Source organism: Lissotriton helveticus, chromosome 8, assembly GCF_964261635.1.
Source record: "Lissotriton helveticus chromosome 8, aLisHel1.1, whole genome shotgun sequence".
In the NCBI taxonomy this organism is placed as follows: domain Eukaryota; kingdom Metazoa; phylum Chordata; class Amphibia; order Caudata; family Salamandridae; genus Lissotriton; species Lissotriton helveticus.
The window spans coordinates 72,061,457-72,638,172 of record NC_136069.1 but is presented as its reverse complement, the minus strand read 5'-3'; the positions used below and the strand labels follow the sequence as shown (position 1 = coordinate 72,638,172).

General features: G+C 45.7%; 1 protein-coding gene and 4 long non-coding RNA genes across 5 annotated transcripts; 3 read left to right on the top strand and 2 right to left on the bottom strand.

Annotated features, from left to right (window-relative positions):
* The first annotated feature begins 113,359 nt into the window (after positions 1–113,359).
* CFAP91 (cilia and flagella associated protein 91) lies at positions 113,360–562,768 on the top strand. Its single transcript, XM_078656654.1, has 18 exons — positions 113,360–113,776; positions 123,875–123,951; positions 202,708–202,841; positions 246,173–246,229; positions 258,432–258,488; positions 287,162–287,343; positions 301,804–301,981; positions 319,235–319,392; positions 393,277–393,459; positions 393,573–393,712; positions 420,242–420,358; positions 458,014–458,085; positions 471,589–471,735; positions 508,469–508,690; positions 526,138–526,286; positions 533,955–534,046; positions 541,863–542,021; positions 562,612–562,768. The coding sequence occupies exons 1-17, from the start codon at positions 113,701–113,703 to the stop codon at positions 542,018–542,020; spliced, it is 2,199 nt and encodes a 732-aa protein (XP_078512780.1). The 5' UTR covers positions 113,360–113,700; the 3' UTR covers position 542,021; positions 562,612–562,768.
* On the bottom strand, positions 364,343–364,982 carry LOC144771466 (uncharacterized). Its single transcript, XR_013599292.1, has 3 exons — positions 364,895–364,982; positions 364,563–364,806; positions 364,343–364,462 (listed from the first exon to the last, which is right to left on the bottom strand). It is a non-coding gene; the product is annotated as an uncharacterized LOC144771466 (long non-coding RNA).
* LOC144771465 (uncharacterized) lies at positions 370,522–371,161 on the bottom strand. Its single transcript, XR_013599291.1, has 3 exons — positions 371,074–371,161; positions 370,742–370,985; positions 370,522–370,641 (listed from the first exon to the last, which is right to left on the bottom strand). It is a non-coding gene; the product is annotated as an uncharacterized LOC144771465 (long non-coding RNA).
* LOC144771464 (uncharacterized) lies at positions 372,583–373,222 on the top strand. The gene is made up of 3 exons (XR_013599290.1): positions 372,583–372,670; positions 372,759–373,002; positions 373,103–373,222. It is a non-coding gene; the product is annotated as an uncharacterized LOC144771464 (long non-coding RNA).
* On the top strand, positions 378,762–379,401 carry LOC144771463 (uncharacterized). Its single transcript, XR_013599289.1, has 3 exons — positions 378,762–378,849; positions 378,938–379,181; positions 379,282–379,401. It is a non-coding gene; the product is annotated as an uncharacterized LOC144771463 (long non-coding RNA).
* Positions 562,769–576,716: the final 13,948 nt, after the last annotated feature.

Sequence of the window (576,716 nt, the reverse complement as noted above, 5' to 3'; positions counted from 1 at the left end):
GGAATCTGGGGATCAGGGTTCGATCCCCGGCTCCGGCAGCAGGATAGCCCTGCACCATGTGACTCTGGGCAATAGCTCGCTTAATCTTCCCGACGGCCCCCAGCGCCTAGAGACCCTAACGGGTGATTGTGCGCTATACAAATGTGGATTATTATTATCACACAACCCACACTGCCATATCAAAGCAAACACAGAGGCACACTAAACACCAATCAACAAACACCACATGACAACAGGGAATGCACATCAGGCAATGGCAGGGCCACATACATACAGCACTGCATGCACAACAAGCAGGGTGTGTATAACAAGCACAAAAGCTGCACATATACATGAATAACACAACCACATCACACACCCCACAGACATGCACAGCACAAATACCACAGGTACAATAGCCATCACAGATTACACCATCATCAGGTACAGTATGGACAGAAGACCCTGTCACCCCTGTGTAAAGATATGAGGCCTGCTAAGAGCTTGGCAATGTTGAAGTGAGACATAGACCATGGTGCACAGCCAATCAAATGCCAACACCAAAAGTACTGAATTCAGCAACGACACCGACAAAACACACAACAGGAGTAACTGTATTTATTCACATATTGCTAAGATGTAGCAGTACAACAATAGTAGTCAACAGCAAGGCACATAATGATGACCAAAAACAAGATACTATGCACAGTTCAAATACAAACAGGGAGGCCACTGTCCATTACACAGGTGAGACAGCAAGTACATGAGAGGCTGCACAGGGGAAAGTACAGCACAGCAGACCAACAGGCCCAGTATCCATGGCAGGGGAGAGTACAGCACAGCAGACCAACAGGGCCAGAGTCCATGGCAGGTGAGAGTACAGCACAGCAGACCAACAGGGCCAGAGTCCATGGCAGATGAGACAGCAAGTACATGAGAGGGGAGAGTACAGCACAGCAGACCAACAGGGCCAGAGTCCATGGCAGGTGAGACAGCAAGTACATGAGAGGCTGCACAGGGGAGAGTACAGCACAGCAGACCAACAGGGCCAGAGTCCATGGCAGGTGAGAGTACAGCACAGCAGACCAACAGGCCCAGTGTCCATGGCAGGGGAGACAGCAAAAACATGAGAGGCTGCACAGGGGAGAGTACAGCACAGCAGACCAACAGGGCCAGAGTCTATGGCAGGGGAGAGTACAGCACAGCAGACCAACAGGCCCAGTGTCCATGGCAGGTGAGACGGCAAGTACATGAGAGGCTGCACAGGGGAGAGTACAGCACAGCAGACTAACAGGGCCAGAGTCCATGGCAGGGGAGATTACAGCACAGCAGACCAACAGGCCCAGTGTCCATGACAGGGGAGACAGCAAGTACATGAGAGGCTGCACAGGGTAGAGTACAGCACATCAGACCAACAGGGCCAGAGTCCATGGCAGGTGAGACAGCAAGTACATGAGAGGCTGCGCAGGGGAGAGTACAGCACAGCAGACCAACAGGCCCAGTGTCCATGGCAGGGGAGAGTACAGCACAGCAGACCAACAGGGCCAGAGTCCATGGCAGGGGAGAGTACAGCACAGCAGACCAACAGGCCAGTGTCCATGGCAGGTGAGACAGCAAGTACATGAGAGGCTGCACAGGGGAGAGTACAGCACAGCAGACCAACAGGGCCAGAGTCCATGGCAGGGGAGAGTACAGCACAGCAGACCAACAGGCCCAGTGTCCATGGCAGGTGAGAGTACAGCACAGCAGACCAACAGGGCCAGAGTCCATGGCAGGTGAGACAGCAAGTACATGAGAGGCTGCACAGGGGAGAGTACAGCACAGCACACCAACAGGCCCAGTGTCCATGGCAGGTGAGACAGCAAGTACATGAGAGGCTGCACAGGGGAGAGTACAGCACAGCAGAGCTACAGGGCCAGCAACACACCCAGGTCGCAAACAATGGTCTTGACTAGCACACTTGTGTGGGGCACAGGCGCATGAGTGTGTTGACAACTCACTCCTGGCTGTCATGCGGACTGGGACCTGGCTGTGTTTTGTGGACAGCAGGCCCACTTGACTAGGGTGACAGAGGCCCATGTGATGTGGTAATAACAGAGGGCCTGCAAGGGGGAGGGCTGTGTGGACCAGGTGGCACAGTGGCACGTGGAGGTGGAGTCATGCACACCCCTGACACAGTGTGGGTGGGAGAGGTTGGCGGGATGCCCTTCCACTTTTTGGGAACATGCAATGGCTTCCCTGTCTTGGTGTTGATGGGAAGTGGTGGTGACACAACAGGCACACACACACCAACTGTCCCACATCAGGGGCAGACACTGGCACTCCCTCTGGTGATGTGCTTGATCCTGCAGAACGCTTGGGCTGGCTACGCCTCTGGACCACCTTACCCTCTCTGGAAGGTGTACCCCCTACAGTGCCCACCTTCCCACTTCCCCCAGGGGTGGTGTCTCTTCTTGCCAGGGCTGGTCACAACACTGCCCTCCTTTTCCTGAATCACTGGGCTGGTCACAACACTGCCCTCCTTTTCCTGAATCACTGGCCTGGACACAACACTGCCCTCCTTTGCCTTAATCACTGGGCTGGTCACAACACTGCCCTCCTTTTCCTGAATCACTGGCCTGGACACAACACTGCCCTCCTTTGCCTTAATCACTGGGCTGGTCACAACACTGCCCTCCTTTTCCTGAATCACTGGGCTGGTCACAACACTGCCCTCTTTTGCCTTAATCACTGGCCTGGACACAACACTGCCCTCCTTTGCCTTAATTACTGGCCTGGACACAGCACTGCCCTCCTTTGCCTTAATCACTGGTCTGGACACAACACTGCCCTCCTTTGCCTTAATCACTGGGCTGGTCACAACAGGGCTCTCCTCTGCCTCAATGACTGGGCTGGTCACAACAGGGCTCGCCTGCCTAGATGTACTTTGTTTTAGGGTTGATGTGGTGGGTGGTTGTGTCCCTGTGCTCTCCCCAGGTGTACCCATGACATGCCACACATCCTCTGTGGGCATAGGAGAGTGAATTTCTGGTGATGCCTCTGCAGCATGTGAGCCTGATGTCTGCCACAATGATCTTCTGGCCTTGGTCTTCTGTGACTTTCCCTTGTCTGTGCATATTGGGGGGGCCCTGCTCTTCTTTGGGGATGGAGTCTGTGGACGGGATTATTTGGTTTGGGTCTGACGTGTGCTCCTAGTGTTGTATCGTTTAGGTGACGTAGGTGCCAAGTGGTCACTGTCATCTGATGTGGCCACTGAATGGGTGGTCGTCACAGGTACCTGAGCTACAATGGGAGCATGTGCCTGTTGGAGGGCTGACGTGACTGTGGCTGACAATGCCTGGACTGTACGGTGTATCCCACCCACGTCAGAGTGTATGCCCTCCATGAATGCAATCACCTGGCCTAATTTGTTCTCGTAGGCACTGAAGGCATTGAGCAGGGCGGTCTGGCCCACGCAAAGGTGGCGCAGGAGCTCTACGCACTCGGCACTGAGGGCAGCAGGGGGGACAGGTGCAGGGGCAGCGGTGCCATGTGTGAATGTCACTCGTCCCCTCTTAGTAACACGGATATGGCCAGCACCAGAGGAAGTGGATGGGAGGCTGGGCACTGGCTGCTGGGTGTCAGATGGTGCAGCAGACTCCCCATCCCCTGTGCCTGCTAACATGGATGCATCCCCGCTGGCATCAGATGAAGTGGTACTCTGTGTCTCAGCCACGGATTCCTCCTGCATACTCCTGTCACCCTCAGATGCGCTGGTGTGCTCAGTCTCACTTGGCTCAGTCTCACTTGTCTCCGCTGCCGCTGTCGTGCTGGTCTCGCCACCACTTGTTTCTGGATCACGTTCCGCCGTGGTGTCTTGCGATTCTGCATTAGTGAGAGAAACAGGGTTGTGTAAGTGTCATCATCTGGTCACACAATTTCAGATCAATGCAGCACAGTAGAGGCCTAGAGCTACTTGGTAACCACCACACCCTGCAATCACTGTGCAGCTACACGCTGTATAGACCAGAACAGTGCCTGTCATGCAGACAAACTGCCAGGATTGAGGCATGTCGATGCCACACAGCACTACACCCTGCCCGTGGATGGAGTACCCACACCCCACATTGACCTGCCCCATGAACATGATGTGGCCACAACACTCATCACCACTGACAGCCCTACAGGGAACCAGAGGGGACCACACACACCTGTTTTGGCTACACATGCCACAATGCCAACTAGGCCATAGCAAGCACCATGTGCCAATCTGGGTTCACAATGTCGTCGGATGTGAGGGCCTCAACCATCATGGTGCATGCAACGTAGACAGACATGGTGTCACACTCATTAAGTGGACACTGCAGTTCGCCACAATGGGCACTCCCCACACCATCCCAATGAAGAGTGGCCATGTGGCCACAATAAATCGGTCAAGGATTGAGAACTGCAGGCAGGAGCAGCACAGTAAGGCCATGGTGGCCCAATGCTTCATACAGGCACACATCACAGTCGCCACTCACATCTCATATCACAGCATGGCAACACACGCACATCACATGTATCACCGCTGCCGCAGGCCCTGTACACATGCATCCACTCCCAAACAAAATCTCCCTCCCCAGATACTCACCATCTCTGTCTTGCTGCTGATGCCCCTTCAGACGTGCATCCAGGTCTGGATTGATCACCGCCAGTATGCGTCCCATCAGCGTAGTCATGGTGCGCCGTGCCAAACGCCCTGTGCGTGGTAGCATCCCCGAAGTCATCTCTGCCACTTGCTTAGCCAGCCGGCTGATGTCGTCCCACCTCTTGTGACAGTGTGTGTGTCATCTGTTTGATACCCCCAGGGCTCGCACCTTTGCTGCTATGGCCCTCCACACGGCCTTACGTTGGTGTACCTTGAGCTGCAGGCATGAGAGTAAAGAAGGGCAAATGAACAGTTGCACAATGTCAGATGTCAGCATCTATCAGTACAGCAGCCAGACACTGACTCAGGACTCACAGTAACTTCCCTCCCTCCAGAACTGGGGGTACCCTCACAAGGGCACTCTGCATGGCATAAACATTAGTGAATGCATGCACACATTGTGGTTCCTAGTCTCCATGATATTCACACAAATGCATGTTGCCTCAACACAAATGCATCGACAGCAGAGTGTAAGTCAGAGATTGTACAGGGCACTGATGGGGCATATCTACTATTCAGTGTGAAGCAACTGTAGCAGGTAAGTCGGCTGATGTTCAACGTTTGGCTGTGCAGCCACTGAACCTACTCTGTGGGTCACACTGACTCTGACTACAGGGGCACCCTGAAATGTCCTCACAAACATTCACTGTACTGGCATCTAAATGGCTTACAACCGTTGGGTCTGTATGCCTGACAATGTAACACACCCCACTCACACATAGGAGTACAGGCCTATGAAAGAGCCACATTGCAACACACACACTCCCTCGACCTGGAGACAGCTTGTCTGTCAGTGTTTGTCATCACCCCACATCCCCAGGCATATACTGGAGCATCACGACTACACGTCTGACATCACCCTGCCCTACAGCTCCCTTCATGGTGACTTACCACAACATTGGGACCACCAAACAGCCGTGGGTACTGTGCCAGCACCTCGTCCACAAGGACATTCAGCTCCTCACTCGTGAATGGACTGGCACGGATCTTATCTGTCCTTGACATCCCTGTGGATATGGCAGACCTGTGGTGGAAGTGAGAAGTGAGGCAGCAGGCTCTTGAGGCAGCAGCAGGAGATGGTCCCAGGCAGCAGGCTCTTGAGGCAGCAGCTGGAGAGAGTCCCTGGCAGCAGGCTCTTGAGGCAGCAGCAGGAGATGGTCCCAGGCAGCAGGCTCTTGAGGCAGCAGCAGGAGAGGGTCCTAGGCAGCAGGCTCTTGAGGCAGCAGCAGGAGATGGTCCCAGGCAGCAGGCTCTTGAGGCAGCAGCAGGAGAGGGTCTCAGGCAGCAGGCTCTTGAGGCAGCAGCAGGAGATGGTCCCAGGCAGCAGGCTCTTGAGGCAGCAGCAGGAGAGGGTCCCAGGCAGCAGGCTCTTGAGGCAGCAGCAGGAGATGGTCCCAGGCAGCAGGCTCTTGAGGCAGCAGCAGGAGAGGGTCCCAGGCAGCAGGCTCTTGAGGCAGCAGCAGGAGATGGTCCCAGGCAGCAGGCTCTGTGAGCAGTGGAAATGTGAGGCTCACTCCCACAGATTTATAGCCCCCTGGGGTCGTTTGGAAGCTTAAAAGCTGCTACAATTGGTTGTCCGGGTCTTCCTTATTCAAAAGCATCCAATGACCGCCTCCGCGGTAGCGGAGCACACCTACCGCGATGTTCAAATCTGCATCATGCCACCGCGATCATCGCTGCCATTGGCTGTATGCAATGCTCCACGGCGGTGATACACCACGGGTGCCCGGGGTGCGCTACCGCGATGGTGCATCATTCAAAAGCATCCAATGACCGCCTCCGCGGTAGCGGAGCACACCTACCGCGATGTTCAAATCTGCATCATGCCACCGCGATCATCGCTGCCATTGGCTGTATGCAATGCTCCACAGCGGTGACGCACCGCGGGTGCCCGGGGTGCGCTACCGCAATGGTGCATCATTCAAAAGCATCTAACGATCGCCTCCGCGGTAGCGGAGCACACCTACCGCGTGGTTCAAATCTGCATCATGCCACCGCGATCATCGCTGCCATTGGCTGAATGCAATGCCCCGTGGCGGTGATGCACCACCGGGGCCAGGCGGTTGGTACCGCGACTCATGCGGCGGAGCATACCCACCGCCATATACACATGTCCATATGCCAATGGCTAACTAGGCTGGGTAGATGGTGGTGCTGGGGTCACACCGCCGGTGCCAGGCGGTAGGTACCGTGACTCATGCGGCAGAGCATACCCACCGCCATATACACATGCCCATATGGCTACCTAGGCTGGGTAGATGGTGGGGCTGGGGTCACACCGCCGGAGCCAGGCGGTAGGTACCGCGACTCATGCGGCGGAGCATACCCACCTCCATATACACATGTCCATATGCCAATGGCTACCTAGGCTGGGTAGATGGTGGTGCTGGGGTCACACCGCCGCGGCCAGGCAGTAGGTACCGCGATTTCCGTTACTTCAAATTGTTCTGTCCGTCGTGGACACTGTATCAGTACCCAGCAGCAAGTTGGTGCAGGGCACAGCCTTGTACACACAATGCCCTACTTCCATGTCAATCCCACACTTTAGTATGTGGTCCCTGCCATGTTATTTGTGCATTTGTTGATTGATGATGCTTGACACTCTTGAGATGGTAACAATGATGTACATGTGATCAATGTGATGTGTGTCATTGCTGACCTTGACAAGGCTTGTGTCACTGTATGGTATGGTCACAGACTGGTGCCTTCACATCAACTCGTGCACACAACAGACATTTTTCATGCTGCTGTGATGTATGTGTGGACTGATGTATGCAGGCTTCACATAATGCATAGAGCTGTGACAGGCACAGCAGATGGACATGGAAAAGTCATGTTTCTGCAAACACATTTGCGTATGTACCAGCAACTGGCGGGCACATGTGACATGTGTTGTTCTGCTTGTGTGCATTCACATTGACCAATGTGTCGGTGGCACTTGGGTATGGTTAGTGGAGATGTGTGCCCACTGTGTGTATCATGAGGACACACATGCAAGCTGATGTGCAATACAGCTCTCAGGCAGTGTTTGTTTTAACATTACATAGTTGCCATGTTCTGTGGACATCTCATGATGGTTGACCCTGACTTTTTCTATGTCATCTCGCAACTAGGAGAAGGCCAAATCTCCTATGTCACCTGCCAGTGCTGGAGGACATGGAGAATGAGGCAATCATTCGCAAATTCTGCCTGGATAGACCAACCCTGAAAGTCCTGTGTGATCTTCTGGAGCCCCACCTGCAGCCTCGACGTCACTATCTAACTGCTTTCACACCCACATACAAGGTGATGGCGGCCCTTCACTTTTTCGCAACTGGTTCCTTCCAGGAGACCGTGGCTAGCGCTGGAGGGATGTCGCAGCCCATGTTCAGCCAGGTGCTGAGGGATGTTCTAGCAGCCATGATGATATATAGGAATCGCTTAAGCAAATATTGGCAATTTCGATATAACTTAAAGGGATGAATCAATAATCCCTATGCGAATTCAATTCAACTAAGTCAATCAGAAAACATAATTAACTACATAAATGACAAACATAAGCACAAGCCAAGTGTATAGAAAAAAGAATTTATCAGAAAGTAAAAACAATTCATTTGATATACAGATCTACTTCATATAGAAAATAGAATAGGGCTGCAGGTTTACGAACACTATGTTAATTAGCAACTCAACAAAACCTATTAACACCTATCCACAAGCATAATGGTAACAAAAAATGAAGATGAGGTGGAAGTCGACGTTTCGGTCTCTTAGAAGATACTTTGTGAGACCATCTTCAGGACTGATGTCAATTAGGAGCTGTATATTGACAAAATGTAATCTGAAACAAAAATGTTTTTCAGTTACAAACCATTCTTATTTATCTTTTTTTATCCATTACCCCTTGGCGAGCAGACAACGATAACACTAACACCAAAACAAACAAAATATAAAGTAAACAATTTACAGAGAGCATGTTGACCACCCACAAGTAGATTTAAAGTGAAGTTTCTGATTTCATTTGTTAACATTTATCTAGTTGCATTATTTAAAACTATCTAGAGTGTAAAAAAATGTAAGATACATCTCTAATGTCATCACTTCACAACACAGAAATTATAAATTACATTATACATCCAGTAAATACATTTATACCGATTATGTATTCAAACCTTAATTTCGAGAAATAGCAGTTAGCAACTTAACCTCTACATATAGGTTTTACATCAGGTTATGCTTAAGGGAAAACTCAAAACCACTAATACAGCTTTGTGGATGTTTCAGAAAGCACGAGCATAAAAATGTCAAACGATCTTACCTTATTTTAAATCTTGGAAATATTCGTGTTGGAACGCTATTCCCAAAGGCGGATATAGTTTATCCTAGATATAAATATCGATTGTTTAGAACATGTCAAACTAATGAGTGAAAATTGTCTAAAATAGGAAAAAGCTAATTACTCTATGTCGAGGGTGACTTACATGAGTTTAGATTCAATTTCACATTCGGTTTAAACATCGTAGTCAGACGTCATGCAAAACAGATCAGGTAAATGAATGTGTACATCGGAATCCCAGAGAGATAAAAACGCCGAATCTACAAGGATGTAATTTAACCTATTAGGTATGAAACTTCATATTAGCTATAGTCACTGAGTTTTGAAAATATGTCAGCTAATTTACCTTTGAGTATTATTGGGTTACGTGAAGACGTGAACAAATTGCAACAGTCTTGATCACACGTCCGTCATGTGGAGCTTCAAGTAGTTTGTTCTAGTTAAAACAATCACAGGGATAATATTATAACCTATCCATGTGTTATCTAAAAAGGTTTAGGGCTACAGTTATGGGCTTACCGAATAGAAATCTTAATCAGACGTCCACGTAGTAAAACTTTCGATGACTTGTTCAAATTCTATAAACAAACAGGGATTATATTAGAGCTAGTCTTACGAGTCTATAAGGAAAGGAAAAAGACTAGAGCTGCATATGTCAGCTTACTGATGAGTTCAGGCCTCAGCAAGGCCCAAAGGTACCGAAAGGGTTCGCCCTTCTGTGTACAAAGTCCTTAGACTTACAAATGAAGTTGGCAAGGAAACTGGAAATACAAAAACATAGTTTAATAAACCTTTAAAGGTGGTGATACAACCTCCACAACACTTCTACAGTATTGTACAGAGTAGCACACTGAATACAAGCACATGGCCCCTTTTATACACAGTGGAAGGGGTTCAGCTTACAGCTTAGACAGAGGTTACAACCACGTAAGGACATTTCCAAATATATCAGTGGGTGGAGCTAACAGTATTTCTAGAACATGGGAGGGCTATGCTAATAAGGAACAACTGTTACTTCTGCTGAGCATGCGCTACACTCTCAAGAAGGACTAATAATAACTGTTGCTAGGTAGAATCCACAGTGTAACTGGCAGAGAGGTAGGACAATCAGAACATTGAGCACATGGCAATGTAGGGCATGAAAATGGTGGACTCGAAATACAAAATGAAATCCCTATACTAGATATTTGGACTGATGCATTATGGCTTCAGCTAATGCTTAATAATACCGCTGTTTTATTTACAACAGACGACCCTTTCAGCGTTAGCTGAAGCCATTCCATTTCATAGGGTAGTCATCAAACTCATCTTGAATGTCAATGCTCATAATGTTAGAAATCTCTTTAGTTAGACTCTTTTGATAAGCAGCTTCGGAAACAGCTTTCTTATTGGGTATACAAGAGGTAATGCAAAGAGAACATATCATAGGACCACATTGAATACACATACAGCAAGTAAAAAGAATTACTACTATTATACAAAGGCCAGTGAGGATCTTCCAACCCCATGTAGTAAATAAGGTCCAAAACCAACTAGAGAAGGTCCATGTACCATTATCTACATGTATGTCAGCAGCTATTTTATGCAGTTTATTTATGGCATTATAAACAGAAGGCGAGTTGTCTGGGATGAAGACACAACAGCTACTTCCAATAAGTCTACAAGCTCCTCCTTTTTCTGCTAATATGACATCTAACACCATTCTGTTTTGCAGGGCAACAATTCTAGTAATTTGCAACTCTTCAGTTACGTTTCCTAGTGCTGCAGCAGTTTGGTTGGTCACTGCCTCTACAACTCTAGTTAATCTTCTTATCTTTCTACTGTTTAGGGCAGCTCCAACAAAAAAGAATAACCCTAGGTTAAAATCTACATATTGCTGCAAACTAGTGTCGGTCTGGTCCACATCATCGATAGATAAAGTACGTTTGTATCTATTCACAGTGGGATTATTCAACAATTTCAAGTCTTTATGATAAGTGGCAGGTGCTAAAAACACTGGTGGTAATAAAAACGATACATAGCATACTCCTGACCAGCCAGCTGGTAATCGATAATATCCTCTATTACCGCATACAAAATATGTATTATGGGATGCTAAAAATGTGCTATTATTCAGACCATCTATATTTAAGACTTTAATACAATCACTAACACCTACAGGGATGTACCCAACACTTTGTACGCATAAGTCCGCTTGTGCTTGTGCAACTGAGATCACAAATTTTTCACTTTCGACAGTGTCTCTAGTGTTCGCAAAAATGTAGGGAGTAGACTCATTGTCCGGTCGATATTCTTCCCACTCCCATATTGTTCCATTGGCTTGTGGATAGCCTTCTTTATTCTGGTGACATTCTTTGTTTAGTCTAAAAAGTAATCTTCCAACAGCAGGCTTTCTTGTGGCAAATAGAAGAGTATACCAGGCACGACAAGAACCATTATGAGAGAAAGGGAGAGGTATAAACGGTGTTCCCCCCTTCTTCTGGTGCGCTGGCATCATACCACATATCCAGCAATTTGTTTCATTTGTAGCAGTGTGGGTATGATGTAGCATCTGAATGAAGGTGTTATTTACAAAGGACAAGCGGTGTTTTGATTCCTGATAGGGGAGCGTATAAAAGAAATGCTCCTCTGGCACCGGTGTAGAAACCACATATAGATCACGGGCAGGAATTACATCCTCAACAAACCAAGTGATAATGGCAACAACTGCCACACTAGCAATAAATCCGAAGGCACAGATCACTTTCTTTCTCTCCATGTTGAACAAATGTCTCGCAAATCTTCCTGAAACTAAAAAAAAAGGCTGTCAGAACTCTTCCCCCAAGGCGGCTGTTGTTTTCTTCACCAACGGGCCAAGACGGGTGTCACTACTCTAATGCAAGGCTGATCCCCCCCCCTTGCCTCATCGGCTCTCCGTTGCACCAACCAAGAGGCCGTTCTGACAGCAGTCTAAACAGCAGAAAACTTCTTCCTGGGTCGAAGGTTGTATTTTCTTACTCCAGAAGTCGTCGGGTCCGGGAAGAACTCCTCTTGCTCATCAGGTACCACAGCAGGGCCTTTCTCTGTAGTCAGGATTTCTCGATGGTCAGTCAACACGGCAGGCTCCACCAATCCGGGTTGCACTCTGCGACAATGAAGGGAGTGAATCCAGTTCTTCCGGTTGGTCACTCGGACGGCCGTTCTTGTTGCGAGCAGAACCTGCTTGGGACCGCACCATCGGGGCTCCAGGCCACTCGTCCTCTCGAACGCCTTGATGAGGACGAAGTCACCGGGTCGGAGACTATGACCCTCACCTGTGGACCGGTCAGGGAGTGCTTCTCGAACCTGTTGATGAATAGAAACCAAGTTATCAGTTAATTGTGCCAGATAGTCATTCATCAATACACAAGGTACATCATATACGGAACTTGGTTTGGGCACTCCCCAAATATTCATGGGACGACCAAACACCACTTCATACGGTGTAAGGCCGGTTCGGGAGTGTGGTACTGATCTTATTGACAACAATGCCAAAGGCAAAGCGTCGGGCCAAGTCAGAGAAGTGGAAGCCTGGATCTTTGCTAGTTTAAGCTTCAGTGTTCCATTGTAGCGTTCCACCAAGCCAGCCGACTGTGGATGGAACACTGCATGAAACTTCTGTTTTATCCCCAGACCTCTCAGAACGTACTTGATAACGTCTGCTATAAAATGAGGCCCGTTATCACTCCATAATAGTCTACAAACACCATACCTAGGGAAGAACTCCTTCAGTAGCACCTTTGCTGTAGTCATTGCAGTATTGTCCTTAGTAGGGTAGGCTTCAATCCATTTACTGAAAGCACACATCACCACCAAGACGTACTTTAGATTATTACAGCGTTCAAGTTGGATATAGTCCATTTGCAGGACTTCAAAAGGTGCAGTAGGTATTTCAAATCCTCCTGCTGGAGTCCGTGTTCCTTTCCCTGGGTTGTATTTAAGACAGATCATACAGGTCTGTACCACTCTCTTGGCCGTGCTAGCAATCTCTGGATGCTCCCAAACTTGCGCAAGCAATTTCACAATCGCTGAAGCTCCAACATGTGCTAGCCCATGTGCCATTTGAACCATAGGTTGGACAAAAGCTGTGGGCAACTTCCACCTATCCATTTGTTTGTTGCGCCAACAACCTTCATCATCCAGTTCTCCATTTTCAGACCATTGCTCTCGTTCTTTATCAGAAGCAACTCTCTGTATTTCCCTCACTTCTTTCCTAGCATCATGCCATCGTTCTGCTTGTGACTTCACAACATACATTGAAGTGGAGTCAGGTCTCATTGCAGTTTCTCGTGCTACTTGGTCAGCGAAAGCATTTCCTTGCCCTACTTTGTCAATAACTTTCTTATGTGCACTGCATTTCACTATAGCTATCTTCTTAGGAAATGTCAGGGCAGTCAAAAGATTGTGCACCAGTTCTCCATACATAATTTGTGTTCCGTGTGATGTCAGAAAACCTCTTTCCTTCCAGAGCAGGCCAAAGTCGTGCGCTACTCCGAAAGCATAGCGGCTATCTGTATAAATATTCACACACAACTCTGCACTAAGCTCACATGCTCGTGTCAATGCTATCAGCTCCGCTGCCTGGGCTGATTTCTGTGGTATGCGTGCTGTTTCCACGATAGTATACAAAGTAGTGATGGCATATGCTGCCGAAGTCGTACCATCCGGTAGCTTCAGGCAGGAGCCATCCACCCATAATTCTCCATCTACATCTGAGAAAGGCGTATCCTGGAGATCGATACGACCCTTTGTCTGTTCCTCAGTCACAAAAATACAATCATGTGCTTCTTGTGCCTCAGGCTGAGTCGTCAGGAATGGTAACAATGTTGCTGGATTTAACGTAGCACATCTCCTCAATGTGATATGGGGAGCCAGCAACGTTAGTTCATATCCGGTCAGACGGGCACTTGTTAAATGCTGCGTCTTTGTTTGATTCAAAAGGGCGTCAACAGCATGGGGAACCAACACTAACAGCTTGTGAGATAACACTATTCCCTCACTCTGACGTATTGACACAGCTGTCGCTGCGACCGAACGAAAACACCCCGGCAATGCCCGAGCGACAGGATCGAGCAATGCCGAGAAATATGCACACGGACGCTGCCTGTCCCCGTGCATCTGTACTAACACAGATGACGCACATCCATCTCTCTCATGTACATATAATGTGAAAAGTTTCGTGTAATCAGGAGTGCCTAACACTGGTGCTGAACAAAGGGCCTGACGTAACTGTTGGAACGCGTTTTCACATTCATCTGTCCAAGGAAGGGGAATTGGAGTGTCTTTTGTCAATAGCGCTAACAGTGGTTTGACTATATGTGAAAACCCCAGTATCCACTGCCTACAAAAGGACGTAAGACCCAAAAATGCTCGAACATCTTTCTGTGTAGAAGGTGTTGGTGTGTCCAGGATGGCTTGGATACGATCTGATGTAAGTGCACGCCCCTCCTTAGACAAAAGGTGGCCTAGGTAGGTCACCTTAGGTCTACAGAATTGCAATTTCTTCTTAGATACCTTATGATTGTGAGAAGCCAAAAAGGAAAGCAAAGACAACGTACAAGTCTCACATTGCTCAGGGGTGTCAGCAGCCAACAAAATATCGTCGACATATTGAATAAGCACTACCCCCTCAAGCAAGACAAAGGAATCCAACTGTCTTTTCAATGCCTGACTGTAGATACTAGGGCTCTCAGTATAGCCCTGTGGAATTCTACAAAATCTATACGATCGATTATTCAAAGTGAAGCCGAAAAGGTAACGGCTATCAGGGTGAATAGGGATCGAAAAGAAGGCGTTCTTCAGGTCGACAACCGAGAATGTTGTCGCTGTTGGTGGGACCAAGGTAAGGAGTGTCGTGATGTCAGAAACAACAGGGTATTGGGGCACCAGTATCTTGTTCACCTCCCTCAAATCAATAATAAATCGATATACCCTAGTATCAGTGTCTTTCTTCAAGATTGGTAAAATAGGACTGTTACAAACATTGTATGGGACTTCTTCCACCACCCCCACTCGAATGAGATCCTGCACAATCTGTATGAGCGCCTCCTCACCCTCCTGTGAAATCCTATATTGAGGCAGGCGTGGCAACACAGCTCCCTCCTTTACACTAATGCGAACCGGGGGAATGACCATCTGTCCCACATCAGTGTCTGAAGTAGCCCACAACGTGTGAGGTAAAGAGGCTAATGCAGCACTTTCAGCGACCATACACACTCTCTCTTTTGCAGGGTAATTGTCATTTAAAATCACGCGTACCCCTTCAGGGGAGCAGCGGATTGTGGCTCTAAAATGTTTCAGCATGTCTAGACCCACAATGTTGTCAGGCGTGTTTGGGGAAAGCAAGAATGGACATGGTGCTGTAAATTTGTCGACATGAAATGCAAGGGGTTGGGATAATGGGCTAAGAGAAGGTGTTCCATCGAACCCTACAGATGTGATCGTTAAGCCAGACAGGGGAGCCCTCGGAACCAATTGTTTAGACAAAGCGCTACGAGTAGCCCCTGTATCAACCAGAAACTGATCAGTAGAACCCAAAACATGTGCTGTAACATAAGGACCCCTCTGATCTACTGGTACTTCAACTGATTCCTCCCCCCATCCTACGCAATCCTATGCATATTGGGAATCATGACTTTCGGGGTGCACATAGTCAGACATCTGATACTGATTTCGTCTATCAAAGGTATTAGACCCTCCTTGTTGTTGCTCCCTAGATTCGAATCTAGCCCTGTCATTTAGGTTACCTCGTGGTCCAGAAAACCCCCCACGATTTCTCCCAAAACCTCTACCCCGTCCCATAGCCCTGTGTTCTCGCGCTAAAGGACACTCATTGGCCCAGTGGCCTCGTTGCTTACAATATGCACATCGATCTTTAGCCAAGTCTGTGCGGTTATATGTAGAATCATAAAAACCCCGACCACCTCTATTATTTCCTCTCTGGGGTGGTCCATACACTTGTGCTAACATAACTTTTGTTTTCAAATCCTTAGATTTCTTATCTTCATTACTTTTTGCTTCTAGTTCCTGACGCTCGTAATACTGAGCCATTGTCAGGAGGGATGCCGGAGTCGAAGTCGTCCAGGAGCTTTCACTCGCTTTCAACCGAGCTGCTACTCCCGGTAATAAATTCGAAACATATTTGTCTACAAACAGATGTCGACCCGTGTCATCCGTCAGAGACTGACCACTGAAATCGTGAAAAGTTTCTTCAAATCGCGTAAAGAAGTCAGAAACTGATTCATCTATCTTTTGCTTGCAAGATGCTAACATAGTCCAGTCAATCTTTTTAGGGGGAATAATCGTCTTTAATTTAATCAAAATAGCAGCAGGGAGGTCTAGAATGAGCTGGGGTGGTTTCTGCGCAGGTTTCCTAGCTCTGTCCTCCTCCTCAATGTCTTCCCATTTAGCTTTAAACGTCACTAAATCATCAATTTTCCGTACTGATCTCCACATGTCAGGGGGTAATATAAGACCAAAGAATAAATCAATGTCAGCTAATGTCATAGTACAAGAATTCAAAGCCCCCTCAACTTCCTCATAAAAGGCAGCAGGATTTTTCCGTGGGTCAGGTAACGCTTTCTTTAAGGCCATAACATCCGCTCTATTCCAAGGAGTATATACCCAATTATAGATAAAATACCCTCGGGCATCAGCTGAATCTTTATCTGAACTAGTACCCGCTCCTTTAGGAGGAACATACAAAGGCGCTGCCTCTCGCATAGGTTTAACATGCACAATATCGACCTTATCTGAAGAAAAGATAGGTGATTGTTTCCCGTCGCCACTCAAACCCGTCTCTTTGTCGTCCACCGTCTTTTGTCGCTTTTCTTCTCGTAACCGAGACGCCTCATCCCGCAATACGAATAACCGTCTAACTGCATCAGCTGCCTGGGAAGGAGAAAAGAGACCTTTACGCAATTCTTTCTTATCTTGTATTATGTCATCAGGTTCAAGAACAGGAGAATATTTTCGAAAAGCCCCGACTACTTCATCAGAAAAGGTTTCAAGAAAATAAATTTTTTCCCTGTCCGGCCATTTTTCAAGAGACAACAATATTTCAGCAAGAGAAATTGTACCCTTAAGAATACGATAAGAAATTTGTCGGAGCTCCGCCATACGATCAGATGTTAGCTTAGACCGCGTGTCTACCTTATCTTTAAATGATCCAGAATCCTCATCTTCCCCTTTCGGAGCAGACGGGCCAGCATACGGAGGCGGAGAACGATCTAGTAATGAAAAATCATCATCAGCATTATTAAGGACAGGATAAAGAGGCCGACGAATGGGATATTGGCCAGATATCTGCAATCTACGTTCCTTTTCCCGTTTTTCTTCCGCATCTTTTTGTTCACGTTGTCTCATTTCTTGCGCCTTCTCACGCACATTCTTCCTCTGCTCTTTCTCAATCAGCGCATGTTCACGTTTCTCACGCTCACGTACTTCTTTCACCCACATTCGCACACTCTCAAACATATCTTGTCTCGCTCGGCGCTTACACAGGCACTGTTCCACATACTCAATTTTGCGCACATCAAACGAACCATACAAAGGCCATCTCAACTCAGGATCCTTCTTGGTATACTTCCTCCACAATGTGCTGTACATTATAGGGGAAAGACCAAACTTAATATACATGTCCCTATTCGGCGTCCCTTCTCGGGGAGCCGGCTGCGATTCTTCAAGACTTAACCGGTTTCCACAGCAGCACCACTTACGTAGTGCGCTAAAAGCAGGCATGCTAGAAATAGTGCGAAATACACAATATTATACAGAAAAATGGCACTTAATCGTTGTGCCGCTCACAACCATATGTTGGAGAAAAATCTCCACATTGCCTACCTATATGTGTTGCAACGCATATATACCCATATTCATAATCATAATATGATCGATCATCCAAACATCTCCATATCCATATCCATATCCATAAGCCACAGCAAGCGTATCCTAAAACTGCCTTGCTAATCACTGGCTACCATAAACACTCACAGTAATTACCATACATTGGTCCTTACCAAGCACGAGCGTCCAGATTCCACTTGCCAAGTTCCACAATTTACTCAAACAGCTTATCCACAGCAAACCGACAGAAGAGGTCTCAGTCGAAGACCGGCGCCACCCAGATGGTCAGATCGGAAGGAAGGAAGAAATACCTCAGGATGCCAGGACTAAAGACGCCGCTGGCAGTGATCACTTCCCCGGCAGAGTTCCACTCCTTCGTCACGACCAGTCCTTCGAGCCTCCGAGTCGCCGATGAGCCCCACGTGACGGGCGCCAATTGATGAGTTCAGGCCTCAGCAAGGCCCAAAGGTACCGAAAGGGTTCGCCCTTCTGTGTACAAAGTCCTTAGACTTACAAATGAAGTTGGCAAGGAAACTGGAAATACAAAAACATAGTTTAATAAACCTTTAAAGGTGGTGATACAACCTCCACAACACTTCTACAGTATTGTACAGAGTAGCACACTGAATACAAGCACATTGCCCCTTTTATACACAGTGGAAGGGGTTCAGCTTACAGCTTAGACAGAGGTTACAACCACGTAAGGACATTTCCAAATATATCAGTGGGTGGAGCTAACAGTATTTCTAGAACATGGGAGGGCTATGCTAATAAGGAACAACTGTTACTTCTGCTGAGCATGCGCTACACTCTCAAGAAGGACTAATAATAACTGTTGCTAGGTAGAATCCACAGTGTAACTGGCAGAGAGGTAGGACAATCAGAACATTGAGCACATGGCAATGTAGGGCATGAAAATGGTGGACTCGAAATACAAAATGAAATCCCTATACTAGATATTTGGACTGATGCATTATGGCTTCAGCTAATGCTTAATAATACAGCTGTTTTATTTACAACATTACCAGTAGCGTTCTCTTGGTGAGCGACAAAGAGGGGGTCCTGTTCGTATCACGAAGGAAGAAGCGCCTCATGTGAATATCGCTTCTATTTAAAGCACCGTTTGGAGATCAAAATAGGACTGCACAAATGGGCGCCATGTTTCAACAGGTTGAATCAGGGACGTATTGAAAGCGGCAAGTGTAGAACTGCCGACTAGATAACGCTTAGTCAATTATACAAAAAATAATTACAGACGGTGAACCATGATCAAATTTAAACGAAATATCGAATGTTCAGGATTCATATATCATATTGTAGTTCATTAAAATAGAAAATGTTATCGTCAATCTGAAACATCCACAATTACTCCATATGTGGTGTGTACAACCGCCAAACCAAATTTATATTTTAATTCCAAATAGTGCCATTTGTAAAACAAAATTACATCAACAGCCTTCATGGATAATCACATACAACATTATAGTGCAAAAAGCCTTCATGAATCATCACATGCCACATTATGGTTCAGAGTAATGGAGCTTAAATTGTGAGATTGTACAAACATTACTGGCAAATCGTAACCAACATTTAAGAGTTCCATGGTTGTCTTTATGAACATATTAGCAACAGGATAAGTTTTACTCAAAAGGATAATCAACGAAAAACAGTGTAAATGAAACTAAAGTAGGCAGGCTAATGCATGCCATTCAGTGGCGGAATTTAATCCTCGTTTCACAGTGTCAGTTAGGCAGATAAGTTTACCTTCTCTCAAAGAGAGAACTTTGTCAATGTTATTCTGTCTTTTGTTGGGTCTGATGACCTCAAGAACCCACCATAGCATGTCTGTTTCTTTATGACCAAGTTGTAGGTAATGCTCAACCAAAGGTGCATTGTCCTTTCTACATTTGATCCGCGACTGATGCTGCAAAATACGTTTTTTGATGGGCTGAATGGTCTTGCCCAAATAATGTAACAGACAGGGGCATTGAATACAGTAAACCACATTTGTGGTGTTCCAATTGGAAAAAGTTTTAGCTTTAAATTCCACATCATTAATTTTGCACATCTTGACAGTTTTGGTTGTAGCACAGGCCGCACATTTATTACATTTATGATGTCCTACCAATGGGGTTATTTGCCTCATATTATCAACGGTGTTGGTAGATGGAATATTCTCATAGGCATGTATTAACCTGTCGCGTAGGTTAGTACCTCTTTTGAATGCAAAAAGAGGGTTTTTTTGAAGTTCCGGAATGGATTGAAGCAAGTTCCATTGTTTACAAACAATTTTCTTGATTGCATTGGAGTGCGTGCCGAAGGTAGATACACAGATAATGTTAGGTTTATTTTGGCGCTCGCTCACACTTAGAAGAGCTTCACGATCATTGTACCAAGCCCTTTTCATAGATTTACGCAGAAGTCTAGACGGGTAACCACGTGCCTGCAGTTTCTCCTTCAGTTTTTTGCCTCACAAAAATAGTCATCTTTAAAGGTGCAATTTCTTCGAAATCGAAGAAATTGCCCAAAAGGCAATCCATCTTTTAATGCCTGCGGATGATGGCTAGTGTAACACAGGAGAGTGTTCCTAGCTGTTTTCTTAGTGTACAAAGTAGTGTATAACTGATGGTTGGTGTCTATTTTTATGGTGATATCTAGGAAAGGCATCTCACTAGAATTATATTCCATGGTAAATTGTAGATTGGGATTTCTAGCATTTAACCAAAGGTGAAAATCTTTGAGTTGATCAACAGTACCATGCCATACCATGAACACGTCATCTATATAACGAAGCCACTTTCGGATGTTATTAGAAAAAGGATTTGAGATGTGCCATAGATGTTCGTCTTCAAAGCAGGCGACATAAATATTTGCGATGTCTGGGGCAAAAATTGCACCCATGGCTACTCCTTTCTGCTGTTGAAAGAAGGAGTTTTCAAACAAGAAAAAGTTCTCACACAATGGTATTCTACACATTCAAGAATGAATGATGTGGGCACTGTATGCGGTCTAGGTCTCGACTCCAAAAGATTACTCAATATATTAAGGACTTCTGTCTGAGGAATGTTTGTGTACAAACTTTCTATATCCATAGAAACTAATATATCAACAGACGTATCAAAATCAAATTTTTCCACTTCGTTAATAACTGCAGTGGTATCCCTGATATAGGAAGTTCGTTCAACAGCAAAAGGTCTGATGAAATGATCTGAATATTGTGCAAGAGGCTTCAAGATTGAATTACAGCCACTTACAATGGGACGACCCGGTGGATTGTCTGAGTTTTTATGCACCTTAGGGAGCATGTATATCACAGGCACCGTAGGTGTTTTATTTAGTAAGAAAGATGCCTCTTTATTGTTTAACCACCCGCCTTCCAGACCAGATTTGCTTAGAGCTGTAATTTCTGCAATGAGTCTTTTAGTGGGGTTAGATGTCAGTTTTTTATAATAACTTGGTACAGACAATTGTCTGAGCATTTCTTCGTTATATTTAGATTTTTCCCACAACACAATACCACCTCCCTTGTCTGCTGGTTTGAGAAGGGCTTGAGGCAGATTTTGGAGATTGCGTAAAGCTAACTGTTGTTCTTTTGGTAAATTTGATTTGTATTTGTGAGTACGTTTGAAAAGATTTTCAATGTCTATAAGGGTGGCATTCTCAAACGTAACCACATCTTTGTTTACCATTGCGTTAGTGGGATAAAAAGAAGATGGATTTCTGAGTCCGGTGTAAGTTATATCGAAATTGCCAATATTTGCTTAAGCGAATTCCCTTGAAGGCACCTTTACCCCTCTACTTAATTACCCAGGCCCTCAAGGGTAGTCTGGGTTGCTCACTGTTCAAAACTTTGTTTATTGCGCAGACAATAGTTTGCTGTGAGCCGCTTTAACCAGTGGTTGTTCGCAGGTCCTTCATAATTCAATGTCTGAGGCAGAAACATTAGTTTATTCAGATGAATATATTCTAAAGGTTGCATCTGGCCCCTCTCTGTTAGTGAATAAGGGTCCAGTTACTAACCTTCTGTACGAATCAGACTTGAATCAATTAGAAAGACTCAAAAAGAAACTTGTACGTACTGAATTGCATACAAAATTCTTGACAGACTGCTTGAATGCTAACATCATTCCAGCAGGTCTACAAATATGCAATATACCAATCATATTTGTTGATGACGAGAAATTTAAAGTCGGATTCAGTTTCTCAGCAAACAGGTGCTCACGCACCTGGATGGTGTTGAGTATCGAAACAGCATTCCGCCAAATTAAAATCCTCACTAAGGAAATTGAATCCCTAGAAAACAAGATCTCAGGAGATAGCACCATCACTAATAGTAAGCTGCTTCTAGATAAAATTCAACAAACGGTCAAAGAATTTGAGGAGTTCAACTCCCATAAAAAAACTGAGAAACTGCAGAACGATATTAGAAGATACAACAAAGAAAGAACGTACCCCTATCTTAGAAAGGACTTCTATACTTCTCAGGGCTCAAACCAACAGCCTACTAAACGAACAACTTTTTCTGACACAGGTTCAGAATCTGGTAGTGATAAATCTTTCAATTCCAACTATCGTTACCAAGATCAACAACCTTCTACATCCCACCAGTCTTTTTTAGCTCAGGACTCGCGAGGCTCCCGACCACCAGGGAGACCACAACAACAGAAGCGAGGATGGTTCCGCAAGCAATATACCCCGGGGTTCCGTCAGACCAGGAACCGGTATTACGAATGGTAAATAATAACTTATCCATTCCAATTTTCAATCTCTCCACCCATAACTTATCTGAACAAGAAGTGGCAGTTCTTGCTAATGGCCTGAGTTTTGTTCCCACCTACAAAAATGATCTCTTTCAGACCAAACTTGAACTTTATCGTTTCTTTCGTTCAGTTCGACTTAAGAACTTTTTTGCAAATAATCCCTCAGATTCTAAAAAAGGTTACACCGGACTCAGATATCCATCTTCTTTTTATCCCACTAACGCAATGGTAAACAAAGATGTGGTTACGTTTGAGAATGCCACCCTTATAGACATTGAAAATCTTTTCAAACGTACTCACAAATACAAATCAAATTTACCAAAAGAACAACAGTTAGCTTTACGCAATCTCCAAAATCTGCCTCAAGCCCTTCTCAAACCAGCAGACAAGGGAGGTGGTATTGTGTTGTGGGAAAGATCTAAATATAACGAAGAAATGCTCAGACAATTGTCTGTACCAAGTCATTATAAAAAACTGACATCTAACCCCACTAAAAGACTCATTGCAGAAATTACAGCTCTAAACAAATCTGGTCTGGAAGGCGGGTGGTTAAACGATAAAGAGGCATCTTTCTTACTAAATAAAACACCTACGGTGCCTGTGATATACATGCTCCCTAAGGTGCATAAAAACTCAGACAATCCACCGGGTCGTCCCATTGTAAGTGGCTGTAATTCAATCTTGAAGCCTCTTGCACAATATTCAGATCATTTCATCAGACCTTTTGCTGTTGAACGAACTTCCTATATCAGGGATACCACTGCAGTTATTAACGAAGTGGAAAAATTTGATTTTGATACGTCTGTTGATGTATTAGTTTCTATGGATATAGAAAGTTTGTACACAAACATTCCTCAGACAGAAGTCCTTAATATATTGAGTAATCTTTTGGAGTCGAGACCTAGACCGCATACAGTGCCCACATCATTCATTCTTGAATGTGTCAGAATACCATTGTGTGAGACCTTTTTCTTGTTTGAAAACTCCTTCTTTCAACAGCAGAAAGGAGTAGCCATGGGTGCAATTTTTGCCCCAGACATCGCAAATATTTATGTCGCCTGCTTTGAAGACGAACATCTATGGCACATCTCAAATCCTTTTTCTAATAACATCCGAAAGTGGCTTCGTTATATAGATGACGTGTTCATGGTATGGCATGGTACTGTTGATCAACTCAAAGATTTTCACCTTTGGTTAAATGCTAGAAATCCCAATCTACAATTTACCATGGAATATAATTCTAGTGAGATGCCTTTCCTAGATATCACCATAAAAATAGACACCAACCATCAGTTATACACTACTTTGTACACTAAGAAAACAGCTAGGAACACTCTCCTGCGTTACACTAGCCATCATCCGCAGGCATTAAAAGATGGATTGCCTTTTGGGCAATTTCTTCGACTTCGAAGAAATTGCACCTTTAAAGATGACTATTTTTGTGAGGCAAAAAAACTGAAGGAGAAACTGCAGGCACGTGGTTACCCGTCTAGACTTCTGCGTAAATCTATGAAAAGGGCTTGGTACAATGATCGTGAAGCTCTTCTAAGTGTGAGCGAGCGCCAAAATAAACCTAACATTATCTGTGTATCTACCTTCGGCACGCACTCCAATGCAATCAAGAAAATTGTTTGTAAACAATGGAACTTGCTTCAATCCATTCCGGAACTTCAAAAAAAACCTCTTTTTGCATTCAAAAGAGGTACTAACCTACGCGACAGGTTAATACATGCCTATGAGAATATTCCATCTACCAACACCGTTGATAATATGAGGCAAATAACCCCATTGGTAGGACATCATAAATGTAATAACTGTGCGGCCTGTGCTACAACCAAAACTGTCAAGATGTGCAAAATTAATGATGTGGAATTTAAAGCTAAAACTTTTTCCAATTGTAACACCACAAATGTGGTTTACTGTATTCAATGCCCCTGTCTGTTACATTATTTGGGCAAGACCATTCAGCCCATCAAAAAACGTATTTTGCAGCATCAGTCGCGGATCAGATGTAGAAAGGAGAATGCACCTTTGGTTGAGCATTACCTACAACTTGGTCATAAAGAAACAGACATGCTATGGTGGGTTCTTGAGGTCATCAGACCCAACAAAAGACAGAATAACATTGACAAAGTTCTCTCTTTGAGAGAAGGTAAACTTATCTGCCTAACTGACACTGTGAAACGAGGATTAAATTCCGCCACTGAATGGCATGCATTAGCCTGCCTACTTTAGTTTCATTTACACTGTTTTTCGTTGATTATCCTTTTGAGTAAAACTTATCCTGTTGCTAATATGTTCATAAGGACAACCATGGAACTCTTAAATGTTGGTTACGATTTGCCAGTAATGTTTGTACAATCTCACCATTTAAGCTCCATTACTCTGAACCATAATGTGGCATGTGATGATTCATGAAGACTTTTTGCACTATAATGTTGTATGTGATTATCCATGAAGGCTGTTGATGTAATTTTGTTTTACAAATGGCACTATTAGGAATTAAAATATAAATTTGGTTTGGCGGTTGTACGCACCACATATGGAGTAATTGTGGATGTTTCAGATTGACGATAACATTTTCTATTTTAATGAACTACAATATGATATATGAATCCTGAACATTCGATTTTTCGTTTAAATTTCATCATGGTTCACCGTCTGTAATTGTTTTTTGTATAATTGACTAAGCGTTATCTAGTCGGCAGTTCTACACTTGCCGCTTTCAATACGTCCCTGATTCAACCTGTTCAAACATGGTGCCCATTTGTGCAGTCCTATTTTGATCTCCAAACGGTGCTTTAAATAGAAGCGATATTCACATGAGGCGCTTCTTCCTTCGTGATACGAACAGGACCCCCTCTTTGTCGCTCACCGAGAGAACGCTACTGGTAAGCTGACATATGCAGCTCTAGTCTTTTTCCTTTCCTTATAGACTCGTAAGACTAGCTCTAATATAATCCCTGTTTGTTTATAGAATTTGAACAAGTCATCGAAAGTTTTACTACGCGGACGTCTGATTAAGATTTCTATTCGGTAAGCCCATAACTGTAGCCCTAAACCTTTTTAGATATCACATGGATAGGTTATAATATTATCCCTGTGATTGTCTTAACTAGAACAAACTACTTGAAGCTCCACATGACGGACGTGTGATCAAGACTGTTGCAATTTGTTCACGTCTTCACGTAACCCAATAATACTCAAAGGTAAATTAGCTGACATATTTTCAAAACTCAGTGACTATAGCTAATATGAAGTTTCATACCTAATAGGTTAAATTACATCCTTGTAGATTCGGCGTTTTTATCTCTCTGGGATTCCGATGTACACATTAATTTACCTGATCTGTTTTGCATGACGTCTGACTACGATGTTTAAACCGAATGTGAAATTGAATCCAAACTCATGTAAGTCACCCTCGACATAGAGTAATTAGCTTTTTCCTATTTTAGACAATTTTCACTCATTAGTTTGACATGTTCTAAACAATCGATATTCATATCTAGGATAAACTATATCCGCCTTTGGGAATAGCGTTCCAACACGAATATTTCCAAGATTTAAAATAAGGTAATATCGTTTGACATTTTTATGCTTGTGCTTTCTGAAACATCCACAAAGCTGTATTAGTGGTTTTGAGTTTTCCCTTAAGCCTAACCTGATGTAAAACCTATATGTTGAGGTTAAGTTGCTAACTGCTATTTCCCGAAATTAAGGTTTGAATACATAATCGGTATAAATGTATTTACTGGATGTATAATGTAATTTATAATTTCTGTGTTGTGAAGTGATGACATTAGAGATGTATCTTACATTTTTTTACACTCTAGATAGTTTTAAATAATGCAACTAGATAAATGTTAACAAATGAAATCAGAAACTTCACTTTAAATCTACTTGTGGGTGGTCAACATGCTCTCTGTAAATTGTTTACTTTATATTTTGTTTGTTTTGGTGTTAGTGTTATCGTTGTCTGCTCGCCAAGGTGTAATGGATAAAAAAAGATAAATAAGAATGGTTTGTAACTGAAAAACATTTTTGTTTCAGATTACATTTTGTCAATATACAGCTCCTAATTGACATCAGTCCTGAAGATGGTCTCACAAAGTATCTTCTAAGAGACCGAAACGTCGACTTCCACCTCATCTTCATTTTTTGTTACTCATTATGCTTGTGGATAGGTGTTAATAGGTTCTGTTGAGTTGCTAATTAACATATTGTTCGTAAACCTGCAGCCCTATTCTATTTTCTATATGAAGTAGATCTGTATATCAATTGAATTGTTTTTACTTTCTGATAAATTCTTTTTTCTATACACTTGGCTTGTGCTTATGTTTGTCATTTATGTAGTTATTTATGTTTTCTGATTGACTTAGTTGAATTGAATTCGCATAGGGATTATTGATTCATCCCTTTAAGTTATATCGAAATTGCCAATATTTGCTTAAGCGAATTCCCTTGAAGGCACCTTTACCCCTCTACTTAATTACCCAAGCCCTCAAGGGTAGTCTGGGTTGCTCACTGTTCAAAACTTTCTTTATATAGGAATCGCAACATCCATTTTCCTAGGGGAGCAGAATTGGCCGGTGTGAAGGGTGACTTCTATCCCCTTGGGCGCATCTTACATGTTGTAGGTGCCATCGATTGCACGCATGTAGGTCTGGTGGCTCCACAGGCAACAGAGCACATATATAGGAACAGAAAACATTTCCATTCAATCAATGTTCAGGTGGTGTGCCTTGCGGACATGACCATTTCACATGTGTGTGCAAAATTTCCAGGCTCTGCACATGACTCGTACGTCATGAGGAACAGCATTGTGCCCCGACTGATGGAAAATCTGCATCCCGAGCGTGCTTGGATTGTGGGTGAGTATGCCTACAGATTTACGTGCTGTGTGTTACCTGATGCACTCTGGCCGTGCAACATTGCAATGTTTGTTTGTCATTCACAGGTGACTCTGCATATCCCAGTAGGCCATGGCTTTTGAGCCCACTGAGGAATCCACAGAGCCCAGCTGACAACTGCTACAATGAGGCTCATGGCAGGACCCGACGTGTGATTGAGCGGACTTTTGGGCTGCTGAAGTCAAGATTCCACTGCCTTGACAGGACAGGAGGTGCACTGTCATACTCGCCTGGGAAGGTGTGCAAGATCGTTGTGGCATGCTGTATGCTGCACAACCTGGCCATCCACAAGGGGACCCCTCTGCTCCTGGACGATGATGAGGAACTAAGACCTGCACCTGCTGTAGGACCTGCGTCCAGTGATGAGGACAGTGGAGAGGATGAAGGAGTAGACCTGCGGCAGCAGTTCATTGAACGCTACTTCACTTGAAGGTGGGTGACGAGGTACAACGTGTAAATTGTCTGGTGTGGTTGCTGTTGTTGTGAAGGGCTATGCGCGGATGTAACAGACAGGCACACGTTCAGTCACCAGTGTGTGGTTAAAGTGACATTGACGTTCCTTATGTGAACGTATGCAGGACCCTATTTGTTCACACCTGCAGCCCATTGTCTAGTATGCCTGTAGTGTCTTCTGTATGTTTTGTGTAGTGTCCTGTCTGTGATGCCACAATGTGACCAGTGACTGTTGTTCTGTTGTGTCTCCCTAGGTGCTACAGACGAATCCTGCACTACATACTGTACATCATTTGGACACATCATGGACATTGTCAACATTGTAAATATTGCACTAAAAACGACACAGCACATAAACTGGTGCATCAGGTATTTTATTTTGACAGTGTACATGTGATTTGTGCGGGAATATTTACATGACAGTGGGGAATGAGCAGTGAGTTGACAGTCCTGTTCAATGAGATGCAAGAGTAGAGTCCAGATGGATGTGGTGTCCCAGTCCAACAGACAGGTGCCATTGCCAAGGAATTGTGAGTAAAGACAGTCCAAACAGTCAATGCAGTTGGGAAGAGGGTTGTCATCATGGCTGGCTCCGTGACTGGCGTGTGGCAGGTGCTTTGCCTCCAAAGACTCCCAGGCTCTTCTTTGGACGCCCCCTAGATCTTTTTGGCAGTGGGGGTCCTGCTGAATGGCCAGAGGCGTGAGGCGAATCGTCCCTCTCTGTTGGCGCAGGGGAGGATGGTGCACTGTCATCCTGCGGCACAACAGGAGGGGACGGAGGTGGTGGTTAGGACACAGGCCTGTCCTTCTGCAACGCCACTTGCTGGCCCATGAGGTCCACCATCTGTCCAAGGCGGTTGTCGATGGACCTCATCAGCAGGATGAGCTCCCTTAAAAGTTCATCCGACCGGCCACTTTGTCCATGGACTTCTTGGTATGCCTCCACTACTCTGGTGAGGTGGTCCAGGGATGGTGTCCACTCCTCCCGAGGTCTGGTGGTGACCCTGGTCCCCCCACCAACTCTGCTGCGACGGACCTCGTGCCTCACCACTGTGGGTCCATGCACTCTCTCCCTGCCCTCCACAGTTGTTGCTGTGGGCTGGTCATCCCCTGGGACAGGGAGGGTGCTGCAGGTGTTAGTGGTGGTACTAGTGGTAGTGGCAGTGGCGGTGGTGACGGTGGTGGCTGCGGTGGAAGCAGAGGCTGTGACAGCAGGGGTCTGCTGTGCTGTTGTTGCAGAAGACGTGGTCGTGGTGAGGTTGGGGGCCTGGTACCTCTGGGTCTGTGGCACACCAGATGGGCCGGGCTGGAGCTCATCGTCCAAACTGTCCTGGGTCTCTGCATCTGAGAGTCCATGTGCCGGAGGTGGAGACTGGCTCTGCTGGTCGTTGGTGTGGTCCTCAGCAGTGAGTTCTTCATCACCTGTGGAGTAGATGGGGAATGGTCAGTGTTGGGCACTGTGCAAGTATTGTCTCAGCTGCGTGTAATCGACTGTCTGTACACTACACAAATATGAAGTCAGCAGTAGTACAATTCATGCCAACACTGTGTGTAATTTCATAGTGCAGAGGAACATCATTTACTCATACATGTTGGATGTCAATGCATTGCATGCAATTGTTGCTGCGTTTCGGGATGCAGGTCTCCCACACACACATCAGGAAGAGTTAAGATAGCTACCTACCTGTTAGGTGAGGAGGAACATTGCAATGGCTGCCACATGCTCCTGGCTGGGGGAAGCCTCCATGCTGCTGGGCTGTGGGGCAGGGGGCATGCTGGGAGTAGTGAAACAGGCATCCCACCCACACACAGGACTCCATTACAAGATGGCTACCTACCTGTTAGGTGAGGGGGAACAGTGCAATGGCTGCCACATGCTCCTGGCTGGGGGAGGCCTCCATGCTGCTGGGCTGTGGGGCAGGGGGCATGCTGGGAGTAGTGATACAATCCTCACACACACACACACACTCCTCCATTACAGGATGGCTACCTACCTGTTAGGTGAGGGGGAACAGTGCAATGGCTGCCACATGCTCCTGGATGGGGGAGGCCTCCATGCTGCTGGGCTGTGGGTCAGGGGGCATGCTGGGAGTAGTGAAACAGGCATCCCACCCACACACAGGACTCCATTACAAGATGGCTACCTACCTGTTAGGTGAGGGGGAACAGTCCAATGGCTGCCACATGCTCCTGGCTGGGGGAGGCCTCCATGCTGCTGGGCTGTGGGGCAGGGGGCATGCTGGGAGTAGTGATACAATCCTCACACACACACACACACACACTCCTCCATTACAGGATGGCTACCTACCTGTTAGGTGAGGGGGAACAGTGCAATGGCTGCCACATGCTCCTGGCTGGGGGAGGCCTCCATGCTGCTGAGCTGTGGGGCAGGGGGCATGCTGGGAGTAGTGATACAATCCTCACACAAACACACACTCCTCCATTACAGGATGGCTACCTACCTGTTAGGTGGGGGGGAACATTGCAATGGCTGCCACATGGTCCTGGCTGGGGGAGGCCTCCATGCTGCTGGACTGTGGGGCAGGTGGCATGCTGGGAGTAGTGATACAATCCTCACACAAACACACACTCCTCCATTACAGGATGGCTACCTACCTGTTAGGTGGGGGGGAACATTGCAATGGCTGCCACATGGTCCTGGCTGGGGGAGGCCTCCATGCTGCTGGACTGTGGGGCAGGTGGCATGCTGGGAGTAGTGATACAATCCTCACACACACACACACTCCTCCATTACAGGATGGCTACCTACCTGTTAGGTGAGGGGGAACAGTGCAATGGCTGCCACATGCTCCTGGCTGGGGGAGGCCTCCATGCTGCTGGGCTGTGGGGCATACAAGTATCCATTGCAAGATGACTGGCTACCTGTTGGGTAGGGGTGGACAGTGTGATGGGGTTTGGGTTGTGCAAGGGAGTAATTCTCAGTGTGTGGTTTGGCATTTGTTTGTACTTACCAGCCTCCGCTCCCCCGGCTACTCCTGTGAGACTCTCAGGAAGCAGTATGGCAAGCACCTTCTCCTCCCATGGTGTGAATGTTTTCTGTGGGACGGGAGGGCCACTGCCAGTCACGTTCGCCAGCGTCCAGTTCTCCTCTCCTTGACTACCCTCTTGAGATCATGCCACCGCTTCATGATCTCCTTCCTGGATCTTGGGGTGGTCCCTACTGCATTCACCCTTTGGACTATCCTTTCCCACATTTGGTTCCTTCTGGCTAATGGTGTCTGTTGGACCAGGCTACCAAACAGTTGTGGCTCTACTCTCACTATCTCGTTGACCATGACTGTCAACTCACTCTCAGTGAATTTGGGCATTTTAGGTGAGGTCATGGTGTGTAGTGGTTGGAGTGTTTGTGGGTGCGGGTGGGTGGGTGGTGGGTGTGATGTTGGTGTGTGAGGTCTGTGGTGTGCTGGGGGTTGTTGGTGCTGGTGTGATGGTGGTGGTGATGGTGGTGGTGTTTGTGTGTGTGTGCTGTGCTCTTTAGCCTCTCCTGTGAGATGTGGTGTATGGCCTTCTCTTCTGGAGTATTGCAAAGGATTGTGGTCAGTGAAGCTGGTGGTTTTGTACTCTGCTGTGTGGGTGTGGCCAGGTGGTATTTGGATGTCAGGTGTGTTATGGAAGTTGCCCTGTCCTTGTATATTTTTCTTAGCAATGTTTATTGCTATTTGTATTTCTTTCAGGGGGGGGGGGGCATAGCTACATTGATTTGTTCAATGTTTGTCATCACTGCGGTGTTTTGGAATCGTCCGCAATTTTCTTCATGTTCATTCCGCTGCGGTGGCTATTCTGCAGCTCTTCCGCTATCTCTCTCATTCACTCCTGTGTGCGACCGCGGCGGTCGGAAACAGCAGTTCCGACCGCGGGACACTCGGGGATATCCTAATTTCCCGTGCGGTGTCTCCGCTTTACCTGTGGACGGTTTTGTCTTTTTCGCTGCTTTTCCGGCCGCCACGGTCGGAGTTTTGGCATCACCGCACCCGGCGGGCGGTTTTATTTAAACCGCTATCGCCGCGGTCGGTCTTTAGTGGCGGTTGATCCTAATTTGACCGCCGGTTTATCCCCGGTCCTGGCGGGCGGTTGTTTTCCGCCTTCATGGCGTTCGGGGTGATTTTCCGCCCGTCATCCTAATGGACCCCAAACTCTATAAAAAGCCTATACAATGCTGAAAATACGTAAAACTACCACACGTAAATACAACTTATCAAAACGCCTAATACACCAAACTTAGGGGCCGATTAGGATTGCGGTGAATCCGCATCCAACCGGGCCGGCGGAAACCACCGCCGGCCTGGAGGATGTGGATTCACCGCCTTGGTGAGGGAAAACACCAACCGCCACATTACGATGGCGTTGGGATCAACGGCAGATGGCAAGTCTGTCCGCCGCTGATCCGCGGTGGGTGTACGCAAATATGGTGGCGGTGTGCCATATTACGATGTAGACGGAAACATGCTTTTACACGGCAGCTTTTCCGCCGTGGAAAAGCATGTGGTCTTTTGTTTTTGGGGGCCCGTTGCGAGCCCCCAGGGTGTTGGGGGTGGGGGGTGCACATGGGGGGTACCTATGGTACCCCCCTGCATTTGCATGCACAATGCGGCAGGCACCGCGCGGTGCCTTCCGCTTTGTGCATGCAAATGCACAGCATGCATATTTGACTTTGCGGCGGGTGCTGCTTAAAGCAGCACCCGCCGCAATGTCAAACATATGGGATGTGACCGCCAGGGTGGCGGTCACATCCTAATTCCAACGGAGGGACCGCCGCTGCCCCTGCGGATGGCCCCTCCACCTCGGGGTGGCGGACGGACGCAGGTCCGTCCGCCATCCTGATAGGCCTCTAACTTCTAACTACACAAAATAGTATTCAACTAGTACCTAAATGAATAAACAAAACATTTAAAACATATAAAACAAACCTTACCTCTAGCTACCTGAGGTGTCTCCCAACCGCATGCTTCTCTTCAATCCAAATGACACAAAACGACCTAGACCGGTTACAAAATATAGGACCCAAAACAAAACAAAAAGGTTAACATTACAAATGAATAATGTTAAAATTTTAAATATTACTTTACACATAAATAATTCAATACTATGTCAAAAAAAATTATTTTTTTACCTTGTATAAAAATATATACCAAAATATACATATATTGCAAAATTATAAGAATAAATATTATGAAAAAATATTTAGTATTATAATTAAGAAAATTATAAGAAATGTACAAAAACTGTACAAATGTTTTTCAAATTGTATATAATTGTACATGTGTTTTAAAAAATGTATCATTTAAAAATATAGTTTAATAAATTAATATTAATATTTTTAATATTAATATTAATTTAAAGAAAACGATATATACCCAACATATATTGCAATGCTAAAATTGTGTATTGTATGTGAAAAATGATCCTTTCTTTTTATCACTTCATACAAAATGTACTATTGTATTAAATATAATTTGTTAAAAAAATGTGCAATTTCTTACCAAATAAAAACACGTTAAAAAATGTTACAAAAATTTAAAATGTACATAACAAATATTTCCAAATATATGCATTAATATATTTGTATGAAATAAAAATATAATAAAAATGTTCTATGTTTCATTTTACACATGTTAAAAAAAATATTACAACTGTAAAAAACAATTTAAAGAAATCTATTTTTTTTACTTCCTTTAATTAATACAAATTATTTTACTATTCCCACTCCAGTCTACATAAAATTGAGATAGGTGCTGGACACTAATTAAAAATAATGTACTATTCCCACTCCAATCTACATTAAGGGGCCCATTATGATGTCGGGCGGATTGCCCCCACCAGTCTGCCCGACATCCAGACTCGTTTTCCCCCCCACCATATTAATATGGCGGGGGGACCTTACGGTCGGGGTGGAAAAGGAATAATATGTTGGCGGTGTCTATCAGACACCACCAGCCATATTATGATGGTTGTCTTTAGGTGCCTGTCCGCGACGGCATGCGGTCTTTATTCTGGGGGCCCCCTGCAGGCCCCCAGAACGAAGTATAGGTGGGGGGTGCACACGGGGGGTACCTGTGGTACCCCCCTTCATTTGCATTGAAAAAAGCTGCCACTTTGTTAATGCAAATGTTGAAATGCATTTTTAGCATTGTGGCTGGCGGTGCAGAGAGCACCGCCCGCCACAATGCTAAAAATGCAGGATGTGGCCGCCACTGTGGTGGGTCCCCTCGGGACCCCCGCCCTTATGGCGGGCGGTCCCGAATTCCGACAGAATGGCGGGCGGACAAAGTCCGCCGGTCATCCTAATGACCCCCTAAATTGGGGTAGGTGCTGGACACCAATTAAAAATAATTCACTATTCCCACTCCAGTCTGCATTAAATTGTGGTAGATGCGGGACACTAATTAAAAATAATTTACTATTCCCACTCCAGTCGACATGAATTTGGGGTAGGTGCTGGACACTAATTAAAAATAATGTACTATTCACACTCCAGTCTACATTAAATTGGGATAGGTGCTGGACACTAATTAAAAATAATTTACTATTCCCACTCCAGTCTACATTCAATTTGCGGTAGGTACTGGACACTAATTAAACATAATTTACTATTCCCACTCCAGTCTACATTAAATTGGGGTAGGTGCTGGACACTAATTAAAAATAATTTACTATTCCCACTCCAGTCTACATCAAATTGGGATAGGTGCTGGACACTAATTAAAAATAATTTGCTATTCCCACTCCAGTCTACATTCAGGGGTCCATTACGATGTCGGGCGGTTTGCCTCCGCCAGGCTGGCGTTGGCCACCGCCGGCCTGGCGGTGGCAAATCGCCCGACATCGCTATCCCAAATCCCCCTCGCCATATTATGATGGCGGAGGGGAAGGCGGCGGTGAAAAACACCGGCCGCCTGTTTTCCGCCCCGGTCGCCTTGCGGCCGGGGAGGAAAACGAGTAACATGGAGGCGGTGTCTGTTAGACACCGCCCGCCATATTACTATGGGCTTTTCTCAATGGCTTTCCAAAGGCATGCGGTGTTCACTCTGGGGGGCCCCAGTGGTCCCCCGGAGTGAAGGCCAAAGGGGGGTGGCACACGGGGGGTACCTGTGGTACCCCCCTGCCTTTGCATAATTAAAAATAATTTACTATTCCCACCCCAGTCTACATTAAATTGGGGTAGGTGCTGGACACTAATTAAAAATAATTTACTATTCCCACTCCAGTCTACATTAAATTGGGGTAGGTGCTGGACACTAATTAAAAATAATTTACTATTCCCACTCCAGTCTACATTCAATTTGCGGTAGGTACTGGACACTAATTAAACATAATTTACTATTCCCACTCCAGTCTACATTAAATTGGGGTAGGTGCTGGACACTAATTAAAAATAATTTACTATTCCCACTCCAGTCTACATCAAATTGGGATAGGTGCTGGACACTAATTAAAAATAATTTGCTATTCCCACTCCAGTCTACATTTAGGGGTCCATTACGATGTCGGGCGGTTTGCCTCCGCCAGGCTGGCGTTGGCCACCGCCGGCCTGGCGGTGGCAAATCGCCCGACATCGCTATCCCAAATCCCCCTCGCCATATTATGATGGTGGAGGGGAAGGCGGCGGTGAAAAACACCGGCCGCCTGTTTTCCGCCCCGGTCGCCTTGCGGCCGGGGAGGAAAACGAGTAACATGGAGGCGGTGTCTGTTAGACACCGCCCGCCATATTACTATGGGCTTTTCTCAATGGCTTTCCAAAGGCATGCGGTGTTCACTCTGGGGGGCCCCTGTGGTCCCCCGGAGTGAAGGCCAAAGGGGGGTGGCACACGGGGGGTACCTGTGGTACCCCCCTGCCTTTGCATAATTAAAAATAATTTACTTTTCCCACCCCAGTCTACATTAAAATGGGGGTAGGTGCTGGACACTAATTAAAAATAATTTACTATTCCCACTCCAGTCTACATTAAATTGGGGTAGGTGCAGGACACTAATATAATTTAAATATAAATATTTACATTTTTAAGAAATAATCTAATTTTATAACAAAATATTGAAAATATAACTCTTAAAAATTATACTACTATAAGTCCACACCCTTATCCCTTATAAGCTCAAATAATTCTTACATTTTAAAACAAAATTAAATTTTAATTTTAAACGTGTTAGTTTAAAAAAAATCCACCCTTATGACCTATAAACAACACATTCTACTCCAACACATTTTTGAATAACATCTATATAATAATTTATTTGTTCAAATTCTTTCATTAATATTTTTTTTTAATTTTCAAAAAATTTCTAAATTTTCAATTGCATTCATAAAATAATTAAAAAAATAAAAAATAAAATAAAAGTAACATTTAAAAAAAAAATTTAAAATATCTGTAAACATTTTTCAAATGTTCATAAAATTATTTAAAAACAAATTTTTTCAAATTATTCCTCCCTTATTCCCTATAAACACCAAAAATAACTCCTAATTTTTTCTAAAATTTAAATTTTTACATTTTGATTTTTAAATTTTTAAATTTTTGTATTTAAATTAAAAAATTTTAATATACATTTTTAGAACACTACTCACCCTTATCCCCTATAAACCCAATATCCCCCTCCTAAATACTTTTTTTAAAGATATATTTAAAATTAAAAATTAAAAAAATATATTAAATTTTAATGTAATTCTAAATTTTTAAAACACTCCCTACCCTTATCCCCTATAAACCCAACATCCTGCTCCTAAATAATGTTACAAAAAATATATATTTAAATTTATAAATTTGAAAAAAAAATAATAAAAAAAAATACATTTAAAATTAACTTTTTTAAAACACTCCCCACCCTTATCCCCTATAAACCCAACATCCCCCTCCTAAAACTATATATCAATTTTGAACTAACATAAATTAAAATTATTCAATACATTTAAATAAATAAAAAAATACTAAAAAAAATATGACATAAATAAAATAATTTTAACTAAAAACAACACTTTATCGATATTTATACACTACGATATTTTTACAATCGATATTTTTTACTTCGATATAAATAGACACATACAAAAACAATATTTTTAATAACGATATTAAAGATTACGAAATATTTTACTATCGATATTAAAACATCGATATTTTGTCACATCGATATAAAAAAATCGATATTTAGTAACTTACCATAGGAATCACAACTCCTGCATCCATTAAATCTTGAATGGTAGCACTGATCTCATCATGCCCACCTGGAATTCTATACTGTTTCATTGAAATCACTTTAGTTGCCTGAGGTACTTTTACAGGGGGAATTTTTAAACGTCCTACCCTCACGGGTCTAGTTGAAATATAATTCTTTATTCCAAACTGGTAACATCCGTCATCTAAATGTAATGTCATTCCTTTTAAAATGTCAATTCCGATTATATATTGTAAAAGGGGCATGACTAGCACACTATACTCTCTTTTTGGTATCCTTCCTATTCCTTATTGAAGGTTTGCTTGTACAGCGGGGGTCTATTTACCGCCTAATCCAATAATTCCAAATATCAAAGTGGCCTCCGCTCCTGTATCTACTAATGCTCAAGCCTGCTGTACATTACGGTGTCTCCCAAAAATTTCAATATCTACATATTGTCTGTGATCTTTTCGAGCCCACTTTCGTACTGGAGCTTGACCTATTTCCTAGTCACGTTTATTCTTGTAGGTGCCCAAGACAAATCAGAATATAGACTATCATATCGTTTGGGCAATACATCCTGTTCATACATACTCTCTCCATAAAATGGATTTTGAGAATTAGGATTAAATTGTGACCTCCGATCAGGAGTTTTATCTCGTCTGTCTCTCACTCTCGGTTCCGGAGATCTGCCTCGATCACTCCTGTTCCTACGGTCAATGTATTCTTCCCTTTCTCAAACTGCGTCCGATACTTAGGAGACTCTTCTCTCTCTTTGTAGTAATTTTCATCACCACTTCCATCAGAATACATACGCTCATGCTCTTGTTTATTAACTTTTCTGCTCCCTTCCTTCCTGTCCAATCCTCGTTTTCGAAATATGTACCATAATTTTGAAGTAGGTTCACCATCGATCTCCTCCCTACGTACCCCATCCTTAAGCAGAGCAAAAACATGTCTCCTCTAGATAGCTTGTTATTGTCTGTACGAAACTCAGATCTGGAAGGTCTTTCGACCTTTATCCATTCTCCCAACTCGCCTAACTCACGAATAGCTTCAATCACGTTAGCTAATGAATTCCCTGTCTGATTTATCAATAATGTCATCATCACCTGCTTATAAGCAGAAGGGGCAGTACGAATGATTTTATTTCTCACAGAAGTGTTAAGCAATCCATCCATTAAATTGTACCTAGAAAGATAGATGTTTTCATCACTTCTTCTTTTAATCTCTGCGCTGCATCTCGCAGTGTGTACCAGGGTCTCTCATTTACGGGCCAATCTGATTCAGTTGGATATTTATGGTTACAACCATCCACAGCTAATTGCACAAACTAGTCTGGGCATTATTTGCGTAACTTTCAAAATGTTCCAGTACCGTCGGGTCAGTACTTAGGGGGTCATTAGGATGGCGGGCGGACTTTGCCCTCCCGCCATCCTTGTGGTAATAGGGACCGCCCGCCATAAGGGCGGGGGTCCCGTGGGGGGTATTAGGATGTGCCCACCACAGTGGCGGGCACATCCTGTATTTTTAGCATTGTGGCGGGCGGTGCTCTCTTCACCGCCTGCCACGATGCTACAAATGCATTGCAGCATTTGCATTTACAAAGCGGCAGGCACCTCGCGGTGCCTGCTTCTTTGTAAATGTAAATGTAGGGGGGTCCCACAGGTACCCCCCTGTGTGCACCACTCACCTCTCCTTCACTCTGGGGGCCCGCAGGGGGCCCCCAGAGTGAAGGCCGCATGCCTTTCTGTGGCGGCATTGCCGCCACGGAAAGGCATTGTTAAAAGCCCATTGTAATATGGCTGGCTGTGTTAAGCAATCCATCCATTAATTTGTCTGCTGTACCTAGAAAGATAGATGTTTTCATCACTTCTTCTTTTAATCTCTGCGCTGCATCTCGCAGTGTGTACCAGGGTCTCTCATTTACGTGCCAATCTGATTCAGTTGGATATTTATGGTTACAACCATCCACAGCTAATTGCACAAACTAGTCTGGGCATTATTTACGTAACTTCCAAAATGTTCCAGTACCGTCGGGTCAGTACTTAGGGGGTCATTAGGATGGCGGGCGGACTTTACCCGCCCGCCATCCTCGTGGTAATAGGGACCGCCCGCCATAAGGGCGGGGGTCCCGTGGGAGGTATTAGGATGTGCCCGCCACAGTGGCGGGCACATCCTGTATTTTTAGCATTGTGGCGGGTGGTGCTCTCTTCACCGCCTGCCACGATGCTACAAATGCATTGCAGCATTTGCATTTACAAAGCGGCAGGCACCGCGCGGTGCCTGCTTCTTTGTAAATGTAAATGTAGGGGGGTCCCACAAGTACGCCCCTGTGTGCACCCCCCACCTCTCCTTCACTCTGGGGGCAGGCCGCATGCCTTTCTGTGGCGGCATTGCCGCCACGGAAAGGCATTGTTAAAAGCCCATTGTAATATGGCTGGCGAGGTTAAGCAATCCATCCATTAATTTGTCAGCTGTACCTAGAAAGATAGATGTTTTCATCACTTCTTCTTTTAATCTCTGCGCTGCATCTCGCAGTGTGTACCGGGGTCTCTCATTTACGGGCCAATCTGATTCAGTTGGATATTTATGGTTACAACCATCCACAGCTAATTGCACAAACTAGTCTGGGCATTATTTACGTAACTTCCAAAATGTTCCAGTACCGTCGGGTCAGTACTTAGGGGGTCATTAGGATGGCGGGCGGACTTTGCCCGCCCGCCATCCTCGTGGTAATAGGGACCGCCCGCCATAAGGGCGGGGGTCCCGTGGGGGGTATTAGGATGTGCCCGCCACAGTGGCGGGCACATCCTGTATTTTTAGCATTGTGGCGGGCGGTGCTCTCTTCACCGCCTGCCACGATGCTACAAATGCATTGCAGCATTTGCATTTACAAAGCGGCAGGCACCGCGCGGTGCCTGTTTCTTTGTAAATGTAAATGTAGGGGGGTCCCACAGGTACGCCCCTGTGTGCACCCCCCACCTCTCCTTCACTCTGGGGGCCAGAGGGGACCCCCAGAGTGAAGGCCGCATGCCTTTCTGTGGCGGCATTGCCGCCACGGAAAGGCATTATTTAAAAGCCCATTGTAATATGGCTGGCGGTGTCTGATAGACACCCCCACCATATTATTCCTTTTCCGCCCCGGCCGCAAGGCGACCGTGGCGAAAAAGCGGCGGACGGTCTTTCCGTCCACCAAGGTCCCCCCGCCATACTAATATGGCGGGGGGGAAACTAGTGAGGATGTCGGCGGATTGCCCCCGCTAGGCTGGCGGTGGCTACCGTCAGCCTGGCGGGGGCAATTCGCCCGACATCACAATGGGCCCCCATATGTACAGAATTTTACTGCATCTCCATGATCTATCATTATTCCGGCAGCACCTAATTCGAAAATGCGAACCATCCATGTTAACAAGCTCTCACCAGACTTCTGCCGAAACCGGTCTAAAATATCATTGATCTCTTGTTGTGTAAAATCCTCTAAGCTGTCTAAAGATATCCCTTGGGGATTATGAGGACCACCCTGCAACTTTCTCCGATGTATTGGTTGCGCACACACTTTTCTACGCTCTTCCGATTTAGTCTCATTGCTAGTTTGCGCACACTCAGTTTTGTTATTATGCTCATCACCTGAACTTGAAAATTCTGACAAGTTCCAGATATTTCCATCCCACTTTTCAGGATGTCAGTCAAGCCCTGCTTTTGCAATGACCGTACATACTTTTCTCCTATTAATCCTACCTCGTCTATATCTGTATTTGTACTTAGCAATACGCACCGCGGCTCTTTCTGCAACCGTCTGGTACGTTTCTAATTTGTCGGCCAATAATTTATTTTGACATCTCAACAGCGTATTAGCATTCTTGACCTCCACAAACTGTTCTTCGAATTCTTTACATTCACGTTGTAACCTCATACATTTTTCATGCACTAATTTGGAAGCGTTTAACAAAATCCATCCCCTTCATCCTATTATAGGAAGCTCTTCACCCTTCATAACCGGCACTTTCTGCAAACATGACACCACCTGGGCCAGTTCAGCCTCTGATAAACACGAATTCCAGTTTTCACTTAAACCAGTAGAATTAGCCCATTCATGAGCCAGCTCTCCATCCGGAGTCGATTCCCATCCAGGAATCTCCAAGGGTAATTGAAATTCAGTCTTTGTTTTCCTGGAAAACATATTGTATCCACTGGTTTTTCGCAGCAGTTTAATCAGTTCCAACACTATAAATGTCACAATACCAAGATATAAAACAATTTCCTTACGCAACTTCTCTATTCAAACCTGCAGGTTTATGTATCAAGATTTCCCTTACACAACGTCACTTATTCGATCCTGTGAGTCAACGCCAAAATGTCGTGAATTGGGTTCTTGCACAATTTGGAACTCATACTACTCGCGAAGCAATAAAATAGCATGTCCCAAGTCACAACTTGCCACAGTCGTCCTCAGGACGCATAAAAACACCACACGTGGACATATAAAATACCAGCCTGAGAAAAGAATAATGCAAATAAACACACACATACAACTAAAAGTACTGAAAATCCAGAGTCTCAAGGGATATATATATATATACACAACAATGCAACAAGAACCAACACATTCCGGTAAATCAACGCCTCCCGGCGACACAACGTGCACTCACAGCACAACACAACGTCTTCCGACGAATCAACGCCTCCCGGCGACACAACGTGCATTCACAACACGACATAACGTCTTCCGACGAATCAACGCCTCCCGGCGACACAACGTGCATTCACAACACGACACAACGTCTTCCGACGAATCAATGCCTCCCGGCGACACAACGTGCATTCACAACACGACATAACGTCTTCCGATGAATCAACGCCTCCCGGCGACACAACGCAATTCTGCGAGGGAGCAACATCTAAAATTTGGACATACCTGTTGGGAGCCGATTTCCCTTACATGGACAAGGGGCCCGACCTTCCCTGACAGAATGTATAAGGTAGAAATTGCACTTGCAGTTATTCCATGATTAGAAGCAGCACACCTTCCTGTCATCAGTTACCTGTAAGAAGGGAATTCCACCATCCTTCTATACTGCAGCACCTGGCTAAGAAGAGCCCTCTCATTCCCTTTCAAAGGAAAACAGACAAATGATACTAATGCACATTGGGATCTCTTTATTACATTATAATAGGGTGAAAAGAAAAGAAATAACTAAACATTATCACAATCAACAAAACATTGATACATATGAAAGCTGAAAAGAAAATATATGGTTAGATATAATAGGCTAACTTGGAACACCTCACCATAATCCAAGGCATCTCGCTTGATGAATAGACTCGTTCCTCTCTTTGCCTCTGATCCAGTCAGGACTCTCTGTTCCACAGCCGTAGATACACGTCTGCTCCACGCTGCTTCACCAGACCGCCATGACTTCATAGGTTGTCGAAATGTAAGAACTGTCAGAGCAGTAAATCTCTCCCTTCACTAATATAGAATGCAGTTTCTCATCGAAACTTCTAGCAAAGTCCTCCTATGGTTCCCACTGAATTCCTATGCCACCTGGTACCAAGGCCACTTCTCAGGGTAGCTAATCCTTTGTTATGACCTCGGCGCGGGATGAGCACATTCCTTCGATAAGAACCGGTCCTCTCTGGTTCAGAGCTAGCGAATAACACATTGAAACTAAAATATGGTCTTTCACCTACAAGTGGTTCAGAAAGATCGAGTCAGAAAAGAAAATGGCGTCTCTCGTGCATAGGCCTCTAGGCCCGAAAAAGAACAAAGATCATAGAAAGGATGCATAAGATCATGCCAAAGCAAGTAGGTAAGCTCTGCCAATAGGTGAGGTAAAGTCAGAAATAAAATGAGCATCATACATATACAAATAATAGCAAAATATGCTGAGATGGTGGTGGGCAATGGTCAAAACCACACCTAGGAGTACAAATATCTCTGTCACTACAGACGCGCAAACGTACGCCAGTTAGGCGACGGAGGTGAGCCCTATCAGTAAGCCCACAATACTGTCTCCTGTTGTTATTAGAGTGTGCCCCTCCGTTAGCCCCCAACTCCAGGTCACCGGAGTGTTGGCGCAATCATCGCGCCCAATACTACAGTACCCAACTTGAAATGTTATCCCCTAATTACTGACTACTGCTTATCCATTTCAAATTTTTACATCGAATTTATATCGCACACCACTGCAACTGTTACGGATGGGGCTTTCATCTGATTCTCACTGTCAATGCTGAGACACCCCACACTCAGACTTTCTACATTTTGCTTGGCATTGCCTGGAGTTTGCTGCTTTTTGGACAGAGGTCTTCCACACAATTGCGGAAGTCATCAACACAACGATCCCCCTCTTCCCACTCACCGGCCTACTTGGCTATGTAAGGGACGTGCCACGCAAGGTTCGCAGACTAACTGCCTTGCTGCTCCTCCTTGCAAAATGTAGAATTGCAATTTATTGAGGTGTGACATGGGCTCCTACATCTCAAGATTGGCTTGCAGACATTACATATTGCCACAAGCAGCTTTCTGCAGACAGGGAGTTGACAACTCCTAGAGTTCGCCCCTTGATATCTGGGAACCCTTTACTTCCTTTCTCCTTTGCAGAGATGTGATCCCGTACCCGGGAACTGGACAAATCACACTTACCCAATAAGGCACTCCGACACACATTAAGCAACTATTTACTGCTCTGACTGATTGGAATACAGATGAGCATTTCATATTTATATGTACCAGGCAATAAGATCAAAGAGACGTTGTTATCAGCTGGTTAACTTATGTACACAAGCTGGCATTGTAACCTTAGAGGCTCATTATCTTATAATGTGCATTACTGTCAATACTGTAATTATACTTACCATGCATTGCCAGTCAATGTTGATCACTATGACAATTGTCATCGTACGGCCAGCTGTTTATAAATAAAACAAGCATTTGCAATGCAATAGGTCTCGCATTTGCAAAAGTTTGAGCTATTGGCATTGTAAATGACAAACCTTTTTGTTAGTTTTGAAAACAGATAAATAAATGGCATTGTTATTTATAATGCCATTAGCTTAACACCAATACACTGCATACCATAAGCAATATCTTCCCGGCAGACATTTTTTCTTGATCAAAGCTAAAAATAGAAGAGGCCTAGCGTACGTTACTGCAGTGCATAGGTGATAGCAAGCAGCGAGGGCGTTCAGAAGACACCTTCTGCAGAGAATGTGAGAAGAAAGACCAACGGCGCACAGACTGCGCGTGTCCATGAAAGAACCTGGCCGTGAAGAAGGGAGGGCAGAGGTTTAGCTCAGAGAATGTGAAGGTTTTCGCAAGCATGCCAATGAATATGCAAATGAACTGAGGAATAAGCAAATAACGCTCACTGGCAGCGAGATAGTTCGAATTGGCCTCATACATAGTCATTTGTGGATCTTGGTAATGCGATGAGATTCTGCTTTTCATGGCACGAATGTCTTAAAAGTTTGTAATGCATTATCAGCTTGTCCCGTCAGACTACTCAATCGTATGCCAAATTAAAGGCCTGTTATTGAGTTCCCGTAAGAAAAGGATAGCAGTACCTGGAGAAGATATTTGCATAACATCCTTCTGTACTTGCTTTCAGTAGAGCGATCTACGAATCCTGGGGCATATTACCAAGGGTTAATGATGGAGTGGAACTCCACTCCAATCCAGGCGCACAGCATCAGACGTATTTGGTAACTTTTCGCCTTATTCGGTAATTACAACTCATACTCCCAAATTATTCATCATTAAGTTTTATTTTTCCAAATTCTTTTCACACGTAATATGCTCCTGTGTTAATAACTTCTCATGACACGGATATGCTCGAGGCCTTTTTCCGTGCACGTTATGACAACCTTAAACATCCATGGTTGTAAGATCTTATATTGCCCAATGCATTTCGGATTATTCAAAATCCTTCATCAGGGGTCCACTACAAAATAAAAGACATTGCTATTACCATCTGATTTCAAATCTCTAACATTAACTCTTTACATTAACATTTCAACAAGTCCATACTTTGTTTTAGGCAAAACTCCTCAACAGCGCTTTCCCTCTAAACATAGAACAAAGGGGCATATTACCAAGCAATAGCGATAATTATCGCTATTGCTTGGTTAGAGACAACATTTTACCGCTGAGCTGCGGCGATTTTTATCGCAGATAAACCTTGGTATTACCAAGGTTTATCGCAAATGCGATAAAAAACGGCCGCAATGCATGAATATCGCTGAAAAGTCAGCGATATTCATGCATTACCGAGCTAATGCTCTTAGCCATGTTATCCACCTCCCATTGGATAACATGGCTAAGAACTGCTCAGGTCAGGTGTTAGCTTTTGGAGATATTCGCGCTTAGCGCGAATATCTCCAAAAGTTGGTAATAGGAGATAGCGATGTTAGCGACTGTTTCCAGTCGCTAACATCTTGGCACGCCCACTTTGCATGTCATTAATGATAAATATCACTGACATGCAAAGTGGGCCCCAAGATGGTCGCTATCTCCTACTAGCTGTCGCTAACTGGTGTTAGCGACAGCTAGGTAATAGGGAGATAATTTTATCTCCGATTTCTTGGCTTTTAAAGCCAAAAAAGCGGAGATAAACCCCCTTGATAATATGCCCCAAAGTGCCCCCGTTATTAAACCTGCAGAAGCCTTTATCAACCTATTCAATCTGTTTTAAACCAGATTACATCAATTTCTCTCGTACCTGGTCAAGTGTTACTCTCGTCGTTGCTTTCACTAACAAATCCTTCTCACAGAGCGCCTCGTAATGCTGCTGATAAAACACCTGCGATACTGCCCCGCCTCTAAGATTTAACCCCTCTCAACCTTTCAATTGCCCTGCTTATTAACACTCGTGCCTACACTTCCCAGAATACCCTTCAACTGGGACCTAAAGTCCTCCGTGCTTCTAGTGGATCTTTAATATGCTACAGTTTCATTTGTGACGTTCCTCGGGTCCTGCAATTCTATGCCCCGCCCTCCCTAATGATGTTGCCTATTGCGCTTATACAACGTTGATAAAGTTCACCATGTCAGATTTCAGTTCAGCTATTACATAACATGTATGACATTTAAAGAAATGTAACAGTAGAAGAAATGTTCCAAACAGTTCGAAAATGTCCATGAAATATTTAAAACCAGATATCCACTCGCAAGATTCCTTTAGTCCTTGGATGTGCATTTCACGTGTGTGTTGATGTCCTTAATACTAAATGTTCTGTTTAGTCTTTTCAATGGGTGCTACGCGCAGGTGGGACAGTTGTATCAAATATCAAATGCAGAAGTTTGCCGTGCACACCTCTTTTAATTCCATGTACTCCTTCTTTAACATGATTTTTTCACTTAATGCGTGCGCCGTGGGATACGTGATCCGCCCCTTTTCATGTTGACGTGTACAACAGTTAATGATGGATATTACCAAGGGCCATTATCGCCGCCTTAGCGGGACTTTTTCCCGCTAAAGCGGCGATAATTTTATCGCCCTATTACCTAGCTGTCGCTAACACCAGTTAGCGACAGCTAGTAGGAGATAGCGATCATCTTGGGGCCCACTTTGCATGTTAGCGATATTTATCGCTAATGACATGCAAAGTGGGCGTGCCAAGATGTTAGCGACTGGAAACAGTCGCTAATATCGCTATCTCCAATTATCAACAAAGCCTTACTTTTGGAAATATTCACGCTAAGCGCGAATATCTACAAAAGATAACGCCTGCCCAGAGCAGTTCTTAGCCATGTTATCCAATGGAGGGTGGATAACATGGCTAAGAGCATTGTCACGATAATGCATGAATATCGCTGATTTTTCAGCGATATTCATGCATTTCGCAGGATTTTTACCGCTTTTGAGATAAACCTTGATAATATCAAGGTATCTCAGCGGTAAAAATCGTCGGAGCACGGCGCTCTAATTATAGCCGCTAACCATGCATAGCGATAATTATCGCTATTGCTTGGTAATATGCCCCCTTGTATTCTGTCCATTAAAACCCCTCCTCAACTAAGAACTAGGTTTAGAGAACTATCCAACTGAATGAACACCACAGGCAATCACAACTGCTGCACAAGACCCACTGGCCATACCCACACTCTGGTTTGGCAGCGAGCCACCAGCTAGAAGCAGTCATAAATACATGACAAAATGATACATGTTTCTGGAACTCCACTGAAAAAATCTGAAAGCAACAATGTAATTAAGAGGATGAAAGCAATGTCAGTGGAAACACAGCGGATGATGCAGTAGGACCAGGTGACACAATCTACAATTCAAGATCGTTCACAAATTACAAGTGAGAAGAGGAGCTGTGAATAGGAATACCAACGCCAGAACAACACCTATTGTTTTGGGAGTTGTAATGCAATAAGTTTTGTATTTGCGCTATTTTAATGTATTGGTATGGTAATGACAATGTGTGTTATTTATAGAGATTGTATTATGATATTATAGTTAAAAATTGTAGTCGAATAAATATTGTATATATTGGTTAAAATTATTTGATGGCAGCAGACACTTCATAGGCCGCCGCACATACCTTTGACCTACATGGGCGTTGCCTTTATGTTTGGCACGCACCCCCTTTCATAATTACCACACGCACGTTTAATTCGGCACCAGATTTCTTCGTCCACCCACACCTCCCTCCATGCTGTTTCACCTCAGAAGTGTGTCCCGCCAGACCTTACGTATCTGCCCTAACGGTGAGTTGCTGCCCGTGTGTTTGCAGCATGAAGTAAGCACCTTCAACGGAGTTCATGACGGTCTAAGCGAGGTCTCGTGCATGGAACTCTGCTTTCTCCACCTCAGTGAACAACAGATTACCAGGGAATGCTGAGATGAGGGTCTGAGACGAAGTCTAAGAGCCAGTGCGCAAGCCGCATGCAAACTGTGCAACACAAACCACATACAATATGATAGACTCCTACAAATTAAAAAAAGCAAGCACTGGCATAGCCAATAGGTCTCGCTTTTGGGACCTTATAAGTATGTAGTTGTGCTGCACAATATCCTTGGTGCATCAGCATCTACTGTTGCATGGCTAAACACTTATAAAGTCCCAAAGGCGAGACCTATTGGCTATGCCAATGTTTGCTTTTCCTGGCGGCCAACCAAAGCCTAAGGAGGGGGAAACTAGACAGATGTAAGTATCAACCCGAACCTACTATGGAACCTTTCTAGTACTGGCCCAACCTCAAAAAGAAGGAAGGGGTGAAGAATCTGCAGAAGATAGATTATACATCATAAAAAGAGTTATCGGACACATGGGATACTTCTTCCCCAGACACCTAGGGGGTCATTAGGATGGCGGGCGGACTTTGCCCGCCCGCCATCCTCGTGGTAATAGGGACCGGCCGCCGTAAGGGCGGGGGTCCCATCACCAGCATTAGGATGCGCCCAGCACCGCCCGTCACAATGGCAGGAAAGCATGCTGTGCACTTCCATGCACAGCATGCTGTGCATGGAACTGCTTGGGGTACCATAGGTACCCCCCATGTGCACCCTCCACCTCCCCGGAGTCCCTGGGCGCAGGATTCTCCGCATGCCTTTCCGTGGCGGCATTGCCGCCACAGAAAGGCATTGAAAAATGCCCATCATAATATGGCTGGCGGTGTCTGATAGACACCGCCACCATATTATTCTTTTTCCTCCCCGGCCGCAAGGCGACCGGGGCAGAAAAGCGGCGGACGGTCTTTTCCTCCTCCGATGTCCCCCCGCCATACTAATATGGCGGGGGAGAAAAGGAGTGCGGATGTCGGGCGGATTGCCTCTGCCAGGCCGGCGGTGGCTACCGCCAGCCTGGCGGAGGCAATCCGCCCGACATTGTAATGGGCCCCTTAGTTTGGTGTGTGTGCAAATCCTGCATTGCTGATCCTTGGTGAGTTGCAGCTACTACTGCTGAAACAAGGCCAATGGAGGTACCAATGGGTGAGGCAGACTGGCCTCGATGGCAGGGCCGGCTTTAGTGCTGGTGGCACCCTGTGCAACAAAGTTTGTTGGTGCCTCCAAAGATCACCTACGCCTCAGACACTACACAGAGACAATCATTTATACGTGTGTAAATCACTGTATAGGAAATGTTATATAAGACAAAGGACTACAAGGTGTAGAAACCACATGACAGCCATACTAGTAGGCAGTATAGTTTAATAGCTCACTGTTCTATGTTAGGATTTTAACTTATAAACTGCAAGTAACAAAAGGATCTCTCTGACACAAGCAGTAACCTACTAACCTAGTTAACATTATGTGCACTTTGTGATCTGCATGGTACACGTTCTTTGCAGCAGGCAAATTAACTCTCTGTGCCACCTTTCCAGGAGTCAACCCTTCCACTAGACAAAACTCTGATCTCTCTCTAGGAAGAACATTAATCACCAAAGTTATCCTGACATTTTTATTGTTGCTGAAAGTTACCTGAGGCCAGGAAGGAGGCAGCAAGTTTTTTTAAAGCCATAATATACTTGCAAACACTATGCACCCACCCGAAATAGGTACCCAGTGCGGTCACACTGTTCGCACCGCCCTAACCTGCTCAAGGTTCATGTGACCTCAGTGACAGAGTCACAGTGACTGGATCACTGTTGCTCTAGGGTGTGCTGCTTCGTAGGCCTGCCCTCAAGGCTGGAGGTGAACTTCAGTATGGATTGTGGTGGACAGGCCTTCAAGGTTAACCCACACTTGCCACTGCAAAGGTCCACCTGCTGGTGCTAAGACACTTGGGCTTCTAAGGTCTAGTGGGGCTTTCTAAGGTCCAGCATGGGAATGTGCTCCCTCAGGAGAGTGGTCTGGGGACTGGTCATGAAGGCTGAACCCGGCTCCCCGGTTCCAAATTCGACAGCTCTGGCCATAGTGCCACATCCTCTCCCCCACTGAACACCATACTGCCCCACTTAGAAAAACTCACACTGCCTTCAGCTACAACTCAATTGTGCCCCGCTATGAACACCAAGATGCGACTTAATTCAAATTATGCATTTGATAAGACTAATATGGTGGTGAGTGGGCGGTGGCAGTGCCCGTGAACTGCTGGCGCTCTGCTTGTCTGGCTGACTTGCTGTTTTAACTGGCATTTTATGCTTGAATCCGCTTTTTAAATCGAAGGAAAATCTAATTGGGGTTTTTAAAAAACTGCAAGGAAACTTACCTTGGGGCCTCAGTTCCTGCTTGTCCTGAGTTTGAGGGGCTCCAGGGCTTTCTCTGTGCTTGGGCTCAGTCTTTCATCCTTCCTGCCCCGGTCCGACGCGGCGATTAGCGCCTTTGCGCGGAGGGCGAGGGAGGGAGAGCCAAGACACTTCCGGTGGGCCGGTTAGCGGTTTAGTGGTTGCAGGAGAGCGGGGATACAAATCACATGCAAAAGAGGCCGCGCGCAGCGGGCGCGCTGAAGGCGCGACAAAGGCAAGCCTGTCTGCGGCTGTAAGGGGACCGGGGCCAGAAACCCTGCTCCAGCAGCGGTAAGAATTCTATATAACTCGACTGAGTTGCAGGCATTGTGCCCTAGTATGGCTAGCGGCTATAGGCACAACATGACAGTCACCCAAGATGATGCCTGCTGCCACTGCTCGTTCAGGTGGAACAGTGATCGTATAAGGCAGTCAGGGAGTGCTGTCCTCTGTTGTGGGCTATTGAACTGTAGATCTTTATACAAACACAAAATTTAAATTTATGACCTGCTCTCTGAGAAAAAGCTTGATATTTTGTTTCTTTCGGAGACCTGGCTGAATAATGATTCAGAGCCGGATATCCTAGAGGCACTTCCCCCAGGCTACACTATAGCCAGAATAGATAGGGTGACAGGCAGAAGTGGAGGGATAGCAGTCGAGCCAACGATAATCTGTGAGAGTGAGGCGGGCTCTTTTACGCTTTAATTTAATGCCAATCTTACGGTAAAAGGGCTCTTGGTCTACAGACCTCCTGGCCCTCCAACACGTTTCCTCCCGAGTTTAGTTGAGGGTGTCGCTCATTTGGCCTTAAGATATGATAAGCTTCTGGTATTGGGTGACTTGAACCTGCATTTGGAGGATCCTTTGGATAAGGAGGCCTCTAACCTATGCCAGAACCTCCTATCACTCCATATGAGCATGAAATCTTGTGCCCCCACACATCAGCACGGACACCTTCTAGATCCTGTGTTTGCCAGCTGGGAGGATGTAGGAGTTACTTCCCCCTCCCGGTTCCTTGGTCGGACCATTGTCTGATTCCCTTTGAGGTGAGGGTGCCAGAGACCGGCGGTTTGGAAAAAGGGGCATGTAATCACCGACGCAGGAATTGGAAAAACTTTGTGCGGGATGACTTTAATAGAGCACTGACCATGGGCGGGCCCCCAGGGGGCACAGATAGCGAAACTGCCTGTTCTAACCTGGAGAGGCGTATAGACAATGCTCTTAATATGGTGGCCCCGCCGCTCTCTAATAAATCCACGGGTAGGGCTCAGAAATCTGCACCTTGGCTCACTTAAGCTCTGCATCTTGCAAGAGCTGAATGTAAACGCCTGGAGAGACAATGGAGAAAGGGATTTCTGTGCCATGATAAAGTGAAATATACCAAAGAACGTAAAAAATACTATGGTCTTGTTAGGCGGGATAAAGCCACTTACTATCAGGCTAGAATTGGAACTGCGGAAAATTCTACCAAAGAACTCTTTAAAATTTATAAGGAGATCTCTTCCCTCACTACTATCACCGCACCAGTAGCTGGCTTGGCCGAGTCATGCAATCGGACTGCGAACTATTTTGCAGAGAAAGTGGAGAAAATGTACTCCTCCTTTCCAGGGATTGGAATGAGGGGTGTGGATTTCAAGGAAAAGACTGGGGAAGCTTAGGTGGGTCAGAGATTGAATCATTTTACTATTCCCTCCCCCGAGCTTCTCAGTAAAATCTGTCTCAGCATTAAGTCTGGTTCACCCAGAGACCCCGCCTCACCCAAGTTGTTGGGCGAGAGTATGGATGTTCTTGAGCACTATATTAGGCATGTTTTGGAGGTCTCATTTACTTCTCATACGGTGCCAGGCAGGTGGAAAAGAGCCGTTGTTCTTCCACTCCAGAAGAAGCCGAACATCAGTCCAGACATACTGGAAAATCTGCGACCTATCTCGCTGCTGCCATACCTGGCCAAGGTAGCAGAGAAGGTGGTCAATCAACAGCTGATGACCTATGTTGAGGAATCTAGCCTTCTGCACCCGTTCCAATTGGGTTCCCGGGCTTTCTACTCTATGGAGTCTGCCTTACTCCTAGCCACGGAATCCATTTGACAGGGGTTAGACGCTGGGCACACTATGGCCCTGGTTATGCTGGACCTAAGCGCTGCCTTTGACACTGTGGCACACTACACCTTGCTGCAGTGTCTGAATAAAGGTGGTGTCTCTGGCCCGGCTTTGAAATGGCTGAAATCTTTCCTGGTAGAGCGAAGCTTTCAGGTCAGACAGGGGGCGCACTACTCCAAGGATGTCAAGCTGGAGCAGGGTGTGCCTCTGGGCTCTGCCCTGAGCCCAACCCTGTTTAACTTGTATGTTACTCCTTTGGCAGAGATAGCGCAGGGTTGTGGGGGTTGTCTCATATGCCGACGATACCCAGCTGGTGATCTCCCTATCTCGAGCACCAGATGTTGCAGCCTCTAATTTCGGGGCATGCATGCAGGAGCTTGCCTCCTGGATGGCTAAGAACTGCCTGAAGCTAAATGGCAATAAGACTGAGGTGCTTGTGGTGGGGGTCCCTCATATTTGAAGGACCTTGTCACCAGCTATGTACCTGAAAGGTCCCTGAGATCTAGTGGGACCGGCCTGTTGATAGTGCCTAAGGTGAAGAAGGCCAGAATGAGAGGTAGATCCTTCCGGTTCTTGGCAGCCCAGAATTGGAACAAACTCCCTCTAAATCTCCAAATGGAGACTTCTGAAGTTAGGTTTATGAAAGGCGCTTAAAACCCACCTGTTCTCTGGATAAGCAAGGTTGAGTGCCTTGGAGCCGGGTGATGCTACTTTTCTCTCACCTCAGCACGGGGACACGCCGAGATGGCGTAATCATGTGCTTTATAAACTCCGTTATTATTATTATTATAATATGCTGTCTGAAAAAAAAGTAAAAGCAAACACTCATAGGGAGTGCAAGAGTAAGTAAAGCACGTGAATTGTAAGCTGAAACAACATGGTTACTTTAACGATCTCTCACTCACTATTCAGAAATCAGAGTGGTTTTACCTGAAAAGTTAAGGACATGACTACAGGGCCCTGAAGGAAACCGTTTCAATGTCCATTGCTTATATCCTTAATAAACGTAAACAGTATGGTTTAAAAAGACCACATCCATAAACACAGAGGTACACATTTTGTTTTCCAATCCACCCATCAACCAGGTATTGCAATACAACCAGGAATGGTGCACTTCCCTACCTGGGGACAACAATGCTGTTCAAAGAAAGACGAGAAAAGAAAAGTAGCGCTTCACTGCAAAGTCTGTAAAGTGAGGCTGATGTGTTTGGATGTGAATACAACCAATCTGGCCACTTTGCAACCATTCTGTCTTGCTTTATTTAGTTATGTTTTTATTTTTCATATTTAAAACCTTTTATTTCTCTCCATTCCGAGGCAGCACTTTCGAACTGAAAAATGTCAGAAAAAGGGCATTTCCCGCAAGAGTGTTTTTCTTTTTTGGATCCATTTCACAGGGAAGCAACTAAATGAAAGAAGGAAAGAGAGGTTGTGAACCGTTTCTTCGAGGCACCGTTTTCAGTAAGTGAATTAGCAAGACAGAAAGAGAGGGAATAATAGGAAAGGGGGGGTCAGCTGCCAGCACAGAAAAGAAGAGGACAATGCCCGTGTCTTCTCTGGGCAGTAAGGAAGAGACAGAGGCATTTTCCTTCTCTGCCCGTTCCCGATCGTCCACACAAGCAACCATGCTCTCACATGTTGCCCCCTGCCCCCTCAGAAGTATTCTCGAGCCTCATTGCGTTACAGCCTTAAGAAAAGAGGAAAAAGGATAGGCATAGCGAGCATTGGAGAGGCGGAGTGAGGCATGCGCGCTTGTGTGCGTCACCGCAAGCTCGAGACTGCCACAAGCAAAAGCGTGTGGTACCATTTTCTTGAGCCACACACTATGGGGCCCATTATGATGTCGAGCGGATTGCCCCCTCGAGGCTGGCGGTAGCCACCGCCAGCCTGGCGGGGGCAATGCGCCCGACATCCACACTCGTTCCCCCACCGCCATATTATCAACCTGAAGAAAAGAGTTAAACTGATTCTTCCGAAAAAACCATTAATTTGAATTAATCCATTTATTTCAAATATTGAGTCAAAAATCAAATTTTTTTCTTTTTATCAAACGTAACATATTGAATCCACAGGAGAGAAAAGGGGAAAAGGGAAGAGAATCCCTTGCCTGAATAAGATTTGTGTTTTCTAAAATGGCACACTCTTACAGTCATTCATTCGTTTTTCACATGCATACTCATATATACATCAAGAATGTAGTGTTTGGGAAAGAAGGAAGGAAAGGGGTGGGAAAGAATCTTCACAAATCAAAAAAATCCGATTCTACAAACTAGTATCAAAAAGAATTAAATTTATAAATTTGACACTAGGCCATCTAAACCGTTAGACATCATTTCAGAATGGTTTATTCTTAATTAACATCGATTGGCCTAACACAATACTGGTCGACGCGTTTCGAGTTCCCAGTGTAAGGAACTCTCTTCAGGACCTCTGATGGTTCTGAAAAATAAGGAAAGAACTATGTCTTATTTTGTTGTAACAAAACTTTTTTTTTTTTGTATATATTTTTATTGATTATAACACAAGAGTAAAAATGTACATATCGGGTGTCATTTGGTGGTACATAGTACAGCGGTGAACGGGCGAATGAATTGAGGAAATACAGTACAATCATAGGCATCCGAAAAATATCAATACCAGCTTTGAGCTGAGGCAAAACAATACGATACAGATAATCATAAGCAAACCTTATCAGAACCCGCCCACCAGGGATACAGGATATGCAGATTGGACATTCGACACCCGGATATGAGAGACAAAAAGATCAGGAGAAGATGCCGCATCTCTTGCGAAGAAGGGAAAAGGGAAATAGAAAGGTCATAGAACAAAATAAAGGAAAAATAAAAAAATAAAAACTCAATCCCCCACCCAGCACCCCTGAGGATGGCTACGACCTAACCCCACTAGCAGCGTGCCTGTCGCCCCCTAAACTACACCCCAGGGAAGGGAAAAGATGGAGGAGGGGATGTATTACAAAACGATACGGGCTCCCGGACTCCCCTCCCCCCCGCCAAAAGCAGTCATCCCCTACCGCGGTATTAAGCAAGTTATAACAGACTAATAAGCAAACCAATAGGGGAGCCACCGACAGAGAAAAGACCGTCTCGCCCAGCCCCCGGCACCACAGAGACAGCAAATCCCTTTTCGATCATAGCAGTCACACCAAACCCAGACAATAAGAAATCCATCTGGCCCTCACTCCCACAGAAACAACCCAGCTGAGCCAAAAGAAAGTAATCGTACCAAATTCAAGTCAAATTCAGCCCTGGCCCTTACGATCCATTGCACAAACCCCATCCAGTAGAACCAATATAGTAGCAAAAGAGTCAAAGTGTTGTTGAAAAAGGAGATCAATATAGCCAGAAAGAGTCAAAAAGGTTAAGTCTCGAAGTCCATCAGATACACGAAAGTCAATCCAAAAAATAATAGTGGTGGTCTGCAGAAGAGAAGGGAGAAGTGAGTCCTGTGCGGGCGATGACTTTGCCGATCTTGCTAGGTGTTCAGGGGCTCCAGTAACGTAGCGCTGTAATCGTGCGGGCACAATCGGCACCAGGTTCAGATCATAGTCGGGGTTCTCCTCTCGAGGTAGATCAAGCGTCGCGGGGGTAAGCGTATGTTGCAGGTCGAACACAAGGCTGGAGTCCGGTCTCAAACAAAAACAGTCTCGAGGCGTGCAGTCAAATTGTGGAGAGCAGCCTCCATTTGCAGGCGAAGAGCCCCGATGGCGGCCATTACGGTCTCCAGGGTCGGTCCACACATCGTCCGATCCATCTCCACGTGGGCGATAGAAAAGCAGATCTTCAGCCCCGGAGGCCGGCTACTCCGGGGAAACCAACAGGCGCGGAGTGGACGGAAGCGACTGGCGACTCACAGGCTTGGCGACCTTTACACCACTGCCGAATGCGGGGGCCCCACCTGCGGACCCCGAGGGCTGCAGCAGGGTCCCGGGACCTGGCCCCCACCCACCGCGGCAACCACGTCTCGTCGTTGTTCGTCCAGTATTCGCAAGGACCGAAAACCACCACCGGGATAGAGAATATTTTCCACTCCGATGAGACCGGACTCTGTCGGGTTACCCGCGGCCGATGTTGTTCAACTGAAACCCGGCTGGGTCAGTACTCGAGGTCCCGGCTTACACACTGGAGGAGGCCCAAAAATTAAAGACGGTGTAACTTCCTCAATAAAGACGATAAAAACTCCGGGATTGCCCCTCTGGGCTCAGCAACCATTCAGACACACGGGAGTCTGGCGGGAGGTCAGGATGAAGTTCAGGATAAGACGCCAGCGAGGGATGTCGACGGAGCTGGGAGCTTATGCAGCCATCTTGGATGCTTGCGTAGCTCCTCCGCCTGTAACGAAACTTTTGATGTTCACACCCACTCCCAGCCGGGAGCAATGACTCTCTTACCGTAACTAATTTTCATATATACGTTGACTTCCATAGTGGCATTCATTCTCTAAAAAATAATAAATAGCAATAAACCTTATAAGTGTTTTACCTAAATGGCCGCATTAACAGTAAACGGGGATTGTGAGTAAAAAGTCCTTACTTATAAATGCTTTCGGCTGGTTTGTGCTGAAAAAATCGATGGTGTAGGCTTGGAGGAAGCATGCAACCGACAAACAAAACGTTTTATTAGCGATTTATTCTTTCTAATGAGATGGCACATGATGATTTTAGTTCTTTAATTTTCATACCTCAACTAACGCTTTTGTCCAGCGTAGTCCAAATCTCTCGTCATTTTTAGCATGTAATCTGTAAAAAATTAGAAGAGAACGGAGATTCAATGGTTGGCCGGGACATAACACGAGCTGGTAGTGTTCTCTGGCAAGTGCAAAGTTGTAGCAAGCAGTCGTAGTCTAATCTATGTTTTCACAATGGCGTTTGCTTGAATATGTATGGATGTTACATCCTTATACACTCAGATCCCTCAGGAAGAAGGCCTAGCAGTCTTAGAACTGTATTTAAACAAGCGAGAAAGACCAGTGAGAATACCAACAGAATTTATTCTAGAACTAGCAAGTATAGCTCTAAAAAGGAACTACTTTAAGTTCCAAGAAGACTTCTACTACCAAATCAAAGGTGTAGCGATGGGGTGTCCATTCGCCCCAGAGCTGGCAGTTTTGTACATGTCGCAATATGAGGAGAAATTCATCTACGAAAATAATCCTTACCATCAGTATATCGGATGTTGGATCCGATATATCGATGATATTTTTCTGACATGGAAAGGCCCTGAGGATCAGCTACATAAATTCCATGAATGGCTGAATAATCAAACAGAGGACATCAAATTCAGTTTAAACTATTCAGGCAATAAATTGCCATTCCTTGATGTGGAAATTTATCCTTCCGAAGGAAGCCTAAAAACCACCCTTTACAAGAAAAAGACTGACAGAAATTAATCCCTGCATTACACCAGCAATCACCCGCGTAGTCTGAAAGACAATTTACCAGTGGGTCAATTTCTGCGAATCAGACGTAATTGTACCTATAAGGATGAATTTTTCTTCCATGCAAAGAAGCTGAAAAACAACCTACTTGCAAGGGGATACCCCAAAAAACTACTGAAAAGAGCAATAAAAAGAGCTTGGTGGACCCCCCGGGATACATTACTACAATCCAATCAGAAAAAACCACTGGACCGGATAGTTTGCGTGTCTACTTATTGCCCAACATCAAACTGGCTTAAAAAACAGATTAGAAACAACTGGCATCTAGTACAAGGGCTAGATGAAAAATTAAAAGACACTCCCCTGTTTGCCTTTAGGAAGGACAAAAGTATAGGGAACCAAATTGTACGAGCAGCAATGCCAAAAGATCGTATTCCAACAGTGCGGGATTTTGTCAACTTACCCCCTGTCAAAGGCCACCATAAATGTGGTACTTGTGTATGTTGCAACTCTACAATTGAAGGAGATCTGTTCAGCCACAAAGGGGTGTTTTGGGAACACAAAAGCTTTACAAATTGCAAATCGAAATACGTCATCTATGCAATTCAATGCCCATGTGGAAAAATATACATCGGGAAAACATAGCAGGAAATACGTTATCGGATATCCCAACATAAATCCAGAATCAGGAGAAATGTACAAACTGCCCCCCTTGTAAATCACTGGCACACAAAGTCTCACACAGAACAACAACTACAATGGACTGTAATATCTAAAGTAGAACACGATGCCAGAGGTGGTGACCTAGAGGTCAAGCTATCTAAACAAGAAGCTATGCTAATCATTAAATTCAACACGGCCACAGAAGGATTGAATGAACTATCGGAGATTTTTAATCTCTAAATTATGTCCATAAAGATTGCTAAAGCTGACTAATATATGTCTACATGGCTAATGTGAACTTCAAAAAGGCCGTTAAACAACTCCTCGGCCCGCTGCCATACTTATAATGGAACAACCTTTTAACAATTGCACGTTTAGCACATTGCACAATATAAACATTCTCAGATATTAAGAACCAACGAATTTAACAGTGATGGCTCATGGACGTTAAGAACAACAATGTAAATCAGCGAGACGAATTGTCAAAACTTTATTGTTAATACCGATACAATAAACATAACAAAACTACAAATCCCAGAAGTCCAAAGAAACAGCTCGCGGGACATTAGTACGAGATCTGCCGGAGTCGAGCACAGACAGAGGAAACGTCAGGCTGAGAGAGACGGTACACAGAATTGTTTTCCAGGTAATTTTGTCTACAGCGGTAAATACTAGCAAGTCACGTCGTAACAGGCACAAGAATACAGCTGAGCCAATGTATTAACAGTGTTTGGCAGATGACAAGGAACGAAGGCAAGACAGGCCATATGCCGCCGTCATTACACTGGGTTTCAAGCAAACACCATTGTGAAAACATAGATTAGACTACGACTGCTTGCTACAACTTTGCACTTGCCAGAGAACACTTCCAGCTCGTGTTATGTCCCGGCCAACCATTGAATCTCCGTTCTCTTTTAAGTTTTTTACAGATTACATGCTAAAAATGACAAGAGATTTGGACTACGCTGGACAAAAGCGTTAGTTGAGGTGTGAAAATTAAAGAACTAAAATCATCATGTGCCTATTCATCAGAAAGAATAAATCACTAATAAAACGTTTTGTTTGTCGGTTGCAGGCTTCCTCCAAGCCTACACCAGCGGACAATCAATTTTTTCAGCACAAACCAGCCGAAAGCATTTATAAGTAAGGACTTTTTACTCACAATCCCCGTTTACTGTTAATGCGGCCATTTAGATAAAACACTTATAAGGTTTATTGTTTTTTATTATTTTTTAGAGAACGAATGCCACTATGGAAGTCAACGTATATATAAAAATTAGTTACGGTTAGATAGTCATTGCTCCCGGCTGGGAGTGGGTGTGAACATCAAAAGTTTCGTTACAACAAAATAAGACATAGTTCTTTCCATATTTTTCAGAACCATCAGAGGTCCTGAAGAGAGTTCCTTACACTGGGAACTCGAAACGATTCGACCAGTATTGTGTTAGGCCAATCGATGTTAATTAAGAATAAACCATTCTGAAATGATGTCTAACGGTTTAGATGGCCTAGTGTCAAATTTATAAATTTAATTCTAAATGTTTCCTTTTTGATATTAGTTTGCAGAATCTGATTTTTTTGATTTGTGAAGATTCTTTCCCACCCCTTTCCTTCCTTCTTTCCCAAACACTACATTCTTGATGTATATATGAGTATGCATGTGAAAAACGAATGAATGACTGTAAGAGTGTGCCATTTTAGAAAACACAAATCTTATTCAGGCAAGGGATTCTCTTCCCTTTTTCCCTTTTCTCTCCTGTGGATTCAATATGTTACGTTTGATAAAAAGAAAAAAATGTGATTTTTGACTCATTATTTGAAATAAATGGATTAATTCAAATGAATGTTTTTTTCTGAAGAATCAGTTTAACTCTTTTCTTCAGGTTGAGATTGTGCTTCTCCTCCAGGCAGCCCTGTTTTTCAACAGTCCCATTCAGTTGCATGTACATCCATTCCGTTTTAAACCACCAGCGTTTCTTGTAAGTTGTACGTCATTGATGCATTGCAGTTTCTCTCACACACATTCTTTTTACGTGCCTGTGTGATTTACTCTCTGAAGTGTTTCACTGACGTAATCCTTCTCTCCTGTTGCACTCGCTCCCGTACTATAGAGTCCGGCTCCTTTGCTAATTTTCTGAGAGCCTTAATGGCTTCGATTGTTTTTAAGAAATAACCACAAAAAATGATTTTTGTCGATGCATCAATCAATCAATCATTGACACTTATAGAGCGCGCTACCTACCCGTAGGGTCTCAAGGCGCTGGGGGGGGGGGGGGGTGCCGCTACTGCTCGAACAGCCAGGTCTTCAGCTTCTTCCTGAAGGAGAGGTGGTCTTGGGTCAGGCGCAGGTCGGTCGGGAGGGAGTTCCAGGTCTTGGCGGCCAGGTAGGAGAAGGACCTTCCTCCTGTAGTCGCTCTTCGGATGCGGGGGACGGCGGCGAGGGCGTGGTTGGCTGATCGGAGGTGGCGTTTGGGAGCGTAGAAGTTGACTCGGCTGTTGAGGTAGCTCGGGCCTTGGTCGTGTAGGGCTTTGTGTGCGTGGGTGAGGAGGCGGAAGGTGATTCTTTTGTTGACGGGGAGCCAGTGAAGGTCTCTCAGATGTCCGGAGATGTGGCTGGTTCGTGGGATGTCGAGGATGAGTCTGGCTGAGGCGTTCTGGATCCGCTGGAGTCTCTTCTGGAGCTTGGCGGTGGTCCCGGCGTAGAGGGCGTTGCCGTAGTCCAGTCGGCTGGTGACGAGGGCCTGGGTGACGGTCTTCCTGGTCTCGGTGGGGATCCACCAGAAGATCTTCCGTAGCATGCGTAGGATGTTGAAGCACGCCGAGGAGACGTTGTTGACTTGCTTGGTCATGGAGAGGGAGGAGTCCAGGATGAAGCCCAGGTTGCGTGCATGGTCTGTCGGTTTGGGTGCGGTGCCCAGGGCGGGGGGCCACCAGGAGTCGTCCCAGGCGGAGGGTGAGGAGCCCAGGATGAGGACCTCCGTCTTGTCTGAGTTCAGTTTCAGGCGGCTGGTCGTCATCCACTCGGCTACCTCTTTCATCCCTTCGTGCAGGTTGGCTCTGGCGGCGGCGGGGTCGTTTGTCAGGGAGAGGATCAGCTGGGTATCGTCGGCGTAGGAGATTATGCTGAGGTTGTGTTTGCGTACGATGGCCGCGAGGGGGCTCATGTAGACGTTGAAGAGGGTGGGGCTCAGAGATGATCCTTGGGGGACGCCGCAGATGACTTCGGAGGCCTCTGACTTGTACGGTGGTAGGCGGACTCTCTGTGTTCTTCCGTCGAGGAAGGAGATGATCCATTCCAGTGCCTTCCCCTGGATTCCGGCGTTGTTGAGACGCTGCACTAGGGTGCGGTGGCAGACCGTGTCGAAAGCCGCGGAGAGGTCTAGGAGGATGAGGGCCGCTGTTTCTCCATTGTCCATCAGGGTTCGGATGTCATCGGTGGCGGCGATGAGGGCGGTCTCGGTGCTGTGATTGGCTCGGAAGCCGGACTGTGAGGGGTCGAGGGATCCGTTCGTCTCGAGGAAGGCGGCCATCTGCTTGTTGACGGTCTTCTCGATGACTTTGGCTGGAAACGGGAGGAGCGAGATGGGGCAGTAATTCTTGAGGTCGGTGGGGTCCGCTGTTGGTTTCTTGAGTAGAGCGCTGAGTTCGGCGTGCTTCCAGCTCTCCGGGAAGATGGTGGTGTCGAAGGATGTGTTGATGATGTCTCGCAGGTGGGGTGCGATGACAGCGTCGGCCTTGTTGAAGACGTGGTGAGGGCAGGGGTCGGTCGGTGATCCGGAGTGGATGGAGTTCATCGTGCGGATGGTGTCTTCGGTGCTGATCGGGGTCCAGGCGTGGAGGGTGGTGGTGGGGGGTGGTTGTTCGGTCCTGGTGTGCGTTGGTTGGTTGTTGAAGCTGTTGTGTATGTCCGCGATCTTGTTGTGGAAGTATGAAGCGAGGGAGTTGCAGAGGTCTTGCGATGGGGTGATGTCGTTGTTTCCTGCGCTGGGGTTGGAAAGCTCTTTCACGATGTTGAAGAGTTCCTTGCAGTTGTGTGCGTTGTTGTCCAACCGGTCCTTGAATGCTGTTTTCTTGGCGGCGCGGATCAGCTGGTGGTGTTTCCGGGTGGCAAGTTTGAAGGAGGTCCTGTTGTCTGGTGTCGGTTCCCTTCTCCAGACTTTCTCGAGGGCTCGCAGTTCATCGATGCATGTGCTTATTTTGCTCCAGTGCTTGATTTGCCGCGACACGCCGAAAGAGATCTACTAATGGCCGAGAGAAAGCCAGCCGCAGCCGGTAGTGGGAGTACCTGCAGGGCGGTGACGTGGGGAGGGGGAGGGGCAGGGTGGGGGGTAGTAATGTATGGATTACGGAGTTTAACAGGTAAGTAAACATATAAATAAATAATTTGGCGATGCAGTGCACGCAACAAAATTTGTTTTATTTATTTATATGTTTACTTACCACTACCGGCCGCGGCTGAAAGCACATTTCAGAGCATTCACTGAATGAAACTGACTGGAGCAGCCAGCGGAGCCGAGCAGATGATCGATTGTCAGTTTATTCCACGGTGTGTGTCATTTTTTGCCATTTAGAAGCAGAAGCATGTTCTGAAGCTTGTAATCAAGCCAGGCTTGTGCCAAGTTAATTGACATGTTTGGGCAAAACATCGCCAATGCGGGAAGATCTTGCTGCTCAGTAATAGCGGCGCACAAGGGATAATGACCCCGGGTAAGTGCATTCACTGAACATGGGTGCCACAGACCCATAAACCAACCACTGAGAAGAAACAAGAGCAGCCTCTACTCCGCCCGCTCCTACGTCATATATAAATCAGGGGAAACAACCTTTACAACGCAACTTTTACAACGCACTACCATTACAACAAAAGTGTTACAATGCAACATCCATTACATCGCATGCCATCACAACGCAACCATTACAACGCATGACACTACAACGCATACCACTACAACGCATGTCATTACAACGCATAACATTACAACGCATACCATTACAACACATAGTACCCTTACACTATCCAACACTTACCCTACTGTTGCACCCCCTGGAGTTAGAATAGTAATTTTTACCCCTACACTATCCAACACTTACCCTACTGTTGCACCCCCCTGGAGTTAGAATAGTAATTTATACCCCTACACTATCCAATACTTACCATACATGCAATGTAATGTTATACGTTGTAATGGTATGCGTTGTAAAGGTAGTATGCGTTGTAATGGAATGCGTTGTAAAGGTAGTTTTTAAAAATTCGTTGTAATGGAATGCGTTGTATTGGATGTGGCGTTGTAAAAAATGCGTTGTAAAGGTATGCGTTGTAAAAATATCCGTTGTAACGTCATACATCCATAAATCAGTCTCCGCACACCTACCAAAAATGTATGTGTTCCTTCTAATGTAAAGCGCTCCAATATCTGCTGATCGAGCTTGCGCTATATAAAAAAAGCACAAAATAATCTAAAGAACTTACAGGGCTTTTACTGGTCGGCGGCAGGTTAAAAAAAAAGTATTCACCCGGCCCTTCTGAACACTAGGCATAGGCCCCTGATAACCAGCAAGGTGGGAAGGGTTACACGAAAAACAAGGTGGGAGGGTTACACTAAAAAAAAGCGTTCTCCAATGCAGCTCTAGTCATCGTTGGGGAGCGGCCATTAAGGAAGAAATAAACATAATGAAAGTTAAAACAGTATACAGACATAATATCGACCACAAAAATATCGGGGTAGCTACATATCGAGTTTAAAATATCGAGTAGACAGAATATAGATAAGACAGAATATAGACTACAAAAATATCGAATAGAATGACAATAATATCAATTCAAAAATATAGAATGGACAGAATATCGATTGGACAGAATATAGACAACAAAAATATCGAGGGACAGAATATAGACAACAAAAATATCGAATTTTAGGTAAGTAAGTAAGTAAATTTATGTTATTTAATTTTTGCGTAATATAATTCTGAAGCGGGTTGTGGGTTTATAGGGGAATAGGGTGGGAAGTGATTTAATTATAATTAATTAAATATTTTAATTTATTGGTATTTATTTATAATTAATTGTTAATTAATTTTTAATTGGCAATTAAGTAAAATATAATTGGTAATTAATTTTTATTAATTGATAATTATGTTAATTTTATTCATTTATTTTCTGGAGCGGGTTGTGGGTTTATAGGGGAATAGGGTGGGAAGTAATTTAATTATAATTAATTAAATATTTTAATTTGTTTATTGGTATTTATTTAAAAATAATTGTTAATTAATTTTTAATTGGTAATTAATTAAATTATAATTGGTAATTAAAAATGTTAATTGATTAATTGATAATTCTGTTAATTTTATTTATTTATTTTCTGGAGCGGGTTGTGGGTTTATAGGGGAATAGGGTGGGAAGTAATTTAATTATTTATTGCTACTTATTTACAATTAATTGTTATTTAATTTTTTTATTGGTATTTAATTAATATATAATTGGTAATTAATTTTTATTAATTGATTAATTGATAATTCTGTTAATTGTATTTATTTAATTTTTGTAGTGGTTTGTGGGTTTATAGGGGAATTGGGTGTGAAGTCATTTAATTGTAATTAATTAAAAATTTTAATACATACATTGGTATTTATTTTGAATTAATTGTTAATTATTTTTTATTAATTTATTGTTATTGGTAGATATTTTGTATTAATAGGTAATTATTTTTTAGTAATTACATTAATTTTATTATTTTTAATTGAATAATTATTATAATATCTTAAAATGGGAATTAATTTGAAATAATTTGTAATTGGTATTAATATGTAATTTATTTTTAATTATATATGAAGTATTTACTTTCCCTACTGTTGCTCTATTTGGAGTGGGAATAGTAATTTTTACCTTCCTGCTATCCAACGCTTTCCCTACTGCTGCACTCACTGGAATGGGAATAGTAATTTTTTCCCCTACGCTATCCAATGCTTACCCTACTGTTGCACACCCTGGAGTTGGAATAGTAATTTTTACTCCTACGCTATCTAACGCTTTCCCTACTGTTGCACTCTCTGGAGTGGGAATAGTAATTGTTACCCCTACGCTATGCAACGCTTTCCCTACTGTTGCACTCACTGGAGTTGGAATAGTAATTTTTACCACTACGCTATGCAACGCTTACCTTACTGTTGCACTCTCTGGAGTGGGAATAGTAATTTTTACCCCTACGCTATCCAACGCTTACCCTACTGTTGCACTCTCTGGAGTGGGAATAGTAATTTTTACTCCTACGCTATCCAACGCTTTCCCTACTGTTGCACTCTCTGGAGTGTAAATAGTAATTTTTAACCCTGGGCGTAGTGTGCGTAGTGGGGCTACGCGAAGCTACGCAAAGTGGGCGAGAAACTACGCCCACCTGCGCACTTTGCCTAGCCCCACTACGCGCCGCATGCCCCCCTCCCCTACATACCTAATTTTATTAAATGGGCACATCTAATTAAATAAAAGGCACTTACCTTGTCCGCGGCGTCCCGGGGCTCCCTCTGCTCGTTCACGCCGCCGTCTGCTAACCAATGCGCATGCGCGGGCGGACGCGCATGCGCATTTCTCGCGAGTACTTGTTTGAAGATAGGAAGTCAATATTTTGGCATTCTATATTTTTTACTAGATATTTTTGTAGGTCTATATTTTTGCCATCGATATTCTTTCAGTGATCCGTTAAAACGCAACCTGCGGGTGAGTGCTTTTTGTAAATAGAAAGTGTCAAATAAAGCGACCTCCAAAGCACCTCTAGTTAAGGTGGGGGAGCAGCTCTTAAGTGAAAAAATGTAACATCTAAAACCAAGTAAAAGAAACGGTGCGAGGAGGTGGCTCAACATATAACGCTGCCAACTATGGAGCACGAGAACAGGGTTCGAGCCTTGGCGTGTGACGCATCATTTTATTATAAATAAACCGAGATCTCGTGTATATTAAACGTAAATAAATAAATGGCCTGTGATGTGGGCAGGAAGCTGCCAGATGTGGAAATTCAAGCAGCAAAGAACAAAAGTAGCCCCTAAATTAAAAGATAACAGTCAGCAGTGTAAGTTAACTGTAGTTGGTTGATGTTGCTTCCTCCAGAAACTGAAGAAAAGGGAAGGGATATATCGGACCACCAGCCAACAATGAGCGACATAACAACAGCAATACAAGATTCCACCTATGGCAAGCAACAAAACAAAGAGGAAAAAAGGGGTGGTGTTTCAGTAGTAATACTAATTACTTGATGCCTCATACAGGAAGCGCATGTGCTGCTCTATGAGAGACCTAAAAATGTAAGAATAAAATAAATAAATGAATAAAAAAGCATGTCGTGTAGGTTAATCACAAAAGACCCACACAGTGTATACAGAAAAATATGTCTATTTATTACAAAACACTCACTAACACATCGGAATATCTCTAACCTGGGGATACGAACACAAATACACAATAATACTTCAATTGCAATCAGGTAAGTAAGCACAAAACATAGGGGCCCATTATGATGTCGGGCGGATTGCCCCCGCCAACCTGGCGGGGGCAATCCGCCCGACATCCACACTCGTTTCCCCCCCCGCCATATTAGTATGGCGGGGGGACCTCGGCGGACGGAAAGACCATCCACCGCTTTTCCGCCCCGGTCGCCTTGCGGCCGGGGCGGAAAAGGAATACTATGGTGGCGGTGTCTATCAAACACCGCCAGCCATATTAGCATGGGCAATTGTGAATGCCTTTCCGTGGCGGCACGGCAGCAGTTCCATGCACAGCATGGCAGGCACCGCGCGGTGCCTGCAATGCTGTACATGGAACTGCACAGCATGTTTTCCGGCCATTATGGCGGGTGGTGCTGAGTGCACCGCCCGCCACAATGGTAGGAATGCGGGATGCGCCCGCCACTGTGGCGGGCGCATCCTAATGCTGGTGATGGGACCCCCACCCTTACGGCGGCCGGTCCCTATTACCACGAGGATGGCGGGCAGGCAAAGTCCGCCCGCCATCCTAATGACCCCCATAGTGTTTTCCAGGGGGAGGTCAAACCAAATACTAAAAACGTGGAATGCAAACTGCGACCAAAGTCAGGACATGGACCTGAGTGACCTGCCAACAAGGTATCATGGCACCATTCAAAAGCCTTCTTTCTTAAAGCTAAACTGGGTAGGTATAGTTTACCATCCTGAAAAGGCAGATCTTGTTTCAAAGTGCGACCACTTCCCCTAGTGGCCCACGTCACCCATGCATCTTGAGCCTTTGATTGGCGAACCATATCCAAGAAGGTGTTTGCCTGAACAACGCAAACCACCTTTCCTGGATCTACTATCGCCTCTAGGGATTTTTCACCAAGTGCATTGTCAGCATGATCCTGTCTGGACAGGGTATCTGCTTTCCTGTTCTCTACCCCAGGTCTGTAAGTGATTATGAAATCGTATTCTGAGAAGAATAACATCCACCTCATCTGTCTCTGAGTGAGGTTCCGTGCTGTTTTCATGTACTGGAGGTTTCTATGATCAGAGAACACAGTGACCAGGAGCGCCCCCCACAGATGTTGACGCCATTCCTGGAAGGCTTTCTTTATTGCTAACAGCTCTTTTTCGGCGATAGTATAGTTCTTCTCTGCCGTGCTTAATTTCTTGGACATATAGGCAACCGGGTATAGTTGCCCTGTGGTCTGGTTCCGCTGTGACAAGATAGCCCCTATCGCTGCATCCGAAGCATCCGCTTCCACTATGAAAGGATATTCCGGTTTAGGATGGGTCAAAATTGGGGCAGTGGTAAAAGCTTCTTTCAGAGTCACAAAAGCATTTGCCGATTCATTAGACCAAAGAAAAGCAACTCCTTTTCTGAGTAGTTTAGACAGAGGTGACGCTACCTGAGAAAACTGCGAAATAAACCTACGATAATAGTTCGCGAAACCCAGGAAGCTCTGGACGTCTTTTACACTGGAGGGAACTGGCCACTCTTGGACCGCCTGAACCTTTCTCTCAGACATTTGCAACCCAGTAGGACTCCCCCAGGAATTCCACCTCAGTCACACCGAATTCGCATTTACTCAGCTTGCAATAGAGTTTGTTTTCCCCCAATTTCTGTAGAACCTGAGAGACATGGTGCCTGTGAGTCTCGGTTCTGTCTGAGTAAATGAGAATATCGTCTATGTAGACGACCGCACATATATCCACAAACTCCTTCAAGACATCGTTAAGAAAATACTGAAATGCCGCCGGGGCGTTACACAGCCCAAATGGCATGACAGTATATTCATATAATCCGTAACGAGTCTTGAAGGCAGTTTTCCACTCGTCCTCTTCTCTAACACGCACCAAATGGTACGCGCCTCTCAAGTCCAAGCGGGTGTATATCTGGCCATCCCTCACTTGATCCAGCAGGACTGAAATGAGGGGCAAAGGGTATCTGTTTCTTACCGTGTTCTTATTCAGTACCCGGTAGTCCACACAGGCTCTCAATTCTCCATTTGCCTTTTTGATAAAAAACAAAGGAGAGGCTGCGGGGGATCTGGAGGGTCTGATGAACCCGATTTCAACATAGTGATCAAGGTATTCTTTTAAGTGTGCAGTCTCAGGTACCGACAGTGCATAAACACGACAGGATGGTAGTGTAGCTCCCTCCACTAGATCTATGCGGCAATCATATATCCGGTGTGGGGGCAACTGTTCTGCCTGGCTTTCACTAAAGACATTCTCGAAACGCTTGTATTCAGAGGGTAGGATAACCTTTTTCTCAGCTGCAGTAGCCACCACTACAGGGAGAAATAAGGCAGCGGCTTGCTGTGTACTGAAAGCGTTCAGATGCTCCTTGCATTCCTCTGACAAGAACCTGACCTCTTTTTCTTCCCTAGACAAGGGTGCTCTTACTGCTCCAATCTCCATGGGTTCTGAGCTTGATTCGGAGGAAGGCAAAGTTCTCCGAGGACTAGCTTCAGACCCAAAGGAAAACCTGCCCCACCTTCTTCTTTCTCCTCCTCTTTCGCTTAGTCTACCATCTAATCGCAAGGTTAGATTGACCATATCTGTGCAAGTAACAGGTTGAGGGTCAATTTGGGCAATGATGTCTTTTAGTCCGTCCCTCAACCCTTGATAGAAAAGTGACATCCTCTTTTCCTCCGGCCATGATGTCTCTGCCACTAACCTATTGAAATCAGTCAAGTATAAAAGGAAGGAAGGAAAATTGCACTTATATAGCGCGTGACTACCCGGAGGCCTCGCAGCGCTTTGTAGTATGACACTCAATCCCTCCTACCCTGTCTAAGGGTGAGCAATTCTCTGTCTGCGCTAAAAGTAGTAGCGCGTCGATCAAAAACCCTTTCAAACTCAGCACGGAAGGCTGTCCAATCTGATAAAATGGCGTCATCGTTTCGCACCAGAGGCACTGCCCAATTGGCAGCATCCCCGATCAAATAAGTGATGGTTTGGAAAAGAGGCCGGCTTGCATAAGAAATGAAGCATGATCTGAGTCAAAAATACTTGCGTCTTGGTCAGATCACCAGAGTAACGCTCTGGACTAGCGAAAGGAATGGGTGGTGGGACAGTGACCTGCACCTGCGAAGGTGATGCATCAAAGGGGTTTCTGCTTAGTCTGTCTACCTTATCCCTCAAAGATGCTGCCTCTGTTTTGGAAGCAGCTAACTCTTGCTGGACCATCACTAAGGCCTGGAGTACATCCGCCAGAGTAGCCATTATAAGCACAACCAGATCGGGTAAAGCTGTATTCGTGGGCGTGTAATTCTGCCCAGTCCTGCTCCACACAATCCCATTGATGCTTATAAGGGTCCACCTCCAAACGTCACAAACCCTCTTGTACAAATACACAGAGGATTTGAGCCATTAGGTGAGGGATAAAAAGAACAGGGAAGGGAAAGGGAAGGGCCAGCAGGGAAGGGTTATACCTGAAACGACAAAACATATACTTAGATATACACCAGTGAAAACAGGCTACTCTCATATGATCTCGCTAAAGAACACCTTTGTACCTTGTGGTAATACATCTCCTCAATCACCTCCTGTCACCTCATGAAGCATATTGGGACACAAATACAGGTCAGGAAAATGCACACTCTCCTGAACACATAGACCACAAAATGCAAACCCCTGTATTCTGCATACCATGACAACAGGCAAGAGAGGTTGATAACTGGATTCTAGTATACACAGCACCCTGCTGGTTTAGCAAATGAAATAAAGATTCTCTAGGATTGAAGAAATAACCACAACTTCCTTATTATCAGAAACGGCAGTGCGTGGGAAGCAAGAACCACCACACTCCGCTCTGTATGGCATAAGGTTATGAACGTAGACTGCAACCCTTCCAAGAATGTATATGTAACATAAAAGTAGTCACTGTTAGTTCCAAAAGCGTGAAACCTCTCTGCTCGATATTCTGCCAGGAAAGTAAATACGTGAGATAGTCAGTACACGGTAGCGTGTAGATTCGACCACCACCGCGCCCCGCAAACTGTGTACCAAAAGAAGTCTTTAAACCAAAAGGAAACAAAGGGCAGAATTCCTCAATACTCTCACAAAGGTTTTCTCACTCCTTGAACGAGAGAACGGTAACGCGTGGCTGTTAACCACCGCGCTCCGCTCTTTATTAACAGTAATCCAAGCACGGCGTAGCCAAAGGCAGCCCGCCCGTTAGCGAGTCACTCCCCCGCAATCTCGATCCTACCTGGGTCTCGGGACACAGAAGAAATCCGGCTTCGCTCTGATCAAGACCGCCGATCAACGCGGCGTGCAGCGTCTCCAAACAACCTCCGGAGGAAGGCCGGAAACCAACGAATTACACGCAACAGGAAGCGTGTTGGAGATGCTCTAATACTTCCCATCACCGGGGAGTCTGGGAGTTGTAGTCATCTACTACCGTTCCGGTTTTCATGTCTTTCCTCCTCGTACTTGCACCCACAAGCAATTGACAATGCAGGCGCTACCCGGAAAATCCTGACAAGCTGGGCTCTCGGGCAAGTAGATAGCCGCTCTGCTCCAAACCACCGTATGTTTGCTTAAGGCAACGTTGGTATATTTATACCTGAAAGATGCCGGGTTTGACGTAAGGTTGGACATAAGACGTCAATAAAGATGTCACTAAGAACTGGCCGTTCTTTCAGTGCTCACAGGAGTTTTTGGACATATCAAAACAAAAGCAAGGGGAATTCCCAGGTTGCTGGAGGTTTGGTTTGTTTAAAGAACGCGTTGTACTTTCTAGGAGTCTAGGGGAGTAGCCTTGCCGTATTTGGACTGCATGGGCTATTACTAAATATGGATATGATTCTTATGCCTTTATAAGGATATTATTTATTATAGCCATATAAGGGCATAAATCAGGAATATTGAATTAGGGTCCTAGATAGAAATACAACACCCACTCCACGATCTAATGTCCCTCATTACTAAAACTAAGCAATATTAAACATATAATGGTGCATGTGTTTTCCAACCCACCCCAAAATACATACTTTGCATTTGAAATGGTATATGGTAAATCCACGAAAATGAGTATTGGTACTGTACGCTTTTCAAGCAGTGTCATCATTCAGTTAAATGCATATATATATCAGCTGAATGAATTGCGAAATTTACACATGAAATGGCTCTGAATACAGAAAAGAAGGTCGAGACCATTCCATCACATATTAATACAAATGCTGTACATGTGCTGAGGTCAAAATATTGTCTCTAGAGTTCGTAAAAATAGAAGCTCTGTTCTTTAAGAATAGTTTTACTTTAAGCAGAGTACATGTTCCAGAAAAAGGTAAATATTTTGGAATTGAGAAAAAAAATAATTTCGCTCTCAAGGGGAAAAATAGTTCCAATTGTTTTCAGTAGCTTTTGTTTTTCAAAGCTGAAGGCCGAATTCAGAGTTCAGGGAACGCTGTGTGCTTGTTGCTCAAAAAGTTATTCTTTCTGTTCAAGGGAGAACATCATTTCAGACAGACTCGCATAAAATTGGTCTACGACATCAGGTGAAAGTTCGACCAAGTTTGAAAATGCCGAAACAGTGCATGTGTGAGAATGATTGCTATCATCGATGTCAGGATCAGCAATGCTCACAGAAGGTTGTACCTGTGTGATGCTGCTCTCATCTCGTAATCCACTGCCACATACTCGTAGTGGTGAAGTCTCAACGAATGCCGTCATCAGAATGGGTAGCCGCTAGGGACAACACGATGCATGAGCCGTTACAGGACCTAGCAAGGTATCTGTATCCATTGGTACTGCTGATGGTAGTGTAAGACAGACGCCCAACACGCATTCTTCTCCGCATAGCATACATCGAAGCACATGTAAGATGCAATTTTGCCAGATTGGTCTGAATGAAAGAAACCAGGTCATATTCAGATCTCTTAGCCGGGCTAATCCAAGGACTTTAGTTATGCGGTCCCGGTAGCGCATTGCTAGGATCGTTTCTTCCATCGTTGCTGGAGTCTTGTCTGCGGCTTGGCTTGCCATATCGAAGCAAAAGAATCAAAAATAAAATTCCTGCTACAAGTCCCAAAAGTAGAGGTAGGCCGCCAAAGACAGAATGGACAAAATTGGGAAAAATGCCCAGAACTGTTTCGAAGGGTGTTAACAGTCCTGAAATTTTTTTCTTAAATACATGTTCGATGCCACTGGTATCTGACATGTTTAGGATTTGGCTTAGCATTTCTACAAAATGCGCGGGGCAATTTGTTGATAAAAGGGAATGTATCTCTGCTGTTGTCCTTGCAACTTGCAGATCATACGTTTCCTTGGACGAGGTCAAAGGCACAGTTGTCTGTAAAAGAATAGACTTCATTCTGCTTAAAGTATCAATTCGAATAGAAGAGATATTCAAATAAGGCCGTAATGCCGCCTCCATGTCTGGAGTGCTGCTTGGATACAATACTTGCATACAGCAAGTGACCATGGAACTCACGCTTATGAGATAGGCTCTCCCTGGCACCATGCCACAACAGCTGTGGTCATTTATTAGAATATAGCTCCCGTTAGAAAGTTGTCTAAAGATTGGCTCTATCTGTGTTGCAGGAGTGCCGTGCAGGTGACATGACTGGTTATTCGAAGACCCTTCGCAGGCTCCATGCAAGTTAATACCTTGACACAGAAGTGTACCGCTTAGTGATCTTTTACAATTTTTACCACTAAGAAATACATTCTTTGTCTTTTCACTGTAACATGTGTGTGTATAAGGTAATTTCCATGTTGACTTGATGTACCCTTTACCCAACCTTTCATACTGGCCCGCTGGTATATACTCTTGGCAATATTTAAATTGGAAAGTTGTTATCGGGATTGTAATTATTCTGTGTATTATCCATTCAATGACCGGTCTTTCTGACATTGTCAATGGTAATCTCTCAAGTTTTTCAATGCTCAGAATCATATAGTCTGCTCCTTTTTGTGCCAAACTGATTTGTTTATCAGTAAGGTTAAAGATAGAGAATAATGACGTTGTGTTGATTAAACACCATGGTACGTAGCCTGAACGCAGATTTTGCAACGTCCAGCCAAGCTGTACAATAGAACGTAATTGGGACTGACCATGTTGTAACATTAGTAAGTCCTGCTCTATTATATCAATAGCAGATGATACGATACTGTCCAGTGAATATATTATGGAGGACAGAGTCATTAACCCATTGTCCACAACAGAAAGTGATTTTTCCAAATTAATACGATCAATTTCTTGTATTTTTTCTGCTGTTTCAATTTGCATTACTTTCCAAGCTTCGTTGTATGCAGCGTATATACCGGCCGCTATGAAAAGTTTTTGACGCTGTTTGCGTGGTCCCAGAATGAAATCACGCAAGTCAGCACCGTCTTTAAGTAAAGTCAGGTGTTGCTTAATTTCTGCCAGTGTGGATTTTTGTAGCCATTCGAGGCATAGTTTCCCTACACTGTATGTTGTAACTATCCCTGGATGTTGTCTCTGGGAGTATCTTGGTCTGGCCTGGTCATTTTGAACCCCTGTATTTTGTTCAGGAATCTATCTTGACAGATCAATCATTTTTCCAATCAGGATGTGTTCTGTTTTGGTATAAAATATGGGATACGTCTATCTCCATATCAGTAGTGCTATTACTATCCGGTATGGGCTTTGGAATAGACGGTTTGTTTAAGTCTTTAACATTGGCTATGCCAAGACAGGTTGTCTGTTGAATGGTGTCATTCAAGAATATTATTTGTTCTGGGATCATGCAGGCTCTAAACAATGCTTCTAAACCTTGGACCTGCCATTCTTTTGTACCCCAGATGGTTTTTGTTTCAATGTTGTTTTTCCAGAATTCAAAACCAAATGTAATCATTTTTTCATAAAATGTTTCAGAATAGATCAATTTAGTATTTGTCAACATTGTTTTTGTTCCTGTCTTATTTAACATTTTAAAATAAAACGTTTCTGCATCACTTGTGTTAAACCCTGAGAAGTATGGGAATTTCTAATAGAATGTTTTTGAGCTGCTTTTAGGTGGTGTTGCACAATGTTCCCATTGATTATAACTAAAACATTTCTAGGCTATGCAGATTTATGCAAATAGTGTTGACCAAAGTGATTATAGCAGTACATTTCTTCATAATTTGATGAACCCTGTAAATAATCATGTTCTGTAAATTTTGCTGACATTACTAAATCTGCCATCATATTATTAATATTTTCAAAGTCCCAATCATCAGAAAAAGTACTTGGTGTTACAAAGTCACTTAATAAAACCTTGAACTGATGTGGATATTTCAAGAGCTCAATCGGGCCAAAAATGTCAAATTCAGTTCTGTCCCATGCTACCCCACCGGGTATTTGATTGGCTGTGACGTTTACTGATGATAGTTCTCTGTTCTCGATGTGAGATGACTTGTGAGGCTTTAGGACCAAGTTGATGTTCTGACTTGCTGTGTCCATTGTACTGTATTTTCCTTCCATGAATTTTCCCAAACAAAGAACCATGATGAGCCAAAACAGGAGGAAAAGTACACCTAACACAATCCAAACTTCAATCCATGGAGAAATCAGATAGGTTTCTTTGAGTTGGTGAAAGAGATCTAAAAGCAGGACCCTGGTCAGAATGTAGCATGCCAATTGCGTATGTGCCGATAAAGACTCTCAAATCTTATATAACAGTTCTGGCGTCAGCTGAGCACTGGGGCCACATCCAAATGAATCTCGTGCAGGAATCCACTGCGACCATGATATATTTATAGTTGCCATCTCTTTGTAAGGGACCACAGTGGTCCAGGTAAACACATGCTAATGGTTTATCTGAGATTAGAAGGGGCGTCTGTGCTGGTCGTTTCACTGTTGATACTTTCATTCTTTGGCATATTTCACTTTCTAGAACATAGTTCCTAGTTTGTTTCCTCATGCGCGGCCACCAATATCTCTGTTTTAATAACAATATTGTGGCAGAAACACCAGCGTGTGCAGAAGCCAGCCCTTCGTGTGCCGCTATAATTAGCCCTAACCTGTGTTCCATGTTTGGAATTGCCCTATCCCCCACTCCAGGGATTCGAGCAAAAGGAACATTATTCGCATCAGTTATGTATGAGTACTTTACTGGAAAGCCTTTCGGGAGTGTTTTTATATCATCTTTTACTGTAGCACTGTAAGCTTGCATTAAATCGCTGTCTATTTTTGTTTTTGACCGGGTGATAGCAGCTACGGAAGCCGTTTGCACAGCTGACTTTGCGGCTTCATCAGCCAATGAATTCCCCGCAACGTGAACGCCATCACGTTGATGACTCAGTGTATGTATCACGTGAGTCTTTTGTAGTTCTTTCTGTAAAAGAACTACTTGTTCCCAAAGCGTTTTATGCTTGATTGTGCTACCTTTTGCATCTTTGAAACCGTTTTGAACCCAGTTCTGCAAGTATTCATTATAAGACTGAACGCAGTAATATGAGTCGCACACTATTAGTGAGGGGAATACGCGATCAGTATTTTCAAGCGCCATCTTAAATGCTAGTAGTTCAGCTCGCTGAGCTGTACAATCTTCTAGAGATTGGGTTTTAGTGACCAGTGGTCTAAATTTTCCTTCGTGCCAACGACCTTTAACAATCGCGCACGCAGCACTGTAAGCTTGTTTACTCCCAACTGCTGGTTGTGCTGATCCGTCTGTATATATTATACAGCCGTAATGTTCTAGAGGCAGGATTTCGGTCGGCAGAGGACATTCATATTCATATTGGAGAAATTCTTGTGTTTTTAAATTAGGATCAAATTCGTATACTACGTCTGTTGCAGCAAGAGAATTAACCCCTGGTATCCATCTCGGATGTAGTGCTTTAGCATTTGGAATGCTTGCTTTTGTTACTGCTTCTAGGGCAGGTACTGGTGTAACGATTATTATTCGTTTACCTTGTGCTAGGGCTCTTTCTTTTGCTACAGCAGTCTGAACCGCAGTTAGAATTTTTTCAGTTGAACTGAATTTCATTTCAGCTTGTGTGTACAAGTGTGCTTTGTAAGCTATTGGTACCGTTTCTCCCTCATTAGAGGTCAGGCACGTGAATCCGCATCTTCCTGGGATGACTCGGATTACAAGGTTGCGTATGTTTTCGCGTGTTTGCAATTTTGTTTTAGCTAACATGTCTGTTTGCAATGATCTTAAAATTTCTGTGTGTTTCTGAGTACAATTGATTGGTTTGAAATCAGGTTTTATTAATTCATAGAGAGGTTTAACCCTCTCTGCACAATTTAGAATGTATGTTCTTCCGAAATTCAGGAAACCTAGTATTGATTGTAAGTTCTTTAGCGTTTTAGGTGCTTGGAGTACAGCGCACTTCTCTAAGAAGTTGTCAGCTAGGCTTTTGCCTTCACTTGGTAATTCATATCCTAAAAACAGGACAGTTAGATGGGCAATTCGTGACTTTTTAAAGTTGAATTTGTAACCCTCAGCTGCGAACCCAAGTATTATGGTGTTCACTCTTTTCAAGTGAGTATCCAGGTCATCATCTGTGAGATAGATGTCATTGACATACAATAATGCTTCATCATCATATATTTGTAGTAACTCTGTTACCCTTGCTGAGAATAATTTTGGGCTATTCTTGAATCCCTGTGGGAGTCGACAGAAGTGTTTTTTGCAACCCCATTATTGAGAACGCGTTCAAATACCTGCTCTCAGGTGCAATGTTTTGACAAAAGAATCCATTAGAGATGTCTAATGTCGTTTTGTATTTTTTGCACACGATGTTATTCATTAGTGCAGCACTGTGTGAGTTTTGTACTGCAAATGTTTTGCAACATGAGTTAAGGTGTCTGTAGTCCAAAACTAGACGATATGAATCGTCTGGTTTGGAGACAGGAAACAAAAGATTGTTCATTTGTGAGGTGCATGTTTCAATCACCCCTTGGTATTCAAGTTGATCTAAGATCTCCCTGACTTGCTTTTTAGCTTCTTGTTTAACTGGGTACTGCCTTTGTGCGTGGGGTTGACATTTTAACTCTATTTTGTGAGGAGGAGAGTCCTCATCCCATCCTACATGATTTTTATATAATGCAGGAGCTTGGGCTACTGCCCATTTTCTTGCATATATGGATTTTTTATGAGTTGAAATATGATTTGAGAAGGCAGGCATAATCATTTCTTCGCCATGAGGGCACTCCCTGACAAACTCTGGTGGCCAGTCTTTTTCAGCTAAAAGGATGTCATAGCCTTTCGAAAGGTTATCCCAAAAGAGACCCCTTACTTTCCTAGTCTTGTCCCCCTCTATACGTAATGTTATCTCGTATATTTTATGAGGTTTGCTAACTCTGGTATCTGCAGTTTCCACCTGAATGTATTCATGCGTGTCCATTGTCTCCAGAAGATTCATCAAGATCATGCGAGCTATGGTCACTTCTGCTGCGCTGTCTAGCATTGTCTGGGCCCACTCTCTGTTTTTCAGTTGTGTCCTCAGTATCCTCGGCATGTTTAATTATTTTAATACTGGCTACCTTCTTTTTTGGAAATTGTAACTTTTTACTTTGATGAGCAGGTTCCTTGTCTTTGGACTGGACGTGCTCTTCCCTGTGTTCTGAGCGTCCTCTTCTTTCCGATTTCTGTGAGGAAGTCTGAAAAGATCGAGAGGGACGTGTATCAATATCTATAGGAGTGGTGTGGCTCACTGGTTAGAGGCGGCAGACCCGGAAGCAGAGAACGGCCCGGGACCAGGGTTCAATTCCTGACGTGGCAGGGTCATGGACCAGGGTCAGCGGACTCGATAATTCTCGCCTCGGTGCCTACTCTAACCAGGGATCACATTTGGCAACTCTGGGCATTAGCTTGCCTCATCTCTACAACGGCCCCCCACATTCGCCGGGGATGCCTGGTTTCACCTTGGAGATACCCAGTAGGGACCATCTCACAGGGATAGCCAGGACAGGTTCCCCAGCGGTCTACAGCGCCACGACGCCTCAGGGCAGCAGTGCGCTTTACAAGACACATACATACTATACTTATTACATGCTTTCAGGTTGTTTTGATTTTCATAACTTTCCTTTTCCTCCTACAGGTCGCATTTGATTGCAATGTATTTTCCACCACTACATCTGCCACCATAGGGGAGTTGCAGATAGTTAGAGTTGTCTTTCTAATTATAGGGCATAGATGCTTCTCCTCTTCATAAACTTCTGTTAATTCTATGAAAAGGTCTCTTAGGTTTTAGATGTCCTCTGTATCCATTGTTCTATCTTTTGTTTGTGTTATCCCCCTCCTTTTTTTACTTCATTTTTCTTCTATCTGGCTTCTTTGTTGCCCTCCTTGTAGTCTGTCTCTTTTCTTTCGTGCACTGGGCTGACTCGCTGACTGCAACTTTGTGCCCAACAGGCCCCAACAACTGTCTCCTTAGGTTTTCGTTCTTCTCTACTTCAGTTGATGGTTTGTTTCCCACTTGGATACTAGTATTGCATATTGAGACATACTGCAGTTCTCAACTGTAAGGAAAAGCCTCTTTTGTATGGTCACCCCTAAGTTTTTCGACTGATGCTGTAAGTTTATCAACTCTTGAGAGTGCACAGAGGCCTGCTGATCAGACCTCAGTGCTAGTGCCCTAGCCCTAAAGTGTATGTCAAATAGGCTGTACCCAATTGGAAATGGATAACTTACCTGTAAGTCCCTAGTATGTGGTACCCTGGTACCATGTTTATGTACGTTATAGAGGTACCCCAGGGCTTGCAGCACTGTATGTGCCACCCTAGAGGCCCTCAAACAAACGGAGTCCCCCAGTCTGCCACTGCAGACTGGCAGTTCCGCCGTGCACTGCTAGCCCATTTTTTCCAATAAAAGCAATAGCAGAGTCACTACTTCCCTTGTAAGTCACCCCTCTGCCACGCCTAAAAAGTCCTAAAGGAGGGGGTAATATATGAACTGGGCAGGAAATGTAGTTTACATGTCCTGACAGTAAACACGGAAAAACTCAATTTTTACTGTGGAAAGACTTTGTCACTCAATTGGCAAGCACTGGATTACACGCTGACCCCTCAGCTGTGCTAACTCTTGAACGTTGCAACCAAAATGGGCACTCCAAAGTATCAAACAAACAACCTGTTATATTAAGACCAGCTTGTATCACAAGTCGAAATTAATGTAACTTGTTGCACTGTGCAGCTTTTACAAAGCTGTCACTTTGTTGTCTTTAAAACTCCTTCGCGTTCCTGGGCACACGTGGAGCCTGTTCCATGATTGTTTAGTTTTCTGACCTCCTGAAGAGATGTGCCAATAACTCTCAGGAAGGAGAACACTGATGGATTGCAGTCTACGGAGGTGTTATCTCTCTCATGCAGAAAGCCACTTAGGTGTTAACCCCAAAAAAACAGACTTCAAAGGGGAAGCCTTGTCAAACTAGGGAGGAAGGGTTCCCCACTGTTTAAGTAGACAGGCTGGATGGGGAGCAGAGGGGGCAAATCAGTTGCCATACAGGTGTCCCCAAAGGCATGTAGCCCTGAGGTAGCCACACCGTAAGGGTAGGCTAGTGAGGTCTGAACACCAAGTGAAGGGTCTCACCATCTTGGGAGTGGGCAGACATGCTCATTCTGTAGAGCCAGATGCCACACTCCACAGGAAGTGGTCACCAGATGGGAGGGAACCAGGTAATTCAATAGCTACCAACCACATCCTGCCCTGAGGACATTTTCTGAGCATAATAGGAGCACCCCTGGAACTAAGACCTCAGATCTCAACTGACTTGGAAGAAGGGCCAAAGAATGATTATCCTACTGCACCAAAGGGCCAGTGAAGAGAGGCTGCACAGTTGAAGACCACATCTGTTGCATCTGATGGCTCGCAAAGACAGCACCTGTATCTGCCATGTCTTGCTCAAGGAGAAGTTGTCTCCAGAGGCCAGTCAAGACAGGAGAACTCCAAGGGCCATCAGACTGGACTCCTGTACTCAGCACAGGGGACACAACAACTGTAGAAGCTTGCTGAGCCAAGTTGAAGGTGAGTTGTCAACCCAGGAAGATTTGGCCTGTGACCGCAACATCAGGTGACTGGTAATCCAGTGGCGGCTGGACTTCAGCCAGATCGGAGAGGACTACATGGGACGTCGACACTGCAACCAGGACCCCTTTGCCATCTTTGTGGATCAAGCAATCATTGCAGGAAGTCCCCCGTCACAGCATCCTTAGAGCATCTTCAGCATCCTCCATCCCTTGCATCAGGACCACTCCATAGGAATCCATTGCAAACCAGATAAAGTGCTTGGAACTGATCGAGGACTGCTTCTCCTGTGGAGGTAATGGTTTCTAAGAACCGTGCTGGTTCCCCTGACTAGCTCCCTGCCGGAGTTGGTCACCCCAGGCACTTCTAACTAACCGTCTTGACATTTTTCTAAGTTTTCCTTGCAAAAGTTTCTAAGCGCCAAATTTGATGAATTTATCAAGGCTTGCTCACTGTTGAATGAAACCACTTTGATTTATTATTACTTGTGAAATCCATGTATCTGGAAACCTCTGATGTGACTTTTTCATTCTGGTGTCTATATTCTTATACAAATACACTCTGTTTTTATAAATTGGTATTGGATTTCTTGAGTGTTGGGTCAATTTCTTCTTCAATTGTTTTAGTGCTAGTGCTGTTTAAATGTTTTACACTTGTTCCTCTATTCAGGCCTTGTTGCTCAGCGCCACAGCTACCCAGGATTTAGCTGAGGCTTTGGCAAAGAAGAACCTACGGGTCGTAAAGGGGTTGGTAAGTGTGTTACATGGCGATGTTACACAACCACACTATATAATGCACTCCATTACCTCACATTGGTGTCTTGTGGTGGGATCCAGAACTTGTGTTTAGCAGTACCATATATTTGTTGAAGTCAATACCTCTGAAAATGTGCATCGGTAGACACCTAGAAGACTGGACTCCTGGTCTTGCTCCCCCACCTCCAAAAAAAGTATTTTCTGTGGCCAATATTGAGCTCTAGAGAACTGTCTTCAAAGAGTGCAAAAGCGTTTCCAATGGGTGGAGGAGAGTTGAAAACACTTGGCAAAGTTCCTACAAAGTTCAAGTAAATGTTTTTGAACAGAGCCCAGGAGCTACTTTTTGACAAGGAGACATGGAGCACGACTTTGCAAATCTGTCCATTTACAAGAGGGATGACCTAGGGCATTTTGTGCAGAAAGGAAAATTATCATGGGAGCTAAAGCCAAGAAACCTGCTATGATTAAGGCCCTGAGAGCCTGGGAGGAGGCTCATAGAGTACCTCCATGCCTGGAGAAGGAATTATCCCATGGTAGTGGGGATAGGAGGAGTTTTAGGTCAATCACAGCTTGTTGAGTGGAGCCAGTGGGGCAGGCAGCAACCTACCCCATAACCCTTACAGGCCCATAAGGGTCCACAGGGCCCACAAGCTGGCTGGCTCTGAACATAATCAGAGGTCCAGACAGAAGAGCACGGAAGCCCTGGACTTGGAGGAGAAGAACCTAGCTCTGGCTGAGAGAAGATTGGCCCTGGAGGAAAGGGGGGCCAGGCTGGGCTTGGAGGCCAGAGATGATAGGAGCAGCAGAACTGGAGGTGCTGATGGGAGTGTCTCTGGTATAAGGTTTCCTAAAGTGGTTGTCCCTAGTTATGTCCATGGGGATGGTATTGCTAAATGGCTTGCCTCATATGAGAGTGCTCTCAAGAGGTGGAAAGTAGGTACACAACACTGGGGAATACTTCTGTGGGAGTTAGCACCAAGGGTTGGTATAAATAGGCTGCTTCGACAAATTTTTGGGTTAACTCCTGCAGAAATTACGCAGAAGCGTATCTCTCTTCAGAAGGACAGTGCACAAATGTGAATAGACTTTGCTGGCACCTCAGTTAAGGCACTGGATAATTGGATTAAATGCAACAAAGACGACACATTTGAAGGGCACTACATTTTGCTGGCTAAAAAACACATTATAACAAATTGTTATTCAGATACGTTGCACCAGCATCTGGTGGACTCTAAACTGTCTAGTCTTAGGGAACTGGGCAAGAGAGCTGGTGAGTGGGTAAGAACCAGGATTACTTGGTGATGACCCTGACCAGAAGAATAATGGTCAAGCCTCCTCTCAGGAGAAAGACGGGGGAAAGGATAAAAAGAAAGCGAGCTTTAAAAAGTCCACGAAAGTAGGCCCGGTGGATGGGAGGAGACCTGAGGCACATCCCATTTAAAGGGTAAGGGGTATCAGGGAAAGAAGTATGACCCTCTGAAGGCAGGGGGGAGCTTGTACAGTAATTAGCCAAGGCACCAGACAAGAGATGTTGTGTACATCAAAATAGCACCCTCTGGTGCCAGTCGAAAGGGTTGGCTAGTGTAGGGATTGGTTGGGAGGCTGCCCATAGAGATTACAAATGGCACACAGGGCCACCTTAGTGTCCCTGGGTGGGGAGAACATTGAACTTTTAGCCTACTAGTCTCCTAGCACGGAGAAGTGTAGGCGGCGGCCAAACATCAATGGGGTGGAGATGAAGTCTCTAAGGGATTCAGGTGTCAGTATAACCATGGTTATGGCTAAACTGGTTTCCCCAGACCAGATTCTACCTGAGGAAGTGCCCAAGATTGTTAACGCTGACAATGTCAGAAAGTCCACCTTATGACTGTGGTTCACTATGAGTGGAGAAGAGTTACTGGCCCAAAGAAGGTAGTTGTGTCCCCTGCCGTCCCAGTAGAGGATTTACTGGCAATGACTTAGAAAGTTCTGCTTGGGCAGAAGTAGAAAGGAGGTCCCATGCAGCCATGCTGGGTCTCCCAGAATGGGTGTGTGTTACTACCAGAGCACAGAAGGCCCTGAGAGGAGGTGAAGGGATCCTGGAGCCTGTAACTATGGACCAGGTTCCTAAAACCAAGAGGAGGCATGCGAAGGCTGGCCGCCCCACCTCTAAAGGTCCACAGGCCCAGATGGATCCCAACTCCCCAGGGGAATGCCTGACAACTGAAGAGGATCTAACAAAACTCTAAGAGCTGTCATGGGTTTGGTAATGTTCTATATTCTATCTGTAGGCAGTTGGTGCCTCTCAAGTGCTGTGAGAGGCGCGGTGGCTCATGTATCCCCAATAAATACTACAGATCTACAAGCTGTGTCATTAACTTCATTTATTGCTTGAAGATACAACATAATTTTAGCGACAACGGGGCGAGCCACTGCAGCATTTTGTACCAAGAATATTTGAGAAATCGTCCCTATCAAGTATTTGCATTGAGATTTAAAGAAGAACAGCAGAAGAAGTACTTCTTATATTTTTTTTTAAAAGAAAGAAGAAAGAAAATCTTTCCAGTGTAAAAGGACTCAGTAAAGTGAATTTCGCTTACCTCCTCCAGCGGCTGTTTATTTAAATGAGAAGTCTTTATACTTCTCCAGTGGCAGAAAATATCCATTTGGACATCGTCACTATGGTGAAGAGGTTAGCGGGAGGGTCCTAAAACTGTTGTGGCTGTTCAGTAGACAAGCGTAGCTGTGCGTGTTATGTAGTAACAGCTGACCGTTTATGTCTAGCATCGGAAGTTCGTTGGGCTTGGAGCTCATCGTAGGTTGAGTCCTCAGCACAAATGATGACGCAGTAGAACCTGCAGAGGCATACGGCGGATGTATTGCGTGCGTGACCAGTGATTCCTGCTGGGATTTGTTGTAAGCCTCGTCAGCACGGTCAAGCGTAAGTGAGCAAGACGTCTCATCTTCAGTGCAGATCTAATAGGATGTGACACACGTCAGCTTCGCCGCGGTAGTCCGTGGAAGAGGGAAGCATTACATTTACTGGGCAGGGCGCTCAACGGAGACGAAAGCAGTCCGGTTATAGTTTATGGTAAAGCGCACAACGGAGACGAAAGCAGTCCTGTTACAGTTAATGGTAAAGCGCTGACAATAGTTCACTGCCGTGCGCTCGCTGACTGGAACTAATATTTTATTTATTCACAATTTTTCTCACAGTAAGGAGAGCTCCATATGGTAAACCCGAAGTGGATTTTCACAGTTTATTGAAAAGAGAAGTGTTTATGCATTATATTTGTATCCACGTTTTTTGTGGTGAATTATTCTAAATTTTTTTTTAATTTACACAGAAAACTATAGGTGCAAAATTTTTTAGATTCTAATATGTCTGCCTTAAGACAGATACTTGGACCAGGACATATTATTGGGTTTTATAATGAATGTTTATACTAATAGTTATACTTTTGCTGCATGAATCTCTGAATTCTCACTTTGGTAGTAAGTTTACATACTTCAGTGTAAAATTTAACGTATGGTAAGTTTCTTTTATTGACAAATACAATGCAGTCTGTAAACCAACCTCCTCCTTTCCTAGAAAGTCCAGGTACGCCTCAGATTCAATGGAGACAATGGTTCGATGCATTTGAGACATATATAGGTGCAATTGGTGCATCACGTTATAGGGCAGAAAGAAAAAAATATCTCCTTTTAAATTGTCTAGGGTTTGAGGGTAGAGAAGTTTACAAACACCTTCCTGATGTAGTTTTGGGAGAGGGAGAAGTGGTTGATGAATATCAGGAAGCTGTCAAAAAGCTTGTCATTAAGTTCGATGTGCAACCGAGCTTGGTTGTGTTGAGGCACACATTTTTTAAGAGAGCACAATTACAAAGTGAGGATGTAGATACCTATCTTAGCGCGCTGCGTAAACTGTGTGCAGTGTCAATTTGGAGAATATCATGATCAATTGGTTAGGGACCAATTAATTGCGCATTGTTGTGATAAACACATTCAGCAAAAGCTTCTCACAATGGGCAATCCTAGTTTAGAAGAAATTATTAAAGTTGCAAAAAGTCTGGAGCTGGCGCAGAATTCTATTAAGGAATTAAAGGCCAGATGTAGGTAGCCTAATACCGGTCGGTAATGGCCGAAATTGCTGAATTTCACAGTTACCGCTTTTGTATTAGGCTTTTGAGATATAGGTGGGCATTTTACAGATTCTGTAATTTATCAAATCGGTATTTTAAGGAATCGGTAAATTACCGATTCCTTAAAATACCAATTCAGTAAATTACCGAATCTGCAATGTAGGGAGCACTCAAATGAGTGCTTTTCCCATTTCAGGATTTGTTATTTACCACCAACTACAAGTTGGTGGTAAATATCCAAAACCCTAAAAAAAGCAATTTTTTGCAATTAATAACAGTGCCATGTGGCAGACATACATGCCCTTAGGGCATGTATGTGTGCCACATGTGCACCCATGCACTATTCAGGGGTGCAACAGGGTGACACCCTGCCACCCTTGAATGTGTGCCCCCTTTTACCGAATCGGTAAATACCGATTCAGTAATTCCCATTCATTCCTATGGGCCTCCAGGCCCATAGGAATGAATGGGAATTACCAAATCGGTATTTACCAATTCGGTAAATACCGAATCGTACCGATTCGGTAATACTTACCGAATTTTTACCTACATAGAATTTACCAATTCTAAAATACTGAATCGTTAAAATTCGGTATTTTAGAATCGGTAAATGTAGTTTACCTACATATGGCCCTAAGTGTGAGCTCTTCAGCTAAAGGGAACATTAATGTTGTTACTTCTTCTTCTACTGATAGCAATTCTTCTAGAAAGTTTAAAAGTAATGACAAAGGAGGATTTAAAAAAATAAATATGTGTTACAGGTGTGGTTATCCTACACATGGTAAAGACAATAGATTTTGTCCAGGGAAAAATGCCAAATGCCATAAGTGTGGTAAGATAGGTCATTTGGCGAAAGTGTGTCAAACCAGCATTAATAGACCTGAAAAAGTTAATTGTGTTGTTAAGGAGGAACAAGTGTGTGAAAGTGACTTGTTCAAAATTTCAAGGATATGATTGTTACGATCACGGAAGATGGTATTGTTACTGGGGATCCTTAAGAATGTGTTGATCCGTATGTTGATGTGCTGGTGGGTGATGTTTGTTTGAAGCTTTTGGTTGATTCGGGAGCAAGGATTACCATGATTACCTATGATCTTTTCAAAAAGTCTTGGGAAAACAGATCACTATTTCCACCAGATAGAGCTCCAGTTTCATATGAAGGACGTAAAATAGAACTGGAAGGTTATATTGAAGATGTATTAGAATTTAAAGGAAGAAAGATACATGGTAAAATATATGTAGCGGTACATGGATTGAATATACTAGGTTGGTACCACCAAGGGCTATTTGGTATGGTTTTAAGACCGGAAACAAGTGAACAGGTTTTGGTTGTGCAAGATATGCCTGATCCTCTTTGCTTGGAAAAAGAGTTTGGTAAAGTTTTTTCAGATTCTCTTGGGAAAATTGTGAGATTTAGACACAAGATGAAGGTAAAAAATAATGCTGTACCTGTGAAACACAAAGTCCGGTCTGTCCCTTTCAGACCTTAAGGCGGAGTTGGAAAGATTGGAAAAATCTGGTATAATTGAACCAGTGGAATCAAGTCTGTGGCTTAGTCCGTTAGTCGTAGCACGAAAACGGAATGGTGTGATCTGTCTATGGATTGATCACAGGAGTCTTAATAAAAAAATCTGGGTGGACGCTCATCCACTTCCGAAAATTGGGGATTTGCTTGAAGAACTTAGGGACGCTCAATGGGTTTTCAAAGATTGATTTAGCTTCGGCATACCATCAAATCTTATTGGATGAAGAGTCACAACACTATACTGCCTTCAACTCTCCCTTTGGTTCTTTTCAATTCTGTAGAATGCCTTTTGAGCTCGCGTCTGCAGCCTCAGTCTTCCAAAGAGTTATGCAGACTGTTCTTCAGGATGTCAAGGGGGTAGTCATCTTTCCAGATGATATGCTTATTTTCAACAAATATCTAGAAGAAAATGACAAAACTCTCAAGTCTGTCCTCACTATTTTTGAAAAGAAAGGAATAGTGGTTAAGAAGAACAAGTGTGAGTTCTGGAAGAGGGAGATAGAGTTCTTAGGACATCTTGTTTCTGGTGAAGGTGTGTGTCCTAGACCAGGTTTAGTAAAAGCTGTAGTGCAGTGTCCCAATCCCAAAAATAAGGATGAATTACGTTCATTCTTGGGTTTGTGTGAGTTTTACTCACGTTTCATTCCCGAAGATGCTAGCAAAATGAAGGCACTTTCTAATATGCTGAGATCTAATGTCACTTTCGTGTGGGATGACAACTGTCAGAAAACTTTTGAATTGGTCAAGTCTGAGATGCTCAATGCCAAATCTCTTAAGGCTTATAATCCCAATGAACCTTGCACCATCACGGTTGACGCCAGCAAGTATGGTTTTGGGGCAGTACTCACTCAAAAATCAGGTGCCAGTGAGGTCACTATTAGCTATGCTTCAAGAGTATTAAGAGACCCTGAGGTTAATTACTAAGTCATTGAAAAGGAGTTGTTAGCTGGCTATTGGGCATGTGAGAAATTTAGGACCTAAATTTGGGGTAGAAGATTTATCATTCAAACTGATCACAAGCCATTGGTGTATATTTTGGGTGGAGAATGACTCAAATATGCTACGCCTCGTATTGCTCGTCTGACCACCAAACTTTTGCAATATGATTTTATAACAAAACACATACCAGGGAAAGAAAATGTTAGAGGATTGATTTATCGCTGTAGTTGATGCCATAGAAAGTAAGGCATGCAGTGAGCTTGATTGGAAGGAAGCGGTGAGAGAAGATTTTACTCTTACTAAAGTAAAAGAGTACATTGTGGAAGGTAGGCCAAGAGAGAGGAGTGTGTCATCTAATATCCAGCCTTTTGGAAAGTGGCAGAAGAGTTATCCATAGAAGATGATGTGGTTATGAGGGATGGTAGGTGTATTCCACCCATCAAGATATGTATTAAATTGATTGATTGTACGCATGATGGGCATCTTGGGACAACTATGACAAAGAAACGACTACATTATGGGTGGCCCTCTATGGACAGAGACATAGATGAGAGGGTCAAGGAGTGTGTTGTTTGTAGTAGGGTAGAAAAGGGATTGAAAGTTGTCACACCTCCTCTTCAACCTATCACTTTTCCTTCAAAACCTTGGCTTAAAGTGGGCATAGATTTAGTTGGACCTTTTAATTTTTTCCCCCACCATTTACTTTTTGCTTTTGTCCTAATTGATTTTCACAGCAAGTGGCCAGAAGTCAAGTTTTGTGCATATCCCACTGCTAACAATGCCATATTTCGTAGAGAATTTTTCATGAGGGAAGGATTTCCTGAGGCTATGGTTTCTGATAATGGGGTGCAATTTATTAATCAGGAAATGAGTGCTTTTCTAAACGAATGTGGTGTGAAGCATCTAAGGAGTTCAGTAGGACATCCACAAACCAATGGTTTAGTCGAAAGAATGAACAGAGTGGTTGTAGAGTGCATCAAATGGGCGAAACATAATAACTTTGATGTAGAAAGTGCGGTTAGATCTATGTTGTGGTTTTATCGCACAACGCCACATTCTCTTACCAAAGTGGCGCCATTTGTTTCTCTTAAAGGTAGAGTGATTACTTCCACACTTTATCCCGCTTGGGTATTAAGATTGGTTTTTAAAAAAAAGTGTTGTGTAGTGTTGACAACGATGCTTTGGTGACTCGTGTAAAAGAAGCCCAGGAAAAAATGCCTGACAGATACAATGTAATGAAGTCTGCTAAAACTGTTGATTTGTCACCTGGCGACATGGTCCATATTAAAAACACTAGTTTTGTCAGAAAAGGTGGCAACACTTTTGGAGAACCTATGTGTGTGGAAGAAGATTGTGGTGGTGCAGTTATGGTGAAGGGTGGACATTGGTGGACTCAGGGAAAAATTGTCAAAGTTAAATCTGCCAATGCTAATCTCTCTGGTTTGACGAATGTAACTGCAGAAACTTCTAATTCTTCTACTGGTCAGGGAAAAAAGTTTACTCCATCTATTGGACATAATTGTGTTCCTCAGCCCAATGCTTCAACGAGTGTTTCTTCTACTAATGTTTCTGTATATAAAATGCCTACTCCTGTTACAAGGAGATCGACATGTGTTAATCGACTTCCATGGAAGCTGCGTTGAATTCTTTATACATTTTATCAGCAATTTTATGCATTAGGATGTTTGTTTAGTTTAACTTATTTCTCTGCCTTTCTCTTTATTTGTTTATTTTTATTTTCTCTTGTTTTATTTATTTATTCTTTCTATGAACATTGCTATTTGTCATGTTGTCTCACACTTGTTTTGTTTAAAAAAAAGAGGTAATGTGTTTAGATATGCTTGTTTGCATATCTAACAGAGTTGTCATGGGTTTGTTAATGTTCTATATTCTATCTGTAGGCAGTTGGTGCCTCTCAAGTGCTGTGAGAGGAGCGGTGGCTCATTTATCCCACAATAAATACTACAGATCTACAAGTTGTGTCATTAACTTCATTTATTGCTTGTAGATACAACATAATTTTGGCGACAACGGGGCGAGCCACTGTAGCATTTTGTACCAAGAATATTTGAGAAATTGTCTTGAAGATACAACAAACTGACTCCTAGACAGTGGTGTACGAAAACCTTTGGGGGCACCCTGCAAGAAATGGAGAGCCCCCCCCCCATAGTGCCATACCGTCTCAGTCGCCAACCACTCTGTAGAAGTACGTCATCTTTTCTGCCTGCATCCACATGACATCAGCAGTAGTTTCCATGATGCATTTAGCAGCAAAGACAACAAACATTGGCAATGACAATCACTCTCGCTTACGCAAGAGCTATTGGCTTTGCCAATGTGTTTAGCCATGTTGTACTCTACACTCTGGTAAGAGAGGTCAGAGGACCTTCCGAACTCGAAGGGTAGGGGGATTGTTTTGTACACCAAAGGATGCTGGATACGTAATCCGCGGGATTTACACAATAATCAATAAGGTAACCCTTTGCCTGAAGAGGAAACAACAAGGGGGATGCCTATGTGCCCCGACTGTACACCACCTCAGTGAGAGGTGGGGAAAAGAGAAAAATAATAATTTTTATGTGTAACCCTGACCCACTCTAGTGTTGGCATGCTTCTTCATATGTTTCACCCTGACCCCTATAAGTCAGGGTGGGCTCAACCATGTTCCAGGGAGCTCTTTATATATTGATGTGTCAGGGGACGTAATGGCCCTTTGACATGCAATATAATTTTGCTACGAAGTGATTTAATCCCCACATTTTTATTATCTCATGGGAATTGTCCCCCATTTAAATACAGATGATTGCAAAAAAACACAGATTGCTGTAATATAATTTACATTTTCCACCTCTCATGGAACATGCCACTGCATCCCATATTTGTGGACTTCTATACGTTTAAAATGTGAGCATGATATCCACTTGAGGAAATAAACAGCATAGTGACTACAATGCCCATGATCCTTTGGTGATGTTATGTGCATGAACGTTAGAGGACTCTGTAAAGACCTTCATAGACACGTTTGTTAGGGTGTTTGTTAGGGCGTCGGTTACCACAACTGCTCCCACCTGGTCACAAACTCCTAGGTCCAATTAGGGACAATCTTGCAGCACTATTGGCAAATCCCCTCCACTAATGAGTCCCATCTACACCAGTCCGAGGGGATATTTACCCTCGCGGCCCCATTGGCTGTTCCCCTCCGCTAACGAGGAGGATAAATACCCCCAGTCTCACGGCACAATCCGTACCACAAGCCGGGCGTGCGGATCACAGTAGGTACTAAGGATGGTAGGGACCATGGGCGTCCGCAGGAGGGGGCAAGGAGGGGCGCTTGCCCTCCTCCCCGAGCACACCTCCTTGCCCCCCCTTCGGACACCTATGCTTTTATGGACAGCCCCACGTCTGATCATATTCACCATATCATATTATCCCATATTCACCATCCGACGCACAATTCAATCCCTTGGCCTCTCAGTAACCAGAAACAAGAGCAGCCTTTAGGAGACCCCCGCGGTGCCAGGGGGTGGGCACGGGTCACCACAAGCCTGTGTCCCACAGGGCACCGTGGTGCCAGGGGTGGGCGCAAGGTCACCCCATGTCTGTGCCTGAGTGTCACCCTGAAATCACACGTCTTCAGCGAGGACGCGCAGGGATCGCTGAAGCTTTAGGAGATCTGAGTTCTGGCCTCTACTCAAGGAGGAGGAGGGTTCTGCCCACTTCTAGATTCTTCCCTGTCCCTACTGAGGGATAACACAGCAGCACTGATGCTTCAGAGGGAGGGGTGCAAGGAGAGCGCCAAGTGTGTGTGAAGGATGTAGGATAACACAGCAGCACTGCTGCTTCTGAGGGGGTGCAAGGAGAGCGCCAGGTGTGTGTGAAGGATGTAGGATAACACAGCAGCACTGCTGCTTCAGGGGGGAGTACAAGGAGAGCACCAGGTGTGTGTGAAGGATGTAGGATAACACAGCAGCACTGCTGCTTCAGTGGGGGGGGACTGCAAGGAGAGCACCAGGTATGTGTGAAGGATGTAGTATAACCCAGCAGCACTGCTGCTTCAGGGGGGAGGGAGTGCAAGCAGAGCGCCAGGTGTGTGTGAAGGATGTAGGATAACACAGCAGCACTGCTGCTTCGGGGGGGAGGGAGTGCAAGGAGAGTGCCAGGTGTGTGTGAAGGATGTAGGATAACACAGCAGCACTGCTGCTTCGGGGGGGGGGGGTGCAAGGAGAGCGCCAGGTGTGTGTGAAGGATGTAGGATAACACAGCAGCACTGCTGCTTCAGGGGGGGAGGGAATGCAAGCAGAGCCCCAGGCGTGAGTGAAGGATGTAGGATAACAAAGCAGCACTGCTGCTTCAGGGGGGGAGGGAGTGCAAGCAGAGCGCCAGGTGTGTGTGAAGGATGTAGCATAACACAGCAGCACTGCTGCTTCTGAAGGGGGGGGTAAGGAGAGTGCCAGGTGTGTGTGAAGGATGTAGGATAACACAGCAGCACTGCTGCTTCAGGGGGGTGCAAGGAGAGCGCCAGGTGTGTGTAAAGGATGTAGGATAACACAGCAGCACTGCTGCTTCAGAGGGGGGGGAGTGCAAGGAGAGCGCCAGGTGTGTGTGAAGGATGTAGGATAACACAGCAGCACTGCTGCTTCAGCGGGGGTGCAAGGAGGGGGGGGGGAGTGCAAGGAGAGCCCCAGGTGTGTGTGAAGTATGTAGGATAACACAGCAGCACTGCTGATTCTGAAGGGGGGGTGCAAGGAGAGCACCAGGTGTGTGTGAAGGATGTAGGATAACACAGCAGCACTGCTGCTTCGGGGGGGAGTGCAAGGAGAGCGCCAGGTGTGTGTGAAGGATGTAGGATAACACAGCAGCACTGCTGCCTCGGGGGGGGTGCAAGGAGAGAGCCAGGTGTGTGTGAAGGATGTAGGATAACACAGCAGCACTGCTGCTTCAGGGGGGGTGCAAGGAGAGCGCCAGGTGTGTATAAAGGATGTAGGATAACACAGCAGCACTGCTGCCTCGGGGGGGGTGCAAGGAGAGAGCCAGGTGTGTGTGAAGGATGTAGGATAACACAGCAGCACTGCTGCTTCAGAGGGGGGAATGTGCAAGGAGAGCGCCAGGTGTGTGTGAAGGGTGTAGGATAACACAGCAGCACTGCTGCTTCAGGGGGGGTGCAAGGAGAGCGCCAGGTGTGTGTGAAGGATGTAGGATAACACAGCAGCACTGCTGCTTCAGAGGGGGGGATGTGCAAGGAGAGCGCCAGGTGTGTGTGAAGGATGTAGGATAACACAGCAGCACTGCTGCTTCAGGGGGGGTGCAAGGAGAGCCCCAGGTGTGTGTGAAGTATGTAGGATAACACAGCAGCACTGCTGCCTCTGAAGGGGGGGTGCAAGAAGAGCACCTGGTGTGTGTGAAGGATGTAGGATAACACAGCAGCACTGCTGCTTGGGGGGTGCAAGGAAAGAGCCAGGTGTGTGGGAAGGATGTAGGATAACACAACAGCACTGCTGCTTCGGGGGGGGTGCAAGGAGAGCGCCAGGTGTTTGTGAAGGATGTAGGATAACACAGCAGCACTGCTGCTTCGGGGGGGGTGCAAGGAGAGCACCAGGTGTTTGTGAAGGATGTAGGATAACACAGCAGCACTGCTGCTTCAGGGGGGGGCAAGGAGAGCGCCAGGTGTGTGTGAAGGATGTAGGATAACACAGCAGCACTGCTGCTTCTGAAGGGGGGGCAAGGAGAGCACCAGGTGTGTGTGAAGGATGTAGGATAACACAGCAGCACTGCTGCTTCGGGGGGGGGGTGCGAGGAGAGAGCCAGGTGTGTGTGAAGGATGTAGGATAACACAGCAGCACTGCTGCTTCAGGGGGGGTGCAAGGAGAGCGCCAGGTGTGTATAAAGGATGTAGGATAACACAGACACAGGGTAAGCCCCGCGCAATACTGTTATATGTTGGGAACTTTCTGTTGCGTGAAGAGATAATCAGCAAGGCAAAACCCCAGGCCAAGCGCTCCTATAAGGATGTTGAATTCTTTGCTCGCCCTGATTTTTGCCACACCACCGTGGAGAGACTGTGGCGGATGAGGCAACTCATCACCCCCTTCCAGAACATAGGTTGCGAGGCCTATCTCATGTTTCCAGCACGACTGAAGGTTGGTTTAAAGGGGAACTTTAAAGTTTTCTATTCTGAAATTATGGCACAAGAGTACCTCAGCTTTTTGCGCAAAACTAGAAGCCAACATAAGCCTTAACATAAGGATCCTGTGGGGCATGTCGCACAAGTTGTAGCTAGCAGGGACATTCCCCGTAAAAAGTAAAACGAAAGAGAGAGACTAACAATATTATGGAATAGTAGAATGTCACTGTATGTTTAAACCCTCTGATTTTGGGTTAAGAGTGTATATCTTTTTTATTTTTCTCATTTGGGTCTCGTAGATATGTAGGCTTGTTTTGGTGTTCTGGCAGGTATCATTAGTTTCAGACTGGTGGGCAGGGGTTACACTATTTTTTCGGGGTGAGCACCTAGAGGAGCACTTCTTGGTTTAAGAAAATCAGGGGAGGGAGGGCGCGACATCCTGTAGGCAACGTCGGCCAGACATAGGTCCTTCGGACCTATTTGCCTGTAGGGGGGGCGGGTTCCTGTGGGAGGGTTCTCTGGGGTGGGGGAGGGAGGGAACAAGGGCAGGGCACATGGACATCGGAATATGTTGGGACTATGTAGAACACATTTTGGAACGGACGCATGAGAATGGTTATTGCATTGAAGGGATCGTTATTATGAAAATGGGAACATGTGTAATCTGTGAAATTTGTGTAACAGCCGCAGCGAAAAGTGAATTTGATAGTTTGATAAATAAATGTGAACAGTCAGCCGATAGTTTCTCAAAAATTAGATATGTCTCTTAGATTTGTAACGTGGAACGTATGTGGCCTAAATGATGCTCAAAAGAGACAAAAGATAGGAGTCCGATTGCGACAGATGAGCGTAGACTATATATTTTTGCAAGAGACACACATAATGAGCACCCAGGAGTTCTGTCTCAAACAGTTGGGGTTTCATTTAATAGTAAGATCCAAGCAAGGGACAAAAAACAGAGGGGTAGCTATTCTTTCAAGGAGTAAAAATGTGATAATTGGGAAAAAACTAGAGGATCAATGGGGTAGGTGGGCTATGGTTGAGGTCTTGATAGAAGGAGTATGGACAACACTAGTGGCGGTGTATGGATCAACCCAGGATGATCCAGAAATTTTACAGTTCTTAGATTCTGAGTTGACAGCCTGGCCCCCGCAGGTTATTATAGGAGGTGATCTGAACATTAATGGGGCGGAAGGACTGGGAGTTGGCTTGACTAGAAGCTACAAAGGTAGAAAGAAAAAACTACATAAAGCTCTGGTGGATCTTATAGAAAACAACACCCTGCGAGAGGTCTGGGGCACAATTAGATCGGAGCAAAAAGGCTTCACATATTATTCTGCACCACACCATATCTGTGTTAGATTAGACTACTTCTTGATATCCAATGACCTAATGTCCAGTGTTAAAATTGATAGGCTCCCACGAATTTTTAGCGATCACAATCCCCTAGTATTGACGATGAAGTCAGAAGGGAGAACAAGATTAAGTAGGGTTTGGACATTCGAAAGAGGTCTCCTCTTGGACAGCAATTATATATCACATATGTCCAATTGGATCAGAGAGTTTTTTGAAAATAATAGAGGGAGTGCCCCGGTGGGAGTTATATGGGATGCTTTTAAGGCGTGTGCCCGTGGAGAGACATGCAGTTATAGTGCGTATAAACGGAAAGCAGAACGACTCCGGCAAAGTGAGATAGAGAGAGCTGTATCAGAGGCAGAGGAACAGCTTAATAATTGTGTCATAAGAGGTGAACCAACTGAACAATACATTATAGAATTAATGGAAAAAAAAAGTGAAGCTGAAGAGGACCTGGCAAAAAAGGCAGCACAATACTACACTATTAGAAGGGAGAGGTGCTACGAGTTTAGCGAAAAAGTTGGACATGTTCTTGCTATGCGCACCAGACAGATAGCGGCAGACGGTACTGTCAGGGAGATCAGGGATGAAAATTGAAGATTACACTCAGACTCTGAGGAAATTAGAGAGGTGTTTAGGAAATTCTATCAGACACTATATGATGCCCCACACCTAAGTAGTGCGGAAGAAATAAGTGAATACCTGCAGAATATCCCAGTTGAGAGGATCCCTATCGAAGATGCAGAAGGATTAGAGAACTTGTTGGACCATATTGAGATTAAATAAGCTATGGGCAACCTCCCCTCAGGAAAGGCTGCTGGCCCGGACCAGCTACCATTAGAGTTCTACAAAACTTTTTGGGGAAGTCTAGGGCAGGATTTAAGTAAAACCATCCAAGCTGCCCAGATGGGTGAGTCTATCCCAAAATCTCGGGGGGGTGCGGATAGAGTTTTAATATTAAAAAAAGGGAAGCCTGCGACTGAGCCAGGGTCCTATCGACCAATTACGTTGATAAATAACGACACTAAAATATATTCGAAAGCTCTGGCAACGAGATTTGCTGGAGTAATAAGCACCCTAGTTAGTAGTAACCAGCACGGCTTTATCCCTGGAAGAGGGACAATCCATCACATCAGGAAAGTCATAACTTTGTTTGATGCCAGCGAGGTCACAGGAGATCCGATGGCAATACTGTTGCTGGATGCTGAAAAAGCATTCGATAGGGTCTCCTGGGACTATCTGTGGCATATTTTAATAAGAGCTGGGTTCAAGGGGGGTTTCGTGAAAGCTTTACAGACTTTGTATAAGGAACCGGTCGCTGCCTTAAGAGTTAATGGGGGCACCACGGGACAATTCATGATCAAAAGAGGTACACGGCAGGGATGCCCATGTTCTCCACTGTTATTTGCCATGTATATGGATCCATTAATTCGCAGGATAGAATCATGTCCAGAAATTACCCCGTTATATACATCATTGGGACCTTGTAAGATACTTGCCTACGCTGATGATGTGGCGGTGTTAACATCAAACCCCACTGAAGCGACCGTGCTGGTAGAGACAGAGGCTCGTAGATTTGGGCAAGTTTCGGGCTATGCCCTGAATACTTCTAAGACACAGATTATTAAAAATTCAGTGACCTTCTGTGATGATAATCGAGTGGTCCAGGTAGGGATGTACTTAGGAATCAAGATATCAGCAGATTTAAATACTTTGGTGGAAAAAAATATTGTCCCAATAATAGATAAAGTAAAAAAAGACTTGGACCGATATGAGAATCTCCACCTGTCGTTAGTAGGACGTGTTAACATCATTAAAATGCTGGTCTTGCCAAAATGTTTGTATATTTTTAGGGCAGTACCACTTCTAGTCGATAACAAATGGTTTAAAATTTGTGAACAGATGATTAATCATTTTATTTGGGCTAAAGGTAAGACACGGAGGGCACTGAGGTATATGTCGCTACCGCGGGAAAGAGGGGGCTGGTCACTACCAGATTTAAAATTGTATTATTGGGCTGCAGCACTGCAAAACATGGTGGGATTGATTGGAGGGGCTGAGGTAGACGGCTGGGACAAGATTGGCTCGCTCGCTATCTACGGTCTGGTCTTGGGTAGAAATGCTGAAAATGTATTCTTGAGATTCACGGAGGAAAGTTATTTCAAAAGAACACGATTCAAGACAGTAATGGCTGCTTAAAATATATGGAAAGGATTCTCCAAAAAGGTTGGAATTGGGAAGTATAATGCATACACTAGATTTAAAAATAACCCTTCTCTATCTAGTATGATTTTCTCAGGAGATGTGTTTCAAGAATGGGAGAGGCGGGGGATAAGCAAGATTGGAGATATGTTGGGCGGGTATGGCATATTACAATTTACGGAATTGCAAAATAGATATACGTTGAACACAAAACATTTCTTCAAATACCTCCAAATAAGAAGTTGTATATCGAATTAAAAAGGGGGATCATTGGGCTTTGAAAGAACTATAATGATGGATCTTATAGAAGACGGCTCTGATTGTACTATAAAGAGGTTTTATTTGGAAATGACAAAACTAAAGAAAGATGATTTGGAGAAATGGATAGATAAATGGTCCGTAGACTTGGATATAGCTAGGGATATCTTTATTGAATCATTAGAAATGGGAAGTAAAATGTTGTGTTCATCGTCTCTTCAGGCCCAACATTATAAGATTTTATATCATTTATATTACACACCTGGGAAAATTGCTCAATGGGGGGGTTTATCTGGAACTGCTTGTTTTAGGTGTGGCAGTACAGAGGCGGACCTGATACATATTTTTTCGGTCTGTCCACACCTAGATAAGCTGAAACAGGATATTGGGAATTTTTTCCAGAATGCACTATCATCAACAATAGAGCTAAATCCAGCTGTTATGCTATTGGGGGTCAGTCCTGATGGGCACTTAAATTGTAAAAACTTTATATTTGTAGCAATGGCGATTCTTAGATTGTTAGTGGCTTCGGCTTGGCTTGACCCAAATCCTCCTACATACCATCAATGGCTGGGTAAAGTATTATCAGTACAAAAACTGGAAACTGCTATTTATGCTAGGAAGGGAAAAAAGGGTAAGAAATTGGGTATGCAAATCTGGGATCCTTTTATTCGGTGGCAGTTAGGAACCGAATGCTGAAAGATGAAGACTTTACTCCACTGTTTATTTGAGTTTTTGAATACTTATGTTCGATTTTGTGTTCTATGTTCTGTATTACTCTTTTTTATATATGAATTTGTGATATATGATTGTGTATTTTATTGTGCCTTGCTCATGTTATAAGGAAAAAAAAAGGGGGAAAAATTCTTTCAATAAAAATAATGGAAAAAAAAAGCACTGCTGCTTCGGGGGCGAAGGAGTGCAAGGAGAGCGCCAGGTGTGTGTGAAGGATGTAGGATAACACAGCAGCACTGCTGCTTCTGAAGGGGGGGCAAGGAGAGCACCAGGTGTGTGTGAAGGATGTAGGATAACACAGCAGCACTGCTGCTTCGGGGGGGAAGGAGTGCAAGGAGAGCGCCAGGTGTGTGTGAAGTGTGTAGGATAACACAGCAGCACTGCTGCTTCAGGGGGGGTGCAAGGAGAGCGCCAGGTGTGTGTGAAGGATGTAGGATAACACAGCAGCACTGCTGCTTCAGAGGGGGGAGTGCAAGGAGAGCGCCAGGTGTGTGTGAAGGATGTAAGATGCAAAAGACGGAATACAGAACAAATCAAAACATTCACCCCAAGAGATCTGGGTTAAATCCATCCTTCTTCTACTCACCGTGCCACCCCAGTGGTGCTGTTTGATGGGTGGGGCATGGCATCGGTGTACTGTTTAGTTGGTGGATGTTCTCTGGGTCCTGAATGGTGGTGTGTGGGGGGTTGTCATTGGATGGCTCGATGGTATTGTGGTGTTGTAAGACACACACCCAGACGTCATCCGTGCTGTGTGAGTGAAGCCTGATCGTGCTGTTAGGGATCAGTTCAGCTGATGGATGGACAGTTTGTTGGGATTGGTCACGGGTGGTTGGTATTTAAAAGCTCTCTGGGTAGCAGCAGGTGAGGGTAGTATATAGGTGGATTGGAACCTGGGACATTGATGAGATATCAAGTGATTAGGCTGATAGGAAGCTGTTACATGGTTGTATCAGCGGATTGTGTGTCCACTAGACTATCTGATGCGTTTCTGTTGCAGTGCCTTGATCACGTGAACATCTGACGAGGCATGCAGTGGGCTCGGACACTCACCCTAGTACTGGGTATATTCAACTACCTCATGGGGCAGAGGGAGGTTGGCCCTGTAGTCAAACTCTAGATCCCCCGTAGGTAAATGAGTAGTGGGGATGAGAAATGCCAAAAATATCAGCACCAAGAAAAGAAAATATATATATATATATATATATATATATCCAGTAAAAGAGTGGCAGGATTGTGCATGCCTCGAGTACAGCAGGCAAAGGTTAAGGCAAACTTCGCAGGGCATCAAAGTCCCGTGATTACTTACTTTGTCAAGGGTCCCCATCATGGGCGTCCGCAGAAATTTTTCCAGGGGGGACTACCCTGGCTAATGAAGGGGCGTGGCTAATGGTAATCAATAAGGGGCGGGGCTAAAATGGCAGATTACCCGATGGTAATGCTCAGGCCAAGCTGAGAAAAACAAGCATTGACATAGCCAATAGGTCTCACCTTTGGGACCTTATAAGTATTTAGGCTTGCAGGCAGCAGGTCCCAAAGGCGAGACCTATTGGCTATGCCAATGCTTGTTGTTATATCTGGGCATGTTGAGAGGCTCGTCTAACAATCCGCCCAATACAGCCACCCAACAATCTTGCAGCTTGCTAATATCGTCCATCCAACAATCTTGCAGTTTGTGAGTACTGTTGACCCAAAAATCTCACACCTCAATACCATCGCGAATTCCGTCCACCCAACACAATCAAATTGTTCCGAGGTCATTCTTCTAATGGCTATAAAGAATCATCCACCCAACAACAAAACAAACAGCTTTCCAATACAAACCAACCTGCAGCTATTTCCACAGGCACACACGTAACAGATTCTCAATACCACCCACCCAACAGCTTACCAACACTAGCACCAATAAATAAACCAGCAAGCGAACAATTCTCGATACAAAAAAACTGTGAAATTTGACACTTATGGTGGTTTTCAATGCCCACAACACTCGCAATAACCTTTAATTTGTTGCCCTTTCTTTATTTCTGCTCTGTTAGGAAATGAGGGCCAGATGTACGACAGTGGAAATAGCGCCTCGCAAATTGCAAGTTGTTTGCGACTCGCAATTTGCGAGGCACTATTTTCAATGTACAACATTGTATTCCACACTGTTAGCGATTTCCAATGGGGTCGCAAATTAAGAGACTCATGAATATAAATGAGGCTCTCACAATTTGCGACCCCATTGGGAATGGTAGGCCCTCCCATGTGTGGTGGCCTACTGGGCTCAGCGGACCACTATGTCTGGGACTGCTTTTAAATAAAACAGGTTTTTTTTATGCAGCCCGTTTTCCTTAAAGGAGAACGGGAAGCACTTATATAAAAAAAAAGTGAAACGTTTCATTTTTTAAGGGCAGGCAGTGGTCCCTGGGGCCGCTGCCTGCCCTTAAAAAATATTTTCCCCTGCATTTGAAGTGGGTGGTCATTTGTGAGTGTTTTGCGCCCGCAAATTGCAGACGCAAAACATTCTTACATAGGGTTGCGCTCGCTATCAGGAGGGGAACACCCCTTCCTAATAGCGAGAATTGCGAGTTGCAAAATAAGGTTTGTACATTCCCCATGCTGTTTTTGCATGCGCAAACGGCTTCGCAATGCAAAAATGGTCGTACATATGGCCCCTAGAGTTTTAAGCATGACAGGTGACTTTTTTTGTTGCAGTTTTATATAGCGCAAATACAACTGAAAAGTATTGGAGTGCCTTAAATGATCATCAATTTCATTACAGAAGGGATATTAAGTGATTTGCCCAGAATCACTGGATGTTGAGCCGATGACAAGACTCAACCCCCAGCTCCAAAGTCGGCAGCTATGGGAACATGATCTATGGTCTGTGTTGTGTGTGTTGGTAAACATGACTGGTGAGTTTCGGTGGTCTTCTACTTTTGCCAGAACCATGACTCAGTTTTTAACCATGCATTTTTCTGTGAATTTGTGCGTAGAAAGAGAGGATAATTAATGGTAACTTGTAAATTATGCTATTAGGTAGGGCTTTGCAAAGAAGTTGAAGGGATTATTACACACCATTTTTAAACTTCGATGTTTTGCAAAGTGCACTGCTGCCTAAGTTTTTTTTAAAACACTAAAAGACGCAAAGGAGCCATGTATGGTGGCAGGAACATTTTTTCTGTTGCACATAGCCAGGAGCATGCTGCAGTCCATCTGCATCTTAAAGTTCTGCTAAGCAGTGTCCCACCCCCTTCCCCAAAGCTGGCAGCACAACAAGGTAGTAACGTATGAAGCTCCTTGGCTGGAGGTTATTGTGTTAAAAAAGTAAAAAGTGGACGGATTATGGCACCTACAATATCAAATGTCTGAAATACTTCGTTTTTTTAGCACTGCCTATTCATCTTTGTAGCAGAGTAGAAAAATGCTTTGGCCCTGGTGCAAAGAAGGAAAATGGCCCCTTGACTGCCATTGAGATAATAAAATACTGCAATCATCAGGATTTGTTATGTTTCCTAACCTAGGCCTATGTAGCAAAGTGATCTTTTCCCTCCATTTGTCCTACCTTGCTCTGCATAACGGTTTTAGCAATGACCTTCTACCCAGATATGTGCTGAATAAATGTTGATTGGTTTCTTTGAAACTAGCCTTATTTATTATGCATGAGGATTCTCAGTATCATATCTTAATCCCCTGCCCTGGTGCAAAGAAGGAAAATGGCCCCTTTGACTGCCGTTGAGATAATAAAATACTGCAATCATCAGGATTTGTTGTTTCCTAACCTAGGCCTATGTAGCAAAGCAACCTTTTCCCTACATTTGTCCTACCGTGCTCTGCATAATGGTTGTAGCAATGACCTTCTACCCAGTTATATGCTGAATAAATGTCCATTGGTTTCTTATAAGCTAGCCTCATTTATTATGTATGAGGATTCTCAGCATCATATCTTAATCCCCTGCACATGACGCACATAACAGGATTAAAATACTCTGTACAAAAGTCATCGCTATCTTCATCCTAGTGTGACAGTGCTACTTTGCATAATTGCAATTATTGATTTAGGCTCATCTACAAAATCGTACTCATAGCATTTCGATGGTGGTAGAACCCTTGAGGCTACCTTTTTGGTATAAAAGTACTACACCTTCACTAGGTAACTAGAGGAGACACTTCTACGCTGACACTGACATGGAGGTCCCTGCACGCTAAGGCATCAACACGCAGTGGCCTGACATCTCTCGCGGGTGTCCAACTCGTGACCAAGGCTGGATCCTCCATTCTCTCCCATTAGGTAATGGGATTTGCTATTTCCTAGGGGATTCGTGGCTTCACACCCACATACCTGCTAGATACATTGAGGTACACTTAGGTAGGGTACGCATAGTAGGAGTACGCTAAGATTACTGTTTTTATATATGCCTGTATATATTCGTTGCTTAGCTCCATGGTAGAAATGGATCTACAGTTTTCTCTGTCGGTGCTTGTAATCTCTTAGGTTTGCTTCTGTCTATTGATTGTTGCAGCAAACATGTTTTGTACTAGGATGACGCTGGTTCCATACTTATTGAAAACGTCCCCAGTGTTTATTCTGTGTATCTCTCTGAGACTAATTGAGCACCATTGAATGAGCGTAAAGTACTCTACTTGTTCCACGATCCTTGAAAGGTCAAGGGTTGTCATGGTCAATGGTTGCCATAAACTATTCGCTTCTTGGTAGGGTTCAGGTCTTTATAGTGGCACTGTGAGCTAGCTGGTCTATAAACCTGCATATCCTGTGGTAGTGTCCGGAATCAGCCTAGACACCAAGCCCTCAATGTATGTTATTCAACAAATGCACAGGTCCTATGGGTTCCCTAGGAACTACGCGGCATGGCGCCCAATGTTGGTTTGGTTCTTATTTAACTGTCAACTGAGTAGTTCAGTCCTGTTTTCTCAGAGACCCCTACTCACATTTAACCAGAGACGTCTGGATTGGGAAGGGAAAGACGCCAAACCTGAGTAGGTAGACCTGTGTATTGGCTGTTGGTTTTACAAGCTTGAGGGATTATAGTTCCCCACATGGTGCAAAAACCTTATCTCTTTTCCTTACTACTTCCTCCCACAATGTCTGTCAATGGAGATGGCGTTCTGGGTACATGGGAAGAAGAGCAGGAAGTTGCTCTTATCATTACAGAGAATTGCAGACATGCAATTACTATAAAATTATTGCAATATGGCCTCCCGGCAACGGGTGGTGGTGTTACCTTCGTGATTGAGCCACAAGGTGGTTTTATACTTACATTGAAGATCACAATCCTGAAGAATACTTTGCATACGTGGATATAGATGTCCTGTTGACTTACCAAAAGCATATTAAATGGTTAAAAGGCGCCCTCACACACACCACAACAAATGTGAGACTCGGTCCATTCAGCAGAGAAGGCGCGACCAGACAAGTCCCAGCTGCTTACACACCGCATCCAGAGAGAGATACATTGTCAGCAGCAGAATTACGTACAAGTAGTAAAACTATACAGAAACCTTACACAGTTTGTAATGCAAACACGTACAATTCAACCTGTGAGGATAGCTCAAGCTGGTCAACTTCAATTGACTGACAAAAATCAGCCCACAAACACTGAATGTGATTTGATTACGGGAAGAATGCCCACCAAGCGGGAGCATTGTCTGTTCTGGATAGCACAGAAAATAGGACAGCTTGAAGCAGTATTTCCCCATACTGGCCCACTGGAAAAACACAGAATACTAACAATTTGCTTGCCATTGGGGATACGTTTTGCTGCAGTTTATACCAGAACTCATGGTACCCTCTCAATATTAGTCTTACCAGATGTATTCAAACAAATACAGAATGAGTACGGGGCAGAATCTGCCCTCGACTTTGGGACAAAACTGATAGGCAATCAGTAAAATCAGAAATTTGCCCAGGTATCAGCAATTATGATAGGTAACATAAAAGACGGTGGCAGTTGGTCTTAAAAAAAGAAATCTCCAGCCTACTGAGGACTCTGCTTATGAACAGGTAATGGGCTCTGACGATGCTAAAGACAGTGCAATAGCTCGCCAGAACCTGATGGAATTTCTGGTGACAGCAGTAATTGGATGAACATATCACGGGGGAGATATCAGATACAAGGGTAAGCGTCCCACATCGTTTATACAAAGTTACGCTCCAAATGGAGGAAGACATACCCAGGAAAGTGAAAGGTCTCTTTTGGGAGAACCTGACATATGGATAATGGCATCCTTTTCACAGAAAGAGATTGGCCAACGGAGTTTGTTATGAAGTGCCTTAAGGGGGAAGATGTAATTTTACTAGCTTTCTCCGACTTCGTTCCAGAGTCACTTAAAAATCATACTCGCAGGAGTGGGCGTTCGCCATAGCTACTGCACTTTACCACAATCATGTAGGGTGGGATGCTGAGTCATCTCACCATGAAATCCCATTAAAATCTACTTCTACTCCACAGAGACATTACCCGATAAAACATGACTCAAAGAGACAAGTCAGGGAGATCTCAGATCAACATGAGTACCAAGGTGTGATTGAAAACTGCACCTCGTAAATGAATATTCCTGTTTCCCGTAATGAAACCTGACAAGTCATAGTACAGCTTTAGACTACAGGGATTTGAACACATGAACATTTGCAGTACAAAATGCTCACAGTGACGCATTAATGAATAACATTGTGCAGAAAAAATACAAAACAACACTTGATATCTCAAATGGTTTCTTTTGCCAAAATATAGCTCCTGGAAGCAGATATTTGACAGCATTCTCGGCCCTTGGCACTCAATGCCAATTCTGTGGACAGTACCAAGGGTATAAGAATAGCCCAGGGTTGTTCTTAGCAAGAGTAACAGAGTTACTTCAACATTGTGATGAGGAGGTATTGTCCTACGTAGATGATATTTATCTGATGGACGATGAGTTATTGGAACACTTGAACAGGTTGAACAACATAATTTTGGGCTTTGTCAATGTGGGCTACAAATTTAACTTTAAAAAATCAAAAATTGCCCCTCAATGTCCTATTTTTGGGACATGAGCTATCAAATGAAGGGAAAAACCTGGCAGCTATACTTTTTGAAAAAACGTGTGCTGCTCCAACCTCCACAGACTCTTAAAAGGTTTACAATCCATTTTAGGATTCCTACATTTTGGCAAGACATAGATTTTAGATTATGCAGAAAAGATTAAACGTTTCTACGACCTAATCAGACCTGATTTTTCAGTTCAACATTGGACACAGGAACACACTGATATTCTCTGTTCCATACAAGCTGACATGATAGCTTCCAAACACTTACACACGTGTCAATACCACTAATTTGGTGATCCGTGTAGTCATGGGTCAATCAGGGTACACTTACATCACCTTGAATGAAGGTGAAATGGTACCCATAGCATACAAATCACATTTGTATATGAATGTTGAAATGCACTTAGCATCAACGGAAAAGATACGACAGCAGTACAAACTGCTGTAGTGAGAGAAAGAGCACGAGCACAGGGAAAACTCATAATTGTCGTCACTCCAGTACCAACCTTAGAGGTTGTTACCAAAGCAAGCATTCCAAAAGCACTGCACCCACGATTAATACTATGGGCTAATTCTCTCACTGCAACAGATGTAGATTATAGATATGTTCCTACACTGAAAACACAAGCATTTCTGCAGTACGAACAAGAATATTTTCTCCCAAATGAAATCCCGCTTCTCGATCAGTATGAATGGATTATTTATACAGACTGATCTGCTCAACACTCCTTAGCCTATATAAGGTACCAATATGGAATACAACACTGTGAGGCTTACCAGCACACTACAAACCTCCTCAACTGTTTTTCAGAATCCGGTGTCCTCATCTACCTACTAACACGCTGCTTCACTCCCTCACTGCGGCTTCTCCTTTGCTGCCAGCTGCCTCTGGATGCGCCGCTGCTCCGCATCATCAGCTGCGACCGCGGTTCCCCTGATCCTCGAGTGTAAGGCAACCTGCCCACCAGTCAATCCTGGGTTGACAATGGCGGTAAAAGAGGGGGAAAACGACCAGGAATTGTCAGTGTGACGGAACCAGTGTCCTCAAGAGAAGGAGTTCCCGAACCGAACCACAAAGCTGCTGGGCTGCAGCAAATCTGCTGTGCTTGTCACGTGACTCTCACTTCATTTACTAATCAAGCCTGCATACTGAACAGAAAATGGCTCTAAAGGTGGTTTGTCTGGCAACACAGCACTATGGGCGTTCACAATTCATGTAATTTGCTTTGTGTAAAATGTAAATCCGTCATTTTGTATTACATTTTTGCGTGAAATGTGTATCCTTGTCAATTTTTGGCACAAGGCCCCATTTCGTGTTTAGAAAAAAATCAAATCTCTTATTCAAATTTTTGTTCCACTTCAGTACCAACTAGTCAGATTGTATGACAATGTGTTCAAAGTACTGACATGTAAATTTCTCCTTTGGACAATAGCTTGTTTACCTAATCGTCTATCAGGCTAATTTCCTGATCTGAGAGATGTAAGAATCTTGGTCGGAAGTGTTGGACTGGGGAGCCGTAGAACTCTATGTTGAATCCCAGTACTGTTTGTATCACCCATGAGTTGGAGGAAATCTCCCTCCATTTGTCCACAAACCAGTATAGCCCCCGACTAGCTCTTGAGGAGAAGAAAGGGCAATCCTTACCAATGAAATCCCCTATGGTTTTACTTCCAACTCTACATCCTCTATTGTCTCTGCCTGCTCCTATATAGGGTAGGAGGTGTCATGCCATCCAATGTTCTGTTTGCTCTTTCCCCTATAGTAAAGAAAACTTTAGGTATGCGAGACATTTTTGCAGAATCAAAAAGCTTTTTGACTTCACAACCATTGATGGAAACATTGTCAACAGCTCTTATACATTTTTTTCCGTAGGATACAGAAATCTGGCCACAGTTTAATGTATCACAAAAGGAGATTTCACCACAATCCAAATTATCAGAATCGGAATCACTTTGTTCTTCAAGTGAAACTACCTATATTTCTTATTAACTTGAGACCTGCACGCCTTCATTCAGTTTAACTGCACTTAATATAGTGAGCAGTGTTTATGTTTGATACCCTTATCATTTAAGAAGTTCTCCATTTCTTTTGATACGAACTGGACCCCATTGTCAGTGAGAAGAGACTCTGGAAATCCTTCTCAAGAGAAAACACTTTGCAAAAATTTAGTAATTGTCAAAGTGTCTATGCTTTGGGTGACTTTAATCTCAGGCCACCTTGAGAACATGTCCATCAGAACTACACCATAAAATTGGCCTCTCTTGTTGAAGACAGGACCTAAGATGTCTAAAGCTACATCCTGCCAACAGCGCGTGGGAGCTTCTCTTATGATCATTGGTTGCACTCTCGTCTTGCACACCTTATCAGAGGCATTGCACTCTACACAATCTCTAATCATGCGCTCGACCAATATATTTATGCCTGGCCACCAAAAATGTAATCTTACTCTTTCCTTTGTCTTTGATATTCCTTGATGGCCCTGATGAAAGAACTGAAGAATTTTCAGTCTAATAGAAGAGGGACAAAAGCAGTATAGTGCACCTCCAGAGCAAATCTTCTCTTACAGAAAGTTCATCCTTTACATTCCAAAAAGACTTGGCACTTTCACTTAAGCTTTTCAGACAAGGCCACCATGTTAAAACTAATTTGCAAATTGCTTGTAGATCACTATCATTAGTCATGGCATTTCTCCAGTCAACTTCCGGAACCACACTCTCAACAATCTCACAGACCTTTAATTCATCCACCTCCCATGGATCTTCAGAGCTCACAGAAGTTTGAACATCAGAGGGAGAAACCAATCTGGACAGGCTGTCTGCTACCTTGATGTTAACACCAGGTATGTACTTCACCTCAAATTCAAAATCTTGAAGAGCAATTACCCATTTACAGATTCGAGAGGAGATTGCATCAAGGCTTTTTTTACAGAATAAATCTTTTAAAGGCTTATGATCTGTGTGAACAGTGAAAGGATTACTCCACAGGAATTTTTTGATTGCCCAAAAGATGCATAAGGCTTCTTTTTCTATAACGGTGTAGAGCAATTCTGGTCCAACAAGAGCTCTGGAGAGAAATAAAACAGTAATTTCCTCACCATCTCGTACCTGCTTGAGAACAGCACCCAGACCGCTAGAACTAGCATCTGTGACAAGTATGGATTTAAAGGACACATCAAAACTTTGAAGAGAGGGAGCTGAATTTAGAGCTTGTTTAACCTGTTCATATTACGCTTGACATTGCTGTGACCAAACAAACTTCACTCCTTTCTTCAAAAGCGATCTCATATTTAAGGTTTTAGCTGCAAAACATGGTATGAATTTATTATAATATTATGCCATTCCCAAGAAGGTCACAAGCTCATCTCTAGACTATGGAATGGCAAGTTCGTTTATGGTTCTAACCAAACTCTCCTTAGGTTTAACTCCACCAGAGGTAAGAGAGTGACCTAGATAGTTTAATTCAGAGAGGTTAAATTTACACGTATTCTCTCTAAGTGTCAAACACCTTTCTGCAAAACGCTCAAGAACAGATCTGACTCTGAAATCATGTTCCTCTTGAGACGATCCATGAACTAGTACATCGTCCTGATAGACTTTGACTCCCTCAATACCTCTCAGTACATCTTCCATGACCCTTTAGAATACGGACACCGCAGAAATTAAGCCAAAGGGTAGGCGTGTGAATTTATAAGTCCCGAAAGGAGTTATAAACGATGTGAGATTCATAGAATTCTCATCAAGTCTGACCTGGTGATAGGCGGCCCTGAGGTCAAGAGATGAGAACACACAGGCAGCACCCAATTGCTTTAACATTGTGTTTATGTTGGGCAAAGGATATCTATCAGCTATTACTTCCTTATTGAGGGCACCAAGGTCCACACAGAAACGAATCTCTCCAGAAGCCTTACGAGCTAGAACCACTGGAGCCAACCACTCACACGCTTCTGTTTCAACAATAATTCCATCATTTTTAAGTTTGTCTAATTAATTGCGCATGGGCTCCCGCATTGCTAGAGGTACATAACGCACTGTACAAGCTACAGGAATGGCGTGTGGTTTCAATGTAATATTGTGAACATAACCTGACAGACAACCCAACTTGTTACTAAAAACTTGTTTGAACTCAGAACGCCAGTTAGGATGTGATGTACAAGAGGAGACTCTCATCAGTGTGGCAAGTTTCACCAGACATTGGTAGAATGGTTGCTGTATCGCCAGAACTCAACTTAGTATTCACATCTCTGAGGATGATGCATGGGTTCCCACCAGGAATTAAAGAAACACCTAAGTCAGCATGATGGAACCAGCTGAGTATACTATCACCCCTGCAAGAGATATAAATGATATCAGCAGTTAAACGTCCTTTATATTCAATTTCACCATTCAAATAACCAAAAAGTTTGATTGGTTGACCACCATAAGCCAATGGCCTTATATCAAAGAAAACTTTAGGTATGCGAGACATTTTTGCAGAATCAAAAAGCTTTTTGACTTCACAACCATTGATGGAAACATTGTCAACAGCTCTTATACATTTTTTTCCGTTGGATACAGAAATCTGGCCACAGTTTAATGTATCACAAAAGGAGATTTCACCACAATCCAAATTATCAGAATCGGAATCACTTTGTTCTTCAAGTGAAACTACCTATATTTCTTATTAACTTGAGACCTGCACGCCTTCGTGAAGTGTCCAACTTTCCCACAGTTGAGACATTTTGATGATAAAGCAGGACAAGCTTTGTCGTTGGCAAGGTGATCAACAGCATTACACAAAAAAAAAGAAGTCTTGTACTACCAGAAGGTTTTTGAAAATTGTAAGCTTGATCAGAAGAAGTAATGTGTTGCTTCCTGGTAGATTTGGAGGTTGACTTACCAAAAGATTTCTTTTTGGAAACAACGAGGACTTTTTGTTCTGAGACATTTTTTCTTTCTTGAAGACTTCTACACAGGCTAAAGAGTGTTCCAACCTTTTGGCAATCGTAATGACTTCATCCAGATCCGGATCGTCCTTTTGCCATAGTTCATCCTTTATTTTCTCTATGTTGCAGCCCAGCATAAACTGGATCACAGATCCTTTCCTCCAAAGCACTTTCAAATGTGCACGTTGATGCGAGTTTACATACTGCAGTCACATATGTTTCCACAGATTCCTCTTCCTTCTGTGTACCTTTGCCAAAGGGATAGCGTTCCAAGATGGTACTTATTCTTGGAAGATAGTGTTTATCAAGTTTCTTTATATTTATTTCAAACTCATTTAAATGATCGGACTCTTCTGCAGACAAATCCGGTAGATGTTCGAAGACATCTTGGCCCTCTGAGCCTAAGCAATGCATTAATAAAGCAGACTTCCTTTCAGCACTGAGTGAGACAGCACATACCCTTGCATAATTAAAAAATACTTTTTTCCATTTGGACCAACAGATGGGCGGATCACCAGGCTTTGTAAGGAAGAAAGGAGCAAAGGTGACGTTTTGAATGGCTAGTTGTAAAAGTGACAAATGTTACAGAATATGTCAAGCAATACAATGAGACACCAAAATTGCCTTAAGTTTTGCTCTAAACTCACTTAAAATAAAGAAAAAAATAAGTGTGAGCTGATTGAATAGAAAGGAGACACATGTAATTGCTAAGCATTAAATAATAAATGTGATTAACATGTGAGAAATACCATGTCAGCGAAGAAAGCAAGACACAGATTTAATTAAATGAAAAAGAGGAGCTGATGAATGTTGAGTTCTACTTAAAATGCAGTGTGTGTCAGCGCAGAGAGACACACGTTAATTATGTAGGAAAAGCTGTGTTTCAGCGTTGAAGTGAAGATACCCAAGAAACGTTTAGTATACTGTAGAAGCTGTGTGTATCAGCGTTGAAGCCAAGACACCCAACTTTAATTAATTATAGTGTAGATACTGTCATCAAAAGACACACATTAATTATGTAGGAAAAGCTGTGTGTGTCAGCGTGATGAAGAAAAAACACGAAGGCTTTATTTTATTATAAATGCTGTGTGTGTCAGTGCAGAAGAAAAGACACACAAGTGAGTATTTTTGATGAAATCTCCTGTACATTACATCACATGCATTCTCAATTACATAGCCTACATTCTGCAAGATGGAAATAACATCAGAGAGATACCACAGAGTCTGTACTGAAAAAACACATTTTTAATCTTTATGGTGTCAACATTACAGTTTGGGCCAGTGATATTTTCTCCCAGTTAATAGCGTATCATAGGATCTACATGCAAATCTGTTTTTAACGGTGCGACTCCTGACCCTTTAAACGTTCGCTTTTACTACAAATGTATTGAGGTGCATTCCTAGAGTCTGTGTGACCCCAAGCCCCCATGAGTTGGTCCCCTGCAAGACTGTGGAGTATTAACAAAATGTGAGTGTGCAAGAAACGTTAAAAAAGATCTTGGAATGAGTTCTGCAGTTGACCATAACTGAAGCTGTTTACTTAATAAAATATTGTTTTGCCCATAAAGCTTGGATTACTTTAAGATTAGTAAATTGAGTTGGTGTCAATAGTGTGTGCAGCTGGATTGCAAGGAAGAGTCTCCTGTTAGCGCCCTTACATTTCTGGGCCTTTGCCGCAGTTTTAAGATCTCGTTAGACTTTTTCATTGCTCAAATAGGTGTAATTTCTGATATCTTTATGTTCCCTTGTCTTCATTGCTAGATTTTGCTTGCGAGAAAGTGTCACTCATAGTCGTTGAAATGTCACTCATAATTACATTGAAATTATGAAAATGTCACATGTAGCATTCTGAAACCTTGGCAGCTATGGAAAGGCTTGTTTAATATCATGGTGACGCATTTATTTACAGTAAGTCAGGTTACAGGAAGGAGCACCAGGGTTAGAGCCCTCCCGTTTATGGTGCTCTGCAGCAGTTTCAAGAACTTCTTGGAGTTTCTTGTTGCTCAAATGGCTGTAATTTCTGATATTTCCCTTGTCTTCATTGCATGATTTTTTGCTCGTGAGAAAGTGCCACTCATAGTCGTTGAAATGTCAATCATAATTTCACTGAGATTATAAAAATGTCACACATGGCAATTTGAAACATTGGCCGCTAAGAATTGGAGGACTGTTGCTAATGGTTACTCATTCCCAGAGGGTGCTGGTATGTATAGTGAATTGACTTTACTGTTTATAAGAAATGTTGAACTTTAAAACAACTGCTATTTCATAAAGTAATGAAAATTTGGCATAATCGTCGCCTTGGGTCCTGACATAGAATAAGAACTCTTTACAAGAGAGCGGGAAATACGTTCTGGTTAACAAACATAGACAAAAATGCTTGATGAAAACGTTATTTATTTCACTGTTCGTAGTCGTATATAACACGAACGCAAACTAAGGGCATTAGAGCGATTTACGGGAGAACCAGACGTTTTGAAAGCTCGTGACTGGCCCCAAACCATAGGGTGTTAAATGAAGTAAGCCTCGAACTAGGATCCATGTCTGTGAAGACGCAACGTGTCGGTTCATATTCATGCTCACTCACTCGCCCGCTTGCTTCTTCTTCTTTTTCTGTTCCGAGGTCTCCTCGGGAACTGGTCTCTGTGCAGACGGTGGACTCATGAACGTTTACCTCCATGTTACGGCCTTCATGCTCACTTCAAGATGGCGGCCTCTTCAGCCATCTCATGCAAGACTTCCGCATCACGTGACTTCCTCCATGGTTACCGTTGCTGTAGTGATTGTGTATCGCGGCCATTACCGTTCTGCGGCACTGGAGCCCAGTGATAGCCTAACGGGGCAGTGACTTCGAGCCGGGGCAGTGACTTCGAGTCGGGGCTGCGGTAGAGGCGTCATGTCGGTGACCCGGACCGTGCAGCAGCATGGAGGCGGAGGATACCGGCCTACCAGGCCCTACGACTTCCTTTATGGTAAGAGAGGGGAGTGGGGGGGAGTGGGTTGATTTATAAAAGGGCGGGGCGTGGCGCGAGACACGCCTTACCTAAACTGTGTGCTGATAGATACTGATAATCCCTCCCCTCCCTCAAGGAAATGTGCTCGTTAGAGATGTCTGATGCAGAACTCTTACACTTCTAACATTTCAATAAGTAACCAGAATTTGTAAATGAATTTGGGCCTAGACGAAAAATCTGTTAAGCTTGTGTAGTTGTCGCATCATTTCTGGAATTTTGTGTAACGCTTATTTTTCTAAAAGCCCGAAGTTACGCCACATTGTATAATTGAGATTACGTAACTAGTTTTCTTAGTCCTTTTTCACCCCCTCAAAGTTCTGGGACTTTGTATAATGTTGGTGTTTTTTTCCTCTTTCCCTTTCTGCCTTTTCTTCCCTTTGGTATATCCGCGTTTCTTCCTCATGGTTATGCCCTTAGTAATACTTATAGCTTCATCCAAATCAGGATTTTGGGCTAGTAATCTTTCTTGCACCTTGTTGTTATTGGTGCAGCGAACCAGGGATCAGCTGCAAGACGCAAGTCACAAGTCGCTGAAAGGCCTTGAGAGGCCTTTCAGCGACTTGTGATTTTGGCGTACTTACTGATTCACTAATAAGGGATCAGCTGGTTGGTTGCACCAATGACCACAAGGTGCAAGAAAGATTACTAATCCAAAAACCTGATTTGGATGAAGCTATAGGTATTGCTAAGGGCATAACCATGAGGAAGAAACGGGGGGGGTGGGATTTCCAAAGGGAAGAAAAGGCAGAAAGGGTAAGAGGAAAAAGAACACCAAGATTATAACACATTTGTTGTCCTGGTTTTAGACTGGCTTAAACGTGACAACAAATCACAGAATTCTAATTAAAAAAACTCGAGTGGCCTAATTAATCACGTTACCTCGGAAATATTGAAGATATGGACAAGGGTCCTACTGTGAGCTGACGAATAAGATGCAAACAAATGAGAGTAGCAATGAAGGCAACCAATGGTATGCAATGGGTGGGCTCTACTCTCCCTCCCGCCTCCCCCACAATAAGGTAACAAGTCTTGCAAGAGATTCTTAGGCGAGACCCAAAATCTATGCTTAAATACTTTGGCTACTTTGTACATGGAGTGTAGTGTACAGCACACTTGCAAAGTTGATAAATTATGGAGTTTTAAACCTTTATCCACAGTTATGTTTGTCTCTGGGAGAAATACGATTTTGGAGCAAATCCTTACTTTTTGGGTGTCAGTAGATAGGGATTTGCATAAAAACGAATGGCTAGTTGTATGGGAGCCTCCATGTAGCACCAATGGAATACCCTCTTGCTGCAAAGTGGCACATAACACTACTTTGCGTTACTTTGGCCATGTCTTTAAAGCATATCGGATTGCCTTAGAAAGTAAAAACCACCAAACATTGCTCAGGTTTTGCATTAGAAAAACAAGGCAAACATTGTGCAAATTGCTACTATATTTTGGCCTTAGTGCAGAACATAGAAATAATGCAAATGAATAGAATGTGAATAGCCGTTGTTCGTGTCACATGCTTTTTTGCACAGTTTTATTGCCACATGCTCCCTCATGTCCAACAACGACACATTTAGCATTAAAAGAGATACAAGATTGTAATGGAAAAAAGTCTATGAAACAAATGTAGAAGAAACTGAAAATATTCAAAGAAGAATCTACAGTAAAACATTAATTGTGAAAGCCATCTCAACTATTAAACAAGGAGATAGATCTAGTCTGGGCACCATAAGCAAATGAAAATTTAATAATTTGGTTAACTGCTATCTTTTCATGAAGGTCATCATATAATGTGCAAAATCCTTAATAAGATTTGGTCTCTTCTTATGAACAGCCATACCCTAAAATATGGGAAAACTGGTCAACCATGCATGTCTTAAAAGTGGAACTAATTTGAAAACTTTATTCTGTTGCTCTGAATTTAATAAAAAAAGAAGCAAGCCTCCCACTGATTTCCGAAACACAAAGGCTTTTGCAAATTCAACAATTGCTCGATTTGTAAATTTAGGGAGCATTAAATAGTGAACTCCAGTAACATTAGGCCTGAGTTGGTTATGACAACAAGCCAAATACAACAGCTATAGGCTTGGTTGGTGTGCAGGGAAATGTTATGCCAGATGCTATAGGTGTGGCCTGCTTATTATGGAAAGTAATTACAAAGGCAGTGATAATACTACTACTTTATTGTTTATGGTTATTTAAAACCTTTACAATGTAAAGCAGCAAGTGAAAATATTAAAACAGGGGCGATTCAATACATTTCGCTATTTTCAATAGCGTCACCTGAAGAGTCAGGGCTTTTGCTTTTACTTCTTCTCTTTGTTTCACAAAACAGTATCTGGTGTCAATGGGCACCCTAGGTACTTGTAGGAATGGTCTGTCATGATTATGTTGCTGCTGTAGGACCCTTCTTCTCCCTGATATTTACTCACCCTATATCTGACGACCTTGGTTTTGGTCATATTCACCTCACATTTGTTGACAGTTGTATAGCTGTACAGCTGATCAAGTAGCCGTTGAAGACTTACCCTTGTACGACTTAACAGGGCAAGATCATCAGTGTGCAGCAGATTACTGATCTAGGTGCCACCTATTTTTGGGGAGTGTCTATTGATGGCATTCAGTGACTGTGGTAAGTCAGCAATGAATAAGTTAAAAAGCATGGGAGTTAGCGCACACCCTTGCTTTTCTACTTATGATGTCATTATTTCTCTGGAAATATGGGCTCCGTCACCCAATTGATACGTATCCATGTGTCAGAGTGTAGCTGGATTATGGACTTCGAGAGGTTCTGAGGTATTCCCCATGTCTGTAACTTAGCCCATAGTGATCCTCACGGAACTCGTCATATCGCCATATTCGTCAGAACAGATATTGCCATGAGGATTGTAAATCTCCCTGATTTAGCCACAAACCCTGTTTGATTGGGGGGAATTAACCAATTTAGTTCCACCCATAGCAATAGATATTCCAGTAGTATGCTGGCATTTTATTTGGCATCATTGTCGAGAAGGGCTATCAGCCTGTCGTTTTTTGGGTCTGATCTTGTGCCTACTTTATAAATCAGATGTATTATAGCACCTCACCATGAGTCTGGTAACTGCTCAGCCCAGAATGGGATGTCTTGTTTGTATAATGCCTGTGGCAAACCGTTGGGCCCAGGCGCCTCATCCAATCTTCCTTTCGTTATGGCATGCACTATTCTGGAACATAAATCAATAAATCATTTAAAAGTTTATCATCTATGTAACTATCTTCTCTTTGTTACCCTGTTTCATTTTTTGTCTCTATTTTTTCTTTTTGCCTTTTCTCTTTCCGTTGTTATCTCCTCCAACTTCTAACACAGGATATCATCTTGTACCATGTACAATGTCTGCTCTCCACCTTTTCTGTTATGCATAAAGATCTATAGTTTTCCTAAATCTCCCTTGATACTTCTCTTTCTAGTGTGCCATGTGTTCCAATGTACTTAATGCTTCAAATACGGTAGGTCTAGGAGGTTTTTTCATTCCATACATCTTCATCTTTAAATTCTCAATAATTCTCAAATTGAATGTCCCATAACGAGGAAACTGTAAATCCTCATCTTCTTCGGTAAGTTTGCGCCAAAACTCATGCCACAAACATGGATGTAATCCGTCCATTATGATAGTGTGCTCTGGTGTACCCTCTGGTGGTGCTTCTACCTTTGCTGTCACAGATATAGCCTCATTTGTGTTAACCATTCTCTGTAATGCCTTAAAGAATTTCACTTGCATTCTGTATTCACAAATGTTTTCCGTAAAATCCAGGAAATTAATTTCTCCCACAATTCACTTGTTCTTCTATCTCAACCAACTGACCAATCCCAGCGCAACACATGTCAATCTCGCTCTTTGCAGCAGTTCGCCCTCTTTTATAGTTTTCTCCAGAACATCTTCTCTAAGCAAAATCACAATACAATACAAGGCAAGCAACATATAAACCCGTTTGCTCCACTAAAGGAAATAGATTCTCACAAGGAAGCTAAACCTTTCTACAATCATTTGCTTCAATTAAATCTGGCCCAGCGGAATTTCACCCTAAATGATACACTTATTCCCTGTGCACCTGAGACCAACTATACCAACCGGGTACTGCTAACACACAAAGAGAACTCTTTACCAAGATATTGTCAATGACATCTCCCCCCCAACACCACAAAATAGCAGACAACTTACTCAGTGTCTTCTACACTGAGACAACCGCTTAGGTAATATTTTGATATCTTAGGCCACAACGGACCATTTACAACTTCAGCTTCTTTGCATCAAGTGCCACAAACATTCATGACTTTAACCATGTGGACTCTAACCACCTAACTGCGCTCAACAATACACAGCCATTACAAAAAACTCAATTATGCAATAGCAACTCACATCCCTATTAATATTTACACTCTTCACTGCTACATGTAGACTTCATCAGGATTAATACTCCATCAGCACTCCATCAGTCCTTCTCTTTGCCAAACAAAAAGTTTGGGCTCTTTGGACTTGGACAATAATTTTCACTGTCTTTTTTGGCAACCTTCAACCTTACTTCTCTAGGCAGAACCATAGCTCTGCTACCAAAGATTTGTTCAAGCGAAAGCGGTATAAATATTTCAAGTTTAACATTTAATTCACCACTTACTCCTTTATCCCTGTAACTGTACTGAGCCCCCTACAGCTAGAATGATTACGACATTACCTTCACCATAGAGGCAAATGGCCCTCTGATAGTTCTTTCTCTGCCAATAGAAGGGGTGTGAATTAGGATGTCCAAAAACCACATCGTTAGGCACCCAATGCAGACCATTAATTGGCGATCAACTGAGAAATTTGAAATAAGGTTCAAATACACAACTGTCAGGCCCATACTGTAAAAATAAAGTATCGCAATGGGGAGACCCAATCTTCTAAAGAAATTAAGTCTAAGTAGAATAATACAGACTAGAAGCTCTGTTAGTGCAACACAGAATAGAAGAAGCAGAACTTGATGTTCTGAAAAGATTAGCTGATTCTCCCTTCAACGTATTTAGATTAAAAGAGTAATTCAGTACTGTTTCAAATAAAGAGCATCATGACACAATAATAGACTCAGGTACTTTAGATAGATATTGTATTAATGTTCCATAATTGATACAGATAAGCAATTTCTTAAACATCTAGTTCAAGTTCAAGTTCAAAAATTTGTATAGCGCACTACTCACCCAGAGGGTCTCAAGGCGCTTGAGGGAGGGTGGGTGTGTTACTTATCGAAAAGCCAGGTTTTAAGCTGCTTTCTGAAGGAGAGGTGGTTCTGTGTAAGGCGGAGGTGAGTGGGGAGAGAATTCCAGGTTTTGGCCGCTAAGTAGGAGAAGGATCTTCCTCCCATGGTGGATCTGTGGATGCGCGGAACTGCGGCAAGGGCTTGATTGGATGATCGTAGTTGGCGGGCGGGTGTGTTGAAGGACAGTCGTGTGTTGAGGCATTCGGGTCCTAGGTCGTAGAGGGCCTTGTGTGCGTGGGTGAGGAGACGGAACATTATTCTCTTATTGACGGGGAGCCAGTGGAGGTCTTTCGAGTGACCGGAGATGTGAGCTTGACGGGGGATGTCTAGTATGAGTCTGGCTGAGGCGTTTTGGATGCGTTGTAGTTTTTTCTGTAGTTTGGCTGTAGTTCCGGCGTAAAGGGTATTTCTATAATCCAGTCGGCTAGTAACCAGTGCGTGGGTGACTGTCTTTCTTGTTTCGGTGGGGATCCAACGGAAGATTTTTTGAGCATGCGTAGGATGTTGAAGCATGAAGATGAGACGGCGTTGACTTGTCTGGTCATCGAGAGGGAGGAGTCAAGGATGAAGCCCAGGTTGCGTGCGTGATCTGTAGGTATGGGTGCAGTACCCAGGGCCGGTGGCCACCATGAGTCGTCCCAGGCGGAGGGGCATGATCCTAAGATGAGGACTTCTGTTTTGTCCGAGTTTAGTTTTAAACGGCTGTTCTTCATTCATTCGGCTACTTCTTTCATTCCTTCGTGTAGATTGGTTTTGGCGGTGTTTGGGTCTTTGGTGAGGGAGAGGATCAGCTGGGTGTCGTCTGCGTAGGAGATGATATTGAGGTTGTGTTGTTGCGCGGTGGATGCGAGGGGACTCATGTAAACGTTGAAGAGGGTGGGACTGAGTGATGATCCTTGTGGTATGCCGCAGATGACTTCGGTGGCCTTTGATTTGAATGGGGGGAGGCGGACTCTCTGGGTTCTTCCGGCGAGGAATGAGATGATCCAGTCTAAAGCATTTCCTTGTATTCCGACGTTGCTGAGGCGTTGTATGAGGGTGCTATGACAGACTGTGTCGAAGGCGGCGGAGAGGTCAAGTAGGATTAGGGCAACTGTTTCTCCGTTGTCCAGTAGCATTCGGATGTCGTCTGTAGCAGCTATGAGGGCGGTTTCGGTGCTGTGTTTGGCTCGGAAGCCGGACTGTGAGGGGTCGAGGCAGTTGTTGGACTCAAGGAAGGCGGCGAGCTGATTATTGACGGCTTTCTCAATGACTTTAGCAGGGAATGGGAGGAGTGAGATGGGGCGGTAGTTCTTAAGTTCAGAGGGGTCTGCTGTGGGTTTCTTCAGAGTTCGGCGTGTTTCCAGCTTTCCGGGAAGGTAGCGGAGTTGAGGGAACAGTTGATGACATCGCGGAGATGGGGTGCGACGATGGAGTCTGCTTTGTTGAAGATGTGGTGGGGACATGGGTCGGTTGGTGAACCTGAGTGGATGGAGTTCATCAGGCGGATGGTGTCTTCAGTAGTGATTGGGTTCCAGGCGCAAAGGTTGTGAGAGTGCTGTTTTGGTTCGGGGGTGGGTGGAGTGGTCTGTTCTTCGGACTGGTTTACAAAGCTTTTATGTATGTCGTCAATTTTGTTGTGGAAGAAAGAGGATAAAGAGTCGCAGAGGTCTTGGGAGGGAGTGATGTCGTTGGTGCCGGCGGTGGGGTTGGTAAATTCTTTGACGATGTTGAATAATTCCTTGCTGTTGTGGGCGTTGTTGTCGAGTCGATCCTTGAATGCTGATTTCTTAGTGGAACGGATCAATTGGTGGTGTTTGCGGGTGGTGTCCTTGAAGGCGGTCAGGTTATCAGTGGTTGGGTTTTTTCTCCAGGTTTTTTCGAGGGTACGACATAACTTCTTGGATTTCTTAAGGGCATCGTTGAACCAGGGGGCCTTTTTGTTACCTTGTTTGATCTGGTGATTTTTCAAGGGTGCTAATTCGTCAGCGCTGTGGGTGATCCATTGTGTGAGTTTGTTGGCAGCTTGGTTTGGGTCCGATGATATGGCAGGCGGGTTTTGGTTAAGCGATGTGAAGAGTTGGTCGGTGGTAATTTTGTTCCAGTTTCTTCGAGGAATGGGATGTGGGGGGTTGTGGGTCGTGGTCTTTTTGTAGCTGAAGTGGACGCAGCTGTGGTCCGTCCAATGGAGAGCTGTGGTGTGATCGAAGGAGATGTCTTTGCTGGAGGTGAAGATAGGGTCGAGCGTGTGTCCGGCTAAGTGGGTGGGGGTGTCAACAAGTTTTATGAGTCCGAGATTGGCCAGGTTGTCCAGAAGGGTGTTGGTGTTGCTGTCGTTTTTCTTTTCCAGGTGGAAGTTGAGGTCTCCCAGTAGAATGTAGTTCTCGGATGTGAGGGCATGTGGGCTGATGAAGTCAGTGATGTCTTCGTTGAATTGTGTGCGGGTTCCTGGTGGTCTGTAGATGAGGGTGCCTCTAAGTGTGGTCCTGGGGTCGGTCTGGATCTGGAAGTGAAGATGTTCGGTGGTTGCAAGGTTATCGTCGGAGCTGGTCGTGATTCGGATGGTGTTCTTATGGACGATGGCGATGCCTCCTCCTATTTGGTTGGTGCGGTCTTTTCGGATGATTTTGTAAGCGTCCGGGATGGCTATGGCGATGTCGGGCGCGGATGAGGTGTTCATCCAGGTTTCTGTAAGGAAGGCGACGTTTGGTGAAATAGTGTCGAGTAAGTCCCAAAGTTCAGTGGCGTGTCTGTGGACCGAGCGGGTGTTCAGCAGGATGCACTTCAGGTCGTTAGAGTCGGCGTTGTGTTTGGAGGAAGTGGATTTGGAGTGGGTCTTGATGCAGGTGAATTTGCAGGAGTGGCAGGCGAATGGTCCATGGGTGTGTCCTGGGGCAGCTTCGCAGCATTGACGTGAGCGACCGGGGTTAAGGGCAAGGAGGGTAGCGGCACCAAACGTTATGCGGGTGGACTGTGTTTTGCGAGGACTAGGGGGAATGGCGCTGGGCGCGGTCCAGGCGCGGACAGGCGTAGACGGGCTTACCTTTGGCGTGCATGGGTCGCGACCGCTGCGCCCGAACGCTGCGCGTAGAGGCATCTGTCATAAATGGATAGTGGAGGGGGGAGGGGCGTGGGAGGAGCAGCTGGGAGGTGGGAGCGGGGAGGAGGGTCGGGCCAGGAGTCAACAGCAAAATGGCAGAACAAACAAACAGCGATACTGGGCACCACCGGAGCAAAGCCACGCTCTGGGCAGTGGAAGCGGCACAAAAAGGCACAATAAAAAACATCTCAGTCAAGAATATTAAAGCATGTGGTACTAGACCACACATTCAGTCAAAAGTTCAAATCCAAGGAGGGTTTTTTAAAACAACATCAGATACGAGGTTACAGACTTCTGACACCATTAAAGGCAGAATAATAGTACAACATCTAAAGTAATGTGTTAAGAGAATCAAATCAAATTTAAAGTCCTGTAAGGGTGAGTCCATAAGCATAGGTAAAAAGGAAATATCAAACAAAAATCAATTTGTTCGTATTCCTGGCCAACTGCATGAATGCATCAGCAAAACGGCAGTTCAAGATAGGGAAAATGAAGGTGTTGCAATAAATGGATAAAATCCAAAGCCTTATGAGTTGTGTCCAATAGAAAGGAAAATAAAGGTATGACATTGCACCTCCTTTGTGGTTTCTTCTTATATAATCCTTATTATACCTTAATGACGTGGTGTCAATCCACTAGTCAGTCCATCATACTATTAGTATCAGTGACACAAAAGACAGCTTCATTCAAAAGCAAGACCTATTAGCATTGCCTATGCTTGTATACATGTTTGTATTTTACTTTAAACAATATGTAATCATTTGCCTTTCCCTTTTGTACCTTTTTTTCACCGAACTATCTCTGTTTTTGATATGTGTTTTACTTACCTTTTATTTTAACTTATTCTGAAATCTGCATTGCTGAAGTGAGGACATAGATTATCTTGTATATGAAGCCACAGTGGCTAGCAGACTGCAGCCACCTGATGTCTCTTACACTCTATCTCCATGACCATCTGCATGCAACACTGAGCTTCACAGAGATCTGATGCTCTATCATCATCCATTAAAGATCTCCAACAGGTTCACATTTTCGCTAGATGTCCAGTATTACTAAAGTCACAGCTTTCAAACCATAAAAGAACTGATTGAGAAGGTTTGTTCTAGAGATCTACTGATTTTTTGTTGCCTCAAATTGAGTTCAAGTACAGGCATCAGTACATAACCAAGACTTGCTTGATTATAGGCAAATAATTGTATCACTTTGTATCTCAAAGTGTGAATATGTGTGTGGTAAAAAAGAAATACTATATAGTGTGCTGTTCCTGTGGCATATTGATCATCATATCCTGGTTTCTGTGCTAATGTTTCCAGTGTATCTGATATAGATAATACTGTTCTAAGTACAACATTTTTTATAGCTTTTGCTTGACAACACTAAAGATCTATTGACATTAGGTGCACAGTGGTCGTGTATCAAAAACGTTCTCTGCAAGGCCTTCCACCAGAGCCTTGAGGTAAGTTTGAGGTACTTCTGAAGTCTGAAATAAAACATAAAATAAAAAATACACCACTGTAAAATACACTAGCATTCTACCGTCTACCCAACAAGCTCTCATCCCACTTTCAGGTGAGCACCCACAACCATCCTAGTGTCCATTTAAATCTTGTTTGATTAGTTTTTGTATTATATTATTAATCTTCTTAAAGTGAATGTCCTGTCATGAAGAGTATCTTGGTCATGAATCTGAGGACTCTAACATTACCTTGCAGATCCTTTACACACCTTGTCAGGGGAAATGGACCACGCTCGGGCCAATGTCCGTGCACAGCTCAGTTATGGCAGGATGGTAAGTCTCCTCTCTCTTATGAAGTACTCTATACAGAATGTCTTGTCACATAGATATACCTTAACGATGTGACAAATTGGTGCATTGTATTTATTTATTGATTTGCTGATTGTACTTTAACACCAGGTATGTTGCCTTGTGCATACTTGAGAAGACTTTGTTATACACACTTTGTGCACATGCATGTTACAATGGTGATGTTCTTTAGCATTTGTGGTTAGTTAGTTTAGGGAGTTGTGCTGGGTTTTAAGGAAAGGATAGTTAATTGAAAGGGAAATAGTGCACATACTTGTGAGTACGCGGAACGTGAATTCATGATAGCGAGCGGTTGAAAACAGTTTGTCATGCTTTCATTGGTTAGTGTAGTCCGATCTCGATTTCCAATCTCATGCTTGTTAGCAAACTTGGTTTTCAGAAGTATTCTGATTTCATGATAGGAGCAAATTAATTCTTGATATTGTTGCCCCTGTATTCATAGTGTTCATCAAAACTGTTTGTGCTGCTTCACTTTCTTTGGCAGATGGCCTATGCGTTGACTAACTTAAAGCTTCTCAATGGCAACAAGTGTGTTGCTAACATATTCATGTTGCCATGATTCTTGTGCCAGAACACCATGGGCATAAAACATAAGATTTTTAATTTAACTTTGGCCCTACTAGTAGCCAATAAAGCATTTTGTGGTAAGTCTGGTCTCCTTTTCTGGGCTCATTGGTGTCTGTCAAACAGTCCTACACAAACTGTGTTGCTCTGTTCTAGTCATGCATGGGCCAATACAGAAGGGGCCCCCTGCAACGAATACGGGCAGACGTCAGGGGAAAGTAACACAATAGTTAGGAGAGAAGTCCACCCACATAGGTTCAACAAAGGCTCATATGGAGTCCACTAATTTCCATGCATGACAAGGAGCTCACCAAAGGGGCAACAGAAAAGTCACTGGGTAAAATAAATCTCAAGTGTAAGTGTACAACATCTTTTTTTCCTTTTTTTTTATATACATTTGGTTGAAGTACTAGTTATTCCAAACATCAGACACCATAACATCTCAATAAATAAATAGAAAGTTACATCAATAATTACACATAATAAAACATTATTCTCCCACACCAACCTCTCAGCAACCATACACTAACTAGTCATTCAATCACGCACATACATTCACACATGTACCACACTCAAAACAGGTTCCTCAACATAATCCCCAGATTAACACAAAAGTGGGATCCAGCGGAGCCTTCATAGCACACTGCCAGAGAGTCCAGATTGATAATACAGGATCCCAAAGTCAGGTAACGCCCTGTTTAAAGAAGAGTTTGCAGAGTAGGTGTTAGGAAGGGAATGTACACCTGCCGTGAGTGCACAACTGCTTATGAAACGAGTATCTTGACTATTAGTTTGGCCTTGGCCTCATGCTCATCTAGCGTGTGCGCAGAGACCTAGGCCTGCCCCTGGTAATAAAAGGTCCAGAACCAGGTCCGTGACCTGCACCAAGCATGCCCTCACAATTAGCATTGGACTACTGTCCATGCCCTGGGTGTATTATTGTAAAGAAGTGTTGCAGCCAATTGTATTTTATTAATCAGTAGTATGACCAGACATTTTCTCTGTGTCATGAAGAGGAGAGCCTACTGGCTCGTCTTAAGTAGAGTTCCGCTGTTATGTGAGACCAAAAACCTTGCACTGACATTCCGAGTATGTGTCAAGTGTGCGTATTTGCAGCGTGTGTTTAGAACCTGTATGATAGTAGGACTCCATGAGTTTTGTGAGTCTGAGTGCTGGTGCCACTGGAATTCATTTTGCCTGCCCCTAGTTTAGCATGGCACAATAAACTGAATGAGGACTATGATTATGTAAGTATAGTCAATGCCTGCATTCTTGTTTCTGGAGGATGGAGACCCAGACATTGGAGTGAGGAATGATAAGGACAGGGCTTCCCATTGATATTCAACGAGGATCTTGTTTTCAAAGGGCTGCTGATTAGTACTTCTTGACTACTGTCATTTGGTAGATGGTAGAGTTGAAGAATGAGACTGCAGTTTGTGTTGTTTCTCAAGTCTCATTATTCCCTTATTTTGGATACTTCTGCTTGGCGTCAGCCACATTGCCCACTGCTTTGCTGGCGTCTGCATTTGTCAATACATTGAAAATGATCACCCACCCGTAGTCAAGTGACCTATGGCATCTCAAATTCAAACTGCTGAACACACCCATAGTGGTGGACACAGAAGACACTGTCTTCACAGAAATAAGTTTGACAGCAAGGCCAGGAGAATAGTGAATCACTGCTAAGCATGCCAGCGAAGATGCCCTTGACAAGTGCATGTGTGGAAGAGAGCGGCTCTGATTCAGGCGGACACTGTGCATGCGCCACATGTTCACACTTACCCGTGCTTCACTGACCTGCTGTACCTGGTTACTCTTGCTTTCAGTTCCATTGCCTTCGCCATTCAGTTCAGTGCGTCCTGCACTTACCGTCACTGGTATTTCCATGCTTCTACCACTTTTCTTTTATAGCTATTTCTGTTGTTTCCCTCTGGTGTTGTGTTCATGTTGGAGTTCAGTTCATCGGGTCTTCTTCAGTTCTGAATTGTGGCTATCATTCTTCCCGGCTCTTTGTTCCAGTTTGACCATTTGTCATGGGATAGTTTGGAAACTGCAGTGTACCATCTCTGGCCTCATTCACATTTTAACATAGATTTTCTTGTGAATATTACTGGTAAAACTTGCTTCAATATTGAAGGTTACTGCCTCAAATCTCTATGGTGCTAGGCAGCCTGACAGCCAGTTTTCCAGAGGTAATGGGACAATCAACTGAAATCTTTACCATTTGCTGGATAAGCTGAAGCACATAGAAGCCTGTCTGCCTGCTCAGAGATGGAAGGAGACTACTTGGCCCTGAAGAAACAGAGGCTATCCAGGAGCAGGAGAATTCCCTTGGGAGGTGCAGCTGGTGTCGACCTGTGTTGTGAGCGATCTCATGTTCTGTCACTGCAGCTCCTGCAGTGGAAAGTGTAATCTACCCCAAAAGTCTTCCCTTACTGCATGGTTCCTCTGCTGCACTAGAAGAATTGGTATTCATGCTGCCCAGTTCTCTAGCAAATCCTGGAGTGGACATGATGTTGCAGCCAAAGCAGAAGCTGATGTAGTCCTGGAGGCCGCAGTAGCTCAAAGAAGCACGGTCAACCCCCTTGTAAACTCCTGGAGTCCTCAATTGTATGACAGGCACTCAGGCCAGGATATCTGATGAGCAGGCGTGCCTTGCTGTTTCCGCACTAGAGCTCCAGTCCCAAGTGAACTGCACCGTACTCTAGTGTCAGCAGAGGCATTGCTGAGAGCTCTACGTGAGGAGTTGGAACAATGACTTTTTTTAAAATGATTCCTTTAATTTGGACACAAACTCTTGAACTGAGCTGTGAACTACTTCAATCATATGGAGTCATAGTGATTTGCACTTGTGTCTGATCTCTGTCTATTACTAGGATAGAAGATCTATAGACACTTCTAAATATAAAGAGGGCATCATGGCGGGTGGGCCACTTTACAAGCACTTCAGTTGTATTTTCAATTTTGCATCAGAGCCCCATTGAATTGTTTCGTTTTACGTTTAGCTAGGATATTAAAGCACTTTATTTTTTAAGAAGAAAATTAGTGAACGGGACACGTACTTATTGTGTCTGTGGGTTGACTGTTTAGGTCTGAGCTCTTGCCCCCCACACTACCTTCCTGAGAAGCCTTTGACTCTCGCCCTCTCTATCCCGAGGGTCAGGTGTGAAAATGGTGCACTAGGCCCAGTTACAGAGTAGGGGTATAACAGACTACAGGACACGAGTCGCAGATGTCCACATTCACTTCAGCTCCTGTCTGACCTGTGCCTCTACGATTGGGGTCTGACAGGAGTATATGAATGTTAATCCTTTGGGCCACTGTGTTAACTTGCATTGGTCATCCCATGAATGGCATCTGAATTTGACAATGTGCGACAGAGTGCATATTAGTTAAAGTAACACTAGTGAGACATTGCTTGACTTTGCTACTCAGAACACATGGACTATTGTGTCTCGAATCACTTGCCCAAACAGTGGGTGTATGGACAGGCTAGGGCGAAAATACCCACTTGAAGCCTGGGCGCAGAGAGATAAAGGCCCTGTCGTAGAACAAAGATGTAGGTGAAGTTGCAAGTGTCTGTGTGAGTAGTTTCAACAGTTTATTTTGAATAACCTTGTTCTGAGCAAATGATACAAAACACCCATGTATTTTAGAATGTGCATGGCTATGAATAAACATTTGATTGAATACAATTTTCTCATCCAGAATCCTTTCCCTTAACTTATTCTACAACCTAAACTTAACTCAAACCATATATTCATGTGTTACCATTAACTCAACTCCCAAAGCTACTGCTCACTCTCACCCTGCATTAAAACCTGTTTGCATCTGTTTCCCTTCTCACTATTTTTCACTAAATGCATTTTTAAATCATTTAATCACTGCATGTAATTCTAATCAAATGATACTAACTGACTACTGGTTAATGTTTGTAACCTTTTACTTGGAACAGAAAAATGCTCTACAGAAGTTTAAGATGGTAGTGAATAGGGGTAGGCTTTGATGTTAGATATGGGATTAAGGCAATACTACAAAAAGGGTAACTGACAAATTGATGCACACAAGAATTAATAATGGATACAGATGTAGCAGTGGCATCTCTAGAAATTAATTTTCGGGGGTGCACAGGTAAAACTGCTTGGGCTATCCACACAGGAGAGATATATATATATATATATATATTTATTTATTTATATATATCCACTCATTCTTCAATGTAAATTGCTATATATATAATGCATATTTAAATAACGAAGCAAACCACATTCACTGGATGATGTCATCAGTGATGTCATTTGAGATGTCATCAGTGATGTCACTGACCATGTCATGAATGATCTAATATGTGACATCATCTGCAGTGGATTGTGGGTGCGCGAAATATAGTTAGTACAACTAACTATATAGGAGCAATTGCATTGGTTTTGTATGAGTAAAATGTCCAGCTAACTATAACACCACTAAAACGTATAGTTTTTTGAGTGAATTTCAAAGGTTTTTTAAAAACTAATTCCTAACTATATAACTCCTGAAACCTATGGTTTTTTCAGTAAATTTCAAAGGTTTTTTTAAATGCTAATTCCTAACTATATAAGGCCTGAAACCTATGTTTTTTTCAGTGAATTTCAAAGGTTTTTTAAATGCTGATTCCTAACTATATAAGGCCTGAAACCTATGGTTTTTTCAGTGAATTTCAAAGGTTTTTTAAATGCTAATTCCTAACTATATAAGGCCTGAAACCTATGGTTTTTTCAGTGAATTTCAAAGGTTTTTTAAATGCTAATTCCTAACTATATATGGCCTGAAACCTATGGTTTTTTCAGTGAATTTCAAAGGTTTTTTAAATGCTAATTCCTAACTATATAAGGCCTGAAACCTATGTTTTTTTCAGTGTTTTAAAAAAAATTGATTGGTTAACTGGCTTATTATGTGTATCTTAGTGAATACATATATTAGCGAGTAATGTTTAAATATTTAAATATATGCATGAGTGATGTAATATGTGACGTCATCAGCAGTGCATTGCAGACGTGCAAGTTATAGTGAGTCCAACTAACTATAACGTGGGAATTTCAATGGTTTTATGCGAGTAAAATTTCCAGCTAACTATAACTGGTGTGAAACCTATGGTTTTTTCAGTGAATTTCAAAGGTTTTTTAAATGCTAATTCCTAACTATAACTGGTGTGTAACCTATGGTTTTTTCAGTGAATATATATATATATATATAAAATTTCTATGAAACCCCTCATTTTGTTCCTTTTCAAATTAAATGTATTAAGTGTTACCACTTAATTCCAATCAAGATGACTTCAGGTGTGCCATACTTTTGTCATAAGTAAGACTGTTAGCGTTCTAGTTGTTCTTTAGAACACTCTGGGACATTCTGTCATTGGGCTATAGTTGGGCTACATCTGGCTGATATTTGGGCTACATTTGGGCTCTTTTGTCTCTGGTGGCCATCTTGGGAGACTGCATATCAGAATTTTTTTAATGAAATATAGGAGGATTTGAGAAGTCACTCAAAATGTGCCCTAATTTTTCTTTCTTCAGCACTAATCATAATTTCTATGGCAAAATGAACCCCCTCATTGTGTTCGGGGAGAAGTCCTGTCCCTGAAACAACTGCTTAGCACCCTTCTTCCGCAGCAGTGCTTTCCAATCTCTACCAACATACCCACCAACCTGATTACTACCACAATTTGCTTGAATGACATCATTAATATAAAATTTGATCAAAAAATGATCAGTCCAGTCCATAGGGAGAATCTCTCCCATAGAGAGAAGATCTACCTCTGACAGAATAAGATCAAGTGTGTGGCCACCCGTGTGAGTAGCCTCCGACACCCATTGAACCAGGCCCAAATCCTCACAGGAGTTAATGATGTTAGAAAAAGCGGAGTCCAGTTTACCATTATACCACAGATTAAAGTCACCAAGGACCAATAATCTCTGATGGGTAGTGCTCATGTTCGTCAACATCTCCAGCAACGCCTGCTGCTGTTGCTGGTTGAGCGCCCCCGGCGGTCTATAGCAAATAATGCCTGTTATGGTCTGACCCTGCAAGTTAGTAATCGAGAAACCCAGGCACTCAAAACCCAGCACTTCATCAATATCTAAATAGGCAAGCTTGAGCGAGTCCTTATAAATTAGACCCAACCCACCACCCCTACCACTCGTTCTAGGTTTATGCCGAATTTTGTAGTTAGGGGGGCATGCAAGGCCAAGGTCGATCTTACATTCAGGAAGAGTCCAGGTCTCTGTCATAAACAGAATATCCAGGTCATGGGACTCAAGTGCCAGTTGAATCTCTATCTTGTGCTTCCCCAATGATCTTACATTTAGTAAGTCACACGGAATTGTACCCTGTTTCAAAAACTCGGACAGGGGGCGAGCAGAGTCCGCCAAACAAATCCCACCCTTGGTCTGACTCTCTAATTCAATACGTCGGAGTTCCGCCGACGAATACTGGATAGACCTAGAGGCAGAATTACCAGAGTTCCTACCAACCACTACCAGAACGGCAACATGGCTGGCGCTAGGCGCGGCCCTAGTGCGGACGGGCGCAGATGGGCAGGACTCAGGCACGACTCCGGCGCGCCACCGTCGCGCCCGCTGCACGCGTTCGCGTCAGCATCTGTTTTTATCTGATTGGGCCAGGGCTTGGGGAAAAGACTAGACCGCTACCAGGCAACAATGGCGCACGGACGGACCTCGCCAGACTGGGACTGCGGGGAGCCAGATGAAACAGGCTCTCAAGACGCCAGCAGCACCGGGGGGATTACCGTGGGCAGTAAAGTGCTATGTGCAATATAGAGCGGGTAAACTAAAAGCTAAAAAATACGAGCACACAATATTATTAAAATTGCTGTTAATCGCAATACAGTGTAATCCTTTAAAAAACGCGCTAGTAATAAGCAGCAGAAAGCTCCTACAACTGTCCTTCACACTCCACAATCTCCCAACCCCACCTAATCTCTGTGATTGTTGCTGCCACTTGCTGATTCTCTCAGGAGTGTAATATAGCAGACAAATTGTTGGAAATGGTTGCAGTTTCAGATTGTTAGAATTAATAGAAATATTTAAAGTGCCCAACGCTACGATTATCTCAGCTGCATCAACATTTGTGCTAAGTATTTGACTCCATTTGTCAGCTAAGTGTCCAGAGTCAGTGCTTCTTAAATTACAAAGCTGAGTATATACAGAACCTATTATAGCTTTAAGCGAGAGATTAAGTATATGGTTCAGTAGCTCTTGTGAGTGTGGAAGTTGAGATGAATACTGTTTTAGAAAGTAATCTCTAATTTGTACGTTTTATACAAAAGCTGGTGGGGAAGCCCATTTGATGTTTTAAAGACAAAAAGTAATAAAGCCATTCTGATCATATAATTGACCTAATCTTACATTCCATAGTTTGCCCATCTGTTTGCTGTATAATCATGAAATATACTAGGGAGAGAAGGCTTATTCCATAGTTTAAAGTATGCATGTTGTTTGAGATCACTAACCGTAAGTGAAGAATATTCAAGTATTTCGTGCCATATGTGAACCATATCTCTAATAGTTTTGAAGTGGACTCTCTTATAGTAATTAGGATCATTAATCCTATAAAGAAACATTTGGCTATCCGTGCTGAGTGCCAATACAATGGCGTAATACGGCGTTTTATCAGTTAGTAAACTTTGTAATCGGTTCGTAAATGCTGCCCAGTAATAGAGTTCAAAATCAGGAAGTTGTAAGCCTCCTAAATTATAAGGAAATTTTAGATAGCGAATAGCACAACGTGCCTGTTTATAGCCCCAAATAAAGCTACTAATGGCTTCCTCTAATTTCTGAAAAAATCAATTCGGGACCCGTAGAGGAATAGCTCGAAACAAATAGAAAAATTTAGGCAGGATCGTCATCTTAATTATATTCACTCTACCAATAATAGTTATAGGAAGGTTATTCCACTGTCTGAAGTAGCGTTTCATAGTTAAGTCTCCATATATTCTCAACTGGAGATCCTAATCCCCAAGTATGTTACTACTGTGCATACACCAGTTATAGATGTTGTCGGGTTTAAATTATGAAGACCTTGTTTTTTATGTGAATTTAATTTGTATCCTGAAATTCGCCCAAAAATCTTTGCTTCTTCCTGAATAACACATAATGCTTTAGGTGGATCAGAAGTAAATACTGCAATGTCATCCGCGTATGCAATTTCTTTAAGTTGATAGTTCCCATTTATGAAAGGGGTAATATGAAAGTTCTGATTTAGTGTTTTAATGAATGTCTCTATGTATAGTGCAAATAGTAACGGGAAAGTGGACATCCCTGCCGGGTGCCACGTTGTATCATAAATGGAGCTGACTGCAGGTCACTATATATAAGCTTTGCCTGTGGGTTGATATACAATGCACGGATCCATTTTAGAACCCTAGGTGGTATGCCGTTATTACCCAGTATCCTCCATAGCGCATCCCATGCTACCCTGTCAAATGCTTTTTCAGCATCTAACAAGATCATCCCTACCTTACAAGATGTCTTGTTAGCGATGTCAAATGATGTAATAGCTGTGTTGACATTTGCAGCAGTATCCCTACCCAAAATAAAGCCATGTTGGTATTCTGAGACTAATCTGGGCATATAAAGAGCCAGACGATTAGCCAAAACTCTGGCATAGATTTTATCATCAGAATTAATAAGGGATAGTGGGCGATATGACCCGCAATCGTCTGCTACCTTCCCCTTTTTGAGGAAAAAAATGATATTGGTCATATCCCAGGATTTAGGTGTTTCCATGTTTTCCCCAATCTGGTGTATAACTATGCATAATAACGTCAGAAGAAGATTTTTAAATGCTTTATAAAATTCCATCGGTTTAGCGTCGTCTCCTGGAGCCTTGCCCGAGGGATCCTAATATTCTCAAGTTAATCCTTCGCTGTCTATTTTCCATATCCTCCATCTTTCCTTGTAAGGCGTTGATTTTAGCATCATGGTCGTGAAGTAGGTTAGTTGTATGGGTCACCGCTTCTTCATTGTCAGACAGTCTTTGTTGCACCGTTACGACTTCTGCTGTAAGATCAGACACTTTCCCTGTTACTGTGGCCAATGCCTGTTGGAGCACAGCGTTATCTGCCCTGAGCTGTGTATAGTGGTCATGCGCCTCAGATCTGTGTGCTGTTAGCACATGCATTATTGCCGCAAGAGAAGGTTTAGTTACTTGTTCTGATATTGTTCCTGCTACCGTTAGAGCCCCCGGTGTATTTCCAATTAGAGTAGGCGGAGCCCTCTCTGTCGGTAAGGTGGCTTTTGTTGGCTGTATCACTGCTGAGAGTTCAGAGGTATGGGAACCATTTGCAAGCGACTGCGGGTTTGTAGATGAGATTGAGAAGCAGTTGTTGTCGATGTTTGCCCCAGACCGATACCAGATAGACGTGAGATAATAGGTTTTACTTCCCTTTTGAGGTTACCCACTTCCGTAAAGGGCTATTATGATCATTAAATTTGGATTTAGGTTGTGCAGATAACCCATTCCCCACCTGTTTTTGATGTGATTTACTGATAGGCTCAGTGACTTTTCTGTTTTTTCTAAACTACTTAGTAGTTTTAAGGTTGCGTCTTTTCTCTTTAGCAGATTTAGAGATACAGATCTCTTCTTGTGGGGAACCAGATGAACCAGATGAATCTTCAGCATCAATAAATATATGCCCCTTGTTAGGAGAGGGAAGAAGTGTAGATGAAGAGTCAATATTTGACTCGATTTGTCCAGCCTGCTCACTACGTTGATTAACAAAGTCCAGTACAGTTACTTCCTGTAGTTGCTGATCTAGTATCTTGCCTGGCTCCCTCCCAGCACTAAGTAACACAGGAGAAAGATTATTTAAATCTGTAGCATTGTTTGGCGTGCAATCTCGTATATGCGGTATGAAAGCAGTTACCTGTTCTGTTAGCAGGTCAGCAGATTGTGTTATAGTGCCATCTGCTGTTAGCTCTAAGGCGGCTATATTACCAGCATTGTTGTAATCCTGGCCTTGCCTCTACATGTATCACATGGTGCTTGTTCACATTAGTTGAGTACGTAGCAGCCCTCTCACCTAAAGCAGGGACCTTCCCGATCTTCTCGGGTATTTCGTAAATTGCCCCAGGCGAGTTGTTGTGTTCGTGTTGCACAGCTTCAATAATGGTTTCCGCCATAGCGTCCTCTGAAGTAGCAGCAAGAAAGCCGGCAGCCTTTCCTGACTGTAGCAGTTTAATTACCGGTCTGCCTACCCTCAGCGTGTTTTTTTTTGTGCCTCCATCAGTCATCTCCATGGCGCAATTATCAGGAACACAGATACCGGTGAAAGTTGTTGCCGAGTTTCGAGTTACCCGGCCAGACCACAAAACGTTCACTTTCGGTGGTACCATAGACACCCGAATTGCAAAATTCGAAAGGAGCTGAGCAAACAGACCAGACAAGCCGAGAGCAGAGCAACGCAGCCCGTCTCGTCCTTTTTGCCTGATGCAATGGTATATGCAGCTCCGAGTATCGCCTGAGAAGAGGAACTTTTCGAAGCCGGAGCCCAGCCGATGCACCAAGGTATCGTTCGCTTTTTCTTTTTTTCCTTCTTTTATCTGTTCGTCATTCAGGTAAATTTCACCGCTAGTCCTCTCAATACTTTAGCAGTGCAAAGTGGTACATAAAGTCAGCATTTTCTCCGCGTGTATTCGGGAGCTCTCGGAGAACGCTGCTGCCTCAAAGCGGAGTCATTCCACCATCTTCCTTTCCTGACTCCCACGAACAACTCATGACATTTGCTTGTAAATTTTTTTCCTGTCCCTGTAATGATGGCTGTGCAGTCAGTTTTGCCCCGTTTCTGAGTGCTCCTGCTGGTGTAACACGGGCAGCTGCTGCTGGTATGGGAAAGTTTAGAAAATCTAAAACATCCTTCTTGTTTCCTTCTTTATGCTTGTGTGTCTCTGGAATAATTTAGGGAAATAAGTCATGAGGAGGCATGTCAGTAAGGGTACATATCCTAACCTAGTCTCTTGTGATTGGTTTGGCCAGAAGTGTCTTATGGGTTTGTTTCTTCCCTATCATCTGCGTCTCACGTTTTTGTTTATTTACTTTGTTGTAAGATTTCAGGAAGACTCACCACCTTTCTACATCTATTTTATTATTGGATCCTTTAGTCTCTCAAATTATTTATTGAGATCAAAAGAACCTTCTTCCTGACTTCTTTCCCTCCTTGTTACTGAATCCCTTCTGTTTCCGATACCTGCACATGCTTTTTAGGTCAAGCTACAGCACATGCGCTGCCTGCGCTGTTCTCATGGCCTGCTGTAACCAGTGTTTGGAGAGTAATCCCGCCTGCTCTTTATAATTGGTTCATTTCTACTGTCAGATTCTGCTGCAAAATCGGCACTGTACCAAAATCGGCCGAAAACCGGCCCCGGCAAAGAGCTCGTGGCACCTCTAACACCCCCGAGTGGGGAGGGTGGGGCCGGCCGAGCACTTTGCCAGGGCCGGTTTTGGTTCCCAGTCCGGCCCTGAATACTACATCCCAGTGGTCCTGTAAGTACCCCCTGTTTCTTAGCAGGAGGACTTATTGCTGCACAACGGCCTAGGAGGCCTGGTTCTAGAGACGCGACCCAGAAGCCTGTGGCGCCTGACCGAGCCATCTGCTCTGGGCAGGCCTGCTTGGAGCATGTTGGTGACGGCTCCGCTGCTGCCACCACGGAGGGATCGAGCCTGACTTTCCTGCACACCAGTGGAGCCCCGGTAGGCATGAAAGGAAGCGTCTGGGGCTCTATGGCCCGGGGGTCCTGGCTCTATGGCCCGGGGGTCCTGTTGAAGTGGACTGTCCCCCTTGGGCCTTCGGAGGAGAACTTACCGCAGCACGGCAGCCTGAGGCCTAGCTGGGGCCTTGTGTGGCGGGTGGAGACCTGTGGCGCCTGGCGCTTCTGGCTAGAGAAAGCTGGTGCTGGCCTCCCATCTCCGCTGATTTGGCTAAAGAAAGACAGCATCTGCAGACACCAGTAAGAGGAATGGAGGACTTCCGGCCCTACGGGACAGGAGTACAAGCCTGGGGGGGCCTTTGACTGCTGGGGCCTGAGCGTAAGGCGTGTGTCTCGGGTGGGGGCTACACCCAAGAGCGACTATTTTCTAGATCTTCTCTGGACCCCCTGGGGTTCCGGTGTGGCAGTTGCTGCTGAAGTCTACAGAACCTTTCAAGCACTCCCACGGCACAGCACAGTAGACTACAGCCCTGGAATGGTGACGTAGCGCACCAAAAAAAATCGCTCCCTCAGAGATATGCTTACAAAGCCCTACACTTCTTTGAATGCGGAGTGCTCTGGATCCATTAACAGGTCCCCGTCTCCTGAGGACGCCGATTGGGAGGTGCCAGTCACCAGCTCCTATCTAGAAGCGCTATTCTCTTCCCTCAGAGAGGACATGCAAACAGTCAAGAGAGACCTGGTGCAAAGAGAAGTGTCTGAGATTGGAGACAGCGGAGACACCCTAGAAAACCACAACATGTCCCACGTTGAGGACATTGAACAGCTTCAGCAAGAAAGTGTATGTCTTATGGACCAGCAAATGGACCTCCATGTACACACTGAGGACCTTGAAAATAGATCACAACGCAATAACATAAGGATAGGGTGGCTCCCAGGGCTGTGGAGGCAGATTATATCCAAGAATATGTGATGGCCCCCTTCATCCAGATCCTCGGAGACATGTAGGCCACGGATGTCTGTCTAGATAGAGTGCACAGGGTGGGCTTTGCACGATCTACGAATTCACCACCACCGGACATAGTGACTTGCATGCATGACTTCTCCGTGAAGGATCGCATTCTACACACAGCCAGAAACACTGTTTCGTGGCCATTGTAGCAGGGTTTCTGTTCTCCCACAGAACTGTGCACAGAGGATTGGAACCTCAGCGAATTAGGGTGACCCAAAACTCACCTTAGTACCCAACAAACCCCTTACCGAGCTAGCTACAGTGTCTCATTGGTCATAACCAACTCCCAATGTTTAGACAAACCAGAACATGAACTCACCAACCTCAGGTTACGTGGAACACATGAGCACTCTTTCGTTATACAATCATTACAAACCAGAACATGGAGTAAAGAAGAACACGTGAGCATTTGAAATGTTTATTTACTAATGCCGTCTTCTCAGGCGCAGTATCTTAGATAATACAAGTAAACATATTATCAACAACAAAGCTACAAGCATAGTTACTATTCCATAGAAAGCGAACGGTGACAGCATGTTATCATGCTGTAAATTAATAAGGGTTAACAACACTTATTTCTCACCCTCCCTAACTCGCATATTATATTAATAGCTAAGAAGGTCTCTTTGGGTTGAATTAGGGCGGGCCCATACCTCAGTGTCCTAGAATGAAGGGATCACATCAGCATACACCAGCTCTCTCTGCATGCGAACAGCATCAAGTGTGTTTTTGTGCCTCAAGCAAAGCAATATAAAAACCCGCCTCAAGCCCAAAGTTGGCAGAAGCTGCACTTATGTTATGTCTATGAAGGCGCGAAGATCAGACCTCATAACAATTCTGTATCGTGTTGTTCCTGAAGCTTCAGCACTCTCTGTACAGACATAGTTTATTAAGCAAAGCTGATATCAGAGTAATAACATATTATTCTCATGTAAACCACAACGAACTACTAGGTTGAAAGCTAAATCAACAATTAAGTGTCGTGTGCAGAAGCAGCAAAAGGAAAAATGGCGTTTAAACATTTAATGAGCCTATGCTAACTTAACACATTATAAAGATATACAGTAGCTATATGACACCCCCCCATGATCCGAGGACGGATAAGATAAGATAAGATAAGATAAGGGCAACTTCATGAAAGCAGAGTTCAAGAACTGTGAGCCATGAATGAACTGTAAAAAAATTTAACATTTTGCTCAAGTCAATAGGTCTGGGAAATTGATCAATGTACGAAAAATCGCAAAATATGCAAGCTGAAAGTCAAATGTACGGAAAGAAATCATGGAAAAGTTTTTAGGACAAGACCGTATAAGCAAAATATGCAGCAACAGCCTCCAGCATGAAATCACCGTCTTCATCAGAAAACAGTTCAGCCATCCAATTCAAAAGTGGAAAAGAACATACGTGTTCCCCAAGTATCGGAGCCTCTATTACCATCAGAGGACAACTCGGTGGGTTCTCCAGAAAGCTCAGTTCCAAGAAATCCTGCGCTGCCGTGAATGTATCCCAGGGACCCATTAGTCCATGCACCGCTGCTATTGCCATAATCCTCTCGTCAGAACAAACCAACTCGTGAGTAGTGATAGGACTCATCAGCTGATTAAAATCGACGCCAGGAGAAACCGGCCCGCAGAGACACAAATCAATGGCCCAATCAAAATCACAGCTCAGGCAGTAAAACACAGGCTGGACACAGGTGAAGTAGGAAAATCGAAACGATAATCCATATGCCGTGCTTAAAATCGCAAGCGGCAGCGTGCCAAAATATTCAAGCATTCGGTTGCGAAACAGCGGCAGCAGAGGCTGGGCCGCTTCTTCCACATGTGGGGCATCCATATTTAAGGAAGCAGAGAACAACTAGGACGCCTGCCGCTAGTGCCAGTAAAACCGGGAATCCACCAAACAGACTCGAGAAAATGGAATGAAAGAAACTAGGGATTACTCCAAATATTTTTTCAAATGAAGTCACAAGGCCGCTGCTAACTGCTTTAAAAAAATGCGCTAGCCCAGATGTCGAGGACGCTTTAAAGATAGAATGTATCATTTCGCCAAAATGCAACGGTAAATCAGTATTTAAAAGGGCCTGAACCTCAGTCCGGGTGTTAGCTATGTGAAGCACGAAAGTTTCCCGAGCCGAACTCAAGGCCACTTCTTTCTGGGACAATAGAGCCCTCAGTCTAGTCATGCCTTTGAACTCTGCCTTCAAGGTTGGTATGCGTGGCCAAATGGAAACCTCCCTATTTTCATGTGTGGGTGGGTACAAGACATTTCTGCAGCAAACGACACGTTCACTTACTGTTACCACATAAGCTACACCTTTAATTAACCCGCAACATCTTCATTCTTCAAAAGTAAATAACTTCCATTCCCCAACAAGGTAAAAGTCGGGGTAATTGCCGGTACAGGAGTGCCTTTTAAAACACAGGCCAAGTTTGGTCGGTCCTGATTGCAAGAACCGTGTAATTGTATGTGTCTACACATTAATGAATGATCTGGAGTTTCTGTACATTCCTCCCCATTTAGATAAACTTCTTGGCCGTCCCTCAAACATCTATAAGTGAAAGGAAGGGACCATACTTCATGGAGAAAACCACTACCCAAAGGCTCATAGCGACCTATGGCAACATATTTCATACAGTTAGTAAATTTATACAAAGCAAAAGGTAATGTTAACAGACCGTGGATAAGCCACGTTGCAGCTGAGGCTTCTGCCACAGAAAAAGGCAAGGATTCCAATTTCTCAATATGTAACATAGAAAAAGAAGCATCTCGCATAGAAAGCAAGCGTTGTTTGTCAGTCAAATTAAAGGGTGCAAAGAGAGAGGACACGTTCATGTAGCCCCATGGCACCTTGCCAGATTTAAGCGTTTGCAGGGTCCATGCAAATTGCATGATAGAACGTAATTGATTCTGACCATGGTACAAAACAGATACCTCATCATGCACAATATCCACTACAGAAGACACAATGTTATCTAAAGTGTAAATGCGTGAAGAAAGCATGTTAATACTATTGTCTACCACTGCAAGGACTTTCTCTAGATTTGCCTGATCTATAGCCCTAAGTCGTGTTGCAGCCTCAATCTGCGATGTTTTCCAAATTTCATTGTACACAGCATATATCCATCTTTTCGACCTACCACTAGCCGGGCCTTTTATGAAATCATTTAAATCTACATCATCATTTAGTTTTGCAAGATGTAATTTAACCGCAGATAATTTAGAATGTTTCAGCCAGGTTTGACATAATTTACCCACAGAGTAAGTTGTGACAGAATGCTCATTTTCAAAACGTGAATCTGGTTTAACCTGAGCAAAGCCGTCAGACAAACCCAGAAAACGACGCTGGCAAGAATCAGCACTCCTGTGCCACACCAGCCAACCTTTTGGGTCTATACTGGAGATGTTAAAGGAAGAATTCAGCAACAGGGCCTGTAATTCTCTAATCGAAAATTGAGTATGATTACTCCAGCCTGAATATTCCTCTAACTCAGGGATAGAAGGAATTTTTTTTTTTTTTGCAGTAGCCAATCCAAAGCATGTCGTTTGTGAAATAGTAGAATTCAAAAACAAAATCTGATTAGGGATGAGACATGCACGGTGCAAAGCCTCAGCGCCTTGTACCTGCCAGTCCTTAGAACCCCAAACAGATTTTAGGTCAATTATTTCCTTCCAGACTTCATAACCGCCAATAGCCAGCTGATCTAGAAAGGACTTCGAATACAATAGTTTGGTATCGGTAAGTCTAACCTTGGACATAGGCTTCTGTGTCATTTTAAAATAAAAGGACTCGGGATTAGACTGATTGAAGTCAGTAAAATAAGTGTATTTTTTCAAAAAAGTACTAGAACTGCCTTGTATAGGAGCTGGGCAATGCTCCCATTGTGTATAATTCACAGAATTCCTTCTGGATGTCGTTTTATGTAAGAAGTGATTGCCAAAATGTTGAAAGCAAAATAAATCACCATAATTAGCAGATTCTAAATATAAATCTTCAGCATCAAAGGCAGCATAGTATTTCAAATCAGAAAATAAAGACTCTACGGCCTGAACATCCCAATCATCAGAACGTATGTTTTGCTTCACCACATCCCCCATATTAACTCTAAGCACATTAGGGACATTAACAACTTTCGTAGGGCCATGAATTTGAAATCGAACGGCATCCCACACGATCCCATCAAGGACAGGCCAAGCAGTGATATTAACAAATGTTAAGTCTCTTCTCAGTCTATGTGCAGAATGCGATGAGGAGAGGGGAGCCAAAGTTCCATTGAGATGGCGAATGCATGTTCTTTCCTCGACATAGTGTCCATTTACCAACCGGAAAAAATAAAACACAAAACCAATTGACATAAAAAGATATATCGAAAAAAGCACCAGCCAGATATATGTCCAAGGGGGAATCAAAAAATGCTTTTTGAATAAGGTAGCATAAACTGCAAAACGAGAGGGTTTCTTCGAGGCAAGGGAAACAGAGTCAAATGAAAATCTGGATTCCGTGGCTAAACGTGCTTGCAGGTCAGGCATGGACAAATCAGTGGGATATGTATAGTCTATTTCATTTTGATCCGCACCTGGCAAAGTACTCAATAAAGGACTGGAAATCGCAGGTAATTCAATGGCCACTTCTGATTCATGACTAAAAGCAGTGGGCACAACCGAATTTCTCACAATGGAAGGACAGGAAACTGCTGGTGTCATACTAAGAAGAATCGGCCACTCTGTGTATCTTGACATTGTCAATTGAAATAAACCTGTTTTCCTTACGACCAGGAAGCGGTGGTAAAATGACTGTTCTCGTGCCCTTCACTCCAAGGACTGGAACCGGAGCTCGATAGGACGGACCAAATTCTTTTTTGTTATCGATCTTCTCACGAACCAGTTCTCCAACTTGGGGTAGCCAGCCGACTACCGGGATCTGCAACGCAACATCCGACGTGGAGGGCAAATGTTCCTTTGCAAGACCGTCTCTGGTCTTTTGTAGATTCTTTAAAACATTGAAATGTTCATCTGCGTCAAAGGAAGTGGCGCGAACCACACAGTCTAGACCGTCAAGGTCAGGGACGTACATCTTGATGCCAAAGAGCATTTCGTATGGGGTCCGCCCACCCAGAGACCTTCTAGGGAGATTATTAAGAGCACGCTGCACGCCATAGAGGTGGGCTAGCCAGTTTCTGCCAGTGCCTATAACTCGAGCTGTCAAAGATTGCTTTAAATCACGGTTCATTCGTTCCACTACACTGTTACCCTCAGGTCTGTAGGGAGACGAAAACTTGACTTGGACCCCCATCGAATGCATGGCATCCTTATACGCCTTAGAGGCGAAAGCCGGACCCTGATCCGAATGGAAGGTACCACAGGCAAAAATCCCTACAAAGATGCGCAAATCTCTAATGACAGTCCGTGAATCAGCGCTGCGATGGGGCCAGACCCACACAAAGCGTGTGCATGAATCAACTGCAACTAAGATGTACTTATACGCAGTATCAGAGGAAAAAGGACCGCAGTGATCTAAATAAACACAACCTAGTGGTTTATTAGAAATGTACAACTGAGTCTGTGGCGGACGCGCAGCAGTCGAAGGTTTAATCTGCTGACATATGTCACAAAGAAGGACATAATCACGCGTCTGTTTGTAAGTCCCCGCCACCAGAAACGTTGTTGTAATTGAGTTACAGTGGCTGAGACGCCCGCATGCGCAGACGCCACACCTTCATGAGCCGCAGTAATCAAGTCTGCCCTGCGATCCGCGTTGGGAATCAAACGTTCACCAACATCAGGTATTTTCACAAAAGGAACCTTTTCGGGACTTAAGTGGTATGTGTACTTCGAAGGGAATCCCGAAGGATGTTTACCTCCCTTCTCAGTGGCAGCAACAGCTGCCAAGATGTCACTATCAATCTTACTTTTGGACCGTGTAACTGCTGCAACTAAGTATGTAGACACTGCTGATTTCGCTGCTTCATCAGCAAGCGAGTTACCGACAGCGTGGACTCCCACACGCTGATGGCCAAGAGTATGAATCACAAAAACGAGCGGCAACGAAGCCTTAAGCTCTGCCACTCGAACCCAGATCAATTTATGTTTTATTGTGCTACCCTTGGAATCACGAAAGTCATTCTGAATCCAAAAGAACAAGTTTTCATTGTAAGACTGGACACAGTAGAAAGAATCACTTACAACAAGAGTAGTAACACCAGGATCTGCGTACTCCAACGCTAGTAAGAGAGCACAAAGCTCTGCCAATTGTGCGGTGCAATCTCCCAGTGGCAACGTGTGCACTTCCCTGGATATGAACTCATCGTTCAACATAGCACCGACCACAATGGCGCATGCGGAAACGTAGGCATGTTTAGAGCCGTGCGCAACCTGCGCCGAACCATCAGTGTAAATGATGCAATGGAAGTCCTCCAAAGGTCGCATAGCTAGAGGAGCAGGGTGAACAAACTCATACTGCAAGTACTCCTGCGACTGCAACGAGGCGTCAAAAATAAACGTGACATCCGTGGACGTCAAGGACGCAGCCCACTGAATCCACCGAGGGTGCAAAGCTTTTGAATTTGGTACACTGGCTTTCGTGACTGCCTCCAAATGAGGCCAGGGTGTTACAACCAACATGCGTTTCCCTTGTGACAGAGACCGTTCTTTAAGAATAGCCATCTGTACAGCTGTTAAAACCTTTTCCACAGTGGGAAACCACATCTCAGCCGAAGTGTACAAGTGTGACTTGTAAGCAATAGGTACTGTGTCTCCTTCATTAAAAGTGAGGTACGTGAAACCCACTGTCCCTGGTATTATTCTTATCACCAGGTTGGTATGGTTGTCACGAGTCAGTAAGAATTTAGAAGCGAGCAAATCAGCCTGCAAGGATTGCAAAATGGCTGAATGCTCAGGCAGCCAGCATGATTTCGAAAAATTTGGTTGTATCAAAGCATACAAAGGCTTGATACGCTGGGCATATTCCGGAATGTATGTCCTCCCGAAATTTAAAAAACCCAGCAAAGACTGTAATTTTTTCAGTGTAGTAGGAGCGCGCAACTGTGCGCACTTCTCCAAGAAGTGAGGAGCCAAACCTCTACCTTAATTGTTGAGCTCATAGCCCAAAAACAACACTGTGTGCTCAGCAATGTGCGATTTTCCAACGTTAAATTTGTAACCCATGTCTGCAAAGTTACAAATAACAGAATTTACACGACACAGATGCTCCCAAATATCGTCGTCTGTGAGATATATGTCATCCACATACGAACAAGCATCTGGGTCGAGTGCCTCCAGAATAGAGACAATGCGAGCGGTAAATATACCAGGACTATTCTTATAGCCCATTGGGAGACGCCGGAATTGTTTTTGGACCCCAGCGCACGTAAAACTGGTCCATTGGGAGCTAAAGCTGTTCAATCTGTGGGCATAGAAACCGTTGGATATGTCAAGCGTTGTCTTAAAACGCTTACGCACGAGACTATCCACAAGGGCAGAGCCGTGAGTATTCTGTACTGCGCAGTTACGGCAATGCGCGTTCAAATGCCGGTAATCCAATACCAAACGATATGATCCGTCAGGCTTGGTCACAGTAAAAAGAGGATTATTCATCGGTGACACACAAGTTTCAATAACTCCCTGATATTCTAATTGTTCAAGGATTTCCGCGACGGAAGCTTTGGCTTCACGCCGAATGGGATATTGAGGTTGAGGCTGCGGCAGAGTTCACAAACGGAATTTCGTGGCAAGGCGACAATTTATCCCAACCACATTGGTTACGGTACAGAGCCGGTGCGAGAGCCCGAGCCCACTCTTCTGCAAAATGCAGCGCATGCTCTTTCGAGACAGTGTTCGCGAAACTGGGGAGGATTACCTCCTCCCCTCGCGGCGCCGCGAGCACAAAAGGTGGGGGCCAGTCAGCCTCCGAAAGCAAAATATCATACGTAGAAGACAGATTTTCCCAAAATACCCCTTTTACGGTACGCTGTATGTCACCTTCAATTAACAGGACAATTTCATAAAGTCTTTCAGGGGGAGCAAGTCTCATATCTGCTGTTTCTATTACAACGTAGACATCAGTCGCTGTCACCCTCAGTAGTGGACGCAGCGTCTCTCTGACTATGGTTATCTCCGCCGCGCTGTCCAGCAAGGTCAGAGCCCACCTCAGATTCCGAAGCCGCGTTCTCACTATCTGTGGCATATCGATGCGCTGTTAAGGCTGCGACTTTCTTTTTCGCAAACTGCGGTCTCTTTGGCGTAGAATCCTCCTGCTTCCAAGGGCCTTCTGTCTGGCGGGGCTGGCCACGTCCTTGTTGGCCACCACGTCCCCGTCCGCCTCCTCCTCCACCGGTCTTCGGGGCCGATGAGTCCTGAAAGGAACGAGGAGAGCGTTGATCAGAAACCTGAAATCGATCAGGTGATTTAATCATCGCGCGATCGCGCAAATCATAAACTTTCTCAGCCGGCGCAGGGACCTGTGACGCAGGATATGATTCCTGAGTCTGCTGTTGTTGCTTCCCCTGTTTCTGTTTCTGAGGCCAATTCTGTTTTTTGGACTTTGGTTGTACATCTGCCGCAGCAGATTGCACTTGTGGTTGTTTCTTCTCCTTAACCGCGAAGTACTTCAAACCCTTACTTGTGCGACCGATAGTTTTATAAGCGGCCACCACAATCTTCGCCAACTGGCGGGGCTTTTCGGCATCGGGTAACGCCGCCAATGCATTAAAAACCTGGAAGTTCACAGCATCTCCCTTGATGTTGGAGAGTATGAGATCACTTACAATCTCAAAAGAACCACACAGGTGCATACCCAATTCAACCGCTGCCTCTGGACCGTGATCATCCTGAACACGTTTTATGATCGTAGGCAGTACAGCCATAGATGGGGTGCCGAAACACCTCGCATAAACAGCCGCAAAAGTTTTACCCCAACTTTCACAGTCACCGAGTTCGGGAGTGATATCCTTAGGTAAAGTAATCGTCAACATTCTATGTTTATCAGCAGGAGTAGAATTTGGAAACACGGCTTCCAGTTGGTCAAATTTCTCGGCCAGCCAAATAGGAAAATCATCTTTATTATCAGGGCGTTGACCAAAAACCGAATTTACCATAACTGGATTGAGCCGTAAACCACCACGTTCCGTTTGAACGGCCGGACCCCCCGGGGGACCACCCGGGAGATGACGACCAATGTATTGCACTAATGCACGAATCACAGCAATCGAGACAACATGTAGTCTGCGAATATCCGCAAGGGGACAAGCGCCGTGATTCGGGTGCGGGGTGAAGCCACCCAAAGCAGGCCAATTTGTACCTGGAATGGACAGTGGACCTAACCTCGCAGCGGACAAAGAGTGGGGGAGGGCGCCATCAAACCAAACGCGATGCTGCCAATGATCAATAGGTATTTCCAGTCCCTGTACGGTGTATATTCAGCCGGTACAGGGGAGGGTGTGTAGTGGAGGAACACTTGAGAATTCGCGTCCACCTCCGGAAATGTGACCCATGAGTAAAAGAGCTCGAAAGGGTACGCCGGATCCGCACACACCACCAAAATCACAGCCATGCCCTCCAAAGGGACTTGGTAAGTTTGTAAATGGTTGCGCACCGCAATGCGACTATGCTGCGCAATGGCTACAGCCATGATTCCACCAGAACTACTGAAAAACAAAGGGAACTTTGTGTTGCAGCCTCAATCTGCGATGTTTTCCAAATTTCATTGTACACAGCATATATCCATCTTTTCGACCTACCACTAGCCGGGCCTTTTATGAAATCATTTAAATCTACATCATCATTTAGTTTTGCAAGATGTAATTTAACCGCAGATAATTTAGAATGTTTCAGCCAGGTTTGACATAATTTACCCACAGAGTAAGTTGTGACAGAATGCTCATTTTCAAAACGTGAATCTGGTTTAACCTGAGCAAAGCCGTCAGACAAACCCAGAAAACGACGCTGGCAAGAATCAGCACTCCTGTGCCACACCAGCCAACCTTTTGGGTCTATACTGGAGATGTTAAAGGAAGAATTCAGCAACAGGGCCTGTAATTCTCTAATCGAAAATTGAGTATGATTACTCTAGCCTGAATATTCCTCTAACTCAGGGATAGAAGGAATTTTTTTTTTTTTTTCAGTAGCCAATCCAAAGCATGTCGTTTGTGAAATAGTAGAATTCAAAAACAAAATCTGATTAGGGATGAGACATGCACGGTGCAAAGCCTCAGCGCCTTGTACCTGCCAGTCCTTAGAACCCCAAACAGATTTTAGGTCAATTATTTCCTTCCAGACTTCATAACCGCCAATAGCCAGCTGATCTAGAAAGGACTTCGAATACAATAGTTTGGTATCGGTAAGTCTAACCATTGAACATAGACTTCTGTGTCATTTTAAAATAAAAGGACTCGGGATTAGACTGATTGAAGTCAGTAAAATAAGTGTATTTTTTCAAAAAAGTACTAGAACTGCCTTGTATAGGAGCTGGGCAATGCTCCCATTGTGTATAATTCACAGAATTCCTTCTGGATGTCGTTTTATGTAAGAAGTGATTGCACAGGAGCACAGGAGGCTACACCTACCTCTATTGACGCCGCCACCGGAGCCAAGAGTCACTCACCTTACAGCTCCCTTGCTGGGAGGACGCCGCCACCGGAGCCAAGAGTCACTCATCTTACAGCTCCCTTGCTGGGAGGACGCCGCCACCGGAGCCAAGAGTCACTCATCTTACAGCTCCCTTGCTGGGAGGACGCCGCTACCGGGGCCAAGAGTCACTTGCAGTCAGAATCGCACCGCCGCTCCGGGACTATAGTTCCCGGCAGGCACCGCGGCGGCGCGCAACTGTGACGTCGCGCCAGGAGGCGCTTATCAACAGCGCTTGAGCCGGCGGAGAGGGGGAGAGCACAGGAGCACAGGAGGCTACACCTACCTCTATTGACGCCGCCACCGGAGCCAAGAGTCACTCACCTTACAGCTCCCTTGCTGGGAGGACGCCGCCACCGGAGCCAAGAGTCACTCATCTTACAGCTCCCTTGCTGGGAGGACGCCGCCACCGGGGCCAAGAGTCACTTGCAGTCAGAATCGCGCCGCTGCTCCGGGACTATAGTTCCCGGCAGGCACCGCGGCGGCGCGCAACTGTGACTTCGCGCCAGGAGGCGCTTATTAACAGCGCTTGAGCCAGCTACGCGGGACGCGTGCGGGACGCGTGCGGGACGCGTGCGGGACGCCCGGGGCTAAGCCCGGGCAAAGGGCGGGCCCTCTACGGCCCTCATCGGCACGAAGAGGCAGGGGCAGGGCCTAGAACCCTGTGCAAAAACACTCAAGTAAGTTATAATCTCCCATACCTTATTGCATGTGCCTGTGATACTACACGGACGCAACACCCCACGGTCCTGCATAGTTGTATCCTGGTGAAACTGTTTGGACAATGTCTAAATCTAAAACTTCAACAGTCTCCATTAACATCATAGACAATTACATGGTTCAGAAAGTTGCCAAAATTAATTCAGACAGGAGATCATCACTGGGATTGAGTTATTCACCTGACCTGCTTATCGATAACACATCTTCATCTACTCCTGCTCATGATATTAGTAATGAGGTGTTTCAAATCCCGGACAACAATCTACTGACCCAGCCTCTAGTAGTCATCTCAGAACCAGCACCTGAGGGTGTGCAAGATATTGACATTATTGCATTAGAAGAGGAGCCCCCTATACCGGTCCCAGCCCCAAGAGTAGTAAAGGGGGGGGAAAGAATATACCTAAACGGGGTGGCCTTCGATCAAGTAAAAAGCGCCCCGATGTTTCCCCTCAGGGGAATAGCGGAGATGATATTAGGGGCAATGAAGGAGGAAAGGTCCACCTGGATGAAGATCAATTTAAGAAGTTGTTGAATGCCATGGATAATAAGATCAGAACAATAACCAAGCCGCTCCTAAACAAAATAGACCAGCTCACAGAAGAGGTTAATAGACTTGGGGTACTCTTGCAAAAAACATTAGACCAAACATCGAAAACCCCTCTGCTACAATCACCTAGAGTTGATCCAAAAACTACCCAAATTGCTCCTGGGTCGGACTCACTTGCAAATACTCCCCGAAATATCACGAGGATGTGGTAAATAAAAATATTACCCTGGCATAATTTCTAGGCATTAACAATTAGCATGTATCAAATGAGAGGCAGAGAGTCCGTGGTGTCCAAGTTAAAGGGGCTTTATTCCAATAACTCGAGTTAAGGGAGAATCTGTTCCATCACCACTGAGGTTCAGGAAGGGTCTTCTAACATTTAATAACAATCAACAACATATATACATTTTGTCTTGTACATAGGGCGTAGGAAGGAACGCAGAGCAGAGAAAGGAACAGATAAGAGCATGTGGGCGTACATGTGGGTGTACACTTTATGAGTCATAGGTAGGTGATAGGTAGGTGTCATAGGTGGGTGGTACACAGAGGAGGAGTTTGCATGACCAGCTGGAACTTTGCCCTACTTGTGTGCAACTTGGTCATGACGTGCAATTGACGTGTAACTGGGAGGAGAGCTGACTTTAAGTCTAGTAGAGAAATCTTTAGTGTCAAGGCGACCAGCACATCTGGTACTAACTGATATCTTAAGTCAGGGGATGTATTATCTGAAGCAAAAGTTGCTCGTCACTAAGAATCAGAAAAGCATATATTTCTTCGTTCATTGCGTGGGGGCTGTGAGCAAGCACTGTGATTTCATTTAAACGGAGACAGGAAAGCTAGGCCCTATCTTTACAGACGGGGTCTGTTTACCCTCCTCACTGGGCAGGAATGTGACTCTGTACAGCAGGCAGAATACTGTTATTCATAATAATATCTTGGCAACCCTTGCTGGGTTTCTTTCGGCTGAGCTAGAAGCATGCGAGGTCAGAGATACGTAATTGCAGCTTTCAGTGTGTCAGGAGTCAGGAAAAACCCTTATTTCAGAAAGTGGCTCAGCTGAACCACAAAAAAGGTTTTATCGTGATTTATTTAAAAGTGCACAATGTAAATACATGGGCCTTCATGTTAGCTTAATATTTCTTACATGGGAGACTTGCTTTCTGGCATCCTAAAGCAGGACGTAAATGCAGAGGCCTCTTTGTTCAGGCCACTTAAGGGAAAATATGCATGGGTGACATGCACATATATGTACCACACATGTAACATAGGGTACACGCAGGGGACATCTTGATCAGGCAAAATTTCATTTTCCTCAAGGAGACCAGCGCAAGGAGGGGGGGATTTGAGAGACCCAGATCCAGATATTAATAACGGGGACTTTGCAGGGCCGAGCTTTAGAGGTATTAAAGAAGATGATAACTCAGAGAGGGGGCCCGTTGAATTAATTGTGGAAGCCTCCCCATTAATATTGGTCCTAGCAAATGTCCCTCGACTGGAACCAGGGCAAGTAGAGAACATTCCTTCTTTGATAAACAAATCACTCCATTGGCTATCAAAGAACATGGCTTTCAAACCGGGTGGCAGGGATCAGCTGGCACAGGAAGTAGTTAAAGCTAGAAGAGTCGCATGGATTGGGGGTGGCAGTAAAAAACTTAAGGGGGATTGTGTGGTGCTACACTTCTCTGACCCAGAAGTTTTGCCAAATATTCTAGCTAATATATACACCCCTCAGCGTAGATCCACTGATCTAGTGCCACTAACGTTGGATTTCTTTTATATAAAAAAAGGTAACATGCTAAACCCAACAATGCTGAAAACAAAGTGGAACCCTGTATTTAGAAAAGCCAAAATTCTAGAAAATAGGAATAATTGGGGTATCTCGACCGATAATAGGTTCTCGGCCCTTTCGGGTCTAAGCCAATGTGATTGACTGGAAGAATCGTGGAGCATAGGAAAAATTAAGGTTGTAGAGGTTACCCACAGATCCAATAACACTCTAACGAAACCAGAAATAGATTGTTGTGAGGGTAAGATTCCTGACCTTAGAGATTATACTTCTAGTTTAGTAGTGAATAGCCCTCCAGCTATTCATACCATTACCAACAACGAGGAAATTATTCCTCTATCCCCCTTGCTCCCCTTTAACCAGAGCATATTTTTACATGAGGGGAATACTGTGTGGAAAGGTAGTACTAAGTTCATTTCATGGAACATAGCGGGTATCCACCACAAACTAGAGACTCCGGAATGGTGTGAGTTCATTGACCATCATGATGTCATCATGCTACAGGAAACATGGTCAGTGGCACCAGTCTTTCGGCAGGGTTTTCTAAATTTTTATGTACCTGCGAAAAAGAATACTAAGGGACGGCCGTCTGGGGGTCTTAATATATGGATACGCCAATCATTGCAATGCACCATCAAGCAGAGTCGTATTGTTAATAGTGACCTACTTCTTACAGTGCTCACCTGGGCTGATGGTTATAATCTGGCAATATATAACATCTATGCCAGGGGAACCCAAGGGGGCACAGCTTCTGAGGTGATAGGAGCATTAGATAATGACTTAGAGACTCTACCAACGCAGCATACTATCCTGGTGGGGGGAGACCTGAATACAACATTTGAACCCCTGGGATGCGAGGATAATGACCTGGCACAAGAGGAGGATACTAAATGGGGAATCCCCCAACTAGACCTCCCGATGGTAAAAAAATGGACAGAAGTGGCAATACAGGCTAAAAGTTTATGCTTATCCAGAGGACTGAGGGCAGTAAATGGCCGAACCTCCTCTGATTTACATGGTAAACACACCTTTGACAATTTAAGATCAAGTAGTAGGATAGATTATATTCTTATAGATGTCAGAGGTTGGCATAAAGTGGTAGATATGCAGGTGATTCCAAGATTGGAGAGCGATCACAATCCTTTGTGCCTGCTCTTCAATCTGGAACACGGTGTTAAATCAACAAATCCGGATAGGAATCCCACGTCATTAGACGTTGTTACATCTAACAATCTCCGACACATTAAATGGACAACTTTGGTAGACAAACCTGGGGATATGCAGGTCTTAGAGGGGATAGTTACTGAAGAGGTAACCAGACTACAGACACTCATAAATGAAAATTTTTTTAAACAATTGATTGAAGAGTCACAGCCAAAGTTCTTTACTAATATACAGAAGCTGTTTTTAAAAAAACTAAGCAGAGCAAGGGAGTTAGACTACCAATAAAAAGAGGATGGTATGACCATTCTTGTAGATTAGCGCGACAAACTCTTAGTGTAGCACTGAGATCTAAAATAGGAGTTTTAAAGGCTAGGGATGAATATAGAAAAACGCAAACAAAGGCAAAAAAATTGTGGGATGAAAATGTATGGTTAGATTTGAAGAAAGCATGTGCTGATAAACATCAGAAAGAGTTCTGGGCCATTTTAAAATGGGGCTCTGGGGGAGTAGCCGATTGTCCAAAAAATCATGTACCTAAGGAGGCTTGGGTGGACTTTTTTAAACCACAATATGCAGACAATTTGGCATCACTAACTGAACCCCTCCCAGTAAGGGTATTTTATACCCATGAACTATTTACATTAAAAGACGTGAATGAGGCAATGGATGGAGTAACTAGAGGAAGGGTGCCAGGAATCGATGGAATACCGGCGGATGTGTTCTTATCGGACAGGGCTAATTGGTGTAAATACTTTGCATGGCTTGGTAATGCCATTGCACAAGGAGCAAAGATTCCAGCAACATGGAAAGGAGCGGAAATAATACCTGTTTACAAAAAAGGGGACAAGGCTTTACCAAGCAATTATAGGCCCATTAGCCTCATTGACTGTGCACAAAAACTAATGGGCAGGATGGTACAAAACAAAATACAAGCCTGGATAGACGATGAGGATATCCTCTCCCCGTATCAAGCTGGTTTCCGCCCTCTAACCAGCTCTGTCGACCAGGTATTCCATTTTTTAACTATGTACTGGAAAAATGTAACCTTGCTAAATGGCCCATTATTTGCTGTCTTCGTTGACCTCAAATCAGCGTTTGATTTAGTCCCCCGACAAAAGTTATGGATTGTCTTGCGGGATCTTGGAATAAGCCCCGAACTATTGACTTTGCTTGTAAGGATGCATGAGAACAACTACGCCCGGATTAGATGGGGTGCACAGGGAGATGTTACGGAACCCTTCCCTGTGGACAGAGGAGTGAGGCAGGGTTGCGTTCTGGCCCCCACTTTATTCTCCCTCTATATTAATGGCATAGTTGATTTTCTGAAGCAATTTCCAACAGATGCCCCAATACTAGATGGGGAGCGAGTTCAAGTGTTAATGTTTGCAGATGATACCTTGTTGGTCTCGCGAACCCCTAGCGGATTACAAAAGTTAATAATCGCTTTTGGTGACTTCTGCCGGATTCGGGGCCTGGAAATAAATACATCAAAGACTAAATTTATGAACTTGAACCCAGCAAAGAAATTCAAGGGGAAAATGAACTACAATGGGTCCTCACTGGAGGAAGTGAATGCTTTTACTTACCTAGGCATTTCCTTAAATGCCAACATGAATTGGAAATCCCACATGGACTCTGTGGTGCTAAAATTTAATCAGCTGGCAGGGGCAATAGCCCAAAAACATAAATCTTCATTTACAAGACCTATCCAGCCAATAATGGAGATTTACAGTATGAAAGTGTTGGGCGCCTGTCTTTATGGATCAGAATTATGGGGTTTCACCAATTTGAATCCATTAGTAGTTGCAGAAAATAAGTTTCTTCGTAGATTAATTGGTGTCCCCCAGAGCACCCCCTCGACCCCGCTTCAATATGATCTCGGGAGGAAAAAGATCGAGGATACGGTCAGACTGCGTCCCCTCCTATATTGGAGGCGTGTAAAAACTACTCCTGAACTGAGTCATTACGCAGCTGCCCTTTTGGATGTTGTTAATTCTGATAGGTTCCATAAAGTACTGTGGCTCAAAGAAGTAAGGAAATTACTCCACAAATTGCACCTTGAGCACCTGTGGACTGCAGTAGACCCACATGTTTTTCCATCCAAGATTTCATTGAAAAAAATGTATTGGGACATGATAAATAATACTGTACTGATCTCCAATCAATCATCCGTGCTGACATCCCAGTTTCTGGAATTTAAAACTGCTCCAAAATTTGAACAGTACTGGGATTTGATTGTTAAGCCTTTAGACAGGAAATTGTACTTTCAGCTTAGAATTGGCTCTCTGCCCCTTAATGCTTTTACGGCCAAATGGTGCCCCGGTAATGTAAATACTTGCTCTTACTGCAAAGCACATGTAGAGGACATCCCACATTTTTTGTTTGCTTGCCCATTATACGCTGCCCCAAGAAGTAGATGGCTAAAGCCGGTTTGCAGGAATTTGGGGACCAGGAAACATCTAGAGGCGCTAAGGATTTTGAAATCAAATTGTGCCCCCAATCTTGCAATTGCTGTAGCCAAATATATGGGGTGGGCCTGGCTAATACGCACGCGCACTTTAAAACTGTAAATAATTATCTACAATGACAAATTAATTCCCCTAAGATCTTGTGATGTGACTCGATTTTATAAATGTATAACTTTACTGAGTTATTCGTCAACAAAGTATAAAATTTAATATGTATTTTAATTGTTCTTAAAATTTCTAGAGTAGTATTTATTCTGTTTAGCTTAGGGATATATGCTTTTATGACAAATGTTGTCGAATAAAGTATTTAAACTGGTAACTGGTAAGAAGTGATTGCCAAAATGTTGAAAGCAAAATAAATCACCATAATTAGCAGATTCTAAATATAAATCTTCAGCATCAAAGGCAGCATAGTATTTCAAATCAGAAAATAAAGACTCTACGGCCTGAACATCCCAATCATCAGAACGTATGTTTTGCTTCACCACATCCCCCATATTATCTCTAAGCACGTTAGGGACATTAACAACTTCCGTAGGGCCATGAATTTGAAATCGAACGGCATCCCACACGATCCCATCAAGGACAGGCCAAGCAGTGATGTTAACAAATGTTAAGTCTCTTCTCAGTCTATGTGCAGAATGCGATGAGGAGAGGGGAGCCAAAGTTCCATTGAGATGGCGAATGCATGTTCTTTCCTCGACATAGTGTCCATTTACCAACCGGAAAAAATAAAACACAAAACCAATTGACATAAAAAGATATATCGAAAAAAGCACCAGCCAGATATATGTCCAAGGGGGAATCAAAAAATGCTTTTTGAATAAGGTAGCATAAACTGCAAAACGAGAGGGTTTCGTCGAGGCAAGGGAAACAGAGTCAAATGAAAATCTGGATTCCGTGGCTAAACGTGCTTTGCAGGTCAGGCATGGACAAATCAGTGGGATATGTATAGTCTATTTCATTTTGATCCGCACCTGGCAAAGTACTCAATAAAGGACTGGAAATCGCAGGTAATTCAATGGCCACTTCTGATTCATGACTAAAAGCAGTGGGCACAACCGAATTTCTCACAATGGAAGGACAGGAAACTGCTGGTGTCATACTAAGAAGAATCGGCCACTCTGTGTATCTTGACATTGTCAATTGAAATAAACCTGTTTTCCTTACGACCAGGAAGCGGTGGTAAAATGACTGTTCTCGTGCCCTTCACTCCAAGGACTGGAACCGGAGCTCGATAGGACGGACCAAATTCTTTTTTGTTATCGATCTTCTCACGAACTACAGCCATGATTCCACCAGAACTACTGAAAAACAAGGGGAACTTTGTAGCACAACTGGGTAGTAATTCAAGGAAACCGTTTAGAAAGAATCAAGCTTGAATAAAGACCTATTTCAAAAACAGGTAGGTTTCACCGACACCACCGTTTTCCGGAAACGACAGTGAAGTGGTTAAGGTTTGAATGATATACTACTCGAGTGCCATGATATAAGACCGCCCCACGTTGGGCGCCATGTAGGAGGGTTTCTGTTCTCCCACAGAACTGTGCACAGAGGATTGGAACCTCAGCGAATTAGGGTGACCCAAAACTCACCTTAGTACCCAACAAACCCCTTACTGAGCTAGCTACAGTGTCTCATTGGTCATAACAAACTCCCAATGTTTAGACAAACCAGAACATGAACTCACCAACCTCAGGTTACGTGGAACACATGAGCACTCTTTCGTTATACAATCATTACAAACCAGAACATGGAGTAAAGAAGAACACGTGAGCATTTGAAATGTTTTTTTACTAATGCCGTCTTCTCAGGCGCAGTATCTTAGATAATACAAGTAAACATATTATCAACAACAAAGCTACAAGCATAGTTACTATTCCATAGAAAGCGAACGGTGACAGCATGTTATCATGCTGTAAATTAATAAGGGTTAACAACACTTATTTCTCACCCTCCCTAACTCGCATATTATATTAATAGCTAAGAAGGTCTCTTTGGGTTGAATTAGGGCGGGCCCATACCTCAGTGTCCTAGAATGAAGGGATCACATCAGCATACACCAGCTCTCTCTGCATGCGAACAGCATCAAGTGTGTTTTTGTGCCTCAAGCAAAGCAATATAAAAACCCGCCTCAAGCCCAAAGTTGGCAGAAGCTGCACTTATGTTATGTCTATGAAGGCGCGAAGATCAGACCTCATAACAATTCTGCATCGTGTTGTTCCTGAAGCTTCAGCACTCTCTGTACAGACATAGTTTATTAAGCAAAGCTGATATCAGAGTAATAACATATTATTCTCATGTAAACCACAACGAACTACTAGGTTGAAAGCTAAATCAACAATTAAGTGTCGTGTGCAGAAGCAGCAAAAGGAAAAATGGCGTTTAAACATTTAATGAGCCTATGCTAACTTAACACATTATAAAGATATACAGTAGCTATATGACACCATCTGCTGCAAATATTTCAGGAACTCTCTGTGAGAAGTTGGCCTGATATATGATGCTCACTAGTTCTAGTGATCACCTTGTATCAGTCCAAACAACCCTTATGGTGATTGGTTGTAAGTCAACCTTATAGACCAGCTATCCTAATGGTAGCATGGACAAAGCAGTCTTAGGCTAAACTCTTTTGGCATGTGAAGGCAGCTGTTTTACCACAATATAACCCCTTGAATATCAGATGAAAGGACACCACACAGGTTGTTATGAAAATAAACAGTATATTTATTAATAACAATCACCTCTGAACTCTTTATGAGATCAGAGGGCTAAGCACATGACAATCTCTTAGGAAAAATATGATAAGTTGCACGAAATTACAATGGTGCCCTAGGGGCACGACAAACCATATACTAAGTAAGTGGAATGTGAAAGTTGATAGAAGGAATGGAGCTGTCCAGAGGCTGTAAGATCGATGGGACCACGCTACACTAACTCTAGGTAAGTAATAGGAGACCCACGGGACGCGTGTGCAGAGTGTAAACTCACACGCGAGATGCGTAACAGCGTCTATGGACAGTACAGTTCAAGTTAAAGGTGAGTACGGACAATCCTGACTAGTTAGGACTAAAACGACTGTGGAACTGGACACTAGGACAGTTAAACTACCCTTGAGCACCAAAATGCTCTTGTTACCTCACCCACGGGCTGCGGGTGCATAGGTGTCAAAGTGTGTCGGGTTCTCGCGTTGAAGTCTATGGAGCCTGGAAGAAAAGATGCTGCAGGCGACCAGGAGGAAGATGTCCGGTGCGATCCAAGGGTGGATCGGTGAAGAAGAGGACCTGAAAGCAGAGGGGACAGTGTTCAAAGTCACTAGCCAGTGACCGGTGTGGAACCAGGAAGGAACCAGATGTCGTTGTCGCGATCAGGTGAAGAGTGGACGCTTGACTCTGCAGCCACGTGGACCAGGAGGTGTCTTCGACGACCAGGATGGAGGCACGAGCTGTCCCACGCAGGCTCTCGCTGTCGGCGGTATCGGATCCAGGATTGGAGTCAACAGGCATTGGCAAAGGCAACCCACGCGGTGAGTGGAAAAGGCGTCTGGTGCGGACTAGGAGAGTCCGGGGTGCCCCTCTTTTGGAAGGGAGCAAGGGCCAGTCTGGAGCAACCAGACCAGCAGTGAAGATTTCAAGGTTCGTCGTCTAGGAGGCCACTAGCCAGCCGGCAAGTGACCAGACAACGCGTCGAGCAGCAAACAAGCAGAAGGGCCCCACGCAGATCTCGTGGAAGCTGGAGGGCTGATCTTCAGTGCAGGGGCTGCTCGGGGCTGGGGCTTCTCAATCCCCAAAGCACTTGGTCGAGTTTACCTCGGGAGTTGTGCTGGAAGCGAAGTGCAGTTTCTTTCAAGATGGCCGGTCCCACGTGTCTCGTCGCACCCACGGGTCTCAGCTTTGCTGCAGATGTGAGTTGAGGTTGGAGAGGTCTGGGAATCCGGGTCTCATCGGACTCTGAAGTCTGGATCCTCGAGGGAAGATGACAAAGTGAAGCCGCTGGACGCTTGATGGTGCCTGCAGTTGCAGGGTGGACACTCCTTGCCCACAAGGGAGGTTTCTTCAGTCTTCTGTGGAGCAGAACGTCGAAGTCCAGAGTTTCTTCTTGTAGAGTAGTTCAGGATTAATCTAATTTGGAATGGGACCATCTCCTACCTTTATCCTGCTAAAGGGGGCTGCACTACTGACTAGGTCCCTCCCCTGGGTGGGACCAGGAAGGGGGGTGGTTACACCCCCTATCCTTTGTCCGGTTTTCGTGCCAGAGCTGGGGCTGGAGTGCCCCAGCAACTGGTTTGAACCGGTGTATGCACAGGGCACCTTGTGTGCCCCAGGCATGTCTCATTCCTTTCAGGCCTCCCTACCTCAATACACAAAATCCTGTCTGGGGTGGTGCTAGCACCTCCCAAAGCAGGAAACCCTTTGTCCAAGCCTCCCTTGCTGGAAGGACTCCCAGCAGCAGGAGGTCAGACTTGTGTCTGTGGTGGCAGCATCCATTTTGTGATGCCAAGGCTCAAGTTAACTTTAACCGGGGTTCACAGTTACATACATGTTGTGTCCCTCTAGAAGGGTGGAATGCTACCCCCGTCGCCAGAATTGGCGAGGGGGTAGTATTCCAATTTGTATGACACCTTACTCGACATGTTTTGATAATGTTATACCAGAGTTAGCATTTAACCGCGAGGTTGATAATGCAGTTTAAGAGTATATGGTATAGCGTTATCATGGAAACAGCTAAAGGACTTGGTTCCGAAAGCTGTAGATAGGCTCAGCTCATGCCAGAGCACCACCTCACATAATTCCAAGCACTCTGCCTTCAGGATTGATAAGGCCTGCCATAGGAGTGACTGATAGGAATATATGTGTCCATTTTAGGGTTAGATATAGGTATACTATATCTATAGCAAGGGGTGATTACACCACCTTGCCCCAGCTGTCATGCAGCCAGGTGTCACAGTTTTAGATGGCCAGCCAGGGGTGGCATAATACATACTTCAGCCCCTGGTAGGCCCTGGGTACACCTATGCCCTGGATACCTAAGGTACACTGTACAGGGACTGATAAGGTGGCCCAGTACCAATTGGTAAATGCACCTAAAGTACATGGTTGTCAATTTAGAGAGAGAACAGCTAGGCTGTGGGTCTGATTAGCAGGCCCACAGCCAGGGAAAGTCGTAAACCAGTGAAGCAAAAAGCAAAAATCTGGAGTGACCATAGGATTGCAGACACCACTCTCCTACATAACCCCCCCCCCCAAACTTAGGGACATTAAACTAACCTTGACCAGGTGAGTCTTCCTGTTCTAAGTGGAAATACCTGGAGAGACCCACTGCATTGCCATGGTCAGTCCCTGGTCTGTGCTCCACTGTAAAGTCCATCCCCTGTAGGGAAATGGACCACCTAAGAAGTTTGGGGTTTTCACCCATCATCTGATTTAGCCATAAGAGGGGCTTATGGTCGGTCTGAATCTTGAAGTGAGTTCCAAACAAGTATGGCCTCAACTTCTTCAGGGCCCACACCACAGCAAAGGCCTCCCTCTCAATAGCTGACCAACGTTTCTCTCTAGGGGTCAGCCTTCTGCTTATAAAAGCAATGGGCTGGTCATGATCATCAATATTCAGTTGAGATAGAACAGCTCCCACACCCAACTCAGATGCATCTGTTTGGACAATGAAGGTTTTGGAGTAGTCAGGACTCTTGAGAATAGGTGCAGTACACATGGCCTGCTTTAGGTCATCAAATGCCTTCTGACAGCTAACTGTCCACTGAACTTTCTTTGGCATTTTCTTGCTTGTCAGGTCATTAAGTGGTGTCACAATGGACCCATAATTTTTGACAAACTTCCTATAGTAACCAGACAGGCCCAAGAAAGCTCTGACCTGTGTCTGGGTGGTTGGAGGAGCCCAGTCCTTTATGGCCTGTATCTTGCTCTCCAAGGGTTGAACCTGGTCTCCACCCACAAGGGGGCCCAGGTACACAACCTGACTCTGCCCTATCTGGCACTTGGTGGCCTTGATAGTGAGGCCTGCCTTTTGCAAGGTCTCCAAAACTTTCCTCAGGTGGATCAGGTGATCCTCCCAAGTGGAACTAAAGACAGCAATATCATCTAGATATGCTGCACAGAAGTCATCCAACCCAGTGAGAACTTGGTTCACCAAGCTTTGAAAAGTGGCAGGTGCATTTTTCAAACCAAAGGGCATCACCACAGATTGGTAATGACCTCCTGGGGTAGAAAATGCTGTTTTGGCCTTGGCATCCTCAGCTAACCTGATCTGCCAATAACCAGCTGTTATGTCAAATGTACTTAAGAACGTTGCAGAAGCCAACTTGTCTATCAGTTCATCTGCCCTAGGTATTGGATATGCATCTGTCTTAGTGACAGCATTGAGACCCCTGTAGTCTACACAAAACCTCGTCTCTCTCTTACCATCCTGGTTGTGAGGTTTTGGCACTAGAACTACAGGACTAGCCCAAGGGCTCTCTGAGGGTTCAATGACTCCCAATTCCAACATCTTTTGAACTTCTTTCTTTATGCAGTCCCTGACGTGGTCAGGTTGCCTGTAGATTTTACTCTTGACAGGCAGACTGTCACCGGTGTCCACCTCATGGGTGCACCAGTTTGTCTGACTGGGGGTCAGTGAGAACATTTGTCTAAAGGATTGAAGAACCTGTTTACAATCCTCTTGTTGATGTTCAGAGAGGCTATCAGAAAAGACTACACCATCTACTGACCCATCATCAGGGTTCTGAGTGAGCAGGTCTGGGAGAGGGTCACTCTCTTCCTCCTGTCCCTCATCTGTGGCCATGAGCAAGCCCATGTCCTCCCTGTTGACAAATGCCTTGAGCCTGTTTACATGAAGCACCCTGTGGGGGCACCTGGGAGTTCCCATGTCTACCAAGTAGGTGACTTCTCCCTTTTGCTCAATGATGGTATGGGGTCCAGACCATTTGTCTTGGAGAGCTGCTGGGGCCACTGGCTCCAACACCCACACCTTCTGTCCTGCATGGTAAACAGTTAGGACAGCCTTTTGGTCATGCCAAGCTTTTTGAAGTTCTTGGCTGGCCTCAAGGTTTTTGGATGCCTTCTCCATGTTCTCTGCCATCCTGGAGCGGAGACCAAGTACATAGTCCACTATGTCAAGTTTAGGCTTTTTGAGAGGTAACTCCCATCCTTCCTTCACCAGACATAGGGGTCCTCTTACAGGATGCCCAAACAGAAGCTCAAAAGGACTGTAGCCAACCCCCTTCTGTGGGACCTCTCTGTAAGCAAACAGGAGGCAGGGTAAAAAGATGTCCCATCTTCGCCTAAGCTTTTCAGGTAACCCTTTTATCATCCCTTTTAGCGTCTTGTTGAATCTTTCAACAAGCCCATTGCACTGTGGGTGATAGGGTGTGGTGAATTTGTAATTTACACCACACTCCTTCCACATTGCAGTCAAGTATCCTGACATGAAGTTTGCACCTCTGTCAGAGACAACCTCCTTAGGAAACCCCACTCTGGAGAAAACTCCAAGTAGGGCCCTGTCCACAACAGGAGCTGTAGTGGTCCTAAGGGGAATAGCTTCTGGATACCTGGTGGCATGATTCACTACCACCAGTATAAATCTGTGCCCAGATGCTGTTGGGGGGTCCATTGGTCCAACAATGTCTATCCCCACTCTTTCAAAGGGTACCCCCACCACAGGTAGTGGTATAAGCGGGGCCTTTGTGGTGCCACCTGATTTGCCACTGGCTTGGCAGGTGACACATGAACGACAAAACTCTTTGGTGTCTTCAGACATATGAGGCCAGTGAAAGTGTGGGGCAAACCTGTCCCAAGTCTTGTTCTGGCCTAAGTGACCTGCAAGGGGAATCTCATGGGCTAAGGTGAGAAGGAAACCTCTAAGAGACAAGGGGATGACCAGCCTCCTGGTAGCACCAGGCTTGGAGTCTCTTGCCTCAGAGTATAGGAGTCCATCATCCCAATATACCTTATGGGCACCTGTAGCATTCCCTGCAGCCTCAGCAGCAGCCTGCTGTCTGAGGGGTTCAAGGGAGGAACAGTCTAACTGTGTCTGTCTCAAGTCTGCCCTGGAAGGTCCCCCTGTCCCAAAAAACTCAACCTGTTCAGGTTCAAGCTCTTCTAGGACAGTTCCTTCTGGGGTCTTTGGGTCAGCCTCCTGTGAGGGCTGGTCCTCAACCTGAGGCAGGGGGGAAGGCTCAGCCTTACCCTTACTGCTCTTCCTCTTGGTTAGTGTCTGGTCCATTCTTCCAGGATCCTGCACTAGCTCAGCTGGGCATTTCTTGGACTGTGACCTGGTCACAGCAAGGACATGTGAGGAGAGACCTAGCATTTCTACATGAGTCCTGTTCTCCACATCTGACCACAGTGAGGATTCCAAATCATTGCCCAAAAGACAATCTACTGGGAGGTCTGAACTAACTACAACCCTTTTGAGGCCAGTTACCCCTCCCAGGAGAAATTAAGAACTGCCATACTGTGATTGGTAGTGACATTGCTAGCATTGGTCACTAGGTAGTCTGAACTTAGCATTATCTGGTCAGGGTCCACAAATGTTGGTGTCACCATGGTGACACTGGCACATGTGTCCCTGTAGGCCTGAGCCATTTTTCCATTGATTAAAGGTGTTTGCCTGTATTTGCACAGAGTACTAGGACTTACAGTAGGGGTCATATCCATGTCCCCAGTACAAACAAGAACTGCCTGAGTAGGAATTCTGACTAAGTCAGAACCCACCTCAGTTCCCAGGGTTAACCCAACTATAGCCTTGGGAGGTACACTACCACTACTAACTGTACTAGGGGGTGCAGGTGTCTTAGGGACAGTAGTGGTAGAAGTTTGGCCTTTCTTGGTGCACTCACTAAACCAGTGAGTCTTACTTTTACAGTATTGGCACCATGGTTTCTTAGGACCATCAATCTTCTTCTTCTGGGAATTCTGGGACCCACCCTCCTTAGGTTGTTGGGGCCCTGTTGAAGACTTCTGGTCATTTTGCTTATTCTCATTATTACCCTTCTGGTCTGCTTTCTTCTGGCCACCACTCTGGTTCTGGTTCTGCTGCTTGACCCTTGTCCTGACCCATCTGTCTGCCTTCTTTACCAATTCTTGGGGAGAGGTCAGATCTGAGTCAATCAAGTGCTGATGCAACAACTGGTTCTGACAATTATTTAAGATGTGCTCTCTCATAATTAGATTATACAATCCTGTGTAATCAGTAACTTTACTTCCCAGTAACCAGCCTTCCAAAGCCTTAGTGGCACAATCAACAAAGTCAGTCCAATCTTGAGCCTGAGTTTTCTGCGTGTCTCTGAACAGTAACCTGTACTGTTCAGTTGTTAAGCCAAACCCATGAATCAGTGCAGTTTTCAAGACTTGGTAATCATTAGCATTCTCATCTCTAACAGTGAGGAGCTTATCGCTACCCTTTCCTTCAATGGAGAGCCACAATATAGCTGCCCACTGACTCTGGGGTACCTGCTGTACTTTCCAGGCCCTCTCCAGAGCAGTTATCCACTTGTGGATATCATCTCCTGTCTTATAGGAGGGCACTATTTTACTCAGGTTTCTAGTATCAAAACCCCTTTCTCTATCCCTAGGGCTATTGCTGCCACCAGTGGGGACAACCCCACTCAACTGTTGCTCTCTAGCAAAGGCAAGCTTCTCCTTGGCAAGGGCAAGTTCTTCCCTTTGGATCCTCAGATTAGCCTTCCTCATCTTTGCTTCATGCTCTCTCCTCTGAGGGGAAGTCATTCTCCTCTGAGCAGATGCATGAGAGTGCACAGATCTATTGGAGTCCCTAGAAGGAGATCTATCTCTCCTAACCCCAAAGTTAGGCCTGCTAAGGGTCAGCACTCGGGGTCCCCCAGTTCCTTCCCTATGTAGGTCTAAGTTGGCCCTTGTAAGTCTGCTGACTAAAGGATGCCCATTTTCTGCCTCATCCCCAGATACATCCCCTTCTTCAAGTTCAAGTTTAAATTTTTTTATAGCGCACTACTCACCCAGAGGGTCTCAAGGCGCTTGAGGGAAGGGGGTACTTTACTTATCGAATATCCAAGTTTTTAGTTGTTTTCTGAAGGAGAGGTGGTTCTGTGTAAGGCGGAGGTAGGTGGGGAGGGAATTCCAGGTCTTGGCTGCTAAGTAGGAGAAGGATCTTCCTCCCATGGTGGATCTTTGGATGCGTGGAATTGCGGCGAGGGCTTGATTGGACGATCGTAGTTGGCGGGTGGGGGTGTAAAAGGACAGGCGCGTGTTGAGGTACGAATTTCCGCTCAAAAACACGCCCCCCCGCAAACACCAAAAACGGCCATAAATTGGCCAAATCTCGACCAAAAAACGCCAAAATCCCTCAACACCTTGTTAAACAGCATGTTAAAACAAATACTGCCTTCTCAATAAAAGATATTAACTCTTTGGCAGCTGAACGTAGACACTGAAGGCTGAAGCACAATCATTCCCCAATGACTGCAGTACATGGGAAAGTCATGAACTCATCTCTCCACGTTATCACATAACACGTATATCTCCAAAACGTTTTCTCCAAGCACTTGAAAGAGATCCAGCTCTCTCCTGCCTAACGTAATGATAACAAGCTCTGCACAAACCATAACCACATGGCGCTATTCACAAGCCATATTCACAAGAAACTCAACAAGTTATAATAATGACATGCTCTTCATAAACCATATTTACAAGGAGCTATTTACAAGGAACTCTGATGCTGTCAGCTTCTTTCTACATACTCTAAAGGGTACAGGTGGTGGCGTTCGCGACCTACTGGGTGTTTCTGAGGGGGTCACTCTAGCTAGTTCTTTTTCTTTCGCTTTTTCCGCTGCTTGTTTAGTTCTCTCTACTTTATTAAATTCTTTCTCTATTCTCCTATGTGACTCTTTGCGCCACAATTCAATGGCATCTTTCTGAGAGGGTCTTGATTTCTTTTTCCATAGCGCTTCCTCTACTCTCATAATGCATTCTGAATCCCATGTTCCTGAGATAGGCCATCTATACTTTTCCTCCAGGTCTTTTGTATAGTCTACCCATAAATCTAAAAACAAAATGGCGTCTAATCCATGCTTATTATACATATAATGACCAGGTGTGTCTCTAGGCGGGATGTTAACTTACTCTTCTAGTATACCTTTTCTGGTCCCTATCTGACGCAATTTAGAAAACAGTGGCATGTTGAAACCAACACAATGGAAATACAATACACAAAAATAGACTGAAACAATCAACAATCATTCACACTAAAACATCATAACATTAAAACAAACATGATCTAAACCAATACAGAGAACTAAACATGTACTTGAAAAACTATATGCACTGGAATACAGTACAACCATACCGGTCTCAAAAATGAGACACGTCTTGACCGTGCCCACGTTTACCATGGACCCGTCTTGACCGTGAACATGTGAATGGACACGTCGTGACCGTGCTCATATAAATGAGACACGTCTTTACCGTTTTCACGAATAACGTGAACCCGTCTTGACCGTTTCCACGAATAACGTGGATCCGTCTTGACCGTGTTCATATAAAATGAACACGTCTTGAAACTTTATGCATTCCCCATAGTGGTACTCACCGGGAAGCAGAACTTGAAGGCCTCGGAAACTTGATACTGGATACTTCTACTTCTACGCATGCGCCTTGGAACAGGTGGACCTCTGGAAACCTCGGACCTTGCTCTCTCACGGGTTGGGCTCTGGTTGGGATGATCCGCGATCCTCACCGCCTCGTGTGGACGCCTGGTCGCAGTCCGTCTCCTCCGTGGGCCTGAGGGAGTAAGCAGGAAATCCCGCTGCGTGCACTTCGGAGTCCGTCACGGCTGTAGAAGGGGGCAAAGCTGGACCTACGTCGCCGGCGCGTGGGGAAAGGGATAGTCCTGGTCGGGCGCCAAATTAATGTGGTAAATAAAAATATTACCCTGGCATAATTTCTAGGCATTAACAATTAGCATGTATCAAATGAGAGGCAGAGAGTCCGTGGTGTCCAAGTTAAAGGGGCTTTATTCCAATAACTCGAGTTAAGGGAGAATCTGTTCCATCACCACTGAGGTTCAGGAAGGGTCTTCTAACATTTAATAACAATGAACAACATATATATATTTTGTCTTGTACATAGGGCGTAGGAAGGAACGCAGAGCAGAGAAAGGAACCGATAAGAGCATGTGGGCGTACATGTGGGTGTACACTTTGAGTCATAGGTAGGTGATAGGTAGGTGTCATAGGTGGGTGGTACACAGAGGAGGAGTTTGCATGACCAGCTGGAACTTTGCCCTACTTGTGTGCAACTTGGTCATGACGTGTAATTGACGTGTAACTGGGAGGAGAGCTGACTTTAAGTCTAGTAGAGAAATCTTTAGTGTCAAGGCGACCAGCACATCTGGTACTAACTGATATCTTAAGTCAGGGGATGTATTATCTGAAGCAAAAGTTGCTCGTCACTAAGAATCAGAAAAGCATATATTTCTTCGTTCATTGCGTGGGGGCTGTGAGCAAGCACTGTGATTTCATTTAAACGGAGACAGGAAAGCTAGGCCCTATCTTTACAGACGGGTTCTGTTTACCCTCCTCACTGGGCAGGAATGTGACACCGTACAGCAGGCAGAATACTGTTATTCATAATAATATCTTGGCAACCCTTGCTGGGTTTCTTTCGGCTGAGCTAGAAGCATGCGAGGTCAGAGATACGTAATTGCAGCTTTCAGTGTGTCAGGAGTCAGGAAAAACCCTTATTTCAGAAAGTGGCTCAGCTGAACCACAAAAAAGGTTTCATCGTGATTTATTTAAAAGTGCACAATGTAAATATTTATTTATTTATTTATTTTTAAACATTTGTAAAGCGCGAAACGAAGGCCCATGGGCATCTCGGCGCTAAGTAACTGCAATGTTTGGCCAACAAGGGGACTGGCAGATCATTGATTAAAAAGCCAAGTTTTGAGGTTTTTTCGGAAAGACCAGAGGGACGTGCTGGTCTTGATCGAATGAGGCAGTGTGTTCCAAAGTTTTGGAGCAGCCACAAGGAATCTTCTGTCACCCCAGTTGACAGATTTAGTTCGGGGGATCACCAGGTCCAGGGAGCTGGAAGAGCGCAGTGCTCTAGATGGACAGTAGGGAGTAAGGTTCTGGGTGAAGAATGCTGGGGCAGCGTTGTGTAAAGCCTTGTATACCAGGCACAAGGTTTTAAACTTAATCCTCTTCCTCACCGGAAGCCAATGGAGTTGTTTCATGGTGGGTGAGACCGGATGGAATTTGGGGATTCGCCCTAGGAGCCTGGCGGCCGCGTTCTGTATAGACTGCATTTTTGTTAGCACTCTCTCCTGGGCCCCTAGAAACAAAGCATTACAATAGTCTAGGGTGGAGAGCACCAGGGAGCTTACCAGCGTTTTCGCCATGTTTTCAGGTAAAAAGGGCAGATTTTTTTTGATGAGCCTAAGTTTATGAAAGGCTGAAGAGGATATCTGGTTGGCATGTGGAAGGAAGTTCAGACGGTTGTCGAACATGACTCCCAGGTTCCTCACTTTGTCAACCGGGACTGGGGGCTGGCCCATGGATGACGGCCACCAAAGGGGGGACCACTCCGGAGAGAGATTGCCAAAAATTACAACCTCCGATTTGTCGGAGTTTAGCTTCAGACAATTGTGTGACATCCAATTTCCGATAGCTGACATGCCTTGATTGAACATGTTAGCTTTCTGAAGCCCGTCATTTTTGATGGCAAGGACCAATTGTGTGTCATCAGCGTATGAAGTGAGGCTCATCCCGTGTGCCCTGATGACGTTGGCAAGGTCCGACACATAAATGTTAAATAGTGTCGGACTAAGGGATGAGCCTTGGGGGATTCCACACGGAAGTGACAGAGGGGAGGATTCAAAAGGTCCCACGGTAACGACCTGGGTCCTGTTGGCCAAGAAGGAGGCAAGAAGATTTTTGGCGTTACCTTGAATGCCAATGCTTTCGACACGGTCGACCAAGGTGGTATGGTCGACCGTGTCAAAGGCCGCCGACAGGTCTAGTAATATCAGGACGGCGGTGCCTCCCGCATCCCGGATAGATCTGATGTCATCCGCCGCTTTGACCAAGGCCGTCTCGGTTCCGTGAAAGCGACGGAACCCAAACTGGGATTCATCTAGGCATTTATTATCCTCGATGAAGGAGGAGAGTTGGGCATTCATAATTTTTTCCACTGTTTTTGCTAATAGCGGGAGACTGGCGATGGGGCGGTAGCTTTTAAGTTCTTCTTTGTCAAGGGTGGGTTTTTTGAGCAACGGTTTTATTAGGGTTTTCTTTAGTGTCTCGGGAAAAGTGCCAGTGGTAAACATGGAGTTGCAGATGTTGGTTATAGAGGGTAAGACTGCATCCATGATAGGTCTCAGGACCTTCAAGGGACATGGGTCGAGGGCCGATCCCGATTTGATGGTGGATATAGTTTTTAGCACCTGCGGACACGTGACCTCGCTGAACTGCGAGAGAATGGGTCCTTCAGGTTGAATTGATGGTCTATGAGAGAGAGTAACATTATTGGCGAAAACCCTGTAAATGTCATCAACTTTGCTAAAAAAGAACTTTGATAAAGCGTCGCAAAGGGTTTGGGACGGGGGAGGTGTGAGATCCACAGAGAAACCCGCTAGTTGTTTGGTGGTCTCATATAGGCATTTATTGGAGTTTTGAGCGGTTTCAATTTTGTTGCAATAATACTTTTTTTTTGCGTCCAGGATAAGGTGTTTGTATTTTGCTACCGATTCTTTATATAGGAGTTTGGCTTCGGGTGTGTAATCCTTCCGCCAGTGTCTCTCTCTATTTCGGCACTGTTGCTTTTGGGTACGCAGTTCCTCTGAGTACCACGGGGCCGAGGGGGTAGATCTGTTGCGTGACCGTTGTTTAACTGGGACCAGATCTCTTGCTGCTGAGCTCACCCAGTTGTGAAATTGGGACATGGCGTTGTTAGGATCCGGAGATAACGTAGGGCGGGTATCATTAAGCAAGGTTTCCAGCCTGCAAACATCTAAGTCGTCCCATGCCAAATAGGGGAGACAGGGGTTAGGGTGGGGTTTGTCTACCAGGGGGTCATGGGCCTTCATGTTAGCTTAATATTTCTTACATGGGAGACTTGATTTCTGGCATCCTAAAGCAGGACGTAAATGCAGAGGCCTCTTTGTTCAGGCCACTTAAGGGAAAATATGCATGGGTGACATGCACATATATGTACCACACATGTAACATAGGGTACACGCAGGGGACATCTTGATCAGGCAAAATTTCATTTTCCTCAAGGAGACCAGCGCAAGGAGGGGGGGATTTGAGAGACCCAGATCCAGATATTAATAACGGGGACTTTGCAGGGCCGAGCTTTAGAGGTATTAAAGAAGATGATAACTCAGAGAGGGGGCCCGTTGAATTAATTGTGGAAGCCTCCCCATTAATATTGGTCCTAGCAAATGTCCCTCGACTGGAACCAGGGCAAGTAGAGAACATTCCTTCTTTGATAAACAAATCACTCCATTGGCTATCAAAGAACATGGCTTTCAAACCGGGTGGCAGGGATCAGCTGGCACAGGAAGTAGTTAAAGCTAGAAGAGTCGCATGGATTGGGGGTGGCAGTAAAAAACTTAAGGGGGATTGTGTGGTGCTACACTTCTCTGACCCAGAAGTTTTGCCAAATATTCTAGCTAATATATACTCCCCTCAGCGTAGATCCACTGATATAGTGCCACTAACGTTGGATTTCTTTTATATAAAAAAGGTAACATGCTAAACCCAACAATGCTGAAAACAAAGTGGAACCCTGTATTTAGAAAAGCCAAAATTCTAGAAAATAGGAATAATTGGGGTATCTCGACCGATAATAGGTTCTCGGCCCTTTCGGGTCTAAGCCAATGTGATTGACTGGAAGAATCGTGGAGCATAGGAAAATTTAAGGTTGTAGAGGTTACCCACAGATCCAATAACACTCTAACAAAACCAGAAATAGATTGTTGTGAGGGTAAGATTCCTGACCTTAGAGATTATACTTCTAGTTTAGTAGTGAATAGCCCTCCAGCTATTCATACCATTACCAACAACGAGGAAATTATTCCTCTATCCCCCTTGCTCCCCTTTAACCAGAGCATATTTTTACATGAGGGAAATACTGTGTGGAAAGGTAGTACTAAGTTCATTTCATGGAACATAGCGGGTATCCACCACAAACTAGAGACTCCGGAATGGTGCGAGTTCATTGACCATCATAATGTCATCATGCTACAGGAAACATGGTCAGTGGCACCAGTCTTTCGGCAGGGTTTTCTAAATGTTTATGTACCTGCGAAAAAGAATACTAAGGGACGGCCGTCTGGGGGTCTTATTATATTGATACGCCAATCATTGCAATGCACCATCAAGCAGAGTCGTATTGTTAATAGTGACCTACTTCTTACAGTGCTCACCTGGGCTGATGGTTATAATCTGGCAATATATAACATCTATGCCAGGGGAACCCAAGGGGGCACAGCTTCTGAGGTGATAGGAGCATTAGATAATGACTTAGAGACTCTACCAACGCAGCATACTATCCTGGTGGGGGGAGACCTGAATACAACATTTGAACCCCTGGGATGCGAGGATAATGACCTGGCACAAGAGGAGGATACTAAATGGGGAATCCCCCAATTAGACCTCCCGATGGTAAAAAAATGGACAGAAGTGGCAATACAGGCTAAAAGTTTATGCTTATCCAGAGGACTGAGGGCAGTAAATGGCCGAACCTCCTCTGATTTACATGGTAAACACACCTTTGACAATTTAAGATCAAGTAGTAGGATAGATTATATTCTTATAGATGTCAGAGGTTGGCATAAAGTGGTCGATATGCAGGTGATTCCAAGATTGGAGAGCGATCACAATCCTTTGTGCCTGCTCTTCAATCTGGAACACGGTGTTAAATCAACAAATCCGGATAGGAATCCCACGTCATTAGATGTTGTTACATCTAACAATCTCCGACACATTAAATGGACAACTTTGGTAGACAAACCTGGGGATATGCAGGCCTTAGAGGGGATAGTTACTGAAGAGGTAACCAGACTACAGACACTCATAAATGAAAAAAAATTTAAACAATTGATTGAAGAGTCACAGCCAAAGTTCTTTACTAATATACAGAAGCTGTTTTTTAAAAAAACTAAGCAGAGCAAGGGAGTTAGACTACCAATAAAAAGAGGATGGTATGACCATTCTTGTAGATTAGCGCGACAAAATCTTAGTGTAGCACTGAGATCTAAAATAGGAGTTTTAAAGGCTAGGGATGAATATAGAAAAACGCAAACAAAGGCAAAAAAATTGTGGGATGAAAATGTATGGTTAGATTTGAAGAAAGCATGTGCTGATAAACATCAGAAAGAGTTCTGGGCCATTTTAAAATGGGGCTCTGGGGGAGTAGCCGATTGTCCAAAAAATCATGTACCTAAGGAGGCTTGGGTGGACTTTTTTAAACCACAATATGCAGACAATTTGGCATCACTAACTGAACCCCTCCCAGTAAGGGTATTTTATACCCATGAACTATTTACATTGAAAGACGTGAATGAGGCAATGGATGGAGTAACTAGAGGAAGGGCGCCAGGAATCGATGGAATACCGGCGGATGTGTTCTTATCGGACAGGGCTAATTGGTGTAAATACTTTGCATGGCTTGGTAATGCCATTGCACAAGGAGCAAAGATTCCAGCAACATGGAAAGGAGCGGAAATAATACCTGTTTACAAAAAAGGGGACAAGGCTTTACCAAGCAATTATAGGCCCATTAGCCTCATTGACTGTGCACAAAAACTAATGGGCAGGATGGTACAAAACAAAATACAAGCCTGGATAGACGATGAGGATATCCTCTCCCCGTATCAAGCTGGTTTCCGCCCTCTAACCAGCTCTGTCGACCAGGTATTCCATTTTTTAACTATGTACTGGAAAAATGTAACCTTGCTAAATGGCCCATTATTTGCTGTCTTCGTTGACCTCAAATCAGCGTTTGATTTAGTCCCCCGACAAAAGTTATGGATTGTCTTGCGGGATCTTGGAATAAGCCCCGAACTATTGACTTTGCTTGTAAGGATGCATGAGAACAACTACGCCCGGATTAGATGGGGTGCACAGGGAGATGTTACGGAACCCTTCCCTGTGGACAGAGGAGTGAGGCAGGGTTGCGTTCTGGCCCCCACTTTATTCTCCCTCTATATTAATGGCATAGTTGATTTTCTGAAGCAATTTCCAACAGATGCCCCAATACTAGATGGGGAGCGAGTTCAAGTGTTAATGTTTGCAGATGATACCTTGTTGGTCTCGCGAACCCCTAGCGGATTACAAAAGTAAATAATCGCTTTTGGTGACTTCTGCCGGATTCGGGGCCTGGAAATAAATACATCAAAGACTAAATTTATGAACTTGAACCCAGCAAAGAAATTCAAGGGGAAAATGAACTACAATGGGTCCTCACTGGAGGAAGTGAATGCTTTTACTTACCTAGGCATTTCCTTAAATGCCAACATGAATTGGAAATCCCACATGGACTCTGTGGTGCTAAAATTTAATCAGCTGGCAGGGGCAATAGCCCAAAAACATAAATCTTCATTTACAAGACCTATCCAGCCAATAATGGAGATTTACAGTATGAAAGTGTTGGGCGCCTGTCTTTATGGATCAGAATTATGGGGTTTCACCAATTTGAATCCATTAGTAGTTGCAGAAAATAAGTTTCTTCGCAGATTAATTGGTGTCCCCCAGAGCACCCCCTCGACCCCGCTTCAATATGATCTCGGGAGGAAAAAGATCGAGGATACGGTCAGACTGCGTCCCCTCCTATATTGGAGGCGTGTAAAAACTACTCCTGAACTGAGTCATTACGCAGCTGCCCTTTTGGATGTTGTTAATTCTGATAGGTTCCATAAAGTACTGTGGCTCAAAGAAGTAAGGAAATTACTCCAAAAATTGCACCTTGAGCACCTGTGGACTGCAGTAGACCCACATGTTTTTCCATCCAAGATTTCATTGAAAAAAATGTATTGGGACATGATAAATAATACTGTACTGATCTCCAATCAATCATCCGTGCTGACATCCCAGTTTCTGGAATTTAAAACTGCTCCAAAATTTGAACAGTACTGGGATTTGATTGTTAAGCCTTTAGACAGGAAATTGTACTTTCAGCTTAGAATTGGCTCTCTGCCCCTTAATGCTTTTACGGCCAAATGGTGCCCCGGTAATGTAAATACTTGCTCTTACTGCAAAGCACATGTAGAGGACATCCCGCATTTTTTGTTTGCTTGCCCATTATACGCTGCCCCAAGAAGTAGATGGCTAAAGCCGGTTTGCAGGAATTTGGGGACCAGGAAACATCTAGAGGCGCTAAGGATTTTGAAATCAAATTGTGCCCCCAATCTTGCAATTGCTGTAGCCAAATATATGGGGTGGGCCTGGCTAATACGCACGCGCACTTTAAAACTGTAAATAATTATCTACAATGACAAATTAATTCCCCTAAGATCTTGTGATGTGACTCGATTTTATAAATGTATAACTTTACTGAGTTATTCGTCAACAAAGTATAAAATTTAATATGTATTTTAATTGTTCTTAAAATTTCTAGAGTAGTATTTATTCTGTTTAGCTTAGGGATATATGCTTTTATGACAAATGTTGTCGAATAAAGTATTTAAACTGGTAACTGGTAAGAAGTGATTGCCAAAATGTTGAAAGCAAAATAAATCACCATAATTAGCAGATTCTAAATATAAATCTTCAGCATCAAAGGCAGCATAGTATTTCAAATCAGAAAATAAAGACTCTACGGCCTGAACATCCCAATCATCAGAACGTATGTTTTGCTTCACCACATCCCCTATATTAACTCTAAGCACGTTAGGGACATTAACAACTTCCGTAGGGCCATGAATTTGAAATCGAACGGCATCCCACACGATCCCATCAAGGACAGGCCAAGCAGTGATGTTAACAAATGTTAAGTCTCTTCTCAGTCTATCTGCAGAATGCGATGAGGAGAGGGGAGCCAAAGTTCCATTGAGATGGCGAATGCATGTTCTTTCCTCGACATAGTGTCCATTTACCAACCGGAAAAAATAAAACACAAACCCAATTGACATAAAAAGATATATCGAAAAAAGCACCAGCCAGATATATGTCCAAGGGGGAGTCAAAAAATGCTTTTTGAATAAGGTAGCATAAACTGCAAAACGAGAGGGTTTCTTCGAGGCAAGGGAAACAGAGTCAAATGAAAATCTGGATTCCGTGGCTAAACGTGCTTTGCAGGTCAGGCATGGACAAATCAGTGGGATATGTATAGTCTATTTCATTTTGATCCGCACCTGGCAAAGTACTCAATAAAGGACTGGAAATCGCAGGTAATTCAATGGCCACTTCTGATTCATGACTAAAAGCAGTGGGCACAACCGAATTTCTCACAATGGAAGGACAGGAAACTGCTGGTGTCATACTAAGAAGAATCGGCCACTCTGTGTATCTTGACATTGTCAATTGAAATAAACCTGTTTTCCTTACGACCAGGAAGCGGTGGTAAAATGACTGTTCTCGTGCCCTTCACTCCAAGGACTGGAACCGGAGCTCGATAGGACGGACCAAATTCTTTTTTGTTATCGATCTTCTCACGAACTACAGCCATGATTCCACCAGAACTACTGAAAAACAAAGGGAACTTTGTAGCACAACTGGGTAGTAATTCAAGGAAACCGTTTAGAAAGAATCAAGCTTGAATAAAGACCTATTTCAAAAACAGGTATGTTTCATCGACACCACCATTTTCCGGAAACGACAGTGAAGTGGTTAAGTTTTGAATGATATACTACTCGAGTGCCATGATATAAGACCGCCCAACGTTGGGCGCCATGTAGCAGGGTTTCTGTTCTCCCACAGAACTGTGCACAGAGGATTGGAACCTCAGCGAATTAGGGTGACCCAAAACTCACCTTAGTACCCAACAAACCCCTTACTGAGCTAGCTACAGTGTCTCATTGGTCATAACCAACTCCCAATGTTTAGACAAACCAGAACATGAACTCACCAACCTCAGGTTACGTGGAACACATGAGCACTCTTTCGTTATACAATCATTACAAATTAGAACATGGAGTAAAGAAGAACACGTGAGCATTTGAAATGTTTATTTACTAATGCCGTCTTCTCAGGCGCAGTATCTTAGATAATACAAGTAAACATATTATCAACAACAAAGCTACAAGCATAGTTACTATTCCATAGAAAGCGAACGGTGCCAGCATGTTATCATGCTGTAAATTAATAAGGGTTAACAACACTTATTTCTCACCCTCCCTAACTCGCATATTATATTAATAGCTAAGAAGGTCTCTTTGGGTTGAATTAGGGCGGGCCCATACCTCAGTGTCCTAGAATGAAGGGATCACATCAGCATACACCAGCTCTCTCTGCATGCAAACAGCATCAAGTGTGTTTTTGTGCCTCAAGCAAAGCAATATAAAAACCCGCCTCAAGCCCAAAGTTGGCAGAAGCTGCACTTATGTTATGTCTATGAAGGCGCGAAGATCAGACCTCATAACAATTCTGTATCGTGTTGTTCCTGAAGCTTCAGCACTCTCTGTACAGACATAGTTTATTAAGCAAAGCTGATATCAGAGTAATAACATATTATTCTCATGTAAACCACAACGAACTACTAGGTTGAAAGCTAAATCAACAATTAAGTGTCGTGTGCAGAAGCAGCAAAAGGAAAAATGGCGTTTAAACATTTAATGAGCCTATGCTAACTTAACACATTATAAAGATATACAGTAGCTATATGACACCATCTGCTGCAAATATTTCAAGAACTCTCTGTGAGAAGTTGGCCTGATATATGATGCTCACTAGTTCTAGTGATCACCTTGTATCAGTCCAAATAACCCTTATGGTGATTGGTTGTAAGTCAACCTTATAGACCAGCTATCCTAATGGTAGCATGGACAAAGCAGTCTTAGGCTAAACTCTTTTGGCATGTGAAGCCAGCTGTTTTACCACAATATAACCCCTTGAATATCAGATGAAAGGACACCACACAGGTTGTTATGAAAATAAACAGTATATTTATTAATAACAATCACCTCTGAACTCTTTATGAGATCAGAGGGCTAAGCACATGACAATCTCTTAGGAAAAATACGATAAGTTGCACGAAATTACAATGGTGCCCTAGGGGCACGACAAACCATATACTAAGTAAGTGGAATGTGAAAGTCGATAGAAGGAATGGAGCTGTCCAGAGGCTGTAGGATCGATGGGACCACGCTACACTAACTCTAGGTAAGTAATAGGAGACCCACGGGACGCGTGTGCAGAGTGTGAACTCACACGCGAGATGCGTAACAGCGTCTATGGACAGTACAGTTCAAGTTAAAGGTGAGTACGGACAATCCTGACTAGTTAGGACTAAAACGACTGTGGAACTGGACACTAGGACAGTTAAACTACCCTTGAGCACCAAAATGCTCTTGTTACCTCACCCACGGGCTGCGGGTGCATAGGTGTCAAAGTGTGTCGGGTTCTCGCGTTGAAGTCTATGGAGCCTGGAAGAAAAGATGTTGCAGGCGACCAGGAGGAAGATGTCCGGTGCGATCCAAGGGTGGATCGGTGAAGAAGAGGACCTGAAAGCAGAGGGGACAGTGTTCAAAGTCACTAGCCAGTGACCGGTGTGGAACCAGGAAGGAACCAGATGTCGTTGTCGCGATCAGGTGAAGAGTGGACGCTTGACTCTGCAGCCACGTGGACCAGGAGGTGTCTTCGACGACCAGGATGGAGACACGAGCTGTCCCACGCAGGCTCTCGCTGTCCCACGCAGGCTCTCGCTGTCGGCGGTGTCGGATCCAGGATTGGAGTCAACAGGCATTGGCAAAGGCAACCCACGCGGTGAGTGGAAAAGGCGTCTGGTGCGGACTAGGAGAGTCCGGGGTGCCCCTCTTTTGGAAGGGAGCAAGGGCCAGTCTGGAGCAACCAGACCAGCAGTGAAGATTTCAAGGTTCGTCGTCTAGGAGGCCACTAGCCAGCCGGCAAGTGACCAGACAACGCGTCGAGCAGCAAACAAGCAGAAGGGCCCCACGCAGATCTCGTGGAAGCTGGAGGGCTGATCTTCAGTGCAGGGGCTGCTCGGGGCTGGGGCTTCTCAATCCCCAAAGCACTTGGTCGAGTTTACCTCGGGAGTTGTGCTGGAAGCGAAGTGCAGTTTCTTTCAAGATGGCCGGTCCCACGTGTCTCGTCGCACCCACGGGTCTCAGCTTTGCTGCAGATGTGAGTTGAGGTTGGAGAGGTCTGGGAATCCGGGTCTCATCGGACTCTGAAGTCTGGATCCTCGAGGGAAGATGACAAAGTGAAGCCGCTGGACGCTTGATGGTGCCTGCAGTTGCAGGGTGGACACTCCTTGCCCACAAGGGAGATTTCTTCAGTCTTCTGTGGAGCAGAACGTCGAAGTCCAGAGTTTCTTCTTGTAGAATAGTTCAGGATTAATCTAATTTGGAATGGGACCATCTCCTACCTTTATCCTGCTAAAGGGGGCTGCACTACTGACTAGGTCCCTCCCCTGGGTGGGACCAGGAAGGGGGGTGGTTACACCCCCTATCCTTTGTCCGGTTTTCGCGCCAGAGCTGGGGCTGGAGTGCCCCAGCAACTGGTTTGAACCGGTGTATGCACAGGGCACCTTGTGTGCCCCAGGCATGTCTCATTCCTTTCAGGCCTCCCTACCTCAATACACAAAATCCTGTCTGGGGTGGTGCTAGCACCTCCCAAAGCAGGAAACCCTTTGTCCAAGCCTCCCTTGCTGGAAGGACTCCCAGCAGCAGGAGGTCAGACTTGTGTCTGTGGTGGCAGCATCCATTTTGTGATGCCAAGGCTCAAGTTAACTTTAACCGGGGTTCACAGTTACATACATGTTGTGTCCCTCTAGAAGGGTGGAATGCTACCCCCGTCGCCAGAATTGGCGAGGGGGTAGTATTCCAATTCGTATGACACCTTACTCGACATGTTTTGATAATGTTATACCAGAGTTAGCATTTAACCGCGAGGTTGATAATGCAGTTTAAGAGTATATGGTATAGCGTTATCATGGAAACAGCTAAAGGACTTGGTTCCGAAAGCTGTAGATAGGCTCAGCTCATGCCAGAGCACCACCTCACATAATTCCAAGCACTCTGCCTTCAGGATTGATAAGGCCTGCCATAGGAGTGACTGATAGGAATATATTTGTCCATTTTAGGGTTAGATATAGGTATACTATATCTATAGCAAGGGGTGATTACACCACCTTGCCCCAGCTGTCATGCAGCCAGGTGTCACAGTTTTAGATGGCTAGCCAGGGGTGGCATATTACATACTTCAGCCCCTGGTAGGCCCTGGGTACACCTATGCCCTGGATACCTAAGGTACACTGTACAGGGACTGATAAGGTGGCCCAGTACCAATTGGTAAATGCACCTAAAGTACATGGTTGTCAATTTAGAGAGAGAACAGCTAGGCTGTGGGTCTGATTAGCAGGCCCACAGCCAGGGAAAGTCGTAAACCAGTGAAGCAAAAAGCAAAAATCTGGAGTGACCATAGGATTGCAGACCCCACTCTCCTACATAACCCCCCCCCCCAAACTTAGGGACATTAAACTAACCTTGACCAGGTGAGTCTTCCTGTTCTAAGTGGAAATACCTGGAGAGACCATCTGCATTGCCATGGTCAGTCCCTGGTCTGTGCTCCACTGTAAAGTCCATCCCCTGTAGGGAAATGGACCACCTAAGAAGTTTGGGGTTTTCACCCATCATCTGATTTAGCCATAAGAGGGGCTTATGGTCGGTCTGAATCTTGAAGTGAGTTCCAAACAAGTATGGCCTCAACTTCTTCAGGGCCCACACCACAGCAAAGGCCTCCCTCTCAATAGCTGACCAACGTTTCTCTCTAGGGGTCAGCCTTCTGCTTATAAAAGCAATGGGCTGGTCATGATCATCAATATTCAGTTGAGATAGAACAGCTCCCACACCCAACTCAGATGCATCTGTTTGGACAATGAAGGTTTTGGAGTAGTCAGGACTCTTGAGAATAGGTGCAGTACACATGGCCTGCTTTAGGTCATCAAATGCCTTCTGACAGCTAACTGTCCACTGAACTTTCTTTGGCCTTTTCTTGCTTGTCAGGTCATTAAGTGGTGTCACAATGGACCCATAATTTTTGACAAACTTCCTATAGTAACCAGACAGGCCCAAGAAAGCTCTGACCTGTGTCTGGGTGGTTGGAGGAGCCCAGTCCTTTATGGCCTGTATCTTGCTCTCCAAGGGTTGAACCTGGTCTCCACCCACAAGGTGGCCCAGGTACACAACCTGACTCTGCCCTATCTGGCACTTGGTGGCCTTGATAGTGAGGCCTGCCTTTTGCAAGGTCTCCAAAACTTTCCTCAGGTGGATCAGGTGATCCTCCCAAGTGGAACTAAAGACAGCAATATCATCTAGATATGCTGCACAGAAGTCACCCAACCCAGTGAGAACTTGGTTCACCAAGCTTTGAAAAGTGGCAGGTGCATTTTTCAAACCAAAGGGCATCACCACAAATTGGTAATGACCTCCTGGGGTAAAAAATGCTGTTTTGGCCTTGGCATCCTCAGCTAACCTGATCTGCCAATAACCAGCTGTTATGTCAAATGTACTTAAGAACGTTGCAGAAGCCAACTTGTCTATCAGTTCATCTGCCCTAGGTATTGGATATGCATCTGTCTTAGTGACAGCATTGAGACCCCTGTAGTCTACACAAAACCTCGTCTCTCTCTTACCATCCTGGTTGTGAGGTTTTGGCACTAGAACTACAGGACTAGCCCAAGGGCTCTCTGAGGGTTCAATGACTCCCAATTCCAACATCTTTTGAACTTCTTTCTTTATGCAGTCCCTGACGTGGTCAGGTTGCCTGTAGATTTTACTCTTGACAGGCAGACTGTCACCGGTGTCCACCTCATGGGTGCACCAGTTTGTCTGACTGGGGGTCAGTGAGAACATTTGTCTAAAGGATTGAAGAACCTGTTTACAATCCTCTTGTTGATGTTCAGAGAGGCTATCAGAAAAGACTACACCATCTACTGACCCATCATCAGGGTTCTGAGTGAGCAGGTCTGGGAGAGGGTCACTCTCTTCCTCCTGTCCCTCATCTGTGGCCATGAGCAAGCCCATGTCCTCCCTGTTGACACATGCCTTGAGCCTGTTTACATGAAGCACCCTGTGGGGGCACCTGGGAGTTCCCATGTCTACCAAGTAGGTGACTTCTCCCTTTTGCTCAATGATGGTATGGGGTCCAGACCATTTGTCTTGGAGAGCTGCTGGGGCCACTGGCTCCAACACCCACACCTTCTGTCCTGCATGGTAAACAGTTAGGACAGCCTTTTGGTCATGCCAAGCTTTTTGAAGTTCTTGGCTGGCCACAAGGTTTTTGGATGCCTTCTCCATGTTCTCTGCCATCCTGGAGCGGAGACCAAGTACATAGTCCACTATGTCAAGTTTAGGCTTTTTGAGAGGTAACTCCCATCCTTCCTTCACCAGACGTAGGGGTCCTCTTACAGGATGCCCAAACAGAAGCTCAAAAGGACTGTAGCCAACCCCCTTCTGTGGGACCTCTCTGTAAGCAAACAGGAGGCAGGGTAAAAAGATGTCCCATCTTCGCCTAAGCTTTTCAGGTAACCCTTTTATCATCCCTTTTAGCGTCTTGTTGAATCTTTCAACAAGCCCATTGCACTGTGGGTGATAGGGTGTGGTGAATTTGTAATTTACACCACACTCCTTCCACATTGCAGTCAAGTATCCTGACATGAAGTTTGCACCTCTGTCAGAGACAACCTCCTTAGGAAACCCCACTCTGGAGAAAACTCCAAGTAGGGCCCTGGCCACAACAGGAGCTGTAGTGGTCCTAAGGGGAATAGCTTCTGGATACCTGGTGGCATGATTCACTACCACCAGTATAAATCTGTGCCCAGATGCTGTTGGGGGGTCCATTGGTCCAACAATCTCTATCCCCACTCTTTCAAAGGGTACCCCCACCACAGGTAGTGGTATAAGCGGGGCCTTTGTGGTGCCACCTGATTTGCCACTGGCTTGGCAGGTGACACATGAACGACAAAACTCTTTGGTGTCTTCAGACATATGAGGCCAGTGAAAGTGTGGGGCAAGCCTGTCCCAAGTCTTGTTCTGGCCTAAGTGACCTGCAATGGGAATCTCATGGGCTAAGGTGAGAAGGAAACCTCTAAGAGACAAGGGGATGACCAGCCTCCTGGTAGCACCAGGCTTGGAGTCTCTTGCCTCAGAGTATAGGAGTCCATCATCCCAATATACCTTATGGGCACCTGTAGCATTCCCTGCAGCCTCAGCAGCAGCCTGCTGTCTGAGGGGTTCAAGGGAGGAACAGTCTAACTGTGCCTGTCTCAAGTCTGCCCTGGAAGGTCCCCCTGTCCCAAGAAACTCAACCTGTTCAGGTTCAAGCTCTTCTAGGACAGTTCCTTCTGGGGTCTTTGGGTCAGCCTCCTGTGAGGGCTGGTCCTCAACCTGAGGCAGGGGGGAAGGCTCAGCCTTACCCTTACTGCTCTTCCTCTTGGTTAGTGTCTGGTCCATTCTTCCAGGATCCAGCACTAGTTCAGCTGGGCATTTCTTGGACTGTGACCTGGTCACAGCAAGGACATGTGAGGAGAGACCTAGCATTTCTACATGAGTCCTGTTCTCCACATCTGACCACAGTGAGGATTCCAAATCATTGCCCAAAAGACAATCTACTGGGAGGTCTGAACTAACTACAACCCTTTTGAGGCCAGTTACCCCTCCCAGGAGAAATTAACAACTGCCATACTGTGATTGGTAGTGACATTGCTAGCATTGGTCACTAGGTAGTCTGAACCTAGCATTATCTGGTCAGGGTCCACAAATGTTGGTGTCACCATGGTGACACTGGCACATGTGTCCCTGTAGGCCTGAGCCATTTTTTCCATTGATTAAAGGTGTTTGCCTGTATTTGCACAGAGTACTAGGACTTACAGTAGGGGTCATATCCATGTCCCCAGTACAAACAAGAACTGCCTAAGTAGGAATTCTGACTAAGTCAGAACCCACCTCAGTTCCCAGGGTTAACCCAACTATAGCCTTGGGAGGTACACTACCACTACTAACTGTACTAGGGGGTGCAGGTGTCTTAGGGACAGTAGTGGTAGAAGTTTGGCCTTTCTTGGTGCACTCACTAAACCAGTGAGTCTTACTTTTACAGTATTGGCACCATGGTTTCTTAGGACCATCAATCTTCTTCTTCTGGGAATTCTGGGACCCACCCTCCTTAGGTTGTTGGGGCCCTGTTGAAGACTTCTGGTCATTTTGCTTATTCTCATTATTACCCTTCTGGTCTGCTTTCTTCTGGCCACCACTCTGGTTCTGGTTCTGCTGCTTGACCCTTGTCCTGACCCATCTGTCTGCCTTCTTTCCCAATTCTTGGGGAGAGGTCAGATCTGAGTCAATCAAGTGCTGATGCAACAACTGGTTCTGACAATTATTTAAGATGTGCTCTCTCATAAATAGATTATACAATCCTGTGTAATCAGTAACTTTACTTCCCAGTAACCAGCCTTCCAAAGCCTTAGTGGCACAATCAACAAAGTCAGTCCAATCTTGAGCCTGAGTTTTCTGCGTGTCTCTGAACAGTAACCTGTACTGTTCAGTTGTTAAGCCAAACCCATGAATCAGTGCAGTTTTCAAGACTTGGTAATCATTAGCATTCTCATCTCTAACAGTGAGGAGCTTATCGCTACCCTTTCCTTCAATGGAGAGCCACAATATAGCTGCCCACTGACTCTGGGGTACCTGCTGTACTTTGCAGGCCCTCTCCAGAGCAGTTATCCACTTGTGGATATCATCTCCTGTCTTATAGGAGGGCACTATTTTACTCAGGTTTCTAGTATCAAAACCCCTTTCTCTATCCCTAGGGCTATTGCTGCCACCAGTGGGGACAACCCCACTCAACTGTTGCTCTCTAGCATAGGCAAGCTTCTCCTTGGCAAGGGCAAGTTCTTCCCTTTGGATCCTCAGATTAGCCTTCCTCATCTTTGCTTCATGCTCTCTCCTCTGAGGGGAAGTGATTCTCCTCTGAGCAGATGCATGAGAGTGCACAGATCTATTGGAGTCCCTAGAAGGAGATCTATCTCTCCTAACCCCAAAGTTAGGCCTGCTAAGGGTCAGCACTCGGGGTCCCCCAGTTCCTTCCCTATGTAGGTCTAAGTTGGCCCTTGTAAGTCTGCTGACTAAAGGTTGCCCATTTTCTGCCTCATCCCCAAATACATCCCCTTCTTCAAGTTCAAGTTTAAAATTTTTATAGCGCACTACTCACCCAGAGGGTCTCAAGGCGCTTGAGGGAAGGGGGTACTTTACTTATCGAATATCCAAGTTTGTAGTTGTTTTCTGAAGGAGAGGTGGTTCTGTGTAAGGCGGAGGTAGGTGGGGAGGGAATTCCAGGTCTTGGCTGCTAAGTAGGAGAAGGATCTTCCTCCCATGGTGGATCTTTGGATGCGTGGAATTGCGGCGAGGGCTTGATTGGACGATCGTAGTTGGCGGGTGGGGGTGTAAAAGGACAGGCGCGTGTTGAGGTATTCGGGTCCTAGGTCGTAGAGGGCTTTGTGTGCGTGGGTGAGGAGTCGGAACATTATTCTCTTGTTGAAGGGGAGCCAGTGGAGGTCTTTTAGGTGACCGGAAATGTGAGCTTGGCGGGGGATGTCTAGGATGAGTCTGGCTGAGGCGTTTTGGATGCGTTGGAGTTTTTTTTATAGTTTGACTGTGGTTCCGGCATAAAGGGTGTTTCCGTAGTCCAGTCGGCTTGTGATCAGTGCATGGGTGACCGTCTTTCTTGTTTCGGTGGGGATCCAACGGAAGATTTTTTTGAGCATACGTAGGATGTTGAAACATGATGATGAGACGGCGTTGACTTGTCTGGTCATCGAGAGGGAGGAGTCCAGGATGAAGCCCAGGTTACGTGCGTGGTCCGTTGGTATTGGTGCGTTTCCCAGGGCCGGAGGCCACCATGAGTCGTCCCAGGCGGAGGGGGATGATCCTAAGATGAGGACTTGCGTTTTGTCCGAGTTCAGTTTTAGACGCCTGTTCTTCATCCACTCGGCTACTTCTTTCATCCCTTCGTGTAGGTTGGTTTTGGCGGTGTTTGGGTCTTTGGTGAGGGAGAGGATTAGCTGGGTGTCGTCTGCGTAGGAGATGATGTTGAGGTTGTGTTGGCGCGCGATGGATGCGAGGGGACTCATGTATACGTTGAAGAGGGTGGGACTGAGTGATGATCCTTGTGGTACGCCGCAGATGACTTCGGTGGCCTCTGATCTAAAAGGGGGGAGGCGGACTCTCTGGGTTCTTCCGGCGAGGAATGAGATGATCCAGTCCAATGCTTTTCCTTGTATTCCGACGTTGCTGAGGCGTTGTATAAGGGTGCTATGACAGACTGTGTCGAAGGCTGCGGAGAGGTCAAGTAGGATGAGGGCAGCTGTTTCTCCGTTGTCCAGTAGAGTTCGAATACCGTCTGTTGCTGCGATGAGGGCGGTCTCGGTGCTGTGTTTGGCTCGGAAGCCGGACTGTGAAGGGTCGAGGGATTTGTTGGATTCGAGGAATGGGGCGAGCTGATTGTTGACGGCTTTCTCAATGACTTTGGCAGGGAATGGGAGGAGCGAAATGGGGCGGTAGTTCTTAAGATCAGTGGGGTCTGCTGTGGGTTTTTTCAGGAGGGCACTGAGTTCGGCATGTTTCCAGCTTTCTGGGAAGGTAGCGGAGTTGAGGGAGCAGTTGAGGACGTCTCGGAGATGGAGTGCGATAATGGAGTCTGCTTTGTTGAAAATGTAGTGGGGACATGGGTCGGTTGGCGATCCTGAGTGGATGGAGTTCATCAGGCGAATGGTGTCTTCAGTGGTGATTGGGTTCCAGACGCAAAGGTTGTTGGAGGGGGGCTTTAGTTCGGAGGTGGGTGGGGTGGACTGGTCTCCAAAGCTGTTATGTATGTCAGCGATTTTGTTGTGGAAGAACGAGGCTAGAGAGTCGCAGAGGTCCTGGGAGGGAGTGATGTCGTTGGTGTCGGCGCTGGGGTTGGTAAACTCTTTGACGATGTTGAATAGTTCCTTGCTGTTGTGGGCGTTGTTATCGAGTCGATCCTTGAAAGCTGATTTCTTGGTGGATTGGATCAGTTGGTGGTGTTTGCGGGTGGCGTTCTTGAAGGTGGCTAGGTTGTCAGTGGTTGGGTTTCTTCTCCAGGCTTTCTCGAGGGTGCAACAGATCTTCTTGGATTTCTTGAGGCCATCATTGAACCAGGGTGCTCTTTTGCTACTTTGCTTGATTTGATGGTTTTTCAGGGGTGCTAATTCGTCAGCGCTGTGGGTGATCCATTGTGAGAGGTTGGTGGCTGCATGGTTTGGGTCCGATGATTTGGCAGGAGGGTTTTGGTGAAGCGATGTGAAGAGCTGGACGGTGTTCATTTTGTTCCAGTTTCTGCGGGGAATTGGTTGTGGGTGGTTGTGGTTCGTAGTCTTTTTGAAGTTGAAGTTAACGCAGCTGTGGTCCGTCCAATGGAGAGCTGTGGTGTGATTGAAGGAGATGTGCTTGCTGGAGGTGAAGATTGGGTCGAGCGTGTGCCCGGCATAGTGGGTGGGGGTGTCAACAAGTTGTTTGAGTCCGAGATTGGCGAGGTTGTCCAGAAGGGTAGTGGTGTTGCTGTCGTTGTTCTTTTCCAGGTGGAAGTTGAGGTCTCCCAGTAGAATTTAGTCCTCGGAGGGGAGGGCGTGTGGGCTGATGAAGTCAATGATGTCTTCGCTGAATTGTGTGCGGGGTCCTGCTGACCTGAGATGAGAGTGCCTCTGAGTGTGGTCTTGGGGTCGGTGTGAATCTGGAAGTGAAGGTGTTCGGCGGCTGCGAGGTTATCGCCGGAACTGGTCGTGATGCGGATGGTGTTCTTATGGACGATGGCGATGCCTCCTCCTGTTTGGTTGATGCGGTCCTTTCGGATAATCTTGTAGCTGTCCGGGATGGCTATGGCGATGTCGGGTGCTGATGAGGCGTTCATCCATGTTTCTGTGAGAAAGGCGACGTCCGGCGATGTAGTGTCGAGTAGGTTCCAAAGTTCAATGGCGTGTCTATGGACCGAGCGGGTGTTGAGCAGGATGCACTTCAGGTGGTTTGTGTCGGAGCTCTGTTTGGGGTTTGTGGAATTGGTGTGGGTTTTGATGCAGTCGAACTTGCAGGAGTGGCAGGTAAAGGGTCCATGGGTGTGTCCTGGGGCGGCTTGGTAGCAGTTTGGGAGTCGGCCGGGGTTAAGTGCTGAGAGGGTAGCGGCGTCGTACGTTATACGGGTGGAGTGGGTTTTACGGGGGGCAGGGGGTCTGGCGCTGGGAGCGGTCCAGGTACGGACGGGCGTAGACGGGCTTACCTTTGGCGCGCCTTCGGCGCGCATAGGGCGCGACCGCAGCGCGTGAACGCTGCGCGTAGGTGTGACTGTCATAAGTGGATAGTGGGGGGATGGTGGAGCGAGGGAGGGGCAGCTGGGAGGCGGGAGCGGGGTGGAGAGGCGGGCTGGAAGGCAACAAAACAACAACAAAATGGCAGCAAACCAAAATCGAAACAGGACGAGATTGGGGCACAGGCAAGAATAATGCAAAGATGTGGGCAGAGGCACCGGCACAATCAGGCACAATTTCAATTAGCCAGCAATGCGAGCTTTCCGATATAGCGCTACGAGGTCACACAGGCACAAGACACAGTACGCGCAATGTGGGCTATGCACTAAAAGCGCTACAAAAATCAATCAGGAAGTTAAATGCAACCACAATCAATGCGAGCAGAGCACAGATGCTGTTAATGCGATCAGAGTTCAAATGGTGATGGCAGCAAAGAGCAGCAAAGCGCTACGATACCAGCTGAGCAGGGAAGCGTGCGGAGCAACCGCTTCTGAGCGAGTCAGGACGGTCACTCCCTATCTTCATTCTCTGATTCAGGGAGGTTGGAGTCTGGATCACCAGGTGTACCTTCTAAGGGGGGCATGCTCCCATCTGGATTAGAGGGGCCTGCAGTAGCAGCCCTTCTGGCATCATATGTCTCTAAGAGACCTAACAGAAAAGGAGTGGTAGGGTTAGAACCCTGTTTCAATTTCCTGGAGGTACACAATTGTCTCATCTCCTGGAAACTGAGAGCTGCATATCTGGAAAGGACCTGTGGAGGGTCACTAACCACCAGGGGAGTCTCTGAAGACTCTCCATGGGTAGACATGCTTTCTAGTGAGGTGTAAGTGATGCACCTACCTACACTATGGGTTTTCCTACTGATCCCTTGCTAAGAGTTGTAGTCAGGGTGTGCTAGGCCCTTTCTACTACAACAGCTGGTTCAGTAGAACTCAGAGTATTTCTAAGCTTGTTATATGTACCTAGAGTACCTTATGTGATCTTTCAAATGATATTTCAAAATTATATTTGGTAAAAACAACAGCAAGCTCAAATCCCAACCGCTGCACACCAATGTGAGAAGTTGGCCTGATATATGATGCTCACTAGTTCTAGTGATCACCTTGTATCAGTCCAAACAACCCTTATGGTGATTGGTTGTAAGTCAACCTTATAGACCAGCTATCCTAATGGTAGCATGGACAAAGCAGTCTTAGGCTAAACTCTTTTGGCATGTGAAGCCAGCTGTTTTACCACAATATAACCCCTTGAATATCAGATGAAAGGACACCACACAGGTTGTTATGAAAATAAACAGTATATTTATTAATAACAATCACCTCTGAACTCTTTATGAGATCAGAGGGCTAAGCACATGACAATCTCTTAGGAAAAATACGATAAGTTGCATGAAATTACAATGGTGCCCTAGGGGCACGACAAACCATATACTAAGAAAGTGGATTGTGAAAGTCGATAGAAGGAATTGAGCTGTCCAGAGGCTGTAGGATCGATGGGACCACGCTACACTAACTCTAGGTAAGTAATAGGAGGCCCACGGGACGCATGTGCAGAGTGTGAACTCACACGCGAGATGCGTAACAGCGTCTATGGACAGTACAGTTCAAGTTAAAGGTGAGTACGGACAATCCTGACTAGTTAGGACTAAAACGACTGTGGAACTGGACACTAAGACAGTTAAACTACCCTTGAGCACCGAAATGCTCTCGTTACCTCACCCACGGGCTGCGGGTGCATAGGTGTCAAAGTGTGTCGGGTTCTCGCGTTGAAGTCTATGGAGCCTGGAAGAAAAGATGCTGCAGGCGACCAGGAGGAAGATGTCCGGTGCGATCCAAGGGTGGATCGGTGAAGAAGAGGACCTGAAAGCAGAGGGGACTGTGTTCAAAGTCACTAGCCAGTGACCGGTGTGGAACCAGGAAGGAACCAGTATGACACCTTGTCGTCGTCGCGATCAGGTGAAGAGTGGACGCTTGACTCTGCAGCCACGTGGACCAGGAGGTGTCTTCGACGACCAGGATGGAGGCACGAGCTGTCCCACGCAGGCTCTCGCTGTCGGCGGTGTCGGATCCGGGATTGGAGTCAACAGGCCTTGGCAAAGGCAACCCACGCGGTGAGTGGAAAAGGCGTCTGGTGCGGACTAGGAGAGTCCGGAGTGCCCCTCTTTTGGAAGGGAGCAAGGGCCAGTCTGGAGCAACCAGACCAGCAGTGAAGATTTCAAGGTTCGTCGTCTAGGAGGCCACTAGCCAGCCGGCAAGTGACCAGACAACGCGTCGAGCAGCAAACAAGCAGAAGGGCCCCACGCAGATCTCGTGGAAGCTGGAGTGCTGATCTTCGGTGCAGGGGCTGCTCGGGGCTGGGGCTTCTCAATCCCCAAAGCACTTGGTCGAGTTTACCTCGGGAGTTGTGCTGGAAGCGAAGTGCAGTTTCTTTCAAGGTGGCCGGTCCCACGTGTCTCGTCGCACCCACGGGTCTCAGCTTTGCTGCAGATGTGAGTTGAGGTCGGAGAGGTCTGGGAATCCGGGTCTCGTCGGGCTCTGAAGTCTGGATCCTCGAGGGAAGACGACAAAGTGAAGCCGCTGGACGCTTGATGGTGCCTGCAGTTGCAGGGTGGACACTCCTTGCCCACAAGGGAGATTTCTTCAGTCTTCTGTGGAGCAGAACGTCGAAGTCCAGAGTTTCTTCTTGTAGAGTAGTTCAGGATTAATCTAATTTGGAATGGGACCAGCTCCTACCTTTAGCCTGCTAAAGGGGGCTGCACTACTGACTAGGTCCATCCCCTGGGTGGGACCAGGAAGGGGGGTGGTTACACCCCCTATCCTTTGTCCGGTTTTCGCGCCAGAGCTGGGGCTGGAGTGCCCCAGCAACTGGTTTGAACCGGTGTATGCACAGGCCACCTTGTGTGCCCCAGGCATGTCTCATTCCTTTCAGGCCTCCCTACCTCAATACAAAAAATCCTGTCTGGGGTGGTGCTAGCACCTCCCAAGGCAGGAAACCCTTTGTCCAAGCCTCCCTTGCTGGAAGGACCCCCAGCAGCAGGAGGTCAGACTTGTGTCTGTGGTGGCAGCATCCATTTTGTGATGCCAAGGCTCGAGTTAACTTTAACCGGGGTTCACAGTTACATACATGTCGTGTCCCTCTAGAAGGGTGGAATGCTACCCCCGTCGCCAGAATTGGCGAAAGGGTAGTATTCCAATTCGTATGACACCTTACTCGACATGTTTTGATAATGTTACACCAGAGTCAGCATTTAACCGCGAGGTTGATAATGCACTTTAAGAGTATATGGTATAGCGTTATCATGGAAACAGCTAAAGGACTTGGTTCCGAAAGCTCAGCTCATGCCAGAACACCACCTCACATAATTCCAAGCACTGTGCCTTCAGGATTGATAAGGCCTGCCATAGGAGTGACTGATAGGAATATATGTGTCCATTTTAGGGTTAGATATAGGTATACTATATCTATAGCAAGGGGTGATTACACCACCTTGCCCCAGCTATCATGCAGCCAGTTGTGTCAGTTTTAGATGGCCAGCCAGGGGTGGCATAATACATGCTTCAGCCCCTGGTAGGCCCTGGGTACACCTATGCCCTGGATACCTAAGGTACACTGTACAGGGACTGATAAGGTGGCCCAGTACCAATTGGTAAATGCACCTAAAGTACATGGTTGTCAATTTAGAGAGAGAACAGCTAGGCTGTGGGTCTGATTAGCAGGCCCACAGCCAGGGAAAGTCGTAAACCAGTGAAGCAAAAAGCAAAAATCTGGAGTGACCATAGGATTGCAGACCCCACTCTCCTACACTCTCCGCTATCACGCCCCAGAAACGACAGGAGTTTCGTCCCGTAGCAACCTTCCTCTGTGACAATTACATCTCGTATTCCTGCGGTCATCCCTTCCGACTTGTCGTCTCGTGGGAGGGGAACTTCATCAACTCCGCTCTTTTACAGAAGCTTGTAACCTGATGAAGATCAAGGGATCCGATGGCTCTGATCTTCAAATGTCCACAACAGCACAAAAACCCCAACAACGCTCCCAGTGGGCTCATGAAACCTGACCCTGCCACAATAGCCCACGAGAGGAGAGCGGTGCGGGAGTGGTTGGCAGAGGAACCACTGTCACAGGACAAGTCTTGAAGCACCAGGATAGTAAGTATGTTTCTCGCTCTGGGTATTGAAGGCTCAGGCAGGGGCCGGGTAGGGGAGGGGCGACTAGCCAGCCATAGACCTAACTCTCTCTCTTTCTCTGGACTGGCATTGTTACCTACTGGTGCCTTTCCTTTTCCAGGGACATTGACTCTGTTTCTAATTTACTGCTTTAATTCTGTTATGTTTGTTGTTGGGGTTCTTTCAAGGGTACCCCCACACACACCTTGTGCGCTACACAGTGAGATAATTCCACACCTTGTCCCCCTCACCTAGATGGCTCATGTCACATGCATCAACAGGCCTGTATTCCGGGACACTATGCTGACACACACACATCTAACCGATGCCAGCTGACTCCCTGAAAGGTGTTACTCTAAATGTGAAAGGGCTTATCAACCCTGTCAAGAGGCATGCCGTCCTCTCATATCTGGAGCATATGCAGGCGGATCTTTGCCTTCTCCTGGAGACACACTTGACCCTGGAAGATGAGCACCAGCCAAAATCCAGAGCCTTCCAGCACCAATTTCTCTGCTCTACAGGCTTTAAAGTGGCAGGGGTAGCGATCTTGCTCTCACAAACCTTCTGGGGGAGGGTTGGACCCAAATTAGCGGCAATCAGGGGTTATCTTTTTGTGTATTGCATACAGTTAGGCACTCAGGCACTTGTTGTGGGTTCTCTTTACGCCACGAATGAGGGACGAGAACAGTTCATACAAACGGCCATAGCAGATTTTCTCACTACACAGAACCGCCTTGTTTTAATTGGAGGCAACCTTAACCTGGTATTTCACAACTACCTCAACCGCTCAGCCCACAGGGAGGGGGGATCGGGAGCACTTTCGTCGGAGGGTGTCGGTTGGATCCAAGAGATGGACCTAAAAGTCTTATGGAGGGAGCATCACCCCTACACCCGGGACTATACTTTTTACTGTCATGCACATAGGTCTTATGCCCGTCTCGATCACCTTCTAGGCTCCAGGGAATTACAGCAATTGGTCACCTTGGTGGAAATTGAACCCAAATCCCTTTCAGATCATCTCTGCGGTTGGTGTCTTGGTGCGTGTCCCACAGGCCGGGGCCCCCCCTAGACATTGGAAATTGTGGGAAACACTCCTCCAGTACCCAGGGGTGGTGAGCCAGATCAGAACAGCTATTACTGATTATCCTGGAATCAAATATAACCCTGATATGGCTGCCTCAATGGAATGGAATGGCCTAAAGGCGGTCATCCGGGGTGAGCTCATAGCAATATCTGCAGCAGAGAACAAATTAAAGAGGGGCAAACTAGAGGAACTGCAGCAGCAGCTGCTCAAACTAGAGCAATAGCTAGAGGATGCTAGGAAGCAGCTGGCAAGCTTAGATTTAGACAGAGCTGAATACTCCCTAATGCGATTAAAACACTCCTTTTATGTAGGGGGAACAAGTGCAGGATGTTGCTGGCAAATAAGCTCAGAGCCCAAAGGCAGGTCACTGGGTGGATTCTTGCATGAAAGATGAAGGGGTGCTTATTGAAGAGGATGGCCTGATCTCATCCAAATTTAGAGACTTCTACCAAGATCTCTATTCGGAACAGCATCACCCCTCTGGCAAACCTGCACGTTACCTTCAGAACATGAACATAACCTACTTGACTGGGGGAGCAGGGGACGGTACTCGATCACCTGATAGGCATAGAGAAGGTCATTGTGTCATATCCAAGCAGACGCCTCTCATGTCTCCAGGGCCCGATGTTTTCCCAGCGTGTGTCTGTAAGATCTTCTGCTCTCCACGGCACCGGACCAGCATACCTGAACAGCCGACTCAAATTCCACGCACCCCAAAGGACCCTACGATCAGCCCAGCTCTCCTACGCCATGGTCCCCCGCACCAGAAAGACCAGATCGGGAGGCCGCTCCTTCTCCTTCCTCGCGGCCAAAGCATGGAACGCCCTTCCGTTCCACCTCAGACAGACAACATCGCTCCCCATCTTCGCAAGAAACCTCAAAATCTGGCTCTTCGACAGACCCCCTCCTTGATGGAATAAAACCTGCACCCCCCCACCTCTAGCGCCTTGAGACCCTTACGGTTGAGTAGTCGCGCTTTAACAAACCCCTGATTGATTGATTGAGCTAACTCCCATCCCTACAAGGCTTTTTAACTCCATCACTGGCCCGGCCTCAGTTCCGCCCTCGATGCTAGAGGTCACAGTTGTTGTCAACCCTAGGCCTGGTAAGGATAGTCGATATTGTGTGAATTTCAGACTCATTTCATTGCTAAACGTTGATGCCAAACGGTTCACTGGCATCTTAGCGGCCCGACTTAATACCTTTGTGCAGGGTCTGGTGGCATTGGACTAGACGGGCTTCATTTCCCAGAGACAATGCGCTGACAGTACGAAATGACTCATAAACATTACCGACAAGTCCAATCGAGTCAAACGTGAAACAATGCTACTATCAGGCGACAGCAAAGAAAACTTTCGAATGCGTGCATTGGCCTACCTGGAGGCGACACTGGGCAGCTTTGGATTTGGGGAGCGCTTTCGCTCCTAGATCCTGAATAATTGCGGGACATCGAAAGCTACAGTAAGTGTGAACAGACCAAATTCTTCATTCTTCCCGGTAAGAAGAGGCACTCTTATTTGCGCTCTATATGGAGCCATTTGCACAGAGAGGGAGGGATCACTCCCAAATTAAGGGGGTGCTGTTTGCGGGGAAAGAGCATCTTATAAGCTTATATGCGGATGATGTTCTGGTCACTTTGGATGACCCTTGGGTCAACCTACCGTATTTCCTGGGGAGATGAAGGAGTTTGGAGAGGTGCCGGGCATCCGCATGAACCTACGCAAGTCGCAGGCCCTCAACGTATCAGTTTCGCCAGACACTATGGCATTTGAAGAGGCGCCTGGCTTCCGCATGGACCTCCCCAAGTTGGAGGCCCTGAACGTATAAGTTTCGCCAGACACAATGGCATATTTAAAACAGAAGCATCCACTCCAGTGGGAAAGTGACTCTATCCCAAACTTAGGGATGCAGTTGGCTCCGATGCCAGAGAAAATAAGAACTGTTAATTATCAAGACTTATTTAAACGGGTGCGGGTCAATCTGGCCCATTGGCAACCTTATCCACTGCCTTTGCTGGGCTAAATAATGGCGCTAAAGATGACGATCCTCCCTAGGATCCTCTTCTTCTTCCAGATTATTCCTTTGATGCCCCACCAAGCATGATCGCCTCCTTACAGGTCTCCTACAACACTTTATCTGGCCAGGTGAATGCCTTTCGCATACAGAAGAGTTAACCTGGTGCCCACATGCGGAGGGGGGGTGGGTTGGGAGTCTCGAGCTAACTTCATTTAGATCAGTCAGTACAACTCTGCTACCTGGATGAATGGTCCAGGGCGGAGTTGCAGAAACCGTAGTTGTTCATGGACCGGGCAATCACCAGGACGTCGTTGGGAAGATTCAATTTTTGACCCATGCGCACAGAGCCCTGAGTCTTTATATATCCCCGGTAATGGGCTTGCTGCTGAGAGTCGGGGACAATCGGGCTATCAAAGGGGGGCTGTCCACCATCTCGTACCCCTCCCCCTGACCCCATTAGTGGGTAATCCAGTTTTTGCCCTGTGCCTGGGGCCCTCCTTTCGAATCTGGCAGGAGACCGGTTGCCGAGCTATTTGGCACTTTATTGACGAGAAGGGCCCTATTCCTTTTGATAATCTACGGAAGGACTTAGCTGTCCCTGAAGCTGAACGGTTCCATTACCTACAGGTCAGACACTGGGTTATGCATCCATCGGTAAGAAAAGTGGCTCAGAGACCATTGACGAAGTTTGAAAAATGACTTCTCGCTAAACGCACTGACACGCACATAGTCTCGTAAATCTATACATTGTGTGCTCCCTTCAATGGCTGAACATAGATCCCCCACACAACTTCGTCGGGAAGCTGAACAGGGGAGGCCACTAGCCAATAAATAATTGAATGACATATACTATAGAGCGCGACACTCAGCACATAATACAAGTAGTGTAGAAACAGCCACGGAAATCGGCACTTATTGGTACCTGACTGCCGTTAGACTCCATATGGGGTAACCTGGCCCACAGTGATGAATGCTGGTGACACTGTTGGGCTACAGGCACTCTTACTCACATTCGGTGGGAATGTCCTAAGTTGAGCTCATTCTGGGAATCCGTGTCAATCGATATCGACACCCATCTTCTGACTTAAATTCTCCCTACACTATCGTAGGTCTCCCCAATGCCCTCCCATTCTCATTTACATTGCGTAGGAGACGTAGTAAAGCCCTAGGAGCGGCAAACCAGACCATTCTGGCACTGTGGGGCACAGAAACAACACCAACATACCTCGGTTGGCTTCACAGCCTCTGGCACGTTCTGGACATGGAAAAGTTAATCCTTACCCTGTCAGCTCAATATGACGCATATAGATCCCCATGGCAACCATGCATAACATTACTATCCCAAGAATTGTGATTAAGGGTGGAGGGGGGCAATTGTTAGTTAAATCTTAAGCTTCACGGCCGAAGTACAATTGCTGGCAGTTACAATGCCCTGCTAAGCTGGTTTTTCCTTCTGTCTATGTGATTTGCTGTAACAATAAACGCATTTACACCATAAATCAGGCCTTTAGTCTTTAGTATGAACTGCAGGGTCTATTCGGGCGTACATTTCCTCATTCTAGAATTTCTTTTCTGATTAGGTTAGGCCCTTTTTAATCAATGAAATTAGCTTTCCAGCCTGCAAACCCTTGTTGACGGCTGTGAGGAAATAGGTATATTGTATAGTGTGGTTGTGTGACCTCACTGTGTAATACACTTACCAACCCCTTTAGGTCCAGTAGGTTTTGTTCATGAAACCCTCAACTCAACCTTGAGTAGCTGTGGCACTGAGCAGCTAGACTTACACAGATGAACTAGTGTAAAGCACATAACCGCACCAAAACAATTGAAGAAATCGATACAGCACTCAAGAAATCAAGAACTCCAATTTATAAAAATAGACTGTATTCTTGTAAGAATTTAAACACTAGAACAAAAAAGATTCACCAGTGGGTTCAGGATATATGGAGTTTTCAAGTAATAATAAATCAAAGTATTTCTACTCCACCACGATCAAGCCTTGGCAAATTCAAAAAATTTGACACCTAAAAAATGTTTCTATGAAAACTGGGTAAGTGTCAATGGGGTGAGTAAAAGTACATGGGGCGACCAACTCTGGCAGGGAGCTAGTCAGGGGAACTAGCCAGGTCCTTGGAAACAATTACCTCCACAAAAGAAGCAGTCTACAAGCATTTCCCAGCCCATTATCCTTGTTGCAATGGATTGTTATTGAGTGTTCCTGATGTAAAGGAAGAAAGATGCTATGGATGCAATGCGGTCGACCGGGTTTTCCTTTGGGGATTCCTTGGTCCACGAAGATGGTGAGGTGGTCCTGGTTGCGTCCCACAAAGCCCTCTCTAATCTGACCGAAATCCAGTCGCCACTGGACTTCCAGTCATCGAGTGTTGCATTCACAGGCCAATCCTTCCTAGGTCGATAACTCACCGTCTGAGGGTCCCAGCAGCTCTCCGACAGTACTCTCTAGCACTCAGGTGCATCAGGTCTTATTCCTTGTTGCCGCATGGCAGTGGTGGTAGTGGCTTGAAGAATGTGTGCTACCAACTTGCCCCAGCAGGCTTCTTCAGCTGTTGTATCCCTGTGCTGCGAACAGGAGGCCAGTCAGCTGGCGCGTGGACTCTTTTGGATTTGCTAGACTCTGGATATGGCTTCTCCCTTGAGCAGGACACAGGAGGTACAGTCACTAGCCAGCAAGTGCAGCCTCTCTATGCTGATGCCTCAGTGCAGCAAGACAGTCTCTTCCTTCAGTGTTTCTTCCAGTTGGTAGAGATCTGAGCTCTGGGTGGCAGGAGGGCCCCATTTGCTTCAGAAATGGCCCGATGGATAGGTTGCGGTTGGTAGTTTCATTTTGTTAAAGTGTTCTTTGCACACTCCGGCACCCGCCATTGTACAATGCCCCTGTTAGTCAGATCCTCAATACATAAAGCAATAGGAGGTGCGTCAGATGATGAAGTCAAGGTAAGCGTAGCAGTTTTTTAAAAAAAACAATGATTCATTTTTTAAATTTTCATGTGTAGTTCCTTATTACAACAGAACAGCTGGGCCACGCGTTTCGTTGCCAAGCGTGGCAACTTCACCAGGGCTGAAAACCAATTAATATAAAAACCCAATCAAAAAGACATATACATAAATCAAGTCACATATATACACATAAGACACATCGTAACCCACACAGGACAAAAACACCAACATAGACATGACTATTTCCTTAAGCCTTCCCGTCAAACATCTTCCCCACCTCGTACTTATCTATACCAGATTAGTACTGATTAATTGGTGGGATAGCCAAAGGGAATCCCCTCCTCAACTACTACCAACAGCCTTATAGGACATGTGCACTATGTGACGTGATTGATGGGAGAGAAACACACTTGTGCAGCCCTAAATGTTTTTTTTTTTTTAATTTGTTTATTGATTTTTCATAATATCAACACAAAAACTCAGCAATTTACAACCATTGCACTACAACATTCTTCTTCGGATACCTTGTTATACACTGTACATATTCAACAAGAGGGCAGGTTTAGGAACATGTGCGTTTATACATCTCACCGCAGGAACTTAGTCAGCATTATCGTTTATTACCTGGGTTTTTAAGTATTCTGTGAGGTATATCCAATAGTCACGTGGTCTCGAACGAGCTGGTAGTTCCTCCTCATACGTATGCAATGTGGTCTGACAATGTGCCATGTCAGCCAACCACTGTTTAATAGTTGGTGTCTGTTTACTGTCCCAGCATAAAGATATTCTACGTTTTGCAAGCAATAGTGCTATCATGCAGAACTTGCGTTTCAAAGCTTCACGTTTGGTACCAGTCCCAGCAGGCAACTTCTCACAGTACAGGCCACCTGCGTCTCAAGCATGTTAGTCAGCATTACAGTTACCTGTTTCCAATAATCATTAATCTTACCACATTCCCACGCCAAATGTAAAAAATCAGCCGGATCATATCCACATCTAGTACATCTCGCCTCCAGCCGTATACCACATTTATAAAGCCTGGCAGGTGTGTGATATGTTTGGTGTAAGTACTTAACATGTAGTATCCTAAGGTTCCCATTCGGGGTCAAGAGTTGTGTTAGTGTGCATGTCGTTAACCATTCTTTTTCTGTTATTGGATCTGTCCGGTACGCATTCCATCTATTCAAAGCTTTTTGTGATGTGTAGCCTATTTCATCTTGTGCTAACTTATAGAGCCGGGATACCAAATGTGTGGTATTAGGTGATGTGATGATATGTTGTAGTGAATGTAGTTGTGCGGGTTCTTTGGGAAATTCCGGGTATAGGTCCTTTACGGCCCTCTTTAATCTGTGATAGTTGAATTTAAACAGCAGGGTCTGGTTTTGGATGTAGGATAGGTCTTGGTCAGTGTTAAAGACTCCATCAGTGTATAGGTCTCCTATAGTGGCTATTCCCACTTGTTGTAGTAAGGCCATACCTATTTTTTTATTCATTACTGATATTTCAGGATGGTTATGCAGTGGCATGGCCGGCACATACAGAGGTAGTTTGTTCGCTAGTTTTCCTAATGTTTGCCAGGCTTTAGCAGTTGTATCAATTGTGTTTATGTCACGTCCATGTAAAGGTGTCCTTTTATATGTCACAATCGCGTCTAATGGGGTCGGAGAAGCATCTCCCTCTTCCACCGCTGTGTGAGTCAAGTAGGGGACTGCATGATACCAGTAAATGGCGTATTGCGCTTGTGCACATAAGTAGTACAGGTAGAAATCTGGTACATTTAGACCTCCCTTAGCATATGGTAAAGTAAGTGTACGTAATTCAATTCTTGCCTGCTTCCCTGCCCATATTAACTTCAATACCATCGATGTAATTCTTTTGAAAACTGCCATTGGCGGCCGTATAGGTATGTTGTTAAATAAGTAGAGTAGTTTAGGTAATATCACCATCTTGACCAACGGTATGCAGTCTGCTAAGGAGAATGGGAGTTGTATCCATCTGCCCACTTTTACCTCTATGTCAGATATAACTCTGCCATAGTTAGTGCGTATCACCAGTACCGGGTCTCTATGAAACCATACACCCAAGTATTTGAAAGGGTCTGTCTGCCATTCTATGGGAAAGTCTATATTATGCGGCATAGTATTATCAGTAAGAGGTACAATAGAGGATTTGTCCCAATTAATTTGTAAGCCTGAATTTCCGCAATTTCCGCAAAATGTAATATATTCACGTATTAAGGAAGGCAGGTTTTGCTCTGGGTCTCTGACATATAGCACCATGTCATCCGTGTATAACGAGATGTGGAGTGGGTGGCTCGGGAACTGCAAAGCCGAATGATGGTGCAGTTGCCTTATCTTACAAGCAAGTGGTTCCAGAGCTAAGGCAAATAACAAGGGGGAGAGGGGGCAGCCTTGTCTTGTACCACGTTCTATCTCAAATGCATCAGAGATATAGCCATTTATTCGCACTCTGGCGACTGGTTTCGTATATAAGAGTTTTATCCATTGGGTATAGATTGGCGGGAATCCCATCCTCTGTAATACTGCGAGTAAATAGTGCCATTCTATGGAGTCGAAGGCTTTTGCAGCATCCAACATAACCGCGACAGCTTTAGTATTGGGGGACAGGTAATGCGCCATAGCAAATAGCGTCCTTGTGTTGTGTGAGGTGGATCGAGATGGAATGAAGCCTGCTTGGTCAGGCAGTACTAGGTTAGTCATGAGGGGCTGTAGCCTATTAGCCAACAGTTTCGCTAATATTTTAGAGTCTACATTAATGAGGGACAGTGGTCTATATGAGTCACAATTTTCTGGATTCTTAGAGGGCTTTAGCAACGCTATTATCACTGCTTCGCGCAGACTCGGGGGCAAAACACCAGTCTCAAAAGCCGTTCCATACATCCTCACCAGGTGTGGGGGTAACACATCAGCGTATGCTCTGTAGAACTCTCCAGTGAAGCCGTCTGGCCCCGGTGCTTTACCGTTTGGCAAGATTTTAATTGTGTCTGTCACTTCTTCTACAGTTATCGGTTAAGACAAATACTGTCTTTGTGAATCCGATAGCCACGCAATGGCCACATCTGCCAAATATGTGAGTACCTCAGTTGTAGATGTGGTGGGCTGAGCTGTGTAAAGTGTCTTGTAAGAGTCCACAAAACTAGCCAATATTGATTGCATATCCGTGCATTTGTTGCCATTTTGGTTTGTAACCTGTATTACGGTTTGTGGGACCTTATTTTCATGTATTTTTGCGGCCAGTACACTACCTGCCCTTCCACCTTCGCCAAATCTTCTAGCCAAGGGTCGCTTATATATATAATTGATCTCGTCTTGTGCAAAGGTTTGGTATTCTGTTAGTGTTTGTCTGATGTCGCCCATCATAGTCGTGTTCTGAGGGCTATCGTATGTAGTTTCTAGTTCGCGGAGGTTTTTTCGCAGCGTGATAACTGTGTTCTTATGTCACGTAATATTCCAGTGGTCGTGCTAATGCAAACACCGCGTATTGTCGCCTTGAATGCTTCCCACAATAGACATGGATCGTCCGTCGATTGTTCGTTATTTATGAAGTAGTCAGTGATATCTGCATACGTAGCGTCTATGAGTGCTTTCGCATTAAATCTCCAACTATATGGGGGTGGCGTGTAATGTGGTATCTGTAATGTTAATACTACCGGGTTATGATATGATAGTGTCTTCGGGATGATAAAACACTGCAAACACATTTGTACACAGCATTGACAGTTGTTTTTTCAGAAATGTATTTATACAATTTTACATAGCGGCTCCCTGGCCCTATGTCAATGTAGAAAAGAATGCATTTCATTGTCTGTATTGTGACCTTGTTTGGTTGCACGTAAGCGACACATCCATTTCACCTCACATTGCCTGAGCAGGAGTTCCCTATCTCCTCCTCTACTGTCAGCCTTCACTTGATCTATCCCATGAAACCAGAAACTCTGATCTCCGGGATGCGTTATCATTGTATGTTCCGCCAGGGGATATCTGCGGTTGCCATTAATTATGGCCCTCCTATGCTCTTGTATACGTTGTTTAAGACTTCTTTTGGTGCTGCCAACGTAGATCATATTGCATGTGCATCCCACCACATACACTACAAAGGTGGTGTTGCAATTAATGAAATGTTTTATTATAAATTTGCAGGGGCTGTTAAACACAAATTCCTTAATCTTGTGGATCCCATATGCGCAAATGTTGCAGGTGTTACATGTGTAAAAGCCTGGTGGCTTCTCAGGGAAACAATAGTCCTTCTGTCTTGTTGTTGTGACATAGCAAGGGCACAGTTCATTCCTAAGTGTACTACTTCTTCGGTAAGTGGTGGAAGGGTTAGGCTTGATGCTGTTCTGCATGCTGGGGATCTCCTGTAGTATGTGCCAGTTCCTTTTGAAAAACCTAAAGATTTTGTCACTATATGTGGTGTGTTGTGTGACGAATCTGGGATTGTTGTTATGCACTTTGTTGTTCTTTATCCTGCTACTATCTTTCAATGTGGCCTCCCTTTCCAATTTGGATGCCCTTGTCTCTGCCATGTCCAGGATCCTATGATCATACCCACTTTCCTGAAATCTTTTAGACAACTTGAAAGTTTTTATAAGTTGTTGCTCTCACTACAATTGCGTCTTATCCTCACCATTTCACCAAGCGGTATGTTTTTAATCACCGATTTGCCATGGGCACCGGTAGCATGAAGTACCGCATTGCAAGATGTTGCTTTAATGGAGAGTGTGCTGTGAACCATCCCATCCGTTATATAAAAATGAAGATCTAAATAGTTCATTTTGTCTTCATGGAAATCCATGGTGAGCTTCACACTAAGGGCCAGATGTATCAATATTGGATTTTGCGATTCCATAATAGCTAATTTTACCGATTCGCCATTATGGAATTGCAAAATGTAATGTATGTAGGATTCGCAATAATAATTGCGATTCCTACATATTTATTATTTGCGACTCGCAATTCGCGAGTCACAAATAAGGACTGGTTTCCCATTCATTCCTGTGTGCCTAAAGGCCCATGGGAATTATTGGGAATTGCATGCGCAATTTGCGAGTACCCAATAGGTACTCGCAAATTGCGCATGCAAGTTCAAGGGTGCCAAATGGACACCCTGTTGCACCCCATAAATATGCATGTGTGCACATGTGGCGCACATACATGCCCTAAGGGCATGTATGTATGCCACATGGCACCTAGAAAAAGCACCGTACAGACTGTGCTTCCTATACCTCCATTTAGGCGGAAATACAAAAGAGGCTTGTTGAGGTCTGTAGGGATGGGATCTCTGTCCGAAAGTATGTGAAAAAATAAAGGGAGTATTGCACTAATTTGAGATTATTTTAAACTTTGATGCTGTTCATTTTAATTGATCATATCTATTTTTTGTATTTTTTATTGCCAAAAAACCCAGAAAAAAGTTCCAGATTTTCCAGACATGTTTAGTAACCTCCCCCATCATCCACGCTACAGTCTATGTCTTGAACTAAAAAACCCTCCACCACAGTCCGTTGATCGACGATGGAAAGGCCATGCTGCACAATACCGGTTAGTGTAAATTTGGTGCTTAGCTGTGTTGATATGTGTAGCGGCGATTTAGATAATGTTGATTAAATAGATGAACCAATGGAAAAGCTTGGACTAAAATGTTAATGCATCCTTATGCATCAGTGGCAGTGCATTGCGACCAAATACCTGATTCTCCCTTATTTGCGCATGGAAGTTGACTTGTTCATACAAATTGCTTACTTTGTGGCTGCAAAACTATGTCCAAAATTTCCATTCACAAAAAGTGGCCCCAGATTGTACACTGACTTTTTGCGAATGGAAAAGAAATTAGCGCACCGACCAATGTACTAATAGATCAGTCCACACAAATCTATATTGTGGTGGGTTGCAGTTTGACCTGCCTCACTGATGTTCATGTAGTATATGACTCAATACAATTGGATGCCATCGTGGTTTTTGTAATTCTTTTTTTTAACTGCAGCACGTTTTCCTGAAAGGAAATGGGGCTGCATAAAAAAAAAAAGTTTAACTTTTTTTTAACGTTTGTTTGAGAATTGGCTGATGTCCCCATAAAGCCTTCCTTTTTGGGAACGTGTTACCACCCTAACTCAGGAGTCAGCAACTCTTCAGTGTTTTAGCCACTGGATTTCAGGCGCAAAACATTGATACTTAACATAACAAATCTCAGTTTTGATGAAGGCCCTAAACACGTCCCTTCCAAAAAGCAATTTGTCCTGCATTTTTAAAACCTTTTTAGGTCTCGCGCCTAGCGTTGCAGTGCGCAGCAACAGTGCTTGCGCAGCACGAGACCTCTTGAAAGGGCTTCAGAGAGCTACCCACACGCTCGTGCGTGTGGGTTTGCTTTGCCCGCCTGTAATTGAATGTCGCGTTTTTTTTTTAAAGACGCAATTGGGCAAGTCCCGCATGTCCCGCCTTTGCTCCGCCCATTCCCACCGGTGGCCAGCACGCGCAGCAGCGAGCGTGCTGGCCACTGGTGGGAATGGGGGTGCCTTTGCCCCTGTTCCTCTGCGGTGCGCGCGTACCAAGACTCTTCTCCACGGCTCAGCACAGTGCCCGCACTCCAGGGGACGCCGCGTCTCCTGGTGCCCAGCCCCTCTGTACCTGCGATGAACGGCCCTAACACGTGACCCACGTTGGATCCCGGAGCAACGGGTACTCGCCAAAAAGTGCTTCAATGCCTCCTATGTAAATGCTAACACAACACAATACAATCCTGGCGTGCTAGGTACGCTGTGTCGTCTTTGTTCTAATAAAATCGCTGCAGGCGAGGGGTGTTGTCAGACGAGACAGCAGGCAGTGCTGTGTGCACACAACAAGGTTACCCCAGGATAGAAACACGTCTCCTGCTGAGGGCACACGTTGAAGCTGCCACAAAGGCATCACAGACGCTTATTAATCACCACTGGGTATGGGCTCCCAAGCAGCAAGGCCAAACCCTGCCTAATATGTGTCATAAAAAAGATGCCAGTGCTGCTAATCCTAATACATGAATTATGTATATTACACACACACGAATAGAACACTATTTGAGACATGTTTGATCTTTTTGAATAAATCTTTTACATTTGCATTATTATTTTAAAGTTCCATTTTTCATTTAGTTATTTATCATTTCCATATTTCAACAAAACATTTCAAAAAGATCTTTTTCATACATACATTCATACACATTCATCATCCTAGGAAAAGATCTTTAGTGATAGTGTGCATGAATGAGTCTGGAAGGGAGGAGCAATAATTATTTGTAAATGTTTTTGTTCTTGATATGTCTTTTTGAAATGTTTTGTTGAAATATGGAAATGATAAATAACTAAATGAAAAATGGAACTTTAAAATAAAAATGCAAATGTAAAAGATTTATTCAAAAAGATCAAAAACGTCACACATAGTGTTCTATTCGTGTGTGAGTAATATAAATAATTCATGTATTAGGATCACAGACGCTGGCAAGATAATCACATCAGCTGCTCCAGCAGAAAATGCCAGAGGGAGTGAGGGGTGGCGGCTGTCTAGTGCAAAGGTTACCAAGCACATTCATCGGCATGCTCCTTGGTGAAAGCACGTGCGGGGCCCTTAACTGAGGCAATGAATTAATAATGTCTTTGCATCTGGTCACTGCTTTACTTAGTTTCCGCCATACGTTTCCTCAACCACGCTGGAAACCTTTTTACGCTGTTGTGGCGATCTAATTTCCTCCCGTCTCATATTTTGGGTCGGCACGTTACGTGTGATCATGGGCTTGTCACAAAGAGGGTGTAGAGTGCTGCTAGGCTAGTGAAAGGTCCCTTGCTGTGGAGGTGATGTCCACTCCAGGTAAACAACCGGTACTTATTGATTCTGGCGGGTCCAACGCCGCCTGATTGGCAAATCTGTTTAGTGGGTAGTAGTCCATACAATGCGAAATAGAAGTGTGGATTGGTAGACAATGGTCCCACAAACTATTCCCACACTGCTCTGCAAATCAACAGAGTCACTCACAGGTGACCAGACAACAATGGAGAGGGTCCCATCTTGTTTGGTGTTGGAGGCGGTGAATTTAAAGTACCTCAGTCCCGGCACTGCCCCTCTTTAGGCGATGAACAAAAATTTATAAACTGGTAGGTCTGGATCTCTCTAACCTGTATGCTGTATGATTAATGAGTGTACATTGGCTACGTAACCCTAGGGATAGGTCTGCAGACTGAAAGCTGACCTTGCCTCCTAATCTGTGTTACTTGTTTTCTGATGGACACTGTTTCTGTATCCCAAGGGCCGTGTACATCCCGATGTGCTGCAAAAGAAATTGCATCTAAAACGGAATACCAGCTGTGGTGCAAATTGTGCACTAAGGGTTTCTACTTGTTGAGTTTGGAATTGACTGTTTCTCGCAGCCTTGCAGACGGAAACATGAATGTATGTGTGTGTGTTTGGTGTGTGCGTGCCTGGGCGTGTGTGCGCATATGTGTATGTGTGCATGCCTGTGTGTGTTTGCCTGTGTATGTGAATGCATCTGTGTGTGTGTGCGTGCCTGCGTGTGTGTGCGCGCATCTGTGTATGTGTGCGTGCCTATGAGTGTGTGCCTGTGTATGTGTGCGCATCTGTGTGGGTGTGCATCAGTGTGTGTGTGCGTGCCTGGGCGTGTGTGCGCATCTGTGTGTGTTTGCCTGTGTATGTGAAAGCATCTGTGTGTGTGTGTGTGTTTGCCCGTGTATGTGAAAACATCTGTGTCTGGGGATGTGTGCGTCCCTATGTGTGGATGCCTGTATATGTGTGCGCACCAGGGACTGTGTGTGCATGCCTAGGCGTGTATGCGCATCTGTGTGTGTGTGTGTGTGTGTGCCTGGGCGTCTGTGTGTGTGTGCATGCTTGTGTATGTTTGCCTGTGTATGTGTAAGCATCTGTGTGTGTGTGTGTGTGTGTGTGTGTGTGTGTTTGCCTGTGTATGTCAAAGCATGTGTGTGTGTTTGTGCATGCCTCTGTGTGTGTGCGTGCGTGTCCAGGGCAATGCAATCCTGCACTTCTGTCAAGATTAACATAAAAACAAGCATTCTGATAGATACATCTGCCGTATGGATTCCTCACCTTGTGAATATCCCCCTTGCGTCAGCAACGTTCGGAATTTTTCTTCGTAGCACGCCGGCGTGGACGACGTCATAGGAGCACGGCATCGCGCACGACTCCGCCTGACGTCGCCGACTCCTTATCAGACCCACGTCGGCGTGATGACGTCAGTTCCCTTTTTTCCGCGTCGTCGACGCTAATGGTTTCTGGGATCTTCTGCGATACTTAGTATCTTCTTCTGTTTAATATTACTGTTTCATCTGTTGAGTGTTCCTTCTTCGTCGAAGATGTCGTCATGGAAGACAGGGTTCAAACAGTGTGGGTCATGCGTTCGCAAGATGTCGATCACCGATCCTCATGGTGATTGTTTATGGTGTCTCGGATCGGATCACGACGTTAAGAACTGTCAATCATGCTTCAAGATGAACCCTAAAGCTTTACGTGAACGTGAAGCTAAACTTCTTCTAGTGAAGGTGAAAGGAAGAGAAGCTGATAGATCTTCGAGGTCGGTGTCCAGACGCTCGAAGTCGAGACAGAAGTCGCGATCGAAGTCGAGGTCGAGATCGGCTTCGAGATCGAGATCCAGAGCGAGATCGAGGTCCAGGGAATACCACACAGTGATCAGAAAGGCTGCGGATCTACTTAATTTGACATTACCTACTGTTGAATATAAACCTAATATTCTTACAGAGGTTTTACATTCACCCTCATTCATTATTGAGCCTACACTTCCATTCACTGAGGCTTTAACTGAGCCAATAATGGAAGTTTGGAAGAAACCTTTGACTGCTCCTGCGGTTTCAAGATCTGTGGCGAGACGTTACAGGGTGGCTCCTGGTGACCCCGAGTTCCTCTCTTCACATCCTTCTCCTGAGAGCTTGGTGGTACAAGCCGCTTGTTCTAATAGATCAGCAGGTTTATTTCCTCAAGTACCAGCAGACAAGGACTCTAAGAAATTGGACCAATCTGCTAAAAAGATATTTTCATCAAGTAGCATGGTTCTAAAATCTACTAATGCTACTTGTCTATTAGGGAGATATGTTCATGCTTTGATGGACTCTGTGAAGCAACTATCATCTAAGCTTCCTGAGGATGATAGGAAAAACTTTAATGAAGTGGTCTCCGACACTCAAGCTGCAGCCCGCTTAGTCATTCAGAGTGGCATGGATACAGCGGACTCTGTTGCCAGGATTATGGGTTCTACTGTTGCCACCAGAAGGGCTGCATGGCTAAAATCTTCAGATTTTTCAGCGGACGTTCAATCCTCTTTAATGGACTTACCTTTTGATGGTACAGGCCTCTTTGGGAAGAAGGCTGATGTGGCTTTGGAGAGATAGCCGGGCTACAGCAAGATCTTTGGGTCTTCAAACTAGAGGTTCTGCTACTAGGAAGTTTAGAGGATTTGGTAGATCCACTTTTCGTTCCTTTAAGCAAGGCCAACAACAACAACAGCAACAACAGAACCCTTTGTATAAATCCTACAGAGGCAAACAAAGGGGACGTGCTCGTGGACGCCAAGCTTCCTCCTCCTCTACTTCCTCCTCTAATTCCCACCCCCCACCTACAACAGCAAAGCAGCCCTAGATCCGCCATTCTGGATCATGCGGGCCCAGTAGGGGGTCGGCTTACTCATTTTCTACGGGATTGGGAATCGGTTACATCAGATCTTTGGGTTCTCAATCTCGTGGAAAATGGGCATGCACTTCCTTTCCAGGAGTTCCCTCCCAATTACCCTCCTTGCCAAGGTTATTGTTCGGAGGACCACCTGCTTCTCTTGCAGGAAGAAGTCCTGGCACTGTTCAGAAAGGGTGCGATAGAGGTGGTTCCCGGAGCAGGAGAGGGGTCAGGGGTGCTACTCCCGGTATTTCCTGATCCCCAAGAAGGATGGCAGGTTGCGGCCAATCCTAGAGCTCAGGATTTTGAACCTCTATCTCAAACAGGAGAAGTTCAAAATGCTCACACTTGCACAGGTTCTTCAAGCGCTGATGGAAGAAGACCGGATGTGTCGATCGACTTGCAGGATGCGTATTTTCACATCCCCATTCTGAAGTCGCACAGAAAGTATCTCCGTTTTACGGTGGGATCGCAACACTACCAGTTTGCGATCCTTCCGTTTGGACTTACTACTGCGCCTCAAGTTTTCACCAAGGTGATGGCAGTGGTGGCTGCACATCTCAGGAGGTCGGGAATACCGGTATTCCCGTATCTGGACGACTGGCTGATCAAAGCAGAGTCTCCAGAGAAGGTGCTCCATCATCTGCAAGAGACAACTCATTTGTTGCAAAGGTTGGGTTTTTCGATAAATGTACCCAAGTCTCACCTGGTGCCCTCCCAGCGCAACCTGTTCATAGGTGCGGTACTGGACACTACTGTATGTCGTGCATTCCCTCCACCTCAAAGGATTCGCGACATACAGGAAATGATTCCTTTATTTTACAATGGAGCGGTCGTTCAAGGTTCTTCGACTGCTCGGTCTGATGGCTTCTTGTATTCTATTGGTCAACCATGCACGCTGGCACATGAGGGCACTCCAGTGGTGCCTCCGCAGGCAGTGGTATCAGCACAACGGAGATCTCAGGGAGTCAGTGAGGATCTCCAGAGAAGCTGCGGCGGATCTGTCTTGGTGGGGCGTGGAAGGCAACCTGTCTCAGGGGAAGCCTTTTCAGTTGCCTCCTCCGGTGGCCACAGTGATAACGGATGCATCCACTCTAGGGTGGGGTGCTCATCTGGGGGATCTGGAGGTCAAGGGTCTTTGGTCTCCAGAGGAAAGGTTGCTTCACATCAACCTTCTAGAATTGCGGGCGATACGTTTGGCGCTCAAGGCCTTCCTCCCTTCCCTTCGTGGTCGTTCGGTCCAGGTCCTGACGGACAACACGACCGCGATGTGGTACTTCAACAAGCAGGGAGGAGTGGGGTCGCAGTGTCTCTGCAGAGAGGCTCTGCGTCTCTGGTCCTGGGTTCAGGATCATCAGATTTGTCTGATGGCAAATCATCTGGCCGTAGTTCTGAACGTACGTGCAGACAGTCTCAGTCGGCAGTTCTCAGCCGACCACGAGTGGAGGCTTCACCCGGAGGTGGTTCGCGACATCTTTCACATGTGGGGGAGTCCTCGGGTGGACCTGTTCGCCACTCGCGAGAATGCTCACTGCCTGTCATTCTGCAGTCTCCAGTATCCGATGCAAGGAGCCTTGGGGGACGCGTTTCAGTTGAGTTGGGGAAATCAACTCCTTTACGCGTTTCCTCCCATACCTTTGATTCCTCGGGTTCTGAGGAAGATTCGCCAGGACCGGGCCCAAGTCATATTGATCGCCCCGGATTGGCCAAGAAGGGTGTGGTATACAGACCTTCTCCACCGCTCCTCTCACCCTCCGCTCCGTCTCCCTCACAGGGCAGATCTCCTCTCCCAGATGGAGGGGCAGGTTCTACACCCCCAGCTCCAGACATTACACCTTCATGCCTGGAGATTGAACGGGGCAACTTGAATTCTTTTTCTCTCCCTCACGATGTGGTGGACGTCATTCTTTCTGCCAGGCGTGACTCCACTAAGTCCATCTATTCGTATAGGTGATCTAAATTTGTTTCTTGGTGTAGGGAGAGGGATGTTGACCCTTTGAAGGCTCGTTTGTCTGACATTTTGCAGTTTGCTCTTTCTCTGGCGCAACAAGGATTTGCTGTTGCCACGGTCAAGGGGTACCTTTCAGCCTTATCGGCATTTCTCTGTTTGCCAGATCAGCCCTCTCTTTTTAAGTCTCCAGTGGTTTTAGGATTTTTGAAGGGTCTCACTAATAAGTTCCCTCCTTCTCCGTTTGTTGTTCCTCATTGGGATTTGGATCTTGTGTTAACCTATTTGATGGGATCTCCTTTCGAACCCTTGCACAAGTGTCCCATGAGGCTTCTTTCTTTTAAAACGGTCTTTTTGGTTGCAATTACCTCGGCAAGGAGGGTAAGTGAGCTTCAGGCTCTTAGTTCCAAGCCCCCATTCTTGTCCATTCATGCTGAAAGAATGGTTCTCAGGACCAGGGCTGCTTTTCTGCCTAAGGTGGTAACTCCCTTCCATCTAGGACAATCCATTACCCTTCTACTTTTTATCCTCCCCCTCACCCTTCCAAGGAGGAGGAGAGGCTTCATCGCTTGGACCCAAAGAGAGCAGTCAGTTTCTATCTCGATAGAACTAAAGACTATCGTGTTGATGATCAACTCTTCGTGGGTTTTGCTGGATGTAAGAAGGGCAGAGCGGTGCACAAGCGCACACTTTCCAGGTGGATAATCCTGTGCATCAAGATTTGCTACTCCCTGGCGGGTAAGGACCCTCCTGAGGGTATTAGAGCACATTCAACTAGAGCGAAGTCTGCAGCATCTGCTTTGTCTAGAGGTGTTCCTGTTAAGGACATTTGCAGAGCCGCGACTTGGGCCTCCCTCCACACTTTCGCGAAGCACTACTGCTTTGATACTGAGGTGAGGAGGGACGGCCACTTCGCGCGTTCTGTCCTCCAAGATTTCCTGGTATAGCAGAGTGGACACCCTCCTCCGGGAGTGGGGACTGCTGTGGGACTCTATTCACAAGGTGAGGAATCCGCACGGCAGATGTATCTATCAGAAGAACAAGTTACTTACCTTCGGTAACGCTTTTTCTGGTAGATACAATATCTGCCTGTGGATTCCTCACATGCCCGCCCGCCTCCCCGTTGTCCACTCTGTTATACCTGGTTTTATGTATTTATATTTTCTGTTTTTTGATGCTTTTACTACGTACTTTGTGTGCGATTTTGTTTTGTATGTACTGTGTACACTGTATATATGTATATTTACTATCGTTGGTCCGTCCGGGTGCCTCGAAGGCACGGAAAAAAGGGCAGAACTGACGTCATCACGCCGACGTGGGTCTGATAAGGAGTCGGTGACGTCAGGCGGAGTCGCGCGCGATGCCGTGCTCCTATGACACCGACACCGACGACATCCGGACCCTGCTCGACAAGGGGGAAACAGTGGCCCTCATCCTCCTGGACCTTTCCGCTGCGTTCGACACGGTCTGCCACCGCACCCTAGTCCAGCGCCTCAGCAACATCGGTATCCAAGAGAAGGCACTGGAGTGGATCATCTCGTTCCTCGCCGGAAGAACACAAAGAGTCCGCCTCCCCCCGTTTCACTCCGAGGCCACCGAAGTCATCTGCGGCGTCCCGCAAGGATCTTCACTCAGCCCCACCCTCTTCAACATCTACATGAAACCTCTCGCAGCCATCGCACGCCAGCACAACCTCAACATCATCTCTTACGCCGACGACACCCAGCTGATCCTCTCCCTCACCAGAGACCCCGACACCGCCAGAACCTGCCTACACGAAGGGATGAAAGACGTCGCCGAGTGGATGAAGGACAGCCGCCTGAAACTGAACTCGGACAAGACGGAAGTCCTCATCCTGGGATCTTCGCCCTCCGCCTGGCACGACTCCTGGTGGCCCCCAGCCCTGGGCACCGCACCCAAGCCAACCGACCACGCACTCAACCTGGGCTTCATCCTGGACCCCTCCCTCTCGATGACCAGACAATTCAACGCCGTCTCCTCATCGTGCTTCAACACCCTGCGTATGCTTCGCAAGATCTTCCGCTGGATCCCGACCGAGACCAGGAAGACTGTCACCCAGGCACTCGTCACCAGCCGACTGGACTACGGAAACGCCCTCAACGCCGGAACCACAGCCAAGCTACAGAAAAGACTCCAGCGCATCCAGAACGCCTCCGCCCGACTCATCCTGGATGTCCCCCGACGCAGACACATCTACAGCCACCTGAGGAACCTGCACTGGCTCCCCGTCGACAAGAGGATCACGTTCCGGCTCCTCACCCACGCACACAAGTCTCTCCACGACCTGGGCCCCAAGTACCTCAACGACCGCCTGACCTTCTACACGCCCACCCGCCAGCTACTGTCCACCAGCCACGCCCTCGCAGCGGTACCACGCATCCGAAGAGCCACCGCCGGAGGAAGATCCTTCTCTTACCTGGCTGCCAAGACTTGGAACTCCCTCCCCATCCACCTTCGGCTGACCCAGGACCATCTCGCCTTCAGGAAACAACTCAAAACCTGGCTGTTCGAGCAGTAGCACACCCCTCCCCCCAAGCGCCTTGAGACCCTCCCGGGTGAGTAGTGCGCTATACAAATGGCATGATTGATTGATTGATTATGACGTCGTCCACGCCGGCGTGCTACGAAGAAAAATTCCGAACGTTGCTGACGCAAGGGGGATATTCACAAGGTGAGGAATCCACAGGCAGATATTGTATCTACCAGAAAAAGCGTTATCAAAGGTAAGTAACTTGTTCTTTGCAATGCAATAGGTCTTGCATTATTAAAGTTTGAGCTATTTGTTTTGCATTATTTAGCAATGCCAATAGCTCAAACTTTAATAATGCGAGACCTTTTGCATTGCAAATGCTTGTTGCAATTTGGTAACCATTTGCCGAATCGCAAAATGGGTATTAGAAAATAACAAAAGGTAACTTTTGGGTCGCAATCCCTCAAATTGTGCGAATTTCAGGCCTGGTGACTGCAAAATGACTTTGTACATCTGATCCTATATGTCTAATTAAGAAAAATTGTTTTTGCACTCAAAAATTAATTTACTCACCTAAAGATGTTCATGTCACTATATTTACGAGCATGGGTACCCTTCCGATATCTAGACGTCTCGACTACCAGCTGGGCATGGGAAAAGCTTAAACGATACACAGGCACGCCAGTACTATACTCCTTGGCTATTCCACTTCTCTCTTCAGTCAGCAGCCGTCCCCAAATCCTGGAAACATGCTAAGGTAGTCCCCCTTTTAAAGAAGCCAACGCTAGATCCCGCTAGGCCGGATAGTTACCGACCGATTTCCCTACTCCCATACCTTGCTAAGATAACGAAAGCTCATGTGAATTCCATTCTGACCACTCACCTGGAATCCAACGTAATTCTGGATGAGTCCCAAAATGGTTTCCGTGCCAACATACAGCACGGAATCGGCCCTACTGGCGGTTACGGAACATCTAAGGGAGGTGCAGGACCAGGGCGAGACCTCGTTTGTGATTCTGCTGGACTTGAGTGCGGCCTTTGACACGGTCTCCCACAGGATCTTGTTAGAGCGACTGTGGGAGATCGGAGTCGGAGGGAGTGCCTTGGATTGGTTTGCGTCTTTTCTATCAGACCGTTCCTTCCAGGTGCATGCCCCGCCGTACTCGTCCAGCACGCACTCTGTGGAGTGTGGGGTCCCGCAGGGCTCTGCGCTTAGCCCCACATTGTTTAATGTGTATGTCCGCCCCCCTGGCTGTGTTGGCACGAGATCGTGGGATTAGGCTGGTATCGTATGCTGACGATACTCAGCTTGTTTTCACTATCTCTAAAGACTTTGAGTTGGACCAAATTAACAGCCTGATTCATCATTCTCCCGTTTTGCGAGCCCCTAATAGCGATTCATAAGGAATCGCTATTAAGGACTTGCAAAACGGGATTCATGTAGGAATTGCAAAAAATATTGCGATTCCTACATGTTCCTTATTTGCGATTAGCAAATTGCTAATCGCAAATAATGAATAACTCCCCATGCATTCCTATGGGCCTACAGGCCCATAGGAATGCATGGGGAGTTATTCCTTATTTGCGATTGGCAATTAGCTAATCGCAAATAAGGATGCGATTTCAAGGGTGCAGGGGTGTCCAAAGGACACCCTGTAGCACCCCTGAAATGTAATCTACATTGGTGTTGCGCACACACATGTCCAAAGGACATGTGTGTTTGTAACATGCAACTTAGAAAAATGCATTTAAATGCATTTTTCTAAGTTATTGCTATTTACCACGAGGTCTGACCTCTCGGTAAATAGCGGCCCAAAATTGCAATTTCGCAATTTTAAAATGATTAATGAATTGTATTTAAGGAATCTCAAATAGAGATTCCTTAAATGCAATTCTTCGCAAATGTGCGAATTCTTTAATAGCGATTTTTGCATTTAGGATGATGAATCCCAAATGCAAAAATTGCACTCGCAAAAGGCAAGATTCTGAAAATCTTGCCCTTTGCAAGTGCAATTTAGCTTGATGAATCAGGCTGTAAATTCCAGGAAGACATCTTGGCCATCTCTAACTGGCTGTCCCAGAACTGTCTTCAGTTAAACTCCTCCAAAACAGAGGTACTTGTCATAGGCAATGAAACCCAGGGATGGAATCATCATTGGTGGCCCTCCACTTTAGGACCTACACCTATTCCTAAGGAGGTAGTAAAAAATCTAGGTGTGATGTTGGACAACTCACTCTCTTTAGAGTCACATGCCAAAAAAGTGGCGGGCACCTGTTACGGTCGCCTACGTGCTCTCAAACCCATTCTTGGCTTTTTTGAGCCTCCCACTCGTCAGGTTATAGTCCAGGCTGTAGTCTTATCCCATCTAGACTACTGCAATTCTCTCATGCTGGGCTCCAACCTGAAAGTGATTAATAGACTACAGAGAGCTCAGAATGCGGCTGCCCGTACTTTGTTTGCCTTGCCTAAAACTTGTCACATTTCCCCGATTCTTAGACGCTTGCATTGGCTGCCTATCAAGCAACGCATCCAATTTAGAACTCTATGCATTACCCATAGAATTTTGTATGGCTTCGGTCCACGAATTCTGCAGGGACTCTGTACCCTTTATGTCCCCACGCGTATCCTCCGCTCAGCGGATCTATCCCTTGCTGGCACAATCAAAATCCGGAGAAGCAGAGCTGGTGGCCGTTCCTTTAGGTACCTAGCCCCGAAGCTATGGAATTCGATCCCCCGAAAGGCTCAGGCCACCACGAACCACATGCTCTTCAGAAAACAGATTAAAACCTGGCTGTTCTCCTCTATCTAGCTTTTTCTCACTGGCCGCGCTGCTGCATCTCCTGTTATGTCCATAAGCGCTGGGAAGCCCCGTTGCTGGGGTAGCCATGCGCTATACAAGTAAAACTAACATAACATAACATAACTTCCGAACACTTGCTTGCTCCCCATAATGGAATAAACTAGGGCAACGCACGCTCTCCAAGTTCGATATTTCTACGCTTGGAGGACTGTACCTCGGTGGGCATATAATTTCTGCTTCAGAGGATAACCGGTTCCAGGACTCCACATTCATGGACAGGTTTGTACTTACATGATTGTTCTCCGCGCTGCGGGCCTCCGTCCCTGGGTTCCCTTTAGAACCAGACTCCTTCAGACCACTCTCATTGATCATTGAAAGCGAGACAGGAGTGCACCTCATATCCAATCTCTATAAGCCCTACTCCACAATAATCCCGGTTAACGATGACAAGGTCCGTAGTGCATGGGGCGTGGCTTGGACGCCGATGGCGGAGGTCGCCTAGCGTCTCGGCTCTGCGGCCGAACTCCCATTAATCCTGATATAGAGGGGCTTCCCGTGTTTCTGTAACCCCCCCTGGACACTCTTGTTGCCCGCTTGACCACCTACGCTCGCGGTGGCCCGAGGAGACCCGGGGCGGCGGGCGGCGCCGAAGAACGGAGGCAGCGAGGAGGAGCCCAAGATGGCGCCGACACCGCACTGAGGACGGCCGGGACCCTGCTCCGTGCGACAGCCCTGCAGACCCGAGTGTCTCTTCCCCCTGCTGCGACGTCTGCCTGTGCCCGGTTTCTGGAGGATCCCATGCCGGGACCCTGAAGCGGTGACCGGCGATAAGGTAGAGGTGCGGGGGAGGGGCGGCGTGACCCGATCGCTGCCTGGTGTGCGCCGAGGCGGGAGCCGACGGCGGTGACCGGGGCGCTTGCCTCGGAGATCCCTGAGTGGCGCTGAGGAACCGGCGAGGGACGTTGTGGGACGCCCCTGGGCCCCCCGACCATGGCGACTCTGATCCCATTGAGCCCCGTGATAGGGCACTAAGAGGCGGCCGACGGGGGAAAAGTGATTACTGGGGAGAGCCCTCGGGTGAGCTCACCCTCCACGCCAGGGGGAAAGGAGAAACGCGAGGACCACTACGGCGACCTGCTGGCCTGGGGGGGGCGCCGGGGGACGCGCCCTGGGAATCGGACACTGTCCTCTGTCAGCATAAAGAGGAAGCCTCCGCCGGGCCCCGCATGAGAACTGGAATACTGCGGACCGAAGGGGACCTTGGGAGTGGCTGAGGCCCAGTGAAACGACCCCGGAGCACTGCGGAGGGCGCGTTACTCCTGCGGCCTGCCTCACCCTCACCTGCGACAGTGGGCACGAGCTTCCGCAACGGAGGGGGACAGTGTAAGGCCCCCTATTGACTTCCCGGGGACCTGATCCGGTCCAACGGTGGGCGGCCGCCCGGAACACCACCTACCGGCCTACTGGGCTGAAGGGTGCCCACTGGAGGCAGCAACGAGACGAGCGACCACGGCACGGCCTTGATTGGCCCGCTTAGGGTACACTTGACCAACAGGCACCTATCGCCATGGGAAAACCGAGAGGCCCGAAGGGGGGCGCCCAGACGGCGTCGGACGCAGAACCGCCGGACAACGAGGAACGATCGCAAGCAGAAAATTCAGGGAGCCCCCATATTCAGGCACAACTGGACAAAATCCTATTGGCAATCACAGAAACCAGATCAGCCCTACGGGAAGATATCGCGCAGGTGGCGACAGGATTGGGTCTGCTGCGTGCAGATCATGGCAAGCTATCTGACCGAGTGAAAGAAGTTGAGGGATCGATGAAACATTTGGAACCGGCACAAAAAGTCCTGGACGCCACGATGAAGGACGCCCTGACCCGCATAGCGGCACTGGAGAAGCGTGCGGAGGATGCGGAAGGGAGAAACAGAAGAAATAACATTCGCGTAGTTGGCCTTCCCGAAAAAATTGAGGGAGGGGACATGGTGGCGTACCTAGAACATTGGCTACGGACGACGGTGGTGCAGGAGGGGCTGTCCCCCTTCTACACATTGGAGAGGGCGCACAGAGTACCGGCCAGGCCCCCCCTCCAGGGCGGGCCTCCCCGCCCGGTGGTGGCGAGGCTGCTCCATTTCCGAGACAGAGACCTTATACTCCAAGCTGCCAGACAGAAAGGTCCTTATCAGGTGGACAACAGCCGAGTTAACATCTTTCCGGACTATACCTATGACACGCAAAGGCGTCGATCATCATTTCTGGCCATCAAGCGGGAACTGCGAGCAGAGGGCATCCAGTACTCCCTGTTGTTTCCGGCGCGGCTTCGTATCATCGTGGATGGCTCCACCAAGTTCTTCGACACCCCAGACGAGGTGTGTGGTTGGCTGGAACTGTACAGAGCGGGCAAAGATGGCTTCGGAACTTCCTCTCAAGCCACGTTGGAGGATGAGTTGCGGAGGAGGCCTAAAAGACTCAGACACCGGAGAGGTAGAACTACTAGACCGTCCACGGTGGAGACTGCAGCAGAACGACGTGGTGCGTTGGAGATGGTTTCTAGCTTATCTGGCCCTTCGATGGAACATCGGACAGCTCATTCTGAACCGGGGGAGAGTGGTGGCCAATCGGACACAGAGGGCTCCGAGACGGACAGTGTGCGACTTCCGGCGGTTACCCCCGATACAGCTGAAGGACTGCTGGATGAACAATGATAATATGGGGTGAGGAGGTTCTGGTCGGGGAAATGAAGGGAGAGAGGGGGTTGCGTGGGAATCGGAGGACACAGGAGGGTAAATGTTTCGTTCACTGATTGCGAGGGGGGGTTGCTGGGACTTCCTTCTACATGTTCTATTGCTGTGGGGTTCGGCCGCGCCGCGGCCTGCAGAGGGATCCCGCGTCGACGCTCGGTCCCCCACATTGCCCTTAAGGCACGCCTACGGTGGCTACCGGTAGGATAGCGGGAAGGGAGGTTTTGGAACCTGCAGTTTGGATGGGGACTAGATGGTACTATTTAGAACCTGTTCTGGGGGGGTTGGACGGGGGTTCATGGTTACAAGTTGAGTTACAGTTGTTAAGGGGGGGACTCATCATCGCTGTGGAGGTTGTTGGGCAATTTCCCTGGGCCGTGTTGTGCTTGGAGAGACTGGTGGAAGCGTTGTGGGATAATGGCTGACCTCTCGAATTTGAAATGCGTCACCTGGAATGTGCGGGGCCTGCACACCATGTCCAGACGCCATAAGGTCCATGCTTATTTGAAGCGTAGAGGGGTGCAAATCGCTTTGCTACAAGAAACGCATCTCAATAAATCTGAGGGGCTTGCGCTGCAGCGTAGATGGCGGGGACAGACATACTGCACCACATACTCAGCTTATGCGAGGGGCGCGCTGATCTGGATAAAGGCGGGAGTACCCCTGCAGGTGGATAGCCACACTATAGATCCAGAGGGGAGATATGTCGCGTTAACAGGGAAGCTTGGGGGCAGAGATTTGAGCATCTGCTGCATTTATGCGCCCAACACGGACCAGCTCGCCTTTCTCAATTCACTGTCGGGTTCTTTGGCTCGTTACCTGTCGGGACCTGTCCTGTTGGGTGGGGACTTTAACTCGGTGCTCGACGTTGACTTGGATAGATCTCATCCTCCCCTCCCGGACTCCCCGGCGCACAGAACGGCGAAGGGTAGACTGTCCTGGCAGACTAGATGGGGTCTAACGGATATCTGGCGAGCGCATAACCCGCTTACTCGGGATTACTCACACTTTTCAGGTATGCACGAGTTACACGTGAGATTAGACAGCTTCCTGGGATCTGCGGAGGTGGCCACTACGGCGGTACAATCCGAATATTTAGCGAGAACGATATCTGACCACAATCCGCTATTGCTGGGCCTTAAATGGCTCCAGGGGACCCCTTGTGTACCTACCTGGAAACTGCGGCCAGAGCTGCTGGAGGATCAGGTGTTTCGCGGGGACCTGGAGAATAGGATAACAAGTTACTTTACGATAAACGAGGGTACGACGACGGAGCGAGCCACGGAATGGGACGCCTTTAAGGTAGTGGTGAGGGGCTATTGTATAACACAAAGGGTCGGGGTGCGCCGCGTGCTCCTGGAAGACCTGACTAGAGCTGATCAGGTCCTCCGTGACCTGGAACTCTCCCGACCGGGTCGCCCAGAGCTTCAGCAGCGGGTCCTGGCGGCTAAAGAGGCGGTGGCGGTGGAGGTTGAGCGGCTACGTAGCTACGATTATAAGACTTACCTATCTAGATCGTTAGCGGAAAGCGACAAATCTAGTGCGTTGTTGGCTTGGCTTGCTAACCCTACCAGACGCTCCTCACCCATCGTGGCGATGAGGACTGGCGAGGACAGGGAGGTTTATACTCCGCCTGAAATCCTCCACTGCTTCTGGTACTACTACAAGCAGTTATATCGTAGTCGACTGCAGCCGGATACCTCCCCGACGGATGCCTTCCTGAGGGTCCTGCCTATCCCCGCGCTGGAATCAGAACAGGCGAAGGCCCTGGGGCGCGATGTGGAACTGGGTGAGATCAAGGGCGCGATCAAAAGAATGGCGCGTAACAAAACACCGGGCCTGGATGGCCTACCTGTGGAATTTTATTCCGCATACTCAGATATATTGGCCCCCAAGCTCCTGCAGGTCTACAAGGAAGCGAAATCTTTGGGACGATTGCCGAGCTCGATGCGGGAAGCGCTGGTGGTACCTCTCCTTAAGCCGGGACGCGAGCGAACGGACCCGGCCTCTTATAGACCACTCTCAATGCTCACGGTCGACTACAAGATCCTGAGCAGCATATTAGCTGAGCGGTTACTTGAACACATGGGCTCCCTGGTGCACGCCGACCAGGCGGGCTTCATCCCCAAACGTAACACGACAATGAACATTCGAAAATTATTCAGACTACTGGAGGCGAGGCACGAGGATGCTCCCGATCCTATGATTCTTTCAATAGACCTGGAAAAGGCCTTCGATAGCCTGGAATGGGTCTACCTCCACAAGGTCCTCGAGAGATTTGGGCTGGGAGAGGGATACCTGCAATGGACCAGAGTGTTGTACGCCTCGGCGGTGGCCAGAGTGAAATCGGGCCCGCTGGTGTCTCAGCAATACCCAGTACAGCGGGGCACGAGACAAGGTTGCTCGTTGTCCCCATTGTTATTTGCCCTAGCGGTGGAACCGCTGGCTATCTCAATCCGCACAGGTGCCCACTATAGGGGTCTACAATCTCCGTTGGGCCCCCAGTATATTTCCCTGTATGCTGATGACCTGCTGCTCTTCCTCGAGGACGCTGATGCGGCCCTGACGGGAGCGGACTCGGTGCTCACGTCTTTTGGGGAGTTGTCGGGGCTTCAGGTGAATTGGGCTAAGACCTGCCTGTTTCCGGTACGCCATGGTGGCCTCCAACCGGACATGCATAGAGAAATTAGATGGGAACCGACCTGTTTTAAGTACCTGGGGGTACATGTTTATCACCGCCCGGCTGACATACTGGAGGGTAATATCTCCAGGGGCATTCGAGCACTCAAGGGTAGCATGTCCTTTTGGTCTACCCTACCCCTATCGGTGGCGGGGCGTGTAGCACTATTAAAGATGGTGGCACTGCCCCGATTGCTGTACTTCTTTCGAACGCTCCCGGTGTGGATCCCCAGGTCTATTTTTAAGAACCTTGACTCCATAATCGTGTCATTCCTATGGGGCACAGGCCGGCGTAGAGTGGCGCTCCAGACCTTGCTGAGACCTAGAGCGGAAGGAGGTTGGGCGGCCCCGGACTTTGAGACATACTATTTAGCGGCCCAATTGCAGTTTTACACCCAAGAAGTCGCTCGTGAGTTCCGCGGCCCGGAGGAACTGCGGGGTAGTGGCACACCTAGGCATGTTTTATCGTACATTGCACTGCAACAGACACTAGAGTTGAAACATCTCACTCAGGAAGACCGCACCGTACGTTCCTGCTGGAACCGAGTACATCGCAAACTAGGAGGATCGCGGCCTTATGCCCCGGAGATCCCGCTGGGAATGCTCACCGCACTGCCCCACGGCGGGGACTGGTCCCGTCTCAGTGTTTGGGAAGACATGGGGATACAGACGGTAGGCGACCTTTACGAGGATGGGGGGCTGATGCCCTTCCGGGCCCTTTTGGACCGCTACGACATCCCTAGGGGCGATTTCCTGATCCACGCCGCAATCACGAGAGCGATTCAGGCTCACTGGAAGACTGGCCACGAGGAGCCGCAGTTGTCAACGGCATGCCAATATGTCATGATGTCTGCGGGGACTGTGAAGGCGGTGTCCTGCCTCTACTCCAGATTGGTGGAGGGGAGATTGACCCCCTTGGCGGCCCTCAAAGCCAAATGGGAGACGGACATAGGTAGAGAAATTCCGGAGTCCACGTGGTCCCAGCTGCTGCAGAGAGCTTGGAAGGGGACGAGGAACGCACGCTTCCAGTTGGTCCACTTCTATGTGTTGCATAGAGCCTACCTGACTCCGGTGAAGCTGCAGCAATACTTTGGTCTGGAGACGGCAGCCTGCCCTAGGTGTAGGGCACCCGGGGCGGACCTCATGCACATGTTGTGGTCCTGCTCTGGGCTGACTTCCTATTGGGCGATCGTAGGAGACACACTGACCGCGGCGACTGGTAGATCGTTACAGATGGACGCAGCTGTGGGGATATTACACTGGTTTCCACATACACCTAAAACTAAAATTACCAGTAAATTCATCGATTTGGGATTACTGTTAGCTAAACGGGAAATTACCAGACACTGGAAGGCGCGAGCTGGTCCGTCGGACACTAAATGGCACAATGAGCTGCTTAAATGGGCAGGGAGTGAAAGCACGCTGCGATTCCAGCAGGCAAAGCGTAGACAGGATGAACGGGCGCTGGAGACGGCTCAGGCTTGGGAAACGATAGTGCAGGCCCTACGCGACCATAGCATTCATACTGACACGGACAGCACGGAAGGGGGAAGCCTGGATCCCACAGACGCGACGTAATAGCATAGCACGACGCCACCAAGGCAGTCTCACGGCCTATTTCACAGAAGAGGGACAAACAAAGTTGATCTACCGATGACGAGTGGGGTGGTGGGTGGGAGATGGAGGAGGCGGGGTGATTTGGTTTTTTTTAAGGCATCGGGACAATGAATAGTGATGAACAACACTGTCTTCCTCTGGAGGGTAGAGTAAGCGGAGGGAGGGAGGGGGATAGGTTGGGAGTAGTTGGATAAAAGCAGATGGGACTAACTATATTATCTGCAATATACTATGTGCGTAGAGTGGTATACGATACCGGAAACTGGCGTACGCCGCCCGACCTCCGGGTTGTGGGCTGAATGGCCGTGTACAATGATTATATGGGTCCCACCCACACTTGATTGCGTAATGAAGCAGATGCCAACGTTGTACTTCGACTCACTTCCTGCAATAAAAAAATATTTACCAAAAAAAAAAAAAGGTCCGTAGTGCATGAGTGGGAGACCTCGGCAGCCCCATTAGGGATGACCAATGGGCCAAATGCTGTGCGGTCATGAGAGACATCTCTTTAAACAGCCGGCATAAACTGCTGCATTTTAAATTCCTGCACCAGATCTACATTACGCCAGCCAAAGCTCATAGGCTTGACCCTACCAGACCCCATACTTGTAGGAAATGTGGTGCTTCACATGCCGATTTTGCACATCTTAGCTGGACGTGTCCCCAGTTACACCAGTATTGGGAAATTGTTCATAAAATGTTAGGCGAAATGACTAAACTGGCCCTAATCCCCACTCCTGAGGTGGCGCTCCTTGGCTACACAGTGAATTTCCCTAAACCAACGCGAACATTTGCATCCCTTAGCTTATTGTTGGGCAAACGAGAAATCGCCCTTCACTGGGGACGCAAGACTACCCCCACCTTACAAAGCTAGTTGAACAGTTTAGCTAACTGCAGTACCAACAGTGAACTATATTCAAGCACAATACCTTGCTCCTCTCGGCCCCAAGGACATATGTGGCCCTTACTGAACCTAAGTTGACTCCCTACACAACTCCTCGTGGCATAGCTGGTGTCGGGAATAGTCCCTACTGGGGTGGGCTAGAGGGTTAAGAGTTTATACACATCACACTTCTTGCCTGTCCTGCACATTGTGGGTCCTACTAACGCGCTCTTAATACTGCCCACGCGGGGCTATGACCGAGATGAGCACGAGCTGCCCGGCTATACTCCAAAGACCGTTCCTCTTGTCACCACACGGGGATCCGATGGTAATAATATTCTAATACACCTGTATACATACCGGGCTGTAATTGTTAACTGCTGTTACTTGAAGCTTTGATAGCAATTTTACGCACCATGTCCAATTTTGGTATTTAATTATGGAATGCAATGTAATACATTGTACATCTATGACTACAATGTTCTGTTGTGCAAAAAATGATAAAAAAATACAGTTTAATATATATATATATATATTTACGAGCATGGGTGGAGAGCTGGCATTCCCGAGTGGGAATGCTTTACAAGTCCATAAATATTGATAAACATACACGATACTTCATAGTCACAAAGCTGTCCAACCCCTTGCCACCTTGGAAGATGTTAGCGATGTACTCTTATCAAAGGCAGAAGTAAAACCCTTACAAGGGTGCACAGTCAGTCAATCAATCAATCCATTTGTAGAGCGTGCTACTCACCAGTGAGGGTCTCAAGGCGCTGCGGGGTGGAGGGGAGCAGCTATTGGTCAAACAGCCAGGTCTTGAGATGTCTCCTGAAGGTCAGCAAGTCCTCGTCTGACGCATGTGGGCTGGGAGGGAGTTCCATGTCTTGGCGGCGAGGTGGGAGAAAGATCTGCCGCTGGTGGTCGTTCGGCGGATGCGTGGTACAGTGGTGAGGGCGAGGTCAGCGGAGCGAAGCTGGCGGTTCGGGGTGTAGAAGGACAGTCGTTCATTGAGGTATGCTGGTCCGGCGTTGTGGAAAGCTTTGTGAGCATGGGTGAGGAGCTTAAAGGTGATCCTTTTGTTGACAGGGAGCCAATGCAGATCTCTCAGGTGGGTGTTGATGTGGCTGAGGCGAGAGAGTCCGAGGATGAGGTGTGCAGAGGCGTTTTGTATGCGTTGGAGTCTCTTCTGGAGTGTAGCTGTGGTTCCTGCATACAGGTCATGGCTGTAGTCCAGCCTGCTGCTGAAGAGTGCTTGGGTGACTGTTCATCTGGTTTCGGTGGGGATCCATCTGTAGATCTTGCGGAGCATTCGGAGGGTGTTGAAGTAGGAGGAGGAGACAGCGTTGACTTGCTGGGTCATAGAGAGCGTTGAGTCCTGAATTAACCCCAGGTTGCGTGCCTGGTTGGTGGGTGTCGGGGGAGCTCCCAGCGTGGTCGGCCACCAGGAGTCGTCCCAAGCGGAGGGGTTGGAGCCAAGGATGAGGACCTCCATCTTGTCCGAGTTCAGTTTCAGCCGGCTAGTATTCATCCAGTCCGCGATGGCCTTCATTCTCTCATGGAGGTTGGATTTGGCGGTGGCCGGGTTCTTGGTGAGGAAGAGAACCAGCTGGGTGTCGTCGGCGTACAAGATGATGTTGAGTTGGTGTGCTCGGACGATGTTGGCGAGTGGTGCCATGTAGATGTTGAAACGGGTCGGGCTGAGGGATGATACTTGGAGCATGCCGCAGGTGATTGTGGTGGTTCCGGATCGGAAAGGGGGGAGGCAGCTCTCTGGGAAGGTGGCGGTCTCGAAGGAGCTGTTGATTATCTTTCAGAGTTGGGGTGCGATGATGGAACTTGCCTTGTTGAAGATGTGGTGGGGGTGATCCAGAGTGGGTGGTGTTCATGGTTTTGATGGTGTCTTCGTCGTTGACGTTGTGCCAGGAGATCAGAAGGTTGGTGTGCATGCTGGGTGTTCAGTTGGGTGAGGAATCAGCTGTCGTCGGCGTCTGGGTGTCGAAGATGTTGTGGATGTCTGTGATCTTGCGGTGGAAGAAGGTGGCCAGGGAGTCACAGAGTTCTTGTGACGGTGGTACGTCATTGGAGCAGGAGCTGGGGGTGGCGAGTTCCTTCACGATGTTGAAGAGCTCTTTCCTCTTGTGTGCGTTGTTGTTGATGCATTCTTTTAAGGAAGTTCTTCTGGTCGATCGGATGAGTTGGTGGTGTTTGCATCTGGCGTTCGTGAGGGCTGCGTGGTTGTATGGTGTCTGGTCATTGCGCCACTGTTTCTCGAGTCTTCTGCAGGTGTGCTTGGAGTTCTGGAGGTCGTCGTTGAACCAGATTGCTCTCGAAGCGGTGCGCCTGTTGGAGGGTTTCCTGATCGGGGCAAGGGTGTTGGCGCAGTTGTCGATCCATTATCTGAAGTTGGGAGCTGCTGCATCAGTCTCGGAGGGCTCGGGTGGAGGGGCTTGGGCGAGTGTGGTGATGAGTTGTTCTTCAGTGACTTTTTTCCAAATGCGGTGTGGGATACGTTGTGTTTGATTGTGTTTGGTGTGTTTCTTGAAGGAGAAGTGGATGCAGTGGTGGTCGGTCCAGTGGAGTTTGGTGGTGTGGCTGAAGGTGACGTGGTCGCTGGCGGAGAAGATGGGGTCGAGCGTGTGTCCGGCGGAGTGGGTGGGTGTCGTGATGAGCTGCTTAAGTCCGAGGTTGGCGAGGTTCTCGATCAACGTTGTGGAGTTGCTGTAGGAGGCGCAGGCATGCGTGCTGATGAGGTCAGCGATGGATTCGCTGAACTGTGGACGGGGTCCTGGGGTCTGTAGGCGAGGGGTCCTCTAAGGGTGGTGTTGTGATTGACGTGGATCTGGAAGTGTAGGTGTTCGGCCTTGCTGACTGAGTCTTCGGTCTTTGTCGAGATTCTGATTGTGTTCTTGTGGACAATGGCGATTCCTCCTCCTGGTTTGTTGTTGTTTCGGTCCCTGCGTGTGATCTTGTAGCCATCCGGGATGGCTATGGCTATGTCAGGTGCCGAGGAGGCGTTCATCCAGGTCTTCGTCAGGAAGGTGACGTCCGGGGAGGATGAATCGAAGAGGTCCCAGAGTTCGACGGCGTGCTTGTGGGCTGATCAGGTGTTGAGTAGAATTCATCTGAGACTGTTGTGGCTTGCTTTGGTGGGATGGGCAGGACGTCCCGGTGTGCGCTGGCTGGGGTAGCTGCAGCTTCTGCAGATGAAGGGTCCATGAGTGAGCTTCGGGGCAAAGCAGGTGGAGGATCGGCCGGCGTTGAGTGCGTGTAGGGCTTTGGCGTCGTGGCGGTGTCGGGTGCTGTGGCGCTCGTGGGGTCCAGAGGGTCTGGCAATGGGCGCGGTCCAGCGGGTCGGGAGCGGGAGTGGGTGGAAGGGGAGGGTCAGAGGCGGAGGGCAACGGCGGGAAACCAGGGACACAGCTGACAAGTTAGGAAGCGAACACGGGCACAGTAGAGTAATGAAATACAAACACAATAGCGGGTAAATACAGCGAGGAAAAGCGCTCAAGGAGCTGACTGCGGGGGAAAAACAAAGCTAACACCAAAAAAGGGATGAGGGTGGCCTAGAACCCTGCGTGGGGTTGCTGGCTGCCTTCAAGGGGAAGCTGATCACCCCAGAGCTGCCGGGGAGAGTGACATCCTGGGACTGAGGTTTTAGGACTCATGCGCGCTCCCTCACAGCGGATGGCTTTGTAGGGGAGTGGGGAGGGACGAGCAGCTGGGAGGGAAACAAACCAATCATTGGTGGGAGTGAATGGGAAAGGATTTTGCCACATGAGAAAATGTTTTCCCAATGCACAGCTGTCTAATAAGTACTGTTATGCTTGGAGAATCACATATGTATTGTGGCAATTGCCAATTCATAAAGGATTACCAGTGGTATGCCTGCACACATGTGACTGTCACATGTGTGCAGACGTTCTCAAGTGCAGCCTGGGAAATTAGTCTGAATACCAAAAAGGAATACATCTAGATCCTATTATGATTCACTAATTTCTTTGTGAATTGAACTCCATGTATTTGGGTGTATGAAACCGCGGAAAGGTTTCAGACTTCATAGAAGAACTTGTGACCCATTTACCAAAGGGAAGCTGTCCCAATTGGACAGCATCCCTTTTGATATCTATATCAGGTGACTTCTGGGGAACAGGCATTCATCCAGAAGACCAGTCCTGCTTCCCACGATCAGTTCCCATTTAGGAAATTTTTTGTTTGTTTGTTTGTTTGTTGTTTAAGAAATCAACACCGGTTCCTATAAAGAATAGAAGCTGCTCTAAAAATAAATACATTTTGCCTTTGACTGGATATTTTATTTATTTATTTATTTGCTTCACTTCTGTAGCGCACTATCACCTAAAGAAAGGCATCCTGGCGCTGACAGACTCATATCGGAGGGGGGCAACTGATAGCAAGCTAGGGGTTTGGGAAAAGCCATGTTTTCAAGTGCCTCCTAAACGCGAGGAGGTCGGAGGCATGCCTAAGTTCAGCCGGAAGGGCATTCCAGAGTTTCGCCGCGGCCACGCCGAACGATCTACCTCCTGCTTTAGATTTCTTAAACCTAGGTATGGTCACCAGCCTGGCCGAGGAGGAGCGTAGATTGCGGGACGGCGCATGCCACGAGAACTTCCTTTGTAAACGAGCAGGGCCCAACCCGTGGAGAGCTTTAAAGGCCAGACATAGAGACTTAAATTGCACCCTCTGTCTCACAGGGAGCCAGTGCAGCTGAGCCAAAGCCCTTGAAGAAGAAGATCTTGTTGGCCAACCAAAGGCTAGTTTTGCCTCTGCAGACTGAATTCTCTGGAGTCTATCCATAACATAGCTTGGAGACTCCAACAGCAGGGAGTTACAGTAGTCTAACGGTACACCGCACCACCTCTACCTGGCCAAGGGGCGGTAACAGAGGAAGGATTTTCCTCAGGAGGTGAATATTGGCCAAACAGCCCGCTACTATCTTTGAAACCTGCGCCTCCAGGGTAAGGTCGCTGTTAAACATCACACCCAGGTTCCGCACTATCTTCACTGGCTGCTCCAGTGGAGAGAAATCCGCAGGCCAGAAGTTGCTAGGTAAGAGAGATTGTACCCTAGGCCTTGGGCAGTATAACACCTCCGTCTTTCCTGTGTTGAATTGCAGGGAATCGGCCTTCAACCAGCCCGCTGTATCTCGCAGGCAGTTGTGAAATACTTCTAAGGAGGTTGACTCATCTCCCTCCAAGGAGAGAATCAGCTGCGTATCATCAGCGTAGTTAACAATTTCAATATTATATTGTTTGATGACCGCAATTAAAGGCTTCATGTAGATGTTAAATAATATGGGACTAACTGCCGAGCCTTGTGGAACGCCATGCGAGATGGTGGAAAAGGCGGATTGGAAGGGAGGGAGGGACACAGCTTGTTCTCTGTCCTGAAGAAAGGACTAAAACCACCCAAGGGCACTACCTGCAACCCCCACCTCTCTCAGCCTGTCCAACAGAATTCCATGGTTCACCGTATCGAAGGCGGCAGACAGGTCAAGCAGGATCAAAACTCCTGCCTGTCCCCTGTCTGCCCGCCAACGAAGCTCATCCAGCACGGTCACCAAGGCCGGTGCCAAGGGCTGGCCTAAAGCCAAACTGGACTTCCTCCTGGAGCTTATGCTGTTCTAGGTGTCTAGAGAGAGTGCCTGCCACCACCCGCTCTACAATGTTTGCTGGATAAGGTAGAAGCGAGATGGGCCTAAAGTTCTTGAGGCACTCAGGATCAAGGGTGGGCTTTTTCAATAAAGGGGTCACCACCGCTTGCTTCCACTGAGGTAGAACCACTCCAGTAGTAAGCGACTGGTTGCAAACCAGCCAAAGCGTGGGGAAGAGCTCAGCCTCGAACTCCTTCCAGATTTTTAGTGGAAGCGGGTCAAGCGGAGACCTGGATGTTATACCGAAGGCCACTCCCCTGAACTCCTCTGCAGACAGCTGCACAAATTCCACGTGGGACTTATCTGCCCCCTGTTCATGAGCGGACCCAAAAGTCAGTGGGCTGCCACAATCAGCCAATGCTAAAGTTTGTTGCTGCTCCACCCCCAGATCGTCAATGATCAGTTTGATTTTATCCTGGAAGAACCTGGCTAGGTTCTCACAGAGTTCCTGGGAGGGGGGAACTCATTCTTGGCACAGTCCGGACTGATAAGGCTATTCAAAAGATTAAAAATGCTGCGGGAGCTATTCGGGGCATCAAGAATCACCCTAGAGAAGTGCGCTGCCTTAACTCTATGGCTCTCCCTCTTATAATCCACCCGCTTAGCTTTCAAAGCAAGCCTGACATGCAACCAATTAGTACATAGGTTGCGTCACAAAATTACAGACTGGTTGTAAAAAGTTAGTGTACAGTTCGCAACCCCTTTTTGCAACCAGTCTCTCCATACATGTAGTCCACTTTGACTATCTGCATGTTGTTCATGGAGGGCTTCAGTAGAATGAACATTTCTAACCAACTAGCCCTTATTAGGCTCAAATGTCATGTCTGAGAAATTTTGCTTAAAAAAATAATTATGTTTGGAGAACTTTTATCTAGTGGATTTCTTGCCTATTCTGCACCGAAATCAAACTGAGAATTTGCTTTCTGGTGATTCTTTAAAAAAAACATTTTTTATTTGCATTTTTGTAGTCAAAACTCAACAATACAGTCATGAATTGTGCAGCACATACACTTCTACTCAACCCCCCCCCCCCCCCCCCCCCGAGCCCCAAGATTGAGTCTCGGTACATGGCATCTCGGTACATAGCATCAGGAACACACGAACACAATTCCCACCCTCCTCCGAGTGACGTTCGTAATATTTCTCATTGTCGATATTACTCTCTCCTCTCCAGTAGTGGGTCACTCCCACCCCCAGTATCCCCCCCTCACAGTCCCCCATCCAACCCATGGTAGTGCCTCCATTTGGACCATACTTTTAGGAATTTCTTGGGGCATCCCCTTGCTTTATAAGTTACTCTTTCGGCCGCCATATATAAGTCTAAACCCCTCCTCCATTCCTCTATTCCAGGCGTTTCCGCTGATCCCCAGTACTTTGCTATGTCCCTTTTAGCCACTACTAATGCAAGGACCAGAAATTTGAGGAGTGGGCGCGTCAGATCCACCTCATTTGTCATGCCCAACAGCGCCAACTTGGGTTCCTGTGGCAGGGTCACCCCCAGAACCTCCCCCAGTTCCGTGAATATGTGTGTCCAGTAGGTTTGTATTTTGCCACAGGCCCAAATAATGTGATAGAAGTCCCCTGCCAGTTGGCGACATCTAAGGCAGTATGGATCGTCTCCTTTTCCCATTTTAAGGAGTCTCACCCTATCATAGTAGGTTCTATGTAGTACATTAAACTGAATGAGGCGTAGTCTCGACTTAATCGCCACCTCCCGGGGGTGCATCAGTACTATTTCCCAGTCTAGGTCTTCCATTTCTCCCACCTCTCCCTCCCACACCCTCCTGAGTTTCGCCAGGTCGCCTAGCATATTATTGGTTAATGTTTTGTAGGTGAGGGAAACCGCCTGTCCCATTATCCGCTCCTGAAGGAGCCTGCCTTCTAGTGGTGCATACTCCGGTATGTCCGTTAGCGAGATGTTTTGGGCTCGCCACGCATGCCACAGCTGTGTGTATTTGAAGAGTTGTGAGCGGTGCAAACCAAATTCCGTGCTAAGTATCTGGAAGGACTTTAACCCCCCTTTGGCGATCACATCCCCAATATTCGAGATGCCTATATCGTCCCACCTTCGGAAGCCTCGCAGTTTATTGAGTTCCTTTAGCCACTGACAGTGCCAAATTGGCGTCTGTCGGGTAGGCCTTTTCTCCCATCCCATGCGCCTCGTAGCCTTAGTCCACGCAGTCAGAGTGAGTGCGGTTGCCGGGAGGAGAGGTGCACGTCCTGCGCCCCCCGTAGAGGTAGGACAGTAGGTTTTTGGATGACAGTTTAAGCCGTTCTAGTGCATAGGTCGGGTGGTCTGCCGGAGCGTGTAGCCAGTCATTTATCGGCGTCAAGTGTTCCACCCAGTAATAGGCCTCTAGGTTGGGGAGCGAGATTCCGCCGCAATACTGATGTCGTTGGAGCGTTGAGAGTGCCACCGGTGGTTGCTTCCCTAGCCACAGGAACGTACGAAGGTCCGCATGGACTTTGGCGATTGGGTAGAGGGTAATATTCATTTTGGAGAGCGTATAGAAGCTTAGGGAGAATGATCATCTTATACATAGCAGCACGGCCCAGGAGAGTAAGAGGCAACTGCCTCCATCGGTCCATATCTGCCACTGCATTGCCTATTATCCGTTCTAGATTCTTACGGAAAGATAGGGCCCTGTCCACGGTAATGTATATCCCTAGATAATGGAAACCTTCGGTAGTGGTCACAAGTTGCTCCGGCAAACTCCCCCACCGCTCCTGACCTCCCGGATCATAAAGAATAGATTTGTGCCAATTTATGGTGTGGCCTGCCTGGGAACCATAGTGTTCTAGTTCTCGAAATAACTCCGGGACAGTGGTCTCTGGTTTCGTAATGAATAACATGACATCGTCCGCGTAGAGTGATATCTTTTCTTGCGCGGGGTCCGAGTCCATCCTTGAGAAGCCGGTGATGCTCTCATTTTGCCTGATCCTAGCCGCCCGCATCTCTATAGTAAGTGTAAATAGGAGGGGGAAAAGGGGGCACCCCTGATGGGTACCTCTCTCTATTCGGAATTCGCGCGACAGTCTACCATTCACTCTTACCCGCGCTCTCGGCGCTGTGTATAGAAGTTGAATCCATCTCTGGAATTTTGGGCCAAACCCAAATTTTTGAAGCACTGCCTCAAACGCCTTTTCGGCATCGAGGGAGAGAAACCAATGTGGTTCCTTCCTACCCCGAACCTCCTGTAACCAGTTATGGGTATGCCGAAGATTCAGCTTCGTGGCCCTGTCAGGCAGAAAACCTGATTGATCCATATGGATAAGGTCCGGGACGACCGACCTGAGGCGCCCTGCCACGATAGTCGCTATGAGCTTCACCTCCATGTTAAGGAGGGAAATGGGGCGGTAGGAGGCACAATCCTCTTTCGGCTTGCCCTCTTTGTAGATCGGGACGATAGTGGCCAAGGCAAGGTCTGGCAGTAGACTTCCATCTTGGTACGTTTCGGTGAAAAGAGTCTTAAGATGAGGTATCAAGAGGTCAGGTGTGCGTTTAAAAAACTCGGCCGGGAAACCATTCGGCCCCAGGGTCTTACCCGGTTTCAATTTGGCTATGGCTTCCGATATATCATCCACTGTGATGTCTGCCTCCAAGACCGTGGTGGCCTCTGCGGAGAGCGTGGGTAGGTCCATCCTCGCCATATACTGTAGAGCAGTGTCACTCGTCCCCAGGTCCCATGCCACATAAAAAAGTTCGTAATGTGTGGCAAACGCATCCGCAATCATCACATCGTTATTTACCAGCCTCCCTTCTACGGTCCTAATCCTCTCTACCCATCTGGCCGCTTGTTCCTTTTTACTAAGCCATGCTAGCAGTCTGCCCGACTTATCCCCCACATCATACAGACGATGGAGGGTTGCCAGGGATTGGGTCTTTGCCTCGTTTGATACCAGCTCCCTATACTGCCTCTTGGCGTCTAATAGTTTTCTGAGAGTCCCGGTGTCCTTCAGAGTCTGGTAGTCCTTTTCTAAGCTTAGGATAGTGGCTTCCAGGGTAGTAACCGCGGCTTGCAGTTTTCTTCTTTCCTCACCCCGCCTACTCTGTATTCTGTCCCGTAGGACCGTGCCCTCGTTTTCCGACACGTAGACCTTAATATCTGCTCTGAGGCCACGCATAATCGCCGCGTTTTGAAGGTCCCAGGCCGCGAGGCGCCAGGAATGTCCTACATTACCCCGGGAACATCCCACCTTTACAAACAACGGCGAGTGGTCCGAAATTCCTCTTGCCTTGTATTCAGCCAAGTCGTCCCTCATCAAGTACTGTCTAGACATAAATATATAATCCAATCTCGAGAACACCCTGTGTGCCCCCGAATAGTAGGAATAGGCGCTCTGTGTCGGGTGTAGCCACCTCCAGACATCCGTAAGCCCTATGTTGTCCATCTGATAAGATAGGGCCGTCTGACTCCCCCCCCCCCCCATCTGCCGCCCCAGATCGGTCCTGCACGGTATTCATCACATCATTAAAGTCGCCTCCCTTGAATAGTGTTTGCTGTGTCTAGAAGAATGGACGCAATGGCTTTGAGTGTACGAGACTGCAGTTTAGGCGGGGCATAGACCGAGATGATAGTATATGTACGTCTGTTCCAGGTCCCTTGAACCCCCGCATAAGTACCCTGAGGATCTATCCAGGTGCGTCTGGTGCAAAACGGGGGTGTTTTTTTTACAATGACCGCCACCCCTCTGGAGTCTGTTGTATATCCCGCGTGAGCTAGCACTCTATGGCGCCCTCTCGCTATGAAGGCACATTGTGATCCCTTAAGATGAGTCTCCTGTAGTAAAGTGATATCTGGGTCTATTCTCTTAAGGTATGCGTTCACTAGGCCCCTTTTGACTTTGGAACCCAGTCCATTGACATTCCAGGTCAGGATACTAAGTGCCCTGTCTCCCCCTTGTGGTGTAGCTAGTGCACTTGCCATTGTAAACTTGGATACCTTTTCGAAGTTAGTCTCTGTAGTGGATTTGCGGTGTGAGGTTTCAAAGTGTATGACTGCATTTCCCCATCAACTGTCCCCTCCCCCCAACTTCTCTCCCTCGTTCCCCACCCTGAATTAACTTGGAGCTGCTCCCCCCACCCCCCACCCCACCTCCTTCCCCATCCAGTCTCATCCCAACACAGGACAGAGCTGTCTGTAGGAGTCGGTCTGTCGCCCACCCTCGCAACCCTCCCTTCAACTGATCTTTACCCTCCCCACCGAGGCGGAAAAGGGTGTGGGATCATGCACAATATGCACCCCCTAGAACAATAACAACTTTTGTAAAAAACAAGGGGTCGTGTCAACTTGCGTGCTTCAGGCCACCGGGCTGCCATCTCCAATAACCCACTCTACCAGCGTCTATGAATGTGAGTCTTGCGTAGCCACCTCTGGAGTACTGTTCTGCCCCGAAGAGTCCTGTTTCATGTTGCGGATCGCCTCCACCAGTGGGTGCACGGAGTCCCGTCTCTCATCCTCCTCCTCCTCCCCCCCAGATGTCCGGCACTCCAGCTCTTCCTCGTCATCTCCTTATTTATTTATTTATTTTATTTAGGAGATTTCTAGAGCGCATGGCTGCCCGTAAGCGTCCCAGCGCTGAACAAGTACAGGCGGAGTCAAGAGGGGAAGCCTACGGGAACAGCCAGGTTTTCAGAAATTTTCGGAATGCCAGAAGGTTGGGCTGTGCGCGGAGATCCGGGGGGAGGGAATTCCACAGTTTGGAGGCGTTATAAGAGAAACGCCGACCTCCTGATCGTGATCTCTTGATCTTAGGTGACAAGGTTAGGTGAGCATTCGAGGATCGGAGGGGTCTGGAGGTGGTGTATGGGGTCACCAGATCTTTGAAAATAGGGGGGGCTTTCCCGTTGAGAATTTTGTGCGTTAGACAGAGCGCCTTGAACTGCACTCTTTCCACGACGGGTAGCCAGTGCAGCGCTCTGATGGCCGGTTTGGCCGAGCAGGGGCTCTTGGTGTTGGTGAGGATCCGTGGGGCCGCATTCTGCACTACCTGTAGTTTAGTTGTTACTTTCCGCGGTGCGCCAAGATACAGTGCGTTGCCATAATCCAACCTTGACAGAATGAGGCCCTGGATCAGGAGTTTCCTTGATTGGAAAGGGTGCAGTGGTAGAATTTTCCGGGCGGAGCGCAGGAGCCCATAACAGACTGCAGCCGTTTTCCTTGCCTGGGTATGCATGGTGAGATTTTGGTCCAACCAAAGTCCGAGGCTTTTAATCTCGGATTTCGGGGTTGGAGGCTTACCCATGCATGGGGGCCAGAGGGAGTCTGGATGAAAATGGGACGGATTCCCCATCACCAGTATCTCAGTCTTGTCGCTATTGAGCTTCAAGTGAGATCTGTCCATCCAGCTGACTATGTCTCTCAAGCAGGAAAAAAGGTCGATGGTAGGATTTTCCTGCTGAGTGAGAGAGACAACCAGCTGAGTATCATCCGCATACGTCAGGAGTTTGATACCATATGGGGTGACTATCTTTTCCAGAGGGGACATATATACGTTGAAGAGCGTAGGGCTCAAGGAGGAGCCCTGTGGCACTCCGCAACGTATAGGGGTATCTTTAGATGTGTAACTACCCTCTATCACCTGGAAGGAGCGGTCGTGGAGAAACAAATTCAACCAAGACAAGGCGACACCTGTGATCCCAAGATCTCTAAGTCGCTGGACCAGGATCTGGTGGTTGACCGTGTCGAAGGCTGCACTCAGGTCCAGGAGGATCACTGCCACTGATCCTCCTGCATCCATGATCTTCCTGGCCTCCTCGACCACCGTCACCATCGCTGTTTCAGTACCCTGGCCAGGGCGAAAGCCTGTCTGTGAAGATTTAAGAAGTTCGTTTGCTTCAAGGTAGTTAGACAGCTGGGTATTGATGAATTTTTCTGTCATCTTGCTGATACACGGGAGGAGGGAGATAGGCCTGAAGTTAGATAGATTGAGGGGGTCTAAATTGGGTTTTTTAAGTAGAGCCCTAACCTTCGCCTTCTTCCAGCTAAGGGGCACCAATCCATCTGCTAAAGAGGCATTGATCAAGTTTACCATTGGTGCAAGAATAGTAGATGCTACCTGTTTTAAGATTTTGACCGGGGCAGGGTCGGATGGTGAACCACTCTTAAGTGATTGAAAAATGGGGGACAGGGTGTCCGTACTAATGGGGGTGAAAGTGTCAAGTCCCGGGTTAAGGTTCTGGATCTGTGTTGGGGACATGGATGCTGGGTCCATAGGGGTAAGCGGCGGAAGTTGCTGAAGGATATTTTGAATCTTTTGATCGAAGAACATGGCCAGCTTATCACAATGGTTATCCGACAGGTCAGTCGGGCATGTGGGCTCTGGTGTTTTTAAAAGTTGTTTTACGATTTGGAAAGTCTCCCTCGACGAGCACGATGCAGCATTAATTTTCTCCTGAAAAAAGACCATTTGGGCATTTTTCAGGGCTTTTTTGTAGTTAAGAATGGCCAGTCTATACTCCTTCTTACTATTAGGGTCGAAGTCTATCCGCCATACTCTTTCCGCCCTTTTTCAGAGCTTTTTCAGAAGGCGAGTCTCCTGGGTAAACCATGGGGAAGAGGGTTTTTTACGGGATGTCAGATGAGGTTTTTTTTGAAGAATCGTGTTGAGAGAGTTTTCAATCCAAGATGAGAACTGAGAATCCGCTATGACGGGGTCAGTTTCGTGGCTTGGTTTAGAAAGTTCCAAGACCTGCTTCCATTTTTCGATGTCTAGTTTGGCCCAGGGGCGAGCCGGTCTGCCGGGAGGTTGGATAGGAGGTGAGATGGTTGGAATCTCTCACCTAAAGGGGGTAAGTAAGTGGTCCGACCAAGGCAGAGGGATCGGAGCATTTGTTTTAGCATCATCAATGTTGCAAATAATAGGATCGAGTAAGTGTCCAAGATTGTGCGTAGGTTGGTAGCTCTGAAGATGGAGATGCAGAGTGGCCAGGTCTAAGAGCAATTCTGATGCGGTCTTATCTTCGCTCTTGTCAAAGTGGATATTAAGATCCCCTAAAATTACCAGGTTGGGTAGAGTGCTGGACATGGCCGTGGAGAATTCCAGGAGGGAGCTACAAAATTGCCCCAGGGCTCCTGGTGGACGGTAGATGAGAACTCCTGAGAGGGAGTTACATGGGGATACTTGGAAACTAAAATGTACATTTTCACAGTCCAATAGGGGGCTATCATGAAATCTACATGAAAGGTGGTCCTTGTGGATAATAGCTGTCCCTCCTCCCTTTCCCTTCGCTCGGTCTAAGTGTTGCACAAGGTAGCCCTGAGGTAACGCCTGTACGACATCATAGTCTGAGTCTGGAGTGAGCCATGTCTCAGTGAGGAACAGAATCTCAAATTGCTCCTCTTCTAATAGCATATAAATTTCGTGAGCATGTTTGGGCAGGGATCTACAGTTGAAAAACGCCATAGTAATAATAGTCAGAGGTGCTTGGCTTTCCAATGCTGCAGTGAGTTTAAATAAGCAGTGAGGACAGTGGGCCTAAGAGCTCTCACCTTTAAGGATATTAATGCAGGAGGGTTGGAGGGGCTGGTTCAGTTGGAGCAGGGAGTCTCTGGAGTATGGTAGCCTTGCCTGAATAGGCAGTTCCAGGGTACCTGGCCCTAGGCTCGTCCTGGCGCGGACGGGCGCAGACGGGCATGCCTTATGCGCGCCCGCTGCGCTCGTCCGCTGCGCTTCCGCCAAAGGCACATATTGATCAGTAGGGGGAGGGCGTTAAGGGGGGTGTGGCCTCGAAGGGGCGTGGCCTCGGTGCACGCCGGCAATGGCGTCTGCAAGTGTTTGTTTGGACAAAGTCCACGACAGCGCTAAGATCCGCTGCGCGGGTTGCCAGAATATGGGTTACAGTCCCAGGAGTTAGCCGAGGTGAGGTAGGTTTAAAAACACAATTAATACACACAGTGACACTCAGATTTCTAAAAATACGAGTAACGCTCCCGGCTTCCGCCTCAGGAGTACAGTTCTGATGCAGCGCTCGTTCTCAGCGCCTTTTAAGCTTGGGCGGGGGGCGTGGCCTCGAAGGGGCGTGGCCTCTGTGCACGCCGGCAATGGCGTCAGCAAGTGTTTGTTTGGACAAAGTCCGCGACAGCGCTAAGATCCGCTGCGCGGGTTGCCAGAATATGGGTTACAGTCCCAGGAGTTAGCCGAGGGGAGGTAGGTTTAAAAACACAATTAATACACACAGTGACACTCAAATTTCTAAAAATACGAGTAACGCTCCCGGCTTCCGCCTCAGGAGTACAGTTCTGATGCAGCGCTCGTTCTCAGCGCCTTTTAAGCTTGGGCGGGGGGCGTGGCCTCGAAGGGGCGTGGCCTCGGTGCACGCCGGCAATGGCGTCAGCAAGTGTTTGTTTGGACAAAGTCCGCGACAGCGCTAAGATCCGCTGCGCGGGTTGCCAGAATATGGGTTACAGTCCCAGGAGTTAGCCGAGGTGAGGTAGGTTTAAAAACACAATTAATACACACAGTGACACTCAAATTTCTAAAAATACGAGTAACGCTCCCGGCTTCTGCCTCAGGAGTACAGTTCTGATGCAGCGCTCGTTCTCAGCGCCTTTTAAGCTTGGGCGGGGGCGTGGCCTCGAAGGGGCGTGGCCTCGGTGCACGCCGGCAATGGCGTCAGCCTTCTGAGCGGATGTGTTTCCGTAGGGCGCTAAATCGAGATCCTGCTACGGAAGGTTCCCCCGGAGATTCGGATCGTCCTCTCCGTGTGCCGCCTGAGGTATTTCCCTGGTACGGTGTCGTCGGCGTCTGGGTCTTCACCCTTCTCCGTGGCTTTGGCAATTCCCACTGTGATCCTTGCCTTAGTGTCTTGTCCAGTTCTTTGCGTCCCGCAGTCTCTCTGCTGTGAAGTATTGGGCGTTCCTCGAGCCACTGCCAAGCATCGTCCGGATGGGTGAAGAAGATTGACTTGTCTTTGTAAAGTACCTTGAGCTTGCGGGGAAAAGAAGCATGTAGGAGATATTGTATGTCCTTAGTTTCGCCTTCACTGCATCGAAGTAGCGTCGTTGTTTCTGGACCTCTTGGCTTTAATGCGGGAATATTATGATATTCGTATTCTCCAGTCGGATCTCTCCCATTTTCCTCGCTTCCCGCAATATCAGATCCCTGACGGCGAAGTTGAGAAATCGTGCAAAGACCGGCCTGGGTCTCGCACCTTCCGGGGGTTTTGCCAGTAGGGCTCTATGCGCCCTCTCGATGACGAAGCACGACGAGAACTGTGCTGACGGAAAGGTGTCAATCAGCCAGGAGTGGAGGAATGATGCCATATTTGTCCCTTTGATCCCCTCTCTAAAGCCCACAAAGCGCAGGTTGTTGCGTCTCGCTCTGTTTTCGGCATCATCCACCTTCCACAGTAATTGTCGATGGGATGCTTGGAGTTCCGCCATGTCCTTCCTCAGAGTGGAGATCGAATCCTCCGTCTCTCCTATCCGTGTTTCCGTCGCCGTCACCCTGTCGGATAACTTTCGGAAGTCTTGCCTCAGCAGCGTTACCTCTGAGCCCACTTCTCCAATTTTGACCTCCAAGGCCGCTCTGGATTCCTGGATATCAGTTCTCGACGCTTGAATGGCTGCCATCAGCCAGTCTGTGTCCGTCCTTGCTTCCGAGGCTGCATTGACGGTCTCGATTGGGTGTCGCGATGTCGCGAAGTTATCCATGGGTCCCTGTTTAGGAGGTTTGGGTAGAGTGTCTTTCTTCCCCATAGTTAGTGATGCCAGTGATGTTCCCTTTCGTGAAGGCTCTGATTCTTGTTGAGTCCGGTAGACTAGTCGCTTCTGGGGATGTTGGGGAAGCCCTCTCGGTCTGCGCATTCCGCTCCGAGGGCCTGGGTATTGTTGCCTCCCCTCTCCGCCAGCCCAGCGTGCCACAGGCTGCACTTCTACCAGGTCCGTTTCTTCCCCCTGTCACAGCCCCCAGGGTGTCACCTGCTTGCTGTCTTCTTGGAGTGTGATCGGTGGGTCCGTGCTGGCCAGTATCCCTCCCCTGCGACCCCCCGCCGCCGGGCGTCCCTCTTCCAGGTGTGGAGTCGGCCTCTGGCGCCCCTACAGAGTCGCAGTCCTGTGTGCGAGCGAAACTGCACCGGGGGAAGACAAGCACTGAATCTTCTGTGGGGCACTGTATTTGTTTCTCCACATGAGCCGGGGCCGATGCTGCATCTAGGGCGCATTCACTGTGGCTCACCCCCACTGGAGCTCGTCACCCGGGCCCCCATCCGCTGGGCCTCCGATGTCGTGGGGCGCACCCTCAGTGCAGCAGGAGCAGCTTGTCGCCGTAGTAGGCAGAGGGGACCCCCAAGCAGTCTTCCGCCCCGTCTGACCCGTCTATGGGCCAGTGCAGTTCAGTGTCGGCCAAGGGAAGGGGGGGGACCAGGTCACAGAGGTCCCACACCCACCAGCCCCTCCATGTTATGGTGGCTTACCCCCGTACAGCAGGGGCCGCCTGTCGCAGCGTGGGGCTGGGGGGCACCCCCGAGTGATTTCCGCCCGCTCCAAACCACTCACGGGCCGGTGCTGTTCAGTCTCAGCCCCCGGCGTGGTGCTGGTTGCTCCACTGTGGTTGGGGCCCGGCGTGAGGCCCTTGCTGGGATCGTTGCGCAGCCTCTGCCGCCATGTTGGTAAAGTTCCCGCGGGGCGATGTTGGAGCCCCTACGGTCCCACGGCCGCTGGAGTGCCCAGACTCCGACCCCCGCTCAGGCTCCCGCGGTCTACACTCCCGGACGCTCAGTCCCTTTCTCGGCGCCGTAAGGGATGCGCCTCCGGTGCTACCGATCATTGCCGGCTCATGTTGGTCGCCATCTTGGTGAAGGGCAGCCGGGAGTCGGGGCCCCCGAGTGCCGTTATTCCAGTTCCGGAGGTCCCACCGGATGCCCCACAGCACCCCCACGGGCGTATGACACCTCGACAGGCCAACACAGGTTCCGCCAGCCGTACCCTAACGCCGGAGCCGCCTCTCAGCAACTGCCGCCGCCATCTTGCCACAAGAGGATTTCCCGGTCGGCAGCACGTAGTCTATTTTAACGGGTACGGGGGCCGCTGCGCTGCAGGAGGGTCGGCTCCACAGTGTCCCTGGATAGTAACGCCGCCTTTGTAGGATTTCGGGATTCGTGGGTCATGTAAGTTAGTCGGATATCGAGTCAGCTCTCCGGGAGCTCCTGAGCCTCACGTCCTAGCTCGCCATGAAGTTGGCCACGCCCCCTTTCTGGTGATTCTTAAGACTCGACCGGTATCAAAAGGCGCTCTTGGCTTCTTTATGAGAAAATATTGCTGTAAAACATTATTACAAGGATTGCAGGAGTACTTGTGACCTTGGCTTTCATGCACCTCCTCCATTGTTGGTCCTTCAATCAGACATTTATGAGTGCACACTGATGCGAGTAGCTCCTAGTGCAAAGTCACACTTTCGCAGCACAGCCTTTTCTTGTACTAAACCACCAGTTGATCCCAGAGATGGTGGTAAAACACAGAAGTGCTCTTACATTGGTACCAACTCATCACAGGTTTTGAGGACACTGGACCAAATCAGACTTCTAAAGCCTTACCTCTCCATCCAGTAGGAAGGAAGAGAAGTCTCTGCTTAAATGCCTTTTTTCAGCTGTTGAGCCAGTTTCGCTTGAATGTCCCAGTCCAGCAGCACCATCAATGGTGGTTTTTAGGTATTGACTGTTTAATAGATTGACATGTTTGAATAAGACACATCCCCATATCATTTCAAAACAGTGGTAAGTAGTAATACGATGCATTTATTTAATATATTAGTGTATTTTTAATAGCCCATTACTTTGATTGTGAATGGCTAAAATGTAGCCATTTAGGTGGTTGAACATTAAACTCCTTTCAATCCTCTAGATGTTTTCGTAGTTCAGGTTTCTGCTTTGTTCTTTGTGAGGTAGCAACAGAAAATATTCCTAATTTGGACAACTCCAGTGCTCAGCTACTGTTTTTTGTAGATATCTCTTGGCATGACTGAGTTGGGTTAATTTGATGATTGTAATATATTTACTTAGCAACATCCAACAAAAAGTTCCCATTTTTGCTTCATGCTTTGCGTTCAGCTGAGCTCTGCTAAAACCATTCGTTCAGGATCTTACAGATCCATGGCCGTTCCAATCTCCTTTGCATTCTTCATGGGCCGTTACATTGTAGAAAATGGACTACATAAGTTGTCCCCCTATGATGTTCACTGAAGGAAGGGGTCCCGACCAACTTCTCCTCACCTGAGTAGGGTGTGCTGCTTTGAGGTGGATTTGGAATGCATATCTTTTAAAGTGGTGTCCCTTTTACTTTTTAGGTCAAGCCTAGCGCAGCGCGCATGCGCTACTTTATTGGGAGGCCTCTTGGAATCACTCCAGACTTTCTCAAAACTTGTCCGTGTGGTTTTTCAACTTCCACACATTCTATTGGCCTTTGCGTGTGGCTTTCAAAAATGAAAGCATGCAATTGGCCAAAGGGGGTGCATGTCCCACCTTTTCTGTAAATGTTCACTCCCACGGCACCCAACTGTCGGGAGCGAGCAGCAGCGCGCTGGGTGCCAGCTGCATTTCTCGTCGTGGATCATTAATCACAGCGCGGTCGCTTTCAGTTTAGCGGCTGCGCTTGTTTTTTTCACTCCCCGCCTCACTCCCATGGCATCCGCGCCCACTTCACAACCCCTAACTTCCCTACCACATCGCTTCTACGAAACCACTCCACACTACCCTTCTACCCCTCACCCTGAAAATGTATTCTAACTCCTTTCCACACATTCCCTCTTGCACACCCTTTCGCTGCCCTCCCGTACTCATTTGCCTCCGACACTCCAATTCTTTGCTTGAGTCCTATCTTGCCTCCACAACCCTCACTGGGTCGCTATCTCACTTCCAAGCTCCATCCCCTCATGCCTTTATCACCTCCTTTTACTACCCACCCCATCCTCACTGCCCTACTTCGCCTCCCTCATTCCTCATCTCCTACTTTACCACCCTCCCCACATCCTTCATAGCCACGCCCATTCCTTCTCTCACCCTCACACTCTTTACTCTCCATTCCCTGTTCCACCAGCCACCAATCGCCCCTTCTTGCCCTTGTTCCTCCCCAGCTCTCGTCCAATATCCACTAATCGCTTTCTCCCCCAACATACTAACTTACTCTATGCCCACTCATTCCTTCACCCATTCTGTGTCCTCGGTGTTGTACGTGTAGCACGTGCTCTGCATTTACCTTGTATTGTGTGCTTACCTCTGTGTACTCTCTTCTACTGGTACTTGATTTACGTGTACTCTGATATTTCTATGTCTTTTCACCCTTTTTAAATGCGCTACCACCACCTGAATGACTTCCATATCGACCTTGCATGCTGCACGTGTACTCTGTGCTGTGTGGCAGTCGTGATTTGATTTGATTTGATTTGTAGTTTTATAAAGCGCACTTATGCCCTTGTGCGTCTTGGCGCTGGGGGAAGAGACCTTGTCCTGGTGTGCGCATGCTTTGTGCTCAGCATGTTTTATGTGCAATATACTGCTACCTTGTGTTTCGTGGCCTGCCTTGTTCTGTGGACTCGGTGCTGTACAGCTTCCGCCCTCTTACCTGTGTTTTACTTGCACCCTTTCTACCCCGTGCTTTGCGTACACTAAGCTCCAAGTATGTGTTGCCACAACAGGGCCCTACTGTGACCTCTGATGTGCATATATTTTACAACATATTGCCATGTGTTACATGTGTGGTGTATATTCTGTGTTCTACACTTACTCTGCGCTATACACACATGCACTCTGCTCAACTTACACCATGTTTTCCGGATTTTACATGTATTTGTGCTCACTGCAGGGGACAGTGTTCAACCTTATGGTCACAGGTCCAAATCCGGGCAAATTCACTCAGCCTTTCATCCTTTCTGAGGTCGAGAAAATGAGTACTATTGAGTTGGGAACCAGTAGACATCTGTTATTCAGCACCAAGATGCCCCTTTGAGGGTGAAAGTGCGCTTTACAAATAAACGTTATGTTATGTTACTATGACGAACTGCCCCCATCTAACAATCAAAACTAGAACAAAAAAGCAATAGAACAGGCAGGGACAAATTGACAGCATTGTATAAACAAAAAAACTAGAACACATTTTTGTTGTTAATTATGTTTTTTATTACGGTACTTCAGTTGTATATAATGTTTTCTAAGTTATATATAAGGTGACAAAAATGGTTGTACCACTTTTTTATTATAACTTATAAACATGCTGCACAACATTCACAATGCTCTACAACACATATTAAAAACGTTAACAAAGCCAACTGCTCTGTCTGAACACTTATAAGGCCCCAAAGGCGAGACCTATTGGCTATACCAATGCTTGTTCTGTTTGGTGCCTTGTCTGCTGGTGTCTCAGTCGGAAGACGAGACATAGTCAGTTAGCAGAGATGGTTTTTTTCCCGCTTAGTTTTAGCTTGACTTGCACCAGGCACTGGTACATCGAGTTACGACCTCACTTCCTCTAGAGAACTTGCCCCTGGGTCTGTCTGGGTATTCTTTACTCTGCATGACTAGGTTCCGATTGAATCTCCTTCACCATTTATTGGCCGTTCCCGCAGGATTCACACGTTTGAAGGGTACCTGCGGCTGCGACACTAGGTCTCCGCAGGATACCCTTCACTTTGTTTTATTATGTCCTTTTTACCTAGAGCCGAGAAGGAAGTTTTTAGTAAGGATATTGAAAAATAAAAGACTGAGACATGCCAAAGCAGCCCTCCTTTTTTTACAAAAAGCCTCAGACCCATATACTCTGTTATGTGTAATAAGCTTTATTAAGGTCGCCATGAGTTTCATAATCAATCAACGCAAAGGATAAGATCCAACTCCAATGTAGAGTTTGAATGTCACTTTGAGCTTCGTGGTGGAGGGTGCTTCTGTTTTGTTACCCCCAGTTGATAAGAATGAGTCTTTCTCCAGGTGTGCATACAGCTAGCATTTGCTGTGTTTCGTGCTTCATAAGCGTTGGAGGAACCAGGGGGGTGCTTTTCTGTTTTAGCGCCATGAGTCCTCAGGCCTTTAATCCAACATGCCTTCGCTCCTCTACCTCTTGTAAATAGTTGGTTACCCTGTGCTTTTTTGTTTGATACTGGGCATGTGGGAATACAATTCCATTGTGGCATGCAATGGCTTTGTCTCACTGGGGATATTCCTCTTCTGCATGATCCTGGTCAGGACCCCCTGGATGAGCACCACTGTTGATGGACGTGGGCCCGGCATTTGTACCCTGTGTAGTAGTTCCCAGCCATCACTGAGTGCTCATCTGACTCAAGGGATGATTTTTGCTTGTTGGGTGCTTGCCACATCACTAGAACCTGGCTGTACAGGTCACCAGGAACCAGTATGGTCCGTCTTGTCTGCACCGTGTGCCCTCCTCCACTCAATGGTTTTCTGCTCTGGTCTCCTTGTTTATTCACGACCTCATCTGACCGTCTGTGCTATCAATGAGTTGACACTATCGGATCATGTCTGTCTGTGCCCCGGTTGATGGGTCCAAGACAGTGAGTTCAGCACGTTGTGATTGGAGCACTGGGATCTTGCACTCACTCCACCGCCAACTTGGCTACTTCCACCCAACTGTTTTTAATGACACGTTTAGTTAATTTTGCAGCATATGCAAGTCATTTGGAAACAAATCGCAGCCATATTGGAATTTATGATACCCGAAATGTTAAAAAACAAACCTTGCTCTCTGCTATGGGCATAGTACAAAATGTATGCTCCTTCTATGCCACAATTTGGATCAGTTGCCTGAGTGGCACTATGTTTTTTTGACATCTGATAATTTTATCGGAGTTCAAGGGTAAGCGTTTCAGACAGAAGTGCCACCTGATGCTCTGCTGGCAGAAACCTAACAGTTCTTCCTCCTCCTGAGCTGGCATGGAAAACAGAGGATGGTGAATGGAGCATTCACCAACCTCGAAAGGAGCCCCAAAGCCTTGATCTTTCTGAGGGACAAAGATATATGTGAGCTGTATTTGAACAACACCTGTTTTTAAAGCAGTTAGAAAGTGGGATAAAATCTGTTGACAGCAGTAAATGAAAACAAAACTGTGAAGTTACTAATTATTATTAAGTTATCCAAACTTATTCAACAAAAGGATTAAGATTATATTAACAATAAGCTTTTTTACATTTTTAATGAGCAGCTCCTTTATGCACACTTGGTCTGAATTGGGTGCTGGTCACTTGATCTTGCTTTTACAGAAGAGATATTTTGAGCGTAAGTAGCTGAATAGCGATTTGAAGCCGGTTTAAATGGCAATTGAGTGAATGTACAAAACGCTTTATAAAATGCAATGTTAAAACCAAAAAGGCACTTTGTAACATAGATTTATTGTAACTAATTTCTTTCTACATTTGTAGATTTCAAGGTTGTTCCCCAGATGTAACTGGACGGTACCGTTATAAATATTTTGAACGGTAGGTGTATGAAAAGTGGGCGACATGTATTTTTTGGCCGCAAGAACAGTTATTTTGTTTGTTTATTTTGTTTGTTTATTTTGTTTGTTTTCTTTATACTCCTGAATGTACTTGATTTGGGATTATGGAGCTTTACTAAGGTTAGAATGTGTTCTTGCTACCAGAGGTGTGTAGTACAGATGTGACCTATTAATAAGCGCCAGTCTAGGGTGAGACCATGACTTGTGTATGATGTGTGTACCAGAAAGCCTTTCATGCATTGACAAACAGTATGTGTTGTGGCTGAGAACATAGGTTTTCTCTGGATATTAGCATGAATAGTTCACTTAACAGTTGCATTTTGTTCATTTATTAGCCATTACCATAATTCATATCATGTGCATTCTCATATGGTAAAAAGCACACTTTCGCACATGCTTCTCTTCAACAACCTTTTCACAAGTTTTAAGTTCAGTAGTTAGTTTGATTTAGGTTGATAAGAGCACACTGATGTAGATAGAATGTATAGATGTTCATAATGTACTCTACATTGGCTCATTTAGCCTAGAGCAGTGTTCCTCTGTTGGTCACCACCACCCGTAGCTTCCCTTTGTCCCTGATTCTACACTCTGGTGGTACGCGGTAGGGCTACTGTGCCAGGACAGCTCTGGGCTGAAAGTCAGCCTGCCTCCTTCTAACTGGGATTAATTGCTATGAGGATAGGTAATTCTTTTAACTAGATTCAGCGCCTTTTCTCTGTGAGGCTGGGATTCAAACCTGGTGTCCTTTGTTCCAACGCCAGCAGCTGTAGCCACTAGGCCACATCTCCTGGACTCATTTGAGCATAAGTCTCTAAGTGATATCTTCTGGTTTCACAGTAATCTACTTCATTAATTACACAATGCAGGTATCTACTGGCTGCACCTTTTTATCTCCTGCCCAGAAAGTGCTGACTGCCATCCTCGGTTCTCACTGGGCACCACCTTTGGGGATACGCACACTACCCAGAGGGCACTGGGCACACTAGTCCACCCTGTCTGCAAGGCACAGGCATGCACTGTGCCCAGTGGACACTGGCTTTAGAGTGTGCCCTTTGACCGTTCCTTACACACATTTTTCCACTACCAAATGGGCATTGTCTTTTTGTGTCATTGTTTGCATTCTTGCAGACAGCTCAGTGTGCCCAGGACCACACCACCAGTACCACCTTGGTATGTTAGTTTAGGTTAAGTTCTTACTAAGTGCAATGTACACCCTGGGTGTCTTGGCGATGGGAAAGAATAAAGTAATCTAACAGCATTCTATCAGAGACAAAATTCAAAGGAACAGGAAGCTAGCATGGTTGACGGAAAAGCAAAGTCTTCTACACTTGCAGAGGTCTGAATCCTGCTGGAGTTGGAGAAGGAGAGAATTCTGTTCAGTCCCTGCGGCCACAGAAAAAGCTCTTCCACCTAAAGTTGTGAACTGATATTTCGGTATCTCAAGAAGAGATTGGCCCCAAGATCTAGGCAGCAATTTAAGGTTATACCAGTTGATGCACTGGTGCAGCAGAGAAAGGCTGGGACTTTAAATCACTTTGTGAGTGAGATCCAGAAATTTGGACATGATTCGTTCCTTCACCTGTAGCCTAAGAGCGGCCAGAGCTGGGAAATGTGATCCCTTAACTTTGGACCCAGAGCAATACCGAGCTGCATAATTCTGCGTACGCTGGAGTTTGACCTGATTGATCAAGGTAAACTGAGTTGCAACAGTCCTAACGTGCCAAAATAAATGGATTAAAAATGTGCACTTTATGTCAGAATACAAAGAGATGGAGAATGCGTAGTGGCGTGGGCGAACTGAGATAACAACCCACAAAAGTTAACTTACATTAATGTTGAATTTTACTACACAGTGGAACCAAAAGAGGATCACGTGATGCGCGTCAGCGTCAGAACCTAGGACGAACAAACACGGAAGTTGAAACAACAACTGCTGTACCGAAAACAATTTAAAAAACATGTCTCGCTCTCGGAAACGCAAGTAGTCTCGCCGCATCCCCCACTCTGAACTCTCAACTACGTCAAGTTCAGAGCGCAGCGCTTCCATTTTTCCAGCTTAGCGCGACACGCTGAAGAAACAAGGGACCATGCACCAAAAAGAAAGGTTTCAAGCTACAAAGATCCTTCGCCCTACTGTGAAGGGTAGACAGCAGCCCAGAGAAAAAGACAGACAGGCCACCTCCAGTCCCTGTCCTGAGGAGAACCCCTGAATATTGTGAGGGTTCGAAACGCGTTGACTCTACGCTGGAATATGAATCATAATGGGTGTTGCAGAAACACAGTTTAAATAATCTTTTCCTGCAAATCAGACCCTTATACAAAACAGTTTCCAGTGTAGTAGACAGGCAGGCCTTAACAAACTATTGAATGGCCGCTTGTTTGTGTATTTATGATATTTGGACTGGTGCCCCATAAATGTTATATTTGGAGGCATCCCCCCCTTGTGTGTGTATATATGGTGTCTATATGAATGTTTTTCATTTCTTAGTATTTGTAATATGTATTTGTATTGATGGTGTTTAATGTGTTTGACAACAGTGTTTCTTTTTGCACATTTGAATAAAAAAAAAAATGTAAAGAAGTAAAATGATCAGAACTAAAATGTTGCCCGCTTAGGATTATTGGCTAGGTGTGGCGTCAATAATTTGAATTTATCTTCCTGGCCATCTTTGTTGTTTATCGAATTTTACTACACAGCAGAGGTCATGAGTTGAAAAGGAGACCACCTCACTCTCCAGATGGACCAAATGAAAGAAACTAGACAAACATGGCCCCCAGGCAACGGTGACCCACAAAGCTGTATGGTAAAAGGGATTCAAGAGTTGTGACAGAAGGAGGAGAAAAGAGAGGACAGCACAGGGTGCATTGTGAAACTGCTGCTACCCATGAGCAGGTTTGGGATTGTAGCCAGTTATTAGGGCCATATGCCACATGAAGAAGACCTACAGCCTGTGTGCAGCAGTTCAACTTCCCTCGCCCTTGTTGACTGGCAATGTTAGCAGGAGGGCAGTGGTGAGCCACCTTTTTTGTTACTTGAGTCAAACATACCTAAAAAAAGCATACAAGGGGTGATGAGGTTGTCAGCCTGAACCTTAAGACATAGGGTTTTTTGTGCTACCTGCTGGCACAGGGTGGGGTTTGCTCCCTGGTGGGGAGTAGTGGAGCATGGAAGCTAGCTGGGCGGTGGATAGAGAGGTAGGTGAAAGGCTTGTGGGGGAGATCAAGGTCATTTGTCTTCCATTGCTGATGACGCCAAAGACACCACTGAACGGTGAGTCCAGTTAAGTTGAACCTATCGTGGGTAAAGGGGTCTCACCTGCATCTCTGTGCTTCTGTTGTAGAACCCTCCTACTGGCAGCGAGTCACCCATTAAGGAGTCTGCATTTCTGTGTTCTTTCCAGCGGAACCTCCTTGTTGTTGGAAGGCAGGGAGGTGCAGCATCTAAATTCTTTTCTGTGACACATGAATTCTTGTGGCCCCAGATCAAGTGGGTAACTGTTAGACTCCCCAACCATTCCAGTAAAATGGCGAGACTTGCTTTTTGGGTTCTGAGCACTTGTGCCCATAAATTCTGGTCTTACTCGCTGCAATGACAGGTCAAGAGACCCGGGGTACCCATCATGTATGGCACAACAGTTAAACTTGTTTGCTTTTTTTTTCACAACAAATGTTATTGTCGACAGACGCAGCTGTTCTAAGACGACCAGGTTTCCAGACAGTAGAATATATATAGTAACATAAGTGATGTCGATTTTTTAATTCAAATGCAACAATTGAAAAACAAATATAATCAATCACATTTCCCCAATGATAAACAGTAGTGTCAACATTTGATAGGAATTCGGCTGCAAGCTGTACATAACCCCCTGGTCGTGCAGATGAACAATTACAATTATACTTTTCCCACATCATTCGACATTTGTCTATCTATAGTCTATGTATGCATCTGGGACGGGCTCCAAAACATAGACCCCGCCCATTTCTACCAGATCTTTCAAAATGTTTTTGAGGGCATCCGCAAGCTTTATACACTGGTATTTCCAACCCCATACAAAAGTCAAGACCCTTTTTCCATGTTGCCACTGATGGTGGGAAGGCATCTTTCCAAGCTTTAGCTATATCGCATTTTGCCAGTGTTAAACCAAGGAGCAATAAATGTCATTTGTATATGTTACCCCCAATGTCATCTGTGATAGGGAGCAAGGTCAATTGTGGTAAGTTTGGGATATCCCATCTTAAGACCTCCGACATACATGTATGTACACCCCGCCAAAACTTAGAAAGCGCAGAGCACTGTCACACAGTATGAATAAAGGTGCCATCCATGGTGCGGCACCGTTGGCAGAGAGGAGAATCGATTAGTCCAGTATGCCAGAGTCTGTATCTAGTGTTATATACCCTATGTAAGTATTTAAATCGTATTAGCCGCAGTCGTGCCGCAGTGGCAGCGCCCTGCGGGTAGTCGAGTGCCTTGGTCCAGTCATCCTCATCCAAGGGACCCAAGTCTTCCTGCGAGGCCGCGTGTGTTTTGCTAAGGGTAGTGAGATTGTTCGTAATCAATGTCCGATATATTCTTGATGATCTTATGTTCTCCAAGCTCACCCATAAATACTTTGGCCTCGATAGGGTTGAACTCGGGTATAGTTTCCAGGCGTGCAAGATAGGGGGAAAAGGCATGGCGGAAATGGAGATATTTATAAATCTGCGATCTGGGCATTTCGTATTCCTGTTGGAGTTCCTGAAAGTACTTCAGGACTCCACAGCGGAGAACATCTCCAATCGTAGATATACCGATAGCCTCCCAACCGGAAACCCCACTAACCCCAACAGCTGGGGAAGTAGACCATTATACCAGAGAGGTGCTTCTCTTGTAAGTCTAGCCCACAACCCCATTTGTTGTAGTGATTTTTTCTAGATCTGTAATACTGTAGGGGTTGCCGGTGGCAGTACCTTCAGTGTCTGGTTGTCATATAGGATTGTATGTAGTAACATATTGCACATCAGCCAGCCTTCAACTGCGTAGGCAGGCTCGCCTCTATTGCCATACCACCAATCATTTAGGATGAGGAGGTGCGAGGCCGCGTAGTATGACTCGACATCCGGTGTTGTAAGGCCCCCACAATATGTAGACTGGAAACATGTTTTTAATGCTACACGAGTGGGGCCCCCGTCCCAGAGAAAATGTCTAAGGGTAGTATTCAGTTGCTGAAACCAGGTGTATGGTATCAGGTATGGGTGATTTTGGAGTTGATATAACAGGCGGGGTAGAGAGACCATCTTAAAAATGGCTGATCTGCCAAGCAAAGAGAGTGGCAGGTGTACCCATGACCGGGTCTGCGTTTTAATCTGTATCCACAGTGTTGCCAAGTTCCTCTCCCATGACAGTGCTTGGGAGGACGCCAGAAAAACCCCAAGGTATTTCAACCCATTGGGAGCCACTGTCACCTCATCCACCCACTTGCCCACATGACATTCGGGAATGTTTGCTTTTAATAATCAAGTTATCTTACAAAATGCTACACAAATAAATCTTATTGTTTAAATGGTCACTTCTGATCGCACAAATATGTAAACTTAGATTGTCACCACTTTGCTTACAGGAGGGTTCCACTTTCTTACATCTGAACGGCTGTTCATACAGCATTTAAAACTGACTACTCTGTTAACAGTACTAAACGAGCCTCTCAAACGGAGGCAATACCTTTCTGCATTCAAACATATGAGCGTACCTTATGTGCATCCTTTCACCAAAGCAATATTCTTCCCTCTTTGAACTTTGAGACAAAGTGAAAAGGAATCCAGTGCTTTCTTTCACTTCACTTTATTCAGTTTCTATATAAAACCATAAAAGTCTGATGAAACAGTATGTATAAAAAGGTTTCTCTGTAAACAGAGCTACTTAATTACATCAAATACTATACATAAAAGCAATATATAAAGTGAATGTATAATTTATCTTTAAAAAGATATAAAACAATGCCCCCACACGGACTAGATATAACCTAGCAATACATACAAGGACACGTTTTAACCAACGCTTGTAAACCCCTGACGGTTAATCGCAACCGGCTCTGAGCCGGACAGCTTTTTTAAAATAAAATTGAGGACATAAAAGACGGTATTGCAAGATAACATTTGTAAAAAGGTGAAGGCAGGTCGCACCTTCCTGAACTCCAACTTTTTCAAAATGGGGACATTAAAAGTTTTCTGGGGTACCTCATAATAATTACAAAACATTATAAAATGGAGCATGTCCTGTGAAGACCTACCGTCGGAGCCACAGGACTCTAGGCTCTGACCCCTACTACACCCACATGGCTGCACCAGCAGGAGGTAAAAGGGATCAAAACGGAACCTAGTCAATAACAAAACGACTAGAGGCCCCAGAAGATATTGTTCGGCGGATTGCACAGTTTTCAGGATGACAAATCTACGTACACTAGGCTTCCTCAGCCTCCTCAGCTCTTGATCTTCCCTGTCTAAGGTCCTTTGTCTAAAGAACAACTCCCTTGCCTACCCCAGGCCTTTTCTGTTCACTCATTCTGAGTTGGAAAATAAGTCAGCTCTCCGCAAGCTCAAGAAACAGCCCTTTACATACTGAAGCCAGGGGATGTGGTGGGCATGGTCAAGGGCCATACAATCCTTCAGGATCAATTTGTTTAAAGTTGTTCCCTGACTCAGCCAGATCTTTAACCACACCACAGAAACAGGGGCTGATAGCCAGCAGGTCACAGAGGTAGGACATCCCCAACTCTTAATGGACCTCAAGGGTTGAGGTTTCCTGAGTTACACATAGAAGGCATTTCAAAAGCTATTTTCAACCACTTGGTGTGCCTCCTGGGCGGTGGTACCCCAGATTTCACTACCATAGGAAACTTTAGCGACACACTTTGCCCAATATATCTGCATGCGAGCTCCGGTCAGTCTCCTACTTAGTCTTGAGGCAAAGTTAAAAATGGATGTGTAGGTGCGCACTAAATCTCCTTTGTTTCTTTGTTTTAATGGCCCCCATTTTATCTGGTCATCTAACAGGAACCCCAGATAGGAACATGTATCTGTGCGTGGAACCTGAGCAGATCCGACCAGGAAGTGATAATGCTTTCTTGTGTGTGATGCCAACGGCATCACATAGGATTTGGGATTTTTTATCAGCAAATCCAAATCCTCCATAAATTAGGTAAATGCGTTAAGAAGTGTTTGCAACCCTCTTGTGATCCGGGCCATAAGGACCGCATCATCTGCATACATTAAAACGCCCCCCCCTAGGGATAATCTACCTTAGACTCCACTAAAACCTTCTCCAGTTTACTGACATATAAATTAACCAAAGAAAGGGGCCAAGATACACCCCTTTCGGACTCCTCTTTTGATAGAAAACTGGCGAGTAAACTTTAAGTCTTGAGTGTATCAAACCTCAGCCTTGGTGTCTATGTAAGTCCTGCAGGAAATGAACAATATCACCATCCACCCCGATGGACAACATGGGCTGCCAAAGCTCTGTTCTATTTACGCGATCAAACACGGATGACAGATCCATGAAGGCCAGGTAGATGGTGCCAGGGCAGGCGACCGTGTACTTGTTAGGAATCATAAATAAGTTTGAACACTGGTCCATGGTCGACCGTCCCAGGCGAAAGCCATACTAGGCATCAGCAAGAATGTTAATATCTTCTGCCCAGCAGGTCAGCCTATCTAAAAGAATACAACCAACCAACTTGACCACTGAGTTCAACAGGTAGATTGGCCAATAGCAATGGTTGCTATCTCTATTACCCCCTTTAAATACTCATACTATAGTAGATGTGACCCAGGAACCAGGGGTGATGGTTTTTACTGTGGCAATAATGACAGCTATAGGAGCTGGTGCCCAAAGATTCAAATTGGATTCGTAAAGATCAGGTGGAATGTCATCTGGTCCTGGCACTTTATTGCTAGACAGCCCAACAATACCCTTCCTAACCTCTTCTACTGAAAAGACCAAGGCGGATTTCCCTGCAACTCAACTGGTAGGTGTGTGCCTGTTGGGGGGGGGGGAGGGCACTGAAACATGTTCTCAAAATAGTACACCCATTCGTCCTCCGTTATATGGGCCCCCAATATATTTCCTGCATCCTCAGCAAAAAGGGGCTGTTTATGATGCTCCAGAACTTTGAGCTACTCTTTAGTGTGCTTACTTTGATTAGCTCCCTCCATGCTTCCTCCTTCAGTGCTGCCTTTCATCTAGCTAATTCAGGTTTATATGCCCTTCTACGGATCTTAATTAGTGCAATGTCCCTCGGTCTAGGGTTCCTTCAGTTTCCTAGATGCACGAGAGGAGTTAGAATCGAACCATCTCGGGGCCAAAACAGAAGGTTGCCGCTCTGGGAAACTAAGGAGGTCTGTTATTGTGCACAAAATGACCTTGAATGCCTCTATAACGGCAAGTGGATCCGCCAACGAGGCTATACAAATTGGTAACTCTTTCTGACACAAGGCAGATACCGATTCCTGGAATGACTGGGATTATCTAAGCCCATTTTAGCCTTCTGCTCCCATCCGTAGCTTTCAATAGCCCCCCTCTTCTCTGCCCCCTTAGATGGGGCTAATAGTGGCCAGCTAATTTAAGCACATAGAGGATTATGATCGCTATATATGCTGTCCTCAATAGAAAAATCTGAGCTCAGATAAAAGAGAGGGGTTGACACAAATATTAAAACAATAAATGAATCACTTCCCCACCCCAAGGAAAAGGGGAGAAGATCCTTTCTGGAAGGTTCCAGTTTACACATGGCCGAGGTTAAGTCACATTGATTTACTAGGACGTTAAGGGAATCAGCCTAAGGGGTGTGCTCAAAATGGATGCCCTTCACTTGTGGGCAACCCAGGTCAATATGGCCAGTTCTCCTTGCCAGTTCTCCTTAGATCCCCACATAGATGGGTATTAAAATCTCCAGCAATTATTAGATTGTTGTGAACTGCAGTGAACTGATTCCTTAAAAAGGAACCCAACAAAGATATGTTACAGATATCCGGAGAAGAAGAAGTAGCATTATAAAAATTGAAAAACACCAATTTACAAGACCCTTTACTCAGCAACAATGATTGCACACTGGGGTTATCTGTGGGCAACACGGACACTGTTCTGTTCTGTTGCTAGAGAAACATAAATTACTAGACCATCCTTAGATCTTCCTGATCTCGAGGTAATAGCAGGTACAAAAAAAGACTTGTAACCCATGCAAGGGAAAGCTATTCTCATTTGCCCAAGTTTCCTGTAAACAGATCACATTAAACTTTTTTATGAATAAAATCAATGCAGGGTCGAGAAACTTGTTTGCCAGGCCAGCGATATTCCAAGAAATTAACTTGCAGTCCTTTCCTTCCAAGGAGTTACAGCCTTGCCAGGAGCGATTATGCTGGTTATTTAATGTCCCCGTTTCCACAGGAACTGCCCCACTCACTCAATCACAGGCATCCATGGAACCCAAAGGTGCAAAGCTATTAGAAAGCATTAAAAGCGGGGGTCGGTCATCTGTCCATCATGCGGTGCCTGTTTAGTGTAGATCGTGTTGTTCCAGCCACTAGGCACAGGTTTATAAAAAGAAACCTAGGGGAATGGACATTATAGTCAAGTGAGGGCCAAAGGGGGTACTAAGGGTAGTTGAAGCTAGAATACTTTCCACGACATGAGGTCTAGTAAAGTTGATGATGACACAATCTCCCTTACAAGTCTTTTAGACCTCCCTACCCAGTTAATCCTATGCACCATGTTGATATATTTTGCCACCCTTAGGCCCAAGGTGGTATTACAGGTCAAACAATGCATGACTTTGTTCTTTAATTTAGATAAGTCTTCTGTAACACCCGGTGAAAGTCATGGCACGTTGCCCAAGACCGCAACGTACGGTGTTGATTCGGGTGGAAGGTTACTAGGTTCTGCTTTGAGCTCCCCTACCCACCATTAGTTGTTTTCCCCACATTAAAATTTCTTGAGATAAGTTGTTCCATGGAAGGGGCCCCTCCTACTGGCCCTGCTGATGGGCCCACATGAATTTGTGGGGGCTGCGGAGACCGCATGCACCACGGGGGATAAGTGGCGCGCCCCATTTAGGGATTTTGTAGTAGCGGCTGCTCCCTGTGTCTTATGTGTTGAACATCCAGGTTGGGGGCCTCAGTGATGAGACAGCCAGCAGAGGTATTGGGTTCCACATGAGGTGCCTGCTCCCTTGATGAAGTACACTGATTCAGGCTGAAAAGTCCCAGTTCTATAGAGGTAAAGCGCTGCATAACTGGATCTAGTTTCGAGTCTTGTATAGCCCGTAACAAGCCTAAAAAGGATTCCAGCGTAGCCACCATATCCGCCTTTGCAAAGTCTTGCTAGTGGTGTGCTTTTTGATGCGTATCCTCAGCTCTCGGCCTCTTGACTTCCCCCCCGATCATAGAGCCCTTTCTTTTTGCGCCAGAGCCAGCCACTGCTCCTCCTCTAGCCCTCCCATCTGGGATTGAGGGAAAGGCAGCGGGTGGTTTAACGGGGGTGCCACTGACCCGCTCCTGGGAGAGAAGTGGTTTGGCCACAAGGATGCGAGTAGGGGTGAAAGGGGTATGGATTGGCCAGCCTCACAACTAGACATGTCACCAAGATCTTGCGTTGGCGATATAGAGGGCAATCGTGGAGCACATTCAGAGATCACCAGCATTTTAGAGGGACTTGAAAGAAGGCGATTAACGGGGGGGCGAGAGAGATGCCGGGTCGCCAGCTCAATCTCTTTGTCAAGGACCCCAGCCGCCCTCTGCGAGAAAGAGTTCATGGTAACTACCATGCTTGCAGAGACCTATGTGGACAATGTAGCCACTTTACATTTCCCCATTTCTGCCCCAAGCTAGGACGAAGTCCGCTCAAAGCTACGATAGTATGATGAAATCAGTGAGCGTGCTGTTGGCCAAGATAGCTAAGAGACACAAGGTCAAAAAACGCTCTCACAGTGTAACAACGTGGGTTGGCCCTGTACCCCCTGCTTCAGCAGTACAATTTAGAGGTCACAAAGTACATGTAGGGAAAGATGCACCAAATTTTCCTACCTGCTCCTCATATGTCATGTGCTCACCTAAGGCTATTCAAGTGTTCCAGCTTGGTGCAATGTCACAGTAACGCTGCTGCCCCTAACGGTTCGGTGATCGCCAAGGTGGTGGGCCCAGCCCAGCCTCCTCCAGCCTCTGACGGCAGGGACGGGCCGGCCCTTGGCCCCGGCTTTGACCGTGTGCGTCCCGCGCCGCGGGAGGTCAACAGCGCCATCCAGCGCGTGACGCAGGGGAAAATCCTCCTCGCACCACGTCCTGGGACTATGAGTCCCCTCGCAATAGGAGTCACCACCAGTGTTTGCTTCGTGTCATCCAGTGCTTTCAATCGGTGTCTCTTTCACATTTTACCTTAGTGGTGAAAACTACACTACAACATAAACTTTAAAAAAACTTTACTGGATAGATTCTTGAGATGAAGGCAAGAGAACATTGAGAAAGGACTTGTTTTCAAAATAAGCATGGCAGATCAGAAAAGCATACATTTACTCTTGAGACATAGAGACATTTGAGATTTTGGTTGAAATATTTTGTGCCATTGGAAAATTACGCAAAACCAGATAACACCTTTTTGTGTGCTTGCATTGCTGGATTGAATCAAGGAAATTCCCTCCTTGTCAGGAGACCTACTGTACTGGCACTCTTCATGGCTAAATACAGAGTGAAGAATGTGATGTGGTGGTGGAAAGGTAATAGAATGGCATCCAGACTTAATATTCTGTAAAGATGCTTGAGATGCTTAATCTTCACTGGCTCTTCGCCCAGCCATATTCAGTTCCAGTTCCTACAATATCTTGCACCCCATTCCCAAGAAGAACATAGAAACCATATAGAATCTGCATAGCATGATGCATGTGTAATATGTTTAGAATAACTTGGTGATAACTTCTGTGTGACGAATAAACACTTTAGTAGTAACGGTAGATTAGGTTTGACTCTGTCTGCTTGATATATCCAATGCTGTTCTACATCAACTTATAACTGATGCCACTCCTGCGATCTTGAGGAATAAGAAATTAATTAAAGAGACTTTTGTTGATTTAATGCTCCCCTTTATTTACTGTTTGGCTTGTTTCTCTGTACTTCACCTCAGCTGCATCAATTAATTGATTTTGTGTTTTTTTCAGCCCCTTAATTCCCTTTGTTCAACAAATTCCACCACATATCCTTCTTGAGATGGGCAGGTGAGTAGGATTCATGGACAGATATGTTATATTATTATGAACTAGAGGTTGGGACTGAGGGCCTGATTTAGAGTTTGTCAGACAGTTACCCGGTCACAAAGGTGACAAATATCTCTGCCACCTTATTTCCAGTGCCATAGGATATAATGTACTTGTAATAAGGCTGACGGGATATCTGTCATGTTTGTGACAGATAATCGTCCCCCAAACGCTAAATCAGTGCCTTAGTTTCTCAGTAAAATGTCTTCGAAATACAAGGGTGGTTTTATCTGTTGTTTTTCTTCTACTCTCATCTTCTGAGGACCGTCATTGAATGCATCCTTGTCCTCCAGTGCCTCCATGTTGCCAGCCTTCTTGGCCGGCATTATCAATCAAACGCAGATCTGAGTTGTCAATGGTGTCATTAATTTGTAAAAAAGAAATACGTGCAGGGGCCCAAAGTTTTGGTGTCCGGCACTGCTGTCGGTGAAGCAGAATGCCGGAATTGTAGAATACCACGATTGCCTAGTCTTTATGCCACCTCATGCCTCTTTTCGTCCACCACCCTGCAGTTCCTGTCTCTTTTTCTCATTTTTGCAAGTTCTTTTTTATCCCTGCCTTCTCCCCTTGTCCCTGTTTTTCTCTCTCTCTCTCTCCTCCTACTTTCTGTTTTCTCCCTTTTTGACTCTTGCTCGTGGTCAACATTTGTTGATCAAAAATAATTCCTGGACTCCAGAAATGAGTTTTATTCTCCACCACCTGAAAACATTGGCACACATCAAGCACTGGTATCTAGTGTTTTAGTACACATTTAGAAATAGATAGGCTATGGTGTCAAATATATGCTTCTAAATGTCCCATTGTTCAGCCTCATGGAATGTGTGTTGTTTTTAAAAGAAAGTGAAACATCAACCGTTGATTCAGGAAGGTTTTCGTCTGTAAGAGTGGCTAACTTCTTAATATCCACAGGCAAGGCTCCCCTCTTCAAGAATAAAATGTTTGTGGATAGGGGCAAACATGGTGCTTGACATTTTTCCATTTAAAGAATAGCTCTCCTGTTGGAACCTAAATGGCTCCTCCTGATAACAACTGGGAACGACGATTGGCCTAGTCACAACGGCCCCTCGCGGCGGGATGCCTGGCTTTCACCTTGTGGATACCCTGCCGGGGTATCTCACAGGGGAATACCAGGACGGGTTCCCTAAGCAAGCGCTTAGAAACCAGTGGTGATTTGCGCTATACAAATCCATGTACATTTACATTTACATTTACGTGATTAAATGGCTTACATTAGCGGCTATGGTGGCTAAACGAAATGTAGCACGGAAATGGGGAGCGACAGAAATCGCTACGGGAGAGGAGTGGGAGAACAATCTCGATTAGTGTTGGCTGGCGGAAGTCACAATATATAAAAGTAGAGGATGCCCTAAGAAGGGAGAGAAAATCTGGGAGGCCTGGCAAACATATAGGGGGTTGTAAGGAGATATATTGATGCATAGATTGAACTTGTTAAGATTGTAGCCAATTGCGTAAATATTTGACTTGGAACTCATGTAAAATGCGTGATATTCTATAATTGCTTTTTGTATGTACCGATTTCGTTTACGTTTAATAAAAAGATTTATAAAAAGCAAAAAAAAGAATAGCTCAACTCAGCCACTTAATATAAGGTTCTGAGAATAGGGGCTGACATGAGGATAGTTAGAAAGAAAATTAAAAGGGGAGAGAGAAGAGATGCAATTCACACTGGGCTTTTAAAAGAAAAGAGACTTCAGTTTACGTCAAGGGAAACTGACTTCAATAGCCAATAGAGGAGCATGACGCCACAGAGCAGGAAAAGAGTGATTTGTTAGCAAGGCTGTAGGAAATTGAAAACAGCAACCACTTCGAAAAAGCAGAAATAAACAGTAGAATAGAAGAAAATGATTGGGAATAGAGAAGACTGACTGCAGTAAGAGGAAAATAAAAGCAAGGATTAACAAGAGATGGAAGACTCTAATGCAGTGAATCCCAAACTTTGTGGAACCACGGCCCACTTTTTAGAAAAATAAATGTTTGGCCCTGTAGGACAAAGCTATATAAAAGCTGGCTCTTTATATAGTCTACCAAAAAGAGGCATACTGTGCAAAGATGCCAGGTATCCTTTATAAGTGGACAGGGGCTTTCTCTAGCAATCCCAAGGGGCTCTCTTAGGAGGTAGCATGGTCGAGCAGCCTTAGGCTTATTAGAGAAGAGTGTTAGACATCTGCTGCATACACACAGTAAATAAATGATGAACACGACTCAATAGGGAGATCCACACCAATTTATAGAAATATCACATATCTTCCTATACATTAAAGTACCAAGATCATCAAACTCAGGTAAGTATGTTTTGAGTTCAAAATATTTACAGTTTTCAGAGGTCGACGCTTAGTGCATTTCTGAAGCGGTAATGTTATCTTATGGAGGAAAGGCAAATACAGCATACAGGTACTTTAGAGGACCAATCTTCCGGAGTTAAGGTGAGTATGGGTAAGTTACAGCAACTTATAGGACCAATCTTCCAGAATTAAGGTGAGTATAGGGCATGGTCCAAGGCAGTATCAACAGGTCGCCTCGGGCAGAACTGAGGGTGCCAAGTGCAGAGGTGCAATACAGTGTCGGGTGCCCCGTTGAAGTCAATTGGGATCGGTCCAGTCAAAAATAGACTGCAAGCTGGGACTTGGGGACCTTTCCAGCTGACCCAACAAGGGGGCTCAGTTCTCACGATGTTCTGGGACTTGTGGACACCTTTGGTCCTCTTTTCCTCAGACCGGGGCGGCCAGGAGCAGAGGTGTCCTGAGGCATTGTTTTTTTGTCGCTGGAGACACTCGCGCAAAGACGCTGCAGGCGGCATCAGGATGTCCACAGTTGGCAAACCTAAGGTGGGCTCCGAATCTGGAGGGTCTGAGGACTGTGCTGGCACCATTGGACCACTTCACCTCGGGCTAGGGGATATGGGTGCATTAGTGCTTTCCGGTGTTGGGTTTTGACGGTCCAGAGTCCTCACAGCTCTTCTGGGGTGCCTGCAGGATGCAGGGGAGCAGCTCTGCTACTTCGATGGAGTTCCCTGCGTCTTGGATAAAGGCTGGCAGTCCTCCCAGTTGCTGGTCTTCTGTTCTTGATTTTGCGACTCTTCAGTGTCCTTCTTCTGTCAGGTTGGCAGGATCTGATTTCCTGGAGCCAGGGGCTCACCTAAATACTACATTTAGGGGCCTTAGGGTTGTATAGGGTAATAGGCAATGGGCTACTTACCACTTGGGTCACTACGCACCCTACATGATCACTCGGCAGTCAGGCACCAGTTGGAACTTTTTAATTTGCTTAGTACGGATTCTCCTGACTACCTATTTCTCACCGAAACCTGGTTCTCCATCGACTCTCTTCCGGACCTTTTGGCCATTCTACCCGACACCTATTATGCTCTCCGAGCGGATCGCCCGGTTGGTAAGGCCGGGGGTGGTGTGGCGATGATTATTCGCTCCACCCTAAAATTTCTGCTCCTTGACCACCCACCCATACCCAATGTGGACTACCTGGTGGCTCGTTCCCTTAACCTTCCTGATCCTCTTACTATTGTCCTTATGTACCGCCCTCCCCAACCCATGCCCCTTTTTGTAGCTACCTTACAGGATCTCCTGGCCACTCTAGCGGTTAATAATTCATCGGTCATCCTACTCGGAGACTTTAACTATTGGCCTGATGACCCAAGGGAAAACTTCACTTCTAAAGACTTTTCTGCCACCCTTCAGAGTTTAAATTTCACGTCTCACATTACAGCCCCTACCCATCACAAGGGCCACACTCTTGACCAAATTTGGTCACTGCGTCGCGATGTTTCCTCCCCCTCTATATCTCCGTGCATCTGGTCTGATCATTTTATTATTTCGTTTTGTATTTTTTCTGCTTCTCCCGTTAAACCCCCCTTACCTAAGAACGTGCTAGCCCGCAGTTGGAATCAAACGGACTTTACTCTCCTCTCATCTTCCTTGATCTCCTCAGTGCCTGATCTTACCGGCCTCTCCCTTGATTCACAGGCTAATGCCATCAGTACTTGGCTTTCTTCTTCCTGTGATCAGGTCGCCCCACTCAAGAAGGTCAAATCCGTCCGTCCGCACGACGCACATAAATGGTTCACTGGGGAACTTAAAGATCTTAAACTCAATCTCAGGCGCTCGGAACGCCATTGGAGACGCAACTACTGCCCCTTACTCCGGGCAAAGTACAAACTTCTTCTCAGTAACTACAGAAAAGCAATCTTGACGGCCAAAACCAATTATTTCACGGAGAGAGTCGCCCTCTCTGCAAACAAATCCCGAGAAATTTTTTCCCTTGTCCAGCAACTTGCCACCTCCGATCGCACGAGCACTAGTCCTGCCCCAACTCAGTCCCTCTGTTCCACACTCAATGAGTACTTCATTGATAAGATTGCCAACATAAAAACCAAAATTCCTGTGGTGGGTCAACCCTGCGCTCCTCTTTCCCTTCCTTTGCCCCTCTCTTCACTGGATCGCTTCCCCCCCATTTCCACCGACAGCTTTTTCAACTTGCTCTCTAAAGTCAAGTCCGGCTCTCCGGCTGACTGTGCTCCGGCACGAATTCTTAAAGCTCTTTTTTCTAGTTGTCCCGCTCCCCCCCTAGCCCTGCTCAATACCTCTCTGCCTATGGGCTCTGTCCCTTCTTCATTTAAAAACGCCATGGTCCTCCCTATTCTTAAAAAACCCGGACTTGACCCTTCTCTTCCCTCTAATTTCAGGCCTATTTCTCTTCTCCCCTACTTGGGGAAGATCCTTGAAAGTTATGTAACATCTTGCCTGTCCGCGTATGTTGAGGAAAATTGCCTCTTGGCCCCCCATCAGTCGGGCTTTCGACCAGGACACTCTACGGAGACTGTGATCATCGCTGTTCTGGACGAACTTAAGGGGAAAGCAGACATCACTCTCCCCCAAGCTCTGGTGCTCCTTGACTTGTCAGCTGCGTTTGACACGGTCGACCATGCCATCCTTCTCGACCGTGTCAGCGCAGCTGGCACCAGGGGCACAGCACTTTCCTGGCTAGCGTCCTTCCTCCAAGGCAGGTCCCAAGCCGTCCATCTTTCGGGCTTCTCCGCTCCTCCCCGCTCAGTCGTGTGCGGGGTGCCCCAAGGTTCTTCTCTTTCCCCTCTTCTTTTCAACCTTTATATCTATCCCCTTATTCTTTCCCTCCGCGAGCAGGGGGTCTCCGTGTATAACTACGCGGATGACCTCCAGCTCGTCTTTGATCTTTCTACTTCCCTGGACTCCCCTCCCCTGGACTCCCCTCTTTTTCTCAGTTCTACTTTAGTTTTCATCTCTGAATGGATGAGCACTAACCATCTAAAGCTCAATCCGGATAAGACGGAGCTTGTCCTTACAGGTGGTCCCTCCAATCCCTGGTCCCCGACTCACTGGCCCTCCTCCTTTGGTCCCCCCCCTTTACCGGTCTCCTCCGTCCGAACCTTGGGCATCAAGGTCAGTCATGACCTCACCATGCATGCCCAAGTTAGTTCCGTCGTATCCTCTTGCTTTTTATCCCTCCGCCTCATCCGGAAAATCTCCCGGTATTTCTCCAGGGATGCCCTCAAATCCATAGTTATGGCCCTTATCATCTCCCGCCTCGATTATGGGAATGGCCTCTATGTGGGCATACCTGCTTACGAAACCCGACGTCTACAGGCCATCCAAAATCAGGCAGCCCGCCTTATTCTCCGCCTCCCCAAATTCTCCCACATCACGCCCGTTCTCAAGTCCCTCCATTGGCTCCCTGTGCACTTCAGATCCTTCTTTAAATTGGCTTGCCTGGCCTTCCGGGCCTTCACTCATTCAGCCCCCCTCTTTATTATTTCTTTGATCACTCCTTACACCCCTACCCGTACTCTTCGCTCTTCTTCTCTCTCCCTTCTCCAAGTTCCCCGTTTCCATAAATCCAGAACTGGGGGCACCCGGTTCTCGGTTCTTGCTCCCCAGTTCTGGAACAGTCTTCCTCTCTCTATTCGCTCTATTCCTATTTACACTTCCTTCCGCAAAGCCTTAAAAACGTTTCTGTTTTCCCAGGCATTCCCTTGCTAGTCCCTCTGGATTCTTTGCAGAGTCAGGCCCAGTTCTTAGCGCCTGGAAGCCGCTTGGCCGCAGTGCACTTTAGCAAGTTCCTTTTTCATTCATTCATTCATTCATAGTTTTAGGAAAAGTGATCTGGCACTGTGGACCCAGATTTCAGGAACCCAGTGCACTTTTTACTCAAAATTGCTTTGCATACCAGACAAAAAGTGGCGGTGACCATATCAATAAAGGCCACTTTCCTACAGGACCCAAAAAGCTATAACGGACACAAGGCAGGCGATTTATCAATGTAATAGTAGATGTGCTTCCAAACTGCTTTGCATTTTCAAAATGACATACTAGTTACATTTTTTGAGTTCCTCACAAACAGCAATTGTTTATAAATGTCACAACCTTGACCACGCCCTTTGATATGTTTTTATCAGACAGTGGCCAAGATATCGACCTGCAGATGGTGAACTGCCCTGGAGCTGGAACACTTTTCAAAGTGGGGTGCTGACCTGTGGCATCTGTTCACTAAAATCACAAGGCTTTTGAAAAATCTTGGTTCTGATTCCAGTGATTGTAGCAAATTTAAAAAACTCCTACTGCAGTAGAATATGGCTAAAGCCTCATATCCATTCTGGTGTTAACACTAGGCCCAGTGGTGCATTTTGTGCTCCATCTATATATTTTGGGGTTTTATATAGTGCAAATACAACCCAGCAGCGTTAGAGTGCTTTACATGAGCACCATATTATAATATGTAAGGTCAGATATATTTTATTTTAAGGTCAAGAGATTAAGTCACATGCCCAGAGCCAATGCCGGGACTTGAACCTTGCTTCCCAGATCCACAGTTGAAGGCTCTGGCTGTTAGATCACACATCCATATTTCTTAATGTATGTGTGAAAGTCATACATAAATGGAATGATTGTGTATGATCACGTATGGTGTGCACATTCAAGGGCTTGTTTGTTTTAAAAATGGACTTGGGGACATAGTTTAGCTCCACTGCATCAGTAGTGCTGGAACAATTCTCATAGTGGGTGTGCTTACATCAGTGTTACATCTTTGAAGTCATAGGGATTGTGAAATATCCTAGCTTTGCACACAGTGTAGCAAATGTACTCAGCAGGAGAGCGGTAAGGGTGTGGTATGTAGCTGGTGGTACATTCGGGGGAACAAGTCACAAATCTGTTACTAAAGCATTGTGCTACAGTGTACCGTCATTTTCAGGCAGCACATATTCCATTGAAATGTGCACAAGTTTTGCACAGACATACAGTTTTACTGATAAAAGTTTATAGCACACAAATGATAATGTGTGGAAATCGGGTTTCAGTGAATATTTAGCAATTGCGCATCACCATGTAAAGTGTCTTGATTTTTTTGATCCTATTCAAATTTTAGATTCCATCACACTTCAGTATTGCAAACAAATTTGTGTACGGTTCATTTACAAGTATTATAATTTTTTCCTGTGTTACAAAAAACATGTAATCTGATCCTATAGAATTTCCTCTGACACTCCTTGCACCCCCAGCAAGATTGTCACAGTTTTTAAAAAAAGTTTTATTTAATCATTTTCAAATGAGCGCACAGATACAGATCACAAGTAAACAGCGTGATACTTCAATACAGCGAGTAAGTTCAAAGAACTAACATCCCCCCCCACCCTCCCGAGCCTGCAGTGTATGAAATGGATAACAGATGGTTGAGTCTACTCCCTGAAGTCCCACAATGTAACCAGTGCCCACATTTATCTAGATCATCACTCAGATTGTTCTCGACGCGCCATCAAATATTCACGTAAAGGAGCCCAAATGTCTTTAGGTCGAGAACTGGACGGCAATTCCTCTTGAAACAGTTCCAGCTGTTCTTGGCAGTACACCATGTCTTTCAACCATTGAGATGCTTGGGGACGTTGACGACCATCCCAAGTGAACAGCACACGCCTTTTGGCCAGCAGCAACGCCACTCTCACAAAGCGACCCCTAATGCCTTTTGCACCTGGCACGTATCCCAGCAAGCACACTACAGGTGTACACTCCAGACTGCACCCCACCATGGTAGAAATCATCTCCAACACAGCCACCCAGAACAATTGTACAGACCTACAGAGCCAGGCTAAATGCAGGAAGTCTGCCTCCCCCTGCCCGCATCGACGACAGCAGTCAGTGTCCCTGAGCCCCATTCTGTGGAGTTTCTTTGGAGTGTGGTATGCTTGGTGTAGGAATTTCAGGTGGATAATGCGAAGATTACAGTTAGGCGACAGCCTACCGGTCACCATGCAGATCTGTTCCCATTCGCCCATTGTGATTAGCGGATCTAGAAGCTTATTCCATCTCTCCAGGCTTTTATCTTCCGGATGTAATGTCTCCTCCTGCACCGCCCTATACAATTTGGTGAGCAGATGCTTCCGAGAAGCAACCACCATAATTAACTGTATAGCCTTAGACACGGCCGGCTCCTCCGGGAAGCAAGCGTAATGGTCCCGGACAACCCTGCGCAATCTGTAGCACGTATTCTGAAACAGCGGGGTGGGATTCGAAATATACTCCAAGTCCGAACGCGTGATATACGTCTACTCGTTATATAAGTCACCCATAGTGGATAGTCCCGCCTCTCTAAGTGAAGACACCGGGCCACGTTCACCCGCCACCGATAAAGCAGCGTGTCCCTCGATGCTCATAGCCGGGGCATATAAGGGCACTCTATTCGTCCATTTACCTATTGCCGGCCAAGCTGAGATCGTGACATCTATCGTGTTGATTTCAGATCTGGGCGTTTGCCTGTGGAGATGCGTGATAATACTCTTAAGTGGTGTCGGATCGGCATCGCCCTCCTCCACCGCCACATGGGGGATAAATCAGTGCGGACGGAACCAAAAATATGCGAACTGCGCCTGCCCACAAAGATAGTATGCGTAGAAGTCCGGGGCATTGAACCCGCCTCTCTTGAAGGGTAAAGTCAGTGTGGCCCAACTAATCCGTGGGGGTTTTGCTCCCCATACCAGCCGAAGCAATTGAGACTGTATTGTTTTAAAAAATTGTTTAGTCAATCGAATGGGAACATTGCAAAACAAATATAGAAACTGGGGAAGGATCACCATTTTTATCACGGCGATGCGGTCCGCTAGCGAGAGAGGCAACCTCATCCACCGATCCACTCCCTCCACCAACGCCGTGTAAGCCCTTCCGTAGTTTTCGCGAACCACTATCACTGGATCCCTATGGACCCATATGCCCAGATACTTAACTGGCTCTTCCGACCACACCAGGGGGTACTCCACCTGCGGTGCAACAGTGGCAGGCGTGATGGGGACCAGCACCGACTTCTCCCAGTTGATACGCAGCCCGGAATAGAGACCGAACCGTATATATTCACGGACGACTTGCGATAAATAAGTCTGAGGCTCCCGTACATACAGAACCATGTCATCCGCGTATGCAGAGATACCCACCGGCCGGTCATTAAAATTCAAGGCCGCTGCTCTGTGTACCTGGCGGATCCTACACACGAGGGGTTCCAGAACGATGGCAAAAAGAAAGGGGGACAAAGGGCACCACTGCCTAGTGCCATGCTGGAGCAGTAGCGGCTCAGAGGTGAGCCTGCCCACCCACACCCTGGCCGACACATCTGTGTACAGAACCTGAATCCAGCGGATAAACACCGGCGGGAAACCCATCCTGTGCAATATAAAGATCATATATTTCCATTTGATCGAGTCGAACGCCTTGGCTGCGTCCAGCAGGACGGCCACGGCAGGCAACTCGGGCTTTAGGACGTGGAACATGGCGAAGATCGTTCGGAGGTTCCAAGAGGTAGAACGATCCGGGATAAAACCCGATTGGTCCGGTAAGACTAGCATGGGCATCAAGGGGCTCAATTTGGTGGCCAACACCTTAGCAAGGATCTTCGCGTCAATATTGATGAGAGAAGGGGGACGATATGATTCGCAGCGTGTAGGTGACTTATCTTTTTTCAGCAAAGTAACGATCAGTGCCTGCCACAAGGAGAGTGGGAGATAGCCCACCTTGTGGGCCTCTGCATACACTGCCAAAAGATGCAGCGTCAATAGATCTACGTAGTGCTTATAGAATTCTGCCGTCAGTCCATCAGGACCCGGAGCTTTGTTATTTGGGAGGGACAGGATGGCGTCTCGAATATCCGTCTCGTCCATTGGGAGGCTAAGGTATTTACGATGTACGTCGGAAAGCCAGGCACAGGCCGTGTCAGCCAAATAGTCCTGCAATGCAGACTCGTTCAAGTTTCCCTGTGAAGTGTATAGGGTCTCATAAAAGGTGCGAAGCTGAGCCAGAATTTCATCACTTGCAAAATGATCCAGACCCTCATCGTCTACAATGTGGTCAATTTGGGAACCCCTGATCTATCCCACAGACCTGCCCCCCTCTCCATAAGCCCTCGTTACATATCTCTTCTATAGATATTTGATCTCCGTGGCTGCTAGATTATTGTACTCCTCCAGATACTCCCTAATGTGTGTTAGTCCCTCGGAAGATGGCGCTGCTTCGTATTGAGCCTCTAGTTCACGCAACCGCTCCTCTGTACGCCTTAACTGCCCCCTCAAATCTCGCAGGATGCCCGCCGATGTGCTGATGCACTCTCCCCGTATCATAGCCTTGAAGGCCTCCCACAGCGTTGCTGCGCTGTCTACTGTGCCCGCGTTGAGATCGAAATACTGTGTTATTGCTTTGTGGATAGTATCCGCATAAACAGGGTCCAGCAGGGAGGTCGCGCGGAAACGCCAGGTGAAGGGATGCCTAGGATTGAGTGGAATAGCAAGTTGGAGCAGAACAGGGTTATGATCCGACAAGGTCCGCGGTAGAATGTGAACCTATTCCACCCACCCATTAGCCTCCCCGTCTGGGAGCCAATAGTCCAGGCGTGACCATGAGTTGTGAGCGGGAGTGATATGTGTACCCTGTAAGGTCCCCGCATTTCGCAACTGCCATGCATCAATCAGGCCCACCTCCTCCATAAAATCACGCACACACTGCGCCACTTTGATCATGCGCACACTGGCAGTGTTGGGTTTATCTAAGAGCGGATCAAGACAGGTGTTGAGGTCACCCCCAAACAAAATTGCTGTGTCAGGCCAGGAGCGCAAGACCTGGAACATCTTCAAGAATGCCGCTGGCTCGTCGACCACTGGCCCATAGACATTAGCAATTGTTACCAACGCTCTCCCCAGCTTCCCACGCACCAGCGCCCACCGTCCATCATCCGCAACACACGTGTCAATGGGCTGAAAGGGGACCCTCGCTTTATGAGAATAATCACCCCACGTGCATAACTCGAATAGGAGGAAGCGAGGCGGAAGGTCACCCATTGCCGGGCCATTGCACCCTCCGATTGCCTGGTCAGGTGGGTCTCTTGCAGAAGAGCGATATGGACCCCATGACGGTCGAAATGTGCCAGTACCTGTCTACATTTTCTGGGCGTGTTCAAGCCACGAACATTCCAGGTGATACAATTATATTTCTCACCCGCCATCAGGCACACAGAACTACCATAGTGAACTGGCCAGGGGCCACCAAGTTATGCACACCCGCACATGTGGGGCTCACTTCAAATCTACACACAGGTCAAGAAGAAAACCCAATCTATTTAGCAGCTCGGCCCCCCCTCTCCCTCCCACCCCTCCCAACAACCCCCAACCATCAAAATCAAAACACATCTAACCAATGTCAAGCAATAGTGCCCTTGTAATACAGTACGAACAGCAATTCCCCCCTCCCCCCACCCACTTCAGCAACTCCAAATCGCCAAAGGCCCATCGCGCCCTCCCCCCTCCCACAATCTCCCATATAGCGTGTAACAAACTTTGTGGGTCATACCCAACGGGGGCGTGAATTGGCCCGCTCCACCCCCAACACAGGACGGGGGGGGGAGGGCCACCGAAAAGTGTAGAGAGACGCTCGCCCCCACTTCGGACTCCCGTTTACAGTGCATTGTCAAGTAGGGGAGCATCCGGGGACATACAAGTGTGCCACCTCGCACAGAGTCATATAGGAGCCCATCCTGTGCAGCATTTGGTCCAACTCGGCAGAGACACTTTGCGGCTGCTGCAAAGAGAGGGAATACAGTCCGCCCACCCATCCCACACCCCTGAAAAAAGACCCCATCCACATTAATAACCTCAAGTGTAGCTAAAGAAAGATAACCACATCACAGCACTCATTGTGCGGCAGTTAGTCCCCAACGCAGGTACACATCTGTAGCACGGTTCAGTCGTCAACATCCGAAGTGCAGCCTGGCTTCTTGCGTCGCTGTCGTCGGGATCTAGCATATTCCATAGCCTGTTTGGGAGTCGTGAAGATCTTGCCCCCGGCGTGTTCACCAATGCGCAGCCGCGCAGGGTAAAGCATGGCATAGGGTATTTGTTCTTTGGCCAATAACTTCTTCACACCTTGAAACTCCTTTACGAACAGCTTGTACCTGAGCAGTAAAGTCCGGGTAAAAGGAGAGTACATTATTTTGATAAGTGACCGTGCCCTTTTGCCTGGTAATGCGCAGAACAGTGTCCCGGTCTCTGACGTTTAGCAGGCGGGCGATGACAGGCCGAGGCGAAGCCCCAGGAGAGGGCCGAGCTGCCAGTGACCTATGGGCCCGTTCGATCGCAAACATGGGGTATAGCTCATCTGCGCCACACACCTCCCGAAGCATCGCCTCCATATAATCTTCTAGACGCCCCACATTAGTTGACTCCGGCAGACCAAGAACGCGGATGTTATTGCGCCTCGATCTCGCTTCGATGTCCTCGTTTTTGGCCTGTATTACCGCAAGAAGCTTAGCCATGTCCGAGGTCTTAACCGCTTCCTGCTGCAGGCCGTCCTCAGTCTCTGATATTCTCTGTTGCGCGCCGTCTGTTTATCTAATTTAGAAGAGAAGTGGTCCATCCGGCCATTTAATGCTTCTATCTTGCCATCTATGGCCTGGAGGCTGGCCTGAATGGCAGCGAGCGATTTCTCTAACGTCGTAGGACCCTGAGAGGCCTCCTCTAGCTCAGAGTGGGAAACAGCATTCTGCGTGGACTTACCACTCTTTCGGAGCTCGAAAGTAAGACGTGGCTGTGATTTGTCCGGTTTGCCCATGGTGAGGCTGGTGCACTGCGCCGCTGACTGCCCACAGACCCAGCGAGTGCTGATGTAATCATGTCCGCTATTATGTATGTTCTCCTCTTGGTAGGCCCTGCGCCACCGTGCACGTCACCTCCGCGCCACGTAGAAATGCAAGCGTCCCCAGCAGCTCATCCGTGGTAGGAGGGGACCCCAGCAGCGATGTATACGAGGCGGAGTGGCAGCTACTGCAGAGATGTCCAGCACCAGCGCACCTCGTGTCAGGTCAGAATCCAGGGGGGGGGGTCCCCCACGCCACCTTCCTCCGCAGCTGGTCGACACCAAACAGGACCCTCAGAAAGACCAGGCCGGCTACAATCGCGATGGCCAAATACCTCTTACACTGACCAATGAGGCACTTCTAGAGTCCGTGTAGAGGGGGGGCCCCTGGTAGGATTTGACAGGCGGCACTGACCCTCGCGCGGCCCATTGCAGGCAGTGAGAGGGAGCACGGCCCGCACGGGGCCTGGTCTTCAAGCTCGCGCCGGCCGCTCTCGTACTCTCGCGGCCCGGCGCGCCACTACTCCTCCCCGTGCTCAGGCCGCAATGCCCAGGATGCGCGTAGCAGGGCACTTATCTGTATGCCACACGGGGCCGCCGGTCACGCCGCTTCCTCCATCGTCAGGCACAGTGCCGGTATCGCCACAGTCGCGGCCGCAGCTCCCCCGAGCCCAGACCACTGTGGAAGCCTGGTTCAGGGCGCCGCCGCCATTACTCCACGCGGCCGATCGCTGCTGTCCGCCGCAGCCGCCGAGCGCAGCCCCCGAGGCCGCTAGGACAGTAGAAAGCACAGGCAATATAGCGGGGATCCCTCAGAAGCACTTCCCCAGGTCCAGTGCACCTTATCCGAACGGGGACAGGTAGGAAGATAAAGGATTTTCTCCGGTGGCCGGCAGAGCAGCACTACAGCGCTGCCATCTTGCCAGACGCCAAGCCACGCCCCTCAAGATTGTCACAGTTCACTTTACAAACTCCTCTCCCTTTTCAGTCAGAAAAAGAAAAGTAAACACCAATCTGAGCAGCAATTTGTCGGAAGGCAGCCTGGAATTTGACATCAGTGTCTGAAACGCAGCAAAAGTAACAAAATATAAAGGTCTCTTTATTTATTGCTCTTTTGTGACCCTCTAGAAATCAGCTGGCGACCCTCCAGTGGGTTGCAAAGTACAGTTTGGAAAACACTGCTCTAATGGATATGAAGAATAAAGGAAAATGACAGGAAGTATTGAGAAGATTGCCTAAGTGACTTAATGTAACTAATGCAGAGATCTCTACAGAGAGTTGGCCATTCATCCTTTTATATTGAATTGTCTTTATATTGTTTTATTAAAACACCATAACATTAATGTAACACAAAAAAGTGCATTAACTGACTACTATTTAGTTGGTTGGTACCAGAGTTGTAGTACTGTGAGCTCCTTGCTCTAATTTACTATGTAGTGTTTGTTGCTAGTGCTTTATCCAAACTTCTCTATTGTGAATCACTGCTACCTGAATCATTCACAGTGTGCCTCTCAAGATATTCTGTCAGCTTTCTGACTGTGATGGGGTGGTTTAAGCTCTGCACGTCCCCCACGTTAAAGCTAAACAGTTGGGCCCCCTCAGAGGTATGAGCCTTTTCACTGGTTTCTGTACCAGTAGGTATTGACAGTCGGTGGTACGTCCTTCTAGTTATTAGCATACATCTAACCACTGTAGGGGGCAGTCATCGTACATAGCAGTGGACTAATCAAAACCACTGTATCCCATCGCTTCCATGCTGATAGTTCATATCCCTACTACATACCACCCAATAACACATAACCTTACAGGAGGATGCCTGAATGCTTGATGGCCTCTCCATTGCACTAAATGCAATAAGTGCAATAGGTGCATGCTCTCTCAGTAAATCACCAATATTAGAATTATTAATGTTTTGATGCTGGAATCCCTGTGCACCTGGTTCTCTCCCCATTTGTAGGTTTCATGCTTATCACAAAACCATAATACATTAAATAAGTGTTGAAGGATAACAAGCCAGCCATGACACAACTAATACCCTGGCAAAGACAACTTAGGTACAACATCATAGCCGTGACCCAGGGCTCCCCATTAGGTTAGTCTACGATTAAGTCCTTCAAGGTTCATTACTGCTTAGATTTAGCCTACTCTTCACTCATTGATGACTGACAGCGCTACTGTAAGGTCCACTAATTAACTTTTCTAGAGTGTGATATTCAGCAAGCTTGAGTGGAGTGCATGATCTGATACGCTAAAGAGCTGGACCTTTCACTTGAATGCCTTCCAAAAGTTTGAGGATAATGTCATGGTATAGTAAATAATCTTTCTGCATCGTAGGATCTTCATTGATAGTCATAAACCTTGAATAATTCTGTACTACCTACGCAGACCTCAGAACCCCTTCTTCAATACATATTGAGAATATTTGTTTAGTGTTGAAAACTCAAAGTCATTTTCCATACATTTACAGTGTAGACTATCAGAGATGTGTTTTTTCTGGAGTATGCTGGCAAGACTTGCGGGAGGAGTGCAATAAAAAAAGCGTACAACACTTTGTCATTAAAAAAGGACTGTGCTTGGAAAAAACAGCCTGATAGGCTAACACTGGTAAGTTCAAACCCTGACCTGTTAGAACCTTAGAGAGACCATATACCACAGTGCACTGCAGTGGCAGTGTGCCTGTGAGAGTCAGTGCTTTTTTCTGGCTCATTCAGGCAGGATCTCAGAACACCAGGTGATTTTTTTCTTTTGAAAAACTTATCTCAGCAATCTAAAACCAACTTTGCTTGACTTTTTAAAACTTTTTTTGTCATGTAAGACCCGTTTCCCAAATTTTCGAATGACAATTTTTGTCAAAATGCCTGCTCTCTTCACGAAGTGCCCTTCCTAGAAAGCTGTCCTTCCTGAAAGATTTGTGTGGTATGTTTATCTCCGCAGCACCTCACAAAGGGATGTGATATTTGCAGCAAAAGGTCGAAAAGAACACTTACAGATAAGGAAGGTAACAGACTGCTTGGCTGGATGGAAGACTTGAAAGTGGACCAGAAAGAGAAGACAAGGAAAAGTTTGGAGGGCTCTTTCTCTCCTGAAAAACGTCGAAAAGCAGGTACAGACTCCCACAAGAGGAGATCTCATTGTGAACCTCCCCCCCCCCCTCGACACCAGCACCATTAATTGCATCACCGCCATACGCTGACGTCAGAGTCATTGATGTCGAGAGACTTGGTCTTATCCTGCTCTCCTTCTAAGGAAAGCTCAATGTCGACGGACCTCCTACATCATCGTAACTGTTCAACGTCAAGATAAATTGACAGGACCTTCCTCTACGCTGAAGACAGCCACGGTACCGCTGTTGCACTCTCGATCAGTGTCGGCATCCCATCATTCGACACTAAGAGCTTACCGGCGTCAGGGTAAAATTCTTCACCCCACGATGCAATCATTGAATTTAGCAGCATGGTTCCTGAGGTCACCCAATATGGACACTTAAATCTTCCAGAAGATTGCATGCACATTTTGAAAGAAGCTTCCACAAGGGTATGCTATGCTTTTATGTAGGGACACTTCTGCATATGATGTCGTGCGAAGAACTATGATCCCGTCACAGTACAGGAAAATATAATTCAACCTTCTTTATTGCATCTCGCCAAGTCAGGCCTTCAATTGTCAACTGTCGGTGTTCACTTAGCAGCTATTGTTGCTTATTGAAAATCACCAACTCAGCTGTCCTTTTTCAAGATCCTAGTTGTTAAAGACTTTCTAGAAGGACTCAAAAAGGTTTTTCCACCACACAGAAATCGTTCACCTCCTTGGGAATTGAATCTGGTGTCTAAATTGATGGGGCTTCCTTTCGAACCAATCCATAAAGCAACGCTGCAACTCTTAGCATAGAAAACAACTTTTTTAATTGCAATTACTTCAGCTCATAGAGTCAGTGAATTGCACGCTGTATCCTCTGTTGACCCCTTCACGGTTTTCCATCACAATAGGGTTGTCTTATGTATGCACCCCTCTTTCTTGCCTAAAGTTGTATCAGAGTTCCATCTAAACCAATCTATTACCCTGCCTACCTTTTTCCAAATCCTACGTCCGCAGCAGAGAGAGCATTGCATTCTCTTGATCTTAAGAGTCCTTTGCTTATATTTAGACAAAACAAAATCGATTAGGAAGTTTCCTAAATGTTAATAAATCATGGGTCTATGAGAAAAAGTCTACCGACATCCAAGCAATCCGTAGCTAGGTGGATAGTTTCTTGCATTACTATTGCAAGGCAGCCACTTGGAGGTCTCTACACACATTCGCAAAATATTACTGTTTAAAATCGGATACACAAGCTGACTCTAAGTTTGGACAAGAGACTTTAAGAAACATTTATAAATAGTTACTCTTGTGCTTCTGGGTCAACACTACTGATTCTAGATAACAGCCTCAAATACAAAACTTTACGGTCTCACAGGGTATAAATACCTGAAAACCGCGTTACAGAGTTTTGTTCGTAGCTTTCTATTCGATTCATGGTTTATGGCTATCAATGAAGATCGTACGATGCAGAAGGAAGTTACATACCTGTAGTTCTGTATCGTAGGAGTCTTCATTGAAGTCATAGAAACCTTCCCTGGCTGTCGTGCAGTATTGTTATCCTGCTTTGCAAAAAGAAAGAACTGACTCTCACAGGCAAATAGGGGATAAGGTCTCTCTAAGGTCCTAAAGGTACAGATCAGCTTTTGAACTTAGTAGTGTTAGCCTATCAGGTTTTTTTTCTTTTGTGCTGTATCTACCAAGCACAGCCCTTATCCTATGACAGTGTTGTAAGCTTTTTTCATTACATTCCTCCTGCAAGTCTTGTTAGCATTCTCCAGGAAAACACATCTCTGACAGTCTACACTGTAAGTATATGGAAAATGACTTTTAGTGATCAACACTATACAGATGATTCTTTTTTACCGAGTTTTTTATAGCGCGAACTTGACCCGGTATCGGGTATCAGATCGCTTTACATAGCACCAGTTGCGTTACACGAGGAAACATTAATTTTTTGTTAGGCACGGAGTGATTAATTGATTTGCCCAGAATCACAGGATGTTCTGCGTCATTGCCGAGACTCGAACCCCATTCTACAGATCTTTTTCCTGGATTCTTTTTATGTATGGAAGAAGCTGTTCTGGGGTCTGGTCAGGCAGCACAGAATTATTCAAAGTTTATGACTTCAATGAAGATTCCTACGATGCAGAACAATGTCTACAGCTATGTAACATTTCCATTCTCGTAACATCCTCAATTTCACTAATAATTTCCATGCAGCATGGTCAACTCAAAAGTGGGATCAAACCTGGAACTGGGATCAGCAGCATCAAGTGAAGAAATCATTCTTTCATAGGCAGAGATACCTTTTGAATGGAAGCTAGCTGGGGAGTCATGTCAACAGCTGGAAAACCATCAGCAACTCCATTGGTATGACTTCCACTCTCCCTCTTTACTTTGGAGCTCCCTGTTTGGGTGATACAACACAACAGTTGGGACCTCAACACTTTGGAAACTTGATATGCTCACAGATTGAAGTTCGTACCACTAAGCATTCCACCAAATTAATCACCCAGACTGCTTCATCTCAACTTCCTGGTTGAGGAGATTAATTTGTTCCAGAAAAAGGTCCTTGATAAAGAAGAAACTCACATGCTACTCCTCTTAGACTTGTTGGTCACATTATATGTCAGTGACCACAACATCCTGGAAGCAGCATGTATTACCCGTTCTGCCAGTGTGTGTCACTGGTACGGTCACTCTGACCCCTCTACTCTTCCAAGGTTCATGACATCAACTATGGGGTCCCACAAGGGTCAGTATTCTTGCCTTCTCTGTGTAACATTTATATGTTGCCCCTTGCCCACTTGCTCCACCAAGCAAGGATACACGTTTACCTGTATGCTTACCATACGCAGGTTGCTTACTGCACAAGATTTACTTTAATGGAATTCCTTACCATAATCAAATAATGGATGGCCAACATTATCCTCAAGATGAACCTAACCGAAATGGAAATCTTAATTACTTCTGCTGAATTAGTCATGGAATGGGACACAACCTTACGACCGATATAATGGGTAGCCCCCATTACACTTCTACAGTGGTGCGGTATTAAGGAATTATTTTGTCCAGCACCTGTCCCACGAAGCCCAATCTATGAATGTGACGCGCACCTCTTTTACCCATCTTAGCCTTCTAAAAAAGGTTCTCCCTCTCTATTGATCCCTCTTGCATACCATATTAGTAACCACTATCATTTAATCATATTTTGATTAACACAATTCAATCTACCTTGAATCTCCAGACAAATTCTGATTACCCATTTGATCTTTGAAGGATCATCCTAATTTCTGGCCAATACATTTTCTTTCATGCGCCATTGTGTGCTCCCTCAGATTGGCAAACCAATTCTTTCTCGGCACCGCTGGGACCATAATGGGCACTTATTGAGACCATGCTATTTCTACATTAGTGGCCAAATGTGAAACTCCCTGCCTTTTGATTTTGAAAGCAGAAACAAACCTATTTTGTATTAGATACTGGCTGAAAATATAGCTTTTTAATAATTATGATTTGGCTATTAAGATTTACGGTTGTGTCTTCTTAAGACGCCAATAAGCATCTGCATTTGAGCACTCTACAAATAAATTATAACATAACACAACAAGTATAATAAAGTCCGAATCCCAAAAACACAATTTTGCAACAAATATACTACCACTATTTCCTGGTTGCAAATGAAGAACTGAAAGATGAGTAAAGAATCATTCCGTACCTTCAAACTGACAACAAAAGAGTTAAAAAATAAAGGTTGTAAAGGATGACCTTGCAGTAGCTGTATTTTCACCTAACCAGGGATTGGATGTGCTTCATTCATCATCATAATGCATATTTCAACATACCTGTTGCAACACACTGTTAATTCCTAATTAGGTGTGTGGTAAATAGCCAACATTACCAGAACATAGACTTACCTTTCAGGCTGAAGTCATTTTGCTGAAATATGCAAAAAAAAAGAATGGATGGAATGCTTGAATTAATCTCAGCCACTGGCAATTACTTGGACCGCATCCTAGTCATTCGTTATTTTGCGCACCATCTCACCTCAGTTTGGACCCAGCCACATACAAGTCAGTCTTGATGCTGCTCCAATGCGAACTTTCATGCCTGAACTGCCTGGCCAGGTCCCTCCATGTACTTGAACACAAGCAACCCATGACCGGTTTCATCCTTGTAAGGGCTCATCAGCCAGGCATAGCTTGGTTCCAAAGGCATGGAACACACGTCTGGGAATACTCGACTCACTTAGAACGACACACTGAACTATACAAAAAAGTGATGGCTAGAATGCGTGAATTAATAACAGCCTCTGGTAATTACTCTGGGCTGCATCCCAGTTCATTGTTGCTTAGCACACCATGTGGCAGATGTACAAACATGAATATTGATTTCCTAATTGCGATTCTCTCCGAATCACACTTAGGAAACCGGTATTCCTAAAATAAGAAACACTTTGAGTTAGCAATTCCTAGTGGGTTGCAAATAGACCTACATCATGCATATTAATGAGGTAGGTTGCAATTTGTGACCCATTAGGAATCACACCCATCACAGGGATAGTGTCATGCTTATGTCAGCAGACCACCATGTCTGTGATTGCTTGCAAATTGAGATCCGTTCAAAGAAAAAATGAAACTTTGCAGTGTCATTTTTAAAGAGTAGGCAGTGGTCCGTAGTTTTAACTCCTGCTCTTAAAAAATATTTAATTTAGCATTCTCAAAGAGGAAGGGGTCTGCAAAGGACCCCTTCCCCTTTGTGAATGGTTTACCACCAGTTTAAAAAGGGTGGTAAAGTATTACTGTTTTGCTACTGGAGTTTGGTTGCAAAACATTAATACATACCATTCTGTATTTGAAAAGTCCGCCTCTTTAAAATACCAAATAGCATACGCAAATTGCGATTAGATAACAAGTTACCCAATCGCAATTTGCAGTTTGTAAATTGTAAAATGCTTTTTTTGTGGTCGCAAATGGCCCTGAATCAGGCCGTTTGCTATAACAAAAAAAGCTTTATATATGTGGCCCCATGTCTCTTTGTAAATTTGTCCAATGGGAACACTGCAACCCAAAGTGCCCAGCCTGGTTCTCCGTGAACTGGAACACAAGCATCCCAGGACCGGTTTTGCCCTTGTTGGGGCCCCATTAGCCAGGTATAGCTTGGTTCCAGTGACACAGTGTTCACAGAACCCAAATATGGGCATACCCGTCTGTTAGAAATGGGAGTCTTTAGTTGGCTGGTTTGTTCCCTGTCCAAGTAGGGACCCTTCCTTTTAGTAAGGCTAAGGGAGTTTCACTTAAAAAATAACCCCTGCTCACCCCCTTGGGAGCTTGGCACAGGCAGTCAGGCTTGTCTCAGAGGCAATGTGTAAAGGACATGATATACAGTGAAAGTACTGGAAAGGACAACACACTAGTTACTGAAAAATAGCCAATACTTTTCTGTTTGTAACAAGACCAAAACGATAAAAATCCAACATGCAGTAATCAAAATATGAATATTGCAAAACCAGACTTAAAATGCAGTTCCTTGAAGGCAATAGCTCCGGCCACGGCTATCACGACGACGTGAATAACAAATCCAACAGTTCAGACCGACCGCGAGGTCCCGGGACAGCTACGGTGTCATGAAGACCTGAAAACAGTACCTTGGAAATGCAAGGTGTTGGAGACATTGCAATGAGCTCCGAAGAGGCAGCATTGCTGGCGTCGGCAGGCGTTGGGCCGGGAGGTCGGTGCAGGAGTCATCGAGCCCATGAAGTCAGGTGCGTTGCAGATTGAATTCCGTGAGGTTAAAGTTAGGAACGCTGGTGTCAATGGTGTCTGGGCTGCGATGCGAAGCAGGGCAATGCGACGTGTAATCCCACAGGTCATGGTGCAGGCAGAGGCTTGGTGGCGGCGGCGGTGAGATCAGGGCTGCGGTGTGAAGTGGGGTGATGCGACATGCGGTGTGCACAGATCACGGTACAGGTAGCAGCGTCATCGTTGCTGAAGCGCTGTCATCAGTAGACCTAAGGTTGTGAGGTGAAGAGGGTCGATGCTTTGTGCGGTGCCCACAGGTCGCAGTGCAAGCAGTGGCGTCGGTTGATGAGGCTGGAGTCGATGGTGTTTTTTTTTTTTTTTTTTTTTTGGAAGACCTTTATTGCACATTGTTCATATACACAGCGGTGTGCCTACAACCCACTGCTGGGGCCGGCCGCCATCGGAGTACCACATATATCATACAAGCTTGAGACCATACGCCAGAGGCCCGCGTGCCGAAGTCCAGAATTCTTAGTTCATGTAGGCACTACAGTAGATCCATATGCAATAAGTTCAGCACTCCCATTGAGTGCGGTCGTTTCGCCCCCATGTGATCTTGGTCTAATTTTCAGTTTTTATAAAGAAAGTTAATGCCAACAACTCCCAACCCCCCCTCCCCAACTTATCCTGATCACAATGAGTATTCCAAGTCCAGCAGTCATAATGTAATAGGGAAGTCAATACATCAGATGTCTGACAGGGCACCCCGAGATAGGAAACCTTCACCACCTTCTCAGAACTCCCCAGAAGCCTTAGCGGCGAATAGTAAGGCATACCCGCATGCCAGTCTCAGCAGACCAAGACACTCCCACTCACACTACCATTGACTAGTCATTCCACGCAACACACAGGGCAAACTTAACGCCATCGCACAAGGCCATCTCACTCAGCTCCACCCCCTCCGTCAGACAAAGTAGTAGCCACACTCTCGTCGCTGTCGGATTCCGTCAAAGACAGCATGTAAAGTGTGAACGGAGTCCATACATCCCTTGGGCGGGCCGCCGCAGGCAATTCGTCATAGTAACAGCTCAGTTGGTCCCTGCAATAGGCCATATCCTTCAGCCACAGTTGTACCTCAGGCGCTCTCCTCCCACCCCAAACCATAGCAACCCTCCTCTTGGCCAACTGAAGCGCCAGCACCACCAGTCGGCGCATCGGAGCAGCCACACCAGAAGCAATGCCCAAAAGACACAGGCGTACATCCAGCTTCACCTCAATCAAAGTGATGACTGTCAGCCTTTCAGTCACCTCCCTCCAGAAATCGTAGACACGGGGGCACCCCCAAGCCAGATGTATAAAGTCGGCCTCCTCGGCCCCGCATCGGGCACATTGAGCAGTGGACCTAAGGCCATATCTTACCAGTTGGGTAGGTGTATAGTACCATTGTTGCAGAAACTTATAATGTAGCAGGCGGAAGTTGCCATTGATCACATAACCTCCGGTCATAGCACAGCATTCATTCCACTCGTCATCACTCAGCGGTTCCGGGAGACTCCTGTCCCACCGTGCCCTAGCCAGCGCCGCCCCCCCGCCCTCATCTTCTTGTGCAGCCTTATATAGTTTAGATAACAATTTAGTCCTGTCCTTGACTGTATAGAGCATCTGCAGGGCACTCAGGGCCAGAGGTTCCTCCGGATAAGTAGGGTACAGGTCGCGCACGGCAGCCCGTAACCTGACATATACAAAGGTGGACATAGTGGCATTCGTCGAGTGAGTCGTCATCTCCTGAGAGGAGAGAAACGACGCTCCCGGAAACAGGTCTCCCATAGTCTGTAGCCCAGCCTCCCGCAGGATCTGCAGCCCTCCCGGTTCTCCCGACACAGAAATTTCCGAGTGATAAAGTAGCGGCATAGCCGGGGCGTAAAGCGGCATTCTACCAGCCCGTTTGCCCAGGCTGTGCCATGCAGTCGCCGTGAGTCGCACGGTGTCAATCTCCCCCTTCTCAAACACCGAATGCTTATTGACGATCATAGCCCTTAATGGGTATGGCAGGACCGCGCTTGCTTCCAGCGCTACGTGCGGAGTGTATGGCGGAGCTGCTATCCAGTAACTCGCGAAGTGTGCCTGCGCACACAGATAATAAAGCCTCATATCCGGCAGGGCAAACCCACCCAGATCGTATGGCTTGACCAGCACCTCCCAAGTCACTCGCGGTCTCTTGCCAGCCCAGGTGAGAGATATTAGTAGGGACCTGAGCCTCGCAAAGAAGTGGGACCTCAACACAATCGGTATATTTGTGAAGAGATAGAGAAATTTCGGAAGCACCACCATTTTAATCAGCGACACTCTGTCCGCCAAGGTCAGTGGTAAACGAGTCCATCTCGCCACCTGATCCTCCAGTTTGGAAATGGCAACGCCGTAGTTGGCTCGTATGACTTCCTGACAATCCCTATGCACCCATATGCCCAGGTATCGAACCGATTCCGTCGCCCATTCCAGCGGGAATTCCAAAGGGACCCGGTGGGTAACATCCGTGAGAGGCAGCACCACCGACTTGTCCCAGTTTATGGTCAGTCCTGAGTGTCGGCCGAATTTAATGAACTCTCGAAGTATGCTGTCAAGGTGGAGTGCAGGGTCCCTGACATATAGAACCATGTCGTCGGCGTACATTGATACAGCCAACGATCTGAGAGGAAACTTCAATGCTGCATCCGCATACTTTTGCCGCAAGATACAGGCCAGTGGCTCCATCATGATGGCAAAAAGCAGGGGCGAAAGAGGGCACCCCTGTCTCGTCCCCCTCTGTATCGGAAAGGAGGAAGAGACATGCCCATTAACCCTGACTCTTGCCGTGGGCGCATTGGAGTCGATGGTGTTGACGTTGACGGACTATGGCTGCAGTGTGGGATGGTGCAATTCTTCATTTACCTCTCGAGCAGTGTCCACAAGCCACAGTGGCGTCAATGTCAGCGTGGTGCGTCGTCGTCTGTGGTACCAGTATGGCGATGCGAAGCAAAGTGCTGTGCCCTCAGGTCACTGTGCAAACAGCTGCTCGGTGGCGGAATCGGGCAGCGACGTCAGGGAGACCAGGGTTGCTGTGCGAAGCGGGGCGATGCTCTTTGCAGTACCTTTAGGTCACGGAGCCAGCAGCGGCGTTGTTTACTGCATCGTAGTTGTTTTTCTTCTGTTGCAGCAGAAAACACAGTTCCCAGTGAAGTTGACAGATGAACCTGAAGTCTTTGATGTTCCTGAGACTTCTAGCTTTTGGAGAATCTCAGGCAATAAGTTCAGAAAGTTGAGTCTAGTCCTTTTATTGCCCAAGACAGAAGCAGCAGCTGCACGCCAACCCTACAAAGCAATATACAGCAAAGGGGCATTACTCCTCCTGGCAGCTCTTCCAGCTCTTCTTCTTGGCAGGTCTCTTAGTCCAAAAGAGTTCTGAAGAGCTGGAGTCTCCGACCTAATACCTGTTCTGGGCTTTGAAGTTGGCAAACTTCAAAGAATGTCCTTGTGCACAAAATCCAGTTCGGTCCTGCTCTTTCAAACTCTGCCCCCAGACACACTCCAGGGGATGGAGGCTTCTTTGTAAGAGGACAGGCACAGCCCTATTCATGTTTAATTAACAACCACTCCCACTACCCTTAGGCCAGGAAGGCCCATCAGCCTGATGATGGGTCATCGGGATATGCGAGGCATACCTAAGCTCCCTTGGTGTAGCTGTCTAGAGTGTATGCAGGAGGCCCCAGCTGTCAGCTACACAGGCGTGGATTCCACAGGCTGGCACAGAATAGTTAAGCACTTTCTAAAAGTAGCACTTTCTAAAAATAGCACTTTCTAAAAGTGGCATTTTCAAACATGCGATTTAAAAACAATCTTGTATTTTTAAATTGTAAGTTGAAAGATCCCAAACTCCATCTTTCTATCATCTTTCAATGGGACTCTGCACTTAAAGGATGTTTCAAGGCAGGACCTCATGTTAACCTATGGAAGAGATAGCCTTTCAATAGTGAATAACTAAATGTACAGTATTTCACTATTAGGACATGTAAAAACACACCACTACATGTCCCACCTTTTAAATACACTGCACCCCTCTCATGGTGCTGCCCTGCGCCTACCTTAGGGGTGACTTATATGTAATCAAAGGGAGGGGTTTGGCCTGGCAAGTACCTGCCAGGTCGACATAGCAGTAAAAAACTGCACATGCAAACACTGCAGTGGCAGGTCTGAGGCACATTTAAAAGGCTACTTGTGTGGGTGGCACAATCAGTGCTCCGAGCCCTTGCCACACGCAGTGCACTTTGCTAGGGACTTACCAGTAAATTAGATATGACTATCATAGAGAACCAATCCTTACACAATTTACAGTAGGAGCACTTGCACTTTAGCACTGAATTACACAGACACACTAAACCAGGATAAATGAAGTCCAGGATATCATTAAAAACAGGAGGTTATAAAACATAAAGACAGGAAAACCCACCAAAAGATATCAGGTTTAATACCATCCCACTTAGCGTGACACACTGAAGTATACAAAAATGTTTAAGAAAGGTAATATTACTGTATGGTTTAAGGAGAGAGGAAAAAAAATCAGAAATCAATTAACAAAGAACTTGGCAGCGGCAATTGATTAAACTGATAATTAGGATGGCACATGGAGGAAGCTGACATTGGGTTGAAGAAGAGAAGCAACTAACAGTAAGATTGAAATAAAGTAAGCCAACAATGAAGAAAGGAGGAAATGATAGTGAGTGGGAGAGATGAATGTGTCAGTGGGGATCAAAGAAAATGTCTTTTTGGTGTAAGAGAAGAAGATGATAGCAGGCAGCAGCGTCAGGAAAACAAAAATGGCTGTAAGAAGTGGGGAGATGTACAGCACTCCTGCCTCAGTCGATTCCCTGCATTGTCAAAGTTCAGTGTTTCTTCTACAACTTTATTTCTGGTATAAAACAAACCTCATGCAGATTAAAAAGAATCGTGAACAGAGTTGTAGATGTTTAAGAAAGATCAAAATACTATACCATAGTTGTATCTAAGTGGTGCTATATCTTAACTAAACAATTTATAATGCAGAGGTTATCAATATTCTACACCTTACAACAGCAGTTAGTTGGACTGTCAGTGTGAAGAAGCCATGCTAGTGCTCGTTGACTACTTGGTGGGCAGATGAGTAGACCACTTTAAAACCAAGCATATGGTGCCAGAAGACTGAAGCAGATCCTACATCTCTGGGGTTCAGAGCGCAAGGATTCGGGGGTGGCAGGGGGTTGGGGTAGGTGGGAGGGGGTGGCATCATCAGCAGATATAGTATTTTACACACTACCCCCCTCTGCAATGACCTTTTTGAACTGTATGCATATATGTTGTGTTTGTATATCGCAAACCTAGCCAAACGCAGAAAAGAAGTGGATTGGAGCCCCACACTGAGGTCCTCATCTTTAAATATCTTAGGGAGTGTGTTTCCTGAGGAGTAGCTTCTTCTTAATAATCCTCATTCAATTGTACCAATGCTGTTCCAGTGACAGGGCTTGATGCACCCAACTTTGCAAGAAACACCTTACTCTAGTCCGGCATTCTTCATAGTTTGAAATACTTCCTGATATTCTGGGGTTAAATTGATTACCTTGGATTTCTTTATTTGTGTCCATTCAGCCATGCTTCTGTAACCTTGACAATCTCTTTATATAGAGGGGGTAACCCAAGTAACCCTATGGCATCTGGGTCAAGAAACAATCTACAAAAAGTAATGCCTAGGAAAAAATGATAAGTATATTTCCAAAGAGGAGAAAAATGAATTATCCCCTCTTATTCTAAATTAATCTTATCTGAACCAATCTGCATTTTATATTCATCTGTAGCCAAACTAAAGACACAGACAAGGAACTTACTTAGTAGTCCTTTTTTATTGTTAATATCTTTTGATTACTGTTCTATTTTTTCATAGACAGAAAAACTTCATTTACTACATATACACAACGAATACACATATATATACAAGCTTCCGATATTATCAAGTGAGGCCAGGGATTCCATTTTTCAAGGTTGAGGTGCTGTAGGCTTACTCCTTTTCTACAATTAACTAGATTTTTGCTTGGAGATACAGCATATCTCTGTCTCTACGCGGGACGATGGAACGCTTCTTTGAAAGAAAAATGCCTCTTCGCTAAATTACTTTAAAACAAAATCCTCTACGTCAACTCAGCATATTAAGTTGCTTAAATTATGTTTAATACTTCCTAAAATACAAATTCTCATAATGTAATCATAGAAGCTGTGTCTTCTATATTCAGTTATATTTGGCTCTCAAGATCAACATTTTCAACAATCATATGGGACTCAAATGCTTGTAGTTCTACCTACCTCCTGATTACCCACCCATCTACTTTGCTCTCTCTCTGTGTTTTCGAGCAATGTAGCTGGAATTTTTCGACTGGGCAGATCTGTGATGCAGGCAGTAAAGATATGTATGATGGGCGTATAGGTACTTTACTTGTCTTAACTTTTTATTCCCAGGCATGATCAGCGTGATGGAACTAAGGCCTTAGTACCACTAGAACCACTAGTACTGCAGTAAATGGCTTATGCCTATTCCTTCATACACTGATATATAACCGAATGACTAAACAAAGTGGTCTTTGATATATTTCAGGTCAGACCCCTATAACAGTCTGGGCACTGGTGAAGAACGCCCTCTCACTCCTCCTGTGCGCACAGTCGGCATCCAGACCGATTATCGTGACAGTGAAGCTCAGACTGATCCATATACACCTGAATATTTTGTCCGTCCTGGATCAGTCCCCGAACTGCTAACACTTGCCAATCTCACATGGGGTGAGTCATTGATGGATAATTATTTTATTATAAGTGATTCATAGGCTTTGCTCTTCCCCATGTCATATTTGTCTATTAAGATACTGTTGCATTTTACATGTGCTTACTTCTGTTGTGTACTGTCTGCACACTACAGTGCTATTATTTGTACAGACAGCTAGTGTGTTGTATTCTGATTGAATAGCTTGGGCCACAGGGTAAGTAAAATGAATTTCACCCATAAATGCATCCTCCTACTCCAACATGGGGAATTATTCCAAAACCTAAATAGGGTTAACATATCATTGAAATTATCGTCAGTATTCTCCTATTATTTGGAGACTTGTAAGGTTTAGGGCCTTCTAGTTACATTTTATTTTTCACAGTAGAAGCAATAGCCATATATGTGATATTTAGGATCCTGCACTTTCTAGTTGTGGTTTTTGTTAGTCTTATAGTGTTTGGTGCAGCTACTTTAATGGTTGTCTGACACAATATCGGAATCAAAAATATTGTGATACAGAAATATCATGTCAAAAATCTCAATCACAAAAGTATTGTTTTTATATACTTATACTGGTAATGACAAACATCGAAAAAATATCGTTTTACACTAATATAAAAAAATAGACAAAAATATTGTTTTTTACTATATATGTAGTTTAATTAAATACAACTTAAATATTTTAACATAACATTAGTATAATACAAATTAAATGTGTAAATAATATTTAAAAAAGATATAAATAATTACTATTGTAAACAAACACACACATATATATCAAAGTGTGTATGTTTATATACACATATATGTAATGTAAAACAATTTAAAAATATTAATTTTCACTTATAACATCATTTTTTTTTTTTTTTTTGGAAGTTACCAATATAACAATATATATACAAATAAACTGAAATTTCAAAAAAAGATTTCCAATTTAATTATACATTAAAAGTAAACACTATATAAAAAGATTTGCATACATTTATATGTGTGTGTGTGTGTGTGTGTGTATATATATATATATATATATATATATATATATATATATATATATATATATATATATATATATATATATATATATATATATATATATATATATATATATAAGCTCCGATTGCATCACAATGCAGTGCACTCCCGGACAGGTGCTTGTAACGCAATGGTGCATTCGCGTAAATATGCGCGCTCACTCCTTACTCCTTCTTGGCCTCAGGAAAGCACTCCACAGGGACTCCAATAGTCATAGATTACTTTAATCCATGATTTACAGGGCCAAGCGTAACATGACCTGTTTTTGGCATCGCCGAAACGCGTCATGTAACGCTATATATATATATATATATATATATATGCTTATTTATTTTCCAATCCTGGATCCAAGCATGCGAAATCAGGCGCTGACACCGTGGGATCAATTTATCAAAGAAAAGTGTTCTTTATTCCATTAGTATGGTTTGACACGTTAAACATACAGTGAAAGTGCTATATATACACACAATAGTGATTGGCTTGGTGGTGAGTACGTGTGTTGCCATGGCAACTTCCTGAATCATGGTCATGGAATAGTTATGTTTTACTACATGTGAAGAGTCATGTATACTCATGAAGTCTTCTGAGTTAGTGCATTGTTTGACATATTATTTGTTAATATATGCACAATAGTGTAAACATGTTATGTACTTATTGTAAAAACAAATTGCGACATTCGTTATACATGTTAAGTAGCACATTATATAACAATTAAATAATAACACCATGGGAGCAATAAAAATTGTACGGCTTGGTCAAGAATGAAAACAGTGCATTTAAACAAAAATAGTGCAGTGCATTTGAACAAGAACCTCGACGACTAGGCATACAGTGTGTGCAATGTCCTAGTATTATGTTTCCCAGATGTCCATAAGTAAGTGCTGATATGGTTTGTCATCGTGTCTATGTTGAGTTATTTAGGCACGTTACTGCTCATTCAGTAATCTACAATTCGGACCGTAATAAAAATTGAGGGATGAATGCCCTCTGGGATTATGTCAGCTGCTCATTCACTAATGTTCTATTCGGACCGTGATTAGCTATTGAGGGACTAGTGCGCTTGGATTGTGCCTGCTGATGTGACGACGTATAATTGGTAGCCGGGTCATCCCTATCTCTAGGCTGTTTCGCGCTGTGGTGCGGCCTGTGTTTTTGTTGGTGTGCAGCTGGGGTTAAGTCTGGAGTGCCTACGCACTGATGGACTCGCAAGTGTGATTGGTGAAGCCCAAGTGGGCCTGTCAGTTGCACATGATTAGATGGGGTGCGATTGTGCTTATGCCACTAGCTCTGGTGAAGCTGAAACCATGTGCAATGGCACTGCCCTTGGTTGTTGGGTTGGAAGGGCAACAAGGAGATGCTTGACCATTTAGCAATAAGGAGAGTGCATTACCGTACTAAATACAATAAAGACTACCACCTAGTAGTGAAGTGAGTCTGTGTGAATAAAATAATTTACCAAGGAGGATATTGCTCCTAGTGATGTTGGTATTTCTACCTCACTTGGGTTAGAACTGTTCTGGAGGAGTGGGTTCGCGACGGGGGAGGCTGCATTAAATCTGAAGGAGAGTTCAGAGGTGCACACTTAGTGCTTCGTCTGCGTTCAGGCCATTAGGGGTCTTATAATCGAGTAAGATAATATATCTCGATTCTAGCCTCCTGAGTGCTAGTTGTCTATTTCCACCTCTGATGTTTTTCTTTACACTGTCTATCACAAAGTATAGGATGTTTTCTGCTCTACCTCCGTGATGAGTGTTAATGTGTCGTGCAACAGGATATGCGGGGTCATCATTGTTGATTGCCCGTAGATGTTGAATGATCCTTACATGGACAGGATGTATAGTGCTGCCCACATATTTTTTGTTGCAGCTACATTGTAAGACATAGACTGCAAAATCTGTTTTGCATGAGAAGTTTTCTTGTATGTCTAGTGGTGTTTTCCTGAGTGGAAGCGGGAATTTACTAGTGTTAACACCATATCTGCAGGCTTTGCACTTAGTGCATTTGTAGAAGCCTTTTGCACTTTTCAGCCATGGAGTGTTCTTTTCTTTTCGTGGTATGTTGGACACTATTTTTTCCTTCATCGATTTTGCCCTTCTGAAAGTTAACCTACATATATAAAAAATATAATATTCACATTGGACTTTATACAACAGTAGAGAAAGCATTAAACTCAGGAGAGGTAAAATGTACTATTCCCACTCCAGTCGATGCAACAGAAGGAAAAGCGTTAGACTCAGGAGGGGTAAAAGTTGGTGCAACAGTAGAGCGAGAGTAATCCACATCAAACAAATATCATATCTTAACTGTATTAAATAACAAGAAATATAAATATTTAAATAAAAAAATCTAACTTTTATCAAAGATTGAAAATTACATAACTATTACAAATGTAATAATTATCTATTAAAACAAATAAAATATAATATTAATTTAATTAAAATACCACTCTATAGTCCCGCAAATATGATAGCCAACAATTAAAATGCAATAGAAATAAACAAAGTATAACACAATAAACATATTAAATAATAAGGAAATCAATTCATAAAAAATAATAACATCTTATTTAGCTTCTGATTACGTAAATACTTCCCACTGTATTCTTCTGCAAAGTAAACAGCACACACCTAAAAAATAACCTAACAAATATAATTTTGCAATAAATATCAATTAAATAATTAATAATAAAGTAATAATTAATAATACCTTCATTCTTTTTTTTTTTTTTTTTTTTTTTTTTTTTTTTAAACCTTTATTGAACAATGAAAGCTCACAAATACTGGCCTACAACCCCGCGGGCTGGCCAGAACAGAATGGTCGAATAACCAGCATACAAAAAGAAGATCTGCACAGGATATAACATCAGGAGCACTGGTGAAGCAATAAAAACCAACGAGCGTTCAGCAAGAGCAGGATGACAAAGGTTAATTTTCTAGCACGGGGAGGGGACCGAAGGAATAACGGGCCGTATATGAGAATACAAGGGAGGGACCGCGGCAAGCCGCCATTTTATGAACACAACGTAAGAAAATGAAGCCATATAATCAAATCCAGCAAAGGACAGAAACAGAATCAGACCATCAAATAGCGACAGTGGCAACAGTCAATCGCGCTCACCCACCTCCGCCCCTACCCGAACAAAGAAGACGTAATCAAAAAGCCCCATCACAAAGACTATGCAATACGCACCCCAACGGAAAAAGGGGACCTCCATAAAGGAGGAAGGGAAAGAGGGAGAAAAAGACAACAAAAAGGAACACCCGCCAGACCATGCACCCCCAGGGGGAAAAACAGGACAATAAAACCGGCATGCGATGTAACAGAAACACGATACCAGAATAGGCAGCGAACCACAATCAGCCACACACCGGAAGAAGGACAGAAAACCCCCGGGGGAGATTCGAGGTGACAGAGTCCCGAAAAAGTGAATACACAAGAGCCATAGAACAAAAAAGGGGGAAAATAAGGGGGGAAAAAGACCCCCCGAAACAGACAGACCCCTCCCACCCACCCCTAAGCCCACCCTGCACCCCTGCAGAAGGCTACGGCCAACCCCCCCCCGCAGCGTGCCTGTCGCCCTAAATGGAACCCGAAATTTAGTGGAGCAAGAAAAGTTGGAATTAAAAGACAAAAAAGGGGGGGGGAAGGAAGGGAAAGAAAGAAGGGAGTAAAGACATACAAACATATACACGGGGGAGGGCCAAAGACAGGAGTAAACGCACCCATCCACCCGCCCGGGTTAAAGGTTCAAGTCCTCGGGAAGCCAAAAAGTATCAGGCCAACGTCCAGGAGCACTAACCAGTTACACAGAACCATATCAGGACACAGAGACCATCCAAACCGTTCATAAGCTACCGCATATAAGAGACAGTTTTCATCAGCCCTGACCCTTTTTATCCAAAGCAGTAAGGGTCCGATCCAACGAGGACCCTGCCAAAAAGAACAGAAGGCAGGCAGCAGGAGAGTCCAACGGCAGTCCAAAAAAGTCACAGGAAGAAAAGCACGGAAGATCCAGGAAAATCACAGAATGTAGCAAACGATGCAGGCACAGTTCCAAGGATATGTCCATAAAAACCGACCCATCCGGGCCAGCACAGGAGACGTCATCGGGCAGTGGTGATTGAGAGGGACCAGGAGAATCATGAAAGTCCGGCAAAACAAAATCCAGCTCCCGGGCCAAGGGCAGAGGAGGCAGCACAGGAGGAGAAGGCGCCATCAGGTTGCGCACCTCCGGGGCGGCAGCCGGGGCCGAGTCCGCCAGGAGAGTACCAGCCACACCCCGCGATATCAATGCCTCATCCGGTCGTGGGGGCCCGGGAGGCCCGCAGTGAGGAACCGTCTCCAGAGCCAGGAGTGGCGCGGCCACCGAGAGCCGCCAGGATAGCAGGATGTTCAAGATCCCCTTAAGTGCAGGAAAACCTTCACAGTATCCGACACCCGGGCCTTGCGGCGGGCCCCCAGTGCTCGTCCGGGCCCGGCCCAAACAAATGGGGTTGGTCGCCATCTTGAGAGCCCGAACAGGCCGCGCGGCCAACAACCTCCGCCGGGGCGGCAGTCAAGCAGATGAAGTCCCGCCGACAGGCAGAAGAACACCCTGGACAGGAAGGGGGGCCACCAGAAGAAGGGGATTCGCCAGCCCCCCAATGCCGCCAGTCCCGCGCTCCGAGTCCGGGCGGCAAAGAACAAAATGGCCGGACCGGAGAACAAAGGGGGAGGAAGCTGATCACACGAGGAACCCCAATAATGAAGGGCAGCGTCACCATCCAAGGCTGCCGCCACACAGGAGTCTCTCAGCCAGGAACCTCCGGCTCACACGAACAGCGGCCCTCCAATCACCTCCAGCGCGCCCCCAATACCTTCATTCTTAATTAACTTCTCACCCTAAAAGCACAACACGCACCTAAAATATATATCACAAATGATGATAATTATAAAATTTAAAAAATAATTTACCAATTAAAAAGTAATAATAAATAACGAATAATTAATTATGATTATATAACTTCCCAACAAAGCACCTCAATTATAATTAAAAAATATCTTATTTGCACAATTAACATAATTAATTATTAATTAATTATAATTAATTTACTTCCCACCCTGTACCCCTACAAGCCCTCACAACCTGCACCTAAAACATAACTTAAAAATTAAATTAATTGCACAATTTATATAATTATCAATTTAATAACTAAACAATAATTATTAATTAATATTACTTACTTTACTTCCCACACTGTACCCCTGCAAAACCCACAACCCACACCTAAAACATAACTGAAAAATAAATGAATAAAACAATTTACATAATTATCAATTAAATAATTAATATTAATTAAAAATTAAATAATGATTCATCATAATTAATTTACGTCCGACCTTGTACCCCTACAATGGCAATGTGGTTCAGCAGTTATGGTGGATGCAAGGGAGACGTTTTTGAAGTGACTGATGTCAAGTTTTTGTTTCTCTAATAGCAGAATGATCTGTGCCATTTTGAGTGGAGTGGGGATTATCCCTTCTTCGAGTGAGGAACTTGTGATTTTGAGGATAAAATATTTTGTGCACTTAACTAGTATTGCTGGAATCAGATTTTTAGCATAAGATGGGGCATTTGTGGATGCTGTGATCTTTAATATTTTGTGGACATTAAATATGTTGAAGATGAAATATTTCATATTGTTTCGATTTACTATAAGGAAACAGATTTTTTACATTCATGATGGTGTCCTCATGTATTCTCTAGGATTAGCTGAAGAAGATTTTCGGTTCATTGGTGACATAGGGCCTAGTTACGAGTTTGGTGGTCCGAGAACTGCCAGACTCGCGGGGGAGTGCCGGTGACGGTGCAGCTACCGACGCACCGGCGTTCCAACCGCCATATCCCAACTTTGGTGGTCGGACTGCCATTGCACTGCCGCAGCTGCCAGGGAACCTCCGTTCTTTGACGGCGGCGCGGCGGTCTGGGCCTCAGTAATAGGTGCTGCTGCGACACGGCCATGCATATTACGAGTTTCAGGACCGCTAGCGGTGTCATAGAGGTCTTTACTCCATGAAAAGTCTAGGTGATACTGAAACCATTTTCATGGGGATGCATGCAGGAGGGCACAACATGTGCTCCACTGTTTGTATGCACCCCAGATCCTTCAATGCATGGGCTTTGCATTCAACAACGTGCCGGAGCCTTTTTTCTCATTCTCATTGCGGTGCCAATTTTCAGATGCACCGCTGTCGGACTGCCATAAAAGCCCACCACACATGAAGAAACTCGTAATCTGGCAGGCATTGGGCACTCAGGTTTGGCGATGCGGGAGATGGCCGCCGGCGTGGCGGTCTGCTCTCTGACCGCCAGACTCGTACACAGGCCCTAAGAGTTTAGTATCAGTGCAATCACCTATGCTATTGAACGGAGTCCTCTGTCGATTTATGCCTCCTTTGCCTTTTTTTTAGCAGTTATTTTTTTGTGGGATTGATGAGACCTACATGTAGTAATTTTTGCTGGTTCAGAGTTTGAAGTAAGTTTGAAGTTTTAGATTTTTCCCCATTCCTTTTCTAGTCTCAGTGTCTTTATTTTGCTGGCATTCAGATCAGGATGACTGGTTAAGGTGGCAGTCTGAAGGAAGATTCAGTATGAAGATCTGTGGTTTTAAAGAAGATGATAAATGCCTTGTGTGCCAAAAAAGTTGCAGTCATAGTTCAACAAGAGCCCCTCCAATCTATTGGTGTAGCAGGTAAATAAAAGATGTGATAGGAATTACATATACATCTGCACCTCAAGCCAGAGAGACCCAAACCCTGGAGCAGTAGATAAACAGTTGCCTGAAGAAAAATGTTCTGACATAGAGTGACGTCTCAAGATGGAGGTGAACATCATCCTCCAAGAGTCTCTTAGCTGCAAGCCCAGAGAGTGCAGGTTCATATGATTGTTTATTGACATTTTGGATGCTATATTGTCAGTCATGTTCCACACTCCATGGCCCTTCAACTTACAAGCAGCAATTGTACTTCTTGAACTTGTTGCTGCATTTGATGCTGTTGATCACCACATTCAGCTTTCTTGTTTACAGCTAAATCTAGGAATCACCAGCTGTGCCTTGTCCTTGACCTCTTACCATTGGCATTTAAATCATTTAAACAGTCACATATCTCATGCATATTATTTTCATCTGCTTTGTCATAGAGATAACCCTGCATTAAAATGGCTCTAAACTTTTACGTTTTGCCTTTATTATGTTAAAACATGGATATTAACAAATAAGCAGCCATGTTAAATAGATTAGAATCATGTAATGTAATGTAAAGGACACTTTTATAGCGCACCTACCACTCCAAGGAGTATCTTGGCGCTCAAACAACCAGATAACACAGTTGAGGGAAAGAAATCAACTTATTGGAAGCGCTTTACACTTTACACCAATGCTATGCAGGCCGTATCTGTAAGAGAGAACACCCAAATTTTTAAAGCTTTCCTAAACTGAGTTTCATGGGACAGTGACCTAAGGTAGAGTGGAAGCTTGTTCCAGGCCCTAGCACCCAGGACGAAAAGAGATTTTCCTCCTTTGGTAGCCAGTCTGAATCTGGGGATTATTAGCAAGTTCTGGTTAGCCGACCTCAGGCAACGGGTAGGCTGGTAACGTTTAAAACCGTTACACAAGTATTTAGGCCCTTGCTGTTGAAAGGCTCTAAATGTGATCAGCAAGATCTTAAATAGGATCCTTAGGTAACCAGTGCAGTGCCTTAAGCGCAGCTGATACAGATGACTTACGGGGCCAACGTAGCACCAACCGGGCAGCAGCATGTTGGACCATCTGTAGCTTATGGAGTACGGACTTATTGACTCCGGCATATAGGCTGTTGCAGTAATCCAGCCTCGAGGTTATTAAGGCTGCTAGAGGAAGAAGATCAAAAAACTTCCTCAAAGATTTAATTATGTGGAAACACATACCAGCTACGGCCACCGCTTTCTGTTTAAAGCACAGTTGGACATCAAATTTAATGCCCAGGTTTCGAGCAGACAAGATGGTATCGGGGGGGGCTTCAGCATTGTCCGGCCACCAGTTTTTCGGAGAAAACAGATTTTGATTTCCGAAAGGCAAGATCTCCGTCTTGCCAGAATTGCATTTGAGATGATTCTCAGTCATCCATTTGAATGTAGCTGTTAAGCAATTTTTCAGGTTTTCCTCCGCCCCAGGCAGTTCCCCATCCAGTACCAGAATGAGCTGAGTGTCATCTGCATATGATATTGTACTAATATGAAATGATGCAATTAGCTCAATCAGGGGTACCATATATAGATTGAAAAGAACAGGGCTTAACCTCGAGCCCTGGGGGACCCCGGAGCTGATGACCTTAGCTTCCGACTGAAATTTGCCTAGAACTGTAATTTGGCGTCTGTTGTTTAAAAAGTTCCTAAGCCAACCCAAGACCGTCCCTCCTATTCCTGCGGCAGCCAACCGGTCCACTAAGATGTTGTGTGAGACCGTGTCGAAGGCTGCCGACAGATCTAATAAAATCAAGACAGCCTTCTTTCCCTGGTCTATGGCCGTTCGAAGGGTCTCTGCTGTGAACAGCAGGGCAGACTCGGTAGAATGTTTCGACCGAAACCCAGACTGGTTGGGATGTAAGATACTATTCTCCTCCAGAAAGCTCGTAAGTTGGCTGTTATCGAACTTTTCCACCAGTTTGAACACCAAAGGGAGCAGGGATATAGGTCGCATGTTTGAGAGGGTTGTTGGGTCAGCTAGGGCCTTTTTATGGAGGGGCTTAACTGCTGCAAGCTTCCATTCATTGGGGATTGTAGCTGTGGCTAGCGATGAATTTATGATGCTGTTAATGGTAGAATTAATAACCTCCACCGATGCCTGCAAAACCACAGGGGGGCCTGGGTCAAAAGGAGATCCAGATTTACTAGCCAGAATGGCTTTAAAGGACTCCTCAAGGGAGACAGGTGCAAAAGACTCGAGGCAAGGGATCCTCATTACTGTCTCAACTCCTTCAGCTAGTTCTAGGTTGCTTGGGGTAGGAGGTGTCGGGGGAAAGATCTTCACAATATCAAGGATTTTATTTTCAAAGTAATCAGCGATCACATTGCAGAGGTTTTGAGATGGAGGAATCTCTTGAGACAGGGCCAATGGATTAATGAAATCTTTTACTATTTTAAAGATTTCTTTTTGTCCAGAGCCCGCCGTGGATATGGCCTGTAGGTAGTGAGCTTTCTTGGCTAGTTTAATCTCTGCATGGTAATGCCTTCTGGCTGATTTGTAGATATTGCGAGCGGCTCCCTCGTTTTTCCTGCGCCATCTCCTCTCAAGTGCTCTCACTTTTCCCAGCTCTAACTTCAAGGCAGGCGAGAACCATGGGGCATTCCTTTTGCCCTTAGTGGCAGCTGAGTTTTTACTGCCAGCTGGTCCTAATAGATCGCCAGCCGTACCTATCAAGTCACAAAATTTCTGATAGTCTATTGAAGTATCGCCTGTTAGGACAGGCGTACCTTCTTTTAACATTCCTGTCAGGTCTAGTCTGCTGGAAAATGTCTTCCAGTTAGATTTATACATATTGTCAGATCTATCATTTTTCATGATGTCAACTGAGACGTTGTTATTTAGTGTAATATCAAACGGAATGAAAAAGTGGTCGGACCAGATTTGAGGGCACGGCGGTTTAACCATTAACCTAGCCGAGTTAGAGCAAATACAGTCCAGCAAGTGTCCGGCTTCATGGGTCGGCTCTCGATTTCGGAGAGTAAGACCAAGAATGTCAATGATATCTGTGAACCCACCCACTCCTGGCTCTTTGGGGGAGTCTAAGTGCAGGTTTAGGTCTCCTAACACCGTAAAGTGAGAGTATCTGAGCACCAAATCACTCAGTGCATCTCCCACAGTTTCAAGGAACTCAGTAGGAGAGCCGGGGAGACGGTAGATGAGAGCGCCGGAAAAAGTGAAGGAATCATGGATACCTAAACAAAAGGCTAAGGCTTCAGCACCTTTGATGGTCGCCAGTTCATGGATAGAACATTTGAGTGAGTTGTGGTAGATTATTGCCAACCCTCCTCCTCGTTGTTCAGTCCTATCCAGGCGCTGTATCCGATAATTAAGAGGGAGAGCTATCGCCAAATCAGGGTTGGACCAAGGTCTTAACCAGGTTTCTGTGACTAAGAGCCAGTCCCAATTGGTCTCAACAATCAGGTCATTTATGTTCTGGGCGTTTCTACAAAGTGATCGAGCATTAATAAGTCCTCCTCGCAGCACAGCATTGTGAGAGGGAACTTCCGGGACAGGCTCTGGGGTTAGTGTGAACTTACACTGACCACAGCACACGGGTCCATACCACTTGTCAGGGGTTACAATCCCGTGACAGTGCGTATTAGTAGTGTTATAGGAATGTAGTAACTCCCTGGACATACCTGTGAGAGCCTTCAAAGGAGCCTGAAACAGCACAGAGTCCTCCGCCATGAGCGCCACCTTAGCGCTGACGGGCGCAGACGGGCTGGACTCTGGCTCGACTCCGGCGCGAGTCGGGCGCGCCTGCTGCGACACTTTAGTAAAAAAACGAAAATAATGTAAAATCGCGTTTTAAAATAGCGTTTCTGCTTATTAATGGACTCGCTTAAGCACCAAACAAGTATGAAGCGCTGCACATATAGAATTAAGCTTTCCCAAGACTGAGCTCGTGAAAGTGCTCGTCTTAAATAGGGCTCACCTGACCTGGCCGTTTGAGCACTAGAGCGCTCAGCGTGATGTTACAGGCAGACCTCCCCAACTTCACCCAAGATGGCGGCTACCCGAGGATCCACCGATCAACTTGACCCGCTAAAAGAGCGGTGAGGGCACAATTGCAATGCTAGTGTGTGGGCAATGGTCCTGGTAAGGTACGGATTGAATTAAACTATATGAGACACTTTAGTAAAAAAACGAAAATAATGTAAAATCGCGTTTTAAAATAGCATTTCTGCTTATTAATGGACTCGCTTAAGCACCAAACAAGTATGAAGCGCTGCACATATAGAATTAAGCTTTCCCAAGACTGAGCTCGTGAAAGTGCTCGTCTTAAATAGGGCTCACCTAACCTGGCCGTCTGAGCACTAGAGTGCTCAGCGTGATGTTACAGGCAGACCTCCCCAACTTCACCCAAGATGGCGGCTACCCGAGGATCCACCCATCAACTTGACCCGCTAAAAGAGCAGTGAGGGCACAATTGCAATGCTAGTGTGTGGGCAATGGTCCTGGTAAGGTACGGATTCAATTAAACTATATTAGACACTTTAGTAAAAAAACGAAAATAATGTCAAATCACGTTTTAAAATAGCGTTTCTGCTTATTAATGGACTCGCTTAAGCACCAAACAAGTATGAAGCGCTGTACATATAGAATTAAGCTTTCCCAAGACTGAGCTCGTGAAAGTGCTCGTCTTAAATAGGGCTCACCTGACCTGGCCGTCTGAGCACTAGAGTGCTCAGCGTGATGTTACAGGCAGACCTCCCCAACTTCACCCAAGATGGCGGCTACCCGAGGATCCACCGATCAACTTGACCCGCTAAAAGAGCGGTGAGGGCACAATTGCAGTGCTAGTGTGTGGGCAATGGTCCTGGTAAGGTACGGATTCAATTAAACTATATTAGACACTTTAGTAAAAAATCGAAAATAATGTAAAATCGCGTTTTAAAATAGCGTTTCTGCTTATTAATGGACTCGCTTAAGCACCAAACAAGTATGAAGCGCTGCACATATAGAATTAAGCTTTCCCAAGAAAGAATCAGAAATCTTAACAATTGGCATTCAAGTGAACCCAACTTCTCCTTTCAAGTGGCCCAGTCACAAGGAAGGGTACAAATCTACTACTGCACAGTAGAGAAAATGTGGTACCAACTTAGACAACAGTCTTTCTTTCTCCACTCAAACCAAATGGCGATTATAAGAAATACTACCGATTGGCTGATGTCAGAGAAGTAGTCCAACTCCTTCCTTTGATTAAAAGAAAACCATTATCCAGGCTAACATTTGTCTAGACTGGATTAGTCCAAGTCCAAACTTATGGGTTTTAACTTACAACTAAGGCAAACTCCAGCTGTCACAATATTTTGCCAGTCAGCATTTCAGTATCAGGTAATCTCCATTAAAGGATTTATAGTCTTCCTCCATTGGAGTGAGTGCAAGCTAATTACCTGTAACACTGGTTCTCCATTCGTTCCAGGACATTTTTCAGAGCATGAGTTTCCTGTTGGTAAACATGAGTGTGCATGCTCTAGTGCAACACTGCAGAGTTGGAAAAGGTCTAAGGCACAGTTTGGAACTCAATCTTTTTTTCTATGTTTTTAACAATTTGCTCTTTTCTTTTTCAGTTAGGGATTTTAAAACATGAGCTTTTCACTAGAAAGGTTTTTAGGGATATCTCTGATGCTATGAGAGCGATTGCTGAGATTGTGATTCACCACCCTTGTATACTATCATGCTTAGGCCCTCATTTAGAGGTGGGCGGTATGGGGAGATCAGAAGAAGATTGTTTGATGTCCTGTCTATTTAGAGAGCAGCAGTTTTCAGTCTGCTCAATGGTGGGAATGGTGTTTGAGTGGTCGCTAACTCAGGAAAGCCCCTTCATCGTAATTCCAGCCGGTAAAACACCTCTGCCTATGAATGTCAGAGAAACCATGACTGGCCCACACAGAAAATATTTTCAAATGTCCACACAAGGAAAATCTCCGTTCATGAGTGGAACATTGGTTACGTGTGTCACCTGTGGAACATTTGTAATATGCTTCACACAGATAAGGAATTTTCAGGGCACACGTTAAGTGTCAAGATTGCCTTACTTCTTGTCCAATCCAAAGCAGAATCGATTCAGAGGGAAAGATAAACTGGAAACGACCCCCGTAATCTTTATTAAAGGGGAAATCCTTGTGATCCATTAGCATGAGTCATTTTGCATTCCACCACCTTTTTGCTAAGGAGTATGTCTGGATTTCTTACTAAAGATGTTCTATTTAGGACCAGTGGTGCACAGAAGGTAACACATTTACCATCTGTCTGTGATATAAATGGCTAAAGAGGTGTAGCACAATATAAGCTATAACTGGAAAGGAAGTCCATTTAGAGTGTGTTAGCCTTGAGCAGTAGTCCTTCTTGCTGTAACTCCACTGTTTCTAGTTGATGTCTACTCCCACACCACACTCAACATGTGAGGGTAGGTCTTTCAAAAGAAAAATAGGTTTCTTAAATGCTGAGAAATGGGCAGTTCAGCCTACTGGGTTGCAAAGACTGGATCTTGTAAATAGTGGTGCCAAATTCCTTGCTGGATTTATCCCCAAGTAACCTCTGAATGCTGCATCTTTCTGAGGATAAAGGGTGGGGAGAGAGGTTTCCCTTCACACGAATTAAGACAAATGCTTAAAAGAGCGTTATAGGTTTATAGCAGACTTTTTCTGAATCACAAGTATTTTTTGATCATTAAAGGCCGAGGGCTTCCCGCTGGACTGGCGGAGGTGGAGATGATTGAGCGGGCACGGGAGAAGCGTGCATGGGAAGCAACGCTGCCTTCTCTTCAGGATATGTCACAACTGGAGAAGAGAAGGAAAATGATGGATGAGCAAGAGAGGAAAGAGTGGGCATTCCGGGAACAGGAAATAGGAAAGTAAGTGCAACATGCTCACCTATGACTGTCTGACTGTTCATGCCTCAGATCTGGTTTCAGCACAGCCTCTTTATTTGTGACAGTGGCACTAATGTATGATAACTTGTTTACGGCATACCTATAATTGTTGCTATTAGATTGGGATGAGTGAATGTTGTGGTTATTCCAACCTTAAATAAAGAATACATACCATTAGGTGCAAAATATATATATTTTCAACCTGCAAAAACAAATCTGTCCCAAGACGTTTATTAGGGAATTATATTTTTATTAGGGGATTATATCACTGGCTAGGCCTATGCAGCAGTGTGCCGATACCTGTATCTATGTGATAGAAGCACCTAGAGATACATAACATGGCCTCTATCCATTGGCACAACATATTTAAAATTCATCTGTAGAGTCATCAAACCAAACCACTTTGTGGACAATCAAGTATTGAACAGGTCATGCCAACAGTGCAGATGTGTTCAGTGAAAGCAGAGTGTTTTAGGCATCTTTAAAGAACCACAAATTATTTAAAGATTTCTTATAGCTCTGGGCACCACCTTGCCCCCTTCAGAACACTAGCATACAAAATTTAAAGAGAAAACAAGCAGAAGAGTGTTAAAATCATGTTGGAAGTAAGAACTGGTCCTATATATTGGAATTTGTCAGACTCTTTTATTTGATATGCATTTACTAGTCCCCATGTAAATACAGCCTACTATATTCTCCTTGGCCCTTAGCAAGCACTGGTTTGAATCAAATTACCAACTTTGCTGTGACCCACACATGTTCCTCAACTTACCTGGAGACAGTGCCTTTTGGGCAACAATGGCGCCCTGGCAGAGACAGTCAGGAATACATTTTATTTGAGTGAGTTACTAGAGTTACTAGAAGACCTTTCCTGAAGTATGCACATACAAGTAATGCACCCCATAATTTTAAATGACTTTATTAATATGTCATAGCCTGGTTTTAGTGCTGAATATATGAAAAATCATAATTGCAAATATAAGCATTATGGTGAGCAGAATCATGGGTGTAACTTTCCCTGCTGCGTCTGTGGCTCCGGGTGGACCTCAACCCTTCAGGGCCCCCCATCTCTTCAGGGGGCCCCATTCAGCCCAAACCCTATGAATATTTGCAAGATATTTGAGACTTGGAGTACCATTTTCACAGTCTGCTGCGGTGCATAATTTTTTGTTACGCCACTGAACAACATGAAGGCAATACATGTAAATAATATGAACATTGGCAGCATAATAGAGGACAATTTTTTTATGGAATCTTCTTACTAATGTCCATGTTAGACCTGGGATCCCTGGTTGGCTGAGGTAGGTACCTTAGGCCAAATAGGGACCCGCGTTTCCACGTCAGGGAAAGGAAGGTCACCTGCTGAGATAGCCCCTGCTCACCCCCTTGGTACTTTGGCACGAGCAGCCAGACTTATCTTCAAGGCAAATGTGTAAAGTATTTGCAACCACGCTGCAGCAACCCAAAGATGACACCACAAATGGATTCCACACGAGTTTTATAAAAATGAGTATACATTTTATATAAAAAGATATACGATAAGACCACACGATATAAACAACACATGAGTATGTGTAATATTCCTCCTGGCTGGTTGTTAGGCCAGCCAGCCCTTGTAAGTTATAGTGATATTAATGAGCACTTCTAAATATTCCACTGTAGTCCTAATACAATGTTATGCAGTTCTTAATGCTAGAATCAGGCACTTTGCAATGGAAAAATAATGCAATGCGTAACGCAACAACCAAGCACTGGGCAATGTAAAAATAGTGCAATGCGTAATGCAACAATCAGGCACTTTGCAATGTAGAAATAATGCAATCCGTAACACAACAACTAGGTACTTCGTTATGAAGACATAATGCAATGCTTAATACACTAACCAGGTAATTCGTTATGCAGTAATAATGCAATGCGTAATACGCTAATCAGGTAGTTTGTTATGCAGAAACAATGCAATGCGTCATACGACAATCAGGTCGTTTGTTATGCAGAAATAATGCCATGCGTAATACACTAACCAGGTATTTTGTTATGCAGGAATAATGCAATGCGTAATACACTAATCAGGTAATTTGTTATGCAGAAATGATTCAATGTGTAATACGACAATCAGGTACTCCGTTATGCAGAAATAAAGTAAAGCGTAATACACTCCAGCACCGATCACGGTGCCTTAGGTGGTCTCTTCGCCACTCGTGCTGACTCGCAGTTAATCTCTGTCAACAGTTGCCCCTAACACGGGTATGGTATAATAAAAAGTGCAGCTCCGCACTCCGGCCCCGGTACTGCCACTCCCTTGGCCAGTACGGGCCGCGATACGAGCCAAAGCAGAGGCTCACGCTGCTAGAATGAGAGAGAGGCTGAGAGCGTCTCCCTCTGAGCCTGCTCCCAGCCCCAGGTGTCAACATAGTTACCTGGGGGGTGCGACCTCTCTCTCCTCTCCTCTTCCAGCGACTTGGGCCTCCAATGCAATGTTTGTGAATTGGCAACGGCGGGCACGGGCCGCGGCTCAGCTCCTCCGGGGCTGCCGGTCCGGGCTGCTACTGCTCCAAAGATCTCAGGCTGCCACAGGGCACACGCACACAGCGTCGCTGAGACTCCCTTGAGCTTCGGGTGAACGATCACCAGGCACTCCTCACGAAGGTTTCACGCTGCACGAAGAACACGCACACAGCGTCGCTGAGACTCACTTTAACTCCGGGTGCATGATAACCAGGCAATCCTCACGAAGATCTCAGGCTGCCAAGCACACGCACACAGCGTCGCTGAGACTCACTTGGATGCCACCGGGGGTGCACGTTAACAAGGCAATCCTCACGAAGGTCTCAGGATGCACCAAGCACACGCACATGCTGAAACTCACTTGGATTCCGGTGCACACGATAACTGGACAATCCTCACAAAGGGTTCAGGCTGCATAAAGCACAGGCACATAGCGTCGCTGATCCTCGCTTGGACTCCAGGTCCCCACGATCACAGGGCACTGCTTACAAGGGTCTCAAGCTGCAAAAGCACACGCACACAGCGTCGCTGAGACTCTCCTGGAAACTTTTGTGTTCCTGAGTTTCCGCAACAGGGAGCCCGCTCACCTCGGGCTCTTGGAGATAAGTTACTTCAGGACACAGCACAGCAAAGTCCTTTCAAGCAGGGGGACACAGCACACAGCAAAGTCCCTTTAGCCTTTCCTTGGTTAAAACAGCAAACTGCAGGCCAGCCCCAGAACACACAGCATCGGTCAGTTCTTTCCATCAGTCTCTTCAGTTGTTTCTTCCTTGGCAAAGGTTCCTCTTGACTACATTCCAACTCCAACGGCATCCTCGAAGATGTAGAAGTACCTCAGTTTTCTTACATCATCCTTTATACGATTGGCTAACAGTGCATCTTCTTGGGATTGGGAAACTGTGTTCCTTGTAGCGCACACTGACCGCCACCCACATTGTGTGATTTTGGATCCATTCCAAACTATCCAAATTGTTCTTCAGTGCATCCTGAAAATATTATTTAACTAAAATCTAATCAATTATTGATTTAGGCTCTTGCTATAGTTGTTGTCGGTCTTTCCTTCAATAATGGGCATAGTTTAGCCAATTTTTAGGGCTCGCCTGCTGTGCACATGTGCACAGCTGGAAGCTCTATAGGGGCTTATCCAGTGTTTATCCACCACTGGCGATTCCACTGGCGATTCCTTTGAGTGCATGTGCTTTTTAGGTCATTGCGCAAGCGCAAGCCCTAAAAAGCGCGTGCACAATGCCACCAGCCGCCTGCCTGCCTGCCTCGCATTACCACATCAAAGGCAGCCCTCCCAGCGCATTTGTCACCACCTAATTATTCACGGCCGCCCGGCCGTACTTTCAGTTTCACGGCCGGAGGCCGTGTCTCCTTTTAAAACCTGTTTAACTTGTTTTGCTTGTTGTTATTCCAGCCAGCATGTCACGGTGCCTCCTGTGTTTCCTTGTCCCCGATGCCTTTCCCTCTGTGCGCTTGTGTCCATTAATCCTATGCTTCCGGAAGCATCTGCCTATTTGTAATTGTGCCCTACACCTTAAAGCAGTCGCCGTCCTTCGTCCCCCCGCTGCTTGGGTCCCATGATCTCAGGTCGCCTTTCCTCTTTGTCCTTTTGTTTCCTTCTGCCTATGCGGACTGGCTCCCCTGCCCCACCCTCTGCTCCGATTGTTCCTATGCTGCTTCGCACCTGTGGACCCCACTTTACTTCCTGGTCTTTATAGCGCCTACTCTCCATGCTCCATGACCGCCATTCTCTGTTCCCCTCTGCTATGCTCCCTGGCTCATGTTTTTTTTTTTCTACTTATGTGCCTTATTCTTCTGGTCCGTGTACCCTTTGGACCCCCTGACGCTTTTACCCAAGTAGCACTACGTCACTCTTTGTCACAATTATCCATATTCTGTTTGCTTTTGAAGCCCTATAGCGCCTGGTCCTTGCCCCAAACCATTTTTCCCGCCGTGTGTCGCACTGTGCGCCCCCGAGGATGTCTGCACAGTGGCCGTCCTGGAGTGCCACTCTCTGCACACAGTGGCCTCATTAGCGCCTCGGAACTGGAGCCCCTCGTAGGGTTCGTTAGCAGCTCTGGTGCCCGTGCACACGGGCCCGGTAATTAGAGTGCCCCCGCCCCCGGGATTTCAACTGCACAGTGCACGGCTAATTGTATTCTGCCTGCAGCCACGCAGGCCTATTATAGATGCACAGCTCCCGCGAAGCCTGTATTTTGGGGAAACATGTTTGGTACATCAGGCTCCAAGTCTGGAAATGTGAGCATCCTTTATTTTGAGATATGGCCACAGCGTAGTGCAGAGCAGATGTGGCCATCGTCACTGCAAAGGTACACCAGTGCCCTCATTGCGAAGTATGCTCACATTTCGTTAACATGTGTTTACAGTGAATTGTGAAACTCATTGGAAGCTATGGCACACATCTCCCGCGCTGATCCGGCATCACATACCAGAGAAGGCCTTGCAGTGATCTGTGCGAACTCCATGAGTAGAACATGCTTCATTTAATTACACTGCGGTTTTGGCCGAATATGTGATGCAATGTGAGGCCCGGCACTAGCAGAAACGGCAGGCTGGTCACCCATGCCACAGCCCTTAAAGGGCAATCTCAGAAGCGGGCCTAGAAATGTATGAGGCAGGACAAATAGAATGATAGCAATGAAACTGCTGTAACTTTCAAGGAAGTGACATCATCTTTTGGCAATGTTCCATGAAACATCGCAAGGAATGTAGAACATTCTGGCTTAGTGTATTTTTCCACCAACTAATCTCACACACACACAAATACACATGCTCTCTCTCCCCTCGTTTTGGGATTTAAACAAAGAAATAGTTTGGCCTGTTTTTTTGCAGTTTTATGTAAAGCAAATTCGACCCGAAGGTATTCGAGCGCTTCACACAAGCACCAGTTACATGACACAAGGACACATCCTTTTGTTTGAGGCTCGGGCAGTTTAGTGATTTGCCCACAATCAGATGATGATGAGCCGACGCCGAAACTCGAACAGGGTCTCCCAGTTCCAAATTCGGTAGATCTGGCCTTTAACCAATGCTCACATCCTTGCCCCTTGTTCCCTTAATTGTCACAGAACTGTTTGTACGACTTTAAATAGTTTCACTCTCGATTTGCTTTTTATTTGTGTATTTGGAAACGAGATTTGCTCATAGGTTACTCCGGATAATGTGGCTTTTTCTAAGAATGTATTTTCATCTTTCTACAGAACTATCAATTGAGGAATTTGAGCGTGTGAAAGAGTGTAATTAACTCTGCCACACACACACATAACCAAACACACACAACCACAAACACACAACCCCACACACACAACCCCCCCACACACAAACCCGCATGCACACACACACACCCACACACAACGTCCCCATACACACAACCCCCCCACACACAACCCCCCACACACACACAACCCCAGACACACACAATCCCACACAACTCCACTCACACACACAACCCCCCCCCACACACAACGCCACACACACACAACTCCACACACAACCCCCCCCACACACACCCCCACACACACAACCCCACCAAACACACAAACCCCCACATGCACAACCCCACACACACACAACCACACACACAGACACAACCCCACACACAACCCCCCACACACAACCCCATACACAACCCCCCCACACACACAACACCCCCACACACACAAACCCCCCAAACACAACCCCACACACAAACCCCCCACACACACAACCCCAGACACACACACAACCCCACACAACTCTACACACACACACACACACAACCCCACACACAACCCCACACACAACCCCCCACACACACAACGCCCCACACACACACCCCCACACACACAACACCACACACACACACACCCCCCACACATACAACCACACACACACAAACCACACACACACAACCACAAGCACACACACAAGCAAGCACACAACCACACTCAACCACACAACCACACACACAACCCCACAACCACACACAAAACCCCACAACCACACACACAATCCCAAACACTACACACACACAACCCCAAACACACCACACACACAACCACACACACAACCACACACAACCACAACCACACACACATCTATCTATCTATCTATCTATCTATCTATCTATCTATCTATCTATCTATCTATCTATCTATCTATCGCCCTCACTCTATCTATCGCCCTCACTCTATCTTATCTATCCATCTACCTATCTATCTATCGCCCTCACCCTATCTATCGTCCTCACTCTATCTGTCTATCTATCTGTCTATCTATCTATCTCCCTCATTTTATCTTTCTATCTGTCTATCTATCTATCTATCTATCTATCTATCTATCTATCTATCTATCTATCTGTCTGTCTGTCTATCTATCTATCTATCTATCTATCTATCTATCTATCTATCTATCTATCTATCTATCTATCTATCTATCTATCTATCTCTCTATCTACCGCCCTCACTCTATCTGTCTATCGCCCTCACTCTATCTAACTATTGCACTCACTCTATCTATCTATCTATCTGTCTATCACCCTCTATCTATCTATCTATCTGTCTATCGCCCTCTATCTATCTATCTATCTATCTATCTATCTATCTATCTATCTATCTATCTATCTATCTATCTATCTATCTATCTATCGCCCTCACTCTATCTAGCTAGCTATCACCCTCACTCTATCTATCTATCTATCCATCTATCTATCTATCTATCACCCTAACTCTATCTATCGTTCTCACTCTATCTGTCTATCTATCGCCCTCACTCTATCTATCGCCCTCGCTCTATCTATCTATCGATTTATCTATCGCTATCTATCTATCTATCTATCTATCGCCCTCACTCTATCTATCTATTTATCTATCACCCTCACTCTATCTATCTATTTATCTATCACCCTCACTCTATCTATCTATCGCCCTCACTCTCTATCTATGTATCTATAGCCCTCACTATCTATCTATCGCCCTTACTCTATCTCTCTATCTATCTATTGCCCTCACTCTATCTCTCTATCTATCTATCGCCCTCACTCTAGCTATCTATTGCCCTCACTCTATCTATCGCTCTTACTCTATCTCACTAGCTATCTATCTATCGCCTCACTATATCTATCTATCGCCCTCACTCTATTTATCTATCTATCTATCGCCCTCACTCTATCTATCGCCCTCACTCTATCGCCCTCACTCACTCTATCTGTCTATCTATCGCACTCACTCTATCTATCGCCATCACTCTATCTATCGATCGCCCTCACTCTATTTATCTGTATATCTATCTATCGCCCTCACTCTATCTATCGCATCACCACAGAATCACTCAGCACCACCACAGCATCACTCAGGGGCACCACAACATCACTATGCGTTACCTCAGCATCACTCGTTGCCACCACAACATCACTCAGCGCCACCGCAGCATCAATCTGTGCAACCATTCAACAACAACTAGTTCAAATATGTTCTCTCAATGTTTCAAGCTTTATTACAAATGTCACAAAAAGATGTTAATATTTCACTTCTGTTCTTGGATTTTCGTCACAATAAAATACACTGAACATAATCTTCACAAAAGTTATTTACAAAAGTTTAAGCTATTGCCATTATATATTACAATAACTTTTATTTAAGAATAAAATAAAATAAAAGCCATTGTTATTTGTAATATCATTACATCTAAGTCACGTAAATACAACACATATTGCATTACAAATGCTATAGGTGTCACATTTGCGAAAGTTATAACTATTGGCATTGTACATGACAAAGCTATTAATTTTGCTATTTTCAAAACCAACACATAAATAAAAAATGTGTCATTTACAATACCAATAGCTCAAACTTTACTAATGCGAGACCTATTGCATTGCAAATGCTTGTTTTATGTAATGTTCACTCCCTCTTTTCAGATGGTTCATCACATGTCCTTCTCAATTCAACTGTGTGTCTGATTTTTTCGTTTACATGTGTTTTTATTAATTTTTTCGAAATTATACAGTTACAATATTTCAGTACACTGTAGACAGTATTATTAACATGCTTTTGTAATACGACAGTAGTATTTCACTTGCAGCAACATTCCAATATTCAACTGTGTGTCTGATATGAACCATAAACATCTTACTGTGTCGTAGAGCTCAATTATGCCTTTAGCAATACAAAGTGTGGCTTACTTCCATCACAATATACATGCTTCTGATTTGGACCCAACAGTTTTGGTTTCCCTGTCTTAACGGCCAACCATCTCTCCTATTTCCCCTTGCATATCGTTTATGACTGTGAAAGTTTCTTTAGTCAAATCGAATCAAAATTCCCTTTATTCGATTCAAATATTAAATCATAAAAGCATGATACAAGAAAAACATACATCAATTCTACAAAATATTTTAAAAACAAATAAAATACATTACTAAAAAGACTTCAGCATGGTACATCATTGTCCAGTTGCTCGCAATGTGGGGATGAGATATAATATTGTTTTTCTAAATCTAACAACCCCTTTCATATATTTAGCTATACAATCGTTCAAAATTTCATTTTCTAAAAGTTGTAATTTAATAAATTTGGGACGGCATTGTCTCAGCCCTAGCTCTTTTAAAATTGGCAAAATCCATCTTTTCTTTAACAATGTATAAAAAGTGCAGAAAAACATAATGTGAATCGTGGTCTGTGAGGATTTATTGTTACATGGGCAAGGGTCTAGGGGGCGTAACCAATCGTTCATGTTTGGAAATGTAATAGTGTTATGAAAATTACCTAAGCGTAAGCGTGTTAATAACATCCTGTCACAACTTCCCTTTGTATTTAAAAGGTATGGTTGTATCCCTGGTTGTATCAATAGCAATTGTTTCTCTCTAACAGTCTGTTTGTCATTATTAAGAGAGAATATCAAATTCTTTAAAAAGTTCATGCAGATGGTCTTTAGTTCTTGCCTTTGGATGGTAGAGATGCTAACAGGGTTGTGGAAGTATTCATGATGTCCAAAGTTGGCCACGAAATGCTTGACATAGTTAAACCATGGGATACTTGAAACACGCTGTAGTCTCAGGCAAACGTTCAATCACGTCCCTATTAAGATCTGTGGCCATGCTTAACCAAATCATGTGCCACAAAATGACATTTTTGGGTCCTTCTGTTTTGTTAAGAACAAACACCCAACAGCAGTTAATAAAATGCCCAAAAATATGGAATGCAAAACAAAAACAAGACAGGAAATTCATAACACAATGTTCGGGTAAATCGGATGAGCTATAAATGTTTTTATAGTCATTTTTGACCTTAGTAGATACAATCATCACAAAAAATGGGGAGAAAAACAATCAAACAAATGTTTAGGTTGTTGAGTTACATGAAAGTATGCCTAAATTAAATATATCCTCTGTAAATGTTAATTACATCGTGATACAGCCCAAAACTATGTTGATGTTAACATTTCGACCCAAAGGAAATAACCTAACGAATGTCTTTATCAGGACTCGTGTCAATAGACATTTAATATATAAGAGGGGGGGTCCCCGTAAAGAGAGTGTATGCCAGTGGGCCACACTAGAACATGATTACTAATTAATCAAACAATAAACAATGACATTTCAATTGGTAATAAAGTTTTATTACCAAAAAACAAGCGACAAAAATATCAGTGATAATACAAAAATTCAGTATTGTCAAAGCCCCAAAGGGGGGGAGGGAAGGAAAGGAAAGGAATGCTAGGGAGGAAGGTAATACAGATAATAAACACAGTATAAGTGACCTGATTATTACAAGGTTAAATGACACTATACAAAAAATACAATATGAAGGCCGAAATACGGCCAAATACGAACAAATAACAAATAGTCCAAAATATATCCGGCACGTATGATGAATCAAATTAATAAGGATAGTGTCCGGTATATCAACATAAAACAGTCGACGTTTCGACCCCTATTAACAGGCTGAATGTAGTCCTTTCACGGGGTCTTCATCAGGACGTCACACGGGGAGGGGCGGGAGGGGGGGCCAACTGTGGGAAAAGATATTGCGACTTTAGTACATGGTAAAGACGGGAATTAATCTCAAAGTCTAAACCTAATAATTGATTCGAAACACATACAACAAAAATAAATTACCATGGGGTACGGCCTGTAGGGGCTCTGTACACTGGATTGGCGCCACGCTGGTAAGTCGCGGTCGGTCAATAACGGTGGAAAGCTCCACTACAGAGGAGAAAGGCTACAGTTAAAACTGTACATTAACATAAGTCACAGTACTGTGATGGTGAAACGAAAGCTCCCTCAAAGTACTTGGAGTGTCCACAAGAGCAGAACAACATGCCTTGTTCCCGCTCTTATAATTATGATAAATGATGGTTAATTTACCTCGGTACTCTGGCGAATATGGTACACCAGGGAACAGCGTGTTTAGCACATATATTAAAATATGGCCACTCGGGCGAGCTGGAAAGAGTAAGTGAATAAACTCACATTACTGAACAATGTTAGCCACAAAGATTAAAAAAGTTGAGTGAGTGTTAATGGACTTACGAGAAAACTAATGGGGGACAAACTTATCTTGGATACATCAAAGGTCTCCCTCACCGGGGTAGTGTGGAGAGCCGAGAAATTGTTGACAGAAGAGCGGATTGGCGTGTATTTTCAGGGACACAACTCGCTGTGGTAAAATTAAAAAGGACTAGAGTCTGTATTTGCAACCCGTCAACCACACTGTGCAATGACGTGCAAGGGCTCTTACTTACAGAAATACTTTTGTGGCAAGCCGGAAATCCGTCTGGGGAAAGAGCCGATAATAACTGCAAGGCTCAACAGAAAGGCGAAAATACTTCGCAGGGTTCGTTTTCACCTTTTTCCTAAATAGCGGAAAAAACGGTTATCTCTTTAACTAAAAAGAGAGAGAGAGAGAGACGGCAAAGCCACCCGTCAGATGTTTACTTACATCAACTCGACCGGTATGCAGGCTACAAGGATCCGCACCGCACAGCGTCTGCAGGGATCCGGACAGCAACTCCGCCAGACCACAATGCGGAGTTAGTGGGCGGGGCCGATTGGTATTGGTTCCATTGAAATGGAAGAGATACTCAAGGTTGCAAACGGGAAGGGCTGATTAATGGCGGTGATATGACAAAAAAATTATTTTGCAGTACCATTGGATAAAAATACTAATAATACACCAAAGTCACCAAGCAGTTCTAATAAATAGATCGGCTGGGGGTCGCGTAACTAATGCAAGTCACGTGTGTGAGGCAAATTAATCATTCCTAAGAACACAGATTGCCAAATGTTGCAAGTGGTGCTTCTCTCGCACAGGAGGAAGTAGACCACTTCTTAAATAGATTTCAGACTATATGTTGAAGGAAATCTTTGAAAAATGAGAAATCTAGCACATAGGTGATTGCAGGCCCATTCGACCAAAATTCCAGAGACATAAATTCCAAATTACAGATTACCAAAATACAGATGGAACAACAGCACAGTAATTAAGTAAACGTGAATCAATGGGTGCATCTATCAAGCAGGAGGATGAAGACCCATTAAACCACTTCTCTGAAAATTACAGAAATTAACTTAAAGGTCACAGTTGCCATAACGGATCAATGAGAGCCATGTTAGGTGTGTCACCCTAACGCTGCCAATTGTGATAGACTACTATCCTGTTCATTCAATCCGTGTTTAATGGAGTCCAGAAGTGACATCCATTTGGACTCCCGTGTGTTAAGGATAGACCGGAGGTTGCCTCCTCGTCTACCTAGAGTCACCTTTTCAACGGCAAACCACCGCAAGTCTGTGACCAAATGGCCAGCTGTCAGCCAATGGTCCACAAGGGGGGCGCCTGCCACTTTGCATCTTAATCTACTGCAATGAGATGAAATTCTAGCCTTGATTTTCTGTTGCGTCTGACCTACATACAATTGACCACATGGGCAACGAATGATGTATATCACTCCAGTGGAATTACAATTGGTATAGTGTTTGAGAGTGTATGTGCGCCCACGATGATCAAATGTTTTAGTCTGGATTGTGGTATCGCATGCAGTACAACCACCACATCTGTAGTGGCCAATTACAGGGGGCAAATTCCAGAGGGATGTTAAAGTAGGTTGGCTCTCACCTTCAAGGAAAGAGTGGACAACCATGTCCCTAATATTTTTAGCTCTCTTAAAGGAATGAAGAGGCAACTCTGTTTGGTTGATGACATCAGCCACTAATGGCCAGTTGTGATTGATGATCTTCTTGATTTCATTGCTGCGAGTGGAAAAGGTCGTAACACAAATCACGCGATCAGTTGTGGCCCGTGAGGCATCATTTGGATTAAGTAGAGAATCACGGGGGTTATGTATACCCTTCCTAGACATTTCGATCTGCGTAGATTCAGACCATTTGTACACTACTTTGTTTAGGAAGCCCACTGAGCGGAACTCACTTTTACAATACCAGAGTCACCACCCTAGAGGCCTAAAGGATAACCTGCCAGTTGGCCAATTTTTTAGGATTAGGAGGAACTGTTCCACAAGAGCCGATTATTTTACGGAGTCAGAGGTCTTGAGTGACCGCCTGATATCACGGGGCTACCCCATCAGGTTGGTTAAGAGAGCCAGAAAACGGGCTTGGTATAACCCCCGTGATTCTCTACTTAATCCAAATGATGCCTCACGGGCCACAACTGATCGCGTGATTTGTGTTACGACCTTTTCCACTCGCAGCAATGAAATCAAGAAGATCATCAATCACAACTGGCCATTAGTGGCTGATGTCATCAACCAAACAGAGTTGCCTCTTCATTCCTTTAAGAGAGCTAAAAATATTAGGGACATGGTTGTCCACTCTTTCCTTGAAGGTGAGAGCCAACCTACTTTAACATCCCTCTGGAATTTGCCCCCTGTAATTGGCCACTACAGATGTGGTGGTTGTACTGCATGCGATACCACAATCCAGACTAAAACATTTGATCATCGTGGGCGCACATACACTCTCAAACACTATACCAATTGTAATTCCACTGGAGTGATATACATCATTCGTTGCCCATGTGGTCAATTGTATGTAGGTCAGACGCAACAGAAAATCAAGGCTAGAATTTCATCTCATTGCAGTAGATTAAGATGCAAAGTGGCAGGCGCCCCCCTTGTGGACCATTGGCTGACAGCTGGCCATTTGGTCACAGACTTGCGGTGGTTTGCCGTTGAAAAGGTGACTCTAGGTAGACGAGGAGGCAACCTCCGGTCTATCCTTAACACACGGGAGTCCAAATGGATGTCACTTCTGGACTCCATTAAACACGGATTGAATGAACAGGATAGTAGTCTATCACAATTGGCAGCGTTAGGGTGACACACCTAACATGGCTCTCATTGATCCGTTATGGCAACTGTGACCTTTAAGTTAATTTCTGTAATTTTCAGAGAAGTGGTTTAATGGGTCTTCATCCTCCTGCGTGAGAGATGCACCCATTGATTCACGTTTACTTAATTACTGTGCTGTTGTTCCATCTGTATTTTGGTAATCTGTAATTTGGAATTTATGTCTCTGGAATTTTGGTCGAATGGGCCTGCAATCACCTATGTGCTAGATTTCTCATTTTTCAAAGATTTCCTTCGACATATAGTCTGAAATCTATTTAAGAAGTGGTCTACTTCCTCCTGTGCGAGAGAAGCACCACTTGCAACATTTGGCAATCTGTGTTCTTAGGAATGATTAATTTGCCTCACACACGTGACTTGCATTAGTTACGCGACCCCCAGCCGATCTATTTATTAGAACTGCTTGGTGACTTTGGTGTATTATTAGTATTTTTATCCAATGGTACTGCAAAATAATTTTTTTGTCATATCACCGCCATTAATCAGCCCTTCCCGTTTGCAACCTTGAGTATCTCTTCCATTTCAATGGAACCAATACCAATCGGCCCCGCCCACTAACTCCGCATTGTGGTCTGGCGGAGTTGCTGTCCGGATCCCTGCAGACGCTGTGCGGTGCGGATCCTTGTAGCCTGCATACCGGTCGAGTTGATGTAAGTAAACATCTGACGGGTGGCTTTGCCGTCTCTCTCTCTCTCTCTTTTTAGTTAAAGAGATAACCGTTTTTTCCGCTATTTAGGAAAAAGGTGAAAACGAACCCTGCGAAGTATTTTCGCCTTTCTGTTGAGCCTTGCAGTTATTATCGGCTCTTTCCCCAGACGGATTTCCGGCTTGCCACAAAAGTATTTCTGTAAGTAAGAGCCCTTGCACGTCATTGCACAGTGTGGTTGACGGGTTGCAAATACAGACTCTAGTCCTTTTTAATTTTACCACAGCGAGTTGTGTCCCTGAAAATACACGCCAATCCGCTCTTCTGTCAACAATTTCTCGGCTCTCCACACTACCCCGGTGAGGGAGACCTTTGATGTATCCAAGATAAGTTTGTCCCCCATTAGTTTTCTCGTAAGTCCATTAACACTCACTCAACTTTTTTAATCTTTGTGGCTAACATTGTTCAGTAATGTGAGTTTATTCACTTACTCTTTCCAGCTCGCCCGAGTGGCCATATTTTAATATATGTGCTAAACACGCTGTTCCCTGGTGTACCATATTCGCCAGAGTACCGAGGTAAATTAACCATCATTTATCATAATTATAAGAGCGGGAACAAGGCATGTTGTTCTGCTCTTGTGGACACTCCAAGTACTTTGAGGGAGCTTTCGTTTCACCATCACAGTACTGTGACTTATGTTAATGTACAGTTTTAACTGTAGCCTTTCTCCTCTGTAGTGGAGCTTTCCACCGTTATTGACCGACCGCGACTTACCAGCGTGGCGCCAATCCAGTGTACAGAGCCCCTACAGGCCGTACCCCATGGTAATTTATTTTTGTTGTATGTGTTTCGAATCAATTATTAGGTTTAGACTTTGAGATTAATTCCCGTCTTTACCATGTACTAAAGTCGCAATATCTTTTCCCACAGTTGGCCCCCCCTCCCGCCCCTCCCCGTGTGACGTCCTGATGAAGACCCCGTGAAAGGACTACATTCAGCCTGTTAATAGGGGTCGAAACGTCGACTGTTTTATGTTGATATACCGGACACTATCCTTATTAATTTGATTCATCATACGTGCCGGATATATTTTGGACTATTTGTTATTTGTTCGTATTTGGCCGTATTTCGGCCTTCATATTGTATTTTTTGTATAGTGTCATTTAACCTTGTAATAATCAGGTCACTTATACTGTGTTTATTATCTGTATTACCTTCCTCCCTAGCATTCCTTTCCTTTCCTTCCCTCCCCCCCTTTGGGGCTTTGACAATACTGAATTTTTGTATTATCACTGATATTTTTGTCGCTTGTTTTTTGGTAATAAAACTTTATTACCAATTGAAATGTCATTGTTTATTGTTTGATTAATTAGTAATCATGTTCTAGTGTGGCCCACTGGCATACACTCTCTTTACGGGGACCCCCCCTCTTATATATGTATCACATAGCACCCAGGTCCCCGTGACTACATGGGTTTAACCCCCCTTTGTGTAACACCCCAATAGACATTTAATAGCATCCTATCTACAGATGGTCACAAAAGATGTCGACAACCGATTAATTTAATCCTAGAACAAATAAACAGGGACAATGTAAACATAACAAAACAAAGGGAAATAGGTATGCATTCACTGGAGCCCTTACACCAGGAAAAAGTTCCCAACTATGACTCATGCACTGTTCTGAGAAAGAATCAGGAGCTGTGTACACATAGTTACATAATTATTATAATACCTAGATCCCTATGAGTAACATTTTACCCCCTTTTTTGATTATTCTAATCTCCATATCCTCTATCAGAGAGGTATCAGTCCGTCACCCAGGCCTGACAGATTCTCAAAGATGGACAGACTTTTCTATATGACTAGACAGTTGCTGTTTGAACACTTTTTCCAGCACCCTCGTTAGAAAAATGGCTAGTTGCAATTGGACAGAAACATGGCTGGTGATTTGGTACAGTTAAGCTTTCTTCAAGAGTGGCCTGGTCCAAGCATGTTGTACGTAGGCTGGGACACATTGATCTGAGATGGAATTATTTATCCTTTTCCATGCTCATAACGAGCTGAGCTCGTCATGAGGCATGGTGCTCCGGTGCTCATGACGAGCTCAGCTCGTCATGAGCCGTGGAACGCTCACACGCGGGGATAATTCCCCTGCTGTGCTGAGCGTTCCATGGGAGCCGGTGCACCTGTGACGACCTCAGCTCGTCATGAGCACAGGAGCGCCGTGCCTCATGACGAGCTGAGCTCGTCATGAGCATGCGGGCGCTGTGCGCGCCCCCCTCCCCCCAGCACAGTGGGGGACTTACCCCCGCAGCGAAGGGGTTAAAACCTCACTAATGGTTTGATATTGATTTGACCATCACTTCACTAAAGTTTCTGAGCCATGGGATCCTAGAGTCAGGTTCTTGCTCATAATTAATCTTTCTATCACTAGTGATATAAACTGGACAGTAAATAGCTTCCCACGTTTTTCGCTGATAGGCCCAAGAAGAAAACAAATCATGGTTTTTTAAACTGATTAGGTTTCACTCTTAACATGTAGATTGCGACCTCCCGAGAGGCAACTTGACTGTTGATATCTTATGGCATAGATAAGTAACTGGCATATGATTTTAAGGATTACATGGAATGGAATGTGTTATTTAAGTATAACAGATTTTTTTGTTAAGTTTAGTTTACATATTATTCTTTTTCTTCTTAATTACTGGAAGATTACAGGAGGCGCGATTGGAGGTCTTAAAGAAACTTTTGAAGCAGCGTGAGGATTCACAACGTGAAATAGATGTCAAACGCTTGGATGACCGTTGGTGCAAACTTCAGCGAGTAAAGGACGAGCGTGTGAAACGAATTAAGAATGAGCATATTAAAGGTATTTCAGGAGAAAGGCAAATGCTCATTAGGAGAAATCTGTTTATTGTTATTTGTAAATTCAACAATACAATAGGTACTTCTTTACAAACAAAATAGCTCTTCAAATATTCGCGGGTGGTATTAAATCAACAGTGTGGTTCATCGAGGACGTTATGACAGTACACTTAATTAGTTCGTGGACAGGATACAAGCGCCCAGGTGTGCCTTCCGATTAGGGAAACAGGAGTTAACACGCTTCACCCCTCTACAAGGGAGGGGACAAGCTTTGCATATCCATCCCAACCCCAAATGATAAGCATGTGCAAGAGAACAAAACAACTAACTGCGACACTGTCACCAAAGTACATTACACATTACACTTAATTTGAAAAAGGGTCTTGTCTTTTTAAGAGTTAAGGAACTTCTCCTACACTTGATGGACTGTATTGACGGTTACCTCAAAGAATCTGTTATTTTTTTCCAACTCTTGTGAGTAGGATCTCACAGCACATGTGAGGTTTCACATCCCTGTTTTTTACTACAAATTGATAGCAAAAATGTGCTTTTTAATTTTTACTCAACGTCATTAACATCATTCTGTTGATTGAAGTGATTCGTTGCTATTTTCTGGCAGTGGAATTTTCAACCCAGAAAAGCCTTCTATTTTGAGACCTTCCCCCTTTTTAGGAGGAAAAAGATTGCCTCTGACTCCAACCTGTCTCATACTCTGTCAAAAACTGTGACATCTGCAAATGTAAATGTAAAAATGTAAATGTGGGTGTACTTGTAAAGCGCACTGTGACTCCATGGAGTATCCTGGCGATGACGACCGCTGGGGAACCCGTCCTGGTTTTCCCTGTGGGATGGTCCCTTTCTGGGTATCTCCAAGGTGAAACCAGGCATCCCCGGTGTCTGTGGGGGGCCGTTGTAGAGATGAGGCAAGCTTAATGCCCAGAGTTGCCGAGTGTGTTCCCTGGTTAGAGTAGGCACCGAGGCGAGAAATATCGAGTCCGTTTTGATCCTGGTCCACGACCCTGCCGCGTCTGGAATTGATCCCTGGTCCCGGGCCGTTCTCTGCTTACGGGTCTGCCGCCTCTAACCAGTGAGCCACACCATTCAAATAAACATCCAAAAGGACTTTGAATGTCCAGGAGGGCATCCGACTTAGAGGAACAATGTAGGACATGAGAGTGGAGGAAGAAAGGAAGAAGAAAAAGCTGAAAAGGTTATTCACAGGCTGCTTGCGAAAAGGACTCCCACAGAAGGAATCCCATAGAAAAGAGCTCTTCAGGAAAACATCGACCACATAATTCTTGACGTTGTTCGAGATCGGCATCTAAGGTATTGACATCACTGTCCAGAGAATCAGCTCTGTTCTTTACCCCATCTAAGGTACGTTTGACATTGATTTCTCATCAACATCATGGAGAATGCACGAAACACCCACAGCCTGAAAGCCCTTCACTGTCCATGACAAAGACTATTCACCATCTGCTGATGAAGGCTGCTCATATGCAAGTCAACAAAACCTCTGGGGATTTTGACTCCTAAACTAGCTTCAATAACCACATTGGTAAGATTCAAATAACTGACATTAAACACAGATCACCGATCAATGTTGCACCTCTAGTGTCGAAAATAAGACACAATATGACCCTTCAAGGTTTCCATCATCATCAACATTGAAAAGACTAAGAATGCCACCATCACTTAAAACGTCAGTATCTATGATGGCTACTACATTGATTACATCTTTGGCCTCAACATCACCATTACATTCTCCAAGACTGGTATGACCTAATCCAGTTCGGCTGGGTCTGAACAGGGGTGGCGAAGTGAGCTAAAGAACGATGATGGATTCAACCCAGATCTAATATAGACTAGGGGTGAGTGTCTAAAACATTTTAGCGCTCTGTCCATCATCTCCTTGTGTTTGCTTTGTTCACCCTAAATTGGAAGAGTATGCCCAGATGTGAGTTCCTTGCTCACTTTGCCACTGGATTTAAGCTAGCCTGGCTGAAGAGGGATGTTACCCGAAACCGGTCCCAGGATGCTTGTTTCCAGTCCAAGGAAGGCTCACCGTGGCGGTTCGGGCTGGAATGTTTCCATGAGGAACAGAGTCAAGACTGATTTGCATATGGCTGGGTCTGTACTGGGGTGGCAAAGTGAGTTTAAGAACGGTGAAGAATTCAACCCAGATATAATATTGACTGGGGCTGAGTGTCCGTATAGTTTCAGCGCTCCGTCCATCATCTCCTTGTGTTTGATTTGTTTGCCCTAAGTTGGCAGGGTATGCCCAGACATGGGTCCCTTGCTCAATCTGCCACTGGGTTGAAGCTAGCCTGGCTGTGTAGTGTAGTTCCTATATTCCCAATAGGCTCTGCGCATTGGAATAATAAATCCTGTAGTTTAGACGTAGGACTGAGGTCGACTAGGTCTCTACCGAATCTATTAGACTTAATTGTGAGTGCCAGCTAGCTCAGAGGTCACTAGAAACTTTCTCGAATTCACAAGAAGGGATTAGTTTCTGACAACCGCATAAACATGACAACTTTGTTTCCCAAGAATAAGAAATCAACCTCTAGAGTTGCTGAAACAATAGATAACTATTTTACTCAGTCAATCGTGCATGCTTCGTTTCACCAGAGGTGCTGAGAAAATAGAGAGACGGGCGTTTTCAATAAAAAGAATTTATTGAACATTCTTCTTTCTCGAGCATAAGAAACGTACTGCTACAATCGTAATACTGGTTATAAAGTACAAGGCATATAATATGAAAAGTATTATAAAGTAGTACTGTAAAAGCATGATATGGTTTCTAAGCCATAAATTGCCTAAAACATATAAAATACATACAATGATAAAATAATGACTAAAAGTACTCAACTGGTGCTTCTAAAATACGCCTACCCCGGTGTATCTAACCTAAGTCTAGTACGAGGGAAGAAGTAAGTAAGGAGTAGTTTAAGTTTAGTATTTCTCTGCCAATAATCTATCCAAGAATTCTCTACGGGTCTAATCAGCTCCGTACCTTGGTTTTAGAATGAAGGAGGTCTTGTATCTCTATCTCAGGACTCGATTTCCCAGCAACCCGCAAGGGTAGCCTGGAAACACTAGAGCTGGATTTCTCGGCAGGAGAAAACACAGCGTCTCTCAGTGCGTCAGCTGGAGGGTTGGGTTCCTTCGGCACTTGCTGCTGCAGGGCGTCGGGCAAGTAGAAAGTCGATCTGCTCCAAACCACTGTGTGTTTGTCTGGGCAAATCTAGGCATATTTATACTTTGAAGGTGCTGAGTTTGACGTGTGATTGGACTTAATAACGTCATCTAAGACTCAGTTCTTCGAAAAGTCCATGATTTCCTAGATAAATTAGTATTCAGGCAAGGGGAAGTCCCTAGCTGGTGAAGGCGGGTTTCTCTAAGAAATCGTTGTTGATTCTTGGAATTTAGTGGAAGTAGCCATGCCATATTTGGGCTGCTTAGGCTCAGTGTAAATATGGTAATGATTTCTATGCCTATATAAGGTGTGAACAATCTATACCTATATAGAGTCCTAGATTCATTTACAACACCCACTCCACGATTTTAAGTTCAATACAACTAAACTTAGAAGCACTGACATATCTAAAGCCAGTGTCTACAATGCCACTCAAAATACAAAATACAATTTGTATTTGAAAAGGCTTGTTTACATGAAACCAGTATATTTTGTATGAAAAAGACAGTTCTCAACAGATATGAAGCATGGTATGAGAGCATACATTCTAGCATGAAACATAAAATTACATCCATGAAATGTCTCTTAAGTTTTACAAAAAAGAAATCGAGACTATTCCATAGTATTATATTTAAACCCTTTTTTGTTATGATGATTTAGGCTAAAGATTGTCTTTGGGAAGTTTTTCAAAAGAAATCTTGTTCTCTAAAAATAGTTCTACTTTAAGCAGATTACTCTTTGCCAAAAGTTCTATTTTGGAAAAAGTTCAAATTGGTAGATGGTTTGTTTTGAAAAATGAAGGCTGAATTACAGAGTTCAGGGAACGCCGTGTGCATGAATCAAACGTTATTCCCTGAGTCAGGAGAAAACATCAGATTGTCTAGGCTGGCAAAGAAACCCTCTACCGTAGTAGGTGAAAGTAGAACCACTTCAGTTAGCAGATCAAAAGTGCAGAAGTGTGGATCATCGCCGTCAGCGTTTGATGCATTAGCAATGTCCGCAGTAGATGGTACCTGTGTGCCTGTAGTGTCCCGTATCTCACCCTCAGTTAGACTTGCCGGTGAGACCTCAATGAATGCCGTCATCAGAATGGGCAGCCGTTGGGGGCAACACGATGCATGAGTCGTTACTGGAATCCGATGGCAATACTGATGGAAGTGTAAGACAAATGTCCAACACGCATTCCTGTCCGCAAAACAGGCATCGTAGAACAGGTAAGATGCAATCTTGCCAGATTGGTCTGAACGATAGAAACCAGGTTGTGTTCAGATCTCTCAAACGAGCCAAGCCAAGAATCTGTGAAATCCTCTCACGATACCTCATGGCAAGGAGACATTGTTCCATTGTAGTCTGGGTGTTGCTGGTGACCGGACTTGCCCTATCGGAGCAGAAGGAATACAAATAGAATTCCTGCTACGAGTCCCAAGATGAGAGGCAGGCCTCCGAACACAGAGTGCACGAAATTTGGAAAAATGCCGAGGACTGCTTCAAATGGTGTTAACAGTCCCGAAAAAATCGTCTTAAATACATGTGCGATGCCACTGGTATCAGACATATTTAAGATTTGACTTAACATTTCTGCGAAATGTACTGGGCAGTTTGTTGATAATAATGCATGTATCGCTGCAGAAGTCCCCGCAACTTGCAGATCGTACGTTTCTCAAGACGAGGTCAGTCGCACAGTTTTTTGTAAAAGAATGACTTTCATAAAGTATCAATTCGTATAGAAGAGATATTCAGTGAAGGCCATATTGCCGTCCCCCTGTCTGTTTTGTGCGTTGGATACAATACTTGCATACAACAAGTGACCATGGACGAGACACTGACTAGATACGCTTTTCCTGGCAACATGCCACAACAGCTGTGGTCGTTGAGCATCACGTAACTGCCATTGGATAGCTGCCTGAAAATTGGTTCTATCACTGCGGAGGGTGTACCGTGCAGGTGGCAAGGGAGGTTATTTGTAGAACCTTCGCAGGCTCCGTGTAAATTAATACCTTTACACAAAAGTGTACCACGTAGTGAGTTCTTAAATTTTTACCACTAAGGAATACCTCCTTTCCATTATTCCAACATTTGTGTGTGTATGGTAAAGTCTAAGTCGACTTAATGTATTCTTTACCCAACCTTTCATACAGGCCCGCTGGTAAATGCTGTAGACAATACTGAAATTGGAAAATCGTCACTGGTATCGTGATGGTGCCATGTATTATCCATTCAATGACAGGCTTCTCAGAAACTGTCAATGGTAATCTTTCCAGTTTTTCAATGCTCAGCACCGTATAGTCTGCTCCTTTCTGATAGATACATCTGCCGTGTGGATTCCTCACCTTGTGAATATCCCCTTGCCTCAGCAACATTCGGAAATTCTTTTCGTAGCCTCGCGCCGACGTGGACTTGGACGTCATAGAGACACGGCATCGCACGAGACTCCGCTGACGTCACCGACGCCTATAATAGGCCCACGCCGGCGTGATGACATCAGTTCCCTTTTTTCCAAGTCGTCGACGCTAACGGTTTCGGGAATCTCAGTAGCCGACTGGTACTTTGTTGCCTTTTTGTTACCGCTTTCTGCTTCTTTGTTTCTTGTCTCTTCGACGATGTCGACAAAGAAGACCGGCTTCAAGCCCTGCAGGGAGTGCGGGAAAATGATGTCCATATCTGATCCGCACGAGGACTGCATTTGGTGTTTGAGCTATGATCACGATGTGGATGGTTGTTCGTCTTGTCGGAAGATGAACCCGAAAGCCCTGAGGGAAGGAGAGACCAAGCTCCTGGTAGCGAAGCTGAAGGCTGGAAAAGGAAAATCTTCGAGGTCTCGTTCTCGAAAGGGCGAGGTCGAGGTCGAAGTCAAGATCCGGATCTCGAGAGGAGTCGTCTTCGAGGTCTGCTTCAGGCCATGCTTCGAAGTCGAAGAGGAAGCATAAGAAGAGGAGACATGAGTCCCGACGTCGTTCCGGTAAGGAGTCGGGCTCGAGGTCGAGGTCACCGAAGAAGGTACGTTCTAAGGTGTTTACGCTGGATGTCTCAGAACCTGAAGGTGAGGCCTCGCCTTCGGAGTCGCGGGTGCAGTCCCCGACTCCGGCTTCGAATCCGTCTCCGGCGCCGTCCCCGGCCCAAGATGAGGAAGAGGTTCAGGTGGATGTGGATTCTGCGCCTGCCGAAGAGCCGAATCTGAACCCTCCACAAGACCAGCCGGAGGGTTTACAGCCACCCTTTCCAACCCCAGGCCAGGACCCATCGGCGTTTTTGAACGCTATGTATGGCGCCTTTTCAAGGGCGTGGTACCCCTCTGGCGCACCTTCGGGTCCCATGGGTCCTCTGGCCTTCAATCTAGGAGTCCCTCACTCCTATCCTCCTGCTCCATTCATGCCCTATATGCCGGCTCCGACGCCGCCATGGCAATTTCCGGCTCCGCCGAGGTCGTCGACGCCGGTTCCGGCTTCGCCCGCTCCAGATCGACCTCGAGAGCATCCCGCTGGGCCATCGGATTCGATACCGACGTCGATCCCGGCTCCGTCGGAGCCGTTGGTGGATCCGGCTGCGAGGCGTGTAAAGGAGAGGTCCAGAAGGGAAGCTCAACGCCTTTTGGAAGAGCGAAGGTATATGGAGTCGCATCCTGATATGGAGGAAGGTGAATTGGATGAGGACTGTTTTGAGGAACTGGCTGACGCTGGTAGCCTGGATTTCAGGCTCTGATACACCTTTTAAGGACGTCCAGCCTCATCATATGGTGATGAGGAAGGCTGCGGAACTTCTGCAATTGATTTTGCCTACAGTGGAGTTTAAATCCAATCTTCTCACAGAGTTTTGCATTCGCCTAGTTCTGTGGTAGAACCATTGCTTCCGTTTAATGATGCCTTAACGGAGCCCATTTTGGAGGTGTGGAAAAAATCACTGTCAGCTCCTGCAGTATCTAAGAGTGTGGCAAGAAGGTACAGGGTTGCACCTGAAGACACTGCTTTTTTGACTTCTCATCCATCACCAGACAGTCTAGTCATTCAAGCATCCTGTTCCAAAAAGAATGTGAGTGCCTTTCCTCAGGTCCCCGGTGAAAAGGAGGCAAAGAAACAGGATCAGGTGGCTAAAAAGACCTTCTCCTCTGCAAGCATGGCGTTGAAGTCGACTAATGCCACTTGTCTGATGGGGAGGTATGTGCATGCCCTTATGGATACTATGCGTACTTTAGCTCCTAAGATTCCTGATGCCAACAGGAAGGATTTTGAGGAGGTAATTTCGGATGCACAGGCAGCGGCTCGCCAAGTGATACAGAGTGGTCTGGACACTGCGGACTCTGTGGCACGTATCATGGGCACTGCTGTCGCCACTAGAAGATCAGCTTGGCTGAAATCCTCAGACTTTTCGGCGGATCTTCAGGCGACTTTGCTGGATCTGCCGTTTGATGGATCTGGTCTTTTTGGGAAGAAAGCTGATACGGCCCTGGAGAGATTTAAAGACAGTAGGGCAACTGCTAAATCTTTAGGTCTCCAGATCAGAGGTTCTTCGACCAACAGGAGATTCAGGGGTTTTGGTCGCTCTTCCTTTCGGAATTACCGACAAGGTCAGCAGCAGCAACAACAACAACAGCAGCAGCAGCAAAATTCCATGTACAGATCTTACAGGGGAAAGCAACGAGCGCGTCCTCGTGGACGTCAAGCCTCTTCCTCCTCCACCTCCTCCAACCCTCCAGCCTCAGAAAAGCAGTCCTAGATCCGCCATTCAGGATCATGTGGGTCCGGTGTGGGGTCGGCTTACCCATTTTCTACAGGATTGGGAATCGGTTACATCAGATCTTTGGGTTCTCAATCTTGTAGAAAATAGGTATGCCCTTCCCTTTCGGGAATTTCCTCCCAATTACCCTCCTTGCCAAGGTTTTTGCACGGAGGAACATCTGCTGCTTCTACAGGAGGAAGTGCAGACTCTATTAAGAAAGGGTGCGATAGAGGTGGTCCCAGAGCAGGAAAGGGGTCAGGGATGCTACTCCCGGTATTTCCTGATTCCCAAGAAGGATGGCAGACTTCGTCCAATCCTGGATCTCAGGATGTTGAATCTCTATCTGAAACAAGAGAAATTCAAGATACTCACCCTTGCTCAGGTTCTTCAAGCGCTGCTAGAAGAAGACTGGATGGTGTCGCTCGACTTGCAGGATGCGTACTTTCACATCCCAATCCTGAAGTCGCACAGGAAGTATCTCCGTTTTACGGTGGGATCGCAACACTATCAGTTTGCGGTCCTTCCGTTTGGAATTACTACTGCGCCTCGAGTCTTTACCAAGGTGATGGCGGTGGTGGCAGCACATCTCAGAAGGTCGGGGATTCCTGTATTCCCCTATTTGGACGACTGGCTAATCAAGGCAGAGTCGTCAGAGAGAGTGCTCCAACATCTGAAGGAGACAACCCAGTTGTTGTACAGGTTGGGTTTTTCGATAAATGTACCCAAGTCTCACCTGGTGCCCTCCCAGCGCATCCTGTTCATAGGTGCTGTACTGGACACAACTATTTGTCGCGCATTCCCTCCTCCTCAAAGGATTCGCAACATAGAGGAAATGATTCCTTTATTTTACAATGGAGCGGTCGTTCCAGTCCTGAAGGTCCTTCGTCTGCTCGGTCTGATGGCTTCCTGCATTCTGTTGGTCAACCATGCACGCTGGCACATGAGGGCGCTCCAGTGGTGCCTCCGCAGGCAGTGGTATCAACACAACGGAGATCTCAGGGAGTCAGTGAGGATCTCCAGAGAAGCTGCGGCGGATCTGTCTTGGTGGGGCGTGGAAGGCAACCTGTCTCAGGGGAAGCCTTTTCAGCTGCCTCCTCCGGTGGCCACAGTAATAACGGATGCATCCACTCTAGGGTGGGGTGCTCATCTGGGGGATCTGGAGGTCAAGGGTTTTTGGTCTCCAGAGGAAAGGTTGCTTCATATCAACCTTCTAGAATTGCGGGCGATACGTTTGGCGCTCAAGGCCTTCCTCCCTTCCCTTCGCGGTCGGTCGATCCAAGTCCTGACGGACAAGACGACCGCGATGTGGTACATCAACAAGCAGGGAGAAGTGGGGTCGCAGTGTCTTTGCAGAGAGGCTCTGCGTCTCTGGTCCTGGGTTCAGGACCACCAGATTTGTCTGATGGCGAATCATCTGGCCGGAGTTCTGAAAGTGCGTGCAGACAGTCTCAGTCGGCAGTTCTCGGCCGACCACGAGTGGAGGCTTCACCCGGAGGTGGTTCGTCACGTCTTTCGGATGTGGGGGACTCCTCAGGTGGACCTGTTCGCCACTCGCGAGAATGCTCACTGCCTGTCATTCTGCAGTCTCCAGTATCCGATGCAAGGAGCCTTGGGGACGCGTTTCAGTTGAGTTGGGGAAGACAACTCCTTTACGCGTTTCCTCCCATACCTTTGATTCCTCGGGTTCTGAGGAAGATTCGTCAAGACCGGGCCCAAGTCATATTGGTTGCCCCGGACTGGCCAAGAAGGGTGTGGTATACAGATCTTCTCCACCTATCCTCTACCTCTCCTCTCACCCGCCGCTCCGTCTCCCTTACAGGGCAGACCTCCTCTCTCAGATGGAGGGGCAGGTTCTACACCCCCACCTCCAGACATTACACCTTCATGCCTGGAGATTGAACGGGGCAACCTGAATTCCTTTTCTCTCCCACGAGATGTGGTGGATGTCATTCTTTCAGCTAGATGTGACTCCACTAAGTCCATCTATTCATATAGATGGTCTAGATTTGTCTCCTGGTGTGGAGAGCAATCTGTTGACCCTTTGAAAGCCCACTTATCTGATGTTCTCCAGTCTGCTCTCTTTTTGGCGCAGCAAGGACTTGCTGATGCCACAGTCAAGGGTTATCTCTCGGCTCTGTCCGCGTTTCTATGTTTGCCGGACCAGCCGTCTCTTTTCAAATCTACTGTGGTTTTAAGATTTTTGAAGGGTCTCGTTAATAAATTCCCTCCTACTCCCTTTTTTGTGCCTCAATGGGACTTAAATCTTGATATACTTGATGGGTGCTCCCTTTGAGCCCTTACACAGGTGTCCTATGAGGCTTTTGACTTTTAAAACAGTCTTCCTGGTTGCCATTACCTCGGCAAGGAGGGTAAGTGAGCTTCAAGCTCTTAGTTCCAAGCCCCTTTTCTTGACCATCCATGCTGATCGAATGGTTCTTAGGACCAGGGCTGCTTTTCTCCCTAAGGTGGTGACTCCTTTCCACCTTGGTCAATCTATTACCCTCCCTACCTTTTATCCCCCACCACACCCTTCCAAGGAGGAGGAGAGGTTACACCGTCTGGACCCTAGGAGGGCGGTGAGCTTTTACCTGGACAGATCTAAAGACTGTCGTGTGGATGACCAGCTCTTCGTTGGTTTTGCTGGCTGCAAAAAAGGAAGAGTGGTCCATATAAGAACTATTTCAAGATGGATCATCCTCTGTATAACGATCTGCTGCTCTTTGGCTGGTAAGGATCCTCCAGAGAGTATAAGGTCTCATTCTACGAGGGCTAAGTCGTCAACCTCGGCTTTGTCCAGAGGTGTTCCTGTAGAGGATATTTATAAAGCCACAACTTGGTCCTGCCTCCACACTTTCGCGAGGCTTTACTGTCTGGATGCCGAGGTGAGGAGGGAAGGCCACTTTGCGCGCTCTGTCCTCCAGGATTTCCTGGTATAGCGGAGTGGACACCCTCCTCCGGGAGTGGGGACTGCTGCGGGACTCTATTCACAAGGTGAGGAATCCACACGGCAGATGTATCTATCAGAAGAACAAGTTACTTACCTTCGGTAACGCTTTTTCTGGTAGATACAGTATCTGCCTGTGGATTCCTCACTGACCCACCCGCCTCCCCGTTGTCCACTCTTCTATACCAGAATATCTGTATTGTATTCATTTTATGGTCAAGAAAATCTGTTATTTCAAATGTTTGCTTACATTTGCTTCACACTGTGTGTGTTATTTTGACTATCGTGTACTGTGTATACTATGTGCATTTCTACTGTCATTGGTCCGTCCGTGTGCCTTGAAGGCACGGAAAAAAGGGCGGAACTGATGTCATCACGCTGGCGTGGGCCTATTATAGGCGTCGGTGACGTCAGCGTAGTCGCGTGCGATGCCTTGTCTCTATGACGTCCAAGTCCACGTCGGCGCGAGGATGCGAAAAGAATTTCCGAATGTTGCTGACGCAAGGGGATAATTACAAGGTGAGGAATCCACAGGCAGGTACTGTATCTCCCAGAAAAAGCGTTACCGAAGGTAAGTAACTTGTTCTTTTGTGCCAAAGAGATTGGTTCATCTGTAAGGTTAAATACAGAAAACAATGACGTGGTGTTAATTAGACGCCAGGGCACGTAGCCTGAACGGAGATTTTGCAACGTCCCGCCTAGCAGCATTATAGAACGTAATTGAGACTGGCCATGTTGTAACATTAGTAAGTCCTGCTCTATCAAGTCAATTGCAGATGATACGATGCTATCCAAAGAATAAATTCTGGAGGACAGAGTCGTTAACCTATTGTCCACTACAGAGAGAGCTTTCTCTAAATTAATACGATCAATTTCTCGTATTCTTTCTGCAGTTTCCATTTGCGTTATTTTCCAAGCTTCGTTGTACGCAGCGTATATACCGACGTATATGAAACTTTTTGACGTGGTTTGCGAGGCCCCATTAAGAAATCTCGCAAATCATTGCCTTCTTTAAGTAAAGATAAGTGTTGTTTGATTTCTGGAAGTGTAGATTTCTGTAGCCACTCAAGGCATAGCTTTCCTACACTAAAAGTAGTAACTATCCCTGGATGTTGTCTCTGGGAGTATCTTGGATCTGGCCTATTCACTGTGGACCCTTGTGTTTTGTTCAGGAATCTATTTTGACAGTTATTCGTGTCTGTGGGCCATATTAACCATTTTTTCCAATCAGGATTAGTTCTGTTTTGTTTGAAAATATAGGGTACGTCTACCTCCTCTTCTGTAGTATCATCACTGTCAGATGTGGGTTTAGGTAAAGACCAGTGGTTCCCAAACTTTTTTCACTCGTGGCTCCCATGACGTAATTGGCAGTTGGCCGTGGCTCCCCACCATTTTTTTACTGGTGGACGGGTAGGGGGGATGTAAGCACGACCTCGGGAATACTTCCTGTTGGCTTCCTAAATTAATTGGGATGGCAGAGCCCACTAGTCTAATCATTTTTAAACTATCACACATGAAAGGCTAGTCTGGCTGCTAGTTGTAACAAATAAATACAATAGGTGAGGGGTATCAGTGGATGCTACAGATGTGGGGGTATGAAGGGCGGAACAAAAGAAATACAGAAGTTGTGCAGCAGGAGAGGTCACAAGCAAGATGAACAGACAGTATAGCCAGGAATTGCAGGAAGAGGGCTGGAGCAAACAAACCAACGGTCCAGCTTGAAATCAAATAGAAGGCAAGTTATTAACTGCAGCTGGAGAAGCTAGCAGACAGGCTGAAGCAAGAGATGCAAGCAGGAATGCAGCAATAGACCATGCAGCTGGAGGAACTCAACAAAAACAAACTATAGTAGGGTTTCAGCAATGAGTGTAACAGGAACTGAAGCAGAAGAGGAGCGGGAGCTGCAGCACAAATCCCAAAAATAAGAAATTTTGCAGGTGTACAGGGAGAGATACTCTCTATGAATTAATGAAAGGGCATTTGTAAGCGATCATCATGGTCATAAAACTGTCAGGGAAGAGGAGTGGAACTTCCACCTGTAGTTCTAGCATTTATCTCTATTGAGCAAGGCAGACAAAGACTGCAGTATCCATGGTAGATCGCAAAATAAAGGTACCAGCACCCCTTGCTCTGTTTTTTTTACAAGAAACGAATGAACTTGAAAAAGATTTCCTTCTTTAGAATACTGCCGTGAATGCTACCAATGCGTTGTGTGCTATTTCTGGATGCACTGCTTGTGCATTGCAGTGCTGGGGAGGAAAGGTTTGATGATGGCAAGGGTTCTGCAGCTAGCAGTAGTGACACAAGGCCCAGTGGGGACAGAGTTTTGAACCTCATCCCAGGAAGCCCGTTCAAGGTTCGACATAAGTCGTGCAAAAAGCTGTACTTCCCTGCTGAAAACAGAATTAATTTACTTTTGAACTAATTGTAATTTGGAGCCGTAGCCTTTGTGAATGGGATGAGAGCTGCCTGGCACCCTGAAGTTCATATTAATAGTCACAGATGAATATCAAAGCAGACTGCACCCGGCAGGCAGCACTTCGAAGAGACCTGTAGCCCGCCTCCCCCTGTTTGTAGGACACCAGGCCTGAGATCACATCTCTGAGAGAATTTATATCCGCTTTCCACATCTGAAAAAAAAATTGGTGACGTGCCATGTTTTACCTCCGAAAACATTGTGTACATTATGTTTCTAGCAACAAAAGTTACAGTTCCATAACATCATGGGACCTTCGGGATATAAAGACTACTGTGAAAATATAATATCTGGCCTTCGAGAATTAGTCTTTAGCAACTGCCTTTCAAACTGATGTCTAATGAACCCAAGCGCATAGTTACAGTGTGAGTACAGTAGGTAGAATTTCCAATGTATGAAGCCTAGATAGACTGCAGTTCAAAGGAGGTGTTTTGCTATATATCGTTTTTTATCTAGAATCTTTCTTGCATATCTCTTTTTATTTCATGAGGTATCCCAAAAACACGCAGTACACTTTTTTCATTCGCACGCCTGACAACATGACTTTTGTCTACATTGAAGGCCTTTCAAATAAAACAGAATTATACATAATCCTTCTGCTCAGATGAGATGTATTGACTTCAGTAATAGCAGCGAGGCGATTCATAATGTTTGTGACGCATGATTGATTTCGGTCTCCCCATGTAGGAAAAGAAAGAAAATGGGGCTTGGCTTGATAGAAAGTGTGCGTGTGATCATGTGTTTGTTTTTATAGCACACTATTACTCTGGAGTTCTGGCGCTCTACACTTCTGACATCGCTGCAAATTTTTAGTCTAAATGTCAAAAGCACTTGGCAAGGGCTCTCGAAGAAGAGACATGTCGGAGAAGAGACATGTAGGTCGTGAAGGGGGGAGGCCGCACACGCAGCATGTTAGCAGTGTACGATGGCGGAGGTGCCCGGACGGTAAAACCTGGTCTCTTTGTCAAACAGAGGAAGGCTAGGGTAGAGGAATTATCATACATATTATTATTTTCTCTGTCTTGCCTGCACATACCTGTTTGTAACTTCTGAAGAGGGTCCTACGAGGCACGGCAATAGCGGGGCCGGCGAGCTGCGTCTGCCAGTAATGGCGCAGAGGCTACATCTACGAAAACACGTACGTACACACATACGTACGCTCTTGGGCCGAACCATTGTACCCGCATTAAGCAGGTGGCATTTGTAACTCCCCCGTACTTTGCTAAGCTTGCGCTAAGCTGCAATACACTCATCCTGCATTCAGGCCCTGGTAGGGCCTCAAAAAGACGCATGATATTTACTGCCTACACACGGCCAGACACTTTCTTTCCCACATCGTGCGCGGCGCCCCTGGCTACTGATAACGGCGCACCAGGGCGGCGCGGCACACAGTTTGGGAACCACTGGGACGGTTTGTTTAAATCTTTTATCTTAGCCAGGCCAAGATAAGAAGTTTGTTGAACAGTGTCATTTAAAAACATTATTTGTTCTGGTATAATGCTGGCTCTGAACAGGGCTTCTAAACCCTGCACCTGCCAGTCTTTTGTGCCCCAGACAGTTTTTGTCTCAATTTTGTCTTTCCAAAAGTCAAAACCTAATGTACACAGCTGAGCATAAAAGTTTGCAGAATAAATTTGTCTAGTATTGGTTAGCATTGTTTTCATTCCTGTCTTATTTTCATTTTTAAAATAAAATGTTTCTGGGTGTGTAACATTAAACCCTCAGAAATACGAAAACTTTTCATAAAATGTTTTTGAGCTGCCCTTTTATGGCGTTGGACAATGTTCCCATTGATTGTAAGTAAAAACATTTCTCGGGTTTGCAGATTAATGCAAATAATGGTGACCATAATGATTAGAACAATACATTTGTTCATAATCTGATGAACCTTCTAAGTATTCATGTTCTGTAAATTTAGCTGACATTTCTAAATCTGTAATCATGTTATTGACAGTTTCAAAGTCCCAATCATCAGAAAATGTGCTGAGTGAGACAAAGTCACTCAAAGAAACCTTGAACTGGTGTGGAATCTTCAGCCGCTCCACCGGGCCCTAGATGTCATAATCAGTTCTGTCCCATGCTATACCACCAGGTATAGGAACGGCTGTGATGTTCACTGATGACAAGTCTCTTTTTTCACGATGAGATGATTTGTGAGGTTTTAGGACCAAGTTGATTTTCTTACTTGCTGTGTCCATTGTACTGAATTTACCATCTATCTTCCTCCCCAAACTTAACACTAGTATGAGCCAGAACAGGAGGAAAAGCACACCTAGCACAATCCAAAAAACCCATGGTGAAACCAGATATGTTTTTTCAAGTTGATGAAACAGTTCTGTTATTTTTTCTTTGAAAGTTTTATTTGCTGGCTTATCTTCAGGTTCACTGGGATCCTCGAGAAAATTTTTCAAAGTTGATGAAATAGCCAGAGGCAGTTCTGTCAATTGTGGGATTGTTATTAATCTTTGGAGTTGCTTCTTCCTTTGTTATATTTGTAAAGTCAGACGCTACATCATTGTAGAAAGGTGTTTCTTGACGAACTGTCATTTGGGTATCCAGAGGCACAAGTTCCATGGCTTTGTTGCATAGTCCTTCTTTTCTTTCTGCAGGTTTCTCAAAGGTGATAAGTCTTTCAGTTTGAACCTCTTGGATTGTAGCAAGGTTTGGTCGTCTGCTACATCTTGGGAGTCCACTGGGCCTACTACTTATTATCGGCCACATTACTGTGGTTTGACCAGGTCGATGGACACAACTCTGTTCTCCCTTTTACCAGCAAGGGGCGGTAGTACTACTGATCTTGTTCCTTGGATTGCCAAGATAGGTACTGCTTTTCTGTAAGAAGGCCCAAATTCCTTCTTTACCGCGATCTTTTCCCTGACTTGATCCCCAATCTTTGTAATCCAGACAGGTCTTGCTGGGACAGGTGGTTTTTCTTCAGTGGTTGTTGGCTTCTGTATCATGTTACTCAGACTTCTTCTTGTTTCATGTAAGTCCTGTAAGACAGCCAAACGATCTTTGACATCATAGGCTTTTTGTTCCACCACTGAAGTTTGGCAATCGAGGTCTTCGATTAACATTCTAGTACCAAACTGTAATTCATACGGAGTGCTTCCACCCAGAGAATTTCTTGGCAGATTGTTAAGACTACGTTGGACACTAATGAGATGTTTGACCCACCCATCACCCATCACCCGAACCTTAGCTGTTATGGATTGCTTTATGTCACGGTTTTTTCTTTCCACTACCGCATTACCCTCAGGATGGAAGGGACTAGAATATCGCAATGCAACGCTCAAGCTAGCCATAGTCTCCTTGTAAGCTCGAGAGCTGAACGCAGGACCCTGGTCAGAATGTAGCGTGCCGATTGCTTATGTGCCGATAAAGTCTCGAAATCCTTTATAACAGTTCTGGCGTCAGCCGAGCGCTGGGGCCACATCCAAATAAATCTTGTGCAGGAATCCACTGCGACCATGATATATTTATAGTTACCGTCCCTTTGTAAGGGACCACAGTGGTCCAGGTAAACACATGCTAGTGGTTTATCTGAAATCAGAAGGGGCGTCTGTGCAGGTCGCTTCACTGTAGAAACTTTCATTTTTTGGCAGATTTCACATTCTAAAACATAGTTTCTAGTTTGTTTCCTCATTCGCGGCCACCAATATATCTGTTTTAATAATGATACTGTGGCGGAAACTCCTGCATGTGCAGAGGCCAGTCTTTCATGTGCTGCTAAGATTAGTCCTAACCTATGTTCCATGTTTGGAAATGCCCTATCCCCCACTCCAGGGATTTGAGCAAAAGGAACATTATTCGCATCAGTTATATATGAGTACTTTATAGGAAAGCCTTTCGGGAGTGTCTTACCACTGTCTTTGACTGAAGCAGTGATAGCTTGCATTATTTCGCTGTCTTTTTTTGTTTTTGACCGAGTGATCGCAGCTACGGAAGCCGCTTGCCCAGCTGCCTTCGTGGCTTCATCAGCCAATTAATTCCCTGCAACGTGAACGCCATCACGCTGATGACTCAGTGTATGAATCACGTGAGTCTTTTCTAGTTCTTTCTGTAATAGAACTACTCGTTCCCAAAGCGTTTTATGCTTAATTGTGCCACATTTTGCGGCTTTGAAACCATTTATAACCCAGTTCTGCAGATGTTCATTGTAAGATTGTACGCAGTAATACGAATCGCACACTATTAGTGTGGGGAATTCACGATCGGTATTTTGAAGCGCCATCTTGAAAGCCTGTATTTCAGCTCGCTGAGCTGTACAGTCTCCGAATGATTGAGTTTTAGTGACCATAGGTCTAAATTTACCTTTGCGCCAGCGACCTTTAACTATCGCGCACGCAGAACTATAGGTTTGTTTACCCCCATCTGCGGGCTGCGCTGATCCGTCTGTATAGATTATACATCCGTAATGCTCTAGAGGCAGAATCTCAGTCGGCAGAGGACATTCGTATTCGTATTGTAGGAATTCTTGTGTCTTAAAGCAGAGGTCAAAAACGTATTCAACGTTTGCTGCAGCAAGAGAATTAACCCATTGTATCTATCTCGGATGTAAAGCCTTAGCATTGGGAATGCTTGCTTTTGTCACCGCCTCTATGGCAGGTACAGGTGTAACGATCATTATGCGTTAACCTTGTGCGAGGGCTGTCTCTTTTGCTACAGCAGTATGAGCCGCTGTCAGAATTGTTTCTGTAGAAGTGAATTTTATTTCAGCTTGTGTGTACAAGTGTGATTTGTATGCTATTGGTACCTTTTCACCTTCATTAAAGGTCAGATATGTGAATCCGCATCTCCCTGGGATGATTCAGATCGCAAGATTGCGTGTATTATCGCATGTTTCCAATTGTATTATTGCTAACATGTCTGTTTGTACTGAACGCAAAATTTCTGTATGGTTTTGAGTCCAATTTGTTGGTTTGTAATCAGGTTTGATTAGTTCGTAGAGAGGTTTAACCCTTTCTGCATAGTTTAGAACATAAGTTCTTCCAAAATTCAGGAAACCTAGAATTGACTGTAAGTTTTTCAGCGTCTTTGGAGGTTGGAGCAGCGCACATTTCTCTAGAAAGTTTGCTGCCGCGCTTTTGCCTTCACTTGATAACTCGTATCCTAAGAATAGGACGTTGAGGTGGGCAATTCGTGATTTCTTAAAATTAAATTTGTACTCTTCAGAAGCGAACCCAAGTATTATGGTGTTCACTCTTTTCAAGTGCACGTCCAAATCATCGTCTGTAAGACAGATGTCATTGACATAAGATAATGCCTCATCATTGTACATTTGTAGTAACTCTGTTACTCTGGCTGAAAATAACCCTGGACTATTCTTGAATCCTTGGGGGAGACGGCAAAATTGTCTCTGTGTCCCCATTATTGAGAAAGCGGTCAAATGCCTGATTTCAGGTGCAATATTTTGACAGAAAAACCCATTTGAAATATCTAATGTGGTTTTATATTTTTTGCGCACGATGTTATTCATCAGTGCTGCACTGTGTGCATTCTGTACTGCAAATATTTTGCAACAGGAGTTTAGGTGTCTGTAGTCCAAAACTAGACAATATAAATTGTCTGGCTTGGAGACAGAAAACAAAGGGTTGTTCATTGACGAGGTGCGTGTTTCAATCATCCCTGAGTATTCAAGTTGATTTAAAACCTCCCTGACCTGTTTAGCTTCTTGCTTAACTGGATACTGCCTCTGTGCAGTAGGTTGATTTTTTAACTGGATTTTTTGGTGAGGAGAGTCCTCATCCCACATGATTTTTATATATTGCTGGAGCCTGAGCTACTGCCCATTTTCTAGCATATGTATATTTTTTATGAATAGGAATATGATTTGAGAAGGCTGGCATAATTATCTCTTCGCCATGTGGGCACTCCCATACAAATTCAGGTGGCCAGTCTCGTTCAGCTAGAAGAATGTCATAACCCTTGGAAAGCTTATCCCAAAAGAGTGCCTTTATTTTTCTTGGTATGTCCTCCTCCATCCAGAGTGTTTATTTCATATAATTTGTGGGGTACACTAACCCAGGTGTTGGCAGTTTCAACTTGAATGCATTCATTCAAGTTCACTGTCTCCAGGTGATCCATCAGGATCTTGCGAGCTATGGTCACTCCTGCTGCGCTGTCTAGCATTGTCTGGGCCCACTCCTCGTTCTTGAGTTGTGTCCTCAAGATCCTCGGCATGGCTGATCTTTATGCTTGCTACCTTCTTCTTGGTGAATTGAGTTTTCTTATTTTTAGGAACGTGCTGTTCGTCTTTGAACTTCCCGCGTTCTTCTTTTTGTTCTGATCGTCCTCTCCTCTCGGATTTCTGCGAGGAAGTCTGAAAGGTACGAGAGGAACGTGTATCAGTAAATTGATATCTATCAGGTTTTCTTAAGTTATCCCTATTTCTAAGGTTATATCTTTTTTCAGAGGGCTCCCTTTGGGGAGACCAACCTCCCCGTTGGGGAGACCTACCTCCGGACTGGGAATGCTTCTCTTTAGGAAGTGTTTGTTTAGTGTTTTCCCACTTCTTTTTAGGAGTAGTGAGAATATTTTTAATAAAAACTTCTTCAGGATTTTCAGTTAGCTGGGGTTTTAATGGTTTTCCACCCAAACTATCTCTACCCAGTTCTTCATATGATTTTTCAATAATTCTTGCAAGCTCATATGGTTGGTCTGTTATATCTGTTTCTTTTAACTTCTGGCGGATTGCCACGGATGCTGCTTCACCTTTGATGTTGGCTAATAGTATAGCCGAGACCTGTTTGAAATCTTTCAGTAATTTCATACCTAGATTCAAGGCCGGTTCTGGACCGTATTCATTTTGAATCTGTCTCAGAACGTCTGGTATTACCTCATATTGGGTGGGTGTATGTCCGGATGTCAATGGAATACACCTTCTTTGTTAAAATACCCCTCACACACCAAAAGGGCCCTTGGTGTCATGCTTCATCATCGGGGTCTTCCCGTCCCGCTGCGGGGCGGGGCAGTGCTGCGACAAGCGGATACGCCGGAGCACCTTTAGATGGAAGTGCTATGTGTATGGAGTGAGTGTCAGTGGGGTCAGGAGTGAAATATTAGTGAGATGTTAAAAAATACCTGGCCTAGTGGAAACATTTTTTATTAAACACTGGCTGGTATTGTTAAAAGAAAAGTGAAGCGGAGAGATGGAGCTAGTTAATGGGCTCTCTCTCCTATGTGGGTCAACATGTTTCGAGGCACAAGGCCTCTTCGTCAGGACCTTAGGGGAGATCCCCCTGTCACTCACTAGTGTTTTCTCCACTTGAACCACTTGAACCGCTTGAACCACGGAAGCAGCAGACGAAGGAGGAAGCACAAGCGTGCAAGGGGCTCATTGGGACCCCACTATACCCTTCTGTCTAAAGCTGACTCATGAGGCATTATTTCCTCCATTGAAAAGCATACTACATTATCAGTGTGGTAGCATAAAAGTGTTGTAATTATTAATTGTATTTACACACATAGCTCCTTTTTTTCACTTTTTGTACATACACCTTTTTCTACCTTTGTGGAGAAAACACTAGTGAGTGACAGGGGGATCTCCCCTAAGGTCCTGACGAAGAGGCCTTGTGCCTCGAAACATGTTGACCCACATAGGAGAGAGAGCCCATTAACTAGCTCCATCTCTCCGCTTCACTTTTCTTTTAACAATACCAGCCAGTGTTTAATAAAAAAAATTTCCACTAGGCCAGGTATTTTTTAACATCTCACTAATATTTCACTCCTGACCCCACTGACACTCACTCCATACACATAGCACTTCCATCTAAAGGTGCTCCGGCGTATCCGCTTGTCGCAGCACTGCCCCGCCCCGCAGCGGGACGGGAAGACCCCGATGATGAAGCATGACACCAAGGGCCCTTTTGGTGTGTGAGGGGTATTTTAACAAAGAAGGTGTATTCCATTGACATCCGGACATACACCCACCCAATATGAGGTGGACCTTGTTTGATTGACCTGAATCCCTGTTAAGAGGAGGACGTGCCCACCTCGGTGTCCATCGGCACCACCTCTTCACTCCCCCTTTTTGATTTCCTTGTCGTCTGGTATTACCGCCATAGACGGGACACCATGTGTTTTTGTGTAGATTGAAGCAAAGGCTGTACCCCATGTGTCACAGTCCTACACATGTGGTGCTATACCCATTGGTAAACAGATTGTCAGAATTCTGTGTTTCTCATGAGGTGTACTATCAGAGAATACTGCCTCAATTTGAGTAATTTTTTGTGCTAACCAAAACGGAATTTGTTCCCTTTTAGCAGGCAGTTTACCAATGACTGATTGGATAGTCTGTGGTGTGGTTTTGTTTGTGTTCCCCTGGTGGGGGGGGGGGGGGCTGTTGTGGAATCCTTACAGTAGGTTGGACTGTTAGGGTCCGCATGACATATTGAACCAATTGTCTATGTATTTTAATTAACTGTTTCAGCTGTGCTAACAGTTCTTGACCTGTCATGTTTTCTATGTCAGGATGTGGTGTATAGCTGGCTAGTACCTAGTGGATCGAGCCTGGTAATGTGATTTTGATGTTGTAGGGCGCCTTTAAACCAGAGCTGATGCTCTTGGTAAGTTAATGGGATTTCAACGTCCTCGTAAGAAACGCATTCCGTTGAAGGTTCCTCTACTTTGTAGTAGTGAAACTCGTGTGTGTCTCTATCTGCTGGAGGAAAGTGAATCCATGAATAGAATACCTCTGTCTGCCGATATTCATGTGCCTCTATAACAAAGATTACTTTACCACCTCTCGATGCAACTCCATTATTTATCACTTTGTAAGTTATAGTTTTCTTACATTTACCGGGATGATTATAGCATCCGGGGTGTTCTCTAGGAGATTTCTGTCATCTTAGGCTCATTGTGCTGCTGCTGCAGCTCTTTCTAATTGTTTGTCAGTAACCATTATGTTTACTGATTGAAGAGTTTGCAGAACAAGTTTCAAGGAAACAAAGATTAGGTGCACAATATTTTGGAACACTGTATCCTTCAATGTTGAACAAACCAAAGACTAATACATAGGATTTTTCGTCCTACTCAAATCAAATCAAATCAAGGAATCTTTATTCGGTGATTAAAAATCATCATAAAAGCACATACATAATTACATGAATAAAAAATCATTAAACATTTTCAAGATCCTGATACAAAAATATTAGTGTTAACATGGAACACAAACAAAAGAGAAAATATAACCCTTTGGGAACAGTAAAATCGGGAACACATCATTCATCACCCCTAGTTAGCCTTAAACGGACCGCTACCTTAATAAAATTCATTATACAACACAGTGTAAACGGATCCGATGCTTTTTGTAAAAAGACTAATGCCTCCCTGGCATGTTCCAGTTTAGCTTGTTTTAAAACTTTTACAAGAAATCTGCGCCTGGGCATTATAAAAAAAGGACAGAGTAAAATAAAGTGAAGGGAATCCTGCGGAGACCTGTTGTCGCAGCCGCAGGATCCCTTCTGTTCAATTGATGTTGCAAACCCTGCTGGTGATGCCAACATAAATGGGAGTAGGTTCAGTCTAAACCGACACATCAAGAATCTATCCTGTGCATTGTGCATAAGGTACAAATATGGCTCCATTCCCACAACGCTCTTCACCAGGTTGTGGGCCCTCACTGTTTTTTAAGCCCTTCAGCCTCAGCTCTACGTTGACATTTCAGCTCTAGAAAAATTTTCTTTACTTGCATCTTATGCTGGGTTACAATTGTTGCAGGGTTAGTGAAGAGATTCCCAAAGCCTAGTTCCTCTAGGGTGTTCTTTACATAATTGAGCCAGGGAATTCGCATACTTTTGTCCCTCTCTAAACAATCCAATAAAATTTCTCTGCTTAGAGACGCATCAGGATTAACCCAGATTTTTAACCAGGCCACAATTGGCCTGAGTTTTACCAAATCATCTAGGTGTGGCCTCCCTAGTTCCCTGTGTGCTATGAAGCCAGCCGTACTTGGGGGTACCCTCAGGATGGATTTTAGGTATTTATTTTCCTCCCGTTGGATTCTTGTGGTGTTAACAAAGCCCCATACTTCTGCCCCATAGATTACTTTAGAGCATGATACGGAGCTGTACAGGTTCATCACCTGTTCCGGGCTCCATCTACCTAACCTCCTGCCGTAGCTTGCTATTGCCCCATTAGAAGCGATCATTTTGCAACAACGCTCCTCCACCAGGGAGTTAAACTGTAAGGCGCCATCAAAAGTTACACCTAGGTAAGAAAACGTTTTGACCTCTTCTACTATGTGACTTCCTATTGTGTAAGTGAATTTTGAAGAAGTTTTTTTACCAGCCAGGAGCACATAGGATTTACCCAGGTTAACAGAGAGATCTAGGGCACCCATGAACTTAACAAATCCATCAATCAAGATTTGTAAGCTCCTGGGTGTGCGTGCAATCAGGACCGCGTCATCTGCATAAAGCAGAACAGGAATATGACGCGATCCCACCCTTGGGCAATCTGTCTTTAAACCTAACAGATACTGCTCCAAATTATTAATATAAAGATAGAACAAAACAGGGGCAAGAATGCAGCCTTGCCGGACTCCACTCATACAGGGAAAAGAGTCAGTCAGCTCCCCTCCCTGTTAAAACGAACCCTAGCCATGGTGTCACTATGCAGTTCCCTAAGTATGTTGATTAAACCGCTCTCTATCCCCATGTGGGACATCAAGTCCCACAGTTTCTCCCTGTTGACGTGATCAAATGCCGCAGCCAAATCCATGAATCCCATATAGATCGATTCATCACTAGCCCTGGTGTATTTGGCAGTCAACATATAAAGATTCAGGCATTGATCACTGGTGGACCTCCCTGTCCTGAATCCATATTGAGTGTCCGAGAAGATGTTATTTTCTTCGGTCCACTCGGACAGTCTATTGAGGATCGCCCTACCCAGGAGTTTAGCCGATACGTCAATCAGGGATATAGGACGATAGCACTTAGGGTCGTCCCTTTTGCCCTTCTTAAAAATCGGCACGATTATAGCTTTGGACCAGGACGGTGGCAAACCACAGGTGATAGCAGTGTTTATAACCCTGGTCATTAAAGGGGCCCACAGTTCTATGCTGCTCAGAAACAGGTCGGGGGGGATTCCGTCAGGGCCAGGGGCTTTGTTTCTAGTCAAACCCTCTATCACAGCAGTGCTCTCCTTGATAGTAAATACAACCATTGAAACCGAAGTTTGGATTTCAGGTGGCTTTACAGGGCTACCTGGCTCATGATTATACAGACCCCTATAGTGAGTGACCCACTGTTCTGGAAGGATGTTAGACCCTATCTCCGGGGTGTCGTTTTCCTGAAAAGTGAGTTTGTTGATGATTCTCCAAAAACCCGCTAAATCCTTTCTTTCCCCTGCTTCTCTTAAATCTGCCCACGCTTCTCCCTGCAGAGCGAGTTTCCTCCTCTTAATCTCTTTCTTATATTTCTCCCTGCACACCTTAATTTTTTGGGGGTCCCTTGGTTTGAGTTTAAGGCTGCTTTTAAGCTCCCTCAATGCTTTTGAACAGTCTTTATCAAACCATCGAGGGTTGCCATGGTTCCTTGTGGGCGCACTAGTTTTTAGTAAGCCATCAACCAGATTAGCGATCTGACCGAATGCTTCCAGTAGCCTTGGTCCGTGGACTTCTGTGTCTAAACAGTCATTAATAGCAGATTTCCCGGCGTACGCCAGGGCCTTATAGAACTTTTCCCCATCTATTTTGGCCTACTTTAATCTCCTACCTTGATCTGTTACCTTCTCCATGGTTGTGCGGTGGTCTCTACTTTTTGAACCCACCCTATACGTCAGCTCCAAAACAAGTGGATTATGGTCGCTGAAACTACTCCATTCTATCCCTACACTAATTATCTTATTTTGCAGGGATCTTGAAACCAGGATGTAGTCTATGACAGATGAGCATCCTCTGCCCTTGAATGTGGGTGGGAGTGTACCATCCTTCTGTGTGCCTATCATGTTAATAGTATGCTCAAGGTCATACTTGAGCCGGAGCATACTGAAAGCTAACCCTGTCGACGTGTGGGAGAAATGCGGCCCCTTCTCCATAGGGCATTGGGACCAATCTGTGTTAGTTGGGACCAGTGCCGGACAAAGGTGACAATTAAAATCTCCCATTACCAACAGCGCACTTGACTGCCCCTTTTTCTGGGCTGTTATTTCCTGACCCAGCCTATAATCTAATTCAGCTACAAATGAGGTGTGGTCTCCTGCGATCTCGTTGTTATAAATATTAAAAACAGTGAATCTTAGCCCCTTCCCGTTGAACCGAACTGCTTGTATCCCTTGGAAATTCCAATCTGGAGAAGACCAACTGCCGGGGAGGTCTAAATCTATGTAAATGGATAGTCCTCCCATGGCTCTCCCTGATCGAGATTTTTGCGCGGGTACAAAAAAACATTTATACCCCTGCAAGTGAAAGTTATTCTCCGGGGCCCATGTCTCCTGCAGGCTGATTACATGGAATTTTCTAATGTAATCAAGCCACTCTTTGTTGTTAAATTTGGCTGCCAAACCTGCTATATTCCAAGAAATCATTTTCAGTTCCTCACAACTCTGCTCTGTTCCCCCTTGAGGCCCCATTTGTGTCTCAATTTCTAACCCTTGTATGTCCAGCCCGTGTCTCCCTCCTAGGCTTTAAATATCTATAACCCTGGACCCATCTAACACAGGCTTTCCGACCCAGCTAGATGAAGTTTGCTGTGCCACGGAACTTTGCAGCTTCAACTTATCTGTCAAGGCCCCTTTTTTCCCAACTCCCAAGGGGACCATATCCATTTGTCAATCAACCCCCTCGAGGCTGTCCAGACAGTTGAACCGGTTGAAAGTGTGAAAGGGTGACTCTGGGCGTCTGAATGGTGGCCTGGGGTTAAATTCGTGCTGTCTTCCCTTCCAACCCACCCTTGTCCAATTATCATAGGTATGAGGCGGGTGTACAGAGGCAGGGATAGGGGGAAAGAAGAAAGACACGCGAAGGGTTTGAATGGTTGATTTCCCGTGATCTGTTCTTTCCTTGACATATGTAAGAGACAGTTCCGGCTTCCCTGAAGCTCACCAATAAACAATCCCCTATTATGGATTTATGTGTTCTCCCCACCCAGGGCACCCTTCTAACCATTATGATTTCACTATTTAGATATACCGGGAGGGGTCTATTCACATTTAGCCACTTGATTACCCTAGTGAGGGAACGCCCGCCATGACTACCATGTAATCATTTGCCTCTGGAGGTAGATTAGGCCTACGTGACCTGAGAGGAGGCTTCATTAAAGGTGTTGGAGCAACACTGTCTGCAGATTGTGTTGAAGGGACAGGGTCTACGGAAGAGGCCAACCTATTGGAATTAAATGACTTAGTTGGTGCAGAGTTAGTCCTTAAGGGTTGTAGAGGGGCCTTGGCATTCTCAGCATGTGGGGGAGCCGAGCTCCCTGCACTGGTTGGGGGCAGCTGGGGAACCGTAGGAGTGGGAATGGACTCCGAAGATCTTCCCTGGAGGCCAGCCGGAGTTTTCATGCTACTTAATGTAGCCTCCAGGATAGTAAGTCTAATCTCGACCTTTCTGATGCTCTCGCTGATTGGTAGTAGTAGCGACCTGAGCAGGAATTCCAGGTTACCTAGCGGGACTACAGAAAGGGGGACATTAGCAATATTATTTCCTATATCTTTTATCAGGGCGGGAGCAATAACAGCCTGTACCATGGGTTTGGGGTTTACTTCATCCACTAATCTCTCGGTCAGTGGGGGGAGTTTGGATGTCCTCCCAAACTCAGAGTGAGGGATTTTTGATTTGTTTTTACCCTGGGCACCCCTCGACTTCCTCCTACGTTTGTTTGGGGGGGGCCCATATGCTCCTTGTGCAACAGCTGGCTTAGGTTTGGCTTTCCTAGCTTTCAGGGCTGGGGAGGGTTGGGAAATTAAGTCAATGGTCCCCCTGCTTGGGCTTAGGCTGATGGTTGGGGTTAGACTCGTGGATGGAACTGATGGGGTGTTGGTGCAATCCCTCAGCAGGAGAGGGACATCGTCTATGGAGGTCAGCTCTTCAGTGAGTAAGGTAGAATTTTCATCCATGGGCCTGTGTTTCAATTTATCTATGGAGCGTCTTCGCTCTGCCCTGAGCCGGATTAAAGTGCTCTCCTTATCCCCAACTCCCTCTCCCGCGGCCCGGGGAAAGTAATTATCTAGGGTCCTGTTTTTAACCCCTCCCTGCTTCATAGGGGTACCCTCCCTTACCGGAGAGGGCATTTCTGCTTAAGTGAGATGGTAGTGTATGGAGAGCTATATCAGATAATGAAACCAAAACTCAGGTATCTAACGCAAGAGGGTGGGCCCAGCCCAGCCTAATCCGGCCTATGACGGCCTTGGACGGTCCCGCCCTTGTCCCGGGCTTCTCCCGGCGCGCTCCTGCTCGCTCCCGCGAAGCCCTAGAGACTTATATACTAATTACCACACCCTCATACGTTGATAGGCGAGGGGGCGTGGCCAGCGGGGAGAGCAGCCCAGGTGACTCCAATCGGGCTCGCAAGGACTCCTGGACACTGGAGTCCCCGCGCTTTTGCTCGCAGTCCCGCTGACACTATGCCTGCCCCGCGCTCCTCACCACCAGTTCCAGACAACAACAGTAAAAGAAGGCGAGGCGCTGCGGGACCCGCGCAGCGGGTCCGGCGAGGCGCTGGAGGATCCCAAGTCTAACCACGCAGGGGCTCTGGAGATTCCTCAAACGGCAGGTAGGGCTTGCACACGGCTTCCTCAGACTAATACATAGGATTTTTCGTCCTACTCAGTTTTGGCGGATATTATCCCTTCACCCACTCCAGACGTCTATTGGAGTATTTTACGGCAAAAAGGGGTCTGTGTGAAAAGCACGACTGAGTTACTCTAGTATCTAGCATTAAATTATCGCCTTACCAAACGTTGGGCGCCATGTAGTGTAGTTCCTATATTCCCAATAGGCTCTGCGCATCGGAATAATAAATCCTGTAGTTTGGACGTAGGACTGAGGTCGACTAGGTCTCTACCGCATCTATTAGACTTAATTGTGAGTGCCAGCTAGCTCAGAGGTCACTAGAAGCTTTCTCGAATTCACAAGAAGGGATTAGTTTCTGACAACCGCATAAACATGACAACTTTGTTTCCCAAGAATAAGAAATCAATCTCTAGATAACTATTTTACTCAGTTAATCGTGCATGCTTCGTTTCACCAGAGGTGCTGAGAAAATAGAGAGACGGGCGTTTTCAATAAAAAGTATTTATTGAACAGTCTTTTTTTCTCGAGCATAAGAAATGTACTGCTACAATCGTAATACTGGTTCTAAAGTACAAGGCATATAATATGAAAAGTATTATAAAGTAGTACTGTAAAAGCATGATATGGTTTCTAAGCCATAAATTGCCTAAAACATATAAAATACATGCAATGATAAAATAATGACTAAAAGTACTCAACTGGTGCTTCTAAAATACGCCTACCCCGGTGTACCTAACCTAAGTCTAGTACGAGGGAAGAAGTAAGTAAGGAGTAGTTTAAGTTTAGTATTTCTCTGCCAAGAATCTATCCAAGAATTCTCTACGGGTCTAATCAGCTCCGAACCTTGGTTTTAGAATGAAGGAGGTCTTGTATCTCTATCTCAGGACTAGATTTCCCAGCAACCCACCAGGGTAGCCTGGAAACACTGGAGCTGGATTTCTCTGCAGGAGAAAAGATAGCATCTCTCAGTGCGTCAGCTGGAGGGTCGGCTTTCTTCGGCACTTGCTGCTGCAGGGCGTCGGGCAAGTAGTAAGTCGATCTGCTCCAAACCACCTTGTGTTTGTCTGGGCAAATCTAGGCATATTTATACTTTGAAGGTTCAGAGTTTGACATGTGATTGGACTTAATAATGTCATCAAAGACTCAGTTCTTCGAAAAGTCCATGATTTCCTAGATAAATTAGTATTCAGGCAAGGGGAAGTCCCTAGCTGCTGAAGGTGGGTTTCTCTAAGAAATCGTTGTTGATTCTTGGAATTTAGTGGAAGTAGCCATGCTGTATTTGGGCTGCATAGGCTCAGTCTAAATATGGTAATGATTTCTATGCCTATATAAGGTTTGAACAATCTATACCTATATAAGGGCATGAATCGGGAAAAATTACACTAGAGTCCTAGATTCCATTACAACAGCTGAAGAGGGGTGTTACCCCGAAACCGGTCCCAGGATGCTTGTTTCCGTTCCAGGGAAGACCTGGCTTGGCAGTTCGGGTTGGACTGTTCCCATGAGGAACAGGGTCTAGACTGATTTGCATATGGCTGGGTCTGAAATGGGGTGGCAAAGTGAGCTAAAGAACGATGATGGATTCAACCCAGATCTAATATTGACTGGGAATGAGGGTCTGAAAAGTTTCAGCGCTCTGTCCATCATCTCCTTGTGTTTGATTTGTTCAACCCTTGGTACCTCGGGCATTGAGATTGAAGAGGGTCTGATAGGGCAGCAGCCCGAATTGTGCCACCCGAGGTACCCGCATTACAGGCTGCTTGCCTTGGTGCAGACAAAACCGAAGAGTCGACAAGGAACACATCCCTGTGTGCCATGCCTAAAGACACTGCATGAGCTATAGGTAAGACATCACTACAGCTGGCCTTACAACCCTAAGGCAGGGTGCACTATACCTCATGTGTGAACATTTCTGCATGAGTAGATGTGACCCTATAATATCTAAGTCCATTCTTGGTGTGCAGGAATGCCATAGACAGTACATGGGCTGGACGCTCATCATTATGAGTTCCCCAGCTCCATGATGGCTTCACTGTACCTACAGATGTTTGGTATCAAACTTCCTGGCTTAATAAACCCACACTGATGCTAGTGTTGGATTTATTAATGAATGCACACAGAGGGCCCCTTAAAGGTGCCCCCTGAAAAACTACTGACTACTAGTGAGTTGCTGACTGGTTCTGGCCAGCCTGCCACAACTATGCATGGTTCTGGCCTCCTGGGGTAAGAGCCTTCACTCTCAGAGGCCGGGAACAATGCCTGCTCTGAGCAGAGATGTTCACACCTCCTCCAAGCAGGACCTTCCGTCTAGGGCAGAAACCATCAAATGCCATGCACCTCTAAGATGTAAATCAGGCCTCTCCTGTTAGAGGGAAATGCCAACCCCCCAGTCTTGACCCCACTTTCAGCTAGAAGACAAGTGGGAAAATGTGTAAGATTAGGAGGTATGCCCACATTCAGCCAGCACCACCCCTCAGGTGGAGCAGGTGATGTGGACCCCAGTTTTCAGATTTCTCCATTTTCAGTTCGAATGAATTAGCCATTCAGGGTCAGGGTTATGCCCACTCCCCACAGAAAGTGGTCATACAGAGGGTGTAGATGCACTAAAGGTTAGTAGCCCATTGGCTGCGTGTCTCATTTATTGCCTCTGTAAGTACCACCAATGATTAGCACTTCCCTCTGATAAGCCAAACTGCTCACCTACACTACCACAAAATAGAGTGTTAGTGTTATCTATTTTGCCTCTGTCAACCACTAAGGGAATCACTGGACTCTCTACACAGTTCACTTAATTTCAGTGCACTTTATAGAGTCAGGCCTACTACAGACATCGATACATTTGTCTGGCCTATGTGAGAAGGGGGTTTCAGTGCTGACTATGATGTCCGACACTGAGCCGAATCCATCTCGACCCTGACCGAGGTCATGATCTGACTCTGCCCCAGGCTACCCAGCTCTTGTACAGCTTAATTCTAACATTGCGCCTCCTCTAGCCTGGAGCCATCCATGGAGGCGCCATCATATTTCTGATACCTCCTGGAATTGGCAATGGTGATGATAGGGATGAGTTATCCCTGCATTATGATGATGATAGTTTATATATAGACCTACAGGAGGCCACAGGGCTTGATATTTTCCTAATACAGGTTTGATTCCCCCCTTGTGCCCCCAACACGAGAGTGTTTCCTTTGCTGCTGTAATTCAACATTCTGCTATGATCCGGGGCCTACAACTGGCTTCTGTGGAAGTTAAAACAAACGTCCTTAAGGAGATTTTTCTGCCTGACTGGCATCCTCTAAGCTCTTACGAAAAAGGAAGGAGCCCTCCATCATATTTTAGATCTTCACCCTTTGGATGCCTTCCTGCAGAAGGACAGATTCAAAATATTCACACTGGCCCAGGCTCTCTCTGCTCTGAATCGGGGTGATATATTCAAATAACCGCACAGCATTCCTACAGATGTTACCTGTGGTTCAAGGTAGGCAAGGAGCATTTTCAGTATGCCTTGCTCCCCTTCTTCCTTACCAGTGCCCCTTGTGTGTTCACAAAAATGATGGCAGTAGTCGCAATCCATTTTTGGAGGTCAGGGATACCCATCTTTCCCTACCTCATTGACTGGCTATTGAAAGCAGATTCGCCAGTCAGTGTTAAACCACCTCTAGATGATGGATGGCAAACTTTCTGGCATAAACTGGTGGAGAGGACCCGGGCAGCCTTCGTGTTGGACAATCCGTCGCTCTTTCAGTGCTGCCTCACTCCTTGAAGGAGGAGGACAGACTCTGTCAGCTGGGCTCCAAAAGGGCTTAAAGCTTTTACTTTGATTGCACCAACGACCATCGGGTAGACGATCAGCTTTTAGTGGGGTGCTCTGGGACAAAGAAAGGAAAGGCTGTGAAGCAAAGGCTTTGTCAAAAAGCAACCTCTGGGTAGTCTGAGAGCCTATTCCACCAGGGCTAAGCTTCCCCGGAATACTTTGGCATGCTGTGTGCCTGTCCTGACATCTGTTAGGCTGCGATGTGGGAGTCAATGCATATGTTCACTAAGCACTATTGCCTTGACAGCCAGGTCCGATGGGAAAAGCATTTTGTCCATTCAAGTCCTACATGACTTTTTTGGTCTGAGCTCACTCCACAAACCTTCCACCTTTAGGAGGTACTGCTTTGGTATCTATATTAAAGGTTAGGAATATGTGGTATCAGAAGAACAAGTTACTTACCTTTGGGACATGCTTTCTGGTGGATACTCTAATCTACCACAGATTTCTCAGTGCCCTCCCTCCGTCCTGTTCCGTGGACTAGTCTGTTTTGACCATCTAAATGGTCCCATTTTAGAGATTTGCACACTGGTACCAACAATTGCGAGAGCTTTGAAAGAGTCAAACAAGAATCTAACATCAGGCCGAGCCAGCCAAGAGGGCAGATGTGTTCGCCAGCGGCTCTGCGACCTGGCCTGATCATCGTCCACAATCCGAGTTGGAGTGGCCATCGAACAGAGCCATCGTACTAAGCACCACTGACAGGGCCAGCAACCGACCATCACCAAGCTCCGAGAACCTGCCGCTGTGGGTCACGAGGCGATCCCCACGAGCGCTCCCTCCCATCATGGCAGCGCCCAGCGTAATAGGAGACCTCTAACGGTCGCAGACCAAAGCAACCACCTTACTTCACTCATCTAGTGCCCATCCTGCCAGGAGATAACTGCTGGTGCCGAAGATGAGGGCTGGGCCAGTGGTGCCGGCCCTCTCACAGTGACATTGTTGCTGTGTAGCGGCGGCCATGGAAGCCTCCTCGCCTTGTCGAGTGGGGAAACGGAGGAGCGGCACGACCTGAGACAAGGGCGCAACTCGGGGGATCTGTGGCTCCGGTGCATCCGGGACAGCGGGCGAGGTGGCACACCGCTGCCGAACACGACAGGACGCTGGGACCGTAGAGATTGCCTCGTTTATTGGAGGGGCCACAACAGGAACGAGGGCCCAGCCAAGGTGGGCGACACCCACTGCCTAGAAAGCCGCCCAGTCGCTAAAGAGCCAGAATACCATCAACACAGTGCATCGCCGTCCTCAGCAACCACGGCCACGGGAAAGCCAGGTGTGCAGCTGCGGGAAGAGTGCCTGACCTCCAAGTGCGAGTAGAATATACGCAGAAAGCTAATGCATGGGTCACGCCCACCTCCATATACTTCACTGCAAGGCCAGAAGCACACACGCAAGCAAAGCTAAGGCCACAACCTCTCCATAGATCCCTGCATGGACAAATCAACCAAAAGAAAACTGTTGCATGCACTCCATGGGACGCGCCCGCTCCTACCCCTGAAGTGACAGTGCGAACAACCCTCCCCGCAGGGATCAAGTGTAACTGTTCACCTCTGAATGGGATACCATGCCATGATCCTCCAGTCATGACAGCTAGGCCCCAAAAACCCATCGAGGCCCAGTAACTCATAGGAGCAAGAGCTACCGCAGGAGCGCATCCAAACTCAACATATATCCGAGATGTGAGGAGAGGACCAGTACATGAGACAAGGCGACCTCCGCCTGCCTCAACAATGATCAAACCACACTTGGGAGGGGCGACGTGCTAAAACGAAGCCCCAACTCACAAACTGGTACTCGCGAGGATCACCCATTAGGGGGTTGAAACTGTGTGATGTACTCCCCATCGACAGCACCCACCTTTATTTCTGCTGAGACAGCGCAACAATCCTCCCCAGAGAACGTGAGCACAGCGCTCACCCTCCAGCAGGGGTCCCCCACCAAGACTCCTCTACTGCACCGGCGGGGCTTCCACAAACCCAATGTAGCCCAGTACATTACAAGGGCATGACCGACTAAATACAAACGGACACCACGGCACCAAAAGCGAGGTGCAGCGTTACGAGACAAGGCCCCAGGCCGTGACGACAAAACAGAGCCTCAGACAATCGGGCAACCCAGAATCTCACCTATATAGAAACCTGTCCCCCGACAAAGAACATGTGGAGGTGCTCCCTCGTGGACCCATGGCTGACTCTACACCAGAAAGAGGCACGGAGCCCACAAACTACACAGCTCACCCCCTGAAAGAAGGACAATTCCAAGCAAATATTGTACGACACAGTGACAAGGCACATCAATCCCAGTAAAACTCTGGGGAGATTACGCTGGACCACAGGGGTTCACCCCAATGCAGAGTCATCCACAGATGACTAAAAGCCAACAAGAAGACACAGGAACGCCATCCACCCTTTCCATGGCTGATAAGCTAGACAAGGTACTAGCAGCCATTGAATATTCCAGGGTCACCATGGAAGAGATTCAGGGCCCTGGCCATGGATCTCAATCTGCTGCACGATGACCATCGCAAATTGGCTGACAAGGTCGCAGGTTGCACCCACCCTCTTCTCAGTGACGATAGTGCACAGGGTGCCGGCCCACCGCCTACCTCCAGGTTCCGCCCCTCGCCTGCTACTTGCGAAGCTCCTTCAGTACCGGGACAGAGATGCAGTACTCCGCACAGCCAGACAACATGGGCCTATCCAAGTCAAAGAGAAACACATCATGCTCTTCCCTGATTACTCACAGGCAGTGCAACATCAGCAATCCTCATTCCTGGAAGTAAAGCGTTGTCTTTGAAAAAAGAGGAATCCAATACTCGCTGTTATTCCCAGCGCACCTTAAGATAATGCACAATGGGACCACTATATTCTTCACAGACTATGCTGAAGCATGTGAGTGGGTGGAGCAGCATCACCACTGCACCTCACACCCGGACTCAAAGCTTAATGAACAATCACAAACACTCAAGAATAGACGCCGCTGCGGCAAGAAAATCAAGCTATGTTCCAAATTGCCGCGGCGGCAAGAAAATCAAGCTATGTTCCAAATTCCTGCCTCGGAATTCTGTCGCAGTATCCCCCTATTTGGAGCAGATCATTGCGGAACGCAGAAAGACCCTACAAGCGGCGGTGGACCTAGGGCCAACCACAGTGGCCACAGCTGACGAGACGGGTCTACACATCTTTACTTCAGAAGAGGAGGTTAGTGATACGAACACATCCCAAGCAGAATTTGTGACTCCACCCTTAGTGACTCGTAAACTGCGGACACACTTATTTTAAATGCAGTCACTAACATACATCCACTCTCACTACACATTCTGCCGCCACTACACCACTGTCTGGGACAAAAAGCACCATAAATAGCAGGAGGTAACGCAGCTCTAGTCCTCACCACCTACACGGATCCTACAAATCACTTCAGGAAACACACAGGGCAGTAGATACGGAGGGATGCTATCCCCTAATGGAGGGATTCCTAGATGGCCAACCAATCCTTATAGGCAGCATTTATGCACCAAACTCTGAACAAGGGAAATTCTGGGATGCCCTTTCAGGCATTCTCACCCAGTTTACCACATCGCCATTATAACTGTGTATTGAATCTCTCATGGACAGGTCACACATGCCACATCCGACCAACAAAATGATATAACACATGGGGACACCACTGGTCACTAGCGGATGCCTAGCGCAGCAGACACCCTACAGCTAAATTCTACTCCTTCCACTCCATTCCCCACTACCTCCGGGTACGCTTAGATAGATTCTTATGTACACCCCCATTTATTCCCATGATCCAGAGTGCAGAGTACTTATGGTGTGTCCGCTCCGATCACGACATGCATATAATCACCCTAGCCTGGCAGCCAACCTCCACCCACAGTCACAACTTGGTGCCTACCACGCGAATGCCTAGAGGATCAAGTATTTTGCATTGAACAAGATAGAAATATTCGGAACTACTTCATTGAAAATGCCAATACGGCGACCACAAGAATGCTAGAGTAGGATGCATTTAAAGTCATAATAAGGGGGGCATGTATCCGGCAAATGTCTGGGGTAGGGACGACGCTTCACCGACTCAGGTAGCGGGCGCTAAACCCACATACGCAAAAGTGTTAGCACACCTAAGACGATACAACTTCAGAGCACATGCTGCCAGGGTACACAGAGAAGGAGACAGGGCAGAACACTGCTGGAATTGCTCATCTGGCAAGACAACCACTCACGACACATAACCGAAATAATCACCCCCGCAGGAACAAGAGCCCTCTCCCAAGAAAACATCACTCAAGCATTTTGTACTTACTACACAGAGATATACACAGCTCCCAGACAGGCAGATCCTACGAAAATAGACCGGTTCCTTGTCGCCCAGCCATTGCTTCACATCGCCCCACCCAACAGGACTGCCCTCGACCCAGTAATCACATCTGCAGACATGACACAGGAGATACAGGCCCTGGCGTGAAAAAAGGCCCCGGGTCTTGATGGCCTACCACTGGAATATTATCAAACTTTCTCCATGCTCCTGGTACCGCGGTTAGTAGACATATATGGGGCGGCATTGGAGGATAGGGAACTCCTGAATTCTCTCAGAGAATCACTGATTGTATATTTCCTAAAGCCAGACCGTGACCCACGTCAACTAGGATCCTATGGTCTAATCGCACTGCTATCAGCAGACTGTAAAATCTGCGGCAAGATATTTGCAGATCGCTATGCTTTAATCTTTCCAACACTGGTACACCCAGATCAATGTAGGTTTATCCCAGGCAGATACATGTCCCAAAATATCCGACGGCTGTTAAATGTTCAGGATCAGGTGCGGGACTGCTACCCCTGTGCCGCGAGCATGGTCCTGGAGCTGGAGAAAGCCTTTGAAACCCTATCCTGGCCATATCTCTTTGTTGTACTCCAACGTATGGGAATGGCCCCAACATTGCGAGCATACAAAAGGCTAATTTACATGATCCCCTCCTCCAGAGTCCGACTAGTCAGCCACATATCACCCCCATTTTCAGTATCTAGAGGCATGTGGCAGGGCTGCCCACTCTCCCCCCTGCTCTTCACCCTGGCGATGGAACCATTGGCGGTTTGCCTTCAGGAGGAGGGCAGGGAATGGGGTATTCCACTGGCAGGTGTCACGCATAGTGTATCCTTATATGCAGACGATCTACTACTTTATGTACTCAACACCACAATGGATCTAACACCCATATCCACCAAATTTGCAGACTTTGCGGCAGTGGCCGGCCTAAAAGTTAACTGGACAAAGTCCACTAGATACCAACTCACTCCCAACCTTCCCCACAGGAGGTATGCATTGGAGGCTTCGGCCTTACATTGAGTACCCACACCCCCGCGACCTAAGCGGACGACTCTACCACACCCCACAAGACATATATGATGGTAATCATCGTAAAGCGCTGATGAGCATTCGCACCTCTATAGGCTTCTGGAAGGCCCTCCCATTAACCCCCTTAGGCAAAATCACGTTAGCCAAAATGGCCTTGGACCCAAGTCTTCTTTACCATTCCGCAAACGTTTCTGTACCCCCCCTGTTCTTTCTTTCAAGAACTGGACACACTCCTAAGCACCCTAATATGGGGCAGCGGGCACCGATGAGTCGCCCTGACCAAAATACAACTGGCAGTAGAACAGGGAGCCCGCGCACACCTTGACAAGCAGGGGAGGCCTGCCCGGGCACAACGGAACCCCATCCCGGGCCTTTGGCAGTGCGGCAGGCCCGGGGACAGGGCCCGGGGCCCGAGCACCCGACCCGGGGCCTGGCGGGGCCCCTGGACCCAGCGAGGCCTCCCAGGCCCGGAGGCACAGGGGAAGCCTCCCCGGGCCTGCAGGACACCATCCCGGGCACCCTGCTACGGGGCAGGACCCAGGTGACGAGGCCGCCCTCCCCGGGGCACTCAGGGGCCCCGGATGGAGCTCCTGAACCCAGCCAAGCAAGGGTAGGCTCCCCGGGCACAACGGAACCCCGTCCCAGGCCTTTGGCAGTGCGGCAGGCCGGGGGACAGGGCCCAGGGCCAGAGCACCCGACCCGGGGCCCGGCCGGGCCCCTGGCCCCAGCGGGGGCCCCGAGCCTGGAGGCGCAGGGGGAGCCTCCCCGGGCACCCTGCCACGCGGCAGGACCCAGGACGGAGCCCCGGGTGGGGAGGCCGCCCTCCCCAGGGCCATCGGGGGGGCACAGGCCGGAGCTCCTGGAACCAGCCAAGCAAGGGGAGGCTCCCCAGGCACAACAGACCCACGTCCCGGGCCTTTGGCAATGCCGGCAGGCCGGGGGACGAGGCCCAACGCCGGAGCACCCGGCCCAAGCCCTGGAGCCAGTAAGGGGGCCCCCAGTCCCGGAGGTGCAGGGGAAACCTCCCCGGGCCCTCCCGGACCCCGTCCAGGGCATCCTGCCACACGGCAGGCCCGGGGATGGACTCGGGGCTGGGGCGGCATCCTGGCCCGTCCAACTGCCGGCTGAGGACCCCCTTTGTGTGTACACACAGGCCGAGAGGGGTCCCAGAGTGCCTTGTCCCTAGTAATCCGGAGGAAGGCTACTCCTCTTTCTGGGAACAAGTGCGCACCGCACGGCTCAGGGGACCCTAGGCGCGAACGTGACCGACCTCCTGGAGCCCTGGCTGGGTTCTGAGAGGTGAATGGCACCTCATCGGGACTTCCAGGGAAGCCCGGACATCTGGTCGCCCCTTTGGGAAGCATTGGGTGCGACCAGATGGTCGAGTGGAAAGGTGCGACCAGATGGCCGGGATCGACATGATGCCAATCTGTCTGCCCCGAGCCTCCAAGGGAGGGCTCCCGTCTGCCCTTCCAGGGCTCCGGGGCTGCAGGGCTCGGGGGCCGCAGGGCTCCGAGGCTCCAGGGCTCCGAGGCTCCAGGGCTCTGAGGCCCCAGGGCTCCGAGGCTCCAGGGATCCGAGGCTGCAGGGCTCCGGGGCTGCAGGGCTCCGAGGCTCCAGGGCTCCGGGGCTGCAGGACTCCAGGGCTCCGGGGCTGCAGGGCTCCAGGGCTGCAGGGCTCCCGGGGCTCCCGGGGCTCCCAGGCTGCAGGGCTCCTGGGCCGCAGGTCTCCAGGACTCCGGGGCCGCAGGGCTCCGGGGCTGCAGGTCTCGGGGGGGGGGGCTCTAAAACCCCACGCTGGGCCTCAGGCACGGGAAGGACTGCCCGGGACCCATGGAGCCCGTCCCAGGTACTTTGCCACGCCGCGGGCTGGAGGAGGGAGCCCCGGACGCCTGAGAGGTGTTGCCCGGTCATCGCCCATCTGGTCCCCGGCAGGGAACCGCCAGCCCCGTAAGGATGTCCGGGCATACCCTTGCCCCTAGTAATCCGGAGGACGGCTACCCCTCTTTCTGGGAACCCGTGCTTGCCGAGTGACGGAGGGGACCCAGGGCGCCAACGTGCCCGACCTCCTGGAGCCCTGGCTGGGATCCGGGAGGCGAATGGCACCTCATCGGGACTTCAAGGGAAGCCCGGCCATCTGGTCGCCCCATTGGGAAGCATGGGGTGCGACCAGATGGCCGAGTGGAAAGGTGCGACCAGATGGCCGGGACCGACATGACGTCAATCAGCCTGCCCCGAACCTCCACGAGAGGGCTCCCGCCTGCCCTTCCAGATCTCTGGGGATGCAGGGCTCTGGGGATGCAGGGCTCGGGGGCCGCAGGGCTCCGAGGCTCCAGGGCTCCGAGGCTCCAGGGATCCGGGGCTGCAGGGCTCGGGGGCTGCAGGGCTCCGGGGCTGCAGGGCTGCTGGGCTCCGGGGCTCCGGGGCTGCAGGGCTCCAGGGCTCTGGGTCTGCAGGGCTCCGGGGCTGCAGGGCTCCGGGACTCCAGGGCTCTGGGGCTGCAGGGCTCCGGGGGCTGCAGGCCTCCGGGGGCTCCAGGGCTGCAGGACTGCAGGGCTCCTGGGCTGCAGGGCTCCCGGGCTGAAGGGCTCCGGGGCTCGGAGGCTGCAGGGCTCCAGGGCTCCGGGGACGCAGGGCTCCAGGGCTCCGGGGCCGCAGGGCTCAGGGGGGGCTCTGAAGCCCCACGCTGGGCCTCAGGCATGGGGAGGACTGCCCGGGACCTATGGAGCCCGTCCCGGGTACTTTGCCATGCCGCGGGCTGGAGGAGGAAGCACCGGACGCCTGGGAGGTGTTGCCCGGTCATCGCCCATCTGGTCCCCGGCAGGGAACCGCCAGCCCCGGAAGGGTGTCCGGGCATACCCTTGCCCATAGTAATCCGGAGGAAGGCTACCCCTCTTTCTGTGACTACCCCTCTTTCTGTGAACACGTGCGTGCCGAGTGACGGAGGGGACCCAGGACGCCAACGTGCCCGACCTCCTGGAGCCCTGGCTGGGATCAGGGAGGCGAATGGCACCTCATCGGGTCTTCCAGGGAAGCCCGGCCATCTGGTCGCCCCATTGGGAAGCATTGGGTGCGACCAGATGGCCGAGTAGACAGGTGTGACCAGATGGCCGGGACCGACATGACGCCAATCAGCCTGCCCCGAGCCTCATCGGGAGGGCTCTCGCCTGCCCTTCCAGGGCTCCGGGACTGCAGGGCTCGGGGGCCGCAGGGCTCCGAGGCTCCAGGGATCCGGGGCTGCAGGGCTGCAGGGTTCCGGGGCTGCAGGGCTCCGAGGCTCCAGGGCTCCGGGGCTGCAAGGCTCCGGGACTCCAGGGCTCGGGGCTGCAGGGCTCCGGGGGCTCCAGGGCTCGGGGCTGCAGGGCTCCGGGGCTCCAGGGCTCCCGGGCTCCAGGGCTCCCGGGCTGCAGGGCTCCTGGTCCGCAGGGCTCCGGGCCGCAGGGCTCAGGGGGGCTCTGAAACCCCACGCTGGGCCTCAGGCACGGGAGGACTGCCCGGGACCCATGGAGTCCGTCCCGGGTACTTTGCCACGCCGCGGGCTGGAAGAGGGAGCCCCGGACGCCTGGGAGTTGTTGCCCGGTCATCGCCCATCTGGTCCTAGTAATCCGGAGGAAAGCTACCCCTCTTTCTGGGAACCCGTGCTTGCCGAGTGACGGAGGGGACCCAGGGCGGCAACGTGCCCGATCTCCTGGAGCCCTGGCTGGGATCCGGGAGGCGAATGGCACCTCATCGGGACTTCCAGGGAAGCCCGGCCATCTGGTTGCCCCAATGGGAAGCATTGGGTGCGACCAGATGGCCGAGTGGAAAGGTGCGACCAGATGGCCGGACCGACATGACGCCCATCAGCCTGCCCCGAGCCCCTGCGGGAGGGCTCCCGCCTGCCCTTCCAGGGCTCCGGGGCTGCAGGGCTCGGGGGCCGCAGGGCTCCGAGGCTCCAGGGCTCCGAGGCTCCAGGGATACAGGGCTGCAGGGCTCCTGGGCTCCAACCAGGCCGGGGAGATCAGGGAGTCTGCCCAGGCACGAAAGACCCCTGTCCTGGGCACACGGACCCTCAGGACGCGCCCTCGTTTTCCATGATTTGTTTTCTAAAATGCTGCGTAGTGTGTGTAGTGGCACTACGCAAACTACTCCCAGCCCTATTAATAACCCAACTTCCCAGTTCAATAAGTTACTTCCCACTTACAACCCATTCCCCACATATACATCCAAAGGAAATGCCACCACAAAGGGGTAGGCTTCCATACATAATTGAACATGCTGCCCTCAATATAACCCAGTATCAACAGGATACTTGTTCATAATGAGACTTTCCATGTGCCAGCTGAAACTGCATATGTGAAACTAACAACATGTATGTCTCTGCACTCATCTCAATCGAGGATTATGTATTTTTCTTCCCTGAAAAATGTTTAAATTCAAATCAAAAAAGATTTAAAAAGAATCTAACATCAGTGTGCTGAGTTAGTACTTATATGCGGCTCCACTCTGTCACTTTTGTTGTGGAACAAAGCCAGCGTGGAGTCAGGCGGCGCCTCCTAGCGCCGCGCCGGAGCAGTGCTGAGAATATTTCCAGATCTAGTCTGGTGCCTGGGGATATTTCAGGGAACCTTCACTGCCACGGCCGATTCTCATCATAGTGGCACTCCAAAGAATAGGTGCACAAGTGCAAGCGCATCACTCGAGCCCCCAGAGTCCTCTCCTGTATTAGGAAAGTCCCCTGATTCCACCTGCAAACAGCAGCTACCACCTGCTCACTTAGCCACCTGCACCCCAAGACCATTATCGGAGGAGATTACATCTAACCTAAAATCTACTTCAGAGGCGAAAGTAGTAGACAAACTCAATAACCCGGTCCCCCTAGACAGTTGTTCAAGTATGGGGGAAGTAGGGGCTGGTCCACAGCCTCCAACAACGACAAAGACACAATCTCCGGCTACGCCCAAGGATATTCAACTAGACCAGGGCGAACATTTCAGGAGCCCCAACCATAGTATTTCCATAAAAGCCAACTCGGCTAGCACAGGCGCCTCACCACTCACAGAACCGGGCAATCATGCCTCAGCACCAAGTTTCTCGTGCAGCGCAGCATTTAGCGTGGCTTTCAGCCAGCACAATTCCAGTCAACACAATTCCAGCCGGGAAGCTGAATGCAGGGCTATACCGTCTTACCCGAATGCACAAGGGCGAGAGGACACGTCAATAATCAACAACCCAGACCACAAAGACCCGTTTTCCCTCAACTCACCTCTGGTTGACAACAATATTAGCAACACTGCCCCAACTGCGAATCTCCAATCTGCAAAAGAGAGAGAGCAGGGAAAAGATCATAACACTGGAGCAAATGAGAGAGAGCAGGGAAAAGATCACAACACCGGAGCCTGGACCTCCCTCTTAAATACAATTCAGCTAGCCGTAGAAGCCCTGCAATACCAATCGGACAAAATTGACCTTCAACCTAATCTCCTCAACACACTGGCAGTCTTCACTGCGGGGATTGACGACAAGCTAGGTAATTTGAACATCTTGATACAAAGAGCACAAACAAACACGTACTTAAGCTGCAATTGCAATCAGGCAGTAGACAAACTAGCTACACTGCCTTCAATGTTAACCGATCTAATAGTGGACATAAAGTTGCTGCACAGAGGCAAACCTCTCAAGGAAACGGGCCCCCTGAACTTTGCAGATAGCTACATCAGCAGCAAACCATATGACACAAATTCAATCGGCCAGGAATCCCCCGCAAATGAGGAACCTACCCAGAAGAGATCGGTGTCTCCAAAAAAACTTAACGCAAAACAACGACGACAATAAAAAAGAAAAGGACGCAAGCAAAATCTGTCGACAACTACAACAAAACTCTTCCCTATATTCTCTGGCGCTGTCGGAAAACTCCTGGAGACCACAAATACGGTCAACCCCTTAGAAGGGGAAATTCCAGTAGCTACCAGCCTAACTCAGTCGCAAAACACAATTAGCAGTCCGCTGCGCCAGGAAGGCCAAGGGACCCAAACTCAACCGGCTGCCAACTCACTTGGAAATTCAGACACATATATAACAACGGCGACAAGTGCCAGCCAGCACACATATTGAGTCATTTGCAACGTAGGAGCCGGTGACTGAATGTCAATTGGCAGCCCTGACATCGTCAATCAGGGAAGCCTCTCATCGAACGGTCAATCCCGCTGAGTGCACCAACCAGGTCCATCTAACCTCAGCAGCAATCAAAAAACCCATCTCACTGATCACCAAGGAGGGGGCAAGGGAAACACCCACAGGCCACACGTCAAGCCAATCGCAAGACGATCAAACTAGGGCCACACTTACGACAACCGTGACTATTCACTCTGCCCACAGCCAATCTGAGCAGTCAATGACAATCTGGCCACGAGAAACGCAAACAATATTTAAGCAACTAACGCCAACCAAAGCACCAACCCCAGCTCTAACACGCCAGGCGACGGCAGAAATCCAGCAACGCACAAAGCTCCGTCCGATCTTGGTGTAGCAGCTCACGCCCATGCTGCAAACGCAAAATGGAAGGCAGACGGTAGCAAAACACATCTAACTGAGATCCTTGTCTTCCACCCGGAATATTATAAACAAAGGGAGGAGGACCCCGCACAGGCTGATTAGGGACTGGGGGGAAATATGAGTGTCAAAAAGAAAAAGTCCCAATTAAAGAAATGGACTTCAGAGGATGTATCCAGCGTTCAGTAAAGGTACTGAAAAAGTCTAACTATGGACAGCATGCCAGATAAATGGGCGGGAAAGGCAAAGATACAACAGAACATCAGGGACAATAATTCCACAATAGCAAATACTAGAAGCTATGACAATATCTGAGACATATCACAAAACTTGTTTGGTAAAAAACTCTTGTTTCAAATTTATTCACATAATCAAAATTACACAATCAATAATCATTCATATAAGTATTTATAAAAAACAATTAAAAAACATGTTCAATAGGACAAATATGCTTCATAAAATTTATACACAAAAAATTTTTTAAAATTGAAAAGAATCACAAGGGTCGACGCGGCGTTTCGGTTTTTCTTATAGAACACCTTCTTCAGGACAGATTCTAAACAGTTAAGAAACATAGAGTTACCATCCATTTGATATCTTAATGTATCATTTGACAACACTGTCTCAGTTATCCCATTGTTCTCACATTTCACATCTCTGATTGTCACATATCTTTTTTTAAAAAACAACCATACTCGTTTTTATATAATTTGCCCAAATCGAACAACACTTCATTTTTTACATCAAGGAATTGTTACTTACATCGTATATTATACTCAGCCCCCGTCAATACTCAATTTTTATGCATGCTACGAAACTACACAATTTAACTATGTTTGCCTTTCCCTTGGAATTCTCTATTCCAATGCTGTTACTACGCAATCATTTGCATTTTATGCCTTATCTAATGTGGGCATACCTTTTTCCAGAGGAGTAAGAGTGGCTCTACTGGAGGGTAGTGCTTGGCCCCAAGTAGTTTCCAAGGGTTTTCTCGATGAATGAAAGATTTTTCACGATCTGCCGTGTTCAATTAGCAACTGTGATTAATCTGGAATAAGATATTTATTTTTAGGTGACCATCTTTTGGTGTTCTTAATTTGCATTTTTATTTCTGGTTTTTAATAAATCCCAGAAGGACATTCAAGTAACTTCATACCTCTTTCCTTTGGGTATTAAGCCAATATTTATTCCATAGCCCTCTGTATTTATAGGCAGGCTTCAGGAAGTCTTAATCAATGGGTTTCTCGATGAGAGACAAGAGTCACGATCTGCCGTGTACAATTAGCAAATGTGCTAGATCTAAAAAAAGATAGTTCTGTTTACATCACCATCTTTTGGAATTATTAATTTTTGTACCTAGTTTATAACATCTCAGGGAAACAATCACCTAATTCCATACCTCTTTTATTTGGATATTGGGCCAATATTCATTCCATAGCCATCTGTATTTCTAGGCGGACTTCAAGAAGTTTATGTGGACCTATAGAAATAGATATTCTCCTTAATATATATATTCCCAGGGCCCATCCTACATTTAATAATAATAGACATTCGCGCCATTGACCTTATACCTTTTGGTCTGCTATGTTCTTCCTGGGGGTTGCTGCCAGGAGGAGCCACCGTATTACTGGGATGGTTTTAATCTGAAAGATTTAATTAATCACTCAATTATACACTCTTTACATCACTCCTATTCACTATGGTCATATTGCCACACAGGAGGTCCCTTACCCAGTGTTTAGGGATTCATGCGCCGTCTTTTGACTTGATCCTCTTGGTTACCATTGAAGATCACCGGCCAACGTGTTGCATTACTGGGTATAGTCACGTGAATATATAGATTTCTGTGGATGTATAATACAAATATTGTTGGTAGGGAATCTTTCTTGATATCCTCTATTTGTTTCTTACTTATCCTATTTGTTGTCGACTTGATATATGTATCATTAGCAGTACTTTACTTGTCTTCATGTGTACATTTATACCCATAGGCACATTTTGCTGTTAGTTCTATTTCCTATTCGTTCCTCTACCCATTATAAGTACCCTTATTCCTAATTCTATATGTCCCTGAGTTAGGCTAATCTTTTCTCTCTCATTCTTACCTATTTTGATGTAGTCGGCCTCCCTGCTCCTGATTCCTGACAGCCCGTCGCCTCTGGTCGATTTCCAGAAAGTAAAATGAATTGCCGCTTTGTTTCCCAGTTTAAATATCTGCCGCGCTCTGATTGTGCGTTTGTTTTACCTCACCCGATTGGCTGCCATGTTGATTCTCCTAGAGACTGTTACTAGGGTGGGCATACGGCATTCCTCTCATCCGCGTATTGGCCCATGTCAATCACGTCGTACGAGCTCATTGGGGGAAACAGCAAAATGCGTTTCCAAGGTGATTTCCCTCCCCGCCTTCTATGCACGCTCATTGGGGGAAACAGCAAAATGCGTTTCCATGGCGATTTCCCTCCCCGCCTTCTATGCAAGGTTACGAGTTGCACTTTCTACCGCGAATTGGTTCCCGCTATTCCTGTGATTGGATGAGGGAACTTTATGCGTTTCTATGGTGATTTTCGCTCGTGTTCTTCAATGCACGGCTAGCGAGTGAATCGATATATTTACCATGTCGATTCCCATTGGTTAAGACTACCAATGCATTCCTACAGTAGTAAAAGCTCGTATTTTTCCTCATGCGCCTAATATTGTGAAAAAAGCTACTTACTCTATTCTATCAGTTGTTATATTATATTCAATAATTATAAAACCCCACCTTTTTTATATCTCAGCGTTTTATCTAAATGAGTTGCCCTACATCGATGCCACACAGGTTATGTCTTGCTGGGGTTAATTAAAATTACCATACCCATTGTGAGAATTTATTCTATGTTCATTTTGTAGATTGCCTAAAGTTATTTAAGACATACCGGGGAAAAAAAGATTTTTTGTATTCTAAGTCTCCGGGGACTCACAAGTTCAGATTCTAATTTTCTCCTCGAAGGCTGGTCGGTTTACTTGATAATTTTCTCCCAGTCCTCTCTTGAATTAAGACCCGTTCTCACACTGTTGAGGGTAGACATGTAGAATTGTTCTCTTTTCTTCCTTTTGTCATTATAGTTGCCTCCTCTTTTACTGACTGTTATCCTCTCTAGTCCACACCATTTTAGGTCCTCAAGACCATGGCCGGCTGCCTTCCAATGTTCAGTGAGAGGTGCTCCTGTTTTGTTTGTTCTGAGGGCAGAACGGTGTTCATTTAAACGGAGCCTGATTTCCCTTGATGTCTCTCCCACATAGGACTTCTGACAGGGACATTGGATCAGATAAATTGCATTTTTGGTCCTACAGTTTATAAAGCTTTTAATATTTACAGATCTATCGTTGACTATGATTTTATTGCCTTTGATGATACTTGTGCAATTCACACAACCCATACACGGATGTGTCCCTGTGGGTAAAGGGTTGCCATCAATTGTTGTTTGTGAAGTTTTCGGAGTGTCCCTGTATGTATGCACAAGGGAGTTCCGAATCGTTTTGTTTCTCCTAAATGAGAACATAGGCTTTGGAATAGGGACGTCAGTTTTGTCCGCTATCAGTGACCAATTTCTATTGATAATGTTTTTGACTTGGTGACTGATATGTGAGAAATTCGTGACAAACATAATTGGTTGTGGACCTTTTTGACTTTCCTCTTTTGGTTCGAAAAAATTTTCTCTGTTAAAATATTTCGCACGTTTATAGGCGTGCCTCACCATCCTTTTGGGATAGCCCCTCTCTAGGAATTTTGCTTTCAAGGTTGTTGCATGTCTATCATAGTCTGACATTGATGTACAGTTTCTTCTTAACCGAAGAAATTGTCCATAAGGAATATTGTTCTTCTGCGATGCTGGATGGTTGCTATCGAAGTGTAGCATACTGTTCCTATCCGTGGGCTTCGTATATAATTCAACAGTAAGATGGCCCTCAGTTTCTTTGATCATGATATCCAGAAATTCCACACAGTTCTTACTCATGTGTGAGGTAAATTTAAGATTGACATCACCTAAATTGAGCCAGATTAGAAAGTCATTCAGAGTCTCCATGTCTCCGGTCCATATGAAGAATATGTCGTCTATATACCGGCCCCATTCCGAGATGTTTTCATAGAATGGGGCGGTTCCGTTATAGATGTGTTTCTCTTCAAATTTCGAGACATATAGGCAGGCCAGGCTCGGCGCACAGGTAGCCCCCATGCTGGTCCCCTTTGTTTGCCTGAATAGTTCGTCCTTGTACATAAAGATATTGTTTTTGAGTATCAAAACTATACATTCCAGGATAAATACTTGGTGGTCTGTTATATCCTGATAATTGTTACACAAAATTTCTTCCATGATTGCTATAGTATCGTCCTGAGGAATATTAGTGTATAGCGCTTCGATGTCCAAAGTCACTAACACTTGAGTTTCTGGATTGAAAGCCAATCCTTCCACCTTTGCAATCATAGATGTTGTGTCCTTGATGTAAGCTTTTTGTTTCTGCACCAAGGGTTGTAGAAAGACTTCCACGTACTTGCTTAAGGGCTCAGTAAGTGATCCTATACAGGATACTATGGGTCTCATGGGGGGGTCAGAAGTATCTTTATGGATCTTCGGGAGACCGTATAGTGCTGGAATTAAGGGGTCCGTGTTCAACATAAATGCAAACTCATCTTCACATATGATGTCTTCATCTTTTGCTAATGTAAGCATTCTTCGTATGTCATCCTTCAAGCTCTCCCACTCTTCCCTGTTTGATTTCTGATAGTGTGACCTATTGTTTAGAAGTTTCAGCATTCTGTTGTCGTAATCTGTACTATCCATAATGACTACACTCCCTCCTTTGTCCGCTGGTTTTATTGTTAAAGTTACATTACTTTCAAGTGCTTTTAATGCCTTTTGCTCTTCTTTGGTTACATTTGAAGGTGTCCAGGTTTTTTGTTTAATTAGACTTTCTACACTTTTATCTACAGACCTCTCAAAAGCTTCCACATCTTTATGCACCATATTGATTGATGGAGTCCAAGTTGATTTGTTTTTCAAACCAGATTTATTTTCTTTTGGGAGCTTATCTTTCCCATCAAAAAAGATTTGTAGTCTTACTTTTCTAAAGAAGTGTTGTAAATCCCTCTCAAGGGCATATCTATCTACAGATGAACAAATAGCGTATCCTAAGCCCCTTTCAAATAGTTTAGTCTCTGTGGCTGATAGTTGATACTTAGAAAGATTTACTACTGCTCCTCTTTGGGAGTTCACTAATCCCATTGTTTCTGACTTCTGGTTCGTGGACGTTGAGGGTGTTGGGCTTGTACATATTGGGGTTGATGGTTGTAATTGTTTCGGCCTCTCCCTCTCCCTCGTTGTTGTCCAAATGTTTGGTTTCGTTTCTCTAAAAAAGACAAACCTTCTTTCAGAATTGGTTGTTGTTGTTGTTTACTCATATCCCCGTTTCTGTTCTTTTCATTAGTTGATTCACCATCTGAGTCTGTACTTGTGTATGATGAATCAAAAAACCTAACCCTTTTCCTGGGTTGATTTCTGGGTTGGTTCTGCCACTGTCTCCGGGATTGGAAATGCTCCCTAGGTCGCTCGTAAAAATCTTTTTGCAGATAGGGATACACGAATTCAGGGTTGTAATTTTCAATATCCTTTTTCAGTTTATTGCTTTTCTTTTTAATCAGGTAATCTTTGTATCCAGCTACATCGTTTTGAATCTCCTCTAGTTTGGCTTTCGCATCCTCTAATGCTGTGCTTTGCTGTAATTGGCTCTCTAATTCTTCTATTTCTTTTCTTTCGATTACCAGGAATTCATTAGCTGTTTCTATTATTAGTAGAATCCAATCTCTACTACACCGATTGGCTACGAGTGTCCATTTTTCTATGAATCTCCTGTCCGTTATAAAAATCCCGGGTTCATTCGTGACCTGGAGGCCCTTGGGTATGATCCCGTTTTTACAGTACTCTACTAAGAACTCCGCATGGAGTTCCGCCCTCACTGATTTCTTTTTTAAGTTCCAAAGTTTCTCCCATTGTTCCTCATCAGATTTATCTAACCTAATTGTTGTGGTGTTTCGGGATTTGCTATTTATCAGTTGGTTAAATTGATCTTCGGAAAAGCTGTATGTTTTAATTCCTTCCATTATTGTTACACACAATGATTATGATGTGGTGTTTTAAATTTTACCCACTCTGCTGATTTGCAGTATAATTACACACCTCCTCAGCTCACAAGCTGAGTGTAATATTATAAACAAAGGGAGGAGGACCCCGCACAGGCTGATTAGGGACTGGGGGGAAATATGAGTGTCAAAAAGAAAAAGTCCCAATTAAAGAAATGGACTTCAGAGGATGTATCCAGCGTTCAGTAAAGGTACTGAAAAAGTCTAACTATGGACAGCATGCCAGATAAATGGGCGGGAAAGGCAAAGATACAACAGAACATCAGGGACAATAATTCCACAATAGCAAATACTAGAAGCTATGACAATATCTGAGACATATCACAAAACTTGTTTGGTAAAAAACTCTTGTTTCAAATTTATTCACATAATCAAAATTACACAATCAATAATCATTCATATAAGTATTTATAAAAAACAATTAAAAAACATGTTCAATAGGACAAATATGCTTCATAAAATTTATACACAAAAATTTTTTTTAAAATTGAAAAGAATCACAAGGGTCGACGCGGCGTTTCGGTTTTTCTTATAGAACACCTTCTTCAGGACAGATTCTAAACAGTTAAGAAACATAGAGTTACCATCCATTTGATATCTTAATGTATCATTTGACAACACTGTCTCAGTTATCCCATTGTTCTCACATTTCACATCTCTGATTGTCACATATCTTTTTTTTAAAAACAACCATACTCGTTTTTATATAATTTGCCCAAATCGAACAACACTTCATTTTTTACATCAAGGAATTGTTACTTACATCGTATATTATACTCAGCCCCCGTCAATACTCAATTTTTATGCATGCTACGAAACTACACAATTTAACTATGTTTGCCTTTCCCTTGGAATTCTCTATTCCAATGCTGTTACTACGCAATCATTTGCATTTTATGCCTTATCTAATGTGGGCATACCTTTTTCCAGAGGAGTAAGAGTGGCTCTACTGGAGGGTAGTGCTTGGCCCCAAGTAGTTTCCAAGGGTTTTCTCGATGAATGAAAGATTTTTCACGATCTGCCGTGTTCAATTAGCAACTGTGATTAATCTGGAATAAGATATTTATTTTTAGGTGACCATCTTTTGGTGTTCTTAATTTGCATTTTTATTTCTGGTTTTTAATAAATCCCAGAAGGACATTCAAGTAACTTCATACCTCTTTCCTTTGGGTATTAAGCCAATATTTATTCCATAGCCCTCTGTATTTATAGGCAGGCTTCAGGAAGTCTTAATCAATGGGTTTCTCGATGAGAGACAAGAGTCACGATCTGCCGTGTACAATTAGCAAATGTGCTAGATCTAAAAAAAGATAGTTCTGTTTACATCACCATCTTTTGGAATTATTAATTTTTGTACCTAGTTTATAACATCTCAGGGAAACAATCACCTAATTCCATACCTCTTTTATTTGGATATTGGGCCAATATTCATTCCATAGCCATCTGTATTTCTAGGCGGACTTCAAGAAGTTTATGTGGACCTATAGAAATAGATATTCTCCTTAATATATATATTCCCAGGGCCCATCCTACATTTAATAATAATAGACATTCGCGCCATTGACCTTATACCTTTTGGTCTGCTATGTTCTTCCTGGGGGTTGCTGCCAGGAGGAGCCACCGTATTACTGGGATGGTTTTAATCTGAAAGATTTAATTAATCACTCAATTATACACTCTTTACATCACTCCTATTCACTATGGTCATATTGCCACACAGGAGGTCCCTTACCCAGTGTTTAGGGATTCATGCGCCGTCTTTTGACTTGATCCTCTTGGTTACCATTGAAGATCACCGGCCAACGTGTTGCATTACTGGGTATAGTCACGTGAATATATAGATTTCTGTGGATGTATAATACAAATATTGTTGGTAGGGAATCTTTCTTGATATCCTCTATTTGTTTCTTACTTATCCTATTTGTTGTCGACTTGATATATGTATCATTAGCAGTACTTTACTTGTCTTCATGTGTACATTTATACCCATAGGCACATTTTGCTGTTAGTTCTATTTCCTATTCGTTCCTCTACCCATTATAAGTACCCTTATTCCTAATTCTATATGTCCCTTCGAGGAGAAAATTAGAATCTGAACTTGTGAGTCCCCGGAGACTTAGAATACAAAAAATCTTTTTTTCCCCGGTATGTCTTAAATAACTTTAGGCAATCTACAAAATGAACATAGAATAAATTCTCACAATGGGTATGGTAATTTTAATTAACCCCAGCAAGACATAACCTGTGTGGCATCGATGTAGGGCAACTCATTTAGATAAAACGCTGAGATATAAAAAAGGTGGGGTTTTATAATTATTGAATATAATATAACAACTGATAGAATAGAGTAAGTAGCTTTTTTCACAATATTAGGCGCATGAGGAAAAATACGAGCTTTTACTACTGTAGGAATGCATTGGTAGTCTTAACCAATGGGAATCGACATGGTAAATATATCGATTCACTCGCTAGCCGTGCATTGAAGAACACGAGCGAAAATCACCATAGAAACGCATAAAGTTCCCTCATCCAATCACAGGAATAGCGGGAACCAATTCGCGGTAGAAAGTGCAACTCGTAACCTTGCATAGAAGGCGGGGAGGGAAATCGCCATGGAAACGCATTTTGCTGTTTCCCCCAATGAGCGTGCATAGAAGGCGGGGAGGGAAATCACCTTGGAAACGCATTTTGCTGTTTCCCCCAATGAGCTCGTACGACGTGATTGACATGGGCCAATACGCGGATGAGAGGAATGCCGTATGCCCACCCTAGTAACAGTCTCTAGGAGAATCAACATGGCAGCCAATCGGGTGAGGTAAAACAAACGCACAATCAGAGCGCGGCAGATATTTAAACTGGGAAACAAAGCGGCAATTCATTTTACTTTCTGGAAATCGACCAGAGGCGACGGGCTGTCAGGAATCAGGAGCAGGGAGGCCGACTACATCAAAATAGGTAAGAATGAGAGAGAAAAGATTAGCCTAACTCAGGGACATATAGAATTAGGAATAAGGGTACTTATAATGGGTAGAGGAACGAATAGGAAATAGAACTAACAGCAAAATGTGCCTATGGGTATAAATGTACACATGAAGACAAGTAAAGTACTGCTAATGATACATATATCAAGTCGACAACAAATAGGATAAGTAAGAAACAAATAGAGGATATCAAGAAAGATTCCCTACCAACAATATTTGTATTATACATCCACAGAAATCTATATATTCACGTGACTATACCCAGTAATGCAACACGTTGGCCGGTGATCTTCAATGGTAACCAAGAGGATCAAGTCAAAAGACGGCGCATGAATCCCTAAACACTGGGTAAGGGACCTCCTGTGTGGCAATATGACCATAGTGAATAGGAGTGATGTAAAGAGTGTATAATTGAGTGATTAATTAAATCTTTCAGATTAAAACCATCCCAGTAATACGGTGGCTCCTCCTGGCAGCAACCCCCAGGAAGAACATAGCAGACCAAAAGGTATAAGGTCAATGGCGCGAATGTCTATTATTATTAAATGTAGGATGGGCCCTGGGAATATATATATTAAGGAGAATATCTATTTCTATAGGTCCACATAAACTTCTTGAAGTCCGCCTAGAAATACAGATGGCTATGGAATGAATATTGGCCCAATATCCAAATAAAAGAGGTATGGAATTAGGTGATTGTTTCCCTGAGATGTTATAAACTAGGTACAAAAATTAATAATTCCAAAAGATGGTGATGTAAACAGAACTATCTTTTTTTAGATCTAGCACATTTGCTAATTGTACACGGCAGATCGTGACTCTTGTCTCTCATCGAGAAACCCATTGATTAAGACTTCCTGAAGCCTGCCTATAAATACAGAGGGCTATGGAATAAATATTGGCTTAATACCCAAAGGAAAGAGGTATGAAGTTACTTGAATGTCCTTCTGGGATTTATTAAAAACCAGAAATAAAAATGCAAATTAAGAACACCAAAAGATGGTCACCTAAAAATAAATATCTTATTCCAGATTAATCACAGTTGCTAATTGAACACGGCAGATCGTGAAAAATCTTTCATTCATCGAGAAAACCCTTGGAAACTACTTGGGGCCAAGCACTACCCTCCAGTAGAGCCACTCTTACTCCTCTGGAAAAAGGTATGCCCACATTAGATAAGGCATAAAATGCAAATGATTGCGTAGTAACAGCATTGGAATAGAGAATTCCAAGGGAAAGGCAAACATAGTTAAATTGTGTAGTTTCGTAGCATGCATAAAAATTGAGTATTGACGGGGGCTGAGTATAATATACGATGTAAGTAACAATTCCTTGATGTAAAAAATGAAGTGTTGTTCGATTTGGGCAAATTATATAAAAACGAGTATGGTTGTTTTTTAAAAAAAGATATGTGACAATCAGAGATGTGAAATGTGAGAACAATGGGATAACTGAGACAGTGTTGTCAAATGATACATTAAGATATCAAATGGATGGTAACTCTATGTTTCTTAACTGTTTAGAATCTGTCCTGAAGAAGGTGTTCTATAAGAAAAACCGAAACGCCGCGTCGACCCTTGTGATTCTTTTCAATTTTAAAAAAATTTTTTGTGTATAAATTTTATGAAGCATATTTGTCCTATTGAACATGTTTTTTAATTGTTTTTTATAAATACTTATATGAATGATTATTGATTGTGTAATTTTGATTATGTGAATAAATTTGAAACAAGAGTTTTTTACCAAACAAGTTTTGTGATATGTCTCAGATATTGTCATAGCTTCTAGTATTTGCTATTGTGGAATTATTGTCCCTGATGTTCTGTTGTATCTTTGCCTTTCCCGCCCATTTATCTGGCATGCTGTCCATAGTTAGACTTTTTCAGTACCTTTACTGAACGCTGGATACATCCTCTGAAGTCCATTTCTTTAATTGGGACTTTTTCTTTTTGACACTCATATTTCCCCCCAGTCCCTAATCAGCCTGTGCGGGGTCCTCCTCCCTTTGTTTATAATATTACACTCAGCTTGTGAGCTGAGGAGGTGTGTAATTATACTGCAAATCAGCAGAGTGGGTAAAATTTAAAACACCACATCATAATCATTGTGTGTAACAATAATGGAAGGAATTAAAACATACAGCTTTTCCGAAGATCAATTTAACCAACTGATAAATAGCAAATCCCGAAACACCACAACAATTAGGTTAGATAAATCTGATGAGGAACAATGGGAGAAACTTTGGAACTTAAAAAAGAAATCAGTGAGGGCGGAACTCCATGCGGAGTTCTTAGTAGAGTACTGTAAAAACGGGATCATACCCAAGGGCCTCCAGGTCACGAATGAACCCGGGATTTTTATAACGGACAGGAGATTCATAGAAAAATGGACACTCGTAGCCAATCGGTGTAGTAGAGATTGGATTCTACTAATAATAGAAACAGCTAATGAATTCCTGGTAATCGAAAGAAAAGAAATAGAAGAATTAGAGAGCCAATTACAGCAAAGCACAGCATTAGAGGATGCGAAAGCCAAACTAGAGGAGATTCAAAACGATGTAGCTGGATACAAAGATTACCTGATTAAAAAGAAAAGCAATAAACTGAAAAAGGATATTGAAAATTACAACCCTGAATTCGTGTATCCCTATCTGCAAAAAGATTTTTACGAGCGACCTAGGGAGCATTTCCAATCCCGGAGACAGTGGCAGAACCAACCCAGAAATCAACCCAGGAAAAGGGTTAGGTTTTTTGATTCATCATACACAAGTACAGACTCAGATGGTGAATCAACTAATGAAAAGAACAGAAACGGGGATATGAGTAAACAACAACAACAACCAATTCTGAAAGAAGGTTTGTCTTTTTTAGAGAAACGAAACCAAACATTTGGACAACAACGAGGGAGAGGGAGAGGCCGAAACAATTACAACCATCAACCCCAATATGTACAAGCCCAACACCCTCAACGTCCACGAACCAGAAGTCAGAAACAATGGGATTAGTGAACTCCCAAAGAGGAGCAGTAGTAAATCTTTCTAAGTATCAACTATCAGCCACAGAGACTAAACTATTTGAAAGGGGCTTAGGATACGCTATTTGTTCATCTGTAGATAGATATGCCCTTGAGAGGGATTTACAACACTTCTTTAGAAAAGTAAGACTACAAATCTTTTTTGATGGGAAAGATAAGCTCCCAAAAGAAAATAAATCTGGTTTGAAAAACAAATCAACCTGGACTCCATCAATCAATATGGTGCATAAAGATGTGGAAGCTTTTGAGAGGTCTGTAGATAAAAGTGTAGAAAGTCTAATTAAACAAAAAACCTGGACACCTTCAAATGTAACCAAAGAAGAGCAAAAGGCATTAAAAGCACTTGAAAGTAATGTAACTTTAACAATAAAACCAGCGGACAAAGGAGGGAGTGTAGTCATTATGGATAGTACAGATTACGACAACAGAATGCTGAAACTTCTAAACAATAGGTCACACTATCAGAAATCAAACAGGGAAGAGTGGGAGAGCTTGAAGGATGACATACGAAGAATGCTTACATTAGCAAAAGATGAAGACATCATATGTGAAGATGAGTTTGCATTTATGTTGAACACGGACCCCTTAATTCCAGCACTATACGGTCTCCCGAAGATCCATAAAGATACTTCTGACCCCCCCATGAGACCCATAGTATCCTGTATAGGATCACTTACTGAGCCCTTAAGCAAGTACGTGGAAGTCTTTCTACAACCCTTGGTGCAGAAACAAAAAGCTTACATCAAGGACACAACATCTATGATTGCAAAGGTGGAAGGATTGGCTTTCAATCCAGAAACTCAAGTGTTAGTGACTTTGGACATCGAAGCGCTATACACTAATATTCCTCAGGACGATACTATAGCAATCATGGAAGAAATTTTGTGTAACAATTATCAGGATATAACAGACCACCAAGTATTTATCCTGGAATGTATAGTTTTGATACTCAAAAACAATATCTTTATGTACAAGGACGAACTATTCAGGCAAACAAAGGGGACCAGCATGGGGGCTACCTGTGCGCCGAGCCTGGCCTGCCTATATGTCTCGAAATTTGAAGAGAAACACATCTATAACGGAACCGCCCCATTCTATGAAAACATCTCGGAATGGGGCCGGTATATAGACGACATATTCTTCATATGGACCGGAGACATGGAGACTCTGAATGACTTTCTAATCTGGCTCAATTTAGGTGATGTCAATCTTAAATTTACCTCACACATGAGTAAGAACTGTGTGGAATTTCTGGATATCATGATCAAAGAAACTGAGGGCCATCTTACTGTTGAATTATATACGAAGCCCACGGATAGGAACAGTATGCTACACTTCGATAGCAACCATCCAGCATCGCAGAAGAACAATATTCCTTATGGACAATTTCTTCGGTTAAGAAGAAACTGTACATCAATGTCAGACTATGATAGACATGCAACAACCTTGAAAGCAAAATTCCTAGAGAGGGGCTATCCCAAAAGGATGGTGAGGCACGCCTATAAACGTGCGAAATATTTTAACAGAGAAAATTTTTTCGAACCAAAAGAGGAAAGTCAAAAAGGTCCACAACCAATTATGTTTGTCACGAATTTCTCACATATCAGTCACCAAGTCAAAAACATTATCAATAGAAATTGGTCACTGATAGCGGACAAAACTGACGTCCCTATTCCAAAGCCTATGTTCTCATTTAGGAGAAACAAAACGATTCGGAACTCCCTTGTGCATACATACAGGGACACTCCGAAAACTTCACAAACAACAATTGATGGCAACCCTTTACCCACAGGGACACATCCGTGTATGGGTTGTGTGAATTGCACAAGTATCATCAAAGGCAATAAAATCATAGTCAACGATAGATCTGTAAATATTAAAAGCTTTATAAACTGTAGGACCAAAAATGCAATTTATCTGATCCAATGTCCCTGTCAGAAGTCCTATGTGGGAGAGACATCAAGGGAAATCAGGCTCCGTTTAAATGAACACCGTTCTGCCCTCAGAACAAACAAAACAGGAGCACCTCTCACTGAACATTGGAAGGCAGCCGGCCATGGTCTTGAGGACCTAAAATGGTGTGGACTAGAGAGGATAACAGTCAGTAAAAGAGGAGGCAACTATAATGACAAAAGGAAGAAAAGAGAACAATTCTACATGTCTACCCTCAACAGTGTGAGAACGGGTCTTAATTCAAGAGAGGACTGGGAGAAAATTATCAAGTAAACCGACCAGCCTTCGAGGAGAAAATTAGAATCTGAACTTGTGAGTCCCCGGAGACTTAGAATACAAAAAATCTTTTTTTCCCCGGTATGTCTTAAATAACTTTAGGCAATCTACAAAATGAACATAGAATAAATTCTCACAATGGGTATGGTAATTTTAATTAACCCCAGCAAGACATAACCTGTGTGGCATCGATGTAGGGCAACTCATTTAGATAAAACGCTGAGATATAAAAAAGGTGGGGTTTTATAATTATTGAATATAATATAACAACTGATAGAATAGAGTAAGTAGCTTTTTTCACAATATTAGGCGCATGAGGAAAAATACGAGCTTTTACTACTGTAGGAATGCATTGGTAGTCTTAACCAATGGGAATCGACATGGTAAATATATCGATTCACTCGCTAGCCGTGCATTGAAGAACACGAGCGAAAATCACCATAGAAACGCATAAAGTTCCCTCATCCAATCACAGGAATAGCGGGAACCAATTCGCGGTAGAAAGTGCAACTCGTAACCTTGCATAGAAGGCGGGGAGGGAAATCGCCATGGAAACGCATTTTGCTGTTTCCCCCAATGAGCGTGCATAGAAGGCGGGGAGGGAAATCACCTTGGAAACGCATTTTGCTGTTTCCCCCAATGAGCTCGTACGACGTGATTGACATGGGCCAATACGCGGATGAGAGGAATGCCGTATGCCCACCCTAGTAACAGTCTCTAGGAGAATCAACATGGCAGCCAATCGGGTGAGGTAAAACAAACGCACAATCAGAGCGCGGCAGATATTTAAACTGGGAAACAAAGCGGCAATTCATTTTACTTTCTGGAAATCGACCAGAGGCGACGGGCTGTCAGGAATCAGGAGCAGGGAGGCCGACTACATCAAAATAGGTAAGAATGAGAGAGAAAAGATTAGCCTAACTCAGGGACATATAGAATTAGGAATAAGGGTACTTATAATGGGTAGAGGAACGAATAGGAAATAGAACTAACAGCAAAATGTGCCTATGGGTATAAATGTACACATGAAGACAAGTAAAGTACTGCTAATGATACATATATCAAGTCGACAACAAATAGGATAAGTAAGAAACAAATAGAGGATATCAAGAAAGATTCCCTACCAACAATATTTGTATTATACATCCACAGAAATCTATATATTCACGTGACTATACCCAGTAATGCAACACGTTGGCCGGTGATCTTCAATGGTAACCAAGAGGATCAAGTCAAAAGACGGCGCATGAATCCCTAAACACTGGGTAAGGGACCTCCTGTGTGGCAATATGACCATAGTGAATAGGAGTGATGTAAAGAGTGTATAATTGAGTGATTAATTAAATCTTTCAGATTAAAACCATCCCAGTAATACGGTGGCTCCTCCTGGCAGCAACCCCCAGGAAGAACATAGCAGACCAAAAGGTATAAGGTCAATGGCGCGAATGTCTATTATTATTAAATGTAGGATGGGCCCTGGGAATATATATATTAAGGAGAATATCTATTTCTATAGGTCCACATAAACTTCTTGAAGTCCGCCTAGAAATACAGATGGCTATGGAATGAATATTGGCCCAATATCCAAATAAAAGAGGTATGGAATTAGGTGATTGTTTCCCTGAGATGTTATAAACTAGGTACAAAAATTAATAATTCCAAAAGATGGTGATGTAAACAGAACTATCTTTTTTTAGATCTAGCACATTTGCTAATTGTACACGGCAGATCGTGACTCTTGTCTCTCATCGAGAAACCCATTGATTAAGACTTCCTGAAGCCTGCCTATAAATACAGAGGGCTATGGAATAAATATTGGCTTAATACCCAAAGGAAAGAGGTATGAAGTTACTTGAATGTCCTTCTGGGATTTATTAAAAACCAGAAATAAAAATGCAAATTAAGAACACCAAAAGATGGTCACCTAAAAATAAATATCTTATTCCAGATTAATCACAGTTGCTAATTGAACACGGCAGATCGTGAAAAATCTTTCATTCATCGAGAAAACCCTTGGAAACTACTTGGGGCCAAGCACTACCCTCCAGTAGAGCCACTCTTACTCCTCTGGAAAAAGGTATGCCCACATTAGATAAGGCATAAAATGCAAATGATTGCGTAGTAACAGCATTGGAATAGAGAATTCCAAGGGAAAGGCAAACATAGTTAAATTGTGTAGTTTCGTAGCATGCATAAAAATTGAGTATTGACGGGGGCTGAGTATAATATACGATGTAAGTAACAATTCCTTGATGTAAAAAATGAAGTGTTGTTCGATTTGGGCAAATTATATAAAAACGAGTATGGTTGTTTTTTAAAAAAAGATATGTGACAATCAGAGATGTGAAATGTGAGAACAATGGGATAACTGAGACAGTGTTGTCAAATGATACATTAAGATATCAAATGGATGGTAACTCTATGTTTCTTAACTGTTTAGAATCTGTCCTGAAGAAGGTGTTCTATAAGAAAAACCGAAACGCCGCGTCGACCCTTGTGATTCTTTTCAATTTTAAAAAAATTTTTTGTGTATAAATTTTATGAAGCATATTTGTCCTATTGAACATGTTTTTTAATTGTTTTTTATAAATACTTATATGAATGATTATTGATTGTGTAATTTTGATTATGTGAATAAATTTGAAACAAGAGTTTTTTACCAAACAAGTTTTGTGATATGTCTCAGATATTGTCATAGCTTCTAGTATTTGCTATTGTGGAATTATTGTCCCTGATGTTCTGTTGTATCTTTGCCTTTCCCGCCCATTTATCTGGCATGCTGTCCATAGTTAGACTTTTTCAGTACCTTTACTGAACGCTGGATACATCCTCTGAAGTCCATTTCTTTAATTGGGACTTTTTCTTTTTGACACTTCCACCCGGAATACACATCGAAAGGGCAGCAGGATGTGCTGAATAGAGGCAACATTCTCAAACTGATGAAATGCGTCCCCACCTTGGGGGGCATAAACTCCAAAGATCTACTTTTGGTTGAATTCTTGCCCGCTTTGAATTCAAACAGTCAGGAGGCGACTAGGACGACTTGGTCTTCTAGCGACGTTGTTGACCTAATTGCATCAGAAGCAGCCCAATTCAAGAACTTGGGCATCAAGCTTGTTCCTCTTCAAAGACCAGCTTACCCCTTGCCACTCCGCAGAAGAAACAGTTCTGCACCAGCGATGCAACAGGCTAACCCCTGCAGCGGACTAAGGGGTGCGCTGGGAAGATCTCCGCCAAAAAGGGAGCACAGCACTTGGCAGCAACCACTGGACTGGCCGATAATGACAACTGGCTTGGAGTCAGCGCCCACAATAGGGAGGCGCAACTCAGCCTCAAGGAATCATCAGTCTCGTACACTCACCACTGCCAACTCCAAGGGAAACAGTCCGCCAAACAAGCACTCACGCAGCACGGGGGAATGGGCAGAAGCAAGCACAAAGAAGGCATCCCATTCAAATCACGCACTACGAAGAGGAACACTCTCCCGAACGATTTTCACATGCCCCGAAGAGGTATGACGCCTTCACCAAACGGGAGAAGACATCAGAGGAAGGGTGCCAGTTCTTGGCATCTGTTCCTGGAATATAAAAGGCCTAACCTCCAAAATGGATGACCGGAATTTCATAAAGTATGTCTTACAATTCGATATTGTAATGCTGCAGGAAACCTGGCTCTCAAGTACAAAACATATCCCGGGATTCACCTGCTTCTCAACAGCGGCGGCCAGAACCAACAAATTTGGACATCAGTCAGGACACATCAATATCCGCGGCGGTCCAACTGGCCCCATCAACACCCTCAACCCTATCCGTAAAGATTAAGCTACAGCTGGGCACCAAAGAGGAAGAAGTCTGCTTTGTCAACGTATATGTACAACCCAAAAAATAGAGCCAAAGACTCAAGGAACATCTTGAACCAACTGGCGGAGCTCGTCACCCAACTGGAGAACCCACTCCTCTTCTTGTCGGGGGACTTCAACCAAAACTTACTTGGCTCGTCATTAGAAGACGAGGCCCTGGCTCCTAACAAAATCTATAGTATACCAGAACAAAGTTCTCCGCCAAACCGGAGAAAGCTCCAAAATACCGCTCTTCTCCAAGACTTAGAACATCAAAATCTTCGGGCACTAAACGGCAGATTTCCGACTGACCCCCCCCCCCCCCCCCCAGTAGCTTCTTTCTACTCCAATAGAGCCAGCTCCATCTTGGACTATACTTTCATCAGTCTGGCACTATTTCCATATATCCGGGAATTCAGAATGGGGGACCAGGGGGAAAGTGACCACCGCCCTCAGGAAAGCCAGCTGACAGCAAAGATCCCAATGGCAATCAGGCCAGACAACACATTAGGGGAGATTTATACAATCAATCAAAGGAAAATCAAATGCTCACCAACCAACACAACCACCTTGGCTGAAACTGTACAGTACACATACATCAGATGCAGCTGGGCTCATCTCCCACTGGGAGCAATATACAGACTTACAAACTGGCAATAAAGACCGCTCCTAAAGGAAACCATAACACAGAGCATAGCAGAACCAGCCTAAAGAAGGGACAAAGAATACAAATACGCTCACAAAAAAGAGTTGTAAATCTATCCTTACGGAGGCTAAGAGCAGAGCCCCAAAACGAACAACTACGAGTCACGTTGAAAAAACAAAGGGCTGAGCTCAAACATACAAAATGGGAAATAAAAAAAGACGCGGAAAATGAAGGCTGGGAAAAACTCTTATACGACTCCAAAAGCAACAATAGTGCCCGTTTTTGGCAAACAGTAAATAAGATCCTACGCCCAGACCACAAGGACCTCGGCTCACACATTGGGGAAGATCAGTGGATTAAATACCTTGGCAGTCATTTTAATGATCCCTGGGGACAGATAGGGGCACAAAGAAGCACCAACGTAGAGCAAACACCCGCAACAACCATGTCAACGCTGACAATCTTGGGAGAACAATTCCAACCCAGTGTTACTCCGGTACCATCAGCGGCCCAGCAAATAGCCCTAATAAAAAAACAGATTCTTAAGGGCAGGAAGGAAGGGGCTCCAGGTCCTAATGGCATCCCGCCAGCCCTGTTAAAGGAGAAAGACACTGAATGGGCCACCATACTACAACCTCTATTCACAGAAGTCAGACTCCTAAACAGAATCCCAGACTCCCGGAGAGGGTCGACGATTGTCCCCATACACAAAAAGGGAGACAAAACGGTCCCCGACAACTACCGTCTAGTAGCCCTCCTTGACAACGAAGCCAAATACTTCGCTGGAATAATCCTAGAGGAGATTCTGACATGGGCGGACTCAAAGCAGATAATACCATGGAACCAGACGGGTTTCCGGAAAAAAAACGGAACAACAACCAACATCCTGGCTATCTCGCTGATAATTGACGGAGCTAAAACAAAAAAACTGCCGCTGCACCTGTGCTACATCGACTTCAGCGCAGCCTTTGATAACATCGAGAGAGGCATGCTGTGGCGGAAACTTGCACAATGGGACATACCTCAAACGCTTCTAAATATGCTGAAGTTACTCCACCATGACACCTGGGTGCAGGTGAAGCTGGGAAGCCGGACCCATCTGTCTTCCAAAGTTTGCTCGACCAAAGGGCTAAAACAAGGGTGCGTGTTGGCCCCGACTTTGTTTAACCTGTTTATGGCAGATTTATCAGGCCGACTCGACACATGCAACTCCCACTCTCCGAGGCTGGGAGGAAATACCCTAAGTAATCTACTATACGCGGATGATGTGGTACTTATTAGTCACACACACATTGGCCTCCAGAACTTGCTGTTTGAAATGCACAGCTACGCAATGGAAAATAACTTAAAAAGCAATCTAAGTAAAACGCGCACGATGTCGATCAACACCAGGAACAAACATCAGAAGTCCTGGACTCTGGGCGGCCAAAAAATAGAGTCCTCACGCGAATACAAATACTTGGGTCTTATCTTTGACACCGACGGCTCATTCGCCTGGCAGATGGAGGAAACAAAAAGAAGAGGGGCCTCGATCGCCATCACACTGAAAAATCTAGCAAATCAACTATCGTGGCCAACCCTGACACCATATTTAAAAGTCATTCAGGCTAAACTGCTCCCCTCAGTTTCCTACGGCAGCGAGGCACTACGTGGGAGAGACACCAGGAACCTAGATAACATCCAGGTAAAAGCATATAGAACTCTGTTCTCAATTCCATCTTACACCTCGCCTGCCCAAATAAGGCTGGAGTTTGGCCTAAAAAACAAGACCTTGCTAGACAAGGAGCCTTCATTATCTGCTGCCACAAACTCCGCTCTGCCTCCAATGATACTTTAAATGCGATGTTGTGGCAATACATACAATGTAGGGATGTATCTCAGGAACGCTCCTACCTGAAGACAGCACTGGGGGCAGTCAAGGCAACCGCACTTTTGGACATGCAACTGGGGCACGACCCCTTTAAAAAAGCGGTTTGGAAAAACGTAAAAATCCTTTCCCTAATAGAGGACAAGGCCGCTTTTGCAAAAAGAAACCATGCGTGGATGACATTAAACACGTATAAATCCCTGACACCACAACATTACTTCAACCAGGGCTACCCAAAAATCACAAAATGTAAGTTTTTGAAATATAGATTAGGGATCCTGCCCAGCAGGGAGCACCAACCACCATGGCTCAGGAGCAATGGCCATGAAGTCTGTCCGCTCTGCAATCTAGCAACTGGAGACATACTCCACATGACCTGTCTTTGTGAAGAGCTCCGACAACTCCGCCGACACCTACTAAGGGACCAGTTCAAGCAGATAGGGACCAGCACGCAAAGGCAGGCTGTGCTTGCTTGCTTGAACCCTGCGAACACAAAACGAACTGCAGATATGTCAAGTTTCTGACTACGATAGAGCAAAGACTACAAAATCTACAACTGGCGGTAACCACTGGCTCTGGCACCTAACGGATGAACGTTGGGCTAAAAATGCCCAGCCCGCCCCGGCTCAGGGAACACTGCTAGACAACCACTCTCGGTCTCTTACTGTATGGTCTTCGACAAAGATGATTAGACTTACTACATTCTTTTAACACATTTTAAGATTTTGTTTTGAATGTAATGATTGTATTTTAATTAACTATACATAATAAAAAAAAATTACCAATTTAACTCTACCTGGGGATATTTTAAAGGTGAGGAAACTGCGGTTGGATAGAGTCTCAACCAGAAAGAGATTTATTAAAGATAAGTTATTTTTTTCACCACCAGATAATGCCTGATCAGGTTGACACCCTTTTCAGTGGAAGCACAGAAAACCTGCCACTTGGTCCTGGCCCGGTGACTGACACTAACAGGGTTCCACATTCCAGGGACAGTGAATCAGCAAGCAGACTTTCTCAGCTGCTATTACAAAGCGTCTCACAAGTGGGTCCTGAGCAATGAAGTCTTAAACAACATTTTCAAACAGAGAATGGTACCTCTGCCTTAGCGAGCCAAATCTAAGATCCTAGTAGAGCGAAGGGCAAGCATCCCATACTCCTGGTCTTATGCTTCAAGAGTTTGTGCACTGCACCTGTTACCACAATAAAAGTCAAGAGACTGTGCATAATCTTTTAGGCAGACCTTCAAATAGCCAATCAACACTGTGGTTTCAGGCATTAAGATGCAAGCATACATGCCTGAGAGAGCAGAGGAAAGGTTTGATGAAGGCACATGAAACATGAAAAATTGAAACATGAAACATTCTCATGAAACATTGTACAGATGCATTTACGCAACTGAGAACTCTACTACAAGTGTTAATTATGTATTCTTGTGTTCCTTTTGTTTCCTACTCTCTACTCATGTAAAGTGCTCTGATACCCGCAAGGATCATGTTCGCGCTATATAAAACCTTCAAAATAAAATAAAATAAAAATGTATGCGCTCTCCTTTCTCAACTCCAGAAACACAAAAAACTCCTCCATGGTGCAAATTCAATACCCAGCACTAACAATTTGGCAGCATGTTTCCCAAAGTCAGACAGTGTGGTAATTTGAATCAGTCTATATGATCTTAAAAGAAACAAAGTGCCCCTCCTCAAGACTATGCTCATCACTGAAATGGAAAAGATTGTGCATATGGTGCCAGGAAATTGGACACTATCCAATCTCTTGTCAGCAGGACATTCTTTTACCTTATCTGCTTCATTTGGCCCAAAACAAGCTTCAATTCCCATCATTATAGATTAATATGGCCATTATTATATCATATAGAAAATCTCCAAATCAACTAATAGTTTTTGAATTTCCATCATTAAAGTCTTTCAGGAAGGAATTAAGAAACTTCCCTCCAATTAGACATCCTTCTCCACCATGGGAGTTGAACATTGTTCTGTGAAAGCTGATGGGCTCACCTTTTAAGCCAATATACAAGGCTACATTGCAGCATCTCTCCTGGAAGACAGCTTTCCTAGTTGCAATCATACCTCCTGGAAGATAGCTTTCCTAGTTACAATCATCTCCACTAGAAGAGTGTGTTAATTACAGGCTTTATCAGCAGCAGAACAGAGTTTCCACTGTAATATGGTGGTAATAAGAACCCATTCCTTCATTTCTCTGAAAAGTTTTTTTTTAATGTTCATATTAACCAAACTATTACTCTGTCTACTTTCTTTCCTAATCCTTCTTCAGTTGCAGAATGTGTCCTCTGTTTGCTAGATATTAGAAGCGTTCTTTGCTTCTACATAGACAAAACCTGAGAAAAATGAAGCTGCTTTTTGTTAGCTATGGCCGAATCACACAGGGTACAGCCATATCCAAACAATCAGTTGTTATATGGATAGTATAGCCTGTATCATCATCTACTAAGCAGACCTCTGCTAGGGTGGAGGAAAAGCAGCAACGACATTTTGGATTAGGAATTTATCCAGTATTATGGGTGTCTTTCATAGATTCACATGCCTGAATCATTCCCCGTCGTCGAGACGGGAGTCTCCGGTACATAGAAAAGTAATGTCTTCTAGACATTCATAGAGAATAGTAGGCCTAAAGGCCTCACCTTAGTAACATATCCATGTCCTTTTGTAAAAAGGACCAAACTCTAGAGAAGAGCCAATCAGCTATCACCTCCCTCTTGAACCTTCCTGGCAGGAGCCTCAGTCCCTCAGATATTCTACCGCACGTTGTGCTAAGGGAGTCTCCTCTGAGCTCTGCTCAGATTCTGTGTTTTTTCACTTCATTAAATGACTTTGTTGTCAAGGATTCTTTTCTACTATGGATTATCTTCAAATACATTCTTTAAAGAAGGTCTGGTACAGGCCAAAGACTGCAAGGTATGTCGCACTTTCTCAAGTAAGTTTTTGAGAGGTCGTGAAGGGTGATTTTTAATATGGTGTCAAACACTAAGACCAGAAAGTTTTTTTTTTTATTTTCTCCAATGACCGTGATGAGGCGTTATCCTCAACGTCTAGGAGACCTCAAAAGAGAAGAGAATCTCCTCAGACTCATTCCTCAGGGGAGCATCCTGAGAAGGCCCTCAAAAAGACCACTCATGGGTCTTCTGGGCGCAGTTCTTAAAAATCTCCTCACTCTGTGGATAAGGAGAGTAAAGGACTTGCTTTTGCAGAAAAATCATGTAAAAAAACGTCTTCTGAGCCGTCAAAATCACCTCCTCTGGTCATAGGACCCTTCAGGAAGGCGTCTTCTATTCCTCCTGAGGTAAAGACTAAGAAGCCAACATCGTCAACAGGATCGTCGACGAAGAAACCATCATCATTACCTATTACAGCCTCTTCGTCTACGAAGGCCTCGTCTATGATGGCCTCGTCTACGATGGCTCATCTACAATGGCTTGTCTACGACGGCTCGTCTACGATGGCTCGTCGACGACGGCTCGTCGGCGACGGCTCGTCTACGATGGCTCGTCTACGACGACGGATCGTCGACGATGGCCTCATCTACGATGGCCTCGTCTACGATGGCTCATCTACGATGGCTCGTCTACGACGGCTCGTCTACGACGGCTCGACGACGATGGCTCGTCGACGACGACGGCCTCGTCTATGACTGCTCGTCTACGATGGCCTGTTTACGGCGTCGACGACGGCCTCATCTACGACGGCCTCATCTACGTTTGCCTCATCTACGTTTGCCTCGTCTACGATGGCCTCGTCTACGATGGCTCATCTACAATGGCTCATCTACAATGTCTCATCTACAAGGTCTCATCTACAATGGCTCGTCTACAATGTCTTGTCTACGACTGCTCGTCGACGACGACGGCCTCGTCTATGACTGCTCGTCTATGACGGCCTGTTTACGGTGTCGACGATGGCCTAGTCTACGATGGCCTAGTCTACGATGGCCTCATCTACGATGGCCTCGTCTACGATGGCCTCATCTACGATGGCTTGTCTATGATGGCTCGTCTACGACTGCGTCGTCGACGACGGCCTCGTCAATGACTGCTCGTCTACGACGGCCTGTCTACGGCGTCGACGATGGCCTAGTCTACAATGGCCTCGTCTACGATGGCCTCATCTACGATTGCTCCTCTACGATGGCTCGTTGTCGACGGCCTCGTCTACGACGGATCGTCTGATGTCGCCTACGACGGCCTCGTCTATGACTGCTCGTCTACGACGGCATAGTCTATGATGCCGATCTCGTCGACGGACTCGTCGACGAGGGAAATTCCGACAATTTTGGAATCTCTTATAATGTGGTAGAGAGGGCTGCTCAACGTTGTAAGATCTCAATGGTCTCTCAAGAACAGGTCTGCTTCTTGTATGACTTCACAGAACCTCTCAAGAAGGCAGTAAGGTCAATACCTATTATCGATTACCTATAGTCAGAAGGGGTAAAGGTCATGCAGAACCCCTCCTCTGTATCACCAGTGATCCCTCAGTTGGATAAGAAGTATAGGGCGCCAGATACAGCACCGGCGTGTTTATCAGGACAAATCCTAAGCCGGACTCCGTGGTGACACAGGCGGCCCAGAAGACCTCCAGGAATCCTTCGGCCCCTTTGTCGCTTCCTCCTGGTAAGGAGGTAAGAAGAGTGGACAACATTGGGAACAGGTTTTCCTCAATATCGGCAATGACGGTAAAGGCCGCGAACGCCCTAGCGCTCTTGGGACGCTATACTAGGCAATTGTGGGCACACATAGCCCCATAGCTGTCACAATTGCCAGAGTCATCCAAAGAGGAAGTAAAGAGGATTCTACTAGATGATGAAGCATCGACGTCAGAAACTATAGACTGCGCGATGGATATCGCTATGACAGGGTTCCGCCAGTTGGCTGGAGCAGCAGTCTTGCGGCTCCAAGGATGGCTAAAGGCAACCTCTTTCCGTCCTGAGGTGCAAACAAAGAATTTGGACATGCCATATGTTAGCCAGTTACTATTTGGCACACAAAATTGACGAAGCAGACACTGCGAGACCTTTGGGCACTCTTAAGTATAAGAACCAGTCCTTTAGTAGAAATAGAGGAAGAGGACAGTCTTCCTACAGGGGAAATTATTAATACAGGTCTTCCTGCCCTTCAGGCCAGAGTAGACCGCAATACCAACAGCGCCAACAACAGCAAAACATGCAATCCTCTTTTGGGAGGTCGTCCTTTCAAGGTACAGGACAGCGGAAATAACAAAAATCTACGGCTGCTTCTATGAGAGATCTCGATTATGCTGCAGAAAGGAGCAATAGAGAGAGTTCCTCCATCTCAGAAGGGAAAAGGGTTTTATTCCTGCTTCTTTTGATCCAGAAAAAAGACAAGAAGTGGAGACCAATCTTGGACCTTAGGGCCCTCAACAAATTCCTAAGAAGTAGTTGTTTCGCATGGTAAGGATCCAGGAGGTCTTGCAACTCCTGTAACAGCAGGATTTTAGGGCGTCCCTAGACATACAGGACGCTTACTTCCATATCCCAATTCACAGGAATCACAAAAAGGTACTTGTGATCTGCAGTAGCGGGCAGACACTTGCAGTTTCGCGTTCTGCCCTTCGGGCTCAAGTCTGCACCGCGCATATTCATGAAATGTCGTAGCCCGGTGGCGGCATATCTCAGACAGTGCCATCACAAAGTCTTTCCGTATCTGAATGACTGGCTGGTCAGGGCTCCATCCTTAGAAGACGCGTCCAGGTCTTCCAAAGCCTGTTTAAAGCTTTTCGATTGCTAGGGTCTCACCCTCAATCAGAAAAAATCGGTCCTAAAACCTTCTCAGTGCATCAGTTTCCTAGGTGCAACCCTGGACACACGGTCAGCAAAAGCTTTCCCATCCAGAGAGAGGATGTACCAGCCCCTTGCACTAGCTGCTATAGTAGCCTCGAAGAAAGTCTTGACAGTCCGTCTCTTCAAATCCCTCCTGGGGATGATGTCAGCGTGTATCCTCCTGATTCCTCACTGTCGACTACGAATGAGGAATCTACAGAAGGCGCTCTCGAAGCAGTGGGTCCAATGCACAGCGTCATTCGACGACCACATAAAAGTGAATCCTCAGATGGTCGGAGCCCTGCAATGGTGGATGTCATCTCAAGGCTTGTCATTCCTGCTTCCGGCTGCTCCTCATGTTGTCACAACAGGCGCCTCCTTGGAAGGCTGGGGAGCTTTTCTGCAAGAGCTACAGATAAGCGGGTAGTGGTCTCCTATGGAGAAGAAACTACATATCAATCTGCTCGAACTGCGGGCGGTCTTCCTCGCCCTTCAAGCTTTCCTGCCAAGAATAAAACATTCCCTGGTGCTCATCCGGACAGACAACACCACGACTAAGCACTACCTCAACAAAGAGGGAGGGACACGCTCGCTGACACTCTCGCGAGTTGCAAAAAATAATCTGGAATTGGCTCATACTCCACAATATAACCCTAAGAGCGGAATATGTCCCAGGCACGGACAATGTGCTCACCGACGTGTTGAGCAGGCAGAAAACATCGTCACACAAGTGGGTGCTAGATCAACAAATTATCGACCAGATCTTCTCCAGATGGGGCACGCCGCAAATCGATCTATTTGCGACGACAATGAACGCCAAATGCCCATACTTCGCAAGTTGGCATCCCCAGTCAGGGTCTCTAGGGAATGGATCTTCCATCGCATGGCGCAACGTCGTTGCGTACGCCTTTCCGCCATTCCCGATGCTTCCCAGAGTCCTCAGGAAACTTTAGGTGGAGCCTTGTACTCTAATTTTAATAGCCCCAACTTGGCCGAGGCAACATTGGTTCACAGAGCTCCACCGTCTATCCCTGGAGCCGCCGGTCCACCTGCGGCAGTATCTATCTCTGCTTACAATGAACAACAATAAAGTTCAACATCTGGATCTGAAGTCTCTCAGGTTAGTCGCCTGGCTCCTGAGTTCAGAGAGTTCCACAATCTGAATATTCCACAAGACTGTAGACATTCTTACTGGAGCAAGGGCGGATAGCACGACCAAGACGTATTCCCAGATCACAGAATTCGGCCTTTCTCCACATCACCGGAGCAAATATTACCTTATCTACTACATCTGGCACAGTCGGGCCTAGCCCACTCCTCCATTAAAGTACACTTAGCAGCAATATCTTGTTATAAAGAACTTCAACGAGTCCATCACTCTGGTCAAGCGGGTTGATTAAGCAATTTCTAAAACGAATATACAGATCTTTCCCGCCAGTAAGGATGTTGCCACCTGCCTGGCATCTCAATGTGGTTCTTAACCACCTCATGAAACATCCGTTCAAACCAGTACACAGAGCTGACCTAAAGTATGCCTCGTGGAAATCCGCACTCCTCCTGGTGCTCACATCTGCAAGGGGGGTCAGTGAGCTACAGGCGTTTTCAATCCAGGATCTTTTTCTACAGTTTAATAATGACAGAGTAATCCTGAGAACCAATCCTAGGTTTATCTCAAAAGTCCCGTCGGACTTCCACCTAAATGAACCTGTGGTTCTGGTTTCCTTCTTTCCGAACCCAAGCACGGCAGCTGAGAGAGCGCTACTTTCTTTGGATCTCAAGCGATGCTTGAAGTTTACACGGACAAAACGAAAACATTCAGGAAATCTAACCAGCTATTCGTAGCTTACAGCAGACCTAGGAAAAGTCTACCGCTTGCCAAGCAGAGCATCTCCAGATGGATTTCTGCAGCCATTGCTTTCTGTCATGACCAAGCTGGACAGCCATTGCATTCCAAAGTGAGAGCGCACTCCACGAGAGCTATGTCCACTTCTTTAGCTCTCTTTGCAGGGGTGCCAGTCATTGACATTTGCAGGGCGGCAACATGGAAGTCGCCGCATACCTGCACTAGGCACTACTGCCTGGATACGGAGCTGATGAATGATGCAGCAGTGAGACAATCAGTGTTACGCCATCTTTTCAGTAAGGTGAGCCTTCCTCCGTCCCTCCATCCTACTCTGGTGTGCACATTTCTTTAGTAATACTTATTGTAGAGGTCTAATGATGGTTCATGCTCGCATGATGTGTCTTATCTAAGGACTTGTATATGCTGTTCCATCAGAAATGTGCACTCTGCATTGCTTGCTACTCTGATTCAGGCATGTGAATCTATGAAAGACACCCATAATACTGGATAAGAAATGCGTTACTTACCTCTAACTGCAGTTATACAGTATTGGTGTCTTTCATAGATTCACATGCAACCCTCCCGCCTCCCCTGGAAGGACTCACCTAACTCATGTGTCACGCCTGCTTAGCTTAGTGCGTACGAAAATCTGAGGGACTGAGGCTCCTGCCAGGAAGGTTCTAGAGGGAGGTGATAGCTGATTGGCTCTTCTCTAGAGTTTGGTCCTTTTTACAAAAGGACATGGATATGTTACTAAGGTGAGGCCTTTAGGCCTACTATTCTCTATGTATGTCTATAAGACATTACTTTTCTATGTACCGGAGACTCCCGTCTCGACGACGGGGAATGATTCAGGCATGTGAATCTATGAAAGACACCAATACTGGATAACTGCAGTTACCGGTAAGTAACGCATTTCTTCCTAACCACCTGAGCAGAAGCTAGAGCCAAAACACCATAGTGCTTAAAAGCTACTTTTATGATAATTACAGTAGTTTTAGCTCTTGCTTTCCCTCCTTCACCATAGCCACCTAGCGTCCTCTTGTATACATATGCACGAAAAATATTTGGAAACTGGACTGGAACTATTGGTTATGCATGGTTAAGGCATATGGTCTGCTTAAGATGCTAAGTCACCTGCATTTTGTTTCCTTGAAACAAATGAAAAGCGTTCTTTGAGAGAAGCTTTTTCTGGTCCTGCTTGTGTATCAGGCATCACCAATCAGTTGTGAAGAAGGGAGTGCCAAAATTAAGAGTACTGGAATCACAATGAATGCCATTTTTACTTGCATTGTACACTACATACTGGATTGCCTATTTATTAATGTTTTGTAGTACCTACTCAACTAAAAACTTGGCTGTTTTACCCAGTAGGCCCCCAGCAGTCCCTTTTTTTAACTCTTTTTTTAACTCTTTTACTTATTTGTTCTTTACTCTTTTTTTACTGTGTTATGTTATTGCGAATTAGTTCTCCTTACCCAAAGCGCCGGGACACTTTTTTTGAGTAACCGTTGCGCTATACAAAAGAATAAATAACATAACATAACATAACATAAATTGTAATTATCTTATTGAACACCGAGGGATGAAAGCATGTGTCAGCTCTGTTGGTATACAAAGTTGTGATGACCTGCATATTTTCAGGTAATTTTATGGCACATTAGTTGACAAAACTTAATTTATGTTTCAGAAATCAGAAAGTTGACACGCACGATGAAGAATATTGAGGGGAAGCTGGAGCGTCGAGATATCATTCATGACTATAGCAGCTATGACTCCCAGGTCTATGCGCCTCTCACCCGGATCGGCTATTTTCCGGATCGCAATTCTGAGCGATACGTTGTGAAAAACCCCTTTCTCAGTTCTTATGAAGGTATAGATATCCTGCTTGTACTTAGAAAACAATGGGAGTAAATATTGAGATAGGAATAACAATTAAGTAAACTGAAATGTCTGACCGTGAATATTACCTTTCCCTGTTCCCAGGATTGTTGGAACTGGAGGCTAACCTACCTGACTTTGTCACCCAGCCTCGAATCAAGACTCCCAAACGTAATCTCACCACCAAGGATGGGTTCCTTAAGCGAGCAGCCAGGTTGGATTTGGAACTAGAACAAGTTCATAAGGTAATGCAGTAGGACTCTACAACAGTAAGACATTATGTATGTACTTGGAATGTCCCAAGTAAATATAACTTCCACACACAAAAAATATAAAGAAGTTCAGAATAAACTTGTCTAGTTCTATCATATTGTCTTTGACCCCTCAAGTGCCGTTTAAGAAGTCAGATCCAGTTTGAAGACCTTTGTATCTTACACTGGTGTAGGCTGGGCAACCCTAATGCTGATCAGCATCTACTTATAACAGAAGTGCTGCAGATAGATAGGGATGGATTGATACATTTCCATCTTCTATTACTTTTCTCATCTGGGACCAGGATCTTTAAATAAAAAAATAATAATCTGTGTATTGGCATTTTCAATGAACTGCACACCGTACACCAATAAAAGAAAACACAAGACCAGCAAGCCTGCCAGTTATACACCAATGAGAAATACTGGGCTCGATTCACAGAACTAACTTAAGACAAAATCCTCAACTTACTACCATTTTGGTATCCACAGAAGGCACTTACTCATTTCGGTATTCACAGAAGGCATTTACTCATTTCGGTATTCAGAGAAGTTAGGAGTCCTAACTTTAGGACTCCTAAATGCCTTCTGTGAATACCAAAAGTCTTAAAGTTAGGATTCTTCTCAGTTTCGGAGTAGTAAAGTTAGGAGTCCTAACTTTAGGACTCCTAAATGACTTCTATGAATACCAAAATGGTAGCAAGTTTAGGATTTTGTCTTAAGTTAGTTCTATGAATCGGGCCCACTCCTCCCAACTCGTCCCAACCAACCCTTCCCGACCACAAACATCGCCCAGACAGTCGGCTCCATACACTGCACAGATATATCAGGCCCAGATATCTATCCACGCCACCTTCTATATCCACTGATGATCAAAACACAAGTAGCGGTACCTGTCCCTGGCTGGACAATCATCCATCGCAACTGGAACAAAGTCTGTTACCCCTCAAATGCCCCGCGCAACTAGTTGGGGCATGAACTGTATTCAAACCTCCACTATATCAGACAGACAGGATCCCACTCTCCGACAATACTTCCGCACCAGGGGGCGTGCTCGTATCGTGTGGAGCAGGGTGCCCCTCTGACCACACACCCTTGAACTGAGTTCGGAGTCACATTGTCCCAATTTATGTAATCTTTCCCTCATGAAGTTCACCATGTGCAGCGGTTTAAGCTGGACCAGATGAAACCCCCCCCTGAATCGCCACCTCCCGCGGGTAGCGGCAGACCGCTCCCTATGCCTCACCCTCCAGTCTACCCAGGTCCATTTCCCATCTATCCCTAAGGGAGGCCAAGTCAGGGAAACTATGAACTTTGAGTGTGGTGTACACAAAGGATATGGCAGGCTCATGCAGGGGGGAGTCAATCACTCTATACTCCAGGGGGGGATTTCTCTGGCATATCTTCCAGCATAGGACAATAGGGCTTAAGAATGTGCTGCATCTGCAGGTATCTGAGGCATTGTCTGCCCGACATATCGTATTCATTCTGCAGCTCCGGAAAGGAGATCAACCTTCCCTCCTTCCAGATATCCCCCAACACTGCTGAGATGCCCAACAGGTCTCCCTTTTTGTAGCCCTCAATGTTCCTGATCCCCTTCATTGCCTCCACCTCCTACAGTGATGCACCAGTGTAACTCATCCCTTTCACTCCATGAGATTGTAAGCCCTCCTCCAGATGTTAACCACAGTAGCTGGCGGGAGCCCTCTAATCTCATGCCCCCCCATTCAGATGCTGCCAGTACCCTACCAGGTCCAGTGCCTTTCTGCATTCAATAAGGGAGGGCTCTCTCTGGTCCTAGAAAACCCAATCATTCACCGTCGCCAAGTGAGCTGCCCAGTAAAACACCCTGAGGTTAGGCAAAGCAATGTCCCAATCTCAGGCTTTCCTGGTCAGCGTTGTCAGGGCTATGCGAGGGACCCCCCAATCCCTAAGCAACATTCTAGTGACCTCACATACCCACCGAAAAAACCTATCCGGCACTTCATACAGGAACTTGGGTAGGTTTATCTTTTTAAATAGCACTGCCCTTCCCAGCAACGACAGTAGTAGGCTAACCCAAATCTTGCTCATATGCCTCCAACATGCTCCCCAAATTCGCACAGAAAAATGCTCCCGGTCAGTCGTGACATGGATGCCCAGCTACATGAAACCATCGGGCTCCCAGCAAACTGGGATGTGTCTCAGAAGGGAGCACCACTCCATCAAGGGATATGCCACAGACCTACCCCAGATAGCAGCCAGGTGAACTCCCTAAAGACATGCAAGATCTCTAGGATGTCCCACAAAGACCAGTTGAGCGGCACCAGGAATAGCAGTATGTTGTCCAGATATAAGGATATTGCATCCTCCCAGTCCTGGTTCCACCGCAGGGCCGGATCTGGGTCAGGGCCTCTGCAATCTCTGAATAAGAGATCTCTGCCTCTAAAGCCTCCCATTCCTCCTCCACAATGGTAGGAGACGGGAGATCCCAGACACAATTGCGCAACTCCTCCCCGTCCGGACGTGTGGAGGCTATAGACGACCCACATATGGGCTGCCATCTCCTGAGCGATGGTAACGGGTGTCTCCCCCAGGGCTTTGTTACTCCCCCTCAGACTCCGTATCCACCTCTGCCCTTCCTCATATTAGGCAACTCAAGCCATGAGTTTCACAGCCTTATCACCAAATTTGTACACTCGTCCCTGCTTGGCTCGAAAACGGGCCCTCGCTTCTTGGTGTGCCAACACTCTGTATTCCTTCTGGACCCTCCAATTCCAATCACCAGGTTCAGCGTTGGTGAGACCATAAAGTCAGCCTCCCCTTGCAAGTACTTCCTCTCTAGGTTCAGGCACTCCTACTCCTTCTTTTTTCCTATTGTGTGCAAAGTCAATGGTCCCTAGACCACAGCCTTGTAGGCCCCGTAACAATCTTGAGGACACCGACCCCTTGTTCTCTTCAAAATAACTAGTAGTCACGACGACCAAATGTTTCTTGGTGCCCCCGTCCATTAATTTGCATGTATAAAGTCACCAATCACCCTCTTTGCCCCTGATGCCTGGGCATGTCGCTATCATAAGAGAATGGTCTGAGATATCTCTCAGCAAACAATGCGCATCCCCCCTCCAACCAGTATGATGCTGCAGGACCCAAAGATAGTCCAGGTTGGAAAGTAACTTCATAGCGTTAGCTGCATAAGAGAACTGCCTCTAGTCGGGATGCTGTACCCACCACAAGTCAGCCAGATCCATGGACTCTAGGAGCACAGTCAGGCGCGTATCCACCCTAGGTGTCTGGCGGACTTGTACTATCCTGTCCCTTTTCCACTGCACCGTCAAATTGAGGTCCCCCCTAAAATCATGAGGATATCTGGTGCATCCACCAACTAGACTCCCATTCACGCCACGTCCCCAGTCTGCAGGCCTGCTGGGAGGTACCAAGAAACTATTGTGAGGGGAAGCCCACTCCAGGTACCGGAGGCAGCTGCTCCACAACTATCCAGGGATGCCCATGTCCTCACCACGTGGAACAGGAAGTAGAATCCCAACCTCTCTGGAACACCGCCTGAACCTTACATGGACCACCAACCTATAAGGCTTTCTGTTAAAGAAACTACACCTATTGCCTACCATGTGGATCTTCTGCAGCATAACAACACCTGGGGCATGCCTGGATATGAATTTTGTAACCACACCCCTCTTGATGCTGCTACCAAGACCATTAACATTCCAGGAGTGGACCCACAGGCCACCAGCAGCTGAACCACGGGGGCCAGGCTCCACTAACCCTTGTACCGTGCTTGTAGCCATGTGAATCCTGCCCACCCACAGTGTGGCCACTATAGCCGCTGTCTGGCATTAATACAACCCCGATCCTCACACGGTGAGTTTGAAACTACCCACTACCCAAGGCTTGAGGTACCTGTTACAAGCTCCCCCGCCCCCCCCCCCCACCCACTTCAAGCCCCTCCCCCCCAAATATTCACTGATCCAGGCTTCCCAGGAATTTCGGAACTGGGAGGGAAGCCTGGAGGCAGGCCATATCCCACAGAACACATTGTCTGATCAAACAATCAGGTCGGCAGTCATGGGGGTAAACACTGGCAACCCCACTCCTCCGGTTCACCCACATGCCAGAAGACTCCTCATCCATTGTATCATTGTATTGAAGCCCATAAGGCTTCTTTATCTACATCCAACGCCGACCCCATGTTACCCGCAGACCAGGCTTGGTCACCCTGGATCTCCACTACCAATACTGTCACTACGTTGTCTAATCTGGATATTTGTTAACCATACCTCCGTCCAACAGCCAAGGTCCATGAGCCTTGGCCACCTGCAAGATACGATCTTGGTTCCAAAAATCAGTAGTTACATCACAATGGCCCTCAGGGACAGGAGGCCTGCCTGGCACCCTGTGGGCCCTTTTCACCGTAGGCAGTTTCGATGGTCTCCCCTCCAGTATAACTGAGCTGGAGGGAAGACCCTGGTTCAACTGACTCTCTTCCTACTCTGGGATCCCCACCATCTGACCATCTGGATGTTATTACGGCGGGATCGGTCATCCAAGTCATCCAGTTTTGCCTCTATAGCCGCATTATCCAGCGCCAGCTTCTCGAGGTGGTGCTTTGCTCCCCCAACCAGTGGTGAAATCTGTGTGAGGTTATGTTCTGCTGCCCCTACCCTCTCCATCAATTTCCTATGGTCCGCCCGCAGCAGCCCCACCTCCTGAGTGACTGTGTCATTTTTTGAGTTAGAGAGGTCTTGGTATCCTAGATGGTCGCCAAGATAGTTGCGGCCCTCAGGCTCTGGTCCGAGGCCTCAATTGCCAACTCCCCATTCTCCCCTGCAGTCGCTCGGCTTCCTTCTGACCCTCCTCTTTTGCTTCCTTTGTGTGCCCATCTTCCGGTTATGCTCTCCCCGTGTTATACACTGTTGAACAGGGGTCCACCCCACGGGGAACCATGGGCCCACCAGGTGCCGACTCTGGGCCGCAAGACCTCCCACGCTGCACAATCCATCCTGCTCCCCAACAGGGGCTGCCCCACAGCTGGCATGCAGCATTTGCCCCCCCCCCACTTCTCTCTACAGGCCGCTGCCAGTTCCCCAACCACAACTCCTGAAGAGGCACCGAAGGGAAGCGCACACCAGCCCCAGGAGCTTCATCCACCGACAGCAAGGCACACCCACCCCCCACACACATTACACTCACCGGCAGCCCAGAAATCAGCAGCAGCGGGACCCTTGGTCACTTGGGTGGGCAGTACTGCTCCATGCTCTTGGGCCACTTTGCGTAGTCTCTGCTGGGCATGGAGGGACACATCAAGCCCAGGTTGCCACCCCCTCTCACCTCTCAATGCAGGCCCTCTTCCGTGTCTCCCCGTTTGACCCTCAGACCCTCTCTGATGCCGGTGGGCTGCCCTCAAAGGGCTGACAGCCTCACATCCCATCTTGGGCAATGCACCCTCACCAGCACAGCCACAATCCTGCTGGCCCAAGCAGTACACTCACTCCACTAGCCTCCAACCACAAGCGGCTGCCTCATCACTTCTGCAGGCATCCTTCCTTGTCACTGGTCACGACAGGTGCCAATCCATCTGCGGCACAACCGGGGCCCATTTGGGGAATTGCCGCTCCGTTGGGCCTCAGGGGCCAGCAGACTCATGCCTCAGGCTCGGGTAACCCACCTTCTCCTGTGCTGCCACACCTCCACTGGCCACATTTCCAAGCCATACAGTCACTCCTCAGGCTTCCAGACCCAGACAACCTTCACTTTACAGCTGTGGGCACCTTCTATGGCACTACTCCGCAGCCTGCCGCCATCTTGGCGTGGCAGGCTCCAATCTGACCGCAGCTGTCACCGGGCCCTGGAGAGGTGCCCCGGGCGGGAAATACTGCTCCACCGGTCATGCCTGGGTTGATACAAAGGACAGTATGCTAGAGGATACATAACCATTGTTTTGGATACAGATGTAAATCTAAGCAGTGTGGCTATGTTAGCCATACATTGGATCATACAATGACTTTACAATATAATGCAACAAGGAGTATAGTGTACTATGGACTTTCAAGAAAGTGTACTAATGATGCCAATAAGATGAATTATTAAAAAGTCTGTGAATGTAATGCAACACACACTTTTGATATTGTTTCCTATATTTAAGAAGTTATGATGGTTGTTGGTGAAGTTGTATGTGCGGTATCATCATAAAGTATTGTTTTGAGCTAAATAACGTGGTGTGTCCAATACAACGATAGTATTGTGATTATAAGCTTATTTTGCTCATTTTTCCCCAGAGAGAACCCTTTTTAAGTATCATGTTAAGCCCAGGTTCTGTAAGGGTTATACGGCTACCCCTTTTGGTTGGTAGCTAGCTATCCTGTCTGAGGCCTTTGATGCAGTGATTTCACTAAAACGCTTCATAGCAGTGGCAAATTCATAGGAAGCCTAGTGGGTCTATTCAGATGTAATGCTAGGAAAAATGGAAATTGGAAGCCGTGGGCAACAATGAAGGCAGTCACAATAGGAAAACCCAGCTCAAACAGCAGTACAAAATCTACAAAAAGCCATCAATAAAGGATCTCACAGCTTGAATCACATCTCAAATGCAACATGTCTGTCTCTTCAAATTATCTATGAATTTCATAATTTAGGAGTGTTTAAGTTATCTATGAATTTCTTAACTCGGACTGAGTCTCAACTTCTACCAGCCTCTCCAAGGAACTCTGCAACTCTCTCTCAGATCATTTAATTGAAAAGCAAACAAAATTAACTCTTGCTAGTCATGCACAATCATTCTACCCAACTCACACAAATGGTTCACTGTTTCTTCATCTTGCTTGCAATAACAGAAATGATTGAACAAATTAAATATATCAGCCTTGCTGGCTCATCCGACGATCCATGTCTCTCCTCATGTATTTATAATGCATACTCCAAGCATAAACTGTTGATGACGATGCAATCCTTTATTACTTTCATCCCAATATTTACCCTGTAACCTAAAAATATCTTTGGTCAGATTCATCCTAAGAAAACAAGGGCTTGACCAGTGAGAGCCACCTAATACAGATTTGTATTCAACCAACTATTTCTAGACAAATGTATTGGAAAACAGTTTTTTCTCAGATGAAATTGTTCCTTATCTGAAACAACCTCTTCTCTGACACACAAACATAATTCTGACCTGGAAGTGAATGAATGAATGATTGAAATAAAATTTATATCGAGCGACTAAAACCCGAAGGCATCAAGGCGCCTAACAAAAGGGAATCATAAAAAGGCAAATCCAGAACTAAGGGTAGGCCTTGGCAAATAGCCACGTCTTAAGAGCCCTCCTAAAAGCTTGCTTGGAGGTGAGGGATTTAATCTCAATCGGCAGAGTATTCCACATCTTTGGAGCCAGCGTTGAAATGGCTCTGCCACCCCACTTGGCTCTACGAACACGGGGGATGTCAGGTGTCAGTAGCGCCAACAATACTAAGCCACTAACCTTCAGAACAGCCAGCAGGAACGATGCCGTGAAGAGTAGTTCCCAATGTCCCCAAAACACTACACCCACCACGATGTAGCAGAGCACTATGGGTAGTGAAGTATTCGAGGGAAAAGGGGAAGGGGACAAAATAATAAAGAAGCCTGTTCCAGTCACAGGAATAGGAGACCTGTTCTATACTCCCTCTTGGACCCCTGCAGTAGGGAGAAAACAAGAACAGAATGAGTAGTACCGCAATTCTTACCCCACCTACTCAGACACACACCATCCATACACACTTACATGAATGAGTCCTGAATGTGTCCACCGGACTATTCGTAGAGTTGAGGGGTGACAGAGAAGGAGGGCGCCTGGGAGTGTTAGCCCAGCGTGAGGAGAAAGAATTCCGGCAGGCACCGTTGCACGCAGCCAGGCGCTGTCTTTATACCTCCTGCGACTCCTATCTTCGGAGCAACGGAGGTTCCCCAAAGGTGGCCTTCCAGTTCTGTGAGGCTCCGATATCTCCAAGGTGCAAATCACGTGCAAAGGTAAATAATAATCAATGGCCAAGGTCTCGAGGTTCGGTTCCAGAACCGAGACTACTGGTGGTAAAAAGAACAAAGTACCGCTGTGGAGAGGTTACACCACTCTCCCACACAGCGCAAGGGTCGGCGTCTCCTGTGTGGCTTCAGGAACACAGAGACGCGGCTCCTCCCTCGGTCCCTCGGGATAGCCGCGAGCACAGGCAGAATCAGGTAAAGCGCGGAGGCGCTTCAAGGCATGCGTTTTGTTTCCGACACAAAAACGCACGGAGTACATGAAAGTACGACAGGTCACGGCAAACAGCAACCAGGCTCCGACGGCAGATTGTCAAGCGCCGTGTTCTCCGGAGGCGGGATTTAAGTAGGAGTGTGCTCCATCCTGTCGGCCTGCTACATGTCCCTTGGCCTTATGGGAGATGTAGTCCATTCAACTTTCGTACATGTCAGGCGCAACCTGGAAGGTGCGGGTAGGGGGCTGTATGCTGCCTCGTAATCATGACAGAACCCCCTCTCAAGGACCGCCGACTCGGAGGTCGACCTGGCTTCCCCGGGTGGGTGGAATGGAACTCCTCCAACAGTTCAGGACAATGGAGGTTCTCTACAGGTTCCCAGGTTCTGTCCTCCACCCCGAACCCTTTCCAGTCCACCAAGTATTGGACCCTTCCCCGCACCACTCTGGAGTCCAGGAGGAACTGCACTTCGTACTCCTCCCAACCCTCTACCTCGATGGGTGTAGGACGAACTGGTAACCTAGTGCTCACAGGGCATGGGAGAAGGAGAGAGACATGAAAAACAGGGTGGATGCGCCAGGAAACGGGCAAGGACAGTCGCATTGCAACAGGGTTGATGACTTCTTCAATTCCATAGGGTCCCACGTATCGGGGTTTCAGTTTGTTCGCGCCTTTCAGAGGCAGATTTTTCGTGCTTAACCAGACTTTGTCCCCAACTTGGTAGGCGGGTTCAGGGTTCCTCTTCTTATCTGCTTGCTGCTTTTGAGCGCGTTGGGCGGTTAGCAAATGCCGCCTTGCATCCGTCAATAGCGCTTTTAGGTGAGCATGGTGTTCACAAACACTTGGCAGACGAGACTGTAGAGGCCATTCAAACGGGAGTATGTTAGGGTGGAATCCGTTGACACAAAAGAAAGGGGAACACCCTAACGTGCTGTGTTCAGAATTATTGTATGTGAATTCGGCAGCCCATAACATCGGATACCAGTCGGTGGCGTTCTGTAGGGAAAAGCAACGAAGATACTGCTCCAGAGTTTGGTTGAGGCGTACCGTTTTTCCGTCAGTCTGGGGGTGATAGCTGCTAGACAGTTTCGCCTCTATGGACATGGATTTGCACATTGCCTTCCAGAAACGGGAGATGAATTGCGACCCTCTGTCAGTGATTATAACGTTTGGGATTCCATGTAATCGTACAATGTTCTGGAGAAATACGAATGCCAGCTCCGTGGATGTGGGTAATCTTTTGAGTGGTATAAAATGGCCCATTTTAGACAAGTGATCCACCACGACTAAGATAGTGGTGTAACCATCACATGGCGGCATCTCGACTATAAAGTCCATAGAAACGGTGTGCCATGGTTTAGGAGGAATGGGGAGAGGGCGCAAAAGTCCTGTTGGTCTTGTATGGCTTGCCTTTCCTTGTGCACATATTGCACAGGTCTGTAAGTACTTCTCCACATCCCTTCGCAGCGAAGGCCACCAGAATGAGCGTTCTATGGTGGCGATGGTTTTACTCCGTCCCAAGTGTCCTCCCAAGTTGGAGTCATGAGCCCATGCCAACACCTTTTTCTGGAGAGCTGAGTGTGGGACATATAGGGCATGCGCCTGGTACAGCAGGTCATCCTTTTTTGTGCGGGATTCGGGGTCCTCTTGAATCCAAGCATCGCTGTCTAGTGCTGAGTTCGCCACCTTTAGGTCGTCCAGGAAGTCATGGGACTCGATCAACCCTAGATGCAAGCCCGTAAAACAGGATGCCGGTAAGATAGTGGGTATGTCGGTTCTTTCTTCCTGGCCTGTTTCATGAACATCTTCGTTCCGCGACAAGGCATCCGCCTTACCGTTTTGGGGTCCTGGTCTGTACTTGATTATGAAATCGTAGTCGGCAAAGAATAACGTCCATCTCAATTGCCGGGGCGTCAACGCCTTTGCTGTCCTTAGGAATCGCAGGTTTCGGTGGTCGGTGTAGATTTCAACTACGTGCCGAGCCCCAAGAAGGTAATGTCTCCATTCTTCGCATGCCCTCTTAATTGCGAGGAGCTCCTTATCTGATATGGAATAGTTGATCTCACTAGGAGTCCGTTTTTTCGAAAAATAGGCCACTGGGTGGAGTTGCCCCGTGGATGGATGTCTTTGGGAGAGCACTCCTCCTAGTGCATATTAGGACGCGTCTGTTTCTAGGATGAACGGCAATTGGGTGTCTGGATGTCGTAGGATTGGTGCATTAGTGAATCTCTCCTTGAGCGTCTCAAAGGCCCTCGCCGCTTCTTTTCCCCATACATACGGGGTGTTTTTTCTGAGAAGGCTAGAGATGGGTTGGATGATCCGCGAAAAGTCTTTGATGAAGCGCCTGTAATAGTTCGCGAATCCCAAGAAGCACTGGACAGCTCGGACATTGGAAGGTGTTTTCCAACAGGTTATCGCCTCCACCTTGCCTTTTTCCATTTGGAATCCGTCCTTGTTTATGATATACCCAAGGAAGGCTATTTCCTGGACGTGGAACAAGCACTTTTCCAATTTGGCGTATAGGGAATTGAGTCGGAGACGTTCCAATACGGTTTTTACATGCTGCACATGTTCAATAAGAGTGGTGGAGTAGATTAGAATATCGTCGATATAGACGATACAGATGGTCTCTAGCAGTCCTCTCAGCACTTCATCCATGAAGTACTGAAAGGCTGCGGGGGCGTTACAGAGCCCGAATGGCATCACTCTGTATTCATAGAGTCCGAATTTGGTTCTGAAGGCGGTCTTCCATTCGTCCCCTTGTTTCACTCTCACTAAATGGTAGGCTCCGCGTAAGTCCAGCTTCGTGAAGTACTTGCTCCCTTTTAGTTGATCCAGTAAAACCGGAATCAAGGGTAATGGGTATCGATTTTTGATCGTGATACGATTAATGGCCCTATAGTCTTTGCAGGTGCGAAGTTCATCACAATCCTTCTTCGAGATGAAAAAGAGGGGCGACGAAGCCGGTGAGGAGGAATGCCGGATGAAGCCAGTGGCAAGATGTTCATCAATATAATTACGGAGATAACGCGTTTCCGGTTCCGTTAAAGCATATACCCTGCTACAAGGGATTTCAGCACCCGGGATCAGCTCTATTCGGCAATCGTATGCCCGATGCGGGGGTAGTTGTGTAGCCAATTGTTTATCGAACACCGAGCGATATGCCTCGTATTCTTCAGGCAAGAGGGTTGTGCTGCATGTTTCCATCGGGGGGCAAGCGGTGGCGAGGCAAACGGCCCTGTTGATTTCATGTGGTTTCTCCTTTGCCATCCTCTGGTGTGTACAATGTTCGAGACAGTACAACGAGTCCATCTGTACTGAGCGCTCTGCCCATCTGATAGTAGGGTTATGTACCATGAGCCATGGCATGCCCAATATCAACCGGAACTGCGGGGCATCTATGACATCGAATTGGATGGATTCATAGTGCTGTTCTCCCATTTTCATACGGAGAGGGACTGTATGATACCAGACAGGTCCCGACGTGAGGGTTTTTCCATCCAAGGCGTGGACTTGCGTGGGGGCCTTCTTCTTCTGCCATTCCACACCTATCAAACGAGAGTAGGTTTGGTCGATAAAATTACCGGTTGCTCCTGAGTCTATCAGGGCAGCCACCATGATTTGATGGGTCTCCTCTGGATAGAACCGCACTTCCACAGTGAGGTGGGCTGCTGTACTCTGGAGGGTGTTTGCTATCACTGAAGAGATCGTAGTCCAGGCGCATCTTGAACCAGTGACCTCTTCCTGGTTCAGGCCTGTTCGTTTCCCGACCCCTCTATTCCTCGGACTACGGCCTGTCCCTTTGAGTTCGGTTTTTGGTTAGAGGCTTGGGCTCGAGCTCGACAGTCCTTGATAAAATGGCCTGCTTTTCCGCAATACATGCAGAGCATCATTTTCCTTCTTTTGTCTCGCTCTTCAGTCGTCAGGGGGCCCCGGATTCCCCCAATCTGCATGGGTTCTGATTTGTCGCTCTGTTTTGAGGGTTCTTCTTGATTTATTCTAGGTCTAGAAGGCATAAAACGAACGTCAGCTTTGGACCGGTCTCCCTTCCTTTCGAGTAATCGGTGATCTAGTTGCACCGTGAGATTAATCATTTCTTCGCATGTCTGCGGTAGTTGCACAACCTGTGAGAGCACATCTTTGAGTTCCCCCCGTAGTCCTTGATAAAAAAGGGAAGTCCTTTTCGCTGGAGGCCAGTCAGATTCCACAACCAACCGGTTGAAGGTGGTAATGTACGACAGTAGGTCTTGGGAACCCTGACGAAGGGTTAACAACTCTCGGTCTAAGGTTAGCATGTGTGACTTGCGATCAAACAGTTTTCTCATCTCAAGGCAAAATTCTGCGAAGTTCTGTAATACAGGGTCGTTGCGTTCCATTAGAGGTATAGACCAGCTCGCCTCATTTCCACCCAAATAAGACATCATGAACGCTGTTTTGGTTGCTTCATCTTGAAATATGGCAGGTTTGCACAAGAAATGCAGGCGACACTGGTTCAGAAAAGTTTCGAACTTCTTCGGATCCCCGTAGAATCTCTCAGGAGGGGCCAATGGGATTCCGGAGTGCTGAAGAACATGCACCGTAGGAACGGGTCCTGCAGCTATCTGGGCATGGGGACTGGGAGTAAAGAACCCTCCGTCTGGGGGAGTGACCGTGGTGGGCTGGGTGGCCTGAGAAGGAGGGTGTAGGGTTGCCTCCCGGATATAGGATCTGCCTCCTTGTCTAGAAATCCCCGCTACCTCTCTCCTTATGGTACCCATCTCTTTCCTAAGTTCTTGGTTTTCAAGTCTAGAGGATTGAACCTCATGCTGTAAGGCATTAAAACTTTCCAAGAGCGAGGTGAGTACTGCATTAGTATCCATCGCTCGGGCTGGCTAGTAACTTGGGCTTGACAATCTGTCAGGTGTCAGTAGCGCCAACAATACTAAGCCACTAACCTTCAGAACAGCCATCAGGAACGATGCCGTGAAGAGTAGTTCCCAATGTCCCCAAAACACTACACCCACCACGATGTAGCAGAGCACTATGGGTAGTGAAGTATTCGAGGGAAAAGGGGAAGGGGACAAAATAATAAAGAAGCCTGTTCCAGTCACAGGAATAGGAGACCTGTTCTATACTCCCTCTTGGACCCCTGCAGTAGGGAGAAAACAAGAACAGAATGAGTAGTACCGCAATTCTTACCCCACCTACTCAGACACACACCATCCATACACACTTACATGAATGAGTCCTGAATGTGTCCACCGGACTATTCGTAGAGTTGAGGGGTGACAGAGAAGGAGGGCGCCTGGGAGTGTTAGCCCAGCGTGAGGAGAAAGAATTCCGTCAGGCACCGTTGCACGCAGCCAGGCGCTGTCTTTATACCTCCTGCGACTCCTATCTTCGGAGCAACGGAGGTTCCTCAAAGGTGGCCTTCCAGTTCTGTGAGGCTCCGATATCTCCAAGGTGCAAATCACGTGCAAAGGTAAATAATAATCAATGGCCAAGGTCTCGAGGTTCGGTTCCAGAACCGAGACTACTGGTGGTAAAAAGAACAAAGTACCGCTGTGGAGAGGTTACACCACTCTCCCACACAGCGCAAGGGTCGGCGTCTCCTGTGTGGCTTCAGGAACACAGAGACGCGGCTCCTCCCTCGGTCCCTCGGGATAGCCGCGAGCACAAGCAGAATCAGGTAAAGTGCGGAGGCGCTTCATGGCATGCGTTTTGTTTCCGACACAAAAACGCACGGAGTACATGAAAGTACGACAGGTCACGGCAAACAGCAACCAGGCTCCGACGGCAGATTGTCAAGCGCCGTGTTCTCCGGAGGCGGGACTTAAGTAGGAGTGTGCTCCATCCTGTCGGCCTGCTACATGTCCCTTGGCCTTATGGGAGATGTAGTCCATTCAACTTTCGTACATGTCAGGCGCAACCTGGAAGGTGCGGGTAGGGGGCTGTATGCTGCCTCGTAATCATGACAGGGGACTGAGAGTAAAGATTTGTTAGCGGAACGCAGAGTTCTAGAAGGGGTGTAAGGAGCCAACAGATCCCTAAGGCCTCCGGATCTATTAGTAGCCAAAGCCCCATGGATCAGGCAAAGGGACTTAAAAGAGATCCTGGCCTCAATTGGAAGCCAGGGCAGTGACTTTCTGGCAGCCGAGGCAGAGGCCCGCTTAGGTAGATCCAATACAAACTTCGCTGCGGCATTCTGCACCATTTGAAGTCGCATTAGCAGACCCTTGTTAATGCCGAAATATAAGGCATTACAATAATCCAGTCTTGAGCCAATTAATGCAATTACAATTTGCTTTCTGGCTTGAGGGGACAGGTAATGTTTGATCTTCCGCAGGATGTTTATTATGCCCCAGCATGTAGAAATGGTCCTCTTTACTTGCTGACCCATCCCCAGGGTAGGGTCAATCATGACTCCTAAGTTCCTGGCCAGGGTAGTAGGTGTCGGACATACGCCCAACGATGTAGGCCACCATTCTGTCGACCAAAAATCCTCCTTTCCTCCGAACACCAGAATTTCAGTCTTTTCGCCATTGAGCTTCAATGAATTGCTAATCATCCATTGAGCAACTGCCTCCATACAGTGTCTAAAATTGGAGGCAGCAGAGCTGATGGGTTGGGCGAGAGACATCAATATCTGGGTATCGTCGGCATAGGAGACAGGTGCACAGATAGAGATTGGACTGTAACATTTCCTCAATTCTGTACAGGACCATTTACCCCTCAGATGGGCTCCACAATCTCTCGTCTTCTTTTCAATGTATTCTTGTCCCCGCTCCTGGGACTTATTAGTTATTTCACTCTTACTCATGAAAACTAAGCTGATAGGGCACAGATAAACCTAAACTGAAAAAGCCTTTGGGCCAGGGCTCCTCAGGTCATGGCTATGCTTTTGAGAGCTAGAGCACTGGATGGTACAGAACCATTTGAAACCTAACTTTTCATAAACTGAGATCCTCCAACCGCTACTCCCAACTCAAGATATTTAAGCATATTTTTACACCTTGAAAATACTATGCCATACTATGCCATATCTTTCCTCACATAGATCTCCCCACAGGTTCCAAGCCTCAATATCTCTAGTGCTGTCAAGTATACTGGGCCTCCCCAAGGGAAAAAGTGCTTTTGTCCAATATGAAAGCCTCTTCTAAAAAGCCAGAGGCTATTGTGGCCTTCATTGAATACTCCCTAGAGAGACTGAAAACAAAGGTCCAAGAATTAGAGACTGGCATATAATTTATTATTTATTTTAAAGTTTTATAGATCGCGAACCAGACCCGTGAGGGTATCAGAGTGCTTTACAGTATTAAGGGTGGTGAAGAGAGCGAAGGGAAGGGAGGGATCAATTGGGTAAAAAAGGGGATACATAATGCAAGGAAACAAGTAGTCAAAGTCCCAGCTACATGTGGGAAGGAAATTGCAACTGGCAGATACATTGTACAGGAAAGTACATAGTCTCAACTCTTGGGGGAATGCCCAGTATCCATAGAAGGATAATAATGTAACGTGTTCGTTAGGTGAGGTATTTACCCATTAAGAAGGTTTTGTCTCCTTCTTAAAATTTGAGATGGGGAGAGATGTGGTCGAATTTCGTTGAGCCGGTTAGTAGTCTGGCAGCGGTGTTGAGGCTGGCTTTCAATGGGGCCATAGATTTTTTGGGTAGCCCTGCAAGGGTAGAGCATCCATATTCTAATCTAGAAATGACTAGTGCCTGTACTGCCGTTTTAAGTTTGGACGCATCGAGGAAGGGTTTCAGGTTTCTTAGGTAGTTCAGGTGGAATCTAGCCATTTTGGCCATCGAGATTATGTGGCCATGCATATTCAGGCTGCCGTCCAGGGTTATTCCAAGGGATTTCGCTGAGTTAACAATGGTAGGAGGGCAGTTTAGTGCTGAGATGGTCTCGATCCATCCCTGGATGTCTGGATTGGGTTTGGGTGGAGAGATCAGAAGGAATTCAGTTTTAATTGCGTTGAGTTTAAGCTGGTTGGCGGTGAGCCAGTGGACTGTTAGCTTCAAGGCCTCATTCAGGGAGAAAATGTCCTCAGGGGAAGAGATTTTTATGTAGATTTGAGTATCATCAGCGTACATATGGTAGAAGATGTTAGCGGCAAGTAGAATCTCAGTGAGAGGTTCAAGGTAAAGATTGAAGAGGGTAGGTGAGAGGGTTGATCCTTGGGGAACTCCAACTGTGACCGGAGATGGGGCGGATAAATTACCGTTGATGAGGACTCTCTGTCTGCGGTTTTGGAGGAAGCATCTAAACCATTCAAGGGCAGTGCCCTCCAACCCCATCCTGAATTTGAGGCGTTCCAGGAAAAATTGATGGTTAACCGTGTCGAAGGCAGAGGGAAGGTCTAGGAGGATTAGGAGACAGGTTTTGCCTTGGTCGAGGGCTTGGAGAGCATCATCTACAATGTGGAGGAGGGTGGTTTCCGTGCTGTGGCCTGATCTGAACCCGGATTGGAAGTCATCTAACAAGTGATATTTATTGATGTGTAGGCTCAGTTGCTGTTGTACACATTTTTTCAGATCTTTCCCTAGGATTGGGATGTTAGAAATGGGTCTATAGTTCTCAGCGGAAGCAGGGTCCAGCGTGTTTTTTTTTAGGATGGGGACAACTTGGCCAACCTTGAGCGAGTCAGAAATTGAGCCTTGGAGGAGGGAGGTGTTGATTATTGCGGTCCAGGTAGGGATGATGGCTTGAGAGGCTGCAGCTAGGCAGTTAGATGGGAGAGGATCGTTGAAGTGATTGTTTGGGTTTAAGGAGGCAAGCATTTTCGAGATAGAGTGTTCGTCATAGATTTTTAAATTGGAGCAGTGCGCTAGGTTTTTGGGTGAGGTTTGGAAGGGCTACGCGGGGAGAAGAGGTAGAGCTGACAGATTTTGATTTTGGTCTTGAGTTGCGGTTTGTTACCTAGGGCAGAGATTTTTGTCGCAGAAGAAGGAAGAGAATTCCTCACTTGATATTAGGGGTTTTGGTTTTTATTTGGAGGTTTTCGCTAGTGTGTGGGATTGTTGTTTGACCAAGTCGAACAGCTTGCGAGGTTGATTTTTGGCGTTCTCCAGTTCCGTTCTGAAGAATTCTTTTTTTGAGTTGAGGATTTTCTTATTGTAGGCATTTATGGCCTGGCGGAGAAGTTTTAGATGTGCTGCTGAAGGGTGTGGTTTCCAGTTACGTTCAGTCTGTCGAAGGGATCTCCTCTCCTTGTTGAGGGACCCACTAAACCAGTGATTTCGGTCTTTGATCTGGGTTCTTTTTAGGTTTAGTGGTGCCAGGTCGTCGAGTATGTCGGATATGGTAGAAGAGTAATGATCTGCTAGGTTGTCGACCGAAGTGCACTGAGGGGGGGGTCGGTCTCACAACGCGCTGCCAGTTGCTTGTGATCAAGGCTCTTGGTGTCTCTAACCCATTGTTTGGAATTCACGGGTTGGGGTGTCCATGTCTTATGGGTGCTGGGCAGGAGGAAGGTGATGGCGTGGTGGTCAGACCAATTACAAGGGTCAATAGAGATAAGTTTGATCGCTGCTTCTTTAGCAATGATCCAGTCTAGGGTGGCACCTTTCGAATGAGTGGGGAGGGAGCATGCTTGGATAAGGGCTTGATCGGCCAAGAAGTCTCTAATGGCAATGACCTGAGGATCCTTATAGTCGTTCCAATGCAAGTTGAAGTCGCCAAGGAAGATGTCATTAGAGTTTGGGGAAATCCTGGATGTGATGATTTCCATGAGGAGGTCCATAAAGGTGTCGTTTCCTGCCTTGGGGGTGGTAAAAGATGTGTAGTTTGCACATCTGTGAAGTGTTGTAGGAGATAAGAGAGTGTGAGGTATTCGTAGGAGTCTGATTAGGAAGCAAAACTAATGGTTTTTAAAAAGTATTAGAAAAGCTTCCTGCACTCAGAAACATTGAGGGAGGTCCGGAATCATGCAGCAGAATCTATTATGCAGCTGGAGAATAGGGCAGTGATTATAAATACCCTAAATAGGGAAAGAAACTTGAAGTGCCAGGACGGACAAGTAGCACAGCTCTCAAATTTTTTATGGTATAGATTTTGCTGAGATTTATATACCAAGAAAATCTAGAGGTTGTTGGGTTCCTGCAGAGGTGTTTATATTGACATAAGTAACAGGCAAGAACAAAACTCATGGAAGCATCTAGATTGATTCCCTTCCATGACAGCAGAATCGGCTACAAAACAATAGCGTATCTGGCTGTAAAAGTAACCATCATCAGTAGTCGATGTCATACAATGTTGCCAGACTAAAAAGCCAGAATTCAGGCCTTCTCTATATGTGTACCTAAGGCATGACTACTTCTCCCCCCACCGCCTCACAAGGCTTGCACTATTGCTAAAGCAGTTCAGAAAGAAATTAGAGGACCACTAGTACAATACAGCCTCTTTGACCCTTGATAAGGGGACCCTGGCACCTCTGAACTGAGGCCCATCAGTCAGAAACTTGCCAACCTCCACCTTCCTCATAACTGAGTTATTCATCTCCTCTCTCCGTGGACCCTCATGCACTATTGCTATGTATATATATTTATTACTTCCCTACTTGGTTTGTGCTACACTTGGACTGTCTCAGTAGTATGATAGAATTGTATGTCGCCAACAAAGAGAGGAATTGGTGAAGACAGTCAGGGTTCTAATCAGCGTCCTCGGACCCTCCCCCTCTGCATGGGACAACACCCGCCCTCGGCAGCCCTCCCGCCCCGACGGACCACGCCCGAAACCTCGGCATCGTACTCGACTCCTCCCTCTCCACGACCAGACAGGTAAACTCTGTTGCCTCCAGCTGCTTCAACACCCTCCGCATACTCTGAAAAACCTTCAAATGGATCCCCCTGAATCAAGAAAGACCGTCAACCACACACTCATAACCAGCAGAGTGGACTACGGAAACGCCCTCTACTCTGGGATCAACAAGTCCCTACTCTGCAAACTGCAGACCATACAGAATATCGCAGCCAGACTCGTCCTCTGCATCCCTCAACACGAACACATCACCCAACACCTGCGGAAACTCCACTGGCTTCCCTTCGAGAAGAGAATAATTTTCAAGATACTTACCCACGCCTACAAGAGCCTCTGCAACACCGGACCCCAATATCCCAACGAGAGAATCACATTCCACGTACCCAAGAGAATCCTCTGATCCGCCGACCTCGCCCTCGCCGAAACCCCACGCATCTACAGAGCCAGATCAGGCGGAAGAGCCTTCTCTTACATCGCGGCCAAGACCTGGAACGAGCTCCAGGTCAACATCAGATGCACCCCATCCTTGAACATCTTCAGGAACACAATCAAGACCTAGCTCTTTGACTGAGCAGAGCTGCTTCCCATCCCCCCAGCGCCTTGAGACCCCCACGGGTAAGTAGCACGCTTACAATTCCCTGATTGATTGATTGGTATTCAAGCAGTCTTATAAAGGCAACTAATCACTTCAATTTCTACTTTTACTATTTCTACTTAATGTAAAACTTAAGCAAAGTTCAACTATATCTACAGGGCATGGTTATAAATGGTTATTGAGGCATTTGGGGCCAGATGTAGGTGGCCAATTACCGGTCGGTAACGGCCGAATTCGGCCGTTACCGACCGGTAATTGGATTTTGAGATGTAGGGGGGAAAAACAGGCATTTTCGGTAATTTTACCGAATCGGTAAATATACCGGTCGGTAAAATTACCGAAAATGCATTTTCGGTATGTAGGTGCCAAGTTGCACATTGACACAGGGCTTTGAAAATCGGTATTTTACCATGCAATACAATTGCATGGTAAAATACCGATGCAGGTGTACATGCACATGCCCTAAGGGCATGTATGTGTGCCACATGGCACACAAGCCTAAAACAGGGGTGCCAGAGGGTGTCAAAGTGACACCCCCTGCACCCTTGCTAAAATCGGTATTTACCGAAGAATCGGTATTGCCCATTGATTCCTATGGGCTTCACAGCCCATAGGAATCAATAGGAAATACCGATTCGGTATTTCCAGATTCGGTAAATACCGAATCTTAACGATTCGGTATTTCCACATCTGGAAATACCTACATCTCCCCCCTTCATATTTACCACTTCTTAAATACCGAATCGGTAAAATTCGGTATTTAAGAGGTGGTAAATATGAATTACCTACATCTGGCCCTTGGTATCCTGCACAGTTACTGAAAGCCTTGTAATTCATGGTGGAGGCTTGACGTGAATATGATAACCAAGCTAGTATAGAGTTGATGTTTCAAATTACCGCTGTTTTGAATTTCATGTATGCTCCATCCTGTTGCTTAAAAGAGAGCAGTTTATTTTTCTTGCATTAATGTAATTTATATAAGAGATGTAGAACACACTTTGTGATGTATTCTGTGAAGGGTGTATGTGGTAAAGGTGTTGGTCCATGCTAGGGGCAGGTTAAATGTTATTTTCTCTGGCAACTCAGATCAGCTCCTGAAAGTCTAATATATTGAATTCTTGGAGTTTGCTAATAAAAATGTTGAGCTAAAGAAAATTAGTAAAATGTCTAGTAAAAGTATAACCGAAAATGCACTATAGACCTTAACACCACTGTTAAGACTTAGGGGCTCATTTAGACTTCTACAGGTAGTCCGCTGCCACGGTAGCTCCTCTGCAGGCAATGTTTGCTGAGCAGCCGCAATATTTCATGTGGCCACAAAGCAAACTTTTTTGTTTATAAAAAACAAACTCACAATGCAAGAGTTTGTTTCTGCTGTTCACAGCTTGAGCTTTTCCAGAACAGCGTTTCATTTGATTGTTAAGAAAATGTGTGAAACATTTGTGGCTGTTGGGAATGGTATAAGCTAAGTACCTCTTTCTAAAGTTCTGGAAAATCAGCAGTGGGCAGGTTGCTACTGAAGAAGGCATACCTATCTCACATAGAAAAGTCTGCATTGAGATTGAGAAGAAAATATGATGAGTCTGAACAAAATGTGACCTCTGTTCACTCTATTCTCTGAACAATTGTTAACTTCTTCACTTGATCTTTTGTCCTCCTCTATATATCTGTACTTCTTAGCAGTTTTTTTATTTATTTTGTACATACTGTCTAGGGAAACTTGCTTTTGTTAATAAGTAACTAGATAATCTGTGTTGACTTAATAGATCTGTAAAGTCATTAATTTTGTAATATTAAAACTCTTATCAGATTGTGCTGTATCATTATGTGAATTTTGTACATGTTTAAAGTTTAAGAGATTTGTTATTTTAGAAAAAACGTATGTTAGTATGTACTAGAACCAAAAACTGTGAGAAAATACTTATGCTGGAAGCTTGAGGGTCAGAGTAATGTCATATTTGTGTTATAACAACTCAACTATATAAATGATTCCCAAGTATTCATTGTATGTAAATTTATCTTGAGTCAAAATGTTGACATCTTGAAAATCAGGGATGGCGTCAGCCCTCAAAGATCAACTCGGACTAGTGAGTGGTTTTACTAGTTAACTCACTACTTGCTGATATAAGTAAACAGGAGTGGCAGCCCCCTAGCCTCCTCAAAATGTTGGAATATCCTTTGAGATCAGTTATAAAGCTCTAAGATCGGCCGCGCTGTTTGTCGATCGCTATGTTAATTTAAGGCTGTTGGTGTTTACTGGCTTTAATATTGCAACCTGGCCACATCCACTATGTTGGATGGAATTATGTGACCTGGGTGGACCCCCCCACCAGGGTGTTCCCCTACCACAGTTATGTCAAGTTGTATGTTCATGTAAGGGAGAGTCTTTGGCATGTTTGGAATGCTAAAGTGGGTGGGGGGGAGGAAGGGAGAGGGTGGGGTTGTTTGGTTTGAAATACTGCATTTGAGAAGCACTGCCGTAATCCGAGTGGGGCATGAACATGGTAACATGATGCAAAGTCTACTGTACAAGTATTCTAGAGATACTACAAGTTGCATGAAAATGGCAAGGGATAGGAATAAGCTAGGGTATGTCTGAGAAAAGAATGTCGGGGGCATTAAGATTAATATCATGGAATGTACGGGGCCTCAAAAACCCGAAAAAAAATACGACAAATTCTGGCATACTTCACAAGATTGCACATCGACATTGCATTCTTACAAGAGACGCATATTGACCCTACTGCCCCGTCAAATATAGGGATGAGATGGGCGGAAGCAGTTCATGGAGCTACTTACTCTTCATACTCAAGAGGGGTCTTAATTCTATTCAGAAAAGGGTTAAACTTCAAAACGGAACAAGTGCACACAGATAGAGAAGGGCGGTATGTGGCAGTTACAGGCATCCTCAGAGGACAGAGAATAAACTTGCTAAACATATACGCACCAAACACTGATGACCCAGACTTTTACCATACAATCTGGTTGAAACTGAACGATCTTCCAGACGCCCCTTATTGTGGGGCGGGGACTTCAATGTAGCTCTAAATCCCGAGGTAGATCGTTCACAAACATCGACAGAAACACACAGGCGGGCGTTGAAAAAACTCCCAAGACATTATACAGGACAAACACTTAACAGATCTCTGGAGACAGAGACACCCAACACAATTAGAAGCTACACATACCACGGTGGCACATAGTAGTTGGTCTTGAATAGATTACTGGCTGGGCTCTTTAGAGGTGTCACAGTGGGTGGATGATATAAATCACCAACCCCGAACACTATCGGACCACAACCCGGTGGTATTAATGATCACACTACCACATTATGTACCCCCTCCGTTTACTTGGAGATTTAACGGGAAGGCATTACTAGATCCACTATACAAGGAGACAATTAGGAAAGCAATTGTAGAATATTTCGAGTTAAATGCACCCACCACGGAAGACCCTGGGTTATTATGGGAAGCTTTCAAGGCTACCATTAGGGGAATATGTATTAGTACGAATGCAGGTATATTGCGAGACTTGAGACAACAACTAACAAAACGGGAAGCAAAGATACAGGATTTGGAACTCGAATATGAATGAACACAAAATCCTTCCATTTTAGGCAAAATCAGAACGGAGATTACTGAATATCAAGTATGTGCGGACGAGGAACTTAACTATGTCACGAAACGACAGGTAGCGAGAAGATACGGGGAGGGTGGAAGGCCGAGTGCAGCCCTAGCAGCCAAAATAAGCGCACAAAGGCCACCACCTGTGGTACAGGCGGTGAGAGACAAGGGGGGAGAGTTACAACACGACACGCAGGGGATAATGAGAGAATTTATGCACACGTTCGGGAACCTATACACTGCAGAACAAACAGCGACAGCGTAGGAAATAGCACAATATTGTGACGATGTGGCCCTTGCTTGGCTTTCTGATGCACAGAGGCAATATCTCGCCCTGCCCGTAACGGTGAAGGAGGTCTCTGAAGTCATTCAATCCCTACCAAATGGGAAAGCGCCGGGGCCTGACGGGTACACAGGAGAGTTCTACAAAACATACGTCGACATTTTAGCACCACATATAGTAGCAATGTTGGGAGATGCACATGAGAAAATGTCGTTGCCACAAACGTTAAGAGAAGCCATGATATTAGTGCTTTTGAAACCGGACAAAGATCCGGAATTGTGCGAATCCTATAGGCCACTGTCTCTAATGAATGTAGACACAGAAATATTATCTAAACTATTGGCTAATCGGCTGCAGCACCTGATGACTAAACTGATTTTAACTGACCAGTCGGGGTTTATTCCACCACGCTCTACGGCTCATAACACCAGAACCCTATTTGCGGTGTCCAACTACTTGACCCCTTCTACCAAAGCAGTAGCGGTCTTATTAGACGCTGCCAAAGCTTTCGACACCATAGCGGGACCTATTTACACACGATATTGGGCAGAATGGGATTCCCCCTAGTGTTCCTACAATGGGTAAAATTATTATACACCGCCCCCTCTGTGCGCATTCGGATTAACAAATATACTTCAGAGATGTTCCCCATAGAGAGAGGCACTAGACAGGGGTGCCCTCAGTCCCCCCTACTGTTCCCTATAGCGCTGGAGCCGCTGGCCTGTAAGATAAGGCAAGGATATCACTACTCAGTGTTGCAATTCCCACAGAGACCACTACACATATCATTATACGCGGATGATATGGTGTTATACGTAAGAGATCCTGCTGATAACCTTAACCCGTTATTGAGGGAATATGTTAAATTTGGGCGGCACTCAGGACTCAGGATTAACTGGGCAAAATCGTCGATTATCCCACTATCTGACAGCACATTCTCGTTTCAAACAGAATACCCATTAGACTGGCAGTCTGATCCCGTGAGATACTTAGGGGTGTGGTTCCATAGAGATCCAGTAGTAGTGATACGCACCAACTATGGAAGAGTGGTATCACCGCTAGAAACAAAAATTGATAGATGGATACAATTGCCTCTCTCGTTAGCAGATAGGATGGCAATTGTGAAAATGGTGATCCTGCCTAAACTACTATATTTATTTAATAATATACCAATAAAACCCCCGATGGCGGTGTTCCGGGCAATAACTTCCATGACGCTGAAACTGATCTGGGCCGGGAAGGCGGCTCAAATTGATCTGCAAGCACTGACATTACCGTTCGCACGTGGGGGTTTCAAGGTCCCCGATTTCCTTTTATATTATCTGTGCGCTCAGGCTCAATATGCCCCTTTCTGGTATCATAGGGTCCCTTTCCTCACACATGTGGCGATTGAAGAGGGTGACGCGCTTCCCATCCCTTAGATACAATACTAACACACAAACTTCCCCCTCTACACAAACAAGACATAAACACAATAGACGCAACTAACGAAGCGTGGAGACTGATGGCTAGAAAGGCAAACAAGCAGCCGATATATGCCCCTGAATTGCCACTACACCACCATCCGTACATCTCAGTTACACAAGAGAAGGTGGGGATGGAGCTACTCAAACAGGTGGGTATAGACTCGATGGGGGACCTGTATCAAGAGGGCGTAGTCAAGGGGCTGGAGGACATATCATATGTGCACAACCAAACAATGCTAGTCAAATTCACATATTTCAGATTGCAAAGGGTGTTATAAACACTGTATCCGACGTACCCAGCAGAACCGCAAACACTGTTAACGCTGCAGCTCATACTCACAACCTCCGATCCGAAACACTTAGTATCCAAACTTTATGAGGCGCTACAGGCTGAATTAGGTAATACAGCGCACAGGGCAATACAGAGGTGGAATGATTGCTTAGACACGCCTGCCGGGGAGGCAGATTTTATTCACTTGGCTTGGTACTGTGCGGGGGTGGCAAAGTATTGGGCAACAGTGACGCAAACACTGAGCGAGATGGTGGAAGTCCGATTGAATGTAATATACGTACGTGCCTATTAGGGTTACTGCCTGGTGTACGTGCTCTAAAACGTAAATATTGTGTTATAGCCCTCCTCATGGCCAAACGTAGAATTTCGATGTGTTGGGGAAGTAAAAGGGCACCTCAGATCAAACAGTGATACAGGATTTGGTATATTGCAAGGACAATTTGAAAACATATGAAGAGGAACTGCCACTTTGATCGCGACCAAAAGACTACTGGCAGTATTTAATATCATATCTAACCGAAACGGATGTGCAACTGTATCACCCACATGGTGGAGTACAAAAATGCTTAATTGTGAAATGTAAGTGTGCATGCCCTAATGGAGGAGGAGTGTTGTAATGCAGTAAAGTTGTCAAGGTTGTATACATCACATGTTGGACACAGGTTGTCATTGTAAAATGCTGAAATACCAATAAAAAAAATAAAAAAATTTAAAAAAAATCAACTCGGACAATAATTCTAGCTATTTTTTTAATCAATTATATAACTTATAGTACATCTTTATTAGGTTCCCTGTTTGGGATGCTATACCAATAATCAATGTCATATGGTTAAAACCCCACTTAGAACATGTTAACCCTTTACTGTATATGGGCCCTTACAGGCAGCGTCTCCTGCCTGTTGTTTGCCACTAAGTTGTATTACACAACCTCAACAAGATGGTGATTCTTGTGACTCCGTAACAAATTAGACAATATGTTTACTTTAAATATGAGTCCTTCCATGATCTCTCCCACATTTGTTGGTATAGGTCTCTTTTGAGAAAGGAAAAACCTTTAACTTGTGTTGCAAAATAGAGCATGCAATACATATTCGTACTAATCCCCAGAGGAGATATCTTTGGCTTGGTCCTCCTCAGAACTTCAAAAAACCTTTTGATGAGATCTTTGTGATAGATAAATATTTTTGTTCTGTGACAACCTAAAGAGGCTCATGCCCCACCAAAATACAGTCCTATTTAATGGAATTTTTTTAAGATGGGAACGGACAAAAGTAGTAATGGCTGTCTATTTTTCTTTTAGGCGCTTGTGGAGAAAAGGACAAAATGCAAAGAGGAAGAAAAGCCTCTCCGTTTCCTTCATAAGATTGAAAAGCCTGCACCTCGGCCAATCACCCCCAAAGTAGCGGAACCTCCAGAGGTGAGAAAATTAAACCAAATCAATAGCTGGTCAGTCTGAAATATTCTTAGGGCTTTTAAGTTTTAGAATAACATTCTTGGCTAATGTTCATTGTAAAAATTACTTGTACATATGGTTTTACTATGATATTCCCTATCTGCATGACTTTGCTCTCCTAAGGAACATAGTTCATTTAGGTGATGCACAAATTGCGGTTAAAGAAAGAAAATCAAGAGCACATAAGTGATTTTTCTTATCTACTGTGAGTGGGGCACTTTGCACATTCCTCCCTGGTGGGCCCACTCTCAGCTTGCCATTCTGCCAGCTCAGGTAGGTGACCCTTCTCAGATGCCCTGTCTTCCTGGATGGCTGGAACCTCAGGGGCTGGTTTCCCGCACCCCTTGCCCTTACTCTTCTTGGTAGCTCTCTGGGCTATTGTTCCAGGCTCCAGCCACCCTTGGCTCTCTTCCTGGGCAGCATGGACCTCGTGGTCATACAGACCCATTCAGGCCATCCCAACATCTCCAAGTGTGACCTGAACTTTACCTCTTTCCAGATAGTCTGCTCTAGGTCCTTGCCCAAAAGACAATCTACAGACAGGCAGGGATCACAGCTACTTTTATCGAAACTGAAATCCCTTGCTCAAAAGGAACCAGAGACATTGGTAGGGGACTCTTGCGGTTGTCTGCGACTATGACTTGCTGGAATGTGTTAGTGAAGACCTGCTCTGAGGACACAAGTAGACAGCTTACAGTAGTCTTGCTGGCTCCTGTTTCCCTCAGAGCCTCTACCTGTTGCCCATTGATGGTGTCTCACTGTCTATACTTGGAAGTATGTGTAGGCATATAGGCTTTTTGCACCATCTTCTTATCCCCCAGGAACTCTAGGGTAACTTCTGTCTGCTCCCCAAAGCTAACTAGGACCACCTCCTCTCCAAGCGCTAAACTTACCAACCCAGATTTCTGTCCCTCGGTGGGGGACTGTACCCTCTTGGGATATTTGGGGTCAGATGTATGACCTGCAAAACAGCATATGGCAAATTGTGAGTCATTTGCGAATCGCAGTTTGCGAGGCGCTATTTTGCATGTACAACCGTGTGTTTAACACTGTTTGCGATTCCCAATGGGGTTGCAAATTGCGAGGCTCATGAATATTAATGAGCCTCTTGCAATTTGCGAGCCCATTGGAAGTGACAGGCCCTCCCAGGGATGGGGCCTGCTGGACTCATCAGACCACCATGTCTGGGACTGCTTTTTTAATAAAGCATTTTTTTTTAAATGCAGGCCGTTTTCCTTAAAGGAAAATGGGATGCATTTAAAAAAGAAAAATTGGGGGGCGTGGCCAAGCTGGCGACGGAGTAGGACGTGTTCTTGTCCCCTCCGGCGCCGGGCCTTACAAAGCCTTGTCCAGCACTGACCTCTGGAGCTCCCCTGGGCTGTGGGTCGCTCCGGAATCTAAAGTAAGCAGTGGGCAGCAGCAGCGTGAGCCCCGACGCTCCTGGTGGCCGGAATCGAGGGATCGAAGCAAACGGCGGTGCCGAGGCCTCTGCTGTGCTGGGGACTGCAACGTCGGACGGAGCTGCGAAGAGCTACTGGGGTCGGCGGAGAGTGGCGACGCTTTAGCGTTGCTGCGGGCGCTGCCGGGTCCAAGCAGTAGAGACGACGGCCCGATTTGCAACGTGGACCGGAGCCCCGGTGGGGGCGGAGCCTGGTGCCCGCGGCGGCGGACCCTGCGTCACGGCCGGCGGACTACCTGAGGCCGGAGATTGTGGCCTGGTCCGAGAGGCGGCTTGCTCTGCTTCTGGAGCTCGAACCCTTCATGCAACGACCGGGGACGACCTCGGGAGGGAAGTGATCGGCCCTACGGCACTGGGCAGAGGGCGCGAGACGGGAGGTCAGTCATGACCCGGAGTGTGCATCAGTGAGTTGGCCCGGCTGATGGTAGCTGGGGGGCGACGCGGGGCAGCGTGAGCTCTCGGACCTTCGGCAGTGAGCCCTGCTGCGGGGCGGAGATAGGATAGGCTGCGGGAACGCTGATTGACCGTGGAGCAGGTGGGAAACACCGCGCCAGGCTATCGAAGCTTTGGGGCCATTTGGAAGTATCTCTGGTGGTCTGGCCTTCTAGTGAAAAGCTGTGTGGCCAATAAGCGGTGCCCCTCACCCGGACTTGGAGGCGGACCTGCACCTCGTGGAAGGGTCGCTTAGCGTGGCTGGCGCACCTGAGGGCCTGGGTGGCACGGGGGGCCCCCCCCTCCTCTACTACGGAGTTGGTCGCCATATTGTCTGGGCCGAGGCGGCCTGCGGAGGAATCGACTGGGGAGTATACGTCGGAGCCCGACTGGCAGTGATTGGGGACAGAGTGCTTGTCAGACTCTCGCATTCTTGCACCCATTGGACGACGTAGCACCTGGGCTGTGGCTGCATTCCTGGGACTGTCTGGCGGCCTGGATTCGCAGCGAGTTAGGAACTTTTCATAGAGTGCTACGATCAGGCCTCGCGATGTCCAATACGGTGCGCAAAGGGAGGCCGGGGAAGGACGGCGCACCTAAATCCTCGCAACAGCCGGCCTCTCCGGGAGCCAGCAGCTCGTCGAAACAATCGGACGATGAGGCGCCCGCCACCAAGGCATTTATGACCGAGCTCTTCGCTTCCATTAAGGAGGACATATCCGAGCTCAAGGCACAACTGGCTTCGGACCTGCGAGAGGTGCGGAGAGAGGTGGATGGAATTGGTGAGCGGGTGGCGACGTTGGAGGACCATGATTTGAATGTGGCGAACGACGTACACCAGCTACAACAAGACATCATCCGCCTCACGGAACAAAATATGGATTTGCAGTCTCACACGGAAGATTTGGAGAATCGTTCCAGGAGGAACAACATTCGTATCCGAGCGGTGCAGTGGGATGGGGAGGCGGGGGATCTGCGTGGCTACGTCCAGGCCCTGTTTCTGCAGATCCTGGAAGAGGAGGACTTGCAGGAAATAAGAATGGACAGAGTGCATAGGGTGGGGCTGCCCAGGCGAGGGGGTCCACCCCCGGGCATCCTTGTATGTGTACATGACTTTCAGGTGAAGGAGCGTATCTTAAGAAAGGCTAGGACTATCCCATCCCTGCAATTTAGGGATCATCGGCCACAGTTGTACCAGGACCTAGCGGCCTCCACGCTCCAGAAGAGACGGGAGTTCCGACCGGTGACTTCATTCCTGAGGGAGCGCAATATCTCCTATTCATGGGGACACCCCTTCCGTATCATCTTTCGATGGCAGAACAGGCTAACGCAGATTCGCTCTCTCCAGGTGGCAAAGGATCTTTTGGGCTTGGACGACATCATGCCTTCCCAGGGGGCGACATCTTCACCTTCGAGGAGGCGACACCGCTCGTCCTCCTGGCACAGAGTTGGCTTGTCTCCGGCCCGGCGGCGACCGGACAGCGCTGCCAGCCAGTTGGAGAGGGGAGATGCCGTGGCTTCGGTGGCCTCGGCGACGCTGGCGGATTCTCAGCGGGGCTCCGGAGCGGCATGATTCCTGATTAGCTGATGGTCTGGCGCCGGAGGGGCGCTGGCCCTTAAGGTACCGGGGTTTTGGTTGTACTTTTGGAGAAGACACCCCGGTCCATGGCCTTGGGGGTCGCCGAGATGGCACCCCTGCCCCAACTTCAGTTCAGTGGGGACCTTACGAACTACGATCTGCTGGAACTGCTGGTTACTTTGTTCAGGTTCAGTGCTCTGAGTTATCTCCTGTTGTTCTTTTGGTTGTGGGGGGGGGTTGGAGGGTGAGGGGTTGTGGATTACGGAGTTGTGGGGGGTTGATGGTGGCGACTGGGGTGCTCTGTGGTGTGTGTGGTTGGGATGTGTGCAGGCAGCTGGGAGGGATGTGGGGCGGGAGGGGGGATGTCATGGGAGCGGGATGGCTGGGGGTATGACAGGTGACGTCAGGTGGGGGGCCCCTGGGTGGTTCAACGTAGAGGCCTTAGATGGGTGGAGGTTCGTGCGAGGGTGGGGAGTTCCGTGGGATGGCTGTAGAGGGCTCTGGTGTGTTGTTCCATTATGCCTGTTAGTATAGGGACTTGGAATGTTAAAGGCCTTAATTCACCGCAGAAGCGGCAAAAGGTGTGGAATTATGTGATGGACCATCAGTTGGATGTTGTGGGTCTTCAGGAGACCCACCTGGCGCGCAAGGACGAATTGCGTCTTAAGCATAAGGCGTATCCCCTTATATACAGGTCCTCTGCATCTACGAAACATAGAGGAGTGGCCCTCCTTTTCCGCGCTGCGCTGCACTTCCAACCTATTGAGGTACGCAATGATAAAGAAGGTCGCTGGCTGATGGTGAAAGGGCTTGTTCAGGGGCGAGTGTGTTCATTTGTTGTGGTGTATCTTCCTAATGCTGGTCAAAATAAGTTTCTACAGGATGTGCTGCAGAAAGTGGAGGACTTTGCTGAGGGTCATGTGTTCCTCTTAGGGGATTTCAATTTAGTGTGGGATAAGACAGTGGATAGCTCTGGGGCCCATAGGGCAGATGCTGGAGTTTTTTCGGCATCAACGCAGCAGAAGGTGGGGGAGTTGGGATTGGTTGATGGCTGGCGCTTTTATCACCCTACCTCCAGGGATTATACTTACTACTCACACGTTCATCACTCATACTCCCGTTTGGATCACATTTTTGTAAGTCAGGCTCTAAGGGGAGATGTCTTGGACTCCACCATTCTTCCGCTTTCAGTCTCGGACCACAGTTTGCTGGTGCTTAGCCTCCGTTGGTCAACGACCGGCGGCGGGCAGAGGAAATGGTACTTTCCAGCCTCGGTGCTCAGGGACGATACCTCCAATAAGAATCTGAGGGTTGCCATTAGGGAGTTTTTTTTAACTTAATCCGGTATCTGATACGTCAGTCACTACCACCTGGGAGGCCTTTAAGGCTTCCATCAGGGGCACGTGCCTGAGTCTTAATGCTCATCTTAATAGATTGCGGCGTAAGGATCGGGAGGATCTGGAGGCCAAGGCGGCGCGTCTCGAACAGGCTCATAAGCTTCATCCCTCGAGAGTGACCCTTCGACCGTTGACGGCGGTGAGAGGGAAGTTGAGAGCTCATTACAACAACAGGGCCGAACTCACGATGCTGAGGCTGGGGCGACAATCTTACTCCTGTGGGAATAAGGTGGGCAGGCACTTGGCACGTCAACTACGTGACAAGAGGGAACGTGAATATATCGGAGGGATACGGGACGAGGCCGGTGACATGCAACACAGGGACGAAGCGCAGGCGGCCATTTTTGGACGCTTCTATGCGGACCTCTATGCAGGGGACGGGCTCGCTATGGATGCACAGAGGGAGTACTTAAGGCGACTGCCCCTCCCACAGGTATCCAAAGAGTGGAATGGGGCGTTGGAAGCTCCAATTACCAGGGAGGAAGTGCTCGAGGCCATTAAGAATCTGAAATTGCACAAGGCGCCTGGGCCGGATGGTTATACGGCAGTCTTTTACAAATCTTACGCCTCCGAGCTATGTGACTTCTTGGCATCTCTTTTCAATGACATGGCCGTGTCCGGTTCCTCAGCCGGTTCCCTGGCGGAGGCGGTGATTACGGTTCTACCGAAACCTGGGAAGGACCTGGCTCAGTGTGCCTCATTCCGCCCCATAGCGCTACTTAATGTAGATGCTAAATTATACTCGGCGATCCTGTCGCATAGATTGCAGGATTTGATGCCTGCGATCATACATCCGGATCAATCCGGCTTTATCAAAGGGCGCCAAACTCATGATAACACACGTAGGGTGGTTCATTTAATTGAAAAAGCTGACCGGTTTCGCATCCCAGCGGTATTGGTGGGGCTGGACGCGGAAAAAGCTTTCGACAGAGTAGATTGGGGCTTCCTATTTAACACGATGTCGGCCTTCGGTTTCTCGGAGAAATTCATCACCATGGTGAAGGCCAACTTTTGCTGCCCTAGGTCTAGAGTAGCAGTGAACGGACATTTATCAGCGTTCTTTCCGCATTCCAGAGGCACCAGGCAGGGGTGCCCCCTTTCCCCACTCCTGTTTGCGTTGAGTATTGAGCCCTTGGCGACGGCGGTACGAGAGCATGAGGGGATTCGGGGTATACCATTCACGGGAGAGCAACACAAAATCACGCTCTTCGCGGATGATATTTTATTATCGGTAGCGGAGCCGGAGCGATCACTGCCTTGTCTCAGAGATGCCTTACTACAGTATGAAACGGTGGCAGGTTTCAAGGTTAATTATGGCAAATCTTATATCTTGAACCTTACTCTTTCACAGGAGGAAGTGGTTCGAGTGAGGCCCTTGACGCCTTTGGCCTGGGCATCTGGTTCACTGATCTATTTGGGGGTCCACTTGACCCCGACGATAGGCGGCCAATTTCCCGCCCTTACTAGCGAAGACCTGAGCTGAATTGGATAGGTGGAAGCCCAAATTTATATCGTGGTTGGGCAGAATTCATGCTGTTAAGATGGTTCTCCTTCCTAAATATTTATATTTATTTCAAGCCCTACCCATCCCTATAGATAACGAATTTTTTCGACGTCTCAGAACTCAGATTCTGCGATTTGTGTGGCAGGGGGGACGAGCACGTTTCTCGTTTACGGTCCTGCGGCAACCGAAATCCGAGGGAGGAGTGGGACTCCCTGACTTGCAGCTTTATTATAAGGCGGCGCAATTGAGAGTACTGGTGGAGTGGTCACAGCAAAAGTCAGAGAAACACTGCCTGCATATGGACCGGAGCGTGGCTGGCAGATCGGTATGGGACTTGGCGTGGAAACCCAAGAAGGACCGTCCGCTGAACGCCTATGTTAGTACCCCTACTGGAACCACATTGAAGGTTTGGGACACCTTAGCTAAAGATGAACGTTGGACTACATTCCCTTCGCCGTTTACGCCTCTACACTTCAATCCGGCCTTTCCACCGGCACTCCGAGAGGGGGCCTTTGATGCCTGGAGGGAGGGAGGCTGCAGAGCTCTGACCCATCTGTTTCATGGGCAGGACACCCTTACCTTTGCTAATTGCATGAGGGATTACGGGATCACCCAATCCGAACGCTACCATCATTTGCAACTGCTTCATTGGGCCACATCGCCAGGGATAGTGGAGGCGGCAACGAGAACTCCATCGCCATTCGAGGCTTTCATTTTGCGGACGTCCGCCATGAAGGGGGTCGTCTCTTTCTTATACCGGCTCCTGCTTAAATCGGCAGTGACGCCTAGGCACCGCTATATGGAACAGTGGGAGGGGATGATAGGAAGAGATATCTCCGATACTGAGTGGTCAGCTCTATGGCGGGACATGGCGGCGTTCAATCACTCCCTGCATCTGAGGGAAGCGCACCTCAAGACGCTTATGCAATGGTACTTATGTCCGACTAGGCTCCACCGCATTTACCCGGCCACTTCAGACTTATGTTGGAGGGGTTGTGGGCTCCTCGGGGACTTCCGCCATATCTGGTGGGACTGTCCAGTGATTAGACCGTATTGGGAGGAGATTCTTTCACATATTAAGGATATCCTTCATTACCCCATAGAAGATTCTCCTGCCTATGTTCTGCTGGGTCTGCGTGACCCCGGACTTGAACATCAGACCCGGGCCGACAAAAAGATCTTATGGTTATGCCTGGGAGCTGCCAAACTTACGTTGGCTGCTGCTTGGAAATGGAAGGAGGCACCGGCAATATCCCTGTGGCACGCACGGCTCTGGAAGCTCCTAAGCATGGAAAGGATGGCGGACATCTTCTTAGGTAATTTCAAGAACTTTCGATTCCTGTGGGGTCCATTGGTTACATTTCTCTCCAAAGGTCTACCCTCCGCTGTCTGTCCTGCATCCTTGAGGTCACTGCATCTCTTTCAAATCTAATAAGAATGAATGAATGCATGTATGGAGTCGTCACCATGGGGGGGGACGGGGGGGAGAGTTTAAACTTCTGTTTGGTCACTCTAGGTACCTCATGATGGGTCCATAACAGTTTGGCTTTGGTGTGAAGACTGTGGGTTTGGAGGCCTTACCTCAATAGCTCCACGTCGAACAATGCTCTTCATAGCCTCACCGAACTGTCGGCCCCATGGCTATGTTCTCGTGGTTCGGACTGGATATGCCTATGCTAATTTGTGATGACAATGCTCCTGATTCGGTGACTCATGTGGGGGGAAATTTGTAGTGCCGTGGTGACCTTGTTATGTGTTACTTGTTTTACTTCAAATGCAAAATAAAAATTTTACAAAAAGAAAAATTAAACTTTTCCAACACACTCACAGAGGGGGAGGGGTCCTCTGGGGACCCCTTCGCCTGTACGTGTGGGTTACCACCGACTTGTAGTAGGTGGTAAACTGCGAGTGTTTTGAAGCCACAAATGAGGTCGCAAAACACTAGTACATAGCATGTTGACTTGCTATTAGGAAGGGACGCCACTTCCTAATACCAAGAGTCGCAAATGCTATTATGCGAGTCAGTGACTCGCAAAATAGCATTTGTACATGCTATTACCCTTTTTTGAGGCCGCAAACAGGAGGTTTTCCGTTTGCGGCCACAAAAAAGGGTCGTACATATGGCCCTTGGTGTCTCCCTTGGAGTACCAATACTTGTAGGACTCAGTACACTGGGGAACAAACCTCCCTGTCTGTTTGTTAAAGAACCCTTTCTTCTTTAGCTCAAATTGGAACTGGTTACTTCTGTTCTCTGGGGAATGTTTTTTGGGAGGGCCTTGGTAACTCCATCTTTTTAAGTTTTTCCCTGCACTCTTTCTTTTGTTAGAACCCCTGACCAACCTTTTGGGAGTCCTCCCTAATGCCTTTTTACACAAATGCTTGCCCAGAGGTCCACTTCCTCAGCAAGCTTCCTGGGGTCCGTCAGCTTTCTGTCCAACTAGGTGCTGGCACAGCTCTGTAAAACTAAATTTGACTACGTACTCTCTGAGAATCATGTGTGAGCCCTTTGTAATCATAACCTTGCTGCCCCTCAAGCAGCCCTTCAGCGCCTTGCTAGAGTAGTCTAAGATGTCCACCCAAGACTGGTTTGGGAGTTTGTGGCTGCCCCTGAACCTTTGGCGTTACTTCCCAGGGGTCAGTCCAAATTTAGCGACAAGTATGGCTTTCATGGGTGTGTACCTGGTTTGGTCCTCTACTTCTAGTGTAAGGAGTATGTCCCTCCCCACTGGAGGCATATGTTTCTGCAAGCCACCCCGTCATGTCCCTCCCCAGTGCACCCTCAGAGTCACCTCGTAAGCAGAAAACAATTTATCTCCCACCCCATAATTGGGCACCAGATCTTTAGGTATGTGGAGCTTCTCATCTCCTTCGGGCAGTGAGTGTATGTTGCCAAACTTCTGCTTGACTCTGTTTGTCTAACTTTAAGATCCAGCTTTCTGAGGCTCCTTTCACAAATCAATTTATTTCTCCTCCAGAGCCAATTTCTTCTCCTCCATTTTGATTTGGGTCATCTGTAGCCGGTACTCCCTCTCTGCCTTCTTGTTCACCAGCTCCTCTGGGGACAGTCTTTGCGAGGAGACACTGCTTCCTGCTCTGGCAGGAAGTTCCAATTCAGGAGATGGGTCCTCCTCACCCACTGAAGGCTGTGTTCCAGGGCTGATATCCAGGTCCTAGTCCTGCTAGTCCATATCATCTTTATCATGCTGCTCTTAGGCTGCTGTTATTAACTGGTGAACCTCCCACCCAGCTATCTGCAGCTCCAACTGCTTGGTGCCCTTCTTAGAAGGGAGTTCCCTCTCCTTACATAACTGTTTAAGCTCTCCTACAGTGTAATATTCCAAGCTGACCAGCTCAAATCCCATTGCTGAAGGTATGGTCACAGACAGTCAGATAGTAATGAGAATAGATTTGAAAAAAAGCGATAAGAGCCAATCAAGGAGAATTTAAAAAAATTGAAATGGTCTTAAATTGTTTATATGGGATGGTAGTGTAACACACAATTACTTTGTGGCTCTGCACAAACACAAGTCCAATCCTCAAAGCTGAACACCAGTGTAAGAAATTGGGTTACTGTTTGAAGGGGGTATCAACCTACTCAAGCAGAAAACAAAATCTCTGTCACAAGCAAACCCCCATTTAACCTGTGCTCAACCCTCTGGTAGTTTGGCACAGAGCAGTCAGGCTTAACTTAGAGGCAATGCGTAAAGTATTTATGCAGCACTTCGAACCGTAGTAAACTGAAAAGTTAACACTACAAAAATCCTACACCAATTTAGAAAAATAGAGCAAAATGTAATGAATAAATCAAGACCATTTAACAAAAATCCAATCAGTAGAACCGGAGATGTGTAATTTTAAAGATTTAAGGGAAAACAGTGCCAAAAAGCTCAAAGTGCCACTGATGGTTATCTCGTCGTCCAAAACTGGAAGAAAGTCACAAATTCAAACTAACCGCGATGGAGCGCGGGTCCAATACAAGAACCAATTTAGTCCCGCTGAAATGATACCTTCTCAGTCCAGCATAAAGAGTCGTGCTCGCGGTGGATGGGGTGCGAGGAGCAGGTAAGTGTTATTCACTGTAGTCGCTGCAGTACAAAGGACAGACCTGGCATTATGGACAGGCATCACTGTAGCGCAAAGATCTTATTGTCATGAATGGTCGGGCCGGTGCTTCACGGTGGTGCTCCCCGTGAACGGTTAATGCTGTAGCACAAAGGGTCCAGTTGGCAGAATTTTGCAAACTGTGCGACTGACAAAGTTTTGGCTCCAACGGGCCCATTTGCGGTCACGAAGAGCCCACAAAACTTGCATTCAGCCTCTCTGAGGCCATACCAAGGATCCAGGACCTGAGGGTCACCACTTTGAGGTCAGGGGTTTCTCCATCTGGATCTGGGTGATGGTACAGGTGGTTGGGAATCTGTTATGTCTCTTTGGCTCTGAACATGAGGCCAGCAGCCTAGCCCTTGGAGTCACTCTGGGAGTCCCGGGTGCAGGTGCAAGTCCAATCCCTCTGACCCTGGCAGGAGGGTAGCAGGTAGCAATCCAGCTTAGCAACAGTCCAGCAACCCAGTAGTCCAGCAGGGCAATAGTGCAGCAGAGTGGCAGTCCTTTCAGCAGCACTGCAGTCCTTCTTTCTGGCAGAGTCTCCACAGGTCCAGAAGAGTTGTCCTGAAGAGTTGGTCTCCGAGGCCCACTATTTATACTAGGTGCCTCCTTTGAAGTGGGAGGGAGAAGCTTCTAGAGGTTTCCCTTAGAAGTGCACAGGTTTCTTTCCTCCTCTGCCTTGCTTCCAGACTACCTTCAGGGTGTATTCCACTCTTTGTGTGGAGGCAGGACACAGCATATTCAAGTATATGTAGACCTGTTCCCAGCCCCGCCTTCCATCCTGCCAGTGATGGCCCATCCAGGCACACTTAAGCTCTCTATTCTGTGTGGCTGTCTAGGAGGAATACACAAAGCCCAACTGTCAGCTACCCCTAGTCATGTGACCTAGAGACAGACCGCAGGCACTAAATGGCTAGGGCAGAAAAATAGTAACTTTCTAGCAATGGCATTTTCAAAATTGTAATTTAAAATTTGAGTTTACCTTAAGAGAAGATTTTTCATTACAAGTCCAAAGACATCAACTAGTTAACCTGTTTCCATTTGGAAGTTACAGCTTATTAAATGTAATAAAGTAACTCCAATGTTATCCTAAGGGAGAGGTAGGCCTTGCAGTAGTGAAAAATGAATGTAAGAGTTGCTCCAGTATTGGAACTTACATAGATTCACATGCTTGAATCATTCCCCGTCGTCGAGATGGGAGTCCCCGGTATAATTATTAAAAGTAATGTTCTATTATACATAGAACCTAAGGTCTTAGGCCTTAAATTATTGTAACATATCACTGTCCTTTAGTAAAAAAGGACCAAACTTAGAACTAGCCAATCAGTAGACACTACCCTGTAGAACCTTTAAGAGAGAAGATCCAGTCCCTCAGATTTTCTACTGCACGTCGTGCTAAGGGAGTCTCCACTGAGCTCTGCTCCGTTTTTCTTCTATTCTCTTTATTTTGGAGTATTCTTCCAGTCAGGTTTACTGCCAACCTAGTAGATCTGTCTTGAGGTAAGTTAAACTGATGCCCACCATGTCAGATAAAAAAGGTCTTTTCAGAGCCTTTGGTACTGGCAGAAAGAAAAGGCTGCATATTGATGATAAACACAAGTACAGTCTTTATTGCCTGTATCCTGAACACCATCCTAAGGATTGCAAGGTATGTCGAACTTTCTCAAGAAAGACCTTGAAAGATCATGAAGGGAGGCTTCTTTTGTGGCTTCAGAGGATCAAAGAAAGGGACACAGTGAACTCAGATGAGGAGAGTGATACTTCCTCTAAATTTTCCACTAAAACGCGTCTAAAAAGACCTTTAGATGACCCTGCTGGTTCATCGTTGCAGCTTCCTGCGAAAGCACCAAAAATGTTATCATCTTTGTCTCAGAAGCAGTCTTCGTCTGCCAGCAAAGCTTCTCACAAAGAAAAGAAAACTCTCCCTTCATAAAAGCCTGCTTCAGAACCTTCTACTCCACCTATGTAGCTGAAGCATACCTTCAAGAAGCTCCACCGACAGGCAGCTCATCAACGACACCTCAGTTGACCAGAAAATACTCTCCTGAGGTGATTCTTTTCACGTCAACGGTGTCTACAGTCTCTACTCTCACTGTCTCTTCAGCGTCAACGTCTTTGTCGACGACGACATCAACGTCGATGAAGCAGATTGTTTCTTTGAGGTCATCGTCGTCGTCTAAAGGCAAACTCCTGACGACGGACCGTCCGTCGTCGACACAACTCTCGTTGTCGATCTCGTCGATGGGGACCCTGATTGCATCGTCGTCGATGACTACATCGACGGGGCGATCATTGTCAACGGCGGAAGTGTAATCGGTGGTATTGATGACGTTATCCACTCAGTTACCGTCGACAAAGATTCTTGTCGCCGACGGTTCGTCGTCAACGAATGCCATTCCATTCACGGACCAGGAGAAACAGCCCTCGTCGACAAAGGAGCTTCCGTCGACTTTCTGAAGTTTGGCTGTCAAGCAGCAATCGTCGACAACACCGTTGACGAGAAAACAAAAATTGCAGACCATTGCAAAAATTCAACTTACACCAGCTTTAACTTCACCCAGTCAGGTCCAAGCTCTGATGCCATCCCAGTTTCTGGAAGAGGATGATGATGATGAGGAAGAGGGATCTGAGGAGGATATTCTTTTTGGGGCAACTTTAAGCCCATGGGACCTCAATGTTTAATATCAGGAACATTCTGAGGATAAAGAGGATTATGGTCATTAGTATTGCCATTAGCAACAACAATATCAGCATCAGGATGTAGTGTACTTCCTTCAAATATGATGACGGATTTACAGTTTATACTGGCAGACAATAAGAGGAGGTTTCCTCCAGAGGAGAGTATCCAACAAGCTCCTACTCCTGCCCTGCCTTCCCTTCCACAGGCATGGGCTCGATCTCCTCCTCCACAGCTGAGGTCACCAATCGGTCAGCTCTCTCCTCAAGTGACTACTGTGCATCAGTTATCGTCTTCAGAAGAGGAAATGGAAAGAGAAGAAGGAGAGATTCATCAGGACAAATGGGATTCCTACTTTATTCCCACCCCGGCATCTCCTTCTCTCCCTCAAGAGGATTCACCTAAACAAAATATTAGAGGATTCCATAATCTTCTAGAAAGAGCGGCAAAACGCTTTCATTTAGCAATGCCTGTGCATCAACAGAACTGTTTGCTATATGATTTTAAAGAGCCTTACAAAAAGTCAGTAAGGTCAATGCCTATTATGTTTTTTAAATCTTTTTATTGTTCAACTTGCAGCAAGAAAATACAAACCCCCAGACCGGGACCCATCAAGTCAGTTGGAACAAATGGGCAATACAAGAATTTTACAGTTGAAGTCAATTCCCAAACACAAACAGACCCTCAACCCTCCCCACCCCAGAACCCAGCACTGAATAAGTTAGTTGAACCCGATGTTGCGGATAATCTGAGATATTAAACAGTCTGCATTGTCGACCCCACACCCACTACCTCGAGCATTCAATCCATCATTACAACTGTCTACTGCAAATCAGGATTGCCAAGCAAGTATCCTGCAAGTGGAGCCCAAAGGCCTTTGTCCGCGAGGCTTTAGGTAGTTCCTCCACATAAGTCCCCAATTGGTCCCTGCAATACAGCAAGTCTTGGACCCACCGTTTCTCTGTCGGGAGACTTTTAGCTCCCCAACATTGCACAACCGCCCGTTTGGCAAACAAAATGGAGATAGCCACCAGTCTCCGATTGCATGGCTTGAGGTTCTTTACGCATCCTAGTAGGCAGACATCAGGCGCACACACCACAGTTTCGAGCACCACCTCCGTGAGCACATTTGTGACTCGGTTCCAAAAGGCAAGGTCTATGCCTATTATTGATTACATTTGGAAGGAAGGTCTAAGAAAAATGCAAAATCCAGCTACTGTCCCACCTGTGTTGCCGAGGTTGGACAAAAAATATAAAGCGCTGGATGACGCTCCAACCTGCTTAACATGTCTTCCAAAACCTGATTCAGTCATCTCACAAGCAGCATAGAGGCGTTCTAAAAATCCTTCAGCTCCTCTGACAGCTCCTCTCAATTATGAAGGCAGAAGACTGAACAATATCGGGAAGTGTTTTTCGCCTATGTCAGCCTTGACAGTGTGTGCTGCGAATTCTCTGACTTTACTGGGCCGTTATAATAAGCAAATATGGTCGGAAATGACATAATTCCTGGACAAACTTCCACCAGAGGACAGGGAGGATGCTCAGAAGATTCTTCTTGAAGGCGAGCGGTCCGCCTCTGAAGTAATAGACTGCGCTATGGATGTAGCATCTACTGGTTTCCGGCAGCCAGCAGGAGCGGCCGTCTTGAGGCATCAAGGTTGGGTGAAAGACACTTCATTCAGACCTGAAGTGCAAAAGAAGATTCTCGATCTGCCTTATAATGGAGTGGAATTATTTGGCAGCCACGTCAATGAAGCTCTACAAGCTATTAAAAAGAAAACAGATACCACTAGGTCGCTAGGTACTTTACAGTACAGAAAGATGACCAACAATCTTGTTACCCGGCCTATTCTTCCTCTGACCAACAATATAGGCCCCAATTTACTCACCGCCAACCACCGGCAGCTGCTTACAACTAGGCTTCCTTTAGAGGAAAATCAGGACGCCAGGGCAAGGAGACCGGTCACTGCCGAGGACCTCCCACAGCTGTCGGCCTCTATCCCGAATATGGGCGGCAAAATATCCCAGTATTTTCATCAGTGGCAAACCATAACGCTGGACCGATGGGTCCTGAATATAATCCCATTCGGACACTCTTTGGAATTTATAAAGATCCCTCCACCAACTCTTACTCTGCCCTGCTTTCAGAAGCACCTGCGTGTCTTACAGATGGAGGCAACGAACATGTTACAAAAAGGAGCAATAGAACGAGGTCCTCTCAGACAAAAAGGGAAATGTTTCTACTCCCATTTCTTCTTGATCCGAAAAAAGATAAATAAGTGGAGACCGATCCTGGATCTAAGGAACTTAAACAAATTTCTCAAATAGCAATTGTTGCGCATGATCTCTATTCAAGATGTGCTAAACCTCCTCAACGGAAACAATTATATCGCGTCCCTGGATCTCCAGGACGCATACTTTCATATACCCATATGCCAAAAACACAAAAAATTCCTAAGATTCACAGTGACTGACAATCACTATCAATTCCGCGTCCTACCATACGGATTAAAGTCTGCGCCTGCATCTTCATGAAGTGTCTAGTGCCAGTTGCAGCTTATCTAAGGCAACAACCTCATCACACTTTTCCTTATCTAGACGACTGGCTTCTCAAAGCCCCCACTTACGAAGCAGCAAGGACATCCACCAAAGCCTGTCTGCAACTATTCAGCAAATTAGGCCTCACTTTAAATGTGGAAAAATCAATTCTGAAACCACCCCGTCTGCTGGTCTTTCTAGGATCTATCCTGGACACCATGGAAAACAAGGCGCATCCTACCTTGGAGCGACAACAAAAGCTGATGTCCTTGGCAAAACTGATCCAAATAAGAAGTTATCTTTCCGTTCGCCTCTTCAAATCTCTCCTAGGAATGATGTCTTCTTGTATTCCCCTCATACCTCACTGCCGGCTCCACATGCGTCCTCCTCAAGAAGCTTTAAACGAGCATTGGGTGCAGACAGAGGGCACATTCGACTATCTGATCCGAACTACTCCTTCCATGATAGTGGCTTTGGACTGGTGGAAACAACCTCGCTAGTTATCTCAGGGGCTACCATTCCTATCCCAAGCTGCTCCTCTAGTAATAACAACGGATGCCAAGATTTGCAGGTCAGCGGAAGATGGCCATCTTCCCACTGAGATCTTCATATCAATCTTCTCGAGTTGAGAGCAGTCTTCCTGGCACTATAAACGTTCATGCCACGAATCCAAAACACATAGGTGCATGTCAGAACAGACAATACCACGACAATGCACTACTTCAACAAACAGGGAGGAACAAGATCTCTTCTGCTCTCAGGAAGCCCAGCTGATCTGGCACATGGCGATTCATCACAAGGTGCACCTATCAACAGAGTACGTTCCAGGGAAGCAGTACGTCATTGGAGACACGTTGAGCAGACTGAAGATGACCTGCCATGAGTGGGAATTGGATCAAAGCACTCTCTGCAACGTCTTCTCCCAACAAAACCCAAGTTCATCCCCAAAGTTCCTTCGGACTTTCACCTTAATGAGCCGATTGTTCTGAAATCATTCTTCCCGTATCCACATACTGCAGCAGAGCGTGCTCTACACTCTCTAGATATTAAAAGGTGCCTGAAATTTTACTTGAACAGGACGAAGTCTTTTCGCAAAGCGAACCAACTTTTTATAGCATACAGTGCACCTAGGAAAGGTTTTCCTATTACTAAACAGAGCATTTCCAGATGGTTATCGAGTGCCATTGTTTTCTGTCATCAGCAAGCAGGCCACCCTCTGATGTCAAGAGTTAGTGCCCACTCTACTAGAGCAATATCCACGTCTGCAGCGATGTTTGCCGGAGTGTCCCTGCCGGACACTTGTAGAGCAGCGACTTGGGGAACGCCGCACACATTCCCCAAGCACTACTGCCTGGACGTTGAGAATAAGCGAGATGCGGTAGTGGGACAGGCAGTACTCAGACATCTTTTTCAATAAGGTGAGCCTTCTTTTACTATGTTTCCATCCCACCATCCTCGACTCTCCCACATTTTCGATGGTGTACATGTTTATTTTCCATGACTTTAATGGTGTTTCTTTATGAATTTATTGAAGTATGCAGTCAGTACTAATTTGAGTACCTAAATGCTGTTACTATATGACACGAAAATGTGTGTTCTCACTGCTAGATCTTCTGATTCAAGCATGTAAATCTATGAAAGTTCCAATACTGGAGTAAGAAACAAGTTACTTACCTGTAACTGTAATTTTCCAGTATTGGAATCTTTCATAGATTCACATGCGACCCACCCACCTTCCCTGGAGAAGGCTCAATTTGATATATCAGTTTTTTCTATCTTTACACACTTGTGCTTGAGAAAATCTGAGGGACTGGAGCTTCTCTCAGGAAGGTTCTACAGGTTGGTGTCTAATAATTGGCCAGTTCTAAGTTTGGTCCTTTTTTTTACTAAAGGACACTGATATGTTACAAACATTTTAAGGCCTCAGGCCTTAGGTTCTATGTATAATAGAACATTACTTTTAATAATACCAGGGACTCCCATCTCGACGACGGGGAATGATTCAAGCATGTGAATCTATGAAAGATTGCAATACTGTAGAACTACAGTTACAGGTAAATAACTTGTTTCTTTTTCACTAACAGGACATGTAAAACTTAAACGCACATGTCTCACTTTTTAAATACACTGCATCCTGCTCTTTGGGCTGTCCAGGGCTACTCTAGGGGTGGCCTATGTGTATTAAAAAAGAAGGTCTGGGCCTGGCAAAAGGTTTATTTTGCCAGGTCAAAATGGATGTTTAAAACTGCACACACACGTTGCAGTGGCAGGCTTGAGACCGGTTTGAAAGGCTACTTAAGTGAGTGACACATTAAGTGCTGCAGGCATTTAATTTACAGACCCTGGTTACATGTAGTACCACTTTACTAAGGACATATAGGTAAATTAAATATGGCATTTGTGGAGAAGCCAATGCTACCATGTTCTAAGGAGTGAGCACATACACACTTTAGCTCAGTAGCAGTGCACAGAGTCATAAGGCCAGCAAAAACGAGATCAGCAAACTATGTAGGAAGAAGACAAAATGTTTGGGAGAAGACAACCATTAGGCAGACAGGTCTAAGAATAGAGAATTAGCAAAGCATTGTGCAATTCACTATTGACATGCATAAAAAATGTAAAGTTATCAAAAAGAATTAATTGATGTTTACTTTCTCAACGGGCAGTATTTGTAATATGTTTGCCTTGCTGCTTTTAACTCGCTGATGGTAGGTCTAATGAAAGACCAAGTATGACATGCTATTACAAATAGCAGAAAGAAGCGAGCAACAATGGCATAGAAGAAAACAAGTTACTTACCTGCAACTTTGGTTCCCCAGTATTGATAACTTTCATAGATTCCCATACTTTGTATCATTCCCCGTCGTCAGCCTGGGAGCCTCGGTAAATAGAAAATTCCATAGTAGTATGTACAAAAGAGAAAGTAAGGCCTAGGCCTCATCTCATTTTGTAGCCTATCTACCTCTTTTTGTAAAAGAGACCAACATTTTGCAACAATCAATCAGATTAGCCTCACCCCATAGAACCCTCCTGAGAGAGCCTCAGAGCCTCAGATTTTCGCAGTAACCACCTTTGCTGAAGGCTGAGCTTTCCCAGGGGAGGTGGGTGGGCGCATGGGAATCTATGAAAGTTATCAACACTGGGGAACCAAAGATACAGGTAAGTAACTTCTTTTCTTGCCCCAGTATTGGAACTTTCATAGATTCCCATGCTTTGTATCAGAGTAGCTAGCAGTAAGCCCCAAGAGCACATTTTGTTACATGAGTATTATAATATCTCAGCATAACCATTTTCATATGACAATCTTATACCTTGTAACAATACCTCAGAAACATTATGCAATCAAAATGTGCAATCGTAGGAAGGAGGGATAGAAGGGAAAGCTCACCCCTCATTGGAAAAGATTCCTCAGGACAGCTTGTCCTACTGCCGCTTCGCTCCTTGTGAAAGAGTCCAGGCAGTAATGCTTCGTGAATGTATGGGCACTGCTCCATGTAGCCGCCCTACAAATGTCCTTTATAGGAACTCCAGCGAAGAGAGCTGCTGAAGATTAAACTGATCTTGTGGAGTGAGCTTGTACCTGTCTCTCCAGCGGCTTTCCTGCCGCTTGGTGGCAATAATGAATTGCACTTGAAATCCAGTGTGAGATTCCTTGTTTTGAGAGAAGAAGACCTTTTCGAGGTGCACTAAAAGGCACAAAAAGTTAAGATGATTTCCTAAAATTCTTTGTGCGTTCCAGATAAAATTTGAGACATCTCTGGACATCCAAGGAATGTAGAGACCGTTCTGCAGGGGATGAAGGCCGAGGGAAGAATGACTCAAGAACCACTGTTTCATTCAAATGGAAATCCGTAGGGACCTTTGGAATAAGTTTTGGATTGGTCCTTAAAAACACAGTGTCCTTTTTGAACTGTAGAAAGGGTTCTAAAAGAGCTTGTAATTCTCCTACTCTCCTAGCTGAAGTGAGGGCTAAAAGGAGAGCTAATTTCCAAGACAAAAATTTCAAATCCACTCTGTGGATTGGTTCGAACAGAGGTCTCATGAAATGAGCCAGACTCGATTGAGATTCCAAGCCGGAGGTGGTGGCCGCACTGGAGGAAAAACTCTGAAAAGACCTTTCAGGTATTGCTTGATAATTCTAGCAGACCAGAGAGAAGGACCAGAAGCTGTTCTTCTGAATCTTGAAATAGCCGCCAGATGTACTTTGATGGAAGAATGAGAAAGGCCTTATTTAGCCAGCGATAGAATGCAAGGCAGTATCTGATGAGGAGCTCAAGAGAATGGATGGATGTCTTTCCGATGACACCACAGGCAGAAGCGCTTCCATTTAGCACGGTAGGTCTTATTTGTACTTGGTGCGTGAGCTTGAGTTAATATTTCTCTACATTCTTGAGGGATATCTAAGCTGTGGACCTCTCTGTGTTCAGGAGCCAGGCCTTCAATTTGAGAGAGCTCGGATCTGGATGTACCACTTGTCCCTGGGACATTGTTAATAGAGATGGAATGGGACGTAGGTGAAAAGGATGGTCCTGAGAAAGCAGGAGAAGTTCCGTGAACCAGAACTGGCGAGGCCACACTGGTACTATTAGGATCATTCTGCAAAGTTCCATCTTTATTTTCCTGAGAAGCCGTGGAATTAGGGGAATTGGGAATTGGAGGAAAGGCGTAAACAAATGCGCCTAACCAAGACATCGAAAGAGCATTCCCCAGTAATCCTCGATGGTGATCCCTGCTTGCATAGAGTCAGCATTTCCTGTTTTCTGGAGTCGCAAACAGGTCTATTGTTGGAGTACCCCAACTTTGAAACACTTCCTCCAGAATGTCTTGATCCAATTCCCACTTGTGACATGTCGATTTCAGACGACTCAAGGTGTCTACTGTTGTGTTGAGAGTCCCTGCTAGATGCTCCGCTGAAAGTACAATGTTGTGGAGAATAGCCCATTCACATATTTCCTGGGCTTCTTTTGAGAGTGGATGAGACCTCGTACCTCCCTGCTTGTTTATGTAATGCATGGCCGTTGTGTTGTCCGTCCTGACCAGCACGTTGCGCCTTGAACCTTTGGCAGGAATGCCTGCAAGGCCAAGCGAATCGTTCTGAGTTCCAAGAGATTGATATGAAGAGAACGCTCTTCCGGGTTCCAGTGACTGCTCATCTGGAGGTCCTGCAAAACAGCGCCCCTGCCCTCCATTGAGGCGTCTGTGGCTAAAATCAGAGGGGATGGAGCCATCCTGAAAGAGAGACCTCCTGAGATATTTCCCTTGATAGCCCACCAACCTGATGCTGTTCACATGAGAGGAGTGACCTTTATCTTGTCCTCGAAAGAACCTTCCACCTGGCACCATTGAAAATCTAGCTGTTCTTGCAAGGGACGCATTCGCAGTCTGCAATGCGGAACTAATGGTATGCAGGATGAGATCGATCCTAGGAATGACCTGTACAGGCGAACTGACAGGGATCGTCTCTTTTGTAATTGGTTGGCAGGGAAGATTAGCTTTTTCTGTCTTTCCTCCGAAGGAAAAGCCTTGCAGCTTCTTGTATCCAGAATGGAGCCCAGGAACCTGACCTTTCTGGATGGAAGGAAAACTGATTTGTCTTCGTTGAGATGGAGACCCAGGTGATTGAAAAGTTGGATGCAACTTTCGACTGCCTTTGCTGTTGCTTGAGAAGACAGAGTTTTTATCAGCCAATCGTCTAGGTAAGGAAAAACTTCTAGAGATTGTTTTCTTAGGAATGCTGCTACCGGGGCTAAAACCTTTGTGAATATCCGCGGAGCTGATCTGAGCCCGAACGGGCTTGAATTGAAATTGGCTCTTGGCTACTGTGAAGCGTCAATATTTTCTGTGAGCTGGGTGGATCGGAATATGGAAATATGCGTCCTGGAGGTCCAGAGTCGCCATGTAATCCCCTGGATTTAGAAGCCGCAAAATGTCTTGAAGGGAGACCATTCGATAAGAGAGTTTTATGAGATAGGTGTTGAGCTCCCTCAGATCTAAAATTGGGTGCCACTTCTCCGTCTTGTGAATTAGGAAAAATGTGGAATAGAACCCTTTTCCTCTTTGAGAGAGTGGCACTGGTTCTACCGCTCCCTTGGTGAGCAGTTGACAGATTTCGAGATGGAGAAGATGCAGATATTTTGATTCTGTGGCGCAAGGGTCTCTGGGAGGTGGGAGGTATCGGAATTCTAGCGTATGGCCAAATTGAACGATATTTAGGACCCCCCGATCTGTTGTTATGATCTTCCAGCAATCGAGAAAATGTGTAATCCTGCCACCTATTGTTGTTACAAGGGGTGAAGGACCAGTAGGCAGAGCCATGAAGCCGCTATTGGCGTTTAGAGGTATCTCTCCCTTGACGTCCTTGTCTACCTCTTGAGGATTGGTGAGAGAAAGACGCCGATTGACTTTGCCTTTGAGAGTACTGAGGCTTGAATGATTGAGAGGATTGTGAATAGGAGGAGTAGCGCTGTTGATATCCTCCCCTATACTTAGAGAAGCCTTTTCCTCTTGCACCCTGGAACGGTACTTTTCGATATTGATATTGAAGAGTGCCCAAATATCTTGCAGTTTCGGTATCTTTCTTAATGTCCTGCAAAGCATCATCTATATGCTTGCCAAACAGCATATCTCCATCAAAGTGCAGATCCAGAATCTTATTCTGCACCTCCGGGCGAAACCAGGTACATCTTAGCCAACCTTGACGTCTCAGGACCGCTGATCCTGCTAAGGCATGAAAAGCCGTCGTAGCAATGTCCTTTGCGCAATCTATAATTTCAGATGAAGATCGCTCACCCTCTTCCAGGATCTTTCTTGCTTCCGCTTTGGCACTCTCTGGAAGCTGATCAATGAAAGGAGAGAGAGATCGCACCACATCTGGCGATCATACCGTCCCAAAATTGCCAGTGCGTTTGAGGCCCTAACAAGGAGGCTAGACATAGCGGAAAACCTCTTGCCTACATTGTCCAGGCATCTGCCCTCTCTGTCTGGCGGTGCAGTCAGGGATGCCGTCGGGTTCCTTGATTTTCTTTGAGTCCGGTTTAGGTTGACCAATAAGACAGGTATACACCAAGGGGTTGACCCAATAGTAGTCAAAGGGACCTGGGTAGTTAAGCGTTAGAAATGAAGGCGTCCCAGACTGGGAATAGATTTAGATTCATAAAGGACAGAGTTACAATTGTAATTTGTAACTCTGTCCTTTATGAATCTAAATCTATTCCCAGTCTGGGACCCCTTCATTTCTAGCGACCAATAAGACAGGCAGGACTATTATCCGGAGCTTTATATTTTTTCTCCAGCCGCGGTAGAAGCGGAGTTACAGTAGCTGGAGACTGCATCACCTTCTTGCCCTCATTCCAAACATGTTCCACTATGGGTATGGAACGGATAGATTTTTTGTTGGGCTCTTCAAAATCATGGAGGAAACAGTCTGATTGTAACACAGGAACAGGAAGGCCAAATCTCTTAGATGCCCTTTCCATAAGATTATGGAAACACCCTATGTCCGCTGGAGGCGAATCCACCGGAGATGGTGAAGACGGATCTGGGATAACATAATCGTCCCATTCTGCGTCAGGATCTTGGACATCTTCCACATTCTGGTCATCATCTGATGAGTCATCATCAGGCACTGTAACCACAGTATGCCCTTCTGTCAAAGGCTGTTTTTCCTGCCTCTGAGAGGTTGATGCCACAGAAGTAGAAGGAGGTTGCTGCGGTGGTGGCGGAGTAGGTTGCATAGTGTCGGAGGTTTGAGATGGGAACCTCTTCTTATAATCCAACAACACCAGCTGAAGGTCATTTATTAGTGAAGTCGGCATGGCAACCATACCTTGGCCTGATGGTTCCTGCTGCGTGTCACAAGGAGTGAATTGAGTTTCTGGATGATATGTCCGAATGAGGTCGCACACCGCTCGTCCCATCAGCGTGTGACCCCGGAGCATGATGGTCGATGTAGTCGGTATCAGCGGGTGCGCTTCTACCCGGGTCTTGAGTCTTCAAGGTATTCACTTGGTGTGCTTGCCATCCCTGGACACGTATTTCGCGTTCATTAACGCTCATCAGCAGGGATTAGGCGTGTGCACGGGGTTGCTGCGTGGGCTGCCGAAAATATTCGTAGGTCCAAATACCTCTTAAGGCGCGCGGATGCGTTATCTCGAGGTCGTCACCTCCACCGGCTCAAGGGAGCCTGTATAAATAGTATGTCCGAATTAGGTCGCACACCGCTCGTCCGATCAGCGTGTGACCCCGGAGCATGATGGTCGATGTAGTCGGTATCAGCGGGTGCGCTTCTACCCGGGTCTTGAGTCTTCAAGGTATTCACTTGGTGTGCTTGCCATCCCTGGACACGTGTTTCGCGTTCATTAACGCTCATCAGCAGAGATTAGGCTTGTGCACGGGTTGATGCGTGGGCTGCCGAAAATATTCATAGGTCCAGATACCTCTTAAGGCGCGCGGATGCGTTATCTCGAGGTCGTCACCTCCACCGGCTCAAGGGAGCCTGTATAAATAGTATGTCCGAATGAGGTTGCACACCGCTCGTCCCATCAGCGTGTGACCCCGGAGCATGATGGTCGATGTAGTCGGTATCAGCGGGTGCGCTTCTACCCGGGTCTTGAGTCTTCAAGGTATTCACTTGGTGTGCTTGCCATCCCTGGACACGTGTTTCGCGTTCATTAACGCTCATCAGCAGGGATTAGGCGTGTGCACGGGGTTGCTGCGTGGGCTGCCGAAAATATTCGTAGGTCCAGATACCTCTTAAGGCGCGCAGATGCGTTATCTCGAGGTCGTCACCTCCACCGGCTCATGGGAGCCTGTATAAATAGTGTGTCCGAATGAGGTCGCACACCGCTCGTCCCATCAGCGTGTGACCCCGGAGCATGATGGTCGATGTAGTCTGTATCAGCGGGTGCGCTTCTACCCGGGTCTTGAGTCTTCAAGGTATTCACTTGGTGTGCTTGCCATCCCTGGACACGTGTTTCGCGTTGATGTTATTACCTGGATGATGTTGACCCAAGTAATAATCATCTGAATCAGAGTCCTGGTACTTCACCTGAAGTTGTGAAGGACTATAAGCATCTTCATATGGACTTTCATCCTCGTCAGAATATTCCTCATGCAGAAGAAGAGGTGGAGGCAATGGTGTTACCCTAAGGGGTGGTCTAATTTCTGGAGTAATTAGACTTTTCCTGATAGAATTTTTCACCTTTTGGATCGTCGACAGTGTCGTCAACGGTGTCGTCGACGAGGGAATCGTCGTCGCTGGAGAAAAGACTGTCGTCGACGGTGGAGTAACTGTCGACGGTGGGCCGATCGACGACGGTACAGTCGATGAGGTGATGTCAGAATCCTCGTCGACATTGTCATCGTCGTCCTCGTCGCCGTCAACACCATCGTCGGCGTCATCACCGTCGATGTCTAGGTGTAAGTCTTGTCGACGAAACAGAGGCAAGATGTAACGTCGATGTCGTCGGGCGAAGCTCTCGACGACGGGCCCGGATTTTCTTCTCTCCTTTCGCCTCCCGAGGTGTACTTGAAGGTTTTTTGAAGATCTTTTTTTTTTCTTTTTTCCGATAGTGAAGAGGCAACAGAAAGGTCTTGACTTGCCTTTTTTCCAGATGACACTTCAGGAAGAAGTCCCTCTTTTTTTGGGACTAAGCCTTTTAGACCTTTCAGAGGTCTTTTGAGAGGCCTTAGCAGGAGGTTTGTGGCAGATGTAGAAAGGGAAGACCTACCCCTTTTTGTAGACCTCCTCGAAGATGTTGCTGAGGAGGAATCTTCACTATCACTAGACAAAACCTACTTCCGAGACTTCATCTTCTGTAGCCAAGTCAGAAGTCTTCCTTCTCGGTCTCTCAGAGTCTTGGTTGAGAAGGTCCTGCAGATCTTGCACTCAGTGGCCTTGTGATCTGGGTGTAAGCAATAAATACAATCTTTATGCTTATCTTTGACATATACTCTGTTTTTTGAGCAAGTAGCACAGGCTTTGAATAAAGCTTTCTTTTCAGACATCCTGAAGAGAAAAAAGTGTAGAAATCCAAAGTTGAAGAGAAAACTGAGCAGAGCTCAGTGGAGACTCTCTTAGCACAACGTGCGGTAGTAAATCTGAGGCTCCGAGGCTCTCTCAGGAGGGTTCTATGGGGTGAGGCTAATCTGATTGGTTGTTGCAACATTTTGGTCTCTTTTACAAAAAGAGGTAGATAGGCTACAAAATGAGATGAGGCCTAGGCCTTACTTTCTCTTTTGTACATACTACTATGGTATTTTCTATTTACCGAGGCTCCCAGGCTGACGACGTGGAATGATACAAAGCATGGGAATCTATGAAAGTTCCAATACTAGGGCAAACAAGGCATACCCCTTCCTCAGGTTAAAAATATTAAAAGTCATTTGTTGTAGACAGATGCCAAGGATCGTTACTAGTTTTGGTGCATAACCCATACACCCTGTGGCTGGCAAGTGTATTTACTAAGACCCTGCCTTGGATCGTCCCTACATTTATATTTAACTATAGAACTGCACACAACTCATCAGAATCAAGTTTCTTTATTTTGTTTAATTTAATAAATGTAAAGGTAGCATTAAATTCTTTGTGGGGTTTCAAAGTTCCCAAATTAGAGATATAATTGAAAACTATCACACATTTTTTCCTGATTACAAAAGAGTTGGGTGGCCTTAACAAGGCCATGGACAGTTTATACAAGGTATACTTTAGTCTGGTTTTTCAATTGGCATGTATTAAACAGATTTACCTACTATAATATGTGTTGATAAAACGTGATTTGCTGTGAATAATTTTGCATAGTGAAGCATCGATAGGCTTCCAGTGCGATGAATAGCATAGATGCTCCCCTGAAGATACACCTAGTAGTAGTGTAAGTACAGGAAGTATCTAATGCACAGTGCTGGCTCACTGGTGTTAATAGTACACAAATCAAATCTTTATTTGCACAGTTAGTTAAAGCCATTGCAATTCTAAAATAGAAGAAAGGGGTGACAAATGCACGTCAATTCGCCCAGACGTTGGTTGCGGCCATAAAACCAATTAAGAAATAGGACTCAAATAAGACAGGTAACAGGTAACAGCCTGTATCAGCTCTCCCAAGTTCTCTCCAAGCTCTCCCGAACTTCTCCCAGCACGCGGGCTGTCCCGGCCTCGCGCCGGCCACCTCCGTGAGCCGCGGGCCAGAGGAGTACTTGAAGAACATTCTGCGGTCTTCAATGGCCCTTTTTGATCTATTTTCCTGCCTCTTCCTCCCCGACCTCAAAACGGCCCCTCGACGCGGCCGCAGCGGCTCCGCTCGCGCTCACGTACTCTGTGCTCGTGCTCAACGTAGAGATGCATTCCTGTTCCCATGTTATGATACTGCTCAGGAAAACTAACGAATGGGACATAAATATCAACAGAACTCAAACTCCTGTATGGTAAATTATATAATTTTAGTAGTCGGCAGTGGTTCTAAATTTCCTACTTAAGCAAATAAACTGCGATGACTAATGAAAAATTTCCTATGGAACATGAAGGAAGGTTTCAATTCTATTAAGGACACGGAGGAGAGGATTATGCTCTACTTTCTTTATTTTCCACAACCAGCAGTGTTCAACTTTCATATAAAAAACTATTTTTCCCATGAGTCCTAGGGAACAACAAAGGTGAACGAATCGGCAGCACTGGGCGTCCTGAGAGGCACAGGGCTGCTGGGATACGTCCTCTTTCTTGACTGCGACCCTCTGGCCGTCATGGAATTCCACTAATCCATTTTAGCCGGTTCGGAACCTACAAGAAGCCAGAGGAAATACAGATGAACCTGAACTGGCTAACCTTGGGACTTTGCACAAACTACAACCAAGGGAAACAGTATAACCCTAAGCATTGTTGAAATTAGGAACTCTTATCATATTTAAGTAAAGTATTACAAGGAAACGTAAACTCATACGTAGATACAGAACACCTCCAAACCTGGTGGAAAAACAGACTGATAAACTCAGCAAACTCCGGTCGGTAGTAATCCTCTCCTCCGTGTCCTTAATAGAACTGAAACTTTCCTTCATGTTTACTAGGAAATGTTTCATTCTATGGCAGGACCGGAGGCGAGGATTATGCTTGTTCAAAGCTTATCAACCAACAGGGAGGCCATGTCTACGACTGGTTTGAAATAGAATCTTTTGAACCTGGAATCTGAAGACCAGTCCGCAGCATTAATTATATCGTCGAGGCAGGCCCGAGCGAAACGGCTTTGGAGGCCATCGCTACTCTGACTGAATGGGCACAAAAGTGCAAGATGTTCATGCCCGCCTCCTGCATGACCCATCTGAGCCATCTAGCTATGGTGTGAGAAGAAAAAGCCTTGAAGGGTTTTCTGAGACAGGTCAATAACTGGTTCTCCCTGTGACTGCGGTTTTCGTCTGTTATTCTTTCGTAGGCTTTCAGACAACGCACTACACATAGCTTGGGGTGCCTGTCGCAAGCAGGATACAAAATTATCTTGTAGCCTGACTTTGTGTGCCGGTAAATAAGTAAGTTAACTCCTTGAGGGGTGAAGATCCGACCAGGGAGGTCCAGGGCCCTCACATCAGACACTCTCCTGCAAGAGACCAAGCACAGAAGCACGGCTAGCTTCCCCGATAACTCCTTCCTAGACAGATATTTATTTACCTGCCAGGTTTTAAAAAGGGTTAATACCTTTTTGACATCCCATTGTTTAGAATATCTAGGTTTGGGGGGAAGCAACAGGCGAATACCTCTCATGATTTTGCATACAAACAGGTGCTCACCCACCGCTTCCCCTTGCACTGGGGCATGACCCACCGAGATTGCTGATCAGTAAGAGTTTATGGTGTGATACGCCAAGCCTTCTGTGGCCAGGGAAGCCAGGAAATTAAATATGTTGACCTCTTCGCACCCCACAGGATCTTGATGCTTACCAAGGCACCCACCCTCCCATTTGGACCAGGTTGATCTGTATCGTTTGTTGGTGCTCTCTGACCATGCTGCTGACAGGATGGTCTGAGCTTCTCCTGATGGGCCCCAGAGTCTTGAACGTTGCCGGAAATCCGCCAGGCCTTGAGCGGCATCCAATTCTGTAGGATCAGGGGATGTGGATTTACCTGGGGACCCCAGAGAACCATTTATTCTTGGGGTAGAAGGATTGGAGAATCCCAAGAAAGTTCCAGAAGAACTGGAAACCAGACTTGAGATCTCCAATATGACGTGATCAACACCACTCTCGCTTGTTGTCTGCGGACCTGAACCGACAGGCGCATTATCATGTGTACGGAGGGATGGCATAACCTACCTCCTTCGACCGATCCTGGAGAAAGCTGTCCGTGGATGCCGCCAGAGGGTATAGGCGAGAGGCAAAGAGATCTGTTGGAAGATTCTGGTATCCAGCTACCAAAGGCTCATGTCTGTCCATGCTCTGGAGCACCAATCTGCGATCACATTGGGCGCCCCTGAAAGGTATTCCGCTGTCACAGAGACATTGCAATTGAGGCAAAAGGTCCAGAACTCCTTGGCCATGTCCACTAGCGCCTTGGATTTCGTTTCGCCCAAGTGGTTTATGTACCGGACTGCTGAGACGTTGTCCATCTTGAGGAGGACGCTGCAGTTGACCTTGTCCTTCGTCCAGCACTTGATGGTGAAAGAGCCCACTAATAGTTCTAGGCAGTTGATGTGAAGTCGCTGCTCCTCTGTAGACCACTTTCCTCCTGTAAAGGAATACCCGCAGTGAGCCCCCCAGCCTGCTTTGCTGGTGTCCGACTCTATAACTATGTCCGGCGCAGAGCCACAACCTCATCTCTAGTGCCACCTCCTCTGTGAGAGGAACCTGCTCTGCATACTGCAGGCCCTTCCTCAAGTGGGTAGCCTTTAGTCGTTGGAGGGCTCTGTAGTGGAGAGGGCCCGGAAAGATGGCTTGTATAGAGGACGACAGGAGGCCCACTATCCTGGCGAATTGTTGGAGAGAAATGGTAGTCCTGGCAAGGGTCCTCCTGATCTCCCGATGAATTTTTGAAATCTTCCTGGTGGGTGAACTTAAGGTTTGACTGACTGAATCTATGACAAAACCTAGGAAGGTAGGCTGCCTTTCCTGTGTAAGGAGGGGCTTCTTCTCGTTGATTACAAAACCGAGGCCCTGTAACAAAGCCACGGTCATATGTAGTTGGCTTGTGAGTAAAAATGGGGACTGAGCCAACAGGAGGAGATTGTCGAGGTATATGATAAGGCAGAAACCCCCAGCTCTGAGGTACTCTACTGCAGGTTTGAGGACCTTGGTGAAGCACCAAGGCGCAGAAGACAGCCCGAAAGGAAGGGTAGTGAACTTCTATATCTGTCCTTTCCACTGAAACTAAAGAAACCGTTGGTGTGGGGGGAAAATCGGGACTGCTTAGTATGTGTTCTTTATATCTAGATGCACCATCCAGTAGTCTGGGCTCACGAGGTCGCTACACCAACCAGCTGTTGAACTCCCTTAGGTTGATAACCGGCCGCTGGCCTCCCCAGCGGTTTTGTCCACCAAAAAGACGTTGCTTAGGTAGGCCCTTGGGTGGAGGTAGGAACAGGCGATCGCCCTTTTGTGTGGCAGATCTCCCACTTTCTGTCTACCAGGGCGGTCTGGGCTTAGGCAAACACTAGCGGACGTGGGAGGAGCTCTTGCACCGGGCACCCATAGAATTGTATGTGGAACCCACTGATGGTCTGGAGAACCCATGAATCTGAGGTACTAGCCTCCCAATTGCGCGCTAACAAAGCCAGCCTGACCCCTACTTGTAACTGGGGGAAAGGCAAATTCTCACCTGATTGGGTCTGGAAGTGACCTCTGAAGTTGCATCTGGAGCCTCTGCCCCTCTAGTTTCTTCTGGACTGGAAAAACTCTTGCTTGGGCTGCTCCTGCGTATTCTTGATGCCTCTTGAGGGGGCCTGGGTGTAGAAGCAGCCGGTCGAGCGCCCCCTGCCACGACCGGCCTGACGAAAACCTTTGGGTGGAACACCATTTTTATGGAGGCCTGCGCCTTGTCGAAGGTTCTGAATGTTGTCACAAATTTGTCTAATTTCTTAACAAAAGGCTCCCCGAAGAGCCCCCCATGAGACACTGCACCAGCCTCTGAGGAAGCAAGGTACCCAAGTTTGAGGTCTACCTTTAGCAGTAGGGAGCATCTCCTCTTAGTTTCAGTGCCCAGAAATACGATGGCACGTTGGGCCCAACCTGACACAGACTCGGGAGAGAGCAGGCTATTGGATGCCTTAGCTTCTTCTGTGAGGTCTAAGATCTTCATGAGTGGCCCACAAGCACTCCTGGAGGGATTGTCCTGGCATGCCCTCCAGGAACTATCTAGCCTTTACTTGGGGTCGCTGATGTATTTCTGCAAGAACGTGGCCATTCTAGAGTCTATCTCGGGGGTGCCTGCCACTTTACCCCCGAGGGCGGGTCGTGGGCATTCTGCCTTAAGGCAGGCCCTAACCTCTTTATCCAGAGGTTTCCTGAGGCGGCTGGCTACAAACTGGGCGACCTTATCCCCAGTGATCCACTCCGAGGAACGTGGGTGGAGGAGGTCTTCAAGAACCAGCATATCTGAGGAGGGTCCGCACCACTCGCCAGTGGGCGCCAGGGCCGCGAGGGGCCCGCTTCATCGGTGTACTCTGTGGGTGATTCGTCACCATCGTTCCCCCCCCCCACCTTGCGGGGCTACCTCGTCCAACCCTTTGGGGGTTCAAGGAAGGGGTGGGCTAGAAAGACCGTTTTAAGGCACCCAGGTTGACAGCTGACTCCTGCCTGCACTTAGGGGCGTGAGTGAGGGGGCGTGCCCCTTGAATAGGAATACGCTCTTTCCATAAAGCATCTTTCGAAGGGGCCCATGGCCACCGCGACTGCCTGGTGGATGGAGGCATCCACTGCGTCACAGAACTCATTGTCTAGGGGGAGAACCTGCAGGGACTCCTCTTCAACATAATCCCCATCCATGTTACAACAAGCATTTGCAATGCAAAAGGTCTCGGATTAGGAAAGTTTGAGCTATTGGTATTGTAAATGACAAATTTTGTAATTATGTGTTGGTTTTGAAAATAGCTAAATTAATAGCTTTGTCATTTACAATTCCAATAGTTTTAACTTATGCAAATGTGACACCTATAGCATTTGTAATGCAATTTGTGTTGTATTTACGTGACTTAGATGTATTGATATTACAAATAGCAATGGCTTTTATTTTTTTTTATAATTAATACTTAAATAAAAGTTATTGTAATTTATAATGGCAATAGCTTAAACTTTTGTAAATAACTTTTGTGAAGATTATGTCCAGTGTATTTTATTGTGACGAAAATCCAAGAACAGAAGTGAAATACTAACATCTTTTTGTGACATTTGTAATAAAGCTTGAAACATTGAGAGAACATATTTGAACCAGTTGTTGTTGAATGGTTGCACAGATTGATGCTGTGGTGGCGCTGAGTGATGTTGTGGTGGCGACGAGTGATGCTGTGGCATTCAGTGATGCTGTGGTAGCGCATAGTGATGTTGTGGTCCCCCTGAGTGATGTTGTGGTGCCCCTGAGTGATGTTGTGGTGCCCCTGTGTGATGTTGTGGTGCCCCTGAGGGATCTTGTGGTGCCCCTGAGTGATGTTGTGGGGCGCCTGAGTGATGCTGTGGTGCTGCTGAGTGAATGTGTGGTGATGCGATAGAGTGAGTGCGATAGATAGATAGAGGGAGTGCGATAGATAGATAGAGGGAGTGCGATAGATAGAGGGAGTGCGATAGATAGATAGAGGGCGATGGAGTGAGGGCGATAGAGTGAGGGCGATAGGTAGAGTGAGGGCGATAGAGTGAGGGCGATAGAGTGAGGGCGATATAGTGAGGGCAATAGATTGAGGGCGATGGAGTGAGGGCGATGGAGTGAGGACGATAGATAGAGTGAGGGCGATAGATAGAACGAGGGCGATGGATAGAGTTGGAGAGAGAGATGTAGAGAGAGAGAGGGTTATAGAGAGAGAGGGTGTAGAGAGAGGGGAGTGTATGTAGAGAGAGGGGTGTAGAGAGAGTGGTGTAGAGAGCGAGGGGGGTTTAGAGAGAGTGGGCTAGAGATTGAGGGAGGTGTAGAGGGAGGGGGGTGTAGAGAGAGGGGGTGTAGAGAGAGGGGGGTGTAGAGAGAGGGAGGGTGTAGAGAGGGAGGGTGTAGAGAGGGGGGATGTAGAGAGAGAGGGGGTGTAGAGAGAGGGGTGTAGAGAGGGGTGTAGAGAGGGGGGTGTAGAGAGGGGGTGTAGAGAGAGGGGTGGTGTAGAGAGAGAGAGGGGTGTAGAGAGAGGGGTGTAGAAAGAGAGGGGGTGTAGAGATGGAGGAGTGTAGAGAGAGAGGGGTGTAGAGAGAGGGGGTGTAGAGAGAGAGGGGTGTAGAGAGAGAGGGGTGTAGAGAGAGGGGAGTGTATGTAGAGAGAGGGGTGTAGAGAGAGGGGTGTAGAGAGAGGGGTGTAGAGAGAGTGGTGTAGAGAGCGAGGGGGGTGTAGAGAGAGTGGGCTAGAGAGCGAGGGGGGTGTAGAGCGAGGGGGGTGTAGAGAGAGGGGTGTCGAGTGAGGGGTGTTATCGAGAGAGGGGTGTAGAGTGAGGGGTGTAGAGAGAGAGGGGTGTAGAGAGAGAGGGGTGTGGAGAGATGGGTGTGGAGGGAGAGGGGTGTGGAGAGAGAGGGGTGTGGAGAGAGAGGGGAATGGAGAGAGGGGGGTGTGGAGAGAGGGGGGTGTAGAGAGAGAGGGGTGTAGAGAAGGGGGTGTAGAGAGAGAGAGAGGTGTAGAGAGGGGGGTGTAGAGAGAAAGGGGTGTAGAGAAGGGGGGTGTAGAGAGAGAGAGGTGTAGAGAGAGGGGTGTAGAGAGAGAGGGGTGTAGAGAGAAGGGGTGTAGAGAGAAGGGGTGTAGAGAGGGGGGTGTAGAGAGAGAGGGCTGTAGAGAGAGAGGGGTGTGGAGAGAGAGGGGTGGAGAGAGAGAGGGGTGTAGAGAGAGAGGGGTGTAGAGAGAGAGGGTGTGGAGAGAGAGGGGTGTGGAGAGAAAGGGGTGTGGAGAGAAAGAGGTGTGGAGAGAAAGAGGTGTGGAGAGAGGGGGGTGTAGAGAGCGAGGGGGGTGTAGAGAGCGAGGGGGGTGTAGAGAGAGAGGGGTGTAGAGAGAGAGGGGTGTAGAGAGAGAGGGGTGTAGAGAGAGGGGGGTGTAGAGAGAGGGGTGTAGAGAGAGGGGTGTAGAGAGCGAGGTGGATGTAGAGAGAGGAGTGTAGAGAGGGGTGTGTAGAGAGAGAGGGGTGTAGAGAGGGGGGTGTAGACAGAGGGGGTGTAGAGAGAGAGAGGGGTGTAGAGAGAGACGGGGTGTATAGAGAGGGGAGTAGAGAGAGTTAAGGAGGTCCTTTATCTAAGATGACTTTTTCATTACACGTCCTTAATTTACCAAGAAAATGCGAGACTATGTCTTCACATTACCATACATTGAAAACGTCTTAAAGTATGTGCTTGCAACAAAGTGTAAACAGATCCCGGCCTGTTTGCTCACACTACAGATTTTAAGTTTATTCCGGATCAAAAGCAGCTGGGGTGTTGTGTGTACTTATAGGAATAGGAAATGTGTTAATTCCTTAACAGGTGTTGACGCAATTCATGTCAGAATTGTGGAATAATTAGCCAGAAAAATAACCCTGTGTCAATACAGAAGGTTTGAGAAATAAGTGCTTGAGTGTATACCTTATCAACGATCACTCTTGGTATGCAAAGTGAGATTCAGTACCATCATCTTCCAAAAAAAGCTCTTTACCATTATCAAAACAGCTATTAGCGTTTAGGAGCATTTTTACTCAGAAAGAAACTCAAAAATACTGTCTCATGGACCAATAGTTTAGAAAATCCCTTCCGTAGATCCGTCTTGGGGAGATCACTGATCGAGTTTTCTAAAGTTAACACTAAAGTGAGCGAAATCCCCCCAGGAAGGATCACAACTTCACCTAGAGGGCTTGGGGAAAAAAATACTAAGCAAAGTTTAATTTTTAAAGATTTAAAAATATATAAAAAGGTTCCTTTGTGAGAGATTTGTAGTGGTGCCTAATGATCCACTGACTTGTGAATGTTTATACATGCTAAATATTTATAGATCGTCACATTCTATGCTTGTGTCTGCAGCCACGTCGGTGTATTCTTGAATGTGTGTGTGTAAGAAGCTTATGTAAATGCAGTATGTATGCACACATTAACATATACATTATATAGCTATAGATCAATGCACCTGAATACACAGAAACCTGTATGTATGTACATATAAATAATGTCTTGACCTATACGTGGAGGAGATGATGAGTTCTGTGTTCCCAAGACAGAGTATTCAGTCTAAAATCGCCATGGGCACTTCCTGATTTTTGTGCAACATTCCTGAGTGAGGGGAGGGGAAGCTGAGGTTTTGTGAAAAGTAAGGATAATAAGAATGAGCAAAGCAAATTTGCCGCATGGGGATCGGAGGTTCAGTGAGAGACGGGCTGAGGCAGAGAGGTAATGAAATAGAGAAGTACACCGGGACAGAGAGGGAGCGATAGGTATATGCTGCTGTGAAACAGAGCCAGAAGTAGGAAGGATAGACAGACAGCGGATGGATGGATGTAGGAAGCGAGCGACTGGGAAAGAGGAGATAAAATATGCAGAAAGGATTAAGAGGCACGAGAAATATAGCATGTCCACTACAGTGGTGGGAAAGACATTGAGACAGAGGGATGGGGGAGGAATTGTGACTGAAAGGCAGAGGGCGAGTGACTGAGACATGAAGGAAGCAGATGAGAAGAGATGGAGAGAAGGGAAAGCAATCTAGCTAGAAGCATGGAACAGGGCACGAAAGGCCTAGAGATGCGGCGAGAAAGAGAACATACAGAAAGAGTTTGGTTGGAAAAAGGAAAGGGTTGAAAAGGAAAGACTGAGGGAGAGGGAGGGAAAGATAGATTGAGACAGAGATTGTGTTTTTAAATAGTAAAAGTGGCTCACTGAGGAAACAAACAAGTCTTCACGGCTCGATGCTGTTTGGGAGGTGGGAGTGGAAGTAGGAGAGGGGGGAGTGATAGGGATGAAAGCGCTAGCGGCAAATGGTGACCTGCAGAGCGCGTGAAAAACAATCACTTCAGAGCAGCGCATTGCTTTGAAGTCTCATGGCGGGGGACGGGGGAGCAGCTTGGGAGGCATTCCATTGAAGTCTGGTGCTGCGAGGCTTATGGGTTTGATGTGGACGCGCGTCTCACACGACTGGGTCACATGAACTGCACGTAATCCGCTTGGTCAAAGAGTTTGTTTCGCCTACTATATACTCGTTATTAATAGCGAGACCTAATAATAGCTATTAATAGCGAGACCTAATAATAGCTATTAATAGCGAGACCTAAAAAGGGGGGCTCACCAGGCTTGAGACACTAAGGGGACTGAACGGTAAGCTCCTTGCCCCACAAATTTAGCGAACCTGGGGTTCTGGAAGGTTTTGGCGGGTTTAAGAGCCCTGAGTTTGGCCGCACAAGCGCAGGAGTTGGGGAGGTTAGGACTCCCCCGGGAGAGGACTCACCCACTTGTAAGGGGTATCCACAACACCTGGGCCGGGCCCCAAAAGGCAGCCTAAGAGAGGGAACACAAGTGATTGATGCAAACACCAAACAGGCTGCCACAGTTATTTTACCGACCCGATATAAACAGGTATTAGGCTGCCCGAGTATCAAAACTGACCCGCTTTAGTCGGGCGTAAACTCTTCCAGGCGGTATGGATCTGTGACTCTGCATGGAGGCGCACTGCTGCCAGGTTTGAACCTGACAGGAAAGTATGCGAATCCCCCGCGGAGCAACGAGACGCGGCCGGCACTGCACGCAGACCCTGTGGCGGCTCCCGCACGCTACCGCGGTGCCCAAGATTGTGAGGTGCCGTGAATGGAGTGATGAGGAACGCTCCCACAGGACCTAGAGGTGCAGCGATATCTCCGTGCGCTACAGGCAGAAAAAAAACACATTCAAAATCATAACTTGCAATGTAAATAACAGCAACACATCAGTATATCGTATAAGGAAAACAGAATTTCATGACTTAACGGCTGGGGAGCAGGAAAAGGAAGAGGACTTATCCTAGCAGCCCTGTGCCTCTCAGGACTTCCAGTGCTGCCGATTGGTTCCCCTTTGTTGTTGACCTTTCCCTAGGACACATGAGAAAGATAGTTTTTTATATGAAAGTTGAACACTGCTGGTTGTGGAAAATAAAGAAAGTAGAGCATAATATTCGCTTCCGGTCCTGCCATAAAATGCAGTTACGTCTTGTGCAAGTCCTTTGCCAGCTTCCATAGACAAGTACTAGCCAACACAAGTTTCAACACTTACTAGTGCAACCTGTCATGGTGCTTGAATGAAGTCTAAAATAAAATCAGAATGGGGCACAGTCCTGATCAGCCTAAAAGCAGTATGGGTTGCTGCTATGATTGACTCGGGATGCTATTATAGAAGCGTGGTGCATGTTATATGTCTGTAGAAACATGAGGGAAAGTGTGTGGGCACTTCACAGGGACAAAGAAAATGTCTCCTTTCTGGGATGTTGACCTCCTGTAAGGAAGTAAAATATTAAACGGTTAAGTGGTAATTACATTCATGTAATTTATGCATTGTAGTAGGTGCTTAACATATATTGATTAGTGATGGGGCTGTCCCTATTGGTGAATATTCTGTCTTTCACAAAGTGAATTTCCTTTATTTTTACACCTTTGTTTCTGCTCGGGAAGCATTTTGAAGAACCAAAAAGAAAATACTCAAGGGTGGCGTGAAAGGGAAACTGCTACATTACCCTCTCCGGGTTTATTGCTCAGAATCCAGAACAGGTAACACTGCTCAGGATGCAGGTCTCTTTCAAGTAGACCATGAACCTAAAATGTTTTTGTGAGAGGGATGAATCAAAATATTTTCTGTTTGTTTTGATAGGGTGTCGAAGAACGAGAATTGGCAATTATCTATTTGCAGAAATTAATTCGTGGCAGAGCTGTTCAGAATATGGTGAGTACATGCCTTCTTCTTTGTACTGTTGTTTAGTCTGTAAACCAGCGTTAACACGTTTTCATTTTGTATAGACGGCATAGACGTCTCTGCTGTCTGAATTCCGAAACTTTGAATAGGCCAGCCTCTGTACTGTAACCCACGTGGGAGCCTGACTAGGTGTCATGCAGCAAAAGGTTGAATTCAAGAAAGTGAGATAGCTGCCTATTCATACATTTCTCCAAGAGTTGAGCTATCATGGGCAGGAGAGAGATGGGTCTAAAATTAATAAGGACTTTAGGATCAGAGGAGGGTTTTTTTGGACAGAGGGATTAACATGGCTTGTTCCAACATTTGGGGACAACGGCCAAGTTCAGAGCGTCATTCAGAACTTTGTTTGAAAGGGGATTTGCAACTTGAGAGACATGTTTAAAATGTAAGGAGTGCTCTAAAGGGGAACCTGATTTACTTTTCTCAAGTTCTGTTGCTGATTCTTCTAAGGAAATGTAGTTATGTTTTGTAAGTAAGGGGCCAGAATGAGAAAAAGGTTCCACCTCCTGATCCTGCGGATGCTGCATGGAGAATTGCTCATAAATAGCCTGAATTTTCTTTAAAAAGAAATTGGAGAGATCTTCACAGAGCTCCATCAAGTAGCAAAGAACATTCTTAGTTACCGTAAGAGAGAGGAAGGAGTTGACAATTTTAATGAATTCCTCTGGTTTATTAGAGACTTCAGGAATTGAGGTAGAAAAGAAAGATTTTTAGACTTTCTGAATAGTACGTTTTTAAGGGCAGCCTGGTAAGTTTATTTGGCCTCCTTGTCATAATAGCATGTCCATCTCTGCTCTAGTTTTTTGCATAGGGATGTCTCCACCTTAGAAGTGGTGGCTTTTTTGGGTCAAGCATATCCAGAGCATTGACCAGCTAGTTATTGAAGCAAGTCCAGTCCTGATCTAGGATTTCTCCCAATTTAAAGGCAGTAGACTGTAATGTCTCCTTCAACTGAGCATCCGAGATTTTATGCCAAGGTCTGGAGATTTTACTCGACAGATCCTGTGAGCAGTAAGGCGTAGGGTAAATAACATTAAAGGGGATCAGAAAATGGTCTGACCTTGTACGTTTAAGTACAGGTTTCACCAGGACGGAAGTGTGCTTTGCAAAAATGAGGACAAGAGTGTAACCTGCTTTATGTGTGAGCTCCCTTACCATCTGTTCAAGAATAAAGCCTTCCATTGAGAGAGGAATTGCTGAGCAAGTCTGTTATTTGGGTCGTCCACGTGCAAATTAAAAACACTTTGTACCGTGAAATTGGTGTGGAGAAGAAACAGTTGACCTAGTACATCAGAAAGTAAATGCAGCAAGTTGGCCGAGGCATCCAGGGTCCAGTAAATGAGTACCCAAGATAGGTCAAAGGAGGGGTCAGAATAATAGTAAAAGGTAGTCCTTCAACATTTTTGTGTTTGTTATTTTGGAAACAGAGCGGGAGTAAGAGGAGCAATGTATGATTGGCACCACGCCCCTGTTTTTATCCACCTGATCAATGTGCTTGATTAGGAAATCGGAAGGGGTTAGCTAGGACAATATCAGCGGCCGAGCACTCTTTGAGCCAAGTTTCTATGAGAAACATGTCCCAATGATTGTCGGTAATTATGTTCAAAATATCAAGGGCAGGTCTAGGTAAAGAATGGCAATTGATAAGACAATCCGAAAAAGAATTGCAAACGGGGGGTTAAACCACAGAATTAATCATGGAAGTGGCCTTATGGGGCGGGATTCTGTTGCCCCAGCCATATGTCAAGCTAAGTTTCAAGCTAGGTATGCTGGAATAATTAGGGCAAAACCCACAAAGGGACACATGCTCCCCATAACATATTATGGCATGGGTTTTCATATAATAAAAAGAAAAGGCAGTCCAAGATGGGCTTCATGCGTGCACGGACATCCGCCATCTGGAGGGGATTGGATCGGATTGACCTAGACAGTATGTGTCACATGCACAAACAATTTGCTTTGTCAATGCTTGTTTTTTAACCTGATTGGGCAAAGATTTTAAGTGCCTGACTTTGTAGTGCTTACGCACTATAGACTATGGAGCAGTTTGCTAACTTGCTTCCTGTTTCTCTGCAAGCCCAATCTGCACTTAGACTCAGCAGCACTCTCCTTTCGTGTTTTTCACACTAGTGTGCTGTTTGCGCTATGCAAGTTAGAGGACAGAATTTATGAGCACCCGATCAGTACTCCTCTTTCCGCTGAGCTCCTATAGGTTTTGCTTGAGGCTACACTCAGTACTGCTTTCCTGCATGCACACATCCATGCTCCACTTCAGCATTGGAAACAATGGCGTTATCTGTGAATTACTCCTCATTACAAATGTAATACTTTAATGCATGAAATCTCTGTAAATGCAAAATAATGCAAAACATACTTGTCCCTGTATATTTACTGTTTGCTCAATGAGATTGTAAGATAGCCATCAATAAACTTTTCTTTTGAAAATAACTAAAATACTCCTAATGCATTCTCTGAGGCTTGAGAGGAAGAGGATTTTGAGGACTTGCTATAGTCAGGTAAAAAAAAATGTGATGTCTGAATTAAAAAGTTGTATCTATATGTTTAGGAAAGATCACATGGGCCGCATTCCAGTCAATTGTTTTACCAGTGCACCACTCCAGACAAGGGCTAGTTTTGTGGAAATCAGAGTTGGCCCAAATCCAGTGGAAACAGCCCAGTCGGCACCGATAGATCATATCCTCTCTTAAACAGGAACAAAAGCAACCATAGAGTTCATCCTTCATGGACACCATTAGTGAGGTGCAGCGTGTTTCCTGTATCACAGCGAGCATGGGACCCATATCTATGCATACCTATAAAACGTAAGCAAATATACTTAAATATGAACGTGACTGGTGTCGTCTATGTTTAAAAGCCTCAGTCACTGGTAATTGTTTGAGCTACATTCCAATTCAGTATGCCACTCCATAATGGAATGACCAATCCTAACTGTCAGGCCCCATACCTTCAGAAAGGAAATACAAGTAAACCACTACTGATTGTAGTAAATTGAGTCTTTGCTTGAGGAAGGTGGTTGAAGAGGATGAAGACCCTTCTCAAGCAACAATCCCAATCCTTCTCTGGGCGAACCACAAAAATCACTACATTAAACCTGTAGTTACCTCTCTGGTAGGTTTGCACAAAAGCAGTCAGGCTTAAATTAGAGGTACTGTATTAAGTATTTATGCAGCAAACAAACCGTAATAAAGTGAAAACATATAGCATGAAAAAATCCACACCAATTTATAAACATAGAGGTCATTTGAATAAATAAAAGGACACAAAAATGAATCAAATCCAACCAGTAGAACCGAAATTATGAATAATTTTTAAAGTTTTTAGTGGAAAATAGCATCCAAAAGATCAAAGCGGGCACCGAGTTGCGCAAGACCAGTATAAAGTTGAAAGTTTTTGCCAATTGTGATGGAGCACGGTTCCTCTCCCCAGCTCCTCTGGGGAGAGGAGTTGGCCTAACGGCTAGTGTGGTCGACCTCGAATCTGGGGAACTGGGTTCGAGTCTCGGCAATGACGCTGAACATCCTGTGATTCTGGGCAAATCACTTAATCTCCCTGTGTCTAACAAAAAATTAATGTGTCCTCATGTAATGCAACTGGTGCTATGTAAAGCGTTCTGATACCTGATTCAGGTCAAGTTCGCGCTATATAAAACTATGTAAATAAAAATAAAGCCCGGTCTTGGCTTATCTTCGGACTTAGAAGAATTTTTTTATTGAAATGTCTCAGAAGGTAAGGTTCCGCTGGCCAAGGCACCTGGCAGTGACCGAGGAGGAGGCATCATTGTCGGGAGCCACTGGAAGATGTTGTGGTGAAGATTTCTAAATTCAGACTTTGACACTTTTTGGGAAGTCGAAAATCTACAGCGAGACAATGCTGCAGGTTGTAGTCGACGAGGGCTCCACAAGACTGGATACCGTTGCTTGGAGATCCCGGTGAACATGTGGAGATGAATGTAGCAGGAGCTACCTAGAAGTCAGTCTAACTGGCCATGCACCTGGGGCGGATTGGCGAGCAGGTAGGCCCTGGTCTATCAGTTCTCCGGCCACTTTTTGGTGGAGAATTTTCTAAGTCCTAAGTTTCAGTTTCTGGCAGTTTGGACACCTCAAACTCCACTTTCAAGGGTCTAGGACTGGATGGGCACCACCTAGAGGGCATGACTCGCTTCAGTCAGAGTCTAGGTGCAGATTCAGGGTTGTTGGAGCTTGGTGTCTCCCTGTTGATCGAATCAGGGGGCCAGCCAAATAGGCCTTGGAGTTCAAGTAGCAAGGCAGGCCTCAAGTCGTAGGCAGTACTCTGAGGGTACATGGCAGGCTTTAAGCAGCCGGGAGATCCTCTGGTAGAACCAGGACAGTCCTTTGAAGTACAAAGCAAACCTCAAGTAGCAGAGCAGTACTCTGAAATAAAACGCAGTCCTTCTGAGTGTCCTCCACAGGTCCAGGAGTGAAGACTTGGACTGAGGGTCCAATATTTATACCTGGTGCAAGGCTTGAAGTAGGAGAAACATCTAGACTTCCTCTCACATTAGGTTCTGGAAACTACCTTCCTCCCCCGCCCAGGCTCCAAGTGATATGGTTTGGCAAAAGGCTGATGCCAAGTTCCCTGTGAGCGTCTTGGGAGTAGCTGTAGGAGAGTAGGGTCTGCTTCCTATGGTCACCCCCACTTTTTGCTGTGATTCTCTGGTTTTTCGACGTTAGTGTGGCTGTGGGCCTGCTAATCAGACCCACAGCCCAGCTGTTCTCTCTCTAAACTAATACCATGTACTTTAGGTACATACCTGATTGGGTATTGGGTCACCTTTGTGAACCCCTGTATAGTGTACCATAGGTACCCAGGGCATAGGTGCATCCAAGGCCTACCAGGGGCTGCCGCATGTATTATGCCACCCCTGGCTGGCCATCCAAACTGACACCACAGGCTGATCACTCAGCTTGGGTAAGGTGGTACAATCACCCCTTACTTAGATATAGTATACCTATATCTACCAATATATATAGACGCATATGCACCTATAAGTCACTGCTATGGTAGGCCTCGACAATCCTGGAGGCAGAGTGCTTGATTTTATGTGAGAGGGCACCCTCGCATGAGCTGAGCCCCTTTACAGCTTTCGGAACCATCTCCTTATAGCTGTTCTATGATATAGGCATACCATATAATCTTAAGTGCATTATAATCCTCGCGGTTAATGCTAACTTTGGTTTGGCTTTATCAAAACATGCCGTGTAAGGTGTCAAACACTTTGGAATACTACCCCCCCCCCCGCCAAGTCTGGCGGCGGGGGTAGCATTCCACCCTTCTAGAGGGGAAAAGACATGCATGTTATTGCTTTACCCGGTTAAAGTTAAACAGAGCCTCAAAATCACAAAATGGATGCTGCTGCCACAGACACGAGTCTGACCTCCTGCTGCTGGACTCCGGCAGGGGAGGCCTGGACAATAGGTTTCCTGCCTTGGGAGGTGCTAGCACTTCTCCAGACAGGCTTTTAGTGTATTGGGGCAGGGAGGGCTGCAAAACGGGACACTGCCTGGGGCACACAAGGTGCTCCATGCATAGCCCGGTTCAAACCAGTTGCTGGGACACTCCAGCCCCGCTCTGGCGCGAAACTGGACAAAGGGAAAGGGGTGTAACCACCCCCTTCTCAGGTCCACCCATAGGAGGGACCTAGCAGGTAATCGAGCCCCTAAAATCAGTATAAAGATTGGAGCTGTGTCCCCAGGACTTTAGATTATCCTGGAATGAAACTCTGATACAACTCTTGGACCTTCGACGTTCTATTTCGACTGTAAGACTGAAGACATCTCCCTTGTGGTCAAGGAGTGACCACCCTGTGCAAACAGGCACCATCAGTAACTTGCTGGTCTGCTGTGTCGACGCTCCCGACGGAACCCAAAGACTCAGCTACACAGGAACTGGACTTCCAGACTTCTCTGACTCTTACCCACATCCACAGCAAAGCTGAGACCCGTGGCGGACACGATAGACGTGGGACCGGACACCCTGGACATCCTGCATTTTGCTAACAGCTCGACTACCGAGGTACCCTCGCAGTTGTGCATTGGGGTATGAGAAGCCCCAGACCCGAGCGCCATTTGCACCGAAGCTCAGCCCTCCACACTCCACGAGTGCCGCGTGGGGCCCGCTCTTGCATTTCAGCTCAACGCGTCTTCCCGGTTGCTAGCCCGTTGGCTAGTGAGCCCCCTGAAGACAAACCTTTGAAACCAACTTGCTTTACTGGTTGCTCCAGGCTTGCTCCAGCTTCCCTGCAAAGGAGAAGCTCCCCAGACCTTGCGGGTCTGACCTGAAGCCCATCTTCACTTCCTGCGTGGATTGCGTTTGCCATGGCTTGTTGGGTCCAGTCCGGATACCGACACCGCAGTCAACTAGATCCTTCGTGGGACAGCTCGAATCCAGCTCCTGGTCGTCGTCGACGCCTCCTGGTCCTCGTGGCTGCAGACACAAGCTTCACCTCTTCACCTGAGATCATCGCGACATCGCCTGGTTCCTTCCTGGTTCCTTCCTGGTCACTGGCTAGTGACCCAGACTCTGTCCCCTCTGCTTTCAGGTTCTTCAGTTCCTCGATCCACCCTTGGATCCACCCGGACACTCTTCCTCCAGCCGCCTGCAGCACTTCTTTTGCAGAACTCCATTGAAAGCATCGACGAAACCCGACACCAAAAGGCACCTTTGCACCCGGCTTCCCTGGGTGAGGTAACACGAGTACTGCTCCCGTGGGTCTTGATTCTCTGAAGTGTCCTAGTCTAAAGGGGTTTTGTCGTAGTCCATCCGGAAGTGCCCTAAAACAGTAACTTTGTAACTTCTTCGTTCTCCATTATAAGTCAATGGTAACTCGCGACTGTGTTTAGACACTGCACGCGTCTCCCGTGGGTCTCTTACTTCCTAACCTTTGGTTGTTTAGTGTAGCCCCAGCGATTCCCTAGGCCCTAGGCCTATTCACTATTTCTGCAGTGGTCCTTATACCACTTACTTAGTATATGGTTTGTGAGGCCCCAAGGGCAAAACTGTATTTGTGCAACTTATCGTATGCTAATTGAATAACTTGTGATGTACTTCGATCTCTGACCTCATAAAGAGTGCAGAGGGGTTGTGTTAGAAATAAATACATATATATTTGATATATACCTTATGTAGTGTCCTTTCATTTGGTATTCAAGGGATTATAATTGGTAAAACAGCTTGCTTTACATGCTCTCTGAAGTCTTAGCCTATGACTGCTGGTCCGTGCTACCACTAGGATAGCTTGTCTATGACGTTGACTTTACAACCACCATCAATAAGGGTCGTTTAAACTGGTGCAAGGTGCCCACTAGAATAGTGGACATCATATGCCAGGCTAACTTCTCACAGTAGCCCCTTTGAGATGTAAGTTAGGCAGGGAACAGCTCTGCTCCTCCCATCGTGGTATGATGGCCCAGCCAGTCCACACCTAATCCCATGTGGCATTTTCAGAATTGTGACACAATCCAACCTTGCCATTAAAGAGAACTTTAAATTACAATTCTTTTGAGACCAAACATGGCATTGCTACCTTTTCCCAGTCAAACTTTAACACATATTAAATGTAATAAGGTAGCCCACATTATCCTATGGGAGAGGTATGCCTCACAGTAATGAAAACAAATGTGGGAGTTTTTTACTACAAAGACATATAAAACTTGGAAGTACATGTCTGACTTTTTAAATACACTGCACCCTGCCCTTTGGGTTGTTTATGGCCTACCTTAAGGGTGATTTATATGTATTAAAAGGGAGGTTAGGCCTAGCAAATGGTTTATTTTGCCAGGTCGACTGGGCACTTTAAAACTGTTTACAGGCTGCATAGGCAGACCTGAGACATGTTTAAAAGGGCTTCTTAAGCAGGTGTCAGAATAAATGATACAGGCCCACTAATAGCAATTAATTTACAGGCCCTGGGTACATGTAGTACCACATTTCTAGGGACATATAACTACATTAAATGTGGCAATTGGGTGTAGGCCAATTTTACCATGTTTTATGGAGACTGCACAAGTACTTTAGCAGGGTTTAACATGAGTCCTAATGCCCAAAAAAACTTGCCGACCTCAACTTCCACCTGTAAGACCACACCAACGAAAACACCAACAAAGTCCTGGAAGATATTAACACTGGATACCTACTCTCCCTGACCGTTACCAACATTTTCAGGATCATGGTGGACCACCTGAACTGACCACTGCCTCATAGTGGTCACCCGAACTGACCACTGCCTCATAAGCTTTGACCTGCTCCTGCCCCACCACTACGGAATCACACCTTCCAAAACCACCCAAGGCAGCTGGAACAGGATCACAGACTAAATATGGTTCTCAAAGTTCCAACCTCTCCCTGTCCATCACCTTCTTCAAAGCCTGGATCATCTCCTGTGCAGACTCGGTTGCCCTAATTAAGACCATGACCAGCCCTAGATCCAGATCCAGATCTCAAGCCAGCTTGTGCACAGAACTACAGTTCTCCAAATGCCACAGCAAGCAGCCATAACACTGGTAGTGACACACCCACAATGTACATGACAGAACCTCTTCTTCACTCATATCCTTCTTCCACTAACAACCAGCAACTCAGATCAACAAACCGCTCAGTGCAGACTGAACCTACTGAACACATCTGCAACAAGGCCAAAGAACTTTACCTCCTCCTCTGCCACCTCCATAACCATCGCCCCATCTCGGGAGCTTTGCACCGTGCTCTCCATTACTTCAGCAACAAAATCAGGACAAGTTACAGCAACTTCCCCACAACCGGACCTATCCACCCTCACTGCCCTCCAACCAGATTAGACAAATACCCCAGAAACTATGATGGCATCATCACCTCAAAACAGACTGCCATCATCATGCGCTCCATTCACTCAAGAGTCCCATAGGATCCATACTATACTTCATCTTCACCAAAGGACTTGACCCCATCTGCCCTGTACTCACCCTGATACTCCTCCACTCCTGCACCACATCCACCTTCCTGACACCCGGTAGCACAGTACCATGCTACCTCTGCTGAAGAAACCCTCAGTAGACCCGAAGACTCGGGCTACCTGCTGATCAATCTCCTTAGTTCCCCCAACCCCAGTCAAGCTACTGGAAAAAACTTGTAAGCAAATGACTGACTTGACCGCCTCAACATCAATCACCTCCCGGACCCCTCTCAATATAGATTTAGATCACAGAATCACAGCACCAAGACCACCATTGAAGACCTCCACATGATCATGGACACTAGCGACATAGCGGCACTCATCCTGCTCAACCTTTCTATCCAGTTTACACATCCCACACCCCTTTTTCAAGTGCGCCTGATTTGCCAACTAATAAATTATTTTTGGACACAATCTAGGCATTTTTAACCACTACACTCTCACTTTCACTTGTCAATCAAACAAAAAAACCTGCTCCGCAGTAATTCTGGCATTGAAGCACACCAGGGGGGCACTCGGCCTCTCCTGGTGGGGCCCGATGATGAAGCATGTCACCAACTATGTTGGTGAGTTAGGGCTTTCTAAAGAATCAAGTTTGAGTCTTCATGCCTGCTCTTCCCCTGAGAAGGCACACTCTTTTGTTGTTTTGACTATATGAGCTGGGGACCAAGAGTGCTCCTTAGATAATTTTTCCCTCTCTCTCTTGTTGATATTTGGTACTGAAGAAAATATACACAGATGATCCAGATAAGCAGTCTATTTACTATCTTAATCCAGCTGACAAAGCTTCATGCTGTGACTTTTGTAAAACTTTTCCTTCCAAGGCTTAGATGAAAAGGCAAATGAAGGAGGTTGGCACTCTACCTCCTGGATCTCCATCCCTTGAAAAGTGGTCCACCAAGTACTTCCATGGTGTTGCAGAAAAGGAAATGTGAAGTTTCCAGAGCCAGACGTATTACCTAAAGCACCTTCAGCCACCCCCTCAAAGGAAAGAACCTGGAGTTTCCTCAGGTAAACACTCCAGAAAAGGGGGAAGATCTATTTGTACAAAAAATTACACTTGAAGCCATTTATCTTGAAGAGCTGGCAGAATTGGTGTCCTCGCCATCGATGACATAGTCATCCTCACCATCGATGACATAGTCATCCTCGTCAAAGAAAAAGAAGCCATCATCAACCATCCTGTTGACATCTCCATTGAGGTCTATGACGTAGACCTTGACAATGGCAATGAAGAGTTCGATTTTGTTTTAGAAATTCTTGCTGATCGCAACAGCACCTTGAACTCCAAGACAATCATCAACAACTGTAGCAAGAATGTGTATCATCCTATCACTGATGACCTCGTAGATGACAAGTTTCCCTTTACCCTCAACAACAAGACCAGCATTGATGCCTGCTGTCACGACAACAGCCTCGTCAATGAAGTCAATTTAAGTTTCAGATTCCTCTTCACCACAAAAATTGGCACCACATCTACCAACTCAGATATCAGAATCTCAAATTGAGGTGGTTGTCAATGATCAGGAGAATGCCTTGTTTGTGCATTTAGTCCTAAGAAATTGGAGGTGCATTATGTGCCTGAGTTTGAGGAGGAGGCTGAGAGAGAGAGCCTGTGAATAGACAACTACGACCATAGATTAAAATATGATCCTCAGCCACAGGTATTTGCAGCTGGTCTCCCCCATTGTGTCTTTCTCTGTGTTATTATAAGGCACCTGAGGTCCTGCAAGTATCTGTTGTGTTCATGCTAACAGTACAACAGATGAACGCTTTTCAGGAACGACAACTATCATCTGTCCCACCTCCTGCACCACACATGCCACCTCCACCACAGCGTGGTTCCAGCTATTTCGAGACTGACACCTCCTGCAATGTTGGAGACACCTTCACAGAAGTTTTTCAAACTACCTGTCCCACTGTCACCTAAGGTCATGGGCAACAAACATTCTGATTCCATCCAGTTATCATATATGGAGGAAGAGGATGAGCGCCCAGAAGGAGCCCCAGAAGGCTGTGACAGAGATTGGAACATTACATCTTGCCTTAGGAGGGAATCAGATCACGGACGCAACATGGCTCCCCACTAGACGATATAGCATGCTTTTATGCAGTGATGGAAAGGGTAGCTAAGAAATCCAATCTCCCTATGGTGGAAGAGCACTGTTTTCTCTATGACATCAGAGAACACGCATTGAAGGCCGCAAAGTTGATTGCAATATTAGACTCTGTATGTTCCGGAGGGCCTGAAACTAATGAGTACACCATCTATGAGTCCAGCAGGGTGCCCTCCTTACAGAGAAAATATAGCATACCTGACTCAGCCCCAACCTGTCTGACAGGCCATCTGAAACCAGATTCCGTCATTGTGGCAGTGATGCAAAGAAATCTAAGAACCCTGTCATGCCTGCTTGCGCCCATCCTGGAATAGACAGCCTAAGCCATACAGTTAACTATGTGTCACAACAGTGATCAAAGCTGCAAATGCCTTGCTATCCTGGGCTGCTATGACCTCATGTACATCATGTGACGTGATATCTCGCCATTGAGCAATGTAGTTCTGGAGGTCAGAAAAGAATAGGCTGCGGCAGTAGTCCAGGAAGGGGCCAATACCTCGGCTGCCATTATTGATGCAGCAATGCATGGTTCCAATGCAGGTTCTTGCCAGCAGGCAGGAGCTGCAGAACTTCAAAGAAAAAGATAGCTATGCTCCACAGCCTTCCGCCCAGATGTCCAAGCTCAAATCTTGCACATGCCTATTGATAGATTGAAATAATTTGGAAAACATGCTCTGCCGGAGATAAAAACCGACAAAAACACTGCATGGGCCCTTGGGGCTTTAGGGACACCCTCTGACAGTACAGAAGTTCTTCCTTTGGAAGTAAAGATTTTGAATTGAAGTACCAGTTCCTGGCTCCAGAGGGCTTTACTTATGATAACTGATGGGACACTGGTGCAGAGTTCTATCCAAGGGCATTGCCATGGGCTTTGTTTTTACAGTGCAGGGAATGGGGACAGTGCTCCGGGCCTGGCTTCTCTTTTGCAAGACGACACCCAACACGGCCTGGGGAACAGCTGACAGATGTTATTTCTAAGCAGGGTGTGAATGCTTATTCCCCCCACAAACTTAAATATCTGAGGTGCAGGCCCATGGACATCAGTATGCAGGTGGTATGTACGTGGACCTGAGGGGACGCCTCCATTTTTGGGCAAAGTAAACTGTGTCTCCATGGAGCAACACTCCTTTCACACATGATCTCTCAGCCACGCAGCACACGGGTTAACATCCCACACACAATCCGCACACGCTTCAGGATCCCAGTTATAGTGTCTACACGACCTGATTTGTGGGCACAGTAGCCACCCTCTGGTACATGTGAGGATACACTTTTGGTACACCATCTGGCCATTAGAACCTGCTGATCTGTTACGAAATGGCAGAAAAAGATATGGTACACCCCAGTAGACACAGAAATTGCAGTGCAGGCCAGAATAAGTCAAGTAGAGGCAGGTGGAAACAGCTGTCCAAGCTGTGCTTGGGCTTTCATCGCAGCAAGGTGTCTTTCATAATAGAAGAAATATTCAGCAAAAAGGGTTTATTAGAAGTAGAAGCCACTTACAGCAACAACCAACAAGGCTTCTGATTGACACTGTTTTTTTCAGTTTCTTAATTCATGTTCACGGCAGTATGTCTTTCTGTACTCCGTTCACTCGCAATGCCTATTTGTTGTGAGAAGAATGTAGCATCTGACACTAGGCACCTGCGTAGCGTCATGAACTTACAGTATCAGCATCATTATTAGCGCAGTTCTCTGCTTTTTTTTAGCTTTCTGAGCCCAGTGTGTACACTGGGGAGTTTCAAAAGATGGAGGATCTATAGGAAACATTGTTACTTCTACCAACAAGAAGGCTTTCTAACCTCTTTGATATTAAATGAGAGCTCATTCCACAAAACCACAGGCAGTCACTGGTGTTGCCAGAAACAGCCCCATACATGAGATCTTCTTGGATACTATGTTTATGTATAGTTTTAAGGCTCCAGTATGTTGGGTTTTGATGGCAGATGTGGCATAGCAGTTCTATAAAATGTCTCTGCTGGGATGTCAAGTTTGCCATCACCCAAGCAGACTTTACACTTGAAGTAAATTCATATAGGGTGGCCCTGCATAGACAGTCTTGAGAAGGAAATGAGCACACTACAGAAGGCTAGAAATGCACCATCTGAACTGTGGCATTTAGAAGGTACTTTTGGTATTTTCTCCTTTTTATATCTGATGCCAATTTGGACTGTGAAAGTAAATTTATAGGGCACTGTCTCTATGATAAGATGCTCAGGGTAGATGGAACCAAGTCGACTCTCAGTTATAGAATCACTGAGGTGTACTGTAAATAGACCATGGCACCATAACAATTTTCAACAGCAGAGTTTACAGTCTTCCGTAGAGTTAAATGTTTTTCGTGACTTTTCCAGTATTGGTTATGTTATCTCACTTATATTTCAATAGATGTATGAGGGTAAAGAGAAGCGTCTGGAGCTGATCCAGGAAATGCGTTCCACACATGCTCTCCAAGAAGACGACCAGCTCTTGAAGAAAGCTGAGAAGCAGGCAACACTGGCTTTACAGCGCCAGAGGGACTTGCGTGATCACAAGGTATGACAACTAAGGGTGAACTTATAGGAAAGTACTTTGGTGGAAATTTTGGCATTTACTGTATCTAAGGATCCTCATTGATTGTCATAAATGTATAATATTTCCTCCAATGTTCATGGACCCGGAAAACTTCTTTTCCATAGTTCATTAGCAAAAATCTTAATTTGAGGTTGCCATTTCAAAGTCAGTATTTGATATGTCACCATTCACAATTTGAAGCAGGAAAGCTTTTACTGAGTTTCTCTCACTGGAATAGTCAATTTAGGAAGCACCAAAAAGGCTAGTTGAAGAATGTTAGCTCCCAGCTTAGAAACAAATGCAACACTGTATTTCAGTAGTGCAATATGAAGAAAAGAACTCCTGCTACATTAAACATTTACTAGGGTTAAAATGAGGACATTGCTCATTTAAGGGTACAGCTGCTTCCCTATCCCTGAGTGCTCCATAGTGACAGTTTGCCTCACAGCTTCTGTTCTTTTTAAATGGAAAAGTATCCAAAGTACTGAAGGAAACACTGGTATTCAAGGAGGATGGCTTGTTGTTTATATCTTCAGTGATACCTACGATACAGAACTGAAATTAAAAGTAAGTTACATTTCCTTCAGCATGGTAGAATTCTTACTGATAGTCATAAACACAGAATAGAATAACAAGCATATCCCTGATAACACATACCAGTAATTCCCAGTAAATATTTAAGAGTACAGACTGATCAAGTTATAGTCTTAATCAAAGAGAGTCTTTACAACAGCCTGACCACTTATTGTATTCATTTTAGTGTCCTAACCCAAGCAATAATGTTTAGTGAATATGTAGCCCGATCTCCATGTAGCCACCTTACAGATTTCAGAAACAGCAGCGTTTCCAACGTTCTGCAGAATGTAAATTTGATTTACCAGGCACAGGCTTGTTGGTAACAACATGGCATGCAGGACACTATTCACTTAGAAAAGATTTGTGTAATGGACCTCATCCCAGTATGAAGACGCCCATTATTTACAAATAAATCCATTGATTTGTGTATGTCTTTGGTTTTCTCTAAATAAAATGTTAACACTCTTCTAACATCTAATGATTGTAGTAATCAGTCTGCTGGGGTGGCAAGATTACTAAAAAGAGAGGTACATAGACTGGTTGGTATGAAAGTCAGAGACAACTTTGGGCAACAAATGTAGGTGCATTTTTAACACTAACTACCCTGTTGTTTATTACCCATTATATGCTTTATCTGTCTAGCTTGTCTTTGGAGGCTTTACATACTTCAAATCCAGAGTTACGATTCAAGTCTGTTCTAACCTGTTCCAGCTCTCATCTTCTGTCTTGTCCTACTCTTTACAGGCTTTACCGTACTACCATGGGTATACTAAAGCCTCCTACAGAATTAGCTTGTTCTTTCAGAGAACAAGTTCTCCCTGTTAGTTTATTCTACTGTCGAAATCAGCAGGGTCCCTGAGAAGTCATCCTCTATCCTACCTTTGAGGTAAATGCCGTATTGGCCCTTCAGGGTCCTCCTGGACATCTTCTGGCAAAATCGGCTTTTCTCTACTGTGTTAGAGTTAGAAAAGCAGCCCGCATAAATGGCATAAGGGTAGTTATCTGCAGTTTCCTCCAACGACCAGAGCACGTGAAAAACAGAGCTGGCATCTTTGTCGAATAGGAGTGAATTGGGAAAAATGGTTACTTCTTAAAGGAGCAGTCACTCTTTTCTGCTTTTCAATGTTGCTGCCAATCTTTCTGAATTTTCTTTATTTCCTACTAGTTTTTCAAGGTAATTTGAAGGCAGTAAGTTGTCTGTATTATGCAAATTACTGTTTGAGGTTTTAACCTGTCTTTTATTAAATTTAGTAGAACTAAGCTTTTAAAAATCAAATAATTCGACTTGAGATAAGCCACAGTTATTTTCTATATATGCAATAATTTTCTATTTATTTTTTCTATAATTTTCTATCTATCTACCTAATCTGTCTGTCTATCTATCTATCTATCTATCTATCTATCTATCTATCTATCTATCTATCTATCTATCTATCTAACATCTAACACGTTAAAAAAATAAACAAAGTCATCGTCGTCGACGAGAGTCACTTCAGCGTCGACGATTTCCTCATCGACGGCATCTAAGGCACCGTCGACGGCTCCATCGTCGACGAAGCCATCGACGAAGCCAACGACGTCGACACCGGCGCAGAAGAAGTCATCGACGTCGACACCAGCGTCGACTAGGCCGTCGACGCAACCGTCGACGAAGCCGACGTCGACGAGATCATCGACGAAGCCATCGATGACAGGTCCAACGTCGACACTGCCGTCGACGAAGAAAGACCCGTCGACGCTGCCGTCGACAGCATCGTCGTCGATGAAGACAACTGAGTCGTCTGCTAAGGCCATTAACGCTCCACCGTCGACGACCACCCCGTTGACGGGCTCGTCGACTACAGAGTCTCCTACGCTGAAGTACTCTTATACGCACTACAGGCTGACAACGAGTACTTTAATGCCGGAATTGACGTCGCCTAACAGGGTCCAGCCACTGCCACCGACCCATCTGCTGGACACAGAGGATTCTGATGATGGTTCAATGTTCCAACCTGCGACAAGTCCATCAGAACTCCATGTTAAGGTCCATGAAAGCTCAGACTATGAAGACCTGGGTCAGGATGAAGGGCGATATCAGGAGGAATGTCAAATTACTTCTCCTCCTTCCTCACAACCTATGGTGTGCCTCCCAGCATCAATAGTGACGGACCTGCAATTTCTCATAGCGGACTACAAACAACGGTTTCCGCCCACTCCGCCTCCTCCGGTACAGCAGCCTACACCTGTGGTACCTCCTCGCCCTAGACCACCTCCACTGGTCATTCGTCAAGATCCTGTCACTTTACCACCTCTACCTTCTTCTGATGAAGAGGAGGAAGTAGTAGGAGAAGAGGAAGGACAGCAGGAGGAAGGAGAAATTCAGGACGATAAATGGAATGACTATGTCATTCAGGATCCGGCATCCCCTGACCAGGCACAGGCGGATTCACCCCCAGAGGATATCGCGGGGTTTCATAATATTGTGGAAAGAGCTGCGGCAAGGTTTAAAATCGAAATGACCACGCAAACCCAGGATTGCTTCCTGTATGACTTCAAAGAGCCATTCAAGAAGATTGTACGATCCATCCCTATCATTGAGTATATCTGGGATCAGGGGGTGAAGATAATGAAAATCCCCTCATCTCTGATTCCAGTTCCGCCCAGGCTTGACTAAAAATATAAGGCCCCAGCCATGGCTCCGGCATGCCTTATAGGCCAAACGAAACCGGACTCAGTTATTACGCAGGCTGCACAGCGTAAATCTAGTAATCCGTCGGCAGCGTTGACTGCGCCACCGGATAAGGAAGGCCGTAAACTTGATAATATTGGTAAAAAGTTTTCGTCCATGTCGGCCCTTTCTATCCGGGTGGCAAACTCCCTGGCCCTCTTAGGACGATACAATCGCCAGATGTGGGCGGATATTGCCCCATATTTAGGAGCAATACCAGAGGACCAGAAGGAAGAGGCAAAGATGATACTCCTTGAGGGCGAGCGATCTGCCTCGGAAATGATAGATGTGGCAATGGATATAGCCTCTACAGGATTTAGACAGATGGCAGGGGCAGCAGTCCTAAGGCGCCAGGGGTGGCTTAAAGCCACATTGTTCTGGCCTGAGGTACAAACCAAAGTACTGGACATGCCGTTCGATGGAATACTGTTCTTTGGGGAGCATATAGATGAGATGCTGCAGGGTATCAAAAAAGATACAGAGACCGCGAAAGCCCTGGGTACCCTCCAGTATAAAAATACTTCCTTTCGGGGCTCCAGAGGAAGAGGACAACAGACAAGAGGTGGCTATCAGGGATACAAAACCTCCTATGGCTCCTCACAGCAGTACAAGCCGCAATACCAGCAGAGACAGCAACAAGGCCACTCATCGTACAACAAGCCTTCCTTTCGAGGGCGAGGAGGAGGAAAAAAGGATGCAGCCAAAAGGCAATGACCTCTTTCTCCCACAGGCTTCCACTTTTTCTCCACATTACGCAGTTGGAGGGAAAATATCGAACTTCCTCCACAATTGGCAAAAAATCACGACGGATCGTTGGGTTCTCCAGCTGGTTCGGTCATACTTTGGAGTTCGTAGAGACTCTTCCTCCGAACCCCCCACATCCTATGCAGCACAAGAATCTGCATCTCCTTCAAAAAGAACTCTCTCTAATACTCCAGAAAAGGGCCGTGGAAAGAGTTCCCCGAGGTCAGAGGGGGAAAGGATTCTACTCCCGATTCTTCCTAATACGAAAAAAGGAGAAAAATGGAGACCTATATTGGATCTAAGAAGCCTCAACAGATACCTCAAGAAACAATTGTTCCGTATGGTATCCATTCAAGAGGTGTTACAGCTACTCAATTTCAAAACGTTTCATGGTGTCCTTAGACCTTCAGGACGCCTACTTTCACATACTGATCCATAAGAGTCACCGACAATTCCTGAGATTTGTGGTGGCAGGACGGCACTACCAATTCAGAGTGTTGCCATTTGGCCTGAAGTCAGCACCACGCATTTTTACAAAATGCCTGTCTCCTGTGGCAGCGTACCTTCGCCAACTCCATCACCAGGTTTTCCCCTACTTGGACGACTGGCTCGTCAAGGCTCCTACTCTGTAACCAGATCTTCCAACGCCTGTCTTCAATTCTTCGAGAGCCTAGGACTTACGCTCAACCAGGAAAAGTCTGTGCTTCAACCATCGCAACGTCTCACTTTCCTGGGAGCAACTCTGGACACACGCCAGGGAAAGGCCTTCCCTTCACAGGAGCGTCAAAACAAACTAAGGTCTCTGGCAAGCCGAGTTCGGACCAAAAAGACCGTCAAGGTGCGACTCTTCAAATCATTGTTGGGGATGATGTCCTACAATATCCTTCTAATTCCACACTGCCGCCTCCATATGCGCCCATTACAGGAAGCGTTGTCATCTCAGTGGATCCAGTGCTCGGGGTCCTTCGACGATCTGATCAAGATCACGCCAGTCATGACGCAGGTCCTGCACTGGTGGCTTCAAACAAAAAATCTGAACGGGGGCCTTCCATTCCTGCTTCCAATCTCACCCCACGTAATAACAACAGATGCCTCGTTGGAAGGATGGGGTGCGTTCCTGCAGGAGCTCCGGATCAACGGCCAATGGTCACTGGTAGAAAAGGAGCTGCACATCAACCTGCTCGAGTTGAGGGCAGTATACCTGGCTCTTCGAGCATTCCTGCCTCGGATCAGGAACTCCCCAGTGCTTGTGAGAACCGACAACACCACCACAATGCACTATTTGAACAAATAAGGGGGTACTCGATCGATGACGTTGTCTCAAGAATCTCAACGAATTTGGAAATGGCTACTCCGCAACAACATTTCTCTTTGAGCCGAGTATGTCCCAGGGGCAGACAATACCCTGGTGGACTCTCTAAGCAGACAATGCTCCATTTGCCACGAGTGGGAGCTCGACCAACATGCTCTCAGCGCAGTTTTCTCCCGCTAGGGCACACCCCACCTGGACCTGTTTGCAACGGAAACCAACGCAAAATGCCAACATTATGCAAGCTAGCTTCCCCAGCCAAGATCTCTCGGGGATGCATTTTCGATGGCATGGTGCAACGTATTTGCTTACGCATTTCCTCCATTTCCCCTGATTCCCAGGGTTCTCCGGAAATGAAGATAGAGCGTTGCACCCTGATCCTGGTAGCCCCAGCGTGGCCGCGCCAACACTGGTTTACAGAACTCCACCTTCTATCGCTTGAGCCGCCGATTCCATTCAGGCCATACCCGAATCTCCTCACTATGAACCAGGGGCAAGTCCAGGAAAGGTCATCCATTGACAAAGCCAAGTATTTCAAGATGGATCTCTGCGGCCATCGCCTTCTGCCACCAACAGGCGGGACATCCTCTGCCTTCCAAAGTTCGGGCTCATTCCACAAGAGCAGTCTCCACTTCCATGGCGCTCTTTGCTGGGGTGCCCATTGTCGACATTTGTAGAGCGGCGACATGGAAGACACCTCATACGTTCACCAGGCACTACTGCTTGGACTCAGAACTTATGAAGGATGCAGCAGTGGGACAAGCGGTGCTCCATCATCTATTTCAGTAGAGGTGAGCCTTCTTCCTTTCATCCCACCTTCCTATTGCCTTCTTGCACATTTCTTCCTACTGATAATGTTTACAGGCTCATGGGATTGCACTAATGATAAGGTGTTATTAAGTGTCTTCCATGATGTACTAGACGAAATGTGCTGACTATTGCTTGCTACTCTGATTCATGAAAGATACCCATAATACTGGATAAGAAATGCGTTACTTACCTGTAACTGCAGTTATCCAGTATTGGTATCTTTCATAGATTCACATGCAACCCACCCGCCTCCCCTGGAAGGGCTCACCTTGGTTCTCTCAGTAGAGTAGAGTAGTGTGGAGAAATGTGGCTCACTGGTTAGAGCGGCAGACTCTGAAGCAGAGATCAGGCCCGGGACCAGGGTTCAAGCCCCGACGCGGCAGGGTCTTGGGCTCAATGTCCGCGGACTCGATAATTCTCGCTTCGGCGCCTACTCTAATCATGGGTCCCACGCTGCAACTCTGGGCAATAGCTTGCTTAATCTCCACAACGGCCCCTACAACACTGGGATGCCTGGCTTCACCTTGGGGGCATCTCACATGGAGAGCCAAGAAGGGTTCCACAGCGTTATACAGCGCCGGGACGCCCCGTTGGGGCAGCTGTGCGCTTTACAAAAAAAAAAAAAATACACACAGTAGGTACTACTTAGCACTGTGCATACGAAAATCTGAGGGACTAGGGCTCCTTCCAGGAAGGTTCTAGAGGGTGGTAGTAGCTGAATGGCTCCTGGCCAAACTTCGGTCCTTTTTACAAAAGGACTCAGATAGGTTACTAATGTGAGGCCTCTGGCCTATTAGTATGTATATGTCTATATGACATTACTATTGTTATGTACCGGGGACTCCCACCCCGACGACGGGGAATGATTCAGGCATGTGAATCTATGAAAGATACCAATACTGGATAGCTGCAGTTACAGGTAAGTAACGCATTTCATGTTCATTATAACTTGTGCACTGATGTGGCTAGGTGCTGCATCCAACCCTTCGCCTGCGACCTACCTTCTACTGTGCGCAGCATATGGTTGGCCACCACGCTCAGCCTGCCCCCAAGAGACCCCACCCCACTTTTTCTCGTAACAAGCGTTATTGTAGTTTTGTGATACATTAAGCGTTAACCATCCACACACATATGTAAAACAATAATTAACAAACGTCTGCTGATAGCGGTGATAGCGGTGATGTAAAAACATGCACAAACATTCTCAGACCACCTCCCCGAGCCCCCCATATCCCCAAAAATACCCTCAATCACATATCTTAGTGGTTCCCAATTCACAGCTGTAAGGCGCACCCTCATAGGATTGTTTTCATTGTCCGTGTGGGCTGTGGCAGTTTTTACAGGTGCCAAGACTATATCGCGATAATCAGCGCAGTGCCGCCATCTCTTGGGGTGTTTTTGGGGGCATCCCTTTGCCTGGAAAACGGCAACCTCTAGCCCCATACAGTGATCCATTGTCCTCCTCCACATCCCCATCCTTGGGGGTGTAACTGCCTTCCACAGTTTGACACCGTCCCTCTTGGCTAGGGTCAGTCCCAGGAATAATTAAATGTCTCTTGTACTGCTTCCCACCGATCCCTTCTGTACAATGCATAAGGATCAATTTAGGGTCAAATGGGATCTCCCAAGAGAGGACTTATGCAAAACAGGACGTCACCCCGCACCAAAAGTGGTCCAGTGATGTACAGCTCCCCACAGTATGAAAAAAAGTTCCTACCGCCACTCCACACCTAAGATACAGGGGAGAAGCGATGACATGTGTGTGTGTAAAACACAATTAATGTACATAGTACTTTGAACAACGCCGCTTTCAGACCTCTTTGTTTGGACATGATATTCCAGCTGCAGCGCCTGGTGAGACTGAACAGCTTTACAAGATCTTAATAATTCCAAGTGGACGAGGAGATATGAATCCCCTGCGTAGTGTACAATACAATTGAAGACGGGCGTACAAAGTATGACTTCAAAAACGCCGAGCTAGACTCGCTAATTGTGGACAGTCTGATCGAAGATATGGTGAGACTGTGCCCTGCTACTAATTCTCACCGATGCAACTCGTAATTGTTTACAGAAGAGTCCAGAGATATGCGGTATGGATTTAGAGTGTGCTACTAAGTTAACATATATAAAAACATGAAGTTACATAAAATCAAGCACTACAAATCCCAGAATGCCTTGGACAAGATATTAATGCACAATAAGCAGAACTGCTAATGAGCATTGCCACTTTAGAAAGACTGACTGTCAAAACGCGTTGTGGATTCAGAGGCTGCTTCAATAAAGAAACCGAATAATTGAAATCTCCTGGGTGTGCAGCGTTTTCGGTTGGTGAAATATACCCGTGAGCTAGGCGTTTATCGCTGAAACGCGTAGGGTGTTTTGTCCTGGCCCTTATGCTTATTGAATAAATTACATTTCCAACTGGAATTTATGGTGGTGTGATCTGTGCTGGAAGGAGTGCACTCGCGCAGTCTTGCGCTTGGTGAAAAGTAGATTTTGGCACAGGGCAACCTCTGACCTTGTAGTGCACCGGAGATGGAAAGAGTCCCGACATATCGGAGGAGGTGAGAAGCGGATATATATATACATATATATATCCAAATCACCCGCCCTATGATCAAGATGCCGGAGGCATCGAAACGCGCCAGGGACATTAATTAATCAGGTTGTAATTGCTGCTTCCGGTGAATAAAGGTTTGTGATGAACAGTTCTTTGTTGGAGTGCGTCTCTAAAAGCTCGGGGGCTTTTTTGGATGAAGATTTACACGGCAGCTCCGGACGTGGGAGATCGCACCGCCGCTAACATCAAGCTGAATGTCTGTGTGGCTGCACACTGTCATGCAGCCTGTTTCCAGCACGAGGAACGAAAACATTTGGGAAGCAGAATTACCAACTTGAGGCCCACCGGAGGGCTGCGCAAACATTAAATTTCAATTGGGAACCAAATCATTGTTGGAAATAAAGGTCCCCACCGAAGGGGAAGAATCGAGACTACCACTCCCTGCATGCATTTCATTGGAGGACGCATGCTGAGTGAAATGAGTGGCAGTCTGTACCTGACTTTCCAAATCACCCGCCCTATGATTAAGATGCCGGAGGCATCGAAACGCGTCAGGGACATTAATTAATCAGGTTGTAATTGCTGCTTCCGGTGAATAAAGGTTCGTGATGAACAGTTCTTTGTTGGAGTGCGTCTCTAAAAGCTCGGGGGCTTTTTTGTATATATATATATATATATATATATATATATATATATATATATATATATATATATATATATATATTTTTCCAATCCTGGCTTAGGCTTCAAAAGAACAGGCACCGACTCCGTGGGTCAAATCAAAGGTTTTATTCACCAATACATACGATCAGACGCGTTTCGGCGGACAAGTCCGCCTTGTTCACTTCATCTGCTTTACACCAAGTTAGTGAGCCTTATTTATACTAGTGCATGTTTGATAGGTGTCGGAACAACCATGTGACATAATATATATATCGTAATAGCAAATGTCCCAAGATGAGAGGAGCAACAGTGGCTGGTGCTGGCGGCGAGGTTCAGGACACCCTCGCAAACAATGTTTACAGCAAAGATTCTCCAAAGAAGACGCCGCACACTACCTCGATTAAGTTGATCTGTAGGTGGGGAACCTACAGAAAATAAACTTACAGATCAACTTAATCGAGGTAGTGTGCGGCGTCTTCTTTGGAGAATCTTTGCTGTAAACATATATATATATATATATATATATTCACTGAAAAAACCATAGGTTTCACACCAGTTATAGTTAGGAATTAGCATCTAAAAAACCTATTAAATTCACTGAAAAAAACCATAGGTTTCACACCAGTTATAGTTAGCTGGAAATTTTACTCGCATAAAACCAATGAAATTCCCACGTTATAGTTAGTTGGACTCACTATAACTTGCGTGTGCAATGCACTGCTGATGACGTCACATATTACATCACTCATGACATGGTCAGTGACATCACTCATGACATCACTGATGACACCATCAGTGAATGTGTGTATTTTAAAAAATAATTATGTGTTATATGTGTATATGTAAAAGTTGATGGAAGAAGAAATGTTTAAATAAGTGTTTACATGGATGTTTTTGAAAAAAAAATTTGATTGGTTAACTCGCTTATTAAGTGTATCTTAGTGAATACATATATTAGTGAGTAATGTTTAAATATTTAAATATATGGATTAGTGTTTCACTTTGTGTATAAGTGGCTGCATGGGTTGGTGAGTAGCTACATGTGTGGGTATATGGGTTATTAGATGTTTTTCTTAGTATCAGTATAAGTGTTTGTATGGTTTGGTGGGGTATTACTTAGCACATAGATGCATGAATGACTGACTCACTCTTTGTATGTGTTTTGAAGACAGCATATGTGCAGGACTGTATGGGTGCATGAGTGTGTATATGTGTGTGTTAGTGAATGAATGACTGTCTCACTAGTGTCTTTATCAGTAACTACATATGATTTAATCTAATATACGTTAATATTGATGTATATAAGTGAGTATATGTGAGAGTGAGGGATTGTAAGAGTTCCTGTTTAAATAAGTATGTGTTTCTATAAGTGATTGTTTAAGAGAGTAAGTATGTGTAAGTTTCCTTAGAAGTAAGGTGGTAGTGTGTGTATACCTGTATATGCAAATAAATGGATGTTCAATAGTTTATTTGCGTGTGTGAGTATGTGTGAGAATATCTTTTGGATGACTGTCGGTGTGTAACAGGATGTATAGGTGTATCACTACACATGATGAGTGAGTATATGTATGAGTGACTATATAGAACTGTTGGTCAATGAGTGAATGTGTATATAGATGGTGAAATTATTGAATTGGTTGTTGTAACTGGTATGGGTATCTGCATTTTTTTGAAAATTTTAGTTTCTATTTTTGAATATGTGTTTCCAGGGTTACATTAGAGTGAAAGGAGGTCTGTCACTCTGTCACAAGGATGGTGTCATCAGTGATGTCATGAGTGATGTCACTGACCATGTCATGAGTGATGTAATATGTGACATCATCAGCAGTGCATTGCACGCGCAAGTTATAGTGAGTCCAACTAACTATAACGTGGGAATTTCATTGGTTTTATGCGAGTAAAATTTCCAGCTAACTATAACTGGTGTGAAACCTATGGTTTTTTCAGTGAATTTAATAGGTTTTTTAAATGCTAATTCCTAACTATAACTGGTGTGAAACCTATCGTTTTTTCAGTGAATTTCATAGGTTTTTTAATAGCAAATCTCTATAGGTATGAAATGTAATATTTTTTATAATGAATTTTATATTGTATAATTATGTAATACTATTTTTTTATGTTTATTTTTTTTTACTTTTTTGCCCTGGACCGCTCCCAGAGCGCGTACCGATGCGCTCACCGGTGAGCGCATTGTTACGGCGCGTACCGGTGGGCGTCCCGTTAGCGTTATTGCCGCGAACGAAAACAACATCGTGACATTTCGCGTAGCCGCGTGATGCATCTTATGACGCACCAGGAAGCGCACCAGGAAGCGCCCTAGCGCATACGATCGCACAACGTAAGCGCCGCCGGGCGCGCCCCGGGGTGCGCACCCGGGCACGCACCGGGGCGCGCACCTGGGCATGCACCGGGGCGCGTAGCGTAAGCGCGTCGGGTCATGTGATCTGAAAATAACACTTTTCATTGGTTCAGATCAGTTTTGGTTTCCAAATGATGAAAGCCTGGATCATGTGACTTGAAAATAACACTTTTCATTGGTTCAGAACAGTTTTGTTTTCCAAATGATGAAAGCCCCCACCTTTTTTCCTCATTCTCACTTTGTTATTTGAGTGAGGAAGACCTGCTTTTTCCTTACAGAGATGGCTACAGTCATATCAGCAGCTGGAGCATCTGCCCCACCACCACCACCATCAAAAGGACCACCAGAAGATTACATTGGTGGTCAAGAAGAAGAGGAGGAGGAGGATGAAGAGGAGGGAGAGAGAAGGCAGTTCCTGCCTGAAGATAATCCCCCATACAAACCAAAAGATCACTTCGTATGGGATTTTTACAAAATCCCAAGGGGTATCAAAAAAGTCAATGCTGCGAAGGTGACTTGTCTCATCTGTGGTGCTGTGCTATCCAAGGGGAACCCTAAAAAAAAATATTCCTTTGGGAATCATACTATGATTCGGCACATGATGCATTTGCACCCTAACAACTATTCTGCAGCAGAGGTAAGGGACCTCTGCAGAAACATACCCCAATCATCATCCAGACCCTCAACATCCAAAGAACCCACTCCATCGGGTCCAGAGGCAAGGGAGACGGTCCCAAATATACATACAAAGTTTGGGGGATACAAACTTGTTTGTATATATTGCAACAAAACAATTAGTTATGGTGAGCAAAGCATTACACTAATCCATGTTGCTATGGATAACCACAAATGCCCGAGGAAACCCTAATTTTTCCTGATTTTTTTTTGTGCTCCAGTTGAGCCGTTTTCAATTCCCTGTTTTTTGTTTCTCCCCATAAAAAATACAAAAAAATATAAAACTGTTCAGAAAAGCCAAAAAAAGTAAAAAATGTTCAAAAAAATCAAAAAAAAAAATATAAAACAACAAAAAGAATAAAAAAACAGTTCTTTTTAGAACTACCTCTAATTTATAAAAAAAAAAAACATTTCTAAAAAACTCTGTCATTCTTTTTTCCCCATGGTACGCTCCCCGGTGCGCGTACCGACACTCCCCCCGCGAAAATTGATTTTTTTTTTATGCCCCGCGGGGCCCTTTTACGGCCCCCACATCAAACCTAGGGGGTCAGGGGGGTCTACCCTGGCCCCTTATGGTCATTTCCCCCTTTGTTTTTGCCACCTCTTGTGTCTCGATCCTACCGAGACACAAGATGGCGGCCGCTCCGGACTGTTTGGAATGTTGACAGACACTCGAGAGCCAATCAGCTTTCCGCGCGCGAACTCGCGTTACGCGCCGGGTGCGCTTCCCGGTGTGCGTACCGGGGCGCGCTTACAGATATATATATTTTTGGGAACCTAAATTACTCAAAATCCTCTGGAGCACATATCTTGAGACATAGCAAAGGCACATCGGGCGACCAGTCCCTACAATTTTGCCAAGTTTCGTAGGAATCTATTCAGCCGTTCGGGCTAAAAGTGAGTCCAACCGCCCTATGGAAATTAACATGGGGAAAACACGTTTTGGGACCCCCCAAATATCTCGGCCCCCGCTTAACGAATCCCCCCAAACTTTCAGGGAAGTAGCGGAGCGGGCCATCTTCTTTGAGAAATTCGCGAAGATTCGTCCACCGGCGCCAAAGTTATTCCCAATAGATTGTTGCGGATTTCCTATGGAAAACAATCCTAACTATAACTACCTACTGGCGACCGCCAGTAGGTAATATACACATATATATATATATATATATATACAGATGAACTCTTCCCATTCAGCCCAATTTCTCCAGGCAAAGAAAGAGCGCGGACCACTGTGGCTAGTCAGCTGCAGTTTATTCAAACTCCATGTTCAGTGCAGCAGCCATGACGCGTTTCGTCCCTCACAGGGGACTTGATCACATGACGCGCTCTTGGCTTGACAGTTGGTTTAAATATTTTTACGTTTTTTCAGTTTTTTTCTCATTAACACTATGTGATGAAATCTTTAAAGTGACAGTGCATTTACAAACATTCTTTTAGTTTCCACAGTGATTGGTTGTGCAATACCAGGGCATTGATTACTGCATAAATGCATGAAGCCAGCTGAGAATATTTAAATACATCAATGTACATCAGAATTACATATTTATAAATACATACATGTGTAAATATATAAATATATAACCAGTGATATCCAAATTGTGATAAAAACATGGAAATACATACAAAAAACATTTACATATACGTTGATGTTTCTACTACCATACTTTGTCTTTGTAGTTCATGCTGGCGTCAATTTCAGTCTAACTGCCTCTAACCCTGTATTCTGTTTCATATTGTCCAAAATGATTGTTAAAAACGAAGTGAAATACATGTAAAGTGCGATAGTGTTACATATGTCAAAAACCAAATAAATTACTTAGAAGAAACAAAGCCTTTAAGATCAAGGCAGTTTGTTGGTGCTATGTTTCCTATTAATTTCAATGATGACATAGTGATCTAAAAGGATAGACAAAAATAGGAATAGTGAACAATACTTATACTAATACTGGTATAAATGCATAGAGAGAAATATGTTTTTTTCAATAGAAACTGATTCAATCCGAATAGAGTATTCTATAAGGGATTCTAAAACTGTGCAAAAACATGTGTATCAATAAATATATACATGTATAAATATAAAAATAAATATATAAAAGTGTTATTACATACATTATATTATCTCATATCCAGTTTATATCCTATCTATCATGATTCACATCTCCTCACTGAATACCTATGTATATATGTAAATTCACAACTTGGACAAATTGTAAAATCAAACACACAAACAAATATCCATAAAAGATGCCATAAAATGTCATTATAGCTATACAATTCAATCACTGATTCTGCTTGGCTCTTTGTAGTTCCTATATTATTCATGAATCTAGAGTAGTGTATAGTTCCTCCGTTGGCATTTAAACCTCCTGGGTACTTGGTATCTAGATTAAGAATGTAAGTTATCTCTAGCCTATGGACTGCTTTTACGCGGTCCCCACCCCTCTTTGAAATTGGGACCGAGTCCAATAAATATTATTGTAACTCCTTAGGATTGCCTTCATGTTTATCATTAAAGTGATGAGCCACCGGATAGGAAGGGTCATTGTTTTTGATCGCTCTTGTTGTAGGACCCTTTTGTGGCCTTGTAAAACAGTGCTGCCCCTATATTTTAATTTACAAGGGCACTCTAATACATAAATAACATGATCAGATTTGCAATTCAATACTTTGTCTATAGCAATTTCCTTGTCACTGAAGGGGGTTTTGTATTTAGTCATAGAAACACCATGTTGACCAGCCTTACATGTTTTACATTTAAAGAAGCCTACCAGTTGAGATAGCCATGTATTTTTCAATGGGGGCCCACTTGGATAATTTTTCACCAAAATGTCCCTCATAGATTTTCCTCGACAAAATGTAATTGCTGGTTGTCGGGGAACAGTAGGGCCAATTATAGGATCTTGTCTAATTAGGTGCCAATTTTTCTTTATTATTTTCCTTACGGCACCTTCCTGTTGGTTACATTTTAAAATTAATCTAAACTTGTCTTGTGATTTGTTGTTACTCTACTCTTTGTGTTTGGTTCTCACCAGATTGGCTCTAGATTCCTGCTTATTTTTTATGGGGGCTTTATCCAAACACTTTTTACTGTATCCCCTCTCCTGGAATCTTTTTATGCAATCACCTTGAGCTAGAAGTAGGTCCTGCTCATTACTGCATATGCGCCTCAAGCACAGTAGTTCACCATATGGGATGCTTTGAATTAAGTGCCCCGGATGGGCACTACTCGCATGTAAGATAGCATTTCCTGCAGTATGTTTTCTATGCAGTCGAGTCGCCTTTTTCAATATAAATTTCCATGTCCAAAGAATTAACTGATTTGTCACTAATGCAGGCACTTAAGTTTAAATTAAGTTAGCTTTTCATTAATGTCTGCAATGAATTTCTCTGCTTCGCTCTTCGTGCCATGCCATACCAGAAAAAGTCTTAGAACAGAGCCACCCAATAATCCCACCGGGACTGGGTATTTAAAAAGGTCATCAATAAACCTCCACCAGGTCTTGACATGTTTGGACATGGTTTCCTGGTGTTCCTTCATGATAACCAGCTCCTCCCACCAGCCCATATGCAAACAAGCATAGCTGGGGGAGAAGCTGGCTCCCATGGCAACACCTCTTGCCTGTTGATAATAGGCATTTTGAAATAAAAAGATATTGTTAGTTAGGCAACTTTCTATCATATTCAATAGCATATTAGTGTGTTCACTATATTCAGGACCTCTACGTGCCAGGTAGTATTGTATGGTTCTGATCCCATCTCTATGTCTGATTGACGTATACAACGATGTCACATCAAGTGTAATCAGTAAATATTCATCATACCATTTAAAATCAAACATTTTTTGCAAGAAATCCCCAGGATCCCTTTTGTAAGATTTCAGCGATTGAACATAAGATTGGAGAAAAAAGTCTATATAAATTGAAGTCCTTTCAAAGATACTGTTTCTCGCTGATATTCTTGGCCTACCTGGAGGATTTGTTGAGTCTTTGTGGATCTTGGGGATGAAATATGAAATCGGTGTTACCGGATTATTGTTCCTTAAATACTTATATTCATCCATCGATAATAATCCAGTACTCCTCCAGGCCGATAGTTTCAAGTTGTAAACTCCTTGTACTGCCGCTAGGGTTTGTTTGTTGCAACGGTTATAGCAGTCTGTGTCATTCAGCTGCTTCATGTTCTCGCTGATGTAATCTTCACGTTTCCATAAAACTACGTTGCCCCCCTTATCCGCACTCCTAATGACTATCTCATGATAATTTTTGAGTTTATTCTCAATCCTCCTCCAAAGAGCCCTACTCTCATACAAAGATAGCCCACAGAGGATGATCTCGTGAAACACATGAGAAACAGCAGCCACGATCGCTGCGAGATTTAGGACATTAGATGAAATACCTGTGTGTTCGCCATCAGTATTAAAGTCTACGTGTAAAGGGGCTTCAGGACAGACGCGCCACTTGACGTTGGGACAACCATCGCACTTAAGACTTCCTTCGACATCCAAGCCTCACTGTCACTCGACGTTGAGATCTTCACTGCCGTCAAAGCGATCATTGGCAACAAGATCGACATCAAGCTACCACCTAACCTCCCAACTCCTTGTGGCAAGACTTTCTACCCATATTGGACTTGAGTCCTGAAAAACGTACATGAAAGTAAAGTTCACGATGCTAGCCCTTCACCAGATCTACTCACAACTACACCAGCGGGACTGGATGTGTTCGAGCGATCTCCAGGATGCATACTTCCACATCCCAATCGCCACATAACACCGGAGGTTCCTACGCTTCCAAGTGACTTCCAAACACTACCAATAGAAAGTGTCGCCATTTTGGTCTTAAAATCTGCATCTCACACTTTCTCAAAATGCATAGCCGTGGTACAGCACTCTTGAGGAGGAGGAGAATATTCGTATATAGAATACTGGCTTATAAAAAAGTTCCTCCTAGTCACAGACGGAAGAACATTACCAAACTTGCATCAATGCTTTGCAAAATCTAGATCTCCAGATCAGCTTCAGCACGTCTGTACAAAAGCCAGTCCAAATACTGCATTATCTGGATGCTAGTCTAGACACAAGAGCTGCAAGAGTGTATCCTTCAGAGGAGAGACTTTCATCAATAATTCTGAACAGTCGTAGCCGCCACAATAAAGAGGTGGTGAGGCGGGTTGAGGACACGTGTGTGTGGGGGGGTTATATTAAATTAATTTAAAGTAAAAACTTACCTGGAGCTGCTTCCTGTGTCCCTCTCAGTCTGTCCTTCCTAGTCCCAGCAAGCACTTGGGCCACGTCCCAGACTCCCTGCAATCCCTGCGCTGCTCTCATGTGAGAGCAGGGCAGGGATTGGTCTGAGCAGGCAGGAAAGATGCCCTGCTCATATCAAGGAGTCTGTGGGGTTTCTCCAGCCCAGCTGCTCACTGAAGTTGGGCTGGAGAAAACCTAAGTGTGCATGTGTGTTTTGGTCGACATGAGATGACTGGCTAAAACATATATGCGCACTTTGGGAGTGGAGTGCATGTTGCACGCCTCCTCCCAATGCCCCGCCCCTCCCATCACCAGCTGGCTCTGAGGTGCAAAATGAAAAATAAAACAATGACATTGTTTCATTTTTAGGTCTCGCCTTGCGTAAGCAACGTGCATGCGCTGCACTCGCCATGCGAGGTTTGTTGGAATCAATCTGGTTTGGGAAGTTGACTTTCGGGCTCCGGACGTAATTTTCATTGGTGTGCGTCATTTGACGTCACCAATTATGGTAAACGGGGTGTGCTGATAGTCCAGGAGGCTTTTTAGTCCCTCCTGGTTACCACCCTGTCCACTTTTGGCCCTCCCACTGGGACTGGATCTTTTAAAGGTGGATTTACACGCTCTCCTTTAACGGACAGTAAGCACTTTTTTCTTTTCATATGCAGCGCCGTCCACACGCTCGTAATAGCCGCTTGGACAGCCTCTCCTGCTTCAGCCCCCCACCTCTCGTTGTTTCGCTTGTTTTCATTTGTTTCGGTTTGTGCTTTTTATAAATGCATGTCTCTGTTTCCTCAGCATGTCTAATTCTTCCCGCCTATACTGCCCCTGCTACATGTTGTTGTTGTTTTCCACATTCATTAACTTACGTGGATTTATGCACACTTTTTTTTTTCTTTGGGTGATGGCTTGTTAAAGAGGTATCGCTTTTATGTGACAGACGCAAAGTTTTCATTTTATTTTAGACACGGTAGATACATGATTTGCCTAGAGAATGTTGTGTGTATTGCAGTGGCCTCCCTTGTATGCTTCTCTCCACCACGCTTTACATTGTGGAGAGGTGTGGCTCACTGGTTAGAGGCGGCAGACCTGTAAGCAGAGAACGGCCCGGGACCAGGGTTCAATTCCCGACGCGGCAGGGTCTTGGACCAGAGTCTACGAACTCGATAATTCTCGCCTCAGTGCCTACTCTAACCAGGGAACACACTCGGTAACTCTGGGCATTAAGCTTGCCTCATCTCTACAACGGCCCCCCACAGACGCCGGGGATGCCTGGTTTCACCCTGGAGATACCCAGAAAGGGACCATCTCACAGGGAAAACCAGGACGGGTTCCCCAGCGGTCTACAGCGCCAGGACACTCGGGTAGAGTAACAGTGCGCTTTACAAGTATCCAACATTTACAAGTATCCAACATTTACATGTCACTCTGAAGCATGGGAGCTTCTCTGCACTAGAGCTCCACTTTATCATTCGCCGTCTGTTTTTGCTCCTCCTGAACCCTCCCACTCTCCAGCACTCGTACTGATCACTATCTTGCAGCGCCGCACACACGCTGAAAATGGCCGCTCAGACAGCCTCTCCTGCTTCAGCCCCTCACCCTTGTTGTTTTGCTTGTTTTCATTTGTTTCGGTTTGTGCCTTTTATAGATGCATGCCTCTGTTTCCTTAGCATGTCTAATTCTTCCCGCCTATACTGCTCCTGAACCATGTTGTTATGGTTTTACACATTCATTAACTTACGTGGATTTATGTGCACTACTTCTTTTTTTATTGGGGTGATGGCTTCTTAAAGAGGTATCGCCAAGAAAACCTCTGACCTGAGTCTGGTTAGTGGGAGCAACCCAATTCAAATGGTTTGGACTTCTCTCCAATGGGCCTACTAGGTGGGCCAAGTGTACAACCATACTCTGCACTATCTGGCACTTACTGGCCTTGATAGTGAGGCTTTCCTTCTGTAGGGCCTCAAGTACATTTTCTGAGGTGGACCAGGTGATCCTGCCAGGTGGAGCTAAAGACAACTATATCGTCCAGATATGCTGCACTCAAATCTTCCAGACCTGACAGAATTTTAATCACCAGCCTCTGAAATGTGGCAAGTGCATTCTTCACACGAAAGGGCATTACATTCAATCAATCAACCAATACATTTATAGAGCGCGCTACTCACCCGTGAGGGTCTCAAGGCGCTGAAGGAGGGGGTTGCTGCTATTGCTCGAAAAGCCAGGTCTTGAGGTGTTTCCTGAAGGTGAGATGGTCTTGGGTCAGTTGTAGGTGGGTGGGGAGGGAGTTCCATGTCTTGGCGGCCAGGTAGGAGAACGATCTTCCTCCGGTGGTGGTTCTGTGAATCCATGGGATGGTGGCGAGGGCAAGGCTTGCGGAGCGGAGCTGGCGGGTCGGAGTGTAGAACGTGAAGCGGTTGTTGAGGTTTTCGGGGCCCATGTCGTGGAGCGCTTTGTGTGCGTGGGTGAGGAGCCTCAACGTGATCCTTTTGCTGACAGGGAGCCAGTGCAGGTTTCTCAGGTGGGCAGATATGTGGCTGTGGCGAGGGATGTCGAGGATGAGTCATGCGGAGGCATTCTGTATGCGCTGAAGTCTTTTCTGAAGTTTGGCTGTGGTTCCTGAGTATAGGGCGTTCCCATAGTCCAGTCGGCTGGTGACGAGGGCCTGGGTGACCGTCTTTCTGGTTCCGGTGGGGATCCACCGGAAGATTTTTCGGAGCATGCGCAGGGTGTTGAAGCATGAGGATGAGATGGCGTTGACTTGCTTGGTCATCGTGAGGGAGGAGTCCAGGATAAATTCCAGGTTGCGTGCGTGGTCCGTGGGTGTCGGTGCGGCGCCCAGCGCTGTGGGCCACCAGGAGTCATCCCAGGCGAAAGGGGACTGTCCGAGGATTAAGATCTCCGTCTTTTCTGAGTTCAGTTTCAGACGGCTGAGCTTCATCCATTCTGTGACTTCTTTCATTCCTTCCTGGAGGTTGGTTTTGGCGGTGGCTGGGTCTTTGGTGAGGGAGAGTATCAGCTGGGTGTCGTCGGCGTAGGAGATGATGTTGAGATTGTGTTTGCATGCGATGGCGGCGAGGGGGCTCATGTAGATATTGAAGAGGGTTGGGCTGAGTGAAGAGCCTTGGGGTACACCGCAGATGATCTTGGCGGCCGCGGAGCGGAAGGGAGGGAGGCGGACTCTCTGGGTTCTGTTGGAGAGGAACGAGGTGATCCAGTCCAGGGCTTTTCTTTGTATCCCAGCGTTGTGGAGGCGAGTTATTAGAGTGCGGTGGCAGACGGTATCAAAGGCGGCTGAGAGGTCTAGGAGGATGAGGGCGGTTGTTTCCCCGTTATCAAGCAGGGTCCTGATGTCGTCGGTGGCTGCGATGAGGGCGGTCTCGGTGCTGTGGTTGGCTCGAAATCCGGACTGGGATGGGTCGAGGGAGTCGTTTGCCTCAAGGAATGTGGTCAGATGTTTATTGAGGGTCTTCTCGATGACTTTTGCAGGGAAGGGAAGAAGAGAGATGGGGCGGAAGTTCTTGAGGTCTTTAGGGTCCGCTGTGGGTTTCTTCAGGAGGGTGTTGATTTCTGCGTGCTTCCAGCTCTCTGGGAAGGTGGCGGACGTGAAGGAGTTGTTTATGACGTTCCGGAGGTGGGGTGCGATGATGGGGTGCATTCTTCAGACGAAAGGGCATTACATTAAACTGGAAGTGTCCTCCAGGGGTTGAAAATGCTGGGCCCGATTCACAAAAGTAATCTGAGACAAAATCTTAACTTTACGAATTTCGGTATTCACAAAGGGCGTTTAGGAGTTAAACTTAAGACCAAAATTTAAGTTTAACTGAGACAAAATCCTAACTTTATTACTTATGAATACTGAAAGTCTTAAAGTTTGGATTTTGTCTCAGATTACTTTTGTGATTCGGGCCCGCTCTTTTGCATCGTCAGTGAGCCTGATCTGTTAATAGCCTGCAGTCAGATCAAAGGTGCTGAGATTCTTGCCAGAAGCCAGACTCATCTGCTCTAGGAATAGGATGAAAGTGGAAAAATGCTACCAAGACGGTCGCAACACTGCGTACTATCCACAATTGGTCACAAAGTGACCCTCTAGGTCATTGAATGCAATTTAACAACCCTATATCAAAAATAAATCACAAGAATAGCAAATATACTTGTAAATGTAAATCTTTACAGGTAATTGTTGAAATCTCAATTTTTTTTTTACATTGATATTATTTTTTAGTTGCATTCACATCGAAATCAAAAGCATGAATTCCTTATACATATATCTTGAGAACATTTACAAAGAGAAAGATAATCAATTGTTTACAAAATTTTTTTAATTTTTTTTTTAGACGTGGGCCCGATGCATTTCGGGACCTGAGAGTCCCTTCTTCAGGGGCCAATCTGTCTGTCCTGTGGGGAGACCTTCTGAATAACCTCGGATAAGGTAGACAGTGGAGTCTTCAAAATCTATAACGGATACCGGCAATTTTCAGGTGATGCAAGTGAGAAAAACACAAACAGTCACCACTTTGATTCAAAGTCTTTTGTTGAAATCAGACTCCCGGTTCTAACCGCGAGAAGAAACAACAGTCTGGGGGTCTTCTGAAAGAGAAACGCTTAGTGACTACATTGTGGCCTCTGCAGTCTATACAATACCTCATCCCTCTCTTTCTGCCCTGGGAATGAGGTTTTGGCACAAGGACTACTGGACTAGCCCAAGGGCTGTCTGAAGGCTCAATGACCCCTAACTCTAACATCTTTTGGAACTCTGCCAGGATGCAATCACTGACATGGTCAGGCTGCCTGTAGCTGTTACTATTCACAGGCAGACTGTCACCTGTGTCCTCCTCATGTGCACACCAGGTAGCCTGAATGGGTGTCAAGGCAAAGAGTTCAGTGAACTGACTGAGAATCTGTCTGCAGTCAGCGTGTTTTTTCAGCGAGGCTGTTTGCAAATACCACTTAATCAACTGTACCATCAATAGGGTAGTATGAGAGGAGATCAGGGAGAGGGTCACTCTCTTCATCCTGTCCCTCATCAGTAGCCATGAGCAAGCTCATGTCAGCCCTGTCAAGTAAGGCTGTAGGCGGTTCAAATGAAACACCCTTTGTGGTCTTTCAGGAGTACCTAGGTCCCACCATGTAGGTGACCTCACATTTATTTTCCAGGATGGTATGGGGGCCACTCTACTTGTCTTGGAGGGATCTTGGGGCCACAGGTTCCAAGTCCCATACTTTCTGCCCTGGCTGGTAAACAGTCAGACCAGTCTTTTGGTCATGCCATAACCTCTGAAGTTCCTGACTGGCCTCTAGGTTTTTGCTGGCCTTTTTCATGGACTCAGCCATGCGTGAACACAGGACTAGCACATAATCCAGTGTCTTCCTTAGGAGCTTTGAGAGGCTACTATCATCCCTCCTTCACTAGAGTAAATGAATCCTTTAACTGGATGTCCAAACAGAAGTTCAAAGGGACGGTACCCTACTCCCTTCTATAGAACCTCTAGGGAGGCAAAAAGAAGGTAAGCTAATTGGATATCCCATCTCCTCCTGAGCTTGTCAGATAGTCCTGTAATCATACCTTTTAGGGTTTTGTTGAACCTTTCAACTAACCCATTGCATTGTGGATGGTTAGCTGTGGTAAATTTGTAATTTAGTCCACACTCTTTCCACACGGTTGTCAGGTAGCCAGACGTGAGGTTTGCACCTTAGGAAAGCCCACTCTGGTAAATATTCCCAGGAGGACCTTGGCTACTGCTGTAGCTGTAGTGGACCAAAGGGGAATAGCTTCTGGGTGTCTGTGGCTTGGTCCACCACCACCAGGACAGAACTGTTCCTAGAGGCTGTAGGTGGAGCTAGGGGAACACCATTGTCGATCCCTACCCTTTCAAAGGGTACCCCAACCACTGGTAGTGGGATTAAGGGGGCTCAACAGTGCCACCAGTCTTACCACTGGCTTGACAGGTGACAATGGAGCGACAAAACTCATGAGTGTCTTCGGACATATGGGACAAGCCTGACCCAAGTCTTACTTTTCCCAAGATGCCTTGCAAGGAGTATGCCATGTGCAAGGGGCAAGAGGAACTCCCTAAACGTCTGAGGAACAACCAACCTCCTGGTGGCACCAGGCTTGGGGTCCTTAGCCTCAGAATAAAGGAGTCCATCTTCCCGAAAGAACTTGTGGGTCCCACTGATATCCCCTGCAACAGCTTGCTGCCTAAGGCTCCCAAGAGGGGGAAGGATTTCTGCTCCAGGTTCAATCCTCCCTGGAGTGTCCCCCTGCTCCCGGCAGCTCATCCAGGTTAGGCCCAAACTCCTCTGGGGCAGTTCCCTCACAAGGGGCAAGATCATCTTCCTTAGAAGACAGATCCTCACATGAATAGTGGTCGAAGGATACATTTTTGCACTTCTTACTTCTCTTGTTGGTAGCAGTCTGGGACATTATTCCAGGGTCCACTGCTCTTTTATCTCCCTCGTCTTGGCCTGTGCTGTAGTCATCATAAATACTGCCTCAGAGATCCCAGGTATGGCTGCACGAATCCTCAACTCAACTTCAGCCCATGCTGACATTTCCAAATAATTGCTTCTAACATTCTACATGAATGTTAGAAGATACCACAGCCTTTTTTGGGCCAGTAAACCTCCCCACCCCTAGCTGAGATTGATCATTTGTATTTGTATTTGTATATTGTTATTTATAAAGCGCACTATCGCTCCGAAAGGAGCATCCTGGCGCTAACAGATACAGTGTGTCGTGCGGTGTGAGGGAATTAAATGATAGTATTAACAAAGTCTGATGATAGGCTGAAGATCCAAGTCTTTAGTTGCTTTCTGAAAAGGCCTTCTGTCTGAAGGAATCTAAGATCTTTGGGCATGACATTCCAGGCCTTAGAGGAGAGATGCGTCAGGGTTTTTCCCCCTTTGGTTTTAAGATTAAATTTAAATTTAGGCATAGAAATCAGATTGCAGTCTGAAGATCTTAGCCTCCTTGATGGATTATAATGAATGTATCGTTTGGTGAGATATCTTGGACCCGTATTATTGAAATCCCAGTGGGAGATCATGAGCATCTTGTAAAGAATTCTCTTATTAAGAGGCAGCCAATGTAAGGCCTTCAAAGCCGCCGATGCAGATGATCGTCTAGGTAATTTTAGTACCAGTCTGGCTGCGGCGTGTTGTACGCTTTGTAGCTTTTTTAAAATGGCTTTATTTGTTCCAGCCAAGAGCCCGTTACAATAATCTAGGCGGGCAAGGATTAAAGCCACCGCTACGGCCTTTCTAGCGTCTATGGGCAAGAAATCGAAAAACTTTTTCAAGGACTTGATGATGCTAAAACAGCTTCCAGCCACATTTCTAACATGCTGGTCAAAAGATAATTCGGCGTCAAATAAGACACCTAGATTTCGCGCTGAGGCAACAGCCGATGGAGGGGCTGGAGAATCTTCGGGGCCACCAATCAGCGGGACGAAACTGAAGTTTTTTTCCCATCGGGATGATTTCTGTCTTATTGACATTGCATTTTAACTGGTTGGTTTCTAACCAAAGGAAGACGTCCTTTAAACAATTATTGAAATTTTTTAAATTAAGTTCCGCCTTGCTGGGATTCCTATCCTGAGGGACTCCGATTGACACCTTCTTTTCTTTAGATAGGAAGGGCCCCAGAGTGACCGTTTGGGTTCTGTCTTCCAAAAAGGAGGTCAGCCAGGCTAGTGCCACCTCTGAGATTCTAGCGTCTCTCAACCTGCTGAGCAGTATTCTATGCGAGATGGTGTTGAATGCCGCCGTGAAATCCAATAGGATCAGGACGGCATTCTTTCCTTCATCTTGAAGTGTTTTTATAGAGTCTGTAAGCTCTATCAGAGCTGTTTCCGTAGAATGGTGTGGGCAGAAACCTGATTGTTGAGGGTGTAGAACATTATGTGTTTCAACATAATTTTTTAGTTCTCTATGTACCATTTGCTCAGTGATCTTACTTAAAACGGGGAGGAGAGAGATTGGTCTAAGATTAGTAAGATCTGAGGTGGGTTTATTATTCTTCCTCATGAGTGGTTTTATGATGGCTTTCTTCCACTCTAAAAGGACTTTGCCTGTGCTGAGCGACGTATTAACAATGTTGTTTATTATAGGATTGACAACGTCAATTAACTGATGCAGAATCCGAGGGGGGCAGGGGTCCGATGTTGACCCCGATTTATACAACAGGATTGCTTCCCGTGTTTGAGCTAGGGAGACCGGTTGGAATATGCTAATGTTGTCCTTGTTATTTGATTTTATATTCCTTTGGGCTGCAGGATCTGAAGTCACTGGTTCTTCAGAAGTGGGAAAATCCCTCTGTAGCAGATTAATTTTTTATTCGAAGTAATCCGCAATTTGATTGCAAAAAACTAATGAAGGGGGGATTTCGGGTTGAAGAACTTTTGGATGCGTAAAGGACCTCACTATTGAAAGCAATGTTTTCTGCTTTTGTTTTGCTTCATTAATCTCCTTGATGTAGTGCGCTTTTTTGGCAGACTTGATGCTAATAAGGTATAATTTCCTCTGCTGAGTGTACAGCAATTTATCTGCAAGTTTTTCGCCATTTACGTTCCTTTTTCTTACAAAGGAGATGGAGGTTAGCAAGTTCCGGGGTAAACCAGGGGATATTTTTCTTTCCATACTTTCTCTTAACAGCAGAGCCGGTGGCAGGGGTTCTGTCTGTAATTAGCTGTTGTAACCAATTATGGAAACATTTTGAGTCGAGAGCTACTTCTCCCGTCATGCTTGGGACTTGAGACTGCAGAATGGGTTGGCGCCTAAAACTGTCCTCTATTTCCCTCCAATTTTTGAAGCTTTCGAAATGCTGCTTACCCTTAGCAGATTTTTGTGCAATAGGTATTTTCACATAGAAGGGAATAAAATCATGGTCAGTCCAGATCAGTGGCAGTGGGGATTGGGTCTCTAAGAAAGGGAGATTAGAACAGATTCCATCTAACGTGTGGCCTGCTTGATGTGTGGGCTGGATAATTTTCTGCTGTAGCTCAAAGATCTCCAAGGTATGCTTAAAATGACATGCTGAGACCTCTGAATTAGATTCCAGCTGTAGGTTGAAATCCCCTAGTAATGTAAAATAGGGGTATCTAAGCAGGGAATGGCCGAGAACATCACCTAGGGACTCCAAAAAACTAGTTGCAGTCCCGGGAGGGCGATATACTAGGCCTCCAGAAAAGGAGGATGTTTCGCTTAGTTTGATGGAAAAACCTATACCTTCTGCTCCTTTCAGGTGCTCCAACTTAAAAGTGTGATATTTTTTTAAAATTTTTATTTTGCAGTATATCAGAGGAAACAAGAGGGGGTAGGGAAACAGTAAGAGGGGGATCAGGAAGAAAGAGAGAAAGACAGGCGACATACCGCCACAAAACCCACACAGGGGGAGCAAAAATAGGGAGGGAATCATTCGAAGAAGAAGGGCAGTAAAGCTCCAAGGTCCACAAGAAGCTGGCAATAGTCCGACAAAGCAGCGGGGAAGAGTCCACTCAGTTCAGTTCCTAGCTCAGGACAGCCATCGCAACAGCGGATTCGGTACTCGTAGACAGAAAGACCAGCCCAAACTCCTTCCAAGGCCCAGTAGCCCTCCCTAGTCAAAGCCAGTCGCAACTAAAGAAGAAACTCAAGACAACGTCCCCAACCATCCCCCCACCCTCGTCCCTCCCCAACATCGCCCTCCCCCCAGTGGCAGCGACCAGCAAGCATACACCGCACTACAGACATTCCTGAATCAAATTTGGAAGAGATGAAGGGACCGCAGCGTTGATGGACACACAGCTGAATGTAGGCCTCGGGACAGAAACCTCACAAGCGGGCCCCAGTTGTACACAAAGTTCTTAAAATTCCCCAGGAAGATGTCAGAGAGGCGTTCCATGCTCAACAGACGCCACAATAGGGCATGCCACAAGGAAATAGCGGGGGCAGATGGGGACTTCCACGCAGCAGCCAGAGTCATTTTAGCCGCACCCAGACACAACCACATAACACGTTTATCCGCCCTAGTCTGGTGCTCGAGTAGTGGGTCCCTAAGCCCCAATAAGACAAAAGCCATGGAGTCCGGGATCGGATAGCCCAAAATGTCCTTTATGTGGGATAGGATCTCAGCCCAGAATGGCTTGATGGTGGGGCACTCCCACCATATATGGCTAAAGTCTCCCAACATCCCACAGCCCCGCCAACATCTATCTGAAGCAGTGGGAAATATGTGGTGTAATTTAGAGGGATAAAGGTACCAGTCAAAGATGAGTTTCATATGTGCCTCTCTGAGGTCAGTAGAGTGATTATGCGCCATCACGTCCCTCCATAGGCCCTGCCACTCACTAGTAGAAATGTCCCTCCCCAGTGTGAATTCCCAATGGCCTTGATATCGCGGCCGCGGCGTCACGGCAGAGTCTAGCAACAGTTTGTACAGGAAAGAAATCGTTCCTTTCATGGTGGAGGTACGAAGAAGGAAGGACTCAAATTTCGACAAGGGTCTGGTAGCAGCGTCCACTACAGCAGGCGACGTCGCCCAATGCAGGAGTTGGAGATGTCTGAAGCGTTCCGTTGGAAGAACGCCATAGTCCCGCATACAGTTGTGGAAAGTGAGTGAGGGCTCTACAGCCACCCTCCCTCCAAGCTTCAAAGGGACCCTCCATCAGAGCCGGGGGAAAGGCCAGGTTGAAGTGAATCGGGGTGAATGGGGACGGGAACGTGGTCCAACGGTCGTCGCCGCTCACCGTGTCCCAGACCTTCAACACTGTGCTCGTGGGAGTGCTAATGTAAGCATTTTTGGGCCGGTCTGCTTTAGGCTTCCAGGCCAAATCCCAGATGGAGCGGCCCACAACGCTCCGATCCATGTGGAGCCAATGCTTTTCCGACAGCTGTTGGGACCACTCCACGATGACCCTCAGTTGTGCGGCCTTGTAGTACAAATGCATGTCCGGAAAGCCAACCCCCCCCTCCAAGCGTGGGCGCCGCAAGACCGAAAATGGAAGCCGTGCTCGGCCACCCTGCCAGACATATCCCAGCATCACGGTCTTCAATCGGCGGAAGTAGTCCAGCCCTATCGGAATAGGCAAAGCCTGAAACAAGTACAACAATTTGGGAAGGAGCACCATTTTAAGGGCGTGTATCCTGCCCAGCCACGAGATGAATTTAGGCTTCCACCGTTCCAGCTCAGTCTTAACGGAGGATAACATCTGCGGGAAGTTAGCGTGGAACAGGGCATTCACGGTGGAAGTCAGCCGTACGCCCAGGTAAAGCAAGGACTCCGACGCCCAAGCGAGTGGAGTAAGCAGCCGGGTCAGTTGCACCTCCCCTGCCGATAAGGTCAGATTTAGGATGTAGGATTTATCGAAATTAACCTTGAAGCCCGCCACTTCCTCGTAGGCAGAGAGTACCGAGTGGACATGCGGTAGTGACAGCGTTGGGTCCCTGATGGACAACAGGACATCGTCAGCAAAGAGCGAGATCTTATGCTGCTCGCCTGTAAATGGAAGTCCTAGAATCCTCTCGTCCTCCCGCACCGCCAATGCTAATGGCTCTATACTAAGGGCAAAAAGCAGGGGCGAGAGGGGACATCCCTGGCGCGTCCCTCGGGAATGACGAAAACTTGCGGACCTGTGGCCGTTGACCAACACACGAGAGGTAGGGCCACTATAGTTGGCCTCAACCATCCTTATGAAAAGGGGGGAGAATCCGAAGGCCACTAGCGTCTGGTGTAAAAAACCCCAGTCGACGCGGTCGAAAGCCTTCTCCGCGTCGAGCCCCACGAGCACCGCAGGTATGCGAAATCGTTCCGCCTTTTCGATGAGATGTACGACGCGGCGCAGGTTATCGTGAGTCTGCCTGCCCTTAATAAATCCAGATTGATCAGGATGGATGAGGGCAGGCATCAGATCCTGCAGTCTACCCGCCAGAATAGAGGAGTACATCTTGGCATCCAAATTGAGAAGTGCTATCGGGCGGTAAGATGCACAAAAGGTAGGGTCCTTCCCCGGTTTGGGGATAACAGTGATCAACGCTTCGGCCATAGAGTCCGCGGTCCTACCATCAACCGCCATTGCGTTGAAGAGGGAGACTAAGTAGTCGCAAACTTCAGAGGCGAACGTTTTGTAAAAGAGGGCTGTGTAGCCGTCAGGCCCTGGGGCCTTGTGCATCTTCAGGCTTTTAATGGCATCTAATACCTCCTCCCGGGTGATGGGGGAGGACAGTAAATCATTCCATTCTTTAGAAACTTTCGGTAGAGGCAGACCTTCCAGGAATGTGGATTGTGCTCCCGGATCAAGAGCGTCACTCGAGTAGAGCGCCGCATAGAAGCGTCCGAATATGGCTGCCTTGTCCGCATCTTAATGCCGTACAGAGCCCGCCTGATCGCGAATTCCCCCTATATAATCTTTCTCGCGTTTGTCCCGGAGTTGCCGGGCAAGATGGCGCCCGATCTTATTGCCCTGGGAGTAGGAGGTGCGCCGAAGTCGCAGGAGGGTAAACTCCGCCCTGTTATTATAATGGGCCCTCTGTTTCCCTCGCACCGCCGTCAGGGGGCGCAGAGTCACTCTGGAGGGGTTCTCCTTGTGGGCCTGTTCCAAGGAGGCCAGTTCCGATTCAAGAGCCTCCCCCTCCGTGCGCCTCAGCTTGTTCAGGTTCGCGTTGAGGGCGAGGCACGTGCCCCTTAAAGAGGCCTTGCACGCGTCCCATGTGGTATACACCGATGTGTCCGCAGGGGGATTGAGGAGAAAAAATTCACCAATAGCCTTGCGTAAGGCCTTACAGGACTCCTCATCTCGCACCAGAGCTGCCGGGAAATACCACTTATGCCAACCATCCCCCCCGGCGGCCCAATGCAGTCCCAGGACCACGAGACTATGGTCCGATAGTGAGAGTGGAAAGATAGTAGCCCACTGTATGTCCCCCCGAAGAGCCTGACTAACCAAGATATAGTCAATGCGGGAGTATGACTGATGTACGTTGGAAAAAAAGGTGTAATCCCTGGTCTGAGCATGGATAAAGCGCCAACTGTCGATCAGTCCCATATCACTTAACTGCCGTGTAGTATCGTCTGAGAAGACGCCAGTGTCTGCCCTGCGGGCCCCAGAACTATCCAAACTCCTGTCCCATACCATATTGAAATCACCCAACAAGAGTAAGTGACCCTCCACAAAGTCCCCCATCCTGTTCAACAGACCCTGCAGAAAGCCATTCTGTCCCGCATTAGGGGCGTACAATACAGCAAAAGTACACAGGCGGCCATGTAACCATCCCTTCACCAGCAGCCAACGGCCTTCCTTATCCACACACACTCCCTTGGGCTGAAAATGCAGGGAAGCCCGGAAGAGTAGGGCCACCCCTCTATGCTTCGAGGTCGCAGACGCCCTGTAGATAAGAGGGAACTGCCTATGACGAAGCCTCAACTCATCTCTCCTAGCTAGGTGGGTTTCCTGGAGGGCCACCACATCCAAGTGGTGATCCACAATGTACTTCCAGAGTTTCTGCCGTTTCTGCGGGGAGTTAAGGCCCTTTACATTCCAGGTCCCTACGCTGATAGGCATAAGGGATCATAAAGACTCCACGCCATGCACACATCTAAACAGCCACGGTGCCTGCACCGGTCTCGCACACGCACCTGAACCCACTCCCAAGGAAGAGAAGCAGACACAGGGACTCGAGGGAAGGGTCCCAGATGAAATACAGAAGGGAATATCAACAAAAACACCGTCAGCACACAATCATCACACACTGTCGCCGCCACCACCCCACCGACCCCCATCCCCATCCCCAACCGCCCTGCCATGACATCCACAGTTAGAGCGCTAACAAACCCATCTCCCACCCCCCCCCAGAACAAAGAACAACAAAATGCAACTCAAGGCACTGAACCTGAACCTCGCGGTCTTCAGTTCCAGCAGGTCGAGGTTCGGAAGTCCCCTACTGGACTGGAATCGGGGCAGGGGTGTCAACTTGGTGCCCCCCAGGTCCAAGGTCCGGGGTGTCTTTTCCAAAAGTACCATTATACCCCGGGAACCTCAGGCCAAGAGCCCCTCCGACGCCATGCCATGATGTCGGGGTCATGCTGCTCCAGAGCTCGTCTGGGAATCCGACGTGGTGGCGGAGGCCACCGATGCCACAGCGGCCCCTCTCTCCTGCTCTCTAGACGCTGGGTCCGGTCGTTGCCGCTCTGGGGACGGGCCCACCCTGTGCCAGGAAGAAGAGCGACGCCTCCTTCGGAACGGTGAGCCACGAGCCTCCCGAGATGGTTCCGCCTCCTCAATGCCCAGGAGATCCTTCGCTACCCGCAGGGAATTGATCTGTCTCAGCCTGTTCTCCCATCGAAAGATAATCCGGAAAGGATGACCCCAGGAGTAGGATACCCCGCGTTCCCGGAGGAAGGTTGTCACAGGCCGGAAGTCCCTTCGTTTCTGCAAGGTTGTCGCCGCCAGGTCCTGGTAAAGCTGGGGGTGATGGCCTCTAAATTGCAATGAGGTGATGGTCCTAGCTTTCTTCAGAATCCTTTCCTTGATCTGAAAGTCGTGCACACAGACGAGGATATCCGGCGGCGGGCCCCCTCCCCTTCTAGGCAGCCCCACTCTATGCACTCTGTCCATCTGGATGTCCCGCAGCTCCTCATCCTCTAGGATCTGAAGAAACAAGGATTGGACGTATCCACGCAGGTCCCCCGATTCACCATCCCACGGTACCGCCTTAATGCGAATGTTATTTCTCCTGGAGCGGTTCTCCAAGTCTTCTGCGTGGGTTTGCAAATCCAGATTCTGCTCCGTGAGCCGTATGACGTCCTGCTGGAGCTGGTGCACATCATTTGCCATGTTAAGGTCATGGTCCTCCAGCGTCGCGACCCGTTCGCCAATCCCATCTACGTCCCTCCGCACCTCCCGGAGGTCTGATGCCAACTGTGTTCTGAGTTCGGAGATGTCCTCCTTAATAGTTGCGAAAAGCTCCTTCATGAACGCTTTAGTCGCTGGTGCCTCATCATCTGAATGTCCGGAGGACCCGCTGGCTCCAGGCGACGCCGGTTGCTGCGATGACTTGGAGGCCCCCTCCTTCAACGTCTTCCCCCCCCTGCGCTGCGAATTGGACATGGTCGTGAATTGCCGCCGCACTCCCACCTCCAGGCCCCAGGTAGTCGCAGCCGGGTGGTCGAGGCTCAGGACAGCGACCTTCGGATTCGGGACACCCCGTTAGCAGTGCTGCGTCACTCTCCCAAGATCGTCCGCTGATCCGTCAGTGCCGCGGGCACCGGGAGTGCCCTCCAATGCAGGTAGCAGGTAACGGTCGGCAAGGTCCTCACCTCGATGCTGGCGTCTGGCACAGAGCTCCTGGGACCCCTCCGGTTGTGCTCTCAATGAAATCCAGGCCTAGGGACCCTCAGGATCGGCCTTCCAAAGGCCGCTATGCAAGGCCCTTCCGCAATAGAGTCTCGTGTGTCTTCGCACGGGGAGACCGTCCCTCGGGCGGCCGGGCACCTCGGCACCCCTCAATCCGGTCTCCGTGCTTTCCAGCGGTGGCCCCACTGCTAATACTGGGCGAGAGAGTTACCTCCCCGGATCAACCGAGCAGCCAGCAGACGGCGCGAGGAGTCCGCGCCGCGCGCCCCCCAGCTAGGAGGCAGCCAAGAAATTGTAGCGCTGATCGCCCTCCAGGGACTCTCCAAAATGGCGTCGCTGGTCTGCCCACCGAGTTCGCTTAACCCAGGCAGCAAAGCGTCCCGGTCGCTCGGACCGTTCAATATGCTTCCTCGATCAAGCAGCAACTGTCATAGGCCCTCCTCCGGCTCCGCTCATCCCTCCGTTGCTCCGGCTCACCTCCGATGCGCCCTGGTGGTGGGTCAGCCAATCACGCGCCCAGCCGGGCCATCTCCGCCGGTACTCGGCCAGCCAGTCCACGGCTTCTCACTGCTGGTGTCGCCGTGTCCTCCCTCCACACCGCACTGAGCTCAGCGTCCCTGCGGGAATGGTGCGGTCCGCTTCAAGCAGGTCCCAGCCGGGGTCGGCAGCACTGGTCGGGCCCACAAAGGCCAGGCTCCGTTTAGGCCGAGGCCGGACTTCCCAGCACTCGAGTCCGCTGCTTCATAGGCCGCAGCCCGGATCCGCGCTAAAAGACGCCGCAGGCCCCAACTCGCCCCTCTGGCGGCACCGGAGCACTCCGCCAGCCTTCACCATCCAGCTAGTGCCGAGCAGCACTCCAGGGACCCCGCTATTCGAAGCAATTTCGGTGCGGCGTCGGAGAGGCTCAGAGATGCGTCCTACTCCGACGCCATCTTGGCCACGCCCCCAAAAAAAAGTGTGATATTTTAAGTGATCTTTAAGAACTACGGCAATTCCTCCTCCCCTCCCCTTTTGCCTATCCTCTCTGAAAATCGTGTAACCCGGTGGGAGCGTCTGTGCGATATCGGGATTGCTGCTGTCATTGAGCCATGTTTCCGTTATAAATAGAAAATCCACATCCAAATCTTGGATGAGATCTCTAATGTCCTGACTATGGGCGCCCATGGAACGAGCATTAATCAGTCCTCCTTTGAAAAGCTGTGTGCCCGCATGTGTGCTCTTCTTGGTTTTGGGCCATGGCATTGTCCATCTGCAAGCTATACAGGAAATAGGGCCCATGATCGTTGCCATATCAAAGCTGCATCGACAGCAAGTGGCCTTATTTAGTTCTAAGAGGTTCTGGATAGTATACGAATGAGCTGAAGAGAAAGATGCAGAGTGTCCTGCGCCTGCCGCTGATTTGGCGCTGACGGGCGCAGACGGGCTTGCCTTTGGCGTGCCTTCGGCACGCCACCGGCGCGCCACCGGCGCTCGTCCGCTGCGCTTCCTAGGAGAGGGAACCATTTTATGCAGAGAGGGCGGGAGGGGCGGAGCACTAGTCTGCTCGGCAGCCCTGCTCCTCACTCAATATGGCGGGACCAAATGGGGCGAAATAGCTCCGGTTCGAGCCTGGGCAGTGCAAAATCGGCAAATAGTGCAAAATCGGCAATATTAAAAGCAAGGAGAATAGTAGTATTTAAAATATGGCAGCAAGATTATAACAAGTAAAAAGTGTTACAACAAATCGCGTCAAGTCCCGGCGTTGCCTAAGGACCGATCACACACTCGCAATCCTTGCCATGGGGTGGCTATTAGTGATAGTGTCTATGTTGGTTACTTAGTAAGTGTACCCAAGTAAGTATTACTCAGATTACACCAGTTTTATAGTCACCATGGTGACACTGGCATCTGTGTCCCTGTAAGTTATTGCATTCATACCATTTATGAGGGGAAACTGCCTGTATTTCCTCATAGTACAGGCCAGACAGCCAATGTGGCAAGATCAATGCAACCCTCTGATATCGGGACAGCCTCAGTGACTAGGCCAGATCCCACTGTAGTTCCCAAAGTGAACCTTGTGGAGGTTTACTGCTACTAGTGCTATTGGTAGGGGCACTAGGGGCAGTAGTAGCAGTCTTGGTGCCTTTCTTAGGACAGTTGGAATAATTGAGCCTCTTGCCTTTTGCTTACAAACAAAGCACCAAGGAGGTCTGTTACTAGTGGAAGAGGAGGATTGTGACCAACCCCCAGAGAAAGATTTTTGTGGACCTATAGAAGATTATTTTGTTTTCTTCAGCCCTCTCCCCATCTTTCTCTTGGGTTTTAGATTTATCTTTCTTTTTCTGGTCAGCCCCACCATGAGACTTATTGCTCACCCTGTTGCGAACCCATTTGTCTGCCTTCGTCCCCAATTCTTGGGAAGAGGTCAGATCAGAGTCCACCAGGTATTGGTGCAGTTTTTCAGAGACACAGTTATTACACACAAGGCGAAACCCAGGAAGAGACATGACAAATGCAGGAGAAAGAATATGAGAGCGAAGACGAAGCCAAAAAATGGGAAGCCTATGGGCGGACCGAAGCCCACAAAATATATACAGCATGTCTCGAAGAGACAGTGCAAGCTCTGTCTAGCTGAGACCTAAAAAGAAAGGGACTAGTGTCCTCAATTGTGTTCAATAGGGAAAGCCACCCTTCGGAAAAGGCAGCCATTCTTTACTTGCTAATTACTGACCTCTGGTCAGATGATGCCTGCCACTTGCCTTGGTTGGTACCAAGGTGACACACATTACTAAGGTTTTTTTTATCGTTCTCAGTGCTTAAGAGGGATCATAGCTTTGCATTTCCAGGGAGACACAGATATGCATGTAATTAATGCCTGGTGTTGCGCCATCACCATTTTCAGCAAGCACATCATCTATAATCTTTTCTGGATTACTGGAATACATGAAATGAGTCACACAGGTTGGCGCGATTCAGTATGTTCCAGTTTCAAAAAAAGATTTGACCAAGGCAGAACGAGAATGCTTTGGTAAGTGCAATTTCAGATCTAAGAGCTCCCAACATTTACCGGGAAAAAAACTTAAACCGATGACTTTAGCGTAGATTGTTGAGGGAATGAGCCAGAGTATTGGATGGACGGTGTTCATGAACTTGCAGATATCTCTCTCCATATTCCAGTCCTCACCACACACATGCTTCCTTTGTTTTGCTTGAAGAGCGCCATTTGCCTGATTGAGGATCATCACAGGCATGATTTGGGTTGTACCAAAGACGTGATTGTGAAGCACTAAAAGCATAATTGAGCAGTACCCCACTGGTATTATTAAGTCATACCACTGGCATAATTTAGCAGCTGCCTGAAGTATTTGTGCAACCAGGGGTATACCTGAGTAACAAGGTTGGCATAATTTAAGAGGTCCTTGGCCTTACTATGAGCACCAAAGGAACATTTAATTCAGAGCTCAAAAACATTTTACAGGCATCATAGTTAAGTGCTTTGCATATCTCTGGAATGTGGTATCTTGAGTAGCTTCTTTAATCTGGTATATTTTGCTGCCTTTCTTGAGTTCTTCCTAATCAACTAGGAAACACAATACTGTATTGACTTCAACTTGAAGAAATGTTAACATTTTCATCAAAAGGTTGATATTTAACCAAAGTTTATTGTTAAAAGTAGCAACTTCACAGAAAGTGTTGTGATAAAATGTCCATTCCTAATACAAATGTACTTGACACCTGTGCAAATTCTTTTCTCTCAAGCTGTCGGTGTTGGATGACCACTTGTCAGAGCTAGAGGGAGGAGCCCTCTCGGACATGTTTGATTTCCTCTCCAAAGAGCTGGTGCGGCTTCAGCAAGAGCGGAAGATCCATGCCTTTGCAATGCTGGCTGAAAGGCAGCGGCGCATACGGGAAGCAGAGGAGAGTGGGCGTCGCCAAGTGGAGCAAAGGCGACGACGAGAAGAGGATGAAATCTTTAAGCAGGTTAGTGTATCATAAAGCAGACTAGCCAATGGCAGGTGTCCTGGCTTCCAGTGCCTGGGCCATGCATTTCAATGGACATCAGACAAAAATACAAATTTAACATTAAGTGCCAAGCCCAGAACTGAAGGCTGCCTATACTCTGTGATTGTTTTAATATCTTCATTGAATGATAAGAGTAAAATGTACAAGATACATCACCAGATTTAGGCCTGCTTCCGACACACATCAATAAAATTGTGTATTTGCTTCGAAATTAGAGGAAGCAATCATATTGTACTAACAAACATTGCATCCACCTTGCCCCACCTTAATCCTCTTTTGGAGTAGAAGTAACCTCCATCATGGCCAATCTCCTCCCTGATAAGCGACATAGCTTACTTTCTATAACAATATCTTATAGCTACACCCTGAATGTAATTGCTGCTATCTATACATTGTAAGGCTAATATAGACCAGTCCTTCTCCTCAATACACAATAGGATGAATCCTGATACCGTAGACTAGTTAAGGTTTCCCACTCCTGTGGTTTAGTTCACATGAAAATCATGTATGACTACTCTGTGAATCGTCAATGAACCTTAAAATAAACCAGTCTTAATTGTTAAAAAAACGTTGCAAGTTACAAATTCCAGAATTCGTTGTCATGTCTATTTTCTCTTCATTATATTGTGAATTACCAATTTAGAGTAAGAGTTGTACCACAGTTTCATGGTGTACCAAAGGTGTATATTTTGTACCACAGAGTTCTGTCCTTCAAAATGGACAATGTGTTGTCAAGTGCCTTCTGCATTTCTTCTTTTTGTGATCATTGTCCATCGTAGTTGTCCTTGGTGGGTACATTGTCAGTCATGGGTGGATAATTGGGTTTTTGATCAAGTGTCAGACCAGGGATAACATATCTCACAAGTGTATTACACATTGGAGCTTAACAGTGTGTTTTCCGAACATCCTGATGAAAGCCTAGGAGCCTAAGAGGCCAATAGAAGAGGCTGAAACATGTCGACAACAGAGGGTTGAGGACGCTAATCTCCCAACGGACACCTACAATTCATCATTTTTAACCTTGCCCGAGATACCCTATAATAAAGGGATACCGGGGTTATCTCACACAATTTATATCTTTTTACTCCCTGTTCTACAATATCAAAAAGTACTCCCTGAAAAATAGAGGAGCCCATCTTGGTTTTTAGGGGCCAGGATGAGACCCAGTAATGAAGCATGACACTAGTAGAGTGTGTGAGGGTCTAACAAACAAAACTAAGCAGCTGTTCCTGGTATGTGAACTAGCTCTTTCTTGAATAAATAACAGGGTTGAACTATGGGTATGGGGAACAAGATCAACACAGTTATCTTAACAGGTTTAAGCCATGTATCATTTGGCTCTGGACAGAGCTCTATCACCGATAGCGAAACATGTCACAGGGTTACAGAATCAAGAGGCAGATTTCCTCAGTAGACATCACGAGTAAAATCATGAATGGCTGCTAAAACAACAAAGTAGGAGAGGATATTTTTGCAGAATCGGGTACTCCATCCATTGACCTGTTTGCCATGGCACAAAACAAAAACATGCCAAGACTTTGCATTTAGGGAACCAGAACTTAAATCAGTGAGCAATGCGCTTTTGATCAATTGGTCAATACTAATTGTCTAATATTTTCTGCCGATTCCACTCATATCACCAGTAATAATAAAACTGCGGCGATCCGAGGCAAACATTATTCTAATAGCACCAGATTGGCAGACAAAATGGTGGTACCCTGACCGTCTTCAACTGTCTCTATTACACCACAACAAATTACTGTGCAGACCAGATCTTTGACTAAATTTCAGGGCCAGATCCATTATCCAAAACTTCAGTCACTTACTCAGCTGCTTGGTTACCTGTCTGCTCGGTGCCATTGCTACTAGGGGTTGAGCTCATATTAATTTAATTACTTTGAGGATTCATCCAGATAATGGTAGTCATGTACCTCAAATAATATTCTAAATTCTCACAGTCAGTACTGCTTTTAAAGCGTTGCATGCATTAAGCAAACCACTGCTGTAAGACAAGAAATAAGAATGGGATGAGCTACTTGTTACAGCCACGTCTAGATGAATTGGAATTTGTGACTTTGGCATAAGTCATGAATCTAAACGCATAACATTGAATCAGCCGAGTTAGTGGAGTGACATAAATGTTGAACAATGTAACTCTAAGGGACGAGCCTTAGGGTCCCCAGGCTAGGTAGATTGGGGTCTTGAGACGCGCCAAGTGGTGTACACAGATTGGAACATGACAGTCAATTAAGAGGCAGTCACAGCCAGCATACCACCACTCACTCCCACAGCAAAGAACCTGTAAATTAGAGTTTGGTGCCAACAATGGCTGACAAATTTACGAGAATCCAAACCCTCTCGAACAACTATCTGTGTTGATTCATTGCTGTACAATGAATGGTAAATTAACTGATTAGAGTGCCAAACGTTTCCAGGGAGCAAGTTACCTGAAAATTGATTTTGTTTCTAGAATTTTGATAAGGAGCTGGAGAAGAAATATCATGCCAATAGTTACTAGAAACTACTGGGTCAGCGGTAGATTTTTTGTAAAGATTGCGGACAACATGAGCATTTTTCCCAGATTGAAAGGATGGTAACACAGGAAAGAGAAAGGTTACACAGATCTTGAAACGTCAATCTGATGACATAAGCTACAATATAATTCACGGTGGAGTCCATGGATAGCAAAAAGAAAGTAGATAAAGGGTTCCTCCTAGCTAGTCAGAGTCATTGAAGAGGAAGGTAAAGAAGTGCTGCACTTAGAGATAATTTTGTTCTTCAAGAATTGAGCTAGATTTTTGCAGAGATTGAGAGGTTTCAGTCGAAATTTTACAGCACGTTGGGTTGCCTAGTGAATTAAAAGTTTTAGAAATCTCTATTACTGCCAAATGATTTAATCCATGAGGCATGGCTCTGGCAGTGCATAGTTGTATTTTATATCTAAGTAGCCTCTTTACCTACAAGCTCTGTTAGCCTGTTGGCAGAGATATTTTAAATTACGCAAGCTGAAGACTTTTGATGTGCTCATTCAAAAGATTCCATAAGCATCAGTGTGTTTAGTGACTCAGAAATCCAGTAGTTAGTCACTTTTGCTGCTTTGGACATTGAGAAATGAAGAGAGGCCCTACTTTTTGGATGCAAGTATCTAATTCAGAAGGGCTGAGTTTAGCCCTGGCTTTTTTGGCCAGAGATAGGTGTTGTCTTAGTTTGAGAGGGAAGCAGGAGGGGCCAGGTGAAAGGACATGTTAAAGTAATTGTACTATGTAGTCTGTGAGGCGGCAGTGCATTGTGATTTCTCGTGTCAGTTTCGCTCTACTGTGGGAATAAACTGTAATTTGACCTTTGCACTGTGCTAATAAACATGTTAACGACTTCATATTTTTTTATTGGGTTACATATATTTTTCATAGTCTCCATATATTTATTTATCTAGGTTGAGAAAGATGTGAGTGGGACTATCAACAGAGTGGACTAAGACATAGGACCTGATCATGATCTATGCGGACAGGTTACTCCACCACAAATGTGATGGATCTCCTGTCCGCCATATTAAGAGTTCCAAAGGATATAATTAAATTGTAATTTGGCGGACAGGATATCCCTCACGTTTGTGACGAAGTCACCTTGTCTGCCAAGATTGTAATCAGGCACATAGAAATGTACTGAACTTAAAAAACAGCATGGCATACAACATATATTGAGCTACTTCGAGATCAATGTGCTTCTAACTACAGCCCACAGTTGTCCAGGTGCTATGTTCCATAATTGTAAAGAGAAAAGTGTCAACTATGAGATACCTGCTCTTTGTTGGCCTGTAATATTTGCTGGATCACAAAACAGTGGGGAAGCTGACAGCTAATCAGTCCTTATTTTTTGGGTTTATTTTTTTTATTTGTATGCCTTTTAGTTCTTTGGCAAGACAGGAGGGAGGATAGCAATGCTCCCTGGACAATAGGGGTAAGAGTAATAAGCATCTCTGCACCCTTAGGCACGGCCTGTAGGAAATAACCCAGTCCACTTAGTGAATTCAGTGGGAGGAGAGTAGGGTTACTACCGACCATTTTAGTACAATATCCATTGTTGCACAAGGGAACAGTACATTTATGAGTGCAGCTTCATCTTAAATTATTCTTACTTTTGTGAACATCAAAGTGCCTGATAAATCGGTTGCTCCATTTTGGCATACCAGTCTATGCCCAGCCACCATTCAGTTGGGTAGATGGGGGGACTTCCATCTACGGGCATGTCTCTCTTAGCGATCAGTGAGGCTACCCCCACCATTATCTGTTCGGTGCAGGGGCCGCCCAAGTCCTCCAGGATTCCAAGAAAGCCAACTCTCAGTGTTAAGTCTACCACTTTGCCCAGGACCTTGGGATAGTTGTATGGCTTTGTAAAACTCTGAGCCGGCTAAGGAGAAATTTTGTTGCAAGTGTTGAAAGGAGCAAAGATGTCCACCATGCCCACTCTGTCAGACATCGCCTAGAGTTGTAAGCTCAATGTTGTCTCCGCTCTTAAAGCCCTCAAGCTGGACTGTGTGACCTTCCCACAGAGGAGTAAGTTGTGTAAGCATTTTGTTCCAGCCCGAGAAGCCTAGGGCCACCTGCCATATCTTTGGCCAGGTTCAGAAGGTGACTGGGAATAGGGCTGTCGTAGATCAACCCTAAGGAGTTATCCAAACCTACCTGGGGAGAGGAGTTGGCTTAACGGTTAGGGCGGTCGACCTCGAAACTGGGGAACTAGGTTCGAGTCTCTGCAATGATGCTGAACATCCTGTGATTCTGGGCGAATCACTTCATCTCCTGGTGCCTAACAAAAATTAATGTGTCCTCATGTAACGCCACTAGTGCTATGTAAAGCGCTCTGATGCCCAATACCTTCGAGTCAAGTTCCCGCTATATAAAACTCTGTTTAAATAAAAAAAAAAAAAATACCCGTGTAAGTTCCAGATGGTAGGCCAGATCATCCAACCCCCAGGTGAGCCAATTATTTAACTTGGTATTATTTGGTCAATATGCACTATAATTGCTGTGCTTATGGCTTTCACTTGTAATTGTAGTGTGTTTTATCTAGGTACCTGAATCAATATTCCTATTCTTTGCCCTTGTCCGGTTATAAGCCAATAATATCCCTGCAACGGCATAGAAACCCTTTTTCATAATACGGTCATAGCACATGCTGTCACATTAAGCAATCCTATTCCTCCAGCCCCCTAGAAAGCACAACGAGTTCTTAAACAAATCCAAGCCTCCAGCAACCTGGGAAATCCCCGCTGCTATTGTTTTGATTTCGTCCGAGAACTCCTGTAAAGCACTGTAAGAACGACCAGTTCTTAGTGACATCTTTATTGACGTCTTATGTCCATCCTTACGTCAACCCTGGCACCTTTCAGTCATAAATATACCGACGCTGCCTTAAGCAAACACACGGTGGTAATCCTGGAGCAGAGCAGCTACTACTTCCGAAGAGCCCAGCTGATGCGAGAGCCCACGGACGCTGCCCCTCCCTTTTGACGCGCTGAGAAAGACGCTGTCTTTTCTCTTGCCGAGAAATCCAGCCTCCGGCGTTTCCAGCTTACCCTTGCGGGTGACTGGGATACCGAGTCCTGAAAGAGAGATACCAGCCCTCCTGCCTTCTAATACCCAGGTACTGAACTGACTAAACCCTTACAGAGAATTCTTGAGTCAGATTCTTGGCAAAACAAACTTAACTTAAACTGCTACTTACTTACTCCTTCCCACGTATTAGGCTTAGGTCAGGTACACCGGGGTAGGCGTAGTTAGAAGCACCAGTTGAGTACGATTAGTCAATGTATATATGTATGTATCTATTTTATCTATATTAAGTATCATATGGCTAAGAAACCATATCCATGCTTTTACAGTATTATTTTATAATCCTGCTTTTACTGTATGCACTTTACTTAACTATAAGTATTGCAATTGTAGCAATTCATTTCTCTTGTATGAGGAAAGAGACTGCTCAATAAATAACACCTTTTATTGAAAACGCCCGTCTCTCTTTTTCTCTGCAATCTGGTGAAACTAAGTACGCACCTTTGACTGAGTGAAATAGCTGTCTTTTGTTTTCACACGACTCTAGAGATATACTCTTATTCAGGGAGAGCAAAGTTGTCATGTTTTATGGTTGTCAGAAACTAAATCCCTTCTTGTCTATCCAGGGAGGTTAAACTCCTCCTCGCTTATTCGAGAAAGTTTCTAGTGAACTCTGAGCTAGCTGGCAAAAACTTAAGTCTAATATAGTCAGTAGAGACCTAGATAACCTCAGTCCTACGTCTACACTGCTGAAGATATTATTCCAATGCGCAGAGCCTATTGGGACTATAGGAACTACACTACATGGCGCCCAACGTTTGGTAAGGCGATAAATCTAACGCAAGACGTTAGAGTAACTCAGTCGTGCTTTTTCACACAGACCCTTTCTCCCGTAAATACTCCAAAGACGTCTGGAGTGGGTCAAAGGTTAAAAATCTGCCAAAACTTAGTAGGAAGAGATTTCTATGTATAGTTTTTGGTTTATTCAACGTTGAAGGATACAGTGTTCCAAAATATTGTGCACCTAATCTTTGTTTCCTTGAAAAACCTACTCTGCAACAAAAAACCTTCCTGTCAGAAAAATGTCAGACAACGAAGGAGATATGGAGACAGCTAGAATAGCAGCTCAACTCCTAGCGGAAGACACAAGTCTCCTACAGCAAGACCCGGATGCAATACTCATCCCGGTCAGCATAAGAAAAACTATAACTCTTAAACTAATAGAAAATGGACTAACATCGAGAGGTGGTACAGTCATATTCGTAATTGAGGCACATGAATATCGGCAGACAGAGGTATTCTATTCACGGATAAGCTTTCCAGCAGCAAACGCTGTCACACATGAATTCCACTATTACAAAATAGAGGAACCACCGGATGAGTACACCCCTTTCGAGGAGGTGGAAATCCCATTAAAATACCAAGAGCACCTGCTCTGGTTTAAAGGCGCCCTAAAACATAATAATCACATCACCAGGCTCGGTCCACTATGTAGACCAGGAGCAACGTGGCCGGTTCTATCCAGCTACACACCACATCCCGACATTGAAAAAATGTCAATACCAGAACTTTTGGTACAGTTAAAACAACTGATTAAAATACATAGACAATTAGTCCAATATGTAATGCGGACTTCAACAGTCCAACCAGCTATTAACATTCCACAGCTGACCCCTCATCAGGGGAACATAAACAAAATTACACCACAGAACATACAGTCGTGTCTGGGTAAAGTACCCGCAAAACGGGAACAAATTACATTCTGGTTAGCACAAAAAATCACTCAAATAGAGGCAGTATTTCCGGATACTACCCCTACTGAGAAACACAGAATTCTGACTATCTGTCTTCCAATGGGGATCGCACCACATGTAGAGGACTGTGACACTTGGGGCACAGTCTTTGCTTCCATTTACACAAAAACACATGGTGTTCCGTCCATGGCGGTAATACCAGATGTGCTAAGACAAATTCAAAACGAATACGGTCCAGAACCTGCTTTAACTCTGGGTATGAAATTACTGAAAGACTTCAAGCAGGTCTCAGCTTTATTATTATCTAACATAAAAAGGGAAGCAGCATCTGTGGCGATCCGCCAGAAATTGAAAGAAACAGATATAGCAGAACAACCATTTGAACTGGCCAGAATCATAGAAAAATCCTATGAAGAACTAGGAAGAGATAGTTTGGGTGGGAAACCAGTAAAACCCCAACTAACTGAAAATCCTGAGAAAATATTTATTACAAATAATTTAAACACTCCAAAAAAGAGCTGGGATGGAAATAAACAATACACTCCCAAAGAAAAAAGATTCCAGTCCAGAGGAAAGTCTCCTCGGCGGAGAGAAAGATCTCCAGACCAAGGACACAGGTCTCCCCAGAGGGAGCCCTCTGAGAAAAGATACAACCTTAGAAATAGGGATAATTTGAAGAAACCTGATAGATATCAAGATATTGATACACGTCCCTCTCGATCTTTTCAGACTTCCTCGCAGAAATCGGAAAGAAGAGGACGGTCAGAACACAGGGAAGAGCACGTCAAGTCCAAAGACAAAGAACCTGCTCATCAAAGTAAAAAACTACAATTTCCAAAAAAGAAGGTAGCCAGCATTAAAATAGTCAAACATGCCGAGGATCCTGAGGACACAGCTGTAAAACGGAGAGTGGGCTCAGACAATGCTAGACAGCATAGCTCGCAAGATCCTGATGAATCATCTGGAGACAGTGGACACAAATGAATAAATTCAGGTGGAAACTGCAGATACCAGAGTTAGCAAACCTCATAAAATATACGAAATACCATTACATATAGAGGGAGATAAGACTAGGAAAATAAGGGGTCTATTTTGGGATAACCTCTCCAAAGGCTATGACATCCTTTTAGCTGAAAAAGACTGGCCACCGGAGTTTGTAAGGGAGTGCCCTCATGGCGAAGAAATGATTATGCCTGCCTTCTCAAATCACATTTCAATTCATAAAAAATATACACTTGCAAGAAAGTGGGCAGTAGCCCAAGCTCCTGCATTATATAAAAACCATGTTGGATGGGATGAGGACTCTCCTCCTCACAAAATCCAGTTAAAATGTCAACCAACTGCACAGAGGCAGTACCCAATTAAGCAAGAAGCTAAAAAACAGGTCAGGGAGATCTTAGATCAACTTGAATACCAGGGGGTGATTGAAACATCCACCTCACAAATTAACAATCCTTTGTTTCCTGTCTCCAAACCAGACGATTCATATCGTCTAGTTTTGGACTACAGACACCTTAACTCATGTTGCAAAACCTTTGCAGTACAAAACTCACATAGTGCAGCACTAATGAATAACATCGTGCGCAAAAAATACAAAACAACATTAGACATCTCTAATGGATTCTTTTGTCAAAATATAGCACCTGAAAGCAGGTATTTGACTGCTTTCTCAATAATGGGCTCGGAGAAAAAATTCTGTCGACTCCCACAGGGGTTCAAGAACAGCCCAGGATTATTCTCAGCAAGAGTAACAGAGTTACTACAAATGTATGATGATGAGGCATTATCTTATGTCGATGACTTGGATACTCACTTGAAAAGAATGAACACCATAATACTTGGGTTCGCAGCAGAGGGTTACAAATTCAACTTTAAAAAGTCACGAATTGCCCATCTAGCTGTCCTGTTTTTAGGATATGAATTATCAAGTGAAGGCAAAAGCCTGGCAGACAATTTTTTAGAGAAATGTGCTGTAATCCAAGCGCCAAGAACGCTGAAAAACTTACAATCAATTCTAGGTTTCCTGAATTTCGGAAGAACTTACATTCTAAATTATGCAGAGAGGGTTAAACCTCTCTATGAACTAATCAAACCAGATTTTAAAACAATCAATTGGACTCAAAAACACACAGAAATTTTGAGGTCATTGCAAACAGACATGTTAGCTAAAACAAAATTGCAAACACGCGATAACACACGCAACCTTGTAATCCGAGTTATCCCAGGGAGATGCGGATTCACATACCTAACCTCTAATGAGGGAGAAACTGTACCAATAGCATACAAATCACATTTGTACACAAAAGCTGAAATGAAATTTAGCTCAACGGAAAAAATTCTAACTGCGGTTCAGACTGCGGTAGCAAAAGAAAGAGCCCTAGCACAAGGTAAACGAATAATCATCGTTACACCTGTACCAGCTCTAGAAGCAGTAACAAAGGCAAGCATTCCAAATGCTAAAGCGCTACATCCTAGATGGATCCAATGGGTTAATTCTCTTGCTGCAACAGACGTGGTCTACGAATTTGATCCTAATTTAAAATCACAAGAATTTCTCCAATATGAATTTGAATGTCCTCTGCCGACCGAAATCTTGCCTCTTGAACACTACGGCTGTGTAATATATACAGACGGATCAGCACAGCCCGCAGTTGGGGGTAAACAAGCTTACAGTGCTGCGTGCGCGATTGTTAAAGGTCGTTGGCACGAAGGAAAATTTAGACCACTGGTCACTAAAACACAATCTCTAGGAGATTGTACAGCTCAGCGAGCTGAACTACTAGCATTTAAGATGGCGCTTGAAAATACCGATCGCGAATTCCCCACACTCCTAGTGTGCGATTCATATTATTGCGTTCAGTCTTATAATGAATACTTGCAAAATTGGGTTCTAAATGATTTCAAAGATGCAAAGGGTGACACAATCAAGCATAAAACGCTTTGGGAACAAGTGGTTCTTTTACAAAAGGAACTACAAAAGACTCACGTGATACATACACTGAGTCATCAACGTGATGGCGTTCACGTTGCAGGGAATTCATTGGCTGATGAGGCCGCGAAGGCAGCTGTGCAAACGGCTTCCGTAGCTGCTATCACCAGGTCAAAAACAAAAATAGACAGCAAGATATTGCAAGCTATCAGTGCTACAGTAAAAAATACGATAAAAACACTCCTGAAAGGCTTTCCAGTAAAGTACTCATACATAACTGATGCGAATAACGTTCCATTTGCTCGAATCCCTGGAGTGGGGGATAGGGCAATTCCAAACATGGAACATAGGTTAGGACTAATTATAGCGGCACACGAAGGGCTCACTTCTGCACACGCTGGTGTCTCGGCCACAGTATCATTATTAAAACAGAGATACTGGTGGCCACAAATGAGAAGACAAACTAGGAACTATGTTCTAGATTGTGAAATATGCCAAAAAATGAAAGTTTCGACAGTGAAAAGACCAGCACAGACGCCCCTTCTAATCCCAGATAAACCATTAGCATGTATTTCCCTGGACCACTGTGGTCCCTTACAAAGGGATGGTAACTATAAATATATCATGGTCGCAGTAGATTCATGCACGAGATTCATTTGGATGTGGCCCCAGCGCTCGGCTGACGCCAGAACTGTTATAAAAGATTTATGAGTCTTTATCGGCACATACGCAATTAGCATGCTACATTCTGACCAGGGTCCTGCTTTTAGCTCTCGAGCTTATAAGGAGGCCATGACCAGCATGGGCATTGCGTTGCGGTATTCTTGTCCCTTCCATCCTGAGGGAAACGGGCTTGTGGAAAGAAAAAACCGAGACATAAAGCAATCTATAACGGCAAAGGTATTAGGTTCGGGGGTTGGGTGGGTCAAACATTTAACAAGTGTCCAACGTAGTCTTAATAATCTGCCAAGAAATTCTCTAAAAGGTTTCAGTCCGTATGAACTATTGTTCGGGACTAGAATGCATATCCAGGACCTCGATAGTCAAACTTCAGTGGTAGAAGGAAAATGCTTTGATATCAAAGATCTTTTGGCTATTTTACAGGACTTAAATGAAACAAGAAAAGACCTGAGCAACATAAAGTTGAAACAACAGCCAACAGCCACTGAAGAGAAACCACCTGTCCCAGCAAGGCCTGTCTGGATTCCAAAGATTGGGGATCTGGTCAGAGAGAAAATTGCGGTGAAGAAGGAATTTGGGCCTTCTTACAGAAAAGCAGTACCTGTCTTAGCTGTCAACGGAACAAGATCAGTTGTACTACCGCCCCTTGCTGGTAAAAAGGAGAACCGAGTTGTATCCATCGACCTGGTTAAACCACAATCATGTGGCCAATAATAAGTAGTAGGCCAAGTGGACTCCCAAGAAGTAGCAGAACACCAAAGTTTGCTACAAATCAAGAGGTTCAAACTGAGAGACTAATCACATTTGATAAACCTACAGTGAATCAACAAGGACTATGCAACAAATCCATGGAACTTATGCCTCTTGAAACCCAAATTACAACAATTCGTCAAGAAACACCTGTCTACAACGATGTAGCCAGAGACTATACTAATGAAACAAAGAAAAATCCAGAAGCAATTCCAATAATTGACAGAACTGCATCAGGCTACTTCATCAATTTCGATGACTTTTCTGAGGATCCGAGCGAACCTGAAGAACAGCCAACAACAACAACTTTTAAAGACAAAGCTAAAGAACTCTTTCATCAACTAAAAGAAACCTATCTGATTTCTCCATGGATTGAATTTTGGGTGGTGCTAGGTGTACTTTTCCTCCTGCTTTGGCTCATCCTGGTGCTATGCTTGGGACACTTCATTGAGGGAAAATATGTTACAATGGACACAGCAAGCCAGAACATCAACCTGGTCCTAAAGCCACACAAGTCTTCACACATCGAGAAAAGAGAACTTTCTTCAGTAAACTTCACAGCCAATCCATTACCCGGTGGGGTAGCATGGGACAAAACAGATTACGATATATATGGCCCGGTCGAGCTCTTGAAGTAGCCTCATCAATTTAAGGTTTCATTAAGTGACTTTGTAAAACCGAGTACATTCTCTGATGATTGGGACTTTGAAAGTATTAATGATATGATGTCAGACTTAGTTATGTCAGCAAAATTTACAGAACATGATTATTTACAAGGTTCATCAAATTATGATCAGATCTACTGCTACAACCATTATGGTAACCATTATTTGCATAAATCTGCTCAACCTAGAAATGTTTTAAATTATAATCAATGGGAACATTGTGCAACTCCACCAAAAGGTAGTTCAAAAACATTTTATGAGAAATTCCCATACTTCTCAGGGTTTAACACAAGTGACGCAGAAACATTTTATTTCAAACTGTTAAATAAGACAGGAATGAAAACCATGCTGACAAATACAAAATTAATCTATTCAGAATCATTTTTTTTAAAAATGAATACATTTGGTTTTGATTTTTGGAATAATAACATTGAAACAAAAACGATCTGGGGTACTAAAGATTGGCAAGTCCAAGGTATAGAATCGTTATTCAGAGCCTGCATGATCCCAGAACAAATTATATTTTTGAATGACACAATTCAACAAACAACCTGTCTTGGCCTATCCAAAATTAAAGACTTAAACAAACCGTCTATTCCAAGGCCAACACCTGACAGTAATAACACTACAGAGGTTGAGATAGACGTATCCCATATTTTAAACCAAAACAGAACACATCCTGATTGGAAAAAATGGTTGATCTGGCCCACAGACACAAATAACTGTCAAGATATATACCTGAACAAAATACAGGGGTTCAAATTGACCAGGCCAGACCCTAGATACTCCCAGCGACAACATCCAGGGATAGTAACAACATACAGTGTAGGAAAACTCTGCCTCGAATGGCTACATACATCCACACTGGCAGAAATTAAGCAACACTTAACTTTACTTAAAGAAGGTGCTGACTTGCGTGATTTCATAATGGGACCGCGCAAACAGCGTCAAAAACGTTTCATAGCGGCCTCTAAATATGCAGCTTATAACGAAGCTTGGAAAGTAACTCAAATTAAAACAGCAGAGAAAATACAGGAAATTGACCGTATTAATTTGGAAAAATCACTTTCTGTTGTAGACAATGGGTTAATGACTCTGTCTTCCAGAATATATTCACTGGACAGTATTGTATCATCTGCAATCGATAAAATAGAACAGGACATGCTAATGTTACAACATGGTCAGTCCCAATTGCGTTCTATTGTACAGCTTGGCTGGACGTTACAAAATCTGCGTTCAGGCTACGTGCCTTGGCGTTTAATCAACATAACGTCATTATTCTCTATCTTTAACCTTACTGATATACAAATCAGCTTGGAACAAAAGGGAGCAGAATATACAATTCTGAGCATTGAAAAACTTGAGAGATTACCATTGACAATGTCAGAACGACCTGTCATTGAATGGATAATACACGGGATAATAACTATTCCGATAACGACTTTCCAATTTCGATACTGCCAACAGTATATACAGGCAGGCCAGTATGAAAGGTTGGGTAAAGGATACATCAAGTCATCATGGAAATTACCTTACACACACACATGTTATAGTGAAAAAGGACAGAATGTATTTCTTAGTGGTGATAATTGTGAAAAATCACTAAGTGGTATACTTCTGTGTCAGGGTATAAATTTGCATGGGGCCTGTGAGGGGACTTCAAATAACCTTTCATGTCACCAGCTTGGCACACCTGCAACTCGAATAGAGCCATTCTTTAGACGGCTTTCTAACGGGAGCTACATTCTAATTGTGGACCACAGATGTTGTGGCCTGGTGCCAGGAAAAGCTTATCTCGTAAGCATAACTTCCAGGGTCACTTGCTGTGAGGGAAAAATTTGGCCCAGTCTGAAAATCTCTTCTATTCGAATTGATACTTTAAGCAGAATGAAGTCTGTTCTTCTACAGACGCCAGTGCACTTGGCGTCATCAAAAGAAACGTATGATCTCCAAGTTGCAAGGACAACGGCAGAGATTCATAACCTTTTATCAACAAATTGCCCCCTACACTTCGCAGAAATGCTAAATGAAATCTTAAACATTTCTGATACGAATGGTATCGCAAGTGTATTTAAGTCAATTTTTTCGGGACTGTTGACACCTTTCAAAGCAGTCCTGGGCATCTTTCCTAATTTTGTCCATTCACTCTTTGGCGGCCTTCCACTCCTGTTGGGACTCGTAGCAGGCATTTTATTTTTGACTCTCCTGCTTCGTTATGGCAAGCCAAAACGCAGACAAGACTCCAGCAACAATGGAAGAAACGATCCTAGCTATACGCTATCGGGACCGCATAACTAAAGTCCTTGGATTAGCCCGGCTAAGAGATCTGAATATGACCTGGTTTCTTTCATTCAGGCCCATCTGGCAGAACTGTATCTTACCTGTGTTAAGATGTATGCTGTGCGGAGAAGAATGCGTGTTAGACGTATGTCTTACACTACAATCAGGAGTACCATTGGATACAGATACTTTGCTCAGTCCAGTAAAGACTCATGCATCGTGTTGTCCCCAGCGGTTACCAATCCTGATGACGGCATTCATTGAGACTTCACCACTGCGATTGAAGGGTAGTGAAGTGCAAGATGAGAGCAGCATCAACCAGGTACGACCCTCTGTGAGCACTGCTGATCCTGTCATTGATGATAGCAATCATGCTCACGACTGCACAGTTGCGGCATTTTCCAACTTGGTCGAACTTTCACCTGAAGCAGTAAACTGCTTTTTTGAAAGTCTGTCTGAAATGATGTTCTCCCCCGAACAGAAAGAATAAACTCTTAAGCAAATGAGCACTCAGCGTTCCCTGAACTCTGAATTTGGCCTTCAGCTTTGAAAAACAAAAGCTTCTGAAAATTTTTGGGACTGTTTTGACTTCTTCCCTTGAAAAACCAAACTATTTTTCCCCGATTCCAAAATATTTACCTTTTTTTTGGCACTCATCATCTGCTTAAAGTAGAACTATTCTTAGAGAACAGAGCTTCTATTTTTAGGAACTCTAGAGACGATATATTACCTCAGCCTCTAGCATATTTACAAATAACTGTATTTATATGTGATGGAATGGTCTTGCACTTTTCTTTTCTGTATTAAGAGCCATTTCATGTGTAATTTTCGCAAATCATTCATGCTGATATATATGTGCATCCTTTTAATGAATGATTACACTGCTTGAAAGCATACAGTACCTATACTCATTTTCGTGTATTTCGCATATACCATTTCAGATGCAAAATAATGTATTTTGGGGTGGATCGGTATACACATGCACCGTTAGATATGTTTACTATTGCTTAGTTTAGTAATTATGGACATGAATTCGTGGAGTGGGTGTAGTGTGTTTTATCTAGGTACCTGAATCAATATTCCTATTCTTTGCCCTTGTCCGGTTATAAATCAATAATATCCCTGCAACGGCATAGAAACCCTTTTTCATAATTCGGTCATAGCGCATGCTGTCACATTAAGCAAGCCTATTCCTCCAGCCCCCTAGAAAGCACACCGAGTTCTTAAACAAAACCAAGCCTCCAGCAACCTGGGAAATCCCCGCTGCTATTGTTTTGATTTCTTCCGAGAACTCCGGTAAAGCACTGTAAGAACGACCAGTTCTTAGTGACATCTTTATTGACGTCTGATGTCCATCCTTACGTCAACCCCGGCACCTTTCAGGTATAAATATACCGACGCTGCCTTAAGCAAACACACGGTGGTAATCCTGGAGCAGAGCAGCTACTACTTCCGAAGAGCCCAGCTGATGCGAGAGCCCACGGACGCTGCCCCTCCCTTTTGACGCGCTGAGAAAGACGCTGTCTTTTCTCTTGCCGAGAAATCCAGCCTCCGGCGTTTCCAGCTTACCCTTGCGGGTGATTGGGATACCGAGTCCTGAGAGAGAGATACCAGCCCTCCTGCCTTCTAATACCCAGGTACTGAACTGACTAAACCCTCACAGAGAATTCTTGAGTCAGATTCTTGGCATAACAAACTTAACTTAAACTGCTACTTACTTACTCCTTCCCACGTATTAGGCTTAGGTCAGGTACACCGGGGTAGGCGTAGTTAGAAGCACCAGTTGAGTACGATTAGTCAATGTATATATGTATGTATCTATTTTATCCATTTTAAAGTATCATATGGCTAAGAAACCATATCCATGATTTTACAGTATTATTTTATAATCCTGCTTTTACTGTATGCACTTTACTTAACTATAAGTATTGCAATTGTAGCAATTCATTTCTCTTGTATGAGGAAAGAGACTGCTCAATAAATAACACCTTTTATTGAAAACGCCCGTCTCTCTTTTTCTCTGCAATCTGGTGAAACTAAGTACGCACCTTTGACTGAGTGAAATAGCTGTCTTTTGTTTTCACACGACTCTAGAGATATACTCTTATTCAGGGAGAGCAAAGTTGTCATGTTTTATGGTTGTCAGAAACGAAATCCCTTCTTGTCTATCCAGGGAGGTTAAACTCCTCCTCGCTTATTCGAGAAAGTTTCTAGTGAACTCTGAGTAAGCTGGCAAAAACTTAAGTCTAATATAGTCAGTAGAGACCTAGATAACCTCAGTCCTACGTCTACACTACTGAAGATATTATTCCAATGCGCAGAGCCTATTGGGACTATAGGAACTACACTACATAATGATGTATCCCTCTTGGTTGGTGCTAAGTGATCAAGAGGGACAAAGGTAATAAGAGTGCAAAATGATATTTCCTATGGAGTGATGTGTCAATTTTAACATGTGAGTTGTGACTGTAATCTACTGCGTTCATATGTTGAAGGCTTTATTTCAATTAGATGCAGATCTTGTATGTTCGCATGTGGGAAAAACAATTAATTGGATGTCAGGAAATACGTAATGAAACAATATTGATGGTTTAAGGGCCTGAGAAAAGCGCACTGTAATTCATAGTTTAAACATATAAAGCCCTGAAGATGTATCCAGCGCCTGGATACCCTTAAGGGTGATTCGCAGCACTATGCAAATCAAGATTGATTATAACCCTATTCTGTGGAATCCAATAGGATATTCTGTTTTTGCTGATACCCATTCCCTGACCCCATGTCTTACCTTCTTTAGGTCGTAAGAGTGCACCAGAGCACAGTCGACACGTACCTGGAGGACATTATCCTGAGTGCCACAGACAGCACCGCTGATGAACAGGCTCGAGAAGAAATTCAAAAGATGGCTGAGGAGATCAATGACATTGCTTATGAAATGGAGACTCGGTATGTGTACAGAAATGGGGTTTCCCGTTGATCTGCTCATTCAGCCCCCGAATCCATGGGGCTTTAATTTGAAGTATTTTGAAGTCCTGTACAGCCAGGCTTTGGGAATGAGGTACGGTAATCCAGAGAAGAGTGGTCTTTTGCAGTCACAAGAATACTTGGCAATGTTCTTATGCCAGTAACACAGCACATAGAAGCAGATTATGGGGTGAGCTCCATCGTGAAAGGGATAATGTTATCCAAGCCTTTAGGAAAAGACAAGCATATGGGTAAGATACAGTTGGGAGGATAAGAAGACGACCTGTTCAGTGTTACAAAAGGAGATTATAATGTATAACTTATCAAAAGTATTGAAAAACTATGTTTGTAAGAATTAAAGTGTGAAGTGCCTGATGCAAGTGATCTTAGACTAGACATATATTGTTGTTTGGGGATAATGGGGTCCTGGGAAAGACTGGTAAAGTGCATGTAAAACATTACTACCCACAATGGAAACTGGAATCAGGAATCACAGTTAGTATACTTCCTTTTAAATCAGTGACCACCAGTATGAATGTTTTGTACCTTGTTTGAGGTTCTGTATAAAAGGCAATACGTTGGAAACATTCGGAGGGTGCCTAGGCCTCGTCTTTGTGACCTTTCAGCAACTCCTTTATCCCTCAGCATGTCCTGCACACGAATCCATATCTCTCCTTTTCCCTTAAATCTGTGGTTGTATTTTCTTTGTTTTTGTGGTGGTTTAGCTCATTATCTCGGTTTAGCACTTTATCCATTGCATGGTCTGCTGTGACCTGAACACTGCCCGTTGGTGGGGGTAAGGAATTCATAATGACACCTGTGAGGTTTCAAAGGCCTGCTGAAATGTATGATGAATTAATATATCACCAGCCAGTTGGAAATGTTACTCTGCTTTTTATACTGCTACGGCCGAAGTCTTCTCCAGCAGTTTGTTCTATCACACAACAATGCCTATCTGCATATGCTGCTTAGCAATTAGACTAGGTAAAAGTATAGAGTTCACATAAGAGTTTTTAAATAAACTATAGGGAGTTTTCTAAACAATTGTTCATCCTTGCTAGGAAATAGGCAAGGGCATTATTATTAAGATAACTGCTTTTCCATCTTGTTAAATTGTGATGCTGGCCTTGAAGACTGCCCACAATTCCAAGTTAAGTCTCTTTGTGTAAGATCCTGTTCCTTTGTAGAGCACACAGGAGGTCCCTGCCGTATAAGTGGTCACCCTGTGTTAAACAGAAAACCAAGGAGGGTTCATCTGGATCCTCTGGACCTGAAGTTGCCTCTGAATGATTGACTGTTTCCTCTTACAATAATAAGTAGCGTGAAGAGTCTTGGTTCCCATGCAGGGGATCTTCATTTATAGTCTTAAGCAGTGAACGGTTGTGTGGGACCTAAAAGCACTTTCCCACAATACATGTATTTAACTTTTTTTTTCCAAAAAGTAAATTCTTCACTACAATTTTTTTTTTTTTTTTAACAGACTAAAACAGGAAATAAGTCACTTTAAAATCAGCAAATGGCAGTATTTCAAGAAAGCGGCCAGAAAACTCTTTCATAAACCTTTTCAATGGAGGGGTGGAAGAAAACAATGGTGTAAAAAGAGAGCAATGTAGTCAAATAGACTGTAGCCTACAGAGGCAGGAAAACGGTCACTGCCTACTTAAGAAAGGTCAGCCGTCTAATATCCTTGTATGCCCTACCTGTGGCAGTTAGGTCACTTCTTTTTTCCTGTCCTGGAGATACGATCCTGGAGCACAGAGTCTAACCTTTTGCCTTTTTTCGCTTTGGAAATCTTTCAAACTCTTCAAAAACTAACTTTAGGGGGAGAGTATTAATTTTCGGTTTTCTGACAGAAATTAAACATTTTTTCCTTCACAAAATGCCATCCTATGGGAGATGCAGACCCTCGCCATCTGTACAATATTGGCTTTTCCAATTCTCATATTCCAGAAGTCTGTCCTTTCTGTTAAAAAATGCCCAAGAGGACTTTATAGAACAGAGAAAAGATGGATCTGTCACCTGCCTCAGCTTTCAAAATGCCTCCAGGAGCATCCACCCCAAGTTTCTACTTTGCCTGCTTCTCCAGTGGCACTTACATCACCATGGCCTATAGATCCATTCCCATATTGTCTTATACCCCCTACCGCTGCGATAGGGTTGTATTCTAGGATATCATAAACACCTAGGAAAGGATCTTGCTTTTTGATAAAGCATTCCAGAAGTCCACATCCTCTGCGTCGTCATCATTCCAGATTAATACATTCAAGGGCTTCATAAACACCTCACCCCTGGTCCTGCTCAACGTTCCATAAAAAATTGCCAGTGTTAAAGGTTTGAGAATATTGTCCAGCCTTTACTGAGTCCTCTCCTGCTATAGTTTCACAGATTGACGGCATAACAGCATTTAATAAGGCTCTCGTCAGAGGACATATAAAGCTAGGTATTCCAGCCTGGACAACTCGACCCAGAACATCTGTCAAGTTTCCAAGTGAAGACAGATGGAATATCCAGGAAGTACTCACATGTCGTTTCAGTTCAGGCGATCACTCCAACAGCAGGCTCTTCTGATCTGGCTGACAACGGTGGTTATAGCATAGGTTTATTTTATTCTTCTTGGGTATGCTTTACTAGATTGAACCCAGAGGCTCAAACAAGAATTTTAAATCTACCTTTCTCTGGTAACACTCCTTTTGGGCACCATGTGGGTGACAGAATGCAGTGTATGTAGGAAACTTGCAAAGCATTGGGTTTGGAGAAGAAGAGTACCCAAATATCAGAGTATTCTTTTCCCTCAATGGCCACAGCAATACTAGCAGTGCCAACAGGCATTTCAAAAGGAGCACCTATTCCAGAACAGTCTGCATCAAGGCTACACACAGCTGCTTGCTGGCGCTAGCTATCTGCTTCTCAAAAGTACAGCAACATAACATAATGAAAGATTAACCATGCTTCTCTGGCAGGCTGCAGACACTGAATTGTGACCAGATATGTGAGCTGCAGGTCATTTAGTAAGCTCTTAACTAAAGGTCTTGGTGATTATGTAGACACTGATATGGTCTAGAGAAGAAGGAATTCCCCCTTTGTCTTTATTTTATTCACCATAATGTCTACATCTACAACTACACTTCTTCATATACTCTGCTCTAAAACTGAGCTTTTACATAGTAATAAAGCCTTTTTAAATTATAGTGTGCAATTCTTGTGTGCGTGCATTCTTCAAGGAAAGGCATTCCAGTAACCCACAAATAAATAATATGTATTCCTGACCGCCTCTTGTAGGATTGATTGCTACCCGATACACAATATCTCCTGTTAAGTGATGGGAAATGTGTTGATCCCAGCCTGTCTGTTTCTGCTGCTCAAGTTGGCAACTAGGTTCAAACCTATGCTTGTCTTAGAGTCAAGGGGTGTCTACTGAGCCATATTTACAGACGGACCTGTAAAAACATATCAGTCATACAGCTAAAGACAACACAGGCCTGTCAGGGTGCTCTGATACCTCCGGGCCTAGCCAGCGCTATATAAAACTCTGCAAATAAATAAATGAAAAATCCTTGGTGGGGGTCATTGGCAATATGGCCTGAATGCCCAACTGCAGATGAAACCTGTGGAACAGTGGCTGGAAGATCAGGGGTGCTAATATTCAGGCAATTGCAGATACAGTCTGACTGGCTGAAATTCAATCTTTTTCTGGTGCAACCAAGAATAATCTTATGCAAGAGTTCCCCTTTCATCTAAGCATTTCAACTGTAACTATTGTGATAACTTCTTCAGTTCTGGTTTGGGTAGCACATCTAAGTATTCTTCACACACAAGGAAATCCTGCTAGATAGGGAGTACTCTATCTGGCTCTCCAGTCTTTTCTTCCACGCATCAAGACAAATTCTGCTTGTACAGACTGGCAACATAATATACGTATTATCTCAACGCAGATTAGGGAGGGATAAAAAACAGAATTCTCTCAAGGCACAAATGATATGAAAATGCCTGATTGGGAGGAACTTACAAATCACCACAGTCTACCTCACTTGTGCCAAATATTTGAAAGTTGACTCTCTCAGCAGGGCATGTTATGAAAATCACAAATGGGTACTGCAGGCAAGTGCCAATTTTGATATGGTTAGCCCCTACGTTTTACCTGCAACATGATGTTTTTTCCACTGAAAGTGCACTGGGTCCCTGACAACCAGCTCCCCAGTGTTCGAGCTCTCTCTCAAAACTGTACCACAATTGGCACAACTTCAGCAATCCCTGTATAACCCTAGTAAATGGTACCCATGATACCTAGGGCATTGGGACTGAAGAGGGTCCACTAGGGCTGCAGCACAAATTGTGCCACCCTTGGTACCCCCACCAAGATCATTCAAACTGGCATTGCAGGCTGTGTGTCTTCGTGCAAAGAATACTGAAGAGTCGACATGGCACACATCCCTGTGTGCCATGCCCACAGACTCCGCATGAGATATAGGTTAATCACCCCTACTGCAGGCCTTATTGCCTTAAGGCAGGGTGCACTATACCACATGTGTGGTCATATCTACCTGAGCAGATACGACCCTACAATACCTAAGTCCGTTTTTAAATATTGTAAGTGCCCAGGGAAACCACAAAGAGTATATGGGCAGGACACCCATCATTATGAGTTCCCATGCACCATGATGGCTTCACTCTACCCAGAAATGTTTAGTACCAAACATCTCATCTTAATAAATCCACGGCAATGCCAGTGTTGGATTTATTAATAAATCGACACAGAGGGCACCTTAGAGGTGCCCCCTGAAACCCTACCAAGCATTGGGGTGGTCTCTGACTAGTCTTAGCCAGCCTACCGACACCGGACATGTTTCTGACTTCATGGGTGAGAGCCTTCATTTTCAGAGGCCTTGAACAATGCCTGCTCTGGGCGCAGGTGCTTCGTATCTCCTCTTGGCCGGAATGGCATTCCAAGGCGAGAAAATTTAGATGCGCCTTTGAAACGCAACCCAGGCATCTCCAGCTAGTGGTGGACGGCAACTCTCCTGTCGTGCTCCACATTCGGCAGAAAGAAGGGTGGGAATATTAGTCAGATTAGGAGGTATGCCCACATTCAGGCGATGTGGGCCCCCCTTTTCCAATCCTTCATCTAGGGATGGAAGGAATTAGCCTATCATGCTTGGGGTTGTGCCCCTTCCCACAACAAGTGGTCACCTAGAGGGTGTAGTCACCCTAAGGGTAGGTAGCCCATTTGCTACAACCTGGTACTCCCCTTAATGCCCCTGAATTTAGTATTTAGGTGGCACCCCTGGACCCTGAGCTTCAGATACAACGGACCTAACAAGACAATGGACAAAGAAGAGCTGCTGTCCTGAGAACAGAGTACCTGCTGCAGAATTGTGGTGCAAAACCCTTCCTGCTGCCTCAAAGAACTGGACCATCATGGTGTGATGTCTTGTCCTGCTGCTGTGAAGCCTTCAAGAACCCCAGAGCACCTCCAGCTCTCTGACAATCACAAGAAATATCCCTTGGAGTAGAGGAGCTACTCCCCTGCAGTCCGCAGACACCAAACCCGCAAAGTCTGGTTTATGGACTTGCCGCTCCCCAATGACCCCAGCGTAGCAACCGAACCAGAAGAGGTATACCAGCTCCGGATGGTCAGATCTGTCTCCTACCAGGTGTGAAGACACCAGGACCTACCGGAGCCGTACCAATACCCGGGGTACCGGACCTCCAGCAACCTACACCGAGATGAAGAGTCCAATCTGGACTCCAACTGCCAAAGAAGCAAATACCAGTCAAGAGACATCGATACCCCAGATGCCCACTTTGTGAGTGGCCCAGCTGTCCGGAAATCGCCCCTGCAACCTGCTTGCCCCTGAACACGAGGACCGCCTTGATGCACAGAGCTGTCTGACGTACCTGTTCTGCACCCCTCCCGCCTGGGCTGGGTACCGACAAGCCAGCTTTGCTCCAGTGGTCCTGACACCCTTGCAACCTGATCCCTTGTTTGAGGTCCCACGGACGTACCTGTAATTCCCCTAATGCAGCCTGTTTTGAGGTGACCCCTTCTTCGTAGTGCACCAGCCACCAACAACATCAGCACTCTGCTCCCTGCCGAATCCGGGAACCTCCCAACGATCTACTGGTGGAACATCGGACCTTCGCCTGCTGCTACCCTAAATCTTGAGGGTGAGCCCCTACTCACCCTCAACTGTACGGTTTTATATACATTTATGTGTTTTTTTTCCATAGACTTTCATTGTGCCTAATTGCGCACAAAAGGGAGCTATTTTCTGAACTTTGAAACATCATAACTAAAAAAGTACTTACCTATGAACAAAGTTCTTGGTCTTAAACATTATATAAAATTCAGTGTCATATTTGCAAATTTGTCTCTGTTTTATTCTTGAGTGTGTGTCTCATTTATTGCCTCTATGAGTAACACAAATGCTTAGCACTACCCTCTGATAAGCCTAACTGCTCGCCCACACTACCACAAATAGAGTGTTAGTATTATCTACTCTTGCCTCTGTATACTAATCGGAGACTAACTGGACTTTCTGCACAATGTACTTAATTTTAGTGCCCCATATAGAGAGACAACTTCCTACAGGTACTAAATGACAAAATGTTGCACAACATATTTTGTAAGTGTGGTTTTCCCTAGGTGGATTTGTTCACAAACACACAAAGTAAGAAATGCCCAAATGATGCATCCAGGTTTTACCAGCCGGGCATCCTGGGGTATTCCCTCTTTGGTAAGCTGCTTGAAGAGCTTTGTATACAAAGTTTCTACATACCCCGTATTCTATCAGTCATCATCAAGCTAATAAGCAACAAGGTTTGAATGATGCTGATTCCACTGGAATGGACGCATCAATAGTAGATCTCCAACAGTCGGCATCTTTCGGAGTGTCCACACAAGTGGCAGTCATGGAGACTAGATCTCTCGTTCACGTTCAAGGACTAGATCCTGCACCACATCCTCTATCGTTGAACTTGCCAGCTTGACTCCTGAACTCTTGCAATATGGCTTCTCAAGTTTTCCACAAGATTGACTAGACATTTGAAAGGAAGCTAGGCATCCATCCACCTGGACATCCTATGCTTTTAAATGGAGGAGATACTACATCTGGTACATCCAGAAGAACATTGACCCAACCAGACACGAGGAAGAAGCAGTACACCTATATTTTCCCTACTTGGCATAAACTGAAGTTTGCTGTGATAAAAGTGCACCTTTAAGCCATTATTACACTTTTTCAATGTCCCCTTAGTGAGTGATTTTCTAGAAGGCAATGATTATCCTGGTGTTTTGCCTTCCTCACCCTCACAATACTACCATCCCCACACGATGGCCGAAAGATGCAGAGGCTGAAGACATAAAATACAACAGCACCTAAACTGCTTTTTTCGCAAATCCTTCACTTGCCCTAAATAGTTTGCCAACTTCATGAGTGTTTTAAAAGAATGATACATTATTGTAAAATATATATTTTTTAAAGTTTGAAAGGAAAAATGTACCAAAGTCAATGAGACATTGTATTCTTGATTAACACGAGAACGTGGTTATCTTTCTGCAACCCTATTGCATTTAGACTTTTAAAATCGTTCTAAGCTTTTGATGTCCTGATATATAACTAAATGTTGTGCCATTTCTTGTTGAATATTCAGTAAAACTCGTCTGCAGTCAGAGGAGATCGTGGCAGAGCTGGTCTACAGTTTCCTCATCCCAGAAGTGCAGAAAAGGTCACTTAAGGAGAGGGGTGAGTATTTGAACATATAATACAGCGACAAAAGGTCTCAACGGAGTGTGTTCCTCCTCAGCACTGTTTACAGGTTCCCCTAAGCTTGGGTGTGGGTAATGTTAGTTAGGTAGCGTGGGTGTGTTTGAAAGCAGAGATAGATTTGTCACTACCTCGTCTACAGTTTGCTCAGTCCCTACTGTGCAAGAATTGCCCAGGGTGTGGTTGAAAGAACATGAATATTTCTCATACCCTCAATTTACAGATCTCATCTCCCTCTCTATGTTTTCGATCTACCTGTACAATCCAAAATAGCAATGCCATCACATGTTGATGGTGATTCTGATTGTGGAGTTGATTTCCTCGTTTTTCTGGTCATGGGGCCTGTTACTATGCTGCCTTCTCTTTTACTCTGTAGCTTCATGTGTGATCCGTGGCACAGTGCCCGCCAGAGGAGTGTCGAGCCTCTTCGTGTTGGAGCCTAAAAAATTTAATATAAAATATATGTAGAGTTCTATAATATACAACAATGTCTCGAACGCTGTTTCTTTTTCTTACTTATGCTTTAGAAGTTCCATCTGTTTTTCTAGGAGAGAGGGAGAACAGAGTGTTACAAGCTGTGGTTGTTTGTCCATAGTACCGCAGTTTTCTTATATGAGAAGGATAATATTATGCAAAGGAGGTAATTAGCTTGCACCTCGGCTAAATGTGAATTTGTAAGAGTCTAGGGCCCTCACTACAAGTTTGTCAAAAAGGGAGGGGGGTGTTTATTACATGTGGTTAATGCCATTATCACACAACTCTTCAATCCAATCCCTGTTCAACACATGTTTACACAGGGATCAGAACTTAGCCCTGGACTTATAATGAGGGCCCAGGTGGGCTTTTTTCAAGGGCATTGTGTTGCACAGACCACCACAGAGGTGGAGCTGGAGGAATGATCCAGGCACTAGATAATAGTTTTTTTCTTTTTTTTCCAGGTTAGGGGTGAGCCATGCAGATATATTTTTTGTATTTTATATATTTCTGCTTACTGGGGTGGAGCGCTGGGTAAAGGGGGCCCCACAGGTTATAGTTTTTACAACAAACCTTGTGAGCATTTGACCATAAGTGCAACTTAAAATATTACAGCATATTGTCAGTACAGCATTTCTCAGTATGAAAGGCTTGAAAACCTTCTAATACACGAATTTGTTGCTGAAGAGGTTACTCTGTGAGATTCATTCACTTCATGTCAGAAGAGATGATCTTGATAATCCCCAGGCCAGGGAAGGATCCTGAGCACTGGTCCTTTTGTAGGCTGACTGTATTCATGTATGTGGACCCAATAACAAGATTTTAGCTGCACAATTGGATCTGCTCTTTTCATAGTAGATTCAAGCCTGTTAGGTCTGGTCTGTAACAGACAGTCCTGTGACCAATGTAGAATGCCTATAATACCTTATGAAAACTGCATAGGCCAGCTACAATACCAGGAGCATCTCACGCCTGCCTCATAATGTTGAAAGAATGTTGAGGACAGTTGGACTGATCTTGATACACAGAAACGGCTTTTGAACACATAGAGTAGTCTTTCCTTGAGAAAGTGTTTATTAAGGCAGGCTGCGTGTCAGTTATGCAGCTCCAGTTGCAATTTACTATCAGTGCCCTGCCCTTCCAAGTCTCCTACCTTCTCCCTTCTGGTAGATTTAGTGCCACAACATTTCTTCCTGCACTCTAAGGCGATGAGGCGACACTAACATAATGTGGTTACCTACCACCCTGCGAATGTGGTCCCTCAGGAGCACCCTCTTTACAATATACACATTCCCTCATTGCTGCTGGGGGCACATTCTAACATCTGCAACCACCCTGATGCTTTCTTTGATTTTTTGTATGGGAGCCAGTTGGAATTTTCATGCACCTTTAAGCACTTTACTCTTTTCTGTGATCCTCCTCTCCAGGGGCATTCACTACACTCCCTGAGCAGTCTGACACTGCTGGTCAGGCAATGTGACAGCTCCAATTCCCCCCACATATTTAACAAAATAGCAGCTGTGTCCTATCCTTAGGTGGATGCGAGGGCAAGCAGAGAAGGCTCCTACACAGCTCGGAGCAGCTAGCATAATCCTTGCCTCTCAAAAACCCCTTGCACAGAGCTGAGTGGAAAGGTCTGGGGCTCCCTTTGGATTTAGTTGCTCTTCTCTGGCACCTCAGGCTGGGGGCTAGCAGTACGGTTCACCTACCTACTGGGAAGTTGAGAAACCTGAACTACAAGAGTATGTCAGGCAGCACAGGTCAATGATACCAGGAATTTCTTAATAGCAGTAGTTGTTCAGATCCCTACGGCATACAAAGCAAATCCGAAAAATCAATGCACAAGTCGCAACTTGATTTCGGACTATCCCTCCCCTCTGGACTGGTTCCAGTAGGATTGATAGCGTTGAGCTGTCTTTGATGGGCTTCAGCTGCTACTACAACCCTTCAGTGGCCTCCTGATGCCAGGGGCCGCTCCTCCATTGTGGCGGAGTGCTTCGCCCCCGCCGAAAGCCAGCTGAGGCAAAGGAGTCTGGACAAAAATAAAATGATAATAAAACATTTGTATTATCATTTTATTTTTAGCTCTGCAGCCTGGGGGGAGGGGCGGGGCCTCCATCCTGACACTGCAGTTGCAGCACTAGGGGGGAGTGGTGGGCACTGCCAAGTGCTCATGACAGTTTGGCCGGCTCCAGGGAAATAGCATTCCCAGTGCTGGGATTTGGAGCTGGTAGCCTGCGCAGTGTGCAGCCGGCTCCTGGCAAGGACGTAAGGATCGGAAGCAAGGTGGCGGCCGTGGGGGCAACTAAATGTTCTTTTCTATTTATACTTGTGTGTCGGTTGTGTTTACCTTCCCTGCCCCACCACTTCATACTACAACTGATCGCTACTGCCTGACTCCCCACAATATTTGGGTCTTTTCAGCAGCCTGCTGCAGTATTACCTTCTCCCGCTTAGCAACAGCTTAGTGGCAGTGACCTATATTTGGGCTCTTGCCTAGCCCTGGTGATCTTCTGACCTGATATCCTAGCAGCAGTCCTTAGTTCCTCCATAGCAGAACATTCTCCTTGCCTGCACTCTCCGGCCACCTGGGCCTATCGTTACTGGCAGGGTGACTATGCACAACAACAAGAGGTTTTGATGCCCATTCCTGAGACATCTTATCCAGGAACAGTCAAACAGAACGGCTTCTCTTTCAGGGCCACTGTTAGACTGGTTAGACATAGGATAGTCTTGCCCAACATTTTTGCAAAACTCTTCCATTTTTGCTGATCTCATTTTTTTGGCAATTTCCACTGCTAACCAGTGCTTGTGCTCTCTCCATTAAACATGGTAAAATTAACTTTCATCCAGTTGGAGCCTTTAATTTACTTGTAAGTACCTAATACAGTAGACCTATATGTACCAAGGGTCTGTAAATTAAATGCTACTAGTCATCCTGCAACACTCATTGTGCCACCCACTTAAGTAGCTCTTTAAACATGCCATTTATGCCTGGTACAATGAACCTTTTGCCATAGCTAAACCTTCTTTTTTAATACATATAAGTTGCCCCAAGGGTAGGCCCTAAATAGCACATAGGGCAGGGTGCAGTGTATTTAAAACATTGGACATTACTTAACATTTTTACATGTCCTGGTAGTGAAAAGCTCTTACATTCATAAACAGATGGTCCTGATTAGGAGCCCCACTGCATGAACTTCATACCACGCCCTTCGCATCGGCATACATTTCTTAGTTGCCCTTGTTCCCACGCTGGTCCGTACCCTGTTATGTAAGTCACTGATGTTTCATCTCCAATCCCCTAGCCCCCCCCCCCCAATCGTATTGTTGTAATGTCACAGATACTCCCTTGCCATGTGACTATAGTCTACATGATAGAGCACTGCTGTCATTCTTGTCATATGAATCAGGTGATCCACGATATATACTGCAATTGGCTTTCTTTCCTTTTTTTGTTTCCTATGTCTCAATTACTTTATGAAAACTCCAATACATAAAGTGTTAAAATCAAACAATTCTTACATTGATTTCTCACTACTGCAAGGCCTGCCTCTCTCATAAGGATTGGTGTCGAAAGAATAGTAATTTAAAACTATCTTTAATGGTAAAGTTGCATGTTAAGTTGCCATTTTCTTGTCCCAACCATTTGGTGCTTTCTGCCTGTATCTTGGGTCTCTTGAGTAGGTGTAGTTGGCAGTTGGTCTTTGTGTATTTCTCCCAGACACTAAGACAAAGGGGAAACAGGTGTTGGCAAGATGGGCCATCTCTTTTCTTGAGGAGGGGGGAGCTGGCCCCTTCTACATTTGCACATCACAAATGCTCTGCACTGCACACTCACAAAGGGGTTTGACACTAGTCTTTTATATCCCCAGACAAGCTAGGTCCAGGGGAAGGAGGCAGGAAATGCCAAGCACCGATGGCGGTGAAAATCTTTTAGAAACCTCAAAGTGGGCACCAGTTATAAATAATGGACCCTCAGACCCAACTCTGCAGTACACCTCTGAAACATTAGTTTTGCATTTTTACTGTCGGACCATGAAAAATACATGTTATTCCTGTGAAATATTTTGCACCTTGCCTTAGAGCTCGATAGTCCTGCCAAAGGGATGACTTAGACACATTACTGGGATGGCTTGTCTTGAACACTGTGGGCAGTGGTGAGGCTGGCTAGTAGGTGCAAACTGCTTGTCCATTCTGCAGTGGTGGACTGGGGGGTTGGTTTTACCTGTGTCACATCCAGTGTGGCACAAACAGTGCTGCAATCCCTAGAGTGACCCTTTAACGTACATGCCCTGGGTACCATATACTATGGGCTGAAAAGTAAGTTAGCTTATGGCAATGTGGTGTAAGGCAATTCAAAATACACAGTTTAGGGTCAGGTCACCCTCACCGAGGTCTTATTAGCGGCCTTAGCACAACCTCAAAGTAAAAAAGACAGCAACATCAGCCTAAAACTTTGGGGTGACCACACGAAAAGAGGCATTTCCTTAGATGGTGCTTAATGTTTCCATCCTCTAATATAACTAAATGGAACCAGCCCACAGACTGTGCTGAGTTCTAAATGAAATTAAAAATAGAAGTTCAATCCAAAATTGAGGTACAATCCCCTCTGTACCAATCTTGGCCCACCCTGGCATTCTGATATCTCCTAAACGTTTCAAAGGGATCCATTGCTGGGAAGCAGAAACACAAGTCTGCCCCTTTTATTGTCACGTCCTGGAAGCACCCCTCCCCTGGATTAGCTAGCAGTTGTAGAATGATGGCTATGTAGATTTCAGCCCCAACCCCTCCTCCAGCAAGTGATGCTTAATACTTCTGGATTTGACCAGTTGATCCTAGAGATTTTTTTTCTGTCTGCCAGTGCAGCAGAGTAATTAATTTCTCCAGCCAGGTAACTGATGGAATGAATCTCTTCAGAGAAACATATCCACTTATAGAATATGGTAAGAAATCCAGAAGTTTCAAAAAGACAGGCATGACCTGCGGGTGGCGGTGTTGGGGTTCGCGAGGTGAGGGGGCTAATTAAAAAATATATATATTAAAACTTACCTCTGGTCCCGCATTGTGTCTCCTCTCTCTGCTCCTCACAGGAAGCAGACATCCTCCCTCTCCTCCCTTAAGCCAATCACAACACTGCAAATACAGGGTTGTGATTGGCTGGGCTGCCAACCGCACAGGCGTAGATGGGGATGCCGTTTTCTCCATGCAGGCTGCATGCAGCCAACATGGAGAAAACGGGAGAGTGCCAACAGGGCCGGACTGGGAACCAAAACCGGCCCTGGCAAAGTGCTGGGCCGGCCCCCCTCCCCACTCTGGGGAGTTGGAGGTGCCGCCGAGCGCTTTGCCAGGGCCGGTTTTCGGCCGATTTTGTTGCAGGGCCGATTTTGCAGCTATGCTGCAAAAACTGCCCTGTAACAAAATCGGCCCCCAGGGGCTCAAAACCGGCCCCCACCCTTGCGGCGCACCGGGGGATTGCCCGGTGCCCGCTATGGCCAGTCCGGGCCTGAGTGCCAATGACTGGTTTGGTCGGCCCTGGGGCCGACCAAACAGTCTTCGCCCACAACAGTGGCCAAGCCACTCCTCCCCTGCCTGGAGCAGGACCGCCCAACCCCAACCAAACCCTTCTGCTTTCTTGTAGTGCGAGAAGCAGAAACCTAAAATGGTATTCATAATACGTGGAGGAGCCTCCCTTGCCTAATAGTTAGCATCCGAGCTCAACAATTTATATACAAGGCAGCACTATTGACCCTTGTATCATGTTTGAATCTGGAGTTACAGTCTGATCACAATTTAACATAGACAGTGTGCACTGAAAGTATTACACGTGATACCTCTTACCCAGGAGGAATGATGCAGTTCCTTCAGTTTAAACTGGGGCTCCATCTGTCACAGTGCTACCTTTGAAAAGACAAGAGTCTTTCTTGCGTAGCCTGCATACATGCATGCATGTGCGCATGTGTCTAAGCCACTTCGCCAGAGTCCTTTTTCCCAGCTTCACACAGAAGCTAACTTTGTTTTAAAAGATGGGCACTGGAAGTTACAGTCAAAAACCATTTTGCCAGGAGCTTTACAATGGAAAATACTACATTTACAACTGCAGCGCTCCAAAGATCAGGCGTCCAGAAGCAAAGTCATTGGGGATTTTCATTTGCAAAACCCATTTGCTCATAGTGAATTTTGGAATATGTGACAAAGAAACCTTTTCTAGCCTCTCGTCTGTGCACATTACATTTATTCATATAAACTAAGACATTAAATTGCATAGCCCAACAGGCTAAATAATAAAATAATGTTTTCTACACCATGAAAATCATTTGATATTGCTCAGCACCTGAGGTGGGCATGGAATGAAGTACAAAGGGGGTGCAGAAAATGTGATATATCAGGGCAGGTTCTGCAAAAATAAAAATTGGCTTTTACATGTAGCATTTACACTCTACTGGCTGTTTATGATTCAGTCGTGGTCTTCAAATGCGCTGAAGATATTCCTATGAACACAGTCCCTATTTCCTGCTTTGGAATATATTTTGCAAAATGGGTGCCCTACCCTAAGCCAGAACTGATATGAATTAACCGCTGAAATTATAACCGGAAACTAGGGACAAAGAAATACTCCTTGGACAGCTGGTCAGGTGATACACTCAGCTCAGATAAAATGGTCCTTTATCCGTGTTCTGACTACAGCTCTGCTCAAATTAGCATTAGAACACCCCAGCATTGACACTGATGAGGCAGTGGATGGCTTTTTATTAAACATGAATGTAGTGTTCATACAAAGAAGTACTCTTCTGAGTGTACTGCCTGTTTGCCTCTTTTCTTCCAATATAGCAGTACCCCTATTTTTATTAATGCATATTCACTTAGTTGTGTCTGCTCATACTTTTGCAAATTAATTATGAAGTATTTGACCTGTTTTTCCTTTTTCATTTATAATGACCATAAACGTTGGTGTTTGGTGCAACACAAAGATAACATGTTTTCCAAGAGGTATATCTGATTAGTTTCTAGAACGACTGTCACTCTTCCCATCACTACAGATTATTTTCATTTACTTTATCCAACAGCAAGTGTGATTATCTCTGTTGATGTCAGATGTCATTGTGCTCTAATGTTTTAATTGATTTTTATTATGATTTACCCTTTACTGTTTAGAACAATGCAAGCATGACATGGAATGTAATTATCATGCAGAGTTCCAGTATTTCAACCTTGACCGAGACTTGCCTATGTCTCTGTTACAGTTCAGAGTTTTTCTGAGTTTTTACAAAGCTACAACATTGCACTCTAGAATGCACTCTTTCTTTTTTGTCCCCAACAGTAAGACTTTCCCAAAGGAAGCACACTGTAGCAGCCCACCGTGTCATCCATGAGGGGACAGAGACAGTGATGATTGAAAATTCTAAAGTCAACCAACAGGAGGAGATTAAAGCAGCTATTCCAGAAGACGAAGACGCTGGACCGGAATGTGATCCATAATGTATGTTGGAAGATGTATTTCATGCATTCGCCACACAGTGCCCGAGCACGTTGTGAGTGTTTTCAGTATCCAGAATGGACAAAAGGCTAGGGGTTTGAATTAGACTTTGACAGGGAGAGTATCCCATCAAAAAACCCTTGTGGATGTCCTGTCTGCTGTATCACAAGACATTTATAGTCTATGACACAATGAATATTGCACCCTGTCTTCCAAACTCTAAATGAGGCTCTACGTTCCTTGTTAATTTACGGTTCTCTTTGGAAAACATTCTTTAGTGGCTGAGCAGAGGCGTGACAAAACCTGAGGGGGCCCCCTGCAAAGTAGATAGAGTGGGCCCCCCATTCTCCATGTCAGTCAAGAGCTCTCAGGCCAGCCTCCCGCCATATTGCATGGGCGCACCCCAGCCATACAAAAAGGATTCTGGTTTCTCCATTGGTCACATCTGCCCTTCATCGGGTGATTTACATACATCAGTAAATACTGCTGCTGCGCCCTCCAGCAAAGTTACATTACACTGCCTCCAGAAGGCCCACCAAAATCATCCTCCTACTTTCCTACTTGATGACCCACCTTCAAGCGAAGCCCGCGCAGTTGACCACCTCTAAACACAGACACTGCCTTCATGCATGCTACTAACACATCCATTACACTCTACTCTCACCCCTACGAAACACGCAGTTATGCTTTTCTGCCCACCTTTAAACTACCCCTCGGATGTCACTGTGAATCCGCGACTGCCGCCCAGTGCTCCCCTGTCCACCACCGACAGGAAGACTGATGGCCGGTCTCCATATAACCACTGCCTACCAGTAAAGACAGAGCCTTTCAGCTGCTGCCCTCCCCAATGCCACTGTAGTAGTTTAAAACATGTTACACAATCTCTTCAACTGGCCATCCCAAAACAGTTCTTCCTGCTAGCCCCTACAGCTTCAAAGCCATTCCTGCTACTTTTCATCATCTGCATGATGCACACAATAATATTAAATGTACAAAGGCTCCGAATTTTGTTTCTTCACACGGGCTGAGGTTATACATATACATATGAACTGACGGATCCCTGAATGGAGACATCATTTATATAGAGAAGGATTTGATGTACAGACTTGCTACCTGATAGTTGGTTTTATTAGCAAGTAAACTGCTTCAATAGCATTTTAGTTCTGAGATGTAGCATATGATCTTTAACGTGCTCTTATAATCTAAAGGTTTTAGTGTGTGTGCACAAGCATTATTAGTTGGTGTTTGGGGAGATTACAATATGATCCATGAATAGTGGGCTTTCATATTTACTCAGTAAAATTGAGTAGTTTAAGGGACAATATTGATTCATTTTCTTTTTTATAGATGGACATGTGATATACTGAATGATTACTAACTTTTGAGCATCTAACAGGACATCCATGGTTTAATGGGTGAACAGATAGCTTTTCTTTTTTTTTGTTTCTCTTCCTTCTGGATGTGAAGTGATTGTCTTCCACTTTTGATTCTAACTGAGCGTTGTTAAAAAAGCTTGTGTCCCTGTTCTCTGTGTGCCATTAACAATGGACTTTAAGCATGCATTGGATGTGACCAGCAGTTCTCAGTAGCTGACCCACACAAATCCTCAGTTTTGTGTCTGGAGAAATGGCATCCAATTATTCCTTGCGTTATCTGATAGAGACTTCTAGTCACAAATTCATTACCTTAGAACAGTCCCCAGGTGTCAAATTAGTTCTGGAAAATCTTGAGAAACACCTCTGAGCGCCAGTTGGTGGCATTGATCAGGTCACCAGCGAATGACATACAGTGCCCATACAGGTGCAACCCCAGCTCGCTGACATCAGTTCTGTTCCTTCCACGCCATCCTCGCAGATTTGGAGAGTACCTCAGTCCAATTTCTGTACTAGTTGTTTTTTATATTTTGTCAACCATTTTTGAGCTTTTCTGTCAGTGAGCAGATAGGGATGACCCCTAAAATCCTATGGGGTTTAAACACTGTTCCAAGCAGATGTCTCTGACAGACCCCCCACCTGGTTTGCCTGTGGTGCCTGGAACCAGGCCACGACTCCAAAGCCTGCCCGACTGTCGCACAATTAATCCCATGGTGATTCAGGTCCTAGTCCTAACTTCCTTGGACTCTGTGAAGCTGCAGGTTTCGGTCTCGTGAAAAGTCCCAGCCCTATTTGCAGAGCCATTCCTGTGCTCAACATCACGCCCAAAGTCATTGAGTAAGTTCCATAAACAAATGAAAAAATGAAAAATTTGAAAGAGCGACTGTCCCATCAGGCCATTGTGCATTTGGGCTCAATGTGTTCTACTCAGCCTTGAAAAAGTCTCTGTGACGAAACACGTGTCGGCTGCTGTACGTTATTGGATGCTATGCTTTATCCACAAAAACTATGAAAACATTGGGAAGAATAAATATGACTAAGGCATATTTGAACTTTTGAGTACTTTATTACTACTCATTCGTTTTGTCTACTTGACCTCTTTGTGTGCTTTAGTACCTTTCCCAAGAAATCTTGACAGAGATGCTTCAGCCTCTCTTACCTTTTAATGAATCTCTCAAGGATGTCCTGCTCAGGGCATAGGCCAAGCCCTTTACAGGGGCTCCTGTGCACAGGGGAATTTTCCTCCACCATTGTTCTCTTCCTAGGGACCAAACCGTCCTCACCCAGCAGCCCACCCAGAGAGCCTGGTTGCCCAGGCCTCCATGTCCCAAATCAACCCTCCCGCTCCACATAGGGAATCCAAGAAGTTGGACACCGGAAAGAGGATGTTCTCTTCCACCAGTCTTGCGTTGTGGTCAGTGAACACTATGTGCCTTTTGGGCTGATATACCCACGGGAAACGGCCTTAACAACAAATCCATAATAACGAGTGTACTCAGGGCCGGCGCTAGGCATGGGCAGTGTGGGCAGCCGCCCAGGGCCTCACGGCTGTCTAACTGTGATGGGGCCCCCCCACGAGCCCATCAACCTTTTGAAATGGTGCCATTGTAAAAGTGACAGGTGGGGAGCCCCCTCCCTTGGGGTTTGCAGCCGTGGTGTAAAGTGCGAGGCCCACGGAGGGGGCCCCCTCACCTCCCCCAGCTGCCATTCACTGAAAAAGGCAATATGACACCCCATCGCTTTCAGGTGCTGCAGAGTGGGAAGGCGGGTTTGTGGCCGTGATCAGCCTAATCGATGCATCTGCATAACATCAGTTAGGCAGCTACTTGAACTGGCATGAGGTGTGAAGTGAGCCCTGCCCATGCATGAATGAAACGCAGAGCATCCTGCAGGGCTCACATCACAAAAGGCGCTGCTCCTTCCATGGAAGGGAGAAGACAGAAAATGGATTAAAGGGCTTATTATTCTTTTCTTTTTTTGCAATTCTGTTTTTTTTTTCACAACCAAGCACGTTCATCCAAAACAAACATTAAAGGAGTAAAACATAAATAATAACTCCAGTTATAAGCGCTTGGTGTTTTTTATTTTCATGTAATTTACATGAACCGAAGGAAGAATGAGCAATTGGGTCTTTAAAAGTTTAGTGGAGATGCTAACATTCAGTGAGGGGGAGGAATGGGGGGGGGGTGGATCCCACATCCATCCTTATCACCCAAGGAGAGTGTAATGAACCCTCCAAGATACACCCAAGTAATATAACCCCTCAAGCCACTCACCATTCATTGCTGTATGCCTGAAAAGTAACACGAGAGCAGTTATGTAACAACAAAATTATGGGGTCCCTCTCTGCAGAATGTAATAATGGGCTCCTGAGTCTCCCACATCTCACAGATATTCATTTGCCCTAGGCTTCATGGGAGCCCCCAGGTGGGATGGGGCCCTCAGAAGTGTTGTGGGCCCATCTGTGCTGCAGGGGCCTGTATTGTGCCCAGGCACAAGACATGAAGCAAGGTAAGAGGCCGGAGAGAAGAGTGGTGAATTGCAGGGCATGTAGGGGAGAGATGGAACTTGAGAGTCAGAAACAGCGAATGGAGGGTAGAGGTGAGAGAGAGATAAAATATGAAGGGGGAGATTTTCAAACCTTTTGCCCTGTTTTTGTGTCACAAAAGTGACGCTAACCGGCGCAATTTTTTTGCTGCTATTTTCTTTCCAGCGAAAACTTGTTTTGCGCTGGAAAGCACCATCTAAGTAGTGCAAAGCAGCGCAAAGCACCATAGCGCTTCAGCGCTAAGGTGTGTGCATGGCGCACAGAGCTGAAACGAGTAACGGTGCAAGGGAAAGGGGAGGAGAGAGCCATGTGTCTGAAGATATTGTGCTCTCCTGCTCCCTCCCTGTCGCGCACTGCAGCGCAGCCTCACCGGGGAGTGGGGGGAGGGGGCTGCGCTGCATCACATGACTTTTTTAAATCTCCCCTAAAGAGTTGAGCATGGAGGGGAGAGGTGGACATGAGGGAGGCAGAACCTGTGAACAAAGTTGAGGCCGAAGAGAAAGATGAAAGGCAGTGCTTGGATAGGAGAGTTAGATATAAGAGAAGCAGAACCATCAGGAAAACTTAAGTGTCATAGAGAGGGAATGGTAAGTGTTGGATGTAAGAGGGCAAGACAACCAAGAGCCGGTAAGAGGCTGGGGTAGAGAGGCAGGGGAGAGGTACATTTCAGAAAGGTAGAACCAGTGGGATAAGGCTAGAGACTGCAGAGAGATGAGAGGTGAAGGGCTCAGCAGGTAGGTAGGAGGTGGGTGAAATATAGGCAGAATTTGGGAGAAAGGTAAGGGACAGTAGGTAAGATAAAGTGAAGTGTAGAGCATGGAAGGGAGACATGGATTTATGAGACAAACAGTGAGACAAGGTAAGAGGTAAGGGGATCAAAGAGGAGAGGTGGCTGTAAAGGGGACAGACCAGCAAAGAAATCTTAGGAGGCTGAAGGAAGAAATGGGAGGAGAATGGCAGTACATGGATGGGGTATGTTAGATGTAAAAGAGGCACTACAATCAAGAAACCTTATACAGAGAAGAGAGAGGGAATGATGAGAGGTGGGTGTAGAAGGCCAGAATCAGTGAAAAAGGTAAGAGGCAGGGGGGTGGGGAGATGAGGCATACAGCATGGAGGAGAAAGGTGGATATAAGAAGGACATAACGAGAAAGAGAAGCAACAAAGCTGGGGATAGCAGAGAGATTGATGTAAAAGGTGCAGAATCCACAAAATAAGGTTTGAGGAGGAGATGAGAATAAGAGTAGAGCATGAATGGAAATAGGTGGTGTAAGCAGTGAGCAGTGAAGGTAGTGTATTGATAAAAGTCATAGCTGTAAGAGAGACATAACCAGCAAGAGTACATAGGCAGAGTGGCAAGAGAGAGAAGTGGATGGAAGAGAGAAAAACCAACAAAAGACAGAGGTGAGAGGAAGAGTCAGAGAGGAGGGGAAGGTAGATGTTCGATGTGCAGAACCAGAAAGAGAAAGTTAAAGGCTTGGTGAGAGATTAGAGATGAAGTGTAGAACAGGGAGGTAGAGTTTGATGTAAGAAGGGCAGAATCAGCAAGGAGAGAGGGAAGAAGGAAGGGGAGAGGTGTATGTAACGAAGCAGGAGCAGAAAGAAAAGATAAAAGGAAAGGGAAGAAGTTAAAGGCATGGCTGGATTTAGGATGGCATAACCTGCAAAGAAGATAAAGACTGGGTGGAGAGTTGAGATGTGAAGAGTAGGGCAGGGACGAGAGATGTGGATTTAAGAGGGGAGGAATCTGAAAGTGAATATGAGAGGCAAGGTGGAAAGATGAGAGATAAAGAGTCGAGCATGGAGGTGTGAGGGTCAAGATGGATGTAAGAGTGGCAGAACAAGAGAGTACAGGTAAAAGGCTTGGGCATTGGGGAAAGATAATACTTTAAAAGGAGAGCATGCAGAACGAGGTGTATGTAAGAGGGGCTGAACAAGAGGTTAGATAAAAAGTAAAGCACAGAGAAGAGAGGTGAATGTAAGTGGGCAGAATCACCAAAAAAGTAGGAGGCTGGAGGAGAGGTAAAAGTGTCTTTGAACTAGCATGTGCTGCTAAGTACATTTAGCCTTCTGCCAAAGTTTCCAATTACCTGTCTCTTTATTTTCCAAGTAGAAAGTGTGGCTTAGATTTGCGATGTGTGTCATCCTTCACAAACGTTTGTGATCTCGAACCATCCTTGACATGTCTGCGGAATTACAGCCTGCTCTCTGCGTACTCTTACTACTCTTACTACGCTTGATCTTTCTATTAAATGTGGCTCTCATTTGGGACCCTTTCCTGCCCATTTAATGAATGGATATCTAAACATCATAGACCCTGCCCTGACCTCCATTTGCAATATTGCCCTTACGTTATCATCTGTATCAACCAATGTAGAAAAAAACAAAACTAAAAAGCAGCGTTTGTTCCTCTGCTCAAAAATCCTTCAGCAGGCTCAAAGCTTCTCAGCATCTTCTAACATCTCTTTGCTGCCTTTTTCTGAAAAATCCTTGAAAAATAAGTCAACTGACAAATCTGTTTCATATAAACTAAATTACTTCTTAATCGCTTGCTAGTTGGATTCTGACCTCTCCATAAGTTGTAAGCATTTCTTGCTGTGTCGAACAGTTTGTGCCTGATTCTTGATCAGGAAGGCAAAGCAGCCTTGATATTACTAAATTATATTGTTGAATTTATTAGTTTCCCATCTGGTGCTTTTGAATCAACTGAAACAACCTGGAATTCAAGGTATTCCCCTGACGTGGCTTCAGCTCTATCCTTTCTGAGAGGCCTGGTCTCTAACCAAGAAAATGTTTTGGACTTGCATGCAATTAGTTGCTTTTTGGATAAAGACAAATTCATTAAAACTAAATAGCAAAACATCAGACATCCCCATCTTTAAGGGGCCTGGTGGCTTCTGGAGCGGGGTCAATCAACCACCATGGTTGTGTCAACAACAAAATCTTGGATTTATTTTCCAATGTCTTCTCTCTGTGTCTGGACAAATGGTGTGTTATCTACTTCTACTACATCCATATGCAATACCAATATCTGTATTTTCACCTGTCATTAAGCAAGACTGTTGTACGGTCAATTATCTTCTCACAACCAGATTATGCAAGTGTTCCCTGTCTTGAACTTCCCACCTTATGCATTTGGTACCTTTCAGATCATTAAGAACACTGATAGGATTCTAATCTGAGGCTGCTCTAGATACTCTTTCTGCTGATTACCGAAATCAAATGATCTATCAATTTGCCATTGTGCACTGCATAAAAGGGCCTGCTCATTCTTCAGTACTATATTAGTCCTTCTGTTTATTCCAGAATCCTACGCTCTGCAACAGCCATGCACCTGTGCCATCCTAAAATTAGGAGGAAACATAGTGGAGGTAGATCCTTCTCCTTTCTAGCTGCACAGGACTCGAAATGTCTCAGTCTTGAGCTACGGTCATATTAAATCTTCTGGGAAAAAAACGTAAAACTGGCCTTTCAATACATTAATATAGCATGTACCTTTTCCTTGGAAATTCCTTAGCACCAGGCTACCCTCTTGGTGTGGTATTGTCATTCATCTCTTTCCATAAAACAATAACTAAAGACATTTGCTTTATCTGCACAATTTGGTGTAATTTAACAAAACAAACCTGAGGAAAGGGGCAGGAGAAGAAACCCAAATATCTTGCAAAAGTAGTTTGCAGGCCTATTAGGTATCTGCTCCAACATGTTTTAAAGTTTAGCATTTGTCAATAACTGTCCAAGAAACTAGAGCCACTAGAACACTAGGTATCCTGTCCCAAAGAGTATTAAAATATATTTACCAGGCTGCTGCACAGGGTCAGTCTGGTCATGCTCCCAAAGATAGTCTGATCACTGTCAAGTGCGGAATGACAATGGGAAGGCCTGGGCAACACAAGATGTAGCGATGTGAGGCCTGGGGAAATTTCTGCTTTTCAGCAGTACACTTTAAATGAGCCTTGCTTTGGAGGTGAGAATAAGTGGCAGTTTACAGTAAAAGGGGGCTGCAGAGGGGAGCTGACTGAGGAGTGAGTGGCTCATTTCCATAGAGTACATCATCACACATGGAGCGATTCGCCAGTCACTGAGCCTAGGTGAGTGGGTGGCAGTTGTTGTAGGAAGGCAAATATAGTATTGGCGATTGGAAGGACCAAAAGTTTTTGATTAGGTAGCCTGGGGCATGATTGGAGTAATTTATGGATAATGGACATGGTCTTTCAAGGGTCTTGCTTTCAATTGTCTCTTTAACCAAGATCCAGTGCATTTACCTGCGGCTAAGTGTAATTTGGTTGTTACTTCTTAGGCTAAATTTGAGTCAAGCGACATGTGTCTGGACCCATCGCAATTTGGCAGGTGTCTTCTCATTTATTAAGGATATGTGACTTAAAATGTGACTTCGAATCTTTAAAAATGCAAAGCTCAGGGATTCTGAGGGATTCTGGGAGATTTATTTTGAAAATCAAACACCGCTTCCCCAACCTATTCCACATTGCTAGATTTAATTTCCTTGTAAGGGAAACCTGCATTGAGTCTGCTAAAATAAATCCCTCTTCTTTTGTTGCTTTATTTACTACTTGTCTGTTGAGTGAACTCCCATTGTAGCTTTTGGCAGTTTTTATTTACCTGGATACACATTCTTGTCCCTATTTAGCCATCTCATCTTTATATCTTTAAGTTAGTTCTTTCTTTTCATCTCTTAAAAATGAAGTTTGACAGTAGTTGCCGGGTTTAGGCATTCAGTTTGTGGGAAAGGTCTAGCTTCTGGTGCTCCTGCCACCCAACCTGTGTATGTCATCTGTGCCATTTCATCCTCTTATTTCTGCTTTCTGTTTACTGGAGTATTTTCAGGTCGCTCACCCGAACCAGCATAGATCCCTTTATTTTGATGTCCATGCCTGCTAAAACCAAATGCCTTAACCTTGACCTTCATTGGTGCGACTGGAGTATCAGGGAGTCACCTGAAGATCCATTGTATAGCTATGGGACAGTCTGTCTTAGAATTGTATTCATTCATTAATCTGGCAACATCGGTTTTGAAGAAATAGAGGCCTAGCATTTAAACCCCGTTTGACGTGTTGCATTTCCACATAATAGAGCTTAAAAAATATTTGCACTTATTTCATTAGGGCTATTATTTTTATTTGTAACCATCTCAGTGATGTACACATTAGAGAGGTAACTTCTTGGAAAGCTACTTCAACAGTGCCAGAAAATGATTAGTCAGTGGACACTTCTTATGATGTCACTTGCTGTGATACTACATCTTATGCAAATTAGAGGGGCCTCGCATGTTCCTATCCTGCCCGGGGGCCCACGAATCCTAGGACCGGCCCTGAGTGTACTAAACAATCCTCAACAACGACTTTTACCTGAACCACGACCTCATTAAACCCTACTGTACACGAACAACAACCACTTTAACTACGCCTTCCTAAACCAGAGATGTCAATTATTAAAAAATTAATCTTAAATGCAAGTTTAATTATATTAAAATAATTGCAATTAGGAACGGGAGGTCAGGTATTTCATTTTAATCACGCTGTGGATATATTGGACTTTATTTTAATTTACAGTGTTAGGCCAGTAGATGGCAGTGTTGGTTTGTTTTTCAGTGATGCTATCTTGACCTGTGCTCGATGCGAATGAGTGTCACAATTGAAATGGTTAATAAATGGTGGTTGGCCGTTTTTATAATATGTTTTAATTAAGTCAATAATTTTTACAAATGAAAATACGTCATGCAATCCGTTTAAAAAAACATTATCTGTGAGAACTTGCTTTTTTTACTATCGTTTTAATTAGTGCATTTTGTGTTATTTTTATTTTATTTAGTTAGAATTCTAGTCAACATTGAAAAAACAGATGATGGACTTATATTTTATTGTTTTTAAGCTTTGATTAGCGTCTTTTTGTAAGTTCGTCCGTATTTGAAATAAACGTTTATTTGATTGATAATTTAAAGATTAATAACTTAAAATTGTTTTATTAAAAAGACTTTGTTTAATTTAATTACATTTTTTGTTCTTGGTTTCAAACATGCGTTTAAGGGAATGGAGTGGTAGATATGGGTAGTATGGAAATTGATAATTTTTCGTGGATTAGTAAGTTGTTGTACGGAACGTAGTGGTTTGGCTTTGGTAGTGGTTTAGCCTTCGTGGTTTAGGCATTTGTTGTTAAAGTGGTAGTTGTTTAGTCAGTCGGAGAAGGCCGAGCAATCCTGACCCAGGCTATTGCCAATGGCAGGAATGTAGCAAAGTTCACAATAGGCTGCAGACTAGATATGACCGGCTCACTGGGCTGGACCATTGCATCATCAGTGGCACTCTGTCTCCACACCTGGTTGAAGTCCACCAGCTTTTCAGGGAAGTCCAGGCACCCCTTAAGGACACTGTAAGAACTGGGACCACCAGTTCTCCGGGGGTAGCTTGGCTCGAGCAGGAAGGCAGCCAGGGGCTTACGTGTAAAGCAGCTACTCAACACACGCATCCACTGAGACACGAAGTGGGCGCAATAATGGAGACCACACCAGTAGTTGTGTTTGAAAATCAAGATCTTTTATGTAGGCTTTAGATCAAATCAAATAATGCATTAGCAAATCGTTAGCATTTCATTAAAGTACCCCATTAAAACATTTCATGAACGCCTTTCAAAATGCATTTCCTGTAAAATGGTAAAACATTTCATTAAGTACTTTCAGTACAGCAGAAAACTCCAAATAACACAGCCTGTCGCGTTATACTATTCAGCAGGCTAGAAGGTAGTTTCATCAACCATGGATTAACCTGTAGGACGCAATCATAAGCATTTCCTCTTGTAAATATCAACAGTCTTGCAACCAAAATCAGACCATCAAAATAATACTGGAATGAATCAATAAGTGTCACAGTTCGGCCCCATCAGGAACTGTAGAAGCCCGCCCCTGCAAGAAATTCAGTACAGGGAAGTAGGTAGCCCTCTCCTCAGCAGGCTTGATAACATATAAACCGGCATGAGCAGTACAGGCAGCCCACGACAGTCACTAGTCAATGGCCTAGACGCTCTTATCATCCAGTGGGCCGAAAACAGTTAATTTCCGAACAGCCTACTTCGCCGGGCATGCACAGTTTTCAGGGCCCGACATACCTCGACACCCAATTAAGGCCTTCCAGTCACTCGAGGCACATTAGGGGCCTACTGGGCCCACTCTCGGTTCTCCCCAGGGGAGGGGCGACCGCGGGGCCTTACCCGGCCTTCCGCCCTCCTCCCCGGGGGGTTACCTGCTTCCTTCAGCCCTCCGGGGCCCTTGCGTTGGCTGGAGTCTTCCGCTGGTTGAGGGACTTCTCGCGGCCCGGCGCGGTGCAAGACGCTGCCACAGCGCACCGGCGCCAGGGGTGAGGAAACACACTGCGGGACCAAGCGGAGGGGCGTCTTCAGCTCCGGACCCCCTCCACGATGAGTTGCGGCCTGCTCCGGGTGCCGGCCTTGAGAGAAGGGCTGGTTCGGGGCAGCCAATGGCTGCGCGGCTTGGGCGGGGGCGCGGCCGATGACGCGGCGGCGCTCACGTGACAGGGGCCCAGGCAGGCCTCAGACCCAGTGCGGCCTGACAGACTTGATGCGGCGGCCCTCTCCTGGCACCGGGGGCCGCCGAGGGGGGGTCAACGTCGGCGCTGGACACAGCGCAGGGCAGTCGGCCACAGGACAGGCCGGAAGCGCCTCAGAGGCGTCGCGTGGGCGGCGCCAAAGCCGCGGGGACAAGGTCTCCTCAGGCGCCTCAAGGCGACAAGGTACAGCGCTTGGCGCCGAGGCAGGGAAGCGCTTAGGGGGCTTCACAGCGCTGGTCGCCGGCAGGGCGAGGGGTCGATTTCAGTGATCCCTAACACAGCGCTTGGCAAGTCAGTCAGCAGACAATGCTGGCAGTAGGGAAGGCAGCCTCACATGCAGCGCTAGACAGCGGAACAGAATATAGCGCTAATGAACACAGTTCAGCAGGGACTGCAGGCAGTTCAGTCAGGGGGAGACAGGTAGGGCCAGAGGGGCCCAGATGAAGGCAGGGAGTGCGCAGGGCAGCACAATCCAGTACCTGGTCGATCCCTCAGCAGTCTCTGGTCAAAGCAAGTAATGTTCTTGGCGCTTGGATGGTTCTGCACCCTTAGGTGTGTGTTTCTTGAAGAGGGGGGGGTTGAGTTGAAGGCTTGATGAGTTTTCCTCAGTCACTGCAGATGGACCCTGGGGTTCCCTACCGCTGGGCCAGATCAGGGGGCTAGTCTAGGACACCTCACTCAGCTTAAGAGGCAGCACCTAAATCCTGTCACTCCCAGTAGCATAGGTTCCTAACTAGGCCCTCCCGCCTAAAACTCCTGCGTGGGTTCCCCAGGTCAGTGATGCCCCAACTGACTAGAAAAAGTTCCCTCCCTTGCTTAAGTATGCCCAGGTCAGGTGACCACTCTCTAAGGCGGCAAAAATCAGCTCCGCCTTTCTTCTGGAAGGTTCCAGGAGCTTTCCCACTCTACCTATGGACAGGGGATGGGTGGCTGGCTTTGCAACATTGTATGGGGATCCAGCCAGCTCCTGGCAACTAGGGTGCTACACTAAAAAGACCACGCTGCAGTAGCAGGGGCCAGTGGCAGCCATGTTTAAGTAGAGAGCACCTGCACCCTAACATGGATTAGCCATGGAAAAGGTGCCCGAAGACCTAAGGGCCAACAAAAAGATGGTGGGAAAAATGAGGCAAGGGCAAAAAAAACACAGGGAAAGACCACCCTAGGGCTGACAGGTCTAACAGACACCCTTCAACAGCACTTACCTTTTGGTGAGAGGGCAGACTCGGCTCTTGTTGCACTTTAAGGACAGCAGGGCGCCAGCCCAGTTGTTTGGATTCTCCAAAATCCCGTACCAGCCCCATTCTAGCCCCGCTCTGCCTTTCCTCCATCTGTTGCTATGGTAAAGGCTAGCAACCACGTCCTTTTTTTTGCCCAGCCATCACAGCCAACAGACTCTCCAATCCTTTCATGACCACGGATGCGGTTCCCAAAAGCCCTTCGGGACCCAAGACCAACAACCAACCAATACTGCCATGCCACTGGCAGCTGCAGCCTCAAAACCCTTTTAGTTTGCACTCTCACCATCCCAGGCAACCAGTTGATGGCAGAGGAAGGAGCCACCTGCCCCAATGGCTGTCCATAACCTCGAACAAATGAGCGCTTCAACTTGTGCAGCGGGGTTAAACCCTACTATTCACAGAAACCCCACCATCCGCAGCATGGCCTTTCCCTGTCGTGTCAGGAATTACAGGCTCTTTTGGAGTGATCAGGAAGGTGCTTTCTTCTGTAGCACTTGTTCACCAAAAAAAACTAATTTAGGTGTATTTTGTCTAATTTCTCTGTCCCCTCCAGAGGAATCCACAAACCCTGGGTACCTTTAAAATCCTCAGGATTTTGGAAAAAAGACGCAAAATTAGCATGGATATCTTGTGTGGACAAATAATTATAGGGGCCTAAGGGTGAACTACCACAAATAGCCATAAAAAGGCTGGCACAAAGGGGAGGCTTAGCAGTGAAAGGGTTGAAATAAACCATTTTATTCCAAAAAAAGAGTGTTTGAATCATTAACACTCTCCAGAACATAAAATACAGCCATAGAACCAACGCCGCACTACAGCTGAAGAGCATACAGCTCCAGCTCGGAGCACTTTAAAAATAATAGCAAGCTATTCTTGTGTCATGCATTTAATGACCCATGAAACATAGCGGCCCATTAGGATGTAGGGTGGATCGCCACCGCCATGCGGGCGGTGGCGATCCGCCCTACATCCTAGCCCGCCCGCCACCTATTTCCCCCGTCACATTAGTATGGCGGGGGGGAACCGCAGCGGACGGGAAGACCGTCTGCCACTTTTCCGCCTGGGCAATGAGTTGACCGGGCAGAAAAGGGTTTCATATGGTGGCGGTGTCTGCTAGACACCGCCATCCATATCAGGATGCAGGCGGGAGGGTGCCTTTCCGTGGCGGAAAGGCATGAGGTGTTAGTGCCAGGATGGTGGGGGTTGGCACATGGGGGTACCTATGGTACCCCCCAGCAGTTCCATGCAAAACATGGCAGGCACCGCGCAGTGCCTGCCATGTTGTGCATGGAAGTGCACAACATGCCTTCCTGCCATTGTGGCGGGCGGTGGTTTCAAGAAGTATGTCTCTTGGAACAGTGTTATCAGTGAGCCAATCTACAGTAAAAGGGAGAAAATGGTAACTCTTTGGTCCTGAAGAAGGTGAATTTAATTTATGCTTCACCGAAACATACGTAGGCCAGTGATACCCATCTGAAGGTCCTACTCAAGGATTAAGCCAAAAAGAAGAACTAGCCAATTTTTAAATTGATGGACTTGCTTGGGCTTTCGAATTGTGGAATCTTATGACAAAGAGCTAACAGGAACAAGGAGTAGGCCTTTTGATTCAGATGTGTTTTTATTGTGATTTTGTTTGTGTGGTATGTTATTTGGTATGAAAGAGTAGAATGAAAGGTGAGAATGGAAAATGATGGAGATAAATTGGGGTTTGTTCAAAAACAAATTACTGTTTAGAAAAGATTAAAGATGTCCTCTTCTAATTTGAAAGAATAATGTGAATATGTATCATAATGTTTGCAATAAATACCAAAAAAAAGTGTGACAAAAATATATATACAAAAAAAGTTAAATATATTTTTTGATAAATAACACAAACTCAATACATGATTCATTTTAGTGTATAGTTTTTATGCTGTAACATAAATGTCCTGTGTAGAGTCATTACCATTTGAGAAGTAATACAGGCCGGATAAGAGGTTTCTTGTATTTATTTCCTCCCACGCCTCTTAGGCCTTAACTAAATAGGGGATCACCTTTACGCTTAAATGGCTCCCCAGACAGAAGCCATCCGATCGCAGGCAGGAGCCTGCTCTTTTGTTTTTTCTCTCACCCCGTGGGAGCAGCTTTTGTGTCTGCTACCACCAGGTGTAAGCAAAGTTGCGTTCACTGCATGGGACAGTGCGGGGAAGGAACTAGGGACCAGATGTTACCGATTCGCTATTTAGAAATCGGTATTTTCATATGTAGGTAAAGATTCGGTAGAAAATACCGAATCCTTAATATTCCTTATTACCGAATACGTAATTGAGATTCGGTAATAAGGAATACCTACCCATTCATTTCTATGGGTTTGGAGGCCCATAGGAATGAATGTGAAGACATTCACCATTAGCGATACGGTATTACCTAATCGCTAATAGCGGGAGCACTTTCAAGTGTGCCAGGGTGTCAAAAGGACACCCTGTTGCACCCCTGAAATGTGCATGTGTGCACATGTGGCACACATACATGCCCTAAGGGCATGAATGTGTGCCACATGGCACTTAACAAAAAACAAAAAAGTGATTTTTTTAAAGGAAATCGGTAATTACCACCAACTTGAAGTTGGTGGTAAGTACCGATTTCTTAAGGCTCAAAAGCACTCTTTAATGTGCTTCCTACATTGCATTTAAGGAATCGGTATTACCGATTCCTTAAATGCAAGAGCAATAAGGAATCAGTATTTAACAATTCCTTATATACCGATTTCTTACCTACATTAGGAATGGCTAAATACCGGTCGGTAACGCTGAAATTTACATCAATTTCGGCGTTACCGACCGGTATTTAGCCACCTACATCTGGCCTTAGGTTTGTATTACCTGCCAACACTATCCCGGGCAGGGAACAAGACAGTGTCCTGCGATAAGGGGTCCCCGGAACACTGTTTCTCTTTGGGCCCCAGGGCTGGGGTATCTGGAGCTGCTATATGGCTCAGCGAGGGGGAGCCCACTCCCCCTCCCCAAGACAAAATGTATTACTTTTTTACATCGGGAAGAGAAGCATTGTAAGATGTGCATGCTAGTGGGTAAAAACTCCATTGATTTGGTGGCAAATTTTTTATATTTAGGTGAAATCTGAATTGGGAACCCCAACTTGAAAAATCACATATGTCATTAATCTAGTTGACTGCAGGTATAGTCAAGATTTACAGATGGACATCTTCCAGATGGGTGGCCCCAGCCATAGATATTTGTATCATCAAGGCTCTCGGGCTGTATTGTATCGGGCAGAATTGAGGGGATGTATGAACACTAACACCTTGTTAATAGTTGAGCACAGGTTTGTTAAATCTCTATTGTTGATGTTGATTTTATCGCAGCTGCAGAAGCTAGTCTTAGAAGATTCACTATCAGGGGTTACAATGAGGTTTTTTTGAATGTCACCCTTAATAGGGTGAAAAATATTCCTAGAGAAACCCTGTTATAAAGGATAAGAAGGATGTAGACAAGATGGCGGATACTAAATTCAGGATGATAATTCATTGGCATCATCCGAAAAAGTTAAGGGAAATCCTAAAGAAAAACTGGCACATCCTCAAAACAGATTATGTTATTAGTTCAGATATTCCCGCAACCCTGATGATAACCTTTAGAAAGGCAAGATCACTGAGGGATAGCCTTGTACAGAGCCATTTTGAAACAAAGCCGAACACAGGGGGAACCCTAAGGGATCTTAGAGGTTTCTATCCTTGCGGGAAATGCAAGGCCTGTGCGGGTAGTACAAGAACACTTATATACAGGGTGCCAGACCTAAAGCAGCAAAGGATTATAAAGAAGTTTCTGACATGTATCACGACGTAGGTAGTGTACTGTCTAGAATGTCCTTGCAGACTGAGGTATGTTGGCAGTACCATCCACCCCATAAAAATAAGAGTATTAGAACATATGAGGGCAATAGCTAAAAAAGATGACATCTACCCAGTCGCAAGACATTTTGCAGAGAAACATTGCAGTGACAGGGAACTGTTATAATACTTTGGCTTAGATCAGGTACCCAACAGTGTGAGGGGAGGTGATACGATTAAGAAGCTACGGACATTGGAATCGAGGTATATAATTGATTTAGAGACCAAGGCCCCAAAAGGAATGAATATAGGGGAGGAGTTAGCTATACATCTTGGTGACTAAAATATCCACTTAAGAAGTGAATTCAAGATAACATGAAGGATAACCGAAATGAAAATGTATGTCTGTGCAATGTTTCTCATTGAACTGCTTTAAGGAATAATTTCATTAATTCTTAGAATCTGAATGGTTTTTGGATCTGTCATTGGTGTACAAAGTAACTGATAGCGGGTGGGAGGTTGGCCGAAACACTGCGGTATTATGTTATGATTAGCTGCCATTGGGTGTTAAAGATATGTTAGAAATATTAAGCCGATACACGGCTAAATGTCATAACGATAAATGTGCAGCTACTATGCCGAAATACAGCTTTATAATGGAGATAACCGACCTGCTTTGCTAAACTCTACCATGCGAGGTTTCATTTTATATTCCCAATGAGGGGCAATGAAATTGCAATATGAGTCTGTATAGCAAAGTTGATTAGGCAACACGATTATAACAGACCACAATGTAGGGTACTGAGACATTTTGAAAATATGTGTTCCAGTATGGCGCTCAAATGCACACGGGATACGATGGTCCATCGTTGCTTACAATGACAATACATCATGTGATTAATCTGTGGTTTTTAAAAACTGTTGTCTCTTGGCACGAAACGAGAAAACATTAGATTAAGGCGTAAGTCGAAACGCGTCATGTTGGCTGTACGAATTAAAGAAATTTGAAAGACAAAGACCCCTGTGAGTGCTTTTCTCCTAACTGACAAAAGGAAGGGAAGCGGAGCAAGTATATATAAGTACCACAGTTTCCACTCGAACTACCAAGCTCTTACAGGTGGGTGTCAGGAACAGTTGCCAGATCCACAGGAGCGAAGATGAATCCCCCAACTTCCAAAAAGCAGCCCTTAAAGGAGAACCTTGAACTCGCTCCAAGATGCTGCTCTCTAAAAGTATGGGGGAATAAAACCACGGAGTGTCCACCACTCTCCCCATAGGATGAGGATTGAGGTTGTGTAGAATGGCAGCCAGAGAACGTAGATACTAGAAGGAAAGAACAATAAGCACCCTTAATTCCTATGCAAGGTTATAAAACACTCTAAACATTGAGCTGTGATTATTGTTACCTCACACTCACCAGTGCTCGTTTTGAATAATTCCTTGAAGTGGAGGGCCTTTAAGAATTCAAGAACCTCCTGGTCAATGGCTGGAATGCAGGTAGGATAACGATAGGATATCCAGAGGTCAAATTGGAGAGACCTACACACACACTCAGTCACCATTCATACAATAGACACTGTGGGGGAAGGGTAAAGAAATCTTAACAAGAAAGTATAGGGGGCTGAGGTGTTCCGACCGGCCAGCTTAGGATATGCGTGGCGGAGCAGATACACGCTCACGAAGGTGTGCCGTCCGGCTCCACGGGGGAGTGTAGAGCGGAACAGCGACTCCCTTGTAGACAGGAACGGGATCTGAGGTGTTCCGCCCGGCCCTGACAGCCACAACAGGGCGGAGCAGAGACACACTCGCCGAGGTGTGCCGTCCGGCTCCACGGGGGGAAGTAGAGCGGAACAGCGACTCCCTCACAGGGGAACAACAGAAATGTTAAATAGCAAGTATAAAAAAGCTGTGAGCCTTACAGAGACCAGGATAGAAGACGCAGTCTAAGGAAGGGTACAGTAAGGCGGCACGTAACAAATAAGGGAGGGGGGAATGCAGCCAAGGGGGAGATGCTGCCACGAAATAAATACCGCTACACCACAGGAAGGAACCGACACCAAGGGGAGCGGGGTCAGGAGCCAGGGCAGCGGGAAGGACTCTCGAAGACGCCACAGGAGCTTGCTTCGGCGGGACTGGAACAACACGGAAGTGGAAGGGGGCGTGGTCAAGGAACGAGCCAGTAAGCCAAGCGTCAGGCTACGTGCGAGGCGTTCCTTTAGAGGGATAAGGGATCGTGTGTAAAGTGCCCTTCCTTGTTCTGTGATCTGACCCTAATCACAGCTCAAGGTCTCCTTCTTCTCCCTCGAAACCTAACAGTGGGTGCTTAGGCTTGATAGTTGCCTCACAACAATTCACAAACTCACAGTTCAAAAATGAACAATCCAGACCACTCCAAAGGGTTCTCCATCAGCGATTTAATAATTTGTCAAAAAGACACGTTTCGGAGACAATGCCTTTATCAATGTTGGCTAAAATGAAGGCTGATAAGTTCAAGTCTTTTAAATGCATCCTGAACGCTCCTGATTGGAGAATGACATGTGGCAACTGAAAGAGGACTGCAACAATCATCATAAAATACTCAATTCTTCCATGGCCATTCCAGCATATAAATCATGTATTTGTTGTTCCAGTACTCATAAAACATGAACTTGTAAATCTGTAAAGTAAAAAAACAAGTGTTTAAATACGCAATTCACCTAAAATAGGTACGAGTCATGGTAAGTTGGTACAGTTGTGGCCAAAGCTAAGCAGTTCTCCCACAAATTACACCCCAGTGGGCTGCCACATTTAATTCCATAGGAGTCCATGTACTTCATAATAAATATAAATATATATATATATATATATAGCTATAGCTATATTTATTCCCTTCTCCTCACACCGAGTATGATGAATTTTTACAAATGCACGTAAAATTCCTCATCTTGATTTAAACCTTTTGGAGTAAGAGTTCTCATCGATAATATAGACCATGATTCTTTTTGTCATAAAAGTTTTTCCCGATTGCCACCTCTTTCTAATGCTGGTATTTGTTCAATAGCATAATACTGTGGATCATCCCAGTTGCAAGTCATAAACAGTGTGAAAGAATGATTTCAACATCCAAAATATGCAACACGTAGTTTAAAAGCAAAAATGGGGCTTTAACTTTAAGCAGAAAATAAGAAATAAAAGCAGAATGGAAAGAACCCTGCTCTTTAGAGGGCTTTAAAATGAAATGAAGCGCATTAACAACAATAAAGGAAACGTGAAGGCGTATACAAAGAACTGGGATGGATAGAAAATGACATGCCTGAAAAATTAAAAAATAATAATTTTGCAAAACATTTTATATTTCTATTTAAATGACATTTGCACATAAGTACCTTGGCACTTTAACTGAGCTTGTGACACCCTGTAGAAATGGCTCACTGTCACTCCATTATTTCCATGACTACATGTTCCAGCATGCAATGGGGCACAACAGGAAGGGAAATGAGTACTGGAAATAAATAATGCCCAAGGTCAAATGTTGCATATCCCGTGATCAAGGTCCGAGGAGAGGACCGGAACACGTTGGGCATTGTAATTGTTCTTGCACAAATAAAGTAAAATTGTAGCAGATTGCCTGTCAATGCGTTGCTAATTAATAGCAAGGAGGAGAGAATATTAACCGGCTTGGCCCTGCCAGTGGACACGCACCATCTACATGGAGAGTGCTGTATCCGACCTGAGAGACCAAAATGGAATGGATATATATGCACACACATACACTGTAAATAAATGTGGATGTGTTTTTAAAATTGCACGCTTGCTGATGGCCAGATCCTTTGGCCTCGCCAATGCTTGTTTTAAAAAGGTAATTTCCTCCATTATATATTTACTAAGTAAACGATAGTTACATTGACGATGGTTGGTTGTGTTGACCTTGTATTAAACTTCAGAATGGTGTATTTATAAGAGCAAAATGTAAAATGACAATACTACTTCATATGAACATATTAAATATTTTATTTTCAAGAAGTTAACAAAGTGTATTTTTTTTCTTTCAGCTCTCTGGATTATACAGCTGGATTACTCATTCAGTGTGCCGGTAGAGTTGAAAATGCACCAGGAAACCGAAATGTCTTATTTTTGTATATGAAGCAAAATAGATCCATATGTAATATTATTTTAAGAAATAAAAAATGAAATATTGGTGGTACTGTATGAATTCCTTTCTAGTTTTATTGCTGTGAAGCACTACAGTCTAAAAAAGTAAACTATTACTTTAGTCATGCAAGTCTTCTTGAGCTTTCTGAGCAAGTTCTTGTGGCAGAATGAGGCTGTGGTGGAGGAACTCTATGTTCCTGACATACTGTTATGATGTCACCAGATAAAGTAGTAATATGCAAAGGAGGGCACTACTATTGCAAAGTACAGAGGAGAAGCAGGAAAAATAAGCAACAATTAATAATAGGATTTTCACTGGTGGCCCGGTGAACGGTTTCAGAATTTGCGCAGCACTCTCAGACTCTGAAGTACACAAGATTGGAGGCTCAGATGTCATGGAGTGAGGAAAAGAGATATTGGCACACAAGTTCATGGGGACGGTGGCCAGGGATCAAATCTGAATTATCTTATGCCGATTTGAAGAGCCCGCATATTACCTTAGCAGGTATTCTGGCAGTTGAGAAGAAGCAAGATATGGACCTTTATGAAGTGTTTTATTGGAAGCGCCATCTTTCAGTATTTTTCAGGATTGGAGGAGAGAGCTGACAGCTCTGATGTGGTAAGGTAGCTTATTCCAAGCTTTGTGGGCAACAGGAGAATCTGCGACCTACGACTTTGGCTCACTTGTTGAGGTAGTCCGGCCCTCGGTTTTGTAAAGTTTTGTAGATGTGTGTGAGGAGTTTAAATAGAGAGCACTTGTGGGTTGGTAGCCAGTAGAGGTCTTTGAGGTGGATGGCTATATGAGCACAGTGTGGTAGGTTGAGTGAGAGTCTGGGGGCTGTGTTCTTTACTACTTGCAGTATTTTTGTGAGCTGGGCTATCGTGCCTACATGGAGGATTTTGCTGAAGTCAAGCCTGCTAGTTAAAAGGGCTTGCGTTACAAATCTGGGGGTGTCCAAAAGGATATAACCACAAAATCCGAATTCTTGGATAAAGGACCTAGCCGGAAACAAGGAAGCTTCCCGCTCAGAGTCAGGACAAATGATAAGGAAGGAAAAATGTCCTTTCTTGAGTCCCCTCACTCACCAGGGTTTCCCCACGGTGACATGCTTCATCATAGGGGCCATCTCAAACCACTGCGGGTTGAGGCTTGCTACGACTTGCGACACTACGTAGGAGCACTATTTTGTGAGTGACTATGTGTAGTGCGGGATGTGGGTGGAGTGGTGTGTTAAAAATATCCAACTAGTGGGCGAATTTTAACTTTATTCTGGCTCCTAGTCGATATGTTAAAAAAGCGGGGTTGGTCTCTAGGGTTCCTGTCTGCAATGGGTCAGGGGTCCCTAGTGGACGTCAACTAGTTTCAAGCTACCCCAGTGCTCTTCTTCAGGACAAACAGGGTCCAGCCCTGTGTGTACCACTCCTAAAAGTGACCTAAATTGAGGAACAAATAATAGTAATGCTGCAAAATTAAAGCGAGATTAATACATACGATGCATTGATCACATAGTATCTGTAAATAGAAATGACACAATTATCACGTACAACCTACTCCTTGTGGTGTAGGTTAATTTTTGAAAACGCAATGTAACAGTTCACTCATCCAAAGTGGGTGTGTATCCTCTAAAACAATCACACGCTTTGTTAGACTAGTTTAAAAAACATACACACTCATAGTTGAGCCCAAGAATTGTGACACCGTCATCAAATGCCTGGTACAGGTTTACCAAATTAAAAAGAGTCACCACGTGACATTACCCGCAAGGAATATGACTGACTCACCACAGGTGTATTAAATTACTACCGTTCCCATGTCCGGTCTCACCATGTTAGTGACACAAAAGCGTATAAGATGCTTGTATATGCCTCTTATAATGTGCGATCACTAGCAGAGACGCAATTGCCCGGTCTCACCATCTTTGTGACACACATCACTATTAAACTGCCTCTTATAATGTGCGATCAACAGTAGAAAAAAAACCAGTAGGAAAAAACAGTGGTTACGCAACACGAATAACACAACGAACAAACATTCAAGGATGCATGGTTGAATACGCCTCTTGAAATGCGTGATAAACAGACAAAACAACGAAAAAAACGAATGTATGACGTTACAACGAATTCCGTTGCAACGCATGCCTTTACCACGCATGCGTTACAACGGAATTCGTTTACCACGCATAACATTTACCTCCATTGCTTGCGTGGTGACGTCATACGTCGTTAAGAGAAAGCGGAAGTTTATTTTCCGTTTTCTCTTAAACGACGCTGATAAAATACATAACCCGACGTGACATCAGGTGAGTTTTTGTATTGGGGGGGAGACCCCCCCCAAGCCCCCCTTTTTTTACTTTTTACCTTTACCACATATACCTTTACTACAATCCTCGTAGTAAAGGTATGCGTGGTAAAGGCTTTCGTGGTAACCACGCATGCGTTGTACTGCATGCGTGGTTAATGATTTCGTGGAAACGGCTTCGTTGTAATGGCCGTTTCCCGAAAAAAAACACATAAATAGAGACAAATAACATACTGATTAAATGGCAACTATGCGCGTCATGGTCTCAGAGGGGCTTGAGAGGTTCGATCTCGAACGCTATAGAGGGAAGACGCAAACAAAGTGTTGTTGAATGCTTCATTTTTAAAGTAAAACGAGGTGGGCGAGCTTTGGTGGTCTCCGCTGGCTGCCCTGTCCGTTCCTGTGAAGAGAACCCACTTACTTGGAGAAAATATCCTCTCAGGCTTGTTAACCTGCTTTCCCTCGCAACCGCATATTAGCGAGTCTTTCCCAGGTGCAGGTTTTTATCGTAAGTGTTTCCGCCTAGTCATACAATGAGGACTAGTGCGGTAACCTTCACAAAATGGCCACCGCTTTTGGCTAGATTAGACAACCTTTTTGGGAGTATGAAAATGTGTTGATATTTCAGTGCCAGTCAAAGGGATAACGAAAAATGCTCAAAAAACCATATGTGTTGGTGCGAGAGTTAAGGGAGGCTAACCCAATATGTGCCTAGCCTTGAATAACGGGTTGTAAATACCCTGAACTGTCTGGGTGTAAGGTTATTACATAGAGGGAGAGGGAACAGTACGTCCATTAAGACAAACACAGTGTGCCTAGTCATGTATTTGGGATAGAGGCAGGCTATTGTAACCTCTATTGATTATGGGATACTCATTTATGAATGGCTACTGCTACTAAACCACATGTTTTTTTTGGTGTATCAGGGTACTGTATGGTGCAACAATACCTAAAAAAGCCACTTTTTTTAGTTTGTGGGTTAATTATGGAACGGAGATGCACTTGCTACAGTGGTAGCTTAGTTGTGTTAGACACATCTGTTCTCTCTGATTTTATCTCGAGAACTGACCCCACGGAACACTGTCGTTTAGACCTTGGCTATCGGTACGCAATTTGAAAACCGAGCGTTGTTCTTTCTCAAGTAGTGTTTGTTCAAGGTTGTCATTGCATTTGATATGTTCAAGGACTACCCATTTCCTGTCGTTGGGTGTGTGTTGCTTCTCAATAAAGTGCAGTGTCATTTTTGTTGTTGCCCGCTTGCACCTGATGTTACTGCGGTGCTCCACAACCCTGGTACTTACTTTCCTTGTGGTCATACCTACGTAATGAAGGTTGCAGGTACAGGTGATCAAGTAAACTACTCCTGTAGTGTTGCAGTTGGTTAAACTGCGTAATTCCCAGGTCATTTGATTGCAGAATGTCACCTTTTTAGTGGGAGAAGTCAGGTGGCAAACACTACAGTTGCTGCATGGATAGTGTCCGGTAAGTAAAGCTTGTAGGGTTTTTTGTCCATCTGGTTTGGTGTCATTTTTGGGTCGTGTGTGGACAAAATTGTTTTTTAGGTTTTTCCCTTTTCTGTGGCTAAACATTGGTCTAGGTTTGCACTGTTCAGTGTCCGCCAGTGTTTCTTGATGATCTTGGTCACCTTGTTTAACGCAATATTATAAGTGGTTATACAGATTGGTCTCTTGACTTGTACGGTATTTCCTTTTTGTCTGGGTTCCAGGAGAGCTTCTTTGTCATTATTTGCTGCTCTTTTTTTGGCTGTTGACATTAGATGTTTTGGATAATGTCTCTCTTTTAGTTTTTCTGATGGGTCTCTTGCTTGGGTGTTATAGTCTTCTTTTTCTGTACAATTACGTCTGAGACGCAGGAATTGTCTGAAAGGTAAGTTGTACTTCAGTTGCTTTGGGTGGATGTGTCGTAGATTAAAAGACAGTTCCTAGCTGTCGGTTTAAAATGCGTGGTTGTAGTAAAAACCCCTTGTTTCGCCGTGATGTTTAGTTCCAGGAAGACCAAACCGGGCCTACTCATGGTGTGAGTAAACTTTAGAAAAGGGTCCTGTAGGTTCAACCAGTTGATGAATTCCATGGCCTCAGACTCATTACTTTCCCAGATCACAAGCACATCATTGTATGATGGGTCGTAGGAAAGCGTCAGCAAATTTTGAGAGTGGTTCCAGGATAGACCCAATGCCTGACACTATTGGTCTTCCTGGTGGATTTTCCATTGATTTATGGATTTTTGGAATGGTGTTAAAGTAAGAAATCGTAGGGTTGTTGTTTTCCAGAAAATCTGCTTCTTTCTTATTTATCCAGTTGTTCGCTGTTGATTCTTCCACCATATAGCCGATTTCTACGCGTAGGCGTTCCGTGGGGTCTTCCTTGATTTTGGTGTAATTTCTTTCGTCCGCCAATAGTTGTAGGCACACTTCACGATATGCAGTAGTGTTTTGTAGCATTATGGCGCCGCCTTTGTCTGCTGGTTTTCTAGTAACTTTTTTCTCCATTGCCAATTGTTGTATGGCCTTGTGTTCTTTTTTGCTGGTATTGTGGTAAGTTTTTATAGACCTGGGGTCTATTTCTGACACTTCCTTAAGCACCGCTTTTTCAAAAGCCAGCAATTCTACAGGGAAACTTGCCGCTGGTGGTGTAAAGTTTTACTTTTTGTGGAGACCAACCAACATCCAAGGGTAACCTCACGGATATAGGGGCACATGCATCATACTCCTCATTTGCGATTACCAAATAGCGATTTTTAAGGAATTGCTGTTTGGTAATCGCAAATGCCTATGCATGAATGAATTGCATATATGAATTGCAATAAAATTTGCGATTCCTTAACATTAGCTAATAGCGCTTCAGAAATTGCGACTTGCTATTAGCTAATGTGACTCCAATCATTCTTATTGGCATATAGGCCCATAGGAATGAATGGTAATGCATTCGCAAATTGCGATTACCAAATTGGTAATCGCAAATTGAGAATGCAAATCCAAGGTGATTCACCCCCCAAAAAGTGTGCAAATGTGAAGCACTACATGGCAGATTGAAAAATTTATTTTGTGCATTTTTCAAAGCATGCACAAATTACCAACTTGAAGTTGGTGGTAATTAGTGTATCCTAAATGCACAATTCAAATTTAGGAAAAGGCTACATGCATCTTCAAATAGGGATTAACAAATTGCAATTCCTTAAATTGTGAATGACTAAAGGTACAGGCATCTGAAAAGGCCACTTGTAAACAGAAAAAGGCTTGATGCATGTGCTCCATAGTCTGTTATGCATTCTGCGGGAGTCTTGAGGGGACAGTACAACTTCTTGTAATACTGGACAACACCTCATTGATGTCTGTTTGGGTGTTTACGATAATGCCAGCAAAGTTGCGCATTGCTCCTATAAGAGTTCTAGGGACTATTGGTCACAGTAGCCACGCCATAGCATGCCCTGGTTTGTCACTGTTTGCATAGTGGCAAGACAGTTAAGTTTTATAGTCGATGATATTCAGTTATCTCGATTCATCCTGATAATGACAACGGAGCTCTGTCAGACGTGCTCATGCCTCAACCACTGTTACCGATTTAATTTCAGTGCTCCTCAGGTGCGTTTCCAGCGCCGTTACACTGCAGAGTAAGGAAGATCCCTCTCCCTAGTATGTCTTAATATAATGGCCCCGCATGACCACCTTCATGGCGTCCCATTGTATCCTCCGGGTTCCCACGACCCCTCGTTCTTGGGAAAGTAGTGCAGAAGGTGCGCACCAATGGTATGTTTGTACACTGTGCCGAGAAGGGCCTCTGTCAGCAGCCGTCATGTTGGTATTGGCATACGAAAACCCCAATGGAACGCAACCTCGAGCAGGGTTCATCCTAAATACTCAGAGCTGTGTACCGTGGGCCAGAACTCTCTTACAGAAAATGTAGTCTAGTCTAGTGTGAACCTAGTGTCCCGGATTGTAGTAAGAGTACTCCGTCTCACCTGGTTGACCCAGCCGCTAGATGTTGTGCATATACCGTGGGTATATGCACAACATCTAGTTACGTATATACCCTGGGTACCCGGGGGTGGCGGGATAGAGCTGTCTTTATAAGTGCAATGTATACACTTAAAGTCTCCACCCTAAAATACCTGGCGTTTGGAGGTCCGTTAGCATTTTAGGAGACAGAGTGTGAAAAAAGTCACCCTGGAGTGTGTTTGAAGCGTAAAGGGATATCACAGAAAATGGTCAACCATCAAGGGCACCCTCCAACATCACATGTCGCCCATCAGTGTCTAGCACCACCCTACTCTTCACAAAGGGCACCCCTGTGACAGGTGATCCCAAGCAGTCCCCTCCAATGACACTGAACTGGGGGCCCCCAAGTTCCGACTCCTGGTCTGTGTCTAGGGACAGGGCCTGCAATCTGTTGGCGCAATGACTGGAGACTGCTGCTACCACCTGTGCCCATTCTTGAGCAGCCTATTCCTTAGTGGGGCGGGATTGTGGTTTGCACGGGCGGCAGCGGCACTTGGACTTTCCATCAGGCCATGCCAACAACTCATCAGCAGTGGCATTCAACGGTACTTGCACCCCCTTGGTGCACAGTTACACCCAGGTCTCATTCGGTGACAACAAAAAAATAAGTCACGCCGGCATCCACAACTTGGTAGGAAATAGCAATACATACAATAAATCCAGGTTGCAAAGCTGTGCCTTGACTACCCCAAAGGTCCTGCGAAGTCTCTGCACATTTGCCGTGTAGACCGGACAAGCCGTGATGGTGTTGAAGTTGTAGGTCCAGGGGCCCTGTGCCCGGAACATCTGTAGCAGTAGATCTGTGTCCCTGAAGTTGAGTAGGCGCACTATGGCCAGACACGGCAGAGCCCCTGGCGGGGGAGGGCGCCCAGAGATCCTGTGTGCCCTCTCTATAGAGAAGAATTTTGGAATCCGGTTGGCTAGGCCAATTGTCGTCAGCCAGTCCCCAAGGAAAAGTTAAACATTCGGACCCTCTGACCCTTTAAGAAGGTCCAGGAAACTAATATTGTTGTGCCTTGAGCACCCCTCGGCGTCCTCCGTCCTCACTTTCAAGTCCCACACCTCAGTCTGCAATGTTTTCAGTTGGTCCAGCATGACTACCAAAGAGGGTCTAATCTAGGTCAGGGAGGACGTCGCCTAGACCCTCCCGCTCAGTGAGGTTTGCATGGTCACTCCACAGCAACCCAGTCTCAACTTGTATCGCCCCAAGTTGGGCCTCCATAGCAGTTTTGGAGTTCGGTATAGCGTACAATACCTAATCAAACATCCCAGTATGTTTTTCTAAGGTGCATTCCAATTGTCGAATCGAATCCACTAGTGCAGGAGTGGTCACTAACATGGCCATGATGGGATTTCTGAGGTGGGATTTAGGAACCCTCGGCTGACCCATGCCGCAGCAGCCGCTGCCCACGATGTCACAGGTAGAGTGATCGAAACCCTTAGCGATGGCGGTAGACAATGGTGGCACAGATCAACCAGATAAGAGATGGGGGGGAATAACACAGTAGGCGACCCAGAAAGCATTAGTATGCAGGCTGCAGAGGTCTTGACTTTCCACCAGGTGGCAGTAGTGGGGGCACTTTGCAAAGGGGGTACCCCCTAGAGCCCAAGAGTTATGGAAAGCTTCTGAAATGTATCCCTGCGTTTATGTGGCCCTCATCAATGCCACGCCATAGCTAGCAGCCATCTACAGGTCCCCTGGGTCTGGCCTGCAGACCCAGATATCTTCAGTCATCCAAAGAGGTCCATGCGGGAGAAGGGAAGAGGCTTATGACAGTCTACGCAAGCGGGCCCTCACCCCCACGTCGTGGTACCTCTTCGCTCTCTGGAGCACCCGCGGGGCCCTGGACGCCTCAGGCAGCAAGTACAAGGGGAGAGCCTTTGCCAGTAATTGGGAGTCTCAGCAAACCTCTATATAGCAGGATATTGATGGATAGGCCCAGATCGGATTGAAGCCTTACAGCAATTAACCTGCTCCTGGCACCATCTTGACCACGCCTCCCATAAATGTGCATGCATCATCTGGAAACAAACGAAGCCACTTACAAAGGGTACTGCAACACACGCTTATAGAAAACAATGGAGTAGGGAATTTTAAATAATACCTCATAGGATATAATGTTAAACAAATACAATTATGCTGATTTTAAAATTACATATATGTGTGTGTGTGTGTGTGTGTGTGCATATATATTTTTAAGTGTAAAATGTTGTATTGAATTTAAAATAAGTGTTGCCTAAATCATTTTTTTAACAATAATTAAATTAAACTAATAATGATTCAAAATTAATTAAACAAATGCATTTTCAGAAAATGCAATAAATAATAATTCAATATAAAAATGGTAGTGGGAGAATTTTTGAAAAGTATTTTAAATAATATTTGTAAATCAAATTAATATATTTTACTTGTTTATTGAGGCACTAAACATTGAATTTGATGTTAATGCGCTGTAACCTTTTTGTTGTAGGTTAAAAGTTAATATGCATTTTTATTTTACATTATGTTACATTATTTTTACATTTAAAAAAATATATTTTTAATAATAATATAATTTTATTTTTTGGTTGCCTATTCTTTACCATATGGAGATCACCATCCAGGTGGCAGTGACCTCCTCCTGTGTGTGAAAAGTTACAAGAAGTAACTTTACAATCGCAAATCCTGCATTTAGGAGGCTCCCCCAAGGGGTGGAGAAATGTATCTTGTGTTTTTATTAATTTGATGTATCCAAGTGCAGTATTCCGTCACAATGATTTAATTTGTTGCATCCATGTCATATGATGTAATCAGGTACAGTATTCAATAATGGCTTTTATAGGCCTTCTGCTCCAACAGCCCAACCCTAGCCTTTCTCTTTTTCCTGTTAAATTTCGAAGATTCTCCCTTCAGCGGGTGGAATGTTGGCTATATAGCCCTTATGTCTGAGTTGTTAAGGCCCGGTTTTAAGTTAAACAACTGGTACCGCCCTCGACAGTGGGACATAAGGCCATACTAAATCTAGCTCGTTTCATAACACCTCATGCTAACATCCCAGCTATGTGACAAGATTGTAGCAGAGTGTATGAAGCGTTATTGGCAAACAAGTGAATAAATAGCCTTGGTTTGATAGTGCTTTGAGCTTCACACACCAGGTGGCGATATTACACAAAAACTCATTTCACCCACAATATGTTGTCTATTTTCAAGATAACTCTCATTTTATGGAACTCTGGGCATATTATCAATAAACTGCGATAAATATCGCAGAGCGCGCTTAGCACGTTTTGTTCTATCGCCGGCTATCGCTGCATTTCCTCGCCTAGTTAGTACGTTATTATCAACACTTATCTCAAAGGCGATAAGGAAATCCAGCGAGAATAGCACAGGATATGCTGCGATATTTTTTGGGTGATAAGGGAAACCTTGCTAATACGCCCCTGTGGTCTCAGTCTTGCTATCCACCTCCCATTACTAAGACGGCTAAGTCAAATTTAAAGCAGGAGTTAAATTCTTGCGATAAAGGGGACTTAGTGTGATTGTTAACATCACTTCGCGGGTCTGCTGCCATCTTGATAATTTCGCGAAGCTCTGTTAGCGAGTTCTCCCATGCTGTTTTACCCAGGAATGCCTACTTTGCATGTCATTAGCGATGGCATGCAGGGCGATAAAAAAACGGCAAGCATTGCGTGAAAACAAGCGCTAATAAGGGTTAGCTTGAGCTTGTTTATAGTGAGATGGAAATCTCGCCTCTTTTTTGGCTTTTAAAGCCGAAAAAGCGGCGATATGGCCCTTGATAATATGCCCCTCTGAGTGGTACTAACTATGATGGTGCAGTATTCTTTTACGTCTATAGCATTGCTTACTTTTTGCAGGTGGCGGGCCCCGGCGCTCATTTTTGGGGACGGGTTTACTTTTCATCATCAGACTCTGACGTTAGCTAGGGAGAAGGAAGGAGGAAGAGAGACATAAGGAAAGAGTGACAGAGGGAGATAGTAGGGATATGAGAATTTGCACAAGTGGGATCAAGAGTCAGGAAACCAAGTATGGCGGAAGTAAGAGGCAGGATCAAGCCCAGGCAGCCTCGCTATTCAGGGCCGGCCGTAGGCATGTGCAAGCTGTGCACCTGCACAGGGCCGCCAAACCCCAGGGACCGCCACGCCAATATATATCCTTAATATAATAATCCGCTGAGGATGGATACATATTTGCGTGGCGGCCCCTGGCAGGGATTTGGCAGCCTCCGGCTCTGTTCCACTTCCAAACACCCTGACCCCCCTGTGGGCTCCGCCCCGCCCGGACCCCCTCTTCCGGAGCCCCCTACCTACGCTCCCTGCCCAGGGCCGCCCAGAGTTTAGAGCCGCCCCTGCGCTATTCGTCAGCCCCTGGATATGGCACCGCTGGGGGTGGTGGGCGGGGTAATGCTTTGTCACCTGCACCCATGTTTTTGTTCATTTTACAAATAAAACACTGCTCTGCAGTGAGCTGACAGCAGTGGAGCGGGTTTCCCCTGTGCATTTAGCATGCCTAATTTGATCTGTTTCTAGCTCACTGTTTATGTGACTCTGCCTGGAATGCAGTCCTTCCAGTTTATACTAAGAGGCAGAAAAAGGAGCAGGCAGCTCACCCTCTGGACTTCCAAAAGAAGGGGGTGTGTTCTGGGCCTGGAACTGCTCCCTCTATGTTTTTTAGATGGCCCACCTGGTATCTATTATAAGACGCAGTTACCAAAGGGTTGCATTGCTTTTGCACCACGCAACAGAGTGCAAACGCGACACAACCTTAAGTGCGATTTATCAAGCCACCCAAGGCCACCTTGTGTGTCCCTGCGTGGCTTGATAAATCCAGAGTAAGGCTACGCAGTGCTGCATTACTCTGCCCAAGGGCGGCGTTCTATGGGTGGTGCGCGGGTGCTCCCACGCAACACCCGTGGATTTTGACACATCCCCAGATTTACCATAATGCTATGCCTTCCCAGGTAAGAGGTAATGAGGAGAAATGTGACTCTCTGTGCTGTCTTTCATGAATTATAGGCCAGCAGCTGAGCAGATGGAAATTAAAAAACAGGATAACATTTCTTTAAATAATAATATATGTCAACATATATTTATGGTATAATGCTAGTATTTACCACTGGATGTATCGTTATGTAATATTCGGCAGCCTAAATAGCTAAAACACGACAGACATCAAAGTATGAGTGCACATCGATCATTTCTGATTCAATGCTTTGGAGCACCCACATACAAAAAATGCTTCTCAGCCACAAAAGGGTAGCAGGGGAAATACTTAAAGACCACCGCACTTCAACAAGCAGACCCATCGCTCCCGCAATTGACATATATAAGGCTAGAGGAGTGAGTTCAGCCCTTTACAGGGCTGAACTTTGGGGCTTCTCCAGCGCAGATCAAATAGTAAGATCAGAAAACAAATTTCTAAAAGATCTCATTAGGTTGCCCATGAGGACACCCACTAGGCCCCTGCTGCAGGACTTGGGGTGCCATTCATTTAGAGATTTAGCCAGACTTCGCCCCCTCCTGTTGTGGACCCGCCTATGGCGGACCCCAGAACTGGCAAAGTATGCAATGGGGCTAAGCGAGATAATGAATATGGAAGGATGGCATAAAATTAAATGGCTAAAGGATATAAAAGCACTGCTATGTGACCCTGACCTCCTAGAGGCGCGGACGAATAGATCTGCTCCACCAAAGGCAGAGCTCAAGAAGGCCTATTGGTCCTGGGTCCGTACCAAGGGTTTCCTCGATCCGAAATTAGGCAGGTTATCTGAGGAGTTTAGGCAACATAAGCACTCTACTTGCTACGAACCATACCTAGATATCATATAAAAACTGTATGACAGAGCACTGTTTTTCGAGTTCAGGGTTGGTTCGCTCCTCACTCGTGAAATGACCGCTTGCTGGAAGGCTCCCAACCAGACACCAGCCTCCTGCCCGAACTATGAGGCAAATTGCGAGTCAATAGGGCTTGTTATGTTCGCCTGTCCAGCTTATAAAGTGCCAAGGGAACGTTGGCTGAAACCACTCTGCAGGGAGTTGGGTACTCGTAGCCACTTTGTGGCGTTGCGCATTCTAAGATCTGCCGCACGAGCCCTGTATGTGTGTGGTTTGGCCAAATACCTGAATTGGGCTTGTAACATTAGATCGAGAACCCTTAAAGCCAATCCCCAAGCATTGACGCTGCTATGAGCTATCTGTACCTCGTGAATTGCACTTTCTCTTTCTTATGTTGTATACATCTTTTTAATGTAATTTTTAAAATTCCTTATCATGAAGATTTTAATCAATTTTGTTATCCAGTCATTAGGGTATATTTACTATGTCTCGTCCTTTTTAATAATATTGCTTTTTAATTGGTGTATTACTGCTTTTAAGATATGTTTTTATCGAAATAAAGCAAAAATGACTGACTGATATGGAAATGTACAGTTATACAACTTTGGTTATACGCAAAACACAAAATAAATATGGATAAATACAGATAAAATGCCCCGAAAATAAATATGGATAAATGCAGACAGAAATGGCCAAATTCCATAAAACCGGGAGCCCTATTTATAACTTATTTTTAATAATTTTTTTAATCAAAAGAAACACCAGGTAAACGTGTTTTGCAATATATAATGGATTCCTCAGGGGCACAAATTGAATTCATGATACAATTCTGAATCTGGAAAGTACTAGCCATCAGGAAAGGTTGAAACACAATTTTCCAATGGCTGCTGGTGGATGGTAAAAGTGGTGAGGCGAAACGTAACAACCCAATGTAGACCATGCGAACGAGCACACTGAGCGAGCAGGAACTAAAAGGAGAGTGGGTGGTGGGGTGTGCAGAGTGGTAATGATGCATTTCATAGCAACATAATAGGAAATTAAATATAAGGGGTTCAAATGGTGTATTTTACAGCCAAAACATTCCTTTTGTTTTTTTAAAAGTTTTATATAGCGCTCATACATGCCAACATTTTAGGACAGGGACATGAGAGATTTAAAATACAAAATCGGGAGAATGAAAATTCCCCATTGACTTCTACTGTACAAAATGCAATTCCAGGCGGGAGACAGCTAAAATAAAGCCGTTTTTGGCTAGAAAAACCCGCCTGCATCGGGTCTATTGGCATGTATGATAGTGCTTTACATGCGCACCAGTTTGGTTACAGATGGACACATTAGTTTTTGTCAAATACGGGGAGATTAAGTGTTTTGCCCAAAATCACAGGATGTTGAGCGTCATTGCCGAGACTCGAACCCGGTTCCCCAGCTTCCAGGTCAACTGCTCTAGCCGTAAGGCTACATCTTCTCCCATAATCCCCAATTTGTCTTTTTCCAAAATGCCCTACAAATCTCAAGTCAAGCCAGCCCACCGAAACAAGCACACAGTGAGTGTCCTACCTGTAAAGCTGGCCCTGCATGTGCAGATTACGTTGATCTACATTCAAAGAGAAGATGGCGCAGTTGAGCCCCGCCCACAGCCCTCTAACCTCATGGGGCCCGATTCACAAAACTAACTTAAGACAAAATTCTAAACTTACTGCCATTTGGGTATTCACAGAAGGCACTTACTTATTTTGGTATTCACAGAAGTTAGTAGTCCTGACTTTAGGACTCTTAAATGCCTTTTGTGAATACCAAAAGTCTTAAAGTTAGGATTTTTCTCAGTTTAGGAGTAGTAAAGTTAGGACTCCTAACTTTAG

Coding starts and splice junctions, on each gene's coding strand:
- CFAP91 (XM_078656654.1), top strand. CDS start 113,701: ATGTCGGTGACCCGGACCGTGCAGCAGCATGGAGGCGGAGGATACCGG. Junction 319,393..393,276: donor TAAGAATGAGCATATTAAAG/GTATTTCAGGAG, acceptor TTTATGTTTCAG/AAATCAGAAAGTTGACACGC. Junction 526,287..533,954: donor GCTTATGAAATGGAGACTCG/GTATGTGTACAG, acceptor TTGAATATTCAG/TAAAACTCGTCTGCAGTCAG.